Source organism: Rousettus aegyptiacus, unplaced genomic scaffold (genome assembly GCF_014176215.1).
Source record: "Rousettus aegyptiacus isolate mRouAeg1 unplaced genomic scaffold, mRouAeg1.p scaffold_m13_p_14, whole genome shotgun sequence".
Lineage (NCBI taxonomy): Eukaryota > Metazoa > Chordata > Mammalia > Chiroptera > Pteropodidae > Rousettus > Rousettus aegyptiacus.
The window spans coordinates 16,903,627-17,480,342 of NW_023416289.1; the positions used below are offsets into that span (position 1 = coordinate 16,903,627).

The 576,716-nt window shown below is 35.1% G+C and overlaps 1 long non-coding RNA gene and 2 pseudogenes across 1 annotated transcript; all 3 read left to right on the forward strand.

Moving 5' to 3' along the window:
- The first annotated feature begins 97,477 nt into the window (after nt 1-97,477).
- On the forward strand, nt 97,478-98,443 carry LOC107513695 (annotated as a pseudogene).
- A 61,399-nt stretch (nt 98,444-159,842) lies between these two features.
- On the forward strand, nt 159,843-164,852 carry LOC107513737 (annotated as a pseudogene).
- A 39,306-nt stretch (nt 164,853-204,158) lies between these two features.
- Nucleotides 204,159-484,563, forward strand: LOC107513703. The gene is made up of 5 exons (XR_001597613.2): nt 204,159-204,241; nt 296,660-296,873; nt 338,555-338,659; nt 343,239-343,330; nt 484,496-484,563. It is a non-coding gene; the product is annotated as an uncharacterized LOC107513703 (long non-coding RNA).
- The last annotated feature ends 92,153 nt before the right edge of the window (nt 484,564-576,716 follow it).

A 576,716-nucleotide genomic window follows, 5' to 3' on the forward strand; every position in this document is an offset into this window, starting at 1 on the left:
AATGCAGGTAGAGGTAGGTAGATAGATGATAGGCAGGTAGAGTTATATATGTTTATGGCTGATAATTCTGGTTGCTTCCATTGATAAGAATAATTTAGCAATAATTATATGTCACCTCCAGAGAGTACACACTCTGTTCCTGATAGAGAATTTGAAGTAGAATATATATGTTTTTTCTTTTTTTTTAATTAAAATCTCTGTGAACCTTAGTTTGTGTGGTAAGGTCAATAGGGCAACATTACCTCCGTGATAATTCTGGCTGTAATATGCTGTAGTATATTTCAAATATGATCAGATTTCTAAGTATTTTAACAACGACAAATCTTTGAGTTAGTTATATTTCAGAGGCAAGAACATCTCATTTTTAACAGTGCATGACCTCTACAAAATTTATGCGAGGTTTAGTTTTGTTTCCTTTGGTTTTTTTATTCTGTTTGCTTAAGCACACTAGTTAACGTACTGTGCTCCCTTCATGAGATGTATAACATGGATGTGATCCCACTACTCTCCTACTTCAAGATGTTTGTTATGAATTAAATATAATGCAAACATGTTTCTCCCATCATTCCACCAATGTCACCATGGCTTAAGATATCCTGAAATCCCAAAAGTTACTGTGCACTCAACATCTTTTTTTGTATATTCCTTCGTTCAGTTTCTTTTTCTAACATTTTTCAAGTGATAGATCATATTTTGGATATATTCTAAAATTTAGCCCCAGCCAACTAAATAGTTCTTCTTAACCTCTTCTTCCCCAGCTGATATTTATTTTTATATTCAAAGTAAAGGTCATTTCTTCCTTCACACCCTATACACCGAATACATATTTTTTGAAGTTCATCAGGAAAGTTTTTCTTAAAAAAAATGTATATACACATATTTAGGTATATATGTATATATGTATGCATGAATTAATGTATGCATGTAAGTATGTATGTATGTATATATGTATGTATTTCAACCCAACACAGCTCAAATCCAATTTAAAAAGTTGTTTTTTTTTATTTTGAGTAAGGATAAGTCTGTCATTTACAGCATAACATTATTACTTAACATAGATATATCCAAGAGCTGAAACTATATAGATTCAAAATCCCAGCACTTCCACTTAATAATGTCACAGTGAAAATTTATGAGTATATTTACCAAAACATACATACGAGAATGTTCGCAGTAGCATTATTTATAATTATCAAAATTGGAAACACTCCTATTTCCATTAACAGTAAAATAAACACACGAGTCATGTTTCATGTACACAGTAGAATACTCTAGAGGATGAACAAAAGACAGCTGCATATTTCCAGTTGGTATTAGAGGTGCTGCTTACATCAGCTCTTGAGGAAAGTAAAGGGAGGAAGCAGGATTAGACAGAGGAAGTCAAGCTTTGAGTCAGTCCCTACAGATTCTTTGGCCAACATTACAAGGGGTTTTTAAGAGAGGACCCTGTCAGAGATTTCTAGAATTGGGGCGAGTTAGCTGACCCTACATATACCTACATGGACCAATCATCAGATGCTGGCCGCCCTGGAAAGTGGCCAAGAGCAAAGGCGAGGTGCCTTTCCTCCGCTGAGTCCATTTCAGAAGGGAGCTAACAGCCAAGGGCTTTCTGCTGACAACACTGCCAGCTACTTGGATGATAAGGCCTTTCTTTACTCTTGGAGGGGTTTCTGGGTGTGGGTGGTACATCTCACAATACAATCCTGAATAAGAGGCCTTGGATGCACATGAGAAATATTATATAATTTCGTTTATGTTAAATGCATAAAAAGAATTCAGGATAGTGGTTAGAATTCAGGGTAGTGGTTAATGCTGAAGTTTAATGAACAGAAGAGGTTGTTTATAATGTTCTTTTCCTTGATTTCGATGCTAGGTACGTGGGTGCATTCAGTCAGTATGTAAGCACTATTTGAGCTGCATATTTAGGTGTAATGAATCTTCCTTCGTATGAGATTGGGGTTACTTTCTATAGGAAAGCAGGAAAGCGTGTCTTTTAAAGAAATTCTATGCATTGATCTGTCGATCAATCATTTATCTATCAAGTGTGTACGTATTGGGGGTGGGAAGTATAGTGTGTCTTTTATTTCTACTCTTCAATGAGATGTTTTTTAAAGTAACATTTGCAGTGCATTCTGCACCTTTTGCGTTTTTCATTCTTAGATTCGGCCAAACCAAGATTTTCTGTCCTGCATACTGTTTTAGCCTAAAGTAAGTCAATATCACAACTGAGAAAAATTACTTAGTATTAGAAGAAATTTTGCTTTAAATTGAAAAGAGCCTCTCTAAAAGTCTGAAGCACATTCTTTACTAAAGTCCCATCTATGAATAAATATGTAAGAAACACTTCTGGATGTTAGAGGGATGTAAATAACATTCCATATTCATTTTCTTGGATTCAGGAAATCAATATATATGCCTAATTTTAAACACACACACACAATCATAAACACACATATGCAGACACGTTATGGAGACTCATAAACACTAAAGAAATAAAGATGAGTATGGTTCATTTGAACAGCTCTTATCAGCTCTTATTCCAACAGGAGAGACAGATAGGTAAAGAGATAATTATCATATCACAGAGCATCTTAATCTGAAGTTTACTGACCCTTAAGTGGAAAAGGGGACTATAGCTGACATCTGTGTTTATATCATATTAGCTTTCTAACAGGTCTTGCCGTACCGCGAGCACATCGTCTATTTAGGACATGAATACTTAGCCTGTTTTGTAACCCTCTTAGCTGGAATGAACACACACACACACACACACACACACACACACACACACACACACCATGTAATTGCAAAGTGGATTTGAGGAAAAAATGCTTCAAATAGCACCACGTTGCTGTATAAATCACAGTAAGCCCAAATAGTAACTCAGACCATTGGAATGCTTTATTTGTAATTGGCCTACTTCTAAAATGCTTGCCCAAGCTACTAAACATGCACCTCAGCTATCTAAATCAGGTTTCAGGGCCATCTTTAACACACACAAAGCCTGTTTACTGGTGACGTTTTTATCAGTGCTCCTGGCGAGTATCGCTAGCTATCAGGAAACTCTTGCTTAGCCTTAATATGTACTTTCAGATTCCTTTCAACTCAGTACTCTAGTCAGGCCCAACCAAATGACTCATGTTGGCCCATAATAGGCCGCCTGTTGGCCATTACTTCTACTGATGTAAGAAATGTCTAAACCTATAAATAACTTTTTATAAGATTTCGTTTGAGCCAAAACTGATGAAAATTTCCAGGAAGCAAGATTTCAAATACTTTGGTGAAGAGTGTCAATTTTACAGTTTCTTTTATGCATTCAGAATTAAAGCGAGAACAGAGGGAAGAAAGGGAGAAAACAGGGTGGGCATTGGATTACAAGATTATGTGCTTTCTTGAGGGAAGTTATACCAAAAACAATGCATACTAAAGAAATTATATGCCTGGGGCCTGGCTACCCACCAGGACCTATCCAGTGAGGAATTTATGAGCAGATCGCCCTGTGAGGTTACTTTTCTTAGAACCTGCTTTCCAATCACACTTCTCAATTCTGATGTAGGAACACGAATTTAAATTTAGGAATTGAATATCTATTTGAGAATAAATTATAAATGGATCATCAAGTAGACCTATCCTTCTCATAGCAGACATAAAATATTTTTTGAGCCCCAGATATTTGAGGACATTATCCTAGAGGAACGTATTTCAGAAACACTAAGTGTTCTTTAGTATTTCCCACACCTCACTATGTGTCAGGCACTGTATCGGCTCCTCCAAGATGAAGATGAAAAAGGCCATGCTCACGGCCTTAGAGACCCTGCAATCTCACAAGCGAGGCAAATGAACCCAATAATTGTGAGACAGTGACATGGATACTTGTGTGTTGAAAGTTACGTGGTGTTATGTACTGACGATGGGGTGCTTAGCCTTGTCTAGGGGTGAAGATTTTATTTGAATCGTTATGGAACACTTTACAGATTTGACCCGTAAACTTTCTTGAGAGATATTGGGAGATTTTATATATATAAAATCTCTCTCTCTCTCTCTCTCTCTATATATATATAGAGAGAGAGAGAGAGAGAGAGAGAGAGAGAGAGACAGAGAGACAGAGAGAGACAGAGAGAGAGAGACAGAGAGAGACAGAGAGACAGAGAGACAGAGAGAGAGAGACAGAGAGAGACAGAGAGGCAGAGAGAGAGACAGAGACAGAGAGAGACAGAGACAGAGAGAGACAGAGATTGAGAGATTATGCATAGATGAGGGGAGTCCAGGCTAGGCCTGGAAGCACAGGGAGAGTAAGGACAGGACAGTCAATCATCCAGGAAGACCTGGGTACAGGAAACTTGTTTGAACCCACAAATTTATATTCAGCATAAAATTTGAGAAAAAGTCACTTTACGTAAAGCTCCGAGTACATGTCAAAATTATACTTCAACTTCCTTCTCCTGGACAAGTTGTCTTTTCTCCATTTGCTGAAAAATTACATTCTGCAGATTTCATTCTTCCATATTGACAAATGGTTAAATGGAAAGGGAGGTCAGAAAAGAAAATCGATGTGATTTTACACAGTGCTCATTACTGGGTCTGTGCATACCCAAGCTGCTTTCCTTGCTTTGAGTAAGGCTTTTAAAAGGTTGCTGGCTGGCTGAACTGTCAGCTCAGGGAGAGAGAAAATTCATTTTCAAGATCTATCTGCAAATAAGAGAGTAAAGTAAAACCTCATACACCACATCTATGATTCTGTTTTTAATTATCACCATTAATGCAAAAACAAGGAAGAAACATTAATTGCCTTGGTCATTTCCATTTAAAATAAAGAACCATAAAGATTTGTAGTTGAAAGTGTCTTTGGGGATCATCCATGTCAAGCATCCCTTCTCCCTTTATTTTATAAAAATGGAAATTGGTGCACAGAGAAGTCAAGTGGCTTGCCCAAGGTGACAAATTAAGCTAATGGCTGAACCTGAGCTTGGTCCCAGCAGAATATGTTCAGAAGCCCAGGCATTTGTATCTGCAGAGCTAGGGAGAATAGTTTGTCTTGAATTACAATTTGTTATTCTAAAAAAAATAAAAAGCTTTATCTTAAAAAATGCTTTTAGGCGACTGTGCCATGGTATCCATTTATCTGCAGCAATCTCTATGTGCGGGGCGGTGGGGGGCGGGGGTGCATATACTCTTTATTCTTTAGAATCAGCATCTCTCGCCAGGTGGTTCTCAACACAGTCTGCACATTAAAATCACTTGAAGAGCTAAAAAAAAAAAAAAAAAAAAATCAATGTCCAGGCTTCACTCCCTAGAGATTCTCATTTAATTGGTGAAGGATGGTATCTAAAGATCTGTATATTTAAAGTCCCCTTGGTGATTCTAATGCAGAATCAGTGTACAGAACAACTGCTCTGACCTGATATCATAATCAGGATTCAGTTGTCCATAAATCCCCATATTCATTTGCTATCGACTGTTAATTATTTAATATTTTCCTCACATTGACTGATAATTAAGTAAATTTATTTTTAAAAATAAATTTCATGTTACTTTAGCAAGTGATAAACAATTGGCAAAATGAAATATAAAAGTGAAATAAACATGCTATACCCAAGAAAATATTATTAAATATTAGGTAGATACCATTACCACCACACTTCACTATTTAATAAAGTTTAGTGACTTGCACTCCACATTTTACCCCCTGGGTAGATGCATGCCTCTCTCACAAGGAACCTGTAACAGAACCGGGTAGGGCATGTCCACTCCCCTCACTGCCCTAGGCCTCCAGAGTTCCCGAAGCAGCCTGATAGGTTGGTCGATATATGCAAATCACTTTATGTGCGAATTTGAGAAATTCCAGGGAATATTTGAACACAGTAAATGAGAAGTAAAGTTTATAGCTAAATCAGCTGCTTTCTGCAGGCCGAACTGAAGACATTTAATGAAACAGGCCCCCAGTAAGGAAGAGAGGCCCTAAAATTAAGTCCCTGCTAGAAAAGGGACCCCAGCGAATCAGTCACCAGATCCCAAAGAGGAAGAAAATGATGGCTTAACTAGCATGGAAGTGTTAAGGGGAGGGCAGTGTTGGACACTATGCCACAATACGGAGGCATGTGTCCCATACAGATGTGATGCAGGACAGCGTGAGTCCCCCTCCCCACCCATGTGAGGGCTCAAGTTCTGCACTGCGAGAATCCTCAAGGGTTCTTGACTGAGTGTGGGAAAGAATTTAAGTGCACACCAGAGTTAGAGACTAAGAAAAGTTTATTAGAGAAGGAGTAACTACTCTCCACAGAGATGTGATCTCTCAAAGACAGAGAAAATAATGGAAACTAAGAATCCCCTGAGTGTTCAAGGAATTCAGTTTAAATCTGTTCTCCTTTCAGGAGGTGGCTGTGCAGCTTACAGGTGAGAAGATGTAGTTGATAATTCGGCAGAAATTTTCCTTTAGGCTCCCTGTGGTCTGGCCATATGCCACCCAGTCAGGTTCCAGGCATGGCTGCAAGTAGCAGGCTCTAGATACACCTTAGTATAATATTTAGTTCTCATGCCTCTTCCCTATTTCATATACATCACAGTTATACTCTGAAAGGTTTTTGGAGAATGCAAAAGTTTTCTGTACCTGTGCAGCCCTAGCCAGCCTTCTCAAAGCAGATGGCCATATTTGCAAGCCCCTGTGGTCACAGCTAATCAGTTTACAGATTACTCATTTCCAGGCTGTCTGTGGGTTGTCTTTTCTTTTTCTTTGCTTCGTTTTATCTTTTTCTTCCCTGTCTCTCTCTTCTCACTTTTTGCTTTTGTTACTTATCTACACTCCAAAGCTACTTTCTCCATATACAGAGAAACAATTAATAGTTGAAATGTCTCTCGTTGCCTTTGAGAGGACCCTCCTCCTCACTTTCCAAGAAGAGATCAGATCCCCTAATTCTCTTCCTTTAATCCTTTGGTAATCTTTCTGCATTGTGACTGGTACACAGATAGTCTGCAGGGTAAATGGTCAAGACTGATGTCTCAGATTATGGGAAGCAAGGTGGACAAGGACAGTTGGGACCGCGTCCCACTTACAATGGTAGATATGTCATCTCATACTTCTATTTCATTTTAAAATTTCTCACCAGGTGGAACTTCTGCCTTGCCAGTTTCTCTAACAAATGAACTTATTTAAGTAAACATTCTTCTCAAGGACACACGGGGCTGACCTCATTTTAAGGAGGGGGCCTGTCTCACAGTGAGCAAGGTGCTGGCCTCCTGCGTGGAGTACTGGTTCTTGACCTTGGTTACATGGTCTAATTACCTCAAAAACAGCACTAATAACTATTAACTCTAGCTCCAATTGAAATGTATTAAATTTTCATATTTAGTATGGAGATTAGCTTAATATATTTCAAGCCATTTATGATTTAAATGTATAACAGGTTTTATACCGACTGTGCTTTGGAATTAGTGTGCCTCCATTATTATTTATTAAGAACCATTCATTTATTTATTTGGTTTTCTTCTTATTATTATTATCCTTTTTGGTACTTGACAAAGTGTGGAGCTATATGAGCTCTTATTATTCTAGATTCCTAAGGGAGGGCTTGAGGCATTATATTTGAGATTATATATATTTAAGATCCAAAAGTGTCCTCTGTTGTTTCTAAAAGCCAATAATCGTATGTGAGCTGCTTCTCTAAATTTAATTATGAAAAAAAATGTTTTTTCCCCTTTATTGAACTCTGAACACCTATCATTATTTTATTTCATGGAAATAAACAAAGCCTCATATAGTTTTAAAGATTGTGTTCGTGCTGTCCTGTTGGCCTGATTAGTCACACCATCCTATCCTCTCTCTAAACACACATACACCCCATTTGGATGGCCAGGGTCATTCTCCAAGGCTCAACTTAAATATTACTTTCTTAAAGGTACACCACTCTCCCCATATTCATCTAACACCAAATTACAATATAAGCTTAGGATGAGTGACAGCAGTTTCTCCCACACAATATCACATTTCAATATCATAAGCATCTAGCATAGAAAAATTGATTTATAGATTTTTTTTGGAAAAAAAGATGGAGGAGAGAGGTCAGTACAGAGAGAGAGAGAGAGAGAGAGAGAGAGAGAGAGAGAGGAAGAAAGAGAAAGAAGAGAAGAAAAGAAAGGAAGGAAGGAAGGAAGGGAGGGAGGGAGGGAGGGAGGAAGGAAGGAAGGAAGGAAGGAAGGAAGGAAGGAAGGAAGGAAGGAAGGAAGGAGGGAAAGAAGGAAAGGAGAGAGGAGGAAGGAAAGAGAAGAAGGGGGACAAGCAGGCGCATTAGAGAAAAAAAAAAGCTCCTACCTCGAAACAGGAAATCCAAAATGTCTTTGTAAAACACAAAAGCAACAAAATAATACTTTATTTTCACCAAGTCATCTATTCTGGAAACGACATCTATATAAATCTCTATGCTCAGGCATTTCAATAATGCAGAGTTTTATTTATATCTATTATAAACTTAAAGAAGTTTTAAATATTTACATTGATTTGATCTTTTATTTATGATGACCACTTCACCATAGAAAGCTATTGCTTCTTTTTTCATTCAGTCATCCGATCTATAAAACAAAAACAAAAACAACAAAACATTTTATGCTTTATTACATGCTTCTCATGCTTAACAGATATTTGATAACTTTAGCTAATAGCTATAAATCTGTTAGCAACTCTGCAGAGAGCAGAAGTGTTTGGATTCCTTTTAGGGTAAATGAAGTTAGTAGTATGTTTGGCTGAAACACAGGCAAAGACAAACTGTTTCTTGAAAATCTGATATATAGCTCAAATAAAGAAAAGAATTTTGATGTCGATACTCATATATTGGCCAAATAGTCATCACCAGTGACCTGTTACTGTAGATAAACAAAACTATTTATTGGTCTGCAGCAAAATAATGTCTATGGCATATAAAATTTTTAAGTAAAATTGAAATTTTCTTACCTGAAAAGTGAAAAACAAAACACAGAAATACCACTTTCAAAGGGGATAACCCTATAAGACAGGCTTTGCTAAGGGATGCACAGCTATTAAATATAGTGCTGCAATTCTGTAAAAATATATTCACTTTGAGAAAAAGATGAGCAGGTTTAAGGCATACAGAAAAGCAGCTCTATATTTTTGTTTCTTATAAAGAAATTGTACCACTAATGCTCTTTCCCCTTGCCGTCTGCCTCTGAAATCTCCTTATCCTCTTCTGATAGACAGACACAAATTGAATTACCAAACAAGCTTTATCCGACCCCCTCCCAAACCTAAGCACCAAAAACCTCTATCATCAAACACTGTCTAGCCACTGCCATCTTGTGGGCAGGATGCTAACATGCAGTCCTTCTGGCCAAATTAAGAACACAGAGTTGGTATTTTCCCAGGAAGGGAAGTTACAAACTATGAACCAATATACACTCAAAATGAACTATGGAGATCTCTTCTGCTAGCTGCTGCCTTTCTACTGAGTGACATGAACTTTACACACACACACACACACACACACACACACACACACACACATATTTGGAGTGAACATTTTGAGTGTATATGCATATGTATGATGTGTGGAGAGTATATATATGTATATATCCTCATATATATATATTATATATATAGTGTATGTGTATACACACATACATACACTATATATGTTATATATATATATATGCTCTTATGTAAATGCTTTTTATATCAGAATAAACCCATATTTATCGTAGATTACAAAACAGCACATATAGCAGGATCCTCATGCATATTAAATCCATCATAAATACCATAATATGATAATATGAAGCAATATAGTATCATATGTTATTTAAAAATTTCTGTGAAGCTGTGTACTTAAATATTGCTTGTGGTTTGTTAAGGGTAATGAGATTATCGGTGATTTATTTTTCATACTTAAAACTTTTCACCTTAGCCTCTTCCCCACTATTTTATTCTCTCTATTCATCCTACCCCTGGTTCAACCTATGTATAAATTAGGTCAATATCTTGTCTATGGAGAAAATTTCTTGGTTCCCTTCACCAACTGACAGGTATTTTTTATTTCGGAATTCTAAATATTTTGTATAACCTTAAACACACTCTTAAAGCTGGCATAGTCATCACACACATTATACTCTAGAGCAATGATCCCCAAACTTTTTGGCACCAGGAACCGGTGCTTCTATGAGAATCTAATGCCTGATGATCTGAGCTGGATCTGAGGTGGTGATGCTAGTGCTGGGAGCAGCTACAAATACAGCTCACTCGCCTCTCGCTCACCTCCTGCTGTGCATCCTGATTCCAAACAGGCCACAGACTGGTACAGGTCCATGGCTCAGGGCTTGGGGACCCCTACTCTAGAGCAAGGTTTCTTAACAGTGGCACCATTGCCATTTTGGATGAAATAAGTCTTCGTGATGGTGGTGGTGATGGTGATGGGTGCTGTCCCATGTACTTTAGGGTATTTGACAGGATTCTTAGCCTCTCCCTACTAGATGCCAATAACATGTCCATTCCCATCTCTAGTATGACCACCAAAAATGTTACGAGGTTCTGCCATATACCTTGGGGGATGGAGAGGGAAGGAGGTAAACCTTCCTTGGTTGAGATCAACTCCTTTTGAGAAGTGAACTTATAGCCATTTTCTTAATATATCCTGTTCTCTCCTTCTGTTACCAACTTTTCCTTGCCTTTTTGCTCACATCTTTTCTCTCAACTTCAATGCAGAAGCACTTGAAATTCTTGAAGATCTATAAATGCCCATAATTCTTTATAATACTTAATATTTAATTATATATTTTGGAATATTTCCATCCCATCTGTTAGATAATAACATTCTTATAAGCCCCCCAGAAAGGGAGAAGGGCTTCCTCTTTTTTTCCTTTTCTCTAAAGCTGCATTTCCCAAAATTAGTTCCATGGAACACTAGCACTAGCCATTACATATTTGTCAGTTTGTTGTGTGTGCCTGTGTGTACATTTGTGCTTATATGTATATAAAGCTTTTTAGAATTTGAAAAGCAGCATACCATTCCACCATAATGGACTTTCACAATATACGATAATATATAACAGGCTGTAGAAATCCTTTGATTAATATAATTGTTTAACACAGCTGTTTTCCCCTCAAATATATTTGTTTATCTCTGTGAATAAATAAATTTATCAGAAAGGTTTGTCTAGTCAAAGAACATGTTAATTCAGCTTTTTCTCTAATTATCTGGAAGATCATTAGACCATTTTAAATTTAACTCATATTAACTGCCATTGGGTGTGAACAGTGCGCCACCAGACACGGAAGCAGTTCCATCGATATTGGCCACTTATGGTGTAAGACTAGTTTTGAATTGTGACTGCAGTGTGTAAAGGGGATTATGAAGTTATAAGTGGGATGGAAAAAGAGAAAAGAGAGGACATGAAATAACTGAAAGCAGTTGGCTTTGTCCACACGTGGAAAAGAAAAAAGTTCCAGACAATAGTGTAGTGGAAAAAAGGCTGGGACAAGGGTCCAGATAACTTGTTTTTGGCTAAAACTCTGGGAAAACGCTTTTCTGGGAGGTTTCACCATCTCTATAACATGAAAGAGACTCATGCTTTCTGGAGCTTTTAAATCATCTGGCGGTAAAGGTGATAGTGGGGTGGTTGAGATGGAGGACAGTTTGCCCAGAGGATTCTCTACTTTCTCTTGTTTGCATTTTTAGTCTTCATGGATCACTGAATATGAATATTCTCCACTGTGGGAGGTAACTGTTTGAATTAAATAAGATGCTATTGTGGGTAGATATTTGAGAAAGGGATTGTGGGGAGAGGGAGTCAAATGGGACATGGGACTTGTAGGTACTGAGGTAATTAAAGACTGGAAAGGAGGGTACCAAGCAAACTTGAGAAGCAGCTACTACTTCCGTGGCCCCATCTCTCCATTTAGATGAGAAATCTCTATTTCTTATCAAAACTTGATCTGAAAAAGATATCATTAACTAATAACATTAAATGTTATTTATACTAATACTTGCATAAAGGGAGTCTTTTTATTAAGTCACTAGTACTCGCTTAAATGGAATCATCTTAAGTCAAATTGAAGCTGAAAGTTTTAAACTGAAGGGGAAAAAATCACATCCAGTAGATTCTCAAAAGGAATGGGAAAACTACTTTTTTTGAGGTAGGAAAATTCTACTTCACCTGCTCAGACCAGCAGTTATAACACAGGAAGGAAATGCCTATTTATTTGGTGTTTATTTTCGATGCAACTCGTGTCTCTATTTCCACCCAGGGATTTAGAAAATGGGACGCAATACATCTGTGTTGTCACGTGCAATTAATACCCTGGCGAATCACTAATGATGCAACTCTAGTTCCAAAGAGACATTTTAAATAAATCTAAGAGCGCATCACATCTTCACACATTGCTCTTAGAAATTAATAAATGCATATGTATGCATACAAAAATGAAAATGAATTCTGCAAACAAGCCATGAGCGGCGACTATGTGCAAAGTAGGCTAAGAATGAGGTAAGCAGGCAGTCTCGTGGCCCTAAGAATCATAGAGCTTATTAGTGCAGGATCAGGGACAGTACATTCTCACTGTAATAAGGAGAAATAAGGAGAAAACAAGTTCTGTTTTGAGGAACAAATTCAGAGTTGGTGATAGGACAGGTAGGATCAGAGGTGTGATTAATCACTTCTCACAAATGAGTAAAGCCGGTATTTGAAGAAGTACCAAGATTTTCATAGGCAAAAGGGGAAAAGATATTTCAGATAAAGGAACTAGTTGGAACAAAAGCAGGCAGGTATAAAAGAAGTTTGAAGAACAAAAGGACCCCTCTGTGAGGCTGCAGAATGTTAGAGGTCATTTCCTAAAAGGTAGAACTAAGGAGAAAGTTTAGGCCTTAAAGTAATTTTGAAGAAAATGTTACAATGTAGTTGAAGGGTGGTTCATAGACTTTTGCAACCAATTATTAATGGAGGTGTCAGCCTGAACCAGTTACAATATGAGAAAAAGGAGAAATCACACAAGATTACATTTTAAAATTTTAATGTTGAAAATCTCTTCGAATTATATCTCATTTCAGAGCTGCATCAAATTAGATAGACAAGTAAAACTTTAGAACAGGGCTTTCCAACAGAAATATGCGAGATAGTAATGTAAGTCATATATGTAGTTTTCATTTCTGTAGTAGCCACACTAAAGAATTTCAAAAGACAGATGAAATTTAACAGCAAATTTGTTCAATAAAATATGTCTAAAACATGATGTTCCTACATTACATAAATACAAAATTATTAATGAAATATTTCATGTTCTTTTTTCAAACTAAGTTATTGAGGTCTACTATGTATTTTACACAAACAGTGTGTCTTGGGTTGAACTGGCCACATTTTAAATTCTCAATAGCCACATGTAGCTATGGATTATCTTATTAAACAGTACCTTCTCCTGCTAGTAGAGGAAAAGTGATCAAAATTTGTTAATTCAATGTTGACTACGTTCACTTTTCCTTTATATATGTATATACAGTTACTCCTATTCTATTCTATTCTATTCTATTCTATTCTTAGAATGATGCTAATTTTGCCATAAATGAGTGCTAATTTTTAAAAATTTTGTTTCTACATCTGTGACTGGCAAGTCCTTCGTTTGCTCTCTTTCCCTCCTTAAGTGTTTGATAAAATTCACCTGTGAGTTATAAAAAAATATTTACTAAATTGCACACTCCTTCTCTACACTAGGGGAATGTTTGGGTAAAATGTGTACTATTCGTTCCATAAATATTTGACATGGATTGCGTATGAATCTAATTTGGAACTAGAGTTTTCTTTGTGAGGGTTACTATTAGAAATGAAATTTCTTTAGTACTAATATAATCCCTTTTATCTTATATTAATTCCATTAAATAGTATTTTTTAAAGAATGTATCCATTTTGGTCTCTGGAAATGATAGCTATGGCTCCTTCAATGTAACAGATGCTCCCCTTTTACTCCTCATAGCCAGTCGCCCTCCCTCCCTTTTTTCTGAGATTGTCTATCCATCAGTATCCTAGGACTCCATCACCTTGGGCCAGGCCCATCAAAGACTCTGTTGACAATGTCACTAGGACCATTTGCAACCTAATTAATCTATCTTTGTGGTACCTCAAAACAGCATACACACCTCCTTAATTGCTATAACCTCACACCCACTGGGGACCACAAACAGAGAATAAGCAGACTCCGATGCACCCTGCAACTCCTGTATTAGCATCATTTACTGCAAGATTAATGAGAGAAGCTGAGAAAGGCAAGAAGTTGGAATAAAACCATAGGTTTAGGTTTTAGAAAACTTTCATGCCACTTAAATAGAGCAAATACTTAACTCTTAATATTATAGTCTTTTGGATAATATTAGGGCTTCTTTTTTTCATTATATACTTTAGACATATATTTATCTCAATGAATTTTATAAAGGTTGAAGCCAGGAAATATCATTGTTTAAAAAGAAACCTCAAAATTGAAACTAATGTTTCTTTAAATGTTTACTATGCATTTTTAGTGGAGTGAGTAAAGTCAAAACATTTTGTCAATCCTCATTTTGTTGAGGATTAAATTTATTACGTTCAATATGTCAGATGTAATGATTCTGAAAGAATGTTTAAATAATAAACATTTCTTAGAATAACCATAGTAACAAATGACGTGGCAAAGAAGAAAGTCATTAACTACCCAGTAAATTCAACCAGAAAACACATACCGCAAGAACAAAACAAAAACCCACAAAAAAAAAACAATAAAATCTTTGAATACTTGACTTCAAATCCAGGCTCCTTGAATGTGAAACATTGTCATATCAACATTTCAATCTCATTAATTAAGCTGCATATTTACATACTTGTATATGGTTTATACAAACATATATGTGTTATATAATATTGTATATACAAAAGCAATGTAAATGTGTGTTTTGAAAGCAATGTAAATGTGCATTTTGATTATTCTAGTTATCAAAAAAAAGATATTTTTATTACATAAAAATGTACCAATTCATTCCTTGAAATAAAATAATCCTTTATTATGACACGATTCAATATTACTTGTGAAAATTCTACTGACTTTTTAAATAGCATATATATGGAGTAAAGTCAAATTCACATGTAGATCGTGATTTGCTGATGGAGTTTGAAGAACACAGGATTTGATATTTGGAGCCATGAGTTGAACCTGTAATTTGGGCTCAGATATTTGATAGTGAGGAGTAAGCTAGAGGAGAAGGAAATTTGGCTTCACTCAATTCTTATATCTTCATAAAGATTATATGGAGAATGAATGCAATACAAATTGAAACCATTAGATCATTCAAAATTTGTTGTTTATTTTTAAACCCACTTGATTCCTCAAATGTACACAGATATAGATTAGACCTTGTCTCTTATGAAAAGCACAAGATAACATGTGTCAAATGATCCTAATCTGTAAATAAGGGGAGATGGTTCCAGTGATAACTTTCAAGGTGTTTTTTTTTATAATACCATAGTTACATACATGTTATTTATGTATATAACTGTTACATATGTGTGTTATACACACACATAATATCTGAAAGGTAAAGTAATAAAGTGGATTTTAAATTTTTTAAATATGTGAGGAAGACAGTAAATAATCAGATGCAACAGAGTATGGAAACCTTAGGTTTCCACAGGTTTGTGAGTATTCTAAGATTTGCAGAAGACAGAGCAAAGCAGATTAGAAGCCCTTATGAAGAAGAAAAAAAAAAAGCAGCTAATATTAAAGTATATACTATTTGAACTGTATGTGTGTGGATACAAACACAAGCACACACATAGAATTACTGGGGAACCAATGGATATGGTGTTGGACTTCATTGAACTTATATACTAGGGGGAGAGAGTACAGGAAAACAAATAGATGATTATGGTTTTAGGTGCTTTAAAAATATTAAGAGAAGATAGGTAAAGTCCTCTAAATTTTAGTGATTAAAAAGAGAGGCGTCAAATATAGAGGACAAGCTGGTGACAGTCGGGGGGGAGGGGGGTTGGAGGGCTGGGAGAAAGGGGTGACATGTAAAAGAAGTACAAATTAGTAGTTGATATATGGTTATGGGGATGGGAGCGTGACACAGGGAATGCAGTCAGCAGTAATGTAGTGACTATGCATAGAGTCAGAAGAAAGATAGAGCAATCAGGGGGATTGTTTCATAAACTATATAAATGTCTAACCGGTGTACTGTGTACTTGAAACTAATAACAACATATTTATTTAAAAAAGAGAGAGCGAGCAGAACCATGCAAAGAGAAGAACATGTTTCAGTGGATGGAGTAGTATCATTGATATATTTTGAAAAAATAATGATTGATTTGAGAATAGGTAAGGGATTTAATGTGGCAGGAAAGAAGGGCCTAGAAGAAGGATTAAGACTGAACAAGTAGCTTAATATAGCAATACAGTAGGTCTTATATGGTATTCTATAAGGTTATAATTCATACCGTGGTAAGAGGAAACCATTAAAAGGCCCAATGCAGTGGAGTGCTGTATCAGTTTCACATTTGGTGAAATGATTTTTGCCTACTCTGTGGGGAAGGGATTTGGGAAAATGAGATGAGAGATACAAGATCCTTATGTGTCTGTTCAGTAGTTTGGCCAAGAAATGATGTTTCTAAAAGTGATAGCATGCAGTAGGATAGAGGTTAGCAAATGTAAGTGAATTAGAATGATTCATATAACCTAAACAATTGAATATAGTGTGAGAGATAAATTATTAAAGATGAACACCTCTGCCCCTTCCTGAGATTCATTATATGCTTCAGGTACACATAATATTTGGTGGTATTCGAACATAAAATCTTCTACTAAACAAAATGCATTCTCTTTGAATTGTACCGAAAATTCCACAATAGCCTTGTACAAAACTGTACTGTTATGCTGGCTTACAAAGGCGATTTCCTGTCTTATAACTAGAGAATTCAAAGATTTTTTTCATTGAAATTACTGACCTTTGCCATAAAATGTTTCAGGAAATTATTAGTACTCTAAAAAGAGAGAATGTTGTTTTCTTTTTTCTTTTCCTTTTTCTTTTTCTTTTTTTCTTTTTCTTTTTCTTTTTCTTTTTCTTTTTTTCTTTTTCTTTTTCTTTTTCAATGCAGCATCTTCTGAGCCCCAGCACAAAAATCGCTGTCCTATATAATGTGGGTATTCTGACAGTGCAGTCAAGTTAGATAAATTGTAATAAACAAAAATTGTCACTAAAGCTCTCAGCTTATGCCTTCTAATATTGTGTGAATACATTTTATTTCCTAACATTATGAAACAGCCAAGAGTATAATAAATTACTTACCTAAGCCCTTTGAGGATTTTTGCATAATTTACCAAAACAAATTGATTTTAGCAGAAAAGCTGCTAATTTACATGAGTAGGAAGTGTTTTCCTTGGTGTGATGAATTTAATTTCAATTTCCCTGTTTGCATGAATTCACTCCAGTAATTCATCACTGTTAGATTAAACTACAACTATGTTTTACTTGAGTAGGTCTCTAACATTGAATATATATGAATGAAAATAAATTGCCTTTATAGTATGGCTATATGGAATATATAGCACATGATTGTCGAGATATGTTGTAATAGAATAAATAATCTTTAAAATTAATAATAATGGCATGTATAATTTAAAAATATGAGCAACGTAGTTTTGTCCTATTATAAAGTTATACTTCAGGTTTAAAAAATATTTCTAAAAGAAGAAAGAGACACACATTTGTAGGGTGCTGAATATATACCAGCTATTATCCTGGATATTTCCTATTATCTTTATGAGATAAGATTTATTGGTCTCTTTTAGCATTAAAGGAATCCGAATTTAAGAAAAGAAAAATTTATAACCTCTTTGTAATGCAGTTCGAGACTCATCGAGCCATGCCATCTGTCTGTCTCAGTTATGGGACCAGTCTTTTTTCAAATATTTGAATATCTTTCATTTGAGATTCATAAACTACCATTATACATATACACACATATTTATGAATACACACAAACCTGAAAGTGTATTTGTGTGTATATGATACGCACAAATATCTCTTTCTCAGAACAAAATATTACTTAGACTTCACAGATTGTTTTTGGGGGATTATAGACCTTGAGCACATTCTTGGGACATATCACTTAAGATTGATGCTTTAGATTCTTACTCTAGTACTATGCTAGTTATTTATTGCTAAAAACAAAAGCAAAAACAAAACAAAACAAAATGAAATCACCTAAACATTAGTAGCTTAAAACACCACCATTTTATTATCCCACACAGTTTATGAGAGTCAGAATCCGGGAGTGGCTTAGTTGAGGGGTTCTGGTCTAGAGTCTCTCAGGAGATCACAGTTAAGCTGTTGGCTGGGGCTACAGTCATCTCAGGTCTTAAGTAAATCTAAGGAATTAACTGCCAAGCTCATTCATGTGGTCGTTGGCAGGTCTCAGTTCCTTCCTGGCTTTTGGCCATAAACCTCTATTCCTTGCCATGTGAGACTTTCTGCAGGAAGCCTAAGTGTCCTCATGAGTGTCCTCATGACATGGCAACTTGCTTTGCTCAGAGGAGTGATCTGAGAGAGCTGCCCAGCAAGAGAACATCCAAGGCAGAAACTTTAGTCTCTCATAACCTAATCTCAGAAGTGACATACCGTTACTTCTGCTGTGTGTCACATAGACCAACATTGGTACAATGTCGCAGGAAACCATACGAAGGTTTAAAACTTGGGGGCAGACATTATTGGGGGCCAGCCTGTAGACTGGCTACTGCAAGAACCAAGTATATATATTTCCACAGCAAAATAAAAACACCGTAGCCAACATAAAATAGTCGCTATGAGGAAAGTCTGTTTCTAAAACTGCCAAAGTCTTCAGTGGTTTAGAAATACAGCTGGACTCACAACATGTAAGATTTGGACAATTGACTTAATGTTGTAGCTAAAATATGTGACAATACATAATGTTAACTGTGAAACAAAGTTTTTTGACCCCAAAAGATCTAAGTTTTCCAGAGGCTCTGTTTGAAACACTTCATAAATTTGGTCCATCTCTTTGATCCCTTTGATAAGCAGAGAACATTTTACATAATTCTGGTAGTAATAAGACTTTGCTGTCAGGCTGACTCCAGAAATGCATCAGCAAAGAATGCTTTACATTTCAGCTGATGGAAAACTTGATTACTGTGGTTTAAACACATAGAGGGAGATAGGTGACTGTTGGTTTGGGTTCAACTTTTGATTCTCTTCATTTCTCTCGAACTTTTCCCCAAGGCTTGTATTTTCATAATGTCGATCTCATCTGTTCCAGCTGCAGATATCATTTTCAGATTCACTGCTGGCAGTAGAGAGGCAGTGCAGTGCCAGCTACAAGTTTTGATTTTATTAGGAAAGTAAAAGCTTCCTTAATGTCACAGCATATTTCCAATTCATTCCCCTTTGTCAAGATCAATAACAACGGATGCTATAATAATAGTCTGTACATGTATAGAACTTAGGATATGCTGGGCACTATCTAAGCACGATTTATATAATAACTTATTTATATACCTATCTCACTATAACCATATGAATTAGATACTCTAGTTATCTCTATTAAGCTGAAGGAACTGAGGTACAGAGAAGTCATCATTTGCCCAAAGTGGCACAATTTATGAGTAGGAGGCACAGTATTTAAACTCAATCTTTGCTTTCAGAATACACACTGTTAATCATGTTCTAGAGAAATGTGTCACCACTCCCTGGCTGCAGAAAGAGTAGGGCTGTGTCTATTAAGCTTTTTCAGCCTTTGCAGTGGAGGTAGCAAGGGATAAAATGATTAGAGCATGGAAGTTAGGTCTGTCAGACTTTTGAAATTGTCTGGCACCGTATGTTGCCTATTACTCAGGTATCTATTGACCCTTTTCGAGGTTAGATTTTTTTCATATATAAAATGCTGGAAAAACGAATTCTTTCCTTATTTTAGGTCATACAATATTAGTTATTTTTAGGTCATTTTGTTAATTGTAATCATAGGTATGGATTATTATTCTAAGATGTTGTTCTGAAAAGAAGATAGAGTGTAAATGGTAAGGGGTAATTATAAGTCTTTAATTCCTTGGCAAATCAAAATACATGTACTTAGAATTGCATCTGCTTTTACATTTTAAGTTCAGTAAGAATTGCTTTTTAGGTCTCCTTTCAGTTTCTCTCTGCATTGCCTCTTCTCTCTAGTGTCGAGCATCTGGTGTCCATTTGGATATAACTGAACTATGAACCATAAAAGATTGCTTTCCTTCCGGAAAGCTTGTGTCTTATGTGGCAGGAACAGTCCAACCACTTGCTTGCTCAATTCTCATTATAACCATCAGAACGAGTGTCCCCCTGGCTTTCAAAACAAGTATAGGGTCACCCTTGCCCATTAAGGACTTATTGGGAAGCATCTTCAGTATCTTCGAAGTACTGATTAAGTGGCTTTTGATCTTATTATTAATTACCAGGCAAGAGAGTAATTATGGGGTGATATATTAGCAACATGAGCCAAGTTATTAAAGCTGCAGGTATATATGTGCTAAATGATCCATATTGTTCATGTTAACATCTGTGCTCTGACACTGAACAGAAACTCTTACTTTCAAGGAACTGACATTATTAGGAATGAGTTGTAATTAAATACTCAGTGGAAGATAAGAGTTACCCGGAACTGAAAAATAGTGACGCGTAACAACCTTACTGGTTATTACATTCATTCACATGTACTGTGGCATATAGACAAACTCATAGAGGGCTTCCCTTGAATAAAGAATGTTTAGTGAGCTCAGGTTTTACACAGAATACTGCTTGCAAGAAGATATAAAATATATGTCCAACTCTATGAGGACCTTTGATAATTGAGGAGTTTACTATTTGCTGGTCAATGAATTGAGAATGAAATTGAACAAATGCAAAGTTCTTTGAATACTAATTCAGTCAAAAACTTATTGAATATACTCTTTCCCAAGCTCTAGGTGCTTAAGATGCAACAAAAGAGATTCCAGAGTATAGTTTAGAATCTGATGAGGGAGACAAACACAATTAATATGGTCTGAAATGTGTTATGTGAGAGGAATTCCTAAACCAGTTTCAAATTCAGCAGGAAAAACGTCATGGGTGCCATTGTCCATCACTGTACCCTCGGTTCTAGATGAAGGTGTTTCTCAGTAAATGTGTATTAAATAGAAGCAATAAATAAATGAAAATGAGGAGCAAAGAGCATATTATTGGAGCATAGATTAAAAGCATATATTTTAATACTTGGAGAAGTAAGAGAAGGGTTGTAAAACAAAACAAAACAAAACAAATGAGTGATTGTTGTCTTGCCTTGATAGACAAGATGGCATCACACAGGTGAAGTACGGAGATAGCAACCAAGGCTGAGGGAATGTGCACACACTTGAGACTGCCTTTTCTGAGTTCAAGAAATTGCTTCCATTCCAGAAAGTAGTACTTCTGTCTCAGCCTATAAATAATGGTCAAGGCATTCCTATTATATATGAGGAACAAAAAAGAAATAATTCATATATAATGACTGATATTAACTAGTAACAGAAGGGTTTATCTTTATATAAGGTCATGAATAGAAATATCATTTTATAACCAGAGAGTAAATGATTTCTACTTCTCTTTCAGTTAACCCTGATTAAATTCACATAGGACACAGCATTTCAGGATGGTCTTTACTGGTGAGGAAAAAGTTGGGTGAGTATGGGTAGAATAGTTGGGAATATTTTAAATAACCATAAACTCTTTTAAAAAGTCAAGATCAAAGCATATTTCTTTAGTCCTTTGCATACTTAGAAAATCACTTTAATCTTGCTGAATATATTGTTTAATGAATATTTGACTATTTCCCCAAAACAACGCCTATTATAATCTTTAACAATAATAAGTCTTAGACACTTAGCAATAAAGGTGTCACACAAAGGAACTTTAAATTGTCAACATTTATTAAATGTCTATTAAGTTTGCATGGGACTCAGAGAATGGACCATTTAAAAATGAATAATGATAGGTCCATAGTGATAAAGAAATCACAGTTTTGCAATGAATTTGGAGGAGTTGAAGATAAGATTGCAAAGCAAATTAATGGCAACATATTATAATAACTGCTATATCACAGGTAAGTGTAAAGGGCTACAGAAGTCATAAAGAACGAGGCACAAAATATCTCTGAGGGCATGAGGGAAGACTTTGTAGAAACAAGGTATTTAAATTAGATGGAAAAAGTGATTAAAATGTCAAGTGGCATAGAAGAGAAAGGACATTTTCAATTAAAGACTATTGTACATGCATAGAATAAAGGCAGGGAAATGCCTTGCAGTGAGACTTAGTGATATGATTCGGTTGGCCTGTAGGGTGTTTTAGAGCTAGCAGTCGAGACAGACACCTGAGTTTGTAACATTCATCTGCCTGTGATGGTTTAGACAACAGTAGTCCTTAAAAGTAGAAGTTTAACAAGACTCTGCCTAGTTCTCAAAGTCTTTCAGTATCTCATACATCTTCTTGCTCTCAATGTCTAGAAAAACATGATACGTTCACTTTTAATGGTATAAATCAATCCTGCTTGGACCTGTACTCAAGGAGAGGTGATAAAGCAACTTGATCTATTCCTTATAGTCACCTTCCATACAAGCCATACCACAAACATGGAATATGCTGGCCACTGGAATCAGTCATATTAATTTGCCCCAAGTAGAGTATTGCATGATAATACTGGGAAAAAAAATCACAACTCGCCACTATTTTTTTTAATATAGATCCCTGTACATGAAAAGATTGAGAATGACTTTCTAGGTAAAAAGAACAACCTATAATAATTTAATCTGCATAAAACTTCTGCATAGACATATAATGAGATGTGTACTTGTGGAATGCTGTGTTTATTTAGCGTTGGCCTTATAAAGAAACAATCATTTGCATATTTCTTTCAATTAAGTATTATCCTGACATACTTAATTAAAACTAGAAAGGGCACTGACAATATTTCATTCTTTTAATGAAAGAGGAGACATATTATACAGTTCAGACTGATTCTGTATTTAATTTTCCTGACTTTTTTACTGTTCAAACTGTGCTCTTTCTATGAATGTTGTCAATTAGGATGAAAAGAAGAAAAATTAAAGTCGCTCTTGAAAATGCACTTGTGTTTGTTGGTGGAATCTGTATACATTTAGAAAGTTGTGATTTGCATATTTCATGTATAATTAAGCCCAGGAAAAGTGAACACTGGAGAAGCTAGGGCAGTTTCATACTCTACCAGTGTCTTATTTGTCATCATTGGTGATTCATGTCTGAAGATATGATATCTTCTTTGAAAATGTTACACTTATTCTTTTTCTTACAAAAATACTGTCAAGATTCTTTTATATTTCTACTGTGTACATTTAAATGTACTTATGGGTATATATTATGTTACAGTGCTGGGACAATGAGTATAATGGTATAATGAAGTATATACCAGACTTGAATTCTGGAAAGTTGAATTTGAATTACAGCCCTTCCACTATGTGTATGAAAGGTTTCCATAAGTCACATCTGTGTCATCGACAAAATAGAAATAATGGTGCATACTCCATTGACTGCAATATCAAATGGAGAATGTCAACAACTTAATGTACATGTAAGCACTTTGTAAACTGTTACACATCAAACAAATATAATAATATTTTTTCTGAGACTGAAATCTCTTTAAATCAAGAGGATGACAAAATAAATTAATAACTCCTGTCCAAAAGAGGCTTATAAGTCTAGTGGGAAAGACAAATATATAAGCCACTATAATTCAAGTAGAATGGAATGTATAATGTATGAAATAAAGTAAGTACATAAATATGGCAAACTGGCTTACAGTCAATTTTATTTCTGTGCGTGGGCGTCTTTGGCATAAGACCACTGGGGATAGATCAAGACCAGATGAATTAAAATTTCATTCCCAAGGAAGAAATTAGGATTTTTTTTTATCTGAACCCAAGATTAAATATAAAATAAGATATTAATATTTCCAGAAAAATAAATTTCTGGGAGCATTCGACTACATTAACAGCATGTTTCTACATGGCAGCTTCTGGTTATACATCATGTCCTTTTAGAACTGCTGTAGATAGTCCTCTGTAAAACATTTTCAATAAGCTCCACTAAAAATAAAGAGGGATATTCTTAGATCTCCTCCCACCACACCCATCAACCTGTGTCCCTTTCTCTAGTCATCTCTCTTGCATACACACATACACCAATTGTTTATTTTCCTTTTAGGTTCTAAGTTCTTCAGAAAAGCAAGATGAGACAATTATTGACTTACTGGTGAATTTAAAGGAACTTGTTAATGCAACAGATTCTAAGTGCCCCATCTTTGAACTAATTAATACCTATAAGAGATTTATTTTAATTGATTACCATTCATTTCCTTTTCCCCTTACTGGGTATATCAGTGTGCATGCTATCAGCTTTGTTGAATTTAATTGAAATTTGGACCACTAACCCATGTTTCCTTTCCAAATAAGATTCTATGATGCTATCTATTAACTTTTGGCCATCATTGTGAATTTAATGACAACATGGCATGTTGTCTTCTCTTTCAAATGAATAATCCTGAATGAGACTAAGGATGTTCTATGACTGAAATACTAGACAAGATAATGTTGGTCTAGTCTAATCTGAGGGCTGAAGCTGACATAAGGCATTCTATGAGTGGACACAAAGAGCAGCACATACACACATCCAAGTGGAAATGATAATCTAACACATGAGATCAAGCACAGTGATCAGTGGCTGAAACACATAAGAAAGAACTAAAGACAACACTTGAGACAAAACTAGTAGTCAAGTGTCACGAGGATACTAAATTATCAGTATCTTTCAACTGCATGAGGAATAACAGTTTAAAGTTAGCTGGACCATGTCTGTCTGTTTGCTTCCCCTGTCTGCTCTGACTACCAGACAAGCCATAATTGAAACAGCTGGGGTTTTCAAGCAACCTTAAAATGATTTTCGCCGACACGGTGGCCAAATTGTCACAGATGTGGGGGGGGGGAGGATGCGACCTCTTTAAAACCGCCATAATTTCTTCTTATCTTCTTACCAAGAATAATTTTGCCTCTATTCTCAGCTGAAGGTACCACAAACTCCACGGGGAGAGTTTAACGAATGATGTTAGAGAGTTGGCATGTGGAATGGATTGGGCTCCTGGGACCTTCAGGACACCATCATCAACAGCAGCAGCACAGCAGCCAATAAGCAAAGACTAAAGACAGGTACTGTGCAAACCGATTAGAAGAAATAGCTTACTTAACACTCCCAGAAAATTCATACAGAGAGTTACTGCTAGTCTCATTTTATATATGAGCGAACTCAGGCTTTGAAGCATCTTCCTATAGTCAGCCAAATAAGATCTTATTGAAAGACTCAGAATCCAGAGGTGAGTCTACATTTTACAATGCTATATAGTTGGCTATTTGGTTACTTGATAAATCTGATGATTTTGATCCGAAAATATAGAAAGAATTCTGATAGGATACAAGCGTTATGAGCTACTTCACATTCCGTCATTCAGCTCCAATTTCATAAGGTGCCACCTGCTTCCTTTGCTTTTGCTGGCATGCGTGCTAAGTGCCCTGGTGCTCTATAGAACTTCACAGGTATTCTGCAGGACATTTTATAATTTTAAGCGATATTCGACATTTGTTAGAAATCTCCAAAACTGTAAAACAAATCAGTGGTAGTTCATAGTTTAAACATTAGATGAGTATATATTCCTTTTATTATCTATCTGTCTGTCTGTCTGTCTGTCTGTCTATCTATCTATCTATCTATTTATTTTGCACTTCTTGTGGGATTACAGAAGTCCCCAGGTGGAGCGCAGGCCCTAAAGGAAAAGGTAGAATGGTTTCCCAGTGGTGGAGAGGTTGGGCAGTATATAGCTTTTGATGACATCATATCTTTGCAAAAGTGCCATGAAAATGAACATGAAATAGGAAAGAAGAATGGTGGTAATATATAGTTTAATTCTAAGGCTTAAAGAATTGTGCAGCACACATTCTATTAGTAATTTATTGTGATTAGTTAAAAATGAGGTTATCATGTTATGTATTTTTAAAATTTATATGCATTTAAGAAAATTACCAGTAAGTTCTTTGTACATTAATACGTGTTCCGTTATTTGGTCGTAACTCTTCAATAATATGAATTGTTAGATTATTTCTTTTGGCATATGGGCACCACAAAAAAAGATTTCTGAGGCAAGGGTATTGAAACTGAGAAAGTTTGGCAACTTTTAAATCACCTTGTTTCTGAGTTTACTGAGGTGGATAAATGCAAGTTAAAACTTTGGACCCCATACGTCACGTTTTGTTCATGTAGAAATTGCCTTCATTACTTTTAGACTTAAGTATAAGCTCACAAGTATTCATGGGTGGCCACCAGAGGGCATATGACATACCCATACGTGCAGGGGGCTCCATTCTCTATTGAATAAACCTTTACCAATACTAAGTGACAATTGGGATAGGGCCATACAGATAAATTCCTGCTCCTTTTTGTCTTCCATGTACCCCTCTGAGGTGTGTTTTTTGTAGCATATTCAAAGTTGTGCAAGCTACCTGAGCATACCCACTAAGTGCTGTTTCTTCTTGAAGTTCTCTGAAGGAGTACCAGAATACAAAGCATGACACTACAGAATTTCACATCTTTTCTTAACTCAGTTTTCTTTTTAATCTCCATTACTGTCCTGGTTTTGAACCTTTATTGATAAAGTGTCGGCACTGTAATATTTTCCCCAGTCTCACTTTTTAGATGACCTAAGCTAAGATAATATCATTGTCCACTTCAACCAATGAAAGAGACATTCTGTCATGTGATTTAAGTGCTAGTCATTAGACTGAGTTTCTCAAAATAGTAGTCTCAGAAAAGAAGTATGGGTGTTTCCTAAAGTTTCCTTGGAAAAAGATTCCCAAATGTAATTTTTTATCGGTCCTTGGAACCTTTCTAAAAACATCCACACTCTCATGGACACATTGGCAGATTTCAGTGGCATCAGACTGATTGCATTCTAAGATATCACCAATTCATTTTTTTAAACCTTAACAATATAGTCATTGCATGGCTATTTTTATATAAATTAGTACATTAAAAATAAATAACCAAATGGATCAAGTTTCAAGTTACTTCAGTCTTCTGATTTTTGAGGAATCGTTGCGTTTTAATTTTCCAAGGATCAGAAATGTCCTGTTGAATCCAAAAAAGAAAGCTTGGAGCATTGTTGAGCCACTTTTTTATACCAGCTACCAATGTAAGTACTATAAGTATGTCACTACACTGATACTCAAGACTATCTTTTGAAGTAGTTGTTATTTAGTAAAGGACAGCACTGAGGTCAGTGTCCATGAGTTGTACAATGGATGCTTCAAAACTAGGAAATGATTAATTTGGTTTTATTCTCTGTGTCATCCATTTCAAGACAGAGCTATAAAATGAACACTTTTTGTAGTTATTGATAGGTTGCAAAACTTTAAATTGTTAATAATCTGCTTACGCAATGCTTTCTAATAATGAGTTCAAAATGATAAATTAGCTCATTTATTATATGGGAATTCAGTCTGCCACACAGGGCAGGAGAGATACAGATGCACTCTCCTTATTCATTGTTCCTTTTGAGTTTCTCCACATGAGAATTCCCACTGACTTCTGAGGCACTGAGCACAGAGAGCATTAAAAGACCACAATCTGATCTTGCTTTACCCCCTGTCGTGCTCATCTGAACTCCCTTGAAGCGCCTGTGAATTCAATATGAGCTCAGAGTTGAGTTCATTTTCTCTAAGAGAAAGAATGTACTCGGAATTGGGATCCCAGTCAATGGTTCTTTCTGTATGTCTTCGCAGTAGAGTTCAAATGCTTAAAAGTTTTAAGTCAATATTTTTTTGAGCTTTAACTTTTCAATCATCGTCCCCCCTCCTCTCCATTCTAAACACCCTTCTAAACTGGTGTGCTATTGCAAGAGCATTTATCCCTAATTCTTTCAGAAATCAGTTTGGTTAATGATCCTGGTTTAAAAATCATTACTGCTAACAACCACCGATATTGTATTCTTCACATTTAAGCTTTCACAAGAGTTTAAATGAAATATTTTGATCACCCAAATGACAACAGAAGTTCTCATTTACAGTCATTGAGTGGATTCTCAAATTTTTGTACACTGATCTGTTGTGGACTCTGTCACCAAAGTCATTAGCACAGTGTTTAAAATTCATTCTTTTTTGATTTCAAATTTGGCAGAAATGGGATTTTCATAGATATCAATAAACTGACACATTCTTTTCTGCCATCAGTTAAAGACCATTGACTGTTCTCAATAACGGATATATGCCCTCTGTCACCATCCCTCTGCTGTATTATTTTTTTCCCTAAGAATCATGCTTTCTTCTGCTTTTGGTTTCTAGATATGACAACACTAAGAAAAAGCAGATTAATTTATTTCATGATTAGCACATTGGTGCATAGTAGCTATCATGAGCTATCATAAGCTTGAAGTAGCTGCTCTCTATATGTACATGTGTCATAGTTATTATCATGGCTACTGTCATTCCTTTCATTTACTTATTTTGACCCCCAAACAAAGACAGGCATTGTACAGGGCCTAACTAGCAGGAAGATGAAATGTTTTTATAACATAGCTGCCTAAGGGGAAAAGAAGCCTAAATTTAAAACAAAATGAAACAGAATGACAAGCTTCTCTCTCCACCTCTACCTTACAAATTTTCATTGACAAACATGACCTACAGGATTTAAAGGAAAAGTGATGTTATTGAAATTAACACTGTAGTGTTGGGCTCTTCCAAATATGTTGACTCAGATGTGATCAACTTGATTGTCAGGCTATTGCGCAAGTAAGGTGCGATAGACTGAATGTTTATGTGCCCCTGACATATGTATATTGAAGTTCTAAACCCAAGTGTGAGGGTATTTGGAGATGAGTCCTTAGAAGAGACTAGAGCTCCCTCTCTGCTCTGTAATGGCACAGAGGGAAGATGGCTGTCTGTAAGCTGGGAAGAGTCCTTTCATCAGATCCCACCAGACCGGTACCCTGATCCTGAACTTCTAGGCCCTAGAAGTGAGAAAAAAGAATTTCTGTTGTTTAAGCCACCCAGTCTATAGTACTTTTTTATGGCGGCCTGAGCCGACTCAGATGTAAAGGAACGAGGGTTAAGAAAGCACAGAATGGCTCCTGGAGACCTAGGATGTTAATCATGTGTTACTATTTCAAGGACTCCATAGAGCTTCCAGTGACTTTGGGGCAGGTGTATACACTCCAAAACCAGTGGCATTAAGATTGTGGGTTCTAGGTTGTACCACCAGATTTCAATCCAGCTTCCACAACGGTCTAGATCTCTAAAACAGAGTAAATCAATTAATGTTTCTGATCCTCAATTTCTTCATTTATATAATGGTGATAAAAATAATTCATAGTATTATCTTGAGTGTTAAATGAGACACTATATTTAAAATTATACTCTATTGAATGTAACACAGTTTGCATCCAATAAATGTTAGCTTTTATTATTGTTACTGGTTTTGTGAATCAGTTTGTATTTGTATCTACTTTTCTATTTTTTTTTTTATTTCACTCTTTCTTGCTTTATTTTCCTTCTTTTTTAGCCCAAGTGCAGAATTGTTCAGGAAAAAAATAATTTAGGTTAAATTTTTCATGTTCCACAGAGTATTTCTATTAGGGAGATTTTGTGCACAGGTCACTTCATAGGCTATCAACCTGTATGCCCAACCTATAAGTTATTGCCTAATATAATAAAACATGGTGCATTGAATTGTATCTGTGATGTAGAGCCACTTGGAAAAAAGCATTTTGTCCTATGCAAAAATTATTGATTCTGATCATTTATCTTAGGAGATAGAACCACAAGTTAGAACTTCACAGTTACCTTTCCAATGACATCATCAATTCTGTTGGATAACAAATGTAATCATTGCTGATTTTCAGCACACCAATGATAGTAATGAGAAGTCACATAGCCTTCTCCTAGTGTTTCTGCCATGCCTAACTTAAAGAAATCTATGTTAAAAAATAAGAACTAGGGGGCAGAACCTTGATGCACTTTGAAAAGGGAGCCATGAAAAAAATTTAACAATTGGCTTAAGAGGAAGACATAGTAACAAGGTTACTTACTCTCTGCAAAGCTAAAACTAAAAATACATGAAAGACAGGGTTAGAGCACAGGTCAAGGTGGCCTTTATCCAAATAGCTGAGGCAATGAATCCATCAATGGCTCTTCCTAAGATCAGATCAGTATCAGGCAAAATATTTATTTTCATGAGAGAGACAAAAACTCTGTGTTTTTGTGTTTTGTATGTTTGTGTGTGTGTTAGGAAAGAGACAGAAGAGGATGAAAACACCTGTTCCACTGGCACTGTCTTTAGAAATCACCAGAAGTTCAATTGCTTTAGGGCCTATACTTACTTCAGTATCTATAAAATTGTAACAGATTAAAAAGATGGAAAAAGCTAGTATCTAGAAGCTAAAATTAAAATGAACATTTTTATAAAATAAATAAGCCATAGAGGTAGAATGTACAGCATGGTGACTGTAGTTAATAGTACTAGATAGTATATTTAAAAGTTGCTAAGAGAGTAGATCTTAAAAGTTCTCATCACAAGAAAGAAAATATTGTAATTGGGTGTATACCTGAAACAAATGTTATGTCATATATACCTCAATAAAATAAATAAGTAAATAAGTAACACACCAGAAGCATGGTTTAAAATCTAATAACTACATTAAATGGAATTAATTTTGCTTAAATGCTAAGAATAAATCATAAACATATGACATACTAACTCCAACTTTTTTCTTACTCTGATTTATTTTTCTTTCTGCTTCTATTCATAAAATATTTTGTAGTTATAACTAGGTAAACATGGGAATACAACTATGAGTAAGGCATTATTTCATAACTCAAGTTACCAATGATCTTATGAGGAATGCAGACTTGCAATGATTTAGAATAATTTGAGTCAGGAACATACAGAAAGCTATAGAATCACAGAGCAAAGATACCCTACCCTGTTTGATAGCATGTGTGTTGGTGACGTGTTGTCTAGAGTTAATTTTCTTGAGGCAATTTGTTTGTTTGTTTTTCCTGTGGTTCTGGTTAGAACACATGAGTTTGGTTGGCCAAATGAACAATCTTAGTATTCACTTCAAAGATGAGTAATTACCAAAATAGATTTTGGCACTTTAGCACTTTTAATGCATAGATATTGGAGATGGGGGTGTGCTTTTTCCCCACCTTGAAACTTTAAGTAGATGAGTATTGAATTGAGGCCAACAAAAATGTAAGATTTTATTTGGATTCCAGCAGTTTTCTATTTGTGTCCTTTTCCATCCCAGGAAACAATCCAGAATATGTATTGCATTTATTGAGCTTTTAAAGAATACTATAAAATCTACCCAAAGCATTTGGGGACATGATATCATAGTCAAATCATTATTATCAACCCTGCCATTATTCAAGATGCCCGCTTCTTTTTATCACAGAAATATGAGATATCACTACCAAATTTTTTGATGTTCTTTATTAAAGTTATGAGCAAATATATATAATTTCAACTAAATAAAATCAATTATTTCAAATTTCTATTTATTAACAATCTGTTAATGTTAACAATTAAAATCTTGTTCCCTGTTAGAAATACATTTTTGTATAGTTAGCATCCCATTATCAGGCATTAAATAATTTGAGAAACCACTTCTGCAAACTGTATTCTGAGAGAACTCCTGGACTCAGATCTTGACATAGGATTGGATTTAAATTTGCAGCCATTAAGGCATGTCTCCACTTTATATTAGGATTTTAATTTAATATTTGTTACTAAGGAAACTGATTTGCATTTTAATAGGAAAATCACTATACAAACTTTGGAAACATTTCACCTAGAGGTTGACAGCAAAGGCAAGAGAAGAAAGTTCATAACTTTTAAAAAATGAGTTAGATTAAATAAACTGGGAGTATTTTATTTTCCAAATTAGGTAGTTTATTGAAAATTAAAGCTATGTTTTCAGTTTTCTAAATATGGTAGAGGACTTACTTTCACATATATATATGTGTGTGTATATATATATAATGTTATATGTTCATTATTTATTATATATTATATATTATATTACACATATAATATGTATATTATTATATATATATATATTTAAACCATACGCCGTATAGATCTTCTCTATCAGAACTATAAATTAACTTTGTCTTTTAAAAAATATTCCTTCTATACAATTGTTTGTGTCTTGGTTTTCTCATCCATATGTTTTTTATTAGGAGTCCAAGAGAATCCCTGTTGTATAAGTATGGGTTTATATGGTATAATTTATTCATTTTTTTATTTACAGTGACATAAATGTCAACAAAAGTAAAAAAGAAAAACAAAGGTAATTACTAGTGAGTCAAACATAACACTGTTGGCAATTATCTAAAAGAGTATATACCACTTAAAAACGTTTTACTGGTAGTAGAAAAGTAGTCATCAATTTAAATGCAGAAAATTATTTTAATTTTCAAAGAACCTCGGATACTTAGATAAGTTATATCTCTTTTCCGAGCATCAATTTCACCTTAATAACTGTATGTTAACTTAATACTTTTTTCTGAGTCTTGGTACAATAATTTATATTTTTTTCTACTTTGTAGTTACATATTTAATTTAAAAATGACATCTTTCATGACATTGACATTTTGAAAAATATAGGCTCTGTGTCTTATAAATTGTTCTGTAGTTTGGGGTTGTTTAGTGCTTCTGGGGATTAGAGTCAAATTCTGTATCCCTACTTGGATTATGGTATGAATAAAGCAAAATCATTTTTTATGTGTTACACACAGACAAGGTACATAGTATCTGGCTGTTCCTCATGGTGATGTTTACTATGAAATTCTGGTAAGTGTTGTCCAGTTTCTCCACTGCATTCTACTAAATTTCCCTTTCAACATAATAAGCAATTTATAGGAAGTCTTTTGGGGGCTGATGTAGTCCTGCTATCATCAACCCTCACTCTCCATGGCATGTGCCAGAAATAATTTTAACTATGAGATGCAAATTGGTGATTTTCTCTACCAGTCACTTCACCTTTTAAAAGACATGTCACTGTGAGGATGTTTTCTCTGTTCACCTCTTTTTTTTTTTTTTGTATGTACATGTTTACTTATTTATCTTTAGCTCTATTTACTATCAAAGTGAAAGCACACATTCTAAAGGGTTTTAATCTATCAATATCCTTATTTCGATGATAAAATTGTTCAAAGTTGGCTGTGGAAACTTCTCCAAGCTGGCCCGCAAGTCTTTTTGTCATGTCTGTATCATATCTGGGCTCACTTTCCTCCTTGTGGCTTAGCTAGATGTCCCAGGCTGATTGTGTACTTTCCTTGCCCTAGGCCTAGAATCAGTTCTTTCTGCAGAGCTCTTGATGAGGGATACTTTCAAGCCAGGATCAGGGTGCCAATTATCTTCATTACCTCTAGATTTAAAGTTTATTCTACACCTTTTAAGTGGATAAAGCTAGGTAAAATAAATACGTACACATGTGCATGCATACTTATATACATAATATATAAATATACACACAAAGACACACACGATCATGAGTCCATATATTTGTGTCTACTTTCTTCCTTAAAGAAGATCCAAGCTTCCAACAACAGTAACATTTTTGCTCATTTGCCGAGTTATGCACTACACATGAAGGAGTTTCAGAATTTCTATGCCTGCAACACTACAAAAATAAAGCACATTAAAAATAATTGGCATCTTATTCTTAATTATTTATTTTCCATAAACTGAGTTTTTCCTTCATTTTTAAAAATTTATTTTATTCTCCATTCTTTCATAAACAAAAGGCAACATATTATGTATATATAAAAATATATATTTATATTTATGTATATTTGTGCACTTTGTTTTCTTTATTTAGTAACAAACTTTGGAGATCTCTTTATTTTAGTTCACAAACACCCTTATTTTTAAAGCAACATGGTACTTCATGGTATATATGCAAAATAGTTTATTCAACAAAGTCTTTTATGTTTGGGCACTTAGATAATTTTCAAATGTATTGCATTTATAAATAATGCTGCCGAGAATAACCTTCTATATTTGTATTTTTTATTGCTAGCTGTATATCATCAAGATAAATTCCTAGATATTAGATAGCTTGATCAAAGGATGCATGCACACATAATTTTGCTAGATGTCGGCAAAGTATGTCCATAAGTTTTTTGGTTTTTTTAACCATTGTGCATGAATACTGCATTGTGAAGCAGTGCCGTTTTCTCTAAAGCCTAGACTAAAGAGTAAGTAACATTTTTTTTTTTTTTTGGAATTTTGACAATCTTATGGGTAAAATGTAATAGCTGAATGTTAAGTTTTAATCTGCATTTCTCTTATTATAAATGAAGTCTTATCACCAGTTGACACATTTTACGCCCATCTTTATATCTTTCTTTGATATTTGTGTCAGTTGCTCATCTTTATATATGATTTGTGGGCTATTCTGTCTTTAGCATTTTAATGTTATTTATATATTAGGATTAGTTTTCCCCCTTGTCATCCTCTTACTTTTTTCTCCAGATTAATAAAATTTTTTTTTTTATTTTTCTAGAACTTAAAGAATTTCCTGTTCTCATTCCTCTTCCTCCTCTTCCCCCTCCTTCTTCTCTTTCTTCTACGCTTCCAATTTACTTGGGGTTTATTCTTCTATATAGTGTGAGAAATAGATCAAATATGATCACATGCCTAATTGCTATCCAGTTTTTTCCAGCACCATCGATTTTATAAAGGCCAGTTTTGAGATATTAACTTATACCAGATTCCATATATAGTTATGGATTCTTATGGACTCTGTTGTATTTCACTATTTTGTCTACCCAAGTGCAATATATATATTTATATGTGTATATAAATAAATATATGTTTTTTGTTTACCTAAGTGTAATATATCACACTTAATTAGACTATATATATTTATTTACACATATAAATATATACATATAAATATATAAATAAATACATATATTTTTAAGAAGTTATGAGATATGTTTGATATGTATGGGATGCCCATCTCCTGTTTATTATTCTTTCTACATATGGTTTTCACACAATTATTATATGTTTATGTTTTTCTAAGCTATGTTTAGTATCATCTTACTAAGGATCTTGTTTGTATTTGAATTGGAATCAAAATAAATTAATATGTTAAATTAATGAGAACTTGAACTGTGATGTGTCGAGACATTCCAAGAGGAGGAGGTTTCTAATTCCACTTGCTGAAGTTTATTTTTGTGTCTTTGAACGTGTTTTATAGCACCTCGCCCACCACACGTGCTATTGATGGGGCATGTGAACAAAGCTCTTCTTCCTCCTCCCTCTTTCATTCGCCTCACAGAGACGTTTCTGTTACATGAGCCTCTTGTAATGAACAGCACATTTGGGCTAAGTCTCAGAAAGTTCTTGGACACATTTGATATGGATAAACTATCTACAACCTGCGGCAGACTTTACCACATCCTTTGAATTATTCTAGCCATGATTCTCCCTTTTTATAAATTGGACGAATAATTTCTAAAATTACGCTGTTACACTATATAATACGATAGACAACTTCTAGCCGCAATGGCTAGTTCTAAGGTTCTAAATGAGAATTCTTCAACAGCAGGATTCTGGGTTATATTCCCTTTGCTTCTTCATTTGCTTAATTTCTCTAAGACCCCGGACTAAGAGAAACACGGTATCAGAAAGAGACTTTTATAAGTGTTAAACTATTGCCTATTTTCCTATTGAAATTAATGGTTAAGTTTTAAATATGTGTTTTTCTTTAATTTACTAAGAAAATGGTTGGTATTTTTCTCAAATTTATAAAGATGGCCTGCAGGGAAATAGCTAATTATCCTAAATATATTTTAAAATTCCCAAAAGGAAATACAGGAAAACCTTTTTTCAAATGAGTCTGTTAGAATAGCTTAGAATTTCTTTGATAAACTCTGGGACCATCACAATGGTGGGATTTATTAGGACCTTTCTGTTTGTGCCTCACAAAGAAAAAGGGTTATTATCCTATGCAGAAACCTGTAGCTGCGAGGGGGAAATAGACCATTTAAATGCAAATCTTCTAATCCAAGAGATTCACACTCTAAATAGAAGTGGTCTTTAGGGTGATTCATGAAGTTAGCAATATATGGACATTCTTTTGGGATTACTGCTTATATTAGGAAATCTAATAACCCACTTTATGATGTGAAGGTACAACATCCTACCACCCACATACCCCCTGGACTTTTCTTAGTAACTGATGCTCATCATGTGTGGGCTTCCTGGTTATTAAAAGTTGCAGTGGCTCTTTAAGTTACACATCAGCTGCCAACAAAGCTCAAGTTCTAGCTACAGTATTAAATTATCTATAGTAATTACATAGTATATATTCTCCTGTCACAATAACTGGAAACATGTTGAAGAAAAATATATTAAAAAGAACAAAATGGAGCAATAGGATTTCTTAAGAATGGTTCCACTACAAGGTATACACCTGAGCTATCTTTCTTCAAATCACACTGAATATTCATTTTAAATTTTTTTCTCTATATTCTGTGGCATAGTAAACTCTTCATAAGCTGCATTTATAATGCTGAGAAATACAAAGACAGACTTACACATACCAGTTCTGGCATCTTAGTTTCAATCTTGTATCCTGAATTTTGGTTTTAAAAAGTAACCATTCTCTGTATTTATAATTTTTTCAATATTTACTTATAGGTAATCTTAAACAAACTTATGGTAATTTTGGAGGAATTGGTACAACTGTGAGCTTTAAACAGAATCTATTTTTTTTACTGTAAGCTTTATTTTGGTCACATAATCAAGATTGGAAGGGCTGAGACTGACTCTTGTTTCCTCTGCTAAAACTAACAGCATCTTTCAGATCTCTAAAAAACAGAGATCCACGTAAAGGTTCACAAGGGATTTTCATTTGAACTTGATTTTAAAGGACAATGGATGTGCTCCTGAGTAGGTGACTGAGAATTACAGGGATGTTGGGGAGAAAGGCATCTGAGTTCAGAAGTATAGCATAGACAGATCATGGAAGACTTAAAACCCAGAAATGATTAAGACAAATGACTTGTTAAGTAGAGCTAAGCAGAGAAGAAGTGGGTAGAGAAAGATGGGAAAACAATGCTAAATTCAAATTATTTAAGAAATTGTGTTTGCAACCTTAAGGAGTGTAAAATTTTTATTATAAGCTGTTCTGGAAGTTTTTTTTTTTCTCTCTCTCTCACTTTTTTTATAAAGCAGAAAAGATGATGTGTACTATAGGAAGATAGTCTAGACTTGAGCAGAATAAATTGGAGAGGGGAGAATAAATATATTTAGGATGCCAATACAGTTAGCAGATCATAGATTATGAAGTCTCACTACAGCTGTTGAGATGGAGAAAAAATGACTGTAAAAATAAATAAAGACAGCAAGATTGCCAGATTAGTTGAATAATTGAATGTTGACAGGGAGAAGTTGGGGTTATTTATTTCTACTTTTGAAGACTGAGTAGATAGAGGGCTATTTGCTAAATTAAATGCTTATTCATTAAAACTTTATATCGAGGACTATGTGAAGGGTTTGTCGGAGGTGGCTTGAAGTTTCAGGTACAAAACTTTAGAATCCCACATGATTAGAAAAAGCCAGCATGTTAGAAACTATCAGAGCTTATAAAATAGCAGAGATGTCTGTTCCCACATCCAAACTGGCTGATCATGACTTTCTAGATCAGAAGATCTCAAACCTAGCTATACACTGGAATTATCTGACAGTTTAAAATCAAAACAATGTCCTGCGCCCATTTCCAGTGATTCTGACTTTGTCTTCGTGCATGTCCCAGATTTTTGGAGGTGTTCTTGTACATTCCTCACAGATTCTAACATGAATATAGATGCAAATCACTGCCATAAATGGTGGCTGAGGAGAGAGGGTAAATATTTTATTTATTCTCCCTTTTGACCTTCACCTGCATAATCATTTGTTTAATATCTGTCTCCCTCACTATACCACATGATCATGGAGCCAGATCTCTTTCATTCACAGTTTCATTTCTCAAGATTCATTACTATGACAGGGACATTTTGCACAGTTGTGCAAACGGTTAACTTTCTCACTTACCGATATATCTATCCACTGAGAAAAGCTCTCTATGAGTTGCTAGGAATACAAAGGGAAAAAAGCAAAATCCTACCCAATCTCCACTTCATGTAGTTTACAGTCTGTATAGAAAAAAGGTAAGAAGCAAAGAGAAAAAAAAAAGGAATAAGGAATTTAAAGTTCATATTTTCTCTGCCAAGGTTATATCCAGTTTTATGTCTTATCGCTAATTACGGATGCATGGAATTTTAAGCATCATTGAATAAATGAAAAAAGCATTTGGGTGGAAAAAGACATGTCTGTGCACACAAGTACTCTATTACCAAATCTGTCCATTAGCTCTCCATCTCCCCCGCCGCCCCACAAGGCTGATCCAACAAGAATGCCTAATATTCTAAATAAGATGATGCTAAGATGCATATGTTCATTTTTAACAGGTAGAGAGAGAGAGAGAGAGAGAGAGAGAGAGAGAGAGAGAGAGAGAGAGAGAGAGAGAGAGAGAGAGAGAAAGAAGAAAAAAGAAAAAAAGCAAGAAAGCCTGCTGCTAAAGACACAGATGATTCATGTTGCTCATTATCCCCTAGACGAAGCTGATTATTGTGAAATAGACTCGAACTTCTTCCCTTCTGAGAACCTAAAGAATGACACTTAAATGATCACAGTCTTCGTAAGGTATAGAACTCCACAGTTCATTTCAGAAAGGATAAGTCTGCCAGCATCTTAAGAATTAGGTCACTTAGAGAACAGGGGAAAATTGCATAGGGTCCATATTTATATCTCTAATTCTTTCATTGAGAGGAAGTTTATTTGGTCAAACGGGGTAAACTAAATGGCATATTCAGTGAGATAATAATGAGCATTTTAGACCTGAGCACAAAGGCAATAAAATGTGCCATGCCAAAGTTTCAGCACATCGTGCAGAACAGGCGATACAAACATCTCTGCGGCAGCCAGATCTTCTAAAAAGAGTGTTTCAATTAAATTTAAAAAATTAAATCAAATACAGAAATTGAATGCCAAGAAAATTATACTTGAAATCAAATCAGAGGATTTAAGCTCTAGAAAACACCTTTGGGAGTTTATCCCAATCTGGTCAAACTTTCTATCTTCTGTTAATGGCAGCATTGAGTTTCGATTTACATATAATATAATAAAATCCACATATTTCAATTGATCAATTTAATAAGTTTGCTAAATTTAAAGAGTTGCACAGTCACCACCATAATTCAGTTTTGGAAACTTTCAGTCATCCCAGAGAAATATATATTTACAGAGAATCTTTGTTCCCACTCCCAGCCCTTGGTAGCCAGTATTCCTACTTTTCGTCTCTGCAAATTTCTCTATTCTGAACAATTTACGTAAGGAGACTCATACAACGTATTGTCATTTGTGTCTAGTCTTCTGTCACTTGGCATAATTACTTTAAATTTAATTCATGTTGTAGCATATATAGATTTTTTTTTCTTTTAATTTGTGAATAATATTCAATTACACCAACTCTTTGAATTTAAAAATGAGGAAACTGAGATCAAGTGAGGCAGCATGGCTATCTCAAATTCCTACAAGTCTATGCTCCTGAACTTGTCCTCTCTGGATGTAAGATTGTGCTTTGACACTGGATCATAAATGTCTGGACCGCATCTTAGCTGGTTCTGCTCACTGGGGAGGGAACTATCAACATGCAACATGTGTCTGACTTCATGTGGGGGACTTCTCACGTTAGGTTCGGGACAACTGTCAGTCAGCTAAACCAGAAGGCTTGGTCCTTGCTATGCCCCAGCCCTTAGTTGTAAACTTTTCTGAGCATGCATCCCCCCTCCCAAACATCAATGTCTTTGGGAAAATATGTATGTTTGTTGTGATGACTATTTTGAAATTATTTATCTGTTTACTTGTCTTTCTCCCTCAACTGGCCTGTGGGCACGTCAACAGGGAGCTCTCAAGGGTGTGGGGCCACAGCTGACACACAGAACTCTGGCTAAAAACCTACTTTTTTCAAAATACTGTGCTTCGTACATAAAGTCACATAATGTGTCTCCTGAAGTCCCACAGGCAGTGAGTAACAGAGATAAATAAAGAATTCACATTTTGTTCACTCCTACATATGGAACATTTTAGTGACTAAAGATGAGCTCCACGTTTTGTCTTTTCTTAGATATCCAGAAAGGGTCAGACCATAGTGTTTTGCAATCTCCAAGGAATCTAACGAAAGCTATCACTCTCTCTAATTAGTCCCATTTGATTTCCATTTTATTAAGAACAACTTGATGACGCATGCTTGCCCTCTCACCTGATTTTAATTAGGTCTCATGAAACACGAGTTGGTGAATCTGGCCATTCACCTCATTATAAAAAGAGACAAATTATCCCAAATCAGGTTTCTAATAAAAGTAAAACCAACCCGTTTTTTTTTTTTATTTTTTATTTCAGCCAAAAGGCATTATCTACTCCTAGATATTAAATATTTGCAAAAAAGATATAAACCATTCGTTTCCGAGGACATGTTAATTACTCTTAATCTCAGATTTTTGACAATTAATTCTTTTTATTTAAATATTTCTATGTTGATCCCGTACATAATATAGCTAGGCTGTTAAAGCAAGTAAGCAAAGGAGGAGCTAAGGTTATGGGGTGGTAAAGCACACAGAATCTGTCAAACTCCCTGGGTTCAAATCTGCTTACTTCATCTTGTCATATTTGTAACCACAGGCATGTTCCATTACATTTGAAATTTTAGCTGAAAAACTATAGAAATAACACTATCAATCACATTGGGTTGTGGTACAGATTAAAAGATACATTGCAAGTAAAGAATACATAATAGTTACTGACATAGTAAATAATTTTATATTGTTATAGCTAGTATTGAGAGAGTTCTTTGAATTTATTTTCTATTATTACTTTTAGATATTTTCACAGAGCCTGGGATTTTTGTGAAATATTATATCCCAAATATTCTATCCTTGCTCCAGCAACATAAAATATCACAAAATTTCAATCTAGACTGCTATTGCTTTTTAAATAAGCACAAATAATCTTTTTTCATCCACATGTCCGGACTTTCAGATCAGACTGTATGGCATGCAAGTAAGATATCTGATCTTATAATGCAAGTTGAGCCTTCAAAACTTCTATATCCTGTGCCGTGGTATTCCTACTTGCTGTAAATGAAATTAGACAGTGTCATACTATTCTCTAAATACAATCGTAATATGTTATAATTAATATTATTACTTTTAGACATTTTCACAGAGCCTGAAAAAGTAGAAAATTCAAATGGGAATTCCATACAGATTAGAAAATACTGGGAAGAAGAGCATGAGAGAGGTGGCGAAATGGGGAACTGATGTTCAGTGAATATAGAGTTTCAGTTTTGCAAGATATCGAAGTTCTAGAGAGTTGTTGCATAACAATATACATATAATTTATAATGCCATACCGTACATTTAAAAATGGTTAAGATGGTAAATTTTATGATATGTATTTTTTTATTAGAAAAAAAGAAACATTCATTTCGGCCAAGGGGTATCCAATTATTCTAACTAGGTATATTGTTATAAATATTACAGATTGGAAATAGGATTTATTAATCAATCAAATAATTTTGGAATGCAGATCCTGAAACAGAAATATCCCTAAAAGAACTACATTTTTTTTCAATTACATAAGTTTGTATAACCCGTATTTTATCTCCTCTCCAATGATATAGATAATGAATAGCAACAAGAAACACATAAGCATACTCTTGGTTACTCACCAGAAAATTTAAACAACTGATTTATTTTTCCTTTTCTGTTACTCCTTTCATGTGGATCCTCAGAAGGCTCAAATAATTGTATTTTCCTAAATGCCAAATTAAGGATTTGAGAAAAAAAAAAAAAATATATATATATATATATATATATATATATATATATTACACACACACACACACACACACACACACACACACATATATATGTGATATATATATCACATCATGTGTGGCTAAACATCTCTTAGAGCACCCTCGTCAAAGCTCTGAGATTCTAGCTTGTTTATGTCAATCATTAAAACCAGAGATACGTGTAAACATACGTGATGTAAATATGCCCTCTCCTCTGAGGCTTATTTAGATGTGTTTAGAGAAAACTGAGAGGTCTCACATTCCAAAACACCAGAAGGGAGCTATGGAACGTCCTGTCTCCACCCAGGTTGGCTTATAAAACCCATGCCCTTGCCGCTCTATAGTTCATCTCTCTTTCTGAATTCCCTGAGCCCCCTCTTTTTTATGCTCATTAATCTAGCTGGAATGCAGCTTTCAGATTCAGTCATATAGGGATTTACTTGAGAAGTATGGGTCAGAGTGTACAGTTAAGAGTTAGATTTCAACTCGATACAGAAAGAATTTCATAATAAGTGCTTTTCTGCCATGAATGAAAAGTTACTGCAAAAGATACTGTGAAATGTTCTTTCAGCAGTCCAAGTAAGATGCAAAGAAATCTCTTAGGAAAGGTGAAATGTTTGGAGAAACGTTTCTCTTATCTTGCAAACCATATTTTACAACTGGGTAGTTTTCGTCTGCTAAAAACAAGTTTCTCTCACAGGAGGTTGATAACCTCCTTTAAAGAAAATCAGAGAGAAAAACAAAGATATAACAATCCAGAAAATGACACACACATAAAACAGCACAATTTTTTTTCCTACACACATATACACACACTAGGGAAAACATCATTGACATTTCAAACATTACTATATAATCATGTGCATTTTAAATGAGTCAAACAATTCTTAATATTTTTTTTTATTCACTTTTGATCTATTACCTATATATTATTGAATCTAGTGCTAAGATCAGTGTCTGGTGAGTTTTTGTCCTAACTGCACAAAATTTCAACTTGCTGAACAAAAATTTGTTCTTGTACTTGTTTAGTGAGTGTTAAGTTATTATATATCTCATTTAGACATCTAGAAATAAGTTAATGATTTTATAACACATTTAAATAAATTATTAAATACCAGAAATTTTACACACAATAGGAAACTTGCCCATCTGCCACAGCTGGAGAAAATGCAGTCATATACATTCAGTCATTATAAACAGGTGTCCTGTCACTCAACACAGACACCCAGAGGTCATTTCATATTTAATAAAGTAATAATGATTTATTAACCTTGTAGAGAGAAGAATTTTAATTTTGTGTTCTCTATATCTCCAACAGCACAAAATCCTCTAATGTTTTACAAAAGATTTACGTACAGTGATGTCACGTTTCGGCTATAAACATGTATATACACACCTCATCAGAAAACAGATCTCAATAAGTGTTACTTTTATTTTCTTGCATACAAACAGGTTGAACTCTTCAGCAGGCTCTTTTCTTCTTCTTGTCAAGTTTCTCTAAGCATCTGTCATTATTTCAACATCTGGAGGGGCAGATAAGCTGCTCCAATTGGAACATTGTAGTCAGCAACTTTCTCCAGGAAACTAAATTTGTCACTTCTGCAAAGCATCCATCTTCTGCCAGCTTCTGACTTTCTATCCTCAGGCCAAACGAAAATCAGGCCTCCCAGTTTGTGAGGCTGCTATGCTATGGAGTTATTCAGCTATGGAAAAAAGGATGACAAAGGGTGGAAAGATCATGATTAACTCAAATTAATTTCTGGAACTGCAGGAAACCCATCTAGATATGATATAAAGATTTAATCTTAACCCGATGTCTCTCCAGCCATTCATTATACATGACTTCCTTCATAAAGAAATATTGAATGTTACTCTACATTTTTCTCTGACAATTCCTGGTACAATTATTGTACCTCTTTGATTGAGGGAGGGAGAGGTCATATTTTCAGATTAACCAGAAAATTAACAGTTGCTAATTGAAGTGTGATATGAAATAAATCCACAAGCCACACATTCCTTATTCTAATCACTCAATTAAGGTGACAGTAGAACTGCACAAACATAAAATCGTTTTTTTTAAAGGCAAATCCGATCAGATTGTTTCTCTGGTTCAAACCGTTCACTGATTTCCTTTTCTCAGAGACTACCTGATGTTTTAATGAGTTTGTCAAGATGAGTTGTCTTCTGGCTCTTGCTTGATTCTCCAGTGTGTCTTCTATTCTTGTTCTGCTCTCTGATCACTTGAAGTTCTCTATGTCATGGCTTCTTGCCAATGTGCATCTTAGTACCACTTCTAAGTTGCCTCAACTGCCTATATGGGTGCCTCTCAAAGTCAGTGTGCATTCAGATTAGCAAGGAATCTTGTTAAAATGCAGGTTTGGATTCAACAATGCTGACGTGGGTCCCGAAACTGTGCATTTATGACAAGTTTCCAGGTGATGCCAATGATGTTGAGATCTGCAGTATGAATTGAGAAGCAGGGTCTCAGAGCACTGGTTCTCAACCTGGGGTTTGGAGAAGGTGGCTCCTCATGGCCATTCGATACAATATCTGGATGCATTTTGTTATAAGTTGGGGGCACTACGAGCCTCTAGTAGCTAAAGGCCAGGAGTATTACTAAATATTCTGCAATGCCCATGACAGCCTACATGAAAAAGCCTTCTTCGGGTCCAAATATCAATAGTGTGATGTTGGAAAACCTAGAGGGCATCTCGTCCTTAGGAACAAGCTCAGCCATCACCTCTTTTATTCAACAAGTCCCTAACCTTACTTAACTAACTCAGATCATTTCTGGCTTGTCCTGCCCATTCAACTCCCCACCCCACCCCCGGCCCCGCCGGCCCCACTTCCTCACATACTCAGTTGAGTACAGTACAGTGTATTTGCTATGTTATCAATTACTTCTTTGTGTACTTAATTTCCCTTTCATTCAATTTGGAAGCATCTTAAGTGCAATTATATTTGTATCACAGTATGTAACATCTATTTTGTTGTTTTGGATTCAGAGCATTTTTTATGTAGTTAATATAAGATATTAAAGGAAAATATAGTCATTAAAATTTGCACAATTCAATTTAGCAATGTTAAATAAAAGGTAAAACAGGAAGCTGCCATTGCGTTTAACCTATCGATATGTTAGAAAAATCTACTTATCTGATAGGAGTTGAGGAAAATGGATATTCAAACTGTTCACATGAAGGTTACAGGTTTATGTTACTCAGAGATAAATTGCAGGTAGTCTAAAATACACATATTTTTGGATTCATCTCTAACAGGTCACTTTTCACTGGTTGACTTAAAGTCTAATCAGTCCATTGACTGGAGAAGATATTCTTATCCATGCGCTTATGATGGAATTCAAAGTTCTGTGAATTCAGAAGGGAAAAATATACTTTATTTAGCATTTTATGTTTAATGTAGGAAACAGATCACAGAATCATTAACATACTCTGTCATTTGTAGCTATCGCAAATGTTTTTATTACAATGTTTCAAATATCTAAAGATATGATTTATAACATGCTACTTAAACTTTACAGTAGCTGAGATGTTAATGTGTTAATGAGTAAGCACTGATATTTCTATGTCATGATTAAAACTTTGATAATCGTATTTCAATATGATTAACTTTGGAAATTCTATTTATTTATTTAAAAATATTATTTTAATAGTTGATTTATTGGCCGCATGAGGCACCAAAAAAAAAGTTAGGAACGAAAAACCTAACCAAACCCTCAATACTCCACTTCAAACCCTATCAATTTGACTGATTTATGTATGTGGGAACAATATATCTGACTATACTTTTGCTGTAGAACTTTATTAAAGTTTTTTTATCATTGGCTATTCAGAAAACACTGTGGAATGTCTACTCTGCAAAAGACAAATGAAATACATAACATACTATATTAGTTTTCTATTGCTGCACAAGAAATTACTTCTAATTTATTGGCTTAAAACAGCACAAATTTATATCTTATAGTTCTATAAGTCAGAAGTTAGATACAAATGCCATCAGGCTAAACTCAAGGTATGAGAAAACTGTATTCCATTCTGGACTCTAGGGGAAAACCTGTTTCATGCTCATTGGGTTGTTGGCATCATTCAGTTTCTTGGGGCTGTAGAAACCAGGTCTCTGTTTGTGTCTGTTTGTTTTGTTTTGCTTTTCCGCTTATAAGATGAAGGCTGTTTTTACTTTCCTTAGCTGATGACTCCTTTCTTCATCTTCAAAGCCACCAATGACTATTCTAGTCTTTCTCATATTATGTCCCTCTGCTTCATTTTTTTTTTTTTTTATTTTAGGAACTTATATGATTAGGATAAATCTCCCCAACTCAAGATCTGTAACCTTAACCTTATCTGAAAAAGTCTCTTTTGCCATATGAGGTAACATATTTGCATGTCCTGGGAATTAGAATGTGGCCATCCTTGGGGACCATTATTCCATCTATGCTGCGTACCCCAATAGGAATCGCCTATCTCGAATCAGCATACTCTGTTTTTCACATCTGCTCTTAGACTGATGAGAGCAAAACAGCCTTGATACACCCAGTTCAGGTGCATAAAAATATCTCACTCTGACCAGAGTCACTCTTTATCTGTGAACTTCATTAATACCTCATTATTATTAAGTGACAGCGTCCAAATCGTTTGCCAACCAATGAACGTTAGATATATTTTATTATTTAGTAATCTAATATATGTGGAACCATTATGATCAGTTTCAATACAATATTATTATTCAAAAGAGTTTTGAATATGAGGAATGAGAATGGTCAGAATTATCACTCTTAATCACTACCTTCTATGTAATGTAAAATGAATAAAGCCATATAGTGAGTATGTGCAATGTTTATTCATGCTGTTCAGTGAGGTGAGAGAATGATCTGTATAACACAGTCACACTCACGAGAGTTACCTATAGAGTGTTCAAGCAGGTCCCACGAACTTTGAATAAATTATTCACTTAATTTTAATTTTTTTTTTTGCTAATAAATGCCTGAACACTGAATAATAGTAAGTATATATCAGTTCATATTTTCTTCAGCAACTACCACCTGGTGAAGCTTTCTAGCTACCTAGTCTGCATAGAGTTAATATGTTGATAAATACTTCTTGAACTTTTAGATATGGATATGTATAATTTGATAGCTCTCAGTATCTTTTGAATATTGAACTTTTCAAAATATCTTGCTATTTATATACAATATTATTAGATGGCATTTTCAGAAGTAAAATTTCATCAGGAAATTATGTGATGAAAGGATTTTATTTTCTTATTTTGGGCTATATTTGTAGGAACAATCATATAAAAGTAAAGTGATTGTTGAACATTTAGTTAAATAATGAATTATTCTCAAAAAATGTTTGTTGATGGAGTGAAGATTGTTAGAGATAGGGGCACATACCTACTGGATATGTAAGACATATAAACTCATGATATTAATAAAATCCTAATTTTTACAATACTGGCTTATCTAACATGACAAAGTAGAGTATCAGAAAGTTGTAAGTCTTTAGTGTATTTGAGTCAGAGAGTACACTAGCCACAGTTTAAAAGGGAGGGGAAAAAATGACAAAGCAGAGATATTCAATTTGTAGAAGAGTTCCTTCCTGGGGAAGCACAGGTAAAAGTAGAAAATGAAATAAAATATTAGTTACCAAAAGGGAATGCCAAAAGGAGTTCATGACTTCCTGTAGAAAACCACCCTTTAGCCACTGCTGAAATCATTCTTTCTCTTTACCGCTTTTTAAACCAGAGAAGAGGGTAGGTGAGGGATCTTTGGAACTGAGAGCAAGATTCACTAATGAGTCTCCCGACGCCATCCCAGTGATGGGCACAGCAGAATTCCATCAATAAAACATTAAGGTAAAGCACCCACAGCCCTTAGGGTAGTAGCCAATTCTCATTCTAGGGACTTGCTTTTGGTGTCAATTAAAGAATAAACTTCAAGAGATGAAATTGACTTTGCTCAGACTGGCAGGACACCTCCGGCAAACATTAGCACAACAATCGCCATCATAGTTTTTGCACCTTTCGGGGTCTTTTTGCAATGACCCTCTCATGTCTCATTGGCATACTGTTGTTCCAATTTGCTCACCAAAATTTGCATTTAAGTCCCAATTTAGCTTGTTGGACATCGAAATAGAGGAGAAAGAACAAGTATTTTTTAAAAAACTGTAGTATTTTTATATTTAGAAGTAAACCTCTCAAGTCATTTTTTTTTTTTTTTCCTTCTATCTGGAGAATTTCAAGACAACTGTGAGGTGAGATAAGGATTTTCTTATTTATGAAACTAATGCTTCCATAAATAAATTTGAATTCTAGGAGCCTTCTGGGGCATCTCTTTTTCCTATGTTTGGTTCTTAAATTTCAGAAAAAAGCAACAGTGAAAGAAGTAGTATCACTACTAACTCATTCCGTTCCTTTATTATAACAGCAATTATATCATAATGTAAATATTAGGATAGAATTTACAGTGAACAGTGGCATATTTCCATGTTTCTTATCACACCTAAATTAACTAAAGGGTTTTTGTTTAAAGAATTCCTTCTCTTAATTAAAATGTAGTTAGAATCATAAAATCCTGTGGTTTTACATTTGGGAATCGCAATCTGATAATTTGCATCAGCTGCCATTTTGATATCTTTCACGAATAAACAAATTTACATTTTCTCATATAACTTGCCTCATCAGAAAAAGCTTTGAATATTCAGGTACATATAATTTGTCTTTGCTGTCACATTAGTTTAGGGTATGATTTACCTGTCTTTTCTAAGATACCTAAGGATACCATGATTAAATAAACATGAAAGTGATTGACCAGCAAACATTTTCATCTTACAAAAAAACAAGTATACAAAAGTTAGAACACATTCCGCTCTTACTCACTCGGCGATATATCAAATTCAAATACTGTCCATGATAGGATTCAACCTCAGCCCTTTACCCCAGGGACATGGCACTGCCACGAGCAACCTCTCATTAGCAATAAGTCTTTTACCTCTGACACTTCCCAAGGTCCTGTCACCATGGGCAAGAACTGGCCACAGCCATGTGACCCTTTTCCCTCTTGCCTGATTGCTCGAGTTACAAAACAATTTGAAACTTGGGAGATTTAGAGCAAGAAACAGTGTCTTTGTTATTACTATGACCAGAGAACATTTCACCTAAACATTGAAGATGCCCAGTGATTCATCTGATCTCAAGAGTTATTTAGGGACATAATTAAGTTTAGGAAACACATTTCCTAATGTTCAACTTAGAATGTCTTCTAATACACTGTTGTGCATTTTTGAAAGTTCAAAGAAAAGATGCAGGTTAAATTATTGTTAGTGAATTAGAGCATGAACAGGTTGTAGATGGAAAAAATGAACAAAAATAATCCATTTCGGACCAAAAATAGTTGTTCACAAATCAGAAGTTAATGCTTCTTCAGCCTCTGTATAATAATAGGCCACGAGGAATTATTCCATTCAAAATCTTCTTTGGCTAGGAGGGAAACATAGGGTCAGAGGAGTGACTTTCTCCAGGTCAGGCTTTCAGAGAATGTTTTCATCTATCACCCACCACTCTGGGCCTTGCATATAACATGCCACCCACTCTGTCAGGAAGCAGAGATATCTGAGTGCCTGCTCTGTGCTTTGCTGAGATTCCAGCTTGGAACAAAGCAGAAATAGTCTCCGTGTTCACCGTAAATGTAATCTAATAGGAGGAGAGAGAAATGAAATACATTTCTATAAGTATATATCCAATTATAAAGTATAATTGTGGTATGCTTGGAAATAATTACCAGTTAAAATAAGATACGAAGGAAGTTGCTGGAGCAGATCCAAAGGTCAAAAAAGTCCATTTTGAGGAATTACAGTTTAACTAAAAAACCTAAAAGTTAAATCAAAATTGACCAGAGCAATACATACATACATACATACATACATACATACATACATACATACATACATGAAAAAGAGTCCAAGCAGAGAGAGCAGCCAATGTAGAGATTTGCAAATGGTAAGGAGAGCAGCATAACTGAAGAGCCATAAGGAGGTCAAGGTAGCTTGGGAGTTTTGAAAAACAAGGGGATATTAGAACATATTGGTGACCACTCTGTGGAAGACCTTTCTTCAAACATTGTCCCCTTGCTATGGTTTGTTAATTCATAAAATCATTTCCCATTTTTATGCAACATGGCATAGAAAAAAATTGGAACTCAGAGGTGCTTTACATTTCCACGCACTCCACACATAAATCTGGCGCTCTACTTGAAAACTTCCATTTTGATTGTGTAATCAAAACTATTGGCAGTTACTGCCAGCTAAGTAGAGTTAAGCAAATTAAACTACATTACATCAAAATATGATGCTCTCAGCCAGCATATAATCCCCTATCATCAAACAGTTTGCAGTTAGCATGTATTTTGCAAGTCTCACTGTCTCAATCTGTATTTCCCCTCAAACCTTCCTCAGGCTCTGTCTACATTGTCAAATGAAGAGTAGAGCGATTACCTCCGGAAGGGTATTGATGGAGACAGTTCGGGTTAAATGAGTCCGCTTTTCCTAGATTCGGCTCTCTAATAGCCTCGTGTCTCCTCTTCAATTTGCTTGCATAAACAGAGCCTTAGGGCAACTTTGGGACTAGTAGATACTCCAGACGTGCCTCAAATAATATTACAGAATTTAAGGTCTTGTCTACAAAGCATGTTTGACCCATAACATTTCAGTCCTGCAAGAGAGGATAGAAAGGTTCTGCTCTAACCTTTTTTGTTGTTGTTGTTATATTTAAGGAAACTGAGGCTCAAGGATAGATGTTCATTCATTAGTGCTATTGCATGGTGCCACAGAGACATGCCGTGGTGGAAATAGAAGTGAAATACACATATTCTGACTCCTAGTTCACACTTTTCCTTGGGCATCCATATCTTGTCATTGGGATCCACTCATTCCAACAAACATTTAGTAGGCACTCAGTATTTATCAGTCCATGTAGGACGCTTGGAAAACAAATAACCATAGCTAACCACAGCTTACTCAGTGCTAGAGATTGTGGTCAGAGATTTGCAGGTAAATCTCCTACTTGCCACACGATGCCTAGGAGGGAGACATGATTATTAATCTCATTCATTCTACAGAAGAGAAAACTGAAAATTAAAAGTTTTACATAACTTCTCCCTGAATCACACAGCTATTAGGTGATTGACAGAACTTCACTTCCCACCTGAAGATTTATGTATATGCTCTTCTGCCCTACAAGTAATGGTTTGGATATTCTTTTGTGCAGAAGTTATAAGCTGCAAAATGGAGGTGAAGGGAAAAACAAAGTGTGTCAAGAGTGTGCAAGTCCTTCCAAGTTGGCAAAAGATTTGAGATCTTTCCTGAAAAGTGTTATGTGCCTATTGGGAGTTTTTTTTGGAAGGGCGGGTATCATGAAAAGATTTTTGTTTTAAGAATAACTTGATTGCTATGTAGTAAAGGGATTATGGAATGACAAGAGTAGAGCTTTTCAAGTGCTGACATTTTGTTCACTTACTAGCATGTTGAAACCTGGAAAAAAATCATGAAGGGCAAGTGTGTTAGTCACAGGCTCTAGAAATCACTGCCATTTAAATATGATGGCAGGAACTGAGCACGTTAGAGAAAGGGAATAAGGAGGGAGTCAGACTTTTTAGGAAAAATGAGATAGAAACGAGGGGCTGAATTTCTAAGGAGACATATTTCAGCTCAGTGGAGTCATTTTTATACTCAGTGATAGTGGAGTAGGGGACAGGTCCGTGTCATTGTCAGTCTTCTGTCCTTGAAGACATTCAAAGAGACGTGGCACATATCTGCTTCTCAAAAAGTTGTAGAATGGGTTCCATAAGTAGAACAGAATTTTTGGCAAGGTGACCTCCTCCAAAATTGGTTCAAAGCTAAAATTCTTAATTTGCTTTATAAATATGAATGTCAAACAGCAATTTAGTACCAGAGAGAAAAAATAATATAATTTATTTGTGTGATCATTCAAATGGAATTTTAAAATCTTATTCACAAAATAATGGCTATTTTGCCTTCAGAAACCTGGGTGGATGTTTCTACACGAAAGTCATGGCTGGCTCAATTCAGCTTGGTACCTGTGGAGAACTGGTCACCAGCCAAAGAATTTACCATAAACTGGCAATACAGAGCTTCCATTTAAGATATATCTTATTTGTTTACTGCCTATATTGTACCAGCGATTATATAAATACTGTGATTAATAATTTTTTACTATTAACTTTACAAAAATTAGACATTTAAATCCAAAGTAAAATTTTTCTCCCTCTTTTTTGGTTCAACTCTCATTACCTCTCATTTGAACTATTTCATTCTTCTTTTTGTCCTATTCTTTCCCCCGCTCCCTCTCCTACTTTCTCCGTATTACTGCTACAGTGAAGTTTCTTATATACATATATCACTTTGCGCCATTCCCAAGTTTAAGACACACAAACACAATAAATTTCTTCCCAGTGCTTACAATGTAATGTCTACATAGTTTTATCTTGATAAAATCACCCATTGTAATTTTTATCGAATGTATTTGATCATTTCCACATACATCCCTTCTTTTTTATTCATTACAATGTATTAAAGCTACTGTGGACCACTTTTTATTTATTTTTAAACAACAACAAAAGAGTGGCCATAAGTAGAAGTAGTTCAAGTAAAAGTAGTGATTATTTATAGCAGCATTAGTATTTTAGTATCAGTTTTACTTATAGCAAAAACAACGACTTTCATTTAAGGACCTCAGATAAACCAAACATTTCCATAGGTAATTTGTATATCTGACTTTCATTAATGTTTTTATTTATTTATTTAACATACATAAAGGCTACTCTCTGGCATTGATCCAGGAAGTTAGGATAATGCAGTAAACAAAACGATGACCTTGTTCCATGGAGCTTATATTTCAGTGAGTCACAATATTAAAATTTACAGATATAGGTATCATTAACTATTAATTCCCTGACTTTTCTATCTTCTTTTCTATCACAAGGTCTACACAAATATAATTCGCCTTGTAACAAGTATAAATAAAACAGTTTTTTCTATATGCACCCCCAAATGAAAATCCAGTTTCTTAAATAAGGAGCACGCTTTAATACACCTGTTAAGAATGGTTATAGCTCCCAAAATAGGAATGCAGGTTTTTAATCTTGTTTTGATTCAGGAACCTGCATTGTCAAGGAGGTATGCCAACTGCACTATATCTTTGAAGCCTCACCTCCACCATCTGTATTCATTTTAATGTCATGCCATCGATGTGTGTCTTCAAGTGGAGATCATTTCATTCTTAATATAGTTGGGTAGCACAGAGTGCTTTTCACCCTGGAAAATGCAAGAAGTGCAGAACCAGGAACTTTCTGGGTGGGGGAACAAAGTCCAAAGAAAACCCCTGGTGAGATTGTCAAAGGCAGACTGCAAAGGGGTGTGAGAAGGTGCCACATGTTATCCAAAAGAAGAGAGAGTGATTGGCAAGGTCAAGCTATTTGCAGAGATAGCATTTGAGCCCAGTTCGATTGAAACTTAAAAGCTTAGATAAGTCAAAGGGCTGTGAGAGGAGGGAAGAAAAAAAGAGTCAAGCTTTTTCTTATGGGAAACTTGGTAAGAAAAAGAATCACCTGCATCGACAAAATTATATAAATGGGAAAATAAAACGTAAAGGAAATCTAGGGTATACAGTGCTTGGGAAATATCTTTAAAATAAGTAATTTCATTAGGTTTACAAAAGGATTAATTGTGGGTTTGGGCAAGGAGAGATATATTTTCATAATATCTGAACGGCATATAACCAGCTAATATTAACAATTGTTTTTTAAAAAATATTCTTATTAGGCAGTGTCTTTCAAACATGATCTTTGATTCAGAATCATCGGTCAATGTGTGTGTGTGTGTGTGTGTGTGTGTGTGTGTGTGTGTGTGTGTGTGTGTTTAATTTAAAGGCAGCTTTCTGTACATACCCAGCCAAGATCTGTGAGGGTAGGGCTCAGAGGTGGGCTTTTTAGCGAATTTCGCAGTTGTTGGAGGGTGCACTTTATTTCATTGGGACAGACTCTCTTTGATCCTTCGTGGTCTGGCCTGTGCCTTCACTTCCTTTCAGCTGTATATTCTGCTTCTGCATGCTCTTCCGTCGTGGACTCCTCACTAAAAACATACAGACACAGGCCGACACCAGTCTCCAGATCCCCCGTTCTCCACAAAGTTATATTTTTCCTTCTCTGCCTCTAATATCTTCCAAGTCTCTCTTCTCTTTCTTTGAAAAATCCAGCTTACAGTCATTTTTCCCTGGGAAGTCTCTAATGATTATACCAGGTGCTGTGCTGGGCAGCCTCTCCACAGGCTTCCATAGCTCTTAATGCAATATGGTCAATTGAACATCCCTATAGCACTTCTTATTCTGGGTCATACTAATCCATCGGCACATGTGTCTTTCATCTGTTTGGTAAATTCTTGTAAAGGGTCTGCTTGCTTCCAGGCAATGTGCTGGCCGGTAACTACTTGCAGTATCTAGTGAGGGAAATGAAAAGTAAATAATTACAGTAATGTGAAATGATTGCTATGGCTGGAGAAATGCAGGGTGCTGTAGGACAGTGCCACAGGATCCCAAACCTACCAGACTCCCTGCTACACAGTCAAGGAGTTAAATAACCGCTAACCTGCAGAGGCCGTCACTGGGTTGCTTGTTTCCATGCCTCTGCATACAGCCTTAACTGAGAATTCTTTGGCAATAACAATCTATTTTGCAGCCATTTCTAGAGTAATCTCTTCTCCAACTGAAGAAATTCAAACACCCACTTCGTTTGTACTTACCACTTTCTATATGCTGTGATAAGAATGGAAAATAAGGCAAAACAAAATAATAACCACATTTACTGTTAGCCCCTCAGGTTAATTATATGTGTTAAGCTTATTATGATAATATTTGCTGAACTAGATTGATCATTTTTTACATCAACCCTTAATGTTAGCTGATCTTCACATCATCCTTATACAGTAGGTGCTATTATTATCTTTACTTTATAGATGAGGACACTGAAGTTGCAATCAATGTTCCCATTTGTCCATAGCCGTGCAGTAAGTAGCCACATCATTTCAAACTTGTGTAGTCTAACTCCAGAGTGCACATCCATAACCACGAAACTATCTTCTCTGCAGTTTTATTTCACCCTGATGTTCCACCGTGTCTCACATTGAAGTTTTGTTCCAACCTGGTCATTTCTGGAGAGGTAATGCAGGAGAAGTTCTAGGATCAAAATGCCTGGTTCGAATCCTGGTTCCAGAACCATGAGTACTTCACTTAAGCTTTCTGTGCTATTGCTTAATCCTTAGCGCAATGGAAATAATAATTACATCACTTAGAGAATCGCTGTATGACATGAATTTATACATATTACGCAGTTGGAGTAGGACTTAGCAAACAGTAAACGTGCATTTCTGGTTATCTTCTCTACTCTTGCAATCACCGTTCCCATTACAATTATTACTGCTACTAAGAGTGCATTGTCACCATTATGACCAGTTCGTGAGCATTTGGAACTTCCATTAGAAACAGTTTTCCCAGTGTTAAATCAGACATTTGTATCCTTCCTGCTTTCCTTATAAGATTTCTATGAGGATAAAAGATAAATATTATGTCAAGTTCTCTGAATCTGTACTGAAAAATACCTATAACTATTAACTATATCACTCCATTTTCTGCTTTTATTGATATGCATCTCTTTTCTTATTTTGTGATACTTCCTGAGATTGTGCTATCATCCCAAACTTAGAGGGGGGAAATCCCTCAATCCTATTCTTATATCCATGCCATCAAGTTACTTTAACAAGGGTATATAAAATAAAGTAAATAGGAATAATGTCAGATGTCCCCTGGGAATCAGAATCTGGTGGAGCTGTTCCTATGTACTGACTGCAGTCTGCCTCTTACGGAGAGATATGCACTGGACCCTAAATGTACACTGGGCCCAGTAAGCAAGGAGATACAATTGTCATTGACTGGCACATTGTCTTCTCTATGCCAAGCAATTTACCTACGTTTACTTTTTTTTTTTTTTTAACCTGTGCTCTTTGTAACACTCTGAGGTCTTACGTATTACCCCATTTTCACTTGACAAACTCCAGCTCTGTGAGATGAAACAGATTGCGTAGACACCTTCATAAATGGCAAAGGTATTTAAGTTTGGGCACCTGATTCCAGAGCTGAGGCATTTTCCACTAGGATATGGTACATCTTAAATGTGCTCCAGGAACAGTTAGCAAGCAAGTTCATTTGTTAGTCCAAGAAAATATGCAGTGTTTTAAAAAAAAATGGCCTGGTTAAAGGCTAATGAATCGTCCAGAAAGGGAAGTGTGAGGAGAATGGTTGAAGATACATTTATAAACATTACATAAATATATAAATAGATATCATATTCAAATACTTCTGGGTTCTAGATCACAGACGTGACTTTCATTTGAATGTTCTAACCCGACAATAATAAAATGTTCGAAGCCCCATCTCTCTGTCTTAGTTTCGTAATCACATTATCGTAGTTTCCTCTTGATCATTATAAGAATTATAAATATTGAATATAGATGATTTGGGGAAAATTTTAGAAGGAAAGTGAAATCACTCATTGTTAAAAGATTTATAGGGAAGCATTGCTACATTTTTCAACATTTTATTTATTTTAAAATATCTATGTATTTCTATAGTCTATCTTTTAAGAAATAAAAATACTTTTACATGTCTGCTTTTTTTTCAGTTTAGTGTTTGGCAATTTTATGACAAACTTTTCATAGATAAGATTCTAATAACTTTATACTTTTCTGTCTTCAAGATTGATAATTACTTAATTCACCATTACCTCTTTGTTGTTTTCAATTTATAAATTAAAGTGTGTTCTAAATTAAGCTTCCATAAACATCTTTGTTATTCAATAACAGATTTCACTTGGGCATCTTTCAGAAGAGGGGCTGATGATATGAGAAAGAGTAAAAACTAAATTGCCTTTTACTTAGAAGAATTTTTTTTTCCCATTCTAATTTGCCTATGTTTGGTGTGGAATTAGGTATTGAAATCCACTCAAGTTTCTAATTTTCAGCTTCCTTGCACTCACACAGCCTCATGGCTATGCGTTTGCTAATAAAATGAATTCCCAGCTAAATCTAACAAGGGGCTTACTACACACATATTCTTACATGGTATGTTTTTGTATAAATAAAACCTAGATCGATACATAGATACTAACAGGCTTAAGGGTTTATATTTTAACAGAATGATTCTTAAAATTATTCTATTTAAATATGTAGTCATGACCAAGTTGTGCAAATGGAGCTAATTCATTTGATGTAAAGAGAAGGGATTGCTAAGTTAAACACTGAGCACTATTGGGCTATGGTACTGGTATAGCCCTTATGTGTTACCTAATCTGAACAATAAGTAGAGGCAGTTAATAAGGAAAAAAATTAAAAAGGCACTTCTTGCTTATGACCCTGGGATTAACTCCCCTGCAAGTCAAAATCAGAACATTCCTCTCTTCAAACCTGATTTGCTGCCCACTGCTATGATGAAAACCAGAGAAACATATTAAAATATAATACACCATCCTGGGCCATACACACAGCTGTAGTATTGGAATATCTGGGGCTCGGAGCCTGACATTCTGTATTATCATGAAAAGTCTACCAGGTAATTCTCATGCACGCTGTAGTTTGGTAGCGAGTACTCTAAGACCGCAGACTCTGCAGTCACTCTAACGTTATTTGAATCTACAATTTCACTCCAAACATTCTGATGGTTTTACAGAGAACAAGTATTTTTGAAATGTAATGATTGCTTTGAAATATTTCTATTCTCACTGCTCAGATACTGTTTAAAAGGTTAAGACAGAAGAAGATGTATTCGTATGGCCAGGTGTGCACATGTAGGTTTAGGAGTATAGAGGGGCACCCAGTTACATATATTTTTGTCTGTATCCCCTAGTGCCTAGCATAAAGCCTAAGGCATGGCAAGTGCCCAGTCAAATGTATTGAATGGATTAACATTTTTGAAAGTTGGTTACTTTTCTCTTAATAGGGAAATCACGGAGGTTAAACTTTACTCTTGAAATGAAGCCTTGAATTCTCCCAATAATAAACTCTGCAGTTATTTCTTGATGGTAATGGGAAGCAATTTCTTTACAGGAATTCTGTATGAAGAATGCACACACATAGTGCAATCGTTTTTGCAGTTGCTCACATTATACAGATAGACTCGTGTTTCATTTCTTTTGCATGCAGGATTTTCACATACCTCTAGATGGTGCTGCTGGCTCATAACTAAGCAGCTACACCATTCAAACCCAAGGCAGAGTGGAGTTGTGACCCCTGAGGAACCATCTCTGTGTTTGTGCCTCTGCCTCTTGCTGATTTGCAGGAAGCTCTGTTTTAAAATGCTTCCACTTGGCCCATTCTGATCGCCTTTCCTTCCTACTTTCCCCTCATTATCTTTGATTTCAAATTAAGGAAACTGTTTTAAGATATTCTTAATAGAATTTCTAATTATGTTTATGCTCTTTTCATTTGTGGTATGCAGAATGGAAAAGTAGAGATAACTGGTTCATGTTAAGGGGGCGGGGGGGGGAAAGCACTGTTTCTACCTGGAAACATTTCATATTGAACTCTGCATATGGAACTCAATATTTACATACTCCATACATAACCTTGTCCAAGATATGTGCTCTTTCTGAATCCAGTTGTAATCTGAAAGAAAGAAAGAAAGAAAGAAAGAAAGAAAGAAAGAAAGAAAGAAAGAAAGAAAGAAAGAACGAAAGAAAGAAACAGCATAACGCTAGAAATATAGCATTAGTAAAATAGAAATACTCAACTGAAAAATATGCGGCATGCATACACACGCCTGCCCTGCCCTCTCGTCCCCAGGACAGACACCAGTATTTTTTCACGGTATTCTTTCCCGGTTAGCTAAATCTGGGATTGAAATTCATTCCCAATACAGAAATGAGGATAGTTAAGTGTTGCAGACACTTTAAACCATTCACTATCTCCAATCTAGGGTAATGGTACAAACAAAAAAATTAGAGTCAACACATGTGAAAGGTTTAGAGTACGGAGGGCAGCAGAAAATTTGACTTCCTGAATCTAGAAAGATTCTGAAGTTCAGCAAGAGACTAGAGTCTTGAGGAAAAGACTGCACATATACCTGTCCAGGCACATGGAAGAATGAGGTTAGAGGAGGAATTCTTCATGGTGGATGGTGGGAAGGCATACTGTTGTCTCTGACTCAGGTCGTTTACCTGGAATAACTAGTAGACCTGTTCCTGAGCAATGCCATCCCCAGAGTTTTTAACTCCAAAGTAATGTCATAATCAAGTGGTTTAATCTAGAATAGAAAATTTTAAGTGAGTTATCGTGTTTCTTCCCTTTCCGTTTTCTAGATTAAAGAACAGAAGACATGTTCTATTAACATATGAGTTAACAGTTTAAGTGACTTTATATGTTCATGGGTATAAACAGGCAAGAAACAGCCCAGACTGATCATCCTCATACCACAGGAAAGGCACTGCAATCAGTCCTTTGAGATCTAGCCACTCCATCTGTGTCATGCCCTGTGGGTTTCGGTAACATCACTGATTATTCATTCATAGACCTGCTCATCCCATCACCGCTATACACTGGGCACAATTGTTCATTGTTCTCCACTGATTAGAATGCTGTGATTTATGAATGGGTGATGCAAAAGAAAAATTAGACCAAAGCCATTACTTGCAGGTGAATTTTTCTAGTTGTTTGAGTCCTGGGTAATCAATCTTTTGTGGAGTTGTTCCTGTCCACTTACTGCTTGAGATTTTTACGGTGACTTTCTACATTGATAACTGGACAAAACTCCAAACATATTCAATTTTAAAATGCTGCTAAAATATCACTTTTTCCATAATAGTATATGTGTCTAATTTACTTTAAACCTGTCCTTTCTGTGAAAACTATAATGTTTGATTCAAATGCTCTAAATTGACAAACTAGAAAGTTTAAGTAAAAAAATGTAGGTATTAATATATCAAGTTTGTCACCACTAACATACTCAGGCTGGATTATGCCAATTAATTAGTCATAGCCAAAAATTTAGACAGTGCCAGTTTTGTTAAATTCTATTGTATACCTCCGGACTAGTTTTCAGAGTTAAAATGTCTTTAAACATCGCCTTACATAATAAGCCCCTCCTCTTGACAGGCAAAGAAGACAGATCCAAAAAGGAGAAGTCACACAGCATGACAGAGGAAGGAAAGTGTGTTTCCTTAATTTCCATCCAGAGTCTGACCCAAATAATTCTGACATTCTCTTAGGATCAGGAACCTTTTTCGTGGACCCCTGGAGTCTCACAGAGCACACGACACAGGCCCGTGCACAAAGCAGGTGCTCATACATAATAATTAGAACGGTTATAGCATTCACATAACCCAGAAGGACTAGAGAGGTGGGAATTAATTAAAGTCTAAAAGGAAGTGGGAATCCGAGAGAAAGAAAAAGTTACATTGGTGAGTAGAGGTTCCTAAAAGCCTATTTATTTCAGTGATTATGAGCCTATCAGCCCAACATCTGGCAAACTGTTTTGAGATTTGGCGGGTGAGATCTTCTCAGTTATTTGTGAACATATGTATCATTTAAAAATTCTATTGAATAATGGAAAAGAGGGGTTTTTTTTTCCCACAAATAACTTCAAAGTTTACTCACAGAAACCAATGTAAGTTCAGCAAATCATGAGGCTCTTTTACAAGACTCTTACAAAAATACCCATGTCCTAGAGTTCTCAGACTATCAGAGACCCACAGTTAGAGTAAAGAGTTACATTTAAGGTCCAATAAATTTGTTTAGGAAACATAACTGCTGCTTCCTAAAATAGGGACACTCTTGGAAGAGAAGTCTAATTATTAAAAAAAAAAAAAAAAAGATTGTGAAAGAGGATCTAAAGCAGAAAAGGGTTAAAGAGCCTGAACAAATCCCTATATGTTCTTACTATAAATGATGACTAAATTCTATGAAGATGAATTTAAAAACAGTAGAAGTTCAAATTTCTTGAACATGACCCACTGCAAACTTTTTTTGAAACAAAAAAGCTTCTGTTTTTGTGAAATTAAATTTTAGAAGAAAAGAGTAAAACGGCAAAAGGAGTTATGGAGAAAATAATAATTATTGTAAATATTACAAAAAAGATACAAAAAATTTAAACATTAACCCATCAATCAGCAATCTTCCCTATATGCTAGTCGCCGATGTTCTTAATGATCTCAGGCCTAGCAAAAGCCCTAAGGATCACAACAAGATTAAATTCTACTCATTAGATTATAGCTAACAAGCCAAGAGAATGTCCTGATATATGTAACAATGATTTCCAATAACTTGCTCTGTGACCTTGGAGAATTCACTTAACTGCTCTGAACCTGTTTTAATATTTGCCAAATTAAGTAATTGGAAGGGATAATCTGAAGTCCCTCAGATAACTAAAAGTCAATGATTTTGAAGATATATCAAAAAAAAAAATCTTCAGTTCAAAATGTCCTTCTAACCAGAAGATGAAATTACTGAAATACTTCTCAGATCCATCAGTAGACCCAGAAAGCCTGTGCAGATGACCAAATAGCCAGATTTGGGTGTCCTTGATAATACCCGCAATATCATGAGGAAAGCACTGACCTGAGGGTGGACCAGGCAGAGACAGGCCAAACTCTCAAAAGATTTCTTTCAGCCAGTACCTTGTGCTAGTCAGAACACCCCAATTGCAGGAGTCTGGGTTTGTAGAAAGTTTTAACTTGGAATATGTGGAAAATGCAGTAAAAATTAATTACTTAATCATGAGAAGCTAGGGATGCAGGAAGAGGTATAAAAAGGGAGGCAATTGCACAAGGCTTCTTATGAAATAGCCTCACCTTTATTCTGTATGGTGAATGTTTCTTATAGAGGTGGCTACTGTTTTTTTGTTTGTTTTGTTTTGTTTTTGTTTATTTTTTTAATTTCAAGAAAAAGAACAAGTATATGTTTTTTAAGCTTCAAAAATAATATAGAATATAGACTAAAACCTAACTAACCACTTTTAGTCTTTTGAACTACATGCCCTAGGGTATTTGACTAACCGTGTTATGCAGCTAGCTGTAGTTTGGTATCAAACGTTAAAAACAAACAAACAAACAAAACTTCTACTTATGACTATACACAGAAACAGTAACATAGATACACTATTGTAGTACATAACAAGATCATACACTCAGTCCCATCAGTTGATTCACTTAGTTAACATGTCTTTGGTCTTTGAGATCTTTATGCTGTGACGTATGCAAATCTACCTCTTTACTTGTTAAGGCGGGCATACAATTCTGTTGTATGAATGCACTTGAATTAATTGTTCCTCTAAAAATTCCTTGAGTTAGTTTGAAGTTTTTTCTATTTTTGTAACCCATGTCCCTATTTAATATTCATAGTTTACAAATAGTTTCTGATGCTTTTTAGAACTAGAGCAGGTATGGTTTTTGAATAAATGAATAACATCCCTTCCCTTGATATATTATATGTTATAGAAGAGAAGCACATTCTTTATCTTAGACTTTAAGAAGTTAACCCACTCTGAGTCTTGTCATTTTCATCCCTGATGGTGCTACATTAGAGAAGTAATTACTTCCAGGGTCCATTTCCTCACCTGCAAAATGGTTTGATGACTTGGTAAGCCCTGGGGGGGTGGGGGTGGGTATTGACAAGAAGAATAATAAGAAGAAGTGTGACTATGCACTTCTAAAATAGCAATAATATAATGAAATACATTAAATATTAGGAAAAAGTTAAATATTAAAAAAAATAAATAAAAGCAACTAAACTCTGCCCTTTGGAATCATTTTAATGGTTACTGTGGCAGCTACCAAGCCAGCACTTACTGAAATTCAGACAGTCCTAGAGAGTGCAGTGCCCCTCATCATGTCCGATGGTCAAGAGCAAAAAACACATTCCTATGTTGTTCCAGACTCACAGCATCTCAGCTCGGAGGTATCCCAGGGCCTATCAGAGGTATTCCATTGGTGTAACAGGTACATCCTGCCAGTAATGGAATCCCAAAGAGGGTGATCCTTCAGAAATATTCTTGGCATCTACTTCTCCATCTTCAAACTGGTAGGAAAATTTCCAGAGGAGATTTGCTAGAAGCATTTCCAAGACTCAGAAAGAAAGTGTCTCTAAACTCCATAGAACTTGACCAAATAAATATGCATCAGAAAAATAAGTGTAGTGGTATGATTTTTTAAAAAGAAAGAAAAAGTGACCTGATATAATTTATGCCCCAGAAAATGGGAAAACAAAATAGAAATCATGAGTAAACAAAGCTCATGCCTACGGAAAATGCATTCATTAGATTGACTGAGTTTATGTTTTTTGATCAGTAAGTTATTTTTTCTTATCATTTTTATTTTCATGGGAGGTAATTGTATCAGACAGAGAAATATAGCTTGAAGCATATGTTGGAATCCTAACTAAACTGTCCTCAAAAATGTTAAAATCTCATTGATAGGAATGTTTTATATTCAGACCTTCTAAGAAATCTTTACTGCTAACTTGAATACTTTAACTAATCCAACTGTCACCTATGTACATGGTGTAGAAATTCTGTTCTTTTCTGCTTCTCACAGCAGCTTGGAAATTACACAACCTACTTTAGCATTCTTTAGTCTTTAACAAGTGAGACTGGGAATTGAGGAATAATCAGTAATGGTTATCTGACTTTTTCTATTTAAGAACAATAATGGTGCTCGCTCATCCCGAACGAGGCCGTTAATTAATCATTGTAGCTATGCAGGTTGAAGTCCCAATGTTATCGTCATTGAAGCATAGCAGTAATATAAACTCCTGCTTAAGTGCTTTTGTTCTGTGAAATAAATCTTTGCATTACAACCATTCCTAATCATTTATTAAAAGTATAACACTTTGCCATTATCATACTTGATTGTGATGTTTTTAAGCCATTTATTTGTTTTATCTATTTGCTAGCACAGATTTAATTTGCTAGAATTGTGCTACAATAGATTTGGAGGGAGGAGGAAGGAAAGTTTTCTAGAAGAATGCACTCTTAAAAGATAAAAATAAAAGTAAAAACAAAAATAAATAAATAGGATAAAAAATTAATCTGAACTCCCAAACCAATTGGTTATGCAATGAACATTTATCATAAAATAGTGTTGGAATGACTGGATTCAGGTATAGATCACAACTAAATAATATTGAGTTAGCCATATTATCTAGAACAAAAAACTTTCTAATGACTTGAAAGGACTATTTGTCTCTAATTTAGAAGTTGAGGTAATAGCCTAATTTGCTTAAATGTTAGTGTCTGTGAATAATTCAAATGAAATTACCACTTGATAGTCTCCTGGGACCCACATCCTTCAGGAAAGAGAACTTTTTAAGAGACTTTATCTAACCAGACACAAATGGTTTCTTCTTCATTCATACCACAAGAATTGAAAAGGTTTATGGGGACTAATTATGTATCAAGAAAGACCACGGAATACTGAATATTTAGGAGAAGACTGCATGTCACTCCCACCCCCCAAAGCAACGATGGAACAGTACACAGTCTTTAAGCACACATTGAATAAATGCTTGAATGGGGTCTAATACAGGTTATGAAGAGATGTAGTATCAGTAATTGTTAAACACATAGACCAGAACTTAGCCAAACAAATGTTGACTTTTGAAGAAGGTATCTAGGAAGGTCACAGACCTCTTCCAATATAGTACCTTATCTCAGAACTGTGGGGCTCCCCCTCAATGTGCTTTCAGTGGCCCAATCAGATCATTATATTTTCACCCAAGAGACTGAAAGCTTTTTCCCAGGCAGAGATAGTTTGGGATGAGTTTGCTCCTACATTATGAAATTAGAATATACTTTTAGTCAAAAGTGGATTCAATCACCAATTCTGTTACTTACTGCCTGAAAAACTGGGAACAGTTACTATAAGTGACTAAATGAATGAGCATTTGAATATTACTGCTTAATCAAAAAATCTCTCCTTTCCAATGCTGACCTTAATTTTTGGTGTAGTGCTGAAAGTACTTTAAATTGGCTAATATATGAAAACACTTTTGTCACCAAGAAACCTTATTTCTTCTTTTCCTCATTTAAATATCCATCGGTTGCCTACTATGTGCCATGCATTATACTAGGCAGAGAAAATACAAAAATAGACATTCATGTCCTCCCAAACTTTATACTCTAACAAAGATAAACAAGTAACCAGGTAATGACAGTACTTTCTGGTTAGAGCTATATCAGAAGGAAGCAAAGGATGTATGAGACTAATAGGAGGAAGGGAAGGGTTTCCAGAGAAGAATTGTGGGTCCAGAAAAACACATAGAAGCAATAGCATCACCTTTAATGGACCAAATGTTTGTATCCTACCTCTCACAATGTGATAGGATTAGGAGGTAGGGCCTTTGGATGGTACTTAGGTCATAGATGTGGACCCCTCATAAATGAGATTAGTGACCTTGTAATAGAGACACCAGAAAGCAATCTTGACCTCTTTCTGCCATGTGAGGATACAAGAAGTCAAGAGTCTACAAGCCAGATGATGGTCCTCAGCAATAATAGATTGTGCTGACACCCTGATCTTGGACTCCCCGCCTCGAGAACTGTCAGAAGCATCTTTCTGTTGTTTATAAGCCACCCAGTCTACCGCTTTTTATTATGACATTAAGACACTGCCCCTCTCTTTGTCAAATGAGCACATTAAGGTCCAAATTGAAGAATTAATACAGAATTGAATGACCCTTTACAGATTTTAGCTTCAAGTTATTTTAATACAGATTGGTATATCTAGGGTCCAGTGCTCTGTCACTTAGTGCATATCAAGAAAACCGATGTGTTCTGCTTTATCTAAGAAAGATGTAGTTTATGCCTGTTGTCCTGAGTAATTGTGACAATCTGTTCCTTCCACTCTGAAAACGGTACCAGCTTAAAAATAAGTGACATAGTTTGGTATCTTAGTGTATGATGTAATGTGTGGTCTCTGGGACACATGGCCAAGATTCATTCATGAAAGTATAGAATTGGGGATGATGACTCCAAAGATTGAAAAGTGTGTCTCACATTTACTGGTCATAGACAAGTTATTGAAATTCTCGAATTTCTGAGTCTGAGTTACCTTATGTGTGTAATGGATTGTGGGAGAGGTTTTTATGGTATTTATCTCGCAAGTGCATTTGGAGGATTGGGTATGTTAGTGTATGTGGAATCTTTAGCATAGTTTCTAGTATATCTCCAAATATATGTTAGCTACTATTGTTAGCTATTTTTTACCTATTTATTCCTATAATCATATTCATTGAGAGTAGCAGAACATATGATTTAAAGTCATACTCTGGAACCAAACTATATTAGTTTGAATCCTATTTTTTCATATCTGCATTTAAAAGCTGTGAACCCTTGGGCCAATTCCTAACCTCTTTGTGCCTTAGTTTCCTCATCAGTGTAATAGAGGTATTAATAGTAGGATCTACCTCATAAAGTTATTGATAGTGTTGAATGTTATATAGACAATATTTAAAACAGTTCTCACAGTAGAAGAAATGCTGTCACAATTACCACCATCACCATCATTGCCTTCACCACCATCATCATCATCTTCGTTCTTTGCAGGCCTATTTTGTGCTAGTTTTTGAGCCTGTTACTTCCTCTGACTTTAAAGAGACTCTGTGTTTGTACCAGACACTACCAAAATTTGCTTCTTAGTAGGGTAGTTCAATATATTTTATCTAAGTTTTAAACTATAAGTTTGGCCTTCATTAAATTGGACTTTTGCTAACTATTTCTTGGAGTTGGCTTCCTGGTGAAAACTTGATTTTTAAAAAATATCCACCCCTTTCACATTTCAGTCCAGTATTCTTAGGAATTATTAACAATTAAGATGACTGTTGAAAAATTAAGTATCAAAAAGCACCACTCAATTCATTAATTGTATTTAACTCCTAACAAATGCTCAGAAGTACTGAGAGAAGCAGAAGTCTGTTTTAAAGTCTTTTGGTTTTCAATTGAATTAATCAAAGGCCCACATAATGATTCAAGTACTTCACATCATACATATCATAGCACACACATTCTACTCCCATGAAAGTTTAACCAAATAACTCATGAATGGAAACACAATAACAGTAAATTAACAAAAATAAAATTCTAAGACACACCGTCCTGAGCCTTAAAAAGGATAGATGGGCACCAACACAGCCTGTGTATTTGCAAAGTAATTTAATTACTTCTGAATACAGAGAACCAATGAAATTTCATAGCTTTTATCATTGCAGACTTCTAGAATCTAGTACTAAATAATTTTGGTAACATCTCCTCCAGGAAAGTCCTTTACAGAGTTGAAAGCTTAGGGCACACTATTTTTTTTTTCCTTTCGGTTATATTTTCAATTTAATATTTCAACTCTCTGCATATGCCTCAACCCCCTTCCTATAAGGCTGTTCTCCCACATCACTTTCTTGCCAATCTTTACTCATTCCACCTGGTGAAATGGACAATTTTGATGACGAAACTTTCTTTGGCATCCTTTGTCTTCAAGCCTGTACTTCCAGTCAGAATTATCCCAGTCCTTGGTGACTAGGTGGATTTAACAGTTACTCATCCTGATTTTTAACATAGCTACATAAAAGTTGGGTTTCCCTATTCACTTACAAATTCTTCAGGAGCAGAGACTGCTTCTTGTTTTACACCTTTGTGTAGTTCTTGTGTAGTTCCTCTTCACCCAACTCTTCAGCAAGGAATTACAAGTTCTAAGTGTACAAGAGATAGTTGTTAAATAAATAAATGAATGGCTATGAAATAAGATTAATATTTGATGATAGACTCCAGCACTTCATTACATATAGAAAATATATTGATATATCCCTATGTGCTTAGTAATATTATCATGGTTTTAATTATAAGCTTATTTTTGCAAAATACAACAGTGTTTATTCCAAAAACTAGAAGTGTTTTCAGTTCTCTTCTTGGGTCTCTGTCTGTCTGTGTCTTTGTCTCTCTCTCACACACACAGAGGAGGGTGAAAGAGTGAGAGAGAGAGAGAGAGAGAGAGAGAGAGAGAGAGAGAGAGAGACAGACAGAGAGAGAGACAGAGAGAGAGACAGAGAGAGACAGAGATCTGCCAATAACACCTCTGTGATATTGCCTTTGAAAAAAGACAACCCCATTTAATTGCTTTTGAAAGAAAGGCACAAAGTGAGTTAGGTATGCTGAACAGGTGAATATCAAAGGCAGACTTCCCCCTGCTGCCATTAACTACATGAAAGCTTTTGGGAGTTATTCCTTTGCTCATTTTAGAGGTCTGTATAATGAGATCAGTAGACAGAAACTCTGGCAACTCTGGGATCTATTTGTAGCTGCTAGACACAGAGAGACACTCTGCAGAGGAATGATGATTCTATTTGAAAACACTGAACATCCAGGTGCCTGAAGTGGCCAGTAATCACCCCTGTCTTGTCTGGGTAACATCTAGTACTGCGTCTTATGCAGTGGACTTTTTACTTTTTTTTTTTTTTTTTCTTTTCAGCCTCGTGACCATGAAAAAGCCTTCTCTATATGCACATTTGGCTCCCTGTGAAATATAGTCTTGAAAGCGAAAAAAAAAAAAGGCAAACTATGCCTGCTAAGAAAGATTGTAGGAAACCAAAGTAATCACACACACACACACACACACACACACACACATACACACACACACACACATACACACACACACACACCCCTATTCATCATTTAAACAATATCCAATATCCAGTAGGTGGGGAATCTGGCCAACCCATAAATATTCTGGAGTATCTCCTAAGATGCTGACTTGATTTCCCACTTTTATATTTGCATTTCTCTATTTTATTTGCCTTTGTTTTGGCACTCCAAATAAATACTCGATTTAGAATGTGACATCAGAATTGACTTCATTCCTGGTAGTTCCCATAAACAAAGTTTTGAGTTACCCCCTAGCTGCCTCTTCCTCCCATCAGTACAGATAACGAATACAGTATTAGACCTGGTGTCATTATTTTATAATCCCTTGTAGAGTATGACTGGATCACGAAAAATGATGAAGAAAGCAGTTGCAAAGAGATTGTTGATACTTTAGTATATAGGGAGGAGTGCAAAACCAAGAAAGTTTCAAAAGGCAGCAATGAGCTCAGATGGAGAAAGGACATTTATTCAGTTCAAGTACCAATGAGGAGACAGAATTCACAGAAATACTAGGTAGGATTTTGGCAATATTGATCTATATGGTAGTTCTTGGTTTTTTGAATCTTTATTTTTAATAATATTTTGAATAATTTTTTGTATAAATTCAAATTTGCATCAATGATCGAACTCCGTTGCATTATTTGTTGTTTATTGTTCAACATCTTTCTTGAATAAGAATATAATAGTTACATGAATTCCCACTTCTGGGTCAAGCCAGGTCTTATAAATTTTCCAGCTCAACTGGTTTCCCAAACACTCAGCCCAGGAGAATGAATTTCCAGAGATCTTGCATATAAAAGCCCCCTTAGGATCAGTCAAGAGTTGTATATCATTCATTGTCATACTTGTCTGAATGATATACATACTTATCTACATTTCTCCATTAAAGTCTAGACTTATGCCTGCTTTATCGCCATAATGATCATCAAGATCCCAGTTTACACTTGAAATTGTCTCCATTTTGACAATATGGTACATTATTACATGATCACACTAATCATCTCCGCATATAGATCCCCTAAAAAAATTCTTTAAAGCATATGCCACAGATTAACCACACTAACATAGCCTGAGGAGGTTGAGTCAAAAGCAAATTCCTAAATATAAGTCTGAGATATTGATTTCATGAGGTCTACTTGGTGCCCATGAATTTGTACTCATTTAATTAATATGTATTGAACATATTACACCAGATGTTCTTTTTAGTGCTGAAAATAAACAGTAAACAGGACAAGTTCTTAGCATTTTCAATGGCTCTGGTAACTAAAAGTGAGTATTTAAGAAAATCTATATAAAGCAAAGAAAAAAAAAGGAACAAAGAAACCACAGAATGTCACAGTGGAAAATGCTGTTAGAGATTGTTAGCCCAGTTCTCTCATATAAAGAAAGTGGATTTGAAATATAATAATAATAATAACAGCAACAACAGCATCTATTATTTGTGGAGTAATCCCATTGTTCCATGCACTGTCCTAAGATTTTTATGTCCACTATTGCTTTGCATCATCGCACACACACACAATCAGGAGGATACTATCGCCATCCACATCTGAGGTTGGGGAGACTGAACTCAGATATATTAAGAAATTTGCTCAAGGTCATAAAAATAATGGGAGAGTGAGGCAGCATTTCACCTGAGTAGTATGATTTTAAAGCTTAAGCTCTTACCTAATACGTGAAATTCTATTTCCCTCTTTTTCCCTCATCAGTCAGTGAACTATGTTAGGATAAGAACACAGGGCTTTTGACTCCTGGAATTATATTCTTTCTGGTCTATTATGTTTCCTCAAGTGAAACATCATCAAAGTTATCACCGCTTTTTAAGCCACTGAACTTCTCACTTCTTCAAGTGAAAGAATAAATTCGAACACTTCTGGCAGCAATAGTTAACGAACTTATTTAAATCCATCTCTTAATTCCTTGATATCCCAAAGTACCTGCTTTAAGAAATGTATACTGTTTGACTGTTATGGTGAATTTGAAAACTATTAACCTATTTTATGGGTATAGCTATATATAAATTTTAAAAAACAAAGGAAGATATATAACCAGCAAATGCTGATGAAGGTTTTAAATGCTATGTGTTTCCCTTGGGACAAGAGAAATCTGTCTAAAATTCATACAAAAGTAGCAGCTGTACAAATCCTGTTGGAGTAGAGGTAATTTTTAGTTTGAGGTTTATTGTATCTTTAGATTTGTTACCTCCATGTTGGCAGAGTCTTCCTGCATTACAAGACAATCTTCCTAAGCATATATGTGGAATTTAAATGAGGTGATTGTGAAGTAATTGGAAATTATATGTATAGGACCATGAAAAGGCCAACAATTTTTAGAGAGCGCTTACTATATATGTGAGAAGTGATGTTTTGTTTTGTTTTCACATATAGCAAATAGCAATTCATTAATTCTTCACACAGATCTTTCATTATCAATTATTGTTAGCTATAACAATAATTAGAAAACTGAAGGTCACTCTCTCAATACATAAAAATAATAAATGATGTTTTCAGGATTTGAACTTAGGTTGCAATAATTCCACGAGGCACACTCAATTCTCTATTAACTGTTTACCCTTCAATAAACTTCTAATGGAAGGTTGATGCACCCATTTGTCATACAGAGAATAGAAAACAGTAGCATAACAACAACTACTACAACATACAGACTGAGAAAACTGATTATCTCTGAAAATACAGGTCTGGTATCTCAGGATATGAGATCACTTTAGAATTCTAATAATATTTTAGCATTAGTGTCTATATAATTTAGATTTTTTTTTTATTTTTACTATCCAAATGATACTAACCTAGGAGTATTAATATACATTCCCTATTTTCCCTGTTTAAATAAAGCCTATTTTTATCTGATTTTAAACCTAAATTTTATTACTTAATATCTATGTAACTGTATATAAACTACTAATTCTCATTTGAAAAATGGAAATAGTAGTCATATGACTTTGTGGAGAATTGTGGAAATGTTTCATATAGCATGCTTCACAGCATCAGGCAAATAATACATATTCAATAAAAGTCAGGTCGAATTTTTTTCAAAATAGCGTATATACATATATATGCATATGTATGTATATATTTCATAATCACACACCCCTATATGTAGATAAATAATTCCATATTGCTGAGTACATTTAAATTACATGTTAAGAATTAAAAATGAAATACTAGTCTGTTGACTTCCAGATGCATTTACATTTTACATTTGAAAATGGTATTAGATACAGTTATTTCTCATATGTGTTAGAATTACCAATATGTGTGAGCCATTCAGTGACATTATTGGATAGCAGGTCCTAGGGAGTATGACAGATATTAAAATATATCTTATTACTGAAGAGGCATGAGAGGCATGAAGGTACATAGTCTATAAAACAAGGTAATTTTAATGAACCGCATTAAGGTACCCAATGGGATCACAGACCAATCATCTATTCAAGAGAAAAAGATAGATAAAAGGAAAAAAATTTGACCACCAATTCAACAATATTTTCTGCAACTACCTGAGTTAATTCATGAATTAATATGCAAAACATACCCAAATTATGTGTGTGTATTTATTCACAAAGGCAAGTGTTTCAAGGTGCCACTTCAATGTAAATAAGCATTACCAAAATAAATAAAATGTATGACGGCTTTATATAATATAATTTGTCTCACTCTATGTTAGATGCTGAGCCACTCTCTTATGACCTGCATTGGGTAGATATTAAATCTGGATATTTCAAATAAATAAATAAGTTAGGGAGCTTAACCCAAGCATGACTTCATGCATCAACTTACTCACTAATTGCGTAATTTATTCCAGCTTTCTACCTAGGACTTGGGACAAACAGATAAAGAAGTCCTAGTTCTCTAGAAACTAGCACTCTATGTATGCTAACATAATTAAAGTGATAATGCACATCAAGCTATATATGTCCTGTGCATGCATCATCTCATCCTGATTTCTCTGATCCACAAAGATATAGGTGTTGTTATTATCATATCTTATAAAAGAAGCAAATAGAGCACATTTTAATCAAGTGGCCATAGTTTTTATGTCTTCAGTTGTGTATTGACATTCTGTTACGTGGCTTAGAGGATGGATCTTAAAATTCATACAGTCTTGGATCTAAGTAATTTCCATCATTCCGTTCTCTTTACATCAGTTTTTCAATCAGCACTACTGAACTCTGGACCAGATCATTCTTTGTTTTGTGGGTGGTTCTGTGCATGGCAGGATATTTAGCAGCCTCCATGGCCTCAACCTATGAGATGCCATTAGCACCACCATCCCTCCCCAGTCTTGACAACCAAAAATGTCTCCAGATATTGCCAGAAGTTCCCTTGGGGGTGGGGTGGGGGTGGCAAAATCACTTCCAGTCAAGAACCACTGGTCTTCATTACTAATATACCATAATTCCTATTTATAATCAAGATTTTGATAAAAGCAGTTGAATTCCTGTTAGCTCTGTTTATCAGGTCTGTGCATAACTATTATTTAGCATTGCTAGTATATTTCAAATATAGTCAAAGCCAGAGACTACCTTATTTTTATTTGCTTCTAGAATTCCCAAGACACTCTATAAATGAACAACATATAAATAACTGTCAATGAAGGATTAGAAGGAAATGAGCGTATGTTCAAATTGTGACTCTCCTAGTATGACTAAATTTTTTACAACTGTTATTATTCAGCTCCGGCTGCCATACAAAATACCACAGACTAGGTGGCTTAAAAACAGATATTCATTTTTTCATGGTTCAGGATGTTGGAAATTCATGATGAAGGTGTTGGCAGGTTTAGTTTCTCCTGAGTCTCTCTCCTTGGCTTGCAGACGGCCTCCTTCTCACCCTGTCTTCACATGGTCTTTCATCTGTACACGCACATCCCCAGTGTCCTTTCTATATGTACAAATTTCCTCTTTTCATAGGAACCCCAGTAAGATTGGATTAAGGACCCATGATCCTCACACATACCACCTCATTTAACCTATATTGCCTCTTTAAAGATATAATCTCAAAACGCAATCATATTCTTAGGGACTGGGAGTTTGTGCTTCAATATATGGATTTGGAGATGACACAACTAAGTCTATAACAACTCTGTTCACTCAAAAATTCAGTCCTCCACATGCAAAATGAGTGTGTTACACTAAATCAATATTTTATAAACTTTAATCATCGGTATACTGTCATTATGATTTGGACTATCTCCACATAATATCGTTACTTTTTTTGTTGACATTTTAAAATTAAACTGTTTAAAGAGTAAACATTTAAAAGAAAACTATCAATACAATAAATGGGAAAAAGGTATATTTACTTAAATATAAATTTCCATTTTTTTTTAAATGGCAAAATATACACCTTTATCATACTCCAACATAAGGTTTTAAGGCTGAGGTCCACTCTGTCTCAGAATAGCAAGTGTTGAAGGTGTGTTGAAGACATATTAGCAACATACTTATTCATTCTCCTTGATGTATCCAGAGGGAACGAAAGAAAACTGAGATGAGAGTAACTTTTGCACTGTAAGATTCAAGGTTAATTATTGCCTTGCCAGCATGCCATCTAAAACCACCTTGTGTTTCACTAAAAATCATTCTTATTTATACTCTAGTTTCACATCCCTGTCTCTGGCAAACCCTATACTAGTTGACTTGTAATTCTATTTCCAAGATCCTGCCAGTCTTTTAGTATGTGTGTCAAATATTAAAACAAGTAGAAAGTAAAGTTAATAGTAAAAGTTGTGGGGTTAACTGTAAGTCAAATGGATTGAGTAGAACCATTGAATCATGTCTTTATAATTGACATGAGAGTGCTGTACAGTTCAGCCCTAATGCGATTGTCTTAAAAAGTTCAAAGACAAGAGACTACTTTTTCCTTTTTAGTACACATATCAAAGAGTTTTGTAATAATTCATGTGGTGATGAACTGAGATTGTTCTATGATTGATAAACTCAAGGGATATAATGTATCATTTTTGAAGTAGGTATTATGGTGATTGGTTTAATAATGATACGAGGTGTCAAAGATTAAAAAATTCAGGGGAAATGTCTATATAATATGCAAATAACTGCTAAGTGCAAGCATTTTTAACTAGATAAGTAAGGACAGAAAGCACTTGCACCAAAAAGACATGAGCATCATTTTCTCTGAACCCTTCTATCTTACACAGACACTTGGAGTACTTTTAAGTTCATTGCTGGAGTGAGTTTATGAATCTCACACAGCACCATTCTCTCTCAGATTTCAAGGATGTGTATACCACATCACAAAGTTGAAAACCATGTGAAAAAAGTAGTGAATAGAAGGATAGAATGTTTTTATTTAGCAAGAGCTATTCTTAATGAAAGAAAAAAAAAGATTGCCTAAATTGATTAATCCTCCTTTAGTCCCCGCCTCCCTGCCCTACCCTGCTCCATCAATCAAAGCTGGAGAGGTTAATTATAACGTCTAGCATAAGAGAGCTAGGATAGTTGAATACATCTAATGGATACGTTGTCTCTTGTATGGGATATTCACATTCATGGAGGACTATTCTGGATTTATGAACCTCTGGAGTCCCACAGGACTAATAGATGACATGTCAGCTGTCACCTGACCTCCTGATGCCTCATCTACAGCTCTTGCTTCATCTACTAATACACTTTTTTTTATCCTAAACACAAGGTTATTATACAAGCATTGCTTCATAGACTATGTGCAGTAACAGTAACTATCTGAATTTTCCTGATTTTATTCTCAAAGGATGAATAACTTGGTTTTAAGAATATGAATCATGTAGCAGAAGCTACACCAAGTGCTGAAGTATGTCACATCTGTCAGTTCAGGATTTATGATAGTTAAAAGCAGCCACTTGCTTGGAAGATGCACCATTTTCAAGAAGCATCCCCCCATAGCAAACTTCTTATCTCAAAAAATGGTCATGGCTTCTGTCTATCCAAGTTTTCTAAGTGATGTCTGCAATCATCACAGTCCTTCCATTAGAGAAGAGGCCATAGAATACTCAAAATAAATCCCACTACTATTTTGGATCAGAAGATCTACAAACTCATTTTTTCTCTTCTAACGGAAAATATATATCTCAAGCTCCTACCTTCCTGAATCTGCCTTCAATTAAGCACATGGAGACAGAATAAGTTCTTTGCCCTCCATCGGGTTATTGAATTTCTGTTCCACAGCAAATAAACAGAAGCTCCACCCTTTACTCAGAAAAACTATTAACTGCATAGATGCCCCTAAAATTAAAATGTTCCACAGCGTTAAGTTGTTGCCATTAACCATACTCATTCTCATACTCAATCACCCACAAATGCTTATTTCTGTTCATTCACTGAGGCTCTTGAATAAAAGCTTGGCATACTCCCAGTTTCCTTAGGAGGAGCATTAGGAAGACCATGCACCAAGGAGTGAAATTTCATATATCCTCCAGATTCGACATGCAGAATCAGAAACAAACCATCCAACTACGATTGTAACAGAGAAGACAGTGGGGCCAGTCTGGAGAGATGGCCCAATGGCCATAATAGAACTTCCTTGTGGAAAGATAGTGCACCTGTCTCATGCTCCACTACATTGCCAGTCCTTACTAGAATGCCTAGTATGTGGTACATGCTAAGAAAGCACTGATTGAATGAATCAATCAATCAACAAAAGAAAGAATAAATAACTAAAAGAGCCCCATTCTACTACTCTGAGGTTTCCATGGAAATTAGCATTGCATGCCCCTCCAATGTGTCACAATGTGCATTAACCCTGAGGTCATAATGAAATAACCCCCCTCCCCCAAAAAAATCTATCTAGGAATACCAATCCCTTCTCCAATTCAATTTAATAGGCCATTGTTTTGTTTTTGTTTTTGTTTTTGTTTTTGTTTTAATATATCGAGTGATTCTAACATAGCAACCAGGGTTAGATCCCCTGACAGGGTCACAAATATTCTTAAATGAATGGTTGTTTAGTCTTTCTTATAGAAGTTAAAATTAATGGGAGCAAACTGGTAACCTTTTACCCTAGTGGTTCTCAAATTTTAGAGAACCTGGAAAGCTTGTTAAAACAGATTGCTGGTCTCTAGCCCCAAAGTTTCTTATAGTGTAGGTGTTCGGTAGAATCCAAGAAGTTGTATTTCTAGCAAGTTTCCAGGTAATGCTCTTGCTGTTGGTTTTGAGACCACATTGTGGAAATCACTGCTAATAACTCAATGGTTTTTAATAATCTCTGTAATCCTAATGTTTGTTTATGACACCTGGACACTCTGTAAAAGGCAAATTAGACAGAATGCAGATTAGTAACTAAATGCTAGAGGTTAGTGATGGTAGGGGCAATATGAGCCTAAATTTGGGGGGCTGATGAACTATTCTGTATCCTGTATGTGGTGGTAGTTACCTGAACATATACATGTGTGAAAACTCATAACTGTTTATCAAACAAAAAAGTCAATTTTACTATGTAAGGGGGGGGGAAACAGTTCATATCACATAGTAGGCTCTCATTTTTTTCCTGAAAACTTTGATTCCCATGTAATTTAATTTGAGAAGAATAAAAAATATTATAACTGTTAACTCTTTTACTTTATGTAATTTCCTGAGGAAACCTCAGATGACTTTCTCTTCACCTTAGAGATGCATTGTACTGAGTGGACTCAATTTTTTCTACATCTCTGATCCAATTCATTTTCTCCTAAAGACACAATTTGATTTCATGAACAAAAATGTTGTCGGAGTAAAATCTCTTCTTCTTCTCAATACATGAATAAAAACTATGACTTTATTTTTCCAATAACCATCAGTTTTGGACTGAAGCACATGTTGGTAATTCTCAAAAAAACCCAGATCCTGTTTTCTTCCGTTGTTGGTATATGGGAAGGTAACTCTCATGTCTTACCCTTTGCAACAACCTTTATACCATACTCTCCAAGTAGATGGCACAGCTAATTTACCTCACTGAAGTCAGTGGGATACCAAATCTTTTGCAATATAAAACAGTTCTCTCTCTACCTGTGAGCAGGATCCATCTACATAGATTTTGTAGGAAACCACATCGCGTGTCAACTTGTTCTATCTCTTGGGGAGAAAGATAATTTCAAGTGCTTACATTTTGAATTCTGGTGATTTTTCCAACTGGGACTATAAGAATTCCTAAGATTTTACTATTTATTAGATGCCTTGTGACAGTAAATGTAGAAAATTCATTATTTTTACAACTTGGGAACATCCAAGAGAATCTCTTCCCAGACCACAGCATGGAACAAGCTTTCCTATTGCTATTTCTGCATGAGCAACTAGGACCAGTGTTGGTTTACTAAAACACTAACTTAAGCAGAATAAAAAAGATACAGAGAACCCTTATCTATTTTAGGCGGCCTCAACTAAGGAAAACTGGGTTACAAGGAATCTTGTACATCTAATTTGCTGTATAGCTTTGTTCTATTTACACCTGTCATCCAGCATTTCTCCCCTATAAAATAGATAGGAATAGATTATTTCTAAGCTACAATGAATGAGAAAATTCAACATTTCACTCAATGGAATTGGAGGGAGGAGAAATGGGGGTAGTCATATTAGAATGAATTACGACTACTGTATACTTTAACTTACATTATCCTAACACCTGTAAATTGCTCTGAGGGAAGAAAAAGATATGAAGTACAAAGACAGAGGAAGAGGCCAAATGTCAATATTTGTAGTTCGTATGATAGTTTTTTTGGAAGATGCAACTGAAACAACTGGAAACCAATTATAGTAAAAACTGAAATTCATAGAGTTTGAGAGATACAATGTACATAAAGATAAAGCAACAGACTCCCTATACACCCACAAGAACCAGTTAGACATTATAATAGACTTCACCTGCAAAGTAAAATGCAGATTAAAAATAACAAGAAATATATAAGACGTATATAAAGTATATATAACATTTGTTTAGGGGCCACGAAAAGATTTTAATAAATTGAGAGACATACTATGTTCCTTGCTAGATTCAGGGGTAATTAATACCATTAAAATTTTGAGTCTTCACAAATTGATAAATGGATTTAATATAATACCAATTAAAATCACAGTGGGGTTAATGGGACTTAGGAGCAACTTTAATAAATAGTCTATATTTCATGTAGAATAAGAAACAAAATGGGACCCTTAATATTTTTTTTAAATGGTGTGATGTTGCTGAGTGTAGCTCATCATGCCAGTTATTAAAATATTCCATTTTAATAGTTTATATTATCCATCTTTCTCTATATGGCTGGTCCTCTTCTAAGAGCTCTATGTATGCTAACTCATTTACTCTTTAGCACAAACCCTGAAAGGTATGTTCGGTTTGTAAATGAAGAATCTCAAGCAAAGAGAGAAACAGGTAATGTACCCATTATACATAATAGGTGACTTATCGAGGATTAGAATCTAAACTATTTGACAACAGATTTTGTACCACTAACCACTGTGGTATCCTGAGAGCTAGAAATAAGTGGAGGTAGTTAGATATACCTGTAAATTGATAAGAATATAAAAGGATAGGAGTTAAATCAGAGAGATGAGAATATATTAAAAATTAGAAACCCATCAGCGACTGACATCACTAAAATAGAACTTCAGATCTCTAAATGGCCAAGGCACTAGGAACACTCATTATATGTTTTTTAAAGAGGTTTCAACAACGGGCTTTTTATTTTATTTTATTTTTATGAATTTATATAATCTTTTTAAATTAAATTAATTGGGGTGACATTGATTAATATAATGATATAGGTTTCAAATGTACGGTTCAATACATTATATGTATATTGCATTGTGTTCACCACCCGAAGTTAAAGTCAACGATCATAATTCTCTAAAACCTGTACTAAAGTTTTAGTCCTTTGCCACGTTAAGCATCACTGATTTTACCATAAAAATTGGCAGAATCACTTTCATGTTTTTTGTTTCCCTCAAATAGGTATGTAGGATTTTAAATTTTGTCCAAAGTGACTAAGACTATAGCTTTCTGATTTCAGCATATAGGAATTATAAGAATAGGTATTAAATAATTTGGTAACGGTTATGTCATGTGTATAGGTACATGCACACGCAATGCTACAAAGAGGTAAACTCCTTATTTGAAGTGACTGGTACAATTCAAATGGCAACTCATATTTCTTCTGCGTGTAAATGAGTGTGCAAAAGGAGCACTTCACATTTATAAAACATAATAGCTAGTGAAATTATGCTATATCAAGTGATTTGCTAAGAACTGTACATGAATTATCTCATTCAAAATTCCCACCAAACCCTCATAATATAAGTATCATTAGCCCTATGTTATATATAAGAAAACTGCTAAGCAGATAGTTTATGTCCCCAGTTCACACTGGTTTCCATGCACAATTGAAAACAAGGTTTCAGAAACAGAATTTGAACTTACTTTTCTATAATTTAAAAACCCATGCTATTAAGCACTGTACTACAGAATCCTTGGAACTGGATAATACACGAATGCAAGATAGGCAATTCTGTTAATGCCCACAGATATGTGGAAGTGGGGGAGGGTGGCTTTTGAAATGCACTCATGGTATAATACAGGCATGATGGACATCTATCTGGTGATAGATGGGGAGAAGCTGTCATCGGAAAAGTCAATTTAGTAGCACCAGTGATCAATAAATGTGGAGTTGCCTTCATACTGTGGCTTTGAAACACCTGCTCTTAGCTTTTAAGAGTTTCATCACCTCATGAGTGACTGAAGAAACAAAACAAGGCAAGAGTAACAAAATCGACTCTTACAAGTGTGTAGGTTAGGAAGTGGTCACTCATCTAAGGAAAAAGGACTAGCAGAGCTCATGTGTAAATAAAAAGTCTGTCACATGTGAGATTAGGGGTTTGCCTCCTATAGAGAAAAATCATAGACCAAGGTTAACGCTACACATATAATATCCAAAATCCCAAACATCAGAAAAATAGATTACCCAAGACAAAACCACATTTTAAGATGGGTGACTTTTGTTTAAAAAGGAAAAAAGCGAGAACAACAACAACAACAAAAGTAAAAGAGAAGAGAAAAAAACAACTTTCAATTTTAATGGAATATGGTGATGTATCCTGAGTTGCTCTGCATAGGGGAAGAATTCAGTTTCCCAGCAGCATCTGTTCCTTTATTCATTGAACAAATGTTTACTGAGTGATTGTTGAGAGTAAAAAACTGTTGTAGGTGCTTGGATTCATCAGTGAAAAATAAAAAGACAGGAATCATTTTCCTTTTATAGGTGGAATTCTACTAGGATTTTACGTGGAGACAAAAAACAATATACACAACAAATAAATGAATGTACTGCATGCTCTCTTAGAAGTGATTAATGCTATGAGAAAAAAGGTGGGGAGGAATAGGGCTACTACATAAGAGAGATCTACAGGGGAAGGATGGGAGAGGAAGAGTAGGGGAAATAATTGAGGTAGAGAAGTTGGAGAAGAAAAGAAAATGAAGTAGACAAATTACTTGAGAAAAGAGCCTCAGCACACCAAGCCAATAATAAGAATTTAGTCAAGTAAGGAAATAGGAGACTAATCAAGAGAACGCCAGACTGGTCTCTGTCTTCAAGGTATACATAGTCATGTGGCATGATATAAAATTCACTGATAAAATTCTAAGCAGGCAGGAGAAAATAATATACTAAACACCGGAACTGAAAGCAAAAAGGATAAATGGGCATCTTGACCAAAATATGCTTACAGTTTTGTAACCTGAGTGTAATCTTTAGTGAGTAATTTATATTAAATCTAATAAAAAGTATGTCAGAAAGTTTATGACCAAATGTAACACAAATCAGGAATGAGTGCTACAGTAAGTATGAATGAATTATGTCTGCTGTCTGTGTAATATAGGAGAAAGCAATAAGACACTTTGAAACCTGTGAAAGTTTCAAACTATGACTCTAAAAAGTTCCTGCTAAAGTACATGCATTTTCCCAGTGGCTGCATATGTTTGCCTGACAAAACCCGTGGTTGGGCAATGGGTCCCAAGGTGTTAGCATTAAATTCTCACTCACACAGTAAATTCTTCAGTTCCTGTGGCAGAGCTGACAGCACTGTAGAATGCTTTTCCATAAACAAATTCCATTCTAGAGCCTGTTTTCCCCTTAGTTTCTGAAGAGAATTGTAATGGTGAGCTAAGACACTTAAACAGAACAAAGGAGAGAAAAATTTTCAATTAAATAGAACCATCAAAAACAGGAAATTTTCTTTATAAATTGTGCTACTGGAGATTAAACTACTAACGCTCCTTCTTTCCCAGTTAATTGTTGAAAACTTTGTCTAAATGTCCCTTCATTGCACAAATAATTATAGCAAAAGGAAAAAGCTCTTGTTTAATTTTGCTTAATAGTTCTACCAAGTATTTAAGTACAGAAGTTCCAGATTTAGGCAGACCTGAGTTTAAATCTCAGATCAATCTATGTGAAATTGGGCTCTTTAATTAAAATTGCTGGAGCAAAGTTTAACTTTTGTAAAATACAAGTAGTATTTGCATCTAATGCATAGAGTGTTTGTTCATTTTGATCAATGTTTTTCCTTTATTCATTTACCACAGATCTGGCATAATAAAAACTCTCTAAAACACTACCATAAACATCATCTTCTAGTGCTCCCTTCTGCAGCACATATACTAAATATATCATCTTCTAGAACTAGTGGGTACCTAATTTAAACAATCAGAGATATCATTGGTATCACAGTGAAAATAAAATGAATTAACGTGTATGATATCATCTATGTCATTATTCATGCAGATGAAGAATGTAGCCTGACAGAAAATGGTAGTAAAAATACTTATTATTAATATGTTAAATATTAATAATAGTTAATATTAATATTTTGCTAGGCATTGTTGAGAGTCTACTAAATTCTAGATATGTAGATATTTTAAATCAGAATCTTACAGTAAATGATCAAATATCTTTTTAATCTATTATATGAAGAAAATTGAGAAATAGATATGTACAATGCCTTTTACAAAGTCATAATTAGTTGATGAAAGAATTATAACTTAAACTCTAGTCTTCTGAATGAACATAATAGTATTTGAACTGATTATGATTATGTCACATTATTCATGAATTTAGCAGTGCGCTATGTACCAGCTATGGAATATAATTATGAGAGATTGTGATAAGTATTTTTGAGAAGCTCATAAGACGAGATAACTGGAAGAGTTGACTAATAAAACAAGCAAAAAGCTATCAATGAAAAAAGAGATATGACATGTTGATAAACGGGATTACTTAATATATTATAAAGTTGCTGATTCTCCCTCAAATACATTTATAAATATTTGGGAATCTAATGAAATTTCAGCTGCGTTTTGGGGAAATTTTAGGTAGGAAAAGAGGCTCGTGGAAGCTCAAGACAATCATGAAATTTTTAAAGCAAATATAGAAGATTTGCTCTATCAGGTTTAAAATATTCTTCAAAGGTGTTGTAATTGAGTGAAATGCTCAGTCTCTAACTCCATCTTATTCAAGTCTTCATTGGCGCATGACCCCCAAGCTGATAGCTCCGGCTTTAGACATGCTAATTATTAGAGGGATTCTGCTTAGGACTTGTAAAAACAGCCCTTCCCATTTTCTCTTCCCTTGATAACAAAGAAGCCTGAACTCTATACTTTCTTAAAATGGTTTTGAAGATTAGGTCTCCTATCTTTCCGGTTGACACCTTCTCAATCAATAAATCTTTCCTTACTTCAAACTCTGACATTTCGAGTTTAGCTTTTTGAAGTGTCAGCACATGGACTTTGGACTGTTAACATATATACATATACACACATATGCCTATACATATCATGCATATACAAAGAAACACTATTTTGCAAGTTTCAAACATACCTAAATAGCTTACAGAGAACATAAATGCATGTGATATCATACCCGCATATATGATCAATGTCAGTTGGCTGAGAAGGTCCCTAAGCACACTAGTGCTTAGATATTTGTTTGTAAATAACATCCTCAAATAAAAGGAACCAAGACTCCTTAATTATATCCTAGAACAACAACGACAAAAAAGGAATATTAATGGAAAAGTTAGTAAAATCAGAACAAAGTCCGTAGTTACTTAACAGTATCGTTCCAATGTTTTACTTAATTTAGATAGTTGTGATACAGTTATTTAAGATTATTCACAACAGAAAACTTAGTGCAAGGTATATAGGAACTTTCTGAAGTTTTTTGCAACTTTGCTATGTTTTAAAATATTACAGATAGTAGTTTTCTATTATAGGCATATAAGGAAATTGTCTCTGGATTCGAAGGGGAAATGTAAATAAGAGATGCCTTGATAATGGTGTGGTGACCCTAGTTTACTATAGAGTGAGAATATGATTAACCCAGCCTTGTTGCAGCTCAAATCCAATACAACAAAATGCCCAAGTCTAGTGTAGGACTTATAAATTTAAATGCCTACTGGATCTAAGCAAGTATGAAAAACATATATGATGAATTAGTTGTGGCCAAAAAATCGTGTGAGTGCTGGCTCTTTCTAACAGGGGCAATGACAAAGCTAACATTTGTCAAGTACTTACTCTGAGCTAAATACTCTTTGAAGTACTGTATGCTTAGTAGGTAATTGGTCCGTGAGTTAGATACTACAATTAAATCCATTTTACAGAAAAGAAGTAGAGATATAAAGGGTACAAATAACTTGCCCAAGATTACAATATACATGGGCATATTTTAACCCAGGCAAATCAATCCAAGACACATACTCTTATCAGGCTCTGCTAGTCTTGTCTGAGCCTCTATTAGCTCTAATAAAAGAAAAGTCAAACTTGTGTGTCCACGTTTTAAATTTTCTTTAAAAAAAATTAGACATTCATATTTTATGTTAAAAATTGTGATTAAAAGACTTTGGAAAATAATACACATTTAATTTCAAACTATTCTAACAGCAGATAATAAGCAAACAAATGAACAAGCAGCAGACAGTAGATACTTAGAAGTATCACAGACAACTAGCAAACTAAACCACAAATTGAACTCCTAGAGCATTTCACAAAACATTGAACAAAAATTTTAATGATCGCAGAGCAATGCACATAGTAAAACACCAAATGCTATAAATGAATAGAATTCTCTAACTGAGCAACAGCTAGAGATGTCACAGATATTTGCCATAGTCTAGGACTTTCACATTCTAAAACAGCAATACAGAAACAACAGAGGAGAAAAATAACCTGAACCTCACTATTCACTCTTCATGAAGTAGATTCAAGTCTCTATAGTAAATTAAACCCCATGAATCATTAACTTATGCCCCCCCTATATCTATTACCTACTCATTCACTCACTTAACTAATGTTGAGTGTCTACAATATGGAAGGCATTGTAGATATTAATACAAATATAAATATATTTTTTTTTTAAAAACTTTTTTTCTCATTTGGAAGTACAAATCAATGTGATAGAAGAAAGTAGCACAAACATGTTTTACCAAGAATCCAGTAGGTACCAATCACTTTCTTATTCACTATGACATAGTGAAAAGGAGGCTGAAATCATTTCAAAAAAAAAAGTTTTTGCCACTTACTGCTTGTGTGATATCCACATTTTAAATCCCTCCTCATGAGCATAACTCTATCGCCCTGTAAACAGAGGATTGTGATCCAAATGTACATAAATTTGTAAAGTACTGGAGGCATCCTAAATCGAAGGCATAAAATGAAAACACTTGGCATATGCAGGGACATCAATGGAGGCTATTTTTTTTCTGGAATGAGATTGCTTGAGTTCTGATCTGGATTTTCCAGGTACATATTATGTATCAGGCATTTACGATTCATTAGATGAATGGGAATGGCAAATGTACCTACTTTAGAGACATGTCATCTTTGATTTAGATAACTCATTTAAAGCAACTTAGTACAATACCTGGATCATCGTGTGCCCTGACCAAAATTTAACTAATGCTTCTATTTTGGGGTCAATATTTCTGATGCCAGACTTAATTGAATTCATCCAAAAAAAATATGAGCTATGTCAGGTTCTGTTATCCACATTTTGGTGATGAATGTAAATTATCTGAAATACAAATCAATTTGCATTATGAAAATTATTAGATCTATGGTTTATGCCTGGAGCAATAAATTTTCAAGAACTGCCCACGAATCCAATGCTTAAGTTAGCCGTGTGGTGTTCTACTTTATTTCAATGGCCCAGAGACCTCAGCTGAGATGTTTCTTGCCCTTTGAGTATCTGCATATCCTTCCTAATATTCCTTCTCTTCTACCTACACTGTGGCATTCTCTTATCACCTTAGCATCAGAGCAAAGAGAAGCTGTATCTGAAGTGATAAATTTTTACTACAGAGGACTCTAATCTGTCCTGTGTCACCGCACACATCCCATCATCTTATATTGGATCAGGCCTTGACTTTTAGAAAGTCCTCCCTATGTTGATGCATTTCTGGATTTACCTTGAGGACAATCTCCTTGCAGCCAGGCATCCATGACCAGATAATGGGATCATTCATGCTGCCTGATTTATGCAGCAACTCTTGAACGGTGTCATGGAGAGGCTCTTTTATTCATTCTGCCAAGAACCACTCAGATAGAAATGACTCAAGCCATTTGAAGGAACAAGCATTGGAAAACTATCATTTAAGATAAAGAAAAAACACTTTATTCTCTAGTTCTTATTCAAGTCTCTTCATAAATATATCTAATTGAAAATTTCAAAGATGTTTTCAACTTTACGGGTCAACTCCTTTCCCTTGAATTTACTGTTCTTAAAATAACAGTGAGTGTTTTGTATTTCTGGGAAGCATTGTGATATTTTGCAAAAGAACAAGATTCAGAGTTAGGCAAACCTAGTCTTTCCATCAAAATTCTATCACAATTCATAACTGAAGTTCCTTAAAAAATATTTATTCTATCATATACTTTTTTCTTTATCTAAAATGGGGATTTTAGTGTGTGTGTGTGTGTGTGTGTGTGTGTGTGTGTGTGTGTGTGTAGTTTGTGAGGTTACAGGGAATATTAAATGGGACCATGTTTGAAAATGTGTTGCCAGGCACTTGGAACACATTCCACAAGTGGTGATTGAAGTCTTTCTGGGAAACTTTTATATGAGCCAATTAGCTCCCAGTCTCTCTGCTACTGCGGAACAGAGAAACGATTTGCTCTGGGACTCTACATGTGAACATAGTCATCCTCTCATGTCCCTACACCAACTCCACTACACACGTTGATCTCATGCTAGAATGGTTACAATTATATCTAACATGGATTAAATATGTTCTTAATAAAAGGCATAAGTAAGGAAGATCAATAGAACAACAGTTTTGGATTCTAAAAGCTGAGGTTTGACTCTAGCTGCTTACAATTTTTTTTGGTAAATTTTAGATTCAATTTGCTAATATTTTGTCGAGGATTTTCATATCTATGTTCATGAGAGATTTTGATCTGAAGTTTTATTTTGATTTTTTTTCCTTTTGTATGATGTCTTTTCCTGGTTTTGTCTTAGCCAAACTATAGAATGAATTAGGAAGTGTTACTTCTTCTATTTCTGGCAGAGATTGCAGAGAACTGTCATCAATGTATTTGAATGTGTGGTAGAATTCACCTATGACACTATCTGGATGTAATAATTTCCCTTTTAGAAGGTCATAAATTATTGAATAATTTTAATGGATATAGGTATTTGCAAATTATCTATTTTGGTTTATGTGAATTTTGAGACTTTGTGTCTCTCAAGCATTTCATCTATTTTTAATTATTTATTAAATTTGTAGACAAAGAGCTATTTATTGTATTCTATTAATAACTTTCTAATTTCCATGGGATCAGTAATGATGATCCTTCTTTAAATTCTGATATTGATCACTTGTTTCTCCTGTCTTTTTTCTTGATTAGCCTAGATAAAGGTTTATGAATTTCTTTGATATTTTCAAATAATTATTGAAAATAATTATTATCTCTTTAGTTTTCTTGTTTAAAATTGATTTCTGTTCAAATTTGTATTTTTTTTTTTCTTGTTTTGTACTTGGATATTCTCTCTCTAGTTTTATTAGGTAGAAACATAGATTACTATTTTTTTAGACTTAAAAAAATCTGATTATGTATATAATCTTATAAATTTCCCTCTAGCATTGCTTTCTCTGTATCTCACAAATTTTGATAACTTGTAATATCATCTAATTCAAAATATTTTCAAATTTCTAATGGAACTCCTTTTTTAATCCAAGTATTATTTATAAGTATTATCATATATTATTATTACATGGTATTATAAGTATGTTAATGTACAAATAATTTGATAGCTTCGATTTATTTTTCTATTATTGATTTCTGGTTTAATTCAGTTGTAGTCTGGGAAGACAGTTTGTGTGATTTCTATTATTTTAAATTGTATGGCCCAGAACATGGTTTTTCCTGGTGAACTTTTCACATGAACTGGACATTTTTGTTTTGCTATCGTTTGATAGATTATTCTACAAATGCCAATTAGATGAGGTTGAATGGTAATACTTTTCAAGTCAAATCACCCTTGTTGATTTTCTGCCTGCTTGATCTGAGATAATCTTTATTTCTTTGTAACTTTTGAAGGACAATTTTTATCAATATAGAATTCTAGGTTACTGTTTTCTGTTTATTTGTGTTTTTTTTTCTTTCTGTCAATACTACCAATAGTTCACTCAACTTTCTTCTTACTTGCATGGTTTTTATTGAAAAGTCCATTGTAATTCTTATCTTTGTTCCTCTATATTTAGGGGTGTCTTTCTGACCCTGTTTCAGCTTCATTCCAAATTTTCTATTTGTGTTTGTATTTCTGCAATGTGAATAGGACATACCCAATTGTAGGATTTTTGTTTGTTTGTTTTTGTTTTTGTTCAATTTTGTTTTTTGTCATTGTTGTTCAATTTTGTTTTTGTTTTTATTCAATTTTGGTTTTTTGCTACTTATTCTTATTTGTGACCTCTGGGTTTCCTAAATATCTAGTTTGATGGCTGTGATTAATATTTGAAAAAGCTCTCAATATTATAACTTTAAATATTTCTTTTCTCTGTTCTCTCTTTGTTCTTCTTCTGATATTCTAATTATGCATTTGTTACATATTTTGGATGAGTAACACACCCGTGCTCTTTCATATGGGAAACATACCTCTTTTCTTCTTCTCCCAGGACTGTATTAATGATGCTGAGTATGGGATTCCCTTGGTGTCCAAATGAACACAACTCAGAAGTACAAAAGTATCAGTGCCACATGAAGTTAACTTTTCACAAATAAGAGATGAAGCCAGCTCAAATATTCTTCGTCTTATCTTAACTTGAAAAAACTGTTCTAAAATGCATTACTTAAATGTAGCCTTTCAGAAGGTCTTTCCTTGATATCTTGGCTCTCCCTCCTGCTCTGATTTATTATTCTTCTCTGAATTTATTTCTACTTCCCTGAATTGCAGTACCCTTTCCTACAGCTCCAGTTTCTGGTTACTAAAGCTAAAATATGAGTTATTATAATTATGCTTATAAAACAATTAGTTACTAGGTACCAGGGATTGTTCTAAGTGCTTTGTATATACACATCTACATATATACTTATTTTATCCCCCCACCAACCCCATGGGATTGTATTTATTTATTGTTGCCATTTTACAAATTAAAAAAAAAAAACTGAATCTCAGGAGGCTATGTAATAATATGTTTGGGCCCATGTTTCTCACAACTCATAGATTTAAGATTCATGTCTAGGTATCAAGAGAAGAATTCATGCCTTTAAGTATGATATCATGCTGGCTTAGGTCAGGAGAACTATTTGGCTCTATTAAAGAATGATAAGAGAGACAAAAAACAAAAAGGAAACTGAAAGGAAGAACTAGGTTTACTGCTAGAATGGGTGGATGGGCAGCCTAGAAATTCTCCACATGTTAGATTCCAGAAATGATTTGCAAACTATTATTTCACATCAGGGAAATGTCTTGGCATAACTAACAAAATGTGTGCACCATCGTAGTTTTAGGCATTATGAAAGTCATGGATGTGAGGGCCTAAATCGCATTTAGTCCACTCTCATTTAATATGCAGGAAAACTGAGATACAAATCATGAAAGGCTTGGCCCAGTTCAATCTTTGTGTTATAAAATGATGACTTACATCAATTTGTTATAGTTAATGCATCTGGTTTCTTTTGAATCGATCACAAAATATTAGACTGCATGATTTTCTACATTTCCCATGAGCTTACACAATTTAAGGACTCTAAGAGATCATTTGATTCTTAAATAAATATTACTGAATGCTAGTTGTCCACATTGATAGAAAAATAAAAGATTTTAAACCTGATTCCCAGGGAGTCTTAATGCTTAACAAATTCAAGGAAAATAAGAGAACCTAAAGAACTATGGCTATTATAAATTACAGTTTTTATTATTAGCTAAATTTTCTTTTTTCCATAATCATGAAAGAAAGGGATTCTATAGACAGAGTGAGACTCAATTTCTAATATTTGAAGTGATATATTTTGTTTATTCAATTATATAATCAGCATTTATTAGCTACCTGATATAAATTGAATAATGGGCAAATTTTTGAGAAATACGGGCTGCAAAATAAATCCCTTCCATCTTAGAAGATTTCAGAGTGGGACACACACAGAAACACACACACAACATTTATTATGGTGAATTGTGATAAGTTCTGAAACAGATTACTAAGTGATTCAGAAACACTGACGAAGGAGCACACAATAACCTGGGAAAAATGTGAGACATATTTTGAGAAAAAATAGCAGAGAGTTGAAGTATACATGCAAAATCAGTGATTTTTTTTGTTGTTATGTTGGTTAATTTTTAGACATTTTAATGCAGCTAGGGAAGAAATAAAGGTAATGGCTTCATTGGCATAGTCAAAAATAAAGTGAAATAGTCTTATTGATAATATTTTTATTATAAAATTTTTTGTTACATATGCAAATGTGTCAAGGGCCTTGAATGCATCACTTCTGTTTTTGTTGGGGTCTGTTAGTGATCTTTATTTTTTAATAGTGATATTTATCTTTCCTTTACATAGCCTCCCATTAAAATAATATTTACACTACTGTATTACCTGTATCCTGTAGGTATTTAATAAGTATTTATTAAATCAATAAATCAATGCATCAACATTGTATTATTCAGAACTCTTTTGATTGCAAGGGACAAAACTCAAAAACTAGCTAAGAATAAGAAGAATTTATTACAAATTGAATCACATTACTGGGAAGTCCAGTGACAGATTTGAGTATGTCCAAATAGATTTATTTGTAGCTGAACTGCTGGAATCTCCATTTCCCTTTCTCCTCTCCTTTCCTCTTTCTTCTCCTTCTCTCTTTCTCTCTCAGCTCTTCTTTTTATTGGCTATTTTTTGTTGAGTAAGCTCCTAGGGCAAGAAAGAGAGGCTGTAAAACCTTGATGCCAAACTGGTCCTTAGAGCTAGGGATTCCTCATTGTGAACACAGTATAATCTATTCTGTCAAATCCATCTTCTGATTCTCTGGACACAAAGTTTAGGCCAGAATCATCAGTTGATATGTGGGCAAGGCACAACGCTACAGTCTTAGAACACAGAAAGGGAAGAAGCAGTCGCTTAATAGAAAGATGAATGCTGGTTGGATTATCTTTAATCACTTATTTATTTTATTATTATTATTTTTTTTACAAGATTCACTACCTAAGTAATATAGTGAGGTTTCATTATATGAGTCTTTGTCATCGCAGGAAAAGTAATTACCCATCTTACTAACACAGGGCAAGAAAAAGAAACTACTGATTCCTGAGAAACAGCTCATTAATGATCATCTCCACCCTTGTCACCTAAAGCTAGGTTCCTCCAGATTGCAGCAAACACCCTCAGGCTTATTTTTATTTTTGCCTTCACTCCTCGAACTCTTTGTAGACAGAGACCCTAATTCTTTCCTAGTGGTCCCTGGTAGTAGAATATTAAACATCAGAAATTTGAATTACTCAGGTGTAATAAGTCCTCTAAAGTGGATCTGTGAATTTTATGCAATCCCAGACAACACAAACATGGTCAGGATTTCTGCATAATCTTGTGGTCCAAGTGAGTGGGAGTATGCAGCTGAAAACACCTCCAGAATATGTGTATTCATGTGCATTGGTCATTAATTTAGCCAGGCAAACTGTCAGTCAGACGACCAGCCAGCCAGCCTCTGAGCCAGTGCATCAGGCAGCCCCATGCAACTGGTCGTCCCTTTAATCAGACACTGAGCTCGTCAGTTGGCCATCCATGCCACTGGTCACGCAGTCAGCTAGCAAGTTAACTAGCCGGTCTGCCAAGCAGCTAGTCACCCAGCCAGTAAACCTCTGAGCCAGAGTGATTGAGCAAGTCACTGAATTTCTCCCTTCAGCTTGGCAGCAAGGCAGTCAAGCCTTTTGCTGATCAATCAGTTATTCTGTCAGCCATTTGGTCCTTAAATTTAGTAATAGAGGGGGCTTGCTCATTTTTTTGTTTAGTTCTTTCATTATTTTGTTCTAAGGGTTGCTATGGTTTACTGCTTACTATCTCAGTATTTTCAAGTATCATGAGCAAACTGAATTATTCTATTATAGATTTTCCAACTACACAATATTTAAGACAGCAAAATGTTGTGATTTTTGATAATCAGAACAGACACTGTGCTGCAAAATGTTAATAGAATCAGCAGGTTTGCAGAAGCCATCTCAACATTCCTAGGTGAATATTCACTTTAGGAAGATATATTTACTGAGAAAATAAATGGGTAGTTATTACAGAATTATCATGCTTTTAATTTAGCAATTAACAACATGCCTCTCAGGTATTCCATTTTTGTAGTATTTCTTAAATAACTTTAATATTTTAACAATAAAACAAAGATTTTCCTTTCAGGTATTATAAAGTTAAGAATTTGAGATAATGCAGATATACCTTCTTGGTTATTTCAAATGAATTGGATTACTTCTGAAAAAGAAAAGTAGATTTAGTGTTTGTTTATTCTATTATTCTTTCATTCATTCATTCTAAAAAGATTTGTGTACTATATAATGATTAATGTTTAGAAACTCAAAGTTTAAAGGCCAAAAGAAAATAAAAAACAATCCCTGCTCTGAAGAAATTCAGGGACTTTGCCACTGATAAAAACAAACGTTTAACTCAATAAGGGTTCTAATCCTTACAGAAGTAAACATTTTTATGTGGTCACCGAGGAGTGTTTCCAGACAAGGGGATGATGCTGAGCTGAGTTTTGAGGCGTAAAGAGTCGTTTGCCTGTCTGTTTGGAGTGGAGGCAGAAATAATAAGCCCTCTAGGAAACATGCAAGGTCTTTTCAGAGAAGTACCCAGCCTCCTGTTTTCATGGATGAATTTACATGAGTGTGGAGAGTTATCACTCAGGAAGTGAAGCTGCAGAAGCCAGTGAGGTCATATTATTCATATCATGTTCTTGCATGAACTTCATCCTGAAAGTCGAAGAGGAGCTCTGGAGGGACTGACAGAGCAGGGATTCTCTGCCCTTCCGCATACTGACAACTTCTACATGGCTGCTCTTATGTTCTCGGACAGTGTTCTTCAGACTTCTTTGTCCATGCATTTCCAAGTGAATTTTAAAAACCTCAACCTCTTTCAAATACTTAAATTGACATATAACATTTAAGTGTAGACAGATGTAAATGCTGTGTTTCCTGGCACATTTTAAATGCTGGCATTTTAAAAACAAGACATGTAGATTATTCTTATAAATATATCCAATGAAATGGAAATCTGTAGCAAGTTGATAACTGGTCTTTTGGTTTCCTGGACCCAATTCCAGGGAGGGAGCGGGGTGCCCACACCACAAACAAGCAATTCTTGGATGCCAGCTAAATGTCCTACAAGTCAATTCAATTCCTATACTATTCTTACACAGAGACCATTAAGGAGATAGCATCAGAACCCACTGGTGAACGGCTCAGTCCCACGAGACTGTCCCTCATGTTTAGATGCCAACTGCAAGCCCAGGTTGTCACCTGTGCTTCTGACCAACTATCTATAGATCAGAGGTTCCAATGATCCCTGCCTTGGATTCAAGTAATTTACTTGAATGTCTCACAGAACCCAGAGAATTATTTTAATTATCAGATCACCAGTTAATTGTAAAATGATATAATTCAGGAACAGCCAGATGGAAGAGATGCATAGGGCAAGGTATGGGGACAGGGCACAGAGCTTCCATGTTTTCTCCCAGTGCACCTCTCATGCTGAACCTCCACGAATCCACCAGCCAGGAGCTCTCTGAATCCATCTTTTTGGGGTTTTATGAAGGCTTCCATTACATAGGTATGATTGATTAAATCAGTGGCCATTGGCAAGTAATTCAACCTTCAGGGTTGGTTCCCCTGACAACCAGTCCCCTTCCTCTAGGGAAATTCAAAAGTAACCGTATTAACATAACAAAAGAAACTTTGTATTGCTCTCATACTTAAGAAATTCCAAAGGGTTTAAGAGTTCTGTGGCAAAAATGAGAACCAAGACTAAGTATTTACTTATTATTATAAATCTCAATATCTTATACCATTATCACTCTTTTTATAAATTCACAGGAAAGCTTTCCTATAATAGAAATTTTATATCACAGTTTTTTACTCAAACTCTCATTTACTTTCACTATCTTCACAAGTTTATTTTAATGTAATATACTTGAAAGTTTTCTTTTTACCACATGACACAATTTTAGAATAAAATCGAATTGAAAAATATTTATAAATTATGCATATAAAATATATATTACAACATCCTATACCCAAGAGGCTTTAAATATTTAAAATTAAGTGAATTAACATTATATCGCAATTAACATTAGTATAATCATTTATAGATTTATTAATTACATAAAATATTTTTTAAATTGGATTCTTAATACTGTGAAAGGGACTTTTTACGAATTAGATAATATATTCACAAAAGAATATTTTTTATTGGTAGAATGAGACAGAGACCAACACTAATTATTTTTTAATGCCAATTAATGCCAAATACTCACATACACAGATAAATAGAAAGAAATAAAAAGAATAAAAAAATAAAAAAGTTTGCCATGTAAATTCACTCAATGATCTAAGCCCCTTCCAAGTTGCAATTCCAAAATTTTATAATTCTTTGTCATCAAAATGTTTTCAATGATCTGCAGTAGACACTTCCATAATTTTGCTGAAAAAAAAGGGGGTACTGAAAACCATCTGACTTGCAAACAAATTTGTTTTCTATTCAATGGAGTCAGTTACTTTCCTTAATGCACAGGAAGTGAATCAAAAAAGTTTCACTAAGCCTTAACACATTGTTATTACCTTGTCTTGTTTTTCATCCACTTAGAAGCCCCTCATTTATCCATATATAACCTGAAAGAGTTAAAAGACATGCAATATCATTAACTGGTAGCATCTTTGCCAATATTACATGAATATCAACATATGTATGTAATTATAAAGTTGAAGTATAACTTACATACAGCGAGGCACATTAACGTTTAGTTTATGGCTCAGTGGATTTACACTATCTAGATAAAGTCATATCTAGTGCACTATCTAGATAAAGTCAATATCCTTGTCTTCTGACCTCCTTTACTATTCTCTAAAAATAACACTGAAGTGTAATGAAAGAAGGTCTTTTCGGTAAATGGTGCTGGGTCACCATTGGACAACCATATGAGAAATGAAAAGTATTATTTTGGCCCTTGCCACTATTGGAGGAGGTCATCAGGAAAACATGACCTTCTGTTGACCTGAGACCTGGACCCAGGGAATGGGAGGCTCCTTATCCGCTCCCCTGTGCTTGGAATGTGAATTGTGTCCTTTGTTCCCATAACCTGAGCCCTTTCGAAAATGGAACCTTGAGAGGGTAATGTGTTGTTGAGACCATCTGGACTAAAAATGGGACTGAACTTCATTAAGGCCGCGATAAAAAACTTTTAATATTCTGGCAGATGAACATGGAGGTCACTGACTCATCCGTGGTTACCCGAGTCAAGCCTCACATGTAAGTTCTCTGGCTTGTTATAAACAAGTATTAATTCCAGATATATTGTAGAACTAAATAGAAAAGGGAGAATAATGAGGAAACATAAGAGATCATTATTTCTGTGAAGACAAAGACTTTCTAAGTGGGACAGCCAAAGAGCTAAGCATTAAAGAATCAAACGTGTCTATTAGATTACATTAAACCTGAAAACTACAGTTTATTCAAAAGATCAAACAACCCAATAGAATGAGGGACAATATTTATAGTCCCTATCTTATATTCTGAATATATAAAAGAACTCTTACCAATCCATAGGGAAAAGACAGATGACCTCCATAGAACAGTAGGCATGTTACTTGAAGGCATTAGACACCAGTGGAGATTCAAAGGGCTAATAAGCCCAGTTAAGTGATCAACCTTATTAGTCATCAGGGAAATGCATAGGGAAACCAAAATGTCCTAGTACCTCTCACCTACCAAAAAGGCTAGAAGGACCTAGACAATTACCAAATGCTGGTGATAACGGAATGTAGGGGCATTAGGAATTTTGATATTTCTTTGCAAAACTCTTGGGTCATTCCTTATAAAGTTAAGCATATTTTATGATCCTGAAATTCAATGCTTAGTTATATATTCAACAGCATTCAGTATCATTTTTAGGAAAGACTTTCCTTTCACTTGGTATTATTGGTGGCCTGGTTGCAAATTAAATAACCCGGTTTGTACTTTCCCAAGCGAGTGCCTTACATTTTTGCCAAGGTGGAGGCATGAGGAGCTTGCAGGCCTGCGAGGGGAGAGCTGAGCGCCGCTGAAGTAGTTGGTTCCGGCAGAGCACAGGCGTCTCAGGGCGGCTGTGGACAGGCCCGGAACCAAGTTACTCAGGGGCGCGGAGGGAAACCAAGGGGGGAGAAGCAGGCCGGAGCACAGCGCTGGTCTCACTTCCGCCCCCCCCATACTTTCTGGGTTACTGTAGCTTTAGAGAAGGTCTTAAAATCAGGTACAGTCACGCGCCACACAGCGACATTTTTAGTCAAAGACAGACCGCTCATTCAAAAGTGGTCCCATAAGATTAAAACGGAGCCGAAAAATTCCTACTGCGTAGTGACGGGTGCTCGTGGCGATACTGGACAGGGTTTTTAAAGCCTACGGTAGTGTACAGTAATATCCTCAGCCTTCGCCTTCGCTCACTGATGCAAAGCGACTTCTAGTCCTGTAAGCGCCATTTATGGTAAGTGCTCTACACAGGTGTCCCATTTTTTATCTTTTATACTGTGTTTTTTACTGTACCTTTTCTACGTTTAAATACACAGATTCTTACCATTGTGTTACGGTCGCCTACGGTATTCAGTGTAGTAACGTGCCGTACAAGTTTGTATTCTAGAACAGCGGTCCCCAACCTTGTTGGCACCAGGACCCGGTGCTCCTATGAGAATCTAATGCCCAGTGATCTGAGGTGGAGCTGAGGCGGTGATGGTAGCAACGGAGAAGCAGCTGCAAATACGGATGAAGCTTCTCTTGCTCGCCTGCCGCTCACCTCCTGTTGTGTGGCTTGATTCCTAACAGGCCACAGACCGGTGCTGGTCCATGGCCCGGGGGTTTGTGTAGGTGCACTCTGGGATGTCTGCACAATGGCAAAATTGCATCAAGATGCATTTCTCGAGCGCCATGATGTGGGACCGCGCTTATCCTCCCTGGCTTGCCGTCTTTGCAGCCATGGCGGCTACCGCGTACCGCACGTAGCTGACCCTGCAGCCAGGGGCCGAGGCCCTACATGCCTTCTCCACTACGGCATCTCCACAGCCCCTCTTGTCCAGAGATCAAGCCTACATACAACAGAAGGGGCAGCCAAATCTGAAAAGCTATGGAGAAGAAAGGCACCACCTCCAATAACAGAGAAAGTGGCTGTTGACCAGTGCTGGTCTGTTTACCCTCTTGCAGCACCATTGAAAACTTCTCCAGTATCTCTTTCTGTTCAGATGGGTTATCCAGGAAAGAAAGGGGTGCCCATGGCAAAGGAAGGAAATCTAGAACTTGTAAAGATCTCCAATTTTCTGCATTTGACTCCTGCGGCTATTTAAAAAGCACTATGAGGCTCTTAGAGATTTCTGCACTGAGGGCCAGCTGCACTAGACAGTGATGGGAAATGCGAGAAGCATAGTCCAATTGAAATTGACACAAATGGTTATGTTTTATCAGGACTATCTACCCGAAACCCCAAAGCATGAGTAGCAACCTTAAGAGTTAAACTTTTGAATTTAGATGATCATGCAAAGAAACTTATTGAACTTGTAGGAGAACGATACTGCAAGACCACAGATGTGCTTACTGGTAAGGCAGACAGATGCCCTTTAAAGAGACAGAATTGTGATTATGCAATGTGTCTGCTAACAGTTTTATACCACGACTCTTGGAAAACTGAAGAATGGGAGAAAAATAAGTCTGAAGCAGACATGGAAGAGTATATATGGAAAAATAGCTCCTCAGGAAAAAAAAAAAATCCTGAAAACATTTCTCCAGATTAAAGCCAGAGAAAAATCTGGAAGTAAATAAGGAAGTGCTCCTTGTTACTACAGAGGTTGAAGATTGCAAAAAGTCTGTTAGTCGTAAGAATGCAAGGGACAATGAAAATACTCTTTTTTCATTACAAAGAATCAACAAAGACTATTAAATCTGACATGAATTATGTAGAAAATCTTCTTTATTAATTTTATGATCTACATATAATTGTTATCTAATTCAATGAAGTTGCCAATGTTAAAAAACAAAAAACAAAAAAAAAAGCAAACAAAAAAAAAGATGCATTTCTCAGAACGTATTCTTGTCTTTCTGTACTGCGAGCCCTTGAATTTGCTCTTCATGATCTTCTTGCCTCTTATTAGAGTGTTTGTATTTGTATGTAAAATTAAGAATTATCTTGTCAACTTCTACAAACACACAAAAACCCTGCTATTGGTTGGAACTGAATGTACAGATAAATTTTGGAAGAATTGAAATCAATAATTGGGGTGCATTGCTGGAATTAGGTACCTTATAAGGTTCCTTGTATCTTTAAAGTACCACAGTTCTGGATGCTGTTTTCTACAACTTTGTTAATAGCTGTCTAAGAAGTTTATGAATATAAAGTGAACTAATGATCATAGGAAACTGAAACTTGCTCTTTTTTTTTTTTCATTTTATGTGTTTATATTTGTTGGTTTGTTTTCTTCTTTCATCTCCATTCAATTTGTCCATCTAAATTCCTTGTGTCTCAGTACTAATTTTATCCAAAATAGTAGTGGCTCAAGATTGTCCATTAGCATTCTTTCCAGTGATAAGAACCAACCCATAGTTGTGTTTACAATACAGAGTTATAAATTACATTGAAATATCATTCAGTTAGAGTCATTCTCCAAGATCGTAAAGAGATGGATGGTCTCCAGGGGAAGGTTGTCATAAAAAGGAAAATCAAACCAGCTGAATAATACAATAAGTCTCTGTATAAAGCTAGCTCAGCCAAGCAAGGATATGAAAGGTGGCAGCCTTGGAGGAGATGGCTGACAGATTTCATTTGTCGAGGATCAGATCTTGCCCTGGTGTCACATGTTATATTCTCCCACCACCCTTTTGTGTTATACAGGCACCCTCTCCAGGTGCTGTCAGGGGAGTGTGCAGAGGCTGCCAGTTAAAGGGCAGGCGTGGTTAAGTCAAGTGTATAAAAAAACAGCCATTTTCTCCTCTCCTCTCCTGTTGTAAGGTTCAAACAGAATCTCTAGTTGATTTACTAATCATATAGAAAGAAAGTGAGGCTAGAATAAGTAAAATTTACCTCTCTCTCTCTCTCTCTCTCTCGTACACACACACACACATCTTTCTTTTCTCCCCAGCTTCCCTCTCTCCCTTCTTTGTTGTTTCCCATTTTCGTTCTTAATTCTTTAGCCCCTTTTTATTTTTTATGTGATTTGCCTTCTCTGTTTAACCAACTTTACTGCTTTCGACTTCTCCCTTTCTCTTTTTAATTGCAGTTGTATAGTAATTCTTCCATAGTTATCATTTTCTGTCTTATTATTGAGAGGAAATCCAACCGAAGGCTTTTGACGGCTTATGCATTTTTCATCAACAATCTTGAAGTCTCCTCAACCTCTTCATTCAACCTTACTTCCTTCTTTCTCTTTTTGTATCCTCAGTGTGTGTGTGTGTGTGTGTGTGTGTGTGTGTGTGTGTGTGTGTTCTCTGTGTCAAGTCACTGTGCTAGATGCCAGGAGCTGAAAGATGAGCAAATATTTATCTCTGACTGTAACATGGTTCACCAGATTATCCCCTCAATTGTTTCTTAGTCTTGACAATTAAGAATTTCAATCTACATATTCAGAAGGAAGTCACGGCCTCCTTACACACACATACAGAATGCATAGAATTTACTCATAAACTTGAAACATGATATTCAGAGCTTTACAAATTATACATGAACATATCCGTAGGTACTTGAATACATTTTATGGTTTTCTCTCCCAAGGAAACAAATGTGAGGTTTAGTTCAGTCTGAGATTCTAATATTTGGGTTTCTTTATGAATTCATATTTCTCAGCCAACTTTCTGTCCTCAACTCAGAATGACAGTGTGGTAATAATTCCCAAAATTATTTCAATAAACATTTTTAAATCTAATAACCAAATATAACATGATAGCACTATAAACCAGGCATCCTAACCAGCTGTACTCATCATACCTAATATGCACTGTGTGAAATTGGCATTCATGTTCTCCCCCTGGCCCCCACCACACACACGCACAAAGCACATACTTTATATAGTTATATGCCTATTGTACAATCAGTTTTGGAAAATATTGTGAATGAATGGCTAAATAAATGAGTTATCTTGAAGTACATGCATTTTTCAGTATACTGTATTTTTTAATGTTACTTTGAACAACAGAGTGGGCAATTCCAAACCCTAAGTATTGGCTCTAGGTTTTAAACACTACACTGATTTGAAAAAGTTATGGAAACGGTCTGAATAATTAATTTTCCTTTATGTTTGAAATAATAATATCCTCTCTATATATATGCCTTAAAGTTTGGTGAACAGAAGCAAACTTTTAAAAAGTGCTTTATAAACCATAAAATTTTATCCTCAATTATATGTTTAACATTGGTGTTATTTCATAAATAATTGAGAAAACATCATTAGCATAAAATATGTAAATGTCATGATAAAATTTAATAAGGATAATGAGGATACACAATATTTATATGTATATATAGATATGTGTGCATATAATTAGAAGTAGTCAATCAGGAATACTTATGCAAAATACAAAATTTAAAGCATTTTTTCAAGGGCTGGGATTTGATGATTTCTTACTTGCAATCTAATAACTTTAGTCTGATACTATTTTATAGATGCTGGCAGAAGACATGAAACTCCTTGGTCAGAGACAAAGAACTTCATCACTCATGGCATAGTAAGTAGCAGGAGCATCCTCATGCTTGTAGCAGTTTTGCTTGCTCCCCAAATCCCATGCAGACGGCCTTACCAAATGCCTGCACACACACACAGGGTTGTTTTGCGCACGAGGAGCATTAAAGTTAAGAAACCTAGCATTCTGTAGCGAACAGAAAGTAAGCAAACCTTGTCCCTGAGAAAGATATTACCTCACCTTTCTATTCCTTGCTGTATACATAACCTTGAGAAATGGCCAGGTAATGAGAGATCAAGGCATTGAATTGTGGCACCCAGAAAATACGTAGGAATATGAAAGACACATGGAAAAATGTCTTTCAACAAATTTTTCTCATACTGTCTGAATTTCCCTTTTAAGAAAAATAATACTGGGCTCTAAATAATATCTTCATCATATTCTGGACTTCGTAGAGTATTTTAAACTCAGACTTAATATATAAATATCTATTTCACCTAATTGAAGTTGAGCCCACTAACATTTACTTAAGGCCTTCTATGTGCCTACTACTGAGCTGGGTACCTTGTTATGTAAGAGACCATTCTGTGAATAAGAAAGTGTTCCAATAAAAAAGGCTTTCGAAAATAGTATTTCAAACAGCACTGTCTGAGAAAAGGCAAGGAAAAAAGGAAGCTATTGTCTAGCAGTGATCAATTTCAGACACTTTTAAAATGCCTCTGGTGATATCATTCTCACCATCTCATAATGTTTTGCAAGTTGTTAGAAGGGGGACATTAAATCACCCGGTCAGTAAAGCTGTTCTCTCCCCTATAACTCATATAAAGCCACTATGCACAGGAAATGATAATTTAATCACTCCAATGCCATTCTCATAGATAAAGCTCAGCCACCTTCTGTAGAGTAATGTTACAAATGTTGCAGAATCTGTTTATTCACACAGAACAAAAATGTCTGAAATTGTGCAACATTGATCCTAATGGAGGATTTATGTATGTGTACACACACACACACACACACACACACACACACACACACGTGCACACACACACACACGCACATGCACTCAAATGTACAAACATACAAAGACTGACTTCTTTCCATCTCTGTCACCCTTCTAACTATACTCCTCCTAGCAGGAGCTCTCAACTGCAATAACTAACAAATTATTCTATAGTTTTTACTTTGATTTGGTCTATCTTATTACCTATTATCCAAATATTAGAAATTCATCATCAAAGTGTAAATTCAACCATTTACCTCTATAATAATGTCATCTAGTGTTAAAACAGACACTCTTTAACAATATCTACAGCCTACTAGATTTTCTAGATTAGGAGTCTGAAAATGATGGTCCATGAGCTATATACATTTATTTACAAGGTTGTTGGTAAACAGTTTTATTGTAATATAGCCTTATGTACTCATTTATGTATTATCTTTGACTGAGACTGAACTACAATGACAGAGTTAAGTAATTGCAACAGTACTCTAAAGCCTGCAAAATGAAAAACGGTAACTGTCTCACCTGTATTTGTTTTCTATTGCTGAATAACCAACAACCACAGATTGATCAGCTTAAAACAAACAAAAAAAAATGCATTAACTCCCAGTTTTTCTGAATCAGGAGTCTGGCACGATATTAATGTATTCTCTGTTTAGGGTCTCATGTAACTGAAGTCAAGGGATTTTCTTCCAGTTACTTTGAATTTGAAGAATACATTTTATTGCAGTTTGAGGACTCCTGTTTTCTTACTGGCTTATCTCAGTTTTTATAGACTGCCTGCATTTCTTGCCACATGGTCCCCTCCATCTTTGAATGAACAATAGAAAATGTCCTGTGAGTTAAACTTCCTGGAAATTTCTGAAGTCTTCTGTTTCTGACCTCTTGACCTAGATTTAAAGGTTTATATTATTAGGGCTGGCCAAAGAGGGTAATCTCTTAAGGTCAACTGATTTGAGACCTTAATTATATCTGCAAAATACCTTTCCAGCAGTATCAAGGTAAGTATTTGAATATTTGGAGGGAAAGTATGTGTACAACAGTATTTGAAAATCTTAGGGACCATCTTAGGATTCTGTCTACTATACAAAGCTTTATTGAAAATATTTGTTGACCTAGGTCTACATGACTAATCCAGATATAACTCTTACCATGAACCTCTTGCTTTCTGGTCCCCAGAAAAACTAGCTTTTATTAAGCTTTCAAACTCAACATGCTGTCTTTTATATGATGCTCTTTATATGCCATTGTCACTGTTTAGAATACTTCTCTCCCCAATCTATATTTAGCTAGTTCCTCCTCTGTATATATTAGCTCATGGTCTCTTTCCATAGGGAATCTACTTCAGATCTCTGACCAGATCTTCTCCACATCAAAGAGGTCTATCTAAAGCTTTATGCTTCTCTACTTTTTAGCAATTGTCACAACTGTCATTCTGTACTTATCATATAATTATTCAATAGAGTGACCAAATGTCCCAGTTTACCTGGAAGTGAGGGAGTTCCTGAAATATGGACCTTCACTTTAAAACCGGGTCAGTCTGGGACAAACAAGAAAAGTTGGCCCGTCTATTATTTGATTAATATCAATATCTCTCTTATCCTTTATTTTCTAAGATTTATGAGTTAAGATTCTTTTTTCTTTTTCTTTTTTTTTTTCTCTTTGGTTTACTACTTACCTGTAATATTTACTTTTAGCAGGTGCCCAATAGATAAAAAGCTGTCTTTAATTAAATCCTTCTAAAATATTCACAGAAAGCAGTACCTTCTGACTTTCTACCTAGAATATTTGGTGCTAGCTTTCTCATATTTATTTGCCAAATACAGTCAAGTCTGTGTGTGTGCGTGTGTCCGCATGTGAGTGAGAGAGAAAGAGGGCGGGGGAAGAAATAGAGAGAGAGAGAGAGAGAGAGAGAGAGAATACCACGTAATATGATTTAATATTTGTGATTTTTAGTTAAACATTATTTGAGCAAACTTGTATGGATTCTCTTCGTTACAAATAAATCAACATTCTTGATTAAAATGAAGTGAGATGGAGAAAAAATTTTGAATGCTAAAGTTTGAAATAGTGACAAGAAACGTATGTACAAATATGCATATTTACATGAAAATGTGATATCTTTGGACATAATTTTGTATGGCTTAACTGTTCATGAAACCATAACTTTTGTTGTAGTCCTACTGTATATCAGGGTTATTCTGAGTGTATTTTTATATTCTCATATAATTAATCATCATAGTAATTTTTAGGTGAAGATGTTGGTGTTTCTGGTACATTATATCAGGATCCCCTCTTTCCACTCATATGTATAACTTGTATTGGAATAAGACACAGGGCATCTAGAGATAGACATAAAAAATGCGATTTGGGAAACAATGAGTTAATTGTAGAATGTAGGAACGATTTTACTAACCCTCTGTAAAACTTGTCACTTTCTCAAGTTTATCCCTTGAAACAACCCCCTAGAGAGAAATTTGGGGTTATCAAGAAAATCAGTGTTTCAAGATATCTGTTTTGTACTGAAAGTCAAGAGAAAGGAAAGTGTTCCTAATTCCAGCATTCTTAGCACAGTAAAGCCAAGATATATGTACTGAGGCATGCCACCCATGATGAAATCATTCAACCTACCTCTCTACTTCCCTTCTACACAACTGGGTAGTCTTAATTTTCCCATTTTACAGATGGAGAATTTGTCTATTACCGCAGATGAAATATATAACATACCCAAAGTCACACAATTGGTAGGGGTGTATTTGAATACCAGTTAATTTTTAGTTCAGGGTTGTACACATAACTGATATGCCATTTTTCTTCTCATTGTATTTTATTTGGAGATTTCATTTTCAAAAGATAGAGTCTTATCATAAAGACCTGCAATACTAAGAAATTATTTTAAATACGGAGATTAATGGAAAACAATAAGTATTTTTTGTAAGGCAAATGACGTATTTGTTTTCTGGAAGGAAAAAAAGCTTACTTAATAATGTTTTATATTCAAACCTAAACTGCTTTCAATTCTTTGTGTTTCCAGTGTCTAACTCCTCCAATTGTTATATATTGCACATTCTTCTGCCTTCTTTGGTTGTATTTTTTTTTTTTTTGGCAGTATTTTCACCTTTTATTGCTTCTCAAGCATATTTGGAAAACAAGGTGAATCATTGCATAATGGGGAAAAGTGGCTCCCTAAAGAAGTTCTTTTCCTAATTCTTTTCAATGTCTTGTGGGATTCTGAGGCAAGACTATGTGGATTCTATATATAAAGTGGACAGAAATAAAGGAGTTGACCTCTGACCTCTGGTCTGATGAATAAGTCATGTGACAGTAGGAACTCGGGTGGCAGAGATAAGAGGTCTTTGTTTTTGTTTGTTCGTTTGTTTGTTTTTTTAAACAGCCCCTATTTTCCCACTGACACCATAATACTGAATCCTTACCCAATTCTGAATCCTACTCAGGGTCCTCAGTTCCACTACATAGCTCTCACTGGAAAATAAATGCCGTGCTGAATCTTTCTCCAACATCCTGTTTCTGTAAGGGGATTGATGTCTTATTAATGATGCCTTCAGTGAGTACTTTCTCAGTACCAGAAAAGATATGAGTGCCATCTAGAAAAGAAGAGCAATTACCTAGACCAACTCCTTCATTATTCAGATGGTGAAACTGAGTCCTCTTACTTTCTAGACCTTGCCAATTTAGCAAAAATCCACTACTCTTGGTCTGACTACCTTATCATCGCGGCCTGCCCTTAGCAAAATTCCTGTCAAATCCGTTTAGCAAAGAATTATCCTACTACTTAGTGATTTTCCATCCACCAACCTCCACATGGACCCTTGGCTATAAATTCCCATTTTTCTTTCTTGTATTCAAAGTTGAACTCATCTCTCTCCCCTACTACAAACCTCATTTTAGTAACCCCTACCTTGAATAAAATCTTTTTACTGTCTTTAATAAATGCCATGAATAATTTTTCTTTAACATAAAACTTGAATTCAAATTTCTTGTGTCCGAATTTTGGCCTTTTTAAAATTCTGCATTTTCACAATAATTTTATATAGTTTATTCTTGTTTTTTATGATCCAATGTTGTTTTTCTCCTATTTTTCTGTAATTTTGATTTTTTTTTTTTTTACAAAGACTTTTACCCAGAAATACGTGTTTTCTTTTTTAGCTAATAGACCTATGCATAAGTAGTGGTTGGTGGGGAAGGACGAATATGACTTGTGGCCAGATAGTTCACTTTGCAATCCCAGCTTTGCCTCTACCCAGCTCTGGGCTTTAAAGAAAATTATATATCTCTAAACCTCCTTTAGAGTAGTTTACTGTAGGGAACATAATGCCTACCTCAAAGCATTTAAAGAGAGAAAATAAAATAGTGTATTAGCAGTTTAGCGAGTATTTTCTTTCTTTTTAATCTACTTAGTATGTAGCCTACTCTGGAAACATGAAGGAGAAAGAAAGCAGGAGGATATAAATAGAGAAGATGTTCCAATGTGTTTGACACTGATATATGTCAACTCTGGGAAGCGTTGAAAAACCATATACACTGAAGCATCACAGGCATAAAGATGAAGACCCTCCTTTGGCTGGCAGCTGAGATCAAAGCCAATCCTTTTTTTTTTTTTTTTTTTTTTAGGAATTTCTACCACTTGCTGAAGCATATACAGTGTACTTGTCAAGAGAAGTGGCAGCTTAATACATTAATATAAAGTGATAACAATGCAAATATTTTTACATGTTTTTAAAAGGAATAGATCAAAGACTGTGAAATTCATTTAATGACAATAAACACAAATGTGGAACGACATTCACCAATTAAAAGGGATAGACTATTGGAACAAATAATAACTTGGGTGAATGAATTTCAAGTGTATACAAAGTGAAAATGACCAGCCTCAAAAGTATATATGAGATAATTAAATTCATATATAACATTCTCAAAATTATAGAGTTGGTATGATGGTCAATTTTATATGTCAATTTTACAGGACCTAGGGCGGCCACATTAAACATTACATCTGGGTGTGCCTTGTGAGGTTGTTTTCAGATGAAATTAGCATCTGAATCAGTGGACTCAGTAGATTACCCTCTAGAATGTGGTTGGGAATTATCCAATCTGTTGAGGGCCTAAGTAGAACAAAAGTGAGAAAGAAAAAGAAATTTGCCCCTTTTGCTTCTTGCCTCTATGCTTGAACTAGGACATTGATCTTCTGCTGGCCTCGGATTGAGATTTACACCGTTTTAGTATTTTGGACTCAGGCTGAAATCACACCACTGGCTATTCTGGGTCTCCAGTTTTCAAATGGAAGATCATGAGATTTAGCCTCTATGATCATGTGAGCCAATTCCCCCATCTCTATATATCTATAGATAGATACAGAAAGAGAAGGGGAGGAGAGAGAGATTATATATCCTATAGGTTTTGTCCATGTTCAGAACTCTAAATGAGGGCAGATCAGAGGTTGTCATGAGTAAAGCAAGGGGAGAGAAGGTATGATTATAAAGTAGCATGACAGCACTTCGAGATGAGAGAATAGTTCTGTATCTTGATTGTGGTCGTGGTTATAAAAAATGTATAAGTTTGATTAAGCATCATGGAACTATACAGAATGGCATGTAAAATTAGTTTATTCATAAACTGGTGAAAACTGAGTAAAATCTGTAGTCAACATTGTCAGTTTCCTGTTTTGATGATATACTATAGCTATGTAAGATGTTAACATTAGGGAGATCTGAGTTATAGGTACACAAACCATCTTCATAGTGTTCTTTTCAACTTCTTTTGTGTCTATAATTTTCTTCAAAATAAAAAGTAAAAAAATAAATAGCATAAGGGTCAGGCACTACCCTAATTGCTGGAGATTCAAGCAGTTGAATAAACTAGATGAACACTTTATCTTTATGGAGTTTACATTCAGGTAGAGTTAAACAACAAACAAGAAAATAAATGTAATAGCATGTTGAGCAGTGATTGATTCTATGAAATGCAAACAGTGTAAGGAGGTAATTTAATGGATGGGCTCATAGAAGGCAGCTCTGCAAAGGTGACATTCGAGATGTAAATTTTTTGGATTTGGGGAAGGAAAAAAATGCATGCACTTAATTCATTTATTGTTGTAATACTAATTTAGCATTCATATAAGTTGTGTCTAGGAGTGCAATAAGAAAAATAGGCTGACATTTAGGACATAATGAATAAGGTAAGACCCACTGAGAAATGCCTGTCTATAAGCTAAAACTGTTTTTATTGTATTTGTGGGAAGAAAAGACTCTGTGAGCTGGAAGAGAAATAGTTTCACGAGTTGTACTTTGAAGATTGGTACCTGGAGATAATAACAAACATAGAAACTATTATGAGCAGTCATCATAGTCAATTTGCTATATAGCCACTTTTTTATTAGACATTTGGTGCATTTCAGATAGAAAATTTCTGAACTGATTGATCTTCACAACTACTCTAATAAGTGTGTGCTATTTTACTAGAAACCACATTCGATAGATGAGGAAACCAAAGCTCAAAGAGGAAAAATAAATTGTCCAAACCTACAAATAAATTGTCCAAACCTACAATTAAACCCAGTATCCTTGGGCTCCAAAGCATGTTTATAAACAGTGCTTCCCAGAAGAGATGGAGAGAGAGGCAATTCAAAAAGAGGCACCTGCATTAGTGAAAGTAGATGGTAGACCATCTCCAGCTCATCCAAGCCATTGCTGAACCCTGCACCTAGATAATACAGCAGCAAAGTAACTGGGCACTTTGGTAGACAATTTATATTAGCTATATAAGTAATTCAATGTTTCTCAAAACCCCGAGAGATAGATATTAGCACCATTATAATGATGCTAAAAATGAGGAATGAAAGTAGAAGTTTACTTTGCCAAAGTTATATCACTGGTTTAAAAAAGCAAAATTCAATTGAGTAAATCGAATTGGCTTCATTCAACGACTCATGAATCAGGTAGCATCTAATCTAGCAGATGAAAAGGAGCTCCGAGGAGCTGTACAAAATAAAAGACTTTTACAAGCAAAAAGGAACGGGAACAAGGAAGTTATACAAGGCAAAACCCTGTCTGGTTATTGCTAGGTTACTTTCCTTTAGATAATGACAGAGTCCTCAGGCATTACCTAATTAGTGGCAATTAAGTGATTCCTGATTGACTGATTTAAGATTCCATTTCTGAAAGAGCCAAAATTGTCATTAAGTTAAGTCTTGGTTTGGCAAAATGAAGATTATTATAGCAGCTCTTTTTTGGGGCCTGCTGTGTTGATTTTAACACTGGTAAAGGAAAGATCTAGAAATTATCAGAATAAGTATCACTCCCTACCACCTACTCCATCCATTTTAGAATCTGCTAATTAATCAGGGTATCCTTTTCTGCTAGATCCAAGAAAACATCTGAGATTATTTCCTAACACATTGCCCCTGGAAATCTCCTTGTGGATTAGAGTTGCCATGGGGATGAAAATTATTTACTATCCCACGAATGGATTAGCCCTAAAAGTCAGCATTCCATGATTCTTCATCTCATATAGTGAATTAGGATTCCCCTTGCAGAAGTTGCCATCCTTTCTTTCCTCTGGCCAATGTGTAGCTGTGGTGCAGGTCTGCACCAAAGCAGAAATCAGACTATCTTTGCTGTGCCTCTCAGGAGCATTAGAATTTAACATGAAGTCTTTTAGTTAATTCTATAGAAAAGAAAATTTTAAAGAACTTATTTTGGAAGATAATGTAACATACCAGAGAAAAGTACAAGCCATGCAATTAGATCAAAGTGGATTTTTTTCTACATTCTGCATAATCTTGGCCAAGTAATTTAACCACACTAAGACTCAAGTTCCTCATATGAAAGATTAGAATGATGCTATTCTACTGCATTTTTGCAGAGGTAAAGTGATATATCATGTACCAAGCTTGAAGCACAGTGTTTATACATAGAATGCACTACATGGACTTTAGTTCTTTTCCACTTTTGTTTTATATGTTGAGATGACTGAAACAGCTTGTGATTCTGCCAGGATATGTAACGGTATTAGAACTTTAGAATCAGAGAATGTTAAAGTAGGAATGGTCTTTTGATCATGCTGTACCGTTGATGGCTGGGACTTGGAATCATCAATCTCTTTGTAGTTTTTAATGCCTTGCATTAAAGTAATGGTTTATCTACTTGAACAGCTGAATACCTATTCAAATCCTTACTACTTAGTCTAAAAGAAAAAGGCACAGTGCATCAAACACAAAATAAATAATTTGATTTCTAGAGTGTCATGACCTAGATTATGTTGACTTCAAGAGTGCTACTTTTATTCCTCTTTACAGAGTGTCCTTTTTAATAAAACATTTACTTGAAGTTTCTGAGTTTTCCTTATGCATCAAATAGGCACATTTCAAAAGAAGCTGCATTTATTCTTAAGGGTTTGAATTACCATTTGGATTTATACTGTAAATCATTATCTAAATTAATTCTGAATAAAATAGAATTCAAAAGCATGAGGAAAGAACAGTATTTTCAAGTGCTTACACTTCTCTTTTACTTTGTAATGTGGCATTGGTTGGTAGTAACTCCCTCTTTGAACTTTTTTAAAAAATTGAAGGTGCATGAGTAGTTTGTGTCAGGATAGCCTGCTACTACATGGCCTAAAAATGGTTCCCATATCTGCCAGTTCTGCTGACCACCTGGACGATACGTGTGGTATGTTCCAATGCAGCATCCAGACCTTTAGCTAGCAAATCTGATACAATAGGTCTGAGCATGTGGCTTTCAAACCTCTATTATAACACGGTGTCCTAAATGACTTTGTTGCATAGGTAGTTACTTTTTCATAATCCATAATCAGTATCATCATTATAACAGTGTTATTTTATAATTAAAAGCAGTCTGTGTCCCCTGTGCTTGGGAATACAGAACCTGGAGCAGGCGATCTCTGTTGTGCCAGTGCGTTTTGAACCTCATGATGAAAACAGTTCTCCCTGGAATAGAATGAAACCATGGGACCATTAACCGGGAGGAGAGCTGAGTTTATCATGCCATCCTCTTTTCATGGGTAATGCTATTGTTTCCCAACATTTCCGGCTTTCACTCTCACTTCTTCTCATTCATTTATCACCAGAGAACTATAATGATTTTCAAACTATTTAAAAGGTAACATGTCAATACTGTCTTAAACTCAAAGGAGCCCCAGTGATTTGGATCACACTTCAAAATCCTTTCTGCAACTTCTCCCAATTCTTCCAAAATTATTGCATGCCTCTCTTCCCTTTGTTATTCAATTATGTTTTTACCTTCTTTTCCCTTCTGGATTGTATTGAGATTTTCCTGAATTTGGTGGGTAATGTCTGCAGTTCCTTTGTTTTGTTTTTGTTTTTGTTTGTTTTGTTTTTCCTGGCACTTCTTTTATATGGTTCCATAACTGAATTTCTCAGGTCAAAAGTAAGCTTTTCCTAAGAGGGCTTCTATGACCATTTGATTGATATTCATTATTATCACCATAAGTTTTCTTTCAAAGTATACAGTGAGTGCTCAATACATGTTGTGGTTCAACTGAATAGAAGGCAGTAATTACGCTGCCTTCTTAGACAAAGAAGAAATTCATTTAACAGAATCTTTAAAGGGCCTAAAGGACCTGAAAAAAATAGATTCTGTTGTTATTTTATATATTTGTTCAAAATAAATGCAATATATATTAATATCTACAATTTAGAAAGTAAAGGTTAAGTTAAAAAATAAAATCATTTATTACCTTATAACCTAGAAATTGTTAACAAATGTAGCTTGTAGATTTTTAGTTCCTCAGTTTGAGAATTACCATATCATTAAAAGTATGTTGTTATCCATTTATATAGTAAGTATGTGTGCGTGTGTATGTACATGACTTAAAACTATATTTAACCATTTAGATTGTTTCTTATATCTCCTGTTTTAAAATGCACTGCAATTAAGTTCTTTGTGTGTGATTCTTGATGTCCTTCCCAGATGATTTTTGTGACACTTTGAGTGATTTCCTTGACATTATTATCCAACACATGTATGGTTAATTTTTATTATTATTATTTCCTAGAACATTTTCTTATTTTCTATTATTTAATGTAGCATCATTTTTGTGTTCCTTAGTTGAAATATATTTTTTTGCTTTCTCTAAAAATATTATGTATGTCTATTGATGTCAGGTTTTGATTTTCTTCTCAACTACTGTATTTATTTTCTTTATCTTCTTTCCTTTGTCTTCTTAGTCTTGACCTTCAGCTTTATGATACATACCTTCTTCAAATGTCTAAAAATCTGGTAATATTCAGATTGTCTACATTGAAAAATCATTAAATTCTTTCTATTTAGCTCTGGTTCATTGATGGTTATCAACCAGTAGAACCCATTGGAGGATGAAGGAAAAAAACTGGAATCTTTTTCTTCGAGGGTATTCAATTGAAAAAAAAAAAACAGAAAAACCTCTGTCTCAAAAATGGGATCAATGTATCTAGCTGCTAGAAACCTGGGAACTAAATAGCAGGGGATGATTCTGTGTAAGTAGAAAAAGAAGCACTTCTATTCATGATCATGCCTTTCCCAGTCTTCTGCTGTGTCTAATGTTTCTACATCAAGACAAACATGGGGAGGGATAGTGGAAGTATCCCTCAACCATCACTTATTATCCTTCAACCATCACTTATTCCTGCTTCCAATTCCTGAGACTCCATGGCATAATTCCGGGTGAACCTACTTTCTTTTCTTTACAACACTACACTCAAAAATATTTTTTGAGATAACATCGATTTATAACATAAGTTTCAGGTGTGCCACATTATAAATTGGCACCTCTATATGTACTACACCATACCACCAAAGGTCTAATTTTCATCCATCACTATACAATTGAATACCTTTACCAATTTCATCCTCCCTCTACCTGCTTCCCCTCTGGTAACCACCAATCTGTCCTCTGCCTCTATGAGTTTGTTTCGTTTTGTGTGTGTGTGTGTGTGTGTGTGTGTGTGTGTGTGTGTGTGTGTGTGTGTTTAATATTCCCTATATGAGTGAAATTATTCAGTATTTGTCTTTTTTCATCTTATTTATTTCACTTAGCATAATGCCCTCAAAGTCCATGCATGGCGTCACTAGTAGCAGGATTTCACCTTTTTACCACTACTATTCTATTGTAACACTACACTTTTCACTTCTGATGCATTACCTTCTGTTAAGAAAATTAACATTGATATAGCTGCTATAAATCTTTGAAATATGTGTTGACTATTTTCATGAGCAAGTGTCTTCATTCTCATTCTTTTAGTACTTAAATGCTTTAATTTAAAATAAAGAAATGAGTCATCTACTATCATTTTAGTATGTGTGGTGATGAATGCCTGAATTCAATAAAATATGTTAAGCCTCTATTTTATTCTATGATGACAAAATTTAATTATACATGCATAATGGACTGTAGACTCACATTCTAAGTTAAATAAGAATGTTTTATTTGAGATAAACTTCATGTTGCATCTATAATTTCCAAATATTGAATTTCAGTCAAATAAAGGGTCAATTCTGTTCAGAGATTTATCGTTTAGCAGATGCCTCAACTATTATGTCTCTCTGGTTTCCACTCTGTATTAATTAAAAGTCTCATTTCTTTTGTCCTTGGCCATAGACCACTGATCTGAGCAATTACTCCAGGCAGAATCTGCTGCTAGCACCAGCTCAGGTAAATAATAAAATAGGAATATACCACCATTAATTTTAAAGCCTCTTCCCTTCATATGAAACAAATATTTTTTCTATTTTAATTGTTGATTGTAGAAAATATTTTTTTCCAAAATCATCTTTATATTGTACAATATGCTAAAATATGTATATATTTCTAATGTGACCATCACAACACTCCAAGGAAATTAGCATTATATCTGATTTATTATTGGAGCCATTTGATAGATGAAGTAATTGAGACTCAGAAAAGTTAAGAACTTGATTAAATACACATGCAATAGTGTTAATAACAGTTAAAATATTCTAAATGTTTAACCTGAGCCAGTCATAGTAATAATTGCTTTTCATTTATTAGCACATTTAATCTCCATAAAATTTTGTAGCAATTGGTACTATTATATCCATTTAAGCAAATGAGAAAACTATAATTACAAAAGTTTAAAAAGCAAAATAAAACATAATGAAACTTAGGATATATCTGGGATTTGAGATGAGAAGAGTCTGATTCTAAAATACGCTTCTCCCACAATTATCATGTAGCTTGTTATATATATGTGTCCATCATCTACATGGACATTTTTTAAAATCTCAGTTAATATGATTTTGAATTGAAAGCAGTGATTGAAAACTTGACATTATCTTAGACTACCTAGAGCCTTGTATCAATCTCTTCTCTTAATTTGTGATAAATCCAATATCAAATTCAAGTCAAGTATGCAGATTTTTAAAGGGACAGATAACGATCTAGAATTTCCTAAAACAGAAGACACTTCATTAGGAATCTTTTCTTTTTCTTCCAACTGTACTTTACACCTTTAATATTGTTTAAGAACATTCATTCATTGTTGACACCATTCACAATTGTGCAAATGGCATTATCAGATTGTCAGGCAAATTGAAGCAATTATCTCATGAGTCTTAAATAATGCACACATTGACATATATTTGCCTTTTGATAAAAAGGAGTGCTCTGTCAGCTGAAAAACAGGTCTATCATTGAAACACTTCTTAGATATTTATTTAATTCCCAGGAGAATGACAACTTTGGCAATAAACAGTGATATTCTTTCACTTAAGATGAGTTTTAGGATTAGAGAGCTGAGTTAGCACTGGCAGCTTGGCATATATTAGCATATGAAAACACTCAGCACTATGTCTCTTGGGAAGAGGGTAATTAATCATTGACAAACAAATTGTAATTCTTATTATGCATATAGTGAAGAAATAATATCTCAGCTTCACACAGTCTGGGTTTCATTGTGGTGTGAGGAGCTAAGAACTGCACAGTGGGAAGCCCTGTAAGAGTGTCTGAACATCAAGATCACTGTATGATGTGTTTCTTAGACAGAACAGCAAAGCAAATCCTGGTGAGATAAATAATCATAATTAACAACTTGAATAAAATTATTTTCCATTACCAAGAGGAATAGTCCAATTTTCATTTTGTGTTTTTAAAACATATAGTCTAGTTTAAGGAGAAAAGCAGGTCTTGTCAACTTCTGACCTTGTGAAGCCAGAAGGTTATGCCACTCAGTTTTAGGTATCCCTAAGTCTGGTTCCTACCAGTATCCCTTTCCCATGCCTGCTTGCCATCTAGTGGCTGGTACACTTGTGAATGTCGGCATCATCTCAGCCTGACCTTCAAAAAGATTCAGTATTCTCACACAGCACTCATTCAATATTCACTAATCCATGAACTTTGCTCAAATGTTGATCAGCAGGATGAAATCAGATGATAGATAAATTATAGGAGCATATTGTATAGACAACTATAATCCAGCTAGGTTTATTCATATATATATATTTATATTTATAATATATATAATATATATTAAAATGCATCCATATGTTCATAAAGGTAACCTGGTCCCTTGTCACTGTGCCTCCTGTGTTTCACAGATAAGTTGGCCCTAGTAAGAGGTCTCCTAAAGCAAGTTTAGACTTCCTATCTTCATACAGTAAAAGAACACATGCAGTGTCAGATTATGACCTCCTTATTTTTCACAGAAATAGACTCTAAAAGTGAATTTTAGTATCAATTGCAACTTGTATTCAAGATTTGCAACTGTAGTTTTTAATATCTTGCTCATAAAAGTGTAAGGGATAAGATTTGTTTGGACATGTTCAGTATTATCAAATAACTCTACGAATTTTGTTATTTAAGAAGAAAAAATCTTTTATTTTTTTTTTATTAGCAACACAGTATATTTGGTTTTCAGTAATGGATATTTATGACCAAAAGCTAGAATACAATTTATAATTTATATTTGAATTTTGAAAATTCTTTACAAAATAATTTATACATGCTGTTAACTTGAACTTGAGTGATTCTCTCAAATTTATTCATATAACAACTCCAACTTTTTTAATATTATCATCTCAAGTATGATCTTCCGTCTCTGTGATATTCAACTTTATACTCATAAAAAAAGTATTCAGAGGAGTGTTCCGATAATTTCAATATGATTTTTAAAAAGTATGAATAAATAAATGACCCTCGATATGAGCTAAATATCAGGTTGGAAGTAATGTATTGTCTAAAACTCTTCACATTGTTTTCTTCTGGCCAATGTGATGGACATCTGAACAGTTAAACTATGGCAGTATACCATGATGGAGTTATGTTTCAACTACTGCGTTAACCACTGCATAGTCAGGTTTTAAAGCAATATAATTCTTTGTGTGCTTTGAAAATTAAGCTTAGCTTGTTAATGAAAGCAGTTGTAAGAAATATTCCAGCCAGTAGACTGTTAGAGAGTATGAAATACGGAAGCCTGCTCTGAAATGTAGCCAAATAGTGTATTACACAGTAACTAGGCAATATTTAGGGAGGAGGAAGACATATTCTCCTATGTATTCAGAAAAGGAAGGAAAAGAAAGGAAACAGACTCATTGCATGGCTATGTTAAGATATTATATCTCTCTTCTGACTATTTTAATTAGCTTTATTGAGATGTAGTTTACATAAAATAAAATTCACCACATATAATTGTAAAGTTGAATAAGTTTAGTAAATTAATCCATATAATCACCACCACAATCATGATATTAAACATATCTAGCATGCCAAAATATCCCTTATACCAATTTTCAGGTATTCTCATACCCCAGCACTCTGCCCTGGGACACACTGAAATGTTTTCATTTTGAGAATTTCATATAAATTGAAACATGTAGTATGTAGTCTTTTGTGTCTAATTTTGTTTATCTTACCACTTTCAAAGTCCATAGAGTAGTTGCATGCATTAGTAGTCCATTCTTTATTTTTTTGCTGAGTAATATTCTATTATATGAATATATACCATAAATCTTTTGTACATTATCCAATTGATTGCTATGTGTGCTCCCTGTGATTTGGGGTTTTTATGAATAAAGATTCCATGAGCATTAATTTACATGTCACTTACTAAATCCATATGTCTTTGTGTGACATATATTTTTATTTCTTGGGTAAAGACCCAGGATGTGGGATTGCTGAGTCATATGGAAACTATATTTAAATTTTATAGGAAACTTCTGAATTGTTTTTTCAAAACAGTTGCATTATTTTGAATTTGTACAGGGAATGTGCGTGTTTCAGGTTTTTCTCATACTTGTCACATTTGATATTGTTAGCTATATATTCTTTAAATTTTATCAGGTATACAAATATTTTAGTCTTACCCTTTATAATGAGTATATGATTACATCTAATTGTGGTTTCAATATACAGTTCCCTGATGACAATGATGTTCAACTTCTGTGTTTACTTGCCATTCAACTATTTTTATTCTAAAGCTTTTAGTTTTCTTGATTTTGTTTATTAGTTTTCTATTCTCTCTTCCCTTAATTGCCATTCTAATCTTCATTTCCTTTTTTTTCTGCTCGCTTTGGTTTAGTTTTCACTATTGTTCCTCTATGTCCTAAATTGGAAGTATAGATTATTGATTTGAGCTCTTTCTTTTTTTCATACAGACATTTCAGCTATAAATTTCACTCTAAGCATTGATGTAGTTATATCCCATAAGTTTTGGTATATTATTTATTTTAATTTATTTCAAAGTATTTCTCTGACTTCTCTTTTAAATTCCCCTGCAGTGGGAAACTTCTGATGTTGATCTTCAGACAGTGCTCCTCTGGGCATGTGCACTGTCACTCGGGGAGGACAGGTGTTTTAGCAAGTCTCTCTGTGACTGTCTCTTTTCCTGATTAACCCAGCTGGCAGACTCCACTAATTACTCTATTGCTTATTATTATTATTTTTAATACTGAATGATAGTCCATTGTCTGGACATACCACCTTTCATTTATCTTTCACCTACTGAAGGCATCTCGGATGTCTCCTAGCTTATGCAATTATGAATAAAGCTATCATAAACATCCACGTGCAGTGTTCTGTGTCAGTATAAGTTTTTATAACAGCTTTGGGTAAATACCAAGGAACGTATTTGATAAATCGTATGGTATGAGTATATCTAGTTTTGTAAGAAAGCACCAGAGTGTCTTCCAAAGTGGCTGAACCATTTTACATTCCCATAAGCAACATATGAGAATTTCTGTTGCTCCACATCCTCTCTAGCACTTGATGTTAGAATGGGTTTTGGCCATTTTAATAGGTGTTTAGTGGTATCTTACTGTTGTTTTAATTTGCATTTTCCTATTGACATATAATTTGGAGTTATTTTTATAAGCCTAATATTATCTTTATATCTTCTTTGTTTAGGTGTCTTTTAAGGTATTTGGCCCATATTTAATTGTGTTTGTGTTCTGATTGAGCTTTAAGAGTTTCTTGAATATTTTATATAGCAGTCCTTTATTATATGTGCTTTTTTGCAAATATATTTTCTTCCAGTTTGTGATATGTCTTCTAATTCTCTTGGCATCGTCTTTCACAGAGCAAAAGTTTTTACTTTTGATGAAGTCTAGCTAATCAATTATTTCTTCCATGCATCATGTCTCTAGTGTTTTATCTATGAAGGTATCACCATACCAAAAAGGATTGCCATGCTTAAGCCGCCAGGGTTTTCTTTTATGTTATCTTCTACTACAGTTTTATAGTTTTGCATTTTACATTTAGATCTATGACCCATGTTAATTTTTGTGAAGTATGTGCATATTTAGTGTATGTGTATATTTCGCATGTGAATATTGGTTGTTCTAGCACAATTTGTTGAAGAGACAACCTGAGATCCATTGTGTTACCTTTGCTTCTTTGACTGTATTTATGAGGATCTATTTCTGGTATATCTGTTCTGTTCCATCGATCTGTATGTGCATCCTTTCACCAGTACTACATTGCCTTTATTACTGTTGCTTTATAGTAAGTTTTGAAGTCAGATAGCATCGGTCCTCCACCTTTATTCTTCTCCTTCAATATTGTGTTGATTATTATGGTTCTTTTGTCTCTACATATAAATTTTAGAATTAGATTGTCAATATTCATGAAATAACTTTGCATGATGTTGATTGTGATTTCATGAATATTGATCAGTGATGGAGGTTTCTCATTGATGTGTTTTATCAAGTTGAAACAGTTCTGTTGTAATTCCTAGTTTGCAAAGAAGTTTAATTATGAATGGGTGTTTTTATTGATGAATATGCCTGTTACTGGGACACATTTTCCTCGTAATTTCTGTGTTTGATAATTTCTTGTTTGATATCACACATTGTGAATTTTACATTATTAACTATAGGAATTTGTTATATTCCTGTAAAGAGTATTGACTTATGTTTTGGTACAGAGTCAACTAACTTTAGATTAATTTCAGGCTTTCAAGTCTTGCTTTCAGGTTTTGTTAAGGCAGTGTCAAAGGGCCTTTGTTCTGGGATTTCTTTAGCCCTACTACTAAGACAATATCATTCTGAAGAACCTAACAAATGCCTTTTTTCCTAAGAGGCCTTTCCATTAGGGATACTAGGGTCACCAACTATTGCCAGACTTGTGTGAATTGATGATTTATAGTCTATCGCTTTCTGGTGGTTCTTTCTCCGGCCTTAGGCAATTTCCAATAATCCTTGCATGAAGATCAGAGTTCAGCCACAGTTTCTAACCTTAGGAGCTCTCTGCTTATGTAATTCCTTCTTTATTTGTAGAGTCACCTGAAACTTCTAGTTGAGTCAATCTTCCCAAACTCTAATCTCTGAATTCTCTACTCAGTAAGCTCATTAGACTCTGTTTGCATCCTTCTTCTCTCCGTTACCTGAAAATTGCTTCCAGGACATAAAGTGTGGCAGTAATAGGCTTATGTAAATCTTATCCTTTTATTTAGGCTTGCAATCGCTCTATGACTTTTGTCTAGTGTCCACATACTTTCATTTAATATATCTTGTTTATCTAGTTGCTCATGGCAGAGGTCAAACCTGTAGCAGGATTTTTTTCTTGGATATGAGAGATTTATCTTTTCTCTCTAAACCTACATTAGTAAAGAAAATATATATATATACTTGAAAATTACATATCCAAAGTAAAAATTACACAATATGACCATTTACTTAATTTCTCTGGCTTCAGTTTGTATTCGACTTTGCTGAAAGCTGTTTTGCTCTTTATTTAAGTTATCTTCTGTGAATGGCTTAACAAAATGTCTTTTTGAGAACACAGTGTATTCTCAATAAATATCAAGTAAATGATATGAGAATAAATGATGGATAATATATTATCTTCCATGAGTAACAGGAAATCTGTTGTATATCAGTAGAGGTGTCAGAATACTCTTCTAATGGAGAGCTTTAAAAAACTTTTTTTCCCTGAAATCTGAAATTCAGTGGTCTCTTGGGCTAGTGATGAATGCTGAAGTGTGAACATGTGAGAATGCTGCTTAATTTTCTTTCTTTCCTTATAGAAATGCTCATTAAACACGCACAAAAAAAAGTATTAGATCAATCTCTCCTAATTAGGCCAGTTACCAGGCCTTGGTGCCACCGTATAGTTGAATAAGTTTATTTGATGCCTTGAGTTTTAATCTTAATCTCACCCTTTACTAAGTAAACATGATTTTGGAGAAGACACTTCAACTATTTGGGTCTAAGTTTACATGGTATAAAATGAAGTAGTTGGACTAACTAAACTATCTGCTCACTGTAGGGAACTTGGTCAAAGCTATTAAAGATAATATTTCTTTTCTCACTTATTCATTCTCATTAGATGTAGTTGCCAGAGAGGGTTGCCTGATATTGTTTTTTTCATATCTTGCCTTAGTGAGAACATAAAAAGAGAAATGACTCAAAGAAAGGAAGTAACACAAATATCAATAATACAAGATGCAATATAATTTTATTGCATTTGATATGACTTTTCAGAGCAAAGTTAAAGCTAGCAGAAAATTCTTTATCTGGTCATTAATTCAGTGTTCCATAGAATAAAGAACTTAAGAGCTATAAAACTGGGCTGTATCATTTGATTTGAGAGAACTGAATATTAACTTACTGGCATACATTACTCAGTAGAAATTTTACATATGCTTATAAGACTTGCATAATTAAGGATATCAAAATTACATTTAAAATTCTACTTGTCTCATTTTATTTTGTTGCTTTTAAAATTTACCTTCACATTGTCCCCAGTGTTGCTTTTCTATTTTGAGAAGAGTTGACTTAATAGCACCATAAATAAGTTTGTAGTATGTAATAGCAATGAGATAAGCCATATTGATATAATCTACTTGTTTTATAATTAGAATTCTAATGATTTATACATTTCATTTTATTATAAGATAAGACAAAATTATTATGGAGCTATAATTCTATATGTTTGAATTTCATAGTGTAGAATAAAAGTACTACCATTTCTAACACTATTGAGATGTGGGGAAAGAATGTGCTGGGATTTTTTTCCTCTCTTTTTACCATTATAGTTATATGGTTATAAAACAGGCAATGATCTAGTTGAGCACTGTGATGTTGTTTAAAAAGTCTTCAAAACAAACAGACAAACAAACATCAAACGCTCTCCAGGTGCCAGAAATATAATAACAAACATGCTAGACACAGTGTCAGCCTTTACAGAACTAGCCCTCTCTTGGGCTAGCAGTAGACAAATAACATATAAATAGAAGTATGAAATTGACAGCCATGTGAACTTTGAGGAGAATTATCAGGGTCATACAAAGTGACATATGTGGGCTAAAGAACAGAGCTAGTGAATTAAAGGAATAATCATCCACAGATCATCCACAAATCTCTAAAGACTATATGTGTCCCGGTGATATAGCTCTTCTCCATTTTTTCAGTATACACTTCTGCCTACTGTACTTCTCCATCTGGACATATTATAAATTTTTCAAATGCATTGTGTACACAATCAAATTCATCATTTAATGCCTACATTTTCTAAGCTTAGCCATATTCCAGCTTTAATGATTTACTCCTACTGCTTTAACCACTAAAATACCTCTTGAGCATTTTCCCTTTCTCCAGCTTCACTATGGAGTGCTTAGTGGATATTAAATACTATGCCACACACTTTGCAAGTTATATGTACATAATCTTCACCCCACGGTGATTACTGTTAAATTCCTGGCTTCAGGGCTCTGGGGGTTGCTTTTCAAATCACTGTTCTTTCACAATATCTTTTCTGAACTGAATGACATCCCCGAAGTGTTAATCTCTCATGCTCAGCATTACTAGATTACCATTCTCCTTCCATACGACATTCTTCAAGATTCTCTGTCACATACAACAGAAGCACAGAAACCTGGAGGATAATAGTGATCATCTTGATCTTTGAAAAAATATTTGTGTATATACGATATAATTTATATATGATATATATTTTATATATGTGAAATATACAATTTTTACATATGTATGTATGTATGTATATGTATGTTTGGCCTCACCTTGTATCTGCAGAATCATAAATTCAGAGAGCAAAGACTAAAAATCTGTATTTTTTAAAATTTCACAAATGATTATGATGATTAGCCAACTTTGATGAGTTATGGTTTCCAGATTGTCTGAACTTCTTACTATTTGTTGTATCTACTCTAAAGGCTCCACAAGCTCTACCCTTTACTTTCTACCATATGTTTTAATGCCATTGAACAAAATTTCCCAAACACACTATTTACTCTTCAAATACTATAATACTTGAAAAATAAACTTGTGTGGAACAACACTAATTTTTTTTCATTTAATTAGCAAATTCCTTCCCTAACTTTCCATTAAAATGTATATGCCCTCATATGGGAAGATTTATCTCTTTCTCCTTGCCTGGTTTCAAAGTTCTTCTCATATTCTGTCCTGTGTATGAAAGAGATTCATTTAACAATTTTTAGCAAGCCTCTGCTCCCCTGAAAGAGATATTAGAAGGAAAATTACTTAAGAGCAGGAATCATTAATTCTGGTATGATGATGATGATCACTCAACTGGAGCCAATGCTACATACATTTAGTTAATAAATTTAAGTAACTGTGCTCACCCCTGAAACAAGACAAAACTTGCAACAGAATGACAAGTATAACACAATCGACTCCATTCAATCGAACATGAAAGAAGAGGGCTCAGAAGAGGGCTTGCATGGTGAAACTAAGATTGATTTATCTATTTATTTTCCTTTCTGCATGTGAGAAATGATACAACCTAGACTGTTACAAAACTAACAGCATGAAGTGAGTCTAGGAGTGTGGAAATGGAAAGTACAGAGGAAGAAAAATAGATTGAAGGATAAGAAAAAGCATGAATTCCAATTCCTGATATACACTGGGTAATTTTAGTTTTCATTAATATTAATCATCACAATTGTGTAAGAGATCAATGTGTTCTCATTTGCAGGATAAAAGAACTGAAACTCCAAGAGATTGAGTAATTAATTCATGTTTATATCATTACTTGCTGTCAAGTCTATATTTAAATCATCGTGATTTTTTTCTATCCCCCACCCCCATATTTTTCTACTTGAAAATCTTAGATGAAACGTGAATCTTTGGGCAGTAATTAGATAATAAACAATGAACAAAGTAAATAATTATTATAGTATGTTAGAATGTAATATAGCACTGGTTTTAGGTGCATCATCATTTTGAAAATGCAAAATACTGTGTTTCTGAAGAGAAAACAGATTTGGAGATAGAGAAACAGGTCGGTATTCTGGCTCTGTCCTAATTAGCTATATATGATAATCTCTGTATGTATACATACACACAGGCATGTGTTATGCATATGTGTATATTTGTGTGTATACACATTTGCATATATATGGGATAATACTTATTTCATACATTGGTCATAAATTTTAGAGAAAATAGAAGTAAAATGTCCGCAATCATGATTACCTCTAGACAAATAATTTAAGTTTTTTTTTTTTTTTTCTTGCTAACAATACCAGTTACCTGGTGGGAACTAGTTACAATATCTGTATGTGAATAAGAAACCTATAGTGTTTAGCTTTTCTTCAGGAATTGATTGGATAGTGGCATTATTTATTTCTATAACAGTTGTTTATTCTGAGATCACTGTGGAGACAGGAAGAACATCTCAAGATAAGCAGGGATTCCAGCAAAGCCCTCTCTAATGTGTAGGACACTTTTTATTGAAGTAGATGTAATCACTTCCGTTCTGATTGTCAGGGAAGGGAGATGTCCCAGTGTGCCGAATCTTCCACTTCTGCTTCCTAACCTCCTCTACTAAGGTCTTGTCAAGTACTGCTCTATTCCATAGCAGTTCTCAGAGATTACGCAAAAGAAAGATGTGACAAGTGAAGAATAATTATTTACCCATGAAAATTATTTTACCTACGATTTATTGGAACTTTATTTAATGTATTTTAAAAAGCAAACACAAGCAAAAACAAGGAATGTCAGACTTGGAGTCAAAAAAAAGTGGGTTCTAGGCAATGTCATTAGGTAGCATATCTGCATGGAGTTTCTTTGAAACAAATCACATTCCCGACTAGTAATGAAGAGGTATAAAGCCAAAAGCATCATTCTTCTTAGAAACCCGACTTCTCCATTTTCGGAGGAATATGATTTAAGGAAAAAAAAATATCAATAACTCGACTCCTTTTTGAGGGCTCTGTTTTGGCCCTTCAGTTCTTTGTCTCCATGGCATGCTGTGATATTCTGTCTCACTAGAAGACACCAAATAAGAGAGCTGTCAGTATGACATGCGCTGAAAAGGATAGTTTATCCCTAAACTCGGTCTCCTCCTTGGTCCGTTCAAAAACGTTTTACTTTCCCCTAGTGACTCTCTGTCACTATTTCTTTTGCTTGTTCAGATAAATAGGAAGGGGCTGAGGAAAAGTGGGGGGTGGGGGTAGGATGGGGCACTAGAATAAGACAACAATCAAAACACGATTTTAAGTTCACTGGATAAAAGACTGACATGCTTACAGTTGGAAAGCCTACATTTATTAAGTTTCAGTACTTGGACTTGGGCCTGGACCTCTGAGATTCAGAAACTGATTTTATTATGACCATTTTTTAAAATCGTACTATTTTAAGGTTTGCTTGATTTAATAGTCATAATATCCAAAAGTTCTAGATTGTATGGAGTAGTTCTAACTTAAAGTATCCCCTTCTATTTAAATGTGAAAAATCTAATATTTTGTGTTCAATTAGAGTTCACTTCTACTTCTTGAAGCATGAAGCAGAGCAATTAAAAAAAGACCCTAATCAAATAAATGTAACTGTTCTAGAAAATAAGATTGCCATACATTATTTTCTTATGTGATTTACTCTCCTACTTCCAATAACAATCTCCGATGTTGGAATTCAGACACTGTATGGTTTTCCTTTTGTACTGATCATTGGGCCCCTTTCTCACTACTCCCCTGGATATTTATAAGTCTAAACTGAACATGGATTTGAAAATAAGCACAAGGGCAAAGTCTTTAAAGGATAAATTATTAAATTAGAGACAAGAGGTAGGAGATTGTCCCCTATTCTGAGCTAGCTTTAAAAACAAAGGAATGTGACATATAGCCTTTGAAAACAGTGGGAAAGTTTAGTAAATGCTGGCTTTTATCTTTTTTGCTTAAGAGTCCAACAAAGTCTTTGTGCTGTAGAATAATTATCTTAGAAAGACACTTTTGCTTCCTAGATTAGCAATAACTAGCAGTCTTCATATTCTCGATTACAGAGCTTCTTAAAACATGGTCCAAATATCAGCTGAAAGAGTATCACCTCTGAAATTAATGAAATGTACTAGACTGTAAATAAAAATCTTGGGGAGGCAGTGTCTGATTCTTGTATATAAGCATGAGAAGCATGTTCTACCATCTAGCTCTATAGTAATGTGAGGTCAACAATGGATAGAAACAGGTTTTTTAAGTGTGTCCTGAAGTCGATGTGATGGTGGCCTTGTTGGAATCTGTGTGAACTTCTGGTGTGAGACATGGACCAACATCATCTTCAATACTGGGTGGTGGGAAGGGTAGGCACATCAGAATTAGGTTTAATTTTTAGATTTGTCACAATTAGCTGCACAAATTAACTCTCTGAGTCTCATTTTCCTTAACTGTGTGGATAATATTGAACTCCTCACATTTTGAAGAGCCCTTACCACTATATCTGATACAAGAGATATGTACAAAAAGTAGTTTATTCTGTCTGACAGATGACTTAATACGAGGCTGCCAAAATCCTGAGAAGCCTGCCTTCTAATATCTTGGTTCACGTCTCTCCTTTCCTCAAAAATAAATATTGTGTGTTAATCAGGAGTCACGAAGTGTGGGAGGTATGGAGACTAGAACAACAAACATCCTTACCCAGAGTTGACACTGAAGAACACTTCTCCATAAAATACTTAGCAATAAATAGTGTTACGGGACTGACTAAATTTTGGAGAATTGCTCATTTTATTCCTTTCTTGAAAATTGATAATACTTACTTAGGTAGAAAAAGAGTTATGAGAAATATAAAGCAAGGTAAGATTTTAATTTTATTTGAATGTACATTTTCCCAAATATAGTTGATCATAGAATCTTTTTTGTTTTCAATTCCAGGCTTAATATTCTGAAGAATACACTTTTATAAATGGTAGTTTCTAAGTCCATGGAGAAAATTTGCCTAATCCACTTTCTCCCCAGTACTCTCGTGGCCTTCTTTAAAAGCTTATTAAAACAGTCATTTGAGCCATTTTCAAAAGTCAGCTTGTAAAGAGATCACTTCCTTTTTTCCTCCATGTCATGATTTTGACATCAATTTCCAGTGATAAAACCCTAAGAAAAAAAGTCAACCTTTAAATGATCTCATCACATGTAATTATACCTAGTTATTGTGGAAATCACTACTGATATATAGTTGTTGGTTTTTTTCCCCCAAACACCTGCAAAACTGTGAAAGTATCATTTCCAAAATGTAACCTGCGCTCTTAAGTCTCTGTTAATTGTTCGTTGCTTGACACAAAAGGTCTGAAACAGAGGCACCCAGGGAAGAAGACATTATGAGAACAGTCAGATTAGATTTGTGAAGACAATTAAGCTCCATTCTTTATGGCTTCTCCTTATTCTTAGCTTTGAAATATTTCTTGCTGTTGACTCATTTGGATTCCTGGTAGCATTGCTGGGGTAAAAAAAAAGAAAAGAAAAGGGATATGTGTTCAAGAAACAAACAAGAACAAAGTAATAAATCTATTTCTGTTTCTACTATGTGAAAATAAATTGAGGAACTAAAAGTTTGTATTGTTTGTGTTAAGATTTTTACAGAAAGTATATTTAGTATTTCCTTTCCTGCAAATATGTCTTTGCAGAATATTGTCAAATTTTAATTGTCCCCAGAGGACAGGTTACAAGTAATTAAGTCAACTCTCTCTAGTAAAGAATATGTTAAAACACTTTTGAGAGCCCTCTAGTTTTAACATGGCCTCTGAGAGAAGCACTTTGCAATTGACAAAGTTTGTGTTTTTGTTAAAGGTTTATCTTTGGCAGAGATGAATTAATATATGTTTCCATAAAGTTTGAGTTCAGATTAATTCAGATACACTTTACCATTTGCTTTTCTCCTCATATTGGGTGCTTCTTGAATTGGGGATTCTGTTTCATTCTTTCTCGGTTTCATCAGTGGAGCTATGTGAATGTAAATGCAGAGTTTACTTCACAGTTCACAAGAATAACTTACATCTAGTCTAGGAACCAGATAGAACAAATGATTTTCTCAAAATGCAGCAGCTACTGTTATGCTTGGAAGAAACATAGAGATGACATTGATGCTATTCCAGAAGCTTTAGCAGTTTTAGCTTCAGGATAATCTTTGAAATGGCTTGGAAAATATGTGAGTTGACACTTCCCCAACTGACTTCTCCATTCCCATTTTTTTCTTTCCCTTTTCCTAAGCACTGAGTCTCCGGCTAACCCCAACATTTAAATTCTTCTCAGGAGAAATTCTAAAATCTAGAGCATTTTCTTGCCTGTGAATATTGTCCCATCTAGGACTTTGTACACACCGTATTTAAGAAAATGTGTATGAAGTAGAGTATTTCATGGAAACAGGTAGATCATTGGAACCGAAGTTGAAATAATCTATTGCATCTTTCCTACTAAATTTCTGTGAAAACTAGAGCAAGTAAGTTAATTGCCTAAATTTTTACTTTCTGTAAAAGATGGTAATTTTATTTAAATTTTGAAAATGTGTTATAAATTCCACTGTCCAGTTAAACAAAGAATATTAAATGTTGCTTTTTCTTGGTAAATTTGTAGATATTTGTTTAGTCATCATATATTTGTTAAATTTCTTTTATGGGCCAGAACACATAAATGAGACTTTCTTTACCTTAAAGAAGTTCAGTGTGGGAATATAATTCTATAATTACACACTTTATTTTCTGAGTGTTAGGCTTCACTTCAAAGTGTTTCATACATTCTAAAGGTTTCTTGTGGCTGTCATCTCTACCTCTGCTGCCTGTAATCTTTAAATTTACTTTATTTTTAAATGATAAAAGTATTGCATGCTGGTTGAGAGGTATTAAGCAAATACAAAATGGCATGGAAAGGAAAGCAATAATGTTCATGATCCCACTATTTAGAATGAATGAGCTATTGAATTGTGAAAATCCCATACTAACTTTTGAATTCCCATAGTGCCTTTTATTCTATCTATATGCATACATGATAAATGTGTATGTTTGGATAAGAGTTAGTTAATATACTGCCATATTAGAGTACTATTTATATATAAATGTGTTCTGATATTTTCATGTTATTTTCCTATGATAGTAAACATACTTTAATAGCGGAATTTTATTGGTTATACAAATGAACCATAACTTATTGAATTTCACATTTTATACTTCTTTAATATATGCTATGTACTAAATCAACATACTTCTTTATAAAATGTTCATAAAATAATATTGAAACTATATATAAACATGTGGAAGGTAAATTCTAAAATATTGTTTATTCTCACTCTCCATCTCCATATAATAGTTCTCATCTTTTAAGTCTCAGAAACTTCTATTCAGCTTACTTTTTCTCTTGAAAATTTTAGACAAGTTTATCTAAGCAATATTACCAATCGATAGGATTTGGATTCCCCTTTTTTATTTTTATTGCTATTTGCTAAGATACTATTTGAAAACTACTCTTAGTCATTAGGCTAGATAGGACTGTTGTTCACAGGCCCAGATATCGGTATATTTGAAATGTCTCGCAATCATATATGATTCTGGAATGACTCCTTGAGGATGTGGAAGCAAATACAATGCTGGGTAGTTTAGAAGTCATCTAAAATTCATCCCTTGATAGATGCACCACATGATAGAGAAAAGTGGAATATGATCATGGGATGATACAGAATTTCTGATGTGTTCTTCTTTCATGGCCATGTCCTTCTCTGCCCTTCCTGCAGTCATTTGGCATCATCAAAAGCAATGTGTAGGGTACTTGTTCACTAACACCTCCTTCATTGACAATGTAGCATAGTAAATTTTCATTTCTAATTGGAAGTCCAAAGAGGAATGAGAGTTTAGTTGGAGGTAGTGCAAAGACAGAATGGGGAATCTTTTTTTCCCTGCCTGGATCCTACTCCCAACATGAACTCATAGTTCAAGAAGACTGCTTCAGATCTAGCTATAATATTTGCAGTCTAATCCAGAAAATAAATAAATAAATAGATAGATAGATAGATAGATAAATAAGAAGAATATAATAAGAGCAAAGATGATTAGTAATTGTGTTTTAAGCTAAAGTTACAAAAATCTGCTACCAAACATATTTGCTTCTATCTCCCTCATTGGAATTTACCAATACAATGACATCTAGCTGAAAATTAGTCTATGAAAAGTCATCTTCATTTTGGGCAGCTCTAGTCCATATAAAAACAGTGATTATATTACAGTGGAAAGGGGAGAACTAATGTTGAGATGATTGATATCTTCTGATACATTTATCATATAGCATTGTTGTCCATGGTTTCTCTTTTAAATATTAGTCTTTTTTTTTTTTAGATGTGATAGGATTACTATTCTCGAGTAATTATCTAGATAAATATCATATATTTTGAGATTTTACATGTAATTATTTGAAACTGATGGTAGTCAGTGACCACTGATTATTTTGTGGGGAAAGGGAAATTTTCTAAAAATGGAATATAGAAATATTTAATTAGGAATTTTTATTTTATCTTCTATTCACAAACACAAACACACATATGTACATATCTTGCACCTGTTTAATGGACATGCATACCAATAATATAATATGATTTAATTATAAAATGTATACCAATAACATAATATGATTTAATTATAAAAAAGTGATGGGATCATAATAATATCTTTACTGATTGCAAGAATGGAAGGGATATTATATTTCGGGAGAAATCAGAGACAGCCCTCTTCACTTCATGTATTTGCCAAGAGGAAAATCTGTTTATTTTCAACCTAACTTCACAGTTCCGAAGACTATAAAACATGCAAAATCAATGATGCAACTCAACTAAGTAGGCCAAAAAGGTCAAATTCCCAAGGTTGATCATATGTCAGGATTATCATTTAGACTGAGAGAGACCCAGGTATGCAGAGCTATGTATTCCCAAATTATAGTGGGTGTTCATTCATTCAAGTATCAGTAATAGTCTTTTCCAGGGAAAACTTTATGTCAGAAATGACATTGTGCCTGGAATGATCGGCTTAACGTAAGGGCTCTAAATATAGTCGTTTCTATTTCCCGACTGACTTATAAACTGATTAGGGAAGGGGAGTTTGTCTTCACCTCTTTAAACCTTGACTTTTCTGTTGAAGACAATAAATATTCAGTCATTCAAAAAGCCATTCCACAAATATTTATTGAGTACTACTTATGTGTTAGGAAGTGTACAAGGCATTTTGAATGCTTTTTCTTGAGAATGGTGAAAATTCATGAATATTCTAATAAAAGTCATAGTACTCAGGTTTTGTTTTGAGTAGGTCATATCTTAGCTCTGCAGTTTCTAAATGCAGATTTCACTTCTCTGTTCAACTGCCCTGCTCTCTAGAGTAGAAGGGGGAATTAGTTTCATTTGGGTGAAAAATTCTATTGTTAGAGCAATATTTATTATATAACTAAATCCTCATATACTTTTTGGGCCAGTACTTTAAATTTGTACATTCGTTCCTAAATCAAGAAAATTTCCCTAAGGCTAGTGTTTTCTCAAGGTCATTATCCTTTCAGAAGCATATGTTCATTTAATTCACGAAACACATTTTTATCATAAGGTATCAGAACACCTGTATCTTTCTTCCATAACTTCACGTTGATACAGTATGAGAGATTCTCCCAAGCCTTCTACTATCTTGTCTTATGATGGTCAAAAGTTTGATATCAAAAAAGAAAAGTTTCTTCCTGAGGTTACATTATTTTTACTTTCACTTATTTGTGTAGTAATGTCCTCACTGTGAATCTAAACCTCCTGTCATCTGTAAGGCTCTGCTGGTAATCACTTCAATGTACTTTGAAACTCTGCAAGGCGGTCTGCTAGTAAATTACATAGACATCTATATTTTTCATTTTCTTTGGACAGTTAATTTATGTTGACTATAAATGTAAATCTTTCGCAGATGTAACTACTTTTAGTCCAAGGCTGTATGGAATATTTACTGCCCTAGTAAAGCCCTGTTTGTCTTTCTTTCTGGCATGGAAGCTGGGCAGGCAGGTTAATAGCTCTGCTGGCTAGTCAGCATGCAGTGTGGTCTCTGCCATAAGGTTCCTCAAGCGGGAAGGCCATTCCAGCATATTGGCATTCCAGGAAAGAGGAGAGTCATGTCTTTGCTTGCATGTCAACAGATTGTGTCAAGGAAGACAAAAGTGTTTCTAAAGGCTACTTGGAGGAGAATGCTCTCAAAATGTGAAAGATTCTCTACTACTTTCACGAGGTCAGACTGTAGTATGAGACATACTGTGGTGGGAAAAAATAGATAACAGACATTAAAGAGATAATACTAAAAGGAAAATGAGTAGGACGATACAAGTTGGTCATGATGGTCCAGGTAGATCCTAATATGCCAAAAGGCAGAATTAGAACTTTCAAGCATCAGATCCGAGAAGCTGATTTTAGGAGGAAAATGCACACTGATAGCCAATTCAAGTGTCCTTTGGACACCCAGAAACCAAGGAGGTATTGGTCATTACTCTCAGAGATCTACACAAATAAGAAGGTCACAGCATGACCAAAAAGTGAGGCAAACCAATCATTCAGCTAATGAGGAGGGGGAGTTGCCATGGGAACCATTTCTCCAATTTTGTTATGATTGAGGGCAGGATCCCTGACATAGAAAGGGAAGAGGGCTACCCGAAACACTTTCGATTGCCTTCCCAGACCTTATCTCAGGAAACTTGACCCCTGTCACCCTCCATTCACATAGTTCAGTCAGTGGGATATTGGAGTCTTATATTAAAACAGAATTCTAATCTGACATCCTAAGTGAATAGGACTAGTGTTAGGAAGATAATTCAAGCTGGCACAACCAGAATTTTTTCATTAGTGATTTGGCAATCAGAACTATATATTTAGCATGTAAGCCAGGGACTGTATATGTTTATAAAGTCTGCAGTTTGAAACGAATAAGAAAAGAATGTCTGAACAGAAAAGGACAAAACAGTTATGCAGGTAGTGAAGAGGGACGGTAGAGAGGGCTTCTCATAGCATTGAAATCCTTGATTTTGGTTTACTTATTGATGCAAAAGCCTGAATTTCATGGAACATGTGGTGTTTTTATAATATGTTTTACACAATCTGTTGTTAACGTAATAAGCTGTTAGTTGCAGAGAATGTGTCTTAACTAATAAACAAAAGGAGAGATAATGGAAAATTGGATGAATCTCAATTCATCAATTTATTCAATTTATTATTGGTGATAAGATGGGCTTGCCACATAACCAAGGAGATGTAAGGGTATATACAGGATCTAAATCTAGTTTGGTGATAAGCAACATTAACTCAAGGTACACTTATTCATGGACCATATAATTCTGGACCCAAGACTTAATTAAAGGCCTGGGCGTCTAAAAATCTTTCTATATTTAAAACTAAGGTAGGAACTAAGACTTTTCATAGGGGTGCAATTCAGCAAGTTAATGAGGGAGGGCTCTTTATAAAACCATCCATTAAAATCTGCACTTTGCTACTTTGCTAATCATTCCATATGTCAAAGGAAAGATAAGTAATACTCGATAAGTTTATGTAAATTGTTAGGTTCATATATCTTATCAGATGAGGATCTAAGTTCATTTCATAGTGAAGTTGTTTATCATTTTACTTATCCAGATGAGGAAGCCAAAGCTCAAGGTAGTGAATCATCTCTCCATCATCAGAAAATTCAAGATTTAATACACCTCTGTGATTATACATTCCATACATAACCCTTTCCCTACACTTTGCCATCTACCATTAATATACTATTTAATGAATGTCTTTTATATGCTATTAGCGCAGCAAATATTTTACTTGTAATATCTAATCTTTGCATTTATCCTAATGCCAAGTAGGCATGTGTTGGATGTGGCAGAGCCATATTTTAGATTCAAGTGTTTGATTCTGAAGCCTACCACACAGGCTACTTTGATTTTTTTTTTTAATTAACCACATTTGCATATTTGGCTCTATCTTAGTTGCTAGAAGGAGATAACCTTCCATTTTCTAGAAGTTTAGCATATATTCATGGAGACCAGATACTGGAGAACCAACCTCAATGTAATTACAATATTTAAAATCAGTGTTCACTGTGGAATATAGATCAGAACCCACCAAATGCAGTGAAATAAAATAGTCCTTCATAACGTTAGATTTTTTGAAGAGGATTTTCTTGTTGATCTTAAAATAGAATGCAGGATTTGGATATTTGGGGAATTTTTATTGGTAATGTCCTTTTTCACTTATTCAAGTATAGCTACTAGGCATGCATTAGTTTGCTAGGTTTTATTTTGTAAGAAAATACCACAAACTGGTGGCTTAAATGACAAATTTATTGTCTCACAGTTTTGGAGGACAGTCATCTAAGAGCCAAGCATTGGCAGGTGTTTTTCATTCTGAGGGCTGCGCATTTTGCCTAGCTTCTAGTGGTTTGTGGCACTCTTTGGCCTGAAAGCATCACTCCCTTCTCTGTCTTCATCTGCACATGACATTTTCCCTCTGTATATATCTTTGTGTAAGCCTTATCCTTTTTATAAGGAAACCAGTCATATTGGATTAGGGCCCACTCTAATGACCTCATCTTAATGTAACTAATTACATCTGTAATGACTCTATTTTCAAATAAGTTCACATTTTGAGGTACTAGGGGTTAGGATCTCAATATGTAAATTTTTGAGGAGACACAATTCAACCCATAACAGGCTGTTTTGTAGATAGATAGTCTATAACCTCACCGCTTTACTTGCAGCTCTTTGGGCTTACAGGTGTTAACTATGAAGAAGATAAAGCTTATTATGCACCTCACTTCCTTTCTCTATCAACTCCCATCTTTTAGCTGTCTTCTACCTTATCTCTTTCCTTTCCTCTAGGTCTCTGTCATCTCTTACCACCATATCTCTGTAGTGAGATAGTTTTTGCTGGTTCACTGGTACTCAGGAAGGTTTTGCTGACTGCATCACTTCCATCTCTTCTGGATGATTAAATTTCTCTTATATTCTGACCAGGCCATAAATCCAGCATTATTTTCAGGCAATTGCAAAATTGTTCTGTTCGCATCTTTTGTCAAAGAATAAACTAATCTGTAAATTTTACTGGGAAGAGAGTCTGTCTCATAAATTTATTTTACAAACATCATAAACAGTCATGCTAGGAGAGAGCCAATTTTAATTTATTATTTTTTATTCTGTGACATTTTTTTTTTAAGATATTTAAAACCCTCTTCTGGCTGACTTCCACATTTCATATAGAAGTGTTTGGAACTGCTGAGTCAGCACAGAGCCTATGATGCTTTCATTTTATGTCTCCTTTACAAATGTCATTAAGCATGAATTCTTTAGATTCATTTATTTTCCCAACAGCTAGAAGGCCCTAACCACTTGCTATATACATGAAACCAAACATGCATTAGAAATTAGTACTAAAAGGGACATCAGGGAAACTCATTTTAAGGTCAAAGTTAAGCTCCTTTTACTGTTCCATTTTTCACATTCCCCTTGTTTTCCCCAAAACCTGACTTCTACATTTGCCTAAGACTTTGGGTTCTATATATTTCTCTGTGATTCAAAGATCAGTAGCATTCATTTACCTTTGAACTTTTGACCATATCATTGACATAAAGTCATGCCACTTTCCATTGATCCCTATAACTCATCTCTGATTAGCCCACTAGTTTACTGTTCAGCCAAGTGTTGCATAAAACCTATAAAGAAGACAATTGTATTCATTTAGTATCATAAAGATTTTATTACAAAGTAAGGGTTATTCAGAAATAACAGAAAATTCTCTTTGCAACCATATGTGATAATTAAGAACACGTTAGTTCCATAGCTCTATTATTGCCTATGTGGAACAAATATATTTCATTTTTATAACTCCATAGACATTTTAATGGGCATTTTATCAGTTAAGCTTCAATTTCTAGAAGAGAAATATTCTTAATCTTCTCTTCTGTGTGACAAATGATGTCTCAGTTTACTTTGGTCATAGGGCAGTAAAAATGCTGTACTTCAAATGCCAGGTATAGCTTTTTAGTAAATGTTCAAAATTGAATCTATTACAACTGCTTTCATATTGTCATTGTTGATGTCCATTATTATTTGGGTTGGGATGTGGCAAGAGAACAAAAGAGTAGAAATATCCTATTTATTCAGAAATGGCCTCTGAACTATTGAATCTATTAGAAACTTTTCTAGAAACTTCTTCTTGCTCTGTTTCTCTGAGTCAAAATTAAATTGAATTTTGCAAGAAAGAGTTGAGATGATCAAGTACAGAACCCACTGACTTTATATCATTGATTATTAACAATATGTATGAATTCAATATACCTGTATGTGTTCTTAACATTGCAGTTTATTGAGGACAATCTTAGGAAACTTTGCTTATTTTATGCCTGAAATAATATACTTTAAACTGAGGAAATCTTACATTATACAATGATATAGTTTGTTGTAGAAAAACAAACAAAAGAATAGTGGATAGGGATCAGAAATATTTGTTTCTGTACATTTCCATGTTAGAGATGAGAACATCTAAGTTCATTGATACCAAGCAAAAGTTCTAAGGCCATAAAGGAAGTTGATTGTAGAACGGTCACCAACTACCAAGATTACTGCATCCTAGTTAATAACTTATCCACATAGCCTTAGACGAATTTGATCACTTTTTCCAAAAAATAGTTTATTTAATGGGACAACAGTAAAATAAATTGTTAGGCCAAGGGAGCCACTCAAATTACAGAGGTTTATATAATTTTATAAGAATATTAATTACAAGCCTGCATTGTGTAAATGAATAAACTGGGGACCATACAGGCAATCCAGCAATAGTCACTCTGGAAAATAATGATTGACACAGAGATAGAAACCCATTCTTCTATTTTTGACCTATTGTCACTTGTAGGAAGCGCAATGCTATCCCTTCTGTGAGAAACACGGAAGATAACTATGGACATAAGTAAATAGATTTTCATCCACAAAATCCATAATGGTCTGTAATCTGGTCTCTGTTTCATTTTATTTTTTGTTCTTGCCATTAACCTGGCTGCTTATGCCTGTTTAAAATTTACATTGAACTGCAAAGCCAAAAAGGAACAGGGGTAAGCAAGATTAGTAAATTCATACTTACTGAGTACTTTCCATATGACAGGAATTTATGCTGGCTATTTTAATAATACTTTTTCCATTAATTCCTCACAGTCACACTGAATCTAATTACATTAGTCCCAATTAAAAAGATCAATTCTTTTTAAACTAACATCCTTTTTAAAAAGGCCAAATTCATAGTAGTTAGAATTCCAAAAAAAGGAAAAAAAAGTATATAGTTAGATGATTGAAAAGTGACTTTAAAAGAACCAAGGATCTTTATTTACATTTTTAAAAGCATTTGTGGAATCTCTTTTTATGTATTTATCCTGTAGACACCTTGATAAATGCATTGTAATTCTATAGTTTGATACTATTTCAACTTCACAATAAGTCTGAAGATTTCTTAGATCGTTAAATTGTGACAGGCAAGAAATATTAAAACAATCAATTTTAAATATAATTTCACAGACAACAAATTTAGATAAGAAAAAATATCTATAAATATTTAAACTTGAAAGATGTCTTTTTACTGATAATGAAACATTTACCTGCTCCATAGCTCAAGTTTACTTTAGCAGATGTTATGTAAGTCTGATAGGGACATAATTATCGTAATCATTTCATTTATCAGAAAAGCTTCAGATGCTCAACTATAACCATAGTAATGTTCTCAGAAAAATGTCATTTCTATAGAAATACAGACAATAAAGGAACCGATCTTTGATGCTGCATTAAGTGTAATAACTGTATGTGTTGATCTTTCTTGACAAAGGAATTCTGAGTAAAGAATTCATTCCGGCTTTTCACAAATTTTGAGTATCTGGTGTGCTCCACCCTTATCATAATAAGCAGTAATGATAAAAGGTTGAATGAAGTATGAACCCTTTCTTCAGGGTCCTTGTGAACTGTTGAAGTAGATACACTTTGAAGAGATGACTTGTAACACATTGAAATAAAAGATAAGTAAAACTGTATGATATTAGGGAAAGAAATAATATTTGTAATAGAGTGATCATAGAAGTACATTTTAACATTTATTGAACTCATACTATATCTCAGTATTTTAAATGATTTATGTCTTAACACTTTTATTCCAAATTTAATTCCTATGATGGATACTTTACATAAATGATATTTTTAATTCACATATATTTATCACACTTGTAAAATAATTAACATCATTTTACACATGAAGACAGCAAGGTTTACAGGGATTTAGTTGTCTGAGGTCATCTGTAGATTGCACAGTGAAACTGGATATTTTGAAGTAGTTTAATAAAAGAACTATCTATAAAGTATGAGTAAATTTAGAAAAACAACAAGGGATAATGCTGTACCATTGGATTATTTAGAGTAGGATTATGAAGTTTTTGCTACCCACTTGTATAAAGCGCCAGGGGAGGAGGAAGGAGTTAAAGGAACCTGGAGAAGTAGCTGGATAGAGAGATCTTCCTGATAGGACCTGTGATATTTGGTAGAGTGTCACTGCCAGATCATAAAACCCACAAGGAAAAGAGCCAGGAAAATAAATATCCCAACTTCTCTCTCCCCTGGCCTATAACCTGCTGCCGGCACCTCCACTGGCTAACACCACCTGGAAGCCAGAAGCCAAATGATAATTATCTAATTCTAAGAAGGGTAGAAATTGAGAGTAAATAAGAGGCGACATAATTGGTACATACCCAGTAGAGTGGAAAGGAGCACACATTCAGAGTCCAGGTACAAAGGACAATGATTACAAATACATCATGAGACATGTATAATTTTTTTTTTTTTTAAAGCACAAGCTGCTATAGGAAGAAGAGAAGGACTTAATATTTTACAAATATCATTCCATTTAATCCTCACCACTATCCTCCGAAGGTGCTATTTTTAGTTAACAGTTACAAATGAATTAAATGAGACTTAGAAATATTAAGTAACTTACCCAAGATCTGACAACAAATAATTGTCACAGTCATATCTGACTCCAAAATCTATGTCCAAATTCATGTTATAAAAGTGCCTCTCTTTGTATCAGGCAGCAATGATAGATAACTTGGTGATAGCCAGGCAACCAGAGTAAACTATGGCTGTGGATAAAGAAAAGGCCATGTTTTTAAAACAGTTTATACTGTTTTCACCATGATACAGTTGACTGTGTTCCAGTCCTGTGGTCCGTTGTTGACATTTTCCAGAAAGAAGGAAGTATGATGTCCAATCTAATTCAAGTTTCACCAAAGATATGTGTGCCTATGCTCCATCCTCCTCATATAGTTTCATAGCCCACTGCCATTCAGTGATGCTCAGTCCTCATATTAGAAGGTATTTATGTTCCCGGCACATCATGTATTGTCAACTATGACCATATGAATGTGCATCATCCTTCTCTCTTGTCTCTCTACACTTTTACTTATCATCTAGTATCCTCCACTTTTACTAAACAAATAATGAATGTAATTCTTCTTAAACATAATTTTCTGCCATCAAATATAAATGAGTATTCCATAGCTAAGTATTATGGAAAATATGACACCCCTCCCCCTGACGCTGCCTTCATAATATAGAATGAATAGAGCTTGGAGATTGTCAGCCTTTGGTGTGTCTCTCTACTCAAATGTGAGATCACATTTATGTCATTTAGTCTTTGAAACAGTTTAACACAAAACATTAGGGAGCTGCTATCACGTAGTTAAGACTCTGATAGAAAGCATATGCCTTAATGCTGCTTGACTTTTGTTTTTTATCTTGCAAAGTATAAGTAACTGCAGTAGAAAGTGCTGTAGTAAAAATATATTAGACATTGGAAGAAATAAAGTCAATTTCATTCAGCACCTACTATTTGCTAGATGATGCTATTGTCATAAACATTGACTGGAAATGATTCAGAAAAAAAGAAGTGTCCCTACCATTTGCTCTTTTTTTTTTCTGAATTTCCTGAATAATCAATCCAATTTCATTTTTACCAATCCAAATCGATAAGTCCTCAGAAATGAAGAGGTGGTTTCATAGAAAATGTGAAGTTTTTTTTTCTTGGAACCTGCTTCTCTTTTTAATGTAGAATTTATCATATCTCCTGACATTGCTTTTATTTTCACAATTCAGAATTCCCCAAGGTTGTAATATTCTGACTTCCTTTTTTTTTAATACTGGATATTCAGTTTGAGCTTCTTCACCAAATATTACTGATATATTTTTTAGAAATATTACTATTTGGTGTCAATCCTCACACTTTCACTGATTGGCTTTTTTCCCTTTGGTTTAATGTCTTATTTCAAATGCAATTTCTATTCTTTATTAGAACTTGAACTTCATGTTTCTGGTTCTACCCAATGCTGATAAGAATAAAAGGACCTAAATAACTACAGTGTTAGTAATTAATAACACCTAAGTTTTTCACACCAAGTTTTATATAAGATATTTGGTGATTTCAGTTATGCTTGTCTAATTTGTTGTCTTAATTAAAGTTATGGTGAGTTATTGACTTCTTAGCTCAGTGGAACAATATAATATGTGTGGAGGTATGGGTGAATAACGTCATAGAAACTTTGCTGAAAAGTATGATTTTAAAGAGGCCCAAATAGGAAAGAAAAAATTAGTCAAGAAATAATTATTGCTACATTGCCATTTGTAATTGTTCAGATATTGCAAAATTTGATCAAACTGTTAGAATTTAATTCAAATTCTAAATGAGTGAATTAATAATTTTTCTAATCAACGGTTACTTTTCCATAAGCACTTGTGTTTTGGGGCAGGGATGCCAAATAGAGGAATTCCCTGGGTAGGAGTCAGGAAACTGATATAAGAAATTATATTATTTTAACATAGAAACAACCTAAAACAGTAATATAAAAGTAATTACAACAATGAAAAAAATAAGTAAGTCTATAGTACATACACATATTGATTTGGATCCCTATAATAGTTTTCATTCATTCTTCACTATAACCACAATTCTCCTGGAGATCCAAAATAATTATCTCAGAGGTCATGCCCTTAAATAATTATTTTTCACCTGGAGCTCAGGGCTTAAAAGCCAAGCGAATTAAAGATCTACAACATAATATGATCCGCATCAAATGTCATAGAGTTTAAAAGAGCAAGACCATTGTGAAATGACACGATCATAGAAGAATTTCTAGAGGAATTGGTGCTCTAAGGAAGTGCAGAGCTTAATAACAACTCTAACAATGACAAGAAATATTTTTTGAGCATTAGATCCTGTAGTAGGCAATATTATACCCACTTTATAGATGAGGATATTGAGTCACGGTAAAATAACTGGCTCACCTAGAATGAGATAACGGTCACTTTACTTGGGTGAAAATCAACGAAGGTAGTATGTTCTTAATGTGCATAGCGTTTCCATCCTGATTCTTCACCCTCTAGGCAGAGACTGGGTTTTGGAAATAGTGGAATCCAAAGTTAGAGATGCGCACATGAGGACTTTGAAAGATAAACAAAGGATTAAACTTTAATCTGGAATCAGTAATCTAGAACAATTAATAAGAGCTTGACTGATTCTTTAGAGAGCTGCTTCCGTTAAGTATCTAATTTTAAATTGCAATGATGAGGACTGAGAGGAAATAATCATCCTGACAGACAGAAAGACTTAGAAGAAATGGACTCATTGAAAATGTGAACAGAGGAGTAAACATATATGCAGGATAATGACTTTGAGACAAAAGAGGGGAAGAAGGACATCTGACAAGCATCTATTATCTCTATTATAAGCCAACAACTGTAATTATGAATTAAATCATAGCTCCTCTAATTTGCTCTTATCACAAAGAATCCATGAATTCATATTGCTAATCAATAAATCAAAAATAATATATCTCAGAGAATAACCTGCACGAGTTTGTGGCTCTCAGCCCTGGGGGAGTTGGATTTCCTTGAGCCCAGCCCCTGTTACTCTGATGTTCTTTCCTGTTCCCCAGGCTTCCTTCTTGAGATACTGCGAGATACTGGATTAATTTAAATTTTAAGAATGTGCTCAAATTGTCATAGTAAGGCAATAAAATGTGATTTTTTTTTGATGTACCCTCAGCTAGACAGAAAGTTCACTTTATCAGAGCACAGAATATCCTCCACATTTTTCTGTAATTTACATTTTATCCCATCAGCCTTAATTACAATACAGCATATTATCAGTGATTGAATAATCTTCATTTTATATTTTTTGCACTTACTCCATCTTGTTCTTATTTCTGTAATACTGTTTAAATAGTTTCCAGATTGGACCCGAAAGCATTCTATGTAGGAAGTTATGACTAGAACATCCATCTTAACATTTCTTCTCCTTGTGGTAATGTAGATTCTCTCTTGTGCAGCAAACTAATTAAAGTCCCTTCCCAACACAATATATAAATGGTGCATAAATATTTAATGGCCTGGTTTAGCATTTTTATTAGATTCTATGACACATCAAAGTATACACTGTTTAAAAGCTGAATCTAAATGATATAGTACTTTCAAAAACCCCATCATGCATGATGTATTTTACCAATAAAATTTAAAGAAAACATTTAGGCTGTACTGAGAAGAAACTATTATTCTTTACTTATTCTTTGACTTGAACTTGAACATTCACCGATAACTCATTATGTTTTTATTAGTAGTAAGTGGTACTGAATGAGGCATATAGGACATAAAATTACCCAAGGATTATTCTACATAATGTGAGACTTCCTGCCCTTTAAGAATTCCCTGTAGGCAAGCCTAGGAGGAGTTCACTGTTTTTGACAGTGCCTCTTCGAAAGCTCCACCTTATAATTTCAATTAACTGTATGAATTGTCTTTCTCATTGTCCATTCTCCTTCAGTCTCCAGTCCTTTCTCTATCTAAATCTGTCCCTTTGAGGCTTTGGGTATTTAGGTTGGTGTTGTTGCTGTTTTGTTGTAGCCGGGTGGGAAGGAGAGTTGAGGGGGTTAGGTATCATGTGCTGTCACAGAGTACAATGGATGCCTTCTCAGCAAGGTCTCACTACCATTGTGACCACCTAATCTTTGCCATTGTCTTGGATTTACCACACTACTTTTTTGTTTTTTCAGACTAACCCTATTTAGGAATATCAGTTCTATGAGCAGTCCTCCAACTTTCCATGTGCGTTGAAGCTTTGACAAGTAGTTTACATGTGGCCTTGAGCATCATTTGTGTGGACTGTTAACAGTGAAGTTGAACCAAAATAAGCCAATGGGGAACTGGCCTCATCATTTTCACTTTTAACGTCTGGTAGCTCAACTTGAGGTCTTACCTCCAAACCTAACAGGGCTGAGTTGATAAACAGATATTATAATGGTAAATAATTCTAATATTTTGTGCTACTTAAGAAATCAGTATTATTAAGAATATTTGATTATGACATTTTTTACATTATCCCATACTCTAATAACAGTTGGAGAAAAACTAGTAAACAGTGTTGTAAGTTCAGTGATCCCTGAAGTACAGTTTTCTTAGAGGAGGAAAAATAAATACCTACATCTAATATTAACAACCCAAATATTACTGTTCTACTTATATTTCTGTTACTAGTTGAAAAACTATCAAAGTAGAGGCATGAGAAGAAGTGTTTTTAGATATCTTAAGTATTGCACAAGGAAAAATTGTAAAACTTCAGGCATGAGTGGAAATCAAGAACACCGTGCAATGTTATGAGAAGTATTGTTGTTTACTTATAAGAATTTGAAAGTATACTAGGACCACCAAGCAACCCCTGACTTGCCAATCCATAAAAGTGTTCATGGTCAGGGTACATTAGGGTGCCTGAAGCAGAGAATAATGTGAGTAGGTGATTACAAAGCTATTCCCTAAACCTAAGATGTCATGATTTTCACTTTATAAATGGTTTGAGTTATTCCAGTCTAGAGTTGTAACCCCCTAATTGATATATCAGCATTTTTTCCTTCCATTTATACTAAACTAGTTGCAGGTCCCAGATATAACGTGTTTTTTTGTTTCCTTACTTTGACTAATGATTTTCCTTTACCTATAATGTCTACTTTCCTTTATTTAGTTAATTCTTTTCTTTCTTTAGTGAAGATCCGTGTGAATGGTGACCATATTGGTATTTTTCACTCACAGAGTTGCGGGGGCTTATCTATAGCTTGAGGCATTCTTATTCAATACTCATCTGCTTTTGTTATTTTTTATTGCTATGTCATTCTCACTAAGAAATCTTTCTTGACCTCGCTCTCTCCATATCTAGTTTAAAGCCTCGAAGATCATTTTTCAAACTGTGATAACTGTTACTCCTGTTGCTATTGTTATTCTTATTAGATATCTCTTAGTGATAATAAAAAAAAAATCACAGATGCATGGGAACATACATGGGAACAAATTAAAATACAATTTTTAATTTTTACAGACTACCGCAGTTCTGTGTAGAAGCAGTCTTGTTATAATATCGGCATAGCTATGGCATTAGGCCATCATAAACTTTTATGCCTGGCCATTGATCTCTCCAGTGCACAACTCTTGCAGGCACGAGTTACATGTTACACTATTTACTGCAGTTAATGCAAGTAAAAGTCTGTGGAAAACAATGTCATTCCCTCATTCTTCTGATTACTATTAGCATGGTATATTTTTCTCCTTCCATTTACTTTTAATCTAAATGTATCTTTATATTTAAAATGTGTTTCTTGACAGGATATAGTGGGATCATGTTTTCTGATACAATCTGACAAATTCTTTTAATTTTTGCATTAAGACCATTGATATTCAAAGCGATTATTGACATAATTGAATTAATATCGATCACATTCATTACTGTTTTCTGTTTGTTCCCTTGTTCTTTGTTTCCATTTTTGTCTTTTTGCTCTTTTTCTGCCTTTTGTGGTTTTAACTGAGCATTTTATATGATTTTATTTTATCTCTTTTTATAGAATATCATATATACTTCTTTATTAAACAATTTTTGTGGGTTGCCCAAGAGTTTGCAATATATATTTACAACTGGTTATAATGAATTCAAGTCTACTTTCAAATAACATGATGCCACTTCATGGGTAGTGTAAGTACCTTGTAATAACAAAAAAAATTCTAATGCTTTCCTCCCTTCCCTTGTATCATTGCTGCCACTATTTCACTTATATATAAGCATGAATATATAAATAAGATATATACATAAGCATGCATAGTTAAATACATTTGTTGCTATTATTATTTTGAATAAATTGTTATTTGTTAGATTAGTTAAGAATAAGAGAAGTGAATGTTTTTAACTTCCCTTCACTTATTCCTTCTTCAGTACTTTTCCTTTCTTTATGTAAATCAGGGCTCCTGACCTGTATTATTTTCGTTCTCTCTGAAAAACTTTTAACATTTCTTTCAAGGCAGATCTACTGGCTGGCAACAAATTCCCTCAACTCTGTCTGAGAAAGTTTTTATGTTCCCTTTACTTTTTAAGATTAATTTCTCAGGATACAGAATTCTAGGTTTATTTTTGTTTGTTTTTTGTCTCTAACAGTTTAAATATTTCAGTCTACTCTCTTCTTGCTTAAATGGTTTCTGAGGATAAGTCAGGTGTAATTCCTATTGTTGCCCCGCTACATGTAAGACATTGTCTCTCCCCCACCCCCTGGCTTCTTTCAAGATTTTTTTCTCTATATTTGATTTTCTAAAATTTAAATATGATATGCCTATGTATAGTTTTTTGTTTTTTGTTTTTGTTTGTTTGTTTGTTTGTTTTTTTAAGTTTTTAGTTTTGTTTCGTTTTTGGCATTTATCCTGGCTGGTGTCCTCTGAGCTTCCTGGATCAGTGGTTTAGTGTCTGATATTAATATGAGGGAAATCTCCATCAGTGTCACTAAATACTGCTCCTACTCCATTCTTTCTTCTCCTTCTGGTCTTTCCATTATGCCTATATTATACCTTTTACAGTTGTCCTGTAGTTCTTGGAAACTCTGTTATGGTTTTTGCCCCCTTTTTCTCTTTGTTCTTTTTTTTTTAATTTTATAAGTCCCTATTGTTATATCTTCAAGCTCAGAGATCCTTTTTTCTGCCATGTCCAGTCTACTACTAAGTCAACAAAGGCAGTCTTCACTTCTGTTACAGTGTTTTTGAACTGTGGCATTTTATTTGATTCTTTCTTAGAATTTTCATCTCTCTGCTTATATTACCTATGTAATCTTGTTTGTTGTCTACTTTTTTCATTAGATTTTAATGTATTAATTATTGTTTGTTTGTTTTTCAATCCTTGTTTGATAATTCCAACAGCCCTGCCATATCTGACTCTGATTATGATGCTTGCTAAGCATCTGCAAACTGTGTTTTTGTCTTTTAGTATGCCTAATAATTTTATGTTGAAATCTAGACATGATGTACCCATCATTAGTTCTTATGGAAGTTTCTGCTTGTTGGTTTGTGCTCTAGGAAATTGTAATTTTCTTTATTTCCCTGTTCGTCTCTTCATTTTGGAAGGTAACAATTTGTATTGTGGTATCACTTCTCTGATATACCTATGAAGAGTGTGATTTTTATTTTTATAGTTAGTTCATGTTTTCACTTGTTAGGATGGAGTAGCAACTTTCAACCTTCTTATGTGCTGGATATATGCTTTTATTTTTAGTTGATTGTTATTCCTATGGGTTTAATCAGTTTTATGATTTAAAATAGACAATTTTCAGCGTTGTTAATTTTCTTTATAATTTGTTGTCTTTTAATTTCAGTTATTATTTTTTTCTTTCTACTTTAGATTTAATTTGCTCATTTTTATAGCTTCATAGAGTAGAAACTTAGATAATTGATTTTAAACATTTATTCTTTTCTGTGAACATTTAAACCTCTAAATTTCTCCCTAATAATCACTCACTATTTAGCTGCATTCTACAAATTGTAAATACATTCTATTTTTATAATTCTGTTTAAAACAGTTCCTAATGTTTCTTATTATTTCTTCTTTATACCATGAATTATTTGAAAGAATGTTCTTCACTTTCCAAATAAAGGCTTTTTAGTTTATTGTATTATTTTAGATTTTAATTTAATTTTTGTCAAAGAACATACTCTGTAGAATTACAATGTCTTGAAATTTACTGAAAGTTATATAGCCTGACATAAGGACTATTTGGTTATTATTTCATTGCATTGGAAAATAATGTACATTCTACATTCTTGGATGAAATGTCAATTAGGTCACATCATCAATATTGCTCATCTTCACTTTTTTGTCTAGTCCAACCAGTCACCGATAAAGAGATATTATTATAGATTTATCTATTCAACTATTTGTTCCTGCTTTTCTTCATGTATCATTAAACTCTGTTATTCTGCATATACACATTTATCCCTGTTAGGTCTTCCTGGTGAATTGGCTGTTTATCATTAAGAAACATTCTTCATTATCTCTGGATATATACCTTGCCATGCTCAAGCCAACCTCAATGTGGAGAACAAATTGGAGAAAGAAAAAATTGGATGAAGAAAGTCTTATTAAGTGTAGAATAAGAGACGATGTAGATACAGCGCTGTTGGCAACAGTGGTGGTGGGCGCCAGTGCTGTTGCTGCAGCCACTGTTGCCTATAGTTGTTTCTTTGTGATTTTGAATGAAGGAGCAATGATAGGGAGAAGACTGCATATTTTGGGGGGAGTGCAATTTCTGTATGTCCCATAGTCTATAGCAGAAAAAAAAAAAAACTAGCAGAGAAATGAGATAAAATTAGTCTATTTCATACTTCATTAGCACAAATAGTAGAAGGAATTGCTGGGTCTTCCAAAGCATTCACTGATCCTTGCAGGTAAACAAGAGTTCCTTGGAGCTAATTATTAAGGTTTCACTAGCATTTGACATGTCTCAAATTAAATACTTAAAAGGGGTTGGAACCTAATTTTATTTTAACATAACATTATCTCAACGATGGCTTTATCTTAACATAAAGCAGATTAGATAGAATTTTTGTCTTTGCTTCGTCAGATTGAAGTTCTGTGTATCAATAAAGAGACGGAGCAGTTGTGCAGAGATGATCATTACACCGGTTCCCAAATGTGTGTGGAAAACTATTAAGAACCAAAAAGGAGGCTAATGAAAAATCTCCTGTGGTTACAGAAATTACATGCTTTTGTCTTTTCCTCCAGATATTTTATTTGTTAGTTTCTTCTGCATGACATATTTATTAAACTGTCTCCATTTCTCCAATGTGCTTTATTTTGGGGAGACCAAAGTAGAATGATCTAAGCAAGCAAATATATGTATATGTTTTTATCATTTCTCTATGAGTGTAATATGAATAAAGGGCATGACTAACCCTCTGATCCTCTCTCTCTACACACACACACGCACACACGCTATATTCATAAATAATATGATGCCAAGATCTTGTGAAACAATAGCATCCACAATATATATGTTTCCAGATATTTCTAAAGGGTTTCATTCATCATACTAATTTTACTACTATTTGATTATTTATATGGAATTTGATTGCTGCTTCCTGACTTATGTCAAATCCATCTAAATGGAAAAAGTGCCATTGTCCTCTAGAAGAATAGATAGCACAGCTAAAGTAATCAATTTTTCAGACAGAATCACCTTGTCTTTGTAGAAAATATTGAACAATTTCAACTATAAAAATCCATTAATGCTATCTATTAAAAATGTCAAAAGAACTGATACAAACCAAAGAAAACCCAATTAATAGAGCTGGATCTTTGGACTCATTCTCAATCCCCATGAGTACTGTTGAGAAAATCAGTGGTTAAATTGGTTATCTTGGGGGTAAAGAAGCAATTTGCTTTTGCCCTTGGTAGCCTCAACCAATAAATATGTGAAGTGTGTGTGTGTGTGTAAGGATGTGTGAACATGTTGGATTTTGATCACTGATGAAACAAGTACACATATAATTTACTAGAAGCATGAGCAATGGCTCACTAACCACACAAAATTTGAAAAGTTAAAGCTCACATGAGATATGTTTCTGGCTTCAGAATATAAACTGGTCCTGCTGCCCTAGCATTTATAATGATTTTTTTTCTTTTTAAAAAATTAAGGACAGATACTTTTTAGCTGTTTAGGACCATGATAAGACATGAAGGTGCTTTATATATTCTTCAATGAATTATTTTAGATGTGTGTGTATTGTTTTGTATATGTGTCTGTAAGTCAGATCTGATTCTCCCTCGATTACATATTACCAAAGCCATCTACAAGGCAAATATATCCCCTCTGAAGGTGATTTCAAGATGGTCTTGTCCAGGGAGTGAGAAAATTGCATTTGAGTATCATTAGCATTTATGGTCTCCAAGAAAAAAAATACAACTAATATAAAAGGGAGATAACATTTCCTACTGAAGAGTCATATAGCTTATAGTTAAAAGCATATACTCAAAGTAAACTTTTTTGGTTCAAATTCTGGTTTCACCACTTATAAGATCTATATCTCTAAATGAGGTTCCTACATAGAGCTGCTGTGAGTATTGAATAATTTCTTATAATAGTGACTAGAAGAAGATGCTTAAAAACTGTTCATCGTTAGTATTTGTGTTAATGTCATTACATTATGGGTAACTTGAAAAATGAAATGTTTTAATGTCTCAAGCATAGTGTGTAGGACATAGTAAAGATCAACAATGATATTTTATCTCACTCCTGTTTCCCTGCTAAGAAATGTCAAGGTAGACTCTTCCGTGTGTCATTCCTGGCAGGACATCTCATTGGCCTCCCATTATTCTTCTAACAGTCACGCTCTCCATAGGAAATCTTGGTACCAAAAGTCGTAACTAGCCTTCCCTAAGTGCCAAGAATGAACTTTCTTGCTCTTTAATTAATCTAACTACTTAAGTCCTATAGTGTAGAGGTGGAAATTCAATTTCTATATGGGATCTTTCTTAGTAGAAACCTAATAACACAATGGTTCACATTAAGTTATCCATCTTGGGAATAACTCATCTTAACCTAATCTTTAAATATGTTTCATAAACACATTTGTGGAACCATGTACATTAACTGTCTGATCCTTTTTTATTTATAGCAAAACTATATTCTTTTCTCCCTACATAAGACAAATTATATAGCTCTATTCTCAGTAACATACTTTTTTATACATTGAAAATATTTTTCAAATTCTACCTAAGTTCTAGCCATGTAGAGATGAGTAAACAAAGGCTCAAACAGGTTAACTAACTTGCTTAACGGTTACTAACTGACAAAATACAAATTATAGAAACCGCCTTTGTTTTTCTTTTTTAAACTATAATACTTTCTATTTGGCATTAAATACATTTTTAAAAAAACAGTGTCACCAAAATAGCAAGTCACCGTAGTAGTCTAGTAGTTGTTGATCTTGTTTAAAATCAGAAAATGCTGCATTAGCCTTATAAACAATTACTATATCTACCTATCTGTCTCTCTGTCTCTCTCTCTCTCTCTCTGTCTGTCTGTCTGTCTCTCTCTCTCTCTATATATATATATGCATATATATGTATATATACACACACATATATATACATATATATGTATATATATACATATATATACATACATGTACACACACACACACACACACACACACACACACACATATATATATATATATATTTTTTTTTTTTTTAAGTCACTGGAGCACCAAGAATTGTATCAGTTGAGGCACTGTCCTGCCATCTGTTCCTAGGAAGTCATATAGACTTTAGATTTGGTAAGTGGTTCATCATCCTAGTACCTTCGGGGACATCAATAAAAATGTCTGTAGAAAACAGATTATCTGTCAGAAAACTCCATGTGTTAACTATTTTTCTCTATCACATTTTCAGAACAAATTAAATATTTAGGCTAATTAGATGTTGAGAATTCTTTGATGTGATTTGTGGAAAATATAATATTAACTTATGGGTTTCACAGCTTTCCATTGCTCACTGTCTGAAGATGAAGTCTGTGTTTTCAAAGGATATTATTCTTAAAAGTAGTTGAAAAGTATATGTGGCATTTGTATCATTAACGTGAGCAATTTTGCACATTTTTTTCCTTCTTGCTGCATCTTAAAAATATAACAGAAGCTGCAAATGACAAGTCAAGAAGAGTAAAAGACACAAGAAGTGAGCAACAATATTTCTCTTTCAAAACAATTTAATCGTAACTTCTTAAGTGTACGGAAACAGATACCTATGCCTTCACATAGGAAATGGCCATAGATTTGAATTTTCTATCACCATCTTGAATGTTCTGGATCAGATCCCATTAATGTTGCATAAATGTGGAATAGAGATAATTCATAGAACATAGAAAAAAAATCAGAAATTAACTTCTTATGTGACCTTGGAAAAGGCACTTTCTCTTTCAGAGAGTTTGTTTTATACTCAGTAGTAAAAGCAGCTTGGATAGATCAGCAGTTCTCAATATTAATTTATCAGCAACCCTCTAATCAAAGCCATTCACATGATCGCCATAACATACTACTCGCATGCTGAAATTTGGGCACTGAAAGTTTTCCTCCTTCTCTATCAAATGAGGGACCGTAGCAGAATTCAAGAGAATGAAAACAGCAGCAATGTGCTTTAATTATCTGCTTTAATTAATGCTAAAGTATATCATGCAAAATTAAGTTAAATGCAATTCCTTGTCAACTGATTATGGCCAACCAAGCAATCTATCACAACAGGGCTATTGAGTACCACTGGGCTGGTTAATCTCACAAGTAGTTTTTAATGGTGTTAAAACCTCCCTACCCACTCCCCAACCCCACTTCTCTTTTTTTCTCTCTGTATCTCGTTTTAACTTTTGCATACTTATCTTAGTTTAAATTATTTAATTACTACAAGTCTCTGATTAATTCACTGGAAGAACTTCTAAGTTACTTAGATTCTGACTGACTATTTGCTGGTTAATTCCATTATCTCAATTGGGTGTCATTTTTGCGCAGTTATCTGCACACTGATTATTCAAGAAGATTATCCAAAAGAACAGCAGGACACAGTCCACCAGTTCTCAAAAATAGCGTTTTCAATAAAATAGGCTAGATATTGATAGAAGGAAACAATGGAGAGATATTTCGAATCTCACAAGTGGGAAAAGCACTGGATTGATCTGTCAACAAGGAGGAAGGATCTAGTCTGGTGAAGTTACCCAGATCCCTAAGGGAAAATAAGAAAGTTTCTAAAAGGGGGTCATAATAAGCCTATAGTCCAGACATTGTAAGAGGCATACCATGCTAGAGACACCAAAGGACAATATTATACTGAGTTTCTAAAGACTGGGCTGGGTCTATGTAAATCCATCCTAAATAGGTCACAAGGTGAGCAGAGCTAACCCTCTTGATTGGGTAAAGTGGCTATTGTAAAGTGTTTCTTTTTCCTTCCTCCTGCCATCAAAACTCTTCTGCTTTGTTTTCCAAACTCCCTAAGTCTGTCATAGCCTTGCAAAGAGATAACAAGGGGCTCTGAAAAATGAATTATCAATAAATATTTACTGAAGAATTATCTATTCCTCATGTTTTACATGCATACTTATTTTTATTTTTTATTTTTTTATTTTTATTTTTTATTTATTTTTTTATTAAACTCCTTCAGCACCTGGTATTCCTAGGTGGTCTCCTATCTAAGTACTAACCAGGCCTGACCCTGATTAGCTTCCGAGATCAGATGAGATCGGGCACATTCAGCATACTTATTTTTCAAATAGTTAATATTTACTGTTATGGGGAAAAAATCATGAGAACAAATCTATAAAATATAAAACAGTTAAAAATGAAAAAAAATCACCTCAAATCATTTTAAGATTATGACTATTTTGATGTATTCTCACTTAATAATTCAGGCATGTTTATATAGTTGTGAGTATTTTGTATATAAAATTTTATTTCCTACTTTCTTGCTAAAATTATATCAAGCATTTTTATGTTTCATGGATTTATACCATTTTCATAGTTTATATAATTCATAAATAATTTGAATTGTATTTCATTCAGTTAATGTTTTATTACTTGTTTAACCATTACCTTATTCTTAAATAATTTATTGTTTTTAAACTTTCACTACTAAAAATGAATGCATTTTTACATTGAGGTGTTTACTTTTCTGTTTGATATATTTCCTTCGATATGATTAAAATCAAAGAAATTAAACCAAGAGGTGTCAATGTTTTTTATAAGTATCCTGATTTGTATTATTTGTATTATAAAAAGTACAACATATTTCAAAATTTAAGCCCAATTTATTCCCAGAAAATTTGGGTAAATTTTAAATGACATTCTAAACCATAAATTTAACCATAAACATAGCACAAGCAAAAATGTCACAGAAGAAATAAATTAATATAGTTATCAACTTTATTATTTTGAGGCTTGGCTATCAGAGTTAGGAATTGAGCTTATTCTAAAATTTCTCTTAGTACCCTTCTTCTCCATCTCTTAATTATATTGGCAATGGTTACATCACTGATATTTTGTTATAGTTCTATTGATCCCTTCTTATATACAAACTAAGTAGAATAGAACATTTTTCCTGACATAGATTCTCAGAAGGAATAGCAAAGAGAGCTTTAATGTGGGTGAGTATGCCTACCTATCTCTCAATACTCTGCAATAGTTCAGATATTAACTGTAGGTAAGACAATATGAGTTCCGGAATATGTAATTTATATGTCAGTTGCAACATGTCTAGGAAGAAAAAACATTATGTAGCTTGCCTGAAATGATGTCAGTTATACAGCTTCATGTTTAAGTTGTCTACATCCCTGGCCTTCTCCCATGACATCAGGCCATTTACCACTACAAAAAACTTAACAAAGTCTACTTCAGTTTTTCTACTGATGAGAAACTCTAACCCATTTACTTTATTCATGCTTATTTAGTTAATTGTGATATATTTAAATTTCCATCTGGTAGCACTTTGTTTAATACCAAAGGACAGGACTTCCTGTAACGTTTCTTGTAATGCTGGTTTTTTAATGGCAAAATTTCTCACTTTTTATGTCTAAAAAAAAGAAAAAGCAAAATAGTTCACCTTTATTTTTGACAGATATTTTTGTTAGGTACAAAAATCTAGGTTTACCAACGTCTCCTTTCACTATGATAAAGATGCCATCTGATTATGTTCTGATTTGCATGGTTCCTGATGACAAGTCTGCTTTCATTTCTATATCTTCTTGTATATGTAGTATTTATTTTTTCTTCTGTATGTTTTTAAGACTGTTTATAAGTATTACATTGTTGTGTTTGGGTGTTTATTCAAATTGACTATGATGCATTTTGTCATGGTTTTCTCTTTGTTTCTTCTGCTGGGTTTTATTCAGCATTTTGGGCCTGGGAGTCAATGATTTTAAACAACTTATAAAAATCATAACTGTTATATAGCTCCATTTTTTTTTTTTCTACTCTCAGTATTACAGTTACATATATGTCTATCCAGTTCACATTGTCCTGGAGCTCGCTGAAACGTTTACTTTTTTCTTTCATTGTTTCATTTAGATGGTTTCTTTTGTTATGTCTTTAAGTCTGCTAAACCTTTGTTCTGCAGTCTCTAATATGCTGTTAATCTCATACAGTGTATTTTTTCCCCCAGATAATGTACTTTCCATTTCTAGAAGCTCCATTTATATTGCCACTTTTGTTTTTCTCTATTATGCATTATGCCATAAGGAATATGTTTATATTAAGTATTTTAATATACTAGCCTGCAGTCTTCTTTACCTCTTTCGTTTTGGGTCTGTATCTTCTTTCATTTCTCCCGATTATATTTTCCTGCTTCTTAGATTTGTTTTCTGAATTTTGTCATATATCTTTAAATATTGCCATTATTCGTTCATGAATGTGCTTAATGTTATTGGATTCAATGTAACCCTTTGAATCTTACTTTTAATTTTGTTAGGGTAGCCCATTGCAGCTAATATGCCTCCACTACCTAGTAATACTCTGCTAAATAGCATACACACACATTGTTCCCTGAATTAGGAGGTCTTTCTACTTTTGCTAGTGGAATCATGAACTTTTGGTCCTGTATGAGCTATGTGGATTGTTCTGTTTATTCCTTTTCAGTGTTTCCTTCTCAAGTCTTGAGTACCTCACATGGATGTGCTGAAAAGTATTCAGCTTAGAATTCAAAGGGACCACTCTTCAGGTCTCTGGAACAATCTTTAAAGTTTCTCTCTAGTATTTGCTCCTCAAATTTGAGCTAACTTGGCCTCTTGAAATTCTAAATTCTCTCTCTTCAACTCAGCAAGCCCACTGGGCTCTGGGTTCTCTTCATTATTCTGAATCCTGGAGAATTTAGTTAGTAAACTGGGGCTATTTTATTTCTCACTTTTTAAAAATTATTTTCTCCTAGTGATTTTTTATCTTGTGCTGCCTATTAACAAGTACCTGAATAATTTTGTTTCAGGTAGTTCATAGAAGTACCTTGAAGTTTGTCTTTCCTACTCTATATTAACATAAGCAGACCCCTTATGAAGAGAAGATTGAGTATTAAAATAGTAGTATTCCATGTTTGTGAGTACCTCTTTTAGACACCACTCTCCTTTCATTCTATCGTGTGGGACTCAGTTTCCATTTACGAATTTAGTATTTTTCTTTCATGACTCACCCACATCTCTAGATTTTATATATTTAATAAAAATATTTTTAAACAAAATTTCAAGGTGCTAAAACTTTTAGAGAAATTTGTGTCTGACCAAGGTCTCATAATCTCTGCCCCTTAGTTGTCATTAATCCCATCCTCCATTTAATCTTCATACTTTTTTGTTATAAAATGGCATATTTAGAAGTGTTTGTTAAAATAAATTTTTATTGCTGTTGCTTCATAGTTGAAGCTATTTACTTGTTTCTTTGGCCACAAGTTTTTTTATATATATTTTCTAACTAGTTTCAAAGAAGAAGAATTTCAGGATATTTAAAATGCATCAGGACAGATACACACAATTGTGTCTGTGAAGCAAATATTTTTGGGAGGAATCTGTCTACTTCAAAGTGTTTAAAACTTTAAATGTGTGTATATGTTATGTTATTAATACATATTCACAAAGATTCTCTTCTATATAGCATTCTCATTGCATATATATGTTTTTTTTTTTCAAATTGAAGGGAGCCCTGTTTAATTCCTTGAAATAATATATATTTGTATTTTCTATTTACTAGACTTGATTTGCAAGAAATGACAACCAATCTTTTTTCAAAGAATGTGGATATCAGTAGTAAACCTGGAAAATCATATATTATTTCCACTCTGAAGTCCCTACTTTATATAGGGTAGATAACTGCCAGCATTATAAATATCCTATAGACAGGAAAGTTCTTGGAAAGTTTATGAGGATTCATTTCATCAGAAGAAAATCAAGCTTAGGAAAGAAAAGTAAAACACCATTAATACCAAACTATTGAGAGAGGAATTCTATCAGGAAAGTACACAGCCACAGAGTTCACTTCAAAAAGGTAGCACACATTATTTCTAAATGAAATTTTTCAATCAGTTCTCCAGTTTAGTGTTTGTATCACTTTGTAAAATTAAAAGGTTTCCTCATGTGTAGATTTTCCATTTCATCACTTGTGGGCCTAATAGATAGTCAGGTTTGGAAAGAAAATATATGGTTCAGAATGTTTCAGAATGATCTATTGCATAGAGTTTTATAGAAAACAGATACCTCCAGTGTAATATGCAATTCTAATTATCTTAGAATCATGTGATATGTACAGCACAGCACATTTCAAATTCTAAGATACTTTCTATTCTTATTCTATTTAGCCTACTGCTGTAATCTCTGTCTGTGTTTTAATTTTGTTTATGTGCCCTCTAACAATGTACTTAATATCTCAAAGTGCTTTGCCATAAGCTCCAAGAAAGGCATCCTCTCATTAACACAAATGAATTACTTTTTATAAGTTTCGTTCCTTAGATATTTCATTAACTGCCTCTTCAGATCAGAGCTGTATCTCTCTCTCTCTCTCTCTCTCTCTCTCTCTCTCTCTCTCTCTCTCTCTCTCTCTCTTTCATACACACACACACACACACACACACACACACACACACTGAGAAAAGAGACAGATGCAAGGCAGTCACCTGGGTCCATCAGAGAAGAATGGCCTACAAATGTAAAAACAGTAATGCATGCATAGAGCTGCCTTGCTGTGGATAGACACAAATGATTGAATAATTGATACACATAACATATCAAAATAATTTGGCCAAGCAAAAGATAATAGACCAAAAATCTACAAAATGTAGTCTACAGTGACTAAAAAATGATTATATGTGAGCACAACAGAATTTCTGCAAGTGATAGATATGTTTATTATCTTGACTGTAATGATTTTATGGATGAATACATATGCTAAAGTTATCAGATTTTACCCTTAATATGTGTACATTACAATGCATATCGTTTATGCATCAGTATAACTGTTATAACAATCATTTAACTGCAAAAAGACAAGTGAGTAAAAAGAAATAGTGAAAATAGCATGGACTTATGAGTTAGATGATTCTGAAACCCTAAATTAACATCTAATTAGTTTTGTAACTTTGGGCAAGTCACTCATCTATCTGTACTATGGTTTCTTTAGACTTTTCAAGTATATTTTCTTGTATTTGCTTTATTTTGCAGATACGAAAAGTATAGCTTAGGAGAGAGACAGTGGAGAAAATTATTTTTATCCTTTCAAATAATATTTTAAACTATTAAATGCATATATTAGCTATTGAGAATAATTGTCTCAAAAAATTAAGTAGGAATCACAGTGTTTATATGTTCAGTTTTTGTACATCCTCTCCAACACTTTATATAGTTACTGTTTTTCATTTTAGCTATTCTAATAGATATGTGGTAGTATGACATTATAGTTTTCATTTATATTTACCTAATGATCCATTATGTTTTCATGGTATTTTTTATGGGGACGTTTTCATGGGGAAGTTTCTATTTAAATAATCTACCAATTTGTATTGAGGCTGCTTATTTTTTCGTTACTGATTTTTCAGAGTTGCTTATATATTTTTCGATACAAGTTCTTTATTGTATAATTTTTTCAAATAATTTATCATGTTTAATGCCATCTCTTTTCATTATCATAACAGTTATAACAATTCTTAATGGTGTTTTGAAAACCAGACAGCTTTAATTTTGATAATGCCCAATTTATCAAGTTGCCCTTTTATGTATTGTATTTTTCTTGTTGTATCTAAGAAATCTTACATCACTAAAATTCTACAATAATTGCTCCAATATTTTCTTCTATTAGTTTTATAATTTTAGTTTATATGTATATGTCTAAGTGATCTATTTTGAATTAATTTTTGGTTTATAGTATGAATTATAAATTGAAGTTCAAGTTTTTGAATTTGGATATCCAACAAAATCTGTTCAAAAAACTATTTTCACTGAAATTTATTCAGACCTTTATTAAGAGTCAGTTGACCATATAAGTGTGGTTTATTTCTGGACTTTATTTTTTTTTTAATGATTAATTAATCTATCTTAACTTTTGAGTTGGCATACAATATTATATTAGTTTCAGGCATACAACATAGTGATTCAACATTTATATACCTTATAATATGATCACCACATTAAGTCTAGTCTTTGCCATAACATGAGAAATTATTACAATATTATCGACTGTATTCTCTGTGCTGTATACTACATCTTCATTGGTTACTTATTTTATAATTGGAAATTTATACCTTTCATTCCCCTCCGCCTTTTCAATCCATGCCATCCTTCTCTCTTCTGACAGCCATCAGTTCTCTATTTCCAAATTTGTTTTTATTTTGTTTTGTTTTTTGTCTGTTTTATTTTTTTAACACTTTGTTTATTTTTCATATCAATACAATGCTGTCTTGATTACTGTTGTTTTATAATAAACCTTGAAATCAGTTAGGGTTTCTCATTCAACTTTGTTTTTTTTTTTCATATTTGTTTCAGCATTCTAGTATCTTTGCATTACATAAGAATATTAGATCAGCTTGTTATTTCCTATCATAAAAATACCTAATGGCATTTAATTATGATTTTCTTGAATCGACAGATCAATTTGGGGAAATCAATGTCTTAGTAATAAATCTTTTGGCCAGTGAGTATGGCATATCATTCAATTTGTTTCCCTAAATTTACCCAGGTTTGTTTGTCTGTTTGATTCAGTTTTCAGAGTGCCAGTTTTGCACATTTTCATGACATTTATCTGTAATATTTCAATATTTTTGAAAGTGAAATTCTTTTTTATTTCTGATTCTTCTATTCTATGTGGAGATACAATTAATTTTTGAACATTGAACTTGTTTACCTTGTAATTGGCTAGAGGTTAAGGACTACATTCATAGTTAATCTAGGGATAATCTTTCCCCACTACTAAAACAAGACTATTCTGATTACCACTAGGTCTAATGCTCTGGCTGGTGAGAACAGAGTTTGTTAACAAACCTGTGTGATCTCTATGTAACAGTCCCACGAATTTTCTCAGGTAGTTCTTTGCCCTCCCTTGATTATTTCCCCACACTGCTGCCCTGATCAGTACTCTCCTGAGTGCTCACGGGGAACCTTCTGCAGCTCTCCAGAGTTCTCCCCCTATGCAGACTGTTCCTCTCAATTCCTCTTTCTTGCAATCCCTAGCTGTCTTAGTCTCTCTAAGCAATTAACTCCATCTCTTTAAATCTTCAACTTCTTTACCTTGGTTCTTTCCTCCTGCTTCATATCCTGGAAACTCTCACAAGGCTGTTTTGTTTTGTTTTGTTTTGTTTTGAACGAGGGCCCCGAGGCAAAGTGTATGTCATAATCAATAAATACCAAATCAATTGTTCTCCTAAATAACAACAGAGGAGAACTAGGATTAGAACCAGTAATGTGATGCGATGGTTTTTGGATTACATGAACACAATAATAAGGTTAATGGAATTAATAGACTAAGATCAATAGGATTGGATATTTGAAGTTCAAGTGTCCAAGAATATGTGAATTTGCGAAAACTATATCAATCATCATACTTTTTTGGATATGGTAATCATCTTGAAGTCTGGCTCTCTTTCTGCTACCATCCTGGTTCTGTGTTCCTGGAACCGTGTGCCCGGTGAAGCCACAGAAACATCCCTGCTGCAGAGCAGGAGCTGCCACAGCCCCAGGCTGAGCAGGTCTGGAACAGAATTGGACAGTAATGAATCAGTACTGGAGCTCAAGGAACATGCAACCACACAACAAGCCCTGCTAGCAGCAGCAGCTGAAATCTATGAAGAACCAGCCAGCAAAGAAAAACAGAGCCAGAGTCAAAAGAAGGCATGGAAGGCTATGTCAAAACTGGGTCTTTGACAGGTTAGAGGAGTTGCTAGGGTCACTATCTGGAAACCTAAGAATATCCTCTTTGTCCAGGAGCCCGGCTTCAGGTACCCAAAGAGGTTTTGGGGAATCCAAGATTGAGGTTTTATCTCTGCAAGAACAGCTAGCAGCTGCTGAGAAATTCAGAGTTCAAGGTAAATCCCGAATGTCGCTAACATTCAAGAAAATACATGGACTCTATGGTGCAAGAGGAGGGCGAAGAGAAAGAGGTTGATGAAATAGGTATGGAAGTTAAAGACATAGAATTGGTCTTGTTACAAGCAAATGTTTCAAGAGCAAAGGCAGTCTGAACCCTGAAGAACAGTAATGATATTGTAAATGTTATTATGGAATGAACCTTATAACCATCTAAAACAAGGACCTTTTTTTGGTCTTGCAAAAGAGTAACTGCAGCTTAGTTTTGAAATTTGTACTGTTTCTATTAATAAAGTTGTAGCTTCTTATGGAGAAAAAAAACTTGAAGTCCGAACTTTCCAATAAATTGAGGACAAATGATATTTATAGTTCCCTGAAAATTCAGTAATTTTTAAATTAATTTATTATTTGTTCACTAAAATATTGATTGATCATCTATTTTATGTGTGGACCCTGGTCAGCACAATTACTACAAGGACAAAAAGATAGGCATTTATACGGCCTTCTGAAACTGACATCCTAGTTAGGGAAATGACTTTTAAAAAGGTAATCACAATGTTATTTTTAAAATATTAATACAAGAAAATCCCAAGATGCCATAGAAATATTCGTCATAGATATCTAAATCAATCTCATTGGATAAAGAGGATTACATAAGGATATTATGAGTAAACAGTATGAAATGGAATTTCAATTAACCGTAGGATTTCTCAGGATGTTAGTACTATTGGCACCTGGACCAGATAATCTATAGTTGGTGATGGTGGTGGTGGTGGTGAGAGGAGGATCTGTCCTGTGTATTGTAGTATGTTTAGCAGAACATGCATTCCTGGTCTATTCACACCGTATGCCAGTAGCATTGTCAAGTGTAACAATCAGGCATTTCTCCACACTTTGTGAAATGTTCTGTGGGAGGCAAACTGTCTCCCAATTGAGAATGACTAAAGGAAGAGACATAAGAGTCTAGAATGAGATAGAGTGTCAGGTCTGAAAATAGTCACAAATGATATTAGGTTCTAATCTCTGGAACCTATCTGAATATTAACTTATTAGGTAAACTTTTGAAGATGGAATTAAAGATATTCAGTGAGATTATTCTGGATTATATGGATGGATCCTAAATGCCATCACAAGTATCCTTATAAGAGAGAGATGAAGGGAGATTATGCAAATACAGAAGAGGGTAAGGTGAGGTAAGGATGGAGACAGAGATTGGTATGATGTAGCCACAAGCAAAGGGATGCCAGCAGTCACTCAAAGGTAGATGAGGCAAAGGAAAAGATCTCCCTTAGAGCCTCTGGAGAGAGTGTATCCCTGCCAGCACCTGATTAAAGCCCAGCAAAAAGGATAAGCGTATGATCTCCAGAACTGTGATACACTTCTGTTGTTTCAGTCACCAAATCTGTGGTAATTTGCTATGACAACCACACATAACTAATACATAGGTAATATAGGCAGATAGAATATAGAATGAGAATATATCAATAATAAAGGTAATTAAATACAAATAATAAATGTATATGTATGCACAAGGTAGGACAGGAGAATGCACATAAAAGAATGATGGTTGTTATAACTGTAGAAATAAGCAAGGACCAGATATTGTCAAGTAAATGTATTTGTTTCTAGGGCTGACATAACAAATTGTCACTAACTCGGTGGATAAAAATAACAAATTCCTTATAGCACAAAACAGCTAGGAGGCTAGTGGTCTGAAATAAATGTATCAGAAGAGCCGTGCTCACTCTGAAATCTCAGGGGAAGAATGCTTCCTTGCCTCTTCCTAGCTGCAGGTGGTTGCCAGCAATCATTGGTGCCCCCTAGCTTCTATCTGCATCACTCCAGTCGCTGCCTGTCTTCATATAATGGTTTTCCTTCTGTGTGTGTCTGTCTCTGTGTTTCAAATCTCCCTCTCTATAGAAAGATACCCGTCGTTAGGTTTAGGGCCCATCCCAATCTAGTATGATCTCATCTGAACCTAATTACATCTGCCAAAACTCTATTTTCAAATAAGGTAACATTCACTGGTGTCAGGGGTGTGAACTTCAACATGTCTTCTTGAGAGACATCATTCAGCTCAAAATAGAAAATGTGAACAACCATAAGAAATTGAGACTTTCTACCAAAAATAATGAGAAAACTCCCAAGGATTTTTTACTCAGGGGAGAGACATTACCAGATAAGCATTTTAACTGTTAATTCTGAAGGTACAGATACAATGCCCTGAACTGCAAAATAATTGAGACAGGGATAACAGACTGTTGAAATGATTCAGAAAGGAACGGTGGAGGCCTACACTAGGGAAACGGCTGTGGGGTTTGATATAATTGAATAGGTTCAAGAAATATTAGGAAGCCAGACTCCATATAACTGGAATTTTGTTAGATATCAAATGACACTATGGGCAACCAGCTCAATCTGTAATTTTGGAAATTATGAGAATGTTGAAATGGGTTTAAGGAGAAGCAACAGTTTCAGAACAGATGATGCGTTCAGTTTTGAACTTAGAGTTTTGTGACCCCCCCTCCTCGAATTTGTGAGATACCTAGATGGGGGCAGCAAAGTAGGTAGTTGTATTTGCAGGAAATTTAGAAGTGGCACATTTATTTGGAAATATTCAGCTTATAGAAGGTAACTGACACAATGTAAAGGAAAACATGACCATATATAGAGAGAAGATTGAGGGGGTGGAATAGTCAAAACATAAGGAAACTCAGTATTCAAATTCTCCTCTTTGCAGTTGTTGGTTAGAGGCGCCCTGGTCAGAATATTCCACAGTTACTGGATCAGAGTGGACGTTTTCACCAAGGGCAGAGGTTATGGGACGAAGGTAAGAAGTCCTGAAGCCAAATTCATAAGCACAGTTGACAGTTCGGGAAGAAAATAGAGGTCTAAGCAGCAGGCACTGATTCTGGGATAGTGCCCAAATATGTTTGCCATAATGTGTTTCTAAATAGACTCTGATGAGAGTTTGGATTCAGAGAAAATAAGGGAATCAGAAGCAAATGGGACAGCTGGGTCAGGGTGACAAGGAGCAAAGGTAGTTGGGACCACCTGAACTTTTACTTAGAACTGTGGTGGTGTTTTACATATCACAGTAATGGACCAGCTAGTGGGAAATGTGTCAGTAAGTCAGCTCATTCCGAGGACCAAAAGCAGAACTGGAGGGAACCCATTTTGACATTGTTCAGTCTCAATGCTCAGTCTCTGTAATAAGGACTCTCACTTCATTTTTTTTTTTTTTTATTTTTACTTTTGACTGTAGACAGCTTTTATGTCTTTGCCTTCTGCCCTATCTCTGGACAAGTTGATAAGAAAACCTGGGTGCTCCTTTGGTAGAAGCAGGAGATGTGAACCATGGAAGCCCTAGTTCACACCAGAGACCCCTTGCCCAATTCCTAGCTCTTACCTGCAGTAAAAACTCAGCCAGCTTCCTTCACTTACTCTCTCTGATGTGCTTGGCAAGCCTTCCTGTTCCTCCCAGAGGCCTCAATTACGTAAGAAATAAACCCCTTCATTCCCCTTTGGTTTGTTTGTGGCATCATCAGTGTCTCTGAACCAAATTTTGGGTAAGGAGGCCATCTGCCTCTGTAGGCAGTTATAGCAGTTTCTGTAGGTATAGGCTGCCTCACTTTGCTTGAAATACCTTCTATAGCCAATCAGAGACCCCTTTTTGAAAAGCCACTTTTTTTTTTTTTTTTTTTTTTGAGTTAGCTCTCCAAAGACCTAGCAGTACCTATGCAAAAACTAGATTGTGTTTCTATAATTCTCTCACTCTCTCTGGCAACAAATCAATAGAAGCTTCACCATAGCACTTATTTTCCAGTCTTAGCTATTGCATTATGCCTGAGAAAAGAGAGTTAGATCCTTCAATGGAGCTATGTTACAATGTATGCAGTGAAAAACCCCTTTCTTGTCACATTTATGGGGTTAACGGCAACATAGGGATATTTTACCATATCCTATTAAGGAAGAGAAAGTAAATCCATTGCAAAGATAGTGACTTGTAGCTACTTAAATTCTAGTTGCCTGTGTCTGCCAAGGTTCTCATGTTTTAGGTCAGTGTAGAGTTCCACAAAAGCTTTTATAGATGTGTATGAAAGCAAATGGCATCCCAAGAAATGTGGTTCCATGGTTCTATTTATGTATGTGACTTTCCAAGCTTAAATTGTGCCATGTTTATTTTCCCCTTCAGTTGTCCACAATTTGTCCCATTTACTTTGGATTGTTCAATTACCATTAATTCCAGGCAATCTATTGTTTAATTGGATGGATTTCAATTGCAAATTAAGACTGCTGATTTCAACCAAGAAAGCTAATTTAAACCTGACAAAAGGTTTAAGAAAAAAATTCGGGAAAATGGTATGAGAGAATAGAGAATAACACAGACATTTGTGTGTGTATTACGTGTCACTTGTTTGTTTAATTAGAGCAAAACCATAGTTCTCTACTAATCAACTTTCTAAATTGCAGAAATAACTAGCACCATTACTCCTCATGTGGGGAATATTGTCATTAAAGGCTTACCTCCCCACTTAATAATTCTAGAACAGTTTCTTCTTAGCCTCAGTCTTGCTTTTCAATAAGCTCCATCTTGTAATTATTCTATGGGAAAATAAGGGCAATGGTGAGGTTATATGCTTAAATAGGTGGCACTGTGTACTACACAATAGAAAAAAATGAAGAATATATTTTCTCAGTCATCTTAAAAGAGGCTTCATAAAATGTGGAGTTATGTGGGAGCTCCCAGGAAATATAAGGGGCAACTCAATGGTTGGCATGAATCTTTCATCAGATTCTGGCATGTATCCGTTTAGGAGGTAATGAGAGAAAACTTTTCTATTTGAATAGCATACTCTATTACCCATGATCCTTTTTGCTAGATAGATAAATGTATTTAAAAACAAGCATGTTAAGTCAATTACCTTGGAAAATTCCTAGTAAGGAGATGACAGTGGAAAAATTGACTATAAATCAAGAAATCACATCCTTCATTAAAAAATGACATTGACTAAAGCAGAGGCATTTTTAACACTTTTTTTTAGTTGCTCCACCAGTGTTTAGAGAATGTGTGCTTATCCAGAGTAGACTATAAAGGAACATATTAATGAAGATTCAGAATTTTTAAAGTGCCACATGGTGATGGCTATGAAGAACATACAGAAATGAAAAGAATCTCAAGATCTGAGCATTTTCAAAGGCAGGAGTAGAATAAGTTTCCATCTCTAGATTGAAAGTGAGTGATTCATAGGTTGTTTTAGTTCTCACAAACTCGTGACAGCCATTGTCCATGCTGAGACCTCTGGGAGGTTGATTTATAATGTGGACAACCATAATAAAGGGTTTCCAACACAGGGGTAAGAGACAGTAGGTTTTCATAATGCTTATTATAACCAAATAGACATCAGAAAACATAGATTACTTAAGAATGAATGACAGTGCAATTATATTCATGGCTCTGCCCAATCTGGGTATTAGAATCTCGATTACATTACTTAGAAAGAATGAGCTTACCCTGTCAGTTACCAATTTATTACAATCCCTAGATAATATTTTCTACAGATAAAACTGATTGGCTAAAATTAAAAACATACTATAAAATGAAAATTATAAATATTTTATTCTATAGTAAACTTTAAAGACTGTTTAGAAAAAAGTAGAAATAATATTGTGTTTCAGATACAAGCTTCTAATTCCTTCATACCAAATGAGTGGTGAAAATTAACATGGATAACTAAGGGAAAATACCATTTTTCTTGTGCTGTGAAAGTTCTATTAATCATTCACTCTATCATTAATATTCTTTGTAATACATGAGTAATAAATGATACATTTTAAACTTAGATATATCTTTCTTGTTTTAGAGTTATTCCTATCATTTGCAGAAAACATTTATTGGCTTTTGAACCTGCTCAAGGCTCACCTCGAATGCAACCGTTGTGTTAGAAATTTTAGTAATGTTCTTCTAAATCTAAGCGGTTTCCCTTCTTCAAAATACCGTGCAACATCCTACATTCTAGGAACAGTTCTTTCTAATTTTTGAACGCTGTTCTGTGTTTTCTAATCGAAGCTATCTCTGGTCTGCAGCAGCATTATTTTCTCACTTGGAGCAGAGGACAATTTCTATTGCTCTCAATTAAAGATTCATCTCCTATGGTCAGAGAGGAAGACAAATCACACATTATGCATTAACTTGAAACCATGGGTGCCTTCTTTATAATACTGTTAAAGATTATTTTTGACAGAATTAAAAAAAAATTGAACCATTTCACATACACTTTCATATAGACTGCATTTATCAGAATACTGAGGATGTCCAAAAGGATACTTTCAAAATTATAGCTCTTAAAAAGTATACAGATGTACAGTGGTCCTTAAAAAGTATACAGATGCACAGTATACAGATGTACAGTGATCAAGAAAGGTATGAGTTTTCCCTTCTACTCAGGCATACCACGATAGAGATGTCAAGACTGCACATTCTACATAAAAGCTAGATTTGGATTAATAACCATGTGCGAACCAAAAAGCCACACCCTGAGATTAATTCATTTATTCTACAGAGCGCTTGTTCTGCTAGTTGTTAGTTGTTCAACCTTAGAAAATCATTTAACCTATTTTAGTTTTATCTATAAACTATAAATCATAGCAGCCCCTAATACCTAGTGTTCTCATAATGTAGGTAAAGCATTTAAATACTAAGTACAGTAACTGACACACTGAAGAATGTGGAATAATGGATAATGTAAGGCTAATAAAATTAGGCTATAATTTTCTAGAAAAAGTGTCCTCGTAAAAAGAACAGCACTCTTTCTTTAATTGTATGAAGCCCTACCCTGCCTAAAAGAATTGGTAATAACTACTGAAAAAAAAAAAAATCACTGGCATGGGTGGTCTATGTTTATGTTCTCAAATACCTCCAACCTATTGCTTTGGGGGAGGGGGCAAACAATAAAGGAAAACTCTCATTCCCTGAGAGTCAGCTTGGAACAATTTTGTCCGTTGGGTAGAAGGGGATCTGCAGGAAGCCTAGGAGAGAGCAGAACTCCCAAAGGCAAATCTGGTAATGAGTTGTTAAGCCTTGGGGTGGGAGAACTGTGTGAACATGTGGTGCTTCCGGGGGACTAGGACTCAGACCCCCTTAGTGCACTAAAGGCTTTACCACTTGGGGAAGAACTAAATGGTCCCAGAGAGAACAGGCAAAGCCAGACAAAACTGTGTAAAAATAGCTGGAGAAGGTAAGGAACTGCCGCTAGGTTCCCCTGAACAGTGAGGCTGCAAACCTGAACTTTTCACAGCCTGTCGAGATGGCACTAATAGAAATTGCACCACACTGAGACAGGAAATCTGATTCCTCCCCTCCCTGATTTAAGGAAATTGAGAATTAGGCAAGGAAGGAGAAACTGCTGTGTAAAATGAAAACATTATACACTGGAGGAAAAGAACTAAATTTGTTCTTTTCAAAATAAAGAAAGGAAATTAAAGTTTGAGCAAAATATATAAAGAGGAGGAACATCGTTTTATAGCCTATCTTAGGTCAGGTTCCATGTAAGCAAAGCCTAAGATAGAGATTCTTGTGTAAGTGATTTTTTAAGGAAATTATCTCAAGACAAACTCTAAGGAGGTAAAGAAGGCAGAATAGGGAAGAAGCTGAGCAAAGATGAGGCTTTATCTGAAGGCTCACTCACAGCTGAGAAGAAGCCAGTGGTCCCATGAGAAGCTCTGGAACATGAATGGTGCCACAGTTGTCTCACCATGAATACCGTGTATCAGTAATTGGATAGTCTACTTCTGAGGGTAGGGCATAGCCTCCCGGACTAGGAATTTTGATCATTGGAGGCACCTCCTCAGAGGAAAGTACAATCATGAACCAATAGCGACCAGCATACACAGAAAAGAGAGGTGGGCGCACTGGGCTAATAAGGGAGATCTAGGTGTGACTTTTGAGGCATTTACTACAATTCATTCCTTGCATTTCTCAGATCTACGATTTCCTTCATTCCTTCACAGCTTCTCTAGGATTTTGAAGAGTTACAATTTCTAGGTGAATTTACAGTCTTTGCTGCTGTAGTAGGTCCTGTTATAAGTAGGGACCTTCTTGCGATTCTACCTTCTTGCGATAGATCAGGACCACTTACACCTAATGACTGGGCAGCTACCATCTCTGCTTTGGGGTTTACTGGCTTGAAAAGTCTAAAGTGACTGGTTAGCTACAATAACTTAAAATTTGGTGGGATTCTGTATGTCCTCTGAGAACTAGGACTTCTAGATCTAGAAAATAGTGTTGTCAGGACAAGAACAAATTACTAAACTGGGTCACTGGAAATATAGCGAGCAGGCTCTTTTCTACTTCCACTTTTATATTCATGGGCTCATATGTTCTAACTGTTGGGCATCTAGTGCCATATAATGGCCATCAGTGTCAGTTGCCCATTACATTGTGAAGAATAGCAAGCACCCTATCCTCATGGGGTATCCTCACCGAAATCGTGCCTCAGGTGTGTCTATGATAGGAAAGGACACTTAATAGGTAAACTACATGGAATACACTTGAATTAGGCTGATTCAGCTGCCACAACAAAATTCCATAGGCTGGTTGGCTTAGTAACAGATACTTATTTTCTCATAGTCTGGAGGCTAAAAGTCTAAGACCAAGCTGCAAATAGGGTTGCTTCCTGGCTTAAAGATGGTCACCTTTCCACTGTGTCCTCACATGCCCTTTTTGTGTACTCACAGGGAAGGGCTGGGGCATATCGTTAGTCTTCCTCCTCTTTGTATAAGGACACTAGGCCTATTGGATTAGGGACCTGCTATTATGACTTAATTAACCTTACTGAATAAGTTAGGCCCTATCTCCAAATATGGTCACATTGGAACTTTGGATTTGAGCATGAATTTAGGGGAGATAATTCAGTCTATAGCAATGCCTAGTTGAGAGCAAGGCCATGCTGTTTGCAGCAGGGAACTATATACCATTCAAAAGCATCTCAGGTAAAGAACAAAAGCCTTTTCAGGGACATCAAGAGACTGTGGAGCCAGAACTTCCTTCCCTGACGTTGGTGCAATTAGAACCACAAAATCATAATATTGAGCTCAGCAGAAATGCATCAGAACATGAAAGTGTTAAGTCTGCAGTTGAGCTCAAACACCTTCAGGAGGCGTAAATGAGTCATCAAAAATGATAGCCTAAATTTTCGTGTCTCCTACTATAGTTACACTGAACTCTTTACCTAGGGTTTCACCTATGGCCCATTGACATTAAACAAGGAGTCAGATATTTCTCCAGCAAAATGGTTTTATTCAGGAAAAACAAAGAATTACTATTTGAGGCATGAGATCTAATAATTAATCATGTGTAATTCCAGAGAAACAAAGGAAAGGAATGCTTTTTTATGGACTTGGGAGGGGCTGTTGTAAATAAAATGTCCTTTGGAGGAAACTGAAAATTCAAAGTATAGTGACTTTTCATTGTCTGAGTTATGGCAGTCTCCCATTGACTGAGCTGTTACCAGCCAAAGATGAATCTTTTTTCCCCCCTCCTTCTGTGCAGCATAGTATCACTTCCTGTGGGAAGTACAAGGCATGTCTCTTCCTGCGGGGTCACGGGAAGTGTATTGAGTGACACTCGTATAAGAGTTCTTTTTTGTAGCCTCCCAGCTCCATTTTAAATTTGGGTTCTATTAATTTTCATAGGCCTTATACAGTATTACCTAGTACCAGCTGAAAGGGTAAGAAAAGTCATGAGCTTAATTCACAAGTGACTTTGTTGGGTAAGTTGGTGTGACCTGAAAATTGATCAATACTACACTATAGCCCCACTGGTGGAAGATGAGAAGAAATTCTCCTAATATGAAGAGTTTTTGGTGGGTCACAGAGTTGAATGCAATACCATTTTCAATGCAAATCAGTTTTTCTCGTTTTTCAGATAGGAAACAGAATCTTTGAGTAATTTTCCCATTAACATCAAGTCTAGAAAAGAGAGTGGGAAGAAAATGTTGCAGTGAACTCTCTGATTCTCTATTTTATGCTTGCTAAACATTTTACAGATTAATTTGGAGTTTAGTTTCCTGAGACTGCTAATTAAAAACCCCATACTTTAATCTTTAAATCACTAATTCTAATTTTGGAAAAGATCATTTTCTTTAAAAATGTTTTTGTTTGTTTGTTTGTTTGTTTAAGGTAGAGTTCTTTTTAGGTTAAAGTTGCACATGTAAACCGAAGTTTCCTGTTTGTTTGTTTCTGTTTTTGTCTTAAGTCATTACTGTGGTGCAGTTATTGGATGGGTCTCGATATAGATAAATGATATTATACCATTAGTTAAAACCTATTTCAAGCCTTACTTGAATAAAAAAAAAATGGGTAAAAGGATAGGTTCTTCAGGTAAGTATGATGGAATGTGGTGCCGTGGTTAACTGAGTTTATAACTTTGAGGGGACAGATCTGATTGGCAAGAAACACAAATAGAAGCGTAATTATCACATAAAACCTATAAAACTCAAAATGTGTTCATCTTAATATTGCTATCCCTTCATAGCCAGTAAGAAAAACTCCATTTTACCAGAGGAATACAAAATAAAGCCATATGGATTATTGGAGAAAAGAGCATTCAAGTGACTTAGATTAACCCCAGCTTTATTTTCCAAGGGAATAACTCCAACTATCCAGCTAGAAAGGATGTCAATTTAGAACTCAGTTTGATGTAAAGGGAAAGAGAAGATTAAGATAATTAATTGGCATCTGACCATGTTTAAAGAGTGGGAAGGTTTGGGATGAAAACAATCTTAGTAAATTGCATGATAATTATGAGAGGAAAACAAGGTCGATCTCATTGCCTGCAGGGAGCAAGAATTAGAGTCAGTATAACTTTATGAGGTGCTCAGAGTCTGCAAAACATTATTATTGTCATCAGTTGAGAAAAAAAAGTGATATATTAAAGAAGGCTATGAATCCAATTTATTATACTAGATACCTAATAACAGATATAAAGCCATATATTTGTTTTTAAAAACAACCTGTGATAGTTTATTTGCAAAAATAGCCACTTTCATTTTAGTTTCTATATTACTATCTTATCTTATCCTTTACTATATTACATATATTACATCATCTTATATTTTATATTATGTTATGTTATATTATATTATATTATATTATATTATATTATATTATATCATATTAATGTGGGTTTGCTGTTTCTCTCATCAAGAATGAGTGTCTTTTCTCCATTATTTGAAACCAGGATGTTTATGTTTTGATTTGTTCAAAACAGTGTGGCAGATGTGGCATTGTTCTACTCAACTTCATGAGGTCTTACAAACTTCTGCTCATTCTCTTTTGTTCTCCACTGTGCCATAGGACCAAACTCTGGACTAGACTTTCTGGAGGATAAGAGTCTAAGTTAGAGTTGAGCTGTCACTTTTAGACAGGTGAGAGTACTTGACCAATAGCAAAAATGTGACTTAGAGCCGATTCCCAGATAGCTCTTCTGTCTCTGGTTGAATACTCTCTGAGGATGCAGAGTGAAACTCCATCTGATACAAAACATCTTTTCAGAAAAAATAATAATAATAATTATCACAGAGCTATAAGCTGACACATAAGGCCAAGAAGTTGTTAAAATTGTGATCAACCAGAATGGAGAGACCTCTGGAAATGCAAGGGACACTCAGCAGACAGAAAGGCCACACCTTGAAGTAGGAGGGTAAAGTAACTCCATGAAATGACTACTAGAGATACTCTAGGAAAGTTTTTAAAAGCCATGAAAGAATTAAAGTGATCCATGCATAAATTACCTACCTGCCAGAACAAGTGTTACACTCTTAAAGTAGTACAACAAAATTCACTCTACAAAATAAAATTCAAATGTTTATAATCAATTAAAAATCACCAGACATTTGAAAAAGCAGAAAACAAGACCTACAATCAGGAAAAAAAATCAATAGAAATACATTCAAAGATTTGATGGGATGGGATTGACCAGAAAGTCAACAATGGAGAAGAAAATTTTAGTGTGTTAGAAGATATAGCAACAGAAACTCTCTAAAACAAAGCACAGAAAGGAAAAAAAAAAAAAAAAACAAAACTAAATAACAATAACATGCACAGATACAGTGAAATATATGATAACATCAAGTAGTCTGATAATGTGTATTTACAATTTTAGAAAGCAAAGGAAGAGTCATCAACATATTTGAAGTAATAGCCATTTTCTTTCTTCTAGTTTTGATGAAATCTATAAGGTCACTGTTGGTGTAGACACTTTGGGAGACAACTAATTTCTGGAACCTGCCTGTGAATATGTTACCTTACATGAAAAGAGATTTAGCAGATGTGATTAAGAACCTAGAAATGGGGAAATTATCCTGGATTGCCAAGATAGGTTCAATACAAGCACAAGGGGTCCTTATGAGATGGAGGCAAGAGGGTCAAAGTAAAGAGAGGTAGGGCGGGAGAGAGGAAAAAGACAGAGAGAGAGACAATGAATGACCAAAAAATAGAGAAAAGAAAAAGGAAATGTAAAACTAAGCCCTGACCTGAGTGACCTGTCTGCATCTCTTGCTACCTGTTTCTTTATCTGCAAAATACATACACAAAGACAGAGAAGGAAACAGAGCTCCATGCAATGTGCTTTGATGATAAAGGGCTTGTGAGCCACAGAATGTAGGTGGCTTCTAGAAGTTGAGAAGGCAAGAGATGGATTTTCCCCTAGAACTTCAAGAAGGAACACAACTCTACAGACACCTTGAATTTATACAATAAGGCCCATTTTACATTTCTGACCTACAGAGGTGTAAAATAATAAATTTGTGTTGTCTTCAGTCACTAATTTGTGGTAATTTGTTACAATAGCAACAGGAAAATAATACTATCACAAACACAAAAAGATAATAAAACCAAGCAGAATTAGAAAAAAAAAGAAAAGAAAACCATACTAAGGGGCACCATATTCAACTGCTGATTACCTGCATTAAAACAAAACAACAAATAAACAAAAACAAGCAACAACAATAAAATTTTAGGAATAATTAGAGAAAAAGTGTATTATGTACAGAGAAACAAATGTAAGACTTATGGTATGTATCTTTTCATAAACGAAGAAAGCCAGAATATGATGAAATGACAGCTTTAAAGTACTGAGGAAAAAATATTTTTTAAAAAGATCAAACTAAAATTCTATTAGAAGAGAACATTTAAAAAAAATTAAGACAAACTGAAGTAAAATTTGTTGTTACAAAAATTACTTTAAATGAAATCTTAATAGAAGTTCTGATAGTAGATAGAAAATGGTAATTGGAAATTTGGATCTACAGAAGAATAAAGAACAATAAAAATAAATATGTGAGTATATATAAATCTTGTCTCACTTTAAAAAGTTTTTCATAAAATAATTAACTTTTAAAAATGAAAACAACGTGGTTTATTATATTTTCATTCGTATTTATATTGGTATTTATTTAAGTTTATATTTATATTTACATTATACTTATATTTACATTATATTTATATGTTCATTATATTTTATTTACATTATATTACCTGCCGTTCCTCAAAAGAACCTTGATTCGTTTTATTGCTAATTGGAGTATTTGGACTGTTTACATTTCATGCACTAATCAGTGTGACTTCATTTCACTGAACATTCTTACTATTTTTTCTATTCTTCCCATCTGTTCTTTTTTACTTTTTTCTTTTTTATTACCCTTTCTTATCCTCCCACCCCCATTTAATAGTGTAGCTTTTGTATTTCATGTTATCTCCACTCTTGGTAAATTAGCTATATTTATATGTAGGTTGTGTGTGTGTGTGTGTGTGTGTGTGTGTGTGTGTGTGTGCATCAGTTTTTTTTAAGACTCACACATGCTCTGCAAAATTAGTGTGTATCGATCACCCCTAACTGGGCACTTAATAAGTTTTATTCTGACCAATGCATTTGTATAAAATAATAACTCATAATTAAAAAGTTTTGGAAAAGGAAATATTAATATAGCTTGGTTAGTTAAAAATATTTCATCGGCACGCATTTGAAACATCGCATGGACATGAAATTATTTTTCAACATTTCCTCATAAGCAAAGCCATTAAATTCCCTAAAGAGGCCATAATTTTTCCATATTAAATCTCAAAATACTAACTTTAAGAATGTAAGGGTTATGCTAATAATGATTAAAGATGCAGTTAAAATTCAGATAAATGTTTCAAGACAATAAAACTAAAAAAGAATCTAAACAGCACTGAATTGCACAAATGTCTAGGGAAATCTATGAATTAAGTATAGATCATCATCTCATAGTAACCTTTGATAGTTCTCATTAAAACTGAAGCAGTAGAATGTGTTAGAAGCCTCCAGAGAGATATTATGTGTAAATGCAGAAATTAAAAAATGAATATTGAATGATCCTATTGAGAAATTAAGGCCATTCAATTCTGTTAATGGTGGTAGAGCATCAGATCTATGTTTTTCATCTGTTTCTCTAAAAAGAAAATGAAAGTTTACATCTAATTTACAGATTTAATAAAACATAATTTAAATAACACCTATTTTGCATAGTAATTAGCATTAGGATTTTTATAAACTATTATATATAGTCTGTGTGTGTATATATTTATACATACATACATATATTACACACATATATGCATATATAACAATGACACATCTTGGGCACTATACTTGTCAACTTACAAACAAGTTTATGATGACTGTAACATTCCATTTAACCTTTCTCTCAGAATAACCTGGATAATATCCGATTTATCATTGTAGGTCACAGATGTGTATAGTACCAAAATAAATTTGATACTTTACTTGAAAAAAGGATTTCTAGAGTAAGAAGAGAATCTATTTTTGTCACAAATATACAGTTTCAGAGAAAATTAAATATAAGTAAAGTCATAAATATCCAATTCCATCCAATAGTTTTATTTATTTTTTATTGAGAATAACAACAAAATACAAAGAAGCTTAGAGTTTTTTACCACATAATACAACTAGTTAATGAGAGATCTCAAACTAGAACCCAGACTGGTCAAGATCACATTCCACAAAGCCACGTGACTATATTTTTTGTCACTTTGTTTTGAAGGCAGGTCAGGAATCACAATGCATCTGAGAAAAGTAAAGATTAGTCCTGAATTTAAAAAAAACAGCTTATCATGATATTCCTTTGGTGTTCTGTATTAACTTGTTCTTTAATGGACAGCTCCAGGCACTGCAATAAACACGGGTGATAGAGAGATGAAAATCAAGCCTCCCCTCATCTCAGGAGGGAGAAAAACATTAACCAATGTCATAAATTTGCAGTTGGGCCAGCCACAGAACACTAAGGACAACAGTGTGGAGTTCGCTGGGACTAGGAGAAGTCAGTGAAGAAAGTCTCACTTAAGGAGATAGCATTTGAACTGTTTCTCGTAAGATCAGTAGGCATTATCTAGAACACAGGAGAAGCAGGAAGCCCAGACAAAAGGGAAATGCAAGAACATTTTGTACAGATGACCCTATATTTGAAAATTTCACCCTAAAAATAAAGCTTATTAGGACCCTGATTCTTCAAAATTAATATTCAGTCTTTTAATTACTGGGTTTACAGGATGATGCAAGTAAGTGAAGGTGAAGATTGTACTCCTGCCTGCAGTTATTCATAAAGAGACATGGTTTTGACACTGGCCATGATGTTCTCTACTGGCTCAGACATCTTAGGGTGAAATTTCAGCCACGAGGCACCCCATATTAGTCTTTCTACTTCTTGGTAACATTATAAACAGGAGCAGAAAGAAGGGAGAGAACACCTTCAGTACTGCCAGGCAATTATTACGTGAATAAAATTAGCTCATACTTTAGGGCCAAATTATTCCTATCATAGCAAAGTCTCTTTATGAATTCGTTATGTGAATTTCAGCTTTCAAAGCAAGTTTTATGAAAATGAAATGTTTATTTTTCTTTCCGTGTAGAGGCATTTGGATTGTCATGTGCTATCTCTTCCTTTGTTGCATTTTTGATGATGCTTAGTTTTCGGAATGCAATTTTAGATCCAAAGGATATATAATCATGTTGATGGGTAATGGTAAAACATCAGTCAGGCTTTAGGCCAGAGGCAGTCTGTGGGATAAAATAGAAAGCTAAAGCTTTGTTATGTCAGTGCCACACTCTCCCTTTCCTCCACCCCAGCACCCAAAGGGCATGACTCCCTTTCCACGTTCTCATATTGTGCTATCCTGCATGTGTATGAAGTTATTTAGGCTACCTGCCTAAATGAGCAGTCAGATGCTCAGCATATGAAAAGTCACTTCTATATGCTAGAAGAGCTATGGATCTGACTGTTCTTTTATTCAGTTTTGCAAACACAACATTTACTACAGTGTTAGCCATTGGCATAGATACAAAGTTTGTGTGTGTGTGTGTGTGTGTGTGTGTGTGTGTGTGTGTGTATGAGTAATATTATGGGGTGGTACTTCTTCCCCACTCAAACGCTTCCAAAGCGATTCTCAGTCTTTCTTGGTCCTTCCCACTGTCTCATATCTTTTGTGTATCTAAGGACTTTGTATCCCCAGACTATAAACTCTTATCAGGACTCTCGACCCCAGGGGTCAGGAAACTTTTTCTACAAAGGTCCAGAAAGCAAATATTTTAGGCTTTGTGTGCTATATGGCCTCTGTCTCTACTACACAGTTCTGCCATTGAAATACATTATGCATAAACGAGTGTATATGTTTGTGTTCCAATAAAACTGTGTTTACAAAAATAGGCAGCCAGTCAGATTTATCTGGTAGACGTTTTTTTTTTAACTGTAGCCCATATCCTGGCTTTAGGGAGCTAGACTTTGGTGTTGTTTCCACTTGCTTTGGTTCGTACTCAATTACTGGAACAAGTTCAATTTTGTCTAATATAGTTATAGTCTGTGCTACTTATGATTGCTTCCTCGGTCAGATCTCACGAACCACCAACTAGCCTGAGCCAGCACTGAATCTGTTGCACTTCAGTTCGAACTTGCTCTTAAGTGTGGCTCGAGGAGGACATCCGCTCTACCCTATTTACCCTTCATTATCTGAACTTAAGTGACCCTCTCTTTTCACTCATCTTAGTTAACCCCCACCAGCCCTTACTTTCTATGTACACTTACAAGGCACTCTACTTGTGAGATGTACTCTCACTTCATCTGTTAGTAATACTTTCAACTTCATATAAAGGAATACAGTGGCTTCAGCTGTAAAAACAAACAAACAAACAAACAAACAAACAAAAACTTTTAATTAACAAAAAGTCTGGAGGTAGATGGTTCCAGGTTTGTTATTTTAGCTCATAAATATACCCTAGGATCTCAGGCCATTTTCATGTTTCTCTTGGTTACCTCATGGACACGAATAGTTATTATAGCTCCAAGCATCCTTGTACCACCATAGAACGTAGTTCTAAGGACTCTATAGTTTATTTCAGGAAGAGAAGTCTTTCGACTCATTTATTTTTAATTCTCATTATCCAGAACTGGATTGTATGCTTACCCCTAGAGCAATCATCAGCAATTAGGGACTGTAATTATCAGTGCTCATTCAGATCAATTAGGATTTCTTTCCTAGTGCTAGGAAAGAGTCTTGCCTTTCCTACAAATAAGTGTACTTCCTTGACTGGCCAAAATCAGTGCATTTATTACCGTGTAAGAACGGATGTGGGGATAGCTTGGTGAAAAATGATATTAGTCATATTCTTTGTAAGCAACGGGAACACTGAATCTGAAGGAAAGGATATGAAAATATATTTCTATCATTCATATTCAGCATGACCTTGGATGCACTGCTTAACCTCTCTCTCTGCTTGAACTCCCTGCCGTGAAAAATGAGCTTGATAAAGTAGATCTCATGGAAATAGGAGGTATTGGAATGTATTGCTCAGCCCCAAGTACTTAATTCTGCATAGACCAGGGATAGAGTATAAAAAGTTTGATTAAAGAGTATACTCAAATGACACTTCTGTTGTTGCTGAAAGCTCAACAGAGGATGCTGTGTCTTGTCTACAACCCACTGATTTTCTAAATTACCAATTTATAAAAGTTCTCTTTCAGAAACACTCTGCACAATGTACCTATTGTTCTACCTTTTCCTATTTTTGAAACAAATCAGCAGCAAAGAGACATATTTCATTTATTTCCAAAGAAGGTTAGTTGTTTCTGAGATAAAAGACTGAATGACCTTTTAGGTGTTATGTGTGGAGATAATCTACTCATGACAAGCTTCCCTTTGTTTAAGTATCTTTCCATGAATAGGGCCCAGAAGACCTTCGGAAATTCATGAGGGTAGGAGAGTGGGGAACAGGAACAGGGATGAGATATAAGAATCGATACTTTTCACAAGTCCTCAATTCTTCACTGTAGACTTTTCAGAAAGAATATCTATTGAAAGCAGCAGTGTGACAAAAGATGAATTCTGCTCACTCCCCTCTACTCTATAACACTGAATTAAATGTACCACTCCAAAAATAAGGTCAAGTTGATGACACTCAAGTGCAAATGACCACTTCTATGATTAGAGTGCCTGGCTGGGAGAAAGTCCTAAATTCAAAGGATGCATTCAAGATTACATTGACAGTGGGTTAATGAAGCCACAACAATCACTCTGATCTTTGGATCAGTGGTTGCAAATGATGAGGTGCTATTAGGATCATCTTGGCAGATTTTCTGAACTAATGTGCTAGCATATGCTGCAGGATTCTGTCAGGTTGTTAAGTAGGCAGGGAATTTTTCCCTAATAGAGCCATTCATGTCTGACATCACCTCGAAGGAATAGGAGCAAATTCTCATCTGTGTCGACAGTCTCTAATCATGGATTGAGTAACCATCACCCCACCCCTGGGCTAGGATATGAGATGAAGTGATACATCAGTGCAATCTTTTGCCTTCAGTTAGCTTAATATCTATTTTTTCTGTCTCCCAAACAAAGAATTCTGAAGTGATAAGGAAGACTTATCAAACCAGTAGATTGCAGGGCTGATTCTTGGAGGAGAAAGAAAAATGCCTATTTACAGACTCGGAAAAGAAATTTAGGGCAGAGGAAATTTACATGTCTTACAATAAACGTGGGATTGTGATAGTGATTTGGGGGTCACAGAAAGCAATTTGATTTGATTTGATAAACTGAGAAGGTTGTACAGAAAAGTGAAAGGAGTGATGGGAGATTTATCTTGGATTATGCTAACAAAAGCATGAGATTTTTCCTGAAAGTAGTAGAAAATTAAATAAACTTTTAATTATCTTTTATCATTGTTAGGGGATAATTTTTATTTATCTTCCTATCCATATACACAGGGAGCATATCGTAAACTGAATAATTGGTGAGAAAAAACATTTATTAAATGGTAATATATACTAATTACTGGATATTCTAGATTAAGTTACCATCAATTTATTTGGACTCGTTCTGTTCTTTTAGTAAAAAGTCTGAGCCAATGACATCAAAGTTTCCTGAGGCACCCTGGATAAATCTGAGATTTAGAAGTAGTATCTAAACATTTTGGGTGGCATGCCATGCTATTGGCATGGACTTCTCCATATCTTTCTTTTAGCTCTGAGCGCAAACTACTAGGTAGAATGGAATGATATGTCATAGGGGCAAAAAAAAAAAAAAAAAAAAAACAGAAAGAAAATCAGGAAGAGATCACACATAGGACGGCAGGGAGTGGGTTGTGGGAGGATCCAGAGAATGATGAAGAAGATATAGCACGTAATAACTCAGTAACCTTATCATCATCCGGAAAAAGAGGGACAATGAGCAGCACTCATGCCATCACTCCCCCTTGTTGACTTATGATAGCCACTGCCAAGTGAGCATGCTAAGCTCACCTACTGAGCCACAGGACCCTTCTCAATTAATATTCAATTAATATTTGAATTCAATTTGCATATGCAATCTGTAGCTACTGTTATTTTATCCTGTTGGAAGTCACTTAAAGGGGAATTTGAACTCACATCTGTAATATTCCAAAAACTGCTGTCATACCATCAGGCCTTCGTGCTGTGAGGAACTGTCATGCCTAGTTTGGAGACATGGATCTTGGAGACATGGCCATTAAATCAGCAAAAATTCAGAAGTTTACTTTACAACATTCGAACATACTCCAAAACATATACATACATACATATGTATGCATGTGCACATACACACATCACACACATACACACATACTGTGAAACAAGCAGACCTACCCACAAACAGACAAACTATTATACACAATATTCATGAAGTGTCCTTTATGGCATTTTGGTTACACATTTAATATCTCAGTCTGAAGAGAACTAAAGGTGAGGCAAAACAATACAGTCAGTCTTGAGAACATTGTCAGAATAGACGTTCCAACCTTTTTCCATTAATTTCTCCTAATCTGGGCCTTCTTCAAATCCAGGAGAAAAGGGTGGCCTTTCAATTCAATTAGATCTGAGAGTTTATTGAACACATCTTTGAGTTAGTCACAAGTCTAGACATCTCAAAAGAGCCCCACATCGTGAATTAACTCCTAAAGTTTTCTCTCTCGAAGATTTTCCTTCTTCCCTCTGCACTTCGTACTTATCTTTAATACCCTACTCAGATGCCCTCTCTCTGTGAAGGTTTCTTAGAGACCTCAGAGTAGGTTCATCATGTTCTTCTTCGTGCACTCATACCATATTATTTGTTCTGTTCTCCCACACAAGTCACACATGACTGTAGGTTATTGCTCATGCATCTTTCAAAAGACATTGAGTTTCTTGAACACACACTCAAGAACTGCTTGTGTGTTTACTACTATGTGTTATAATCTGTGCTAGGCCAAAGGTTGGGGAAAAATACCATGACCAATTGTTAGGTTCAAAGCACATAAGCAAGGCTAGAAGTATGTGTTACTTTGAGCCTCCAGACTCTTTAGTACCTGTGAAGACTACTTTACATAGAATCCCTCACCTTGTCCTTGACCTTGGCTCCCATATTTCAACACTAGAAAGCTAGGATAAGCCCTCATCCTAGGCCTCAACAGCCCCTGAACGAGCAGGTTTAGATAGAAAGAAGGGAAGTTATACTCAAGATTTAGAATTTTAGTTACTTCAGGAATCATTCACTTTACCTTTCTCATCATGGTACAAATGAGAAAACAGAATAATGTAGTTAAATTACTTTTATAATAGGAGTAATAGCTGAAACATTATATCCTAATTCATTACTACAATTGCCTTAATTCCTCATCCTGGATCTCTGCCAAAGCTCTACCACTCGATCCTCCTTTGTGTTGTTCTGCTATGATACAGAATTTTCTAGGGCTCTCCATAATGCCTGGTTCCTCTGTCCTCTAAGTTTACTTTTGAGCATGAGTATAAATGTAAGCCTTTTTTCCCCCCTGATAATATACCACCTGTACTTGATGGAGGATTAATGCCTTTAGCACAAAATAAGACCACAGTTAAGGCTTAGTCTGTACTCCCTGACATATTAGAATACTTGAATGAAAGAAAAAAAATAGATTTTCTAAAAAAAAAAGAGTTAGCTGGCACAAATTACAGCATTATTAGTGTAAACCTATCTAGAAAAAAAAAAGTATATCATGAGGTTGGGACAATGATGTTGACGTCTTACATTCCTTTGAAAGGTATAATATATAATTTCTGACAGTGCTGATTTTTTTAGACTAATGATTCTGCTTTGTTATTTTTCCAAAGCACTTAGCTACTATCTTTCTCTGAAAAAAAGACTCTTTTATCTTAATCTCAATAGAAAATGTTTCCTGGCTTTCCCCAAACCACTGTGACTCCTACTATGTCATTGCTTTTCAGTCAATCCCATAGGACCCATAACAGAGGCAGAATAGTCATTTTGAAATAACCAAAAGGAATTTTCTTGTTCTTCAATACTAGGGAATGGAGGAAAATATCACAATTACCCTAAGTAACTATATGGCATTCATAATGTAATTTAGAAATTATTTATTTAATACTAACAATTTCTTCATTCACTTAAAAATATTTATCGGAATCCTACTAGGTTATATATATATTTTAAATGTTAATTCGTTAATATGATTACAATCTAAAGGTAATATTATCTACAAAATAGAGATGAAAAGACTGAAGCCGTGTGAGTTTTAAAGACCAAAGCGGCGGTAGTGATGTTGAATCAGTTACTATTGCTGTGGAATAAATCACCCCAGAATATAAAGTGTTAAAATAACAACAATCCATTAAACTTAAAATGCTGTATATCAACAATTTAAGATACATTCAGATATGTGGTTTTCTAGTGTTGGTTAAGTTACCTCATACAATTGATTGTCAACTCTGAGTTGAGTAGGCAGTGCATCCTAATGATTGATTGGCTGGTGTCCCTCAGCTATCCTCCATGAGATCTCTCATCTTCCAGGAGACTGACTTGATCGTGTTCTTCTTGTGGAAGCAAGGCTCCAAAAGCAAGTCAACCCATTCCTGAATGAGAGCAAGCAGACCGTGCAGCCCTCTCCAGGGTTAGGCTCAAAAGTGTTAAACCAAGGTTAGCCTAGAGTCAGAGTGAGTGAAAACCAGACACTTTCAGGGAAAAAGGTGTTGAAGTAGGGAAATTGTTATCTGACCCATCAGTGCAATCAGTTTCGATCTGATTTGGGGCCCAAATTACTATATCTCTTTGACACACAAAATACATTTTACCCCTCTGCAAATCCCCAGAAGTCTCATGTAATTACAATTCCAGGCTACAAGTGTAAGAGCTTATGGTATATATCAGGTCTGGATGTAGTTCCTTGAAGGTGGCTCCTTTTGATCCAGAGACCTATGTATTAAAAAGGGCAGTTATCTGCTTTGTACATACCCAATGCACAAAAATAACACAGGGACGGGATAACCACAATACGCAGTCTCATTCTAAAAGTGAGAGGGAGACACATAGCACAACTAAGCCATACCAATTCTGAAAACACTGGTCGAATATTGCCCATTAGCACTATCTACACCCTTTCTCACCCCCCCCCCGCCCCGCCGCCCCACCAGATGATCACACTAAGAGTGGGGAATTCTTCCTAGGCTTTTCTGCCTATAACTTTATCTCCAGTATATTGTTCACAAGGCTCTTGGCTCCTGTCTTTTGGTCCTTGGCTCTACCCTCTGAGATATTCTTCCCTTTCCGTCACCCTCTTTGAATCCTACTGAGGAAATAATTTACAAAGACAATTGAACAGCTCTGTTTCTTCCCATGCAAATTTGGAATCCCAGAGGACTAGTGGATGTTTGAATCATCTTGGCATCTCTTAATCTAAACTAGGGTCTTATTTTTCCTCCAGTGCAACTCTCTTAGAGTTTTGTTAGCTTCCTATTAACTCAGTTTGCCAAAACTACAATCACCAAAGGTTTTAAAACATGCCACAAATATGTAAGCCGTCAGATCACTATGGAACAATACCCTTAATATTCCAAGATGACTTTTTTCCCCTCTAATTAAGGGGGGAAAAACTTGATTCAACTTGATTCTTTTAGGATCCTAATTCTTTTATCTATGTCCTTAATTTTATCTATAACCAAAACCTGTAGTTTTCTTTGACAATCTTTTGTTAGCTGGAGAAACCGGAGATGAGTTATCATTTTATTTCTAACCCACTAATTTAAATTCCTTTTGAATGTTACTTGGAAACTGGTCAGTTTGTTTGTGAGCTCATGCCTTTATTTTTACACCTTATCATGTACAACTGACAACACACCACTGGCACTTTCAGCATTCTGCCTGAGGAACTCCTTGCCCAGAACCATATAATTATTGCTTTTCCCCATTCCTTATTAATAGCTGGCTAAAGCTTTGTGAATTGTGTGGCTACTACATAAAATGGGTCACATTTATAAGCCTATAATAAAACTTTCCCAGCCTTTCTCAATTGTGTTGCTCACTTTTTATACAGGTTCCACTTGTTACCCAACTAAGTTGATATCATGGATGGTAGGTTTTCATTACAGCATCACTTCACCTCTGTTACTGATGCCTTCATTAGTTAGCTATTAAAGCATAACAAACAGCACCGATACTCAGAGACTTAAAAAAAAATAGTCATTTATTACTGCTCCCAAGACTAAGGGTCTCAGAGTGCTTCTTTTCTCAGCAAGGCACATTCATGCATTTGTGGTCAGCTATGGGTTGTAAAGGGTTCTGCATTTTCTCGCCTATTTTGGAAAATATCTCTAGACTGATTTAAAATGGCCTTAGCTTGTACACTTCTTCGTGTGATTTCTTACCTTTCATTAGGATAGTTTCAGATTATTATCATAGCACCGTCAGTATCTCAAGAGAAAGAGTAAGGTGCTCAAGTCCTTGGGCATTCCATTGCTTCCACTACTTTCTATTTTAGCCAAAGAAAAAAGCTGGCCCAGATTCAACTGATAAAGACTGTAAATAGTAGGAAGGTCTACGAAAATCACAAGTAAACAAGGAGATCATTAATCAGAACTGTCAGTGCAAACAATCACACATAAGAGTTAAAAAAAAGAAAGTCAATATACTAATTGTTATCTTATATTTAATACCAGTACTTTCTGCATCATTGAGGGTGAGTATAATTCAGTGCTTAGCAAAATGAGTGCTGATGTTATGATCTGGGGTAGGTTCCAGCTTCCAGCAAGACCACTGGGATAAGTTCCTTAATTTCTGTTCTTCAAATTCCTCATCTGTAAAATGAGAGTGCTAATTGTCTTAACTTACTGAATTTGTATAACTTAAATGAGTTAAGTCTTATAAGTATTTACCCCTGGGGTTAGTATATAGTGAGCTACTATATTAAAACATTATACTTTTTATTTATATACATTTTGTATTTATTTTATATTATAGATGCCTACATTGTAAATGTTTACTGATTTTGACTGATATTTACAAGTATTTAATATCTTCTAAATTAAAGACAATACAGTAAGTGATTTCTTGAGTTAGATTAAAAATGAGACACTTGTGAGTTTACGTTCTAGTGAAATAATTAGTAATGTTCCCTATACCTTTTTCACAGTACAGACTCTGAAAACTTCAAGTGATGGAAAATTTTTATAGGAGCATATAAAAAGATACTATAATTTTAGGGAATTATTGAGACATACTTTGGTTTCATGCTGACGTTTTCCATAGAAAAATAATGTATGGATAAGACATATCAATATAAACTGTGTCACAGTTTATGGAGTCAACCACTTGCTTATAGAAAATATGAATAGTTATTCTATGTAAAACACAGTTTCTTCATGTAAAATAAGAGTAATAATAGATCTTATTCGCTCACAGAATTCTGAGGATTAACTGTAATTACAGACACACACACACAATCACAGTAGTTACATCAGTTCCTGTCACTTAATAAATACATGCTCCTCTGGCTATTATCATTTCCATTTCTGCCCTAATGTATCTTTTTTCATCTGGGGGTTGGACTAAAAAAAGACTCGGTCTTAAAAGTTTCGAATACCTAAGTCAGGGAGGTTGATATCATTGGCTTAGTAAAAGACTTTAGAATATTAAGGTATGTAAGAGATGGTCACGGTTGTCTCTGATGGGTTAATAGAATAGTATGTAGTAGAAAAAGGCCGCAAAGATCATGAGCATACAAATGATCTGGAATGGTGTGTGGATAACCTCACCTTGTGAAACTGCATGCAAAATAGAGATATGCTGCAGAATAAACTTACTTTTGCTCTATTTTCTGTTTCTTTTGAAGAATTTTACCTCTGTCTCAGAGACGGGTTCATGATAGGATTCCTTATCAGGAACTCTGGCTGGGTTCCTGAAAGTTAGAGAATTTGAATGGGATGTGAAAGCTGAAAGCTGGAGATGCAGCTTTGTTTAGTCAAGATTTGTGAACTAAAAGATAAATATCCATGGGTCAATACTTGTCCTTTCACTGTGTTCTTCGGCAAGTTGTTAAATCTCTCTAAACATACAAAACCTCATTGGGGAAGTAGGACTTTTCTCTCAGTGTGTGTGTGTGTGTGTGTGTGTGTGTGTGTGTGTGTGTGCGCGCGCGCATGCGCGCGTGCATGCATACACCCAAGCATGCACATGCACTTGAGTCATTGCCTGGCATGCAGTGCTCAATAAATGCCCATCATAAAAATCACACTATAGTTCCAGATAAATAGAATTTCACTCCTTGGAGTTCTCAAAACCCTTCTCCAAACTATCTTTATCATTACCCTCTTCAGATTCAGCTCAGCCCCTAAGCCCTTGTTCTGATGATCAATAGCATTTGTGCTTGGTCTTCCAGTCAACAAAGTACAGCTAAGAATCGAGCTTCCATTTGACAAGACAGTCTGTCCATACCTCAGTTTTACTCAGATAAACCATTATCCATCTGTAAGATGGGAAAAAACTATATCTATCTCCTTGGATGATGTTTTGGATTGAATTATGTCCCCATATGTTGAAGTCCTAACCTCCAATATGACTGTATTTGGAAACAGGGCCTTTGAAGAGGAGATTAAAGTTAAATGAGGTCATAAGCGTAGGACACTAATCCAGTACGATGGTGTCCTTATCAGAAAAGGAAGGGAACCCAGAGACGCAAATGCACACAGGGAAGGTTATTCAAGGACACAGCAAAAACATGGCTGTCTGCAAGCCAAGGAGAGAGGTCTCAGGAAGCACCAAACTTGCTGACACCTTACTCTTGAACTTCCAGCCTCCAGAACTGTAAGAAAGTAAATTCTTGTTGTTTAAGCTGCCCAGTCTGTGGCATTTTATTATGTATAGCAACTCTGGCAGACTAATACAAATGAATATAAGAATCTAAGAGGTAATAATGTTGAGCCTGAAACAATACAGTTTATCAACGTTGCGAATAGGAATTTTAAATTCATAAACAGTGGGAAACAAACAAGCAGAAATTAAACAAGCAGAAACCTATCTAATAGAGATTTTGTAGGAAAAGACAAACTATGAAAAAAGGATACGAAGGTCCAAGAATTACATTTTAGGAGATAGTTTATATTGGTCAGGGATGAGACTCTCAGATAATATCTGAGAATCTCAGAAATCTTATATAGTTAAGTATGAAAATGGGATGCAAGGGCAGATTATCCTCATGGCCTTACCCACTTATGTATAGAATAAGTATTTGGGATGCCTTTTCATATTCTCAATGTAAAATCAATATTTTACTAACATTTTATGTTATTTTCTCACAAGATGAAAAATATTTTGTTTAAGATATTTATGAAGACTATGAGTATTAACAATCTTATATATATTCCAAAATCTCCACAGGTAAAAAATACATTTTTCTTTTTCCTTGTCACAGCTATGAACTAAGTCTAGTGTGAAACTCAGGGCAATATCCAGGTCCAAGAGAAACCTATCTAATAGCAATAAGGGCTGAGGCTAGGACAGGAATCCAGCCACAGCTGGTAAGAACAGAGTCACTACAGGCCAACTCTTCATCAGTGCTAGTTGTGATCACAACACATTTAGTAGGCCAGAGTCGCATCCTAAAAATATAACATGAAAACAGTATCATCGACCTCCCTCCCCGGTCAGAGGAATGGAGTTGGCATCACAAAATACATGATGAAGCCAGCCTTGCACGTAGTACTCAGGGGCCACTAGAAAACTGTGTTTAAGACATTTCCTATGCACCATTTCAGAAGTTCCATTACCATCCTGTCTGCCATTCCTTATCAACCCCTATTTTTCCAAACTTTAGGAGCTCTAGGGAAATAATGTGGTATAGTAAAAAATACCTGTACCTCTTTTACCAACCATATGCAACTTACCTTAAGCAATTTAAACTACCTGACCTCAATTCCCATATCTTTAGTTTTCCCACAAAGTTAGTCTGAGAATTAAATAAACATTTAGTTTTATTTTTTCTAAAATTTAATAATTTAAAACTAAATTATCTTAATAGCAACGATATTTAGATTAGTCTAGATTTTATTTAACAAGTTTAGGAAGGTTCAGATTAATGACCCAGAATCTTTATTTTATAAGCAAGTTGTCAGTATTCACTATATAGGCGTAATCTCCTCTCCATATCTCTTCCCTCAGACATGTGTTTATATCTCTCCCTCAACTTGCATCCCAAACCACTTTTCAGAAAGGGTCTTCTCTCCCACACCGTAAACCATCACAGCATGCATTTTAATGTGGCATGGTTGCACTCTCCAAAATTAATGTCTGACACCAGCAATAACTGAGGTGTCAATTCCTGTTAACAGTCTACGCCTTGGCAGATTTTTGTCAATCCATTTATAATGTGTGTAACTGATGGCAACAGAGAGGCCACTGCTGTTAATTCACTGCTGATAACTGCTGATTCTTGAGGATGATGGTGGTGGGTTTTTTTTCTTCTCCTTGTCAATCAAACTTTAGTCTTTCAAAATTAGTTCTATTATATAAAAATATTTATAAATTTCTGCAAATTAATTCATATTCAAATTTTAAAAAAGTCTTTATTGAGTCTTTGCACTATGCTAGGTACTAGGCTATGTACTTTGTATCTGTTATCTACTTCATTCTTTACAGTGACAATTTGACATATAGTTCACTCTCCAGCATTCAAGTGACTTCTGCGAATCAAAGTATAAATAATATGTATGATTCAAGAAGTGATCCCAAAGGCCTTTAAGAAATATAGGACTAAATTTTAATTTATTGCCTAGGGTCACATAGATAACTAGAAACAGGGCATTGCTTACCTAAACGTCTTTAACCCATAACCCCTGAAACTTTGTCCCTCCTGGCAAATAGAGCATCACACAGTCAAGGTAAAAAAGATGTAATCCGAGCCTTTCCTGAAGTTAGTTCTAGTCATATTAACATATTAAAAGGCTTTTAGAAATTCTCTTCTAGGAAAAACTTGCTAATGCCGTTCAACCCAAGTTTTGCCAAATTTGATAGACCAAGAAACACTGTCAAACAACACCCATAAACAATCCATGAAACAGATTCTACAGTTCATCCTTTGGAAAATAGTGATCTCAATTATGAGATGACAATGAGTAAAAAAAAAAAAAAAAAAAAAAAAAAAAAACACTTTGGCATGAGAAAATCAAACATCTAGATAAAAATAAGTAAAACATTCAAAGTTGTCACTGTGTCAATTTTTATAATCCATAAGCTTTAGTATGTTTTTGTACTGATAAAATGTTATTGTTTAGGGAATCCTCAGAGCACAGAATTACTTTCCAGACTAGATTTTAAGTTGTTGTGAGAAGTGTTAGACAAAGTGGTTAAGAAAATAATGTTCTACAATCAGGGAGGCTTGAATTCAAATCCTGACTGTAACTCTTACTGAATGGCTTCAGTGATGTTGCAGGGCCTTCCTAAGCCTTATTTTTGCTTCTTTCTCTTCTGTTTCTCTTTCCTTCTTTTTCTTCCCTCCCTCCCTCCTTCCCTCCCTCCCTCCCTCCCTCCCTCCCTCCCTCCCTCCCTGACCTCCCTCCCTCCATCCCTCCCCCCCCTCCCTCCCTCCCTCCTCTCTCTCTCTCTCTCTTTCTTTCTTTCTTTCTTTCTTTCTTCCTTTCTTTCTTTCTTTCTTTCTTTAAATCTGAAAGTAAAGATTTTAGTAGTTCCAATTTATTGAATTGCTGAAATAATCAAATGAGGACAAAATGATCCTTTATACATACCAAGCTCCCAAGAAGAGTTAGATCGACTTACAATCTATGCATCATCATTAATGATGCCAAGTAATAATAAAGCCATGGAAACCATGGAGAAGAGTCTGGACACAGTGAAATAGGGAACACAGAGCCTAATTTATTGATTAAGGTATCAACATAAGAAAAAAAGTGCCACATTTTATAAAGATGAGCCTGGATAATTTAATAAAGGATAATAAAGACGACAAGGAGATGAATAAGGATTTTATTTGGGAAATGGAGGCATTCTAGGCAAAAACAAGAGTTTGGATTACATTTTTAATAGTCTAAAAATTTAAAGGAAATGTTGAGGTTGACATACTGTAATTCTCTTTTCTTCTGTGATGAAAAAAAAAATCCAGGGTGCAAAGATAGTCAGATTCATCAGACATACGTATTTTGTTCTTTTATAAAAAGCAATTTCACTGATATGCTTATAAAAGCAGATATGCATTATAGTGACTGTTGTGAAATCACCAGGCTGTCATGGCCTCTAGTAGTTCCATTTACATGCTAATGAAACCAGAGGCCAGATGCCACTAATTACAACCCAGTCACTCTGTCCAACACCCCACAACCAACTGCTAGTGAATGAACCTCGCCATTCCATTATGCAAATGATACTTAGGAAGAACAGAAATAAATTCTAAATAGTGGCAACCAGAGCCATATATTGGCAGGAGGTAAATTAATAAATATATTCAAAAAATGGAAATTAAAAATTATTATTCAACACTATATTAATCATGACTAAATAAATATAGAACAGTGCAGCTCTTTTTTTTCTCCCTTAGTGTCCTGTGTAATAGAATAAAAATTCCAGTAACTTCCTAAGGTATAGTAAACTGTGTTTCCAGACATCATCAATCAGGTTGCTGAAGTGAGAGTTAAATTTTCTTAATACACGAAAGTTATTTCTTCTTAATTAAGAAAACAAATGAACAGCAAAATGCCTAAAGGTTGTTTTCCTTCTTTTGAGTTATAAAGTTGTTATATCTAGACTGCATGTCTATATCAAAATAACTAGTTAATAATGAGGGGAAAAAAGACATCAATATGTAATGTTACTGGTGGTTTTTGATATAGAACTTTTTAAAGACTATTGTACTCATGGCATGGTTTTGGTTTGTCTTTCCTTTTTTACAAAATAACTATGAATATGGAGGCAGTCTGTAGAATTGAAAGAAGATGGGTCTGGAGGTCAAACGTCTATGTTTAGACTATAGGTAAATTACTTGTTTTGTGGGAAAGTCACTTCAATTCTACAAGCTTTAATTTCCACCTCTCTTAAATAAAAATAGCAATTTCTACTCATAGGCTCAATGTACTGAGCATACTAGATGATGTGTTTATAACATCTAGGCCTGTGCTTGCAACATAATAGTTGTCCAAGAAATAGTAACTACATTTTTCACTACATATTTATAGCTTTTCTAGACTCTTCTCCTCAGTAAGCTCTGTGTCACTTAACATACTTGAGCTTCTATTTCTTTACTGTCAGACAAAATCTTTGGACTCAATGGTGGCTAAGAGTTTCTCTCGCTCTGATTTTTTAAAATTGCTTGGAGAAAGTAAGGAGGAAGTTGAGAAGTACTTGAAATCAAGACCATTCAAAACTTGTGTTTTCTGAGCTAGTTTGAAAGCAGCTTACCTGAGAGGAAGTACATTGAACATAACAGCCAGGTGTTAAAGCTGGGAAATCTGCCTCCTTCAAGATTGCCTTAGAGGGATCTGTGAGTGGAGATCAGTTCTCCCTAAGGCAATGTCTGTATCTTGGCATCATTTTGTATGAAATCACAATGAGACTTTAAATATATTTTCTACATCTCTATTAGCAGCCTGTTCTCCTCATGGAACACTTTGCAAACTCCCAGCTGATTGGACTCCTCGTTTTGTAACCATGTACTTTATATTTTTCTAGCAGTTTCTAATTGTATTCTAATCCATAATTAAGGTAATTTGTTACATGTCTAACGAACTGTGATAATATATTATGCTTTTACATTAATTCATAAAATACGGTTTTATCAGATCAGATATTGTGATTATATTCTCAGAAAACCTTCTCCTTGGCTCTCCAACATACCTTGGCTCTAAAAGAGTTCATGAGAATTCTTAATCAGAAAGGTTTCTATAGAGCAAATAGAATTAATAATCAAAGGTTGAATGGAATTACCCAATCTCTCACAAAATTGGTGGATGGCATTTGGATTTTGTGTGGATTTAGGTGATTTATATGTTCAAACCCAAACATGTGTCTTTTCTTATCCCAGTTGTCAAAATCATCCTTCACGAAAACTGTGGCACATAGTTATTAACAAGTACTGGACAAACAACTCAGTGAAGTGTGCAGATGATCTACTCTCAGAAGAATTAGGTCTCAGTGGTGGCTAAGTAATGGTGAATAATTCTCCAAGAGCATATGGTCCCTAAATAAGAGAGTAAGGGTCCAAATCTGAATTCTTTTAATTCCAATCCCTCTGTTCAGAATAAGGATGTTACACCACTCTGCCATCCCTGGGCTGCTTCTGTTCCTTCTTCTTCAGTTTAAAACAGACCTTGGCATGCAGTGGTAGCCACTAAGTTTGAGCGTCTTCCAGTGCTTCTCCACTCCAGTGAGAACTTGCTTAAGGAATTACTTAATAGAAAAACTTAAAATGAAAAAGTCTTACATAAGAGCAGCTAAGAGGAACAGTGGCTGGTCTTTCACAGGAAACATTTATTTGAGCCTGATAAAGGAAGGAGGCTTTTTAAATATAGACGTACTATGAAAGTTGATATCTCCACCTCCAAATGGAGTTAAATAAAAAGGCTTATTTTTGCTATACTCAGACAGAATAATACATAAAGATGGAGAAGACAGCTAGCTAAAGATGACAGCAGGCTCGGAATGAAAGCAGACAGAAAACTGGAAGGACACACAGATATAGTCAAGACATTCTCTCAGAAATAAATGATTTTTTCAGAGCATATTTGAGTAAGATGGAGTGTCTATAAACCACCAATTCAAAATATGATGAACTGTGGAAAAGTGTTTTAAAAAATACAGATTTTGGAATGATATGGATTTTGACATGGATTTTGGTATGAATACTGATATTTTTAGGAGTGGTATAAATTTTATCAAATTACTTAATCTCTCTGAGCCTATTTCTTTGCATGGAACTAGAAATGATAATATTTAACTCATGGATTGTGAAGGTTAGGTGGGATGTTGCATGTAAGCTTTTGTGCCATGTAACCTAAAACATAAAAAATGTACAATTAATATTGGTTGTTATTTATATCATTGTCACAGCCTGACCAAACACTAGGAATTTTATGCAAATAACGGCTTTGGAAAACCATATTTTATTAGCCCAGATGATTAACAGAGAAAAGAAAAAGAGTAAACCAAAGGTGACCTCAACAGAAAGTGATTTTTTTTTTTTAATTTGTTCCTTTGTAACCCCGAGTAAATCTGTGTCCACTTAGTTAAAATGGGTGAGATAACTGTCAAGGATAACGTCAGATTTTGGATGGAAGTAGAAGTGAAATAAAGGTATTAGTATTGTTAGAGCAACCATCACAGAGGAACCCTAAACAGACATAAATACAACTCTGGAAACAAGGAGTAATCATGACAATGACTGCTCTCTGCAAACAGGAAGACCTGTGCCCTTCAGTCCCACTCCACTCTGCGGTCCACCATGAACTGGTTGGTTAACCCCCAGCGATTCAATTTCACGATCTGTAATAAAAAGTTAATGCCTGTATTTTAAGGTGACTGAGAGTATTAAATAGGATAAAGTTAATCATATCCTTAGCATAGACATTGATACATAAAACGTGTTGAACAAGTATTAGCCATTTTGATTATCACAATAATTAAGATTGAATTGCACCAAGTTCTAGCAGTCTATGGCCTTGTTTCTTTCAATTTCAGCATTACAAAGGGGTGCCACTGAGAATTTCCAAAAACATTTTGGCATCTGCTCATATTCCACGGGCGCTAAGAGCCAGCCTCTCTTGAAATTTCTTGTGGCCTCTGTGCCAGTTTAACAATCCACTATAAATTAGGATTTTATTCTCTTATGGCCATGGAATAATTTTAGGAGACCGATGATTTCAGAGGCAAAGACAAACACATATTTAATGAAGCAATCAGTTCTGTGCTTCTAAGACTGCACCTGAGGGAGAGGAGGATGCTTTAGTTCCAGCAGCCTTATCAAGGGTAATGTTGTCCACTTAATGGAAATGTAATTGTTCCTCATTCCTCTTTTCTTATTAAGTCAGTCCCATAACGTGAAAGTCTCATAGCAGTGATATACGAATTTATAAGAAAAGATGTCTCCTGCTGAGCTGAGAGGCCACCAAACCCCAGATGCATTGCTTTACTCCTGGGTGCTGTATGTAACACTCACATTAGAAAATGATATGCAGCCCCCCCCCCCCCACCACCCCAGGAAGCCATTGATCGTAAAGGCACAAAAAATGAGAGAAACAAAATCTCAACCCATATCTTCACCCTTCCAGCACGAGCTCACGCAGCAGTTATTCAGCTAGAAATGTTAATAACTACCTTTTCTTCTTTTAGCAGTTCTGTGTGTTACATACATTAGTTAATTTAATTCTCACTATTAACCATACACTAATTATATCTCCATTTTACAGATAAGGGAATTGAATCTAGAGAGGTTAATTGACTTGTTCAAGGTGACAGACGTGGTAAATGGCTATGGCAACAGGTCTGCATTGTCAGGCTTTACCTTCTTGAATGAGATGTCAGTAGTATGGTTACTTATATTATAGAACAGAGGTTGACAAACATTTTTTCTTGTAACAAGCTGGATGATAAATACCTTAGTATTTACCCATCGTATGATGTCTGCTGCCACTACTCAACTCTGCAGGTATAGGGCGAAAGCAGCTATGGACACTACAGGCATGAATGGGCTTGGCCATTTTTCAAAAAAAAAACCAAAAAACAAAAAACAAAAAAACTTTACTTATAAAAACAGGAAGTAGGCAGATTTGCCGCTTAGACTGTAGTTTGCTGACCCCTGTTATAGATAATTAAGGTGTTCAGGCAACTGAGATTCTGATTATGGCTTTATCACTAACCTCAGTTTGGGGCAAGTCACTTTTTTGGGAGGCCTTGTTTCACCATCCATAAAATAAATCATTTAGTGTTTCTCGAAATGTGGACCATGAACGAATGACACTAATATGTAGATTTGATGGCAGCAGAAATTTGTTTGATTTAATCAAGGCCGTATCACATAGAGTCCAGAACAGTATCGGGCACATGAAAAATGCTCAGATATTGATCGAATTAATGAATAAACTAAATGAAATAATTGGTGTACTAGATTTCAGAACGTAAGGCCTGACACAAAGTAGCTGCTGTGCCATGGACTATACAGTCTATGACTGGCTTCTGGTATCTTCATCTGTATTCTCAGAATAAAGACATTTGGGGAGTAAAAGGGTTACTATTAATAATACACCGGGACAACAGGCATTAGCAGGGACTGTCCCAGCCAAGCTCAGCCACAGAGTCAGGTTAATGTCTACATTGCCTCCAAATGCCCTTTTAAACCCCACTAAAGTGCTCTAGCACTTATATACCCAGATAATACCTTCAGAAGGAGCATGGGAAAGGAGGGAAAAAACCCTGAAAATTCTAGCATTTACCTATAAAGAAGTGACTTACTTGAAAAAAACACATTAAATAAGAAGTAACAATTTGTTCAATTAGCAAGTTAAAATCTCGTTTTTCACACCGAACAACATAGCAGGGTGGATGTGTTATCACTGGGGTGCTCTAAAATCCTGCATCACCCCAGTGGCACTGAGGGGCCCATGGTTCATCTCACCGACACAGTAAAGAATTACATATCAGCGAGATACAGGAAAAGTTAAGTTTATCGAAAGTATGTTTCAAGAAAGAAACAGGCTATGTCAGAGAGGGCTGCAGTGCTATAGAATTCAGGAAGTAAACCTTATAATGTGGCTGTGATGGGTGGTTGCAGTGGTGGTGCTAGATGATTGGCAGGTGAGGTCATTTTGATTGACAGCTGTCATATAACCCTTTGCCTACTGTGTATGCCGTTACCTGGAATTCAGTCTGTTATAATTAGATTCATGAACTTCAGGGCATATGCATGATAGCATAATAATGATATAATGAGGCTAAGGTCACAGGAGGTTAGTGTAGGACTGACTGTGCAAGCACTTGTGGCCGGCTACTATTTTATGACTTCCTACTTCATCTTTCAGGATGTAGGAGTAATTTATAACCATAAAATGGGTGTTCCAGGGAGGTTCTAGGGAGGTCTTTGGAAGGGACCTTTATTCCCCAGTCACTTGTGTCTATCTTAACTACCTAACAGAGATGTAAAAAAAGCAAAGCAGTTAGTTGTAAAAGGTAAAGAAGAAATATTTATTCTGCCTATTTAGTACTAATCTGTAAATTTCTACCTCTTCAGCTCCTCCTGGCTTTAACATTCTGTCATCTCTGTGTGTGATAGGCCCCTATGGCCAATGAATCACTATGTAAATGAGTACCGAATTCTTAGCTGACATCTGAACAGGAACTCAGTCAGATGCACTTATGTCCTATGTGTACTTAATCTATTGTCCCTAATGAATAAGTTTGGGTACACATTTCCATTACAAAAGTAGCAGACCTTCCTTTTAATACTGCAAGGCCAATACCTACTAAGATGAACAAAGGATGTTTAAAGACATAGAGTCTGAAAGCTTCTGAAAGCCACATAGTGAGGGTATGAAACGCAATTTGAAAGAATTCTATTTAAAAGCAAAATCATGTCTGAGCAATGTTTAATACCATTTTAAATGTGACAACAAAGAAACACAAAACTTCTTCTGAAAGTTTTTGCTCAAAACCCAAGACGGTCCTGTAGTAAATGTTCCCACATTGATCGATGAGCCCAGAATAAATGCTGTAGGGACTGGGGCAGCGGAGGAACCAGCCAGCCCATTTGCTCTGATTCAGAGATTCCCTTCCTTGAGAATCATTAAGTGAAGACCCACTAGTAACTGTCAAGCAGATGCAGCCACCACAGCACAGCTCTATAATGCAGAAGTCTTGGCAAATATGGGAAAAAGATAACCCTTCAAACCAAAAAAATCAAATGGGAACCCTTGGGGGGAAGGTATTGCTTTTCACTTACAAGTCTTTTAAAGAGTAGAAAATGATTCAGACACCTCTGCATTATTGTATCTTATAAGGAGAAGACAGATTTTGAGAAAAAAAGTTAAAGGAAAGTTTTAGGTAGGTTTACCTTCAAATACCTCACTCATCTTGGACCAAAGTTTGCACATTATGCAAACGTAAGACAATAACCCCATTTTAAACTTTTACACACCAGTTGTCTGTAAATTATGTTAAAAGTTGTTCCGAAAACTGATTGATACATTTAGAATTTATTTAAAAATTGTTATAAGAAAATAAAGCTTATTTTTGAAGTAATTTTCCTGCTCCTTTCACTCGATAGAAATCAACCTCTTCTGCCGCCTCTATTAAATCTGCCATTTATTTTATGATAACTTGTCACTGATACTAATTAATACAACTAGCTAGTGTTCTTGTTGTGTAAACTGGCTTGGTGCAAACTTATGGTTCATTTCAATGTTCAGAAATAAACCCAATGATTAGACAGCACAGGGAGACATTGGTTTTATGAAAGAAGGAACTTCATAATTCTTAGCACTTATTTACTCTATACTCTGTACTGCAAAGAGTAACTTCATCATGAACACCAAGTTGTTCACTCATTCAAGTTCATTTAAGAGCCTAGTAATCAAGCACTGTGTTATGTGAAAATGTGATGATGATGAATGGTCCCTCTCACTGAGATCTTATAGTCCAGTAGGGGGACACCTACAACTTCTCAGAGTAATGTAGCCAATAAGAGTATATTTCTACTTAGGATGGAGGGTTTAACGTTCTTTCTTAATGCATTAAATAAACATTACTGAGAAATAAAATGTGTTATATGAACTCTTCTAATTTTAGGAATCAACTGTGTAAAAAAAGGAAAAAAAATGCATGGTTTCTTTATGTTATATTATTTTGGCATGCATAAGGAGTGTGTTTGAAGCTATATTAATATTGATTTTTTCTAGTGACCAGTTGAAAGAGTAAGATATTTTATCTGATATTACTTGAGAAAATAGAATTAGTTTCCCCAAGGGGCAAATACTTAGAAATTTATTTCTTTAGCTTAGTTCTCATATCAAATCCACTTCCCAAACGTAGATACTGTCACATCTAAGTGGCCAAGTTTTCAAACAGAGAATAAAAATCACTACATACATTTAACCATAATTATTTTAGATTCTTTATTATATACAAAAGATTTGAGGACTGTGACACACTTTGCTACTTACTATGTTTATTTTTCCAAGTGTCCGTTCTAACTTTTGCAAAATGAGCACCTACCTCAAAAAGTCATGGTAAGGCCTGCGTGAGATTACACACGTACTATTCTTAGAAGCGCAGTAAGAGACATGTGGTAAATATGTTGGTAATGTGGATTTTGAGTTTCTTCCCATCTTTTTTGTTTTTAATGAACTAAGATTTTAGCTTCCAGAAAATGGTCAGAGTAGTATTATATTTCTTTGCCAAAATGAACTTCTCAGTGTGTGTTTAGTAAAATTATTCTGATTCGGTGTTCCAAATTTTTCAGTTATCCATATAAACTTGTTCAAGTTAAAGCAATCTTATGTGAATATCCTTTTCAAATTATGCAGAATTAAAATATCATTTAGATTAAAAATATTTAAATGAGCTTGTCATGATTCCATAAGTTGATCTCATTTGGTATTGTTTTAATCAATGACTACTACAGGATAAAATCTGTTGACATTTGACACAAATTTTTATTTTAATTAAAATTTGACTTAGTAAATGAAAAAATGGAGAGCACAGATTAAATTTGTTCAAAGAAGTTTAGAAAGCAAGTTCTTTCATTAAAAATATTTAGGCCATAGAGTTATTTCTTCGTTTTACTCTAACCCAAGACAAAGCTGGGTCACAAATATCTGTGGACATTTGGCTCTGTGGATATTCCTTCCCCTCCACCCACTTTTCTTTGCTATACACAGAGATAACTCTCTACATATTTATAGTTTTAGAGGGAAAAATAACTTTCCAAGAGCTAATTGCAATTACACATTGGTGGGCAATAATCCTGTTATGAGTACCAATCAAATATATGTCAAAAATGAGAACTTCTGTCTTATTAGAGCTGACTTAGCAGAAAGAGATGAAATTTAGGGCAAGTCAGAATTCTTGTTTCATTGTCCTATTTTCAGTAAGAGACAGAATTTAGGACAACTCAAAATTTTCTCTTCTGCCCTATTTTATTACATCTATGTTTATTCGTATTCAGCAAAAGAAATCCCAGTTTTAGCTTTTGGTTTCTTCATTTCAGACAAGCAATTTTTCCAAGATTAATTTTATTTTTTATTTTAACATTAATATATCTGATTAGTGAAAATAGGAAAATTATATAAACTGGGGCAAAATTTAAAATGGCTTAGTATTCTACTGGCAGAGGAATAAACTCTGCTTTCAATAAAGTCTTGAAATGTTCCTTTATGATATGCTTATGTTTTTATGTTCATTTGATTTGTTGCAATCATAATACATGCATCTATTTGCTTTTAATCATTTATTTTTATACCACAAATATTTTATTCATTATTACAATCTTCATGGTTATATGTATTAGGTAATTTTTAATCTATTGTATGGATGTCCCACATTTGCTTGATGTTTCTTCTATGTGGTAGACATTTCTTTTAAGTCTTTATATGTTTCAGTGAGGTGTAAATTTTTTTACCTTTTTCAAGTTTCTACTAATTCATCAGGATGAACTTCTAGAAATAAAATGAATACATCGAAATCTAGGACTTATATTAGGCCGTTACTCTATGACATATTAAATGCATATATTCATAGCAAACTGAGAGAACAGCAACAAAAACATTTTGTAGTATGTATACATTCTCACCTACATGTTTGACTCATTTCACTCTTACACTACGCCTTTATCTAGACAGCATTTTCTCAAAATGTGATACAGTATAGAAATTTCTAATCTTGTGAAAATGCAAACTCAAGTTAATAGGTCTGGGGTGGGGCTGGAGAGGTTACATTTCTAACAATCTCCTAAGTATCATTAAAATAAATTACTTATTCCCATTGTTCCTACTCAGACCATGGTTAGAATGATGCTGCTATACGATGTGACTACAAGATGTATCAATATGCTTTTTTCTTTAAATCAAACTTTAAGTAACCCTGCCACCCTGTCAATGTTCTTAAATATCATTCCTTTTTTTAATACCAGCATTTTAAAAGATATTCTTTGGTATTAATAGCCATTAGATTTACATATAAACTCTCTTGATTGAATGTGCTGTGTGATGATGTGTTTAATTTTAATAGCGCTTCAAATTCAGGCAAAGAATCAGATTTTCAAAATCTTTGTGAGTTTGTATTTGTTTAAAACTGAATAACATAGATTGCATTAGTTTTTACAATAAACAAATTTGTTAAGCTTAAAAATGGTCCAATGTCACTATAAACTCTGAAATTGACTTCCAAATTATGGAAATCATAGATCGTAGACACCGATCAATTCCTTTCTTTAAAAAAATTATTTGACTCTCTTCCATAATCTAGACACTTTATTAGGCTATCAATGTTGGACCAAGTCCTTCTCATGATACCGTTTCTCTTATACTCCTTTCTCTTCCATTTGTAAGGATTCATGCGATCATTTTGGGCTCATGAACATAATTCAACATAATCTTTGTGTTAAGCTTAGCTGATTAGCAAACAATTCTGTCTGCTACCTTGATTTTCTTTTGCCATGTGATCTAACTGCAATTTTAAAGAATTATCATCTTTGGGAATGCATTATTCTGCCTCTCACAGTTATAATTTACTATCCTTTTTTATGAATTATCAAGATTTTTAAAGATATGTATTTCTATGATTATAAGGATTTTTTTTTTCTATAATTTTATTTCCTTACAAACTCTTTTCTTAGGTTTTAATTTCAGGATTATTCTCACTTCATGAAACAAGTTTGGTAGTATTCTACCTCCTGCTTTTTTAAAAACTATTTTGTATAAGTCTGGTATTATTTCTTCCTTAACTGTTTGATATAATTTGGCAGGGAAACCATTCTGGACTGCATTTTGTATGTGTGCGCATCTTTTTTTAACGATCAGTTCAAATTGTTGACCATATAGAGAGCTATTCAAATAGTATCCTTTTTTAGTCATTTTTGGTAAGTTTCGATTTTTAAGGATTTTTTCTGTTTTATGCAAGTTTTTCAATTATTGTATAAAATATGTGTTATAATATTTTCTTATTATTTTTATAGTTGCTGAAGGATCTATAGTGATATTAGCTCTTTAAAACTAGTTATCAGTAATTTATCTCTTTTTCTTTCTGATCTTGGTCAGTCTTGATTGGGGTTTATTTATTTATTTTTTGTTGAGTTTTTTAAAGAACACATGTGGATTGCTGCTTTTTTCTATCATTACTTCACTGTTTCATTGATTTGCATTCTTATATTTATTAATTTAATTATCCTTTTATCATATAAACATTTAAAGTTCTAAAAATTCCTATAAGCTCGGCTTTAGCTGCGAAGTCATGTTTTCATTGTCATCATCTTGAATTATTTTCTGATTTCCCTTGCATTTCTTGTTTGACCTTCAGAATAATTAGATATGTGATACTTAATTTTGAAATAAATAGGAGCTTTATTTCTAATATAATTAAATTTTTGTCAGAAAAAGAACACTCAGAATTCATTGAGAATTCTTTATGACCCAACTCACCATGGTGAACATTGCATGTCACACTTGAAAATAATGTGCATTCTACAGATGTTGAATGTAATTTTCCATAGGTATCAATTGCCCGAAGAAAGAGAAGATGGATGTCTTACCTCAGTACCTCCCAAACTTACTGTTAGTGTGAAATCATTTTTCTCTCCTTAGAGCCCCAGTGAACTTCCAGTATGAATGTTTCCCAAGACTCACTTTGAGAAGCACTGCCTAGTTGGATTAGAAATCTTTCTTTTCAGGAATTCTCATCCTAGTCACTTGACTGTTCAACTTTGGGAGCTCCTTCTAATGGTGAGGGAGAAACAAGACACCTAGCCAGCACATAGGTCAATGAATCAATCTATACCTCTCAAGATCTGCTAAATGTAACCTACCTCCTTTTTCACATTCCTGGGAATTTCAAGCTTATAGAGAACAAAAATGACTGAAAATAAAGCATCATGTAACCAAAGCATATTATAAGATGAAATGAATTATAAAGTGTATATACATACATATTTTTAGTTAAGAATATCTATTTATATTTTTTATTTAAAATATGTATATTTTAAGGCAGTTCTTAATACATGTGACAACTTTGAACCCTGATAACTTAGCACTAGCTTCTTACCTCATATTCAGATTTAAATGCCATAAGATAAATAAAAATTAAAATAACTATGAATTTTAGTGATATTAATAAATGCAATTGTATATTTAGCGGATCTTGAGAAAATTAAAACGATTTAAAATAGACTAATTAATTTTGACCCTGATATCATGTATCGACAGCCTTTTTCTGTGTTTTAAGTTATTAGTACAGACAAAAATAACTGTTATATTAAATATTTCTTTTTGAATGACACATGTTACCTATTACCACCAAAGTCTAGTAAATAAACCCCATTAACATATGGTATTTGCCTTCTTCAGATAAATGTCACTTGCATTTGTTAGAGAAAAAAATGTTTAGTTCAAGTAAATATTCTATATTTCTTTTTAAGTTCTCAAAAACTTAAGGTTGGAACAAAGAATTTGTTATTGTTTTTCCTACAATTATTTTTTTAAAAATCTATACTTGAAAATGGACAACTATTTCCCTGTTACCAATCTTGTTTTCATTAATATTTCTTACTTAATAAAATTTTATTGAATTATAGCCTACTTACAAAAAAAACCTACAAATCTTAAGTGAACAGCCAGATTAACTGACACTTCATAAAATGAAGACATCTATGTAAACAGCACACCTGTCAAGAAACCATTCCCAGTACAGCAAAAGCCCCATTCTAAGTCCAAAAGCCCCATTTCATACTCTCTCCAATTCCCCTCAGGCCCAAAAGTCACCTGACTTCTAATACCATAGATCATTGCGCATTATATATTATATAATTGAAAAGATACTGCACATACTCATTGTGTCTCTTTTATTCAATATTTTATTTGATGAATTCACCCATATGCTATAGTAGTACTTTATATGTCCTTATTATTGTATAGTATTCCATTGTATAAAACTCTTAAGAGTTTATTAACAGAATTTCCCTCCCCATATCAGTAAATAAACAGAATTTAGAAGTTATAAGAATCAAATAATAGACTCTGAAGGCAGAAGATTAAGTCTAAATCTAATGTCCACGATTTTCATAGAATTGTACACAAACTCCCAACTCTCCTCCTAGTACCTTGTTCAGTGTGCCTAGCTCAGAGATTGCCAATAATGATCGAACAAAATACATAACATGTGGAGAACAGTTTAAATTATTACTAATATGCATGTTTAGTTACTATTAGAATTATTTTTTTTATAAACTTAATGATGGGACATTTGAACTTTTTTGAGTTTCCAATTCTGCTCTGCCTCTTAATAAAATAAATGGAAATGAATGAACAGTTAATTTCCAAGAGTCAAATAATTCTTTCTGTCATGTGTTATTATCATACTGAGTTCTCCAAACTATATGAATAAATATTTCAGTTAATGTTCTTACTATAATAGTTATACAAATATAAATTCTCTATTCATTTTGTAATAGTTTACTGAGTTCCTACTACATAAGTCCTCTGCTAACACCTATAGGCATTCAAAATGCATTAAATTTTAATAAAAATATGAAACTAATTTGTACTTGGTATATCACATTAAAGATGTAAAACAAAATAGGGTAGTAGTATCAAAGAGATTTTCTTGGTCAAAATGAAATCAACCTTTTCTCTTTCTTCTTCTGCCTTCATTTTATTCTACTAATTGTAAAATTTAGATAATAGTAGCTTTTGTATAAAGGAATGTAATAGTCTTCTGATTTTAGGAATGCTTGGAATATAATGAAAAATTAATTGAATCAAAGGTAAACCGACATCTATTTGGTTCTAATTGACATGATTTTTTCATAACAGATGCCAGTGCCGGACATGAATCTTGATGAAAATTCTTAGCTGTGGATTCAGCCTTCTTTTATATACTGAAGGAAGGTAAGAAACTGAAAAGAGACTTATTAGTAGGGGTAATCAATGGGTTCATCGTTGTACAAAAGAAAAAAGATACAATTGATCATAAGACTGCAGTAAGCTAACTTCCTTGTTTCATCTAAGCCTCTTTTTGCATGAGTTTTATGGCTCTAGATATTATTTATATTATTGATGTCATTGTCATAATTATCATTTCACCTCCTTTGCTTCAATATATGCATTAACAAAATAATGATGCTAGACCTTGGTTACATACCTCTTTCCCCGTCCCCCTTGTTTCTGGTATGTATATGTCACTAGAACAAGGAATATGGATTTAACACGTAATGTGTTTCATTATGGTTTGCAATGGGTCAAAAGTAAACTACTTATTAATTTGTAGAGTGAAAGAGGTTCTCTCTTCATGCAGATAATAAAGTATGAATTGGGCATTCTGAAGAAAAGTGTCTATGTCACTGGTAAATTCCTCTTCCCTAGACCTAGAGAGAATAAGAAGAGAATGAGTTGGGGAAAAGAAAAAGCATGCCCACAGAATTATGGGAAATAATTCCAGATGAGAATAGGCTATTAATAACTTTTTCCTCTATAAGTTAACTTTAATGTGTTTTATGTAATGTAAATAAGTTAATGAAAGTTTTTTTTTTTTAAGCTCTTCGTATTCTATATAAGGATGGTTATATGCATGGATTCTTTATTATAAACTCAGAGATGAATTAAAGTCACAGCCTACTGCTTGCTAGCTTGTGATTTTTGGAAAATGTTTAGCTTCTCTAAGATTTATTTTTTATCAATTTAAAGTAGAATGCTAATAGATATTAATAGAATCTTCCACATCTATTATGGTGAAGATTCAATGAGAAAACATGTGAAGTACTTTTCATAGGCCTGGAATATAGCAAGTGCTTAAAATATGATTACCATTAGTAGTAGAAGTGATATCATATCAGGGATTAGTGCCATTCAAGCTCGTCAAAACAGTTGTTTCTGGTTGGCTCTTTTATTTGAATGAGTAGCAGAGAGAAGGAGAAAATGGTTGACAGTGGTACAATAGTAGTACATGCTTTTGTGTGTGTTTTATTCTCTCTCATTTAAAGCTCTCAAAGAATCATTTCCAAAGCCTAAAAAAATAAAAAAAATAAAAGACAGGCAACAGATATTAGCAGGAAGAAGGCAGGTAAAAAGTCAGTATGCCTTTATTCTCAACTGTTGCTCAATTATTAAGATAGTTGATATGTGAAGTAAAATATTTCTGAGTATCTCTGGGTCTCAGTTTTCTTAAATACAATATGGAGATGGCAATTATATGGCTCAGTATTTTTCTCGTTAAATCTAACAGAAAACCTAAATTCATGCAGTTTAATTAAAAAAGAAAAAGAGGTAATTAAACCATTTAGAACCCGTCTTTTGTGTGACCTTTCCATTCTTTTGGCTTTCCTCTCAAGTCAGGCCCTCAAATGGGGTGGCCAAGTACTCACTAGAGTTGTCGTCTTTATAACATAAGTCCAGTGAAAAATAAATTTTCTTTCTCTCCAACTTCAACAAAATTCCCCCAAACTTTTCTCATTGGCCATTTTGGGACATTTGCCTATCCAGGTACAAGGTATCCTGATTGGCTAGGCCTGGATTACATCCCTTATTCTGTCCCTAGTGTGTGCATGCAGTAAGCCTAAGATATCGGAGACATTAAAAAATATATATAAGTTAATATTTTAAGCAAATGTTCTACTAAGTAATTTCAAAATGGAAGTTAAATTTGTAAAAACAGAAGGTATTTATATCCTATAATTAATGAATAGAAATGAGCCGAATCAGGTATCTGTCTTTCAGTTCTTCACAGCTCACAGTGAAACCTCAGCAGTGCATGGTCCATGAGGCATTGACCATCAGTCCAGTTCTGAGGCTTAGTGCCGTGTTATCTGTAATGCCCGTGCACAATCATTTTCATTTTCTGCTCAGCTATAGAGATGTGGGATACAATAGGAAGTGAGGACAGGGCAAATGCAATGCAATTACATAAGTGGCATTGATCCACATTAAGTGAGAGGTAGAGGAAGCTACTGAGGGCTGAAGAATGTAGAATTCAAACAATCAGAGGCCTGTGTCATTCACACCTAAACATGTAAAAGAATTATATTTGTTGAAACATCAGATCAGCATCACAGCTACCCCTGCCTCACTCCTGGGATTAAATCAAGAAAAGCGCTGACTGCCCTGATGGTATTTAATTTATGAAAATTGATAAGGTCACAGCTTACGATTTGCGATGGGTTTGATTGCAGGCAAATGAATTAACATACACACGCTATTCAATGTATTTATCAGTGGTTACACACTTTGCCATGTATCTATCTATCATCTATCTATCTATCTATCTATCTATCTATCTATCTATCTATCAACTTATCTAGATAGGTAGATGTAATAAATGAGGTAAAATCTCCCCAATAGGAATGTTTCTCCATAGGAAGAAAAGTTGTACAAAGTCTCACACGTAGTGATCTTTAATTATCAACAATTATTGAGTACTTACTGTCCCCAGCATAATGACATTTTGAAAAATTATTATCTCATATGGTAAGAAGATAAGTTGTATATGTGAGATAGAATTTCCTGAGATTATTATATACCAGATACACACACACCCACCCCCCCACACACACATGCACGCATTAAAGAAATAAATTTAAATTATCTATTTTTCATTTACTTATTTGTAAAAGTAAAAATAATAATTACCTACATCCAGGAGTTTTATGAGGATTAAAAGGGATCATTTCAGTACTATGTTGACTAGAAGGAATGAGAATGGGCATCCTTGCCTTGACCTGGATCTTAGAATAAAGCATTCGATATTTTACTGTTAAGTATGGTGTTAGCTATGAGCTTTTCACATATAGTCTTTATTGTGTTAAAGTAAGTTCCTCCCATATCTGATTTGTTGAAAGTTTTTATCATGAAAGAGTATCGAATGTGGTTAAGTTTTCTGCATTTAGTGAGATGATCATGTAATTTATATCCTTTATTCTGTTAATTTGGTATATCATCACATTGATTGATTTGTATATTCAACCATCCTTGCATCTCAGAGATAAATCCCATTTAATTATGGTGTATGATCCTCTTTCTTTTGCAAGGTGTATGATCTTCTTTCTTTTTGCAAAGTAGCTTAGCTAAGGGTTCGTAGATTTCATTTATCATTTCCAACAACCAGTTCTTCATTTTTCTGACTTTTGTTGTTTTTCTATTCTTATTTATTTCTTCTCTAATCTTTATTATGTTCTTTTTTCTGCTAACTTTGATCTTTGTATGTTTTTTGAGTTTCTTGGGGTATAAAGTTAGGTTATTTACTTGAGATCTTTTTTAACATTGGCATTTGTAACTATAAACTTCCTTCTTAGTACTGCTTTTGCTGTAACCCATAAGTTTTGGTATATTGCCTCAAGATATTTTATAGTTCTCCTTTTGATGTATTTTTTGACCCAATTGTTGTTCAAAACTGTTTTGTTTAATTCCCATGTGTTTGTGATTTTTCTTGATTTCCTTTTGTTATGTATAGTTTATTTTCTAAAGTGCTTATGTCACTTTTCTCAGTAAACACTAGCTATATTAATGATGATAATGATAACAATATTGTTGTCACAACCCTTACACAGTGTAGGTTGATGGCTGTTCTTATATATATCTCAGCCTGAAGAATCCGAAGGGCTTTTAATGATTTCTCTAGTCACATAAGCTGAAGGATCTGTGAGGACTACCTTCCTGGGATGCAGCTTGGGACAAAGGGTATAAAGCTGTGATGGTTAATTCTATGTGTAAATTTGACTGGCCACAGGGTACCCAGATTAAACATCATTTCTGCATGTGTCTGTGAAGATGCATGAGACTGCATTTTAATTGGTGGACTCAGTAAAGTAGATTGCCCTCCCTAATGTGCATTGTCATCATTCAATCCATTGAGGACAGAAAAGAACAAAAAAACAGAGGAACGGAGCAGTTGTATATTTCCTGCCTGCCCGCTGGAGCTGGGACATGGGCCTCCTGCCCTTGGACTTCTGTTTACACTGTTAGCTCCCGTGCTTCTCAGGCCTTCCCACTCAGACTGGAATTACACCACCAGTTTTCTAGGGTGTCTAGCTTGCAGACAGGAGATCGCGGGACTTCTCAGCTTTCATAATGACTTGAGCCAATTTCATATATATGTGTATATATATCTACTCCTATTGGAGAACTCTAACTAATACAAAGCAAAACATACAAAATTCAAGAAGGGAAAATAAAAACTAGTGCTCAGCAGGTAATCTGAAATGAAACGAACTCTGCATGACCCGATGAGCAGAGTAATGGGATACGGCAATAATAAATATATGTTTTGCACCATCCATATAAAATCTATCTCTACCACTACCCCAATTCTTTTCTAGTTGACTAAAGCTCCTCTAACTACTCTGCCAGAGACTTCTTTGCTTTTAGTGACCTGCTCATTTTTATAAGCTAGACCTATTGTGACATTCCACATTTGATAAATATCCTCGGAACATGTCTATGCTTCTCAGTGATGGTAGAAACAGGGTTCTCTTCCTGTGCAGGAAGCAAAGAAGTAAACTGATGCTGTTTTAAGTTTTAGTTGAATTTAAAGAGTGTGAAACCAGAGACAGGCTTTATTGATGGGCCCATTTCTGCTCTCCAGAAGCGTGAAAGCATCAACCTTAAGAAAACCTTTGGGTCCTCAGACACCTGATGTATATGCAGAAGGTCAAACCACAAGAACTCTAGAGTTCCTTTCAAATGCTAAGGACAGAACACCAAATGATACAGCAAAAAATCCCCCTAAAGGCACCAGTTATAGGACATTTGTTTTTTAATCATGTCTCACTGCTAAACTTGGATGGATGAAATATAAAAGCCAGCCTGATATGAAATGAATCTTTACATCACTACTTGGCAACTGGAGATTTGAAGAGACTCAGACTCCGTGGTACAGGTTAGTTAAATAGTCTTGAATAGCTGAGCTGGATCCAGTCTCCTTCTCACAGTGATACTTCCAGTGACATAAATTGTGTTTATTCCCCTCATTATTCAAGCCCCCTCCTTTCCAGCCACCAAAGCAATAAATAGATCCAGGAAGGAGCCAGAGGGATATTGTCCTTTCATCTCAACTCCTGCTAATTTCCCTCTGATAATTGACTTCTAAAGGGAGCATGGGAAATGGAATTTTAAAAAATTCAGTCGACTTTCTAATGATTTTACATTGCAGAGGGTCCCATTTGATTTAGAACACATTTGACATCCCTATCAAGCGACTTATCTGAGATTTGTAGTGAAACTTGAAACATGATCAGGTGCACCTGTTTTCTTCCCAGGGAGGAGAATTTGACACAGAGCCAGGGAGATATATGGAAAGGCTGGTGTGGGAAGGGGATGGGGAGAGGGGGCTGCACATGTTCAGTACCCCCTCTCTCCCGACGGAAACGTGTCTGTCTCCTAAAATTATCTGATGGAGAGGAAATTGGTGACATTTAATGTTCATAAATAATGTAAGCATCCCGTTTGAGGTTGGCAGCTTTGTCGCTGGCTGTCAGAATCATTTCAGTATCACCAATCTAATCTCAGAACTTTGTTTCCATTGTTTCTTTTTAAAAGAGGAATGGTAAAATGAAAGCGATACCAACCAGCAAGTCTTTTGTTGGAAAATCCAGTGGGAAATATAAAAGACAGGGGCTGGAAAAAGGTGGACTCTCAGGAGGCCTCTGCTTATTAATGGAATGGTAATGAGCCCACTGCTGCCCAGCCTGAGCTATTGGATCTAATAAAAGGGATATTTGTCACTCTTGTAAAGAATGAAAGGAGACAGAAATGCATAATAATGTTATCACTTGTTTGTAGACATTGAATGATTATATCACAAACAGAATACAGGTGGCAGAGATTGTTTAAAAAAAAAAGCCTCTTGGAATTAAAATGACAAAGAAACACCTCCAGTAGCATTCCACATTAGCACCAAATAGAATAAACATAGCATTATCTTCATTTTTCTTATTCATTAGAGTTTTAAAATTGGAAACCTACTTTCTTTGTTTAAATAGAAGCTTATTCAAATTGAATGTAAATAGAGATCAGCTTTTTTAAAGTCCAAGTTCTGCCCTCTTTCTCCCAGAATATTCACAAATGTAAAGGAGAGTGGATAATACAATAATGAAATGTAAGCATTTTCAAAGCCACAGACCATAGGATATTGAGATTTTCTTTTATTGTTATTTAAAAGTTGCTGAAAAGAATCAGCTTACCTAATTGGTAATTTAATATTTTTAAAAGTGTTTTGAAACTTTATTCAAATACTAGGAGCAACTATCAGATAAATCAAATTCTGTGTAAAGTATCTAGTTCTTCAGATCCATTAATTTTCAAAATGAATTTTGAAATATAGAATTTCTATTACCACTATCTCTGGTGGACTTTGGAAATTTGGACCCTTCCTGAACTAACGAAGGTGGATGAAAAGAATTCCCTAGAAAAAAGATCACTTTGCCTTCAAGAAAAAGGTATTTGTTATAAACTCAAATGTTTAATGTTGCAACTTCAGGTTGTAAAAGGACATCTGGAAATTCCGGCATTTGAGCCCCAAACATATCTTGGGGGGGGGGGGAAGTAAAACCCCATTATGGACACTCCTCTTATAAGGTGAGAATTTCTGGATTAATTTTGAATTGATTCATAGCTTTCATCTCAGGGCAAGTCAATCATCCCAAAGGTCTTTGGTGATTGGTTGATAGAACAGATGGAAAGAGAAAAAAATTTCTCCCCTAAAGAGATAAAGCAAAAGTTACCAACATGGATTAGGAAAAGGAACTATCCTCTCCCTTCAAAAGGACAAATAGCCTATCTATTAAATGCAAGGTTCAAATGGGGAACATATCAAGCTCAGACTCCAGGTATCTTAGGAATTCTCCCAGAAAATAGTGTGCCATGATCTGTGATAATAGAAGTATGCTATGTTCCTGTTTTTTTTTTTTTTTTTTTCTTTTTAAGTGGTTCCAGGTGGGATAAAGATGGGTGTGTGTCTACAAGAACACGGGCTGGGGAGGGAACATGTGATCCCACACAACTTTTTAGATTCTAGGCAGCTTGGATAATACTAAATAACTACTCCCTTAATCATATTGTGCCCAGTGGAAAATGAAGCTCATCTTCAAAATGTCAGAATCTCTGCAGTTTACCAAAGAGGTCAGGACATCCTGGAAAGTATTTCACTATACAAACAAATTAAATTAAATCTCTAGGTTTTGAGAAATCATGAAAGAATTTGGTCTGGAGGCAGATCAGTCACTGATGATTGCCATTCGGAGCCCCTTTGCGGGGAGAAGAGACAGGGAAGTTCTCTGCCCCCTTCTCCTCGGCCTCACACTGTGAGTTGTGTTTTCTGCTTGTAGTGACTAGTCCTGCATGCAAGTTGCCAATTAGACTAATATTCTGTGGCTAGAAGTATAATAGCCTTTCAAAATTACCAAACTTTGATGTCAGTGTGTATCACTTTGTCTCTTATCCTGGGTTGCAGGTGATATGAGGGCACAGACAACATGAGTATTATGTAAACAATACCTATATTGATCTGGATTTTCCAGAGAAACAGAACTAGTAGGAGATATTTCTTGGAAAATAGACATATTCTCTCTCTCTCTCTCTCTCCCTCTCCTTCTCTCTCTCTCTCTCTGTGTTTGTGTGTGCATACATACCATTATAGAGACTATGAAGCCCCACAATCTACCATCTGCAAGCTGGAGAACCAGAGAAACTAGTGGTATAACTCAGTCTGAGACAAAGACCTGGAAACTAAGCCCTGAGACCTGAGAACCAAGACCCTCATTGTCTAAGGACAGGAGAACATGGTCTTCTCAACTCAATAGGAGAGAAAGAATTTGCCCCTGTGTTCCATTTGGGACCAGCCACACTCATGAAGGTAGATATTGTTACTTAGTCTACTGAATCAAATGCTAATCTCTTCCAGAAACACCCTCAGAATACGTGCCCCAAAATAATGTTTTACCAGATATCTGGGTGTCCCTTAGTCCAGTCAAATTGACACAGAAAAGTTTGCCATCACAAGACCTCTACAAAGAAAAAGAAAAAGAAAAGAAAGACAAAAGGAAAGAGGGGGAAGAAAAGGAAAAGGGAGATTCTTACTTTCTCTTTCTCACATGCATGAACACACACATGCACATCGAACTTTTCTGTACAGGGATAAAAATGCGCTAGACCCCTCTGAGAAGGTCTAGCATTACTTCTGACTTCACCCCAACTGAAGTTACTCATCCCCTTCTTCCTTTCTATTTTTGGTTTTTCTTTCTTCTCTTTCTTCTACTCGTCCTCATGTTTTGCCTTGAGTTTCCTTCACTTTTCCTTTCCAGGTACATAATTTTGAATTTGCTCTTTAAACAATTCTTTATAACAGCTTTGGGTGTGTCTGTTTATGAATTTATTATTATTAATTTATTTCTTCTATGTAACTACTAGAGAATGAAGAGAATATAAAGTTTTTAAATCTGCATTTAAATGACAATTTTACCCTACTCTGCACTGTTCAGATCACTTTTTCTTTCTGAGAATCAGTTTCCTCATCTGTAGTCATAAACATCTGTACTGGTCTCTCTGCCTGGAGAGCTTTTCTACGTTATCATACCACTCCCTCCATTAATATAGCAGCTGTGTAATCATAGGAACTTTATATAACTGGTTTACCACTTACATTAGATTTCTATTGCTTTATAACAAACCGCCTCAAGATTAAGTGGCCTAAAATGCCGTTTATTTCATCAGAGCTTCTGTGGGTCAGAAATTCAGGCACAGTTTGCCCCAGTCCTTTGAGTCAGTCAGTCTTGCACAGTGATGCAAATCATGTTCCAGCTGAAGGCTCAACTGGGAAAGAATCTTCCAAGTCAACCAAGTGGCCATTGACAGGATTAGTGCCCTTGTGGATTATTCATCTGAGGGTCTTGATTTTTTACAAGCCATTAATCAGAGGCTTCCTTCAGTTCCTTACCATGGGGGCCACCTCATTGTTCAGTTCACAGTATAGCAGCTTGTTCCATCAGAACAAATATGCAAGAAGAGCCAGAATTCTAGCAAAACAGAACTCAGTCTTTTTTAACCTATTCACAGAAGAACCAGCTCATTACTTTTGTCTTATTCTATTTGATTGAAACCACTTGTCAGACCCAGCAAATACTTGGGAGGTGGAAAGGGATTACACAAAATGAAAGTCAGTAGTTGGACATTATGGGGAGCCATGTCAGAAGGTTCCTATTATACTTTCTCTGTGTAAAAAAAGATATGAATTAGAATTTGTACTTATAAAATATTAGCCAAATATAAAGGCCAACAATCTCTACAAAAAGAATTATGGTTGTGAAACCTTAATCTAATATCCCCAGTGAACTGATCTGATGGTCCAGATCTCTTTTAGAAAGTCCTGTCTACTTTTATGTTGACATGAAGCAAGTTCTGTCTTCCTGTGAGTCAGACATGTTTATCTGCACATTTACCATTGAGGCATTAAGGAGGCATCTTCACTATAACTAATTAATCAATCACAGAAACAGTCATTTCTTTAACGTATAACACTTATTCAACAATTGTTTGCAAGCTTTCTTATTCCAGAAACTGTATTATATTTGTTTCCCAACAGTGTACAATTTAAATTCTATGCCTCGTATCCAAAGCAGTTATTATTCCCAAGTTATAAAGACACTGAGACTCAAATATGTTAGTTGAGTCACAGAGTTAAAATATGCTAAACCAAGACTCCCTAAATGTTGTTCACTCTTAATTTCCTTTCTTGATATTTGGCTAGGGGTGTACAAAATGTTAACATTTGGAGGAAACAGACAAATGATATATAGAAAATCTTTGTACTAATTCTGCAACTTTTTTGGAAGTCTGAGATCATTTCAATATGAAAAGTTAAAAAATAAAAATAAATAAAATATACCTCCCTACAAACAAAAATGGTCTCGCTGTGGTCTCCCTATAGAATAAAGAATAAGGACCTCAGATTGTAGGGACCTAATGTAGAAGGTTCTGCAGACCTCTCTGGCCCATCCTCACTTACGCCACTCAACCTCACTGCCCTGTTACTTACAGTTGCCATAATATGCCATACATTCCCAATGCCATGCCGTGCTTTTCTTCATGGCCAGAATTTCCCCCTCATCATTATAATGGAGCAAACTCCTACTCATCTGTCAAGTCCAAGATCATATTCTTTTTGCCCCAGAAAGTTCTTCTTGAACAATCTAGGCAGAATTAAACGGTTACATTTGGATCTCCCTTACTATTTGCCCTTTCTTTCAGTTAGAGCCAATATCTGTGACATGTCTTTGTAATCATGCTTGACTCCAAAACTCTATAACCAAAGCACAGACCACACTCTGATTTTTATCCCCTCAGGCACACCGTGCTTGAAGCAATGACATGTTTCATAAATGTCCTAATTAATGAGCTTCAGCTATCAATTAGCAAAACAAATTTTTACTTAGTGGGGATATTTATTATTTACTACATACCTAGGCTTTATATGCATTATTAATTCACCAAGTGACTCCGCGAGGTAGGTGCCATTGTGATCTCTGTTTTACAGATGAAAACATATAATTAAAAAGAAATGGTTTAGGGATTTGAACCTAGATTGTCTGATAAAGGACTGTCACCCTAATCATATGCCCATCTATGAAGCCACCTCTAATGAAAACTTCAATTATTCTGATCCCACAATTTATTAGAGCCATACAACAGTCATCTATCATGCATTCCCCAGTCACATTTTATTTAGAAAGAAATATACTGTTCTATCATTTCTATTGTTATTCAGCTGACCACATATAAACCTATTTCAAAATCTACCAAGAAAAAGAAGGTCTCAGGCATAAAGCATGCATTCTTATTCTTCGTATTCATAAAAATAGTTGTTTGGCTCGTTTTTTTTTCTTCACTAGATCTGCCCATTAATTTTTTTCTAAGCTCTTAGCATCAGCAGGCAACCTTAAATGAATGACATTTTCAAGTGCTTTATATTCTAGGCCTTAGGATCAGATGTTGCCATTTTCAGAGACAGCTGTAGCTCCACTCACAAAAGGCCAAGTATCTTATAAAAGAAGGAGTCATTGTAAAGTAAGCTGTTCAAAGCCATATGCCTGATTCTTTTCAGGTGCAATAGAAATAGGCCCTATTCAGCACCTATCTGGGGTGGGGACTGCTTACTTGCTTGTCCTACTCCAGAAATCATTTTTGTTCAATTCATTTATTGAGTATTTCATACATGTCAGGTAATGTGTCAAGAACTTGGCTTATAAACATAATGTGACAGCATGCTCTTTGTCCTTAGGATATTTACACTCCTATGGTAGAGCTTAAATTCTACTCATTTTTTTTTAATTATAGAAACTTTTTTGTGTGTTTTAATTGCACAAGAGTTCTTATTACATTTTTTTTTTATTTTCTCTTCTGTCTCTTCCATCAGTTCTGCATCAGTGGGAACACCTGTTCTAGCTGTTCAAATTTAATCTGCCCATCTCGTCTCAAGACCAGGGTTCTGCACCATTTCTTGATCCTATTCTGTGCCCCAGGGTGGTATGCCAAAACAGGCTTTAAGGTTTCTTTCAAGTATTCAATGTGTGCACAACACACACACACACACAATTGGTTCTAGCTTTATAAACCTAAGAAAGTGTTTATTATCAGAATGTAACTTAGGTTTTCATCTGAAAATTTTTGAGAGATTTTTGTGGAGAGGTGTTGTAGAAACATAGAAAAAGAACAAATATGCATTTTATTTTTTAACCCTATGTTCCTTGGCAATATTAACTCACCATCTTTTGTCTTCTGTACTTCAATGTCAAATAATATTGTAATGACCAACAGCAAATCAGGAATTTTATTACTACCATTTGTATTAGCAAATAGACTATGCGCTGACTGGTAGCCTTCTAGGTCTAGAGCAATTATATTATCAGCCCAAAGATAATATTTCAGCCCTGATGGATTTGTTACGACTAGAGAGCCATATCCTCAGATCCCACTTGTCATGTGCATAGTATGGTATGGTGTTGGCAATTGTATGATAATACAAGTGGAGAGGATGTGCCCACTCACATGGTTTATACAAAGGGATTAACCCAGATCCTAATATAGACCACATTTTCATGGTCATTTAATAGGAATTAGTTAAGAAAGGCTACACTGGCAAAGAAAAATCCTTCCGGGAGCAGGGATGGATAAAACTATATCCTATGCCAATCTTACACATGAATTTCTAATACTTGTTGAAAAAGAACCACATGCTGAGATTCCATGTGAATATACATACAGTCACTTCAAATTTAATGTCTGCTGTGTCATGGAGCTTATAGTATAGTGTGAGAAACATGATAATAAGTAAATAAGAAGAAATACTTACAGACTGTGAAATTTGCTGTGAATGAAATAAATAGGGGACTAATATAGAATTTCCAGGACATCACCTTACATATTCCTATTATTTTACATTTTTCAGTTGATCCTCATACTATCCCTTTGAAGTGGGCAGGGCAGAAATAATTAGTGTCCATATAAATGCTGAGGAACTAAGCTCAGAGGTGTTAGGGAATCTGTCTAAAGGACACAGAAGCAGAAGTAGAATGAAATCCACAGCTCAGAGAAAACTTTGGGACCAGTGCCATTTCACTGCACTATACCCTCAACCTCCATGCCCCAGTAGTGACATGCTGACACCAGAGAAAGTCACAGCTAGACTCTTGTCCTGCTCAGGCAAAGTGGGTAATGTTCTCTGCACAGTTTACAAAAGTCACTTTCATAATAAATGGTATTTCAGTGTTCTCTCTGGCCACATAAATGAATAAGGGGTGATAATGACACTCTCATTATTTTAGGAACATATTTGCATTTGTAATGATATGGCTCCTACCAGGCACCAAAACCACAGAGACAACTATCTGAATTAATTATATTTGTTTGGCTGATTAAATAAAAATGCAAACATAAACTGCACATCAAACTACTTTAAGATTATTTAATCCCTCTCTTGAAAGGGAAATGGGCCTCTGAAGTTGTTCTTCTTTTAAGCTCAAAAAATAGATCATTAAATCAAGCAGCTAAAACAGTTCTTTAAAAATTACCGTTCCACCCCCAAAAAAGTTCTTGCATTTTCTCAAGTGTCTGAAATAAGAATATCAATCTACATAATATCAGGATTCATTTATTAATTTGCAGTTATTTCCTAGATTAGCCTGTTCAATTTTTATGAGCTAAGCCCCATGCCTCTATGGGAAGTCATGGCTTAAATAGTGTCCATTTAGCAGACAGTAACTTTGAAGTGGGGATAAGTGCAGCTAAAATCATCCCCCTGAAGTTCTCAAAGTGCACAATTAGCTTTGCAGATGTGCTCTGTCCACACCTACCCTTTAATGATCACTAAGTCCTTGTTAAATGAAGCAGTACCACTTCTTTACTTCTTATGCACACCAGCTGCCAGCCCGCCTTCAGGTTTCTAACTTCTATAATGGAGTCCGAATGCGGTTGATACCTGTTCAATGCTTTGAACCCTTTTTGTAAGTCACGTCTCACTTACAGTGAAGAATAATTTCAAGTGGGAGCAGTGGTCCAAAGCCTTGTCGTCTCTCATTTATAATATCTTCCACTTCCTTCTATTGTATTTAATGTGGCTGACCAGTTCTTACCTCTGGGAAACTACAGATAAAAAATCTTTGTAGTGAATACTGGTATAGACATTATGGTTTTTAAATATGAAATATATAATTAGGACACTAAGTGGAATTAAAAATTAGTAATCATTATCTTTTTTAATGTTCAAAACATAATGTTATTGAGAAATTTTTGTTGTTTATACCCCCATTATGTTTCTTTTTTTTTCAATTAAGTTTATTAGAGTAACATTGGTTAATGTGATTATATAATTTTCAGGTGTACATTATGGTTTGACATCTGTATGTTCTATTGTGTGATTATCACCCAAAGTCCAGTTTCCTTCAGCTACCATATATTCGATGTCCTTCCTTTACCCACTTCACTCTCCCCCTACCCCCCATATTTGACTCCCTTTACCCCATCTGCATCTCCCCTCCTCCCCCACCCTCCTACCCTCTGGTAACCACTAGTCCATTGTCCATGTCCCTGAGTCTCTGTTTGTCTTGTTCATTTGTTGCTTTTTGCTTTATATCCCATATGTAAGTGATAGCGTGTGATTTTCAATGTGGTTTATTTTGCTCTGAATGATTATCTCGAGGTCTAACCATGTTGTCATGAATCTCTTCTTATGGTTGAGTAATACACACACACACACACACACACACACACACACACACACACACACACATCTCCATTGATGGACACCCAGGTAGCCTCCATAACTTGGCTACTGTAAATAATGCTGCAATGAACATATGAATTCACACATCCCTTCAAAGTAATGTTTCAAGTTTTTTGGAGAAACACCCAGTAGTGGAATAACTAGTTTCTTCTTTGTCTCTTGTTATAACCTTTGTTTTAAAGTCTATCTTTTCTGGTGTAAGTATGATATCCCGGCTTTTTTGTTTGTTTTCATTTTTATAAAATATCTTTTTTCCATTCTTTTACTTTCAGTCTATGTGTGTCTTTTGATCTGAAGTGAGTCTCTTATAGGCAGCATATGTAAGGGTCTTGTTTTCTTGTCCATTCAGGGACCCTGTCTTTTGATTGGAGTGTTTAATCCATTTACATTTAAAGTAATTATTGATAGATATGTAGTTACTGCCATTTTATAATTTATTTCTCACTCTTTTTTTAAAATTTTTATTAAAGAAATCTCTCCAATATTACCTGTAATACCGACTTGGTGGTGATGAACTCCTTCAAGTTTTTTCTTGTCTGAAAATATTTTTATTTGTTCTTTGATTCTAAATGATAGTTTTGCTGGATAGACTGATCTTGGTTGTAGATCCTTACTTTTTATAACTTTGAATATTTCCTGCCCATCCCTTCTGGCCTGCAAAGTTTCTGTTGAAAATCAGCTGATAGTCTTAATAGAGCGGCCTGATGTAGTAGGTGTCTTATGAGGCCCAGTGATGCAGTCTCCCTGGTCACCTGAGCTGGTCCCTTGTATGGGTTTTGTGTGCCCTCCTATTGATGTTGAGGCTTGATTGCTGTTTGCACATCAGTGGGAAGGACTGATGCTCAGACTGATCGGTGGTAAACACTGGCTGGTGACCATAGTAGAGGAGTTATTGTGCAGGGGCTGACCCTATAGAGCAGGATTCACTTTAGCAGGGCTCTGGTGCCTGTCCAGTCTGCCTTATGGGTATGTCATTCTCAGATATGGCCCTGGTACTCTGGCTCAGACCAAAGACAGGCAACAGACATGCAGGCCAGGGCCTCCTGAGAGGGATTCCACTACAACTCAAGTTCATCCATACCCTGTGCCTTGCCTGGGGCCACCTGGCATGAACCACCAAACAATCTGCAGGTGGCCATCACCTACAATGAGCTTGGATGTGCCTCGAGAGGCCAAGCCATGAACCAAGGCCTGCTGCCACTAGGGCCAGGCATGGGGCTGCTCAGCAAGAGGTGCGGGGCACACCGTAGCCAGGTGCTGCTTGTTTGGGTTTTGTGAACCTTTGAGGGATTTTAGGAAAGTTCACAGCTTGAGCCAAGATAGGCCATTTGTAAGGAAAAGCCACTGGAAGTGGCTTGCGTGGGTCTGCAAGTTGAGTGGACAGATCTCAGAACATCACCAGGGCAGGGCAATCAGTGTTAGCCTGGCTGTGGGAGACTCTGATATGTCTACCCCTGTGCCCATAGGCAGGGAGTGGGGAGGGCTCAACAAGAGAATAATGGATTCTGCCAGCACTTCTGTCTGGGAGAAAGCTGCCCCTCCAGTTCTTACCCTGAAGCTAGACAACTCATTTCCTCCCTGGCACTTTTCAAGCAGCTACCCCAGCACTGGAACTCAGAATGAGCAAGTCCATTAGCACATAAGCCTATGTATGGGACCCTTTAAGAGGAATTCCAACCACCCTCCATCTGAGCCACAATCTCTGCTGGTTTTCACAGCCAGATTTTGTGGGGACTTTTCCTCTCAGTATTGGATCCTTGTCCCGAGGAGCCTGGTGTGGGGCTGGGACTCCTCATTTCTCCAGTGTGACCCCCACAGCTGAGATATCCCTCTTGATTTTTAACTGCCACACTGGTGTGGGACCAGTCCCACTGAGTCTCCCCACTCCTACCAGACTCGAGGTGGCCTCTTCTGTGTGCTCCCAGTTGTAGGACTTCTGTTCAGCTAGAGGTCAGGCAATTCTCAACAATGATTGTTCTGTAGTTGTAATTTTGATGTGATCACGGGAGGAGGCAAGTGCAGTGTTTACCTGTTCCTCCATCTTGACCAGAAGCCCTCACCAGTTATTTTTTGAAGAAATATGTGCCATCAGGTATTTTTAACAAATAAAAATAGATCCTTTACATTTCACATAAATGTGCATGTAGGTATTTGGTATTCTCTTGACTAAGTGTAGGTTCAATCTTTCCTTCAAAGAATTACTTTGTCATATAAAACATGGACAAGAAATTTTCCTCAGAATATCAAATAATGATACTTTGATGCATTGCTGTCTGGTTCTGCTACAAGTAACACAATTCAAGGAGAAGTGTGCTCTGGATGGCCATATCAGCAAAGAATCAGAAGGAAGTTCACAAGAAGCAGACACACAAGTTAGAAGACTGTTTTAGATGACCTATTAATTGGCGAGGAGGTCCATGACACCTTCGAGTAGCCATAATAATGAAAAGTTGAGGACAAGTTTGCAAAGACTAATGAAGTTGACTTTAAATAATTTGTTCACCTATTTATTTTTTGTCTGTGGTTGGAACAAGATAAGGATTTGAGTGTGGGTAACTGGCTAAACAGTGGCTTTATACAGCACAGGAAATCCAGGAGGAGGCATACGTTTAGGGAAAGATTACAAGTAAATCCTTAATCAAATTATTTCAAAATTCATGTGATTTATCCTGGTTGAACATGAGGGAGTGATTATTTCAATGGATCTAGAGCTAAGGAGAAAGAACTGAGCTAGAAAAAAAATGAGCTTAAGAATTATTAGACTCTGTGTAATTACATGTGTGCTGTATATTCTAGCTTTGGTTTAGGGCTTTGCCTTAATTTATAAACAATGTGTTCTGATGCAAATGATCAACACTCAATCTATCCACTAGATTAAACCTTCAGCTTTATTAAGGAGGAAGCAGAGCGTTTTAAAGACATCTTGATCAAATGTCCTTAACAACAGAGGAGAGTGAATGAATGCTTGAAAAAGTCTGGGAGAGTAAACCAAATTGGCCCATGGCAAATTGAAATTTCTATCACATCTTTTTATCTTAAAATTATGTAGAATCTACATTCTCCATTGTAACATAAAAAAGTGATTTGAATTATCTAAGCCACAACTGTTTTTAATTAAAATTAACAGCAGAAATAAATGCCATATTTTAACAATTTCAGACATAAGTCAGAAAAATTTTTTGAGTAATACTATTTTATAGAATGGCTAAAGACTCACAGATTTCATTTTATGACAGGCAGCTACTTTGAAAAACAAAATAAAATACATGCACCAGATACTCACCCACTTATATAACTCTATTCTGATGAAATGCTTACTTATTTGTGCCTACACATTTTTTGGTTCATCTGCTAATTTCAATAATAATGTTCATACAATTCAAAATTTTAGATATAGAATTTATCTTTTCATATAACATTGCATAGTAACTTTTTTCCCCTTTATTGTCAAACTATTATATTGATTTGTGGTTATGTACTTTTTAAAATTTAATTTTATTATTAGTTTCACATATAAGTACAGTGTTTAGACATTTATATAGTTTATGAAACAATCCCCCTGATTGTTCTTTTTCTCCTCTGACTCTCCACCTAGCCATCACATTACTGCGGACTACATTCCCTATGCCGTGCTCCCCATCCTTGTGACCATCTATCAACTACTAATTTGTACTTCTTTAACCCTTCACCACTTTCTCTCAGCCTCTCCCTTGCCCCCCTCAATCTCCTCCCGTCTGGTTATCACCAGATTGTTTTCTGTATTTGTGAATCTGTGTTTTGATTAGTTTGTTCTCTTTGTTCCTTAGATTCCACATATAACTGAAATTGTATGGTATTTATCTTTCTCTGTCTGACTTATTTCACTCAGTATAATAACCTCTAGGTCCATCCATGCCATTGCAAATGGTAGGATTTCATATATATATATATATATATATATATATATATATATATATATTTATGGCTGAACAATATTCCGTTGTATATATGAACCATAACTTCTTTATCCAATAGTCTGCTTATGGCCATTTACTTCCTTCCATATCTTGGCTATTGTAAATTATGCTGCCATGAACATAGGAGTGCATAGATCTTTACGAATTATTGTTTTGTTTGTTTGTTTATTTGTTTATTTGTGTTTTTTTTGGATAAATGCCTAGAAGTGCAATTGCTGGGTCAAAAAGTAGATCCATTTTTGATTTTTTGAAGAATCTCCAGATTGTTTTCTATAGTGGCTATATCTGTTTGCAATCCCACAACAGTATATGAAAGTTCCCTTTTCTTCACATCCTCTCCAACACTTGCTGTTCTTTGATTTATTGATGATAGAAATTCTGACAAGTGTGAGGTGACATCTCATTGTGCTTTTAATTTGCATTTCTCTGATGATTAGTGACCTTGAGCACCTTCTTACATCATATTCAAGAATAGACTCAAAATGGATTAAAGACTTAAATGTAAAACCTGAAACCATAAAACCTCTAAAAAATCATAGGCAATATCTCTTTGATATTGCTACTAGTAATTTCTTTTTAGACATGTATCCTCAGGCAAGGGAAACAAAATAAAAAATAAACAAATGGAACTACTTCAAAATAAAAAGTTTTTGCACAGCAAAGACAACTATCAACAAAGCAAAAGACAGTCTACTGAATGGGAGAAGATATTCACTTATGACACACCTGATAAGGGGTTAATATCCAAAAATATATAAAGAACTCACACAACTCAACAACAAAAGAACAAGCAGTTCAATTAAAAATAGGCAGAAGACCTAAATAGACATTTCTCCAAAGAGGAAATACAGATGGCCAATAGACATATTAAAAGATGCTCAAGATCACTAATCATCAGAGAAATGTGATTATATACTTTTCAGTCATTTGCTGGACATTTAATTTGTCCTTTGTTTTTCACATCTGTGAGCAAAACTGAAATATAGAATTCACCATGGAAGTGCCAAGATAAACGTAACTGAGATGTTTACCATAACGAAAGACAAGAAAGATTTTCTTTGCCTCAGACAAGCAGCAGCCAAGCAGATTATGTGGGTAGTCTAGAGCGTTCACTACTAGACATGCCGTAACAATAGTATTCCGACAAAATGAACTGCCCCTCATAAGTGCCACGCACATGCACTTTGCAGTGGTGTGGTTTATGTGTGACTTTCCTTGTACATAGGGAAATGATATATATTAACTAAACAAATATATCTGGGGAGTTCCTTTCTACCAGCTATGCATATGTTTTATGTCTTTATTGAATCATGTAATGTTAGAACTCAGGAGACTATAGAAAGATTTTTTTTTTAAGCCGCAGTGTACTGAGTGTCAATTCTATGCCAGTGAGTCTTATATACAGAAACTCATTATGAAGAAAATTATCATCATTTTGCAATTAAAACAATGATGCCTCACCCAAGGTCACACAGTAAGTATTAGGAGAATAAGAACTGGAAAACAGATCCCAAAACAAAACCTGGGCCTTGCCAAATGTATCTATAAACATAAGAGCCTTGATGAAATCAAATTAAAAGAACACTCTACTTATATGAATATTTGAGATATCTTTACTGAAGCTTTTAAAGTTTACTGGAATATGTGAAGGGCTAATTAGTGCAAGTGTAAGTGCATTCAGTTAAGATAGTAAGCTTGATCCCATTACCCTGTCAAGTGGGTTAAACTTGAAGTACTCTCCTGAGAGGCAAGCTCACTATCTCATTAGAACGTTGGTATATGCATATGTTTACTTGTGGGGAGCCTAGAGGCAGAGCTGGAAGAGGTGATGCATAATAGGCTCATATCACCCAAATTACTCTTCCTGGGATGCCCTTCCTGATGAGCTTGTATTCTTTTCTGCTTCTTTATTTGTATTTTTATGTGAGCATTCAGGCAAACGAAGCCTGCTGTAATATTTTGCTCAAGGAATGGCATGTGAAGTGCAATGTTTCCATCTCTTTCAGGAAAACAGCTTCCTCAAGAAAGGCATCCGTTTTCACTAGGCAAGATGACAAAGTAGTATAGTTACTGCCTCCCCACTTACCGTGACAACACCATGCTAGGTATTAATCTGAAGTAAGAAGCTTATATAATCCACAACTTTAAGCAAAATTTAAGGAATAAATTACAAAGAACAGTGTGTATATATGTATACATAGTAGAGAGTTGCCTACAGCAGGAGTCCCTAATCCCTGGTCTGGGGACTGGTACTAGTCCATGGCCTATTAGAAACTGGACTGCACAGCAGGAGGTGAATGGTGGATGAGCTAGCAAAGCTTCATCTGTATTTGTAGCTGCTCCCCAGCACTAACATCACCGCCTCAGCTCCACCTCAGATTATCAGGCACTGGATTCTCATAGGAGCACTGGTCCCCAATGCCAAAAAGGTTGGAGACCGCTGGCCTCCAGGGCAGATGTGTGGGATGTGTTCCAACATGACTGAACAGGAAAACAGTAGCTGCAGATATTATATTTGGACATTAGATATTAATACCAGGGCAGTTATAGAACCCAGCTGGGAAAGAAATTTGTTAAGGCAAATATGTGAAAGCAAGCATTTTACCTGTCAACCCTTCAGCTCTCAGAACATGTGGAAAATTGATTATATATCTGAGAAGAGTAACTTTTGAAATATAACAGTGCTGGAAAGTTTTCTTGAGGTAGCAGTCCTTAGTGAGGAGAGAAAGCAAATGTGAATCAGTGAATCTTCTTTGAGCTGAGCTCCTGCATCAAGTTTAGAAGAATGGACTTACATACTTTATGGCAAAATTAGGAATAACTCCAAGGAAATATGAGTAACTGAAGAAAGCAGGGAGTATTCAAAGGCCACACAAAATATAAAACATTACCTAAGAATTTATAGTCCAATGAATACATAGAATTTGTATGGACTCATAAAATCAATGAAAAAAACATAAAAGATCAGATATATGGAGAAATATATCCTGTTCATGGATGGTTCAACTTAACAAGAGGTTTTAATCCAGCCAAAGGAAACTGTAAATACAATTCCAGTAAAAAATACTAGCGCAGATTTTGAGAAAGCTTGGAAACAAATTTTATATGGGAGAAAATGCATTAATAAATGGATAAGGCCTACTTAAAGAAGACTATTTTAGAGGAATTTTCAGTTCTAGATATTCTCCATTTACTTCCCGATACTCATACTCATCTCTTTTCCATCCTGTTATGCCTTGGGATGCTAAATTCAACAGAACACATCACCCAGCTTACTCACTATCTGGCTTCTTAAATTTTGTCCATGAGAAACACTGACAGGCACTCCTGCTTTTTCTCTACCTAAGGCCAAAGGGCCTGTATTTACAACGCTCACTAACAAATAAACCTAAGTAAACCCTCCAAATAATCCCATATTAGGTGTATATACCTGTATTATAACACTTATCTCATCTTTTTATGATTTTCTGTCTTCTCTGCTACAATGTTGTCCTTACGGGTACTGTTATATTTTATTAATTAGTATCCCAGAACATATTAATCAAGGAATAGATTTTAAACCTGTAAGAATGTAAACTATTTATTCAACTGCAGCACACAGTTGATACTCAGAATCATCATGTCCCCACAGAAAATGTTTAAAGGTGTAAATCTAAATAAAGTTCATTATTTAATCATGAAGGCTGCAGTTGGGGGAAAAAAGCTGTTTTTTTTTTTCCCCTTATAAAATAAACAATGAAATGTAAGAAAGTTTTATTTCAAAAATAAATGAAAACATTACTATCTGTAGTTATTGTTTAACGGAGACACAATCCAATCTCAAAACAATTTTTTAAATCCCAAAGAAAATAATGCAATTGCTCAGAAAGCAATCAGACATTTTTAATACTTTGATATTTAATAAAGATAGCTTTATCTCTGCAAGCACAATTTGATAACCAATATTGTATTCAGATAAATAAAAAAGCAGTCAGAACAATGTACTAGGATTTAATTTGAATATATAACATTTTATACCCTCCTTATAACAAAAGAATTTTTAAAAAGTTATTTGCTGTATTTTCTTCAAATTTCATTAAGTACTCAGGTGACATAAAACACAAATATAGAAACTAAAATATTTATTTTGCAAATTTTCTTAAAGATTATTGGCAAGTCATAGAAATATATTTTGAAAAACATGAAAAAATTAAAACTTTGAAATACTTAGATTACTTAAAATAGTATTTTAGGTATAAAGTCTGATATCTAAAAACTCAAAGCACCATAATATATTGTTTCTTGAGAGCATATAAAATAGTAAAATGTCATGTATATAAATAGAATAATGTCAAGTATCATGTTTCTGTTTTATTCATTTTGAAAATAAGCTATTTAATTTCCAGGCATAGTACCTTTGTTGATTAAGCTTCTTGGGAAGTTTTTAATATTAAGAATTACCTGCAGAGAGTATCTCATATGGTGAAAGCTGACAAAAACACATTTAATTTAGGGCCATATGGAGAATATAATAGAAGTAGAAACCAAATGCAGTCTAAATACACTTTCAAATTTCTACTAAATTTCTTTGTAAAATCACACACACACACACACACACACACACACACATACACACGGTTGACTTGAGGAAAATACTCAATGTATAGGAGATCAAATTACATCATTTTTGGTGCCTCGTACATTGATAAGTTCAATGCAGGGCTTATTAGGAGCAAATATATGTCCGAGTTATAACCTTGTTTTCAATAGTGTAATGGGGGTAGATTTGGCAAAATATTGATCCTCTTTACAAAATATATAGGAGATGGAAGCAGATCACCCAGTAGGAAAAATAGCTAAATATAAATTATTTTTTGTTCTTATTAACTTTTTTTCCTTTTTCTGAACTTGCATGATGTACCATAGGTAGTGTTGAGCAATTAAAAACTGACCTCCCATATTCTTTCTTGTCATCCATGAAAATGTTCCACCTGGCATTCGTTAGCCATGACAATTTTATCCTACAACATATTTACAACCTGATTTTTAAGCAGCCTTGCTTAAATACTATGTTTTTCTGTACTCTCCTGTATTTCTTGGCCAACTCCTTACTTTTGACTTTGTTTTCTGCAAACCTGAAAATGTTCTAGGTTTAGATATTGACATAATCTCATGTACTTTATTGTAAAAGGGCCTCTGAAATATCACTTTCTCCTAAGACCTCTCACCTTCACAGTAAAGTAATCAATCCATGGATTATAGACCTAAATGTGAAACACAAAAATATAAAACACCTAGAAAAGAACACAGGAGAAAATTTAGATAACCTGGGGTGTGGTTAACATTTTCAATACATTACTAAAGGCACAATGAATGAAATAAGAACTCTATCCTTTCTGTTCACTTTTGAGATACTGCATTAGGATACTGTTAAGTTACAAAGAATAAAAATTATACTTACATAGGAGAATGAAACAGACATAGTCGACAGTGAATAAGATTGGCAGTACTTTTTTAAAAAGTTATTCTGAAGAGGCACTCATTCATCATATTTATTTTCTAAATAAGATTCAAAAGTAATGTCAGAAATAGCAGTGATTTGTGTGAGTAGCTTTGTGTGTATGCGTGCATTCGTGTGTGCCAGGTGTTATTCCCCTTGAATCTACATTGTTGTTGATTCTAGTATTGTCCTATTAATCCCTTCAGTTGCATTATGTTTTATTCATATTGACTGAAACAGTGTGTTGTGTAAATATATAGTATATGTTCTGCTTACCTAATTCTGTAAAGTGGGCTCATTACTTAGTTTTTACTCTATAGTCACCAAGTTTAGAAATTGATAATCAAGTAAGTTGTCTCCATCCAATCTAGATATCTACCAGTATATGCCTCTTAAAAGCAAGGTAAAGGTATGCTTGGATTATATTTGGTAATGGGGATAAGTTATAATGGTGCACAGAACATGGATGGTTGTGTGTGATGTCAATTTCTCAATCATACAGTTACTCCGGGAACACTATTAAGACAAAGGTGACGAGCAGACCTCATAAAGTTCAAAAGCTCAATGCTACTTTCAACACTAGACTTTGGTGATCCATCTTCTATCAGTGCACATGACTTACATTTTTTCCAAGACAGAAAATTTTACTTGGCTGATTTGTCACCATCCAATATGGAGAAGTATATTCAACTGCAAGCCAATAGATGTCAGGGCATCAGATTTTTTTTTTTTAATCCAGTTAGATATGTCTGGGAGATAAGAAGTGATTGGAAAAGAATAGGCATATCAAAAACAAAAAGAGCATTCCCAAAGAGACTCCTCAGGGTCAGTTTCTTTAGAAATTAATTGTGAAAAGAGCATGAACTCAGAATTTTATAGATTCCTTTCAAGGACAATGTACTGATATACATAATCGATTTCTTTGCTTAGACTTTATGAAAACAATATATAAATGACGCATCCACACCATTGAATGAGATATAATATGCACTTAATCTAATTACACATAATAAAAATTGTATTTGCTTCATCAAGTAGCCAATTAAATACTTTGTAAGTGCTACAGTTCAGCCAACTGCCTCCATTCTAGTCTTATGCTCTGTTTCTTTTTTTTTTTTTTTTTTTTGATTCATCAGCAGACACCTGCTTTTCAATTGTATGTCCTGGAGTTCCATCCAAGTTTTCACTAGTCCATCTGAGTTACTTCCTCAAACCATAGTCTTTATTCTCAACTCAGTCTTACAAATTGTCTTAAAATCTATAGTTTACTTTAGTATTCTTTTCTGCTGTTTTTGTTTGTTTTAGTCAATTGTAATTTTGAGGAAAATTTGATTTCTTCCAAGGGCTCTCTATTTGTAATTACTTTTCAACTCAGAAATGGCTTTTGCATATCTTAGTGAGAGTGCTGCCACTTTGTCTTTGTGCATAATCCCAAGTCTGTGTGATGCAAATATAAACTATTTTAGTCTTTTGTGTTCTGCCACCACTACAAGTTAATTTGGATCTTCCAAGTTAGGCAAGAATAGTAACTTTCTGAGACATGAGCTGAAAACAGATTCCACTTCTGGGTAGCAATGTATATAATCTTGTAATTATATTCTCTAATGACTAGAAAAGTTCAGAGGCTTAGGTTTCAACAAGAGACTCCACTATTACTTATTGGCCACCATAACTATTTGCTACATTTAAAGGAGGGGCTAGACATTTCAATAGGTATGATCATAGTCACAGACTTTCACATAAAATGACAAATGTTATTTTTTTCTTTAACTCAGTTGGATTTCTGGTCTTGAATTACCAAATGAGAAAGAAATATATCTAATCGATTAAAGGTAAACTTTTTTTTTTAACTCCATCTACTTCAGGAATTTATTGGTCAGTTCAGATTCACAGTTCAGTTACATTGAAGTTAAAACTCCACCCACAATCTTTCCTCTTCCTACTACTCTCTGTTTTGATTTTAAGTTTTACGGGATTGGAAGGTAGGAAAGTCTTGATCATGATTTGTTTTTAAGTTTGCATTTATTCATTGTTATTAGCCTGGTCTAGTATGCCCTCTTGGTCCAGACAACATTTGTCCATTTCTCAGACAAATCTAGACAACCTCCTTCTCTTGTCTAAACTTTCTTTTCAACTTTTACTCTTGGGAACATTCTGTGAACCATCATCTTCTGTTTAATCCCCAAGAGAGGGGTCTACAGTTCACCTCTCTAAGACATTTTCTCTTTCCTCTAAGCTGACTTCCAAAATGGGCATACTCAAATTTTGGAATCCCCTCCTTATTGCCTAGAAGCTATGGGAATAGAGGATCTATCTCAGATAAATCATGAAGCATGACTGCCATCCCTCCTGACCAAACTCTTCCCATGTGCTGGACCAGTTTTTTTTTTTTTTTTTTGAAACTGACACTTCTCAACCCTTCAGACTATATGAGTAGTCCAAACTTAGAAGAAGTTTTGTATGATATCATTTTTTTGCAAGTTTATTGTGAGGAGGCTGAGGAAAAGTCCATGTACTCTGCATTGCTCTTTACTCCTTCATTTCCCCCCCCAAAATGAGGGGGTATGAAGAACCTCATTTTGTATTATTGATAGAGCTTTGTGAAAAAAGAAAAGCCTTTGTGGTTATGTTACTCGGGTGTAGGCAGTCTCATTATAATAAAGAAAAAATTGCTTATGGGATTCTCATCAATGTCCTCAATCTACAAAGAGACCACTGAACTACCATTTTCTTTCACACATCACATGTGGGGGAATGGGTGAATAAAGGGACCATTTAGGGAAAAGAAAAAAGAATTCATGTAAGAGTATCATGAAGAGTGATAGAGCCAGTGGTACAAAATATTTCAAGGGAAAGTAGAATTTAGCCTTGAAGAATTAAGAATCATTTTGGTAACACTCGCTGATATGCAGTAAAGGGTACTTCTACTATAAAGACAAATAGTAGTGGCAAATACAACTCCAGCTCCCCTCAGATTGAATTTTAGACATGTTCTTTCCCTATATCTTAGAAGCCTTTCTCCTGATTAGTTGACGTTTGAAGAAAAGTGCACAATTGACTGGAACACTGCAAAAAGTATATGGAAAGTATCTATGGCAGGTAGCCACATTGGTGCTGACTAGAGAAATGAGCTGATGATCTTTGCATATAGGGCTTATCGCCTCTTCTGTGCCTATTCTGTAACTGCCAATTTGTACTTCTTAATCGCTTTCACCTTTTATATCTTTTATATCACTTTTTATTCCTCCAACCTCCCTCAGTCTGACAAATATCAATTTGTTCTCTGTATCTTTGAGTTTGTCTCTGTCATTTGCTCTTTTTTTTTTTTTTTTTTTTTTAGATTCCACATATAAGTAAAATCATTTACTGTCTTTCTCTGTCTGAGTCATTCCGCTTAACATAATACCTCATGATCCATCCATGTTATCACAAATGGTAAGAGTTTATTATTTTCATGGCTAAGTAATATCCTATTGTATATATGCGCTACATCTTCTTTAACTATTTATCTATCGATGGGCATTTAGCTTGCTTCCTTTCCATATCTTAGCTGTTGTAAATTATGCTGCAGTGAACATAGGGGTCCATATAGCTTTCAAATTAATGTTTGGGTTTTTATCCACAATGTGGAATTGCCGAATCATATGGTAGTTAAATTTTTTTTAAATTTTTGATGAACCTCCATAAAGTTTTCATAGTGGCTGTACCAATTTTTACACTCCTGTCAACAGCACACAAGGGTTCCCTTTTCTCTATATCCTCACCGACTAATTTGCATTTTCCTGATTAGTGATGTTGAGCATCTTTTCATATGTGTGTTGACCATCTGTATGTCCAATTTGGAGAAATGTCTATTTACGTCCTCTGCCCATTATTTAATTAGATTGTATGTTTTATTGATGTAAAATTGTATATGTTCTTTATATAGTTTGGGTATTAATCCCTTATTGGCTATATCATCAGTGAATATCTTCACCCATTCAGCAGGTTGTCTTTTTGTGTTGTTGATGGTTTTCTTTGGTGTGTAATAACTTTTTAGCTTGATGTAGTTCCATTTGTTTATTTTTGCATTTATTTTCTTTGCCCTAGAAGACATATCCCCAAATAAAGATATTTCTAAGACCAATGCAAAAAAGTTTATTGCCTATGCTTTCTTTTAAGAGTTTTATGGTTCCAGGTCTTACATTTAAGTCTCCAATCTATTTTCAATTTATTTTTGTATATAGTGTAAAAAAGTAGTACACGTGTCCTTTTTATTTAAAAAAATCATGTGAATTTGGTAAATTTAGTAATCGAAAGTGAATTTAGTAATCATCAGCTTTGACATAAAACATTTACTTGCATATGTTATCTAAAATATGCATCTTCCTGACAAGTCAAATTAAATGTGAATTAAAATAGTGTTTGAATGAGCTGTTGAAAAATCTTATACCAGGATAATTAATAAAGTAATAACTTAAGAATATATGGGTCCATTGGGCTTCCTCACACTAACTTAATTCATGTAGTACCTTCATTTTTAGAGAGTTTTTCAATAGGAATTTCACATCTCTGTTAAAAGAAGCTTCACGACCATAATGATATAAGTATTGACTCATTTTTCTCTGAATACTTGAAGTATAACATATTATCATATGAACTAAAAAACTTATAATGATTATGTAATGCAGCTGTAATCTCTAAGTAGCTTAGAAACTTTCATCATTTTTCATTCCATTGATTACTGATACTTTATAAAGCTGAAAATATATGTGCTAAGGGGATTTAAAAAAATAATGATAATATACCTACCAAACTCAGCTGATAGTTTGTTTTGTGCTCCTAGAAAGTTTGAGTTATAGTTTTTAAGAGCTGGTATTTATTTAAACTCTTATCACTACTATTCTTTGGTGATGAAACATATTTTATGTAAAACTAAAATATGTCTCCCAGTAGAAAATGAAGCTAGCATTAATTAGGCCACATTGAACTGTTATCACTAAATTGAGCACATCCCTGTGATAACTGAACAACTTTCTTAGGAAATGGAATCAACTTAAAAACATGGTATGTTAAATTTAAAAAACACTATTTTTACATTTATTTTTTCTTATTGTCATGTCTATATGTTTATTCATTTAAAGTGAGGTTTACTAAAAGAAAAAATAACAATAAATAATAAAATCAACAAATATCCTCTCCACTTAGTAAAACATTTTAGTTTATTGAAGAAGTAAAAAATTACATCCATCATTTTATGTCTGAGTATATTTTGTGTTTCATTATTCAGTTTATTTACCTTAAGCACATGGAATTTGAAAGCCTCCAGTGACCACTGAGCAGCTGAGCTTTCGAATGTGCCAATATAAGCCAAAAGAGACTCAGTATAGGATAAATGCCACCTTATTTTTAAAGCACATTTTCACAGTAGGAAATATTGATTATAATACATGGCTTTTGAAATGCACATATGTGCCATTTAAAAGATGAAGGTCTTCGAAGCAGAGATATGTGGAATTCTCACTTATTTAAGGCATGTGAATACAGAAAAATGCCAGCTGTTTCTATAACTCTTTAAAAAAAAAAAAAGTAGTCATGGATTTGAATATAGGAAGAGATTAGAGTGGACTACCTAAATATCCAGTTACCCAAGAGGCATCTGATCGGGGTGGATTTGGGCTGCAATTACCCATATACCCTTCTTTTCCCAAAGGAATCGAAAGAAAAAAAATGATGTCTAGCTTAGACCTTGGGAATAGTTTTCCTAAATTATCTTTTTGAGCTATCTTTAGGACCTGGACCTAAACTATATAAAAAAATCAGAAATAACAACTTTTAGCTAGAGACCTAGGATTCTTCAGGAGGAAAGAAACACAACATGAATAGAGAGTGTGAGGAACAGTTATTAATATCAGGAAGACAGATTAGCACAGTGAAAGAGAGGATTTGGTGAATCGGGAAGCAAAGCAGGGCGAGATCCAAACTCCTCCTGTCCGGTCTCCATCTTTAACCTCGTCCCCTCTACCATCAGGACACCTTTAGCATGTAACTTGGAGGCATGTAGATGATAAAAAGGCACATACTGTTTACTAAAGTCCTTGTTCTTATCTTGTATTCTGAAATGGAAGGTGTTGTTCTTAAAGCTTATTTTTTTTCCGAGGTCCATTAGTAAATGTGTAATATAGATTTATCTCATTAAATATAAAAAGAAAACCATATGGAGTTAGAATGCTATTAATTTCCTCACTTTCCTGATGAGGAACTTCTATACATTGGGGTTAGTTAATTTTCCTCACATCTTAGAGCGTGTAAGTGGTGGGGGTAGGTCTGCATGGTTCTAGTTTATGCTCTTGACCTCCTTCTGTGCACAGTGTGTGTCTAGGGCCCATACTGCACCCAGCGTAGCGGTCTGGACACAATATGGCTCAGTCAATCCCTGTTGCTCTAATGAGAAATAAACAATATATTTTTATACATTACCAAAAATGTATTCAAGACATTGAATGAGGCACCAGTATAGGCACAGATTATTTTTCAATAGCATAGTTTGAGCCTTGCGTGAGTATGTACAACTGTTTGTGAACAGTATTAGTCTAGAGGAGAAGAGATGATAAACAAATGTAGAAAATCAGTTTTCATAATGTTCAATATGGTCACAATAGGGAGATTCTTAATTCTACCTAGGGAGTAGGACGTGTTTCCAGAGAAAAGGCAATGATGAAATGGATCCCGTAAAAGGGACAAAACTTAACAACAGATGATGGGGTGGGTGGCCTGGGCAGCAGCATACAAAATAGAAGCAACTATAGATAAAAACATGAAAAGGTGTGTTAGAGCACAGCACATTTGGAGAAATCAAGTAATTGCACTGATTGTTTAAACTGTCTTTTAAAATCTTGCCTGATACAGATCCACTTTAGGATTCTAGAATTTCTGAAAAGGAGAAAAATGCTTTATGAATGCAGTAATCACCTGGATGTAAGGAAAAGAAACACTGGAGAATGGCTTAAAAAGCCTCAAAAAGCTGCTCCAGATCTGGTAACAGACGCTTCTGAATATGCAGGAGGCCTGACATTCTTCTTTTTTGTTCTGGGTTGGCAATTTAAAACTGTACTTTTTGAGGTAGTGTTGTCTTAAAGGGGGGTGGGGGAGGTATGGGGCCTTTGATGAGTCAACATGAGATGAGTCTTAATTGCAGTGAACCACAAGGAAAATTATTGGGAAAGTGAGCATTATATTTTAGAATAATTGCCCCGAAGTGCTCAATTACATTTTTCTTAGTAACAACATCTGTTAGTAGGAAAATAAAGATCAAGTTTCTAGTCTCTCTAATGTACCCTTAAGTGATGCATAAACAGATTAAGGCATTTTATAAAATACATCTTACATTTGATGGTGACATTTTGTTGCAGAAGATTAATCCAACAAGGCAGAAACAAATAAATTAGTTTTTTTTTCAATTTTTACTATTTTTATATCATTTTCTATATTTCTACAGGTGTTTGGTAAATAGAGCCTTAGAGTCAGAGGGATTAGATGCATGGATAAGTTATTTAACATCTCCTATTTTTTTTTCAGTTATGAAACAAGAATAAAATATATATATATATCTCACATGTGTTTTAGGGGATTAAATAAATTAGTGTATGAAGGCACCCACCTCAAAATCTCACATATAATAGTGGTTTAACAAATGCTCTTTTTCTTCCTTCTATCTTGTATTGATCTGTTTTCAAGGTGAGTAAAACATAACTCCCATCATAAATGTAAATTACTCAGCCATGCCCAGTAGGCACTCACTATATATTTGTTGCTTCATGGAATAAATTATAGCTTTTTATTTTTCACCCTTTTGTTTTTGCTTTTGTCAGAAAGTTTATAGTTTTGGAAGGAAATCTTTGCCTAATTGGCCTCTTGAAAAGGTCTGGCCAAGATATGAGGAAGTGCTGATGTTTCGGTTATATCTATATTAGTATGGGGAAAGGTCTGTGATGAAAACAAAGGCTGAATGCAGCAGGCATCGTTTTAGTCTATCCAGTACTAATCAATAAAAGAGAAAAATTCACTGGTGAAATGTGATTAGAAGAGAAAAGAGGTATGAAAGTCCTTAGGGATCAAGATGTAACTGCTCTGGCTGCTTTGAAAATTAGCACACTTGTAAATGACGCGGTCTTTTAGCCAAATGGGTAACAAATATATTGCTATAGAACAAAATTCACAAAGCACAAAATGTTATGCAGGAAAAAAATTGCCCCCACCTCTACTCCAGTTTCCTACCTGGAGGCAAACACTGTTATTGATTTCTTAAGTATCTTTCAGAGAAAATTAAATACCTACAAGCAAACATTCTTCTTCTTCCCTTTTTTTTTTTAAATAAATATAGTATTCTAGGCACACTCTTCTGCACCTTTAATTCTTCATCAAAAAATACAATGTGGAGATTGATACAAAAATTAATGTCAAATTTGTGACTGTGAGGAAGGACACAGACGCTAGAATCTATGCCACCATACGAACGCCTCTTGCTTCCTGTTTCAGTAGAAGAGCATAACCAAATCCTCACAGGGTCATCTTCACATTGCCATGAATTCATATTTATTCATTAGGTCATTTATTCATTGGTTTAATCTGCCTCAGAGAGAACTAATAAAAAAGGAAATAGAAGCCATCTTAAGGATATCACTTTGGCGGAACTTTGAGGGAGCCACCACCAAGAATACTTCCATATGTTAACTGTCCAAATTATCTTTAAAAAGAAAAAAAAAAAATCTCTGATAAAATGGATATAATGTGCTCAAATATTTGTAGAAAGAATTTTGTGATTACAGTTGTCTGTTCAGCCATTGAGTCACTGGGGACCAAGAAAACTTTTCCCTCACAAATCTAAGACACCGCCAGATGCTGATTGCTTCTACTATTCACAGGGTCGTGGAGAGGCCAGGCCCTACCGGCTAGCATTCATAGGAAAGAGGAAATCCCAGGTGAAATCGTGGCCATGCATTGTTGTCATGGAGAGTTTGAGTCCGGCAGTTGTCACAGCAAGCAAACCCAGAAGGAGAGCTTTAGAGATTTTATAAAATGTGTAAGAAACCATTCCTCCAAATGGAATGTTGAATATGGGCATAGTTCAAAAATATGTGGGGGAAAAAATAAACCTAATTGGTCACTGACCTATGGCATGTTGACTCTGAAATTTCATCTATACAACATTTATTAAATATCTACTGCACAGCAGATTCTGTGCTGGATCCTGGGAATAGAGAACCGATCAAAATGTGTTTTTGAATAAATAACAGAGCATGATGTAATAAATATTCTAGCCTAAGTCTACACCAGGTTAAATGAGATAAACTTTTCTACAAGTTCGCTAAAGGGTATTTCGCAAAAGTGATCATTAGGAAGCTTGTTTTTGAGGGATAAATGGAGCTCTCAGACAGAGACGGATCAGGAATGAAAAAAAAAAATCAGTCTCCATCAGAGTGTAACAAACTGAGTTTTAGGGGTCTGTGGGAGATTAAAGGGCTAGTGCTTAACTCATCCAGAGAAAGAAAGGAGGGTGAAGGAAGAATTCCTGGAGAAGATGACACTAGAACTATGACTGATAAAAAGTAGGTGTTTATGCACAAAAATGAAGTGACTGGTAGAGAGTGAATGCAAAAATGCAAGACTTCAGAGACATAATAGAGAGTTAGATTTTTGGCTAATTTCAAGTAATTCTTAATGAATGAGATTCAGGCATCAGAGATAACAGAGATTAGACTTACTGAGTTGCTGGGGGCCTCGTGCAAACCAGAAGGAGTAGGAGGCCACATTGACTTGAACACTATTTGATGAAAGCTACAGTAATTCTTCAAATACTTGATGTGAAAAATATGAATAATAAAGGTCAGTTATTGACTTAAACAACAGAACAATGACACCAACAACAGCTAATCACCATAAGCGACAGGAAATGGTTTCTCCAGGGAAGCCTGAAATCAGGGAGCCCCAAGTCATGCAATGCAGTTTCTCTTCTCTTTCCTTTTTTTCTTTTTTTAATTCAATTTATTTAAACTAAAACCAAAACAAACCAGTTCATGCTTTTCTTCTACTCCACACTCTCAATACTTTGCAACTATCAATCTGTTTTTTGTATCTAATGAGCTTAGCATGTAAATGTGTGTGTGTGTGTGTGTGTGTGTGTGTGTGTGTGTGTGTGTGTGTATTTTAGATTCCATTCATGAGAGATGATATGGCATTTGTCCTTCTCTGCCTGACTTATTTCACTTACTTAGCATCATGCCCTTGATGTCCATCCAATGTTGTCATAAATGGCAAGACTGCATTCGTTTTTTATGGCTGAATAATACATATATGTAAAATACATTATTATACATATATTCATGTGTATATATGTATATATAATAATGGATGATATAGATGTGTATATATTATATATACACATATAGGTGCATATATATACCACAATTTCTTTATGTATTCATTCATCAATAAGCAGGTCACTTCCATATCTTGGCTATTGTAAATAATGCTGCAATAAATGATCTCGTTATTTATTTTTTGTTTTGTTTTGTTGTCTTCTGATAAACACCCAGAGGTAAAATTGCTGGTAGTTTTAATTTTAATGTTTTGAGAAAACTCCATACTATTTCCCATAGTGGCAGCACCGACTTACATTCCCACAAACATTGCATGAGATTTCCAACATTTATTTTTATTTATTTATTTTTTAGTCTTTTTGACTATTGAGTTATATGAGATTTTTGTTTTGTTTTGTTATGGGTTTTTTTTTGTGTGTGTGTGTGTGTTTTGGATATTAGCTCCATTGCAGATATATGATTTGCAGTTTTTTTCTCCCATTCAGTAGGTTACCTTTTCATTTTGTTGCTGATTTTCTCTGCTGTGTACAAGCTTTTTAGTTTGACATAGTTTCATTTGTTTAGTTTTGCTTTTAATATCCGATTAAAAAATTATTGTCAAGACCTATGTCAAGGAACTCAATGCCTGTATTTTCTTTTAGGAGTTTTATGGTTTCTGGTCTTACGTTCAAATGTTTTATCCATTGTGAGGTGATTTTTGTGCATGGTATGTAATCATGTTTCAGTTTCATTCTTATGCATGTGGCTGTCCAATTTTTTTCAACACCATTTATTGAAGAAATAGTCGTTCCCCATTGTATATTTTTGGCTCCTTTGTCATAAATTAATTGACCATATATGTGTGGATCTTTTTCTGGATGTTCTATTCTGTTCCATTGATTTGTGTGTCTGTTTTTATGCCAATACTATACATTTTAATTACTGTAGCTTTGCAATATAGTTTGAAATCAGGGCATGTAATAGGACTTGAAATCAGGAAAAAAATTGATGTCTTCCAGCTTTGTTCTTCTTTAAGATTACCTTGGCTATTTGCAATCTTTTATTTTTCCATACAAATTTTTGAATTGTTCATTCTATTTCTGTGATTGCGATGAGGATTGCATTGAAAATGTATATTGCTTTGAGTAGTACAGACATTTTAACAGTATTGATTCATTCAATCCATGAGCATGGGATGTCTTTCCATTTATTTGCCTTCAATTTCTTTCATTAATGTCTTGTAATTTTTAATATTTTTTCTTCTCTATTCTCCATTTTTCTTCTGTGTTTGGCACTCTGAATTTTTATTGTGGCCAGGCCTTCAGAGAGCATATAATATGATCTTTTGATGGCTGACAGGCCAAGACTGAGCACCACTAGATCTAGAATCAAGTGTCAAGACAGCTTCTCTCATCCAGAAATAGCAGGAGACTCAGAGAAAAATCTAACTGCTCTGGTTTGGTTATATTCTTGTCTTCACCTAAACCTCCTAAGCTGAGATATAAAATGCAATGATGAGCGCATTCCAGGTCATATGTGAGGAGATGTTGTCAATTAGTAGAAACACATAAGGAGTAATTCTAAGCAAAGACATTAGTCCCTAGTGAGGTGAATTTAAAAGTGCTGTGTAACTAAAACCAGGGGAGGCATTTTTATCCCAGAAAATTCTTGGAAATGTTAGAGTATAGTCCATCTATAACACAAGACTATGAGGGTACTAAATATAGTAATAATCTATGAAATTAACATATTTGAATTTAGCTCATCTAGCTCTGAAATAAGCCTCTTTTGTCTCCTGTGTTCTCTAGCTCTTTGAAAGACACTAGTGATTTTGAAGATCCTGAGGCTATACAGTTGGGCATTTTGTTTTCCTTGCTTTCTTTCTCAATCTCTATATTGAATCAATAGTCAGTTCATGTTGATTCTAATTTGAAAATACCCTTGACTCATGAAAATCTGACACATGTTACAACATGGATGATCCTTGAAGATATTATGCTAAGTGAAAAAAAAAAGACACAAAAGAACAAATACTGTAAGATCCATCTTATGTGAGGTTCCCAGAGTAGTTTAGAGACAGGAAGTAGAACAGTGGTTTTTAGGGGCTGAGGAGAAGGCAGGAATGGAGAATTATTATTTAATGGCTAAAAGGTTTTCGTTTGAGAAGAAGAAAAAATTCTGGAGGTAGATGGTGGTGATGGTTGCATAAGTTTGAATGCTCTTAACGCCACTGACTGTATACCTAAAATGTGTTTAAAATGGTAAAGTTATATTATGAATATTTTACTATAATAAAAACAATTCTCTAGGCCAAACTCCCTTGAACTCTTCTTAGTCCAGGTCACCATCATTTCTCACCTGTACTGTTACAATGAGTTCCTAACTGGACACTCTACCTCCAGTCTTGCCCACTTCTTGCCTGCTGTCAAGAATTCTTCAAAAATATAAATGTGATTTTGCCATTTCCTTATGCAAATTCTTCAGGGCCCACAGGTAACTAACATGGTCCTCTTATGATTCACAAGGCCATTTAGGATCTTTCTTCACCCTCAAAGGTTGACACATTGAAATCTTTCCAAAGCAAAATCTAATTTTCTGGAAATGTTTCTTATTATAATATTGCCTCTAGGTTTTTATACTGCTATTTCCTCTTCTAGGACCACTTCTTTCAAATATATCTTTGTATTTTGAGGATAGAGGCTACATCTGATTTATTTTCAGTTATATTCCTATCCCATGGTATAGTGAGCTGGTCCATGACTGTTAGATATGTAAAATGATAGATAGATAGATAGATAGATAGATAGATAGATAGATAGACAGATAAAGAATGTTTTAGCTTTTTAAAAAAATGAATATGATAAAAGGTAAGTACAACTGTTAAAAAGTTCGTTATAAGAAAAAAAAGAAATATTAAGTCAGATACTAAGGAAGATACTAGAAAAATACTATGGAAGAGAAGAATAGGGCATTGGAGTTTCCTCTAGTTCTCAGGATATAAATAGGTTTTGGTGTCAGAATCGCTTGTGCTATTCAACTAACATTCTGTACTGCTATAATATTAACTGCATCAAAAGAATGACCTTTTTTACCATATATGCTGCTGCATCATCATCGTTTAGATAAGTTCCAGATACCTTTTCTGAATGTACTCAATAAATTTTCTAGAGAATGAGCGTGCACTGTGGAACAGAGCATGTGCAAGTTATTATGGGAGGATACAAAGATGAATCTTCCCTCAATGACTTTTTGATCAAATGGAAGAGTTTATAGTCGAGATGTTAATTTTTATTTTAGACTTTCTTTGTATAAAATTTTATAGAGCAAGAGAAATAATAGTTCTGTTTTACAAATGTCTAGAGCTCCAATGCATAACAAGTTTTAGTTTTCTGTCAGTTTCAGGAACAAAGGACTTCAAATATGTTGAAATAAAGGAATGCGATGGATAAAATAAGTGGAGAACATTGAGGAAGATAGTATTCTTTTTACAGAATACCCATGATCACAGACTCAGAGGAAATTGATTGAGAAGGTCTATCTTAATTTATTTTTTCTTAAAAGATTCAAGCCTGAATTAGTCACAAATTGCTTATGAACTTCAAAGTAATATGTAGGCCTGGCACTCAGATTTTGCCCATTGCTCCAAATGTCGTCATAGTTCACTCTTCCCCATGGCTGATATGCATGTTTCAGCCCATTTCTTACTTTTATAAATAATTCATTAGACACTATACGTAATTCACGATCTTCTCTAAAGATTGGAAGTCACGGGCATACCCATGCATCATGGTTCCAGCTATTTGCGAATGTTGATTTTAAGTGCCAGGGATATGGTTTAGTAAATTATTAGAAGCATATTAATTAACTATTTTTCGTTAAGCAGTATTGCAAGAAAGAACAGCAACAAAATGTTAACGAGTGGAAGATCTGATTTATTGCATATCTTATAAAGCAAAAACCAAATGAAATTTGGTACAAGTTTATAATCTTTGTTGCGTTAATTAACTCTGTTATTCACTAATGAACTCTAATATTAATTAACTTATGCATAATGGATTTTGGATCATGAAATGTATTTATATGTTTAACTTTTTGCCTTGTCCCTGGAATTTAAAGCTGAATGTTAGCTGTCATTTTGTCCAATTTATTCATTTAAGAATGATATAATTGAAGCCTAGAGATTAGATGGAATGTAACTTACCCAAAGTTACATTTCTAAATATATGGGAGGGGAGAAAAACAAAACAAAACAAAACAAAACAAAACAAAATCTTGGAATTCAGATTCTCGGCAAGGACTGAGGGATCTCTCTGGAGAGAGATCGCGAGAGAGGGAGGAAGGAGAGAAAAGGAAGACTAAAGAAAGGAGAAGAGAAAAGCAAAGAGAGAAAGAGAGCGAGAAGAGAGAGAGGAGAAAAAATAACGAAAAGAAAGTAATTAAGAAAACCAATAACTCCCCTACCCTCCCTACACCTCCCTCCTCTCCTCTCTCTCCTCTTCCTCTCCTCTCCTCTCCTCTCCTCTCCTCTCTTTCCTTCCTTCTTTTGTAGTTGCAATTTCATAATTTGCATTGGAACAAAATAGAGGAATACAAATATTAAAAATAAGTGAAAATCACAGATTTTTTTTTCTCAAAATAAGTTCTGAACACCAAGTGCATCATTCTTGCCTAAGGTGCAGGTTAAAATGAAGATAACTGATTCCCATAAAAGATTTATAGAATTAGAATACTCATGGTTGACACCTCAGAAATTACATGACTAAGCTTATTAAGCTTCCAAGGTGATATTTATTTATTGAGATCCATAGCTATAAATAAATGTCCCTACTTTTTATATTGTCCTCTAGGTCATATTTTCCTCTCTTAGATTCATGAAAGCTGAGACTTACTTTGTTTTGTTCACCGCTATATTCTAAGCACCCAAGTCTGGTGTGACAAGGCCCAAGACCAGGCACATAAGAAATATTTGTTAAAATGAATGATTTGAATGCCTGAACAAATGAATGAACAAGAGACTAAAAGAATGTTAAAGTAATCATTGTTAAAATAGAATTTTTCAAAGATTAAAAACATGATTACTAAACAAATATGGAATAAACGCATTTTGAATTTTTTTTAATTCACACAAAATGACAAAGATGGTTCTCACATAATTTAAGAAAAAACGTTTACCTACATCTCCAGCAAAAACATTTAAGATAAATAAAAGGATGTTAGAATAAATTTGCCAAGTTAGATGCAAAGCTGCCTCTTGTCCTTCAAGGCAAAACAATGTGATATTTAGGTTATCTTTTCTAGTGGATATAAATCCATAAGTTAACATGTAACTTTATGGTATTTGTATTCTAAATCAAATAGCAAACACCAAAGCTAAATTAAGGTACATTTTCCTAGGGAATCAAACAATCTTTGAATGGGCCTATTAAACCATATGACTACGACTGTGAATGGACATGTAATCAACCTTTTATTTTATTTCCAAGTTTTTGACAATTTTTCCTAATATCACATTAGGTGACATGCAAAGACATATTACAGTTAAGTAGCCTCTAAGTTATATATAGAAAGGAATGAATTATTATGAATCAAAATCTCCAAAGGGTAGTATTTATACCTTTAAATCAAAATTCAGGAGAAAAATCAGAATGAGGGACAGTGAGGATTTGTGAAAATTATATTATTCTCCATGGGTTTGTTTCAAACTAAAGTGTGAAAAGAGAGAGAGAAACTGGCTCTATAATCTAGAAAAAATATTACCAGCTCTTTATTAAGGAATAATTTTACAAGGTACTCAAGAACTAAAAGCCCATGGAAGTGGCACTATGGCCCTTGTGTCAACGGAATTAATGTCAAATCCTGGCTCCACGTGTTGCCAGTCGTGTGTCCCTTGTCTAGACATTTTGTCTATGTCGGTTTACTTCTTAGGAGAATGGTGGGAATGACAGTATATACCTGGCAGATTAGTTGTGAGGAGTAAATGAGACGAGGCATATAAAAGGCATATAAACTTGGGAATAAATTCAATATTAGTTTTGGCTTATATCCCATCATTATTTTGAAAAGCAATTGAAACTGCGGGAGAGGTGAGGCCGTTGGGCAGTTCCAGAGTCTCAGAGTCGTCACCAGCACAGAGGCAGGATGCGGCTCCTCAAGCACAGTGGTGGAGACAAGGCCAGGTTCATGCCACTCCGTGAGGGTGCAGCACCCCGGCCAAGCCGCGAGCATGTGGCAAAGGTCCATAAACAGCCACCAGGGAGAACGTTTCTAGTTGTGCGCAAAAGCCCCCAGGCCCGGGCAAAAAGTGATATTTGTAATAGTAAACCTTGATTCAAACAAAAGTCTGAATCAAGGAAAAAATATGAGGCTAACTTGGGGGAGGAGGTGCAGGGAAGTGGCCTTCTTGAAAAGGGAAAAACTTGCATATGAAAGAGTCTGGCTGGAGATTCAGCCATCTGTCAACTTGAGCCAAGCCAAGGAATCAGTGCTTGATATAGCTTATTTTTTCTTCCAATCATTTCTTCTTAGGTTTATTTTTCTACCCAATTTTCTACCGACCATTTCTTTCTTAAGGCAATGGCCTAAGAAACACTTATGGTGCATAATAATGATATTTTGATATTTATGATTTGTTTGCATAGTGATTAGCAGTGGAAAGAATGATCTTGACCTGCTGATGATTTTAGACCCCATTAGCACCAAATATCAACTATTTGCCTTTTCCTAGATTGGAGAATAGAGCAAAAGCTGTCTCCCTCTCGCTTATCAAGTTAACCAGCAACGTACTCTGATTGGGGACTTTGTCTCAGGGTTCCATTGCCAAGGAAGCCCGACCAAAGGCGAGGCATTGCTGACCTAAGCAGAAATTGAAATCATGTCCCCAGTGGAAATTCCAATCCATACTGTTGTGAGTCTCTTTCATAACTAACATTAGAGCAGCATAATTCATGTGAATCTAGAAAAGAGAGCCACAGCTAAGTTATGAAAAGGCACACCGCCCCCACCCCTTATCTAAAGAAATAACAGTCAAGTTACTCTCCTGCAAATTTAGGGACAGATTAAAAAAGAAAAAAAAGAATGAGGAAAGGAAAGACATTAACTTTTTAAAAATACCTAATGTTTTATCCAATGTGAACTTTTTTTTTTTTAGCGGATACACAGCTGCAGAAAGGAAGTGTAGCAATATGACATGGGTTAATGGCTGCAAAGTCTGTGTTGTTCTCTGCACTGCATTCTCACTACGATGAGATACAAAGTGTTTTGCCCTCGTATGATTATTAGCTGAAAGCTAGATTAAAATGTGTGTGTGTGTGTGTGTGTGTGTGTGTGTGTGTGTGTGTGTGTGTGTATAAGAGAGTGGGCATGGGGGGAAGGAGAGAAGGGAAGACATTTTAATGCTTTTAGAAGGGAATAGTAATTTATAAAAATAAATGGAAGGAAACTGTAATTCTCGCTCTTGAAAACTCCTCACAGAGTTTTGGTTTTATTCTAGTCACTTAGCTATTCTAGCAGCAGTACTTTAAAATGGGAATGGCAAGCTTAAATGTATGGACTTTCAGCATTTGTTTTACTGAGTAATATTACAGGTTTGCCCATTTAAAATACTTTTCTCTTATTGAAACATAAAAAATGACTAATGACTGATTCTGAAGGGTACACACTTTAAAGGTGTAAAGCATTCGGTCAGATGCATCCTGCTCAGATGCGTGCTGGGTCTGTCTCTCGGGGTAGAGCAACTCTCCAGCTGGCCCTCTGCCCAGATCACTGGCCAAGGTCATGGCGTGCCTAAGTTTAAGTTTGTATGACTCTATGATGCATACTTAAAAGCATCATATCATTATCATGAATGTTGTCTAATGTTTACATAGCTTGAACCATATTAATAGCTAGTTACTAATAGTTAATAATAGGATCCCCCCCCCCCATTATAAAGACTTATCGGGCACCAAATTCCAATAGTGTTAAAGCTGAGAAATCCTGCTTTAATCCATCTTTAAAAATAATTAACCAAAGTTAATTGCCCAATATCACATAGCTGGTCATTGTGGTCATCTACAGGCTTAAGGCTAGGAGCCAGATATTTCCACTTATTCATATGTCACTTCTGTAATAATGATAATCCCATTTTATGTGGGTGCTTGAGGCCTCAGTCATGTGATAAGGAATTTCTGTTAAAGGAAAAGATTCCTTTCGAGTTGCAAAGGCAAGGAGGATGTACCCAGGAGGTGTGAAGAGGCTGTGCTCTGCCTTTCACGTGTGGAGCCCTAGGACTGAGGACAGAGGCTGCCGAGTGAGAATAAAGGCAGAGAGGGAAAGTCTGCTTACCAAATTAGAACTGAGTTAGATGAGGGGAGAAAGGGAGGATAGAGAGATTTGTCCATGGGAGTAGGAGAGAAGATTCATGAGGACGTTCATATGGGTAAAGAAAGAACAGCCTGGAGCAATTCTTTGATTCACATTCAAGTGCCCTGTGCCTCTTAAGCAATGCCTGCAGGTGCTGTTTTGGGTGTTCTAAAAGCAGCTTCCGTGATTATAATCACAAATGAGTTTTTTAAGATTCACCATAGAAGCTAGTGTAAAAGCAAGAAACTGACCCATTGCCAGAAATTCTGATTCATTAGCTATGGGTGGGGGCCTGGGAAACTGCACCTTAACACCCTTTTCTCACTGATTCTGATCCAAGGGTCACAATAAGTCCAACACCAAAGATAGTGAAACTGAAACAGAGTATGTCTTGATGCCCCGTCTCTTGCACTAATGTTTAGTCTAGTGCTCCGAAACATGGCAGTTCACTGTTTGGTTTTCTAACCTTAATAAACTGAAACTTATGGACATTGCAAACACTCAGATATTAAAAAAGAAAAAAATTGTTTTGTAATTTCTAGTTAGTTGTAAACAATGTTTCCCTTTTTCTGTCAGGAAGCAAGCACTTAAATTATGTCTAGGTTTGAAATTTTCTTAGGTATTGTTTTACTCTCTCCAACATCTACCAGCAACAGGATATATATTATGGGTTTGATATGGGGGGTGAAGATGGCCTGGAGGGATCAGAGTAAACTTGTCCTTAGTTACTATCTTGTCATGCAGTCACGATTCAGCCTACAACTCATCTTTAGTATGAAGTAGTGTGATCCTCCTTTCTCTAAATCCCTCTCGAAAAGTTTGGTTACAAAGGTAACCAAATCATGACATCATTTTGAATGGAAAATTTAGGGCTCATAATAGATGGTCAGTTATGCAAATATAGGGACTATATCATACTCATTTTTTCTTTTAATCTTGGTCTTAAGCAAAATGACTGGAAAATGTGTAACAGTCACTCAATACTGATTTGTTGATGTTGTAGAGGCTCAGAACAGGTATGTTAAATTCCTCAGAATTGAGCACATTTGATTCTCTGATTTGGTTAGTTTGTGGCCTTAGACAGCTGACATGATACTAAATTGCCTCTAGTTCTTCAATATAACAGAAGGTAAAGTTTACCAAGGAGACTCAGAAGAGAGGGGCACAGTTTGTTCTGCTCTCTTTGTTCCTGTTCTACTGCAGGATGACTTCTCTCCACTAGTCACTCCAAAGAGCAGTGATTCCCTACTTATGTTCATGGCCTCCATTTTTGGCTGCATCTTAAACTAATATATCCCACTCTGCCCCCCGCCCCTTCTTCCTTTTTGTTTTATAGGGCCCATAATCACACATGTCCTACTCTTTACTTCTTCAGCACCTGAATGCCAGCCCTTGTCTTCTTGCCACCGTCTCTCCTTTTCCGAGGATCCATAAATGCTTAAAACACAAAATTTAAATTGCTAAACCCCCAACACACTCTTATACCTTACCCCTGGAAAAGTGATAAATTCATCTGGGTTTTCACTGTGGTTACAATGACCCCAGTGATTTAAAATGCCTCTTGAGCATTTTAGCTCAAAAAAAAAAAAAGTCCCATGTCCATTCCAGAGTCCCTTGTAGAGGTGAACTATCCATTAACCCCAAAAAGAAGAATGACAGACTGGTTAGAGAAATGACATTTTGACCCAGCAATAGCTGTTTCTTTGGAAAATTGCAGAACTGTATCAGAGAATGTAAAGATCTCTTTATAAAACCTTAACATATCCTTTCTCTGACATCTTTGCTTAAGCTCCTTGAGGAAGACTGTGAAAACTATCCTCACTGCTTCTTAAAGGGCTCACTGGAGGCACCGGGAGTCTATCTCACCCTCTTCACACCTGTTTCCTCCTATGCCAGTTGCTATTCCCAGCACTGAGTCTCTTCCAAGTCTGTCCTCACAGCAAATCCCAACCACTGTATCAGGCACATCAGTTCTGAGCTGCCTAAGTTTGCTATTTTACCCATGGTTTTAAAAAACACATTTACATTAACTTAACTGCCTGAATTAAAAATTGAACTTTGTTCCATGCCTCTACCTAGGGAAAATTGATTTTCTCATAAGTGATCACTGTAAAAAATGTTCACTGTAAATTCCCGATTAAATTTTATAATTCTTCTGATGAGAAGAAAACCTAAAACAAGCAACTCTCAAGGCTATGGTTAGACCACCCCCAAATATTCTACAATAGCATATTGATTACTTTAAATTAAAGTTAACTGATAAGCAGCCGGTGGCAGAAGGGCACCTTAGCCCTCCCTTCTCTCCTTGAATGTAGGAAATGAATCTCCTCTGGGAAAGGTGCCTGCTCTGCTCCAAGGGGACTGGGTTGGAGATCTAGGGCTAAGAGCCCATGTTAGACAAACGTTCTTGCCTCTTTGTTAATCTACTACCCAAGCTCAAGCTTTGTTTAGATTCCTCACTAATAAACATCCAAATTTTGCTTAGATTTCTTTCTAATAACCATTAACTTTTTTTTATCCTGTTAGTTCTTCATAAATTTAGTATTTATTGGTCTAAAAAGTATAAAGCACTGGTTGGTTCATCGTTTCTCTTGAGCATCCTTTATGGTTTCCCCATGTGCATGTATTAATTGTTTTTGCTCCTGATAATCTGGTCTTGTGTCCATTTTATTATTAGTCTAACTGTAAGAACTAATGAAGGCTAGGATTGGGTGATCCCCACCTCCCTTCCACAAGGTTGATTCAACTTGTTAATGAACATAAGCGCTGATGGAAATAAAAATATATAAAGTGGCATGGGATATGACATGTTTATTTTTCAAATAGATGATTGAAAACTAATATTTGGTAATCCTAACAAAATTTAGCAAGAAAAACGAGATGAAGATACAGAATTTTGGGGGTTTTGTCTGAACTGTCAACTGACAAGTACTGTGACTGGCCAAATGACTAAGTCCGCTGAGTCTCAGCTTACTGATATACAAAATCTGTGTCCTGAGATTTACCAAGGTCTCAGAAATGTGCTTTTACATATATAACCGTCATAAGTTTTTCCCTATTTTCCTATCTGCTTGAAATGTCCACTTTCTTTTTTTTCTGTTTCCCATTCAAAAAATATTTGTCTTTGTTGAAGATGAGGTCCACCCTTTATAAAAAGCTTTTCTAGTCATACATTCTCTTCCTTGATAGACTTGTTTTTTCACTTCTATACCTCAATAACGCATTGTATTCTCATCTCATAGCCCTTATTTTATTGTGTTGTGATGATCTGTTTGCTTAGCACTTTGTCACACCAGAGTGTGCAAAGGGTCTACTTTGGTATCTTTTAACCTCTGCATCCCAGTGCACAGGGCAGTAGCCAGCACACAGTAAGTGCTCAGTATCCGATTCTCTTTGGCTTGAATGAATGTGTATTATGCATTTCTCAGGCATCACTTCAGATTAGCTCAGCCTGCTTCCTTCTGCAGTGCCTAGTTCCAAGTAGTCTCCTACCTGCTCGGTTTGAGTGCAGCATGAAGCATAATGCCAAGAGCCAGCTTCATGTACCTCTTACTTTCCACCCTGGCATTTCTCTGAACACCCTTCATGGGATACTTGTGGAATGTATTAGGCACTCATACATGAACAAGCTGCAAATGCAGGGAAATTAATGGCCCTAGGACCATATTTAATCAATGCAAATGGATACATGCTCTGTCCTTGAGTCCTCTAAATGCATAGCTCTGAGATAGACTTTATAAGTCTTCTCAGAATGTTCTGGCAGGTTTGAAAGCACTAGTCACCTACTGCAGTGACCATGAATTTCAGCATTGTTTTTTTTTTTTTTTTTTCCTGTTTCCCTGTTTCTCTTTAGTCCCCCTCCTGTATCTATAGAATTATCTCCCAAATATGGTACCTTTACTCAAGCCCTTCCTCGGGCTATTTTTTTTTTTTTTAATTTAAACCGAAATAGACCTAATTTCGCGAAACAAATGTCAATGGTAATTTTGAAATGCTCAAAGAAAAGTGAAATTGTGTAGTATTATTACCAGAACTTTATCCAAGAAGAATAAGCTGGATAATAATAAAATCCATGCCACCAATTTTAAGGTTTTCCTAGATGTAGTAAATTATACTTTCCCAAAGTTGACCAAAGTTTGTTTTCAGTCCTATAGGCCCTTCTAGAAATTTATCACACCCCTATCAAGAGCCAGAGTCTGTGTCCTTGAATCTGGTTGGACTTTTGTGACTGCTCGGTTATGAGAATAGACAGGAAGTGATTCTGCGACAATGCTGAAGTTAGATTAGAAGAGGTAGTGTACTATCCATCTGTCTCTGTTGGGACATATACCTTTGGAGTCCTGAATGTCCATTTAGGAAATCTAGCCACCCAAGGCTGCCATGCCCGAGAGATTCTATAAAGAAATCACATGGAGAGAGAGCAAGAGATGCTGGGGGAGCCATGGTTGTTTCAGTTCCCAGCTGCTAAAATCTCCAGCACAGATTCTAGACATGTAAGATAAGAAGGTTTTAAATGACTCCAGCCCCAATCACATTCTAAACACAAACTTATCAAAGACTCTGAGCCAGTACCTTGTAGTTGGGTCATTTCTAAATCCTGACTCACAGAAGCAGTGAGAGAATGAGTGATTGTTTTAAGCTTCTAGTTTGGGGTGATTTTAAAATATAGAATAGATGCCTTAAACACTACGTGACTTTTTAAAAAATTCTACAACTTTCTCCCTACATCTATCATAAATACAGAAAATAAATCTATGTTGATAATCTCAAATTAAGACAATATTCTATCCTTGTCTCTTCTGAATATTTTCACATCTTTCCAAATCAGTTAACCATAGTGGTAGAAATACATCAGACCATAGGATTATTTTATGTCATTGGGAACAATAAAACTAAATAAAGAAAACTCAACAAACCTTTTTTGTTCAATTTTCAAGTCATGCGATAGAGATTTTATAGAATCAACTATATGTTTAGTCTTGGTAAACTCGCTGCCACTGTTTCCTCCTTTAAATGCATTTAGAAACATTCACTTTCTTTATAAGAAAAAAAAATCATATGAAAATCGAAAATGTACTAAAGCACATCAGTACTTTTGTAATCTTCAAGTATAAGTGAGAATGCTGAAGTACATTGAAAAAAAAAATCCCACATATTCTTTGCTGTGCATCTCACTAAGAGGTTGTCTATTTCTCCATTCTTTGAATTTCGACTTGGGGGTATGACTTGCATTTGCCAATGTAACATTAGTAAACATGATTTCTGGAAATTAGTCTGCATCGGAGCTTGCCTACTCTTTATGCTGGGAACACTTCAAGAGAAGATGAAAAAGATTCAGCTAGTCTCCTGGTTAAGAAAGCACATAAAGGCCCCAGCTATCTTAGCCACCCCAAAAGTCCCAGCTGAAGTCCCATATATTTAAGCACAGCCATCTTAGATTACTAGCCCCAGAAGAACTGGCCCAGACTTAGAAGAACTGCCCAGTCAACTCACAGAATTTTGAACAAATAATGTTTATTTTGTTAGTCATTAAGTTTGGGATGGCTTGCTATGTAAAAAAAAAAAAAAAAAAAAAAAAAAAAAGCTAATTGATACAAGTAGAGAGTGCTTTTCATTATATGAATCACATGAAAATATATGCTTCCTATTCACCTTGCCAAGTCTCCTGTTCTGAAGTATAACATTGCCAGGGAAAGTCTGTTTCCTTTTTGATGTTCATTCCTGGAAATCACTTTCATGCTGTAATTACAGGCATGATGGCAATGCTTGATTCTCAAGTGAGCCAAGCTGCTGAACCTAAATTCACTTGACCAGCTGGGTCAGTGAAAATAAATGGCTTTCTTTGACCAGACTTGGCTTGGCTCCCTTAATAGTATCATTTTTATATCCCTGGTTCAAGGACACAATTTTACTGGGCAGGGGCACATTACTGATAAACACACCACAAAGAAATAGCTTGTACAGCAGATGCAATTTTTTTTTTCTACGCAAGAGATACCAAAAAGTTTTCTTCTTCTGTGTTGGCCTGAAGGTCAAACCTCATTAAAGGTTAAAATAATGGTTTGGCAAAGTTTGACTGGGAAGGAAGCACCTTCAGTCCTACTTTTTAGAAGCAGCACGTTTGGAATAGAATACTTATTCACAGTCACTGCGATCACTTGTGTTCTGGGAGTGAGATTGCTTTCTCCCATTCTCAAACTGGTACACAGGAAGCTAGGCTTACATTTCATTCTGACTGGAATACTAAGGAAAACACCTCATTTTTAAATACATTTTCAGGTTCAATCAATAGGTCTACAGAATAATGTAAAAAATTCATGCACCTTCAAAGTTTTCAGGTGTCACATTTTATCAAACACCCCATAATAGATAATCTGCAAGCACCACCTTCATAACAACTATTACATAGCTCACGGGCATGACACAGTTAACATCGTGTTTTAGGCTGAATAATCTGACAACTTTTTATTTAAAAATAATAAAGGACTCACAAGGTGTATTTTCCCACACATGTTTTATTTTGTAGCACTTCCATACTTCCAGTCTGCATTATTCTCTCTCTGACATTTTGCATGTCATATGGTGACTTTCCTGAGGGAAAGTAAATCAGATTTCTGCCTGGAGTGCAAACTGACTAATAATAATCATCACCATAAAAGAGTCTGTTGTGTTTGGGACCAAAAGTGCTATCTGGTTGTTATGGAAACCCGGATTTGAAAAGGGATGCCTGGTTGTGAGGGGCAGACGCCAGCATCCCCAAACCAATTCTTCATCCAAGCTTCTCCCAACAGAATAATTTCTAGTCACTCCTAAAATGGATGCAGAGTGACAGATTGTCAGCTCATATAACTAATCTCACTCAGTAAAGGGACCACCTTTTCATCATGGAATGTGGCATTTTTTTTTTTCTTTTCACTGGACTAATGTTGATGAAGAGAGAGAGGCTAAGTACATGACCATGTATCATTAAGGTTATATATCAGCAGTGGTAATTGATATTTCAGAGACTATGAATGAATCTAGTAGGACATCTTAAAAAATGTGCTCTCACCTCTCTCCATTCTTCAAGTAGATATCATAACTCTCTCATCTGGACAACACCTGTCCATCATAAACAGTCATATTAACCTGGCAGGCCATTACTTCTATTATGCTCATAAAGGTATTTAAACTATTTATTTACTTATCAGTCACTCCACTAGACCAAAAAGCCTACAAACATAGGTTCTGATTCATGTCCTTTTTACCAGCTTCTGGAGCTTGTCATACACCTCATGCCTGTTTATTTAATGAACAGCTGTGTATGCATTGTCTGTGATAGTTGTGTATGTATCTCCTGTGACAATATCATTAATGCATTCTTGATATTCAAGGCACACATGCAATAGAGTATTTTGGTTAGTTTAAGGAGATTACAAGTCAGAGAGTATACCATCAGCAATGAATTAGATTTTGTGGTTAGGAGGAGTTGAATTTGAAGCAAAACTTGTACACACATATATGTAACCTTGGTCAACCTAATTAACTCCTGTGAAATTCGGTTTTCTTATATGAAAAATAAGAAATAAAAAATTTTGTGTGTGAAAGATGATGTGAAATAATGTAGTTAGTGAACAGTACTATTGGTTTAACTCATTGACTGTAAAGCATCTACTTTTATTTGGTATTTAATGTTATTTTAGCTCTTCGACTCAATGCAGCATATTGTTTCATCCACTATATTTTGATACTGATGATCATTAGTGGATTGTTAAATTATTGGCTCATGTAACTTTCACCTAAAAGACAGATGTTAACCACAAAATAAGTCTATTGGAGATATGTGTTGCTCCCTTTTCTTTCTATTAGAAAGAAAAAAATTGACTCTACATCCAGGATTAGGTTTAAAATACTAAAATATATACTTTATTTTAAAAGAAGAGGTAGAAATATCCCTTTGGGTGAAGTCAAACCAATGCCAACGTCACATGAGTCTTAGGTACAGAAAAAACGATGACAGCATACAAGATCAAATGATCCTACCTATAAACTCTGATCCATTGTTTGTTGATGAATTAGAAGAATATGTCTTCCTCTTTTTCTCCTATAATATTTAAACCTGTTTTATTTGTTCTACATATTTAAATATCTATTTACATTTTGTGCATTTTTATGATGTTTTGACATCTTAAAAACCTGTCTGGCTGAGGAGAGACTACCCCTCTCCCAGCTGTCAGTTCTTAGAGACAGCAGAGGACCAGCCTAGAAGGTAGCATGTGTCTTTGATAAGCAAACTAAGCAGTGCAGAGCCCGCCTCTTCTCAATGGCCCACAAACCCCAGGGGGCAACCTTCCTCTCTCTTCTCATCCCAGGGCCAGGTACCAGGCAACTATAGGCTACTTCTGTAGCCAATAGTCCACAGAAATAATTCAAACTAGCCAATCTAAACTGCTCTCCCTGCCCTCCTGTGCCTTCCCTGCAGAAACCCCAACTGAGGCTCTGGTCTAAATAAAGCTTTCCTCTCACTCCTGTCTCCTGCGTCCTACCCACCCAGGTGTCCTTCCCACGTGGTCCTGCATGGTGTGCTTCACGTCAGTCTGTAGAGCCTGTGAGTGTAATAAACTTGTTTTTTCCTGAGCCTTTTCTCTTCTTGAAGCTACTATACCTGAAGGACACATCGTAAAAGAATACAGAGCATTCCCCCTCTCAAAGCACTCCACTGGCTTCCAGTCATCTCTAAGATTAACTCCACAACCTAAAATTTATACCTACCCACTTCTGCCATGGCATCTTCCACCTTCTACTTGAATTCACTGTTACATTTCTGCCTCCAAGCTCGAGTCCCTCTGCCTTGGACATGACCTTTCACTTCGGTCTGCCTGGGAAAAAAATTATCTTTTTAGACTTAATTCATTTGCTGTCTCTTTGAAGATTTCATCCTATTTAATTTAATCAATACCCGTCAACCCTGCCTGACCTCTTCTCCCCCCAGTCCTCCCACCTGTGTAGAAAACTCATACCTTCCCAAGCTGCACCTATGCCAAAATCTAGCACATAGTAATTAACTAATAGATTATAATATTTTAATATATCTCAATTCCTTATTGTACAATAACTTTTCCAGAGCAGCACCATCAGAGTAGCACAGTGCTTTGTATGTGGAGAATACTGAATATGTTTTAAATTAATTTATATTCAATTATTTTTATCATAGTGAAATTGTAGGTTGTATAAAATTTGGAAATCATAGTAAAACTCCACCAGTAAAATATTTCATGTCACAAATGTTTTATCCGTAACATGTTGACTTTAGTCATTATGTACTTATTTCACAATTTTACATAATTAGAAATTTTTCATGCATACGATTTTACGTATTTTTATTTAATATTATAATTCAAACATGTCCATGGTTTTTACATTCTTCACAATTTTTCTCAATGCTTCTTATTTTACCTGATAAAAGTAATAGAATTTAATTCATACTTTTCTTATTTTGGAAAGTATATTCAGTTGATACTTCTTTACACAAACTTATTTTCTTCTTCGGATGATATCCTTAGGATAAGTTCCAAAAAGCAATATTACTAGTCTAATAGATCTGCATATTTTCATATGTCATAATATACATTGCCAATTTTTCCAGAAGAGATTAAACCAATTTACGTAGATATCAATAATAAGCGTGAACTTCTTTCTCCCCATCCGTGCTCACATTGGCTGCCATGATTATGTTTTTTTCCTAATATGATAGCAATACAAGTCCTATTTCATTTCACTAAGTATTAATATGTTTCATTCCTTTCAAATCCACTATTATGCACCAAGTACCTACAATATATGTAGCAAGGTGTTATGCTAATCATTGAGAAGGTAGAGAACCCTAAAATATTATTCCTGCCCTGTAAGATCTCAGATTCTAGTGTTCAAGACAGAGCTCCAAACAAAATTTTAATTCAATGCAAAGGTGTTCTGAGGGAGGCAGATGATACTAGGAGAGTATTAACAAAGGTTTCACAGTGACACCTGGAGCTATTGGAAGTTTATTACTTAATGTAATCTCGTTTATTAAAATAGTCTGTTTAGGGCTTTCATGCAGTCCTATCAAATATTTATATTTTAGCACACAGCCCCTCGCTCACTCTCCTCCTTTCTCCCTCGTCTCCCATGCTGCTTTGCCCTCACTTCCTCTAAACCTAATAACTCACTTGGCAGCTCCCTAACCCCGCACACTCAAGGATTTAGAGGTGAATACCCTCTCTCAACAGCCCCTGCTCTCACTAGAAGCCACCTTAGACAAAGAAAATGAATTTTATTTCACGGAGTGTTTATTTTTTCCTGTGTTGTCAAAACTTAGAAAGAATTTTCTGGAATTTAGGTGTGATGAATTATAGTATTATTAGCTGTCATTTATTAACCATTTATTATCCATCCCACTGTGTGCTGTCTCGTCAGCCACCATAGTATACACACACACACACACACACACACACACACACACACACAGGTTATTTAGAGGTCACAAATTATTTTTTTTAGGCATTAACTGTTATTCTGAGCAGATTATTAGGCTGGCTGGACCATAAAACAGGACAAAACGAGAAATCCTAAAGTCAAATGCTCCAAGTGTGAACCCTAACATAAGGTGGTCCTAGACCCAATTTTGCGCTCTTGATTTTTTTTTTTTTTTAGTTAAATCCAACATGTGACTCCTTTTTAACATCATTCAATGTATTCTAGCAACCCAAGTCATTTCAAAGTGCATGGAGCCCAATTGCCTAATAGGTGAACATTAATCAGCGGGATCCTTATGCTTAGCTATGTTTTCTCCACCAATTTAGGCATTTAGCAACAAAACCCTAGCAATCCAGAAGTTTCAATAAAGTATCATTCTTAGCAATCCAGGTTGCAGAGGAGAAAGGAATCACCATGTTCTAATAAGCCCTGCAGAAACATACCTTTTCTAGTGTAACCTCCATGCTGTTTCTTTTGGTTCCAGCAAGGTCTAATAACACCTCCACTTCACATCGTTCTTCAGACATGACAACTGCCAGTGCTTTCAAGACACAACCACATCCCACCCCATTTGAAAACATATTGCCAGCTTCCCACACCTGCAATGGCTTGCAGGAGCTGTGAATTATTCACTCACAGCTGCATCTTGAAATTAAAGTCCGTTCCATTTACTTGACCCTGGAGCCTTGTCCAAACAAGCTCACTTGAGCTTTACCCAGATGGTGGGCATTTACTTCTGCCTCATTCATTGCTATTCCCTTAAATCATGGCCCTGAGCCAGCTGGCACACTGACATAGCTTTTTAATCGAAAGATATTACACGTCTTCATCCCTAATTCGGTAACTACGAAAAGTGGCTGTAAAAACTGCAACAGTATCAGTGTTGTCTTGTTAAGCCTGCTTCTTACATCTCGGATGTTTATTTTATTAATTAACTGAGTTGTGTTAGTAGGGGAAAAATGGCATCTGCAGACAATAAAAAAAATGATATACAGGTTTGCTTATTATATTAATTGGCTATTGAAATAATAGAGCTGCATAACAAACCACCCCACACTCAGTGGCCTATAAAACACACATGTGCATTACGGTCACTAATATGCAGGTCAATGGTATTTTGGCTTTTCTAGGATGGACTCAGCAAGGTAGTACTATTTACACTGCAGGTTGTGTTTAGGGGTGTTCCATGAGTATTCTTTCTTGGGCCAGGCTGAAGGGGCTATGATTGCCCAAAGACGTTGTCCTCTTATGGCATATTACTGGAGTAACCGGTGCCAAGCTAAACTGTATAAGCACATTTATGGCTTGCACTTTAGTCATACCCACTGATCAAAGCAGATCTTTTCCCATGCTTCAAATTATGGACAAGCATAGTAAACTCTGTCCACAATAGATGGAGAAGGGTAGTGAATATTTGCTGAATGATAATTCAAGTTGCCGTAAGATTTATGAATTAAAAGTTATAGAATAAAAATTGAAAAAATATTGTAATATTCATAACACTAGATTATTGATATTTTTATTATAAATAATAGAATTTTCTTTCATAAGTTTAAAAAAAATCTACCTTGCAGTAAACTGGTGCTCAACAATATTTTGAGTTTTCTTCTTTCTGTATAGCTAGAAGGGCATTAGGAAGGGGCAAAGTGACAAAACCAAACTAGCGTGCATCATTTCTAGGCCAAGCCACTTAAAAGTCAGTGTGTGACAGTGTTTTTATATCTAAAACATTATGTATCCCCTTCTGATTGATCCAGCAACCATTAGGTGCAAAGCTTTAACAATATAGTCTGCCCTGCATGTTCTTCTAGATCCTTGAAACTTCTACCCATGTATTTGGCCAGGCATGTGACTCATTCATCACAGGAGATTGTACACATATGACCCTACCCTGTTTGACTTTTGAGTATTCACTGCTTTCTGGAATACTCAATTTTGGAGCCTATAGCTGCATTGTAAGCACGTTGATTGCACTGAGGACACTATGCTGTGAAGAAGCCAAAACTATAAAGATGCTTATGAAGAAAGAGATGCTCAATCAGGTCCAGCTACTCCAGATTCTTGCTGTCTCAGTTCTGGCTACCTATCTGACTCAACCATATAATTCAGTTGAACCAAAACGTTTGGTCAAGCTCTTTCCACAATTGACACCCACAGAAACCTTGAGAAACAATATGATAGTTATTATTTTAAGCTTCTAAGTTAGTTATTATACCACTTTTGCAATCCGAAGAGATATTTATGAATATTTCTGGCAAAATTATGTTACTTTTTTCAATTAGGGATTAAATTTTTAAATGATTTTTCAAAAGTCATTTAAGTGTTGCCTCCCTTTGATCTATTATGGTCTTTTCTAACATTCTGGGCTATGTTTTATGTGTGATGAGACATGTATATTTCAATTACTTTAAAATAATGAACAGCAACTTTAAAGTGCAAGAAGAGAGAATAGGTTAAGAAAATTAAAGAACATCTTTTGAATAATTTATTGTTTAAATTCTTAAAAAAAGATTAGCGCGAAGACTGTATAACTACATGGAAAAATACAAGAGACATTGCATTAAATGTGAAACACATGATATAAGGTTGTATGTATATTTTAGCTGTAACTATAAGAAATTTGAATAGTACTAGCAAAAGTGCTAACAAAATGATTATTTAATTTGATTTAATATATTACAACTTAGGATTCATAATACAGCATCCAAAGTATTTTTTAATACTTTATTGAAACATATATTATCCACTTTCATTAAAAAAAGGAACTGCAAAATATGTGGCCTTTACTTCTTATGCCTATTTAAAACATGAAGATTTTACTTATTAGAAGTAGAGTGAAACTAAAGTATTGGGTCAGAATATTTCTGCCAAATTCTGGTAATATCATCTTGCTTTTTCTTTCTGTAAAATGGGGGTGAAAACACAGAAAGGTACATGTCAACTAACATAGGGAAATTATTTTGAATCTTATAATGGCTATCTAATGTTAAGACACTATTTTGAAAACAACAAATGCTACAAATTTGTAAGATTTTTTTCTCTGTTTATATTTTAATTTTTAGCTAAGAAATGAATTTCTTTCACAATAACTGCTTTCCTAAACCTTTAAAGATTTCTCCTGCATAAATTTGCCAATGTTGATACATTGGAACCCTCATAATATAGCAAAGACCTACAGATTTAAACTCTCAAAATGGAATGACTGAGTGTCCCTAAATCAGTCATTATACATTTTATGTGTCAACAACAAATTCATCTATGGTAACTTACTGTAACTGCTTATGCAAATCTCGGATCAACTAAAAATATACTCCCATAGGACGTGAGTAAATGCTTATTATGGCATGATGTCTTAACAGAGGAGATCACCATCTGATTTGCTTTCAGAGCATTTTGTCATGATTTGACACGCCGTCTGTGCAAGAAGAACATCATGATTATTTATCCTTTTTAACAAATGAGAAATCTGAGTTCCAGGAAAGATATTTGACTTTTTTAAGGTCACAAGGGTAGTTATTACTCAGAGCCTATTTGCCTTCACTCCAAGAATCTCAACTTACTGACTTGTCATAGGAAGAAAAATAGTAACATTTTCAATATTTCTATTTGAGCAAAGAACACTTCAACCATGTATCATTACTTTGGGTGTTTAATATTCTTTCCAATCATTTATCTTATATCCATGCTGTTGGTTCTCACCCTGAATAGCTCCATTTTTACAAGTAGATGAGAACTTTTATTTCCAGATAGGATGCATTTGATTGTGGCAGAGCAGCAATTCCTTTGGACAGCTAAGAAATAGTGGGTAAATTACAAAAGAAAAAAAAAAAAAAACGCCTTAAAGTATTTTTAAGACATTAAAAAATGCTGTGGAAACTCTAAGGATTACACAAAAACTCTAGTAAGGCAAGAACTTCTGAGGCTAAGATTATCAACTACTCCCCCTCCTGACTCTGAGGTCATGTCATTCTCCAGGCCCAGTTGGCTGGGGGAAGAGAAGTCAGCAATTCTTTTAGAAATTGTGGAGGACTAGACTACACACCTAAAAGGAAGGTCTTTAAGCACATGCTCAGCTATCCCCACGGTATATTAACTGGGTTCTGGGATAGTGTGGGAGGCTTGAGGTTGACTTGTAAGCATCTAGAAGGCAGAGTAGTCTTATAATGAGAAGCCTTATAATGTTTAGGAAACAAAGACCCATCTTCCAAGAGGACCTGCCTCTCCAGCACACTGCCAGTCTACCCTTCAAGATGTTTGCTGGAGAGCAAAACTGTATGGGGCAGAAGGCCAGAGAGCTGGACTGGTAACTCTGATAGCAGAGCTGGATCTTCTGCCATTTTTTTAAGGTTTGAGGCAACAGACTTGACAGGCACTCAATCAGAAGCCCAGAGGGTATGCCGGGCCCTAAAACTTGAATCAAGTCATAAAACTCTCTTGAGAGCTGGGAGGCGCCCTCCCTGGTATACCAGGAGTAAAGAAACACCCTCATCTCCGAAGACAAAGGGATACAGAGAGGAATCTAAATTCTACATCTAAATCTTGCTAAATTTCCCACCGTTTATTTATTACACTTACTTCCACTTACCTCTTACCCTTTGTCCTGTCATATCTTTTCATCACTTCCCACTCTTCATCATGCCTAGCATAAAAACACTCAGTTTAGGCCATTTCTTTGAGTCTTCATTTCCCTCTGAAGGCTCCCTTGTCATGTAACTTACGTTAAATAAATGTTTCCCCCCCCCTCTGGTTAACCTGTCTTTTGTTATAGGAATCCTAGTGGAGAGCTTAGAAGAATGAAGGAAACATATTTCTCCTTCCCTGCAATAGAAAATAGTATCTCACTCTTATTTGTTTTCTATTGCCTTGAACAACTTCAACTCTGAGGTTGCACTTTAAACATCATTTTTAGTGAATCTTTTCAGATACCCACATCCTGTGCAGTCAGTTCAGCTTTATGTTCCTCCAACCTCTCAAACTTCCTCAATATTGCACTTTTTTTATGTTATACTTTAGGGTATATTTTAATTTGTAATATAAAGTGGAGTCATTTAATTCAAATCAGAATCATGCAAAATTGACATAGAACAATATAATATCTTAGAGCTATATTCTGGGAAGCAAAATTTTAACTAATACAATTTAAGGTTTTTTTTTTTTTTGGTTTTATTTATAATTTATTAAGAATCCAAGGCCGCCATTACAAGCCAAGTAAGTGGTTGCAAATTGTTTATGCGGTTGCTACATGGTAGCACTGCTTAAGGAAACTCGATAAACTTCCGTACTTGTTCAATATTATTTGAGTTTTGTTCATTATATGTATCCAAATGTCTCAGAGTAATCTGATGGCACTTCAACTCTCAATTTTATTCTCCATAACATTTTTATTCTCTAAAATAAGTTTTCACTAGATGAAAGAGCCATCACAAGTATTGAAAATGGGCTTAAACAAACAGTAAGATAAGAGGGGAAGTTAGATATGATAAAATTTATTGAAATACCAAACAAATGATACGATGTACCACACTTTTAATTGGAGAGAATACACATTAGAAATCATTAAACGTAATGCAAGGAAAGGAAAAGAATACTAACACAAAAATAGATTATAGTTATTATAAAATTACTTATTTAATCAGGAAGATTTGAATTCTATTTAGGAGTTTTTGAATGTATCCTTTACGTAAATCTTTGTAATTACGATTTGTGTGTTTATGTTTTATAATAGGTTGCTTTGTGTGATGACAGCAAGAACATATATTCATTTGTTCATTGGACTCTTTGCACCTATAATGATATAGGCCATATAGTAGACACTCCTCAACATTTTTAGATAAATGAGCTGAACATATTGCTTTCTCATTGTGAATTAGTCATGTTTATTCCACATTTGTCTCCTTTGTACCCCCCTCTACTGGCAATTTAGTGATTCTGCTGTTTTGTTTTACTTTTATAAATATTTTTATTCTAAGGGCATTGTCTTTCCATTTGTTATAAATATCTGCTTTCATGGATGCCGCTGTGAGGGAAGACTCCCTTGTCTTTGCTTTTGTATCAGCACAGATGGCAGATCCACCGGCCTCTCTGTGGCTCTCCATATCCCTCTGGGACATCCAAACTCAAGAAGTAAAATGAGCACAGGTCATAGGTAGGGGCCAGGAAATGCAAAAAAAAACACACAGACACTCACAACAAATCTTTGTATTGTCGCTCCCATTTTACCACTGAGGAGACCGAGACCCACAAAGTACATTTTCCTGGTCCAAAAAGCTGATAAGCAGCAGAGCAGCCATTCAGATTTGCATCTGTTCGAACTCCCGCTATGTCATAATACCTTTGAAAGGAATTTTCACTAAGAGAAGCACAATACATGTTTAAAGATTAAAAAAATAAATAAATAAAATCTTAGCTCCTATGGGTTCCACTGAGTAGTTTCAAAATTATTAGAATAAAATGTTTTAGAGAAAGTCCTCTTGCTACGTTCCAGTTATCTTAAATTAAAGCTCATATTGGACTCCCAAAGAACTCTTGCTAAGTCTTTTTTTATGTGAGTGTGTTTTCTTGAGAAAAGCCAGTCAGAACTGACCAGTATATACCTGGTAGACAGACTTCAACAACCTTGCAATATGTCTCATCAATAAATGAACTTTTTTGTACATTTTCTCATGGAAAAGCATGCTGACCTTTGGACAGAAAATTATTGAGGAGAATGAGGCTTATAGAGATCTATCTATCTATAATTTTAAACAAATATATCATTTATTTATCACTGAGAAATACATTAAATGAAGTGGATATACAGTGCAATCAGGATTTACTTAAAAACCAGACCTCTCATGGTATTTTATTTTAACTTGCTATTTATACATGGAAAATGAAATAAGCTCTGCTTCGTTTCACAAACAGAAACTATTCTCTTTTTCATCGTCTAACAACCAGTCAGCTGTAAATAATGGAAATTATTACATGATGATTTCGCCAAACTGCCTGTCAAAGGCTGTAATTGTTATAATTTAGATGGTATTTGTATGTTGTTTTGCAACTGCAGATACTAATTTATATTATCATCTGGAACCTTAGACCCTTTTACCTATGGTCACTATTAAGAAAGGGAATTCAGGAGATTTGGGCGACCTCTGCTTCTCATGGATATACAAAAGATCAATAGCAGGAAGGAAGTGGACAGAACAAAAGTTTGACGAGGACTTGTTTTTTTTGCCACGTAATATACTTGTTGATTTCCATGATGTTTTATTCTGAATATGAATAATCCTTCGAGGCGAGGATTATTCTTGTTCAGATACAAGAATGGACATGCTTGTATGTGTACCGTAATCTGAGCGCCAACACCATACTTTCGGGCTACAAGTTTCTAAACACATTATCTTACTCTAACCACCTTCTGTTGCCCATGAGAGTAGAAGCAAATACTAAAACGGGAGAGAATACTTTCATTTAACAATATTGAGAACCTCTCACTTAAGGTTTTTGGAAGTGAAACAAGTATCTCCGACACATGTTGTAAGTCCTGCCCATTTATGCCACCTTAGGTCATGTGTGAAAATGACCATTACCTGAAACTATGCCACCTTTTTAAAACGACTAATCCAAACCTTATGTTTTCTAGTCACAAACTTCTCCTTTCAAGTTTATGTTTTCTCCTTCCTTCAAACTATAACAGAGTATCAGATCCCATCCAGAGTTCATTAATCAGTATTCTCAGGTAGTTGGTATGTATATCAAATCTGAGAATCAGTTTAGTGTTTCTTTTATTACCATCTTTAGCCTCATTGAAACCTGTGGGTAAACCTTAGGCACAAGCATTAAAAATATATATCTCTCACCAGATAATTCTACTGGATACATATATTTCAGAATCAAAACTCATCTCTCTTTTTTGACTGTTCTATTGCATCTGTCAGGCAAATCTCTAATCCTGTATCAGTCCAATTAGCTTTCCTTCCTACATAATATTCACCTATAGAAAGCTGAGTCAATGGATAGATAGCAGATGACTTTATTTATATTAACTTATTTTTACATCTTAAAGTCTCAATAATTAACATATATGATTTCATAATTAAAAATAAATAATATGCATGCAAATTATTAACACTGATTATTCTAGGTCACAGTTTTATGAATGATTTTTGTCTTCTCTACCATTTTTTTCTTTTTTCTACAAAGAACAGATATTATTTTGTAAGGTAAATCATCCTTTAAAATCATAATACAAAAAATTGGTTCAGAAGTATTTGTTGCCTTCAATAATTAAAAAAAAAATTCCTAAATGAAATTGAGAACTGAGAGGAAATGCCCTAAAAAGCTAATTATATTAACAAATAATAGGTAACGTTTAAAGTTTAAAACTATATTAGTTTTCAATTGCTGTGTAACAAGTTACCACAAACTTATCAACTTAAAACAACACTCATTAATGGTCTCCCAGTTTCTGTAGGTCTGAAGATCAGACACAACTTACCTTGGTCCTCAGGCTCAGGATCTCACAAGGCTGCAATCAAGGTAAACTTGACTGGCCAGGCACATTTCTTTCTGGAGTGAGGGGGTCCTCTCCCAGGCTCATGTGTTATTGGCAGAACCGAGTTCTGTCATAGGTGTTAGTTCCTTACTTCCTTGCTGGCTGTGATCCAGGACCATCTTTGGCCCCTAGAAGCTGCTCTAAGTTCCTTACCACAAGATCCTCTCTCTGGCCCCTCACAGCATGGCCCCTTCCTTCAGAGTCAGCAGGAGGATTTCTGCAGTAAAGCTTGTGAAACTTGGTGCATCTCTTCAAAAAGACCTTTGAAGGACTTTCAATTCACTTGATTAAGCCAGGCCCACACACAATAATCAAAATCAATTTATTTGCAATCTTAATTACATTTGCAAAATCCCTCCATGTTTACATATAAGTTAACTTAATTATAAAATTGATACCTCATTATATTTGCAGATCCAACCCACACTCAGGGGGGTGGGGCAGCATGACAAGGAGTAGGCAATATGCAGGACGTGCGTACCCCAGGAGACAGGAATCTTGGGGCTGTCTCAGAATTCTGCCTACCAAGACAGCTTTGGCCATTCTCCACACTTCCTGCATTGACACAGTAATGACTCTTAAAGGACTGTTACTATGTCCTTGGAAGGACGTAAGACACTCTATTGACACCTGTAACATCTCCAGTACTTGCAAAGTACAACCCGTGTGTGTATGTGTGTGTGTGTGTGTGTGTGTGTGTGTGTGTGTGTGCATGTTATTTTCTGTATTTCTTTTTTCTTTTTTTTTTTTTTTTTTTTTTGTAATAGGAGTAGAACTTGTGCGGGGCCATCCCACCGACATCATAATAGCTCAGCTACCTGCATGGAGGGATAGTGGCCGGGAGTTGGGGAGGGGGGTCATCGTATTTGTCTGTTACAATAAAAAAATGACTCTATAAAGTATATATTCAATCAGCATTATTTAAAAGTGTGGTGAAAGCCACAGCTCCTCTTTGGAAACCTGTTTGTGTACGTGTGTGTGTACGTGTATGTGCGTGTCGCATGGGCTGACTTAAAGTGTGAGTGCAAGCCCTGCTGCAGCGCCTGTGCAGGCACCATGTGTGCTCACGCCGCCTTGGCAGTGGCCCTAGAGGAGCTATTGCTATCTCTGTACAAGTGTGAGTGCTGTTACAAATGTCAATGAAGTGTCTGAAATACTTCCGCAGACATAGTAACAGCCCCACCGGAGTCATTACTGTGTCAATGCAGGTGCCTGAGCTGTTAGATGTCAATGGAAATGCTATTTTAATGTTAATGAAATGGCCCCACGCAAGTTCTACTGCCATCGTAAAAATAAAGGAAATAAAACACATAAACAAACAAACAACGAAAAAAAAACAGGTTGTTATCTGCTAGGAAATCTAAATTAAACCCTCCAAAGCTGAGCAAGGCTCACCAATGTCTCACAGTGTGTTTTACTGTCGTTTGCTCAGTCCTCTTAGAGTGCAGTAAGCATGGCTGTGCCCGGTAAGAAAGTCTCGTCTGTGGTACATGGTACATGCCTTTAAAAGGATGCCAAGGCTTAAGAGGCAGTCCTGGGAGTTAAAAAAAAAAAAAATCCCACTCTCACTAAACAGCCCATCTGATCATCATAGCCCCTGCCATAAAGAAAATTCATGATTGTTCTTTCCATGCTGACAGTTTGTTATTCTCTCTGGTGGAACACTTGAACTTAAGATTCAGTATACTGTGTTGCCTTGACATCTGATAAAACCAGACAGCTTCAAATGACCTAACCACAAACTCTACTACCAACTTTGCTCCTTCAAATAAGGTCGCCCAGCCAAACATCCTTTCTTATCTCAGAGACCAGATACAGTGCCTACTTATCCCTGAACAGTGAGCTTTAGTTCCCTGCCAGCCCTTAGAATTATTTAAACAAGAGAGCTGCATCCCCTCTCAAGAACCAGGTTCGCCTCACCCCCTTGGAGCTACAAGGCTGCCGCTCTCTCAGTGAGAGCATCCTCCATACGGCCCTGCATCGTGCAGTGTCCTCCTCTGGGCTGTGAGTCAGTGTGACTAATAAACTGCTTTTGATCTCATCCGTCCAGTGTCAGGTGCTGTATGTTCAGCCACTCCATAATTTTAGGGTGGGACTTCCTCCCTCAGCAGTAGGTTGAAGGGGAGATGACAAAACAATCTGTTGCTCTGTGAATTTTTGATTGCGTCCACCACCACTGTTTTAATTTTCTACTGATTCTCAGCCAATTTCATCCATCCTTGGTGTTCTAAAGAGATCCTTCATCATAGACCTTATGATTCTAGTATCCTCCCCTCTAATAATGGCTCAGGATATGGAATATATGTCAGTTTTTTAATTTAATTATAAGAGGATGTTTCTGAAGATGGAACATGATTCTACATGTGTGCTTCTCTGTTACTTTCCTCCCTCTCCTGCCTCACTCCTGGCAGTGAGGACATGTTTTAGCTCAGCAATGCAACAAGGTCATGCTATGGGAGGCAATCAGGTGTGTGTAAGGAGACGTCTGTCATTCTGTCGCTGCACTACGCAGAATATGGAAGCAACACGTTTGGCTGTAGTTGAAAACCTACCACTCGGTGGTAGAAAGACAGGAGAAATCCTGTGTGAAAACAGGTGAAAATGAAGCAATTAAGAAGCCCGGTGAAGGGACATTGTTTAGCAGTCCTGTAAGGCAGAGTTGGTATGCTCTGGTAGGCAGGCTGAAGGGAAGTAAGATTTTTTTTTTTAGACTCAAAGTATATTTATAACCATTCCTCTTTAGACAAGTGGAGAACAATGATTGTTAATCCCCTGCCGTTGGACGGGGTAAGTGTGAGGAACTGAAGAACTTAATATATGTTTGACCAAAGATTGTAAGGATTGATCTGACATTCCTCTAGGTAATCAAGAATTTCTTTTATTTCAGTTTCATGTTGATGCTAATTCAGAACATTTTTATTATATACGTATCACTCACTTGATAAAGTTTGCAAAATAGGTCATTCGTTTACAAAGTTCTCTATATATAAATTTAGAAATGATTCCTCTTAAGGTTTCTTTTAAATTTTCTTTAGCAACATTTACTCTTTGAATATTTGAATATAATGACATTTCTTGTCTTAATTTAGGGCCTTAATTAATTGTTATATCAATTGTCTCTAATTGCTAAAGTACTTAGTGTGCTATGCATCAAACATTCACAAATTGTTGACTAACCAGCTGGGTTGCACCTGCAATTATACATTTGCAGCTATAACTAATTGCCAAAATTTTAACCATGGAGAAGCCAACATTTAGGTCTCTGCCTACAGTGATAAAGAGTTCTGGTAACTAATGGATCACTATGTCACAGAAACCATGTTTCCATTTATAGGATATTAACCTTTCTCAAATTGGAATTTCTGTTTGATTGTTTTTAAATATCAATACATCATGGTTGTTTTGTAAACGTATGTTAAAATTAGTACACAGTATTCTTTTTGAGTACAAGTCTCCTCAGTGTGTTGCCGGATTTCAATGGCCAACACCCATCCTACCGGCCTCACGATGAAATAAAATAGAAGGGCTGAGAAATTTAAATCTTCAAACTCACTGAAAAGTGCCTAGCTGCAGTATCCTAACTTTCAAACCGCTGAAACCTTATAAAGAAAAAATTGACAAGTGGGGCAAAAATGTCACATAGAGGCCATTTTTAGAACATTTAAGACCTACCAAGAACTTAACTTTGGGACATATTTAGGTTTATACAGTGTTTATCATAAATTACTTTTTTTTCAGGTTAAAACAGAAAGAGGAAAGTGCATTTAACAGAACATTGTCTCCATTTCAACATACTCAGCATTTTTACTTGCCTTTAGCTGGTAATCTTTTTTCCTTCAAAGCTGACCATTTCTTCTGTTAGATTGAAGAGACAGAAAAAAAATCAAAAAGTTTATATAAAATATTTTAAAGTGTACACACACATGCACATACATAAATTAAATTTTCATTTAAAAGAAAAATATAGACTGTATCAATAAAAAGTGTTCATAAACCACAATGTCTGAGGTTTTATTCCAATATGTTTCTGAACACTTGATATTTGAAAATTAACTATTGTTCCCATCATTTGTCATTATTTACTGAGTATTGCTTTAGGAGACACAAATGGTTTATATTTTGGTGGCTGAAAATTTACCAAACATGTCCTAACAGCCTGGAGTTCTCATCAAAAGAAAAAAATATGGAAATCATCTAACAACTGATCAAAATTAGGGCATCAGAAGAGATTTGTCCTTCAGAAACTTAATGTGCAACTGTAAATTAATGGAAATCCAGAGGTAGAATTAGACCAAAATCCACATGAATTTACTCACATCTATTGGTTTTGAAATGAGGGCTATTATATATACATGTATATAAACCAAATAACAGAAAGAATGCACAGAAATAAATTTCATTGAGTATATACTGTGTTTCAGGTACTGTGCTAATAAGCAGTTTACCTACATTTTCTCATCTTATTAGCCTGTCAACCCTATGAAGGAGATGTCATAATCCCTATATAACACAGAAAGAACTGAGGCTCAGATATTATATAGTAAGTTGGAGACCACACTTTTAATATGTGCCTGACCAGAGCTTTGATGGTTGACACGAAAAGTCAGTCTCACATTCAGTAAACTATTTAGATTCCTTAACTATTTGTCAATGATCAGTAATTTTTTATACCTATTAATTCATTAATTCATTTGGATTGTTTTATGTTTTATATATACACATAATTATGTATATATAGTTATATTCATATCTATATCTAATTTATATCTATATAACAATATTTTTTATTTGTATTTCTCAATTTTGCAGATTCGGAAACAATAAGTAATTCCCCTAGATTACAGAGCTAGTAAGTGATCGACTTAGGAGCAAATATAGATATCTTCTCTTTGGGACATGTGTTGCAACATGCTAGAATAAAGAGAAAGTCACGGCAATCACATAGAAAGGCTCAAATCCCAATTTTATGGCTACCTGGCTCTGTACAGGGATGCAATTTATCTAAACTTCCTGTTCCTCAGTTTCTTTACCTTGCAAAGTGAATATAATTTATTCATTCAATGAACATTTATTCAGTATCCGTTGTATGACAATATCCTAGGAACATGGAATTCTTTATTGACCAAAACTCAGAGGGAAAAAAAAAACCTTCTCTTGTATAGTTTGCATACAAGTGGGAGAAACAGGCAATAAATAACAAGTCCAATAGATAAATAAATTATTTATTCTGTTGGAAAGTGATGAGTGACATGGCAAAAAAAAATCATGCTAATTCAACACATTGTGAGTGAATTTAGATTAATTATATACCATACCTAGAATAGTGTTAAGCATATAATATTTATCCATTCACATGTGGTTAGAATTCCTGTTCACTATACTCTGGGCCTCCTTCCATTTGTTCTCCTCCCTTAATGACAAGAGGTGAGATAAATACTCACCAGAAACAATGAACTCTCTCATAATTTCAAATCTCTAGGTCATCAAGAACTGCTCCCACTGCCCCACCGCCACTTTTTAAAACTGTAGTTGTCATAAGAAATAATTGAGTTAAGCACTTCAACTTTAGTTTTTGCAGATGTGACTAGTAATGAAAGAACAGAAGACTAACAAGAAATCTCAGCTGAAGCCTCCTTTGGTGCCAAAAAAACAAAACTTTGAGAGAGGCAAAGATTAACACAAGGAAATTCATAATTGCTATGATGTGGGGGTAATACACCATATGTCCTCTATAACAGGGCACAACAGGACATCGTCTAAATGACTTTCTTAATGCACCCTATTGGGTTTAGGTACAGAACTGGAAGCCATATGGTGTAGTTCAGCCCTCCACATGAATTTCTGGGTTTTTATTGTGCCCTGTCACATTATTTCACTATCGTTTTTGATTTGAATGTGCAAACTGGTTTTGCAGCAACAACCAAGATCTCCCTGAGAATGCTGCAAAGTGAGGTGCTTCCGTTTGCCTTGTCGAAAGGCTGCCTGATGCCCTTCAGCCAGGCTGCTGGCTCTGGATTCAGAAGGTCCATGGCATCTATAAATTGATGTGCAAACTGCTGTGCAGCCAGTGGGCCTTAAATGCAATGCAAAGGCTCCCTGTAAAAAGCAAGTCAAAACAAGTTCTGGCTCAGAGACCCAAATGCACTCTGGGTTATGGAAACTTGTGACTCAGACCGTCTCAATTGTGTCTCACCCATGTATCCATCCATTCAACAATCATTAGTTAAAAATCTGTTGTGTAACAAACACAGAGCTAGTTTCAAGGGATACACAAAGTATAATACACTTCTCTAGAGCTTCATATGCTTTAAAGTATGGTAGGAAGCACAGATGTGCTGAAAAGTAATTAAATGTGGTGGAATGTTGATAAAACTGTGGGCAGTGGGGAAGTACTGTGGAAACACACAGAAAACTAATAACTAATGGGATCTGAATGGAATTGAAATGTTTCAAAGCAGGAATAATGACAAAACGTGTGATACCACTGAATAGAAATGTACCAAGTAGAAAATAATTAGGATGCCATTCAGGGTGGGTAAAACAGCTGAGAAGACATGAGAGTGTGTACTATGTTAAGTCCTTGGTAAATTATTTAGTTGCTGAATATGAAGTTTAAGTTGTGGCTGGAGATGGTTATAGAGGCTTTTCTAGTAGTTGGGCAAGATGATGAATGCTGTGAGTTTCATATTAGACCACAGGAAGAGGTGACATGGAGCTGGTAAATATTTAGTAAGTGGGAGAGGACTTCCTGAAGGCTGAGGTTCTCAACTCAGGTGTAGAGAAATTATTGTTGAGATGTCCACGTTGTTTATGGAAAGCAAAACCTTGGCAAACCATTGCCCTATTCACTTCTGAACACAGGGTCCTCATTTTTTTTAATTGCATTAGAAACAAATTTATAATCACTGTATTGCAATTTAGGGTGGTTAGTCTTTATGGATGTTGAAAACTTAGCATCACTAGATAAGGAAAGTGAGATGAAAGGAATGTGCAGGGCGGGGACTGTCAAGACAATTTGTGTGAAGGATTATAATAAATGTGATTGAAATGGCACCAGTCCTTATTATGTCTCCAAAAGCATGGGAGTGATAGTGTCAGATTTAGAGAAGAACTAGAATTTGCCTTGGGGTGTAGAGATTAGGGTTAAGATTTTGAGAAGAGGATATGGAAAAGAACTAGACTGCGTATGATAAAGTTTCTCCTGCTCCAGTGGGGTTATCATTCTCAGGCTCTGCAGAGTCAGTCCACAGGAGGGAAAGTCACTTATCATCAACATTTACCAGATGCTCCATTCTGTTACTGATGCCGTGCCTCCGCTAGGAATGTTCCTCTCCAGCCTGCAATCTTATATATTTATATATCTTTGCATGTGCCAGTTGAGATTCAAAAGAATCCTTCCCTAAGAAATTTGAACTTTTATGATTTGTTTCTTTCCTGGAGTTTCATCATTTCCCTTGTCTTGTTCATTCCAAATCTTAGAAGAGAAAAGCTTGTATCTAGAAATGCAAGGTCTTCGGTGCCTGTGTCAGACTTAGGATAAACCCAACCTGTAAAATATGTTCAGAGTAAGCATGATCTGCATATATCTGAAGTTGATTTTCAGGCCAGGGTTGCTGCAAGCCAGAGTCTGGCCAGGGTAAGATCAGAAGGACAACGGGGAGGAAGGAAAGTGAGGGGTCACTGAATATGACTCTGCAGAGAACAGGTCACAGCAGTTAAGGAGAGCTCATAGTTCTTGAAATCTCAGTGTAAGTCAAAAAACAGTCCTCGCAGTCCTCGGTGGAATCTAAAAGAGAAAGAATAGCAGAGAACATCTTGAAATTGAAGGCTGATGCCAATGGCAAGGGTAGTTTTCTAGAGGTGAATCTTAGTTTTGGGAACTTGTTAGATTGTAATCTGACACCTTCCTCCCCTGTAAGTGGAAATACATTTGTACAAATGGCCAAAGGGAACAAGAGGACGTTCTGAGAACTTCTTACTTCTTCTTCACCTTTAAGCACCTCTCTGGACCCCTACTTCTGAAAAGTAAAATGATATGGCTTCCTGAATGACTCTTTGCTTCCACGCTTTGACTTTCTATGAGCAAAAGAGGGTCTGAACATTCCCAAGAGAATGTGCTTTGGAAGAAATGCTGGTCCACCCAATGTGAGACCTAAATGTGACTATTATTCCCACCAATGTCCAACAAATCGGCCCTCTAGAAACCCTTCCACTGCTATGTGTTGCATACCATTGAGTTGACCACAACTGCTGGTAACCCTATGAATGAATGATGTCCACAATATCCTGTCTTCATTTTGCTGTTACCATACTCCATAGGGTCACTTTGCACTATTTACAAATTCTATCTTCATCTTACTTTATGTAATTAACAAACCAGAAAAAAAAATGAACAAACAAACAAACCCTGATATTAATTCACCAAATACTCATGCTAGAGACAGGTTGAAGTATTATATAAACATATACAAATATTTTACATCACTAATTCTCTCAACTGTAAGATTAGAGTTACTCTCACCTTTCTATAGAATAATAAATTCATACTTTCAAAGATGAAGTATTTTGCAAAGAGATAATCTAGCAGTAAGAAAATGAGAATAAGTCCATGAGACCAGAGTCAATTTTTGTTTCCTATAGCTTCCTTCGATATATTACAAAAGTTAGGAAAAAAAAAAATCTGAATCTCAGTCTAGATCTCTATACAGGTGTTTCAGCTTTACTACCTGATTTCCAGCTAACTACAAAGGAGGTGTGGCAGGGATACTGGGGCAGCGAATGGCGCAGATGTTCCACTGGCATTGATACAGCTTTTGTTAGAGTAATTTTACCTATGAATTTCTGTCTTTCATCTCTGAATGCTCAAGCACTTCTCCTCAAGCATTAAAGGAATTTGAATTATGCAAAGGAATGTAAGAAGTTCAAAAGAAAGCTTATTTTTATCCAAGTAAAGTTTTTTAAAAGTTAATTTGATTAGAAGTATACTTATTTCTAGAGAACTTTAGTCCAAATTCACATTAAGGTATCTTCCACTTTGGGCATGGTTATCACCTCCATCCTCTCACTATGGTGTCTACCATCTTCATAGTTTACCTTTATGCCTGCAGGCAAATGTCAAGGCAGTGCATTTCTCAAGTTGCTCATTGGACTCACCTAGCCATCCTCTAAAAATGCAGATTTTACAGCCCTACCTCAGGCATAATGAACCCAAATCTCTGAAATGTGGATTTTAATGCTTACAGGAGCATCATCAGCCTCTCAGATTCAGAGAGTACATTCATGTGTGTTATCTGATCCGATCTCTCCAGCAGCCCTGTGTGGGAAGGAGCATAGTCAGAATTTTACAAACTTGAGGTGGACTTCCCAAGGGAAATTATGTGGGACTAAATTTCCAGATTACCTACCTACAAGCACAATACAGTGACTCGTGGAATGGCCCCATGATGAAGAATCATGGTGTTATATAAAATTTATCTAGAGCAGGGGTCCCCAACCTCCTGGCCTTGGACTGTTACTTTACCCGCCAGTGGCCTATTAGGAACTGGGCCGCACAGCAGGAGGTGAGCAGCAGGCAAGTCAGTGAATCTTGATCTGTATTTGCAGCTGTTCCCCAGCACTAGCATCACCACCTCAGCTCCACCTCAGATTATCAGATATTGGGTTCTCATAGGAGCACTGGTCCCTGATGCCAAAAAGGCTGGGGGCCGCTGATAGAAGAAGAGTGGAGGGTCAATTGTTTGTGCTTTCTCAAAGGCTGTGTTGAGAAGGGTTGTGAAACTGCATTCAAGCTGAGATATTTTGTGTCTGACATGCATGTGAAAGTGTTGGGGATCCCCTGCTTAGTGTTTCCTAATTGTAATATGAAATTTAAACATTCTCAATTTCTTCGAGTTGGCCATTCTCTTTTTAGTTTTGCTTCCTTATCTAACCATAGTCTACTATTTCAAGCTAATTCTTCGCCAAACTCTTAATTATCTCAACCTAGACTTTCCCTATATTATGATACCTTGAAACAGAAAAGCAAAGGCAACCCAAAATTCGATTTCAAGTAGATGCCTTACTTAAGAAAACTTACAGTAATATTCACTCATTTTCCCTTGGCTTTGCAAAGGTATATTTAGCAGCCTCTATTAGGTAACCTCAGAAAGACACCAGAATTCCAGGTAGCTATAATTGGCCCATGCTTAAAAGCAACAGTAAGTGGTAAACACATGAGAAATAAGATGCACCGCTGACTGACCTTGGAGAAGACTGCCTTCAGCGCCAGGCTGGGGACAAATCACATCATTATCAGGGGTTTAGAATAATCAGACTTTGGAGGACATTTTCACAGGGGGCAACTCCTGGATACCAGTCTCTCATACACACATTAAGGTACCAGATGCTTTTGATTATGTGAGAACAAGTGAACTCTACCTTGAGGCATATCAGTATTCCAGCAGGAGGTATTAAAATTCTTGACAAGGTAAAGCAATGTATTAAGAGCTTAGCCACCTAGGGGCCTCTTAACAGCTAAGAGTCTACAACTGCTCTTGCCCCTCTTATTTCATCTGAGACATTAAATGAGACAGATCTTATCAATCTGGCTGCAAAGTCATTAATTTTATGTTTGAAATGGAGGGGGTGGGAGAATGCAAGTCTTCTTAGCTTTTGAGATGTTGTGTGAATTTCATAGAACCCTGAAAAAAAAGTTCACTTTTTTTTTAATTTTAAGATTTAAAATGATATGAGAAAGATGACTGATTGGCATTGTTCAATAGCTGTAACAATTATAGGAACACTTCTATGTATCATGGTTGTGAATCAATCAAAGTAATCAAGAAATTTATAATAAGTCCCCACTGCAGTAGAAGTCAAAAAGTAACTCCTGATAATACTATGGACAAAAAGTATAATTCATGCAAAAGGAACATAATCAGATTGACAAAATTTCATGCTAATCCAACCTGAGCCAAATCTGAATGCAATAATAGTGATGATGATGTCGATAACTATAAGGTAAAATTTTGTTAAGGCATTATGCTAAATTCTTTGTGTGCTTTAATGTATTTAATCTTTATAGCCCTATTTAGATAGTTTCCATAGTTATACTTATTGCTTCAATGACACGAGTGAGGCTTAGAGAGATTAAATAATTTTCCTGTGATTACACAGTTACTAAAAGGCGTATCTGAGAAGAGCCAAGCTTCTTTTGCCAGGATCTATTTTATTTTTTTAAAAATTGGTTCTTTTTATTTAATAACTTTTTGTGATGACATACACATACAGTTTTCTGAAACATAATATTATTATCTCTAATTTTTTGTTATCTGGTCTATTACTATTGTTTAATACCATGGCATCCTTTCCTATATATATACATATATATATATATATATATATATATATACACATATATATATATAATTATTTATTTATTTATATTTATATATATATATGAAATCTTATTTCGAATAACTGGAGTTTCAGAATTTCTAAGATGTACGTAGTATGTCCCTTCATTTGGAATCCAAATTAAGAAATTGAAAGAGAGAAGACATAGAAACAGTGTCTCAGAGTTTTAATTTTTAATATAGCAGTTGCCCTTTTCAAAGTGAGTATAGTTATCCCAGTTACAGATGAAATAGACTAGATAGTCCCGATTCCAATATTTTTCCCTATAATCATTCTGTATTTAAAAAGCAAGAGTGGGAACTAGAAATTATATGTTGATTTTCAATAACTGATTCAAATTGTAACTTAGTAATTGGATAAAGGGAGGAAAAGGCATTCTACAAAAGATTTTAAATCCCAAACTCCTACTTTACATCTTTCAAGTAATTTGGGAATGACACAGTGGATAGATATATTTAATGTTCCCTATCTTACAATCCCTATTTGCTAAACCATGAGGGAAACTCAATAATTGCTGTATAGAATGAGAAGTGTGTTTCCAGTTTAGAACATGAAAACTACGGTAGAGAAGTAGTATAAAATAATGTAAGAAAACTTTACAGGGCTATATACTGGCACATACACACACAAAGCAGCTCAGCTCCCCTTGGGCCATATATCATATATAACTTCAGCTAGCGGGCTTTGTTGGGAATTCCTGTTTATGATGGAGAATGCAATGAGGTCGCTTTGCTGGATGATTGCCTCTGTTCCCAGACACTTTTGAACTGCCATCCAGGGCTCAGATGTCAAAAGGGAGCTGATCAGGGGAGAAATCCATTGTTCGTTTTACTGTAAGTTCTGCCTCCTGATAGTGAAAAGGAAAACACTCTTTTGTTCTGCTAAATACAAGGGGATTTCAAAAAGTAAATGATGCTGTAACATAAAAATCACCATTTTGTTTGAAGTGCAGTAGCAATTGTCAATGAAGAAAAGTCAGCCAGATATATAAAGCTAATTAAAACTATGTCAGAAGATAAACTAATTAGGACACAGTGTACAGAGATATGTCATTATGCCATTCTAGAAAAAAAAATGAATCTTTGAAATTCTCAAAAATGTAAATGAAATAGAGAATTTCATACAATAGTGGGGAAGCAAATTAATTACTGCTTCATTCAACACTGGCAGAGAGCATAATAGAAATAAGAACCTCCAGAGATATGTTTAAAGATAAAAAATAACTTGTTTTTTTCAGCTAGCAGGGTTTGTTTTTTGTTTGTTTGTTTGTTTTCGCCTCATCTCAATGTCCAATTACTTTGTCAAAGGGACTCATTCTTTCTGAGCATCTGAAAGTTACTTAAAGTCTCAAGAACATATAAGAGAGGGAAGTCCCACCAAAGCAAATGAAATCCTGAAAGTGTGTATACCTTTAAAGGTCTGAGTCTGTAAAATTATAAAATGCATTTGCATGAGGTGCTGACAAGCATCACTGTGAGGAGGGAAAACACAAGAAACATCACAGCTCTTCAATTTCTGAAATCCATTTTTGTACATGAGCTACTGGTCATGTCTTTGCAAATTTCTCAAGCTGCATTCCCATAAAACAAAATTGGGCACCGTCAGCAGAAAAGGAGCATTTTGAATACATCAGTCAGGAAACAAGCCCATTTGAAAAACAGACTTAAGAAAAGGTCAAATGGGAAGTTCTAGAAACACACTAAAAGCTCTCACATGAATTCCGGTATCTATTTGGAAACTGATATACTGCTGACTACCACAAACTTGCATTTCACATGATTCATGCTCATTTTATCCCTTATAACAAAACTTAATTAAATATTTCTACATCTTGCTTCTTGATATGCTTTTGAAACTTTCAAAATAATTCCCTTAAGCCTTGAGAACTTCTGAAAAATATATTTATGAATACAAAGAACTCCACTAGAAGTCACCATGGTTAATTACAGTAAAACAATCTTTGTGATTGGTATCGTGTATAAAGTTAATTGTCTCATTAACCTTAGCCATTATAATCTAGTCCCATTATAAATGAAAATTAAAAGTAGGACTAGAAGTGAAATATAAATAATGACATCAAAATAGTGTACATTCTTCCATTATGATCTTTAAGATTTAAATGCATGTCTCTTCAGGCTGATAACTAATCAGTTCTGTAATATCAAGATGATAGATTAATAGAAAACTGGCCTTGCTGTGTTAGCGGCAGCTTCAACTATCTTAGCACATTTCAGGTCTGCTATCTTTATTTTTCTTTGCCATTTCTATCTCTAGGCAACAGAAAATTAAATACTGACTTAGAAAGGAAGAAACACGTCTTCAATATTTAGATATCTTGAAGCCAATAATGGAGAATGTGTACAAACTTCTAGTCACCCCTGTGTCCACAGAGATAGAGCAAGAAAAAAATTAAGCAAACTCTAGCTTGGTAGGTAAAATACATGATAGAGTGATAGGCTTTGATCAGCATTAAGGAAGTAGTATCAAGTGTGAGCAAAGGTTCATTTATTGTTCTACCAGAAGTTAAAAATCTAAATTTTAAGAGCTTAAAAATGATTTGAGAACCCAAATAATTAAATATATATGTCAAAGTCACCTGGAAGAAGTAGATTATGACATAGCTTGACTCAGATTTTGCTAACTAAATGCATTTGTTAACTCAATGTATTTGTCTCAGTTGTGTTTTATTAACCCAGATGTTTGGGTTTTGGTTCGGTTTTATTTAATTTGACTACTCTTTGGTCAGATGCTCTACCTAAATGGAATAATCAGAAAGAGCCCAATGTAAGAAACTTTTATTAAGAATCATAATCTTAGAGTATGTCTCATAAGAGGCTATTCCACATAGTTTGCACAGTATTAGAAAATAATTTCAAAAGCATTAATGGAAAGTAAACTATCATTTTATAGTTAAAACAGAAATTTTTTCTGTATTATTTCTCAATAGCATGATTCTCTACTGATTTCTTAGAGAAACAAAAAAAAATATGGAAGGGATCTGGGTTGGTTAAAATATTTTTAGAGAAAAGGTAAAAAATCAAAAGCTTGTGTAACAATGTGAAACGTCCAGGGAAGGGGTTTAGGGCATCTAAAGGGCTCCTATTTTTTCTGCTTAGAGATCATCCCAAATGGGAAGGGGAGCTCTGTGGGGAAGGCCTACACAACCTTCTAAAATGAAGGTATTTAATGAACAAAGGCCCAATTGCTGTGGAGATCGATTCTAAATTATGGCAATTACTCAGGATTAAAAAGTGGGTAGAAAATTCTGCTGCTGCTCCCTTGTTATGCTCTGATATTTCTCCTGCTTCTTTCCTCAAATCTGGGCTACTCTTGATCCCTATTCTCTTCACTCGCACTCATTACTCTGTCTTTTTGTATCCTGCTGAGTTTCCTTTCCTGCTCGATAGTTACTAGGTTATGAAATTCTCTATGTATCTTAGCTGAATATGTATGTGAGTGCTGAATACTAGAGAACTTAATGTAGAACATAAATCTATGGAGGGTAAAATGAGTTGCCTAAAGGACTAGCCCACATCTCATCAAATATGCTAAGAGAGGGTGCCCAAGAGTGAATCTTTGCTGAATTCTCAGATGCTTTCAGGGACCAGGACCACAGATTTGTGGAACCTGAAGCATTTCTCAGGGAATCCAGTATCCATAACTTTCAACTATGGGCTTATTGTTTAAAATTTCAACTTAATAATAAGGAATCTTAGAAAGAATTTCATAGTTTTATTTCTCTTTTTTTTTTTTTTTTTTGTATTTTTTCCCTATTGTAAAGGGCTTGTGATTGTGGCTTTAAAAAACCTATTGAAAGTAACATAAGGTAAAAAGGAAGTAAAAACTCAAGATTCAATTTCTTAGATATCCCTTAGCAAACAAACAAAAAAGAAGGAAAAACATACTACCAGGAAGCTGAAGCATAAGCATAAATACTAAAACTGAAGTGTTTTCCTAAGTTCTCACTTATAATTGCATGGTGTAATTTTTATTGATGTGGGGGGAGGGGAGTGTGAGCTCAATTTCTGTGTGTTTATGTCTACTCTCTAAATAAAAATTTTATTTTCTTATGAATAGATTTTCCTTCAACATTATGTTGATTATCACATGTCTCTGGGTTTCCACATCCCTGACTCTTATCCCATCCCAATAAGTAATTCAGCTCAGAAATTACACCACCTTAATGCAAACCCTATTTCTCTTATTTTCCTCATTACATTAAGTAAACTAACTCACTAGCCAGGCAATTAGGTGAATGGGTGTCTGTCCTGGAGTAAATCAGTGTTTGTCAGTGGGTCAAGTTATAAAAAGTATTTTAACTTAGGCCTACCTTTTAATAATTTCTGTGGGCATAGCATATCTCAGAGAAGCTGGTAACACATGGGTAAGGCAGGCACTTAATTATCTATGTATGATATATTCTTGCATTGCATTCATATACACGTGCCATCAACAAAAATATATTTGGAATACCAAAGACCTTATAGGATATCCTAGAGTTTTAGAATGGTTCAATGTACAGTTAAGTATATTTTAATATTTTAAAAATAGACTGTTAAGATTTTAATATAGCTGTGCTGAAAGATTATTAAATGAACCAATGACTAGTGAAAATATTTCATGATTAATTGTAAGTCCTTCAAAATAATCTTTATGAATAGAGAAGAAGAGAAAATATCTTTTAAGAAAGACTAATGGGGAAATAAATATATACCATTCAGATTATAAATATATAGTATTTAATTAAAAGTTGCAATGATAGCCAAGTGAATTGGTTTATTAAAATTAATAGGTTCATCAAAAATAACAAGATAATAATTAAGTGACAAACATAACTATTTCTCAAATTATGAAACTGGTATTTCAAAGGTTTAGGAAATAGTTTTAATAAAAAGATAACATCAAAAATTATTTATGGTGTTAAACTAATTCATGTAAAATACAGATATATGCTTGGCTACATATTGATTTAAGTACTTTATTTGAGAAAAGCACACAGAAAAAATTAATTGATGTAATTTTATAAACTGTATTTGGCAGTTCATATGTACTGGAGTCCAGTCATTTAGTAAGCTTCAAAGCATATGGATTTTAATTTCTAAAATATTATGAGTAAAATGCTTAAAGTTCTTTAAAATGCCTGCAATATTTAGTCAAACATAGTGACTAGTAAATACACTATTGTCTTTCCAAAATAATTAAAAGTACCTGTGCATGCACATACACTTTACTAGGAAGCATGCCACAAATTCTCTGTTGGATTAAATGAGATGGAACAGAAAATGTGATATTTTATACCAGAACACTATCACAAATTCTTAATCTGAAATTTATTTGAAGTCTACCCTTCTAAGTAATCAACATGATAATTATTTCAGTATTCCAGCATTTTTGGCTAATTATCTTTCGAAAGACTGACGCTTAAAATAAATGGATAGTTTATCAACTATATAAATGCTTACAGTATATTATCATACTTTAAAATTATTCATAGCAGTTTTGTACAACCCAGTTGCTTATAATTTACTGTAATTGCTCCTCAAATAGAGCATTAAGTTTTATGGCTTTATATTTTCCTTGACTAAAAAGCTTTATTACCATAACAATGTATCGAAAATGGAAATATTGATACCATAACCTCTAAGTAATCTTTGCTTATTATTTAGTGTAGGAATATTCAGCTTAGTTCTAAATGAATCAGAAAGTGTCAACGAGTTTTTTTTTTCATTTTGTTTTTTTGCTATCTTCTTCATAACATATTATTTTTGTCCTAATAATCTTAAGACTCTTAAATAATAGAAACATTCTATTTTATTATGCATTTTTGTGTATAACAGAGCAGAGGTGTCTGTTAATATCTGAAATAAAAAGAAGTGTTCTAATATAAACCTTGGTTTCTTATTTTTCTACAGACGGGTGCCCTTTGTGGGAGCATAGAAATTTATAGGCAAGCGCAGATCTATTAGGATCAAGACATAAAAGAAAAAAAAATGGTTTTAGTGCAGAGGGAAATAACCTTTTACAATATTAATAAAGGCTCTCTATACTTACTATATTTCTTTGACCTATAATGTCAGAAGTATAGATTACACCCTTAAATCATGCACTTCTAGCTTTATACCAAATTTGCACCATTCGGCTTTATCACAAATGTGTCCAGATTTTTATAACATCTGGCACATTTATAGCAATTAGTTCAGGGCAGGCTGTAGTATTGCCAGTCTTAACTGCACAGTCCAAGAACATATACAAATTATGATTAGTAATGATTTATTCAATGATGAAGTAATTCATCTTAGTCAGTTAAAGCCTCAAAGTATAGGAGCTGACAGTTGCGATTTGCACTATTTTTTTTTTCCGAAATCATCAAGTTCTTTCTAAATGTTAAACCAAATGGACACAAAACATGAAAAGCAGTTAAAATAAATACTATGCCCTAGTAAAATGTTCTTTATCCCCATAGAATAAAATGATGAAATTATACCAATTATATTTTTCAAAATAGATGAGTAGAGTACAATGTTTGGAACACTCTGAGAGATCTTGTAAATTTTAATTAATTCAGTTTTATCACCAATTGGCTAAAAGCCTTCTGTCATTAATAAAAATTGTCATATATGAAAACCTCATAAAGATTTGAATTATGATTAACAATGGTGATTTTTGGAAGTGCTGAACTATGATTCATGATTTTCCTCTATCCCCTGTATATTGTAATTTATTGGTTCTTCTCTGCCTATCTACATTCCATTTATGCTTCAGGTTCTGCAAGGTGCCTTCTTAGTAACTTACTTGGGGGATTTTTGCCCTGATCACAGAATGTGGAATTATTTGCATTCATACTGATCTAGTTATTACCTTTTCACTTATTGAGAATAAGATTACAAGTTAAGTGTCCATATCTTTAGTATTCTGTATTTCTCACAGTGTTGAGTACAGTGTTAGGCACATAGTATTACTTAAAAAAAAAAAAAAACATTACTGCTCTATTCTGGAAAAGACATGATTACTATGGTTCATTTTGGCACAATTTCAGAAGAGTAAGTATCGTATAACATACTGGTAATAAAATTTGCAATATGATCTCAGCCTTCAGAAACTATGCAGATATTCAACAAAAATCAGTGTTCCTCATCCATTCTGTGTTAGGGTAGGAAGTGAAACTAATTATCACCAGTGGAAGGAGATATACCTTCTCAGTTTGCTCTTTCCCCTTGCAGAGGACCCATCATTAAACTCAAGACCCTGGGAAATGGCTGAACTACTAGGCAACAGGAGTCATGGAAGACAACTGCCCACTGATCAGTAACACTTAGACTTCATATGAATGAGAAATCCTCTCCCATTGTGTTAAGCTCCGGAAAATGGGAATTTCTCCCTTTGAGGAGCCGTCATTAATGGGATGACATAGGGATCATCATTCTTATTTTCATCTTTAAATCGGATGGCTTTTTATTACTTTTATAGTCCTAAATAGCCCTCTATTATTTATATTTTAATATCGAGGTTTATGTTCTTATAGTAAAACAAGATAAAACAAATCCTGCCAGAATTATCTTCTATATGTCAGTTGAAAGGCATTTTTTATATAGGTACATTTCTTGTTTCTTGCTATGTGGATATTTTGATTACCAACCTGATATTAATACAATGACATTAATCTCTCAGCTTTAGGGCAAGCCTAAGCTATTGTTGGATTATTAGAAATCATCTTTATTTCTCTCATACTGACTCACTGGCTCTCACTATTTGTTTCAGTTCTCAGGGATAAACTCTTGATTCATACTATCTATTCCCTTTTTCCAGTTTTATTGAGGTATAATTGACAAATAAAAATTATGTATATTTTAAGGCAGTGGTCCCCAACCTTTTTTGGTACCAGTGACCAGTTGCTCCTATGAGAATCTAATGCCTGATGATGTGAGACGGAGCTGAGGTGGTGATGCTAGCACTGGGGAGCAGCTGCAAACACAGATGAAGCTTCGCTCCCTGGCCCGCCGCTCACCTCCTTCTGTATAGCCCAGTTCCTAACAGGTCATGGACTGGTACCAGTCTGCAGCTCAGGAGTTGGGGACCCCTGTATTAAGGTATACAATGTGATGATTTATATACTGTAGATTGTAAAATGATTACCCCAATCAAGTGAATCAACAGCATTCATCCCTTCACATAGTTATAATTTTTTAGGAGTGATTAAAACACTTAATCGACCCCTTAACAAATTTCAGGAACAGAGTACAGTGTTGTTAAATATAATCACCATGCTGTATATTAGATCTCAAGAACTTATTAATTTTATAACTGAAATTTTGCAAACTTCAAAAAACATCTACCCATTTCCTCCACCCCCCGGCACCTGGTCACCAATATTACATTCTGCTACTATGAGTTTGTCTCTTTTTTTAGTTTCCACATATAAATGAGATCATGCAGAACTTGTCTTTTTGTGGCTGGTTTATTTCACTTAACATAATGGCCCCTAGGCTCATCCATGTTATTCTAATAGCATGATTTTCATGTTTTTTAGGACTGACTAAATTCCATTGTGTCACATATACCACATTCTCTTTCTCCGTTCATCCACTGGTGGAGTCTTCTTAGGCTGTTTCCCTATCTTGGCCCTTGTGAATAATGCTACAGTGAGCATGAGAGTGCAAACATCTCTCAAGATACTGATTTCAATTCCTTTGGATATCCTCCCATAAGTGGGATTACTGGATCAAATGGTAGTTCTACTTTTAATTTCTTGAGTAAATTGCATACTGCTTTCCATAACAGCTATATCACTTTATCTTCCCACCAACAACATACAAGGATGTTCATCTTTTTGTACTCTTGCGAATTGATTGTGATCGCTTGTCTTTTTGATGTAACCATCCTAACAGATGTGAAGTGATATCCTATTGTGGTATGGATTTGTGTTTTTCTCAGATAAGTGATGGTGAGCATATTTTCATATATTTACTGTGAAAAGAAGGCCTTTTGTATGCCTTCTTTGGAAAAATGTCTATTCAGGAATTTTGTACTTTTTTAAAAAAGGTAAGACTATTTTTTAGAGCAATTTTAGGCTGAGGGCCTATTCCATTACCAATATCCTCCAGCAGAGAGGTACATTTATTGCAATTGATGAGCCTACATTGACAACTCATAATCACCTACAGTCCATAATAATTTTTAGTTAATTCTCTACATGAACACAGGATACCTTTCCATTTTTGTGTGTTTTCTTCCGTTTTCTTTATCAATATCTTTTAATTTTCAGTGTTCAAATCTTTTACCTCCTTGTTTAAATTTATTCCTAGATATTTTATTTTTTGATGCTATTTAAATAGGATTATTTTCTAAATTAATTAACTTTTTGGAGAGGATTTTATATCTTGCAACTTTACTAAATTAATTTATTCTAACAGTTTTTGAAGGGAATCTTTAGGGGTTTTATATATAAAATGATCTTATGTAAAAATTATTTTTTCTTATTTAAATGTCTTTTATTTATCTTTCTTGCTTAATTAATCTTATTAGAACTTTTTGTATTATATCAAATGGAAATGATAGGTGGCGGAACCATTGTATTTTTTTCTGCTCTTAAAGGAAAAGCTTTCGCTTTTTCACTCTTGAGTGTGATGTGTGGGCTTGTTATACATGCCCTTACTTATTGGGATACATTTCTTCTGTACATAATTTGCTGAGTTGTTTCTTTTTTTTATCATAAAAGGATGTTATAGTTTATAAAATGTTTTTCTGCATCTACTAAGGTAATCATATGATTTTTATCCTTTTATTTATGTGGTATAGCACTTTATTTGATTTGGGTATATGAAAACCAGCCTTGCATTTCAGGGGTAAATCCCAGTTGACAATAGTGTATGATCCTTCTGATGTGCTGTTGAATTCTGTTTGTGAGTATTTGTTGAGAGTCTCTGCTTCTACATTCATCAGGGATATTGGCCTGTAATTTTTGTTTTTGAGGAATCCTCTTCTGGCTTTGGCATTAGGATAATGACGGTTTTGTAAATCAGTTTGGAAGTATTCCCTCCTCTTCAACTTTTTGGAAGAGTTTGAGAAGAATTGGCATTAATTCTTCTTTAAATGTTTGGCAAAATTCACCCATGAAGCCATCTGCTCCTGGGCTTTTTGTTTTTGTTGAGAGGATTTTGATTACCAATATAATTTCCTTACTAGTAATTGGTCTATTCTGATTTTTTAAGTTTTTATGATTCAATCTTAGTAAATTGCAAGTTTCTAAGAATTTATCCTGCTTTTTTTTTTGGTTATGTAATTGGTTATGTAGCAGTCTCTTATGATTCTTAGAATTTCTGTGGTATCAGTTGTAATAGCTTCATTTATAATTGCTTCTGAGCACTTGCTCTCTCTTATTCTTGGTTTCTGTAAGTAAAGAATTGTCTATATTATTTTTCAAAATGACTTATTATTTTTATTGATCTTTTAGTCTTTATATTCCTTATTTCATTTATTTTACTCTATTCTTTATTATGCCTTTCTTCTGCTAACTTTGGGCTTAATTTGTTGTTCTTTTGCTAGTTCCTCAAGGTATAAAGTTAGTGGGTTTTCTCTCCCTTTACTTTCAGCCTGTGTGTGTCCTTTATGCTAAAGTCTCTTGTAAGCATCATATTGCGATTTATTGTTTTTCATCTCTTCAGCCAGTCTGTATCTTTTGATTGGAGAATGTAATCTATTTACATTGAATTTAATTATTGGTAGATAAAGACTTATGATTGCCATTTTGTTAATTGTTTTCTTACTGTTTTACAATCCCTTTGTTTCTTTCTCTCTTATGTTCCTTTTGATTTATTTGTTGCATTATGCTTTGTTTCCTTTTTATCTTTTGTGTTTCTGGTGCAGATTTTTTTTTGTGTGTGACCAGCATGAAGCTTACATAAAACATCTGTTAGTTGGATTAAAATGAGCTATTTTAAGGTAATAAAAACTTCAATTGCATAAAAAAATCTCTCATTTACTTTTCCCCATCCCTTATTTTATGTTATTGATGTCGCATTTCACATTTTTTATATTGCATATCTATTAATAGATTATTATAGTTATGGTTATTTTAATACTCTTTTCTCTTAAATGATATACTAGAGTTAAAAGTGATTTATGTACCACTGTTACAGTATAGAGTAATTTGAATTTTACTATATATTTTCCCCTTTGAGGTTTATGCTTACACATATTTTCATGTTATTTAGCGTACTTTTGTTTCAACTTGAAGAATTTCTTTAGTATTTCTTATAAGACAGGTCTAGTAGTGATGAATTCTGTTTTTGTTTGGGAATATTTTATCTTTTTATTTCTGAAGAGCAGCTTTGCTGGGTATAGTATTCTCATTTGTCAATATTTTCAATACTTTGCAAAATAAGATCTCCCCACAAGGCCCTTTTGGCCATGAATGGGGGCCACATTATTGTTTCTGTGATGTGAATGGAGAACTTCCTAGTTCACCATCTTGCCTGTCACTCATATTATTTTTTTATATTCAGGAAAAAAACAGACTCTGTACCAGACAAGTATTAGTAATAGACTATTTTGTTGTAAATTTTATATTTTATCTATTTCTCTATCAGTTATCATTCCTATTTACTCTTTAAAAATGTATCTGATCTGAATGATGTAAAAAAGTAATCAAAGCATAATAAATTTTTCTTATCTTTGAGAAGTACACACTGTGCAGCAAAGGGAAAGGACTTTGCATTCTGAGAGCATCTATCACTGGGGTTAGTTTTCTAACCCTGCTAATTAATAACTCTGACTTTGGCTAGTGGTTCCTTGTTGTCTCAATTTTCTTATCTTTAAAATGGAGATACTTGAATAAGCCTGACCTCGGAAGCTAAGCAGGGTCGGGCCTGGTTAGTACTTGGATGGGAGACCACCTAGGAAAAACAGGTGCTATAGGCATTTAAAAAAAAATAATAAGGGATTGTAGGCTGACAAGGTCCTTGCAATCTGTGAGGTCAACCAAGGGTTGCCTCACCTAAAAAAAAAAATGAATAAACAAAATTAAAATAAAAAATAAAATAAAATAAAAAATAGTAAGGAGATAGTAAGAGTCCCTATCTCAAAAGGCTGATGTTATGATTGTATATGTTTTAAAAGTTTATAATAATGATGAGTACATATGATGCAGTATGACTCTATAAGTTCTGTACCCATTAGTTTTCTAAATGAAAAAATTAAATCTTATTGAAATTGAATAACATCGCAAAAACTAATTTGTTAGTAGGTGGAAGACGCCAGATTTAAACTCAGTTCTCTTTGATGCTGACTCTCTACTTCAGCTTTAACACTGATTCTTAATGATCCAAATAAATTAACCAGTATATTTTAATAGCATTTATCTGGATAATTATGACCTTTATTTTATCCCACATACACAGAATGTGATCACAAACTACTCTTGTAATAATGAGAAGTTGCCTCTCTCTTTAGTTTTTTCAATTTCATTTTTATCATTATCAGATTATTCTGCCTGTAGATAAGTAACTTACTGCTTTTTTTTTTCCCTCCCCTTTGTTATTTTTTTGAGCTCCATCTTTGCCAGGCCAACAAAGAAAAATTCATACATGAATTTATTTCCTTATGTTAACTAAAGACAACAAATGGAGGGATTATTTTTTTTTTTTCAGCCTGAGTTGTGCTAACCACATGGACCAAACATGATTGACATGTCTTTCTTCCTGAAAAATACATAAAGATGGCAGGTAATTGAGTAATTTTAAGCTTCAGCTTCTCAGAACTGCTCCCTTCCCAGTCTGACCCAAAAGAAAGTTTCTCTCTTTTTTTGCCCTTATTCAGGTAATATTCATATTCTCTCTCTCTCTCCCTCCCCCTACCCCTCACATGCAAGCATACACACACTAATCTGCCATGCTTGAATTTAAAGCCTTATTTTTTCTTGCCACTAGTATTATTATTGCATTCTCCACTGAGATGTATTACAAATATATCCCCAATATCTTCTTAGGAGTGTTCCTAAGTCAAAAATTTGATTTAAAAAAAATCTCTTGCTAATAATAAATTACCCTCATTAGATTATTAGCTCCTATATTATAGAACCTGTTTCTTAACTAACTTTGATGTTTCTATGCCCAGAATAGTGCTAGTACTTAGTAGCATCTGAATAGTCTTATCAAAAGGAAATCTGCAAGTCTTTTTCTTAGTACTTGACTTTAGCTCTGCACCCATATCACCCTCCCAAATCCTATTAATGAATTTACCACCTCCCTAATAGAGTTGAACTACTTCCACTTAGAGCTCTGAATTTGGCATCAGTCATCTAGAATATGTATATGAGTCTTGGCAAAGGCAGAACTTGACTTTTTAAGGTCATATTGTTGCCAATGCTTTTCTGTTCATTCTTTTCTATAGTTTACTTGGCTTTTGACAATCTACTTTGCTTTCTAATCTAACAGCTTCTACTACTTACTATATTTTATCCTCAACTTCTCTTAAGCTATCTCTAGAGTTCTTGTTTTCTGATTCTTTCCTTATTTCTGACCTTTGGAAAGTCTACTTCTCTAGTTTTATGTCTTAGACTCTCTCAACCCTCAATTGCTATCATGGCCTTATTGTTAGCTTCTATGCACTGAGGCTGTCTCTAGATTTTGATATGATGGTATATCATTTGCGAAGTGATCAGAACTTGATGTCAGTTGGCACTATGATGTGGGGATAATGGCTGATTATCTTAGGAGCATCTGGTGAAGTTTTAAAAGTTAACAACAGCCAATTACAATTCCAGAAGTTTCCAGTACTAGAAATATTTACAGTAATGCTTAAATACCAGATATTCCAGGTGGCACTACTGAGTTGAAATTGGAACAATTGAAATTTGAGTCACTGAATTGAGATTTATTACTGAGATTGGAAAACCTCAATGTCATAAATCCATTTAAAAGACAATCAGACTCATATTCAAGAGCCATATTTGAAAAGGTGCATTCATAGCCCAGTTCAAGGTCATAGGTAAGAAAAGCTAAGAATTCCTTCATTTAACTTACTATAGAAGAGTCAGGTATTTCATGGCACAGGAGCAACTGAAAGATGATTTACTTTTCCTTTTGTCTTTCACAGGAGCTTGTAAGTGATTAACAAGCACTGAAATAGAGCTCTTATTCAGGGGATAAGTAGACTAAGAAGCAAAAGTCCAATATGTTAACTAGAACTGCAGTAAAATTCAGTCAACAGGAACCACAACTATCTCATGAGAAGCGTTCTCCTCTCCAGGAATATTTTACTGCTCCCTCCTCCTCCTCCTCCTCCTCCTCCTCCTCCTCCTCTTCTCCCTCCTCCTCCTCCTCCTCCTCCTCTCTCTCCTCCTCCTCGTCCTCCTCCTCCTCGTCCTCCTCCTCCTCCTGCTCCTCCTCCCCTTCCTCCCCCTCCCCCTCCTCCCCCTCCTCCTCCTCGCCCTCCTCGTCCTCCTCCTGCTCCTCCTCCTCCTCCTCCTCCTTTTCGTCGTCGTCGTCCTCCTCCTCCTCGTCCTCCTCGTCCTCCTCCTGCTCCTCCTCCTCCTCCTTTTCATCGTCGTCGTCGTCCTCCTCCTCCTCCTCCTCGTCCTCCTCCTCCTCCTCTTCCTCCTCCTCCTCCTCCTCCTCCTCCTCCTCCTCCTCCTCCTCCTCCTTCTCTCTTTTTTTAACATAGTATTTCATATTTTGGTAGATCACCACTATCTCTAGCATCTTACAGTCAATTCCAATCACTTGCTATATATGTTTTGGCTCTCAGATACATGGGCAACAAGGAAAAAAGATGTTTTATTATGACAGTCAAGCAGCCTGGCATGTTTCTGCCACATGAAGGGCCATTTTCTCTTTATGTGAAGTTCCCTGGAGAGTATTTCTTTCCCCGGGAAGAAAATCTTATGCACATCGTTGGATAATCAGTTTCAAAAAAGAGTACAATGTTCCAAACATATTCTTTTCTTTTATGATTGCAGTCCTCAGTCCCAGTTGAAAAGACCTTTCTTTCTGTTTTTTTTTTTACAGCACTGAATATACTGTCAATAAGTCATAAAAAATTTCTGCAACTTTTTTTACTTTCTATTCTGCAATACATTACATGTCAACATAGTCAGTGAATGAGACAAGTTAGACATCTTACATCAGGAGACTAAATCTCTAGGGTTGATGATATCCTTAGGGCAAGGTGCTCAATATTCTGACAGGTGCATTTCTTAAATTAGACTTTTCCTGTGTGCCACATTTTCTATAGCCACTCAAGAGCAAAAGCAGTGAGATCAGATTGATTTTTGGACTGCTATCAAATATAAATAACAATTAACTCTCATGTCAGCTTCTAGCAGGTAAGCACAATTGCAGAACGTCTGCACTTCAAGAAAGAATAAAGACATCCTTCTTTGGGCTGAACAATGTAAGAGAGCCATATGTCAGGATCAGAAGGATATTTCGACAACCTCACGGCAATCCTCTACAATTGTAGAAGACAGAACTCTAATTTTAATTGCAGGCTACAGTCTATTTATGACAGAATTATTGTAAGGGTCCAAGATCCTTAGCATGGTTTGAAAGGAAATATCTTTCAAGCCAAATCTACCTTTGCAACCTCATCTCTAGATATGGCTCCAAAACACCATATGTTCTTAAAAAAAAATGAATCATTGTTTTCTGATTTTACTATTCAATTCCCATCCATGAGCCTTTCTTCATACTTTTTTGGGAGGATACTCTGGTTTTTATTTCACGATTAACTATTTTAAAATTAGATTTAGATGCAGCTGCAAGTAAACAAAACAAAGAGGTCAAACACAAAGCTTATTTCAAAAAAAATCTAGGTTTAAAAAAAATGAAGCAGGAAAGTAGAATCTCTGACTAGTAAGATGGATCCATGGATTTAAAGCCCTAGGTTTCTACCTGCTTGTGGTCATTTCATCTTTAATGAGTCTTCTTGCCCTATGGTTCAGTAGAGCTGCTCAAGCTTCACCCACACGAATTGGAAAGAGAAAAGAGATGTGCACTCATTTTGAGACACTTTTTAGAACTTACACATTCCACTTGAATTTTATTTCATCATAACATATTTGCATTACCATATATAAGATAGAACAAAAATATAATCGTTGTTTTGGGTGTCCATGTGAATACCCAACATGGTGGTTGCATTATTGAGAGAGTAGCAGAGAATGGGAATTGAGCAAGAACTAGTAGATTCTGCCCTAACCAGTTGGTGAACTTCTGCCAGCTTTTCCAGGGCCCTGGAACAAAGCAAATTAACCTCATACCATGATCAAAATAGAAATTTCATTAAAACATTATTTTAGCATGATAAATATTCATGTTCAGTTAAATCTTAATTACTCATAAAAAGAGAAGTTTGAACTATAAAAAAAAGATGAAGATTTTGATTGTCAGATATGTGACCTTGCTCTAGGAAACATAATCAATCACTCTCTCTCTCTCTCTCTCTCTCTCTCTCTCTCTCTCTCTCTCTCTCTCTCATACACATACACACACCACAAACACAAGCATTCTGAAGTTCTTACAATCAGTTTTCTTTTCTAAAAAAAATGTCAGTAATAATTACATTACTGCATCCTTCTTGGTGTTTGAGGGTTTTAAAATTAGATAATATATGAGAAAGTGCTTTTCCAAATTGTATAGTGAATTAATTATCTTTTTAAAATGATAGCCAGGTAAAGAACCGATACGAGCATACTCCAGCATTATGATTCTCTTAGGAACTAAATGAAAAAAAGAAATCAAAGTTCTATTCATTCATCTATAGATCAAAAAGACTAATATTATGTGATTATAAGTTGCTCTTGTTTATGCAGCGAATTCTTTTTGATCATCTATTATGTTCAGAACACTAATTTGGGCCCTTGGCTACAGCAGATAATAAGAAAATTCTTTAACCCATGAAGTTTATAATTGAAAGGAGAGTGCGTATTCAAATAATGATGTAATGGTATGGCATAGTTACGCATAAAAGTAAAACTATTGTATACACATGTAAAATGGATGATGTAAAAAGTAGGAGTACCTAGGAAATTATGACTTTCCGAGTCCGTAGTGTTTAAATATAAATATAAAGGCTAGGAAGGCAACAAATGCAAAGAGGAACAGTCCTAGATCAGAGAACAAGAACAAATTCCAGGTGGGAGAATTAGCATGTGTGAAGACCTTGAAATAAGGAGACTTATGGGGCATTTAAGGATATTGACATGCCACTTATCTGCTTTAGGGCCTTGTTTTCTAGTTTTAAAAAAGAGTAATTATAGTGTTAATTTCTTTATTGAGAATAAAGTATAAGAATCATTTGTTAACCATGAAATGCTACGGAAACAGTAATTCTGTTTACCTAACATATGTGATAAAGCTCCAGGTGTTTCACGTTTACAGCATGGTTTTCAACCCCTCTGCTGGACCCCCTGAAAGTAGAGCTTGTACTTTACTTTGACTAGGCTAATGCTTTCATTTCGTTGTGTTTATTAGAAAGGAAATAGAATAGAAGCTACCAATCCCAAAAAATTCATGTATTCCCCAATATTGGTGTCATCTGAGAAGAACCAGTCCCTAAGCTTTAAATAATCCTGATTATTTTATTTATCTATTTGTAAATGTTAGTGGAAAGAGGGAAGGTCCAGGGAATATATCTTCAAACACTACATCATGACCAAATACCTAGGGTCTTTATTTCCAAGTAGTATTGTGACTTTCATGTTTGATACAAAACAATTAGATATTGACTGTGACCTCTTGCCTTTTGACCTCTGCCACTTTTCATTGAAATCCATTTAACATGATAGACTTCATGCTACTATGAGGAATGCGTTTGGTCACCACTAGATATTCAAGTTGTTTGTAGACTCCGGAATGACAATGTTATACACAAAGACCTTTAGCTCTCTTTCTACAAGTATCTACATCTAAATTTAACAGAAATCAGACAGAAAACCACAATGTGCTACAACGTTCAACTCAAAATAAAACTCAGTCTTTCTAAACACTTTTAAAATGCGGCATGATATTTAGAATCAACAATTATAATGAGTTCCTACTATGCAGAAAATGAACTTTAGCTGCTGTCATCCAGTTTGCTTGATTTAAATATTCCTAACAAGCCAATGTGATTGATCAGATAAAACATTATTATCTCCATATTGCAGCTAAGGAAACATATATTGAGAAATATTAAATTGCATAATTATATAGTTTAGAAGAAGCAGAGCCAGAATTTCAATCTAAGTCTACCTTACTCCACATTCAGTATTTGTTTCCTTGCAATTAATTAACCCTTCCATCGAAACTATCTCTTCATCAACTACCCCCACAGACATTATAAAGTAGTTATATTAAAATTGTTGAGAAGATGTAATGCACTTGACTACTTTTGATTCAACTGTCCTCATCAAAGCTATGACCCCCTTAGGTCAATATAAGAAAAGAGATAACTTGTTTGAGTTGCAAAACAATGGGCTTTTTAAAAATTGGCATTCTGATACTAAAGTATATCTTTAAACTAAATCTCAGAATAAAAGCTTTACATACTATCTTCTCCTCCTGATTTAAGCCTTGCCCATAAACAATAGTAATTCCCAAGAGCCTTGAGCAATAAAGCCAGAAGGGGAAGTTTTTTATTTTTACTGATTGGAATTACTATTTAAATATGTGCTTTCCCAGGGATTCTTAACATCTAAAGATATCCAACATCACCAATTAAGCTGTCCAAATATCAAAAAGCTCCAGCCATTTCAATCTTCCAAGAACCCAGTTTAATTCTCTGCCTCCTCTCTGTAGTATATAACATTGTACATCAAATGTCTAAGGTAAAACATATTTTATAGATCATATAGAAAAGTTACCATTCTTATTAATACAGACTATAAAAAAGTAATCAGAAGAAATGTAAGAGATAGGATCTTAAAAATTCCCACAATCCATAGTTTGCATAATTTAAGATATATCCTGAAAAAAATGGCTGGCATTTTCTCTTTCCAACTAATATGGCACTGCCATATGGCAATTGTGGTAACACAATATGCAATTTATATGTCAGTCTGCTTGGAATTTTTCCAGTTTTTTTTTGTATTTCACTATATATGCTCAATATTTTACATTATTCCTCTAAACGGACATACTCCTTCCTCATCCCTCCATACTCCTCACTATATTTATTGCCTTTGCTGCAGCCACGCCTGCCTTCTCAGCTCCCTCTCTGTCTTTCTCGTTCACAGATAAGGGTCTTTGCACACACTATTCTTTCCCTCTACTTGGTCCCCTACTTTCACTGGGATTGCCCTAACGCAGACTCTGAGATATGCACATAGACCTGTAGATAAAGATAGTTTGTTTTGGCAAGGTGAGACAGGAAATGGAGAAGAAAAAAGAAACAAACAAACAACAATGGATTGTGTACTTATGAGCCGGTTAGCTCTAGTTTTCTCATCAGATGACAGACAAATAGACATGAATCTATTGACTTACATCTCCCATTGTTGGAAGGCATTGACCTACTTACTTCTGGCTTGGTCCTAGGCATGGCTGAAAGGCCTTCTACAACTATAAGAAAGTAAAGCAGAGAGATGAGACCATACGGCAGATACATGATGTAGAAAATGGACAGCGATACATGGGCTATACCCTCAGCTGTGTTAAGACCAGGTGGACTGAGACACTGCTGTGAAGTACATTGCAAAGATCTGCTGCATGCTCCCCAAGCACTGAAGAAATCAGCTATCCTGTTCCCTAAGTAAGTAACTTTGCTTAAAATTATAGCGCTATAGTCATGGTATTGTAATATAGTCGGTGAATATGACCCTTCCCCCAAAGCAATACATTAGAGACTGAGCTAGTATAAAAAGAATCACATGGTTTTGCTTTGCAATTTAGAACCAGATTAAAACCTGAAAGAAAGAAACACAATATAATTCGTATTTCACAAAAGGAAATTGTTTGGGCTTGAATTGTGTGCCCCAAAACCATATGTTGAAGTCCTAACCCCTGTACCTCAAAATAACCTTATTTGTAAAGAGTCATTACAGATTTAATTAGTCAAATTAAGATGAGGTCATACTGGAATACGGTGAATCCTTAATCCAAAACGATTTGTGTCTTTATAAGAAGAGAAGACAAAGTCACACAGGGAAGATGCACCTCTCTTTCTACAAGCAGACAGGCAGAGACTGAAGTTGTATTGTCATAAGCCAAGTCATGCCTGGGGTTACCAAGTAGAAGAGGCAGGATGCATATTTCCTTAGAGGCTTTGGAGGGATCATGACCCCATCAACAGCTTCATTTTGGACTTCTCATCTCCAGAATTGTGAGAGAATAAATTGCTGTTGTACTTAGCTACCGTTTGTGTTACTTAATAGTATGGCCCTAGGCACCTTATACAGAACTTCTATGTTAGGAAGTATGTCGAAATCAGTAGTGATTATTAAATCATAAAGATTCCATGGACTTGTAAAGAACTAGGTTGAACTTTAGAACATCCAGTCCCATGTCCAACCTTCTCATTTTACACATGAGAAGCCCGCAGCTCAGTGAAAGTAAGCCATTTACCAAAGAACGCACATCTAGTAGGCAGCAGAGCCTAAATTAGCGCTGAGAACCTTGATTCTGAGTCAACACAATCCTACTCTGCTGTAGGATTCCTTTATACCTCAGCAATGCCCTGATTCAACTTCAGTCAGATATGCTTTCCCTATTCTGGCAGACTGCTGGAGATTGACCTAAACACCTACAGTTTGTAATTGTCACAGAATAAAAATACCCTTTTCCCTACTAAAATGCTAGGGCATGGGGTCTAAGCATATTTAATGCAGTGGTTACCATGGCACCTGTGTAATTTAATTATCACTCTTTTGTGAATATTTTAAAATGAAATTTTTAAAAGATCAAATAGCACATTCAACATTGTATGGCTATAGAAATGATAAGTAGCTTTTAACTGAAAATGTTCTGTTCCTGTGGGGAGTTGATTATTTTTTATGAGTTAAAATGTAATTACAGTATTGGATATGTATGTGTTTCTTTACTATATTACTATGCTTCAAAAGTTAAATATGTCAGGGGCATTTTATCTTTTAATTTACAAGGCTGACCAATTACCTTGCAAAGCTCAGCTACAATTTCACCACCAAATATACATTTCTAATTATAGAAAGCCTGATGTACATACAATATTCAAGGAAGTCTTACAAAGAGAACAAAGAAGTCCAACGAGTTTTACAATTTGATAATGGAATTGTATGAAAGGATAATGGCATGTGGATCAAACCATTTATACATAAACACTGATGTACCTATGAAGTGCCAAATTCCATGCCAGACAGTTGAAATCCAAAGAGGAACAAATAACCTTTAGAGCCTTGCTCCTCAGAGTGTTGTCCAAGGACCAGTTTTATCAGATATCAGCATCATCTGGGAGCTTGCTAAGAATGCAGAAATACAGACCCCACTCTGGGTCTATGACATAGAATCTGTATTTTAACAAGATGTACTTGTAATTCTTTATGCACATAATATTTTGAGAAGTCCTGGTCTAAAGAATTCACAGTCCACCATCAAACAAAATCTTGTACAGATTTTGCAAATGAGGGTTGCATATGCTGTAGCAAGTGAGATATGCAGTGAATAGTGTGATTGGAGTTAGGGATGTGGAAAGTGCTTGGAACGCAGAGGAAATGGAACTATATGTCTGGGGAAGAATTGATGTTTAATCAAATCAGTAGTGTTTGTTCAGGGTCTTTTGCCTTGAAGATTGCATAGTAGTTTTCCAGGAAGACAACAGTCAACGAGACATCACTGAATTTAAACTGAAGAAATAACAACTACAAGGTAGGGAGGCATTAAAGAGAAATTGTTCTAGGAACTTGGATTGGTTCAGATGACTTGGAGTGTAGTTTACGGAGATCATGGCACATCAAGGTCTTCGACAGGAGCTAGATCATGATCTGCATATCCTAATAAGGCATATAGATACTTAGCTAATCTTAATCTTATGCTTATGTTAATTTAAAGTAACATAATTTTTACGGGCTATATTTATCAAGAGGGTTGATAGTAGTAGGACCTAGAAGAAATGTTCGTTGACTTGAATACTGGTTATTCCATGCCCTTTTTATTTTTGTCTACACTCCCAAGGGGCCATGTGTACTTTTATTGCTATATACCTCATGCACAAATTAGTGACTAACGCATAGTAAGTAATCAATAAATGTTTGATATAAGTAGCTGAAAATGGCTTCAGATAGAGGTTGACTACCAATTGGGAAACTTCAAATAAATATACATATGTGTTTATGTGCCCCATACATGTTTTTAATATAAATTAAAAAGTTATAGTCAATTCCAGAAGGATGTGTAGAAGCCAGATCATTTCCTATGCACCTGCCAAGAGCGGTCCAGTTTCAGTCCACAGAGAACTTATGTGAGCTCTCTTCAACTGTCTTTAGCTAGAAATCCACCTGCCATGTCCTTTCTTGGTGTGATGTCACAGGGGTATATATTGTCCTTGGCAAGTCTAGTGTGAAAAAATGGAATTCCCTCAATTCCATTGCATCCACAGGTGCTAAACGAGCATCTTTCCAAATAGAGAGCTTCTCCATGAGGTAGACTTCCCCCACGATGTTAGTCTTAATAAAAGTGGGTACCCGTCGATGTAGTCCAGGCTGTTTCATAAGAGAAACAATGTTTTAGAAGTTTGAGTTCTGTTGGTGGCAGTGAGTTGAACCCCTGCTCTAGCTGCTGTCCAGCATTTTGAAAAGAAGAACCTATTTTACAAGCAATATGTCCCCCATTCTTAATTCAGCTAAGAGGACTTTACACATTAGCGGATCTGGGCTATGTGTATAGACACCCTTACTCACCCGTAACTATTCTGTCAGGATATAAACACAGCCAGTTTCCAGACTGTGTTCTCAACCCAAGTCACAAGAGTTTCTTCAAAAATTCTAGACTCACAGTGTTCCCCAATTCATGATTTCATGATGTTCCCTGTTTCTCCCTGGTGGCAAGAACCCAAGGTTAAAAAAAAGAAAAAGCGTTTTAGTTCAAATTGTCTCAGAAAGAAACCCTATCAAAAAAGAAACTGAAGATCAGTAGTATATTCAAAAACGATTCCAGAAAATATTGGTAAGAGTGTAGATAAATAAGTAGGAAATGGAGGGAAGCTAAAACCTGGTGTGTTATCAAGCAAGTTAGCACTCTAGGTTAATCCCATTGCAGAACTCTTGCAACGAGTACGTATTCTTGCCTCAGAGTTACCTCAGCCAGGGGGCACAGAAGCTATTTATGCACCAACTCTCATCAGTCATTTGTCAAAGGCTGTTGCTGGTGGTATACTTCCACTTCTACTCTGCCAGGCATATAGTAGAACTAGCTCCCATAGCCAAAGAGAGCCCTCAGGAAAGTTGCTGGTGCTGAGAGTTCTGACCTGGTAGCATGAAATGAAATAACAGTGTGGCAATGGGACGGGGCAGAGGCAAACTGTCTGCTACAACCATCGAACAGCTCTTTTTAAGACCTGTGATTGCTTTCTCTTTTCAACATAAATGAAGCTGTTATTCAATTTAGTCTTTGCAGAAAGAGCTTTTTTTTCAACCAATTTTACATATATCCTGGGAGAATTACACCTACTGACTCAACAGATACACAACTAAAATAAAAGATCATTTAATGTTTCTTCAAAGAACAAGAAAGATATTTTTAAAGGTCATTTTCTATCTCTGCCTTTGATTCGATACTACTGGCAATTGATTTTGGTAAAAACAGTAAACAAAATGTAAATTAAGTCCTAGCAGAATACTCGTATGTTATGTTACTTCGCTGCACATATTTCAGTAATTATTTGATTTTATATGTAAGGCATCATAAGAATGGTTTCATGATAAGGAATGGTAATTATTTACCTTCCTCATTCAGGTTCTAACCAATGGAAGACAGATGGCAGATGCCATATGGAGATTTATAAGTATTAAAATTTTTAAATATCAGTTTCTAAGTATAATTATTAGCAGAAAATCTATAATGAAGAATATGATTGTGCGTGAAGCAAAAATGGTGCCTTCTCCTCTGCCGCTTCTGCTCCTCCTCCTTGCACTTCTCCCTCCCCAACTGGATAAAATTAGCTGCCATTGAAAAGTAAAACTTACTTTATAGCTAGTGCCAGAGAGGGAAGTTAGCTAATAGAGGACAGAAACTAGAGGAGCTGGTTGGCCTGTATACCGCATGGAGACTGGGAAGCCTAAGAGAACCGGGGCATCTGTGCTCAAATGGTTCGAAAGAATCAGACATAAGAATGCTTTCCTTACATTGGAAATTTTAAACCACTCCCCAAGCCGGAACAGAAAATGTGACTAATGAATGTTTTGTTGTCACCTATGCCACCATGTCTTTGCCTTAGAGAGAGACAAGTTAGAAAAGAGAAATATGCAAATGCTTCCTCCCAGAAATAACATCTTTAGAATGTAAATGAAGGAGAAAAAAAAAACTTGCTCAGTAAAAGTGCCTATCTTTGCTAAGGAGTGAACATGGAAAGAAAAAGACAATGCAATTTTACAGATATACTATGGAGAGGATTCAGCTCTCTAGTGAAGGTTGCAGATTCCCTTAAAGACTTTTATATTCAATTGTGGTGAACGAGGAAGGGTTTAAGAGTTAGTGTTTGAATATGAGGATGGATTTATTTAATTTCCATTATATATAGGTAGGCCCTGTGATCATGAGCAATTTGTTTAATCTCTCTTAGTGTGAAATTCGATAAAAATTGATACTTAGGGGCTTGTTACATGGTTAATAGCATTCAAACTGGGTTCCACAGAGCCCTAATGTTTACTGGAAGCTTGTCACCATTCATCGTGATTGTGACTTAGGATCCCCAGTCTTTTTCTAATCAAAGTAACTCTATTTTGACTATTTTATTGTTAGAATCACAGACTACATTTAAGAACGACAACAAAATTTTATGAGAAAACATTTTTTTCTCATAAAAATATTTGAAAATCAATAAAATGGAGCATGAGAAAACTACTCTATAATTTATGTATTATAGAAATGCCATTTATAATTCTCAGCATATAAAGATAGGATGTCATGCCCATAAAATAACTCATATTTCAAAAATAATAACAAATTGTTTTAAGTTTACTATAGAGTATTTGGAATGTCTGCCTCCTGTCATTCAATTAAAATGGCTCTAAATGCTCATGTATAACTATCATAGTTTTAAATTTTAATACAGTACATCTAAAATGGAAAGAGAGAGCTTTCAATGTCATATTTTTTGATCAAAGCAAATAATTTTAGCCTTTGAAACTATATGTTAAAAATGACTTAGAGAATGTGTTGGCACACTAAATATTAACGTTCGGTGGTATATATAGAAATGTTGTGGTCTTTAAATTGCTGATGATTGACAGAAACAAACACTCAGATTGGAAAAATCCATTCACTTAGTTTTCCACTTATTCAGAAAAGATTTATTCAGACCTTATAATGTTTCACACACAGTGTCATGGGCATGGAAATAAGATAATTACCAAACAGCTCTACCTCAAGAGTTCATAGACTAGTGAGAAAACAGACAGAAACCAAATGTCTTATAAGGCTTCTGAAGAGTTATGAAACAGGGTCATAAGGAAGGAACAGTGTTATGGAGGAGTCCTGGATGCAGCTATATACTATCTGGCCAGCTAGTGATCTGATGATGAAAACAAGGCTCACTGTGGGAGATGATCACTGGAGAAACTTTAAGGCTCCCATGTTTAATCTCAGGAATATTTCTTTCCTAATCCAGTTCTTTGAGCACCTTTCACCATGCTGAGGACTCCCAAGATCCCAGCTCTTAATTGTCCTCTCTAGAGATTCCTTCCAACACTTATTCTGACTGTGGAGTGAGAGGTGATTTGCATAACAATGACCTTATATACTTCTGCAAAGAAACTCCTCTCACCTCTCTAAAAACATTTATGTAAGAATATACATTGTTAGCTATTAGGGAAATGCAAATCAAAACCACAATGAGATACCATCTCACACCTGTTAGAATAGCTATAATCAACAGGACAAGTAATAACAAATCCTGGAGAGGATGGTGAGAAAAAGGAACTCTCATACACTGCTGGTGGGACTGCAGATTGGTACAGCCACTATGGAAAACATTATGGAGGCACCTCAAAAAACTAAGAATTGATCTACCGTATGATCCAGCAATCCCACTGCTGGGTATATTTCCCAAAGACTTGAAAACCCATATCTGAAAAGGTATTTGCGCACTGATGTTCATTGCAACATCATTCACAGTGGCCAGGACATGGAAACAACCAAAGTGACCTACAGTAGATGATTGGATAAAGAAGCTGTGGTACATATATAAATGGAATATTACTCAACCATAAGAAGAGATGAAATTTGCTACAACATGGATGGACTTTGAGATAATCATTCTAAGTTAAATAAGCCAGATAGAAAAAGTTGAAAATCACATGATATCACTTATATGTTGGGATATAAACCTAAAAGTAATAAATGAATAGGACAAACAAACAGAAACTTATGGACATGGGCAATAGACTAGTGTTTACCAGAGGGTAGTGAGGAGGGAGGAGGTAGACAGGGTAAAAGGGGTCAAATATGTGGTGACAGAATGAAATCTAATTATGAGTGGGGAACACCCAGTGTAAATATATATATGCCTTACTGTTAAAATGTACAGATGAAATTTGGATTTTGTTAACCAATGTCACCATAAAAATATTTTTTTAAAAAAAGAATATACAAAATATATAAACCTAGACTTTAGGCTTTATTTCTGGTTTTGGTTTCTTAGATTGTTCCACAAAGCCCAGCATATTCCTAATTTTCAATTATTAGGTTTAAAAGAAAGCTCATAAAATGTAACCCCTTGTTTTTCAACTTTTTCTGGTTCTTCTAAGATTCTATCACTATAAAGTCTTAGCATATGTCTTCAGGAATGAACAACTGAGCATTTGAATGTCATAAAACTTCAAATGAGATATGCAGTTGAATCCAATCCAATCATCAGAATTGAAGGTATTCAGCTAACACTTAATAATTTATATTTATCTAGATCTGGAGTTATGTGATTTCCATCTCAGTGCCCTCTTGTGATTCATACAACAAAGACACTCAAAAAAGTCTTTTCAGTTCTGAGATATTATGGTCCCAGAAGTCTCTAGAGGATCATGCACTATCAAAGAAATATTTTCAGCTTATCTTTATCAAGGCCTATTTGCAGTACAGGGAATAAAAACCCACTTAAATTTGGTTAAGCACATCTACTTAAGATTTTTACTCTTTATTATATGAAATAGATTATATCTCTTGTCCCAAAATCCCATCTTAAAATGCTCCATTCACTCTCAATAGTATCTTGTTTTGGATGTTAAATTATAGGTCACTTTATCAATTAAGGTGGGATTGAGATTTATTATAGGATAGTTGGCAGGTGTTTAATAAGACATTGAGCCATTAGGGCCTCAGTTCTCTCTTTTTCTCTCTCATTATCTGCTATCTATCTATATCTATCTATCTATCTATCTATCTATCTATCTATCTATCTATCTATCATCCATCCATCCATCCATCCATCTCCCTCACTTTCATCCTCTTTACATATAGGCAGAATTTTTCAAGGTAAGGAAGAGTCAATGCACTTGATGGTAATTCATTACACAAACACTTTTGGAGCATTTATCATGCTAAATATTTTTCAAGGCACAAAGTATGTAACATGAACTAGCATGATATTTATCTGCATGATACACACAGTTTAGTGGATGAGTCAGTTAAATGGAGAATTAACTATAACATAGAATTCCACGGCCCTCAATAAACACAAATGCAAAGTACCACGGAACAGAGAGGAAGAAAATCCAAATCAACTGAAGGGAGAAAGGGATCTAATTTTTTATTTTAAGAACTATCAGGAATAGTTTCAATCAGGAGCATTTTAGGAACACTTTAAATACAAATATATTATAGGTATTGAGTAAAGGATATTTAGAAGATTTTATTACAATATAAGGTAATTTCATTGTCGTTTGCTAAGTAAAAGCTATATAATGGCAATTGAATTTCTAATCATGGGGGTGGGGTTCAAAATTAGTCAGGATGCCCGCTTCTTTGGAAGATATGTTTGATTAATTCAGGCATGTATGCATGCATGAAAGAAAATATACATCATGAAGAAAATTAAAAAGACTGTTTCCACCAACTGTTGGTGAGGATATGAAAAAATTAGCACTCCCATACATGAATTGTGGAAGCAGAAAGTGGTACACAGCAACACACAAACACATAAAATCTTACACCTGGGTATATACCAAACAGAAATTAATAATTTTAATTACATTTTGTACATATACAAAATTAGCAATGATTACATAATCATACATATATATGATACTATATAATTATATATAATATGCATATATTCTAAAAATTGAGAAAAACAATGGTATAGTTATAAAATAGGATCTACACAGTTATGGAAAAGGATGAACTACTCCTACATATAACATCGTGGATAAATCTCTTAGGCATAACACTGAAAGAAAGAAGCTAGACAATTTCAGTATGAATATAGGTAGACATTTATTAAGCTGTGCACTTAATATTTGTATAATTCACTACATATGATAATTCAATTAAAAAGAATAGTCTGCCATGCTATTAGAAAAGTTTATTAATGTATTAATCTAAGCATTCGAAAATACTGAAAACAATGCTAATCACTAGACATATGAGCAAAAGAGATAACCGATGCTTTCATGGGGAAATTAATAGGAGTTGGAAAATATTACAGTTGAAGATGATTCAATAATAAAAGGTTCTGTTTCTACATGGGATGCTGAATCCACCACCACTTTCCATTCAAAATACAAATACACCTACACACTGGCTCGATGCCAGGCACCATATTGAGTACTGAGAATTTAGAGATGGACAAGAATGATCCGTTCCCTTACTTCAGGGAACTCTCAGTTCATTTACCACCGATGCTCCTGTCAAAACCTCTACACTGTACCCCATTGATTAAGGAATGATGGTGACATTCTTATCTGTCCTGTGAAAATATAGCTGTAGAAACTAAGATATATTCTAAACTCAATATTTACTGTCAGTTACTATGTTATCAATATACCTTCTCTTTTCCCTGGACACATATGCCACCATCATTGAATGTTTAGGGGAAAAATACATCCTCAAAGCCAAAGAAGATGAGTCCATAAAACTTAAACTGGCTTGATGAACAATTCTGAAAGAATGCTACTGAACATTTAATAAATGTCTTTTTTCTATGTTAAAAAAATCATTCAAAATATTTAACAACATATATAAATTAATGCAGCCAAAATCATAATTGAGATCCAAGAAATACTTTAGTAAGAATTTGAGAGCTCTGCATTTTTCCCTAAAGTATGTCTCTCTGTCTCTCTGTCTCTGTCTCTCTCTCTCTGTCTCTGTCTCTCTCTCTGTCTCTCTCTGTCTCTCTGTCTCTCTGTATCTCTTTCTCTCTCTCTCTGAGAAGAATGCTTCCCAAACTGTTGTACCATGCCTTTAAAAGATTTAGGTCATAGGAAAGAAACTTTCTATAAATTCCTCTCCATACTGCTCTGCATGCCACAGACAACGAGAAGACCGTCTGAGCTGTCAAGAACTACCACATGATAAAAGGAAAAGTGATGAAAAGAAATGGAACCTTGGAACTGACCGCCTAAAAGCCAAAATTTCTCCTGGGATTTCTGGATACAAAAGAGGTTTCTGTACTTCCCAAAGAACACCAGATCACATTAACTTATTCAAATATGAGGTCAGATTTCAGTGTTTAGGTTTAAAGCTGTCCGGTATGTTCCTTGATAAGGGAAAAAAATTTGACAAATCACACCTTTGAATAAATTCATTTTAATCCCTTTCTTCCCTTTGATGTAGTAAAAATAGTCTTGTCATGTAGCTACGATTGCATTTAATGGTTGTCATTCACAGAAATGGAGAAATAATATCTGAGTATAAGGCCTTCAAATGTGACTAATAGCATTTTTACATATGAAGAAAAATACTTTTATTTTACATGAATAAGACCATTGCTTCATGATGATGATTATTGAAAATTCAGCAGCTTCTCTTATTATAGGGTAACGATAAGAACAGCTCCTCTATCTCTTCTCTGTCATTGATGTTAAAAAATGGTAATCCAAGCAAATCTATATTCCTAATGTTTGCTGTAACCCCATTAGTTCTCAAATTCTTATCAAAAGTCTTACCTAATTATTACCACTTTACCTGATTTTAATCTCTTATTTTAAATAATAAAGATGTCTCAATCTGTTATATTTTAAGATGACCTAGTAAATGCTGTTTTTTGCCTGCATTAAGCATTTCTTAAGCACATAACTTGTCACTTCTGTACTAATTTGCTGTAACACTCATTGATAAGTGGACATTAATTAATGCTAAATTACAATGGAATTTTTATGGAATTACATGTGACATCCGCATCAGCACCAAATGAGTTCATCATGATTAAACTTATTACCATTTCTAATTAACCTTGAGTGCCCCTGGATGTTAACTGCACACGAGGCAAGTATATATGCAGCCTACAGCTTCTACTGAACACAAACCCTGCACATCATGCAACCATTAGGAGCTTATGGAAGAATGGCATAGGCCACATTTGTACTCATTGTGTATGCGAAGAACCAGAAAATGAAAATAGCAGCAATAATCTGAAAACTTTGAGCAACAAAATTGTTGCTCTCAAATGTCAGAAGGAAACTTTCCACAAATTGAATTCGCTTTGAGTGCCATGAGCAGGCATATGGAGAATGTTTATTTTATTCCCTGTAACCAAATTAAGACCTGTTCCTTACTTACCCCTCCCCAATCACAATAGCAAAGTTTTCTTTGATGAGTATTGGTAGACCACAATACTTAATGCCTATGATCTGTTTATAACTCCCTTTGAGACCTAGAGAGTGCCAGAGACAGAGCAGACCTGATCGATGTGCATACCGATATCAGAAGGAACTACTGCAGCAGGTGCTGGAGTATAGCAGGCAGTGAATGAGCGTAGTCCCAAACAGTTTCTGATCCTGGAGGCAGCTCTTCCTAACCATGAAAAGATTCTACTAGGAGCGCCTACTACAGGGAACGTAACTGACTGGCAGTCCCAGCGGCTATCCCACTGGATTCACCATTGTTTTTGCTCCAAAACCGAGCTGATGATGAGGCATGGCAGTGGTACTAGGGCAGGACCATTCTAGAAAAATGAGTGACTCCTCTAATGGGCACATGCTACCTGAAGCCCCTCCCCTAATGTTTTAGCCAAAATGTTGGCTACACTGTAGTCTGAGACTATTTCTACACCATCCTCCTTCCTATCTCTTCTTCATAGGAGTCAAAACCTCTTCTCAAACTAAAGGCTTTCTCTGTTTTTGCCAGCATAGATATTCTCATCTTGACAATTGTTTCTTAAGAGACCCAACCCCTAATCATTAGTATAGAGGACCCAGAAAACATCTTAAGTTCTGATAAATGAGTATAACAGTGGCTGTTTCCAGAGTGAGTACCTAGGAATGGGGAAGTAGGAAATGTGCTGGAAATATGGCAGGAAAAAAAGGCAAAAGTTTCTCAAAATACATTTAGTAGTTTAAAAGAAAATATGACCAGGCAAATAACAATTTGATCTTACTGGAAACTATTAAAATGCCTCCATACTCCATATAATGTGGGTCTTGTCAGTATCAAAATCCAGATCTTAATAAGTTGCCAACTCAGTTGAGAAGCAAATATTTGCTTTACTTCATCATATTATAGTTATATCCATATGCCAACCAAAAAGCAGTCTAATTTTGACATTTTTCCTGTTTATCCAATATTATTAAAACTCTCTAAATTGAATGATACCAATATTTAGAAGAATAAGCATTTTTTATTGAAATTTTAAGGCACTTAACTCATGGTAAGCTCCTTGACATAGTTCTTGGTGATATTTTTTGGATCTGACTCCAAAAGCAATGTCAACAAAAGGAAAAATAAACAAATGTAACTATATTAAACTCAAAAGCTTGTGCACAGTGAAGGAAACAATCAACGAAATAAAAAGGCAACGTACTGAATGAGAGATGATATTTGCAAATTATATATCTGATAAGGGGATAATATCCAAATATATAGAAAAAACTCAAAACAAAAACATCTAATTTTAAAAAAGGATAGAGGATCTGAATAGACATTTTTTTTTTTTCTCAAAGAAGAAAGACAATGGCCAATGGGCATATGAAAAGATACTCAACATCATTGATCACCAGGGAAATGCAAATCAAAGCCACAATGAGGTATCACTCACACCTGTCAAAATGGCTATTCTCAAAAGGACAAGAAATAAGAAGTGTTGGTGAGGATGTGGAGAAATGGGAACCGTAGTTCATTGTTGGCATGGATGTAAACTGGTGCAGCCACTCTGGAAAACAGTATGCTGTTTTCCCAAAAATTAAGAATAGAACTACCATGTGATCCTGCAATTCCACTTCTGGATATATATTCAAAAAAATGGAAACACTAATTCAAAATTATGTCCGTTGCAGCATTATTTACAACAGCCAAGATATGGAAACAACCTCAATTTCCATCTCTGTATACCAATGTCTAAAATGGACTATCTGAGACCAAAGCCATCTTAAAGATATCTACTGAGCCATAAAAACGAATTAAATCTTGCCATCTGCAACAGCATGGATAAAGCCTCAGAATATGATACTAAGTGAAATAAATCAGACGGAGAGATAAATGCCACATGATTTCATTTACATGTAGAATCTAAAAACAAAAGCAAAACAAAACAAATGAGCAAACTAAATAAAACTGATAGATACAGAGAAAAGATTAGTGGTTTCCAGAGAGGAAGGGGTTTGGGGTTGAACAAAATAGGTGAAAAGGATTGAGAGGCATAAATTTCCAGATATAAAATAAATAAGTCATGGGGAGTAATGAATAGCACTGTGACTATAGTAAATAATATATTAACATTTGAAAGTTGCTAAGAAAATAAGTCTTAAAAGTTCCTATCGCATGGAAAAAAATTTTGCATGTGGTGTATGGTATCAGATGTTAGCTAGACTTGTGATCATTTTGCAACGTATACAAATGTTGAATCATTACATGTACACCTGAAGCTAATATAATATAGTATGTCAATTATACTTCAATAATAATTAGTTAATACTGATGAAAATTTTATAAAAAATGACACCTAACTCACAGAGCATTGAATATAAAAAGACTTTTACTGCTGTCATGCACATTTACATATTACAGTTCTCAATAGCTCAGAGGCAAGAATAAAGTGCTACCTGGAAAGCTCCATTATCTTGAGTAAAATTGCCTTGAGAAGAATGTTAAAATCTTGAATTCAGGTGACCCTATCCTCTACTGACTTTTTTTTGCAAACTCTTTAATATCAAACTTATTATTTTTCATCTACCTCAATGCATTGGATGTTAAAAACTATGAAACATGAAACTTTGTTTCATGAAGCTGGCTTTGATACTAGGGCCTTAACTCTAATGTAAAGGTGAAATAAACCAAAAAAAAAAGGTATTATACAATTGATTTTACATACAGATGTGCTAAGCATGACTATCTTAAAATAGAATAAAGTAGCTAAGTGCTTGCCTCTAAACACAGAAATTTTATCAATGCATCAGCTACAAAGCCAGACATAACACTTGTGTTGTGTTGGTGATGAAAATACAGCAGTGGACTGCTATAAGAAAAAGATGATTTCCTGAAATAGTGAGGATCTCTTGCTCAGCTTCAAACCCCAACTAAGTAAATATTTCCTCGATATACCTAATAGTCTTTCTGCAGAATTTAGTGCATATTAAAGCCATGCAAAAATACCTTGTTTATATATAACAGAATTACATTCTTGATTCAAATAATAATTATATGGATATAATTTTATGTAGATATAATATATAAATTATATTTCCCCCTTAAATGATCAGAGGGATATTCACAAGGTTTGTTGAATATGGGAACATTTCTTTGGGGTGAGGGTGAAGAGCCACAGTCCTGAAGATGAAAAATGTCTTCATGTACTTCTGAGTAAGCATTTCAGAATGCAGCCCTTCCTCTGTTAGGAATACTTACCTTAGGTTAAATTAAGTTTCTAAAGCCCAAGTCAATTTCCTGGCCTTCTTTGAGAAAACATCAGGTTAAATTAAATGAGATACATATTTTAAATAGATAAATGACTTATCCTTGGTTGATTATTTATATCACTTTAAAATAGTACAAAATTATATCTAATCTAAAGGAAGCCAGTGCAGAATTATATAGACCCTGTAGATTTCCAGCTGGGCAAATGTTATTTAGACTCATTTCATCAACTCAGGTTATGGAAGTCTCTCCCTCTCCTTCTCCATCCTTTACCTCTCTTCCTTCACTTTCTCTTACTTCATTTTTCTCCTTAGGGGTGGGAGCCTAGAGACATCCACCTGGTTTTCTGCTCTAATCTTATCCTGATAAAATCTCCAAACGAGTATTGTAACAAACCAACAGTATGCTATCACGACACTCTAGCTACTGCAAAAAATACAAATAAAACTTTCGTCTGAAATGCCTCATGTAGATCATAAATGACTGCCCCTTTCTTTTGGACATTGTCTTTCCTTTCATAATTGTTTATGTGCGTACTTACTTTTGCGTCAGTCCTCCAATTGTGTTATATCATCCATTTCACACCACAGGGTCATGAGGGCACAAGAAAATTTCAGCCACAGTCTCATTTTGTAATAGAGTCTGTACTTCTTCAGACTGCTGAAATATAAAAGGATTTGCTTTTCATCATAGGACAAATTAAATTTTAATTACCTGTTAAAACACAAATGTCAAAAGCAAATCTTGAAGGCAAGGTTACAGTTCTTTCATACATTATGTTTTATCCCCATTTTCATGCAAATTAATTCTTTTCTTCATTTTAAATGTGTATTTTCATAGAATATGTTAATAATTTATTTCAAAACATTATGTGGTGATACAAACTTAATGTGTGTGTATATGTGTGCAGTAAAGACAACTCATCAAACTTTTTCATTTTAAAAAGTAAAACTTCTTTCATATATGTATTGAGTCTAACAGTAGGTAATTATCTCAGGTAAATGTGGTTCCTTTAAATTGAAGAGTTTGCAAAATCATATATTACATATTAATCAGATTTCGTAATTATTTTGGCCTTGAGTTATTGCCCGTATTACAGTATATTAGTATGTTTCTGATGTACCTTATCACCTTTGCAGTTTCTATTAAATCATCCTTACTTTGGAAATTAAAATAAGCTTTTCTTGGCAACAAGTTGTGTTCTGATAACTCTTGTCTGGAAAGACATGAGTGTGAAAAATAAAAGATATATTCTTAAAACCTTAGTAATGCCAATATGGACATAATTATTTAGTTTCAATCAATTATCATTCAAATATGGCATGCAATTGTGAAACTTATGGAACTATGAAAGTGGAAATTTATAATGATGCAGGCTTAATTTCATTAATGCATAAAGCACATATTACACAGAGACAGACGTCAAATTAAAAACTCTCAGACTCTAATTAGCTTTAGAAATCTCTTATGTCTAATTGATATGGCTGTCATAATTAATTTAAATAGTGATTTCAACCTGACTGTGATGCAGAAAAATACCTCATTTATTAAGAATCTTTAAAGGGAAATAGCATAAGATATGGACATTATATCCAAATCTGTCTAGTTAGAGACAGATGTAAATATAGACATTGATATAAACAGATATAGACATCCTTCTATGTAGTATGGTCAGTGGATCATATAAGAAATATAGTTCTAAAACTTCACTTTTATGAGTAAATCATCATCATCATATTAAAAAATCCTATGATTAATTCAACTTTTAGAAATTCATAGAATATTCAGAACATTTACTTTAATCACTAGTTCTGAATCCCTTCTACCAAATTATGCAAGTGTAATATTTGACTGATTGAAAATTTTTTTATATAATTCCATCTTTAACAGATATTTTAGCAAAAAAGAGGTAGATGATAAATAATCAATGATAGATGATAGATAATAGATAAAATGTTAATAAAATATTAACACATCATAAATGCCCATCAACAATGATTGGATAAATAATTATGGTTCATATATACAATGGAATATTACTCATCCATAAAAGAATGAAATCCTACTATTTGCAATGACATGAATGTACCCAGAGGTTATTATGCTTAGTGAAATAAGTCAGACAGAGAAAGATAAATACCGTATGATTTCCCTAATATGTAGAATCTAAGAAACAAAAAGAAAAAACTAAGTCAAAAACAGACTTGCAAATGTACCGGGCAATCTGGTGACAGCTGAAGAGGAGGGGCATTGGGGGCCTGGCAGAAAGTGGTGAAGGGTTAAAGAAGTACAGATTAGTAGTCAATAGATCGTCATAGGGATGGGGAGCGTGGCATAGGGAATGTAGTCAGCAGTACTGTAATAGCTAGGTATAGAACCAGAGGGAAGATAGAGTAATCAGGGGGATCATTCATAAATTCTGTAAATGTCTAACCAATGTACTATATACTTGAAACTAATAATAAAAAGATTAACAGGTTGATGAAGGAAAAATATAACCCTAGGCATAGGCTGTGATTATGAAGAATAATCAGTTGTAAAAGAAATAAAGTATTCTAATTGTAATACATATTCTATCAGTTCACCATCTAGATACTTCAGTGTTTATAAAATACCAATTTGGATACATAGTCATTACCTGTCCACATGCATGTTTATCCATGCCTAAAATGGCTTCAAATTGAATGATCTCGATAAAAAGTATACATCTACATTATTTCTGCATGAGATACTAAGCAAAATTATTCATTTAGTTTTAAAATGACCATTAAAAAAATGAAAAGGGAATGAGCAGCAGACATCGTATTGCCTCACTAATAAATAAATTCAGGAAGATAAATGTTACAATCTCACCATACAGCTTTCTTAGAGTATGGCTATGTATCACATGAAGAAATGGAGACTTTTAAGTGAAAGCACCCTATAATTCAGAAGCTTCAAAAAAAGTACAGTAGGTATTTTTTAAAACTGATGAAAATACACGAGAACTCACCAGCACTTTGATCTTCCTTTGGGATGCCAGTGTCTGACCTGAATCTTCCAGCCAGGAGTGGGAGGAAGCCATATCAAGCTGAGGCATTGAACTTGCCTCTAGTGTCAGTCTGTGGCTAATCTGTGGACATCCACGCCATACATTTCATCTTGAAGATCTCTTCCTTCCTCACTACAGACACCCAAGGCCTTCATCTCTTTATCGCTTAGCAAGTCTGACTCTAAACCACATTTTGTTATAAGGATTTTAAAGTAGCACATTTTGTTCTCTGTCTTTTCTTATAAATCCTCTGAATGAAATTAAGTCATTTATCTAAGTTTCCTGTAGAGTTTTTTAGTTTTAGTCTATTTTTTTAGTTGTTTACATTAAGTTTTCATCATTATTGAATTTCGAAGGACTATATATTCTATTTGAATTCCGATGGACCAAATTTCAGAGTAATTCTGAGCTTTTTAAGCAGGTTTTGAGGATTCTTCACTATATGTGTGAGATAGACTGAAAAGAAAATGACCTCTCAAAGATGTATTTACTTCCTAATCTATGGCATCTGTGAATATTACCTGAGATGGCAAAGGAGTAAACATTACCTTATGTGAAAACATGTGATTGAGAACCTTGAGATGTGAAATTTATCCTGGATTATCTGGGAAGTACCTACGTACCATCACATGTGTCCTTATAAGAGAGAGGCAGAGGGAATTTTCACACAGACACACATAGCTGTGAAGACAAAGGCAGAGATCAGAATGATATGTCCATAGTGAAGCTAAAAGACGAGACGGACAGATTGTCCTCCTGAATCTTCAGAGGGCGTGCTGCCCTGCTGAGACCACGCTTGCAGACTCTGTCCTCTACAGCTGCGAAATAGTAAATTGCTTTCTTTTCTTTTAAGCCACTAAGTTTGTGGTAATTTATTGGGGGAAGCCACAAGAAATTAATACAATGCGATCAAATATGAACTTTAGCTAAGGTTTATCCTTAACAGCATGCAACTTTGAGTAAATAAATTCTTATTGTCTTAGTTTCCACGTCCATAAAAATCAATGTAAAATAGTTCCTACCTCATGAGTTGTTATGAAGGTTTAAAAAAACAAAATACCTACCACATTAAAAAAAATAAGCATAACTGGCATAAAATAGGCTGATCATTAAATATTAGCTCTTGTCATTTTGATTATGAAATTTAAGCAATGCTACTGGAAACCCCTTACAATTTATTCTCCACCAATGCTATAGCAGAATAAACCACTGACTCAAACATAATCCCTTGCAGAGATTTATTTAGCTATTTAAACTAGCCACTACATGAGGTAATTTGTTCCACTCAGTGTTTTTATGACAGTTGACAGAAATGTCTGTGTTGATATTTCTCTCAAAAAGTCTTCTAAGCTGCAGAAAAACAAAGCCCAAAATATTACTATTCCAATTGCATAGAAAGAAGCTTCTTTCCAAGCTCTCTAAGAGTAGGAGAGCTTATTGCAAGGAAAAATATCATGTCACATATTTTGGGTCGTACTCTTCCAAACTATTGAAAATACTGTAGTAATCATTGTAGGAAATATGCTAATTGTATTAACACAAATAAACCTCTCTTCTATGCTACTCTGCACCTAATTTCTTCACACACACACACACACACACACACACACACACACGCACACACACGCACACACACACACACACCTCTTCCCACATGCCATGCTTCCTCTCCCCCAGACCTTGAATACTGGACTACTTAAGACAAGTAAAGATACTGGTTTTCTCTTGGTGGAATTGCTAGGTATGAAATAACTTCACAGTGAAATTGCTTTCTGTCTGTAGTAAGAAAGATACCTCTTGAAAATTTTGAGACACTAGACAATAGATCTTAAAGATCCAAGTAAAATTATATTTTTTTTCACTGAGGTTTAGTTCACTAAATCTCATTCCCAATCACTTTTTTTCTTGCACACCGTGGCAGCTGGAAAAGCTAAATATTCACTGTGGCTGTATAATATAATTTTATGGATGTTGGTGTAAGATTCCTGCACTGATATTGCTTTCTGCCCCTGCTCCAAATATGGATGTGATATCTGGGACTGGGCAACCATATTGAAAATGTGAAGTGAAGGTACACACACAACTTCAAGTTGAAAACGTGAAGTGAAGGTGCACACACACAAAAATAACTCAGCAGAATCCCCACTTTACATCATGAGCTGCTGAATCATCAACCTCAGCCAACTGGACCATTCAACCCCTGTATGTCAGTTTTATTATTACTGACGGTGAATGCATTCCCAAATGATACATCATAGGAAGGCGGAACCTGAAGGAATGCCCATCATTTACAATGTACCTATTCAATGGATCTCCAAATATGAAGGGTGTGCTTCCAACCTCAAAGATCTCGTAGTTCAGGAGTGGTAAAAGCACACCTATGTGAAAACAGTATATTTTGATGATCACTCTATTAGCAGGATCTATAAGACATGATGGGAGTGTACAGGAATGCAGAGTTCAAATACTAAGGAATTCTAAGAAAGCCTCACATGTAAGGCTGTGTTCAAATTGAGTCTTAAAGAATGAACCCAGGTGAACAAGTACAGCTCATCTAGCAGCTCCTGCTTTAGACACTAAGTACGAGCACAAGAATGGTATGTTGTGGTCTTCATATGTAGTTCAGTATTACTTAATAATGGAGCTCCTGAGAGAGCAGAAGTTACAACAGTTAAAATGGACAGCCTGGCAAGTGCCAAATCAAAAAGATTATTAGCCATATGAGAAATTGTTGAGAATTTATCTTCTGAGCCATGGACAGCCATTGAAAATTTCAAAGTAGAAAGTGAAATGCTCATGTTTTATTATTTAAACAAAGGTGTCAAAGACTCAGTTAAATAATGCTGCAGATGTTGAGATAAGTCAAGCAGCAAGAGTGTCAGTGGAGTGCCCCTATTTTACTATTTATAGCGAGTATTCAGATTTTAATTTTCTGGATTAATATCCTGTCTCTGACATTTGTGAGCTATGTGACAAAGTAAATAGCCTCACTCTGCTTCAGTTATTCAAGTGTGAATTAAGAGTAATAATAGGTGCATCTCATACAATTGTTATAAGGGTTAAAAAATCTATATTAGTAAAATGTTTGCACTAGTATCTCACAAAAATAAATATTGTATCAGCTTGATAAATAATAGGGTATCAAGTATGTAAATGAATCTTTATAAGGAGTGAGGGTCAAAAACTATTTCAGATTTCCTGAAAGGCAAACTACCGGTTCTCCACTTAATCCTTTAGCAGTTAAATCTTCTCCTTAAGGAAATTTAATTTTTTTTTAAATTGACTATTTTTGTTTTGAAAATTGCTAATTCTCTTAGCACACAACAGAAGATGGTTTTAAAAATTCTCAGTTTTCTAGTATCTGAAATGATGATATCATTCTGTGAATTTTGAAGCCATACTAAAACTTCTTAGCACATAGTAATGTTTTCATGAAACTGGATACACATACGCACAGGAAAATGAAAGGAGAAAATTTTTACAGTTTTTTTATATATACAGAAGAAAAATGTTTAATTTTATGTTTTTGAAAAGTTTGCAGTAACCAAGGAAATTAATTTTAACAAGAAGAAACAAAAGAATAGCTGTATATGCATGTGGTTATGTGTTCTTTTAGTCCTGCCATTTGACCCTACCTAATACAATTTTTTTTTCAAGGAATTAGCAACTACATTTAAATTTCCATTTTGAAAGTGGCCTTCCAATGGTGAATTTGATAATGGTATGAAAATGAAGAGTTTTAATAAGCTGTGGCAATATAATAAACTGGCATAGAGAACTAATTATCACTTAAGAAACTTACAATAGCTGTCATCTTTTCATACTGAGGATACAAACCCTAAACAACCATAGAAAAAAGGAGAAACAATCAATTTCTGCAAAAGCAGGAAAAAAGAGCTATTTTCTGCCTTGCTAGGAGTAATAAAAGAACTAAATGTGAATAGTCATTCATCATGCAAATGAATGGAATCATTAGTTAGATTTCTATTTTATGGAACTAAAAGACACTCAAAAATCTCCTTATTAAAATTAAAAACAAAGTTATTTTTTCTATTTATTTATTTATTGATTTGCAGAGTGAAGTTTCATACTTTCTAAAACACCTTCCCGGTCATTCAGGTTTCCTTGGAAACATTATGATTTCTGTTACTTTTTGAAAATATATATTTTTTATAACACCACTCACTTCTGTTTATTGGATAATATATCATTGAGAAATGCCAGACTATTTGTAAATGTGTTATAAAATTATATAATTATAAGACATAGTCACAGAACTGACAAATCAAATTTATTTGCCAAAGATGCCAAAAGACTATTCCTGAATATCTAGACTTCACCAGAATAGTTAAAAGTAAAAATCTTTACTCATCTCACATTTTCTCAAATAAAAAATACAACTTTTCAGACTTCAGAGATTTGTCTATTTCAAAATTTCCCAGAAGTTGGCTAGCCTTGGTTCTGGGTCCTAGCCTCACTCTGCTATGTTTTTTTTTGTTTTTGTTGTTGTTATTATTGTTTTGTTTTTCCTCTCTTCAGAAGCCCATAAGTAAGAATTCTCTTTTAATTAAGATATGAAAGGAATGTAAGACCACTAGACCCTCACCAGTGTAAAGAAAATTCCAGGAAAAAAATCAACATCTCTAGTGTACGAAGAACACAGATAAACTGATTTCCAGAGAGATGAGATGCTCAATCAAGCTGTTGACAGATGGAGAAAGGTCTGCCAAAACAGAGACTGTCTTAATAACAACAAGAACAAAAAGTTACTGTTGCTGATGGGCTGGCAGAATGTATTGGAATCTGAAAGACTAAATTCGCAATCAACAGTTATTTTCCCAATAGTCACTCTCTTCAAAACCTCTCTCTCAATATTATAGGACAATGAAGGATTGAATTGAAAAGCAGAAAGAATCCATGCATTCTTGTCTATTTTTGCTATGATTGGCATCAGAGTCTCTGATCACACTAATTAGAAAGATGAGAGTGAGGTCTAATACTTTCCTAGCTCAAAGCTCAAACACTGACAAAATCAAACTTGTTCTATGTTACAACAGTGCTGGACTTTGGAAGCTGGGCTCATCAGAGGATAACTTAATCTTAGTAAAACTGTGCAACTCAAAACTTGGTGTAGTCAACTGCTCTTCTCACAGAAAAAATAGATGGGGAGAAATCATTTCAACTGAGAATTTTATACCCAATGAAATATATTTTAAAACTTAAGGTGAATTAAACATTTTTTTTTTGGCTTAGGTGTATTTTATTGATTTTCTAGAATACATGCATTTCCATATTTAAAAAATCAGATGTAGACATAATAAATGCGATAAGTTACTTAAGAAGTAATGAAACAAAGGTAGGCCCACTGTCAAATAATTATTTCAAATCTAAGTATAATTTCTATAAGTCATCTTTCAAGAGAAGTGGTTAGGAGTCAAAGCTATTAGAGAAATGTAGCATAAAATGAGAATTTTTACAAAGAGTTATGAGAATTAAATAAAATAGTTCAAGTGAATCACAGCCTATGATGTGACATAAAATATCTATTAGATAATTAGTAGTTTTATTTTTAGCTATTTTTTCTTTTATCCCTTCTTCCTTCCTTCTCTTCTTATACCCTTTATTCTTCCCTCCCAGACAATACAGTTCTCTTTTTCTTCATTTCTTTTTCTTTCACTTTATCTTTTTCCCCATTCTTCATTTAAATTCTCTCTCTCTTTCTCTACCATTTTCCCTCCTCTTCTCCTCCTCTGTTACTCCCTAATCTCTTTTGTCTCTTTTTGTCTCTTTTTAATCTCTTTTTCTCCTCCCTCTTGTCATTTCTGTTTATATTGAGGATGGCTTTTAGTCAAAATGATATATGTCTCATTTTCACTTGTGTAGTCCCTATCTAGAGAGTAGAGTCAGCACACACGAAGAGCTATATGTCTAAAAGAAGTTTAGATTTCTTTTAAAAGAATGAATCTGTGGGAACATTCTCATATCACTTCATAGATAATATTAAATTTATATAACTGAAACATAAGCATTTATACAATATATTTTTTGCTAAGTCAGTCTACTTATTACTTACACTAGTATTATATAAGAAACTTATTAAAACTGTATTCCCCTCTCAGACCTCTGGGAATAGAAATTGAGAGATTTTTTGTTGTGGTGGTTCCTTTCCCTAGGAAAATCTAATACTCTGTGACATTTGACAGCCATAGATACTATACACATTACATCATCAAAGATTCTAGTAGCATAGTGAGCATCCTAAATGTCTGAATATATTTATCTAAAACCTTGAAAATGTTAGAAGGAAACTATGGAAAAAGTCAAGGCAACTAGATAACATTTTGAGTAACTAAAATTATAGGTGATAATTGAAGTTATATAGTTGTTACTGAACATAATAAATTCCAACATGTATTATGCCTACATTAATTCTATGGTTTTGATTACTATCGTTACAAAATAATATTACATAACGACATTAGAAGAAGCATAGTGAAAGAAATATGGGAATTTTGTAACATTTCCACAGTTTTTCTCTGTGTAAAATTACTTAAGTTAAAAAAATATATAATGAACCAACGTTACTCTAAGATATTTGAGACATACATTATGTCATATGACACATATATTGAGGTAGGTCTAAGAAAGATATCTAACCATTAAAAAAACAAATGATTTGTTAGGTATGCTAGAAATCTATGCTGATGTCACTCGAATAGGAACAAATGTGCACATGTATACACATGAAAATACACATACACACATTTGCATCTCCCTTTAATTAAGTGAGAGATTTTTTGGGGGTAGAGAATTTTTGTTGTATTCTTACTTCAAAATTTCTAACCAAACAGAATTGTACTCATAAAGTTGTATGCCATAGATATGCAGCATATATCAAAATTCCTGGGATGCTCTCTGGTGGCTTCCTGGCTGGGGCGAGTTTGACATTCTGCATTGTTACAGTTGTCATGATATACACAAGAAATACTCTGTGTGGGATCATCGGGGGTCATGGCATTCGTAATCTTCAGAAGAGGCAAGAAGAAAGAAATCTCACGTTTGGAAAATTGTCAGAGAAAGGCAGCATTGAAAATAATACCTGGGGGAGTATAGAACTTTTGGAGAATTTTGAAGACAATTTGAAAAATGTAACTCAGAGGCAACACTTGCAAGTGTATATCTTTACTTTTAACTATAGTTTCATTTCATAAGGCAATCTTTATTTGTATTAGATGGTACTTTTATGTTGACCAAAAGTCATGAAAATTTTACATATACTTGAGGATAAGGAATTAGATGAAGATTTGGATATACTTATCTATGAAGACCAATCTAGCCTGAACTAATAGGGACACATTGTACCTTTTCCACTATGAAACTAATAATGTGGTAAAATAAGAAAAAAAAAATCCCAATTCCAAATGATATTCCAAAGAGTGTATTTTGGAGGCAAAGAATGAGTATCATTTTTCCAACTCAAATTTTCCTCCACAGAGCTGTCCAAGTTACTTCCTAACATAACCAATGTGATTCTGTTACTTTCCTTTGGTTCCCAGCTGTCTATGAGATTAAGTCTAATTTGCTATGTGTAGCCATCTGGCTTCTCTCAGTGTGACCTAACTTGCTTCCACAGCTCTCTCCTCAGCATCCCTCCTCTCGATCTCCATTAGGACTTATGGTCATGTTTCACCTCTGCTTCTTGAGCATTTTGATTGTGAATATGTTGTCTCTCTGGAGAATAGTCATTCTCAACTGGGGACGACTGTGGCCTCCTACCCAAGGCACAGTTAGCAAAGTCTGGAGACATTTTTGATTTTCACTACTAGAGGGCTGCTATTGGCATCTAGTAAGCAGAGGCCAACGATGCTGCTTAACATATTGCAGTTCACAGAAGAGCCTCCTTCCTTCCTCTCCCCAACAATGACTTATTCTTTCAAGGTGTCAATGGTATTGAGATTGAGAAATATTGATGTGGAATAAATACACCCTCCTTCTATACCTTGTCCATGAAATCTCCCTGAATGTAATTCATCTCATATATGCACTTCAAAGATTACCTGTTTTTATTTCATGTACCACATGTATGATGTTGTAATGAAATTAATTGCACGTGCAACTAATTCCCACTAGACTGGACTGTTTAAGCACAAGACTCATGCCTTATTCCAGTGCTTGGCACACTATCTGACACATGAGAGGAACTCGAAAATTACAGGTTATTGAATCAATAAATAACACTGGGGGCTGATAGTGCTTTACTCATAGTAGGTCTTCACCTTTTGCCTGCCATTGTTTGATAATCTTAGACTTTTTGATGGTTTCCCTCATCTCTAAAATGGGCAGGTAAAAGAACTTATGTAATAGTTGGATTAAGTGAATTATTACATATAAATTGCTTTTAGCAATGCCTTTCACAGGGCAAGCACTGCATAAATATTAGTTTTGTTATTTTAAAATGTCTATTCTTAACTTTTATGGATTTTCCTAAGGATTTGTATTCTGTAAATGCATATGGTATAGTAGGTTTAAGAAAGCTCTCTATGTTATCTAAGCATTTAAAAATAAAATGATTCATTAGGTATGTTAGAAATCTATGCTGAGATCACTCAAAAAGTAACACACACATGCACATGTAGATACATGCAAACACACATACACACATGTAAACCTAACTCTAAATTATAGAATCACAAAATTATATCCCCATCGGTGACTTCATGCTTCAGTCATTACTAATATCTTCACACTCAATATTTCCCGAAACTTCTAAAAAAAAAAATCTGTAAGTAGAAGCAATGTTTCCTTATTGTCAGCCTCAAGTATCCTATTTAGATACATGATAAATCAATTTTTATAAAAAATGCAACACGATTGCGCTTATATCCAGTACGTATATGTTAGGATGTTGAGATGCATGAATAATATAGTTTTAGTCTAATGGCAAATATTTCATTTGTCTGCATTTATGTTATCGGGCATTGGGTTTGAGGCTATTGAACAGCTTGGGTTTATCTATCATTGCATAAATGTAAATAGAGACTCACACTCATTTTTCTCTCTAGATTTTTTGTTAAATATTGAGAGAAATATAATTTGGATCTACTCCCACCTTAGCTCAGATAAAACCATTAAAATGATCTGTTTAGTAACCGGGGAGCTGCTGCAAGCTCTGTGAAAAGAAGGTCATGCACATCATTCTGTCCATAAACATTTAAGGCCACATGGTTAGGTGCGATTATAATAATGGGCACTAAATGGTTAGGTAAATATTCAAGATCTGACATTAGTTTATTGAACTAATGGCTTGTGACATGAGGATAGGGACTCCTTAAATGAGTTCATTTCTAGCAATCATTTCAACATCTCAAAAGCCCCCAACCTTATCGGAATTGTGAATTACTTGAGTCTAAAGATATTAGGCAAAAAAATGTAATAACCACTCTCTAGAGATGAATGCCTCTTCCTGCTTCAGTTATGAAAAAAGAAAATAAAACAGGTGAATCAAGTGAATAAAAGAGATAATCAAATTCAATGTGTCAGTAAACTCTCAAATCTATTCTTATGTTATTATAATTGCATTATCCAGATTCTTTGTGTGAGTAACTGAGCAGAAATCCTCCTGCCTTCAATCTTCTTATCTAGCACAAGAAAATAAAACAATGAGAAACAAAGTGAAAAATAAATAGAAAAATTAGTCAGATTTCTCTCCAAGATTGTAGCATATAGAATATGGGGTAGAAGAATCTGGACTGATGACTGAAAAAGGGTTGTCATGAAACCCTCTTTCTTTTTTATCTATTCTCTCCCCACCCCCTTTTTTTTTTTACAAAAATACAATGATATTGTAAGACTCTTATCTTTTTTTTAACCACGGGATTCATAAAGGAATAAGAAATAATTTATGCTCTCCAGAAATTCAGATATATGTGACTAATGGACATCAATTAATTCTGTCTTCCAGGGCTCATTCGTCTTAGAGTAATCACAGCCTGATTTTGCTTTGATTCAAAAAAAAAAAAAAAATCTCTTTTTAGATCTACAATAATCCATACATTTCATTCTTTAATGAGAGTGCTTGTTTGGGTGATGAACATGTAAATCTGGTCAATCCAAAGATTTGTGTTAAAAATACCAAGGGAATGCGGTTTACTTTCTGAGGAGCCTTTTGTTAGTAAGACATAAATCTGGAACCTCCAGAAGAAATTTTTCAAATCCAAAGTAAAAGTCCATCTGTGAATAAATATGACATAGAGGAAATCATAGATGGAATGTAGAGAGAACTATATTTCTGTGTGTGTACGTATAAAATTTGAGCATCAGAGTTAGACATTTAAAATTAGTCGACTAAAGAGCATTTAAATAATTTTCGATAATTATTTTTTGCCTTTTTAATTATTTTGAGTTAGAATATTAGTTAGAGTCATGCTTGACAGCAAGTAAAAAAAAAGTAAAGATTCCATTTATGTTTTTTCAAGCAGCAAGCAATCTGGGGACAGGTAACTCAGGAGTGGTGCTACAGGGGCCAATTGTCATTAATTCCCACACTCATGTCATTCTGACTTATCACTGTTAGCACTGACCTCTCAAACTCATAGTCAAAAGATGGCTCCTGTCCATACTCATTCTTCCTTCTTATGTACCTAGATTATATTCCAGGCAGGAAGAAGCAGAGGAAGATGAGGACAAAAATATGTTCACACTCATCAAATTGTCACTATGCACAAAATCTGGTTTCTGTTATTAAAGAGATAGATGAGTCACATATTCGGTAAACAACTGTCATCAGTATCTGCTAGAGTTGGGTAACTTGCAATGAAAAAGAAATCTTATTGATTCAATATATATAAAGTATTTGCATTATAATATGGCATATTCTTTAAATTAGATCTGTTCTAAAAGGTTATAAAAGTATAAAGGGGAAAGAGAATACAATAGGAAAATACTTAGAGAGGAAAGAACACATGAGCTGAATGTTAAAAGACAGTAAATTGTTAATCTTGAGTAGTAATCAGAAAGATTATGAAAAGGCAAGCATCATCTAGAAAATTGTCACATCAAGAAAGGACCTGGCATATCCAAAGAATAGCAAGAAATTTGGAGAGGTTGGTGCAAATTTGCTTGGAAAGAAGTTGCAGTAAGTAAATACTTATTTTGATATCGCCCCGAGGTGTGAAGGTGGCTGAAGGAATGGGATGGAGGAAGAGCACGGCTGTGGACAGCCCATCGGTGCTGCCTCTGATTCAGTCAGGCGTCTGAGAAGGGTGGAAAAAAAGAAGAAAGGAAAATAGAATCCACTTATGCAGTGTAATGAGAAATTGACCCTGAAAATTAGGAAAATTAAGTAAAGATCAGATTTATGAATCAGGAAGAATGCAGTCACTTTAAATAACATGCTGCCTGAAAAAGAACATTTGGTGCCTGATTTCCTTGGAGGAGAGTTATAATGTATATATTTATATGCATTCATATGTGTAATACATAAATAGTTCCTATTTTGTAAAGTCTGGATCCTACTGTATCATATAACCTATCATGTGTCATCAAGAAATCAGCCACATTCAGGATTTCATCCAGTGGAGTTGCAGATTACACCACAACACAGGGTTCGATTGATTTGTGGGATCATAGTATATAAATTATTTTCTTATCTGTATTATTCTCAGTTACATGACATATGTTTGCTTACCTACAAAGATGGATTTCTGCCTTGAATGTTTGAATTAAGTTTGAATAAATGGTATATTAGTATAATCCCAAGCTTAAGAAGTCCTAAGTGACTCAACTTAAGTACTGGTCACCACTCCACATTAGGATTGTCCTATTAGAGCTGCCCTAGCCCTATCCAAACATAATTTTTTTATTGTACTTTACTAAAGAAAGCCTTCCTGTTCTTGCGTTTAGAACTTAACCTTCACTGGCTTTGAAAGAGAAGGAACTGTCTTACTATTTGTACCTGATTTATCTATTGATAATTTTTATTATATTTTTAAGGCACTTAATAATGCCAAGCACTTATATGGTGCTGTTACATGCCAGCTACCATTCTACATCCTTTGCATTTGATATTATGCAATCTTCATAACAATCTTGTGTGGTAGTAAAGTGTTCTGAAGTTCACATATTTGACCCCAGATGGCCAAAACCCTGTGTCAAAATGTGTAAAAGTTCTCTGTGTCTCCTCTAATTTCATGTCCTCATGTCTACTTTCGTGTCATCTCCAAATACATCCTTGTTTAAAATGCAATCTAACATCAGAATAAGGTATTGGTAAAATAATGACATTCATGAATTTAAGAAATCTGTAAATTAATTTTGATATCATGATGCCAAACAATACATATACATTGGCAATGAGTATGCATGGCTAATGTAGGACTAAATTAACAGTTATCTCTGGAAGGTTTAGAGGAATTTCTTTTCCCATGCTAGTAGTTTTTGGATTTATAGTGTTGTCATATAAATAACCACGATTACTTGTATTAGAAAAATAAAATCAGCTTTGTCAGTTTTGCTATATAAAAAAGATTTATTTTTTGATAAAAAACATATTCTAGAGATGAATTTGCCTCATTCACTTACAAATATGAGTATATAGTAATTTCATTACCTGTTAGCAGAACTAGGCTAGGTCCAAAATTATTGACCTCCTTGTAAAACACTTTCTACTCTACAAGATGGAAAATTATTTTTGAAATTTCAGTTTGTCAAGATCAGTTTGCTTTATCCATGGGTAATCATATAAAGAAAACTACTTCTAGCTGCACATTTACTAAAAGTACACACTGCTTTATATAATCAATAGAAATATGCACTTTCAAGTTGAATATCAAAAGAAAAAAAGAGAAATATTAGGTCACTAGATGGTGCCATAATGTTATTTTTTACTTTTTTGTCAAGGATTCTGCAAAGATTACAATCATTTTTAAGAGGCATTATTTCAGGTATCATTCAGAGCAAAAAGTAAACTTAATATTTATTTGTAATATGGACATTTTAGAGAGGAAATGTTATCAACAACAGCAATAAATTAGATAGTATTGAATTAAATTGGATTACAGTGAGTCAGTGACACTTTGGACAAACTTTCATAATATAAAGATAGAACAATTTAATATAAAGAAATAATATTCTATGCTGGATTTTTAGATTGAGTTTAGTGATTTTTGTTCCTGAAACTACTTATAGTTACTAATTCATACATATGCAGAAAATAGTACTTTTTCCTAGAATACTCAGAAAATTCGTAATTTCTTTTTTCTTTTTTCTGTTTTCTTTATTTTAAATGCCTACAGCACTTGATCTTCCTAAGTGTTCTCCCATCCAAGTACTAAGGAGGCCCAACCCTTCTTAACTTCTGAGATCAAATGGATCGGGCAAGTTCAGGGCGGCATGGACATAGATGCATAATTTCTTTTGTTTTGTTAAATAAGCCAATGTATTTTTTAAAATGAATTTAAGGACTTCTGTTAAATCGAGGTTTTGTTTATTTGTTTGTTTGTTTGATAGTGGACCTAGATTCTTTACCTTTTGTTATTTTGTTGTTATTATTAAGGAAAGATAACAACAATTAGTATTTACTATAGGACATAGTTGGTATTAGAAAGAAACTGTAGCTGAAGTAGTAGTGTTTTCAAACAATATTTTGGCACACTGGAAACCAACTGAGAGAGTAACATTCCTGTTTTTGGAAATGCCAGAATGTGCTGCCAGGTTATAGGTAAAATCACTGTGCATGGAAAAATAGCCACACAGAAGCCTTAGAGAGGCACATTTGCATTTCTAAACTTCCCCACTGGCATAATTACTCAGCATAGAAAAAAAGGAGTTTCTCCCTGTCCAATCCTCAACCTTCGTTCACATGCACAAAGTTCAAGGGATCTAACAATTTTAGGTGCTTTGGAGATTTAATGGTGGAGAGGAGAAAGACATAAAAGTCCCAAAGTGCTTTTTTATTTCTCTCATTATTGGATGCACTTCAACAGCGTACTTCTAGGATTCCCTTTTAAGGGAGTTTGCTCTTTTCCACGTGATTATGCAGCATAAAAACTGATTTTTCAACCCAGATAGAACAACAAGGAACCTTTCAAAAAGGTGCAAATTTCAGTGTCAGATGGATTTAGATATTTCTTTGATAACAAAATTCACTGTTCCCCAAACACTGCTCTGTGATGTTTCTGAGGATAAGCCCATTCCTTCCAGCAAAAATTTGTGTAATGTTACCAAGATCACCTTTTCTAACTGCCACAATGCAAGATTCTGATGGATTTTGCATTGAAAGCACAGAATAAAGGAGAGAGAAGACTATTTCTAAGGAATATTTCTTCTCCATTTTAATTAAACAAGGTGACTGCTTTATTTACCCAAATTTAAATTATTACTTTACACCAAACTTGACAAATTAATATCTAATAATATATTAGTACATGGGAAAACTTTATAGCTTTGCTGTAACCTCATTTTGGGATGGACCTTTTTTATATAATTTACAATAAAGTTGGGCTTCTCTCTGACTTAGGTGAAGATGCAGTTAACAGATTATTTATTGGGCCACTTGATACTCTACTTTCCATCATGTTTCCTAGAGGATTCAAGTTCTTAATAATCTTTTTCTTCCTTAATGGCTATTAATGGCATTTGGCACTACTGAACTATAACAGGCTGTATACAGTTAAACAGAGACTTTGAAGTTTTGACCATGCCTTGGATAAAATGACATGCATAAGTGCCGATAGTCTTATTCTGATTTACAAGAGTTTCGTTAGGTAGGTGCGGGAGCCAAAAGAAATAAAATAATGAGTTTTTGATTTAATTTTTGAGTCTCAGCTCAAATCATTGTTTAATTTATATCAATGTATTGAGCGAGGGTTCCCCTAAGAATGAGTGCCTTGCTTTCTTTTGTGTTATCTAGGGCTTTAAGATACTAGTGGGGCATTATTGACTAGGCACTGTGCCAAGTGCTTTGCATACATTGTCTTGTCTATGCACCATCACTATTATTGAGTACAAGGGCTATTATTAACCTCATTTTATGGATGAGGGAATGGGTACTTTGGAGGTGGTTAGGGATCTTCTCAAAAGCACAGATTTAGCATATAATACAGTGAAGAGCAATAACTGCAACCTAGATCCTACGTAACCACTGCAGGTTATGCTGGTCTTACGACAGAGTGAAAAAACTATTAAAACTTTCCCGTGGTTGAAGAAAAAAGAAGTAGTTTTGACAGCTTATAGTACGCAACAATCTGAGGGTTTGTCCACTTTATCCAAAAATTGTAATAAGTTTCATCTTACATAAATTATTAATAGCTCTCCAGAGGGCATCTTATTTGGACTATCATTTTTACTTGCTGAGCATCTGTTTCTACTGTGTGATTTTCTTTTTTCCTATTTGTTAACATCTAGAGCTGTCAATTAAAGTAGTCCAACTTAACCTGGGCAATGGTAGCAGGTGGTACCTATAATCTTCTTAAAAATTCATATTTTCACAAGTTTGACCCAGAGATTCAAATCAGAAGTGTGAAGTGGGTTAATTATCCTGACTATGGTGAACTAAATATCCATTAACTCCTAGTTTGAAATGACTATCGTCTCCCTGGTTTTCGGCCTTCCTGCAACCGTTTCTTTTCCTTTGATTTCATGAGTGTTTAATATACTTTATGAACCCAAAACTCTTGTCAATAATGCGGTGATAATAATTTAAACAATTCTCATAACATGATGAGAATTGGGCATGATGTCTGACATGCAGTCATGCCATGTTCGTCAGAACCCTCCATCTAACAAAAACATGTACGGTCGTCCCCCCTTATCTTCAATTTTGCCTTCCATGGTTTCAGCTACCCATGGTCAGCCAGGGTCTAGAAATATTAAATGGGAAATTCCAGAAATAAACAATTCATAGTTTTAAATACAGCCTCTTCTGAGTACTTTGGTGAAAGCTCGTGATGTCTTGCTCCACCCAACCCAGGACTTGACTCATCCCTTTGTCCAGTGTCTTCACTCTGAAGATGATCCCTATTCCTTTGTTACTAAGTAGCCATCTCAGTTATCAGATCGACTGTCACAGTATCACAGTACTTGTGTGCAGATAATCCTTATTTTACTTAAAATGGCCTCAAAGCATAAGCATAGTGATGCTGGTAATTCGAATGTGTCAAGAGAAGTCGTAAAGTGCTTCCTTTTAGTGAAAATGTGTGTATGCATAGAACAAAAGATAGTATACATAGGATTGGGTACTATCTGTGATTTCAGGCATCCACTAGGAGCCTTAGAATGCACTCTTCATGGATAAGACTGGGGGGAGGAAAGAAATACTGTACACCCCTTTCGAACATAACTGGTTTTTTAAATTTAAGACTGTCTTATTTATAGAGCTATGCTCCAAACATCTCTTGGTCCTATTGGACTGTTGCCATCAGTTTTCTTCGTTGAGTATAATGAAGAACTGTTTCAACTGCATGGGATTTTCCCTGTTTTTTGTAATTCAATTTTGAACGTAAAAGGTTATCAAATTCTTGAGAGTAAGTGTGTCATCATGAATCAAACAATAATGAAAATGGCGAAGGGGGAAGGCGGAGGTATGGAGAAGTGGCTGGGGAGGCAAGAGATAAGAATATATTGAAACTGTATTGGAATTTAAATTGAAATGTATTCTGAAAAGGTCCCATTCCTGTTTATACAAGGCTCTTTAGAGAAGGATTTAAAGTTACAACATACAGATTAACGACAGACATTCTCTCTCCCCAGCTTTGCACATGCTGATCAATGAGGCATAAAGATATAATTGGTTTATAGACACATTTGTTGAAATGTGTTTACCAGGCTCTTAAATACCACATTTATCTTTGGAACCTAAATCATCAACAAATGAATTTCAACATAAAAAAAGGGAATTTCTTAGAGATATTAATTAATTAATATTTGTGTATTGACATTAAAAGTTACCACCACCTTTTTCTAAGGAATTTGTTTTAAGAATGTCAAGAAGGAATTAATTAAAATGCAATTTGGCAGTAAAATGTCTTTATAGAAAAATTCGGAAGCCTCTCTTACAGACATCATCAGATTTTTTTTTTTTTTTTTTAGTATTAAAATATTGGGTTATGTTTCTGGCTCTAGTGAACATCGTAACTGCCTATAACAAGATGTCAAAGGCTGAAATTTGTCAGCGGGTTAGGACTTTGTTTCCTGGATGCCTCAGTCTTATTCTTGATAAGCCACCTTTCAAGTTTTCTGGAGAAGTATACACAGAAAATGAGGGACTAGATATAAGTTGTTCTTGCTACAGGTCTTTCGACCCAAATTTGAGCTGGCATTTATGCCTTTCATTCCTGTTGAAAACAGTGTCCATTTTTCTTAATCTAAAAGCAATAAATATGGGTATCCCTACTTTTTGGTTTTCCATAATTCCCATTATGCTACTTTGCTTTTACTAAAAGACCTATGTTAGTACCTGTTCGTAGTAACTGAAAGAAATTCAACGATGATTTTTGTTTTTATAACAACAACCAGGGGAAACAAAACTATCGTTCAGCATTTGTTTTGTAGTGAGCAATTTTAGAGGCAGTGAGCACCTGGAGCAGTGAGCGTGGCCCCGCCAAGCTCCTTCCCTGAGAGTTACATTCAGCATCTCAGTATCAAGCAGCCCTAGCTTTGAACTGTGTCTGTGAGCATCTGTGCTTTCTCTCCATTTATTTTCTGCATCTGCCAGCAAGATGGGTCCTAAGGTAATTGCTTCTTTGCTTTAGTCATTTTGGCTTAGGCAATGTTTCTTTGGAATGCTTTATTTTCAGATGGCAGAAGAAACCTATACAGGCTCCTCCCACAACCTTGAAAGGTACAGTAACTCAAAACAGGCTCTTCATATAAGACCTCAGAATCCTTAGCATCACAGTGTCCTAGGGAGCTACCATTAGTACGTTGATGTTGACACAGAGAATGAATTTTATCTGCTGTTCATACTGTTGAACATTAGGCTAGGGAAATAACTCTAGAGGTGAGATCATTAAATGCAAAGTATTTCAACATTTTATGAAGACTAAAAGAGATATCTATCCCAGAGAAATAACAGCATGATGAAAATATAAAATAAGCTCTAAAAGTAATATGTGCATTTATCACAATAACTATTAGTTACAACTTTTTTTCATGGGGTTTACCAAGAATTTCCACTGTCATGAGGCCATCTTGTTTGAACCTTATAGCTACTCTTTTATGAAGATATAATTAGTATCTCATTTGGACATCAGAGGTTCCGTTTCTTGAGGGCATATGACTAATAAAGTAAAGTCAAGATTAGACCCCCAATCTCATGATTCTATAACACACTATTTAGATAATTCAATTAAAAGTAAATAGCAATCATGACATAAATACAGAATTACACTGACAATAGGAAATTCACTTTGATAAGAATTATATATGCAGGACTGCTCTTAGTCCACTTGTCACATATTATGAATGAATAAAATGAATTCCAAAAGATCATGATATATTAACAACATCTACACCTTAAATTGTACTTTTTATGTGTCAAACACTGTGCCAAACCACTTCAATGAATTCTATGAATTCATCCATTAAAACTCATAACAGCCCTAAGAGTAAGTGCTATTATTAAATGAGAAAATTGATGTATGGACAGGTGGCACAACATGTCAAGCTCACACACAAATAAAGGTTGAGTAAGCACTCTGTATCTAGGTTCTGTGTCTATAACTAGGACACATACGGCTTCTAAAATGTTATCTGTATATTTAAGTAAATATGTCTTCAAAAGGACTTAGCATTAGACTGTTCCCTTGTAAATGGTTTCTCATAAATAACAATTGTGTTAATGCACTAATAAGTCTGCTAATTTAATCCAAATACAAATAGTATGTAGAAATAGTAAAAATGTGATTCATGTACTAAAATATTTACATATATTGTATATAATAAAAACAACAAAAATATTTGTTAGATCAGAGTATGAGTAGGGTGATAAGAAATATCTACTGACCATTAGAACTTGCTAAAGCAGTAACATTTATGAGTAATCACAGTAGTGCATTTTTAGAGTATAAATAAAAGCATCTTAAATATAGTGAGCCATCAAGGAAACTCTAAGTAGCAGACAAAAATGCATTAAGATAATGAGAAGGCAACTCTGCGTTACTCTCTTCACCTACACACTTGAAACCATAGAGGTGTTTCAATGAATTCTGGCCAAGATTCTCCAAGAGATTGGTCAACTGAAGAAATTACTTTTTATATTGTTTGTCTTGAACATGTGAGTGAGTTTAAGTGTGTGTGTGTGTGTGTGTGTGTGTGTGTGCATGAATGCATGCACATGTGTGTTTGTATAAGAAATGTACTGTAATGCCTTTTGAGAAAAAAGCTGATTTCAATTTCTAGTACAAAACTGATATCATTTCTAGTAAGATGTAAATAATCTACTCAATACAATTTCTAGTAGGATGACTGAAAATAAAACCTCTGAATAAGAGTCAAGCTATCTTAGATTCTTTTTGGAAGCGAATGAAAAACAAATTACAACTAATCCAATATGAAACAGAATCCACATGAAAATTAGTAATATTTTATTAACTATTGGTAATAGCTAATATTTCTTAAGTGTTTTTCATGTTCCAGGCATTATCTCACTGCTTATACATGCATTAATGCTCACCGTTACCCCACGAGAGGGGCAGTGTATTCCCCCACTTATGTTTGAAGAAAAACTGTAGTGGCAATCACCTGAGCTCCGAAATCACTTAGAGCTTACAATTTTAAGAAATAAACTCTACTCCCTCAGTTAGCAAGAAGAGAGAGAGAGAGAGAAAGAGAGAGAGAGAGAGAGAGAGAGAGAAAGAGAGAGAGAGAGAGAGAGAGAGAGAGAGATTAACAAGATAGAAGAGTTTTTAAAGAATGACAGAGCAGGAACTGTCTTTTTGCAATGAAAACTTAGAAAAGAGAAAACAGAAAAATAAACAAGGACATTGGAATTATGAGACGAAAGAACTGAGAAGTTGAGGCAAGGGCTATGCTCTTTCGTTTTGCTGGAATAGTGTTTAGCATGTCAATTAATTAATTGATTTTTCCAATATTTATTTAGCAACTGTTATGCAATGAATAAGACAGAGTTATTGCCTTCTTGGAGCTAAATGCTAGTGGAAAAAGAAAAGTAATTAAAATATACATATATAGACATAGAGTTTGGTCTGCATGGATATGAATATTGATAAAGATACAGATTTAGATGTCGATACAGATAGTTATACACACATGGGATAATTCTAAATATTTGTAAGTACCTTGAAGAAAGTAAAGCAACAATGATAGAACTTAAGAGTGATGGACTTTTCTAATGGGGAAGTGTTTCCTGTGCTCCTCCCCAGCTTCAGCATAGTTTTCTTCTACTGAACAACACCAGAGACTCTTTAAAAACCTGATTTGGGGCTAATGTGACTGCTTTGCCTGCGTTCTCAGAAAGCACAACCTGCCTGGAAATTTACCTCTTCCACCGCCTCCTGCCCCCGAGATCTATTAGTCACTGATGGACAAGTATGGGATTATGAAAGCCCAAATCTCTTCTTCCATTGAGAGAAACTCAGATCCTAACTTAACACTCCAGGTTTCACTTTTGGGATTTGGTTTCAGCTGCCTCCACTGGACTTTGCCTTGCTTGGTTTGACTTTCCTCTCTGTTTCTCCCACTCCCTTCCCAGAAACCTCTGGAGAGCATGCCCCTAAAAATCTATGCTGACTCACTGCCTCACCTCGCCCAGACCCATGGGGTTGCCTGAGGCTGCAATGCTATCAGCAGACGAGACTCTCAGTACAGACAGTGAGGTCGTCAGGGGCAAACCAAGGTAGTTGGTTGGTTACCTTACAAGTCCGCTTTCTGAGAAACCTGGCCTGAGGAAAGTCTCTCTGAGGGAGTGATGTCTATGCTGAGAAGGAGCCAGACATTTTCAGAGCTGGGAGCAATGTTTTCTAAGCAAAGAAAATAGTGCTGATGGCAGAAATGATACCACATTCAGGGAGCTAGAAGAAGGTAGGCTGGAACAATCCGGGTAAGAATACGTGTGTGAGGGGTAAAGACGTAGGGGTAGGAAGATAAAAAGTCTGTGAGGATGTGGCAGAAAGGGTAAGAGGGGTTGCTATTATTATATTGAATCATCCCATAAGCTATTGGCACTTAGTATATGGAAGTTTTTATGTGTTAGTCTGTTCGTGGGAGGTTTTTATAATGCAGTTATGGTCTTGTGGCCAATTCATTTTGAGATGCTATTTTTTCAACCTAAATGCAAGTCTAGATACTTGAAGCTTTATTTCTAGATACATTTGTAGTTTTTATAACAGGGTTAGCATGAACTTAATTGAGAACTGCAAACACAAAGACATACCAGAACCCTCATGCTTGAATGACAGCTATAGAAAAGAATGCAGGGTGAATTATTGTTCATAGCTTCTACAAGGAAACTATGACTCCAAGTGTTTAGACATTTGGACACCTCTGCATCAAATCTTCACTTATAGCTTCTAGGAGACACACATGGTAAATTTCTGAAGGACTCTGACGTTTAATAATTTTGATTAGAATCTTGACTATGCCTTTTCTTTGATCTTTGGTTTGTTTTTTCATTGAATCATCTAGTTTAGGACTCTGAACCCCAGTTTTTACAAATAGATATAGTGTTGATCTAAGGGATAGACTGTGTTATGCAAATCACAGAGCGTAGCCCTTAGTAAACTGTCACAGATTGATAGTTATGATTTTATAGAGACCAAGCTTCTCTAGAATGTCGATGTCTTTTAGACATAAGGTATTGTAAAATGCATAGCGGTAGATAAAACATAAGAGTGGTCTTGAAGGCAAAAATCTGAAACAGACTGGGTTTCAGGAAAGAAAGAAAAATGCCCAAAGGATCCTCTGGGGTTCAGAATATTTTCCCAAAGGCACTTTTCCTGGTATTTGTAAGTTTCAAATAAAAGAGTTTACTTGAGATAGTGCCTGGGGTTGTGGGGGGAGCAGAAAAAAATTGCATCGTTCAAAGAATAAGGTAGAAAACCAATAGATCTCTGTTTATCAAATGTAATACTTTTATTATCATAGTAATGCACAAAATGCAGTCTTACACTTAAAGAAAGATTAAGAGTCAAATTATATTGATGCACTCATGTGTCCTCCATTAAATTGAATAAAAGTATATTTATAGGGAATTAACCCCTTCTATGCTTATAAAGGATAATCTTTCTATAATTTTCAAAAAACTTTGCGATTAATTCTCATCCTGGGAGCAAGTGAGCATACTTTAAATGCCCCTGCGCTAAAACAAAACAAAACAAAACAAATCACTGTATTAAACTATCCAAATATCTATATTATCATGTATGTTGTTCATATAGGTCTCAAAAAATTAACCTGTTATTGAAGTATGTTAATAAGATTTGCATTGCAGATGGTTTACTTGAGCTAATATAAAATCAATTTTTAAAATAGGAAATTATACTATGTAGGCAGATAAAGCTATTTTATATAAAGAACTTTGACAGAATACTGAAGTTTAAAAATGACCATCTGGAAAGGTCAATAACTGTTCTGATTATACTTAGAAAACACCAACGGTGTCACTTTCTAACCTCTGTTTCACTGGCAAATTTATTTGGGCATTGATTGCTGGCGTAATTAGATAATTTTACTTTCAAAGTAGAGGTTAGTAAGCTAATTAACTGACTTCATAAAGAAGGTTTCTATTAGGAAAAAAAAAATCATACGAAGATGGTAGGAGAGATTTTAAAATCAGGTCAACTTTTGGTTTGGTTCTTCTGTTTTCTTTTATCTGCCTAACTTAGCCTCTAATACATGCATAAATGAATGAACAGATAACTGATGTGTGGTGCCTGGATAAATTCCTAGAGTCAGATATTTGAGTTCAAGGATATATATATTTACTGTGAGTCCAAGATGGGGATCTCTTCACTGGCAACAGAAAGTCAGATTTTTTCTGAAAGATAATGAATCATGGAATTTGAAAGCTATCCTACAGAATTTTGCCCCACAGCCTCAAAATGTTGTGGTGCTTTTTTTTTTTCTTCTTTTCTTTTCAAGGGTTAGGGTTCAGTATTGAATTAAATAGAGACGATTTTAGGAAAATTATACCCACATAAAATTGACAGAATTGAAGATAATGAATATGTGGCTATTGACTTCCATTACTCTTGGTATGAAAATTATGAGGCACCTCTAAATATCATCTGTAGAAATATTGGGTGGAATGGGGAAAATTAATTCAATGACTTTCATTTTTTTAGATTTCTTTGCAAATTTAACTTCAAGACAGTACCCTCCATCACTCCTTACAATCTCCCCATAAACGAATGCCATTCTGATGCTTTCTCCCTAATGGACATTCTTAATACTGCCCCTGGGTGTGGTCAGTCTCTGTTCTAAAATAACTTTGGGGCCTTCTCTCAGCCCACAGGGTTCGACATGTCATATGCTGTCCATAGGCAGTTCCAAGCCTTGCCCCTTTCCACCTAGGCGAGCCATGGACACCGCCATGTCTCTGCCACTGCCCTACCAACAAGGCAAACCTTCTCATTTCCAAAGCACAATGGGAAGATTTTTTTTGTCCCTCTGGAGATCACCAAATCTCATGAGTGAACCAGCATGGATCCTTCTCACTTTTCACACACTGTTTTTTCCTACTGTTCTCTCACTCTTTTGTCTTTATCCTGTCTAAAGCCAGTAAACATTTGTTGAACAAATAATATTCAGCTGTTATAAATTTACAATGTAGTTGGCGTCATTATTGTAGTAAAACTCTTGTATATGGCTTTCTACTTGCCATGTTGCGTGAGACTATATCACAGAATGTCAATACTAGAGGATAAGTTTTAGGTCACCCATATTCTTCATTTTTAAAAGAGTAGAAACTGAAGCTCAAATTGGGGGTAGTCAAAAACTTAAAGTTTGTACGTTAGTGCTAAAAGAGACATGTAAGAAAATGAGATCAGATGGTAATTAAAAGTCTGTTTACAATGTTTTTAGTCTCAAATCAGAGGTTTTCCCTGGAAGGCATTGTAAAACACCAAAAAATTTAAATCATAAGTATGAAACGGTACAGGGGAAAAAACATAAAAGAAAATAAATAACCAAATGACCAGGTAAATCAAGAGTTACTCTTGTACTAATCAGTGATTTTTTCCTTCATTTTTATTTTTTAGGTTTCTCCCTTTAAATAAGCTTTCCTCTTAAGAGCTGCTTATAAACCACAATTGCTTGCATCCTCATTGGATTAACATTGCATTGCCACTAGCAATGGCTAGACGGTAAGGGTCATCTATATGATTCTTATTAAACAGGAAACTAAATCGGAACTTAAACTGGTACCAACTTGTGCCAATGCAGAGAGTGCTGAGAAGACAAATCTGCTGGAAATCACGTTTCCTTTATTCGTCCACATAGTAAAGCCTTTTGAATCTTACTACATGCCTATTCTTTTTCTTAGCTCTGAGAATACAGTGGGGACAAAAGTTAGATAGAGTATCTCTCACATGGAAAAATCTAATGAGGGTGAGAGACGTTAGTGAATTAATCATATGAATAAAGGCATAAAGACAAACTGAGATGAGCACAAGGAATTACAGGATAGTGACCCCGTAAAGTGCGTAAGGCAAAAAAAAATCCCTTACACTTGCATTTTGGTGGTAGCAGCTGGGAAGACTTCTTGAAAAGTGACATGAGCCAAAACCTAAATTATGAGTAGAAATTAATTTGGTGCAAATTATACACACACACACGCATACATATATGGTGTATTTAGCTTAGTTTAGAATAACATATGGAGCATAAGATTTTTATTTTGTTTTATTTTGCATTCTGAGCAAGAAAGATCATCCTTTTTAATAAGAAAGAATAATATCTGTTTACCAGGATGCATTCAAGTTCATGACTAACTTGTGTACTGACTTAATGGTATTGCTTTGAGATCAATACTCTTTATTCCAGGTATATGTGTTTGGCAAAAGGCACTCAGTGGTGCCTCTACTCCAAGATGTAGTAGTAGCTAAATCTGCTGAAGCAGAGGGAAAGCATTCTTTTAAATGCAAGACAGAAACAGAATGAGAAATATATAATCTCCCAAAATATCATTCTGCCTTCTGCAATGATAACAGAGGCAGAAAGCAATATACTCCTTAATAAAAAAGAACTTCTCAGCAATATAAGCATGCCAAATGCTTGTATTTGCATATATGGATAGCCTCCCATTTTAAAATCATTTGGAAATTCCCTACTCCTTAATAAAAAGATCAAAATTACTAGTTGTAGAGTTCACAGGAAAATGTACTTATAAGTACTCTTGTAATCATTCTTGGTGAAAGTCTTTCTTGAACTCAATACATAAATTACCCATTGGGCTGAAAACAGAGGGCATTGTTAAAAAGGGAACATTTGAGACCTTAGCTCATTAGGCTGAATGGTTAGGTAGAAGGCATATTTTTAATGTGCAGAAAGATGGGTAGTAAAGGACCTTGGAAGGCCCCTTAAGACCAACTGGGTTAACCAAAAACATGTTCAGTCATACATATTTAAGATAAGCATCTTTATGGAAAGAGTATATTTCTTAAAATATCTGAATATTCAATCCTAAGAAATCCGTAGTCTAGGTAAAGATAAAAGGATCAATTTAAAGTGGAAGTTATTGGTGTTTATTTGTGTTTGAAGGGAAAATTCAGATTTTAAATGTTTGTCTCCAAAATAGAGCCAATCACATAAATGACATCTGAATAAGACATTTATATTTGGTAAGCATAAATTCACACTGAAATACCATTTCCCTAATAACCACTTTAGTTGTTATTCTTGTTTGCCCTGGAAATACTAATGTAGTGATAATAAGAAAGCATACTTATATTTTCACTAAATTTAGAATTTTAGTAATTGAAACACAGATGCAGTGGATTTGACAGGAAATTAATTTGATGTTAAGTGCCCTGCTAGTGTTAGATATGCATAGTTACTCAGCATGGACATATTGCTTATACTAAGGGCTATGTATCTGCAACACACACACACACACACACACACACACACACACACACACACAAACACAGAGGAATAAAAATGAAAACCCAAGATAAATGCGGGTTGACATAAGTGGAAGTATTTTGAATTATATAAAATATTACCTTATAATTTATTATCAATTATTATAATATTCTTCGAATGTGTCTATATTTTTTCAATACCCTGTAACATTTACCTTGGTAGCAAACACCAAATAAACATAATATCTTTTTTAACTAGTATTCTTTTAATGCCTAAATTTTTTTCTCTTTCCTGTAGATGAAAGAGGAAGAAAATATGGATTGAAATCTCAGTTTCTCTTTACTTTACAAAACCTTAAATGTTGCTTGTTCTCTTCTCTTCCTTCCTTCCTTTCTTCCCATCTTTCTTCCCTCCTTCCTTCTTTCCTTCCTTTCTTCCTTCATTCCTTCCTCTATTCCTTCCTTCCTTTAAAAAATATTTACTTGGATTCTGTTATAATCTAGGCACTACAACATGTATTGAAAAGTCAATGAAACGTCTAATGAGATGGATTTGTACCCTCATAGTGTTTATAGTGGAGTAATACTACTAATGTTAATAAATAATCTCACTCGGTAATTAATTTAGAGGAAAATAAAAAAAATAATCTAGTATTAAAAGAGATCATATCATGGCCTAACAGGTTGAGAGTTTCAGAGAAGACCTTCCCAAAGAACTAGGTTTGGGCTGAGATTTCAAGGATGCAAAGTTGATGGTCTGAGGTTATTCCAGACCATGTAAATAACCTGGACAAAGACCTAAAGTGACAAAATACATGGCAAGTTTTGATATATGAAAATGTTAGAAATATGGGGGGGGAGGGATGATAAGTAAAACTACAGAGGATAAGCCCTGTGCAGATAATAGGTTATGTTAAGGATTTTTGTCTTTAGCCTAAGAAAAATGAAAAATCTTTAAAGGGTTATATTCATGGGAATTGTGTGGACGGAGTTGCATTTTTAAAAGATTGTTCTATCTTCTCTGTAGAAAACAGATTACATGATAAAGAATGCACTCTGGGAGTTATAGTGCAATTCTACAGACCCAGGCCAGATATCATGTTAGCGTGTATTAGGGTAATAGTCATCAGTGCAGAGAGGAGGTGGGAGTTTGAGATATTTATGAAATAAAATTTATGGGAATCATTGCTAGATGAGGTTAAGGCAAATGACTAGTATGACTCCTAGTTTTCCAAATTCACTTGTAGTCACACTAGAAGAATTGGATAATGAGTAGTGAAAAATGGCAGATAAAATTTAAGAATGTTAGAGAAGAAACTGGACATAAAATGTAAGGTGCCAATCATCATAGATTAATCGAAGCCATAGTCATCCATGTGTTTGCCTGGGAAAAGCACAGATGAAGTTTGCGCTTTATTAATCAGGATAGTCTCTATAGCAGTAACAAACAACTCAGTTCTCATTGGCTTAGCATAAAATTTTTCTTTTTCTTTAAAAAAAATTTCGTGTGTTTATGTGTCTTATTTCATGTGCATTACATAGTATAGATGATCGAAGTGTTCGATTCATTTAGTTTCTCTAAGAACTAGGCTGATGGAAGCTCCACCATCTTGTAGGTTAGTGGGTCTCAAATGGGCCAGTACCCCCTGGAGGATATTTGGCAATGTCAGGATATACTGTCATAACTGGAAAGAATGATATGGGAAGCTAATGGGTATAAGCCAGCAATGCTGTTAAACATCCTATGATGTAGAGGACAGACCCTGTGCCTGCCTGCGCCCACACTCAGAATCACCTGGATCAAAATGCCCATAGTGTGAAGCCTGACAAACCCAGTTTTAACTGCACCATCAGCACATTCTTAGGTCCCACAGGAAGGAAAATGACTGATAGCTCATCAGTATCCTGAAAATAATCCACATCACTTCTGTGTATAGCCTGCTTACCATAAGCAGTCACATGCTCCTGCTAGAGTAGGAGGAGGAATAGGAAATGTGATGTGAAGTAGATGACATATTTTACAAGCACCGCTGGGACTGCTGTGGTCTGAAACAGGATCCTGCTGTAAATGCGTTGTACCATTGGAGGCTCATCTTTAAGTTATCGTGTAGAGTGCCGGGCGGTGGGGCTGAGCATGAGTGACATCTCATCCAGGTGTGAGCAGATACATGTGAGTCTGCCAATGAGTTCAGGCTGAATTCTGCTTTTACATCGCGGTATTCACGGAAACCCAGCAAAAGGCGATATATTAACTTTCCAATGTAATTTTCTCAGATATGTGTGAAAATGGAATTCATTATACTTGAGAACTGAATATTAAGGATAATTAATGAATTTGGCAGCTCTTTTATTCTCAGCATTAGCTGGGAAAATTCCAAATATTCACCAAATGAAGCAAGTTTTCTACTTTCCGAGTCATTTCAAGTGGAACAAGTGACTGAGAAACTATAGGCATTATTTTTAACTCCAGAAGATTCCTTAACTTCTAAAATAAGAGAAAAAAAAATATTTGGAACACATTATAATGAAATGAATTTCATCATTGGATTGTCTTCTTTTTCTAGCAGATATTTTCTCAAAGTTAATATACTTATAAAAAATAGAATATATTTTTTTGAAGACAAAAGGCTTGAGAGTCACTGGCATACAGTTCTGACTCTGCTTCCTTATAGCTGTATGCCCCTGGGCCCTTGGCCCTTTTAAGATAAGTATGTTTCTTAATTTTTGAAATTAAGAAAGAGAAAGTTGAACGTATTTTATTTCGATACAAAGATATTGGCATGTTCCCAACATATAATAAATACTTACTGCAGGTTATTACTGTTATTATTATAATTATTGTTATTTATTTTAATTTCAGGTTAAGCCATTCATCCCTTGGTGGATGAGACAGAGTATCAAGAATGGCTTCGTGTTGGCTTTAGATGTGCAGCTGGGGACTTTTTGGTCAAAGTAAGAGATTTGCATTCTACTTTTTGTTTGTCTGATAGTTATTTATTGAGCCCATGCATCAGTCAAATGGTGTGATGGTGTGAGGAAACATGGTTAACTACTAAAAGAGGTTAAAGAAGACTCTCTAACAGGTTCAAAAATAGCAAATGCAGAAAGCAGCAAATATGTCTTAGCTGATGGAACATGAACAATGGAAGAACTAGGAATTTAGAAGGTAGCTAGCTCCCCGGCCATAGCCCAAGGCTGAGATGTAATTCTTGTTGAAAGAATGTGGCTGCCACAGAAACACAGACTGCTAGTGACAATGAAATGCCCAAGAGGATGGGCCAGAGCTGGTTGGTAGCAAGCACGCATCACGTGACTTAGAAATTTCTCATCCTGGCTGCTTTACCTTTTTCTTATTGATCGATTTGTTGAAAGAAACCACGTTGCAGTCGCAGAGGGAAATCTGGCTCTCCTGTCCGAGTCTTCTAGTATCTCTCCAGTGCCCTCCATCCGCATGCCTCACACAGAGCCAGGCGGTAAAGGAGAAATGTGTACAGGGTCCAGTTGTGGCACTATTAAGAGGGAGCTGAAAGGCAGTGACTGATCAGTGGCACAGGCAGTGGTGTGCTGGGGCCGGCTCTGCCAGCCGATGAGAGCTGATTGTCTGCATCCCTCCGTGTTCTCTAGTATCATGTAGAGAGCTTGAAATTGGCCATAGCAGAAATATTTACAAACAGAAATCAGCAAACAGTATAATTCAGTGCTTGATGTTGTTGTCATTGTTCTTGGAGTGCCAGGTCATGAGCACCGTACCACTGGGCGCAGCCTGCTTTACAGAAAACAAACATCCGGCAAAAGACAGAATCCGGTTTTTAAACCTTACTGAAATGTATAAAGAAGCAGAATAGTTCATTTAAAAAAAAATAGCCCTGGAGCCTGGCAGCATAAATTCTGCTCCCAACCATTCTTGTTTGTTTGTTTGTTTTTATTTGTATGACAAGGAATATCATCAATCTTAACTAAAGTTTCTTCATCTGCAAAATAGAGAAAATAATAAAACCTCATCTAGGATTGTTCTGAAAATGCAGTGAGATAAATCTGGTAAGGAGACAGGCATAGAATAAGCCCTAAGTGTGAGAGGGATGATGGGGATTAACACAGCGCAACTTTCCAAGGAAATTGGCTCAATATTTTAATATTGAAACTGAGCTAAATGTATCCTACATAGACTGACAGAGATACTAATTACAGTCTTCAAAAAGTTTGCATTACAATTTATTAAAACATGTTTAAAATAGTCTGAAAGGGTTATTAGTCATTTGAAAGTTACTATTCATAGATTAAAAATCTGTTAAAATATTTATGTTACTTAAGCCAAGAGCTCAATTTCTGAAAAATTGTCATAAGAGTCCATCCGCGGCATGGAGGAAAACATTTTATGCCCAATTATTTTTACTATATTATTTATAATGGTGAAAAATCATGAAATAGGAGATTGGTTCAGTAAATTATAGAATAGTAGGAAGTTTTGGGAATGTTGTGCAATGCTTTGAATAATGTTTATTAAGTACTGGCATAAACATAGAACATGCAGATAATGCAAAGAGAAAATATGCATATTTTGACTACAACTGTGAGAAAATATGATTTTTAAATGCTTAAATAAATGGCTTTTTGAAACAATGATGATAAATGGATCTTGCATAATGAAGTAAGAGAAATTATTTGCATCATATGCTAATAATTTCCTGCCACCACATGACTAAATAGTAGGTACCAGATATACCCAGAAGCAAAGGGGAGGGAAAAGAAGTTTATATTCATCTGTGTGTCCATCTGTCTTCTTTCCTTTTTATTTCTCTTTCTTTCTCCCTCCTTCCCTCTTTTCTTCCGTTCCCTTCCCTTTCCCTTCCCTTCCCTTCCCTTCCTTCCTTCCTCCTTCCCTTCCCTTCCCTTCCCTTCTGTTATATGGATTTCTTTCTGTTTGCAGAAATGCCATAGGGAAAAATGAGAACACAATGATCTTGTGAGTCTTTTCTATGTATATGACATTTAGTTTTAACAGAATGTGAGAAGCTTGCTAAAGTTTAAGAATTCAGTAAGTCTGTTAGTCATCTTCCAACCAAGGTCCTTCATAGTTTCTCTTCTTACCTGTAATGTATCCAGTGATGTTAAATCCATACCCATGGAAAGCCCATCCCATCCTGGGTTGTGTTTTTTTATGAGAGCTCTTCTGTATCGAAGTTGTGTTCTCCAGGCTTCTCTATTCTATTCTAGAGCAAATAGTCTCAGTTTTTTACAGAAACTCTCATTCAGCATGGGGTTTCAAATCTGTTATGGATTTTGATAGTTCTTCTTACTTATACTTCAGTTTACCAATGTTCATTTTACAATTTGTTAGCAAGGACTGAATTTGGAACTCTGACAGTGAAATGTAGACAGGGTTACCTCTCCAGTGCTGGCAAGGCGAAATACATTCTAGCTCAGTTATTTAAGTCACATGAACGTTCACATCCAGCTTCACTTATGTTTCTCGATAAGGAAAATAGATGCAGGTAGGATATATACAGCATAGAAAATTTCTCTTGGATGCTATAGACAGTATGCTTTCCCAGAATGTATTAAGAAACATGACAACTGACAATGAAATGAAATGAAATGAAATAATGGAATACAATTAGTGACATCTCGAAATGATCCTTCATAAACCTTTGTTTTAATTCTTTGTTTTTAATATTGTTCATTATCGCCATAGAGTCTCTATGAAATGAAGTTAATGGACTAAAATGTTTGGGTTTTTGTTTATTTATTTCAATGTTTAATAGTCATACCTCTTAAGAGTACTGTCTTCTTGTGATTTCAGATCTTTTACTAGCCTAGTACCAAATCCAAGGAATGTGTGTATCCTAAAAAAGCATTGATTAAATGCAAGATGAATTAATCCTGGTTCTTTAGGATAAATAGTACCAGAAATAAGGATTCATGTTGGAATAACATATCCTAGTCTCTTTCTCAACCTTTAGTGACTCTTAATCATGCCCTCTGCATGATCTAGCCCCTGACTGCCTGTAGAAAATATTTTTCTATAATTTCCCTCTTTGTTCCTTGTGATTCAGCCATATTGACATTTTTACTGTCCTTTGATCACACCATGTACGCCCCTACCTGATTCTTAATGCTATCTGCTCAGTGAGCTCTCTGATGACCCTATGTAAATTATATAAACCATCGCTTGTGATTTCCTTTCTCTCTTTGCTTTTCAATACTCTTGTTACCTAATATTTTAGCATGTACCCCTAAATCTTTCTCTCTCATTAGATTACAGCTTCATGTATGCAAATACTTTTTTTTTTTAATTGCTGTAACTACTGTGCCTGGAACACAATAGGTACTGAGTAAATACTGAATGATTGAAGGAATGAAAGGGTAATGCTAAGAATTACAGAACTGAGACCTAAAGTAGTTAAATACTTCTAAACTTAACAGGACTAGAAAGCGGTGGATCTAATTTATCGGGACTGTTAGCTGCTCAAGATACACCATTGTGACCTGTGCTAGGTTTCCATTAAAAATAGTTGGCTTTTAGGGGAATATCACAAGGTTTTTTTTCAAATTAGGAGAATGTTTTAAAATCTCTGGTGTGAAAAGCAGAATTTAAAGCCCTCTTTCCATTGATAATTGGAAAATTTCTCTGTGATTTCTAAATTAGTCTTCACCTAAATCAGGTAGAAATCTTAATCTCATCATGCTAAATGATGGAAAATATGACATTGTCCTGGAATGCCTAAAATGAAATGTGGTGGCCCAGGAAGAATGGGTTTGGTTTTGCCTGAGTTTCTCTTCTTCTGTTTCACTGCTCAACTTTATCACATTCACAATCAAATTCCATGTGAATTGTATCAAGATTGGTCACTTTTTTCCTCAGGATTCTTTTATTAATAGTTCAGGGTTATTAATCGTTTCTGATAAGTGTAAGTCTGTTTTATTTTTGGTTCTAGGGCTACATTTAAATTTTAAATTAAAGGATTTTTACAAAAATTATTTCTTTCATGTGTTCTGAATAATAGTACTACTTTTTACTTATAAAACTGTGGAATCATAAAAAATTAGGCATTTTCTAACTATAAGAATTCTTTACTAAAATGTGCTAATGGAAGAATTCTTCCTTTCTCCCTTTCTTCCTCCCTCCCTCCATTCCTTCCTTCCTTCTTTTCTTCCTTTCCCTTGTTCAAGATGAGTTATTTCTTGGAATCCAATTTTTTAAAAAGGGTATGCTTAATCATTATGAAAATGAGATAATTGCATTATTTTAAAAAGCACTTCATATACTTAAGTATTTTAATTAGAAATACTGTATTTTCACAATGATGTCATTAATTTTGTCATTAATTTTACCTTTTGCAATAGGTAAAAACATATTATAATAGAAGGAGTATTTGCCTTGGAAAACCTGAGCCAAGGTTTTGTTCTCATTCTGGGGACAAAATGCTTAAGATTTCTCATCCCTGGGCTCCACATTCTAAAACAGAATAGATACGCTTATCTCAAAAATTCTTATATGACTTCTATGAGATAAAGTAAAGCACGGTGCCTGGCAGGAATATTTTATGAACATTACCCAGCTTTCACTTTAAAGTGTCCCCAGCTTACTTGTTCTACTTTCAATCTATTGCTTTACTTTTCTTCTGTTTTGTAACTCTGGAATTAATCATAATAAAACATTCTGTGGCCTGTTTCTCACATACTTTAGAGGAAAAAGATACTACAGATAACTGTTAAATAATGGATAAATACCACCTGTCAAAGATAATTTTAAGTGTATAACAATGCCATCATCTTCTGCATGCAAGTATCAAAATGATATCAGCAAAACCAAGTTGGCCAAATCAATAATATCAATGAGACAGTCCAGGTTAAAAGACCAGAAGATAACACAGAGTGAGTCTACAACTAAAAAGTTAATGTCTCTATATTTTATTAACAACTCTCACAAACACTGCATTTCTTCATATACATTTAAAATTTCCCTGATGGAGCCAAATTTTATAGAACATCTTTGCATTAAAAAACAAAAACAAAACAAAATGAACATCTGAGAAATTTATTGTGCCTATATAAATTGAATGTTTTAAATATGATAATTGTTAGACAAAAATTTTACTGCCCTTCTTTTTTAAACCTCCAATTGACTTTTTCTTAAAATTTAAGCCTCTAAAAGTCAAAGGTCCTATCTTGCTCATTACTATATCAAATGCACTTAATATAAATATTGATATATTTTAAGTGATCAAAAATGTGGTTAAGCGATTCTTGTTAGTCCTGCAGATCATTTCAAACACCACCGCTCTAAAATCTTTTATCACTATCTATTTTTTGATATTTATTCAACAACATCAAAATAAATTGCAAATATATGGTTATGCAACACTTACAATGTTTTATCCTGTATTGTGTAAGAGTATGAGGTGCATGATATATGTTAAATACAACAATTAAGTACATCTGCCATTTCTTCTAAGGGTTCTGAAACACTTTCACATATTAATTAACTAAAAATAAGGACAGTCTTTTATAAAGTGGACAGAAGAGACAATAAATGAATCTCATGGAAATAGATTCACTTTCTAGTGACAGAATTTCTTATGAGAATGAAAATGGCGAGGAAATAATTCCAGGAAAACATACCGAAATTATTCAGTACTGCAAATCACTATTGGCTGACTGTTACCATAACAATAATATCTGCATCACCTTTTGAAAATTACAAGTCTATTTTACGTTAATTGCCTCATTTGGTCTTTATCACAATCTAGAGTTGTTTGGAGGGCAGATATATTTTACTGATTTTAAACTTGCTCAGAATAGATATTAGATGCTTTCTTGTTAAGCATCTTCAATTAAAGGGAGAAACGATGTCTCCTCGCTTAGACTGTGAGCCCTCACGTACAAATCTCCTATGGGTGCAACAGTCTGATATAATCAGGGCGTCTGTAACTTTATACGTCGAATGGATTAGAAATATTTCATGAGTAAATTCCACAATAGTTGGATTTCTCTTAAAAACTGTAGCCAATTAGGCCATTTTTAATAATTTCTGGTTTTATCATAAATCTCTAATTAGCACAATTGAAAAACCTTAACGATAGGAGCCTGTTAAGCATAGGGGGGGAATTGATATAAGGTACATGTGACTAGGGATCCAAATAGTCACCTCTGTCTGTCAGAGCCTGAGAATTCACCAAATGTCTGTTTTATTTTGTGTTGTACATTAAAAGAAACTTTAAATCATTTGGAGAAAAAGAAAATGCATATTTATTCCCAAAGAATATACTTTAGGTTGAAAGAAATTCATCAAATTGTCTCACTGGGAGAGCATAGGGTACAACAGCAACTTTCTAGTTCTGCTAAAAATCATCATTTTTATTGCGCAAAGCCAATTAAGACATTGATAAAAATAAGAATGAAGGAACCATTCCAGTAATAATCCCATCAGCTAACAAATGTAAGCGTTCTAGATTTACATCCCTCCTACCAGATCCTGTGCATATGCATGATTTGGATACCGGCACACTCTCTGCATGGATGAAATTCTGTATTCTGACTTTTAAAACAATTTTAACATGATATAAGACACATTTTTCAATTACTGTTTAGCTTCAGAAATTAATTTTAATACTTGAAATGTAGTATTTCCCTTTTAAATGCATTAATAGCGAAATAAGCCTGAAGACCTAGAGATAAACTCTAGGCTTCTGGGCCAAATATCTGAAATGGTTATCATAATCTGTGATCTGATTTCAAATTTATTCCCCTACCCTCTCAGCTTCATTTGCATTTTTAATTATTTTTATCTTGAAATTCCAGTTTCAATCCTTATTCATGTTTTCTCTTTCAATCTTTCAAGTTGGAATGGCAAAACTAAACTACAGTAAGCTGGAATATGGAAACATTTTTTTAAGGGGAGAGGGGAATGTGGAGTAAGTTCAGCCAAAGCAGACCGGAAGGCTAAAAAGATGTCTTTGCAATGAAAAAGATGTCTCCTGCCAATCGCTCTTCACTAAGCAAGAAGTAAGGAGCTATTTTCTTTCTAAGTAGTTCTGTACCTCTTTCTGACAAATAGCAACTCTCTTCTGTTATCCCTGCCTCACACAAAATCAAATATTTGCTATTCTTCTCTAAAATGAATTTGAAACATCATTTCTGATTTCCAAAATATGTTTTGCCTCTTTATACCTTGGAGTTTTCAAATAAAATAGCTTCCTACTTTGGAGCAGTTACTCATACTCCATTTTAGCTTTAAAAAATAATCCTTCCCTCCATACTTTAGGTTTTATTATATTAAAGCAATCAATCAAATTAGATCACAAAGTGGCTCTTTCAGTGATCGGAAAAAACAAAAAGTAAATGTGATGGAAGCTTTAGATACAATCATAGTTTTCTAACTAGCTGTGTGGTCTTACCATGTCGCTTTACCACGATGGGCCTTAGCTTCTCTGTAAATGCCTTCTTGATCAGTGTTGATGGGAATAAATCTGAAGTATATAGCACCCACTTTGACACTTATTGAGCATTCAGTACATGCCATTCTTGATTCATTTAGCCTACATTTATTGAACATCAATGTGTGTCAATTCAGCACATGCCAAATAATCAACTATGAATAAAATGACTACCATAAGATTCATGTCCCAGAGAAGCTTTCATTTGAGGCTTTCAATTCGGGTTGAAACTTGGACATTAAAGTAATGCACTTTTGTTTTGAATAAGGCTAGGTATTAAAAGGGAATAGGTGAAGGGAAAGTATTTCAGATGTAGACAGCACAAAAATCATGTTTGAGAGAGTTCCAGGGTACTGTATTCTGCTTTGTTTCTTCATCTAAAGTGACTGGATAATCCTGACAAATGTTCAGCCCTGCAATGCATGCAAACTCAATACTTTCATTGCTGAGAGAGTTTATGCTCATTGCCAACCTGCCATTCTCTGACTCACCCTCCCTAATCTTCAACAAAAGATAGAATCAGGGCCCAGCAATATTTTGGCAGAAACGGGTGCTGGTGCCATTAGCTTAAGATTTATGGTTGCATGACCACTAACCACATGTTGCAAGTTCCTGCCTCTTCGATTTATTTCCAGTGTTGAATCCTATATCCGTCTCCTTAGATCTGTTGCTTGATTGTGATTTCTCTGAGACTTCACCATCCCTTCTCAAGGGACTTTGTTTGTCTCATCTGTGTAGATGCTCCTCTTTGTAAATGCCTGAGATCGAGCCTGTTCAGCCTATTCAAGCTGACTCCAGCCTTGCAAGTGTTATCTCTGATTTATTTCTATGCTTGCTTTGCACATGACTGAATTAGTTACTAGGTACAAGCTATAACTCTCCCTAGAAATAAAATGTTAAGTGGATTTAAGTGGTGTTTACACAAATCTAAATATGATAAAATTTCATATACACATACATAAAAATACATGAAAAATGAGTGAAACCTGAGTAAATTTTTAGTCTAGTTAACAGTACTGTCCCAGTGTTCATCTCTTTATTTTGATATGTACTATAGTTATTTAAGACATCGGCCTTGGGGGCAGTTGGCAAAGCTTAGTCAAAACTTAGCAGAATCACTAAGAAAAGGGACTATAATTTCAGATTACCAGAAAGATTTAAATCTAGCTCCATAACTTAATAGCTATATAAACTTGAACAAGCTCTTTTATGTTTCCAAATCTCAGCTCCTCACTTCTTAAACTGGTGTTAAAATTATATCTACCTCTTAGGAAGTTTGTGAGAATTGAATAAAATAGTGAATGCAAAGAATGTAGCATAGCCCTTGGCATATAGCAAGAGCCCATCTCATCTTTCTTTAGATTGTATAGTATAATGGTATTAGTGGAAATTAGAATCAACTATTGCACTCCCTGCAGAATATTTCTTTACGAAATTCAGCTAATACATACTCTGTCCATTGAAATCTCCAGATTATTTTAAAGAAAACTCTACACAGACTCAGTGCCCTTTGCAACAACTTATGTGTAGTTGGTGTTATATGTAATACTGAAAACATAATTACAATGACTGCAGAAAGTTATCTGCCTGATTTACAAAGAAAAATGATTTGTACTACAGCATCTCCAAATAGTTCTTCTTAGAATATTCCCGTTTTTCTACTGTATATGTGAGCTCTTATTTCATACTAACATCCAGACGTGATTTTAATATGATATTTTGAGAATGACTTGTAAAGTCTAAATCTGAACTTTAAAACAAAGGGATCTACTTCTCAAAAAATGTGGACTTTCATTGACATTTAATTCTTTAAAACAAAAAATGACTTCATCCTTTAATGGCCAGCATGTGAAATGTTACAAAAGATATATGATAAAGCTATAGTACATATAATATATTTTATAATGAGAAGGCAGTTCTCATACTATATCTATTTATAAACCTACCCCTGTTTCCTGACAGCCTTGGAGGAAAACAAATTTAGATCTCCAGGAAAAAAAAAAAGACAAAATAGTTTATAAAGCAATTTCCTAGATGATTCTGTTAAAAGTGTATTTGAGTCTCACATGAACTTATGGAGAACTGGTTTGGAAATGCCACTTTGAGTAACACAGAAATCAATGTCATTTTTAAATCAATCAAATAATGTTACAAATACATAGTAAAAAGTGGATTATTTGCTACTTCATGAATATTGTATTTAACATGTAGGGAAAATTGGACCTTCATTACATGAGGAAGTCCCACTTTCTGTTTTGTTGTTTTTCTAAGTCTCAGATGCTTCTGAAGGCGAGTGTAACACCTGAGGTAGAAAAATAAGAAGGATACAAGAATAATGAAACACAGTAAATGAGAAAGTCAAGCATATTATGTCCATATGGTTGAATTATCATTTAGTCATTTAAATAAAATATTATGAAAGTATTTAATTATGGTATAAGACTAAAGAAAAAGAACTGAAAAGTGTGTATATATGTGGGGGGGTGAGAATTATTTTAACTTTTTAGAGAAACATGCATGGAAAATGGACGTAGCAAGGATATTAAGAATGTTAGTGTCAGCTTCTAAGTGTTAAACTTCGGGGAATTTAGTGGACTTTTAATATGTTTCTCAGTTCTTAATTTTATAGGAGCAAACATAGCTTTGAAAGTATATACACACTCATACACATATATACATATAATGTTATATATTTAAAATCAGAAAGGGTAGCCATACTATTTAAAAATAGCTCAAGGGAAAGTGGAATCAGTTCTTCCACGTCCTACAAAACCTTTGTACATGATTTGTTAGAGCCCCCTAAAAAAATGGAAGTGTGTGGTTTCTTGTTCATAATGTATCGAGAATTTTAAGGTAGCGATGTGACACCAGAACATTAAACCAGGCTTGGGAACTTGTGTGGCTATACAGGTCACGTGCCCATGACCATGGCACTTCTTCCTACTCTCCATATTCATGATTACATCTTTCCGTCTGTTGGGATCATTTTTTGGCGAAAGAGTCCTTTATTTTCAAACCTACCATCATTTCTCTCTAAGCCTTTTGATCCTTTTTATGCCTTTAGTTACTCACTGTCTTTCATTTGGAAACTACTATCATGTCTTTGGCTTTTAGTAACTGTCTTTCAACCATTCTTTGCTATTGATATAAAGTGCTGTCTTATTTTGTTTTGTCTGTAATGGACAAACTAGGGAAAGGGCTGATGCATGGCCTAATACACATTTATTTGTCTACAATATATCAGTCACTGAATCTTGTATATCCGGTAGAGAACTGTGAATGAATTATGGTCTCTGCCTCAAAGAGCCCATAAAACCCAAAGCAGGTGGAAAGCAAAAGAGAACATTTTGATAGGAGGACTCTCTACTTTCCAATCATAGGGAAGCCGAGAGGAAAACAGCAGGTCCAGCCAGGAAGAATGCATCATACAGTGACACTGAGAACCCACTCTTAGTCAACAGCAGACATTGTCTATCAGAAAATTTGCAGCCCATCTCTGCTTTCAGGAGTTCTCCCCGATTATCTATGACCATTCATTTTCTCCACATTCTCAGTTACCATCTCTCTCCTTAACTTTTCGGAGATTAGAATCTCTGTAATGCAGTCCTAACATGGGGAGCAGTAAGCAGACAGGGCCATGTCAGACTGCGGAGAGATCATGCCTTGAAATATCACCCTTTGAGCTTTGCATTTGATTGTGTTATACTTCTGACAAAGAGAAACCTGTGGAGTACTTCCAGTTATTTAGGGATGAAAATTTTTTCTTCATAGTAAACTTCCCAGACAATAGAGACAATAAGATTCTTCATAATAGGAGAGTGCAATTAAACACCAATATTTTCCCTGGAGTCTATAGAAATATTGTGCCTCAATATGTGCCTTTGTTTGAGATGTGCCAAAATATGACTGTATAGCATCCTCCATATATTATTATTATATCAACTATATTAATGGAGTAATTAATGCTTCCTTTGTCCTGAATAAATATTTTGTTACTACAAATTTTCTGATTGAAAAATCTGACAATACGGGTGATACACAAATCAAGAGCCAGGCTCTCCTTCCCTTCTCTCTTGTTAGATAACTAGATAGGTAGGTAGGTAACTAGTAGTCAGGTAGGCAGATATATATAAGATAAGATTTATTATTAAATTAAAGGTTCCTTTTCTGTTCTTTAATTTTCTAGATGTAGAACTGTGTTTGGCAAGAATTGCTGGAAGAAATGTCTCATAGCTATGGGGACAATTTGTAAGAATTGTTTTTTAATAAGTATTAGAGTATTAAGTAAAATTGTTTTGCATTGAAAAACACAATCTTGGATCTTTGATAGGTGTGTGTGTGTGTGTGTGTGTGTGTGTGTGTAGGGAGACAAGTGAGGCAACATTTACAAAACACGCAACAGAATAAATGTACTATAAGTGTCAGTTCCCATCTAATAAGTAGTGTATTTGTCAAATCATATACATTAAATATGTGCAGCTTTTTAAATATATCAATTATACCTTAGTAAATTTCTTTTAAAAAAAAATTAAAGCAGTATAATGAATGTGCAATGCATGTCTCCTAGGCAATGTCCTTTTGGATCTCACAGAAGGATTTCCCTAATATATGGGTCAGCTGACTGCAGCCCAGGGGCCAAATCCAGCATGCCACTGGTTTCTGTATAGCCTGTGATCCAAGAATAGTTTTTATGTATTTAAATTGTTGGAATACAAAGAAGGTTAATTATGTGAAATTCAAATTCCAGTGTTCATAAACTTTTATTGAAACAAAGCCATGTATTTTTATCTCCATATTGTCTGGGGCTACTTAAATGCTACAGTTGCAGTATTGAGCACAGTAGTTGTGACAAAGACCATATGGCCCTCAAAGCCTAAAATATTTATGACGTGGTCCTTTACAAGATAATTGTGGCCACCCCTAACCTAAAGGCATTTGGAAATAACTGGCTTATACCCTAGAAACCAACATCCAAAATGCCCAAAACATTTAGCCCATTCTGTCCTCACCGTGCCAAGAAGAAATCAATCAGAGAGTAGCAAAAGCCACTCTCAATTTGCACAAAATAAAGTTGATGAGCTCATAAGAAAATTTTTAAAAGGGGGGGTGGGAATCATTATACCTTGTCTTTCAAACCAAATCAAACAAGGAAATACAAACCCTTGGTGCAATTAGCATCCCTATTCAGACACAAGCAACAAATTTGGGCCTTAAGGGTTTCTTTCTGTTGAGAAGCATTGCTGTTTGGTGGTAGATGGCAAACTATCTGAAAAACCAAACTAGAGTCTGAAGTAGCTGAGGGAACGGCTAAAGATAATTTTACTAATAAAGAAAGCACCGTTCTTTTAAAATAATATTTCTTTGGTATCACTGAATACATGTGTGTACCACTCTTATAAAGAAACATAGTGGATTATCTAAATGAAATCTAGGTATCGGAAACTGTTTCACATTTTCCTCTGTGATAAATCCATTGATAAGAGACCTTATTGAAATAAAGAATTAAAACTGTTACCAGTCCAAAGTCTGTGAGTCCAGCGCTTTGAAAGGCCAAAATTCAAAATGTCAGAGTTTGGAGTAAGGAAAGGTTTATTGGTCAAGGAGATGCCAGTCGAGAAGCTGGGAGACCTACTCTTCAAATCCATCTTAAAGAAAGTACAGAGATAGGCTTCTTTTACATCAAAGGATGGGAAAATGGAAGGAGCTGTTTTTCTAAAACTCAAGCCACAAGCAGAATTTTTCTATTGGTTAGCATGTCTATATGCAAGACAAAGCAGGAGTTTTTAGCCTGAAGGCTATGAAAACTATGCAGGCTTGAACCAGATGCAGTCAGAGAGAGAGAACTGTTCACTAAGTTATAAAACTTCTGATCTTGAAGCCATGTTCCAGTCAAGCTGATTCCAACCGCCCTTGTGCGATGCTAAGCCATCTCTATTTTTCAGATACCCTGGATTCATGTGCACAAGAGAGTTTGAAGAGTTGTGATAGATTGGATGTCACATGGCAAATTAATGCTGAAAGACATACCATCAAATCTTAAATCTATCACTTACCAGCTTTTTAGCTCTAGAAACTTACCTAACTTTCCCATTTAATATAGACCTTTGCAAAATATAGCTATTAATAGTACTTGTGAAAATCAAGTGAAAACATGTGAAAATAAAAATTATGAAAAAAGGTTCTGTAGAGTTATAAATGTCAAGTATCATACTGGAAATATTTCCTACCTATGTATATATGCATCAGTGGTATAAGAGGAAGGAACGGGGCTGATTCCTAGAGAGCTTGGCCTTTCCAGACTATGTCAAGAGATGCCCTTAAACTGTGGCTTATGGTTGGGTTTGGCTAACAGGAAGCCCCAATAAGGACCACAGTGGGGAAGGAGAGAGGTCTGGATATTTGTGATGGTTAAATTTTATGTGTCAACTTGACTAGACTATGGCACCTGGTTGGTTTGGTCTAATGTTAGTCTAGAGGCTACTGTGAAGGTATTTTGTAGATATGATTAGATTTTACCATCAGTTGCCTTAAGAAGATTAACTTTCATAACGTGGGCTGGCCTCATCCAATCAGCTGAAAATTTTAAGAGCAAAGAATGAGGTTTCTTACAGAAGAACAAATTCTGCCTCAAGACTATCATGTGGAAATTGTGCCTGTTTCCTGCCGACCCTACACATTTTAAACTTGCTAGGCTTTTGCAATCTCATGAGCCAATTTTTTTTTTAATCGCTTAGTGTGTGTGTGCGCGCGCGCATGGAGAACTCTGGCTGATACTGTGTAAGTTCCAATGGCTCTGGCTCTCTCGAAGGTCAGAGTGGCAGTGTGGGCGTCTGCAGGGCTCCACTCTGGCCTCACCTCGTAACCTGGCTACACCAGCCTCCTCTCTCTCCGTGCTTTCACACTTCCTACTTCCTCTCCTGCCCTTTTGGCACCAGTGCTAATAACAAAGCTCACTTTTTACTAGTCCAGCGATATGACACTGCATCCTTTCGTCTCCCTACATCTTCGGCACACCTTTATAAACAGGGCTTTGGTTTATCTCCTCAAATTATCCTAATTTGAGTGTCCTACAGATTTATTACTTGGACTTTGACTGATAGAGCCTTTTATAGAACCATCAGAATAAAGTAAGAAGGTCTTTATAAAGTGCTGAAAACTATGTCTGTTCTGTATTAAAGTATTCAATAAAATGTTAGCCATCATTTACCAGATTGCTCAGGTTTAATCTTCATTGTAGTGGCTCCTACATACTCAGTGTCTGCACTGATAAATATTTCTAAGCATATTAAAAGTCCCTCCTCATCTTTCCTAGGTCCTGCTGAGTCTCTCTCTAGGGGGCTCCGGCAGCATCTTGGCAGCCATTCAAAGAAGTTCAAGGTCAAAGATCCTGCCTCTCCAGAGGCCAGGGTCACTTTGCCTGTTCAAACAGAGACAGTTCCCTCTAGTCTATGTAGCAAAGAAATATCTTTCCTGAAGCAGAAACACGGAAAAAAAAAAAAAAAAAAAAAAAAAAAAAAAAACTTCTAATTTAATTGGGGTGGGAATGGAGGAAGTACTGTGCAGTGATCCACTCCATGCTGTTCAGTAAACAAAGCAAGTTGTATCATTTGGGGAAGGAAATCAAATATTGTTTTCCATTTATGCCTTCCGAAAATTTATTTTGTACTTAAATGCGATACTTCATTAAAGAAATAAACATTTTTAAAGGTATCATGGGGGTGGGGGGCATATATTTATTCTTCCTCTTCATCTGTGGTCCCATCACAACCACCAACACTTTCCCACTCGTAGTAACCGTTTTCCACAGCAAGGCCTGGGTCATGTTCCTAAACCGAATATCTAATCAGATTTCTCCCTAGCTCGATATTTGTTGCTTGGTTCCCACTGTTTACAGGATAAAATAGAAGTTGCTCAGTGTTACCCCCAAATACATTTCTAGTCTCATTTTACGCCTTGGAAAGTAGTTTAATCCTCTCTTAGACTTTGTTTCTCCATCTGACATGTAATTTGTTATAATGGACTAATTTTGCCTCTGGGTTATTAGGACTCAAACCCTTAGAGTTGCATGTGGATGTGCTTTATACTCTGATTTTGTGGAACATGTATTTGTTTATGTTTGTTTCTTTTTTTGTCTTGGAAAACCCTCCGTGTATCCATCCCTTGCTATTTAGCCAGCTCCTGCTGTTCTTTCAACTCAGTCAAAAGGAAACCTTGTCTGTCCTCCAAATTTAAGTAGATACCTCTTTTGTGTCACCATAGCTCCCTGCCAAGGCTTATAGCACTACGCCTGCCACAACAATGGGTCCTCAGTTTACTCTCCTGCACTATACATCCATTTATCCCTGCATATCACAATTATTTTAGCAGAGTGTAAGTGCTGTATAAAACTTTGAGAAATTGATGGAAAGGTAAATGGATGAACACACAGGTGAGCCAAGAAATACAAACCCATATTGGCACTTTTAATTATTATCATTATTATCGAATTTAGATTTTTCTATCAAAAGCTGTTCATGAATGACATTTTTCTGAAAGCCTTTGTCTCAGTCTAGTAACTTTCCCGACCCAACCCAAATCCCTCAACTAACATCTTACTCTCTGGTCAGAGTCCTCTGGATTCAACCAATGGTCCCTGAAACCCCTCTTTAAAAATAATAATAATAACATATTTTTTTATTTTTATGTTCTTCTTCAACTTAAATTTCTTTAACCTCAATCTGCATCTTTCAAAGTCTGGATCAAATCAATAGATCACGAGCCTTTACTACATTCTCATCACTATTAATATCTGTAAACTTTCTCATCCTATTATCTGTAAAGAGGATATGTAATCTAATGATGACTAGATTTGAGTGATGACTCAACCAACTGTGTAACTTTAACCTTGGAAAGTAGTTTAATCCTCTCTTAGACTTTGTTTCTTCATCTGGCATGTAATTGGTTACAATCTACTAATTTTGCCTCTGGGTTATTAGGACTACAAGCAAATAGGTGTGAAAGCAATTAGTACAGACCTGACATTTAGGAAAGGGGGGGCATTTATTATGCATATTCACTTTAAAATCAAATGATTCTGGAACTTGATTTGTCAATCCTCCGCAACTTAAATTTTCACGTAAGTCTGCTTTCCATTGAAAATAATTAGCTTTTTAAAGTGCTTTGTATTTTAAATGAGCTTTACGTTAATAATTATTTATAAATGTATTTCCTATTAAAAAAAACAATATAGTAATTGTGTTGGCAGCCCTGCATTTTGGAAGTACTCCTCTCTTTGAAATGCAATCACCATCTGCTTGCTATTCACACTCCATCCCCACTTACTACTTGACCTCTTTTAAATTGGCACATCCGTTTTCATCTTCAGATTTAGTCTTTCTATGAGGGCCCTGGCTGCGTTAGCAGTGTCTCTGACCAGTGGGGAGTGCTCAAGACCAAGGCAGACTAAACTAGGAAATGGTGATTTGACATCTTCAGCCCCTAATGGTGGAAAGAAGAAAAGATAGGAGATAGAGGATAGAGAAAGAGGAGTCAAAGGCAGGTTCTCAGCCAAGTCCACAAAGAAGGCATAGGGCCAATCTGTCTGGAAGTTGATCAAGTTGCAAAACCGTTAACCCTGAGCACGTTTAGGGCAGAGCTTGATGCAAAATGACAAATTACTTTGCAAGTAAAAGCAACAGCTGATGACAGATTTTTTGTTGTTATTTTTCTAGCCGTTTTAATTAATGCAACACACAATGATTAAAGTTTCAACTATATTTCTTTTCCTTAAACTCAATTTCTTCTATATTTGGAATATAGAGAATGAAAACATTAGGAATTTAGCTTTCAATCTTTCTACTTACTACCTTAGAATATTTCAGTATACCCAACAGTAAAATCTTGCTTTTGCAATTTTGGTAACTAGATGAAGGAAGAGGTACACTCTCCTGGAAAAATGAAACAAACAAGTCTGTATAAAGATAAAGATATTATTCCATACTTTCTATCTGCAGCAAGCTAAAAATAGTGATTTGGTATTAATTTGGTAAATATAATTTCTAAGAAAGTTTATTAATGATTCTCTAATAAGCTTTATTCTGATCTAGAAATTCCAAAAGGCTGACTGTGTTAAATCAATCAAGTAATTTCTAAAACCTAGGTGTTTTGGGGGGAAATTTATATATATATATATTTCTGAAACCATCAAATTTGTGTTTTTTAATTTCACATCGTTATTGGCACATTATGGTTAGCAGCAGGAACCTTCTTTGGAAAAAAAAAAATCTTATGCAAAACCTAAATGTTAAAACAGGGGGAAAAAAGAAGAAAGAGTCTATTGATTAAATCAGAGGTATTTTAAGTGAAATGGTGTGGGGACTTTGGGATGCATTTATTTTGAAAACAATTGGAATTCCTTTTTATTTTTCTGTAAGAGAACCATAAGCAAGAAACTCTACATGATTCCACAAAGTTGTTCAAAAGTAGAGAAAATTTAGAATTTTTAACTCATAGTTTAAATTTTCTCCCCAAATGTATTCAAAGGGAAGTTCTTAGATCAAATTCATCAGATTCACCTAGAATCCATGTTAAACACATGCTGACGTACCCTGAGGACCATCTTAGATTCACTGAATCAAAATCAGTTAGAGTAGGGACCATGATTTTGCATTTTTTTTAACACCCCATATATTTTTAGTGTGCATTAAAAATTAAGAAGTCTTGCTCTTTCCACTCTAACAGACTTTAACTATTTTAACTATTTCCTTTAACTATTTGCTTTGTAGGCATTGCCTTAAACTTGCTTTCATTCATTTACTCATTTATTTCACTCTTTTTTATTTTTATTTTTTTATTATTTCTCATTGTGTACTGAGTATACCAGATGCTGGCCCTACAATGTTAAGCAAAAGATTTGAGCTCTCCTTCCTCATGGATCATAAAGTGAACATTAATGGATCTACTCAAACAATTTGACAGACAACAAGTAGGGTTCTTTGCAATATTCTCCCTCTTAATAAATGGTCAGTTAGGTACTGTGTATTTTCTTGATGGTGGCCTCTCTTTCCTAGATACTTTGCAGATTTTTACTTCGTGGTACGTAAAAATGGCTTTGCATTTATAGTAATCCCCATTGATTTTTTTCTTTGTCTCTTTCTCTCTCTCTCTCTCTCTCTCTCTCTCTCTCTCTCTCTCTCTCTCTCTCTCTCTCTTTTTTTACTTTATAGCCACCAAGAACTTCTATCTTTTAGTAGTATTGGCACTACATGAGTTACCATGGCAACAATGTATTTTGGGGGATACAAAAGTAAATATGCATTTACTATGTCAGCACATCGGTTGTTAATTCCTGGTAGAGGTCTGAAATTGTGTACAGTGGGCTTTTGCTTTGAAAATGGTCCAAGTTTTTGTTTTTAAATGTATTTTGTTAATCAGATAGTTGTGGTTTATTATTTAGAGTCAAGAAAGATACTTTTTAATAGCCTTTTAAGGAGGGTCAGAGAGAGAATAAAAATATAGCCTTTAAAGATAAAAATGGTTTAATGAATCTAATAGAAAGGGCTAAATTAGGCATGGTAAAAAAAATCAAAATGACATGCAATTTTAAATCATGTACTTGAAAGAGGCTTTTGTACTGATCTCTTCAATTGAGGGAGCAAAGAAAAAATAGAGTAAATATTTATTAAATAATAGCATCCTATGTCAGAAAAACAGAGTTAGAGAATGTGAGAGCCACAGGATCCAGAAACCATCCAGCTCCAAGCCACGCGGGGCATTAGGGACAAAGCCCCGGCTTGCACTGCTTCCTTCTCACTCAAAGTTCATTTTCCCCAGGAAGCTCGGGATCTTCCCTTTTACAAAACAGGGCATAATGATCAGGCGTATCATGCCCTATCAGTTCTTTATCTCGCTTTCACAGCCACCACCTCTTCACCTGTTATGTCTCAGATTTCAGTGTGCTCCAAATTCTTTCTCCAGCCTTCTCTCTTGACCCCCTCGTTCTATCTCCATGCTTGCAGAGTAAAACGTCAGGTTCTCAGAGCATATGGCATAGTCCGAGCTGTTCATTTTGCCTTTTAAAGCCTTTCCTGTGGACCCAGCTTTGCTCTGTAAAATAATCTCCCGCCGTTTACCCACATAGCCTTTTTGCTCCACAGTTACCGTATCACCCGCTGCCCAATGAACATTCCAGTTCCTTTTACATTTCTGTAGTTTTGCTTAATCCATTTTTCTGTGTATGCCTCTTTTGCCATGCTGGGAAAACTATGGATTAGGTAGTATACTGTGAGGAGAACACTTTCTTATCGGTGTCTCTCCTGCATCAATCCCGGTGCCAGCCTGGGCAGCCATTTTTGTTTTTCAGATTACGTGGCACTTTGTACATACCTCTCTTAACTTTTCACCATGTTGCAATTATGGGTTTACAGCGTCACCTCTCCCTCCAGACTGTGATCAGCAGAAAGTCCCCTCTGTCTGACTCACCTTCGTGTATCCCAGAACAGGCCTGGATCACAGAACAAATGATAGTGAATGACTGAATGAATAGCCAAACCTTCTGAGGTATAGAATGATTGTTCTTGACACCTTCAGAGCAGGAAATTGTACATAAAATCAAACAAAACTTCTTTTATTCTCTCCCTTGCTGTAGACCTCAAGAGAGTATGCTGATGGGGAGAAAACAAGTATTGCTTCATCTCTTTCCTCATGTCCTGGTTGTTTGTAATGGATCCATTCTCCCAAGGTTAAAGTTGCTGTAGACCTGTGTGAAATGCACAAAGGAATGACTGACTTTGCTCCTTACATAATTTGCAATTACTAGGCAACTTCATCAGTAAAGCTGTCTTTATACACGGAACTGATATTCTACTCTCTATAATTGTAGACCCAAATTCTGCCATCTGGAATCATAGAGTTTACATTTTGTTTCTCATCGATATGGTAAATGCTTGTTTCTATTAATCACATCTACTGTCCAGGCTACATTCTTAGCACTGTCAGCTCTTTTACCCTGGACATAACATCTAGTTCCTTCACCACCTTGATTGTACTAACTGTAAGCAATACCCTTTGTCAATGTTTCTAGTGATCAGTTTTAGCTGCAATGCTAAGTCCTACAGACAGTATGTCTTTTAAATAAAGACAAGAAGAAAAGTAGTTGTATCATTTTTAATGACAACATTATTAAATAATAATGCCAGAGCACCAGTGTTAACTACCTCAGGGGAACCGGCCAACCGGAGCTCCCGCTTCCTCCACCTTGATTTTTTTTTTTTCCCCTCAGAGCCAGTATCTATGCTAATCTCTATACATATATTGTCTCATTCAAATTAATAAAAGAGCAGTCCAAAGGAGATATGGTTTTCCTAATTTAACATATGAGAAAACTGAGTCTAACACTAAAGTAATATCATGCCCTAGGCCATAACATCCTGAGCTTTCTAACTCTATTGTTGTCACAGAAAATCAAAATCAACTCCTACACCTTCTTTATTTGTTCTCCTTTTATTTTTAATTTTCCAAAGCAAAGCCAAGCACTGTATTAAAATAATTAAATTGCAACACTATCCTTCCATTGCAAACATTTGGATGCCTCATTGCAATTGACAAGGACGTGGATATAAAGGAATGAATACAAGGAGAACAGAAACCGTAAACACGGGAAGAATGAATTCTGTTTCCTGATACATCCTTGAGTAAGAGAGGTTTAGCACAACAGTTTGTATATGCCGTTGTCTTCTGTGGCAAAGGTTACTTCAAAAGGCATACTGAAAAAATTATCATTTTGATTGTGCTGCAAAATACATTTTTCAACTGCAATATACTGTGTTGCAATGAGGAGTAACCTACGAAACCTATTCCTGGAAGTCCGATTATTGTTTCAGATGAAATGGCTGAAAGATAATTTTGCAAACTGCAACTGCCATGGAATTTTAAAACTTTTGATTCAACTTTGCTTTCCTGAGGTATTTCACACTCAGAGGCAAGAAAATGATACCTTTTACACATTTATCCTCTGCTTAGACCTGACAACAGGCTTTGTCTCATTAAAATAAAGCACAGTTTACTTTTTTTTTTCTATTGGCAAAACAGGTGACTGAAGGCAAAAATAAATAAATAAATAATAATAAATACAATTGATGATAATAATAATAATAACTCAAAATAAATCAACCAAATAATGTTTAAAACGATGGGAAACAAGATTGAATATGCATAAAACTCCATGGTAAGGTAAAGCAAGACCGATTTAGAGTTCTGCTTTCCAGAGGAAACCTTTTAGTAAGTAAGTTATCCAAGGTGGGTGAATTAGTAAAGAAAGAGGGGGGGAAAGGAGGAAGGGCACTAAAATAAACTGAAATTTGTCTGTTATTCTCACTAAAACTATGGCCCTGGGGGGAAAAATCATATGTGTACTTCTACACTGGTGCACATATAATTTTACATGCCATATCAATAGATTCACACGTTTCCCAAAGCTTTCCTACATACTTCCCAGGGTAATGTATGCCTGGTATGCTCAAGCTATTATTTGCAATAAAATATGATTATAAGTCTTATCATCTATATTTTACAAATAAGAAAATTAAAAGTCAGAAATATTCCTTATACCCTAGATCACCTAATCAACAAAGTTGGAATGGAGATTTAAATTTCAGATCATCTGATATAATTGCATAGCCCCCTATTTATATTATATATTATTTTTATTTTGAATTTTGTAGATGTCTAAACTTTTTCTGTGCATGTATGTGTTTGTGTATGTATGAAGTATGAAAAACAATTGATACATAATTAATAATGTTTTTATATTTTCTGCTTTTTATAAAGCAACATAAATGAAAGGTCACTTTAACACCAAAAGATTGGAAAGGCATTAATTTTAAAATAAAAGTTGTCATTTAAGTTGAATAAAGATATACATTCATTATCACACTGCAGGTAACACCTGTTGTATACCACTTCAGATCTCCTTGGCCCCACCTCTCACTCCAGCCTGTTGCTATGGGAACCACTCAGCTGGAGAAGCCAGTAGCACCTGTCCAGGGGCTTTTTTTCTGCCTCTTAGGTCCTGTGTCAGGGCTTCTCTGGCCCCAAGGCATGCGAAGCCAGTACAAATTCACTTTGCTTTAAGGAAATAAAGAGTCTGAGTCACCCAGTCCTAGCCGGGCATCCTAGAGCAGCAGAAATGCCAGTCAAAGGTGAGGGAAATAGTAAACAAGAACTGGCATAGACAGCTGATGACTTTCAGTTACTGTCCTCTGAACCAACTATAACAGTGGAGTTAGGAAATTATTCTAATAAACCCCCATAATGAGTTTTTCTGAAGGATACCCTTTTAGAGACAAAACTTAATGAGCAATGCAGGCAATCTGAGTATTGCAAAATGTGTTTTGGTGCTTCTTACTCCAGCTGCTACAGAGGCAGCTGATGCAGTACAAGATCCATCTGCTTTACACAAGTGCAACTCCAGCGCCAAGGAAGTCTTCCTTTCTACCCAAGGACTTTGTGATATCACCACATGAGATAATAAGGGGAACTCTAGTGACGTTCATGCTCGTGTAACAGAAGTGTACAGGAGTGAAAGCCTGAGGACTCGCTTGGCTCTCGCGTGAATAAAGGCCTTTCCTTGTGGTGTCAGGTAGTTCTGTGAGGCTCCTCAGAAGTCATGACCAAGCATTAGAAGCACAGAGCAATGACCAATAATGCATGCTATTGGTTTTTCTTCTTTCTTAGTTGTATTCTATGTTACTCACTCCTATACTCTGTAACGAATTCCCAGATGAACTACTAGCTTGCAAGCCTTTTGATTCAGGTACTCATTTGAGAGAACCTAAGTTAAAACACTTAAATTTAGGTGTGTCTTTTTTTTTCAATATGCATATATATTTGTGTATTGTTTTCATTTTGCTGCTGCCAGTGGAAATTTTTTCATGGATTCCACTCTACTGTATTCATACTCTAGTGTATTTCATTGACAAATTTGCATTTGATTTGGTCTCCGTGAATGTGTTGGCTTTCAACAGAGTTGTGAAATGCTGTCCTCTTATGAGTTAATAACATTAATTTCTAGAATAATGACTTTCTCTATCTTGCCTTAGATGGTGCGTAAAAAATATGTGGCTAATGAATATTAGGTTTTGAGGAAAAAACTGTTATTGTGAATTCAAGGATGACCGTGTGGGTGGGCCCAGTCGCTGAAAGAATTTCATCAGAATTTGTTTTAACTAATACCTGTCCTCCACCTACCATATACTTGATGGATATATATTCTGTCTCTCTTCAGCTTTATAGTACTTTGAGTCCCTCATTATAAATTAGCATATCCAAAGCCATGAATTTAATTGCAGAATAGGGATTTGAACCCAGCCCTTTGGACTCCAAGGTTGACATTAATATGATACACTCTCTCACTAGCCCACTTGCTGTTACCAGGGCAGATCCCAGCTATGAGACATATTTAGGGACACAGAGAAGGTCGCGGTTGTGCCTGAAGGGTATGAAAGGAACCTCGTGCATCAGAAAAATTATATCACATTTCATTTGAATACCTTCCAGGTCAATATTTTATAGAGTATATAAAATGGCAATAAAAGATAATGGAGAAAATAAAGATAATTCATTTTCTCAGAGGCATTAATCATTAGGAGAGGTATATTTTCTTTCTCTCTTTTACACCAAATGGGGAATTTGTTCGATATTCTTAATTTACATAAAATATACAATGCAGTTCGACACTTTAAGTGCTCCTTGCATTTAGTTCATGACTATAAAATCATTTCCAGAAAGGAGAAAGTTCTCTGTGTATTTTATTTACATTTTCCCAAGTCCAACTTTGAAGCCACTAAATGAATAATTCATTAGACTTGATGTTTAACGACTTCGTACAGGGCTTTTTATTTCAGCTTCTCACTTGGTGCACACATTTGCCATAGACTTGTCAACAATCACTTGAGGATTCACCTCCTTTCTTCCACAGAGCAAGAGTTGACGCTCAGAAGAGTTTCCCCTCATTACACACAGGCATTAGCCATTTTATGTCACATTGAATGGACAAGTAGTCACATTTGCCACCTTCCTTTAATATTTACTGTGGAAGTCAATTAGGTTTCAGTCACAATGATACAGTGCCTGTAATCCACACAGAAGCAGCTCGCTGAAGTGGAACAGCAATGCAGAAAAGCAAGAATGCTTAAATAATGGATTTAATAGAGAAATGACTAAGAAGGTACAGGGGTGTTTTAAAGAGTGATGGCTCAGTGCTGGGTACGGAAATTTAACTGGGTGTGGTTCTAGGTTGCCGAATAATAGCCCAATTACCCTGAGTATCAGAGGCCATTTAAGCATATGATACTTAAAGGACTTTTCCCCTGATATTTCAGGACTACGAATTCATACTAGATATAGTCATACTACAAATTGTACTGTGATGTCTTTAGGTTTTGATGTAATCACATTGATTTGTAACACCAGAAGACAGCATAGTAAAGCAGTAAAAAGCCTGTGCCTGCCTCTACTGTATACTTTGCACTCAATAGCTGTGTGACCTTAGAAAAGTACGTTGATGTCTCTGATTCTTATTTTTCTTATCTAAAACACAGAGGCCATGCAGAATAATGTATTGAGTTGCTGTGTATAAAGAATGACATATCAAATACAAAATACTTCCTATGTTTCTGGCACATAGGAACTGCTCAAAAATAATAGCTATAAATCTGAAACTGTTATTTATCATTTTATCAATCAGGTTTAAGGTAGAAAATAATTTAGAGATTTAGTCTATTATTATTATAGTAAATAATATTTTGAATACAAAGTGCTGGAACCTATGCAAAGTATTTTGCATAGATCGTCTCATTGAATTTTTAAATATTGTTAGTCAGCTTAAAATGATTACTTTTCAAGTGGGAAACCTGAGGTTCAGAGAAGTTAAGTAAATTGCTCAAGGATTCGTGACCAGTGAGTGACATAAATGGTATTCACACCCAACTTAGTCAAGCCCATAGATGGTGCCATTCCCACCGAGTGTGTCCATACCCTGTCTCATGCTGAGATTTTTTTTCTGATATAAAGTTTATTTTTCAAGTTCCCCAGCCTTGAACAGTCTGAATTAACACTAATCTTGTGCATGATTTCTAGAAGTTTCAAATAGACCTTTTCACATCTAATATGTGCCCTTCTCATTCAAGTGTATGGCCTGGGAGGGAACAAAAAGTTAGAGCAAATCTGCAGAGACTCTTCTCCATCATGTCTTAGTCCTTGAAACTGAAACTCTGGAGTGAAATTGATTTTTAAATGACATTTTTTAAAAAGCCTTCAACACATTAGTCTCTCTTCTCGAAACAAAACACTTAACACCATTCTATTAATGTCTGCCTGATCATTTCCTGTGTTTCGAGACTCTGTTCATTAATTACCTCCTTGAAGTAGTCTATTCTGAGCTCCCAAAACATCAGAAGTCTCCCATGTTCTCATATCCTGCACACACCTCTAACTTCGTACTGATCACACCATGACATAATTGTCCATTTGTCATGAGATTTTTGAGCAATTGACTCCTAGAAGGAAGGAAGGAAGGAAGGAAGGGAGGGAGGGAGGGAGGGAGGGAGGGAGGGAGGGAGGAAGGAAGGAAGGAAAGAAGGGGAAAAACAGGAGTTTGGGAGGGAAGGAAGAGAACATGGGTTCATGGATAGCATGTTATCTGAGGGGAGGTTATAAAGATGGTTGTTTATAGGCAACTTTGGGGATCAAGAGTTAGAACATGGAATACATCATAAATATGACTTAGATATGGGCAAAACTAAACTTTTTGTATCCTTCTGTTTTTGTGTGTGATTCCTTTGAAACATTTATATTTTCTCATTCTGTGTACTTGTGATGAAGTGCTAGATGCAACTAGAGCAAGATATGAGTGTGTAAGTGAATCAGATAAAGCTTCCTCAAAGAGCCAGCTTTCTTTGCAGAGGAGACAGTCACAGAAGCAAGGAAGCAAGGCCTCCGATGGAGGTAAATGACAACATTGTACGAATCACATCACACAGCTGAGCAGAACCACAGATGCTCAGGTATGGAAGGGACCCAATAGGGACTGCATTTTCCTCTGGGAGGACTCCAGTGTGGAAAAGGTAAAGACTTTGGAATAACACCAATTCAGAGTTAAATCTCAACCCTGCTTCCTTACAAGCTGTGTGACTTCTAGTAAGTCCCCTAACTTCTTTTAGCCACAGTTTGCTGCAAAATAAAGGCAATGAAACATCTCAAAAGAGATTTTGCTAGGACGTGAGATAATATTTGTGAAGTATCAGGCACATAGTAGGCAATTAGTAAATGATACCATTCTGTTAGTTGATACATTAAATAATAGTATTAGGCAATATCAGATGATATTATGAATATCTGCCACCCCCGCCCCCAATTACATGTGTATGTATGGAGAGAGAAAGAATATGAGAATGAGAATGAATTTGTCTAGTATGTCTCTAACCCATCCTGCATTTATATTTGATGATAATTTTACGTCATTTTCTCTGCCTAACGGCTGCACATTTTGAAATTGAGTGAGTCAGTGAGTGTGTACATGCAAATGTGTGTTATGTGTAAGCAAAATGAGATTGACGGAGAAGACGGATTTCTGAATTGTTGCTAATGGTCTAGACATTTTGCTGTTTTGTCAACAAAGCCCTATTGTTGAAAGCAATGTTTTCTCACTATGTCAATACCTCTGCCATGTTGTGTTGATATTAATGAAACTGCCAGGAAAGAGATTTAATTAATCAATTCCCAGAATAAGTACTGTCAGCTTTCGTTTCCCAGCTGAAGAAGGTATTCTTCCACTGTCTCTCAGCACATGTTCAGGCACCTTAGTTAGATGGTGAGAACATACCTGTATAAGTCTTGCTGAGATGCTGAGATGGAATTTTGGCCTCCCTAGTCAATGAACGGGTGATGGTTTGTTTCAATAACGGTTATTTGTAATGAAATATTGTTTTGGTTACTTTGTAGTAGAAGTACTTTACAGCACCCGTTCAGCCCTGTAATGAACCAGAGAATAATTACTTGAATCCAGCACAAGTATAGCGTTTAATAATTCCCTCTTTCTCTGCCTAAAATATAACAAAACAACAGAAAATGAAACAAAATAAAAAAAGACGATGCTTGGATCTTCAATATGTTTTATATTTTGGAGATTCAAAGAAGGGGCCTTCATGAGAAGTATGGCATTAAAGTCTGTGCTCTCTCCACATTCATTTTCATATCCTTCCAAGGGAAACTGGCCGAGGCGCATTCTAGAGTCCTGACTGAGCCACATGTGTTACTGGGTCTCACTCTTCCATCACTGGGGTTGGGGAATAAAACAAGAGGCTGCCCTGACTGGGTCAGGGCCTTTTCTACTCCATATCTGGGCATTCGCACCTCTTTGATCTTCTGCTCCTTATGCAAACCAGAGGCTGCTAATGGCCAAATTTTAAGACTGGGGTTTAGGAAGAATAGGTGTTCTTTAGGGCTTAGATTTATATAATAACCTATATCCCTCAGCTCAGTCTCCCAGAGCTCTGCATGAGGCTTCTGGGCAGAAGTCTACCTGGTAATAAAGCAGTATTTTGATTTGATAATTTTTTTCTGTGTCTCTTCCTCAAAGATCTCAGGGGGAAGAAGAAGGCTGTGCTAAGACAGAATTAGATGTTTCTAAATCAAGTGAATTCCATTGAATATCATCCTTAAACTTGCTTTCACACACACACACACACACACACACACACACACACACACACCCCACAACACACACTATGCCAAAAGAACTAACTTTAAATGAAATGACACCCCTCCCTTTTAGGAGCTATTTCTTACTTATTAAAAGTTTTTTTTTTTGTCTTAGTGAGAACTTCTTCATAAGTTATAACCTTCATACAAACCCAAACATATTTCTCAGAAAGAAACAATCTGTTACATGCAAAAAGGTTTATGAATTTTTTGAAGGAACACAGAATTCAACTGTTAATATTTTCACTCAAATCATTAAATATGGGCACATTTTAGTCATCCAGTGACTGGCACCAGGATATACTGGAGACATTTCCTATGCTATGTGTGAAAATAAATGCAAATCTAGATCCTACAGTAAATTTAAGTATCTTCAAATATAACTAAAATATACCCTGAACAAATAGATAAATGAGAACAGCAATTTGTTTTGTGGTGACTATTTTACCAAAGCTGTGTTTATTTTTCTGTCTGCTTTCAAATGTTCTAAAATAATAAAAAAGGAATTCTCTAAGACCTCCCATTTCATATGTTCCTGCTGCAGCTAAACTCTTAATGGAGATTACATGATCGCATGGTGTTATATGTTAGAATTTACTTGGCAGAAGGAGGAAAATAAAGACGGAGGATTCAGTTTAGTGTTATTAATTATCTGTAGAGTAGAACATTGAAATCTGTAGGGAAAAATATAGGTACCAGGACCTAGATTCAAGACACCTGAGAGAAATTTGAAGTAAATCTATCAAAGTTTATGTGGAGCCCTCTCTCTAGAAAATCCATTGCATGTGATCTCATTGTAGGAAACTCATTTACTAAGCTTGTGGAAGAAAATTAACTCCTTGAATACTTGTGACTCTACAAAAGCAGGAACCCTTAGGTGAGGACCTGGGCCCTGGTTGGCAGGGAGGTGCTGGTACCCACCACGTCTTTCCCACCATTGTATTAGGCAACTATACCTATAGCTACACCATGAAAAAGAGGGAAATCAGGACATAATTTGAACATACCATTCGAAGAAATATTTATTTCTCACGTGTTTGTAAGTAGTACAGAATGCATATATATATATATATATATATATATATATTTTTATTTTCAGTATCTTTCATGCATTACTATTTCAAAATCAAAAGCTACGCTCAATACATTTTATTTAAAGTTTTGTTTATAAACTTGGACAACTAAACTTTTGTCGTTGCTTCTGCTTTAAAGCTCTGTTTTTGCTTAATACAAATCCAGCAGTAAGAATTAGCATTAGAAATGATTCCTTGTGAATCTAGCAGGCGGTGTACCGGATGTCGAGGATGCATTGATGAAGGAAGCAATGTCTCTGTCCTCTCACAGTTGTCAATCTAATAAAATAAGCAAACAATAAATAAGGAGCCCCCAAAATATACATAGGCTTACAATTCAGGTCATATAGTCAAAAAGAAGCATGTAGGATGCAGTGAAAGATAAAAAATGGTGAATGGCAAAAGGAGAATATGGTTGAAATGACTGACAGAATGATTCCCTGAAGAGGTGTCCTTTAGATTAAAGGTATGTGGGGAGAGACTGATAGATCAATAGGTTCCCAGGATATGGAATAACTAAAAAACAAAACAAAAACTCGATTAAGGAAGAATTAAATGAAATGAAAATCGACATTAGGGTCCAGATCTTACAGGACATAAGAGACCCTAAAAGGGAGCTTCTATTTTACTGTAAACACAGTAAGAAGTAAGGGGATAACATGATCGAATAGATAGTTTAGGAACACAGGAGAGGGAGGGAGAGAGAGAAGCAAGGATGGGGAGGGAAGGAAGCAGGGGGGAAGAAATCACTCCAATATCTTTGTAGAAAATAGTTTGAATTGTGTTAAAGTAAAAATAGGACACAACATATATTGAAGACTTTCATGTAAGTAATGACATCTCTGTCATGTCTTCGATTATAGGCTGGTCACCTTGCTAAGCCAGTAGCATATATAAGAAAAAAACAGACATTATCTGAGTACCTACTAAGGGCCAAGCATCAAATATGGCCTTTGATTTACAATATTTTTAATGATCACCTCAGATCACACGCATACGTGCACCCGCACCCACACACACACATACATATGCACGCACACACACATTTGGATTTCCAAGTGATGCGAGCAGCAAAATCTATGCAGAAATGGCCAAATTGTGGCTGAGGACAAAGATGACAAAATTATTCAAAAGATAATCAGGGTAATAGCTAACTGAGGCTGCCAATTTTAAATGTCACACTTAAAAAAAATCTGAAATTCCCACTAAGCTTTTTAAAATAAATTTATTCTAAACCTTATGAGGAAATGAAAATGAAAGAATAAGCAAAAAAAAAAAAAAAAAGAAAGAAGTTAAGGACTTAAAGTACCAGAAATATGAGAGAACATGGAACAGAGATGTGAGACATTAGGTCTCTTTCATTCTACATGTAGGTGGCTCATTTTCAATAAAATGCCAAAGTAATAAAATGGAGAAGGGCTAGCTTTTCAATAAATAGTACTGAAATAACTGGATACTACATGAAATAAAATAAACATTAAATCTTTCCACATACCACATATTAAAAAAGATAGAAAATGTTTGTATTCTTGTATTAGGGAAAGATTTTTTAGATAGGAATCAAAAAGCACAAACAATACCAAAAATAAAAAAAAAGATGATGCATACATTGAATTAATCAAAATGAGTGTTATCAGAAGCATCGTTTATAATAACCAACAGCTGGGGCTGTGGGTAGGCAGCAAATAGCTATCAACTGGCAAAGGGATTAAAAAGAAAAATATGTATCCATGCAGTAGAATACATTCAGCAGAAAACATCTTAGATGAATCTCAAAGTCGTTATGCTGAATTAAAGTCAGACACAAAGAAAATTCTAGAAAAGATAAAACTATAGCACCATAAAGAAGCTTGGTGGTTGTCTGGGGCTGAGATAGTGGGTGGGTAACACAGAAAGTAGCTAGAAAGGAGCATGAGGGAACTTTCTGGGGTGATGGAAATGTTCCAAACTTGATTGTGCTCACAGTTGCAGGGCTATATGCATTTACTGAAAACTTGTCAAACTGTACAAATGATTGAGTGGATTTATGGTTTGTAGATTATACCTAAACAACAATGAAGAATAAAACACGTTACAGTAGTTAAAATATCTTCCCGTCACTTTGCTGTGTGGCAGGGTGCAGACCGGTGAGGAGGATACTGAAGAATGCACTGTGCAGAATGGCTGCCCTTAACTCCCCAGAATGAAAGCAAAATCAATGCAATTCAAGAATCGTGCATAATCAAAATCAAATCGTGAGGGCTAAAGTGATGATGGTGAAAAAGATGTAAAAATAAATATATGACTATGGTGTAACCCAAAGAGTCAAATTATCTGTTTTTCTTTTGTGCTGTAGTCATATAGGCTATTTTGGGGGGCAGTGGGGGTAAACACTCATGTTTGGAATTTAGTGTTCTTTTGAGCAAAATGAGTAGGTTGAACTCAGATACGTTTTGATGTAACTCTAAACTTTAGGATTATATATGAATATATACATGCTCATATTTCCAAGGTCAAAGTCTGCTAGGAATAACTTTAAAAAGGGGGTTTTGAAATATAAAAAAAATGTATACTGGTCCTGAATCATAAAAATGATTTGAAAGAATGAAGCTTAAAGAGGTTTCATTCCCATCCTAGAAAATGTTCCTTGTAAAGGTAGAATTAAAATACTTTTCTGAACGTGGGATTAAAAAGTATGTTTAAGGCACAATTCTAAATACTAACTTCTTGTAATTATTTTTCATATGGGTATGATTTACCACTTAGACAGCAATTTATCTTTGATCTCATTTCATATTTATTACAATCTGAAAAGGTGGTTATTAATTTCCCCACTCTATAGGCTTATATCATAGGATTTAGGTCATAAAGCTGAGCTTCTTAGTAGCAAATATAGGGCTTTGCTGTTTCAAACATAGTACTCTGCAACAGGGAGAATCTTGTGACATCAGATTCTTCTCTCTAAGGCGCTCTTGAAATCAATCCGATGCACATACAAAGGTTAAGTCTCTTCCATTCCACAAGAATAATTTTATGAAAGGAAAATATGAAATCTTGGTGCAAAACAGGTGTATCCTATACTCTATGGCCAACCTTGTTTTCCTGTAATATTTTTTCATCAGGAAATGCAACACCTGACACCTGCAATGTTATCTTTGCATACATAATTTCATTCTTGTTCACTGTATCACATCTATCTACAGTGCTCATCAGTATGCCAATTTAAATTATAGACTGCTCTAGTCTTTGTTTTGTACAGAAGCATTTTCCTACACATAACTTTCAGTTAAAAGTTAATTTAGGGCCCAAATTTATTTTTAAAAGGCACAGCCAGCATATGATTCTACTGAATATATTTTTATGATGGGTCTGTATATACCATGTAGGAATGATTTATAAATAAAAATGAGAATACATTACATAGATACACATTAATATGTGAACTAAACTGTGATGACCGTACATATTTTTATTATTGGTACTTGAAGAATTTTTCATTTTTTTTTTCATTTTAATGGAATTCATGGTTCTCCAAGCTAGAGCACAGAAATCACTGGTGTTTTATAAGAAAGTTGAACTTAGTATTTTACAGAAATTTTATAAAATATAGCAATTTATAAGCCAGTTTTTGATGATTAATACTTCCTTAACTCTTTTAATATTGGAATCATGAGAAATGTTATTCCTGAGTCCTACAATATTTGGTGAGTTAGAAATTAATTTTCACTCACAATATTTATATTCTCCAAACCATGTCAACACACACACACACACACACACGTTTTCTCTTTCTTGTAGTTTGATATTTCATGTGACTACTGTTTTTGTGGCTTAAAAAAATACAAGCTAAGAAAACCCTTTCAAGCATAACATCTTGTCCTTACCGTATTGTAGCTATACTGCACTATAATTGCCTATTTACCCTACGAAGGTGAGGACAGCACCTTAAGAAAGATTACACACTTCTTGAGGATAAAGACCAAGCCTAGATCATCCTTTTATCTTTAACACTATTAGATTACCTGACATATAGTTAAAGTTCAATCAATAAATTTTTGTTGAGAGGAAAAGGTGAAAAAAAAAATGCGCGCATAAATGAAACAAAATGGTAGGAGGGCAGTTTATGGCATGAATAAAAGTAGATTAGCTTTAGAGTCAGACAGATCTGGATTCTGTACAGAGCCTTTATTTAACATGTATAAGGAAATAAGGCAAGTGACCTCTCTGTTACTCATAAAATATGGTTAGCCCGAAATGTATAAATAGGTATTTAATGATTAGAGTTAGTAGCTCCAAGCACATATCTCTCCACACACTATTAAAAAAAAAAAAAAAAAAAAAAAAAAAACCTGTTGGAACAGACTTTGTGAGAATTCTGAAAAAATAGTCTAAGGTGTCTAATAACAAAGAAAATTCTCAATCAAAAAGATGTAACTTAAGAATGATAAGAAAGATTTGTGGCATTTTTACTTGCCCTTACCCCCCACTTTCTCCTCTCAGCCCACATCTTAAAGGCTACAGCCCATGCTCCCAGTGTGGGACCATGGTCTATGTTTTCAGAGAAAACAAAACCCTTATATGCAAATTATTGTGTATGTCTGTTCTAATATGTGTGAGGGCTACCTGAAGGACACATGTAAGGCGTTCAACTCTGTCTTGCTCAGAACTCACTCAAGGCAGAAAAACAGCAAACATTGCTCAAAAACTTTGTCAGGAAAACAAAAATCCTGCAGCTACCCAGACCAAAAAATTATTGTTGAGATATATAGTAGGTTTTCTGAAGCCTGGAGGAAAAGTTGGAGAGAGAATATCTTTGGAAAATCAGGGTATTCAAAAGAGTGTATATATAATGGGGAATTTAGAAAGCCACACACATGCCCAAGACAAGACACATACTCAGGAAAAATCTAAGAAGATAATAAATGTTCACTTATAGGTCATTTGTAGGCTCAATGCAAACAGAAAGCGAAGACTACATTTATTTTAACAAAGAAATTATATATATAGATGCATATAATTTATATTTAACATGCATGTTTTATACATGTTATAATATATGTAATACATCTCTTCCTCCCTAAATATAATCAATATCAAAAATATGAAGAAATTGCTGTTTATAGATCCATGCATGTCTTAATGTGTTTAATAGCTATGCATCATTTTTACATGGATCTGTTCTCATAAGTTATGTGTGTGTGTGTGTGTGTGTGTGTGTGTGTGTGTTTACAATTTATATAGATAGTATCTTCTAGAGCTTATGTTATTAGTACTTTTATTTCACCCAATGTTATATTTCAAAGACTCGGACATATTTATATGTATTTGGAGCTAATTCATGCATCTGCACTGCTATATTACCTTGTTATATAAAGTAATTCCTTTATTACTTTAGTTTATTTATTCCCCCTATTTATGAGCTGTATTTATTGTTGTGAGCTACTAATAATACTTTTGAAGGAAACAGGCTTTACCCTACCAACCACTTGATGACTTATTGATTCAATATCTTGGGATGGGAATCTGTCTCCATTGTACAGAAACAAGAGTATTGTCTCATTGCTCTCGTTGACATTCAGATTAATGTCTTCTGTATTGTGGAAGCTGTAGAAACCAATAAGCTAAATAACTACATTTTTAGCAAATCTACTATATTGTACTCTAAGATAGCAACTCAATCAGCCTTTCTGCATCCAGTTACGTACCCAGCAGTGTAATGGGAACTAGAGACATGAATGAAGAGAGAGAAAGAATCCATTGTAATTCAACTCACCTTACAAGAAACACTAAACAAATACTTTATACTTAAATCAAGCAAACCCACCAACAAACATAAGTCCATATGAAAAAGCAATCTCTAAATTTATAAACAATGCTTATAACAATTTAGTGTTGTATCCTGGATGAACCTTGAAAACATTATGTTCAGTGAGAAAAGTCAGTAACAAAGAACTGCATATTATATAACCTCTTATATATGATATATATGACTTATTGATTCAATATCTTGGGATAGGAATCTGTCTCCATATATGATATATATGTATGTATGTATGTATGTATGTATGTATGTATGTATATTTATATATGTATTTATCATATATAATATAAACTATCCAGAATAAGCAAATCTATAGAGTCAGAAAGTGGAGTAATGGTTGCTCTAGGCTGGGGAAGGTGGGAGAACAGGTCTTGAGAAATTTACTAAATGATGCAGGGTTTCTTTCCAGGGTAATTAAATATTCTAAAATTGTGGTGATAGATGCAAAATCTGAGTATACTATTTTGTACATTAAATGAATGAATAATTGTATGTTATGTGAATTATCTCTGATTAAAATTAAAAGTTACACTTAAATAACTTTAAAATATATACATATATTTTTTAATATCAAAGGGTTATTATTTTATAAAACTGATTTTTTCTGGCATGTACAGAGAACCTAGATAAGGATTCAGGGATACAAGACACTGAAAGACTCAGTTAATTAATTGTGAATGGAGCTATATGAAGAAAGGATTCTCTGCCAAGAGAGTAAATGTTAATTCCCTGGTGAAATTTACAAAAATAAAAATTAAAAGCTACATTACACTGGGAAGAGATTTTTTTTTAAGGCTTCAATATTTTCTTAGAAGAATTTGAAAGTTCCAAGGAAATTCAAGGTCTTCAAATTTTATTCTATTTTTTTTGGCAAGTAATTTAATTATTTAAGTGGTATTTTTAAGGAAAAGCAATGTTTGTACCATTTTTATAAAAGATACTTTGCAATCTGGAGAAAAAATACTCTTAACAATAACATATATTTAAAAGGTGAATGATGCCATATGGCATAGGAAATGAGATAGAATAGAGCTTAACACTGACGCTTTGCACTGAGTCCCTGATGGTCTTAACAAATTTTAAAGGCCTCTATTCGACCTTTTGTAGAAACAAAGTGCAGAAAGAAAAGCTAGAGTTTATGCAATTTAAAGCATATCTAACGACAATTATAAAAGTTTCTGAAAACTTTCATGCATGATTTAATATACTGAGAGGCACATAGAGGCTAAAATCATGGATTCCTGAATTGTAATACTGATATTTGACTTCTAATTCTACACCTCAATATTGGAAATATTTAACTAGTCAGAGCTTCTGATTCCTTGTCTATATAGTAGGAAGATAATTAAGAAAATAATATCTTACCTCATTGGGTTACTGTGAGGTCAAATAAGACGATGTATATGAGATATTTAAAAGTGTTAATAGTAACTTTATTATTATCCTTTTGAAAGATACTATTTGAAGTATGAACTAATTTCATAGACCCTTTAACATGTTTTGATCCAATTTATGCAGGAGGGACACCTTGATTAAACTTACTTATTCCCTGAAACGTGCCTATTGCTTAATTGAAATAACCTTTAAAAACATCAGTGTGTGTGTGTGTGTGTGTGTGTGTGTGTGTGTGTGTGTGTGTGTGTGTAAGTAAATATTACTTGGCTAATCATGAGTCAATTACAAAGTCACAAACCTCTAAAAAATAATGGCACCTATGTTATGGTGTTTTTTCTCTCTATCTTGAAAGGTAAATCATATTGATCTTTCTGGGAGTAAAGAATAATAGAGGACTCCATAATACATTTTATGGGGAAGCATTATAGAAAAATGTCTGACTCCTATGAAAAGATATTCATATATTTTGAGACCTCTACTTGAATTTCTACTGTGCTACTTAGGAGCTGAATTATATCAGGAAAAAAAAAATCACTTTGACTCTATGAAGCTTCCTCATATTTCTTTTGGGCTAATAGTTAATGCAACAGTTTAGTACAGAAATTGGATAAGACAATGTAAGTATAGTGTTTTGCCTGGTGTATAAATACTATTAAACACAGGTCTCATTTCCTATTCCCCATTTCCTCTCTTTCTGTGATAAAATACAGTCCCACCAGTCATAAAATGAAATGAAGCTCATCTGCCATAACCTGTTCTAGGTTGAGCTAATATTGCTCCCAAGGAACCATTGATTCTTTTTCTAAGAAATTATTTATTATCTTGTAAATGACCACTGTTCGAATTTTCTCTGGATGATTTGAAGTATATGGATCTCAAAATTTACCTTCCTTTCAACTCAACACAAGCAGATAAGGTATCTCTGTGATCCTCAAAAGTGGTTGATAGATAAATTGTCACGGTAGCTTGAGTTGTGGTTTCCCAGATCAAGAAATCTAACTTCCATCTCTCATCCACAGTTCAGTCTGAAAAAAACAAGGCAATCCTTTACGATTCTGGAAACCATTTATAGCAGGAGAAATAACGTTAATGTAGGTATGGTTATGTCTTTTTTTCCCTCTAACATTTGAATTTATGAATTCATTTCTGAGCAGTCTCAGCTCCCACTGTGTATACAATGTGCTATATATTGATTCCTCACCTCACAGAGATCATATGTATAGTTGGAAGAAGCAGGTATAAGCAATTGTAATAATGCAGGGTAGGGACAGTAATGCTAATGAGACCTTGATCTAACTGTGGCACAAATGTCTCGAGGTTGAGAAACACACCTCAGAACATAAGACCTTTGAAATAGGTATTAAAGAAATAATAGAAAATCTCAGAAAAACACAAAAAGAGATTACTTCTTGGAGAGAAATGGGTCCATGCAAGAGAAGGCATTAGGGAGTATGACATATTTAAAGAACCACCGATACTTCAGTTTGAATTTGAAAAGTTAGATACCATTTCCTAAGAGACTTGTAAACCTTGACCATCATCCATGTATGTAGGTCAGAAATATATGTTTAGTTTGGAGAACATAACTCAGAATCACCTTGATGCACAGAAAGGGGAGGAGATCACAGAATAGAGAGAGATGTTGACAATACATTCTCCCTTCATCAACTGTGATTTTTCAAGAAACAGTCAATCCAGTGTTCAAGCAGACAATCATAAATACAGTATGCACAATATGTGTTTAATACCAACATGCTGTAATTTCTCATTCCTGTAAATTAACAGGTTCACTGTATCTGAAGGTTTCATTAATTTTTTTCTGACATTCAATGGCACCTTTAGCAATGAGCATAGGATCCTATGCTGCTCTATGGGATCCTGTGCTATAGTTTAGCCCAAAAGCTTGCTGTATAGTTTAGCCTATGATTAAGCAAATCAACAGCTTGGATAGGGTGCAATAAAGATTTCAACTATCATAATGTGTTGCTTGACAGGAATGAGATCGAATAGCACAGTACAAATTCTAGAAGTCCTAAAATAAAGTATCTTTATAATCTTTAACCAGAGTGTCGCTAACACATATATCTAGAATGAGTTTAATAATAATAACAAGAAGTAATAATAAAAGAAACCCTCAAAAATGTTTTGAAGATCATTTATTCTGGAATCCTGCCTCATTCTAATTATTATTAAATTCTACAGATTGTTCTATACCACTGCAAGTTTAATTGCCATGATTATGGTCTCATTTTATCCCTCTGATGCACTAAAATATGTTATAAAGGATTACTAAATTGGTAATGATACAATGATATGTAAATGCACAGGTCATTATAGATAGCATCATAGTCAAAGTTCGCCATGATAAAAAATAACATAAAACAGACTAAAACAATTTTCTATGCCATTACAAGATCACTAGTTACTTGTTAAAATAATTAGTTGTATGTTTTTATGTTTATGTCACACTGATATACCAAATGTATGCTTAGGTACCTTGATAATTAAATCTAATCATATAAAATAGGGAAAAAAGATATATTTAATTCTTATATTTTTGAAATTATTGATTATTTTGAATCTATTTACACATATTTCTTATATTCTCCTCCAAAAATTTCCTAGTAGTGAATTTAGTAGTATAGAGGTTGTTACAGGTGTTCAGATTTCAAATGTGGTTTATTAGGTACATGCGAATCTTTGGTTTTTTTCCCTACATTGCCCTCTTCCTTTTTTGACCAAGGAAAGGCTGCAGGTATTTGCTGTCTTGTGAACTGATCCATCATGCACTCATCCTTGCACTCACTCACACACACACGCATTCATCTGTTCAGCTCAATATCATAGGAATTGTTCTGTTGCGGCTGTTTCATGATGGTTATGTGCGTGGAAATTGGAAACAAAGTGTCAGAGTTTAAGCTCATTCTATAGCGCAAAACCTGTCTGTGGGCAAGTAACTTATGTTTTCTAAGCCTCAAATCTAAATGGGGGGGGATGAGGGTAGTACCTGCATGGAATTGTAAAAGATATGGTGTGCCAATCATTTAAAGGACTAAGAACAAACCTGCCACGCAGTAAGCACTCTGTGAATCCTATGTTTAATAGCAGTTTTGTCCTGATATGCATCGAGCCCTTAGCATATGTCGAACTTTTTGCTAAGAAGTTTGCATCACCTCACTCATTAACACACACACACGACTTTCAGTTTTGCAATAATTTCATGGATAATAAAATAGAGAATTTAAGGAAATTATATAAGACCATATGTTCAGAAGATGAGCATATCAAAATTAAAACCATGATCTAACTCTGAAGCATGTACTTTCTATAATTGCAGTCTATTTCCTGATTTTGATTTGCTAACCAGACTCACCTAATTCAGAAATATTGGTAGGATGACTGTATTACCTCCAAGGCATCTGGTGAAAGAAGAAATTCTCCTTGATAGAGGCATTTCCATTCCTTTTACATATTATTTCCATAAACAGTTCAAAACAAATTAAACATGAGAGTAAAGTACACGCATTTAATCAATCTTAACACCATTTGTTGCTGCTTAAACTACAAAGCAATAGAGATTATCCCTTTAATATTTAATGCATTCATAAATCTGCTCCAGAAGATCTGTCCCTTTCTGCCTATACTTTATCCCCTATGGTTTATAGCTTTTTGAAAGTTTGTTGTATGAAAGTTATATGAGACTAAATTACTTGTGAGCAAAAGAGACAGTAGCCATGTTATAATTGCAAATAAACCAGATTATAACATGTATCAACCTTTGGTGATCAATATGAACTGTTATTATCAACATTGCATGTCTATATTTCTCTGATCCTTGCATTTGATCCTGGAAAAGCCTTAATTGTTAGTGACCATGCAGGTTATTGTGGAAAGGGCAAACACTTTACACTACAATAGATGTATATGATTTCTAAATCATGCTAGACAGTTCTCCAATAGAAGGATATACATAAGACTATAAGCTCTACAAAGGCAAGAATTTTGTTGTGGTTTTCTGTAATGTATCTCAGCACTTAGAACAGATGCTCACCATATTATAGGTCCTCACTAAATATTTGGCTAATGAATTCATAAGTGAATGGATGAATGAAGAAAAGCTGTGAAAGCATGTAGGAGGAGGAATAATTCAGTGTGTTGCACAGGCTTAGGACAGGTTTCACAAAGGTTTGATGAAACCTTCCAGATGAAAAAGGAAAAAAAAAATGGTGATGCCAAGTCACATTTAACGTTGGTAGAAACAATGTTATTTTATTACTGGGACCACTCCACCACATCCCAGGGTCTCTAGACATTTTGCAGGAAAATACATGGTGTGCGTGCCTTTGTAAAACGTGGGCAGTCATAATTTTACCATGCCTCCTCCAGGGAGATACAAAGAAAACGCTCAAATACAGGTATTAATTAAAGATGGAACCTCAGACCTTCATTTATTTCCTGGTCTTTTTATCACATTTTTTACTCGGACCCACTTATTTGTCAAACTTCTATTGATCATCTACTAAAAGGAACAAGGGGTGTGTTTGTGTGTGTGTGTGTGTGTGTGTGTGTGTGTGTGTGTGTGTGTGTGTAAAATAAGATGCACTCTTTCTCCTCTCTGCCAAATACCATTTAATTACTTCCCATTGCCCACAAATAAAAGTTAAAAAGATCACCATATCTGAATAGTTTGGCATCAGCCTCTCTTTCCAATCTCATCACAGCCCATCTCTTCTCGCCGTCCTTGTGCCATGTTCACTTTCTGGGCTGTTAGTCTCTCTTCAGTCTGGTTCCCTAGAAACAGAGGTTAAGATGGGCATTTTACATTTATTAGATGTGTGCTTGCAGAATAGCTGCGGAAAGTATATAGGTCAGGGAGAAAAATGCAAAACAATAATGTGGTCTCAGATGGAGACTAGCTTTTGAATAATCCCACAAGAAAACTTTGGACAGATTGCACAACACGATTATTTCCACTTCCTAGTAATAGGGTCAGCCTTTTGTACTTAGTCAGATTATATCTTTGCCTCTATGTGAGAGAGGGGGACACTTCCCAGGTAAGTTTGAGAGCTACTCCCTTTGTTTGAAGACTATTCTTCAGAGAAAGGGACAATTGTGAACTGTTAGCAATCAACACTCTTAGCATCTTGCTTATGGGTGAACAGCCCTAGTAAAAAGAATTTGAGTGGTATAACAATTATGCATTCTGCAGGATACTTCTTGCACTATTCATACCCACTCACTTCTTATATTAAGTTTATACTGCATAGTCACAGCTTATCTGGTAGTCTAGTTAGTCAAACTGGGACAGTTTATAAGTGAAAGATTAGTGGGACAAACCACAGCCCATGCTGTAATTCTCCTGAAGTCCTCACTTAAACCGGCCATCTCCCCCCACCACATCTTCTTTATCCACATCCTCCTAGACTATAATCTTTTCAACTCTAGATCCCCATGCCTAAAAAAGCTGAGGCACTGATTAGCATATTCTGAATTGGCTGTTCTTGGCTATCTTTTGCTAAAACTGGTCATGGGAATATTGAGTGATGCTCCAAGAGGGTCAATTAAGTGTCCGCTGTGTCATCTGTTTGACTAAGGACAATTATCCATAGAAGGGAGGAGCTGTGAATTTGTTAGAAGATGTCATAGCAAAAGCTAGGGAATGAATACACCAGCAAGAGAAGGAGATCCAGGTGGGGCACTTAGAAAATGCACTATGCCATCTAGTCTTTGCTGGGTTAGTGCCTTCTAATCTCTTTAATTGGAGCATTTGTCCTTCTGCTGTTCAGATGGCTGGCTCTTACATTGTTCATTGAGAATTATACATTTCCTCTTTAGAGATGTCATCTCCAGCCATTCCACTTAGATCTTATTGTCATTATTTTCTGTATCAAGTCTGTTTTCTCTTTCGAATACTTAACTAGGTTTAAAATAACTTGCTTTGTTTGACAATTTTATATGACTATTTTTCTATCTTTATCACTAAAATGTATGCTCAGGAGGGTAAAGGTAAATTTGTCTTGTTCACTTCTGTATCACTAACGCCTAGGATAAGGACAAAAACAATGAAACAGCAGATGTAAGACAAATATTTGTTGAGTGCGTATTTGAATGCATCAGTTGTATATAGGCCTTAATGGGCCACTGCATTCATCTTTATATAGACATTGTAGATCTCTACAATATATTAGGACCCAAAGATCACATTATGTTTATTTACCTGCTTTTCTTTTCTAAAATATATCATACCCATTGTAATGTCTTCCATGCCCACTGCCAAGAATATCTCATACCTTTAACTACTCACCCCACTTTTTTCTTCTGTGTACAATTTCATAAAAGACACACTTAGTTGTAGTAAATTAACTTGCTTTACTTTTTTCCTGATAAAGTCTAACCACGTCTGATCATGATACCGGAACTCAATAAATTAGATCTAATTCAAAGTCAAAAGATGTGTCTTGACTGGCCACTGTCCAACAGACATCTTATTCCTTTTTTCTATTGTTACTATTGTATTTCATTTTAATAGATTTTTTATGTCAGTTCATCTTTAGAAAAACATTCAAGGGGGGTTATCTTGTTTATAATTGATTCTTAATGATTAATTTTGGAAGCTAAATGAAGAACAATATGAATTCCTTATTTTTAGAGTAGTAAAATATATTTTTAAAAAAAGGTTAAGAAAGTCCCAGAGATATAACTTTATGTAGTGTGGTCTATTAATCCTATATAATAGGAAACCTCCACAATTCATTTGGATGAAAAAAAAATCGAAGTTTATTTTATACGTACACATGTTTGCATGTGTTTATGTATACATGTATGTACATGTATATGCATTTTCATGTACACATATATGTACCTATATATGTATAATTATAAACTCATACTTAAAGATTTGACCTTTCATATCTGATATATTGAGATGCTTGACTAAAAATGGTAGTATTGTTAATATCCCATTCCCATCAGTGCTACCCTTTAATAAAGTTTCCCTCTCTCTTTTATAAAAATACAAGTCAGCTCAAATTGTTTGCTTTCATATCCCTAGTGTTATCGATTTTGAGCACTCTATGTGTTGTCTTTTGTACCTTTGAAAATAAGATGTAATTATTGAAAAAATGGATCAATAAAATAAGAGATTTAGGTGCTTATTAGTTTATCTCACTCTGCCTCAAGCTGGATTTTTCAAAGAAAACAGGCCATTTGAATGCACTTTTCTTGGGAAAGAAAATTAACTAGAGTCAGTATTCTGGGAAAATTCTTAAAATTTTACTTTAAGTGGTGTGTAATCTAATGGCCAAAATATCTATAAAATTACACTGGGAGGCATCCTGAACATGACTGTGTACTCTGAAGGAAATTTTGAATGGTCTGGCGATCTATCACATCTCAGATATGAATGGCATTCCAAAGGACTCCACTTGGAATCTGTTCTGGGCACTCCAAATATAGGATATGTAACTGTACTTTGATAATTGCCTACACTGGGCTGTGACCATACTTACTTTGTGCAGATATAATTTAGCTACCCACTTGTATGGCAAACCCACCAAGCCTCCACAGTGACCAAGATATCATCCCCCTTGTTGGGTAACATAGTCATATTTTATCTGCTCAGCACTTACTGAGATAACAAAAGCAATGCTTCCTTTTGGACCCCAGTCTTTGAGGCTTAAAATGTATTCATTTCAAACATGCATATTCATGAGCTCCCTTTCTTTTACTTTATCTGCCCCTTCTTTTCTTTTCCTAAATCTAAGTTTAGCTTGTATGCCAATATTTTGAATGTGCCCCTGGAAAAGACTAATGCATAAATTAACATAAATAATCCTTTAGACTCAGTTGTATCCTAAACCATCTGTCTATGTGAAATCTGGCCTTCTATTTGATTGGTTGGACAAATCTCATGATTTGGAGAATTCTAGACTTGATCCTATGAAGATAAATAACAACTTTTAAGGTAGAAAGATAGATAAGCAGATAGATAAGGTAGAAAGTATAAAAATGTTCCCTAGAATTTTCTAAATAACTTAGCATCACAGACTCTTGGAATAGATAAAACAACATCTCACCTGAAGGTTTTATGAACATTTAGATAGTGCTTATTTGTTTCTTCAACTCTTTGCTTCTCAACTTGCATTTTCATTTTATATTTGTTTCCTCCTATTTTTCTCAGTGAATTAAACCTCTGTAGAAGGGAAGTTAGATGGTTTACCTACCATCAGCACAACTGAGACTGGGGATACTTATCTCATCCAATCAAGCACCTGATGCTTAAAATTTCTTGTAAATATTTCCAACAAATACCTAGTCTTCATTATTTATTGTATCATTACTAATACCAAAAAAGGAAGGAATAAAAATAACTACAACTACTTAAAAGGATATTGTTCTTTATACCATTATCGAGTACTTTGATGTTCCATTTTTTATATACATTACCTCCGATCCTTATATTTATCACTCAAAGATACTGTTGCTGTTTTTCAGAGAAAGTAACTGAGATTTAAAGGAACTAAGTGACTTCCTACGTCATATAGGTGCGCTTCTGACTAGGTATGTAAGGTCTGCCTACATCCATTAAAGTTCATTAAACAACTCCAATGATGTAGAGCTCGTTAAATGTCGAAGCAGCCTATTTTTCTTTACCTCCTAGTGGAAAAAAATATTTTAATTGAAAGTCCTTTTATATAGGAAGATGAATTCAAACTGTCTTCTGTCAAGTAATTGATTAATCAGAGCACTCATAACCTGTTATACTTGTTCTCATGCCTTTAGAGTTTATGTACATATTTAATAGACATTATTATTTATTAGCATAATGGTATTTCTGAGATTTCCCATACATATACAAAGTAGCATTATCAAATTTAGATGTTAAATGAATACATCGTGATATATATATATATATATATATATATATATATATATATATATATATAATGGTTTTTTTTTCATTTATTCATTTAGTTTGGTGGGAAATTAGATTTACATAAAAAAAAAAAACAGTTACTCCAACAGATTTTTTTTTTAAATAAGTGTATAAAATGCTACCCAACTGGCTCAGCGGAATGCCATGACCTAACAAAGTGGTTTAAATTCTTATTTTGTTTCTTTGAAGACACAGATTACTACATTTACTGCTGGCAAGCTTTTGGGAATGTCTAAAGCAAAAGAAAGTAGTCATAGTATCTAAGCCCACATAGGCCAGTAGTACAGAAAACATTTGGAAATGGAAATTTAGAAATCATATCAAAAATGCATAAGACAAAGAATGATTACTCAATTTCTCTTTTTAAACTTTTCAGTATAGATTATTGACACTTACTCTATGGCATGCATAGTGCCAGGACCTGCAAGTACATGAGGATATAATATCTGGTCCTTAGTCAGATGGAGTTTGTGGTTTAATGAGAAGACAGATGATTTTGTCATAATGTAGCATTTGCTGCTGAGACATAGAGAATGTCAGAAGAAACTGGGTCTGATTTTGCAGAGGAAATGACATTTGCACTATGCTTTGAGTCGGGATTAGGCAATTCTGGAAAGAGAACCAGGCCCCAAGAACAAAAGGAAGGCAAAGACAACCTCATAAGCTTGTTTTAAGCCTTGCAAGTATGTAAATTTTGTTTTCTAAAAGAATAGGATTTTTTTAAAGAAGCATAAACAAAATGACATTAATAACCATCATAATGTCATCATCAGATTTTAACTATTCTGGAGATAATATGGCACATAGATGACAATCAGAAAAATCAGAAGGTAGATTAAAACTTTCTAGGCAAGAATTGATGTGGGCTCACAAAAGTAATAGCAATAAAAATAAAGAGAGGAGGTATAATGACTATTCTCTCAAAACCATCTTGGCCTCATTCTCAAACAACTGTGCAATTGTTAAATACCTTTGGCTGCCCTGTGCTGCATACCTCTTCCTTTCTGATCTGGGGTTCTTCTGATCTTATGGCAAGGGATACCTGCACAACCTGATCCGTACTCACATATGTACAACTCAAAAGTGTAGGAAGTCAATGCCCACAAAGCCATTCATGACTACAGGGAGAAGATGAATTAATGTTCTTCTTTTCATCCCTATGTAGACGGTTCTGAAACACACTTCATAAATAACTCAGAAGATCTCAGGGGATGGACCATCTAAACACCCATAGTAATGACCAGTACCATAATATATATTTGCATTGGCTTTTCTTTCTTCTCTGTGTAACTCACCTGGTCCTGCTTTGAGGGGCATCTAGATACTGGTTGATATGAATATCTGATGACGTTCACCTTGTTTATAAGTTTTCCATCCATATCCCTAAATCAGGAAAAACTCTGTGAAGACCTTATGACTTAATGCCCACAAATTCACCAGGTATATAATTTGATGTTTCTGAGGCTGATGAGGACAACCCCTTAAAACCTCATCAACGCCCAAAGATGTGTTCAGCATGACATAATTAGCTGGGCCAATCAGATTCTCAGTGAGATCTTACATGCAAAAAATTAGAAGAACAAAAAATTGAAAGCCTGAACAGAAATAGAAGGGGTAGACAGAGAAAACACATTCATTAGAACTGTGGACGTGTGAGTCTGCAAACCACAGTCATAATGAAGTTGAAACCATGAGTAAATAGATGCCATGAAGTAGTAAAATGATACCCAAAGTATAAAGGAAATATCATCAGCTAGTAGTGAGAGAAGAAGAGAGCAGATGACAAAACAAGATGTCCTAAGAAAGGGAGAACAGGAGGTCCTCAGCTGTAAGTCACTTCCATTTCTTGTTTCAGTTCTTCGCTACAAGTATTCTTACAATAAGCTCCATTTTTCAAAAGAGTTCTGTCTAATCCTCTGACTCTTGTAATTAGAAGAGCAACACCGAAACTTTGCCTGTGCTGCTTCCTCTGGTAATACACAGCAAAACCTTCCCCGAGTCCAGAACTACAGGGGGTTCTGCCCAGACTTCCCGCACACTTTGAAAATCTTCCCTTTTAATTTCAGCACATTTTCATTGATTCCCCTATTAAATGCATAACTAGACTAAATCATCTAAGACTCATGACATTATGCAATAACTTCGAAATACCAAGCACTTTAATGTAATTATCTTGTCTAAAACAGTTTAGCAAACAGAAAGTCAGGCTTTTCATGGTTTATGCTAATAGGTCTCCGAAGCAATTATGCTGGTTATTTTATTAATTTTCTTTTCTGTGTGTCTCTCTGTTAGTACATTTTTCTTGAGACAGACAGACAGTATTTTTCTTTGTTTCTTAAAAAGTTGATGTTAAATCGATAGTATTATGCAAGAGCAATTAATAATAGAAATAATTTCAGTAGTTATGGACTTAGAAATAGGAAGTCGCTGATGTATTATTTTTAATTCAGGTACAGAATCAGAAAAATTCATAGTAGAACAAAATAAAAAGTGAATGGTGAACTAAAGCCTCCACCTTTGGAAATATTAGTAATCTGTAGGAGGGGCATCACCTAAATCAGGGATTGGAAAATTTTCCTTGTAAAGGACAAGATAGTGAGTACTTTTGGCTTGTGATCCATACAAGCCCTTCTGTCACAACTAATGCAATCAGCAGAAAAGGAGGATTTGCAAAGGAGAATATTCTTACATTCAAATTCAAAGTTGATAGAGTTCAAAGACATTGAGTCATTAATGGCCTATTAGAGAAAAGTGGGGCAGGGCAAGTCATTTTGTGTGAAGGAGAAAGGATGTTACAGAGTTACCTAGGAAGCAGAATCTGAAATCAAAGTTTATGGAAGAGTGCTCTTTGGAGTGCCCCTCTGTAGAAGGGAATGGGAGAAAACATGACTGGGCGGAGGGAGATTTTTAGGCTACAATGCAGTCTCAACAAAGGCTTTAGACCATTGCATGAGGAGCACTGAAGCTGGAATAACTCAAGTCACCCCAGGCTCCAACATTCATATCTCTACATTGATTAATTCTCAGTTAAGGAATGCCCTGCATTAGAAGTGTATCATTGAGGGAGGGAACTATCTTCAGCCAGTTTGTTTCCCAAGTAGGGTTAGAACTGAGAGCTCTCTGACAGCAGCAGTGGTAGCTGATTTTTCATTCCTAAAAGAGGATCTGGTGGCATATCCAAGTGTATAGTAGAGTCTACTCTTTACCCTGACCTTATCTACTGTTGATTATACTGCTGGGGAGAAGGGTATAAAGTTCTAGAAGAAGATGCCCCAATGTTCCTAGGAAAAGCTACAAGGAAAATTAGTGAGATGGATTAACAGCTGGTATCAGGGATCCATCTGATGTTCTTTGTCTCCCTCCTCTGTATCCATTCTAGAGTCCCCCTGCCCTCAGCTAGTACCTCCAGCTGCCTTCCCTGGTGGCATGACCAGATATGTATTCTGGAAACACCTGAGCTCATGTTCACCAAACCTGTCTTAGGTAAGGATTATTAAACTTGCCCAATTGCTATCAAAACTACTATCAAAATTGGGCAAGAGAGTTCAAAGAGGCGCCCAAGTGAATCTCATGTGTGTTTCAAATTTATTCATTCTGCTCCTATTTTGACAATTGCACTAAAAGCAGCCCTGCCTTCTTCTGACGACTAGAGTTAATTTCCCCTATCAGGATGACTGTTTTGCTTCTTGAGTGCTAGCCATATTTCATGAAACCCAAAGTACCAAAGTGGAAGTCATGGTTTGTATCTCAATGGGACTTGAGTATCCTCTAGTAGAAGCATTTTCCATTTTGAAAACAGTATCTTTAAATTCCAAGCTCAAAGTCGCAAGGCTGATAAGAATAAGGCAGAAATTTCCAACCCCACCCCCACTTCTCCCCGCCCCGGCAGCTTCTGGGTGGCGTGGTATTTTATATGACCTGTGAATCTCATAGTCAAGAGCGCATTCCTATACTACCTTTGCTATAACGTGTGTCCCTTCAATAGAGGTGATGTTAAGTGAGATTTCGTATTGGTGGATTGAACACTCTTTTAGAGAGTGGTGATGGCAGAAGCCCTACTGGCAGACAATACAAACATATGGAAATGTAGATAAATTCTTCCTAGTTGTTTTGTGCTTTTTTTTTATGATGGATGCTCTTTGGTGCATACTGAAATATAATTTGAAGATCTTCACACTTTATGCCTGCTCCTTTTTATTTTTCTACATGCTTCCTGCCCTCACCTTCTAAACATTATTCATATTCATGTAAATTTTAACCTAAGGCTACTAATCTTTCCAAATATTGGGTGGCACTTAGCCTTTAGTCATTAATAATCACTCTCCTATATGTATTGGCTTTTCCCAAAGCAATCAGAATTAGCCATAGTCATCCAATTTTGCTGTTCTAATAGTTACTGGTTCTCACCTGCCCAATATGTAGAAGCAGCAAGTATATTTTCTTAAACTGGTATACTATCTCAGTTCATTTCTGGTGAAAATGTTGATAATTGCACTGATACCTTGTGTGAAGAACAATCTGTGCTCCACCTACAGTCAGTAATGGGTCTTTTACTGCCAGCTGGGTGGTAAGTGATAGAGCTCCAAAATCTCATCCTAGAATCTGCTTTGTCAGAATATTCCTGGCACCAACAAAAATAGGTTGAGTGCCCCAAAAAGCAAACTCTGATGTGGAGATGAGCTTGCCAGAGATTTATTTGGAAACAGTCTTGGAACCACTGCCTGTAAAATGGAAGGAAAAAAATGTGGTATTGCCAGAATGAGAAGATGAGCTGTGATTCAGATGCAACAGATGCTTCAACCATCTCCATGAGGAAATCTGAAACTGGGATGGTCCTTCGGAGTTGTTCCAAGACCTGGCAAGGGAATCAGTTCTTTGTATTGTCCTATTGACCAGTCATTGGATGAGGATGGCCCTGGGAAACTTGTTATATGAATATTATTGTTAACCAATTTGGAAGGATAACCTACATATATAATTAAGCAATACATAGTTAATTTTTTAAATAAAATGTGATCTCATATCACTGATCTACATGGCCTTAAGTATATTTTAAAAAATTATTCACTTCATCACTGATTTAAAGAACAGATATTTAACTACTTGACATGTGCTAGGTACCATGCTAGATACTGGAGACATAATATTGTACACATTTATGGGTACGCTACCCTCATAGATTTGATTCAGAAATATAAGACAATTTGACATGTAACATTTTATCTTTTCTCCAGAAATAATTTGGAAACTCCCATAGGTCTTACTTAATTCACTCACTGAAGATAGGGTTTCTCTGTTTTCTAGGGCTTATTAGTAGCTATGGGGGGGGGGGGGAGGAGGGGAGTGGCATATAAACACAAATTTTAAAAATTTATTAATGAATAATAAATAAAATGAATTAATATTTACAGAGTAATTACAAAATTTTCTGGCCTAGAATAATTAAACCAAATGAATTATGATAAATACTAATAAGGAGTAACTAAAAAACTGATATTTAGACAGTTGGACGTGGCTTCTGTTAAATAGTAGACAGCCAAAGAAAAGATTTAGAGGAAAGAGCTTGGCATTTAGAGAAACTATAAGGAGGTCAATACAACTGGATTTAATAACTGAATCCAAAATTTTTGGTTTTCTCTTAACTATGTTCTATATTTTTAAAGACTATTTGGTACATTTTCAGGTGTCATTATTCTTTGCAGTCAAGCTCACATATAATTTTTGTAGCCCCCATGGCACTCGGCAGGGGGATAGTCACATTATTAGAATTAAATGGGCTTTTGATTAAGTAACTATAAAATTCATTAATTTCAAATGCAAGAGAACGGGTTTTTTTTTTGATCTTTGAGAATATTCTATAATCAAACTAACATTATTCTCTGATTTAAAGTAAAATAAAGCACAGTGGGTATATTTCATTGTTGTTGTTTTTAAACAGTATGAACTGTGGCCAGAAGCACTCCAAGGAACTAATCTGAGTGAGTCACCTGCATTTTCTAGTGAAATTATAAATTTCAGCGTGGACAGAAAAATAAAATAAAACCTCAAGATATTAATTAACATGCTGAAGGTAACACAAAGGTACATAGCAGAGCTTAGAACCCTCTTAGATTTTCTTACTTTCTCTAATTAACCATAAAACATAATGATGAGAGGAACAATAGCTTTGAGTCTTTTTTTTTCCTTTTTTTTCTGAAACTTTAATACTATATCATTGTTGGCAGGTGTTAAGTTTTATTGATAATAATGAGGTCATTCAAGGGAAGCATTAGCTCTTTATTTTATTTTTTAAGTATTTTTTATCTCTTTTTTTAAAGGGCTTGCTATCACTTTTATTAGAACAAATCATAAATAGATTCCTAATTCTTTAGGCAATCTCTTAATGTATTAGATTGTTATTTCTATGGGGAAAAATGGAGCTTACCAGGAAGCTTTTGTTGTTATTTTACCGTGAGTTATTTCTATCCAAAGCTATAAAGTAGAACTAAGTGGAGTCAGAAATATAGGGCTCTAGGTTTGGTTCTTCTATGAGTAGAGAGTTTTTTCCTCATCATGGAACTCAATTTTCCAACCTGAAGAGAAAGAAATAGATACTTTAATCCTTGAATCCTTTTCTACTCTATCGTCTATATCCTGTATAAATCAATTTAATCTTCTTAAGTCTTGCTTATATTTCAAACTATTTTTTAAAGTCAAATAGGACATATCATTACCAAATCTAGAAAGTCACAAGGAGCAAAGCTTTTTGGGGATTCAGTGCATTCAATTCCCCTAGCAGAAAATATTTCCATCCTCAAATGCTGAGTGCCTGACTAGTACTGGACACATAGTAGATGTCAGAAATAGTGACTGCATACTGATTTTATTACTTTCTTTGAATAGAAGATGACAGTATGTGACATTGAATATGTGAGGATGTAACATTGGATATATGACTGAGTCTTTCAAGTTCCTTCATGTTTGGACTTGTACATCAATAAGTCCCCTGTATTACAGTGAAGGGGGCCAGAAAAAACATGACCCTCTCTTTTCTTCCTAAGCCAAATAAACCCCATGAATTCTCTCGGAAGACTTTTTCCTGGACCTCTGTTTCTTAGTTCTGTCACCAAACAAAAGTAGGTGCTATGATAGACAGAACTGTGGTTCCAAAGATGTCCACACCCTAATCCTGAAACCTGTGTATATGTTACTTCACATGCCAGAGGGCACTTTATAGATATGGTCAAATTAAAAATCTCAAGATGGGAAAATTATCCTGGAATATTTAAGGGGGGCTAATGCAATCATGAGGGGTCTTATAAGAGGGAGGCAGGAGGGTCAGAATCAAAATTAAGAGATGCGCTGATGGAAGTCGAGATCAGAGAGATGGGAGGGAGGGAGGGAGAGAGGGAGGAAGGGAGAGAAAGAGAGAGAGAGAAGAAAAAGGAAAGGAAAGGAAAGGAGGGGGGGGGGAGAGGAGAGGAGAGGAGAGGAGAGGACAGGGAAGGAAGGAAAAGAAGGAAAGAAGGGAAGGAAAGAAAGGAAAGAAAGGAAAGAAAGATTGATTTAAAGCTGTGCTGCTGGCTTTGAAGATGTAGGAACAGACTATGAGCCAAGGAAAGCAGGTGGCCTCTAGAAGCTGGAAAGTCAAGGGAACAGATTTATCACCAGACCCTCTAGAAGGAACACAGCCCTGCTAACCCACTTTAGACTTCTGGTGTGAATGGTAAGGTAATTTATGTTAAGACACTAAGATGTGGTAATTTGTTACAGCTATTATAGAAAATTGATCCAAGTCCCAATCTCCATCTATAAAGAATATCCCATCTTAAATTAGTCTAAGAATGAATAGAAGATAAAAATTTAAAGTATCAACTCTCTATGATTATAAATGTTATTAAAATAATATATCGAGATTTATATTTTGGTTGCCATGGTGATTATTAGATCTACATCTTTGCAATGTATTATTTTGAGCAACATGAGCCATTTTGAATAAAAGAAAATAATGCACCACATTTCTATGGTTACTTACAAATATATAATCCTCTGAAATAGGCATTTTAGGTTCTGTTTTAATAATATAAAAATATGTATATTTACTACGTTTTATTTATGAGTGTGTTAGTGTGTTTATGTGTGTGAGTATTTTCAGTACTAGGTGGATAGCGTTATCTCCTAATTTATTTCCTTTGGTAGTAATTTTTATTTATTTATTAATATTGTCATTTGTAAATATTTATAGTATAATTTAAACAGGTTCATAATTACAGTATATTTGTAAATGTTACTTGGTTTTAACTAATAGGTGAGATATAGCATGGGTTTCCAAACCTTTTTGAATCTTTACCTTTCCTTCACCTTTATTTCATAAAATATCACTTCTGTTCTTCTTTATTTTCCTCTTCTCTCTTTCAAAGGAACACCTTCTTTAACACCAAGATTCCAGGAATTGGTGGAATCAAAAGTAGTGCATTTCTCTGAGAAGTTTGCATTATTACAGGTTTCAGAATATTATATTCTAAACATAAAGCTCTCTTGGTAGAATTCCTAATGTCTGTAATCTTTGGCAAATTTAACTTTCATTTACAATAAAATTTAAAGTTTACAAAGCACTATTCATTGGGAAGAACAAAAGTTTTAGAGTTATCAGTTAGGGTTCTGACACAAGCTGAGTGAGCACTGTCAGTTTGCATAATATTTCTGATTCTCAGTTTTAGGTAAAAAAAAATAGTGCAAATAATATTTATTTTATTTGTTTATTTAGAAAATGAAATGAGATAACATTAAAAACGAATGTTAAACTTTCAAACACTATGCTAACAATTCTTAATATTACTATTATTATAACGGCTCTCTATTGATGAACGAAAAATCTCCTTAAAACATAGTGGCTTATACCAATAAACATATGTGACCTTATAGCTTCTGTGGATCAGGAATTGCAGTGTGTCTTAGCTGAGTTTTCTGGCTCCAGGTGGCTTAGAAGATTACAATGAAGTCGTCTCAGCACTTCCAAGCTCACGTTCATGTTTGTTGGCAAGATTCGGTAACTTGAGGGTAGTTGGAATGAAGCCTCAGTTCCCCACTCGCTGTTATAGGTCAGGACTACTTTGAGTTCCTTGTCCTGTGGGCACCTCCACACGGCAGGCCACAACATGGCAGCTGACTTCCCTCAGAGCAGGCAGGAGAGGGAATCCAGGATAGAAGCCACCGTTTCTTAGTAACATAATCTTGGAAATGACGTCCCGCCATTTTAGAAGCAATTCAGAAAATCAAGTCACCCTCAATTGGAGGGCATTGTCCAAATATGTGAATTCAAGAAGCGGAGGTTATTGTGGGCCATCTTGGAGGATGCCTACCATAACCATTTTTATGCAGTTCTGAAAATTGTCCTCTAAAATTCTGGGTGTGGGTCAAGGCATTTTTCTTTAAAAGGAGTTTCAAATAGTTACCTGATGGCAAAATAGGCACTCAAATCCAGTTTTAAAGTTTCATTTCATTGTACGTTTGAATGTTTATTTTCCTGATTATATTAGAATGTAAGGAATATTTTATAATTTTTCGTACAGGAAGCTCTTATCTAGTACTGGGCCTGGATCATGGAATATGCCAAGTTACAAAGTTTTGCAAAACATTTGGTTACAGAGGAAAAAAAGATTAATGCTCTCATAACCATGACTGCACTAGTGGGTACGGCATGCAATCACAATTTCCAAAACAATTATTTTGATTTTAATAGCTCTCCAACTCCTTTACTGGTACTATGACAAGACTACTGACTTAATAGTGCACCAAGCTGCTAGACATCAGAGGTTAAAACCCATGATTAAAAGATTCAGGGGAGTGGTATTGAAAACCATGTGGACAGTTCTCAGGCTCCCAGAAGGGGGAAGGGGATGGCTATATGGGAAAGGGGACAAAGAGGAAAATGGAACAAAACAGGAGAAATCAACAGGCAGCTGAGGCTTTCAAAGGCACTTAGACACTGCCAATTTTTTTTCTTTTTCTTTCTTTTTTTTTCACTTCAAATGTTAAATTGAGGTGATTATAAACCTTGTGTTTGTTTTGTTTTGCTTTCAGTTACAAAGTGAAAATTAAAAGACGGTGGGAATAAAGTGTGGGGTGAGCTTTTGACAGCTGAAGGATGGAAAGCCCATTACCCAGAATCATAATAATACAAACCCGGCTGGACAATGCCGAGGGAGGGAACCTCTCACAGGAGAGGTGCTGGAAGTGACCCAGGCCTGGCAGGCCCTGGGGCCATCACAGAAATGAGATTTCAAAACCCCAGGGGGAGGCATTGAAGGCTGCCAACATGGCAGGCTCTGAAAGCTCCACTCTGCAATGACAATGGGAGGCAGGAGAATTGACAGCGCACTGATTGGCAGTGGGTGGGAAAATGCTGGAATAGGCTGCCTGCCCAGAGGCCTGGAGACCTGGTGGGAGAGGAGTGTGAGGGGAAGGCAGAGCTGCAAAGAAGCCTGAACGCCAGAGAAAAATACATCTAAGACATCAGTTGAAAGGGTTGATCGGAGCTTTACATCTAGAACATGAAATACAAAAATGGAGATGATAGAAAAAAGGTCAAAAAACAAACTTCTCCACATAAAAAAAATAAACTTAATTTTGTCTAAATGAGGAGGAGCTGTCTTTATTTCACAAATTTTATTGACATGCAGAAAAGGACACGAATCATAATTTAATATCTCAATGAGTTTTCAGAGTAAATAGCCTTTTACCCAGCCCCCTCAATTTAAGTAAAAGACTGTTACCTGCCCTCAGAAAGTTCCCCATTCTCTTCCATTTCCTACCCAGCCCCCACCCCCAAGAGTAATCATCATGCTGTCACCTAACACCACAGATTAATGTTTATGTTTAAACTTTATATAAATGAAATTTACAGTGGGCTCTTTTGCTCGACATCGTTTCTACTCAACATCATTTCTGAGACTCATTCATGTCAAAGATTTTTTATATTTGTTGTTATATAGAATTCCAATGTGTGAATATATCACAAACTAATTAATTGTTCCACTTTTGAAGGATATGTGAGTAGTTTCCAGTTTGGGGCTGTTATTGGTAGTCTTGTGATTATTCTAGTATTGGCCTTTCACCACCATATTTTTTTAGCTTTATTCCTAAGGGGCAGTTGAGAGTCATAGGGGATGCAAACATTCAGCTTTGTATATGTTGCCAAGTGCTTTTCTAAAGCGATTGTGAGAATTTACACACCTGCCAGCCATGTGTAAGAGTTTCTCTTGTTGCACATACTTGCCAGCACCCAGCATCGGCTTTAGCATTATAGCTATTATAGTAGGTATGTATGGATACTACTTTAAAGAAATAACTAATATGGGTTTCTTCCTCTCCTACCTCTTGAACCCTAAGTCAAATACCTCTACGCAGGCAGCTAGCCATGTCCATGACAGCCACAGAGTAACCTGAATGCATAAGATGGTAGAGACAACTGAAGCCCAGGAAGGACCACCTGGGACAGGTTGAGCTGAGACAATGCAATACTGCTCTACATTGGGAATGTTAATTCCGATGGCAGCACATCTTACTTCTCCTCCCCAGATCCAGAGAGAAGTTATCTTTCATTTATATACTAGGAATGGATAAATAGCAGTGCAGTCACAAGGTAAAGATGAATTAAAATACCGTAGGCATGCAGGAGGAAACAGAAGTGAGCCCCAGCAATGATCCAAAAGATAGAATGACATTTGGCCAGTCAGTGGAGTTCTCTGAATTCCAAGTGTCTAATCTGTAAATGCCAGAGACAGTTCTTTGTGATGTGCAACATATTAAAATACCTCCGTAAAAGATTCCTTCAATACTGTTATTTTTTTGTTTTGTGAAGTAGTATATCAAAAACTGTTCTCTATCTATGTGACATTCAGATCATCCTTTATTCTCTAGCTTTTAACTTCAGTTGACCAGTTGGATTAGATTATCAATGACATCACAAATCAGGAAGAGTTAAAATTCCATATCTACACTTATCTAATAGAAGCAAATTTTTAAAAATTTAAATATTTTACATTTTTACAAATAATATTTTAAGTTTTATATGTACAATGTAAGGAGTAATTCTGAAGAGGCAAAAAGATTCTATATTTCATGATTATTGAAAATATTATTCTTCAAAATGTTGATATGACATAGCAATTGAAATGAAATATTAGCCAAATGCTTGTTACTTGGTTAAGATTCTCTTCCAGCATTTTACTGTTTGCTTTCCAGATTCGTTCCAGATACACATATAGCTTTGTTTAAAACATAATGCAAATACTGTAGTGATATGTGCTTAATTGTCAAAAACAAATGAATAGATTCTTCCTCAAAGAAAACCTGTTTGGTTTACAAGCAATCAGTCTTACTTTGATTCATCAGAAAAAGCAGAGGAACCCAGAAGAATCTGTAAGGGGTGGGAGGAGTTATATTTTAGTCAAAGTCAGAGAAGCTGTGGGAAAAGTAAAGCTTGAAAATGTTGATGGGAAGAAATCCATCTCTTCAGAGATAATCTAACCATATATGGTCCCTGCCCAAGATCCCTGTCAATAAGTTAGAATACCCATGAGGTTTTTTTCATCTTTAGGTTTTAAAAGTAGACATTAATGTAAATGGAAGTCTGATAAAACTCGTAAGTCAAAACTAAGTTTTAGTGTTAACTGAAGTAATTGATGATTCTGTCGCTAGGTCCTGAATAACTCATAAACAAATTGAAAGAATGGGTGTGATTCTTGAGTCAACTTCAGTGTAACTTATTACTCTCTTAACAAACACGTAAAGCAGAAATAAACACAAAGAGACAAAAGATGCTCAGAGAGGAGTCCTGACTTAGGTTTATTACAATTTTTTTTTTTTTTGAACTTTGTGGACTGAAAATAAAATGCTAGAAAGTTAACCATTTTTTTCAATGTAGTGCTTCCCATTTGTTTCTTGTCTGCACTGTTATATTTCTTTCTGGTATATATTTAAAAGTAAGGATTTATTACAGAAAAATATGTAAAGATGAGAAAGATGTCTATGGCACATTGATAAATTCATAGATACATAATTTATTTCAACCTGAATGGTTCCAATTTTTTCTAAGCTATGGAATCAGTCTGTCTATCTTTTCAAAAGCGCTCACTGAACATGTCTGCCTTTTTAAATAAGAGAACAATAGTTAAACAAATAGTTTCAGGTTATATGATATAAATAAAAATTTAATTTCATTTAAAAATTGTCCTCCTTTCTTGAATTAGTTGGACTACACTCAATATGAATTAATCCACTAGTTTTTTCTTTTTAAATGCTCAAAGAATATCATTAATAGGAAACTCAGTAACTTGTGGGAACATTACTGGATTTCACAAGTGTATTAATAATGATACTACCATAATGAGCAGTATATAATATAACAACATTCATGGGGTGATGAATGCATGTAAAACATTGTACTATATGTTTCATATATGATGACACATTTAATTTCCACAACAATCCTATATAATTAGCAGTTTTTTTTTTCCATTTTATAGATGAGAAAACTAAGGCCAAAGGGGATTGAGACTCTCATCCAAGGTCTTATAATAGTGGTGAAATCCAAAACAGTCTGATGCAAATATATTCTTTAAAATGATGCCATGCTTTCTTAGAAAAGAAAAACAAAGATAAATCTGCGTCTGTAACCCAAATAACAAGGCAATGAGGACCACAGATGGCATCCCAGCTGTGTCTAATATACACCTGGGACAGCAGTGTCACCTGAAACCATTTCATATAACACAAACAGAAACAAAGTTTTGCCAATTATCTGGTTAATCCTGTTAATTTTAGTGATGCAATGAGGTTTCAAAGTAAATTTTATTTGGCCTAAAACTTTATCTGTCTGAATCTATTGAAAGGACTGGATAATCACAAAATCTTCACTAAACCCCGCTTAGCCACATCCAGCTCTGCATCATTCAATTATCTCGCATTCAATCTGGTGTAAAATGTGGATATTCTGTCTTAAATATTGTATGCACTTCTTATCATATCTTATTCAGGATCATACCTAGACTGCTACTTAATCACTTTAAAGATTGTATGGTATCTATTGAGGATATGGTAGAATTAGAACTTGAGGTCTCAGAGTAGCAGGTTGGATGATAAGGATATGGGAGGAGGAAGGTCAGAGGTCTGGAAAGTGAGCTTCTTCTATTGCAATTTAATACTTCTTTCTTTCAATTTAGAGAGACCTTAAAATGATGTGTGTGTGTGTGTGTGTGTGTGTGTGTGTGTGTGTTTATTTTAAAGACCACTGGGGAGAGGCTGTTAACTATCATCAAATAAGTTTCATATGATCATTCTTACATCCATTTATTTTCCATGCATTGTAAAATAGAAATCGTCATGTTGTCATTCTCTAAACTAGATATTAATTCCTAGATGAGTTTGATTTTTTTTGCAATTGAATGGTGATAAAATGAAGCTATTTTGAAGTACATTAAATCTGCAAATTTGAACACTTTGATGGCAATGTTCATTTTATTGCAAGGTATCCTATTTTCACCTTCACAAAATTGAATGCTTGTGTGTACCATATAATTAAATTTAGCCATACCAAAAGCTCAAGTCTATACATTTATTAACTATTGACTGTGTCGCTGCCTAGGAACTTGGATAAAGTTTACTACAATTTTCTTAATCTCTGATGTAACTTATCTAGTAGGTATGTAGTTCAATTTTGGAGTTTTAGGAACTACAAGACATTACTTTCTTATTTCTATTGTCCCTATCACAATGACATCTTAGCGTTCTGACAAAGACACGTATGATTGGCAAGGAAACCTTTTCTTCTTGGATGCAGAAGGCCCCTCAATGTTGTCTCTCTGTCTGCCCCAAAGAACAGAATTGCTCCTTAAAAGTAGTGGTAATTAGTTGTTTCTCAACAAAACTGAGACATGAAATACATCCTGGCTGGTGACCAGAAAAGCAAAATATTGCAAAGCTTAGAAACTTCGAAGCTACTATAGGTGACATTTGTAGTCTGTTCCTTTAGCAGATTTTATTCAAATCAGTTCTATAGGAAAGCTTGAAGATATAATAAGACAACGGACAGAAAGGAACAGATTCATTGACATTCAAACTGACAAAGAACTTGATACAGGATTTTTAAGACAGATGTGTTTTTCAAGTCAAAGGGCCACAGTCCCATCTAATCTGTTAAACTAATTGCTCATAGATATATCTTTACTTTCTCTAGCATTGCCTAATATAAACTCATAGTCTTTCCTGCCTTATCTCCACTCACTACCCACCACATCTACTACTCTCTGATCAAAATAGATGACATATATTTTTCCAAAGACACCTCTGATTCACACCTCTACTTCCTTACTGACTCTTTTTTCTCTTTTTGGATTACCCATTATATGCTCATTGGTTAAGTACAGTCCAGATATTAAAGCTTAGATATCATGTTTTTTGTGACTATCCTCTACTCTCTGTCATAGTCAGTCTTAAAAGTACTGTCTACATATGTTGTCTCTATTTACTTACATCCCTGTCACTCTTCAGTGCGTTTTGATCTATTCTTGTTATTTTATACTACTGAAACTATTCTTACAAAGTTACTAAAACCTAACATACTGCCAAATGAATGATCTTCTTCGTCATCATACTACATTTCTCATTACCTTTCAAAACAGTAAGCCATTACTTCCTTTTTGAAACACTTCTATCTTGACTTTTAGAATTCTCCCCTCTACTGATTTTCTATTAGTTATATCTTGGCTTTTTCTTTCTCATTTCCCTTTGAAGGCTGTACTCTATCTCAAATCTATTTGTTCATTTTCCCCAAGGTTTAGTTTTAGTCACTTTTCCCGAATATACCTCTCACCACCTCCCCAATATTGTTTTTGATTCCAGAGGATTTGAACACCATTGATACACTAATCACTTCTAGATTTACAAATTCAAACCACACCTCTCTGTGATTTTTTTATATTTGCGTACCTAAACTTCCTACTTTATATCTACCCTGGAATAATCTCCTAAGTATCTCAAACATAACTGTTCAGAATTTATTTTTTGATTTGTACCACAGCCTCTTCCACCATCTACCTTGTTGCCCAAAGAGACATCCGATTTACTCCCTTTTCCCCTGGTATACTTCATATAATACATCATGAACAAGTCCTAGAAACTTTGATATAAAAGTGATCTCAAATCTGTCTAGTTATCTCTATCTACAAACCACTTAATTTAGCATGTGTGTGTATACACACACAGATTATACACATAAGCACAGATTTAACATTTTATATACATAATTATATATAAATATATATTATATATAAATATATAAAACATTTAAATCTGTACAGTCGATATTATATTCTGAATACTATACTCATTTCCTCTACTTAACGAAATTGCATGTACAAAACAATGTGTGATATTTTAAACTTTTAAAATTTATAATGCTATATATTGTATGATTCCACTTATTTGAAATCCAAATACAAACAAAGCAAGTTATAATAAATAAAATCAGAATCATGCTTGCTATAAGGGAATTGGTAATGGATGAATGGTGAGAAGGGAATTGATTGGAATGGGGTCACAGGGAACTTTCTGGGAGGGTTGTAATTTTCTATATCTTATTTTGGATAGTGGTTACATTTGTCAAAACTCATCTAACTGACCTCTTATGATCCGATCACTTTATATTAATTGCACATCGATTGGAATAAAGCAAGTCAAAATGAAAGGTTTTAGCAGCTTCACAGTGAACATGGAAAAAAATTCTTACCCCTCAAAAACTCTGAATGGTTTTGCCTCTGTCTACCTCTCCAACCTCATCCTGTGCCAGTGTCTTTCGCTCATATTACTCACACTTACTCATCTTCTTTTGCTCTCTTGAATATATGAGACTCTTCTCTGTATGTGGATTGTCTCCACCACCACCATTAATTATGTGCCTATGCTTTATTCGGCTAGTCCCTGACTCTCAACTTTAGTGATTATCAAAAATGCTATCAAAAATAAATCATCCCTCTTTTTACCTATATTAACTTTTTTCATTTTCCTTTTTAATACCACAATTTATTGTTGTCTTATTCATATTTTCCTGTGCTCGTTTTTTAATTTGTCTCTTCCATTAAAGAATAGGGTCTTTAGTGCAAAGCATGAATCTCTCTTGATCATTGTTGTACCTTTAGGCAGCCTAATACTTTGCCTGGAGCATAGAAGGCATGTATTTATTTATCTATCTGCTTATTTTAATTTATGTATATCTTTTGCCATTCAACAAATACCATGATGTAACATTGGACAGAGTTCTAAAATTTGAGTACACTTCATTTGGTTAACAATGTAAGAATGATATTTTAGGCAGTGGATATGCATGAGATAAAAACAGAAACAAAATAATTGTGTAGTATGATTGGCTGCTGATGAAGATGGTGTTGTATGAAGGAAGGGTGAGAAGTAAGACAGAGAAAATAAAAGAGAAAATCTTATAAACAATAGTTCTTAAAATTTATTTTAATAAGTCTTTACTCTTACCTTTTTTAGAGTTGTTGATATTGATTATCTATAGCAAGATAGCTAGCCAATTTATCCAAGTTTTATCTTTTCTATAAATAACAACAGGTCTTTACTTCACTCTCAAAGTACAGAACTTTGTGAGACAGTCTCCTCACAAATGTCTACAGACTAATTAGTCAGCATTCTTTTTATACTGGTCATCTATATTAGTTAGGGTTATCCAGGGGGGAAAAAAAAGCATAATGATGGATGGATGGATGGATAGATAGATAGATAGATAGATAGATAGATAGATAGATAGATAGATAGATGAGATGAGATTTATTCTAAAGAATTGGCTCATATGATTATGGAGGCCTAGAAGTTCCACAGTCTGTCATCTGTAAGCCGGAGACCCAGGAAAGCAGGTGGCATAGTTAGAAGGTCTGAGAGCTTGATGGTGTAGAATACAGCCTGAGACTAAAGGCCTGAGAACCAAGAGTCGCTGGGACAGCAGGGTGGATGCCCCAGCTCCGCCGTGAGGTGGGGAGAGAATGTGAATCCTCCTTTATTCCACCTTTTTGTTCTATTTGTACCTTCAGTGGATTTCATGAGGCTTACTACTTGGAGGAGAACAATCTACTGTCTTCTAATTCAAATGCTAACCTCACGTAGGAACGCCTTCACAGACACATCCAGAAATTATGTTTAACCAAATATCGGGACATCTGCTGATCTAGTCAGGTTGTCACATAAAATTAACTATCACATCATCCAAAGAAATAAGAATGTAGGCAACATTCATCTCATCTTGTTCATCAGGTATTAGGAAACATGATAATATCATGTGCTGATATTTTGGCAGATAAATCAACAGTATCACACAGCCATAACACAATAAGAAACATCTATGCTCTGAGATTTAAGTAGGAAATAACTATAATTGACCAGATAAAAATTCTCTGACGCTCAGGGAACATTCTTTAACAAGAGCACAGGGACATGAATAGCCAGATGGTTTTGACTCGCTGGGCTAGGAAGGAAAAATGCAATGTTTCAAAACGATCATCATTCTGAAGCCTGACTGTTCTACCTTATGGGATTTTGTCATCTCTATCTCCAGAGGGCAAAGAGTCATCTTTACGCTCGAGATAAAAGGCTGCTTCACGATTCTGGAGCCACACAGAGTACCCGGTCTTCTCCGTTGTCAGACAAACAGCTGTTACCGATATCCGTGGAAAAGCAACAGCTGATGTTTTCTGACAATGGTGTTGTGTTTACGTATCATGGAGTAATGACTTTGTTCCATTTTGAAAATGAAGCTATGTCAGGGGCCGCTAGGGTGACACTATTGGTCTTGTCATGGGATCACAGAATCTCAGAACTGGAAAGCTTCTTGGACTATATGAAGCACAGACATTCATCAGATCTTAGAACCAAACTTTAATGTGCCTTTGCCATTTTGTGGTTTCAGAGCATCTCGCTTTAAGGGGAAAACTGAAATATGACAGTATGTTCTATCAAAAAAAACTAGCATCATGAAAGGCATGGGGGAAAATATACAATACAGTAGCTGAAGTCAGCAGGGATGTTTAAGCAGTAAAAAGTGTGAGATGGTGAGAGTATAGAGTACATGAAAAGAAGATTCAACTACATAGTGTAAAAGAACTATCATTACTTTCATTGGCTATTATATAATTTTAATATGTTATGGTTAATATATATATAGATATATATTATTCAAGAAAAATATTTTTTCAATATTTTGCAGGACCACTGATTTAGGTCCAATAGCAAGAAGAATGTCTGAGTCAGGACTGTCCAGAGGCAGAGTGAGCTCCTTGGGCATGCAGAGCTCAGACGCATAACAAAGGTGTTTTAAAAGGGCTCCTGTTAGACAGGGTATGTGCCAGGGAGTCTGGAGTCTTGACATTTATAGTTTGGGAATTGAGAAAATTTGCCTTGAGATAAACACATTTTGAAAAGCCATTATGTTTTAAAATATTGCGCACATTATGACTTAGATAAAAATTACACTTTATATAGGCATACTAAAGGCAAACAGAAGAGCTCTTTCTATATGCTTTCAATTTATTATGAAACCTACTTTTCTGGTACCTATATTTTTTGCCAAGGAAGTAAGAATTCAAATTCAAGGATAAATAACCAAGGTTTATACCCAGAAACATGAATACTTGATCCAGATATTCAAATATCAGCCTAATTATTCACATTTTTTTTGTATCTAAACTTTTAGATCAAAAGTCTCCCTACCAGTATTTTACCTTTTTTCTGTTATATGTTCAGGATCTGAATGAGTCAGGGCAAAGGGCTATTATTAAACTCTTCAGGTCAATGAATTTGTGCCAATCATTAGCACCAGGCTCAACTAGAAGACTGAAAAACCTTCTTTTAAATATGGTTCTTTCTTCCCATCTCTAGTATTTTACAAGCTTGGTATTTCTCAGTTTTTAGCATCTGTTCCATTTTCCAGGCTCTGGGACATGCCACATTACTACTTGGACTCTTCCAAATATTCTCTTTTACCTATGGTGGAGGGAAAGTGCATAGAACCAAGATCTTTAATAATTTTATTTCCGCTCCGTTTTCCAACCACACTTACTGTCACCTTCTCACTTGTACTTCTTAATATCTTAAAGAATTTGCCATCATAGTATGTACTAAATAGGTAGGGAACCAAGTTTCCCTGTCTAAGCCCCTATAACCCCTTGAATTAGGAATGAGCCCTATTACATGTTTGCCTTGAGAGAAACTCTAAGACTTATGGGATGCTATTCTGCCAAGAGAAGCAAGAAAATAAAGCGAGGAAAGGAAAAGAATAAAAAACAGAAAATATGAGGCAGCATATGGTGTGGCTAGGGGTGTTGTGGAAGAGAGAGGCTGAAGGGAAAAGACATAGGGGCAGGGGGCCTTACTCCCTGTGCCATTCTGTGCTTCCAGACTGTGGGAGACCTGCCTCTGTGGACTGACCAAAGCCCTACAGGCGCATTCTTTGCTCCTTCCAATAAGTGGCTACTCTTTGCTGTAGGTTGTTTGAAGGCGTTTTTCAAGTCCCAGAATTCCTGAATAGGCAACCCTCTCCAAGCCATTCCTTCTCCTAGAATATCCTTTGCCTATTGTCCATCTGATGTTTTCCTTTAAATCCCCCTTTCCCCTTCTCTTTAGAATGCATTCTTTGTTAATGGAATATACATGGTCAGTTTTTCAGATAATGTGTCATGTATCTTTGGAAATATTGTGTACTTTTAGTTTGGGCAGAAATGACATGATTACATTCAATTTATATACCCTTATATGTGTGTTCATATATGCATTTATAATTGTATATACATAAATGATACTAAATATTGCTGAGTTATTTTGAATTTTCCACACCTTATTTTCTTATTTAATTATTGTTTTACTTGAACTATTCAATTTTTAGAGCAGTGTGTTAAGAATCAATATGCATTTTAAAAATTGTTTCTGATTTATTGAAGCCATTGAATTTAAATGAAGTCAGCGATTTTATGTCTTCTTCATGATTGAATTTTTATCCATTTAAAATATTCAATGCTTTTTCACTTAATGCCTTTTATATTACTTTTATGTGCCCAATATCAATATTGTTTATAATAGTTTATTTTTTAGATACTTCTAACAGTTTATTTTTTAGATATTTATGTTTTTTTTTTCTTTTTCTAATTTCTCCTTCCTTTTCATCTTTTATAGAGTATTCGCTGTTTTGACTAGTGGTATCTACCTGGTGATTTTAGATTCACTGTGGTGACTAGCCTTCTAGTGGCTCTTTCTTCTGTGTGAAAAGAGTCACTCAGGAATAGAAACAATTGTTCTCTGGGACAGGGCCCTACCCCCTCAGGCCCCAGGGCCTGCACTCACTCTCCCAGTCAGAGGAAAATGCCATGGTGCCTGCATCTTTGCTGTTCTGCATATAGCTCCTCTTTCAATAATGCAGGGGATACCCCATTACCTCAGTTAAAGAATGGAAATTCAACTGAGTACTTTTAAAGATATTATTGGCTTTATTCAGTAATTCATGCATCAGGCAGCATCCAGTCTGGGAGATGGAAAGTCACTCTGAAAAGCTGTACAAGGCAAGAGATTTTATAGGCAGAAGGATACAGGAACAAGGAAAAGGAACAAGTTGTACTAGGCAAAAAGTGGTTATTGCAAAACTACTTTCCGTATAGGGGATGGCAGTGATTTATGAGGCCGATTACCTAACTAGTGCTGATCAGAGGATTCCTGATTGGCTGCTTAAAATTCCACTTCTGTAAGAGCCGGAACTGCAATTCAGGCCCAGTCAGGCAGTGTGAGGCTTAGCATAAGGGACTTCATTGTGGGAGGGGCGGGTTATTGTCTTCTCTTTAACACCTCCCACTTTTTAATCTCTGAACTGTAGGCTTAGAGTTCTCCCACACAACTCCTGTGAGATATGTGACACTATTTCTCCACTTCTGTTTCCATTTACTCTTTACAATTCAAGGACTTTCCCTAAATTTCTGATCCATTGATGATCTTTCTCTCTGCTTATATTTTACTATCTCCATTTTACTATACCTCTATTTCAGTACCTAGCCCACCAACTTGTAACGGTGTCTCTACTTCCCTGTTTCCCACTTCCTGTGAGCATACTGCAAGAGGGGGACAGTTTCATATTCTCTCATGCCTATTACTCTCTTAATGCCTATTACTACAATGCTTAGTAAATATACTTTAAATGAATAAATGAATGAATGTTTTCTTCAAAAAAATAAATAATTTTTTTATTCTCATTTGGCAATCAACATTTTCCCTAAAGATATTAATTATTCCTCAACTATCCTTTAAAAAAGATAGGTTCGTCATGAGACAATCCCCATGAGAATTTTGCCTTAGAAAATTTCACTGGAAGAAGAACATAAAACTTAAAAATATAGTTTTTATAATGCAACTCCTTTCATGACCTTAGCAATAGATTTGTGATTGTGGCATTATAATGAGTTGTAAACAGATAGCAAAATAGCATTGTGCCAGTAATAAAAATAACTCTCATTTTCCCAAAAGCCTCAGTAGTTCACCCTGCATCACAGAGCTGGCTGCAGACATTTCCTCCAACAGTACAAAACCCACAGAAAACTAAATAGAAGATTAAATAGATTTTGTGAAATCAAAATGTGATGAAAGTACGTTTCAATTAGGGTGGGGAATGAGGAGAGGAAGTGACAGGGGAGAAGATGTGTGCAGAGCATCAGCCTCTCTAATCTTGGAAAACAGCGCTGTTCCTCTGGGCCCTGCTCGAGTTGACTAATCACAGAAATCACAGAGCGAAGACAGAGGAACTCCTGAGGAAGCAGGGTTCTGACAAACTTCCCTGATAACCTTGACTGCCTGGACACGAGAATTGGGCTAGACTTTGAGAGTGAAAGCCAACTTCCCTGGCAAACAAACTGAAACTACAGAAAGTTTAATTAAAGCCAGTGTGGGGATATTAAAAGTGAGGAGTAATTAGGGCAGCGAGAAAAAAAAGATAAAAAGAAACGAGAACATGATTAAAGGAAGGCTCCGGAGGCATGGAGTTATCTGGACAGCATTTCGTCGACAACTATTAAACACAAGTTTGATATTTTGCCTATTTCCAGTTTAGAATTTTGGTGTGTGTGTGTGTGTGTGTGTGTGTGTGTGTGTGTGTGTGCGCGCGCGCGCGCGCGCGCACGTGCATTTGTCTCTGTGTTTCATTCCCTATTATCTATATTTTTCCTTGGCTACCAGCTGGGTGCCAACGAAAACGTGCCATGATCTAAACTGGATTTTAATGAGGACAGCTCACTGCCTGCCAAGTCCTTGGCCATAAACTTGGTGGACTAGACCCACTGGTCCTTGAGGGTCCCTGCTCTGGATCTCTAAGCCCCTCTGTTTAAAACTTGGCAGCCTGTCTACAATCTCTATTCCCCTCTGCCAAGCAGATGAAGGCAGCGTCTGGCTCCGAACATGCAATGCTGAAAGTTGCCGTGACTGTCAAAGGCCCAAGGAAGGAGCACTTCCTTTCCCTGACATTAGGCAGCTTCAGATCCAACCCAGGGACCCTCTGCTGTTGTCACCTTTCCTGAGACATAGCAACTTTTTTTTTTTTTTTATTCTTCATAAACAGCAAAGATGACAGTTTCTACATTTAGTCTGGTAAAGGCCCAAGAACAGAATTTCACTTTAAAAATGTATCCTTTGAAGGGCACCGTTACTTGCTGACATATCTATAGACAAGAGTTTGTGTGGGAGAGTATCAGGCCATGAAGTTTAAAATTTTAAGAAAGAGTAGATTCTAAACTTTCTGTATAAAAACTGAAGAAAGGGTTTGAATTTTTTATGGAAATGCTATGGGGAAGCAACAAAGCTTTCTAAGCAGGAGAGTAACATGGATGATGATGATGATGATGGTGGTTTGTTTGCATTAGAAAAATTATAGATGCAGGCTGTGAGAGAGATGGATATGAGATACACGTGTCAGAGAAAGATAATATTGATGCTATTTCAGTTATACATGGGATGAGAATAAAGCCTTAGAAGTGGGATTAAAAAGAAAAACGCACACACAGTGTACATATCCCTGGGTTACTTAAGAGATAGAATCAACAAGACACAGTGGTTGACTTTATAGTGGAGAGGGAGAGAGGACATGAAGGTGGCACTCACTTTTCAAGGGTGAACAGTGCAATGGATGGTGTTGTCAGTCATAAGGACTGAAGATTTAAAATAAGAAAGTTTCCTTGCTACTTTACAATTGGAATGAAGTCATAAAATTAGGGATATTTATAAATATGCTTTTAAAAATACATCTACAAAGACAGAAAACTGGTTTCTAGTAGTGAGCAATATTCTTTGACATGAATCTCACAAAATTCCTTGAGATTTGGTATTTTTTCTTTATATTTTATTAGCATTGAAAGAAAATAGAATTATAAATGCCCATAATCCAAACTATCGTACACTACTCAAATATTTTCACTTTTGAATACTACTTTCCAGTTTTGTTCTATGGTTATGTTCCAAAATTTATTAACTAGCATCTTATCATTTCCCTTTAGTTTATTTTTATGCACAAATATGCACACAGATTTATATATATGTATTTAAGTCTATCTTTAAAATAGTCACAACTGTAATTTTAAGATTTTTTTAAAAAATTAAATTCCCAAAAGGAGGATGACTATTGTTAAGGAATATTAGTACATTAAATGTTTATAGATAAGCAGACATAAGAATAAATAGACAGCTCTGTGTTTATAGGTTGATACAAAAGAGTTTCATTAATTTACAGTTCCTTTGATATCAGTTTCTACAATTGCTTCAGGAAGAAAAAAATGTGTGTGTGTGTGTTTGCATATTTCTATTTTATTTGTTAACCAAAGATTACCTGTTATCTCTTGATTAACTTCACTAACCAAGATATAATTCAATGAAGTTTTAAACTGGATTTTTATTAGTAGTCAAGGTTGACATCACAGAGTCTTAAATGTTTTTTGAGATAATAGATGTTTTAAATTTGTTCATATACTATTTATATTTTATCTGAAGTAATTTCCCTTGCACTCAAATCTTTTAACTTAAAAGTCCGTGTTTTATGAGATGCCTGGTTAATATTAAAAAGTCACATGGGGGATGTACAATTTAAGATGATAAAAATAATATTTTTTCTTAGTTTTCTTCTTCATTAACTTAAGTAAGACCCATTAACTTGGTTCTCTAATCATGGGAATTAATAGCCAATAGGTAGCCTTTTCTCTATTGATATTTAAAGAGATTGAGGAAAACTAAATTACATTTTGACATATATGTTTTTTTCTATGGTAGATATCTAGGAAGAGATTCACCATTACTTAAAGTTTTTCATGACATTTGAACATCTTATGGTAATTTAGTTTTTAACTTCAATTTAGCTTCCTGAAATAGAGATTTTGGTGCCTTACTGCCCATGGAATACATCAATATGTATCTAAATCACAACCAAGCCAAAGCTATGATTTTCTTTAAAAAGAGGATTGACTTAACAAGTTGTTCATTCAAATGAAGTTACTCTTGATTTTTTAATTGTCTTAGTCCTGTTTTGATTATTCATATGAAATCACTTTGGAATAGAGCAATTTATAAAGTGATTGGAAGATAGTTCTTACTATGAAAATATTCTAATCAGTAGCCCTGATGAAGGGCTATTTTGTTTAATTGAAGGACCATTGAACGGAGTTAAAATGTGGGTTTTAACCTTAGTGCTACATAATATGTAGCCTGTGACCAAGGTTAAGTCTCCTTGCCTCTCTGCAGCATACCTTACTCATGTAAAACAAGTGAGTCGGTATAAAATATTGGTGGAGACATGGATTATAATTCCCACATCGAAAAATGATTAGAGGTTGCATAATTTTTCCTTCAAAATTAAAATATATTTATGTAGGATATTAGGGAAAATGTATATTCATTGATAATAGGTCACCTGCTCTGTTTGCTTTAAGAATGCTGTCATAAAAATGTGGCATTATGTTAGTCAATGTGTGAAATATACTTTCCAAAGATATATGTAACAATATTTTCCATCCCACAAACTCTTCTACAATGTTAGCTTGACATGCCTTTCAATGAGAGATTGGGCATATATCATTTTTCCTTTAATCTGGTTGGACATGTGCTGCTTTAGCCAATAGAGTATTATAGAAATGATACTGTGTAACTTCAGTTTTAAGGTTATGAAAGTCAATGCAGCTTCTAGAACCTTGTTTTTAAAACCAAATAAGATGTGCAGCTTTCCTCAAGTCTTCACACCACAAGCAGAGTCCAGTTCAGGTGCTCTGGTTTACAGGCTCAGCTGAGATCCCCATCAACAGCCGAACATGTGAGTCAAGACACCTCAGATGTTTTTGCCCCCAAACACCAAAACACCAGCTGAGGCTCCAGGCATTACGAGCAAAAATAAGCTGCATCATTCTCCTGAGTACAAATTCCTGACCCACCAAATCCAGAATCATAGTGAAGTGGCTGTCTCCTATCGCAGCGGGGATAGGTTATTAGGCAACAATAAAATAAGCAAAGAAAAATTTGAATTTATAAGTAAAGATCTATAAAATACTTTATATTGTATATAATACCATACTACAGCAAACCATGCTACACTATACCTAATTAAAACCTAAAGTGGGAGACACTGGCTTTGGGACCAAACTGAAGCAGGCCACGCTTAGAGGAAACCTGTGGTGAAAGCTAGAAGGACCTTGATTGGTCAAGGCTTGGAGGACGGGGAAGAAAAGATTATTAAAAGCCGTAGGAATGGAAACACTTTATAAAGTTGAAGGAAATTAAGTAAAACTGTCACCCCAAATAATGTGGAAAATGCGAAATGTACTTAATTAACTTGAAGAGATAATGATGGGTATTTCCAGATGAAATATAGAAGGTGTATCTGCTTTCTTCTGTTAAAATAAAACAAGGTAGAGATGAACTAAAGAATAAACTATTGAGTTCTCAAGTATAATTTGAAGAATATAAAAGTAATCAAAACAGTCTTGAAGATAGCAGTTGGTTCTCAAATTAAGAAAGGTCCTCTAGAACAAGATTAATACCAGGATGGAAATTAAGATCCAATGTTAAGAACTTAGGAAAGTCTAAAGTGATATCTCATAGAATGTTTCAGAAAGACAAACCTTAAGAACATACATTAAAGATTCATTTCATTAAGAAACAGAGTGTTTGATATGTTAAGAACATGGTAATACTCTAAGCTTATACTTTAATTTTGATTTTTAGCTACAAAAGACTTGTTCAACTTTCTTTATCTCTTAATTACAAATTGCAAGAAAAAATGGTTGTAAGCTAATGATTAACTGAATATGAATCAAATGCCTGTTTTTTTGGTGGAGGGAGGTGATGTTTGGATCAAACAGTATAACATAATCATCCAATACACTCCGGAACACTATCCCCGGGGATTGGAGAGACCCCATACAAACATTCTTGCCAGGAAACAACTCCTAGTAAAGAAGCTGAAGTGGTTAGTACCTAGAAAAAAAAAGTGACCTTAGCTTTTGGTGGTCAGATACACCAAAAATGTGCTTATAAAGCCATATATAAAAACAAACAAACAAATGTACGTGTACACACAAAAAACATATACCAAAAAAAATAATGACAATTGAGAGAATGTTACATTTTGGAATGAGTTTTGTTTGTACCATCAAAAAAAAAAAAAGTTTTCTATGGTATGTAGTCGTAGTCCTGTTTCCCATTGTCACTCAGAATCCTCACCTATGATACTTCTGCTTAAATTCAACATATACCATGGCTAGCCTGAATGGGCAGCATTCCATCTAAATCACAGAAACATCAACAATCCTACAAATACATGCTTCTATATTAGAGGGCCCACGCTAGGAGACTTTAGCAGGTCTCAGCTGTGAGGGGATCACTGGAAAAATGAGTTTGTTTCCATAAACACAATAGTGCTTCTTATTAAATATCAGGGAGAGACGATTACAAAGTATAGCAAAGTAACCACAAGCTGGTAGAAATTAATAAAGAAGAGTTCAGTGAAGATGCTACTTAAGATAAAAGATGCATAACCTGACTGTGAGTATCCCAAAGGATAGTGCATAGAACCTTGTTGTATTTGAGCCAAATGATCAGATCCTGTCCCTGTAAAACATGAATGAGTAAATGAATGAATGAATGAATCACATTTACTATTTACAAGGGAGAGTTTCCACTGAAATAACGCATTTCAAAGAAAGAGTAAGCTTTTCACTTTCAAATCTGAATGTGAAATTCTAAGCTTCTGTACATTGTATACCACTGACAGAGAATCACAGTTGCCTCTTATTGCAATTTTCCAAGGAAACTAGTCTCTGTCCCTTGAACAAAGAAGCATTGTAAAACTGTCAGACAGGAAGCCCTCCCTTGAGGAAAGAGACTTTTAGAGTAAGACCCAGCAGCTGTTGTAGGAATCTCCCAGCAGTAATATTTACAGTGCTTCATTTCAGGTATTGTCAGTGCCAGTCATGCTGCAAATTCAGTGCCATCACTGTTATTGAAGCTAATGTTTAAATGAATGTGAATTAAATTGCCGTTTTTTGTCATAATTGGATCGGATCGCATAATATACTCATCTAGTCAGAGAGGGCAGCCTCCCCCTCAGAGCAACAATGCTGAACGCATTCAGTCTCTTAGGATGGTGTGTTATTCATGTTTCCGGCCACACTAGGACATGTTGCTTTCTCATGAGATGGGGGACTCAGTACCACATGGCCCCGGGAAATGTGGAATATCACCCTAGGTATGAGAAGACCAAACGCCACAGCCACTAAGCCTTTAAAACACAGGCACTTTTTGACTTTCGTTATACGTTGTTAAAGAGTATACAAATTTGCAAAATGTACACATGCAAATGAGTAAAAGTGAAATAATTTTTAAAAAAGAAGGAAAGAAAGTGAGAGAGCCCTTGTTCATTGAGCTGTGCTTTCAATCTAGGTAAAATGTATGTATTTGTAGGTTAAAATGAGCAAAATACAAGCTAGTTGAGACCCGCTAAGAGCTAACCACAAAGCTAGCTTTTAGAAGATTTATGTTGGACGTGTGGCCTGTTCAGTCGTGAATCTGTTATGCTATGTCCAGCATTTAACGTATTTTCCTCTTTTTCAAATAGCTTTCATAATTTCATGGTCACAATACTTTAAATATCCACCTTTCTATCCATCTATCCTATTCTTTTTCTCTCTCCTTCCCTCCCTGAATCAAACAGAAGAGAATAACTATCACCGGTTTATTTTTTAGTTTCTGCATTTTATTGTCCCTTCAACATTCTAAAAATCACCTTTATTTCCAAGGCTGACGGTCAAAACTAATTTCACCATTATTTTCAACTGTCAAGACTCATGTCCTTCTCTCATGCGTTCTATCAAGGAAGAAGTTATAATAAGTGTTAAAGGAGAAGGAGAATCTGGGCCCCCAAATAATAACTTATAACATTATTAGAAAAAAAAGAAGTGCTATAAACTAATGCAGGTTAGCCAGGCAGAGTGAATACTAGGTAGGAGAAGAAAAAAAAAAAAATCTATCATCTACTATTGTCTACCATCATTTTTTTTAAAGGAAAGCACATTTGAAATCACAAAAATAATAGGTAACCTTAGATTTAAAAAATGGCCTTTTCCAAAAAAAATTTTTAATTTAAAAAAAGTTCATTCTTGTTATCTACCTTTCAGCATTTTAATGACCACTCAAGCCATGTCCAGTGGTCATTTCTTTTAGGTCTGTGAAGCGTTCCTAAAATCTCTCTAGACAGAATAAATGGAGGACGTATGCTGAAGTATCAAAAGCGTGGATTTCATTGCTAAAAAATGTTTACTCTGAACCCCAGCTGCGTGACCTCAGGGAAATTACTTTAATCTCTCAGAGTTTCATTTTGTTCACCTCCACAAGGGGACAGCAGTGCCACCCTCATAAGAGGTAGTCAGGTGATCTCTGAGAACTGAGAAGTACAGTGCCTAGCATGCATGACACTCCTAACAGAACATATGCAACTTGCATATCGCCCATCCTAGAACAATTTGGTATCGATCTGTGTGTCCTTTTGGAATCCCCTTCATGGTACCTAGAATATGACCTTAATAGCACTCACTAATAACTACCATTTACTGGGTGAATTGTATATGTGCATGATGTATGTGTGTATATGTGTCAGACACGACACTAAACATATTTTGTTTGTTATCTTATTTAGTCTTTTCATTATCCCTCAAAGGAGATGTTATTAAAATTCCCTGAGGAGGAAACTGTCCAGGGGTTACATAATGTCACTCATTTGACACATTAGTTAGGAGAATAGCCAAAATATGAATCTTGCAATGCAATCCAAGCACCCATCTCTTAATCATATCACTAAACTGTCTTTTACCCTGAACGGGTATAATTAATCTTTGACAATTGAAGTTACAAAGAAGCATAATAAAAGCGGAAGTCATGCATGGCCCCTGGAAACAGAAGTAACACCATAGTAGTGTTCCTGCTAACTTACTTTAGGAATAATTCTGGTAGACTTGGCACACATATAGTTACTTTTTGCATCTTGCCGAAATCTGAATGCAGCTAACCTAGGATTACCTGATTGATGGTGGAGATACAGCTTTATGTGCAGTGAGAGAGAATATGGAAGCTTGTGGCATCTCATCAGCTCTCTAATTTCCTACATTAAGCATCACAAAGTGATTAGATTGGAAAGGCACTTTACCATTCAGCACAGGAAAAGCTGCTTGATTTTATTTCCAGAGAAATCAGCCTGTTCTTTCTCCCTTTTTGTCTTTGGAATATAGAAGGAAAGGCAAGCATTATGTTGATAGACTTTACAAGAAGTCTGTGGCATGCAAGAAAACAAGAACTAAATTTAAATTCTATATAATATGACAGTTCTTATACCAGCGTTAATAGAAACAGCAACAAACATTCAACAAGTATTTGTGCTGTGACAGGCTTGGGATAAACAGGAAGAAGCAGCATCTCACCACCACCTGCTGAGGTACCTGTGGTTATTCTTATTTTTACAGGAGGAATTAGAGGCACCCATGATCAAATAAGTGCCCAAAGCTAGACATTAGTGTTGAAGATGAGATTTGTATCCCGACAACTGCATCCCATCGTTTGTACTATCTACTCCTATATTCCATCAACAGAAATGTGTGTCTGGTATGGGGGTGGAAGCAGAGAGGGGGCATTATCATTCTAGGAGCCTGGAAACTTTGAAGGTTGATGTTGGATCAGGTGAGTGGCTTCCAGTGGTTTGTAGACCTTCCATGTAGATTAGGGGCCTTCGATTGATTTTGGTTTCATATAAGGAAGCCTTTTACAACCCACTGTACTGTTAATCAAATTATATCAGTAAGATCATCTTAGAACAATTCGAAACAGCTTAGCTGTAAAGTAGTAAGTTCCTTTCTTCATATATTTTGTCAAGAGCGGATCACCCTGAATGTCCTGTTTCAAATATCAATCCATACTTAGATAATGTTGTTATTACTCCTTAACATTTCTTCAGTAATCTTAGTTCATTATGGCTGTGATAACAGAGTACTATAGACTTCATGAGGTATTAAACAACAGAAATTCCTGTTTCACAGTTCTGGAGGTTGGGAAGTCTAAGATCGAGGCACTGGCAGATTTAGTGTCTGGTGAGCGTTCCTTTCTGGTTCGTAGACAGTCGTCTTCTAGATGAGTCCTCCTGTGGTTGGTAGAAGGTGCAAGGCAGCTCTCTAGGGTCTCTTTCATAAGGGCACAAATCCCATTCATGAAGTTTCTACTCGCATGACCTAATTACCTACTTCGTAATACCATCACATTGGGTATTAGGTTTCAGTGTGTGAATTTTGGTGGGGATGTAGCCATCAGTCTCTAGTATTCTGCATAAACAAATCCCTACTTCTCTCCTTTCAAGAGAAGATTGTCCTAATGAAACTCACAGTAAGTCTATTTGGTAAGAACATCTGAGTTCCTAGAATCAGAAAGTGTCTCCCTTACCAGCTACGATATTGTGATTTATAATAAGGAACATATGTATTTTGTCTTCAGTTCTTTTTTCTGGCATAAAGCTACTAAAACCCTTGGAATTTCCTGTGATGAGAGTGATAAAGGTACCTTTTATTATGTTAATGAGATGACTTTTAGAAACCACCTAAGGGTGGGGCCGGTTGCCAGCGGAGTGAGTTGGAACTTTCAGTCCTGCTCCCAAACCTCCCCAGAGAGGAGGGAGGCTGGAAATTGACCTGTGTGTTTGGCGCATCAAATATTTAATAGTAGTCAGTGGATCAGCGTTTGGAATAAGAAACAGTTTTATTTATCAAAACAGTACTGTAATGAGAAGATGGGAGATTTCCAGTTTTTTCAAATCTATTTAATCATGGCTTCAAGCCCAACAATCTTTTATCACAAGGGGAGGGAGAAAGTGTGGGGAAAGAAGCAGGATCTAAGGAAGATCATGAAATCTCCAAATCTCTGTTCTCAGTTGGTCAGACCAAAAGTTACTCAAGTCTCAAGAAAAACTTCTTCGGTCAATGTAGCATTTCTACAGAAATGTAGGCTGGAATTAAGATAGAGTCTGGGAGAGAAGAATTCCACCTTGTTACACTTTTATAATAAACTAGTAATCTACTAAGTAAATGTTTTCCTGAATTCTGTAAGCGTCTCTTGAAAATTAATGGAACCCATGGAGGGGGTGGTGGGAACCTTTGATCTATAGCTAGTTGGTCAGGAGTTCAGGTGACAACCTGGACTTGTGATTGGCATCTGAAATAGGTATGGGGCAGTCTTGCAGAACTGAGTTCTTAAACTGTGGAATCAGATGCTATTTCCAAGTAGACAGTGTCAGAATTTAGTTGAATTATAGGATACTCATTAGGTGTTAGAGAATTGGCTAGTGTAGAGAAAAAAACCCACACGCAGGAATTGGCATCGGAATTGTATTAGCTAATCCTTTCCTTTCCCCTCTCCTATCTCTAACCCCTGTTTCAGGACCTACCTGGGTCAAGTGTCACCTTCTTCAGTCTTTCCGCATCAAGCTTCCTCACCAGCATCTTTGAGCTACACAAGGATCCCATTTCACTCTTATTAAAACACTTATTGCAGCTTTTAGTGTTCTGGGTGCTTTGATTTTGCCGTACTGATGAGACAGCAAACTCACAGAGAATAAGAGATATAGTCAAGCTTCTTTTCAAACACAAAAGTATGCAGAATTCTGATAGCAAAAATAGGTGGAAGCAGGAAGCCTGTGGCAGAAGTAGAAGTGCTGACCTCTACACCTGTTGATAGGGTTTCCCTGTCCTCTTCTATTCTTTCTCCAGGAAACTCTAATGCAAGAAATGAGCAAGGGAACTCTTAATCAGAAAGACTGGGTTCAAGCTCAAACCTTCTGGGTGACCACAGATGAGTTTCCTTTTATCTGAGCTTCTGTTCCTGATCTTGGAAGGGGACTATGACAAGCTCAGAGGTTGTATTAAGACTTCAAAGAGATAAACAGCCAGAAATGCTTCTCTTTCTTCAATTAGTTTTTTCCTGTCCTTTCTCTAGCTGCTGTTTTTATTTTTATTTTCCTTTTTCCCCTTCTTCCTACCCACCCCTTTCCTTAATGTCTTTCTTAATGCAATGCCTATGGTCAGCCCCCAGTGTACATTTCTTCATTTATTGTTTCATTTCCTGAATGGCAAGGATTCAATCTGAATATATTATAATTACAGGTATGTGCAATATGAGATATGCTAAGAAAATAATATAACAGCCACCATGTTGGTGTTGCTGGACACATATTTATAGAGCTGTTTTTTTATGTATGGGAATAGAGTTTGCATATTCATGGAGTATGTTTTCCATTCCACAATACCGCATTAGGCAATATATTACATCTCCTGGCCTGCTTGATATTCATTGCTAATAAAGTCTTACAGAAATAAAACTATGTGGTAATAGAATGGCAGCTTTTTATTACAGAGATGTTTCTATTATGCTAATTTATGATTTAGATGATTTAAACTAATAAGTGTAATTTCTTAATATAAACAAAACTATAGTCAAATTTTGAAATGCTTCTACCTCTGGCTGGCAAATTTACATACCTCACAGTTTTATTAAATATATTCTGTGGAGATAAAACATTTTTTACATAACAATCACCTCCGGCTTTTCCATGGAGAATCTGATGGCATAAAACAGCTGCACATCTGTAATTGTTTTGCCACCTGTTCTACAGAAGTGAAGGTTCTGTTCCCTACAGTAGTGATTGGATGATGTTTTGCTCACATTTCAAGGTCATGAATTCCTCCGCCTTCATCTTTTGATAACGTTCGAAGTGCAGGGGTGGGGGGTTGATTTTTGATGGTGTTGATTTCCCAAGGTTTGATTAGAAATTTTCCAGAAGAAAGGAATTAAATAGGATTTGTTCAAAATCAGCCAGATGACCAGATAAGAGGAGACACACACCATCTGTGAGGAGCTTTAATTTCTAATTTCCAAAGGACAGCTCTTTTAGTTTTATTTCAATTCAGAAAACTAAAGTGATTGAGTTCAAAAGAAACAAGAGGCCTTTTGTTTAGGAAAATATTTATGTGTGTGTGTGTGTGTGTGTGTGTGTGTGTGTGTGTGTGTGTGTGACAATATTGTTTAAATAATGATTGATCTCCACCTTATGAAATTATTGAGAAGTAGCTGAAGTTTAACTACATTTATAATTGGGAACACAGTCAAAAATATTAGCCTAACCCTTTTGTTAACTTCTTTTATGTTATGTAAAGAACATAATATTCAAGGCACTAACTTCCACAACTCTATATCTAACACTTCTTAATAAAAACTATTTCCTCAAGGATAAATTCTCTAGCTTAGTTACCTAATTATATTGAAATAAACAAAAAACAAAAACAAAACAAAAAAAAACCAAAAAGCCAACTTAAAATGCTATGATTAAAACATTATTACCTTCCTATGTAATAGTTGAAATGGGATCGCTTTGAAAATACTTAAAGCTATATACATGTTTACATTTTCTTTATAGCAGGCTCTCTTCTCTCCTTCCACATTGATTATTTTTCCTATAAGAATCTTCCCATTTAACGTTTTTTTTCCCCTATTAAACCTCATGAATTAGAGAAAGAAAATGCACTTATTAGACCAAATAGTATATATGTGACGACAATCATGATCAAGAGGAATAGAAACTCAACTCAATGAGTCTAAGGAAGGTAGTTTATTGTCTAATGAGCCCAACATAACAAATGGGTGCAGGTCTACTTTCACCCAGAAACTCATGTGATGACATCTGGACACTTTTTATTAGAGTACAATCTCTTCCTCTTTTCTATTGGTTTCTGTTTCAAGCAAGATTGTATTTGATATCTGTAATGATGGTGACCAGCTACTTTAAACATATAAGGACCTAATTGTTATCTATCAGTTAAAAAAGAAAGCATTTTTTTTTTTGAAGGAACTAATAAAAGTTCCAGCGAGGACTGTTATTGGCTCAATCAGGATTATTTTTCCATTTAAGCATCAATTATGGTGTAAGAGAATGGATAGAATGACCAGACTTCCTAGTTTGCTATGACGGTCCCAGAAAAGTCTAGTACCCTGGGCCTTAGTCATAATCTACCTGAAACATGAAGGAGAGGTGTTCCCCAAAAAGAATTCACTCCCCCCCTAAAAGTTAATGTAAAGCACTTCAAGTAGTGCCTAGAAATACATGTCGCTCTGTAAATATTAGTATACACCCTTTTCCCCCAAAATACATCAAATATAAAATGAATATCTATTATGAAATGCATTCTTTTTTAATTTACCTCTAAGAAAGAATAATATGCTGCAAATTTTACTTTGACATGCCATCATCTTTAACACATTTAAATTTCAGCGATATTAAAATGTGAATAATTTGTGTATATTATATTCGAAAAATGTTAACTGTGTATCATTATATATCTCCCTACAGCAAAGTACCAGCTTGTATATACAGTTCTTCTATAATATGTATTTTTAGTCTTAAATAATAATTTATATATTTTTATGTATCCCAGATTTAAATATATATTCCAAAAATTATGAGACATATCGCTGATATTGAATAAAACCTTTTAAAAACATAAATGATATTATGCCCCTTGACATCTTAAAGCCCACTTAGGGATTTCTACTGGACATAGAATTAGATTGGCCAGTTAAAACATCTCACCAGAACCTGTATGGTTTGGCCCATGCTTGACTTCCTCTTTCCAACACTAGACATTGATTACTTTGTTAAAGCCTTTGCACCTCTGCTTTCTCTGCCTATGATACTCACAGCTAGTTCCTTCTGCCTTTTAGGTGACAGTCACCTTCTTGATAAGGTATTTCTTAACCACCCAAGCTCAGGCACTCCTGGAACCCCCACCCCATCTTGATTATCTTTGTAGACAAATGCTCCTCTGTTGTTAATACTCATCAACATATGAAATTATCTTATACATCTATCTCATTGCCTATTGTCTCCCTCCATCTTTAGAAAATACTCTCTGTGAAAATAGGGATAATATCAATGCCTAGCACATAAAGTTGCTTAATAAACTCATGTTGACTCAAAGAATTAATCAACTTTTTTTTTAAATGTGTGACAATGACTTGCTGACCATGGAATCAGAATAAGAATGGATGTCAGCACATCCTTTTAGACTGATAACTAGGCCTGTTTCTCCAAACTGTGCTACATGTTATACTCACGCCTGACGAGTGTAAAAAATATATGTGTATTAGAAAGAATAAAATTTTGTGAAAAAGTTAAGAGGGACAAGAAAGATATAATATTGTTTCCAAATTCCCCAGTTGATTAAAAAAAAAAAAAGACTCTGGAAGGCCTTTTAATGTTATTTATTTGATTCGTTTTGTATTACTGTTGTATTTGGCCAGAGTGTTCAAAACAAAATAGATAATAACACACATCACAAGTACACTTGGCCGAGAGAATGTGGTAAATTCACTTATATCTGGAAACTCTATCAGACTTCCAAAGTTTCCTAAGCAAAATTCAGGAAGCTTTCCAAATTTAAAATCATTTGGACTTTATATTTTGCTATAAACATTTGGACACATTTGCATGGGGATTTAGAATGACTCCTAAAGAATTAGTTTCTGTGCTGATGAGCACAAGACCTCGTGAACAAACATAAAATGACTGGACAAACAAAATGCACACACACATAGGTAAAAGGATAGGATATTGACTTCAGCATCTATCTAAAAGAAGGCAGGCAAGAAGGAAGGAACAGAAGAAAGAGAAAAAGGAGGAAAAAAAGACAAAAAGAGAAAAAAGGAAAAAGAAAAAGAAAATTAAAAAATGTCTAGCATTATTAAATTGGTAGGAGCTAGAGAGGGTCCCTGGTGTAACTCTCAGAAAGGGATTTACGGAGAGATACGACTCTTGTCTAAAATTGAGTCCTGTTCTCTTTAAGAGTATAGGGCCCCTTTAACCTCAAATATGTGTCCCTTTTAAAAATCTAAGTACCTCTCTCTCTAACTCAAAAATACTTTTCTTGATAGTAAAGTAAGGAAAGTTTTTGTTTGTTTTTACAGTAAACAGAATCTAAAAGGGGAATTTCTACGTTCAATCTTGAATTGTTTTTTTTTTTTTTTTTATTGCTGTACAAATGGAGGTAGAGATCATTATATTCTGCCCTCTCCTTAACCTTTGGTCATATCCAGTATCCTATCTCATTTCTGTATCTCACTCTAGTTTCAAGCTCTTGGCTCTGCCAAATCAGTTTTGTTTCTTATCTCACTCTCCTGAATTTGGTATGTATATAAGGCATCAACATGACATGCTCTTATTTTGTTCCCTAACTGCAACCTCCAAGGCTTCAGGTCCATGGATTCATTACAATTTGATCTTTATGTCTCAGGTCTTACGCTCTTCATAACAATAGAAGTTCTTTGCCTTTTAGTTCTTTTCACACACCTAGTTCTTTCCATCCTCTCACAAAGTCATTCCTTAACAGGTATGAAGTATTTCATTATCTGTAAAACCAGATTAAGTGAAATCAGTATAACCAAGGTGCATTCCAGAAAGCATTGGTCCCATGATTATTTCATGAAAGTAAAAACGAATGGAAGAAGAAAGAGAAGAATAAATTTACATATCCAAATACTACGTACTCACTCAAATATTTATTTCAAATCTTGTTATATAAGCACTGAGGACATGTACAATAAAGAAATAGATTTAACTTTAGTTAAATATCCCTAATTATTTGATCACATATTATCCTATGTTTCTTTATGGTAGCATCTTTTAAAAAGCTGAGAAAATAGTATTTGTGGCCACCACTTAGGAATAAACCTGCCTAGATTGCGTTTATGGTCTCTTCCAACCCGAAAAAATTCCAGAGTTATAGAATTTCAATCAGTTGAGTTCTGTTTACAGTTTGACCAATGTATTTCATCATTTATCAATGCCATTCCAATAAAGCCCACATAGCAATAAAGATCCTGCTACTTAAAGTGTAGCAGAGTATAGAAGCTGTATTACCAGGAGAAATTAAATCTCTCTGGGTCACAAAAGGTGGCATTCTTTTAAACAAAGAAACAAAAGAACTACTTCATTTTTATTAATATCTTATATGTGACATATATAGAGTGTCCTTACTGACATTAATTTTTGTATTATGAACCATCTAATTTTTCATTTTCCTTCATTAACTTGCCTGCAAAGAGTACTTAAGTTTATATTTACATAGCATCAATTATGCTACACATTCATTTTAGGGAATTTTTATAGTAAAGCTATTTATAAAATAAAATAATGTTTATATTTTAAAAAATAAAGTAATGCTTTTGATAGCAGTGCATTAACAGAATTACAAATCTAGTTAAATATGTTGAACAAAAGCTGTTTTTTAAGTATATCAAAAGAAATTTATGAATAAATTAAATATTTCCCTCCTTGCAAATATTGCGGAAAATCATTAAAAAAATAAAGAGATCATTACATGGTAGGACTTCATAATATCTCATGTTTGAAACCATGACATTAAACAGAAAAAAAAAAAACATGTGGAAACATCTAATTCAGTGATGCAATTATAAAAATACCTGAACTGTATTAATACCAAAATGATTACTGCCTTCTGATTGGATCAGATATTTAGGCACTGACTACCAGTCCTGAAACTTATCTGATTGAATGACTGCCAATATACAACCTCTTCCCAACCAAGCTTAAATTTAGTCCATTACTTAAAATATGATAATGATTTCTCTAGAGCCCTTCGGTTTATAACTCCTCATTTCCCCCAGTGGTCCATGACTCAGACTCAAGCTGCTCAAACTTATGACAGTCATCAATGGAGAATTTCAGTCTCCCAGGTTCATAACTCATCCATATCACTCAATTTATGAAAGTCGCATTATGTTTAAACACTTTCTCTGTGAACTGAGAGATCCAACCATGTGTCACCTTTCACTTATAAATCCTACTTTGACCTTCTCTCATCTAGCATGTTCTATTAAAAAAATAGCATTTGATAAATAAGGGAAATCTCAGGTTTATGCACAGCTATTATTTTTTCTTAGAACATTACTTCACAAAAGCCATCTTTCCAGGAAGATATCCTCTTAGGAAAGGCCGCCCACCAGGGCAGCAACTGTTGTGAAAGCAATCAAATACGTTTAATTAAAAAAATAGAGAGAGAGAAACACCTTAAAACGTTCTCCCTAATGACCTCGATTCCTGGGAGGCTTTCATTTTCAACTACTATTTCTATATTGCTTTGACATAATTAGAGCAACATGTCACAGATGTTGGGAAGATTTTTTTTTGTTTTGTTTTGTTTTTTGAATGCTGGGCTGAGGTTTACCAGATGTCTAAATCACCAATTATGAATTATTAGCAATTTTTAAAAATTGTTCTGGGAGTATATATCTATCTCAAGGGTCCCAACAACTAATCAAATCCCTATTCTTTGAGTGTATGTATGCTCAAATATGATTGACTTTTGTTTTATAAATAAGTAGCTCTGGAAAGCCCCACATTATTTTATGAAATCTTAAAAATATACACACCACAAACATTATACTACTATTGGCCTAAGATTCAAAGTGTGTGGCTCATTGGGCATAACAAATGCCAAAGTAGTTTCAACCTACAAGTATGTAAACTTTCATAAAACTGTCATTCATCTCTTATGATACCTTATTGGCTAATTAGTTATGTTTGAGAAATTAATGGTTTTTATGAGGAAAAGCAAAAATGCTTTACTTTTAAATATCCAGATTTGAAAGGAGATTAAACAGACTGTTTTTGCATAAAACAATGTAGATTAAAAGCTCAATTAATTTAATCAGTTATCTGAATGTCAGATAATTTGCCAATGAAATTTTATGTAGGCGTAAACTTGTCCTGAATATGCCATTTTCCAATAGAAGATAAAAAGCTGTGTGTACCATCTGGAATTCTGGACAGGGATGGAGCTTCAGTGATTGCATCAGCAGTGCAATGCCAGTTTCAGAGATAAGTGTTTTGGAAGGAAGAGAGGAAGAAGCGGAAGTGTAAGATTTATGCATATCACCTCATGCTTTATGGTAGTAAGAGTTGAAAATTTGTTTAACAGTATGAAATAACATGACTGAGAATAAGGCCAAGATAAGTTATCATCAGCATCTTCTTACATCCTGGCAAGGATTTCTAGAAGAGAGTTTGAAGATGGGAGTGGTAAAGGGAGGAGAGATGAAAAACCAAAAGAAATGAATTAAATTTGACAGAGAAACACATTACTCTGAAAGACTCCTAAGATTGCAAACGGAGTTCACCAAACATCAAATTTGTAATGCTAATCGGATAGACTGTGTACTCAAGCCCTCTCCTTTCCTGGTGTGGTCTCTCTCAACAGCCTCTTCCCTACCTTCTGCACCTGCATTCTCTCTCATTGAGTTCTTCTCAAAACGTTTTAAGAATTGTCATTTTAAATGTAAATCTGACTTTGTCGCTTCAACTTTTCTGGTTTTCATGGGCATAGAGAATAAATTCTGAATTCTTGTCTTCTAGAACTTCCCATGCATACCTCATGTATGCTGCACTTGTTTCACTGAAACCTCGTTCCTAAAACAACGATGAAATTTTTCTGCTTCTTATCCTATTTTCACTCTGTCTAACCCCAATTCACCCTGCAAGACTCAACACACATGTGTTCCATATACTAAATATTCCTATATTCAACCATGCAGAAGTGTCACTCTTTGCTCTATTTTTCCAATGGACTTTTAAGTTTTCTTTAAAACGTTTAATAGCCTTGCACTTAAATACGGGCAGTTGAATATTTATATATATGTGTGTGTATATATAAATATATCTTGTTTGGTTAAATGAACAAAAATAATCTTCAATGTATAACAGGTTCCCTTGCTAAGCAATTTGAATAGCCTATTACATGTACTTTTCCTTACAATTCCCACAATAGAAGCAAGTCTATACATTTATAGATGTATCAATGATAGATTTGAGGCTCAGAGTGATTAAGATTTTTAACCAAGTTTGCACAGGATGCTTGCATTAGAGAACACAATAGAAACCCAAGCCTTTCTTACTGATTCAGTTGCCGCTTAAGAAGTCATCTCTAATTTCCTTTGGAAAGATTCCAGTATATAATGGTTAAAATAAGTAACATTATTGTATTTAGAAGACACTAACCTCAATTTATTGAGAAAAAAGATTCTATTGTCTATCTAGAGTTGTCCAAGCGAACCAGGCTATTATTAGGTCAAAGGGAGGTGAAAGCTGAGATGATTAGATCCCATGTTGATTTGATAGGTCATCAAGGTCTTCACATTTTAGTGACCTGAAAATGCCTACATATCACCTAGAGGAATCAATTTTTTTCTTAATATTTTCCAAAAGAAATTGATTCTACAATAATAAGAAGAAATGTTCTAAACTGGAGAACATCCAAGAAAGAATGATCATGATGGTAGAATGTCCCTGTAAAGTGTTGGCACTTGGAATTGGAGTCATTTAGTCTGTGAGAGGAGACACGAAACGAAAATGGGAAATGTTTTCAAAGATCTGAAGGACAATTTTGAGAAAGCTGGATAATACGTATACTCAGATGTTTTAGTTGGTGGGATGAAAACCAGTGGTTAGAAATTAGAGGGGTGACGTATTTTAGTTCACACTAAGGAAGAACTTAATAGTTCGATGAACTGTAGGACAATAGAATCAGCTGCCTTTTGAGATACTGAGTGTCTTCTCACTAGAAATGTTTGCACAAGAAATTTTCATTGATGCTCTAGATATAATTTAGACAGAATAAAAAATGAAGCTAAATAAAATTGAAATAGGTCTGCATATTCCTAATTGATATGATAATTAATTTATTGTTACTGCTTAGCAGCCTCCAATCTAATTATATCAGATAAAATGCTACTAATTCTCAATATTCTTCTCTAAAAGCTACCTGATAGGTCAAGAATATCCTGATAATCCATCACAGAAGTGAGTTTTCCTCTTCCCTGCTATTACTTCCTGCCAGAAATTACTAAATCTGCCTTGTATTAGAAGTGTTGTGTGATCACAGATCTACTGCCAAACTCTATTTTCCAAACACTAGTATTAACACCTATGAGGTCTTTAAACCTAACAGAAGCTTAGCAAACATTTATTAGTTCAACAGATAAAATACCTCTGGGAACCAGAAGGCATTTCTACCCATACAAAAGAACACAAAGAGTAAAAAAAACTCGTTTTTTGTCTCATTTTAGAAATTTCAAGAGATTTTATTTAAAGAATGATATGCTCTTATAAATCTCTCGTTTGTTCGTTAAGTACTGTTTTCATTTTCTATTGCTTTTCCTAATGCAATAAACACAGTGACTTAAATAACACAAATATATTATCTTATATTTCTGTAGATCAGGAGCCTATTATGGGTCTCACTGGACTAAAATCATGGTACCAGCAGGCTGAATTTTCTCCTGGAGGCTCTAGGGGAGAATCCATTTCCTGCTCATTCAGATTGTTAGCAAAATCCAGATCCTTGTTGTTGTAGGGCTAAGGTCCTGTTCTGGCTGGCTGTAAATTGAAATCTGTTTTCAGCTTCCTGAGGCTCCCGCATTTCTAGACTAGCAGCCCTCTTCTTTTATCTTCAAATCCAGCAGTGGCAGGTCTGATAGACTGGGAATTTCTCAAGTCACATTCTTCTTATCCAATTTCCTACCTCCCTTTTCTTCTTTTAAGAGTTCGTGTGATTAGATGTGGCCCATAGAGATTTTCCAGGACGATCTGCCTTTCTTACAGTCAGCTGATTAGCAACATTAATTTCATCTGCAACCCTAACTCCCATTTGTCATACAAAGTCACAGATAGTCACAGGTTCCAAATCTTATGACACTGAGACGTTTGGGAGACTATTAATAGGCCTACCTTCCCCCCTATAGGCTTTTCTTTCCTTGTTTTCAATTTGAAATGTCAAAAGATTGCTATTCCATGAGTGATACAACTTTAGAACTCCCTAGAGTGTGCCTTTTAAGAGTCAAACCTATATAAGATTTACTGAAATAGAAAATAATGACATACCTTCATTATCTTCTGAAAAAATATATATTTGGAATTACTGTAATATTTTAAATAATCCAAAGTTATTTGGAAGTAGAGTAACGTGCTAAGTAATATAAGCTAACTTACTTAGAGGTTTTCTAGTAAACCTCAATGTAAGTTAGCTATCTCTTTTAACAAACTTCAGTTTTACTTTAAAAAAATGAATAATCTTTGCAAAGTTAACATTTTTATTTAATATTAAGTCAACAAGCTTTAAACTATGTTCATTAGAGCGATTCTAATATTTTGCTTTAGAATAAATTACATAGACTTTTTGTCAAGTGTTTTGCTTGATGTTTAGATGGTCTATGTGTTTATTTGGGCTCTGTTATTCACTAGATGATTGTGTTAGCTCTTGTCATCATAATATATTGCATTTACCTGAATGTCATGTTTAAAAAGTAAAATAAACCTAGAGGTGATATAGATTTTGTAGGGTATTCGGAAACCGATCAATTTAAGCAAGAAAAGCTTCAGTGGGGCAACAGAGATAAATAGCTAAGCCGAGTTATTGGGTAGTTCTTTCATTTTCAGGTTAGGCGATATCCCGACTTAACAAAAAACTTTTAAAACATCTCCAGATTTATTTATTTATATTTATTTCTGGATTTATTATGGACACCTTATTGCAAAATATTTTCCTAACTGCTATGATTACAAAGTTGTGAACGACAAACTTGGTGTTTTCAAAGGAGAAGAACTGATGACCTTCTAATAGCCAGGCATTTTACAAGACATTACTATCTCAATAAAACCTTGACATTTTTAAACAATTACTAAATTCTTATATCCTAGACATATTTTAGTCATGCACTATATGTATGTATGTGAGCGTGCACACACACACACACACACACACACACACACACACGAATGAATTACTGAATCCTCACCACAACTGAAGGAGTTGGATTTTAATATAATTCCAATTTACAGCTGAGAAATAAGCCAAGGAGAGTTTTAGATACTCATCAAAAGTCATACAGCCTTTCCAGCACAGATTGAAGATTTCCACAATAGTGTGTGAATCTAGAGTTCTCTTAGCCTCTATACTTCAAGGTCTCTTAAGCACTAGCTACCGAATCGTATTCTAGATTTTACAATGCTGAACAATGTTCTTGTGAAGTTGAAAAAAAAATTGACCAAGATCTCATGACAGGTAGTTTGTTGAACTTTGAATCAAACTTAAGCTGGTTTGCCTCCAAAGAAAATGATTGTCTCCACCTACATTTAGTAGGTGGAGATAGACAAATACTTTAGCAAACAATAAAACAAGGTAAGGGTCACATGTTATGAAAGAAGCCCAAACCTTTTCCTAACCACATTGAATTACACAAGAGTCATCGCAGAATCTCTTCAACCCAAAATGTGGGTGATATTGAGCATTGGGGTGTCTAGATGATTCCCTTTGTCATACTGGATTGCATCCAAAAACTGTATAGACAGATGGTATGGATACGTTTGACTGAGCCTGAGCTGAAGGATTCTGAAATGTTTGCTGAATGTTTTCCCATCACAACTATACTCACAGCCCATCATTTGAGGTTTGGTTTCTCAAGATATTTTTTCTCCTTTGATTAAATATTTTAAATTAGAAATGCTAATGTTTCCAGTACAAATTTGAACTATATGTCTATTTTTTCTGCTTCAGTAACCAAACTTGATTGATTTAGCAAAGAATTGGATCTTAAGTGCAATTTTCTATCATAGAAGGAAAAAACTCAGAAATACAGTTTACCTTTCTCTGAAAAGCAGAATTAGAACTAGTATAAAATGATCAGTGGTTTCATATGCTTTGAAAGACTGACAAAGAAATAAACAAGAATGTCCATAATCTAAAAATCTACATAATGGAAGAGCCATTCAAAATGAGATTTGGGGGAGTAAACACAATATTAAAACATAGTCCCACAAGTGACATTCCGTATCCACTAATGTTATTATCATCGCAGTGTGAAACCTCCTTATGTTCAAAATACAAAAGACACAATTTAGAAGCTTGGACATTAAAGATATTAAATTATAATTGTTTTCTTTGTATAGTTAGGTTAACCACATGGATTTTATTTTAATTAATTAAAATACTATGAAAACCAGGCATTTAAAATCCATCTAACTCACTTCCCTAATCTGCATCATAAAAGAATTAGTATGAATAAAAATTCTAAAGTCATTTGTGAAGTCATTTATAACCTTTATATATTTCCTATTCTCCTGATTAAATTACTTGTCTGAGTGATTCTTAATTATATTTTGCTCAATGATTTGAAAGCTTTCTATCTTAAGGTCTGTTAGTAAACAAATGAATGTTAAAAATTAGAATATGTCCAATATAATTTATATAATGTAAAAGCTTTATCAGTGTCACAGGCATTCTAGTGCAAATGGTTACTGCTAATAAAGTCAACTGCAGCAAGAACTATCTTGGCAAATGGGAGGCTCAGGAAAGATATATTGTAGACATCTCCTTGAAATTTATGCTCCATACAGATTATCTTCTATTAACTGGTGAGCTTGAACCTTGAAAGGAGTTTCAAGTTTCAGATAAGTAACACACATCACTGAACATTACGTCTGCCACCTGGTAATGGATAATATAAATACAGCACATTTATTCAGCAGGGAAGGGAAACTGCTTCTATAGCCAATTCTCAATTATTCGGGGTAATGGGGGAAAACCTCCAAGTGGTTATCCATAAATACAGATAATTGGCAGAATATGTAAATTAGGTCCCATTTCACAATGTTTATGAACATTTTGGCTGAATAGTGATAAAAGCAGAAATGAAAAATTATTAAAGCACCATAATTATTATGAGATATTTGACAGATTCACTCTTGCCTAGTTCTCCTCCTGTCTCTCTGACTTTTCCTCCTCCATCTCCTCCTTTGTCCCTCCTAAAAACCATATCTTTCCCTAAGTTCACCATTCGGTTTTCTTCTCTTTTTCATATACAAATTATTTTTGATTTACCTCACCCACTATCGTGGCTACAGATAGCAAGAGAGCAGATGCTTAGTACATGCTGGTTGAATGAACAAACTGCTAAGATACCTTCCCTCATGTTGTTTCAATTTAATTAAATGTTTAATGTCTAGTGCGTGTGGCTGGCAAACCTATATGTGAATCACAGTCATCTGAGGAATTTTATTTTAGTACAGATGCCCAAGCCATTCCCACATCTCTGAAATCAGAATCTTGAGGGCAATAGGGATAAAAAGCAGGAAATCCTCAGGAAATCCTAGAATAACCAACTTACCAAACAAACATAGAAACACAGGTAAACCATGACAAAAGTTCAAGAAACAGTATAGAATATGTGGTTTCTATACAGGCAAACAATTCTGTTCCAGTGTATCTTTTGTGAGTACATTCAGCCTGTGTAATTGAAAATTCTTACTCAAAATGGAAGTTCTGACTAATAGAACCAAGCTTCAGCTTCCTTGTCTTCACACTTGACCATCTCTAATCAATCACATAGCTGTGGCATGGATCTCAAGACGAGTGAATTTACTGAAACGTAAGCAGTTGGCAGGGCTCATTTGGCCATCATCAGATCTGCAGCCAGCAGTGTAAACCTAACAAATATATTGTTTCAGCAGAACTCACTCTGTGTTGGGTACTATGATATCAGAGGTGGTGTTGAAGGAGCCTAACTGCTTTCATATGTCAAAAAGACTTGACATATGAAAATGACTAAGACAGTTATTCATAGAGCGGTGGTCTCATCATCTGCCCGTGAAATTAGTTGTTGTTGCTGTTTTAACTTTTGTTCCTTGACTTAGTGTTCTTTCAAGTCTTACTTAAAATCTTTTAATAGTGCTTAGAATAATGGTCTGTGTCCTTAAAATATTTTCAACGGGCCCTCCAGAATTTAGCAGACCCTCATCATCTATAACACTCTCCCTCCTTTGTGCTCAGTTCTACAAGAATATATGGATTATCTTTGCGTTTCTCAAAATGATCACTCTTTCTGTTTAGCCTGGTTACTTCTGTGTAGACTGCTTACATTGCTCTTCACCCATCTTCCCCACTATTCTTTCCAACCTAACATCACTTCCATCAACCTCCATATGAACAATTGTTGTGGCTTAATGATGGGTGTTCTCTTTTGTCTCTGCTGAAGTAGTCTCTGAACTTTAAGCAGAGTGATCTGTTTCCAAAAGCAGATCCTGTCATGCATCCTGGGGCTCAAAACTTCCAAGCATCTCCCACTTCTCTCAGGATAAAACCGCAAACTGTACTTGGCCTTCGAGGCCCTTGGTGGTCTACTCTCTGCTGACCTTCTTCATGAGCTATACCATGCTTTGCTGTCCACATTCCAACTGTGAAGATTGAGGGCCTCTCTTTCTTCCTTCTGCTTCAGGGTGTTTGAATATACTCTTCTCTGCCTGAACAAGTCTTCTCTCTGACTTTGCCAGTAAAGTATTTCTCCCCCCTCAGCACTCGGCTCCATGATGATTTCTGTGATGATGCTTTTTTTTCTAAATCTTTTTCTAGACTAACCTTCTCATAGTGTAATTTATTAAAGCTGGGGTTTACTCTTTTAAAAAAAAAATCATCAATGTGTTCCATTGCCTAGCATAGTGTCTGTCTACATGCTGAATATATATTTATGGAAAGAATTATTAAGATACCTTCCTATTCCCTAGATTTAATTGAGTGTCTTTGTGTTGTGTCTCTCAGAAATACGTCCTGCTACTTGTATCCTGATAATCACTGGTTCATCATCCCTCTTAAACCACTAGAATGAAGTTTTTTGAAGGCAGAGGATTTATCTACTCTAAACTCAGTGCAATACATAATACCTGTACATGTGAGACAACTAAAAAAATAAGTGAAGTTGAAGTAACTATTTATAAAACTATGAGCAATATGAGTTATTTATCTAATTTTTAAAATTTGATTCAGCCTTAAACAATGACACTGGTTATTAAGTCAATTATTCTGGCTTTCAGAAAATTTCCCCACTATACCTGCATCCTAACTGTCCCAAGTATCAGCAGGAGTCTAAAGGATACACAGGTTCATTATTCTTGCAAACCATCCAGTGCGCCCATAGATGTCCAAGCAACCTCAGAGATTCAACAATGTCCTTAATTAGGCATGTCTAATTAGGCATGTCTGTTTTATGTTTAAGTTGTGACTTGCATAATAATAATAATAGCTAACATTACTGAGCACATACTTAGAACTAGCTACTGTGTTAATGATTTTCTACAATTCAATTTAATTCTATCCATAACCTATATGAGAAGTGATAACTTCCCCAAGGTTATAGAAATTAAATCTCAGGCTGGGATTTAAGCCCAGGAAGGCTGACACCATAGCCTGAGTTAATCTGAATTCCCTGCAGATTGCCAGGTTTGCACGTGCTGCTCTTCCACAGCCTTTCTTCATGCATAGGTTTAACTAATTCCATGTGTATTGAACTACTCCATTTTCTTCCAAGGCACTCGAGAAAGCCCCATCTATCTTACTTCATTATTTTTTCGCCAACCCCCTTATTTGCATGGGCTTGTTTCTTGATCCCACTAAACTCTTGGAAAAATCCAAGTTTGTGATTTTCAGTTTCTTCATTGTAAAAGAACTTATTGGCATACTGCAAATGTTTCCTTGGCTTATGTGGCTGGGGTTTGGCGGATCAACAGCCCATCTTCTTTCTCTCCCAGTTGGATCAACTCTGAATTATTTTCTAGACTGCCCCCTGCACTTCTCCGGTGGGAATGAGCCTCAATTCCCCAGAGCAGTAACCAGCTCAGTCGCACACCCTTTACAGATGACCTCCTCCCTCTCTCTATCTCACTTCCTTAATCCCTTCCCGGGGTTTCCCAGGATCACCTCCCAAATTCATGATTTGCATCCAGATCTTTTTTTCAGAGCCTACTGTTGGGGCAGCTCTCCCTAAGATCTGCTTGCATTCATGGAACTCCCCTCTTCCTGCAGCCTAACCTAAATTTGGTTTAGATGGAGTTTAGGATTTCTATTCAGTAAGTTCCCATAGTAGGCTCCAGCTTTACCTGCATCCTAAGAATTATGTCTCTTAGCCACCTCTAATTGCCTCTTCCCTAGCTTCTGTTTCCCTTTGCACCCACTGTGCCATACCATCAGGATGGCTGAGAGGTCTGCTCCAGCCTCTTATGGAAGTGGCTCTGGTACCACTGACTTTTAAGTTGAATATCTTATTATTGAGCATCACTGACCAGGTAACTGTTAGTCATGCTTTGAGTCCTCAGTGATTTCCATAAAATTGGCCCAAGAGAAACAGTCTCTGTAAGTAAAGATTATATCCATGTGTTCCCACCAGCTCATCTGAAGATGAGCTTTAATACTATTTCAGACTCACATTTTCAATTTGTGTTTCCAGCCTGTCATAAAAGTCATTCTTTAAAAAAAAAATCTGTAGCTCTAGAGAGCTGATCTCAAGTTAAAAAAAATAAATAAAATGTTTTTAAGATAGTCTCCAAATCTCTGCATTCCACTTTAAAACACACACACACACACACTAACAATGCCTCAAAATTAGTTTAATGTATTTAGTTTAATTTTCATCTAGGTAAGGTGACTGAAAATTATTTATATTTTCTTTATGATTCAACATAGATTCTTCAGTCTTTCATGCTGTATCTTTTTCCTTTTACAAATTAAGTTTCTCACTTTTTTTGTTCTTTTTTCATGGGGTTCCTGTTGGGCAAATATAATTTTTTCAATAGCAGATAAAGATTTCACAATTCTTTGTAATAACTCTTTGTAATAACATGGCCCTCATTTCCATATTCTCCAAGCCACTTAAGCAGTATCAGTTTATTAACCAAGCAATTTATCAATATTTATTCATGATGCCAATGGCAGACTTCTTGTCATAAACAATTATTGAGGTAATAAATAGTTTTATTATTAAAAACTGATGACAAGAGCAGAGTGATTACCCTGATAAAGACTGATGACAGGTCTTAGTATCTGATACGACACTCAGAACACTGTTCAGATTGAATCTAAGGCCTCCTGCATGGATAATAAATTGTTATTTCAGAGAATAAAATGATTGATACATTTGCTTGCTGTGGAAAAAGCATTGGGGAGAAGATTCTACTCCCTAACTTATTTAAACAGGCTATGGTGAAATTTTCTTTCCTTGTGACAAATTTAACTTTCCAAGAAAGTGACAGCTCTTTGGCAGAGAGATGAGCAGAGAAGCATTCCTTTTTAGAAGCTCCTAAAAGTCGAATTCATTTTGGAAATTCTCTAGATGCGCTCTGGCCTCAGTGGTGCCCTCAGCAGGTTGCAGCCAGAGCAGAGGTGTGAGAAGCGAGGCACGGAGCATGGTGGGAGCATAGTGGGAAGTCATGACATGTGATACCATGACTAGCTCAACGAGGAGACAAATGAAGTCTGTCAGATTACTTTGGAGAAACTGCCACTGACTCTTACACTGCCTGGCTCAGTGCACAAGCTCATTGTATTTTTTCCTATTGGTTTGATCTTACCTTTTATGACAAACTAGCCCCGGAGACCATCCATCTTTTGACAACCTGAAAAATGACTGTATTGGGAGGAGGGATGGAGGAGGAATAAAGAGAGAGATAGATTGAACCAGAATTGAAAACGTATGCCTTATGCATTTGTAAAGGTTTTATTCATAACTGCTATTACTTCAAATTAAAATTCAATGACAAATATTATGAAAATCCGCTCAAAGGGAATAGCTAAGATTTAAAATGCATTCTCTTTACTTTTCTCTATTTATACTACAAAAGGCAAGAAAAAGAATGACAAATATATAATTTGAAATGTCACCCAATAACAGCAGTGGTGAACTAAAGTCAGAGAATTGTTATATTCTCCGATTTGTATTTTAAGGAAACAATGGAAACATCAAATATGATGTATATTCAGTGATTTGGGATCAATTCTAAATGAACTGCTTGTTTGTGAAACATAAGTATCCACTTTTGAGGTCTGAACGTATTAGCTGTCTTCATTCTTCTCAGTATGTGCTTAACAATATGAGCTAAAGCGATTTTTAAAAATTATTATTGTGCAAATTACTTCTTTTTAGCTTTCCTTTGTTGAAACTTTCTTAGGATATATAAAAATATGTTACATTATCTCCATATTATTGGAAAAGTATTTATCTTTTAATTGGTAAATATTTTCTGGAATGTGGGCTTGATAAGAAAAATAACAAAACTTCACAACTTAATTACTTTAAATGTCTGGTTAAAATTATGTTGATCATATTTGTAAAACACTTTAGATGTCTATTTCTCTTTTCTTCTCTCTCAGCATGGTGTTTTCTTGCAGATGTTTATTTTAAAGGTACTTTTTAGCATCTCAATAGTGATAAAGACATTTGCATTAGTTAAAAAAAGAAAGACCCTGGGACAAAGTGATGCCTCGTAATTGCCAAATCTTACATTTGCAACACAAAGCAGGAACTACAGGATCACAGTGGAGCGGTTTTAATTTCTTTTGTGGTATATGTTTAATTCCCTAAGATAGAATATACATAATGTTCCAATTCTGATGGTTATCAAATTAGATTCAACATTTGTAGCAACCCCACAGGATGGGTTACCTGTTTCAGGGTGAAGCCATGACCTAAAATGTATTCTCTGTTTTCAAGAAATATATGAGTTTATGAAGACACGATAGGTAAACAGATATTATAGCCAACTAGATAAAGAAATGGTTTGCAAACATCTCTGCACGTTCCATGCATAAAAGGTGAGGATGATATCAGTTCAACTAAGCAGAGCTTTTCCCCAATCAATTCAAGGGACGGTCATTGAAATTACTTAGGTGCCAAGACCACACTGGGCTCAGTTGACATAGACATATAGCCTTGTGTTGATTCAGCAACCATGTACTGACTCCCGATTTGCCATTTCCTAAACCACAGAATTGAAAATAAAACTAGCAAATAACGGTAACACTATTCCTAACTTTTTAAATTAAGTTTCAGGTGTCATAGGATTGCATATCCGGAATCATTTGAAACAGTAAAGCACGTGTTAGTGTCACCACTGAAGCTGATAAACAGCGATTCAGTGAGACGGAGAGACTTTCTCAAATTCATATGTCGTCTTAATCAATGTGCCTGTTCTTTACCCTACACCATGTGGCCTACAAATGTAGTTCCCACTTTAAGGAGCGTCACTTTAGCTGCCAGGTCTCATGGCAGGGAGTGTGGTGTAAGAAGCAGAAAGTAGGGGCTGGGGCCAGCTAGAAAGGCTTTTGGATTGTGCAGTCTCTTCACTGGAGTGGACATCTGCTCTCCCCAACTTTTCCTTTTTGGTACATGATATTTAAACATCTTTTCATTTTCTTGCCTTTTTTTTTTTTTTAAACAAACAAACAAACTACCTGCTTGTACAAAAGACAAAAATCCCTATACACTGCTAACTCTGATTCTTTGCAATAAGACCATGAGACCTAAATTCTACAGACTAGGACTTTTGACCAGGACTTTGAATCTAAAGGAAGTGATTCAGAGGAACGGGCAGTTCTTTATAAATAATTCTTCAAGAGGTAGAAGTAACCCGGCTGTCTACTGTCTGCCAAGTGGCGATATCATGCTGGTTCTGAGGGCCACGGCAACTAGTCTCATTCTAAAATGTGATTCTGGCTGTATCTAGTTAACAACCTATTTCCTAAGTCTTGTTTCCTAAGTCTTGCTCTTTGGTCTTTTAGATTATGTGATACATCTTTTATCTGTCATTACATTATTTCTTCTTAAGTTAATCAGAATCAGCTATTTCCAACCAAAACACTGACTAGCAAAGTCAATTTTATAATAAAAGAAGTCTCCTTAATTTTTCTACTTCATAAACAGTTCATTTTATCTCCATGGTGAAAACAGTTGTAAGAAACCTTTGTATGCAAGGATTACGATGCACAGACTCGATGTTTATGAGGCTGTTACCAAGGGCTCATGATCCAAAGTTAGTGCCAACGCTTATCCAAGTCCATCACCATGCATGTGTTATCTTCTGCCTTTAAAAAATGTAACTCCAAGCTCATCTGCAGAGTCATGGAACTCCATTCAAATGTGGTAGGATCTATGACAATTTGTTTTTGAGAAGGTCATCGGTCCATTTTTCATAACACTGCGATCTGAGTAAGAGTACTAGAAAGGAGGCACTCAAATTTCTTGACCTTTTCAAGCAATTTAATGAACCTTCTTCCAGAGACATACACTTTCCTCTTATGTGCAGACCCATTGCATAATTTCTTCTTCAAGCAATCAAGTCTGGGGAAAATGCCTCATTCTTGATGGATTTGGTCACAATTATTTGTTTGTTTGTTTGTTTGTTTGTTTGTTTGTTTAAATAAGACAAATGTGATACTGTTTCCCTCTTTGCCTTGGTTGTTAAGAAGATGTGGGAATAAACTGAACTTGATCATATATTCTCTTAGAGTTATTTACAGTAAAGTGACATAGAAAAAAGTGGCAAAAACTCATCTACTTCATGAAAGAGAGCCCAGTTACTAAAAACATGTTTATGTAGAAAAAACCTGTTTCCGTTAAACTATACTGTCATTATGCTCTTAAAAAGTTTAACTTTTGTTGATGCATTCAGAATGTGTTTTATTATTATTATTTTAATGGCTTCGAGAACAATACCCACGTGCAGGCGTTTTATGATGGTATGGTTCTGTGTTTTCTACTTATGGCCATCAAAACTTCGTTGTTTGAAAGGCCAATTAGCTTCTTCCATTTCTATCCTCAATGTGGCAGGGTCTTGAGCACAATAAATATTTTTTGACTGAATAGAGGAAAATAGACACACTGTGCATGGTCAAACTAGGGAACAATTATAACAATTATGGTGCCACCATACCACAGACAACTTTGTAGCTATTTAAGAAGTATAATTTAGGGATACAATGAATGGAAAGAACTGCATGCCATATTTTTAATTTTTTTTACTAAGTTATGGAATGGTGTGCATATTGCAATGTTATTGTAATGATTAACATAAATTACGTATAATTATATTAACATATACATCATTATATATAATAGATATTCCTTCATTAATATTTGAAAAGTATGGGATTAACTGTATGTCTTTAGCAGACCCAGAGTGTAGATCCATTTTCTAATTAGAGCTGAAATCCAATATAGCCATACCTGCGCCTCCAAATTTTTCTTGTGAGTTCACAAGAATTCTTGTGTAGTTACTTTTGTCCATGTGGAGACGAGGAATGTATTCTTGCTCACTCTTATCTCAATGCACAGGCTATGGATATAAGCATCCAGAATGCTAAAATATAGTCAAAGATTCCCTCTCCTTCCCTATCACCCTTCGTCCTTCATGGCTCCCCCTCACCCCCTTTTTTTCTGTTCCCATGGATCCCAAGGCCACTGTTATGATTATTAAAGGATTAAAACATTATGAATGTCTAACAAAGGAGAGATAGGCCCTAGACTTAAGAGCAGCTTGAAATTCATAAGAAAAAGCTGGGGAAATTTTTGAAAGTAGCATGAGCTATCTAGTAATATTTAGTGTAGAGTAGACTGAGCCAAGTGTCCCAGTTTCTGGAACAAAGACATAGCCTCTTCTAGTACCTGATTTTTTCAGGGAAAGGCAATAACTAAATATGTTATTCTTAGTCAAGATGGCACCATGTCTTTGTAGATACATCGTTTGTATTCTATTAGAGACTAATCCTTTCATATCTCTCTCTCTCTCTCTCTCTCACTCTCTCTCTCTCTCTCTCGCTCGCTCGCTCGCGCGCGCGCGCGCGCGCACACACACACACACACACAATCAATTAGCTCCAAGAGGGCCAGTTATAGCAGAAATAGTACTTTTCCTGTCTCCTATTCATGGATTCAAAATAACACACTCCACCTCTCATGGTTAATAGCAATTTCCCCATCTTTCTCTACCAGGACCAGCTAAGAAATTGACAAGGCCCACTGTAAATAAAAAGCCAGGCCTCTTGTTTAGAAATGAAGAATTTCAAGAGGACACCCGCAGAGAATTAAAGCAAAGACGGATCCCTTATGAGAGAGGGCTCTTTGTGACTGTGCAGGTCACATCCCCCTGAAACCTGTTCTCTACTCTCTTGGTGACTATTTCAGGAGCTTGTTGGCCATTACTTGTTATTGGATCTTTTTTGGTTTCAAATTTGTCCTCCTTAATTTACTTTTTACCTGAGAGAGAGTTCCAGATTTCCTGAACACCTCTCAAAAAAACAAACAAAAACCTCTGTACTTCTTATGCAAATTATTCTATCTTCTCAGATTTTAATGTGTCACAAAGAGAGAGAGCTGGACTTTGATAAGCCAAACAAAGATTTTCTTTATATATTTTCTCTAAGGCAGAGGCCTTCCTAGCATAAATCTGCATAAGTAAGTAGTACCCTCAAGATATGCTTTAGGGTGAATTTCTAAGTCCACCTCTTCAGAGAGAAGCTGGTGATCTTTTTTTGTAGAAAGGTCAAAGAAATCCTGTCCATAAATTATCTTCTTATCTCTTGTAGAACAAGTTTAAATTTATTTTTATCTCTATATTTATTTGTATGGCAAATATCAAAAAGGAAACTGATTAACCACACATATCTCTTGGTAAGATTTTAGAATTATTATTATTATTAGCTTGTTTTTATTTTTTATTTTTCAACAATACCTTCTCATTTTTTTTATTAGGAAAAAAAAAAACCCACCTAGCATTATATAAAAGAAAGATGAACATTTTTATCCTTTCAAAAAGGGATGTTATAGATGATGAGCAATTTCTTTGTAAACTTGGAATATGTAAAAACCCTTATTTTATGTTACTAACACTTCTGTCCAATGTTGAGATAAAAATCATTAAGTTATAATAAAGATGGCTACTATATTTATACCTGTCCAGGTATCCTGATATGCAAGATAGTAGTTATTTTTCCTGTGGAAATTGGTTCAGATGTCTCAACAAATGAGGCCTATTGTTTTGTGGCTTATGAGTGGGCTAGGTTATGTTTAGTCATCATCCCCAAATTATAAGAAGTTCTTTATTCAAGACTTTATCTTTGCAAAATATTTCTTCTCTATATCAACCATTATTTTTGGTCATAAATGAATCCCTTACATAAAAACAAATCTAGACAGGAGATGATGAATGGTTGCCAATATCACAGAACAGAGACAAGTACACATTTTGACCCTTCCTATGGAAGTATGCATCACTACTTATAATGTAGTCTTTGTCTGTCTGTCTGTCTATCATCTATCTATCTATCTATCTATCTATCTATCTATCTATCTATCTATCTATCATATAGCCTCTGATTCTAACTACCAGCGTGTTAAACATCGACACAGAAAGAGAATTAGCAAATGTTTTAAAGATAAAACCAAGTGTGTATGTGTGTTTGTGTGTATCTATATCTGCATCTGTATCTATCTGTCTACTTAAAGTAATGAAGGAGGCTATTAGAGAGGTGGCTCTAATGCCTTGGCAGCCTATGTAAACAAACCAAAAGTTAAGCCAGAGTCAATTTCTGTAAATGCCTCAAGGTTAAGAAATTAATGCTTAAGAACACCAGTCACAAGCATCCAACTAGGCATTTCCAAAGAGGCAACCACTTAAGCTGTAGGCAATCACATAATTCCTTTACTTTGCTTCTGGTCTGCCCTTTACTCAGCTCCTGATGGTGGAGTGCCCCTAACCACTTCTGATTTGGTGCTGCTTGATTCAAATCAATATTTGCTCAAATAAACAGGAAAATTTCAATATGCCTCTATTTATCTTTTAACACGTTCTATCAATATATGTATATGTGTGTATGTGTGTCACACACACACACACACACACACATGGCTATCTTTCGTCATCTTCGTGATCATAAATAATGACATACTGAGCATTCCTTCTGTGCTAGGCCCCTTAGGAAGTGGTTTGCTGGCATCACCTTATTTTGTCCAATAGATATAGTTTATATCTATCTGTATTGTAGATGAGATTTATACAGATAAAGTAACTTCTGGTTGCACAGCTCACAAAAGATAGACCTGCCTCCACCCAGGAATTTATTAATATAACACTTGACTTTTCATAAGGTCTTCTGAAGAAAAAGCCTAAAGTAGAGAGCCTCCATCTTTCTGCTGTAGGACTGAGTATCAGCTCTCTCACCTTTTTATTATTTTATTTTATTTATTTTATTAATTAATTTATTTATTATATTACTACCAGTCCTTGGGTAACACTACAAACTCTGTGGATGCATAATAATGCCTACTTCATATGTTTGTTGCCATTACTGTGTTCATAATGAAATAAAATATAATGCCTGTAACTCATTTGCTACAGATTAAACCTCAGAAGAAAAGGGAAATAGCCCTTTCTTTCTCGCTCTCTCTCAATCTCTCTCTCAGTCTCTCTCTTTTTAATTAAGTGGTATGTGTGTGTATGTGTGTGTTTCTGTCATCAAGAAAATTAAGACCTTCGAGGGACTGCTTTTCCTAACTTATTTTCAAGGCAACAAGTTGCAACTACAATCCAGACAATGAGATAAAATCCTGTTGACAGACAGGCTTTCTGTTGACCCATCCTTGCCCTGGCACCCTGGGATGAGATAGCACTTGAGAACATCAATTAGGAGCCCTGTTTCCTCACTTCTCAGTGTACTGGAGATACTAATTGTCTAATTGCTTCTACCTAGATCTTCTCTCCAAAAGCTCTTTCTGTTATACTTGTTGTTTATCACCAAACCAATGTGTCATATTTAGGAATTTAAAAAGAAGAACCACCCCCCTCCCTGATATTTTGAAGCTTTGTTGAGTGGTTAAACAATGAGCAAGAGAAATTATTGCTGTTAAAAATGGGAAAAAATCAGTAGCATGGAATATCAAGGCAGCATTTCCATTTGAAGCCATGAATAATGGAGTTATGGTAATATAGCCTCTATTCATAATTATGAACACTTCATTCCTCCACATGTTCTCATGTCACACAGAGCAGGCTGGTGAGATCTGGTCTGTCTCTGATTGTTTTTTGCTGTGTTTCGCATTATAAGTTATATTCTACTCCACCCTGACTACCCTAACTGTATGCCAGCCATTGGTGACATTATAGTCAACAACAGCATGTCTCTGTAGGATTGAATGTGTCTCCTAAGTTGGAACTTAGAGTTTAGTCCCAATCAAGAGTCAGATCTAGTGCACAATGTATCTCTTTATCAACCATGTTAGAGATGAAAAGAGATTTTACTGTGAAATCATGCATGATAGTCATTCCTTGCATGAGTCCTTCTGAAGCCCTGATAGAAATCCTAGCTATTTATTAGACATATTGTTTGTTGAATTTTTATAACATAGTAGGAAAGATCATGGATATTGACATCAGTTACATTTTTGCATAAATCTGCCACTTGATAGCTCTGTCATTAGTAGAATGTTATATAATATATTGACTTTATATTTTTGTGAGAATTGTCATGCCTCTTAATGCCCATAGCACATATCTAGCACTAAATAAACAGAAAGTAGTTGTGTTTGTAAAATAAAACTTGAAAAAATTATGATTAAAAATAATAGCTATCTCACTACTCAGTGGGTTTGATTTCAACATTTTCTCAAATCTAAAACTAAGAAGACTTTACATTTTAATGTCTCTACAATTACTGTTTGTTTTAAGGTCGATATGTACATTTGACATTATAGTTTTTCTTTGCCCCTGAAAGTTGGTTAAATTGATAGCGTAGCTCTCATGAGAATATCATTTTTACTGATGAAAGTAATGTATGTCTTTGATTTTGAGTAGTTAACCAACGTGTACAAATTCATACGACCAGTTGGTCATGAGATTGGACAGTGGTTGGATAGGTCATTCAACTCAATCAGCATGCCTGGCACTGGTTCCAAGAACTTTGTATTAGGAAAATATAAATTTGAAAATTAAATAAGCAAAAGGGACAATGACATGGGATTTTCCAGAGAAAAACCTTAATAAAGAAAAGGGAGAAAGGAAAAAAGAAGGGCACAAGGAAAGAAGGAAAGGAGGAAGGAAGAGAAGAAAGACAAGAATAAAAAGCGTTATTAAATGCACCATTTAACCTATAACACGTGCTAATGCTAAAATTTAGAAAGAACATTACATTTGAAAATAGACATATAAGTGCATTTTGCTTTATTTGAACTCATACTATTATATTTTTCTCTTTTGGCCTGATATTGCCATGGTACATAGTACTCAAATAAATAGTAAACTTCATCACAAATTCTGCCTAGTTACTACCTGGTCATTTCAGTGAAATAGCCAAGAGGATTATTTAGAATTTGACCTGAAATTATCTAATTATATGCCTAGGCCTAAACAATATAGACGAAAATTTCCTGATTTTTCGTGGTTCTTCTTCCTCCTTCTCTGCTTTTCTCCCTTCCAGCTTCCCTCCCTCCTGCCCTGAGCTAAGTAAGTCTTTTGTCCTCAAGCATATAAACAGAAGCATAGGTTCTCTCTAAGGTAAAGGATAAATGATAAAGTAGGATTCTATTCAACCACATTCAGAAACATTACTACTATAACTCATGGTTATTGATTGCCTACTGAGTAAAAGACACTGCTTGGCTTTCTGAGTGAATTAATATTTAAAGAGTTTGAGATACAATGTAGTAAGCCAAGGGTAGAGAATATGTAAACAGTTCCAGCCCCGCATGCAAAATTATGCTTTTGCTAAATTTTCTATGGAAAAAAAAGAGCTTTAAATCTTAACGTGCTACATTGTTAACAGCTGTGTCACTTGGAGCATGTTCCTTAGCCTCTTTGAGCTTCAGTTTGCTTGAATGTGAAATGGATGTTAATGATGCTTATCTCTTTGCTTTACTGAAAATTAAATAAGAAAAAAAAATGTAAAGTCTTTAGTAATAAATAAATGTTCATTTACTAAACCCTGCAGTATTTCTTTTTTAAAAAAATGGCTCTACTGACCACAAAAATAGTATGTAGAAACTTGCTTTAAAAACAACACAGGATTTTACCTGAGAACTAATGAATCAGACTAAGCCCCAAGGACAGAGATGGTTCGTACAAATTATTTTTATGCCCAGTTAAATTGTAGAGCCACCTTAACATCTACATCAGAAAAGCATCTTCTGGAGATTAGGGCCTAGGAAAGCAGATATAAATGGTATATTTCCTCAGGGATACCAACTCCATCTCGTTTTCTCCTTGAAGAGACCTTATTTCCAGATAACATCACTGAAGAACTCACCATTGGCAAATTAAGAGTCTTCAAACTTCCAAGGTGGTACTCAAAATATCTTCCTGTGGAAACAATGCTAGAAATCAGGGTATTTTGTGGTTGAAAGGGAATCTTGGCTTTATGCAGTAGGGATGTTAGAATTCAACAGGCTTTTTAGCTAAAGCCTAGTTACATAAGCTTGGCTTCTTAGGGGCCACAGATCTGGGACACTTCTCATCTAAATCCTGGAGACACAGGTGGCTTGTACTTCATTTCATCTGTAGCCATGTTCTCTCCTTTACTGTATCTAGATAAGGGGAGGAAGTCCCTCCCTGAGTAAATGAGTCTCTTATATGAAGGAAGGCTATCACAGGGTCAAGTGTAAGCCCCACAAACCTGCCTGGCTGAGTTCCCTATTTCAGATAGTGTGATGACTGTGTGTTTTAGTAATTTATATTTTGCTGTTTTACAGAGGAAGTTAAGGAAAAGTAGCCTGTGGGTGAGGTTCAGAAAAAGAATAGGCATTTATGAATTGCTGGCCAGATTTTGAGCTAGGAACATTTTTTCCCCCTTATTTCATTTCATTCTCACAACTCCACTGAAAGGTAGACTTTTTAATCCCATTTCACAAATGACGAACTTTATAATCAGAGGTGATATTCAGAGAAATTAAGTAATGTGTTTGAGGTCACAGAGCTGAAGTCTTTGAAATCCCAATCATAATCCAAAACAAAATAGGACCTGATTAAGATCAGAAACCTGAATTTGCTTCTATTTTCACATTTGGCTAAGTGACTCTTTCTCAAGATCACATTTCATCATCAAGATAAGAATCACACCTACCTCCATAATGTCATGAAGCAACACAAGCTAAAGCATTTAGCATATTCCCTGGTACACGCTCAATAAATGACCACCTATATTTATTATAATTATTATTATTGCTATGATTATTTTTCATTTAAATATATAGTCCATAGGATAGGGAACTTGTTTTTAACTATTCTCAGTGTCTAGTATGGTGGCATAATATAGGTGCTAAATAAATATTTGTTAAATAACAGGACTAAAGAATCACTTCCACTCTTGTGCATATTCTCACTATAGTGACCTCTCTCTCAGTACAATACACTAAAACGAGAAAGCCAAAAAGCCAACAATTAAATTGCATTAAATGGTCAAACTCTACCTTCTGTCAGTCCAGCCAAAAGCAGATTCAAGAAATTGTCTTAGATACTTGAGCAAACAGAGCCTCAACAGGATGCCTGTCGGTTGTCAGTGTGACAGCCCCCGGAGGAAAGGAAGGAAAAGAAACGATGCTAAGAATTGTGTTGTGCCATCGGCTCTCCTTCCTTCTCCCATCATGCTTTTCTCTTCTTTGTCAAAAGATAAGCTGAAATATATTAAAAATTTTTTAAGTTTATCCGAGCAAAAATCAGAACTAGGAAGTGCTAAACTGGAAGTAGTTAAGAGTATTCCACCAACAGGAGCCAGGGGAAAGACGTTTATAGAGAAAGGGTGGGAAAAAAGCAAGGACATTATAAAATTGGCTATAACTTACGCATTTACTGTACATAGAAAAGCCGAGCTGGCTGTTTGTGGTTGGTTGCCCTTAGGTTTTAATTTTTTAACGTTGAAGCATTTAGAGTTAAGCCGGTGTTTGCTTATGTAGGCTGATAAGGTATAAGAACCACCTCAGCCCAATGGCTTCCTTGTTAGTTAATTTAACACCACTGTAAAACACTATCAGATTCATAGAATGACAATGATTTGAATGACTAAAAGAATCCTTAAACTTGGAGGAATATAACATCCTAATTATTGGTAGCGCCTGCCTTTTGCATACCATCCTACTTATATTTCTATGACAAAAGGTAATATCTACATAATTGTGCCAACCTTCTTTCACTTTTCATGGCATGGTTAAGTTTGAGAACCCTGGGTGTCCTGTATTCCTATCAAACTCTGGTTCTCAACAATTTATGGCATTTAAATTTCTATAAATTATAATATTAAAATATGCATGCTTTATCTGAAATATGTTTCAAACAAGAAAAGATCAGAGAATTGTGCAGAAATAGGATTTAGAGGGAATCAGAAAGACGGAATGAATATAAATGGTTCATAGTAGTATGAACTGTGACAATATAACTTTTTCTTGAATTGATGCTGTTAATAAAAGATGAATCACATACAGTACTCTATGGTTCGTATAATATTAAAATTAACAAGAAAGTCTCATTGAACACATAGTTCATTTTTATTTAAATATTATGAAGTACTATGTGAATTTAAGCAAAAAAATAGAGAATTTATATAAAACTTTCATTAAGGGATACTTGTGGTACATTTTGACCAGAAGCAGATACCAACAGAGGGTAGAAATGACCGTTGGAAGCTTTGGAATATTCATTCCATAGATCAGGACAAGACCTTGAGAGAGATGCTCAGTGGTGTAGAACTGTCATAAAAGTCCAAGAGGAATTTTTTAGATATGGAATTTGGGTTTATATGTTCTTCATTCGTAATCCTAGGTTTCTATTGACTAGTCCAATGACCTTAAAAAAGGTAGTGAACACCTACAACCCTTTATTTTTATTCTGTACTACTTCATAGTGGTATTGTAAAGGTTAAAAGAGGCACTGCATACAAAATGTTTTAGCATTTTGTTTGCCATTTAGTAAATGCATACTGATATCGCTGCTATTGTTGTTATTATTAAATTGAGTTAAATGGAAGAAAAAAAAAGTACTTTGTTGAAGAAACTTGGGGCCTCTGTCTTCCAGTGGTTGATTTACAAAGCTAGCAAACCCTCCCACCATTTCTGCCATTATGCCTCAGCTTGAAGATATGTGGATGGCTGTCCACTTGAAGGAGAAGCTTTTTGATGTTCTCAAATAGTCATATGTTTTTACGTATGTGTGTATTTATTTTCATATCTGAGACAAAGTTCTGCATATTGCTAACAGATTCAGATTCACATAATACAAATTTTTAGCCCCCCAAACCATCATTTTGAACCCTCAGTAAAAATAAATTTCTACCAGATGAAAAAGAAATCTTGATATAGAACTAATACTCTTTACAAAAATTAACTCAAAATGTACTAAAATGTAGAACAGAAAATTATAATGCTTCTAGAAACTGATAAAGAAAAAAATCTATGATGTCTTCTTTAAAAATCTAAAGAGATCACATTTAGATATTCTACAATGATGAAGGCTACAAAATGCCAAAGGTAGGCCCTCAAGAGATAATCAGAGCCCAAAATAAAGAGCAGGATGTTTAGAAACTGAATTCCCCATTTCTATGAGATTTCAAAAGGCCTAGAGTTAAAATGGTTACTTCTGAGTAATAGGGAGCAAGAGCAGCTATTTTCTTCCTTCCTTCCTTCCTTCCTTCCTTCCTTCCTTCCTTCCTTCCTTCCTTCCTTCCTTCCTTCCTTCCTTCCTTCCTTCTTTCCATTCGTGCTCCCCACTTTTCTTCCTTCCCATTTTCCCTCCTTCTTTTCTTTCCTCTCTATCTCCCCCTTTAAAAAAAAATATTTCAGCTTTATACATACATGCATGCATGCATACATACATACATAATTGCTTAATGTAACTTTTTAAAAATCCAAAATGTAACTGACTTGCTGATGGGAATGATGTTGAGGACAATGCCTACATCATGAGCTTTTGAAGCAGATGACATCTATGTCTCTGCCAGTCTTGGGTTTTAAAGACTCCCTTGACTCTCAGCCCAGACTCTCACCTGTGTATCTTACTGCTTCTTTGAGTAATGCAGAGAAGTTAAAATCTGTTCTGGGCCATATTTGGCAATAAAGCAAGTCGGACTAGAAAAAGAGAACACTGTACAACCATTCAAAAAGTGTGATGTCTAACTCCTTAAATTTAATGGAACAGGCATACTCTTCAGACAGAAATGATCAAACATAACCAAAAACATCTTTTTATTTTCAAATTTTGTGGCTGAAAGTCAAAGTGTGTCTCTAAAATGAAATAACTTCAAATGTAGTATGCAACAGTATTAACCTAAACTCATAAAATAAAAATCAGGGTCCTCCGATCAAGGATATTATTCTTTTATTCAGGGACTCACCATGAGAACAATCGGTAAGCAAACTATAATGCTATCAGAAGTTTAGAATCATGATTTGAGAAGCAATAAACTCCTGTCAATGCTGTGCTGATTAAGGGGATAATACAGAAAAGTCTTCTAAACTAACTTAAATTATGACAGCTAAGACATGGCACATCTTGCATACAGAAATAATAAATATACTGGTTGATGGCATTTGAGGATATCAATTGATAACAGTTTTGTTTCTGTAACAGTTAAACATAATTCATGTATGATCAATTATTCAAATCCTCTTGGCTAAGGGAGATATGATTGTAATATACTGAAGAGTGTGAAATCTGACTTTTGTAAGATATTTTATGATGTTTGAATATGGATTTAGGCCAAGAGTTTATGTTAGATAGATAACCTTATTTGGAGGCCAAATAATTGTCCTTTAATCTTGTAGCTAGAAAACCAGTCTTCTCATTGCTCTAGAGTTGACTGAATCCTAGAAGGTCATTTCACCCTAACAAATATCATTAGAGATTGACCTTGTTAACCTAAAATTAAAAGGCCATAGTGAAAGTCAACAAGCTTCCCCCTGCCCCCCAGATAAAAATAATAGCTATTTAGGAAGCACTGATTCAGGAAATCAAATAGTGTTCTAACTAGGATGTGAAGGCAAGGAGTTTTTATTAAAAAGTAAAGAGAAATAATTATACAAATAGAAGAAAGGAATTTCTATAGGTTAAGTTAAGTTATTCTTTAGCTATAGATGGTGGTGCTAATTCTAAAGCCTGCCTTTAATTTTTCATCCAGTAGACAGGATGTCTGTTTTCCTGTTAGATTTGCAAGCCGTTGTTTGAAATACGATGTTGGCTTGGCCCAGTCCAAAGGTTGTTTTGCCCAGTTGGAACATTCCTAAGGTTTAAGGAGTAAGATGTATAAGGCTGGTCCTCTGGAGTGGCTGCCTTAGCTCTCTTTTAAAGTGGCTCCTCTTATGTCAACTGTTTACAACCTGTACAAACTAGAACTCAAATGTATCCATTCATTTTTTAAGTAATAATTATTGATCGCGCACACTAACCCTTTTAATAAAGCACAAAACACTATTTTAGTATGTGGTATATTTGCCAATCATGTACATCTCCACTCCTAGATAAAATACAGGGGAAGCAGAATTATCATAATCGCTTGGTGAGTTAAAAAAGTAGTATGTGAAAAATAGTTAGATGATTTTAATGTTTAAAGAAAACAGGCTATGATAACTTGAAGTTTTCATTCTCTAATCCGGTCATAGTTTTTCTGGGCAAACCAGCAATGATTATGTTTTAGATTACATTCCTCCTATCTTGTTCAGTGTTCAGTCATAATCTCCTTATGGCACTTTCTTGTGTATCATTCAGTGTAACTATGGGATGAGTCAAAGAAGTATAAAGAATACCTTCAAATTGCCAATTTAGCCACAACATCTAATGATTAGGTTGTTTTATAATTTCTAACTGATTTTTTCCAGATAAGAGATTAACTAAAACATGATGAGTCTTGAGAAATTAATGTCTCTTCTATCCTGACAGCCTGTGTGTCTGGGCACTTGACTGGCTTTCTGCCTCTAAAATGGAGAATAGAGGCATTTGTGTAAGAGAGTAGGCCTTTGAAATGCCTATTCCAGTTGCATTTCAGAGAGAGAGAGCTTGCCCCAGCTCTCTTACAACCTTTCAATCTCTTACAATCTTTGATGAACGCCTCAATCAAAGTTACAGCTGGGGTCCTCTCAGGAAGCATGGAGTCTTTCTGGAAAGAGGAAGGCCAGAAGGAAGTTGCTCCATTGGACCAACAAATACATTTTTCATTTCGTTAAAAGCCAAGCCAAATGGCTAGGAATCTACCAAAAAATGCATGCATTTTTTGAGGAGAACACACATTAAGAAACTATTCATTTCTATATGAATTTTTGATGCATCCTGTTAACACTCAAGGAAATAATAGATCCCCGCCCCCCACCCCTCAGCAACTGACTGTGAAACATAGGGGAATTCTCATTTTTTTTAAATAAATTTATCTATTTCTATATGAAAATCATTGGGTTCAGCCATTTTAAAGAAATTACAAACTCTTCAGTAGATTTATTCCCATGTGGTATATATGTATTTGTTTTTAATGAGATGGCAGAAGCTAACCTCAACACAGAACACAAACAAGACTAAAACCTAGCCATAGAGGGAGGAAAAAAGTAATTAATAAAGAGAAGATCTGACAAGATATGGATTCAGAAGTATTCATTTTCATTAAATAGGAGGGTAATGGGACTTAGACACCTTCACCTGAAATCCTGAATTTTAATACCAGGCAATAAATAAAAATGAAATTTATTCCCAATTTATATGAGTACTGAGAGTAAATTCCCATTAACCTACAAATGTTTAGGCATTAATTTCTGAATTGCTATTCTGAGGGAAGGGTCATATTCACTCTACCAAAAATAAGTAACGAAAACCTTGAGTTAAATAAACTAATTGTCTTTCTATTTTAATCATCAAGAAAAGTGCTCCTTAAATGTGCGTAGGATTATGCGGGAATCTTCTTAAAACAGATTCTAATTCATTGTGCCTGGAGTAGGACCTGAGTTACCACGCTTTTAACAAGCACCTGAGTGAAGGTGATAGTGCTCATCCACAAACCACGTTTTGTATAACAAGGAACTACGAGACTATTTTCTTCTTTAAATTGTAACATAAAAATAAAAGAATTCATCATTTCAGAAATATGTCTATAAAACATTAAAGAAAGGCATGTAAACCTGTCAGCTTCAAAGCATATCCTTATTAGAAGAAAAGTTATCTCTGAGGACAGAAATTGAGATATATCATTATTGAATACAGTCGAATTTGAAATTTTAAATTTCTACCTACATTAGAATTTGTACCAACTAAGGACATTTTTTCCCATCCAAATATAAAAAATTATTAACACGTGTGTCTGTATGTAACCAATGTTCTTGAAATATTGAGCTAATTAAATTAGTGTTGCTGGGGATTATTAATTATTATTTATATAGCTAATGCTTTGTATACGCTCTACCTCTGCTTCTCCTCATTGCTGCCTGAAACTAAATTTTTCAAGACTAAAATCAAGTAAAATTTCTTATATTCTCTATTCCACTTTTCTAATTCCCAATACATAGCTTAACTATTTTTCTCTAGTTACATAGTTATCCCTAATTAAGTAATTATCTCTAGTCAAATATTCTATCTCCCTGAATTATATGTACATATTTCTTTAGAATGTTAAATAAAAACATTCATGGCTGAAAAGCTTTTTGAAAGAAAGTGTTTATTAAGCCAAATGCAAGGCGAAAAAGGGCCAGGTCTTGGGGCATGCAGTCTACACCATCAGTAGGAGGGCTAGGTAGAAAAGACAAGCATGTTGCTCTGTAGTTGATAGAGTCTTTTTTATACATTATGTTTAGCAAAAGAAATATATAATTCATTTTGAAAGATCTGCATTAGACTACAGCTAGGAGTGGGTGAGAAAAAGTGAAGCTGGGGCCTTTCTAGGATATTGTGCACGGTCCATAGGAAGAAATGTTTACTACTTTTGACCATGTCTGTTTCTTAGCCATCATAAAGAGTACTGCTTGTTCAGTGCCTGAAAAATTCAAATAAACCTTCAGAAAAATTCAAATAAACCTTAAGAGTTAAGAGGACTGAGGCTCTGAATGTACCACTCTAAGTCATAGGCAGAGGCACCAGCTTCCAGAATATATTAGATCTCCTTGTGATGTTATTGGATGTAGACCCTTATTAAATTGAGGGAGAATGAACTGAGCTTTGGATCACCTGGGTTTTAGTCTTTATCTCTTTTTGTGCAGAGGTAGTTGGCAAGAAAAATTAAATTATATGTCCACACAAAGACCTGTACAAAAATGTTCACGACAACTTTTTATATAAAGTTTCATTTACATGAAACTTCAGAAAAGGCCGAACTAATCTAGAGTAAAAAGAAAAAAAACAAAAAACAAAACAAAAAAAAAAACAAGATAACAATCGTTGCTTAGGCCATTGATGGGGAAAGGGCACAAGCAAAACTCGTGTAGTGATGAAGATGTCCTATAGCATGGTTCTGTGGTATATACATTTGTCAAAACACATAGAATTCTTGCTATACATCAATTGTATACATTTCATTATATGCAAATTATACTGCAATAGAGTTGATTTCTTTTTTTTTTTTAATGAAAGGGCTGAACTCTCTATGATCTCTAGACAGCTTTCAACTCTATCATTTTGGTCCTATTATACACAGCAGTAATATATGAGAAAGCACTTAAAGGGCTTAAAAAATGCTGAATACATATTAAAGATAATTATTAGCAATCATGGTGATTTTCATTCAGTAGTTTTTGAAATGAATGTATTTATTAAAGGGAACAAAATGCACTTCCCCAATGTTCAAACTTCTGTATACTTTCGGACAGATTAGGAGGGAAGCTGTGTTGGTGTGTTTGTGTTAATGTGTGAGAACTTGTGTCTGTTCTTACTTGTTTGTTTTGGCAGACCCTGGGAATCTGGGGTATTGATAAGATCTACAGCATGGGTGACTTTATGTAAATATGAATGAATCAGAATCATCTTTTTCAATTTCTCTTAACATTCAAATCGTTTGCGCAATTAGAGAAGAAAAGTGTTTAACAAACTGTATTTGGGCTTTCATCAAATTTGCAGTGTTTGAAGAACAGATCAAGATGTTTGATGAAAATAAACAGCAGCTGGATTTGCCCTTCCCTGCCATACACACAGAGTTTGTTGGGAATAGCTCATAAATCCTTCCTGCTCACTGACTCTGGGAACAGATGGCTCTTGGAGGCCACATTGATGGCCAAGAACTCATCACATCACTATCATGAAAAGTGTCTCCCATTCTTCACTTAGATGAATGGTACAGTGGTATTTCTACCCTAAAGAGGGGCAAACTAAAATGGAAAGACTTTTTTTTTTTTTTTTTAATTGAATCTCGATGTAACTCAGAGCATCACCCAGACTCTAAGATTTCCAAGCCCTGTTTTTGGGGAACTTAATTTTAATCTCGAACTTTAAATTCTTAACCTGAAACCAGACATGTTGTCCCCCATCTGTCATCTGACCTTCCAAACATCTATTATCAACCATATCACAGATGCTAGAGGAAAAATGGGAGAGGAACTAGCTCTATTGAGTGCAAGATAATTTATATGCATTATTACACCCTTTTTACATAAAGATGGAAATGCTTTGGCAATCACTGAATGTATTCAAACTTTAAGATAAGTTTCAAACAAATTTAAAACTAGTCTGAAAATTTGCTTTGCTTTAAAAATAGTCAAGGCAATCTGATTTAATATAATGTAAATGGACTTTGAAATCCTGGGTTCAATTTATGATTCTACTCATTACTGTTTAACCATGGGGAAATCCCTTAACTTTCTGAACAAGGTTTCCATCTTTATAGTGGAGGATATAATATATTTCTTAGTGTTACAAAAATATAATGAACAAGTATGCATGCCAATACATAAAAAACATGAATTTGGCACAAAGTTGGCTTTTGTAATACTGTATACCATTTTTTTAAAGAGCTTGGTGCTAATCAAATCAACTAGCAATGTAGCAAGTTGTATTAATAGGCTGATTTTAAATCCTAGCTAAGTTGACTAATTTCCTCAACTTCATAGAGGCTTGAAACAGGGAAAAAGTATAATTAGGGAAGTTATGTGTGACAAAATTCTTGGTTTCAAAAGACAAGTTGGTGGATAAATGATAAATTGAGGTAAGACTGTGAAGAGTTCTGTGTGCCATTAAGAATTAGACTTTATATATCATAAGATCATTGTTATTAATTGTCACAATGGTCGTATGAATTAGAGAAGATGCTATCCTATTGGGAAGACATTATCAAAACCAAACATGTATAGCGATTTATATTTTGTCTATAAATTGAGGGTAATAAAGCTAAACCCTATTACTATTATTTCCAACTTCGATGTGATCCAAATGTTTCTCTGTAGCTCAGCAGTTAATAACATTAACTTTAAAGTTGAGATACACATGTTCATAATTCACCACTTAAGTAGTTTATTAACAAATAGTTTAAGCTTTTAAAAAAATCATTATTCTTATATCTACCTACTATGATTGATGTTTTACATGCTCAGTGATGTATGCAGAATCAAGCAAATCCTTAAAAGTTATAATAACTACTTAACAATGTATCATTATCTTTCAAAGTGGTTTTTGAAAGCAGCTTATTGAATCAGATAATTTGAATTCCAATTTTATAATTTTTAGAACTTGGTCAAGTAAGCTCTTGAAAGACTTGATCTCTCTCCATTTTAAAACAGAAAAGAGTAATACAATATTTTTCACCTGATAGATGAACTAATTACATTGAGATTTTATTTAAAATGCTTATCACTGTGCCTGGCAATTAATAAGTGTTGGTTTCTCATGATGTTGTCCTTCCTTCTTTCTAAAAATCATTCTACTTATTCTACCGTGCAACCTTTGCTTGGAGGTGGTTTGTTACCACCTGTTGTTCTTTTGTCTGGAACTCTCTTAATTTCACAATTTGCCTTATTTAATCCTTCCTTATTCTTCAAACTTCAGCTTGAAAATAACTAGATTCCTAAGAAAGATTGTCTGAAAATTTGAAGAAATGTTGCAGTACTCTGTATTTCCCTGTCTTGGGTCTAGTTACTTGTTTGTAACTTGCAGGGGGCAATTATTATGCCATGTCATCCTCAGTGCCCAGGGTGATGCCCAACTCATATACGCATAGTGTAGTCTTATTATTTGTATACATGACTATAAAGAAAGAAATAGTCCAAATCACCATGTTATGCTCTTTATCTTGTAATTTATTAGTCAATTATGCCTCAATAAACTCGAATAAAAAGAAATAGTAAAAAAGAAATATCAATTGATAAAACAATTAGGAATTAAAATAGGCACTAATTAGTGCAATGAGAAATACAGATATGAGACTTGGAAAGACTCAGCGACTCTTAGGGAAACTGTCAGTTTCTCTAATATATTATTTAGTCATTTTGTGTGTATGTGAAATACATTATTGAAATTGAATGCGTTCTCGTCTTTATCTTCACCAACAGGTATTAGTTTGTTGATCCATCCATCCACCTAATTTTTTAACAAAACTTTAACTCTTATAAATGTGCCTGGCACTGTAAATAGCATTTGAGCTATAGAGAAAAATGAAATAAAAGGTCACAGAATATCTAAATGCCCCAGACTCTTCCACTGAAATAGTGTGAGTGGTAGAGGTGAATGAAAGAGTACTTCCATACTTACCTACCTTTTTTTTTTTTTTAATTTTGAATCTTATCTTAAAACTGTGATAACTTAATGCCATTCCCTTTGGTAAAATATCAATATGTGTTTTAGTATAAAATGTCTCCAGTTTACTTATCAACAAAGTTTTCTCAGATACTGAAATATTTTACCTATTTCTTCATGTTCTCTGAGCAGACATGACAAGCAATGGCCACACATTGAGAAGAGAGATTCTTGCTGAACCTCAACTGTCATGCTCTTGGGTCACAATTTTGTGCATTTCTGTATACAGGTGTTTTCTTCAAAAGATGTAAATTTAATTTAATTCAGTTTAGCAGACAGTTATTGCGCCATGCTTAGTAGCATTCTTTGGAAAATACTAAAAGGAAAGGAACAGAGTACCTTGGCCTGAAGGAATTACATCCCAATGCTGGAGATAAATATAGATACAAATAAGTAAATTACCTGAGATGATTCGTGTTATCTGATAGACATGTCAAACAAGAGACCAGTAGCACAAGTTCTTATCTTTTTCCTCATGAGCTATAATTTAAATATTGTAGCACAATATTTAAAGAATATTTTAAAAGATAACAGCAAATATGCACAATAACAAAGCAAAACTATTCATATGTGAGGAAGTTTTAAAGTCCAAAAATCAATGCCTTCCCAAATTATTATTTTCATGTATTTCTATTATTGTTTATTATTATTATTATTATTATTATTATTGTTATTATACTTTATGCCTCCTTTTACAACTTCCCTGGTATAACCTGAGAAATTAGACAGGAACAGTCATTTGTTCCTAACTGTTTTTCAAATGTAGGTGCTTTGAAAATATAGGTCTTAGGGAAATGGTGTTTAATTTATATCCACTTAATAAAACATCAAAGATCAAAATTCAGACATTATAGAATTATTTCATGGAGTCAGAGCTGACTGCTTGCTAACTGCCCTGATGATTTTACACTGCATTAAAAAATAATATATCATTCCTCTTTGCAATGCATGTTTCCTATTATATCAATCAGGAATTGCTGTGTAACAAACTTCAAATCTCCAGTGGCACCCACCACTAAAGATTTATTTCTCTTGTATCTTTGAAGTTCAGTTGAAATAGCCAAGGGCTAGTTGACATTTGCTGGTCTCATTGAAATTTCTGCACATTGGTTAAGCTGCACATGCATCTGCGGGCTGCCTAGTTATTATGCTTCAAATGTCTCTCATTTTCTTTCTCAAGCCAGCAGCTCAGCCTTGATATGCCCTTCTTATGGCGGTGACAATATCCTTAGAGTAAGAGCAAGGCTTAAAGTGGGAGCCATTACAAGCCTCTGCTTATGTCACATCTATTAACATCTCATTGGTCAAAGCAGGTCACATGGCTAAACTTAGAGCCAGAATACACTGCAATGTGATAGAGCAAAGTGACTGCAAATATGGAGTAGTGAAGAATTGGGCCTTTTTTAACAATCTTTCACACTTCTCACAGTGAATTCACTGACAGATGGTTTCAGGTGGCCATAGTCCTGAAACAACAAAACAGTATAACTTATACAGTATAAAATAAAATAAATTAAAAAATGGAGACTGAAATAGAAGAATAAATTATTTTAGATTTAGGAGGGTCCCAAGTTGTTAACAGACCTGTCTTTGCATTTGCTAAGTTATCCATTGAGGTTGTGCATTAACCAGCATCACAGAATGAGCGACAATCTAAAACAGAAAGTTTGTCTCCAAATTAAAGTATGATGAAGCACACATCCACTCATTCATTTTTTCATTCAACTACAATTACCTACTTTTGTCTCAGCACTAGGGTTAGAAATTTTTCAATTTTACTTTCATAACACAGCAAAAACAAATAACAAGCAAAAACACCTTTTAAAATGTGTATTATTAAAGATTTATGAATTCTCAGATACAGTCCAAGAAAAATTTTATGTCTGCTATATTTTCATGTATCTGCATAATTCCTTTTGCTTCTTCTTGAAATTAGTCCTCTCCCTCTGCCAAATGGCTTGTTCCCCTCTGCTCCTTCCCCCATTTCTTCCACACAAGGCTTTTTTTTTTTTTTTTTTTCTTCCCAGGGCTATTCCAGGTGCTGGAGATAAAGAGTGAATTAAAAAGATGCAGGCCCCGCTCTTTAGAGTTTATATTATAGTGGTTAGGAAAGAAAACAACAGTATAAATAATAGTAAATTATAACTAATCTACACACCAAAAAGAAAGAGCTTGGGTGGAGAAAAAACAGAGAGAACTATTTTGAAAAGATACTTTTAACGGGTGATAATCTGAGTAATAGAGAAAGGGAACAGGTCAGAATATGGAGTGGAACAGAAGGGACAGTATACGCAATGGAAACATCAAGGACAAGGACCCTACGTAAGGAAGGATGTGATTGTTTTCAGTAATTGGAAGAAGACAAACATGGCTGGACTGTAATAAGTAAGCAGGTTTAGAGTTCAGAGTATATAAGTGATACAAGTTGACTTTTGAGAGTGAGGTAGGGACCTATGCAAACCTCATTTACTTCTTTCTTCCTAATTCCAAGGGCTTTTGATTTTTTTTTTTTTTGGGAGGGGGGTCTGGAAATCCAAGCTTTTCCTGGAGAAGAACCTACTTCTCTCCCTCATAGCCATTACTTAGGTTTACTTCATTTCTACTCTCTTCTCCCCAAAAGTATTCTTTTAGCTTTACCCCCATATTGGCAGTCACTCTTCATGCTAAAGGGAAAGCCTGTTATCTATTGCTATGTAACTAATTATCCTAAAATTTATTAGTTTAGCAGCATTTATTTTCTCTGCTTCTGCTGTTTAGTGGTTTTAGTGTGGCATAGCTGGGCATACTGCTTTAAAGTCCTGGCAGGTTGTAACCAAGGTATTGGCTGAGGCTGCAGTCACCTCAAGGATCACCTTGGGAAGGATCTCCTTCCATGGTCATTCACATGGTACTTGAAAGAATTCAGTTTCTCAGGAGATATTAAACCAAGGGGTTTGGCTCTTTGCAGGCTACTGGTTGAACGTTTCCTATAGTTCATCACTGCATGAGCCTCCCTGTACGGCAGCTCACAACATGGCAGCTTGCTTCCTCAAGGCAAGCGAGAAAAGTGTGTGAGCCAAGATAGATGAAAAAATATTTTCTGACCTAATCTTGAAAGTGACATCTCGTCACTTTTGCCATGTTCTATTTATTAGATGTAGTCACTAAATCTTTCCTACATACAGAGGAAGAGATTATATATGGACATGAATACCAGAAGGTGGGATCACTTGAGAGTCATTTTAGAAGCTGTTCACCATAAAAAAATTTCTCAAATACTTTCAGTATTAGACATCTGTCATAGTTTCTTTTGAAGATAACTTTGTAAAGTTAGGACTTTGAAGTTATAGAGAACATTAAGAATTGCACGAACCAGTATTTTATTTGTGCTGACTACATATACAGCCAATCTAAAAGGCTAGTGGAAAATGCCTTGCCATCTCTATTCAGGTTTCAAGAGATTTATATTATGCAAATTATAATCCATGGAACATGACATGGTCAGTTTTTCTCTAGAGTACTGTATGTCATAGAATTGGATGCTGCCAGAATTGAACAAGAAGCAAGAGATAGTTTAGTAACATACTCATATTCTGTAGATGAGAAAAATATATGGATATTGGGAGAAAGGAATCAAATATTCTCCTCTCTAAAATTTAAAAATTTGAGGCAGAACCAATACCAGAATCCAGATCTCTCTAACTTCCAGTGGCTTTCCCTTTATACCACATTATGACATTTTGTTGTGCTTTAAAAACCAAAATGAGCACTGAAATCCCATAATATTTATTTCTATGGGTGCAGATCTGATGAAAGGACAGGCAAGTATGTGACTTAAAATTCTATGAATAAACAGACTATTTCATTTGCTAACATTGTTATTCTGATATTCTGGGTAGAAATTATTTTCAGTCAGAATACATTCACATTATTTATTCTAAGAACTGCATTAAAGTAAAATGAAAATTTGTGGACTCTTAAGCTGGAATAATGAACTAATTTAGTCTGTGCATAAGAAAAGTATGGCACAAATTCTCAAGGTTACTCTCAAAAAGTCTTTAATATTTTATTGCTCAGACTAGAAGGTTTTTACATGGACTACTGATAACCCAGTGGCAAAACACACACACACACACACACACACACACACACACACACACACGTGCTCACAGGGCAACTAAAATCAACTCTCCTAAACTGTTCTATGTATAACAGAGATGCTGTACCCTAATGGATCATTTTCATCACTTGAAAGTGATACTTGACATTCATTTCACAAATCTTTAAACTGGAGTTTATATAGGGTGAAGACAAGAGAAGCAAAATTCTGTGAAAAGTGTTGAGAAAAGGGTGCAAGTGTGGATTTGTGTCAGTACATCCATTCCTGTTATCACTCTCTAAAGTGCCTTAACGTGACTTTTGGTGAATGATGGTCATATTAAACTTTAAAGCAAGTACAGCTCTTCTTATCATCATTGAGCAAAGGATTTGGAGTGACAATTCAATATATGGTGCTATATTTTATTTATAATTCACAAATGGCTTTGAAATTTTGACTTTACCCTTTCTACCAGTTCCTGTCAGTTTCCATTACAGCTGAGGTCTGAAGAACAGATTAGGTACCTCAGTAAAAAAATTACATTTCGCTACGACTAGCTTTGATGATGTCACCAGCCTATCAGTCAAATATGAATCTTTTTATTTCTCAAGATCAAATCAAAGAGCTCGGTGTCTTGCTATTGGATATGAACAACCCCTTTATTTTAAAGCCTTTAATTAGCTCTTAATCCATACATAGGTGTTCGCTTTTTCTTTCTTATTCTCAAACTTCTAAAATTTGGACACATCCAGTTCTGATGAAATTTCATAAACACTAGACTGAGTTTTGAAAAGATGGGGGCAGCAATTTAACATGATGGGAGTCCTGGCGGGAAACAGAAGGCACACTCAAGAGAAATAACCAAGCGAACTGAATGAAAAGGGAAAATGAAAAGGTGTAGATAGGGTTAATGGAAACCAACCAAGATAATGAAACACAAGTGGGCAAGAGGAGGTGTCTCTTACCACTACGAGGTCTAAATAAGCAAGGGGGTGATTGCATTATGGATTGAACTACGTTCCTTCAAAAAAAAAAAAAAACATAAGTTGAAGTCCTAACTTTCAGTACCTTAGAATATGGCCTCAGAATAAGGTCTTTGCAGATTTGATTAATTAAGATGAAGTCATACTGGAGTAGGGTGAGCTCCTAAACCATGGGACTGAGGTGTCCTTAGAAGAAGATGACCATGTGAAAACAAAGAGACATAAGGAAACAGTCACAGGCAGAACACTATGTGATGATGGAGGTAGAGGCTGGAGTTATGCCTCTCTAAGCCAGTGACTAGTCATTGGGGCCACCAGAAGTTGGAAGAGACTAGAAAGGATTCTTTCCCTCAGGTTTCAGAAGTAGCAAGGCCCTATCGATATCTTGATTTTAGACATCTAGGCTCCAGAACAATGTTTCCAGACAATAAATCTCTGTTTTTAACAGTTTAAATTATGGTATTTTGTTATGACAGCCCTAGGAAGCTAATGCAGGTTGGTTATTGTGACGTGGTTGCAGTGTATCTCTATGAGGGATGGAGGCTTGTGACAGAACAATGGTGTTTGATAGAACACATGGCCCAGTGGGACAGAAATAGTGTAAAAATAATCTAACCTACCTCTTCATTATTTTCTCATCCCTTGTCAATGCCTCCCATCGGTTGAATATAATTCGAACTGAGGCAAGGTTGTGTAGTTGATAGGGACTAATAGGTCAGCTTCCTAGGGCCCAAATAAGGGTGAGGGAGGGTGGAAAATGATCTTGAGAAAGAACTATTAAGGGTATAAAAAGTAGACAGCTCCTAAATAGAGCAATGCAATCAATGATACCAAAACAAATAAAAAACTTTTAGCATATTTTAGCATTTTTTATACCACATTGCTGTCCTTAAAGAATATGAGTTAAGGTAAACTATGTGTCAGCCATTTCTTTGGGTGCTGGAATGCAGAGATAAACAAGATGATCAAGTCTCTAGTAACCATGCCACTTAGACTCTAGTCAGAGATGACCATGAGACAAATAACTATACAGATAATTAATTAAAACTGTTATCAGTAACCCAGGATTGTTCAGAGAATTATGAAGTTTTGTGGATAAGTCTGTAGATTTAAGAACCTGTAACATCATCTACAGCAGGTTTCTTCAACATGATTTCATTTGAGAGATAAATGATAATAGAGGGATGAGGAACATAAACTTTATCAGAAGAGTATAAAATTTAATTCAGATGTGGATTTGAGTCCAAGTCTCACCATTCACTTGCTTTGTGTCTTTTCCCAGTCATTTAACCTCATTTATTTTCCTTCTGTAGAGTGGGAAAAGTTCCCTACACTATAATGTGATTGAAAAGTATAGGAGAGATAATAGATATTAAAAGTTTAGCACAATTGTTATATAGTAAATTTTTGATACATGGCAGTAAAGTAATAACTCTTTAGTGTAATTTCCAGAGTTAGTCTATGGCCCTGGTCTAGACTATAGGCAACATCCAGAGGAAGGAAAGAAATAGAGTGCAGATAATAAAATAGAAAAGAAACATCTTTCAGAGGTTAAGGGTCATGAGAATTCAATCAAGAGTTCTGAAATCGTTATCATTTTTCTGATCCATTGAGTGTAGAACAGAAAAGAGATTTGAAGTGAGGAACTGAATTTTACAATTACGCTTGTAACTTCTACCTAAGTGAACTTGGCCTATCACGAATATCTGTAAGCTTCAGTGTCATTAATTGGAGGGTGAATTATCCTGCCAGGACACTAAAGCCTTGAACTGTGGTAGGTAGGGAACAAATGGAGCCACTTCAAGTTAAACAAAGCAAATCATATTATTGTCAAATAGGGAGTCTGTTTTCCCCTCACTTCTAAACAGGGAAGTTTATCTTGTGGCAGCAGAAGTAGGATTGAGCACATAGGTCAGGGAAGGTCCCATCAGCCTTTTAAGGCTCAGCCAGCAAGCTTTATTCTTTTGTTCCTTGCAAACCAGAATCTTTCCTGAATTCTGTATGGTCATTTCAGGTTTCTTTTACTCCCACTTTGCTCATGTGGCTGTGCATTGGACAAGGTTTCACCAGTCTCCTCTTTCTTGTTGGTCCCAAATAATAATAAAAAAAAAACTGTGTTGTTTTACTGCTTTTTACACCCTTCTTCATTACATTTGGAAAACTGAGAATGACAAAAATGTACATGGGAGAATTCATTATAAAATCCAAACTGTGACGTGTTACAAAGTTCATAAAGTCCCAGTTCCTAGTCTATTGTTACTAAGTTTGTTCTCAAGATATTCTGTTGTGGCTCTGTTCTCTGCTTTTAATTTTTTGAACTTTATATTTATCCAATCCTTCTCATCAATTTAACTTTATGCAAATTAAAGCATACAAATCCTACATTCATGTGTGCTCCTTCAGATCAGACCAAGAGGAAGATGAAGATAATCTAGATTACAAAGAGGAAAAAGTATGCACCTTCGATATCTTAATGATTTTTTTAGTCTTTTGTGGGGATAGGGATCATTTGGGGGCATTCTTAGAAGAAGGAGTCCATAGATTTTGAAGTAGTTAGAAAAAGAAAACTTTACTGGTAAAGTTTTTTTTTTCCTTTGCAACTTTGATCTGTGGCAATCAACCTGTATTTTTTATTGAGATATAACTGACATATAACATCATATTACTTTCAGTTGTATGGCATAATCATCAATATTTGCATAAAATATTTTTAAATTAATTTTAGGAATAATAAAATGAGTGCATTATCACATTTCCATTGTTAATCACACACACATACACACACACACACCAAGGCAAGAGCAGTCAGGGAAATTAAAGATCAACAGGATCTAGATTTGTAAGAAGAAAATGCACATATCAAACATTGAGACATTTCCTTCTTTTAACCAAGCGTGACCTATAACATTCATCAACTCTGTGGAGGAAACTATAAATTCCTTTTAGAACGACATTCAGAAATATTTTGTAGCTTGGAGTGCATTATAATATTGAGGTGTGGAACACAGAAATCATCATAGTTCTCACACTAATGTGTGAATGCAGTCATTCTCAACTTTTCTTTCATTGACCTATATTTACTGCCGCCATCTCTGTCCCCTCAAAAACTGTTGATTTCAAGGTTATTGTTACTGGGCAACTTTTAGCAGCTCCCTTCAAAATATTGATTTTGAAAGGGCTCTTTTGTGAGTATGCCCTAGAGACAAAAGCAGAGTAGAAACCCAGCTAATGTTAGTTGATTCTGGATCTGACAAAGAAATATACAAAAAGCTACATGGAAAATAAGAAAAATATGGATTTTGCTTTCACCAACAGCTGTTCTACTTTCCATCTAGACTGCAATAACTAATCAAAGGCCCCTTGGTGGAAAATACATGATAAAATAAAGCCAACAGTCAGGGAAAAGCTCGCAACAAGAATATGGTATAATAAAAATAAAGGCAATTACGTAACTACAAGAAAGGGTATAAATATGACAATTTGAGCACTAACCAGTATAAATAATGCATAGCTTCAATAACCTAATACAAATAAGAAAAAATTGATATTGCTGTAATCAACATGTATTATAAAAATAATCAGATTTTATTACTAATCCTAGCAACTACTATATATTTGGAACTTTAGTGTACTGTGTTTAATAAATTATCAGAGATTTCATGGATTTTATGAAGCATTCAATTTTGTTAATATTATATTTCTTTCATATAATTTGAAATAATTACCAAATATATCTCAGCTACATTTATGTGAATAAATCCATCAGTTTGTGTGTCTGAAAGCTTCGCCACATTTTCTACAACTACCACTTTTGAAATGCTGACTTTCTTATTTAATTTGTTAATTTATTGGAAAAACGTCTTAGGACATGGAAACTGAAAGAAATAATTTTTCCTGTCCTTTTGATGATTATAATCTGTTCAATCCATTTACTTGCAAAGCATTCCACATATTCATTTTTCCTCCCTTTGGCCACTAATTCCACTTTAGGGCAGATCGTTTCAGATTGTAGTATCTAAATTATTACAGTAATCTCCTAACTTTATTTTCTGTGTTCAGGAACCAGCAACTAAAATCCAGCTTCATATGGTCATCAGATTTGTCTTTGACTCTGTCACTCCCTTTTCAAACACCATAAAGCACATTTAACTACCTGGACAGTGGTATCTAATCCTGTTAGCATGCAGTCAAGAATATAAATTTATAATGATCTCTGTTGCCATTAAAATTTGCATAGTCATCTTAGCAAACCCTCAGTTAAGGTCAAACTCTTATGGAAAGACTGTCCAATATTGTGTTAGAACCCTAAATCTGCCACTTCATACTTGTCAAGTACCCTGGCTTGATTCATAAATAATATAGAGAACAAGTCTTGTTTTTCTTGTTCTGAAGATTAATGGAGACAAACATGGTAAGTGTCTGTAAATGTTAGTTTCTGTTATTCAACCATTTTAATCTCAGGCTTCTCATTCATGTTGGTTTATCTAGTTTCAATATCTTCTCATATTTTTCCTGCCATAATGTTGCATGCTATTTTAAACTCAGATCTGATTTGACCTACTATAAGAAGAATATCTCAATATTAACACAATGAATTCATTCTTGGAATTTTTTTCTATAATTTTGTTTGTGCATTTAGTCCCCAAATATGCATTGGTAGCAGCTGCTCTTAAGGAGGTGATTTACTTTTCTTTAACAGAGTTTTGTGTTATTTTTTGATCTTATAAAAAAGTATTATTGGGGGATTTAAAAACTGTATGTAAATACAGCATATATAATATTTGGTAAAATTAACTAACTGAGTGCCAGTTTTCTTATTTTTTTGAGAAGGGAATACAAGACTATGTTTTAAGACTATGCTCAAGGAAGAAGAAAGAGACCAAGTTCTGTCTGTCAGTTTCTGTATTCGCTTTATAGTAACTATTCAGCAAACTTCAGTTTTCTATATTTGACTCTGTTCACCACACAGCTATCATTTAAAAAAAAAAACTTTAAATCTTTATTGATTCTAAGCAACCTATCGTGTGCCAAATGTGGCTTAAATAAAGCAAAAGATCTATAAATGGTACCACAGAGACTCTTAACCTACATTGCTGACGGGGCTGCCCATTAAATTCAATGTTGTAGCTAACACTTCTTTTTCCATTCTCTGTTAGAGAATTTCTGTCAACATGGGAACATTAGAAACTGATAGATTTTAAACTCTCCCTCTCAGGAACTTGGGTTATGTGCTATACATCTATCACTCAGGCTATTAGTGTTCAGAGTCTTTAATGGTGGAATAAAGTACATGGGATCTGCTATTAAATTATTTCTGATAATATGAAAGGCAAAGTAGGGAAAGGAGTAAAGTTTTAAAACATATGAAATGGTCTCTGGATACACCTAAAAATAAAGGAATGTATGATCCAATGACAACTTTTAAAGTATGACTGGGTATAATGAGCCTATATTCATCGTGTTAATTGTAGCTTACAGAAGAATGACCTCAAAGATATCCAGGAATGTCATCAAAGTTCATAAAATTTAACAAATTATTTCTGAATTAGTTATTCTATAGAAAAAAATAATTGTGCATTTTAACAAGTTGACAAATATGTATAACCTATTTCACCTTGTAAAAATCCTTTGAACTTAGCTTTTGTACTAGGAGTGGGGACTCCTATTAAAATTCAATGTTCTTTGTCAACAAGATATTATCGTATGCGTGTATGGAGAAAAGGACAGGACTTTACAGCATGATGTCACAAAAATTTGAACTCATTATTATTCTTCCCAACAACATATAAATTTCCCTTTTTCTCCATAAATTCTACAATTCAAACCAACAAAATCTTTAAAAAGATCATCATCCATCTCTGAACTTTATTTTCTCAACTATGTTTCTTATTGTACTTACTTTTTTCTAATTCACTCCAGATATTTATTATTTATTATTTGGAATATATTCCAAATACAGCTTCCAAGAAATTCAAATTTAAGTTTCATGTGCTGCTTGGGGAGGAAAGGACATGGCATGATGAATTGTACGAAATTACAGGGCTTTCCAGATATGAGCCATATGCATTAACTTCCTTGAGAGGTTGCTTAATGTATTATCTCTATCACTGTATTGGTTTTGCTGGCCTTGGAAAGAAAAATGTTTCCTTAAGTCCACAGCTTGTTGTTTTCATATTCCAGATTTAAAAAAAAAAATGAAATAAAATAAATTTGTGGCAAGATTCCTTCACAGCTTGCCTTCTAATTTTAGAGGATTTAGGAAAAAAAAAAACAAATAACCTTTAGCCCAGTAAAGATGTTGGCTTAATATAATTCAGACAATGTATTTATACTCAATCAAAGACCCTAATCAGGTGCATTATTGAGGCCAAAGAGAGTAGACATATCTGAACAAATGATAATGACACTAAGTCAAAACATATGCTTATTGGAGTTACAAATTTTATACAAAAGACATCGAATGCATAGGGGAGGTACACTTCCAAAAAAAGGGATAGACATACCTCCCCATACTCTTCCCACTAAGTACCACATCACTGAAGTTTGTACATAAAACAAACAGTAACATTTTGGAAGGTGGAACAAAAGAGGCAGCCTAGCTACAGACCTCAGTACTCAAGCAATGACATGGTGGTGAATTTCTTGGATTTTAATTTTCTTCACATATCTAAGGTTTGGAGCTGAAGAAGCTAGTCATCCAACATGCAAACAAGTGGAAAGGGGGGAAAATGTTCCCACAAAATCCTGATCACTATAGATAAAAAAACAAACAAACAAACAACAACAACAACAACAAAACAGGAGAGGGGAAGCCTGGAAAGAAAGCTTTTAAAAACTGCTGTTCTACTCCAGCCAGATAATACAGAGAAGTCTATAGCCTTCATCTCCACCCACTTCAGAAGAGGCGAAGTAGAGAGCTACACTTTCATTCTCACCAGGACATGATCCCACTCATCCATCAAAGCGGTGTCAACATGGCCAAGTAAAAAGTCATGATATTCAACTCTACTGGCCAGTGATAAGGAATCCATACAACTGAAAATGAACAAATAAAAAAAAATAGTAATTCCCAGCAAAGAAATAGAAGACATAAAGAAAAACTAAATGGAAAATTTTAAATTAAAAAGTATAATGATCAACGGAAAAAAAAAAAAAAAAAACCTTAACAAATGGACTCAAAAGCTGAATGAGGAACTAGTCAGAAGAGTTGAAGATAAAACACACACACACACACACACACACACACACACACACACACACACACACACATATATATATATATATATATATATATATATATATATATATTATCCAGTATAAACAACAAAGAGCCTATGGGCTAAGAAAATAAAACAAAAAAAATGACTTGTTGAACTATAGGAAAAGATCTAACATCCCTGTCATTAGAGCCCAAAAGAAGATAAAGAGAGCAAGGTTTAAAACGCTAAGAAACAATGTCTGAAAGCTTTCAAAGTTGCTAAAAGACATAACCTTAAAGAATTAAGAGGGTAAGAGCATCCTTTATAGTACTAGCACTGAGAAATCTATACCAAGAAACACCACAGTCAAACTTATAAATAATAAAAACAACGAAAAATTGTGAAAGCAAGAAACGCCTAGCACCTTACCTATAGGAAAAAAAAAATTACAGAACGTTTTTCATTAGAAACAATGAGGCCATAGGAAGAGATAAAACCTTTTTTAAGTGTTGAAAGGAAAAAAAAAGAAAGTCAACCCAGAAGCCTATATGCTGCAAAAGTATTCCATAGGAATGAAGGGGAAATGAAGATGTTAGCTGTTGTAGGAAAAATAAGAGCATTTGATGCCAGCAAATTGACACTTAAAGAATGGATAAAGGAAATTTTTAAACAGAAAGGAAATAAAAAAAAAAAAACCTGGAGTATAAGAAAGGATGAAAGAAATCAATAAGCAAAAATATTAATAAATGCAATAGTCATTTTGATTTTTTTACATTATTTTTTTCAATTGAAACAATTCTTTACACTCTATGTTACGGTTCTAAATGTATGTGGAAGAACTACTTAAGAAAATTATATTACAAACACAGAGGGTAAAGAGACATAAAAGAGGATAAGAGTTGTATACTTCATTGGCAAAATGATGACATCGGTGTACTATGATAAAATATGTGTGTGTAATATAAAACTTTTAGCAATTCTTTAAAAAAGCTATACAAAGAGAGAAACTCATGAACACGATAGAAAAATCAAAATTAATTTCTAAAGTAACCCATAAGAAAGCAGGAAAAAAAAAAAAACCAGAAAAGTAAAAAAAAAAAAAAAAAGAGAGAGAGAGAGAGAGAACCAATAAAATCCAAAAGTAAAATACTTGGACTTAACCCCTTCATATTAACAATTAGATTAAATGTGAATGGTCTAAATACTCCAATTAAAAGACAAAAATTGGCAGAGTAGATAAAAATATAAAACCCAATCATCTTCTGTGTAAAAGAAAATTCTTTCATATGTAACATAATAGGCAGTTTGAAAGTAAACAAATGAAACGTAATATATCATCCGAACAATAATTTAATGAAAATGGGAGTGAGTATATTAATATCTGATAAAGTAGATTTCAGAGCAAGAAAAATTGCCAGAGACAATGACATCATATAATGATAAATGGATCAATCCACCAAGAAAACATAGCAATCCTAAGTGTGCATGCAGCACGACTGATTTAAGAACTTGAAAAAGAAAAGACCATTTTATCTGGTGGTACAACTAACGAGACAGAAGACTTGGATGCTAGCCAGCAAATGTAGGGTCTGGCATCATGTGCATCTATGAGGCCTCTTAATTAATTTAAAGTTTTGGCAATATAAAATAAAAGCTTTATATAGAATTTATGTTTTACAAATGTTTCACCACCCAAGATCTTTTTGTAAACCCATGCTTTATTTTTGTCTAGCAAATGAACTGTATTTTAAGTCAATGTCTGTTTTTCTCCATTCTTATGTTTTAAAAGCATGTACATGTATCATTCAGAATATTTAATTACCATAAGATAGGTAACCTAGTTTTCATATTGAAATATTGAAATATTTCATATTGACATAATTTCTTCCCCCAAATTTGAAAGATGCGCTTTTATTTAACCCATGTAACTATACTGAGACTCTCCTCCAGGCTTTTAAAAATACTGACAATTTGTCCTGGGAATTGCGTTGCTTTATTGGATTTTTATGAAGATTAATGAGCAGTTAACTGCAAACAGTGTAACATGATCACAGAAGCCAATAAGAATTTTAACTATTAAGAATTTTATCATCATCATCATCATCATCATCATCATCATCATCATCATCATATCATCATCGTTTTTGTCATTATCTTCGTCTTCACTGCCATTACCACCACCATAACTGTCATATCCTACTCCTTGTCTTCATCATTTATTCATTTCCTTCTACTTCTGTTTTATGCACTCTTAGACGTAGGACAACTGTCACATAACTACCCATTCTGCTCTGTCTCAGCTGGAACCAGATCCCCTTTCTTTTTCTTCTACTCTTGGTTAACGTTTTCCTCTTTAAGACTAAGCTAAAAGAGTCACTGCTTTTGGGTAATGCCGTCCTGCCCCTTCTAAATATTCTCTGAGCACTCAGAGATTTTCGTTGTCATGTCTTTCAATGGTCTAGTTTAAGAACTATGTGTGAGCTTGTGCTAGCCAATGAGACAACAGGAATATTAACATGATCATATATGTTCTTTCAAGAGTTCATTGTCCAGTAGTAATATCCCATGCAGTTCATTACCATGTTGGTCCCTAAATGATCTGTTCTCATAACTGGAACTAGAACATTGCTTTTTGTGTCTGCATCTCTCTGTCCCCTTCCTGTGTTTACCATTCAGTAGATGCTCAGAAATGCTTTTTATTGACAGAAGGATGGAAGATGCGATACTGTCTTTCCTTTATAAATACACTTCCCCTTAAAGAAAGTAAGAGAAAGTAGTTTCTTTTTTTTTAATTTTTGTTTTTCAATTAGAGTTGACATTGAATATTATTTTATATTGGTTTCAGGTGTACAGCATATGGTTAGACATTTACATAACTTACAAAACGATCCCTCTCCTAATTAGTGTAGTACACACCTAGAAAGTAGTTTCATATATCCAGAGTGTCAAACCACTCTATTCCTTATATATCTGTTCCAGAAAGTAGTATCTTGGGTATCATCCTATGCTGAATGTTCATCCTCAATGCCTCACTAAATAGTTTCCCGCCATTTCCTTCTATCTCCTCTGCTTTTACCATTGAAAGTAAAACCTCTGGAGTCGGCTTGAGATTACAGGGGCTTTTTGTCCAACTTTTGATTGTGAAATGCAGCTTTTGTTTCTATTCTTGCTTTATTTGACTTTCTCCTGTGTTTTTTCCCCTTGCCTTTTAAATTAAAGTGTTAGTTCTTGGGGTTGTATCTCTTGCCTGAAGCTGGCATCCTGCCCATGATAACAACACTGTATTTACCATCACAAAAAAAAAGGGGAGAAAATAACATGAGAATGAGAGAATGTTTGACCTATTAGTAATAATGTCTTTTCATTATAATAAACTGTTTAACTGATAAATTCTGCCAGAGATTTTACATTTTCACATTTCTGCTTTTAGTTGATTTTGCTGAGTTTTCAAGAATAAATGAACATTTAAACTGGCATAAAGTGATTAACTCCTATTTAAAAATGGAAGTTCTATAGTGACCCCAAAACAATCTCTGTGTGTGTTTGGAGCTATATTTTTTTAAGATAAGATAGTTTTTGAAAAAAAAATGACAGAAATGATCAGTTTATTTTTGAACTCTGTTTTGTCAAAGTTCTAATATGTTAAATTAAAGGGCACATTTTATGAACTGTGACATTATATAGAAACTAATTGTAATTGTAGACTCTCAGGGGGTAAAAAACTAAATGAATATCTATTTATAGAAAATAAAATAAAATTCTACCAATTACATTTCTTTTTTTCTAATTGGATGCAGAAGTGTGCTAGGTATATTTAGAAGTATTTTAATTGCAAACAAAGTGCCAAAGACTTTTTTACATGTAGTTATTTGATATCTGCATGCTTCTTGTGTTTAATTTCACATTTCAAATATTTCTGAATTCATAACAACCCACATTGCCAAATGACAGGCTTAGGAGATAGAACTATAATCTGTAATATACATTAGGATAATAATGCCAAAGAATATATATTTCAATTGAGATAAGAGAAGCATAGGGAGATATTACTAACAGGACTGATTATGAATAAAGAAAAGCTCACAAATAACCTGAAGGATATTATTTTGTCTTTCATGAACCAAAGGAATGGTTAGAAAGGAATATTTTTATTTGTCTCTGAAACGATTCTTATCTCTGCATTAGGTTTCAACGGTAGTAATCAAAGTCAATATTGGGTTCACTTAACATGTCATACTTAACAACGCTAACATTATAACAACACAATGGTATGCTTAACAGTTAGAGTGTCAAGTATTTAGGATTCAGGATGACAAAACAAAAACACTTCTGAAAAAAAAAAGTTTTAGTTTTAATGAGCATTAATAATTATGCAGGGACAAAGACAAAATCCTAGAATATTCCAGGCATGAATGAGTGGTCATGATAGGCTACTATGATAGCTAACAGATATAAAAGATACCTCCAAAATTAGTAATAAATTAGCATTACCAGTAACTATGAAGCATTATGTAAATTATGTTTTTAATCAGCATAATATTAGTTATTTGTCACAATAGCTAACATTAGGAAAAAACACCTGTACAGTGTTATAATTGGCTAAAGATTGGACCTAATAAAAGAATATAAACAAAAAAACGACCCTAAACATAAATGGTGAGGTGTGTGTGTGTGTGTGTGTGTGTGTGTGTGTGTGTGAGAGAGAGAGAGAGAGAGAGAATTTTGTCCTATGATACCTGAGTTGGAGAAGAATGTAAGAATTAAAATAGTATATTAAAAAATATAGAAACTCAAAGACATTTTTCCTATTGCTACCAAAATAGCACCAGACTTGAAGACATTAGACTTCTAAGCAGACCGATTTAAATCTGTCAGTAATATAGCCCCCAGCACCATCATCTCCAACAATAACTCTTTATCACATAAAGTTTGGCTTGAAGATGGAGACCTGGTTTTCTGTACCAGCTTTGTTCCATGTTAGATGTGTGAACTTGGGAAATTCATTTAACCTAGTTGGGATATTGTAGTCCTTGTCAAATGTGGATGATAATAACCAATCTCACTAGACTATCTAAAGGAGACATGAGCTAAAGTATGTAGCTTAGAGTACGTTAGGCCTAGTGAGTTTCCACACATATTACATTGTGCAAATACTACTTTATTGGTGGGATTTCTGGCCACCATACTCACTGGCCATTCTCTAACTTCATACACACCCATAGCAGAAATAGAATGTATCATCAGGACTTCAAGAAAACAGTTAGCTTGGCTATGTGGAGGAACACCTGGCTTGGCATCAAAAATTGCAGACTTGAATCTTTGCTAGGTGTCCCAGTGACATATGCACATCTGTCTACTCTCATTCTAGCCTTCTTAGCACCTACTATGAACAAACTCAAGGCATTATGGTTGTATTCATGACCTAGTTCTTATACGCTCTGAGATACTCTCAAATTTTGTGTGTGTTTATACCTTGACCTTATACCCTTGGAATTCACCCAAACCCCCGTAAATGGTGTCAGTAATAATTAGCAGTAAATTAAGAACTAAAATTCTGTATGAAAATTACCAAAATACAACACAGGGCCCTACAGTGTTCTGAGTCACTCTCGATATACATAGATTTTAAGACAACATTCTATCTCTACTTGTCTGCAAAAAATAAGGCTCAAGGTTGAACTGCTAGTTAAAAGACCTACTTTGGGCCTTGATGATGAAAAGTTATTTGCTTTCTTGATGAGTTTACTTTCTAAGCCTTGTTTTAGTCAATTGTCAGTCAGCCTCTCTTTTTATTCCCTCCCATAATGCTTAATGAAACTGCTATGACATCTTAGGCTTTAAGAGAAACTTTCTTATATTTGTCTTTTATACTAAATATGGGTATTATCTTAGGATGAATAGCTATTCGGTGACATAGTTAGCCACATAGAACTCCTATCCTGTCCAAAAAAACCCCTTTGTGATGCCACCTAACTCATCATCAGTTTACTACTTTGGTTTAGACTAATTGCCCCATGTTATTATTTTGGCTGTATCTCCTGAAATGCATCACCTTAGGAGTTTCATAGACCTATGTCTCCACTCTATGCAACAACCATTCCCAGTTGCTCAATATGTATCAGTTGTTAAGGCAGATATTAGGTTTATTATATCTGATAAGGCATTATTCCTGCCTTCAATGAGATTAGTGTGTAGTAGGTTAAATTGAGAAATGAGCTGTTACTATTATTTTTTATAAAGTCTAAGATGACAATGCAAGGTGTATGGAAATACAGAGTATGGGCATCTGCATCATATTGGATGGTGGGTTTTGGATGACTATCCAAAGAGTGGTTATTTAAATTTGATTTTGCAATTTAAATAATAATTGAAAAAAAAAACTATAGAGAGAATGGGGGGAAAAACTTATTCTAGCCACACAGAATGTTGCTTCCTATTCGAATGACCTCAAGCATGTTTTCTAAGTTCCTTAGGCTTTAGTTACATGGAAAATAGAACATCTGACTCATGTTATTTACTTAGATTTGAATGAAATATAAAGTTTTGGCTCTTTGGATGAAATCTGGTATTGAATAAAAAATGCCATTTGCCTTCTCTCCATTCTTTTTGCAACAGATTGTTTTTCATTATGCCTTACCGTTGATCATTGCTAACCCTTGTAATATCTACTTCAGGCTCTTAAATCATATGCCAGTGTATTTTCCCCAGGAAAAGAGAGAATCACTTAAAGCTAGATTTAAGGAACTTTAACTGGGAATTAACTAAGAGTAATAGATGTAAGCCAAATGTCTATTACAATTTCATTGCTGAGCTTTGGAATTTAATATGCTAGAAAATTTCTCAAAGACATCAAATAGCCAGCATTTTCAGAGACAAATTTATTTTTTACTTCGTTTGACATTCAGTGAAAGCTGTGGCCTAGTACTTTCCTTAGATCATAATTTAGATGTCAATCTTTACTACTGTAAAATAGTGGCCCTGGAGTTTTAGCTCTATTTAAGACCAGCTTCCAAATATAATAAAAAATAGCTATGAAATCAGAAACCTCTTAGTAATTCTACTGGCTCATGGCAGGACCACTTGAAAATTCACTCAGTAAAGGAAAGAAATAAAATGCACAAGGTTCAGAAGGCAACGCCAAAATGAATTTGTAAGGGTTAGAAACATTGTTTTATACCACTCCATCTTTAACCCTTAGTGACATTTCAATGAAAAGTTGTATTTGAAGCTCCAAATTGTATTACATAGAATATTGCGACTAATTTACAGAATATTTCTCTTAAGAGAGTGACTGTCTATTGATCCGTAGCCATGACCTGGAACAGAGATGTGTCCACACAAGTATGGTTAATTTGATGTAACATAGCTCTTCCCACTTTGAATATTGAACTTAGGGGATGATCTATTTTCATCTGCCCATTTTAATCACAGAAAGTGCTGCGATGGTAGATCCATTAAGCCGGTACTGTGTCTGGCACAGTCCTGTCATTTTCAGAAGGTGATCGCATTGAAAGTGGGGAGAAGATAAAAGCTATGAGTAAGGACAAGTGAACACCGATCCAATCTCTCAGTTAGAGGCCGATATTAAATAGGAACAAATCAAAGTCCAGGACCCTTTCCTTTACAATTAGATAATCTTACCACAGTTAAATAAGAAATGTCAGTTGTAGTGATATTAAATAATGAATGTGCATAACTTATGATATGTTTTATAAGAAATACACACTAGTGAATTGACTGTATATAAAGATGACTCTTGGTCCTACATAGTTCTTAATTTGTTCATTAGCTTAAAATAATATGCATTGTTATTTCTCATGAAAAAAATCTAAAATTTATATCAGAATTTTATGCTATCTTATATTTTACAAGAGCAGAGGAAATAATATGGATTTAGAATCAGAAAACTGTCTCAGCTTCTACTTGACTAATTTTAATTTGTTCATTTTCCAATTTAAATTAGTGAAACAATTACTAATTTATGCTAATTTAATCTTTAAAAAGCATAGAGCAGAAATGCCTTTTTTTCCAGGACTTTTGCAGCTATTGATGAAACATAAAAATTAATAAAGTTGTTTTTTTTATATTTTGGTCATAATTATGACAATTAATTAATACATTATTCTGTGGTAAGTTCATAGCCTGAAAATCTACGGAGGCATGATAGTCAGTTTTTCTCTACACTAATTCTCGATAAAGAGATAAAAATCATGAGTTTTCTTTGGATACTTTTTTTATGCATAGGCTATTACTAAAGCAATTATGGAGAGTTATATTGCCAGATACATGTGGGCAATTACTTTCAACATTTATGGCATACAAGTATGGCAGATAAAACCAAGATTGGAAGAGCTTGGAATGAGATAGGGGAGGATTCAGTGTGAAGTGTTGTTTTTAAGTTTTTTGGAATAAACAGAGATGGACAAGCATTTATATTTTTTCTCTCTTGCATTACTTTTGCATGCAAGACTTTTTTCAACAAAGTTATTGTGTGTCCCTATATTCAGATTACAGTTTGGTTGCTAAATTTTGAAAGGGGATTAGAGATAACATTTTAAGCTATGCTAGTGTTGAGCTATAATAGAGATAGGATCCAAAGATAATGTGGTTTAATTAATGGATTATTATGTACTGAATATATACTATTTAAAGAGAGAAAATAAAATCTGTAGCTATTCATACCTGCCAGACTGAAGTTCCTGCAAAACAGAAATCAAATTTGTGAACTATAAGTTGTGTATATCTTTGTTGAAAGGTTGTAAAGAGTTTATTAAAGATGCAATTCTGTATACAGTTTGATTAATTATGTGGTGTACTTTCCAATAAAAACAAAGAATATTGAACACTTACAATAATATATATTTCAGAAGTTTTTAGAGGATATGCACATGCACATACATGACACAACACCTTTTCTCAAAAAGTCATTCAGAACACGAAGTATAAATATATGACATGTTAAATAACAATACTTAAATAATATGGCTATCGCAAATTGTTATTGAATAGGCTGTAAAAATAAATGATATATAGAAGGATATCATCTGAACCCAGAAGAGAATTTCAATGTAAATTGCCTCTGACACATTATACAGATTTAAATATTTATAGGTTTCAACTAACTGCAAACTTTCTGGTGGATTATCACATTCTTTGTAATCTGTTAATCTATTAATCTTTTCACTGAATTTTGGCTCTTCGAGGCCCGGGATTGTATTTTAATGACTCAGTGTTTCAGATTGCTAACCCCGTACTTGACATATAAAAGGCTTTATACAGGTAATTTGAAAACCGAATGAATGACTGTGTCTCATGTGGGCAGAGAGAGGTGGATTATATCATAGCAATTACTAATTGTTTTTGTCTAAGACCATGTAAAGTATATCAAATAACGACAGAGGCTTGGGTAAAATGCTTGCTTTATAGTCCTTTCTCCAAAAAAAAAAATGAGAAGGGCATTCTCGATGAGAATAATAACATAAAGAAGGCATGGCTCTGAAAAAGATGGTATAAGTGTTGTGGATCTAAAAAGTTCTAGATAACAGTTCCACTGACTTTATATGGTTTAACATGGGATATTCTGGAACCCCAGGATATCTGAGAATCTTGCACAGTACGGATTGTAGAGAATCCTAATACGCTCAGCAGGTCAGGATCTATGGGTGTTAATGGTTCCACTGTAGCATCAGAAAACAAACAGATCTCAAGCTCTTCATCATGAAACCAACAGTTCTAGGGTTTGGGACAAGTCTGTGTTGAAGCCTCTATCATTTCCAGGAGAGCCAAAGGCAGTCCAGTGTATTAAAAAGAGCGTTAGAGTAAGAGTGAGGATGTTTGCTCTCTAAATTTGATTCAGCTTTTGCCAACCCGTGTGACTCGATTTCCTTGCTTAGGGAATGGGAAGTATACTATTATGTTGAAATCGCACATTGTTCTATGAGTCTGTGAATAAGGCGGTTCTTGTGGTCGTGAGGAGGAGGGAAGTCAAGTCTATGAGGTGGATGTGTCTGTCTGTCTTCTTTTCCCTGGAGATGCCTTTATGTCATCAAACTGTAGACAGAAATAGCTGGTAAATGAAAATGTGATAAACTGGTTAATAGCCTTGATTATAAATAAAAAGAATCTGTTCTGCGCTCAAATACCGTATCCACTCTTAGTAGCCTTCAAATCTTATGTAAAGGGAAGATAGAAAAATATTCCTCTTAGGGCTGCTGGAGTTTTAAATGGGTGCAAAATTTAAAGTGCCTTATCCCAGCAGGGATAACCGTGAGGGGACTGACAGCACTGCGTAACGTCTTCCTGGAGGTGACCGCCCTTCTGTCGTCCTGCACATCTCCTGACTGTTTCTAGAATTTAAAAAAAAAAATGTAATTTTAATTCTCTTAAAATATGTAAGAAAAATATTGCGAAGCATGTGGAGAAAGGACAGAAGAGTTATTTTCTTGCTAGAAGCAGTTATATTAGGAACTCAGAAGATGGGAAGATGGGATTGATTACTTGAAATTCAAATTTTTGGGATTCCCTCCTATGCTTTTATCTATTAAGGAACCATTCGAGGGAACAGACAGGGCAGAAAAAGATGAATTTCTGATGGTGCCAAGGGAAACACACACACACACGCACGCACGCACGCACGCACACACACACACACACATCTTGAAGCTCAGACACAAACTCTTGAAGTTATAACCATCCTTTTCTTTATTATTACTAACAGAAAACTGTGGGTGTACCTCTTATGGTCTCTTTCTCCCAGCTCTGTTCATAGTTGTTCTGATGACCTCCTCTACTTAATCAACCCCAAACCTTTTTCCATTACAAGTTAGAACCCAATTCGAACTCTACCTCATACCCGAAAAGGCTTTGCCTCATATGCCTCCAGCTTCCTCGTGGTCCCATCTCCACCACTTTCCTCTTTACTTCCCCACTTTAGCCTCACTGATCTCCTAAGCTTTTTCTCTAATATTCTAATCCGTATCTCAGGGAGCTCTTTGTGCCTCCTGCCTAGAAGATTTATCTCAGAACTCTGCTCGATAGGGGCCTGCTCATCATTCAAGTTGCAGCTCAAATGTCATTCTGCTAAGATGCCTTCCTTGGCTCTCTTCTCTAAAGCACTCCTACGTTCCAGACATTTTCTATGTTCGCGAAAGTGTTGTATTTCGTTTGCAGCACTTTTCCATTTTCTGAAGATGATTAGGCCAATTGATTCCTTGGTTTCTTGACTGGTTTACCTTCTGTCTTTCCCATCAGGTAGCAAGCTGTCGGAAGACAAGGGCCTTGTCTACTTGGTTCACTGCGATATTGGAGGTGTCTGGGACATGTTTGGCACAGGTATGTATTCAATTAATAATTTCAATTAATATTCAATTAACATGGATAGATGGCTGTTCATTTTAACATTGTCCCATCTTATCTCAGAGGTGAGGAACTCATCCCTTCTCAGTCCATCCTTAGGCTCACTTAGGTACAACTGGGAAATGGAAAATGAACTAGTCCCTTAAAAGTGGCTCTCTCCACCTTGCTGCAAAAAAGCATTATTTGTGAAACTTTTGGAACATAGATATCAGGACTCCATCCATCAATTAAATCAGAATCTCTGTGGGTGGGGCTTGAGCCAAGATAAAAACAAACAAAATAAGTAAGCACAATAAATGCAACTAGATATTTTTATCACACAGCTAGATTTTTATCATGCAGCTAGATTTTATCATGCAACTAGATTTAAGGACTACTGTCCTACCTTAATTCTACCAAAAAGAGCTGTAAAGTAATCTTTTAAGAGTCCATGAAATGATGTTTGGACATAAAGTTTTAAAGTTTGCAATAGGTATTACATGGGAGTCTACAAAGAATAACGAACTGGAAGAGATACTATTCTTAACTAAAATGAGAGAAAAGGGAGTTTGAGATCCAGCCTCAGTGGTACTGGATTGAACACTTCCGGTGTCCCACCCTTCATTTCCCGCAACCCTCATTCAACTCCTAGGTCTTCTGTAGCTGACTGTTGCCCTGGGTCTGTGTGATTCTGCTTCCATCTTTCTCTAAGAGTCGCTGGAGGTTTCTTTACTAAGCATTGGATGACAGTGCTTTGTGAGCTAACATATTTCAGAGAGATAAACACTGATATGATTTGAATGGGAGTCGTGTGACATTGTCGAAGAGCCTAGATGTTTGAAGTGGCTTTCACAGAGACTAATGAAAGAATAAAGTGTGATTGAATCTAAAATGCCAATTTATGCTTAGATCGAAAGATATGCTTTTATTATCTCAATGTCAGGTTCTCCCACAAAGTTCCTGAGCACATAAATACTATTTTCCATGAATGTATACGTATTACTTTATATTGACTTTTGAAGACAGAATCAGTTACATTTACATATCAATCAATCCAGATGCAATTGGCCACTGTAATTACCATTTGGAACCCAAATTTTGCTGATGAGAATTCTGAAATGACAATTTATTAGAAAAGCATAACAATTTCAAATGATTTCCTCAAGAGAATCCTTCCACTATTAGTTATTGGTAAAAGTTGCCTTCTAACAGCTCCTCAAAGAAAGTTAGGAAGAAAAAAAAAATTAAAAGTTACATAAAGTGGCAGAAGAAGATATATTGATGTAAGAGTAATGTGCTGTGCATCATAAGCAAGGACATTTTTTTAAATCTCTTATTAAAAAAGAAAGGCACTAATTTAATTTTGAATATCTGTAAGAAAAAAAAATTATAAAGCAGAAAACTGCAAACAGATATTGCCAGGTATGAAACCTTGTCTCTTTTGTGACATGAACCTATTTAGAGTCTGGCTTGCTTTGTGCCCCTGCCATGATTTTTCCCCAGTGGTTCTTCAAGCATGCTACTTAAAAATTAGATAGATATGATTAATTTGTCTCTGCCCTGCTCTGAAAAGACACACTGCATAGGAGCTTTGATCTGATCTCACAGGGAGGTCTCTTTATGGTCAAGCCATACTGAGTTGAAATCAGAGCACAGGCTCATATGATTATATGTGTCATTGTTAATTGAGCACTAATGTCAATGTTCATTAGGAACAAAGGAAAATGTGGCATTGTAGCCAGGGCTTAATTTTCTCATTAACTGTATAACATCAAGTGGTATCTCAGATACACAGTGTAACTTCGTGGTAAAAAGTGTATTGCATTTTCATGTGATGATGTTCTTTCAAAGGGCTGGGAAAAATACTAGAAATATATCAGGTTTTATTAAGTAGCTATTTGAATGTGCTGTTTAGGATCATGCCTTTTGCAGGAAGGATCCCTGCAATAAACACAATTTAAATCATAGTTAATTATCTGTACCTTTTCATTGTACTGGTTATCATGAGATAGTTTTCTTGACATTTGAGACTTTTATGCACATGCGTCTCCCCCAACCTCAACTGACCCCCCAAAGCTTTTGTGACAAATTACCAAGCTTGTCTCTTCTAACCGTACCTATCCCTGCCACTTACCCTCATTCTTAATACCAATGGCAGGCATGAGCTATAAGCTGTTTTAAAGCATTGCCTTCCAAGCATGTGATTTTGCAAATTTGAAGAAAGTATTCTTTCTGATGACAGCAGTGAGTGATACAAGCTCCTAAGTATAGGGATGCGTCTGGGCTATCAAGTGAAATCCATCTCCCCTAGAACAACTTAGGGCAGGATGGTGATGTGCTCTCGGTAAAATGCCTTTTTGTTGAATGATCTAGTTTGGGTTATAAAAATAAAAACAAGTATCACATCCACTTCTGCACTCAGCTTGAAGTCACAGCGATGAAATGAATAGGTTCTGGGGTAAGGAATGAGAGGGGGGAAGTGGGACTTAAATATCCATTGCTCTGGAGGGAAAATGATGTCAAGAAAAATTTTGTTCATGAAGGGACATAAAACTGGGTGACTTTAAAGATTGCCTTTGAATTCCCAAGTACTAAAAATGAGAAAAGAAAGGCTTTCTTGCAATGCAGCATGAGTCATGATTTGACGTAGACAACCTTTCTGATGGAACAAGTTTGGCTGGGTGAAAGTTTGGGGTGAGATTTAGGGGTGAATGGGGCGAACAATGATAAGTCAGAAAAGGAGGTTGGAATGTATAACTGCTGGATTTCTCAGCCTGCAGAAGGGTTTGTGAGGATTGGCTGCCTGCCCTCACCCTTAAAAGGAAGGAAAGGAATGACACATAGAAACACAGCAGGTGGTCTATGGATTGCTAACATCTGGCCTGTCTGAAGTCATCGAGAGACTAGATATCAAGTAAAGTCATTGAAATTAGAGGGGGAAAGGAAAAAGAAGGGGAGAAAAGGGGAGAGGAAGGTGGGAAGGGACGAGAAGGAAAAAAATAACCAAAGGTTTTCCAGCTTAACCTAAAATAGAGTTGCTCGCTATATGTACTCTCCCAATATAGCTTAATATCTTCAACCCCGCATGTTTTGATGACACCATTTTGGCCACCATTCACACTACACAGTGTGTTCAAGCCACCTGATTATAGGGATCACTAGTCAATTCCGACTCTACGAGTCTGCAGCTCAGAGGCAAGGTTGGGCTGGTCATCGGTGGGTATATGGATACTATGTGATGACACCAGTTTGGGTGAGAGTGTTAGAGAGTGTAATGGAAAGGCTGTCTCCCCTTGATGCTGTGAAAGGTGAATGCTTAAAGAATGTGTGTACGTAGAGATGATCTGGAAAGGGACCAGAGATGGAAAATATGGAAATGGAAGAGAAAAACCAGAAAATGTACTCTACAGAAATTAGTAGTTGACTATATCTGAGACTAGTGAGAGGTTAAATACATTGAGGACTGACAAATGCTAACTTTATTATATAATATAATATCATAGTAAATTGCTTGTTTTGGAATCCTTACTTTCATCTCTGTAAAAAGAAGGATTGACTCTTTTGAACATGGAGATATGCATAAAAGTAAATAAAAATGTTGATCTTTAGTATAGTTAACTCAGTTTCTCCATCGAATATCATTTAATCAATATTCAAAGCTTTTTGAAATATGACATTGAACTAAGATATTTAAGTATGTGCCTTTTGGGTATTATGTCAACAACAACATTAATACGACAACTTTCATTATTTGCCATATTGTGTTTGGTGTAAAATTGATATGAGAAACTTTTAACTTGCTGGGCTTTGTATATGTACTACTCAAGGAGGCTAGAGGTGAGCTGCCTGGTTTGGATCCTGACTCTACCAAACACTGATGTCACCTCAAGGTCTTGTCTAAAGAAGGGCAGAGAGAGGATGGTCTGGTAAAGCAGATAGAAAGGGAGCAAGAGATAAAGTACCTACTTCACAGAGCTTTTGTAAGGATTGAACATACTTGAAACTGTTCTTAACATATGGTAAGCACTCAATATATGTTGGCTCTCATTATTATGATTGTTCAGTTAGTGTAATAATTCTGTCAACAAATTCTCTATTTACATTTTTTAGAGATACAAACTAGGGCTTAGAGAGGAAAAGATACTCATGCAAACTAGACTCTATGTATGTGTCATCCTAACAGGATAATAATTCTAATCTCTTTGACTTCAAAATCCATGCTTATCCCAACATATTGTAAGTTTCCAAACTCTGCTCTGAGGTGCCCTGTTGGTCAGAGAGTGAATTTAAGGGGTCCTCTGTATGTGGGATTCAGGAGTAGGCAGGTGGGAGAATTCACATATCATTTAAAGCTTCCATTTTCTCTGTTATGTAAATTAAGTTTCTATGTAAGGTTTCCTATAATAAGCCCTTGGCTAACAACAAGAACAACGGTGTGGTTCTGGAAACACTCACAACAAGTTGTATACCCAAAGCCCTTCCCCATCTCCTAAACCAGACAAGCCAGAATTTAATTTGGCCATATTGACAATTCATCAATGGGCTATTGAATACTGTCAAGGTTCTCATATTAAAAAGGAGATAAGACTTTATACAATTTCATACTCCCTGGGCTATTTTATGACTTCTCTTAAGGAAGAAGGCATCATGCAACTTTTAAGGTTTTGCATGTGCTGTGCTTTGTTGTAAACAAAGCAAAAACCTGTGAAAATTCAGCCAAACAGTGAATGCCCTTGATTTCTCCCTGATACCAATAAATAGTCTGGAAACAATATTGAGTTGTTTTTACAAAGTTTCTGAGGGGGGAAAAAAAAGTAGAATTAGGCTACATATATCCTTTACTTCCAATCCCTGTTCACAAGAAACGAGAAACTTACACAGATTAGTATGTGGCTCCTATATTTTTGTGAGCATAATATTCCTTTCACATTAAAACTTTTTGTGATATATGTTATACACAAGGTCCCCTATTGTCCAATGATATAAGTCAGAAAGTTTAAGGAACTTTCTCCAAAAAGCAAAAGGTTAATATGTGAGGGACATGGCATTCAGAGCCAGATATTTCACATCGTAAGGCCATTGCTAAGAATTTCTGTACTGTTCAGACTCTCCTTTCTGGTACCCTTTTTCTTTTCTTTGTGTGGCATTGCATGTAGTATTAACTGTTAGAATGTATGTGTAGGTTCATGGAGTTTTCCCTATATTTTAACCCTCTCTCTCTCTAAATCCCAAGTATTGATAATGCCTTAGGTGATATGAGGGGCACAAAAGCTACAACGAGTTATGCTATGCATGCCCAGCTTCGTGCAGCCACTTTGCTTGCATTAAGATTCTATATCCTTGTTAAAAACAAGCAAACAAACAAACAACAAAAATAGAATCTTAATGTATATCTGTTACATCTTTCTCAAATTCTATAACCCACCAAAAGCACTTCAGGAAGACAGATAAGTAGAGAAGGCATCCAATGATGAAGGAAATAATGCAAGTATTTACAAAGCTTTGTTGAACTAGAAGAAAAGGTAGCAATTGCGTGAATGTCCAAGGAGGCTCTTCAGAGGAGGTTACATTTGATACAGGTCTTGAATTGTAGGCAGGTTTTTCCAGCAAAGAAGAAATGAGAGAAAATTCAAATCAGAAGGAATAGCATATGCAAAGCTAAGGCAGTATGTGTTAGTGTCTTATGTTGGGAAACACGAGAGAGGTTCTGGAAGGATAGCAGAGTGCACCTCTGGCAGGTATGGTAGGAGATAAAACAGAAAACATGGCTTGGAATCAGATGTCGAGGAACCTTAGATATCAGGCTAAGATGTTTGTTCTTTATTCTGTGGGCAGTAGATAACTGTCCTATGGTTTTGAGCATGAGCCTGTCATGATTAGATTGATTTGAAAAGATACATTTTGCTCTGTGTGGAGGGAAGACCAGAATCCAGAATGGAAAGAGACAAGAAGGAAGAGAAAAATGATCAGGTTCTCCTCTTGAGAGTGAAATGACACATTTATTGGGTAAAATATTGATCTATCCCCTTGAGCCCTATCTTGCAGCTCTCAATGCTCCTCGTGTCAGTTGAAATGTGAGTGCTGCTTCGAAAGTGAAAGGCTTTTAGCTAGCTTGTTATGTGTTTTAATGAAATAAAACTGAATTTATAAGAACAAACAACCTTTAAAGTTAACCTGAAAATGCAAGCACTTTGGTGAGCCTGGTAGATAAATTCATAAACAATGTACAGGAAACAAAAAAAATATCCAGAGGAGTTTTCCAAGCATGCTGCTCACATTTTAAGGATTGATCTGTGTGGGGGCCCTAATATAATTTAGCAGCAAGGCAAAGTTATCTACACAACACTGTGGACCAAGGCTTCTCCTGAATTAGTGGCCGAAAATGAGTTAGAGTGTCAAGAACAGACTTCACATTTGTAAATTAGAGGACCCGTTATAAATCATGCAGCTTTGACTCTAAACTAGAAGAAAACTTTAAGGAATTCACATACCATGAGGATTTCTGAACATATTTTCACTGTGGACCAGCAAGAAGAGTTATGTGTGTTAACACTTCTCTAAGCCTAATTGTGCGAATCCACTGCCTCCTGTCTCTTTAGACTTTGTGGGCACAAGGCTTTATTCGCTTAGCTTTCTTATCTCTTCTAGCATTTGTTTGTCTACTGCAGTGGAATTTTTGCTCCGCTCATCCAAAGTGTCATGGGCTTGTATTTGCTCTCACCTGCAATCATTCAATGGCCTATTTGAAAATTTCTTATGTCGTATCTCATGTATGGCATGAATATCCACTTCCTTAGTGTTGACCCCTTTGGCTGTCTACTCTGCTTGTTCCATCTATTTTAAGATCTTGACAATATGGCCTCATATCCATTCTCACGCTTTCTAATAGCTTTGCCTTGCCATGAAGAAAAGTGATGACTTCCAAATGCAAGTCTGTTTAAAATTGTTGAATGTCTTCTTATCACACATATAATAAAGACAAAATTTACCTTGGACTTCCTTATCTTGCCTATTTATCCCTCTGGTCTCATTTTAGACTTGATTCCTTCTTCTCTTGATCCAGTTACAGGGATCCTTCTTTTGTTATTTACCTTGCTAACTTCTGTCACAGAATCTTTGTACATCCGTCTCCTGTCTTAAATATTCTTTCCTTGCTTATTTCCCTAGGCAAATGTTATTCATCCTTTAGTTATCTGAAGAAATGTTTTGTTTTCTTTTTCACTAAATCTTTCTACAATTCTCTGCATAAACTACTCAACATTTCCCTTTACAGATTGCCCTGAACATATGTGCCTCTTCTTAGATGCAACGAGTGGTAATTTCTTGAAATTTTATTATTTGGGAAATGTTTATTTTCCCCACTAGACCGTAAGTTTGACAAAGGCAAGGAGTGGGGCATGGATATATTTCCACTTTCAATATTTTCCCTCATTCACCTACTCAGGGGCTAGCACAGTGTCTGGGTTAAACACCCAAATTATCTTTGACATGTTTAAAAAATAAGTAAATGGCTGCTGGCCTCCTGGGTTGAGGTATTGACCATATTTTCGCTTTACAACTTAACAACCGTGTGACTTTAAGTGATCTTTCTCTGATTTTCACTATTCTTAGATGTAAATAGGAATATCACACCAGTATTTAGTGTAAAAGACTCCTCAAGAATCAGAGAATACAAACCAAGAGCCAGGGGAAAAACCAGCAACCTAACACCTGCAATAGTAGTTACTCAGGATCACAGCCCAGCTCCTCAGAGACAGGACGAGATGCAGCTTGGGCTGCAAGATGTTTCTTAGAAATCATGATGTGTGAAAGGAAGGTGAAGAAAGCAGGACTGGGTAGAAGGAGATGCTGAACCGCAAAAGCCCAGCAAAAGCTCAGCCAACCCAATGCTGTCCTACAACAGACTAAAATGGCTTGATCTTTGTCACAAGACACAGGCAGCCCCTAAAGGAGTGAGTTCACTGAAGCAGCTCCATGAGGCTAAGGCTGACCTGACCGAGCTGACCACACTCCCAGCCACTGGACAACAAGTGCTTCCACAAAGGACGGTTTGTCCCTTGCATACACTCACCTATTCTCTCACTCAGTGCTTTCACTCCTAGGGACGGTCAGCGTATTGGTCACTGTTTCATGAAATGCTCCAGTACGCCCCCATAGACCCTGCCTTTTACAAGTGTTCAAAATGAGTATCAAGAGCACTGATATTAAGCCTTTCTTGGTCAATGACACAGGCACACGGGAGTCACAGAAGGAGATGATGGATACCGAGAAGAGGGAATTAGAGAGAAAAGTCTCAATTAATCTGAGGATGGAGTTCACACAGCATGGCAGGAAGTCAATGAGTCTGTTTTTGAGAAGACAGGGGAGTAAACTCAACTTTACCATTGTGTGATTATTTACACTTACCAAGAGTAAATGTAAGGAGGGAAACTTGTTTAAAAGGGAGGAATAAGAAAACCAGAACCCATGATGATTTAAATTAAATTTGCTATAAGATTATTTATGCAATAAACATAAAACTAGTTAGAAAATTCAGGCTTATAGTGGACCAAAAAATATAAAACCACACATTTATAATTAATACAAAAATCTACACATTAAATAAATCACATTAAAGAGGATGAATTTTTCTTGACAGGTGATATTGTTGGCTGAAATAAAGTCCTTGCTTGCTATGTGATTGCCGTGGCACAAGTTCTTTTGCAATTGAAATGTCAGTTCTACCATGTCCACTAGGAGAATCAAAACTGTGATAATTTTTATTTATTCAAATTATTATAAAGCTATCGTTCCCATAATGTAATTTGACCTTCATTTGGCATGTGTACATCACTCATGTAATAGAATTGCCACAGGTTTTTTTTTTTTATTACTGCCTAACAAAGCTGTACTATTTACTGACAATTTTATAAGCAAGATCACACATAAGTTTTGAAATATTAAAAAATACTTTTATAAATTGGCCACACAGATTATCAAATACAGAGCCATTAATACTTTCTAGTTATTTTTAAATTAAAATAATGTGGGATGATTTGGGGGGAGACTATTTTCTGTAGAACTTTTCGGTATCTATTGCTGGTGGTTTCCGATATCCATTTTTTTCCTTTTTATTTAGGTACAGAATCACATTTTTCTATTAAGTAAATTGCTTCCCACATAATAGGGCATATTTCCCAATATATATTCAAGCTAGCTGAGGCCATGTGCCAACAAGAGAGATTATTATTGAACATTTTATGAGGTACAGTCATCAAGGATATTTTTTAAAATGGATGTGTTCTTCCTTTATTTTTTTCTCTACCCTGCCACCTGGAATATAGATCCAATGGCTGGAATGTTCAAAGCTATCTTGGATTGTGAGGATAGGAGGTAATTAGGAGATGCTGAGGAAGAAAGCTGAAATTCTCATGACCAGGAAGTTGCCACATAAGTTTTTGCTTTCATTTACATGAGAGAAAAATAGAATTTTATTTTTTGAGTTTTTGTAAGACTTATTGTCCTAATACAAAGTTATAATGTAGACTTGTTTAATTTTCATCATGTTCTGTATAAAATTTCTCAAAATATGTATTTTCTTTACTAACTTATATAGAATACAGACAAGACCTTATGCTACAGAGCCAGGGTAAAAAGCCAGTCTCAGCCATCTATTAGAAGTATGACCTTGAGGAAGCTGCTTAATTTCTCTAAGGATTAGACTCCTGATTTGTAAAATGGGGATAAAGATATTATAATGGCATTCTGCAAATTAAATACAATCATGCACATAAAATGGCTATCAGGCAAGTTGGCATAAATAAGTAAATGACTTGATATCGATGATATTGATGACAATGGTGATGATCTTTGCATAAACAGGGACCATACCTTTCATCATACTTCCAACCAACCCAAAGATGGGCAAAATATTTAATAAACAAAGCTGACAATCTTTCTGGAGATTTTTAAAGAGATGCCTGGAAAACTCTGTACTCAATGAGAATAAGCAGTTTGAAGCTTTATTGAATTTTAAATACAGAACTATAATTTTTCCAATTGTATGAGAAAGGATGCAATGTCCTCTTTTAGACTAAGATTTTTTTGCATATAATGGCCCCTGAGAGGATGTGTGTTGTGAAGCCATCCAATATATATGTTGCTGATGGCCTGGTACATCCTTAACAAGCGCAGGAGCCCCTCTCATTGCACCTTGAGGAATTTGGCATATGGTCACCAACATCCTGGGATTGTCCAGAGTGCAATTTGAAATGAATCTTTGTAAATTACAACCGATTAAACATTACATGGCATAATATTGCATCTAATAGAATTAGGATGTTGTTTCATTTCATAAATTTGCATTTTTCCCTAATCACTATATGGCAATCTTTTCCCCAGAAACATACATGTCAGTCATTCCTGCTGACATAACACATTTTCGAAGACAGACAAACTTCATTAGGCTTGTAATTCATATCTAGAAGAGAAAACACATTGTAAAAATTGACTGAAATTCAGCATCTTGCTGATTTGAAAACAGATTAGTATTATAGCAGAAGCTCAAAGTATTTACAATTTAACATACAGAGATGAGGTGACTCTAGTTATTGTCTGAAAACCTGCAAATGGCAAATTATTTGTTTCTACAGTTATAAAATTTTTAAATCTTAAGAAGGTGAAGAGAGATAATATTTTCTACATGTCTTAATGAAGTATATGCAGTGCTAAGTGATTTATAAATAAAATACTGCCCCTTTTACTATTTCAAATAATTGTGAGAGAGGAATTATTTTGACAGCTTTGTAAGAAAGTTTCTTCAAGGTTCATTGCTAGCAATGGACCATAGTCTCACAACTAGTAAATGATGCAGACAGAATTCAAATATGTGTTTATTTGAATCTGAAGATTTTAGTTTTCATGTGTATTATAGTATAAGTAGCAACTGAGAGATAACAAGACAGTTTAAACTGAAGTTTCATGTTTATTACATTCTAATGAAAAATTGTTAGTAAAGTTTAGAGAGAAAGATGGGTTAAAGGACCAGTCATGATGTACTTAATAGTTTTTTAAGCACATTCTGAGACATTTTCATAGGTGATTCCCAAAGCAATCCTCCAGTGATGTTATCATCCTCCATTTATGGATGAAGAAACTGAGATGACTTCCTGGTCATACCCAGCACATCTATTAGCAAATATTCTAACCTTAAAAGGTTTCAAGACTAATGCTAGAAAATTAATCTCAACAGATATTGTCAGACAGTACTTTGCCATCTCTTGTCCTCTTCTTTCTCTGCCATCACCAAGAATCATATATTCCCCAGGCAGCTTACAGTCCCAAAGAGATGAAGCAGATACAGCCAAACTTCAGCTTGGTCCAGTCAAACTTAGTCTAGATGATCTGACCCTGAGTTGGCCTACTGACCCCAGCTAGATTCTAGCAGGAAAGTAAGAAGAAAAGGATTGTGTTTTCTGGGTTTTATTTTACTTTATTTTTAGTTTCAAGTATACAGTACATTGGTTAGACATTTATACAGTTTATAAAATGACCCCCCTAATTGGTCTCTCTCTCCTCTTGCTCTCCACCTAGCCATTAATCCTAACTGCATTCTATACGCTGTGCTCTCCATTCCCATGGCCATCTATCAACTACTAATTTGTACTTATTTAACCCTTCACCCTGTTCTCCCAGCTCCTCAACTCCCTTCCCCTCTTGTCATCACCAGATTGTCCTCTATATTTATGAGTCTGTTTTTGATTAGTTTGTTCTTTTTGTTCCTTAGCTTCCATATATCAGTGAAATCATATGGTATTTATCTTTTTCTTTCTGACTTATTTCACTAAGCATAATAACCTCTAGGTCTATCCATGTTGTTGTGAATGATAGGATTTCATTTTTTTAATGGCTGAGTAATATTCCATTGTATATATGAACCATAACTTCTCTATCCAATCGTCTATTGATGGGTGTTTGAGTTGCTTCTATATCTTGGCTATTATGAATAGAGCTGCAGTGAACATAAAGACTATACTTTCAGGGATCATTTCTATAGTTTATGGGGGGTTAATTATTATTGAGGTACAATTGACGTTCAATATTACATGTGTCAGGTGTGCAGCATAATGATTTTATATTTGTAGATATTGCAAAGTGATCACCACAATAAGTCTAGTTAACATTGATCACCGCACATAGCTATAAAATTTTGTATGTGTGTGTGATGAGAACTATAGTCACATCCTCAGGACTTATTTATCTAATAGAAGTAAGTCTGTTCTTTTTATGGTACTGTAACGACTATGTTTATAATTCTGTGTGTACGTGTGTGCGTGTGCGTGTGTGTGTGTGTGTGTGTGTGTGTGTGTGTGTGTATTTCTGGCACTGGGCTAGAATTCCCTACGTTGAAAGGAACATTATTGTTTCTTGGGGAGAGGACACAACACCTGATATTGCCTCTCTCAAGAGGAAATGCCTTTTTGGAAGTAGAGATAGATTTAGTCTTTTGAGAACAAATTGCATCCTAAAATCAAGGCAATGAGTTGTCAACAGGATCCTTAAGAAATCTCTCATCGTTCCACTTACTAAGTAGAAGGCTAAAGGCTACAGAGTTCAGGCCACGGTCATCAATTCATTTAAAATAATCAGTTATCCTTACAAAATATGTTTAATCCCATTGTGAGCCAAGTAAATCAAAAGTTGTTTTTTTTTTGTTATGTTGCCTAATTACCTGTTTCTCTTTGACTTCTTGTGTTTTTATAAAATACATGCTTATATACATACCTGAAATACCAATTAAAAAATAAGCCTAATCCTCTATAGTAATAAGAAAGACTTAGGGAAACACAGCGGTATTTTAAAAGTCTCCCGCAAGCTTTTGTTGTAGTTAAAAGACTTCAAGAAAAAGGTATTTTATTTTTTTTTTTTTTCTCAGCAAAGAAATTTAAATGATTTAGACAGATGTTACATGCTGAGTGCCTTTTGTGGTTTGGTCACTTTTTTTTTTCTTTTGTGCCAGTGAAAGTGTAGAGACTGGTTGGAGTTCTTTGCTCCTTTGTTTTATGGTTTTGTGTGTGAGGTTTACCAACAACAGTCATCTAAGTCTTGGATTTTACTTCTTCAAGGAATCAGTAGATGCAGTGAATGGGAAAAATATTTGGCACCTGTCTGTGCTTGGATCAGTCAAAACAGGTGTCCACTCATTCAACACTTCAATCACAGAGAATAAGACCTGTGTAAATTCCTTTATATGGGGTGATGGATTGATTGGCTGGTCTTTATATATGCTAGGCCGCTCTTTCTCAAACATCACTAATACATCACCAGAAGATCTAATTTCTGTAAGCCGATTTTGTGAACTGCCAATGTACTGAAATTATTGATTAATTCCAACAGTTTTTTAATGGCTTCTTTGGGATTTTTAATACATAAGATCTTATCATTAGCAAATAACAAAAATTTTGCTTCTTTCTTCCAAATTTGGATACCTTTTATTCCTTTGTCTTGCCTAATTGCTCTATGTCGGATTTCCAGTACTGTGTTGAATATTAGTGGTGAGTGTAGGTAACCTTGTCCTGGTTCTGAGCTCAGAAGAAACTTTTCTGATTTTTCTCCATTCAATATACTGTTAGCTCTGGCTGTGTGTCATATATGGCCTTTATTATGCCGAAGTGTGTTTCTTCTATACCATAGTCTCTTAAGAGTTTTTATCTTAAAAAGATGTTGTATTTTGTTAAATACTTTTTACATTTATTGGTATGTGATCTTTTTCTTTTCATTTATTAATGTGATGAGTTACATTTATTGATTTGCATTACGTTGAACCATTCTTGCATCCCAAGGATAAATCCCACTTGGTTAGGGCGTACAATCCTTTAAATGTGTTCTTGAATTTGGTTTGCTAATATTTTGTTGAAAATTTTTGCATCCATATTCATCAGGGATATAGTAAAGTAGATTTTAAGAACTATTTCATATGACAAAATATTTCATATATTTAAAGATGAATATCTCAATGATATATTTTTAGTTTTGTTTTCTTATTGAAAAGATGTATTTACATTTTTGTGTGTATATTCTTGAGCTACTTAAGGCAAAGAGGCTAATATTTAAAAATACCTATATGCCTAAATAAATAAATATCAATATTTCCACAATTTGCTTTAAAAAAAGTCTTATAAAAACTCATTGTTTTTATAACGATGAGTTATAAAAACGCCTTCCTCAGAAAAAGGTGAAACTTTAAGGAAACTTTCAGCCATTCATATCGCGGCCTACGTTATATCATTACAAGTAAATTATTTTAGACTAATGGTTATTAGATTAATACAATAGGGCAGATTCAAGTTATCAATCTAATAACATCAATCACTGGTAAAAATGCAAGCGATGTGTGTGTTGTTTTTAAATGGAAGACAATAGGGAGTTATTAAATATAGAACGTGGAAAAATCCATGTAACTTGCATGTTTGGGTGTTCTGTAGTGTTTAGAGGGCAACACTGTTATACCGTTAATAGCTATTGAAATTTCTAATTGCACAGTTTATTTCCTTGCAAAGCTATTGTTGATTTTGTTAACATCCATCAGAGTTATAACTCATGCGAACTTCATCATGTCTGAAAACACAGCAATAATTAAGGACATCTGAGAAAGCACTATTTTTTTTTTCAGAAATCTACATTTTTATAAGTGAGGTATCAGCTTCATGAGCCTTGTTTTATTGTACTTTCATTTTAACCTTGACGTTCTGCCTGAAGGACAGAAAATATAGACTCAAAGGAAGATTGGCCAGTGACCTTATTTCTCAATGGCGAAAGTTTGGTCTGGAAGTTTTTCTCTTTCAGAAACTAGTGTAACAGATTTTTGGAGGCTGCTTTAATTTATTTCAAGATCAATATTCTATTTTTAAAACATATTAATATGCCTGTAATCTCAATTCTTTTTTTCTTTTTCCCCATTTTATTGAGAAATAATTGACATACATCTCTATATAGGTTTAAGACATACAGCGTGATGGTTTGATTTACAAACATTGTGAAATGATTATCACAATAGGTTCATCTTACATCCACCTCTCATATGGATACAGTAAAAAGGAAAACTAAAATTTTCTTTGGGACAAGACTCTTAGAATTATTCTCTTAACAGCATTTCTATATATCACACAGCACTGTGATTTCTTAAAGAAATCCCTTCAGCATTTCCTGTACTACTTGGCTTGGTGATGACGAACTCCTTTAGCTTTACTTGTCTGGACAGCTCTTTATCTGTCCTTTGAATCTAAAGGATAGCTTTGCTGGGTAGAGTAATCTTGGTTATGGGTCCTTGCTTATTATCACTTTGAATATTTTGTACCAATCCCTTCTGGCCTGCAAAGTTCCTGTTGAGAAACTAGTTGACAGTCTTATAGGAGCACCCTTGTAGCTAACTAACTGCATTTCTCTTGCTGCTTTTAAGATTTTTCTTTTGTCTTAAAATGTTGGCATTTTAATCATATTGTGTCTTATAGTGGGCTTCTTTGGGTTCCTCGTGTTTGGGACTCTGTGTTTCCTGGCCTTGCATGTCTAGTTCCTCCCCCAAGTTAGGGAAGTTTTTATTCATCATTTCTTCAAATAGGTTTTGAATTCCTTGCTTTCTTTCGTCTCCTTATGGTATCCCTGTGATGTGAATATTGTAACACTTGATCTTGTCCCTGAGACACCTTAAACTATCCTCATTTTTTTGGATTCTTTTCTCTTGCTGTTCTGACTGAGTATTTTCTTTTACCTCGTCTTCTAAATCACTGATTTGCTCCTCTGCTTCATCTAATCTACTGTTCATTCCTCTTAAGGCATTCTTCATTTCAGTTATTGTAGTCTTCATTTCTGACTGGTTCTTTTTTACGTTTTCTAGCTCCACTTTTATGTTTTCTATCTCTTTGTTTAAGTTCTCACCGAGTTCATCTACTCTTCCTCTAAGTTCATTGAGCATCCTTAGAACCAGTGTTTTGAACTCTGCATCCAGTAAATTGTCTCCATTTTGTTTAGTCTTTTTATGGAGCTTTGTTTTGTTCTTTCATTTGGGAAATGTTTCTTTGACTTCCCATTTTGGCTGCCTCCCTGTGAGTAGGGCTGAGATGTATCCTGGTCTTAACAGAGTGGCCTTATTTAGAAAGTATGCTGTGGGGCCAAGTGGCATAGTCTTTCCTGGTCCTGAACTAGGTTCTCCAGGGATGTCCATTGTATGGGTTGTGTGTGCCCTCTTGTAGTTGAGCCTCGGTGGCTGTTTTCACATCAATGGGAGAGAATGACCCTCAGGCTGATTTGTTGTGAGGATCAGCCATGACCAGTGGAGGAGTGTTGTGCAGGGGCTGACCCTACAGAGAAAGATTTGCTTAAGCAGGGCTCTAGTGCCTGCCCTTTCTTCCCTTTGGGTGTTTCATCCTCAGATATGATCCTGAATGTTACTCCAGCTCAGACCAAAGCCAATCACCAGGTGTGCATGCGGAGGCCTCCTCCTAAGGGCTCTGACACAGGCCAAGTTCAGCTGCAGCCTGTGCTCTGCCCAGGGGCACCAAGCATGAACCACCAAGCAATACCTAGATGGCCACCAACCACACTGGCTGCCATCCACACTGGTCCTCAGGCTTAGAAGTACTCCAAAAGGCCAAGCTATGAACCAAGGCCAGCTGCCGCTAGTGCTGGGCTTGGGGCTGTTCACCAAGAGGTATGGGGCATGCAGGGGCCAGATGCTGCTCGTTTGGGTTCTGTGAACCTTTGGGAGATTTTAGGAAAGTCTGCAGCATGAGCCAAGACAGGCCATTTGTATGGACAAGCCATTGGAAGTGGCTTGGGTGGGCCTGTAAGTTGAGTGGAGCAGGGTCTCAGGGAATCATCAGAGTAGGGCGAACAGCGTTAGCTATGTTGTTGGAGACTCAGATATGGCAGCCAGCCTGGGTTTGCAAGGCAGGTGCGGGGAAGGCTCAACAAAGGACCAATGCATTCTGCCAGCACTTCTGTCTGGGAGAAAGCTTCCCCTCCAGCCCTTACTCCAAAGCCAAGCAACTCAGTTCCTCCCCATATGCCTCCAGCACCTTTCAAGCTACTGTCCCAGTGCTGGAGCTCAAAGGAAATGGGTTCATTAGTGGGTAAGTCTGTGTACAGACCCTGTAAGAAAAACACCTGTAACTCCAGAGGCTCTCCATTTATGTCACTGATTATGTCACTCAGCCACAATCTCTGCTGGTTTCCATAGCCAGAATTGTGAGGACTTTTCTTCCTGGCACTGGAACCCTGGGCTGGAGAACCTGGTGTGGGGCTTTTCCAAGGGTACCTCCACAGCACAGCCAAGATATTTCTCCTTATTCTCAAACACCAAATGTGGGTGTGCAACTAGCCTGTTCTGCATCTCTGTCCCTCCTACTAGTCTTGAGGTGGCCTCTTCTGTGTGTCCCCAGTTGTATGACTTCTGTTCAGCTAGACTTTAGGTGACTCCAATTGATGGCCATTCTTTAGTTTATTTGTAATTTTCATGTGGTCATGGGAGGAGGTAAGTACAACATTTACCTATTCCACCATCTTGATCAAAAAGCCTAATTCTTAAATATAACAACCTAGATATTCATGGCAAACTATCTTCTCTTTTCTTTACATTTCTGTACTTTAGCATGTCTTAGCAATTTCGTCTTCTGATTTTCTTTGTGAATTAAGAGACTCTTCCCCTGTAGCCATCCTCTAGGCCAAGGATGATAATTTATCCCATTTCTGTTTCTCTACTGCAATACCAATCATGCATGCAATTTCTCTTAATTAATACATTCCCTTTTCCTCATGGGTTCTTGAAGTCTTCAAACTTAACCTCAATTTGCATAGTCAGCAGCACACACTCTGTAGCTGATCATAGTCTTAGTCTTTTTCATGATTATATTAATACCTCTTACTTCCAAAATTACCTTCCCACTTAAACTTAAAATTCCTTTTCTTCCCATGCATTTCTGGCTTTTCATTGATCTTGGTTTGGTTTTGTTCTTTGTACACAATCCTCTGCCCATGATTTGTTTCTCCTTCTCTTGTAATTGTTTAGATGGACTCAGCCCCAGTTCGTCTTCACCTAACTCACCATACAATCTTTATGGATGGTATTGCGATTCAATTTGCTTTAGTACTATATGTGAATCCTAGGTACTTTTTCTTGGCAAGAGGAAATAAAATACTTATTCATTAATCAAACATGTACTTAGTACATGCTTTTTGTCAAGCACTCATACATTTGTAGCAAGGAATTTGCTACTTGTCTTTAATTGCAGATTTCCTACTCAGATCCCCAACTCTAACATCATCAAGTTTAGATAAACTTTAACTTCCTAAAAATATACCTTTTCACTTGTATTTTAGCCAATGAAACGAAATGTGTCAATATGAATGAAAATACCTAGAGGCATTTGTATATTTCTTACTGGTTTAAATTGACACTAAAACTTATTGGTGTTTTGTTTATGATCTCACCTGATTTTGATACAAGGCTCATTATATGTTCAATACAGTTATGGATGTACAAATTATGGGAGCTTATGAAAAATCAATTTATACACATTGACTCTACATGGTAGAAAACCGTCTTTTTCACTACATGAATTATTCTGTAATGCATATGCATATGCAAAGACATTTAAAGTTTTTTCTCTCAACCCCACTTTTCAAGGCACTCAACCATTACACTCTGAGACAGCTAAGCTCCTGGCTTCTTGGGTCTACACAGGTATCATATTTGTAACCATTAATATGCAGACAGGCAATGATTAAATGCAGGCATGATAAAATTTGACACCCCATAATAAATGAGAATGAAAAAATGAATTTGTAACCATAAATCATGTATTAAAATTTATGTCACAGACTTACATTGATAAAGACAATATAGAAATAAGAAAATATGAGATAGAGCTATTTAAAACATTAGAATAAAATGCATTTAAATTTTATGACTTTTTTCAACTCTTTATCTAATGTAGAAAATATGACTTCTTGGCCTCAAAGGTACAATGCTTGAACTTTGTGGTTTAGAATAAGACATTAGACAGTTATCAGTTTTATTATAATGCAAATCTTTAACTTTAGCATTTTAAATATGAGTGCTCTTATGCATTCAAGACAATGAGCTACTACCATCTTCTTGAAAAAAAATAAAAAATCTATTTAAAAGACACATATTTATTGAAGTTTAGTCTTACAACTTACTGCAGTGTTCCCCAACCTTTTTGGCACCAAGGACCCATCCTCCTATTATAATCTAATGCCTTATGACCTGAAGTGGAGCTGAGGCAGTACTGCTAGCACTGGAGAGTGTCTACAAATACAGATGAAGCTTCCCTCACTTGCCCACCACTCACCTCCTGCTGTGTGGCCCAGTGCCTAACAGGTCACGGACTGGTACCGATACACAGCCAGGGGTTGGAGACCCCTGATTTACTATACCTGAAAAGAATTTCGCTATTCTATTGTGTACTGTTTTGTAAAGTTTTATGGTAATTATATAATTTTTAATCATGGAACTTTAACTTTAAGGGCACAACTTCACAAATTGAATGACATGAAACCCTGATTAGAAAAATTAAATTCAAAACTTAAATTTCCAGGAATCCAAAGTATAGCCAGAAACCCCATTAAAAAAAAAAAAAACTACAATATTTGGGGCATCATTATAAAGTAACGGGACTTATAGTCCAATAAACTAGCCATAATTTGAATTTCAGATGGATGTTGTTTCTTCAAATGTCCCCCATTTGGCAGGATGTGAAATTATTCCGGTGCTATTGACAAATTTTAGAAGTTAATTACATATGCAATTCCTTGGTTGTGTTGAAAATGAATTTCAGAAAAAAAAAAGATCGCCTTCTGATTTGGGATAAGTATGGAAATTACTCTTATCATCCATTAATACCTGGCCAAATCTTTTTTTTCCCCTACATTTCCTACATTCAAAGGCTATCTTGTGCAATGGAGTATATTTGGGGCCTTTCCAAATAGCTTTTACAACACAAAGTGATTTTCTGAAGTCATATTTATTATATACTGTGATGAGTTGAATTGTGTTCCCTAAAACAGGTACGCTGGAGTCCTAACACTCAGTACCTCCAAATGTGACCCTATGTAGCGATAGGGCATTTACAGAAGTAACCAAATTAAAATGGAGCCATTAGTATAGGCTTTAATCCAATGTGACTGGTGTCCTTATTAAAGGGAAATTTGGCACAGAGACAGAGATACATAGAGGAAAAATGATGTGAAAAGAAACAGACAGAAGATAGCCAGCCTTCTACCAGCAAAGAAGAGATTCCTGGAACAGACCCCTCAGAAGAAACCAATCATGCTGACACTTTGATTTAGTATATCTAGCCTCCAGAACTGCGAGACAGCGAATTTCTGTTGTATAAGCCACCCAGTTTGCAGTACTTTGTTATCTTATGGCAGCTCTAGCAAACTAATACATCTGCCATAATGCAATTATAAACTCTATATTTTTGCTAAAATAGTTGCAAGCTTAAATGACATCTCTCTGTTTTGTTGAGATCACTCTGTGCTATGAAACCTCCCTGTAAGGACCTCCTACTTACCCCCTAGGTCTAATTTCACCGTACTAGGAAAATAGTAGATGATGAAGAAATATCTGTTAAACCCATATGTCAACTAAATACCGTGTCCTTTGAAAGTCAAATGAATACTATGGAACACACAGTGTAAACTCTAATCTACTCTTACTAACTGTTCAGAGATTTAGGGGTTAGGGAACAGGGGATGAAGTCAATTGTAATCACCCTTCTTTATTCCTTAGCTCTTGCTTCTGCTAATTTGATATATGGCTTCCCTTGTTCTCTCTATAGTTAGATCCTATTCCATTTGGCTTTGCCAACAACATAATCTCTTTTCGTAGAATTTTTCTATAATATCACCAGATAAAGCAATAATAGAGATGGGGCAAAATAGGAGAGCTATGTTATAATAGTCGCCATAGAGTAAAGAACTTCAAACTATCAGGCACCCCAACCTTTTGTAGACTTATGTTGATTTCAGCCAAGGGATTTTCTTAATTTCTCCCTCTCATTTGGTTCATATGTTTTAGGTTCTCAGCATCTCATTTGCTCTTTAATTTTCCTGTGATTCTATGGCTTCTCCTTATTTTTCCCTGTGGTCCCTCACACTATGGACTAAATTGTGTCCCACCTACCCCCACCAAATTCATTTGTTGAAGCCCTAATGCCCAATTTGGAAACGGAGTTTTTAGGAGGTACTTAGGTTTAGATGAGGACTGAGGGTAGGGCTCTCATGGTGAGATTATTGTCCTTACAAGAAGGACAGAATTTCTGCATTCACCTCTAATTCTCCAAGGGAAGTTAACTTGGGAACAATATTACATGTTACAGAGGTTTTTTTTTTTTTTCTTTTTTTTTTCTTTTTTTTTAAATGATATGTTATGCTTCTCTGCTTAGAAGTAAAGAGTGACTAGAGTTAATTTAGGTTGTAAATAAAAACTCTTTATATGTCTAACAAATACACAATAAATAGTGATAATGCTAAAAGATTGTAGGTAACTGAAGTAAAGTGAAGTAAACAGACCTGAATTCAAATTCTAAACGTGGCATTTATCCCATTTGTGACCTGTGGAGTAACTTTCCTTAATCATTTTTCTCATTTGTGAAATTAAGTTAAAAGTTTCTCTCAAAGTGTTATTGGAAATTAAATAAGATTGTACACCCAACCTTGTAGTCTGGTTAGTTACAGATGCTCAAACACAAACAGAAAACGATCATTATTTTCTTGCGAAAGTCTAATCATTACTATGCTCATTTAGTTTTACTGTTAGTGCTAATTTTTTTTAAAGTAGCAGCCTGTTGATACCTATTTTCTCTTGTAATAAACATCCATCTTGACCTGTATAAAAATAAATAAATAAAATAGCATACATGTACACACGCGCGCGCACACACACACACACACACACTGTGTGTGTATATGTTTTTTCTGTCACTATTTTTATTTTTATGTGAGACAAAATTACATTAACTTAGTAGAGATGAAGAAAATCTTTAAAATAATTCAGAACCATGGGATCATGTTTCAAAATTGTTTGAAGGTGTGGGTGAACCCACATGCATGGGGGGTTTGTGAAGGTTTAAAAAAGAGAAGCTGTCCTTGCTGTATTGTGTTTACATTTATATTTTCAAAATTGTGATGTTAAAGGTGATATTAGTTGACCAAAACAACGTTATTTTGGCTGCTCTGGAAGCTAGTTGACAATAAGTAGTCCCTTGAGGCAAGATTCTTCCCAGCAGCATTGTTCACTACAATATTTGTTTAAAACTGAGGAGTGATTTGTAAGATCTGTCCCTTCAGGAAGTAAGTAATGATATTGATGTCATGTAGCTAATACAGAGCCAAAAAAAAAAAAGAAAAAAGAAAAAAGAAACCCACCAAAAAATGAAAACCCTCAAACCAGCTAAATGATGAACATATTGCCACCTTCCATTTGTCCTTTCAGTGAAAGACTCATTTTGTAGCATGGGAAGTAATCCCCAGTGCAATCTAGCTGAACTGTAATAGGGGAAAAAAGAGAAGTAGGTTTTCACAGAGCCCTGGATTCTTAGTGAATATTGATTATTTCTTTAGCATTTTGATGTATTTTGATTTTAATTCAAGAACTTTATTAAGTACCTGTGCCAAGTCTCATGCTGGACAGCGAGGGAGCTATGTCTAACAGTGTCTTTGGGGCATCTACTATACAACATATTCCACAGGCACCTTGTTGTCATTTGTTATTATTATTCCTAGATTACAGAAGAGAAACAAAGAGTAAGATGATTTAAATGATTTCCAGGTAAAACCTTTCACAAGCAGCAGAGCTGGGTCTAGAAGTGCATGAATGCATTGCTGTGATAGAGGGAGGCATCTTGGGCTTATTTTAAGGGTACAAGGAAGCACAGAAAATGTTCATTTACGGGGTCACTTAAAGAACATTATTTAAGATGCCACAGCAAGTTTGCATTGCCCAAATTGCTACGTGAGAGATAATGCAGTGGAATGGGTAAGAGTAAGACTGCTTGTATTCAAAGATCAACTCATTCATGCATCATTCTTCAAATCTGAGGAAATGTTCAATCTGCCTGGACTCCTATGTTTACTGAATGTAAAGTTCAGAATCATGAGACAATAATGCATGCATGATAAGTATGCGATAAAGATTAGCTGCATTAATATGTAATCTGGAGAGTGCCTGGCTGTTATAAGTTTTCCACAACTCTTAGCTGTCAGTAGCATTGTTATTTGAGTCTTCCCTGTCACAACTATCTCATGGTTTTGGCTTATTTGTTGTTCTATTATCTATGGTTTTTGCTTACTTCCTTAAACTCCATGTCTCTGTTGCTGGGGACGCAAAAATATCTCTCTGTATGCCTCCTATTCAGACTCCTCAAGGAAATGGATATGGTTAGTTTGATTAGTCACTATCCAAAATAGACTGTCTCTCTAGAGCAGACCACTTTACTTCTGTAAAACTACATCGGAGGATCAGCTACCAATCATGTTAGTCAGTTTCCGCCCCCACGACCCCGCCGTGATTGTATTGTCCTATGAAATAAAACATGACAAAATCTAGGTTAGCAAAGCCAGCAGCATATTTTCTTTAATATCTAGCTTGAGCTTTGATATGTCTGCAGTATATTCTACCTCTCTATACTCTTGCCCTGTGGAGCACACTGCAATTAATATTTTTTTTCTGGTGCACATCAAAGAGGAACCAAATGGCCCTCTCCTACTTCAAACCCCAAGGTGAAATGGGAAATGGGTAATATAAGGAGGGGAAGATGTTAAGCCAGCAGGTGCTACATTTCCAAAGCAAGTATTGAGAGGCACACTTGTAGATTAGTGATTGGGTCTATCCCTTAATGTGTTTTACCTGGAGCAGAGACTGTAGTGATGTTGCTTTTACATATCAGGTATGTTGATGCATTCTGCTCATCTGTTGCAGTGAAGGTGCTTGCGATGACAAAATAAAGATGTGTCTAATTTCCCCTGATAGGCCAAGAAGGCATTTCTTAAATTTTCTTGTAGACGTCAGGGTTGTATAGTCTCAATCTGGCCCATAAATTAAAGTCATAAACTCAGCGAAGCCTCAGCTGAGCTGCCTGCCTCCTCATCGATGCCAGCAGCTTGCAGTTCTGTCTCATGGTGCTTTACCTGCAGCTTCCCGAGTCACTGTGAAGGTCCCATGGCAAAGAATCGTACCTGCATTCCACATATCATTTATGTCTTTTTTAACTCTCGAGTAGCACTGATTTTTTCCCCTGCTTATACTTAAAGGAATTAACTGACCAATTGCATAAATTAGAAATAAAACTGATAACAATAAAAAGGGATTAAAGCTATATGATTTAATTAGGAGCATTTTCAAAGTAACAGCAAATTTTTCTTAAAGTGACTTAAACAAAAGCGATTTTTCCCCTGATTTTACAAGAAGTCTATTGGTGGGTGAGTCATTATAGCCACTGAGTGGTTTATCGACATATAGGTTTAATGATGATGATTCTGATTCCCTCGTTTTCCCTTATGTTTGTACTTCATAGACACAATATTACTGTTGTTGATTTTCAAAACTAAGAATATCTTAGGAAAGAAGTTGGCTTCCCAGAAACTCAAACTTATTTCTACTTACATCTAATTGGCCTGCGCTATATCCTATAGCCTCTCATATCTGCAAGGAAAGCTGGAAAAGTTAAACTTAGTACATTATATTTTTAACCAAATAGGTTTCTGTTTTCAAGAAAGAAGATAATGTAATATGGTGAGTGATTAGCAACTGACAATGGCTATTAAATTATGATGGTAGAGTTTTGCATAAGAAGAACCCAAATTTGTCAAAAGTTACTACATAACAAATGGTTAAATTTGCAATAATAAATGAAAACATGCTAGCACTTCAGAGAAATAATTCATTTGTGATAACTGAGTCATACAATGAAAGCTGTATTTAAAAAGACTTGCATGAATCTACACATAATAAAATAGTATATAGAGAGAAGGTGTGTGTGACACATGCATGCATACACACACACACACACACACACATACACACAAACACATCTGGTGCCAACACTCATCAACTGGTAGAAGTTGCCTGGAGAGGTATATTTGTAAGCATCCTAAGGCTCTTTTTAGACTCAGGGAGGAAAGGTACTGTGATCCATTATTGCTGACAACTATTGCTGAGGGAGTGATGAAGGATAGATATATGAATTATGTCTGTATAATTAAGGGATTTTACAACTTACATAACTAAACATGCAACACATCACAGCATAGTACAATACAACACAATTCTCTCACTCTGGATTGATAGCTTAGATTTTAAAAATACTGAACATTTTCTTCTCAGAAATATATTCATGCAAAGCTACATATTTTTCCGATTGTGGACACGATAGAAAAGGAGCTAGCAACATCAGCAGATAAAATTTGCAATATGTAGCCCTATACATGGTTTTGGAGAATATTCTCTGGCACTTAAAGGAGAGGAGAGAAAGAAGGAGTTAGTGCAGCAACTTAAGTAATTGCAATTCTTAACTGCTTCTGTTCAAAATCGCACCTTAAAATCCGGAAATATGTTAACCAGGTGTTTCTCTCTTTGTTCTGCTGATACTGCAGCTCCAAATCCCTACTCTCTGACGTTGTTTTCACTGTACCTGTTTACTGAGGTTGTCACTGGGTCTGCTAATATTATTGCAACAAGTGCTTCTTTCAAGGAAGGGGCATTGCAAAAACAGCTACAAAGACCTGATCTTTTATTCTGTTGTTATTTTCTTCAATTTGAAGAAATTAACTTTTATCTAGCACCCATGAAGTCTTAGTCCATTCGAGCTACTCTAACAGAATACCATAGACTGAGTGGCTTATAAAGAACAGAAATTTATTGTTTATAGTTCTTGAGGCTGGAAAGTCAAATATCACGGTGCCAGCAGATTCGGTGTCTCGTGAGGACCTGCTTCCTGGTTCATAGATGGTCATCCTCTTGCTGTGCCCTCACATAACAGACAGGGTGAGGGAGCTCTCTGGGATCTCTTTTATATGGGATCTGATTCCATTCATGAGGTCTCCATCCTTATGACCTCATCACCTCCCAAATGCCCACCTGCGGCTGTCCTCACATTGAAGTTTAGGTTTCAACATATGAATACTTTGAGGGGGCTACAAATATTTGGACCATAGCACAAGGTATGCTAGGCTCTATGCTACACAGTTTGTTAGGCCTCACAGATATTAAATCCTCAAGCAGGAATTTTAATCCAGAATTTTCTAAATCTCAAGTATTCTCTTTCTATTGGACATGACATTTCAAATCTACACTGTGCATGGTGCACAGCCATAGACACACACACACATGCACACACATGAACATATTAATTTACCTATTTATATCCATGCTTTTTCCCTATCTTAATTTCAAACTATTCGATGACAGAGAACAGCTCTGTTCATGTTTTTATGTCTCAAAATGTCTAAAAACATCCTCTATAAATGAACAGTCTCAAATAATTCAGCTCTAATGTGTTCCAATGTGTGATATAAAAGATCCACACTCTATCTGGTTACATATGTATATTCAGTTTTGTAAAAATTCATGGAACTACGTACTTATGGGTTGTGTCTATAAAGTATCAGTTGTGTTTATTAAACATCAATAAATTATTATAAAGATATTCAATTCACATTCTGAAGGCATTTGCATATTAACAATAAGTATTACACATTACACAAAAGACCAATTTCAAGTTAAGTAATAAACTTCATATCTGCAATGTCATGCGTAGAGAAAATTACATTAACTATGGAGCTCTTAAAATAACAGGCTATGAAGCAATAACCAATTCTTTAAAGTTAAGGGAAATTTACATTCTATAAAAATGATTGACGATATCTGTGAATATCTTCAGTAAGACTGATAAAAATGTGTCAATATATCTATTTTGGATTTATATGTCACACACTGGCATGGAGAACTTAAAGCAGTTTATAACATTAACAATACATGTCTGAGAATCCTGATTGTACTTAGCTTTCAAATTAAATCAACAGATTTCAAATTCTTGACTGTGATGCAGAGTAAGAAAAAGTATTACATCCAAAACTAGAAACACACACACTCAACTAAAACAATTGTCTTACAAACGTAATAATTATTACCACAACATTCTTTTTATGTCATTACTTTTATTTATTGCACTTTTCTCCCTTCTCTTGAATTCTTTTTTTTCCATTTTATGAGATTATTTGTCCAAAACCACAAATTTAATTTCATGGCTCATAGAATCAAAAGTTGGCAAACATTTTTCTCTAAAGGGCCAGAGAGTAAATATTAGAGGCTTTCTGAGCCATGCGAATCTTCAACTTTGTTGCAACTGTCAACTCTGCCATTGTAGCATAAAAGCAACCATAAGTAATATATGAACCACTTGGTATGTTTGTGTTCCAATAAAACTTTATTTACAAAAGCAGAGAGTTGCTTGGATCTGACCCACAAACAGTTTTCCCACTGTGGGATCATCCTGACTAAGGATCATTAGGCTCAATTTGCAAAATATTGCTCAAAAAGTAGCTATTCTCAAACATTTGGTCTCAGAACTTCTTTATAGTCTTAAAATTATTGAAGCAAAAAATATATATTTATGTGGGTTATATTCATTAGCATTTATCGTAGTGGAAATTAAAACAGAAATTTAAAAATGTCTATCAATTCATTTAAAAATAATTCTATTTTATGTTAATGGAAATGATATATTTACGAAAAAATAATTGTTTCACAAAACAAAATAATTACTGATAAAACAGCACACTTTTACATTGAACAACTTTTTTTTTTACTATCTGGATTTTAAAAATACAACCGAATGAATTCCCATTTCTATTTTTGCATTCAATCTGGTGAAGCATAGCACAGTATTTTGGTTAAATTACACGAAGAAAATGCACACTTATATGTGTTGAAAAAGTATGGAGTATTTTAATAGCCTGATAAGTTCTTTTGATATTATGCCAAAATGTGGTAAGTGGTAGTTTCTTAAATGTTATAAGTTTGAATCTGAAAATCATATCAATGAACATTTGTTAATAGCATCACTGAATACCATCATCTCTCTAGAAAGGTTCCTAAATGTTGGGAAGCTGTGAAACTCATGGTAATGCATTACACATTTTTCAAAATATAATGTTTCCTTGAAACTTCAGTTTTCCTTTTTTTTTTGATAATACATGCTGTCATTTATTTGCCTTGATGTGAGAGAATTGTTTTATGTATTTTTGAAAAAATATCTGCTAAATGCCTAAGTCTGAATAGTCATAATTTATTTATGTTTAGTAAAGAATTTAACCTTGCTCTAAAAGAGGTCTGACCTATATCCTCAGATTCTTGGAGGTAATCTCCAAACCCCTGGAATGTCATGCCTCTATGAGTGTTTTTGTTTGCTTTGGGGCCTCGGAATATGCCAGGTTATAATAATGTGATTTGGATGGGGGATTTGAGCCACACCAACAATGTGATTCAGAGGGCTTTGGGTCATGCCTTATCGGCTCGACCTACAAAAGACTGGAGATTGAGTTTATCTATGTAGGCAGCCAACCAAGTTTGTGTGACTAAGCCCCAATAAAGAATGAACCCTAAGACTAGGGTGTCCCTGGCTGGAAATAGTTCATGCGTATTGCCACACATTGATGCCAGAAAGTAATGCTATCCTTGACTCCATGGGGAGAAGACACTGGAAGATTTATGTGTGGAATTCTCCTCAACTTTGTTCTACGTGCTTCTTTTCTTGGCTGATTTTTATGTGTATCTTTTAGTGCTAATGAACTATAAACACAGTATAACAGCTTTTAGTGAGTTCTGTGAGATTTTCCTAGTAAATTATGGAAACTAAGGGTGGTCTGTGGGACCTTGGATCTTGAAATTTGTCTTAAGCTATGTGATCTTGTGATCGCATGCTTTTGATTTTAAGTAAATTTTAAAATTTTCTTATCAATTTGGAAATTAAAAACAGATAAATCAAAATACTTTGATCGTGATCTACAGTCTTTTGCTTTGAACATTCTTACCCTGATTGTATATGTTATGAGACTTTATTATGAACAAATAACTTAATAGAAATAAGGGAAATACTCTGACCTATTTGTAACATTTTTCTTTCTCACATTGTTCCTTCTCCTTTGTCTCTTCCCACCCCCAGTTCAATTTTCTATCTTTATTCCTTATTGATTTTACAAATTCCTGACACTTCTTACCTTCATCACACTATCTCAGTAGCACCTGAATACCCTGAATTTCACCTCCTCAAAAACAAACAAATAAACAAACAACAACAAAAAACAAATACAGCTTTTAAATCCTGCCTCTTGGCTCCATTATAAGCTCCAGAAAAAGCTTGAAGTTCACTTGTTTCTAAGAAAGGCTGATGCAAGTTATCCTCAGGTCTAAATTAATCAGTGCTAGAGATAAATGTTTCAATCCAATATGGAAAGTCTCCCTCTTTTTTTAGTTAGTTTTCTGCATGTAAAAATTATGTATTACTATTCTCCCTGGGTGGTAAGCACTCTTTATATTAATTGAGAGAATTGGGGATTTTCAGAATAACTGTCTACAAATAGCCTTATTAAGACTAATGTATAAAAAGATATTTATTTTATTTATTCTCTTTTTGAAAGTATTACATAATCCAGCCCAGTTATCAGATGTGAGGAGTCACAGTAAATCAAATGTTTTTGCTAATATTTAACAGTATTTTATTTTTCTCTGTTGACACGTCTGTGAGTTATTCTTGTAAATTTGCTAGGGCAATATAGAACTTAACAAAAATGTGGATAGGGACGGTATTCCAGTCAAGTATATTTGTAATTTCTTACTACATATGTTCTCAAATTTCTGTTACAGGAATGTTCATGTCTGGTTTTTATTGCCAAAAACTGTGTGTGGGCAATAGGGGTGCTGTCCATAATGCTGCTTTTGAGATTCACGGGTCCCAAAACTGAAGAGAATAGGGGTGCGTGTGTGTGTGTGTGTGTGTGGGTGGGTGTGTGCACGCGCACACACACATATATTATATATATCTCTCCCGCACCAAGCAGCAGAGGGGAAGCCTAGGTTTTGGATAAAGAGGGGTACAGAACATTGGAAGAAAGACATTCCAAATATGGTGCCTGAAAGGTGAGCTGATATCTTCCTCCCAGAGCAGCTGCGTAATTTGCAGAGAAGCAGGAAAGGATGAAGTGGAAGAAATCACTCAGGGACAGTGGTTCAGAAATAAATCTGTGAATAGCACCAGAGCATTCTCCGTTTCTATGGATGACCTGGAAAAAGGTCCAGAGTATTATGTGGGACGAGTGAAAGCCACCCAAATCTGCCTGGACAAATATAACTGTGAAGGGGTGTCAGTGACAAAGTATCAGGTTTCTAAGTACCTGTAATCAAAACCGAAAGAAATAAGAGTTCGTGGTCTTGCTGTCTCTTTTCCTTGCTGAGTGGATTCAGCTTTTTCTTTCTTTCCTAATATTGAGCAGCTATTTCATGTGGGCGCCATTCGTCTTAAGTATATTGTTCTAACTTTTTGTCCATGGATGGGCTATGTCACCCAGAGGTCTCTGAATTCCATTTTGATGAGATATAAATCATGACATTCCCATCAAGGTACTTTGGAGCCTCCCCAGATTTGTCTACCAGTCTGAGTTCTGTGTGTCGTGGCTTCGGATCACTGGAAAAATATAGCTCCTTGAGCAGGCAGACAATTATATAACATACTGAAAAAGAGCTTTGGCTCGGAGAAATTTCCATAACGATTGAAGTGATCAGAGAGGGAACAATTAACTGAGCTGTTTAGGCTAGATGATGTGCTGTACTGGATGAACTATTCCCTGTTCTCCCACCATGCCTGCCCCATTAGCTGTGGCCATGAAAGTATAGGGAGTCCTCAGGAGTTTTATTGTTTTGCATTTATTGCAGCTCATCTTTATAAATTATACTTTCTTTGTTAAAAACGAAATGGAACAAAATGCATCCTAAATGTCAACAAATTTATTTACAGTGATTGACTCTGAGATATAGCATTTTAAGTCTTTTTATATTTATAGGTTATTTGCTTTCCAATTTTCTAAAATAAAACCGCATTACGCTAATGATCAAGAGTAAGACAAATACAATTTAAAATAAAATTACACAAGGCAAAACTTCATAAAATAAAGTAAAACAACCTCAATTGGTATTTGAGTAAAGTTGTCATTATCACCTCATTCCCCAGTCTCAGAGCTAATGATACCCACACAGAACACCGGTCTGCTGATCTGATATTCAGTCATTAACAGAAGAGTGTCTCAACTGTTTTGGGAATTTTAAATATTGTTGTGTCAATGGACATGCCTCTTAGATTAATGCTTCTTTTTAAATTTATTTTTGAAAGGAGTGATTCACTTTTCAATGTTATTTGAAAACACGATGTATGAAGGCATAGGGTGCCCTAAGATCAGGCTGACCAGTGCTGGCCAAGGGACCTCACGGGACTTTTCATTTGTGCACTGCCCATTGTCCTAAACTTCCCTTTGTAGACCCATTGCTCCCCTTTACTTGTCAACCCTATGACTTTTAGGAAGCTTCCTAATATCCTTCTACCTCAAATCTATCACTTAAAATGAAAAAAAGTTTTGCAACACATATAGCAAAGAATACATTATTTATATATATATATATGTGTGTGTGTGTGTGTGTGTATACATATGTATGCATGTATAATATATAATATATAATAGTTTAATATAATATTCATATCTCTATATATAATCTGTATCTATATATAGATATGATATTTTTAAAAGACATAATTTTCGATATCAGAAAAAGATACAAAAATATTGTGAATGAGCAAGTTACAGAAAAGGAAAGGCAAAGGTCAGTAAAATAAAGGATACTAACGTCTGTGGTATCATAGATTTTCACACTAAACAGTTCCTTTGTTTTGTCCATATCTTGGGTAGATCACAAATCTGTTGGCAAAATCAGATGGTTCATTTCTACGATAGGCCTAAAATAATACTTGATATAAGACAGTGGTTTGAAAGATGATTTATGCCTTGCAAAAGCTTTTGGGAAGAGGAGATGCATGTTCTAGGTAGTATTTATAGGCCTAGAGATTGGGGTCTGACTCCTGAGAAGAGACTAGATCGTTGGCAGGGAACACAGGGGAGGAAGAATGTACCATAATCCAGTTTTTAGGACAAGACCCCCAGGGCTACCAATACTCTAAACCAAGGCAGAAGTCCAGTTTACACAATGATTTATCAAAGCATATGTGCATCTTCTAGTACTAAATTAGTCAGTATTCATCTTTTTTACCACGTCTTTTCTCTTCCTCACCTGCCCTCCCTCCTCCATAACTCTCATAGTTGTCAATATGTTCTCATTACAATTACCTTTAATTGAATACCTTATTCTTCGAGTTGTGCTGTATGAGATGCCCTATCCATCAATTCATCTATCAGCTAGTATTCAGAACAGTCTTGCAAGAAATATAATATCATCCTAATTCTAGATAGATAATACAACAATGGTCCAGAGTGATTGATAGGCTTTTTGATGTCTCCCAGTAAAAATTATGGTAATGCTGTGATTAAAAGCTTAATTTTTCTGATAACAGAACAAATTATTTTATATTGGAGAGAAAAATATGGCACACCCCGGGAAGTCCACATTCCTATAATATGGCAGTGGGACTTCTCACAGAATCCAGCCATAGGTGAGGCTGGACGCTCGATTACACAGTAGGCTTATTTCAGGAACAGGATGAATCCTGCAGGGCAGTCCCTGGGGAAGGGGTCCAGCGTGAGGGGGCCCCTGCTGTCACACGGAACGCTCAGCCCTCCACCAGCTACAGACATTCTTTGTTTCTGTGGTAAGGTGGGATTTTATTAGGTACTCTTTCAAGAACTTCCCAAGTATTTGTATTCTTCCTCTGGCATATGTAAACTGATTCTTCAAACCAGTGAGCGAGCTGGGTAAATACTGACAGAGTAGCAAGCAGAAAGCAAAGAAAGGGGGAAAATGTCAATCCCTTACATATGAAAAATAAATTTTAAAAAATCTTTTAAGACGTTTTAAAATGTTGCCATATTAGCAGTTCTCAAAACTGTGGAGTAATGTTAACCTATGCATGCAGAACTCAGTGCTTATTTCCTGTGGAGCCTTCCCGCTGTTCCAGGCAGGCGGAAACAGGAGAAAGCATCTCACAAGTTTGCAGTGGGAATTATTTTTAACTTAAAAAAAGTATGTTATTGATAAAATTCTAAGTTTTCTTTCATTTTTATGCACCCCCCCCCCACATACCCTCTGCTCGAGCCACAGATGATATCTTACCATTTCCCAAACACTCTAGACTCGTTCGTATTCCATGATTCTGCACATGTTGTTTTTCTAACAGAGAGATCCTTAAAATGAGTTCTGCCTTCTTCAAATGTAGAAGGCAGATAAAATGTCACTTCCGCTGTCAGACCTTCCCACATGGCTTTAGAGCATTGGACATCCTCACTTTGCGTTGTTCCTGCCTCTACTGCAGCGCGCGTCTTTGTGTCTTTTAACAAAAATATATTTCTCTAATGTTACACTCATTAATCTGAGCTTCCTGAACCTAAGGGCTGTATCTGTCTTCTGGAGTTGACAATTAGTGCGAACTCAATGTATTTATGTACACAGCACACGCGCGCACGCATACACACACACACACACACACACACACACGCTGACAAGTGAATTTTAACACTTCTTCTGGATCCTCCTTGTTTTCTATTTGGGAGACAATCACATTCTATAAGGTTTTTATTGTGTGGTAAGAAATTCTGTAGAAAGTTACCCCAATGTAAAGAAAGGAAAAATAAGTAATTCCAGTATGTTTACCATCTCAGAAAATGGACCATTAGCATCCATGAAATATAATAATTCCACCCTAATTCCATACCTTATTTTTTATTACGCTGTGAGTTCCAATCCTACCTCGGGTCTTGCAAGTTGTCATATCCTGGCTGATTTACCTCACCGCTCTGACATCTAATATCTTCATCTAAATGGGGAATGTCTGTACTTGCTAAATGAGATCACAATATCGAACTCCCAGCAATTTCATGGTCATTAAATAATATTATAATAGAGCTACTTACTGAACATTTTCTGTATATCAGGCACAGGATTAAGTGTTGTGCATGAATCAACTCATTTACTATTGCAAAAATTCTATGAAGCAGATGCTGTCTATTTATAAATGAGGAAATTAAGGCTTCTTGGGTGGCAAATAACATATCCAAGGAAGTGCAGCCAGTCTACCTGTACTCAAAGCTCACGCTTGTAGCTGTGGAGCTGTATCGTTCCCCTTAAGATTTAGCATATTTAATAAATATTGGCTTACATGGCCAAGACATGGAGGTTAATAGGACAAACACGGTCTCTGCTTTTATTACAGTTGCATTTTAATAGGAAAGAAAACAGTAAACAAAATCACATAGTTTCAGTTAGTGGCGATAAATTTGAAAAAAAAATTAAAAACAAAGTAGAATGATGAGATGAAGTAATTAGACAGGAGCAACTCTTTAGAATCGTGGTCAGAGAAAGCCTTTCTGAGTTGGTAACATTTGCTCTAAGACCTAAATAGTGATAGGACTGTGTTTCAAAGGGATTCAGTACCATCTGGGTCATAGCCCAAAGTGTGTGCTGAGTTTGTAAGCAGAAAACAATCATTGACTCAATCAGTCAGTCTCCAGTCAGCCAGCTTCCCACTACACTCTGTCCTCCCACTAATGGGCTGTAGGACCTCAGCAGTTACCCTTAACTCTCGCTGCATAGGACAACTTATAAAAGCATTGATGTCTCCAGGGTTTCTCACTTAATTGGTCCGTGGTGGGGCACACATGTCTTAAGATTTAAAAACTCCATAGGTGGTTCTAATATTCAGCCCTGGTTACGAATCAATCATTAATCTAAGGAAAAATATTTCTATCTTTGAGCCTTATTTTCTTCATCCAAAAAAGGAGGAAAACACGAGCAGTTTTGAGCAGAGTCGACCTTTTCTTATCTAAGTGTGCTCCTTAAACAACCAACATCAGCATCATTTATTAGACATTCAGAGTCATGGGTCCCACTAGTTCCAAGTGAACTAGAATCTGGATTTTGACAAGATTCTCAAGTGATTTTTAAGTACATTGAAGTTTCAGAAGTACTGGACTAAATTATTCGTCAATTAAAATTGACAGACAGTCAATGAGAAGGCAAAGTCATAAACAATCGTCTTCAAACTAAGTTCGAGCATAAGTTCAAAATAAGTTCCTCATTATCAACATGGAGTTCTCCCATGCTAAAATCAGAGTGGTTTCTCCTAGCTGCTCTGAGAATCAGAGAAGCCCTTTTTTGGGTTTCAAAATTTATTCTATAATGTCTCCAAGAATAGCTTGGTATAGATTTTATTTTCATGCTTCAAGATGCTATTTTAAACTTTAACCAAAAGTTTCCTAACTTAAAGAATAAATTATGAATAAGGTCATAAATCTCATTAAAATCTAATATTCAGCAAAGCTGCCTGGTGTGTATACTATGGAAAATTGGATTTTACTGTAACTGGAGCCCAATGTATAATATTGCAAGTTAATTACAGAGGTTAGTTTTTCAACATGTAATGATAGCTTATACAGACTCTGTCTCTCTGCTACCATCAGAATTTAAGTGCTCTTAAGAGACCAAATTTAATAACCGTTCATCTATTCAGGTTCACAAGACTAAACATTTCTTGGGTAAATAGTAATTTACATCTTTTTGGTACAGATAAAATTAACAGATTAATAGAATCTTCATACACATGCACACACACAAAAGAAATAGTTCTTACAATGCATGTTAAGTTTGTCTCAGTTTTTAAATTCTCTCATGTTATGCTCAGACATTGATTTAAAGGGTTGAAAAATTGCTGTTATTTGGTACCTTGGTTGGTCCCTTTGACTTGCAAATAGTTACTCAACCTTTGTTATTTGAATTGATGACATAATCACAATAATTTTATTGTTTATGTATAGTACGATCACAATGCAAAGAGCCAGGTAGCAAATGTTTACTGACTGTGCTTTTTTTTCTTTATTTCTGAAGGGAAGTGAACAGTGCTTTCCTCTTATAAAACAGAATCTGTAATTCAGCTGTACAGAGAATTATATACAAATGCACACCACACTTAGACACACACATGTGCACTCACACATACCTATATCCTTTTATCAATAGAAAAAGAATACTAAAGTGATAGAGTACTGTATCTATGCTTTGTTTCTTTAGCTAAATAAGTTTTTGGTTTCTGTTAAATCAATATACTAAAGGATAATTTAATGAAAAGAAGACACAAATTACGTTTTCTTGTTTCTCTGAAATAAATTAACTCACAGGGTGCTTTATCTTGCTTAGAAGTTGTCTTAACCTGGGAGATATCACTGAATAATCTTTAATGTAGAAAAATAAACTTGGCACACTGCAGATATACATTTAAATAGCATTGATAAATCAAATATAAACATCGATACTTGTTAGTATTCCTTTAAATGCGCTCTCCTTCCAGCTAATGAAAACCAAAGAGAGATTTGGAATGCCCCATGTTATCAATTACCAAGACTTCTAATTTCCCTCCTGAGGTTGCACTTTGGCCAGAACTTTTGCATTCATATTTTCCAACTAAAGAAAGTAATAATCATAAATTAATGATATCGATTCTATTGAATTGCAATTACTACAGTCTCACTGATGGGAGGGAAAATAAGAATCTCAGCTTTAGCAAACTTTCCATCAACATCTTGATTCCACAAAGCCATTTATTCGTGTTCATGTGAGGAATGGACTTTGAGCTGTTGAAATTGTGCATCTGTTTTTTCTAGTTCATCTTGCTAGCTTTGCTCACTGGTGGTAGAAATATTAATAGGTTCTTTCTGAAGTCATCATGAGAGATTAGACAGTTGCTGGTTTATTTAGTCGATAAAGAGGCTAATTTAATATCACGTCCTTAGGCAATTATACAGGCAGGAGCCAGGTGTGTGCATATGTGTGTGCGCATCTGTGTGTGTGCGCATCTGTGTGTGTGTGTGTGTGTGTGTGTGTGTGTGTGTGTGTGTGTGTGTTTAAATAGGAGGTGGCCAGTGTGGGCACAAGAATACAAGCATCACTTAGAATCCCGGCTCTGCACATTCTGGCTGTATCTACTCTGGGCATTCTTTTCATGGTAAACAGTATACAGTCCTCCAATATTTCTAGATCTTTCTTACATTATAAATGGACTTTATGAGAAGTCAGAACTATTCTCTTCAAATTCGAAAATTCATCTGCTGTGCTCTTCGGGTACAAAGTTCCTTCAATCATTTTCAATCTACAGACATCCAGCCTTATTTAGCCTTAAATCCAATTTTTAAACATCTTCTAAAGTTGATATGAATATGCTAATTTAGTTTTATCATCATAACCACATAAGTGCTTATAAATATCTGCAGGATCCACGTGTAAGCATACATATTTCAACATTATCGAAAGCTTTATGAAATTGTCAAGTTCTTAGAATCGATTAGTTTCCAAAGAACTCTGAATCATGCACAGAAATAAAATACTGACAATTTATTAGAATCCAACATTCTCCAAACTGTATTTATTATGTCATTAGTAGCAGTTTATGTATTGAATCTGAGACTAATAATTCTATTAAAATGACACCATATATTATTATAGTATTGCAGATTGCAAAGGTTATATTTGATAGCATTTTTTTCTGAGTATTACAAATTCTGTACATCCATTTTTAAGTAATTTAGATTTTTGGATGCATACACCATTCCAAGTTTATCTTTTAACAACTTTCTTCATTGAAATAGTCAATCCTTTGAAAATTAAAAGATATGTTAAAAATTTTCCCAGAGGAACTCTTGATTTTAAGCAAACCTAATGAAAGTCGAGCCAAAAAAGCCCAACTCATGTGTTTCACTTACACTTTACAGCATCGACACTTTCGTAACACGTTTACCCTTTAAAGTACCTACGTACATATCAATTAGCAGACATGCTTATGAAAATGTCCATTGAAAGGAACATTTTTACAATGTACATAGCCTTGTAAATCTCAAGATGCTGACAACATGATATGCCAGCTGCAGAGAAAGTGATGAAAATGCAGTAATTCTGAATTTTGATATAATATAAACCATGTCAGCAACATTTTTGAAGAGCAGCTGCCAAGATTTCAATCCAACTGAATGGATAATGTTATTTTTATATTCTGTTCTCTACTGGCAAATTAGACTTTTTCCCCTTTTTCTTACGATAAGCTTCAACTTATCAAGGATAACAAAACTTCTGACTGAATATCATGCAGTGAATTATCACTCTGTTTAAGATGAAAGAGTAATTATAGTGATGAAAAATATAGAGACCACAACATTGCCAAGGAGAGAAACTGCAACAAAATATTATTTGTTATTTGAAATTTGATATATTTCATGGCAGCAATAAGTAACATTAAAAAAGAAATCTGTTTTCTGCTCAAATTCAATACACAGCATCCTGCTTACTAACTCAGTTTCTTATAAACCCAAGTGAAAAATAAATTTGACAGAAAATTTTGTGTTGAGTCAGATTTCCCTAGTATTAAGCCAGTCTCCTGGGAATGTCTAAAAACACGAAATGAATGGACCGCAACACCACAGATCTGGCCAATGTGACTTACCACAGCCATCATGATATCAGGACAGGCTGCGGTTTAGGGACTTCGAGTTGACCTGGATGTCAGTCATTGAGCACCACTGCCCCACCCACAAGCGGAGCTGGCAAACCCTGCTGGGAGTGATTGTTTATATTGGCTTCATTCATTCTCACCCCTCCACTATGCCCTCCACAGTGCTGACACGATGATCTTCCCAAAAAGCAGGCAGGTGCAACACACCCATGTAATACTATTCAACAACTGTCACAAACTTCGGAAAAAAATTAAAGTCCCCTCGTTCTTAATCTGGCCCCTGCCTACCTTTCATTGTGTTTCTTATTACACTTTCCTGGATTACCCACAAGCTCTACTCTTACCGTAAATCACACTTATCAGTTTCCAAAATTCACTTCTTTCTCTTGTACCTCTATATCCTTACACAAATTTCTCTGCTAGAAAAATCTTTCTATATTGGTAAATTTTATGATTTTATATTTTTCTGATGCCTCCACATCCCCACAAACAGGCTATGGGCATCCTGCCCAGGTAATCAGATGCACCAGTGTGATAAAGCTGATCCCTACCACAAGTTTCCCTTTTTATTCTTCCCTGACTGTGACCTAGTGACATTTAAATGTACCAATGAAATCTCCTCACACCTTTGGCTTGTGTACTGCACCCTGATCTCTACTAAAGGCTCTTGCTCCTGGCTCCCTAAGTGCTTGGCAAGCCTGCTCTTTTGGTACTCCTCCCCTGGGATCGCCTGCATGGCTTGCCATGGCTCCCTTATCTAGGACCTATGAGTGTAACACATCCTTTAATTTCATAGGCCGTGTTAGTGTGATCCTCCATTACTCCATTTATAGCACATCTTCCCTTGATGGCCTGAGCATCCTCTCCTCCAGTAAGCCTCTCCTGAAGCTCAGGCTGGGTCCATTCCATGTTCCGTAGAATCCCACAGTTTTCTCTATTAGAGCACTTTTCACATTCTGTTGCTTATATTGATAAATGTGTGGGAGTTTTACGTTTAAGAATATCGGTCAGGGTTTCAAAAGATCTCACTGCTTATAGTCCACTAGCATTTGACAATTTATTTCAGCTGTCTGAGTCACAGTTTCCTTATCAGGGAAAAGAATGAGGTTAAAACTAACTTTCTGCTTGATAGAGATATTGGGGGGCAAAGATAGAAGTAACCCCTGCCAAGCCCGAGCCAACTAACATAGTGAATAATCCCATAATTGGGGGTCAAGCTGAGACAAGAAAAACTGCAAGCTTATCTTATCTAAGAATGCATTTTTGCTTTAAAAAAATCAGACTGTTTTAAGAGATTTTTTTACTAGAAATTGGTATGAGTTGATAAAAGGATGCATAATTATATCTAGTGGACACACACACATTCATACACACAAACAAAAACACAAAACCAATAAGGACTTTAGTTCTTTTTATCTCTAAAATAGCGGTCAAACCAATGATAATTTATCTGTTTCAACTCTGTCCTGAGAACAGAATCATGAATTCAGTATCAGTATAGGCCTCCCAATTACCAATCTGAAAGACTTAAATTTATTCCTATTTAATTTCTGATAATTTGCAAAGGGTAAAAATCACTGCCCTTTTTACTTTTGCCATGGGAAAATTTGATTGATAAAATGTAAGTCATTCTTTTCATCCTTATTTGAGTATATTTGAGTAGAGTGGCAAATCTGTTCAAGTTTGATCCTGTTGAGAATAGCAATGTGTCGGGCCTGGAACTGGGCAGTTTCAAAAATACATGAAATTGTGTATCTCAACAGCTTTCATTCTGGCCGTTCGCCTTTTAGAAAATTGGTTTGAACATAATTGAAGAAAACTTGGAATAACAGATCGGGTGTCTTGCAGGACATGTACCATGCCTATAGCACCGAGAAAGGCCAATCGCAATGGGCCTTGTATGATATCTCAGTTCCAAACACTCTTGAAGAGAATGAGCCTCTTCTCTTCTCTCTGTTCTCACGTTAAGGCCTAAGACATGAATTATTGCATTTTTAAAGGCAGTAAGAACTTTTTCTGATAGATGCTTTTCCTTTGAAGCCCACAGTCTCTAATTTCAGTCTCTGATGTCCTCTCATACGTGTACCACTTACAATGAGCAACTTCCACAGGCCTGGCCTTGAGTCTCCTTCAGCCTGTGGGGTTTCTCCTGTGTCTGTTCCAGGTTCGAATATAGCCTTGCAATAGTGAATTTGGTATTTATGGTTTTGTAATTGAGACATGTTCACTCGATTAACAGGATAAAGGAATAGAATGCCTCGCATCTCCCTCTCTTTGCAGAATTGAAGGTGGTGGTCATCGTCATGGTTCAGTTCAATTTAATCTGATCGAACCCTGACTTACTATAATCAGCTAGTCTAGTATCAACTGCAAATAACTGAGGAAATAACACATATTACCCACAAACAAAACAAAATACACAGTTTAATCACAATGTCATATTTTAATATATAGTTTACAAAATCAGTGGTACACAAAAACCCAGTGATGCAATATTGATGTGAGCTGATAGTTTCATATAGTCAGATGAGGATTTAATCATGTAAGGTTTGTTTTAATTAAGATATTATAAACTGGCCTCTGGGTACCTCTTCATCCCCATCTCTGCCCTCCCTTGCACTCTCTGCTGCTCTCACAGTGAACATTAAGAGTTTTCTGAAATTTCCATATTTTTAATGTCAAAAAAGTCTTATGCATGTTCCTCTCCACCGCAATGCACAGTCGTCCATTAAACACACTCCTATACAAACTCCGGAACCCAGTTTACATATTTTCTTAATCGATGTCGAGGTCTTCCTCCCACAAAATTTGAGAATGAGAGTCAAGTTTTATTATTCCTATGATTCTAACACCCTATATATCACCTGGGAGAAAATATGCATGCAGTGATAATCTTTAAATGAATGTATAGATGAACAAATAAATAACATTGGTGGAAGGGAAAAAGTCAAAGGCACTCAAGGTCAGGCATAGGAGAGTAGAGGGGCAGCATAGGAATAAACTGATTTTTTTGTATAAAAACGTATGGGGACGTAATTTTAAACATTTGTGTGCAAGGGTCTTAGATGCAATAAAGTTGCATTCAGGATTAATGAATTAGGTTCTAGACAGTCCAAGAAGATTCTTGAGCTGTTAAAACATAATAAATGGGTGTGGGGAATTCATTTTTTCTGCTTGAAGAAAGCCCTTGACCCTACAGAGAAAATCAGACTTGTTTAATAAAGTCTGAAATGGGCCAATAAGAAAATGGTAGGGTTGATATCACATGACACTCACCTCAGTCCTATTGCATATAGATGGTGACTCTTGCTTTGAAGTAGTAATTTATAAAATGTTAACCTTGAGACCTGGATAAGTGAATGTCATTTGCAGGGCGTAGAGGTTACACTCTGAAACTCTGCCTCATTATGGAAAATAACAGAGCAATGAAGGAAGCCCAGAAATGTTCGGCTTCTCAAAGTCAAAGTTCACAAGCAAAATGCCTCCATGTATTTGTCACTGCACATTTGCATTTCATATATCATTTTATTTTCCACTGTGCTTTAATAATCATTTTAGCTATTTACCTTTACACATGTAGAATTCACAATTTGCATCTGCAAATATCTACTCCTAGATATATCAGCTCACCTGCAGCATAATTAACTGACAAATTCTTTGACATTCTAAGATGTAAACAGTTTCCTAGCCTTGATGTTGGTGAGTCTGCAAATATTAAAAGTTGATGCTTAATTCTTTTTCTTTCTTTTTCCTTCCTTCCTTCTTTCTTTCTTTCTTTCTTCTTTCTTTTCTTTTCTTTCTTCTTTCTTTCTCTTCTTCTTCTCTCTCTCTCCTCTCTCTCTCTCTCCTCTCCTCTCTCTCTCTCTCCTCTCCTCCTCTCCCTCCCTCCCTCCCTCCCTCCCTCCCTCCCTCCCTCCCTCCCTCCCTCCTTCCTTCCTTCCTTCCTTCCTTCCTTCCTTCCTTCCTTCCTTCTTTCCTTCCTTTCTCCATCCCTTCTCTCTTCTCTCTCTGTCGTCTTTCTCTCTGTCTCTCAAGATACAGCATTACTTCTGTCACTTGGATATTTAAAAACACATCTTCTGGATGTAGTTGTGAAATCGGAAATGTTTTGGAAGTGCTATAGATGCTACTATGTACAGTTCAGCTGGTTCTCTCATCACTACAGTACTGATTCCACCAGCCAATGACAGTACTAGCAACTGAAAGCTTGATGCCAAGTCGCCTCTGAAGATTGCTCCCAGACTGACTACTCACTCAAGTTCATGATTTGTTCTCAAAGCCATGCCTCCTCCCCAGGGTCATTTGGCATCCAATGATTGGTAGCTGCAGTAGAGCAAGGCTTTTGCTCCTTGTCTAGTTTGCACTGCTACATCAAAATATCATACTGGATGTCTTAAACAACATTTACTTCTCACATTTATTTCTAAAGTCTGAGAAATCCAAGATCAAGGTGGATTTAGTATCTGATGAGGATACGTTTCCTGATTCATAAACAACCATCTTCTCACTGTGTCTTCACATGACAAAAAAAGGGCTGGCAAGCTCTCTTGAGTTTCTTTTATAAGGTCATTAATCCCATTTATGAGGGCTTCACCCTTACGACCTAATTACCTCCTAAGGCCCTACCTCCTAATACTACCACATTGAAGGTTTAGGATTTCAACACTTGAATTTTGCAGGGCACATATAGTTCATTGTGCTTTCTTTGCCCCAGTGCAGAATAATTTTGCAGGATACCCCAACCCCAGAATTTCCCACAGCGCAGCCTGAGACCTTCTCTAGCTTGGCATTGAAGCCCAGCTTCTCGTTCTGCCCAATCCTGGTAACTTTACTCCACATATTTGTAGGGAAATGGGAAAACGCTCTCTAAAATGTGCTATATGTTAATTTCCATTGCAGATTCTGTCTCAAGGGGAACTTGACCTTCTACAGAATATAGTACGTTAAATCAACCTAAAAGATTTGAATTTTGAAAAACCCTGTGTGCTAACTTCATACATTGAAAATCTCACAGAAAGGCTGTCCATCTCTCTATAGGGGTAATCAAAGTATGCTAATAGTTATATTTTGCAGCTTTGAAAGAACTCTGAGAAGTGCCTTATGGCATAGCCATAAAGGTTATATATTTGGCCCCCAGACCCACTTTTGGACATTTATTTTATGAGAAACACCGAAGAATGTAACAGGTTTTCTCATGCCAAGTTCTTACAGGTTACAGAGTAATCCCAACTCTTAAAATTTAACAACTGTCTTAAAAAAAAACTCGATAGACATTTTGACAGATCAGACAACTGTATTATATTTCCTTACATCTGTATGTCACTTTATATTTTTCAAAGTACCCTCTCCTAATGTGATAATCTCTCTCGATCCACAACTATGAGATGCAGACAAAAGTGGTACACCTCTCCATTTTACAGATGAGCATAAATACTGACACAGATAAGTTATCGCTCTTAGAAAAATGGGTGAGTAAACACTAAACTGTGGTGGTTCAAACCTTTAGTTATATGAGGTGACACATGTCAATCAATAATAATTAAATGAACATAGTAAGTCTCAAAAAAGGACTGGTGGTTTCTACTCTGGTGATGATATTTACCTAACTTCCCATATTCATAATAATCACTTTTGTTTTTCAGGCAAGGCTGTGCCCCCACCACAAATATAGCACAATAAAGGGGCTTTCTAATCCCACAGCCAGGAACTAGAGAGTGTAGCCAATGTCAGGTCTCCCTTCTTAAGAACTACTTGTACCTCCTTTGCTTGTGCCAGAGAAGCTGACTAAGTTTGTGCATTACCCTTATCTGTAACGATTTCTGCCTCCACAATCTTCAAACCTGTTTAGCTGAGTCCACTGGGGGAAGGATAAAATGCTTCTGGATCAAATCTCTCAGTAGTAAGGATAGCCAGAATCTGATCTGGGTAAACCTCACCTCACTCATAAACTGAGAAATTTATTCTTCTTTTCTAAATTGGGAGAAATCAGGCTAATTACCTCCTGCCACGATCATCAGCATACTTGAAGATATTCAATATATTACTTTAAAAATAAGTTATTTCTTAACAGATATCAGTATTCATAAATTGTTTTAAAAAAAAAGAAGAAGAAGAAGTTAGTTTAGGGTGTGGTGGAGAACTTTATTCTGTCTTAAAGCTCTTCTCCCAAAAGAACAAAAAGGCATCCTGACATATTTAAAAACATATATAAAAACTCCTTATCTCTAAATAAGATAGGGAACCTCTGTCTTTCCACTAACTAGCTTTCCTTTCCATAATTTGGTTGTTATTCAACTTCTCTATTGAATATTTTTATAACTCAGTGACAGTAATAATACATATCAGTTCAGTCAGGGTCATTCAGGAAGAGACAAGCCATTTTAAGTATTTCAAACAGAAGAATTTAATGTAATCCAGAAAGAATAGTAGAGGACTGTGAGAAACTCTGGGTTTGCTGAACATGATTATTCCTTCATTCTTCCTTCTATAAAGCATGTTGCTCAGTACATGCAGGTTTATAAAATATGTTTTATTCTATTTTCAACTTTTTAAATTCTAAAGGAATGTTATATTGAATGTTTTAGTTTTAAATTATGTTATATAGTGAGCTTACCCTGCACAGCAAACAAAATCTCAGTGGCATATAATAAATAATAAACACTTATTTCTCATTCTGGTCTGTGGATCTGCTGGGGTTGAGTCCAGCAAAGGTCTGCTGCACCTGTCCCATCCGGGGCCTACACTGGAGAGGCGGCAGCTACCTGGGGGCACACTATCCTCATGATAGATGAGCAGCACCCAGCAATGCAAGCAAAACACAGGGTGCCTTTTAATGTCTAGATGAGGAACCAACACACTACCACATTCACCTTCATTGCACCAACAGAAACAAATTCACCTGGTCCGTCCCAACATCAGAGCCGAAAACATATGCTTCCCGCACAGAGGGAGTGAATATTTGCAGGGCAATCTAATCTGCTATTAAGGAAAAAAAAAAAAAAAAAGGCAGAACAAAACTCAGACGTTTAAAAAATATTGCATGAAGAGAGAAAGAAAAAAGACACCAGTAATCAGGAAATACTGGAATATATTGTAGTGACTGAAATTTGGGTCAAGATGTACTGTAGCCGCAGCCGAAGTGTTTCTGTGCGCAGCTCAGCGGCTGCTGTTCAGGTATCTGTGCTCTCAGGTTCTCTCATCATCATGGGAGAGCTAATTATTGTGTCTGCTTACGGAGTCTTGCTGCTACACGTTTCTCCTCACTTTCCTGGCCTGCATCTCATCGTTCCTGTGCACGCATGGCTTCCATACACTAATGACTTGCGGTGCCTCTTAGCTCCCACGTGACTTCTATTTCCTGCTTTCTATCTTAGGTCATTTTACTTTTTCACTTGATCCTACTTCTTTAGTTTCTCTCTATGGTTCATGTTCAAACTCACTGTAAATGAGGATCCTGTTGGTTTAACTTATCACTGTTACCGCTAGTGGACAAAGCTCAGAGGTTGCTAAACATCTGAGAATAACCTACCCTTAGATCACATGTTTATTTCCGGTCCAGTTGGCTGTATCCTGGGTGACAGTCGTGTGACATGAATGAGGTTTGTAATGAATGTATTATCCATCATCACAGGCAACTTATTTCTTTGTAGAGTTTTCAAGCATGTCCATTTCTTTGAGAAGGGGACTGTGGGCTTGGTAAGGAATTCTGAAACTTCTTAGAAAGGAGTGCTTTAAGTGACGAGCTCTTTGGTCATAAGGTGGGGACAGTTAGGGAACCACTGGAAAGAGGAAAGAAAAAGAAGAATGGAAGGAAGGGAAAGAGGGAGAGAAAATGAGAATGGCAGGGCTGAAAATTTACCCTCAATATACCTTCCTTACTTAATCTATATCATTTTAATTTCACTCTCTCTGTCTCTTGCTCCACCTAAACACTTATGCACTTAAAATGCTTTTATTTATGAGTTTCTTACTACAGTTGAGCAACTTCAAGGAAAGAAAGGTTTGAACCTCAAAGAATCCAGTGTGTTTAGACAAGATATCATCAATGCAACTGGTGGAATTTCAAGACAAGTTTCCCCAAAAAACAATAGCTGCGTTTCAGCTGCCTGATTTTTCCAACAATTTCTTTTAGTTCTTAACTTACAGCACTCGTATTGCTTCTCTCAGTCACTGTTGGACCCTATGATTCTGATTCTTGTTCCAACATCTGTCTCTTTTTCTCTGCATTTTTACAATTGGACTTCCTTGATCTACAATAAGTGAACTGACACATTTCAGAGTACTAAAATATACCTACACGTAAACAAATTGAAGTAAATCTTGTTTACAGAATAGAGTTATGCTCAATCACAATAATAAGGACAATAGGACTACATATCATTGAGTGATTTACATGTGCCAAGAACTATACTCACCCATCAGGCCTATGATCCTGTTTAATCCTCACTATCATCCTATGCTGTGGGGTAGTGAGTGTAACCCTCATTTAAAAAATATAACTGAAGCAAAGGTAAGTTAAAATGGCTATTTAATCTGCTGGTGGCAGAGCCAGAAACATGTGAGTGTTTAATCATCATTTTGATTTAACAGATGAATGCTTGAGTTTGGCTGAAATATAATTCTGAATGTGTAAGTACAGGCGTGTGTACCTGAGAGAATTCTGTGGGTCTTGAATGCCAAGACAAGAGACTAAATCTTTTATAATTAATAGAGGACATATTTAGAAGAGTTTTGAGCAGTAAAGTGACACTTTCATTGCTTTTTCCTTAGTAATCAGAAAGTATTATGTTTTGTGTCCTAAAACAGAGATAGTCTTGAAGCTGTGAAGTCAGCCATAAGAGTTTTGCAAAAATCCGCATATGCGTCAAGGGTCTGAACTGCAGCAGCAGCAGTGAGACTAGAAAGAATAGGATTAATGTAAGAAGTTTTGCACAGCATCGTTCATTTCCAGGACTGGGAAACTGATTAGACACAGCAACTAGGGGAGATGAAGGCGTTGACAGCACTAAAACTGCCTTTTGTGTAAAAAGCTTTTCAAGATATTCAATTGTTTGGCGGCCATAATTTTGAATATTAATTCTATTTTACTGTAAGGCACTTGCTTATCTGGCAAGAAAATATCCAAATGCCTGGAAACTCTTGATTTGGTCAGGGACAACTTTTTTTTTTAATACATTATCTTTTGGGAAAAATAAGTCTTTATAATTATAGTTCTACATATGTATTAGTTTTACCACTCTATACCCCTGACCTAATGAATTTTCTGACTGAATCTGCTTAATAAACAATTGTTGAACAAATAAATGAATGAATGGAGAAATCTCATCAGGTACACAGGATAACTCTCTGAGATAGATAGAAACTTGAATTTCCTTTTGTAGGTAAGGAAATAGCTTGACCGAGTTGCCTCTTTGCTCTGCCTAGCATGTAACCTACTGGGGATTGAACCCAGTTTCTCTTAGTTCAGGGCTTACTTAAGTGTGCTTTGCTGTTTGGTTAATATAAAAGAAACCCCCACTAACCCACTGATAAAGATTATATTTATAAAATCCAGTCAGGGAAAAGGGGAAAAAAAGGTAATATGCTAGTGGCTCCATATTGCAAGCATTCATCTCATGTATGTGTAAAGTGTGCTTCATATCATTCTATTTTGTTGGAATGAGAACAGTGGGAGATGCGCCCCCCTCAGCTCTGACATACCATGGCAGATGTTTACCTGAGTGCACTCCAGGTGAGAACCTTAACCACCTGCAGCCTGAATGAGAGGCAGAGCGCAAGGCTGAGAATGACAAGAGCTTCTCACGTGTGAGGAGGCTGTTGCCTACATATTAATTCAGAAGCGTATAAGCAAAACGGAAGCCTGTGGCTAATACGTGGCTGTCCAAATTAAAGAATTTTCTTTTGGAAGTAATGAAATTCCATAATCCAAAGCTTGAACTCAAATGCAATGTTTTTAACTACTGTGGTCTTTGAAATAGGTATTCCACAAAAAAGATACCTTTTCTCCTAGAACTCTGACAATATTGTAGGAAAGGATAAGAAGCAATATTTGTCGACTTGAATTTTAGAGCTGATTACTTCTGCCTTTAACAGTCCTGTGGTTTTATTTATATTTTATTATAACATCTTTGTCTGTAAATTAAGGAGAGCAAAACAAGATTATTTTCACTCATTTCATTTCTAAGATTCTCTGATTCTGACTTAAGAATTAACTAATTATTTATTGTATCTTATCAAGGGCTTGGCCCTTCGTGCAAGAGGAAAAAGGAGGCTCAACTCAGAGACCGTGCTAATCATTTGTTTGTGAAATTAAAATAAATTGAATGTGTATTATAACAAGCTTAATGAAAGATTAAATAAGTGTCACTTTTCAAAATATTCCATTTTCTCTCTTGCCCCTGCCCAACACACACACACACACACACACACACACACACACACACACACACACTCACACACTCACACACACACTTACTGTGGCCAGATCTGAGTCAGAAGAATAAAGTTGAGGAACAACATTACAAAATCATCTTAATCTATGGTATAAACAATTAAGTATTTATTGAACAACCTGGAGGACTGCTGACAGAGTTGAGACACAGTGACTACACTCAAGTTGCTCCCAGGCCAGAAAGATATAAAAAGATGCTGATGGAAAAGATAAGCTGTACAGGTTTAGAAATCATGTCATTTTTAGAATCAATTTCATTTCATTATAACATCAGAATAAAGGAGTTCCCTTGCCTGGCCAATTACAATTGTCTTTTTGTAGTTAATTGATTTCAGCAAATTCTAATTTACTTGCAAATTAGTCAACTTGGTCATATTTGCCAGAAGAAGAAATATAGAAAATCATAGAATTTTCGTTCCTTGTGTAGCTTATATGTGACTGAACCAAGCTTGAAACTCTGTGCCTGTAACCGGTCCACACATGGTCTCAGACTCAGCTGTCTCAAGAGTTAGTATATTTTGCAGAGTATATCTGTCATTACTACCTTAACATTGGTCCACAAGTACTTAAACATGAAAAAAACAAAAACAAAAACATGCCACTTGCCGAAACCTTCTAATAGAGTTTTAGCCCTGCCTAGACTGTTGTTGCTTTAGCAAATGGGCTGCAATCAAGGCAATTAGGCAGACAGCCCGACCCGTGCAGCCGACCACCCTGGAGTGCTTCTCCTATTGAGCTTATAATAAAATCAGAATCACTTAACTAAACTCTTATATGCTTAGACATTTTTTAATAGAGAAAATGTAATTAGGCCAACCTTCCTAACAGGCCATTAGATGAAAGATTTGAGAGTGTAGATCATCTATATTGTCTTTGGTGCATATCACTTTTTTTTCTAATTTACCAACTGGTGAATTGTAAAATCAGAAGAAAAAATAAACATTTCAATATACCTAACAAACCCAGGACTTCTGTAATGTTGCATAGATAGACTATATCTGTTGATATTCAGGTGGGACACTTTCTGGAACATAATCCTTTGAAAATGCTTGTGTTTTGCACAAGAGGATAAAGGTTTTGTTAGAAACAGTATACCTTGAAATTTCCTCTAATTGTGATATTGATAAACCTAAAAAAAAAGAAGCGATGCATTTATGTATAATGGTGAGTCCACTGTAAGAAAATAAATGGACATTTAAAAGATTTTACCCAAAGCTGCCTAGTGCTAAGGATTGCATAATGAATCACACACCTTGAAAGGAAAACTATGATTTCCAGATTAAAAACAAGATATTATTTACTTTGTCTAAAATTCTAATAAAAGATATTTTGAATACTAAATATTAGTATTCAAATATTAGAAGATCCAGGGATAAAAGTATAGTCAAATAGACAATTGTAGGGCAAACATATATTCAGATTGATAACTTCATTCCTTCATATATATTTTTAATATAGATATCACAGCTTTCCTCTCAAGAGTTCCAATGGACCAATTTTAAAACAGTACTGTAAAATTAATAGTATTCTCATCAGTAAAAATAGTTCCTGCATTTATTCAGCATTTATTATATGTCAGGCAATGTGATCAGATATGTGCTCACATTAAATCATCAATAACACGATTGAGTGGATATTCCAGTTTTAAAGCTTTATAGCTTTGAGAGATTAAATTTCCCAAAGCATTTCTACCAGTAAGGGCAACACCAGCAATTGAGATAAGTTCTGACCTACTTCAAACGCCATGCTGTTATTCATAGTACTGCCTTATTATTAGATTATGCTTTGGATTTTCCTGCTGGATGAAATTGATGAATCGCTGGCCTCCATGATCAGGGAAAGCTCAACTCAATTTTTCTGACCTAATAAATTAGCTTGTTCATTGGAGAATGAGTGAGATAAAGAACCATGGAAATTCCCCAACATACCTGTGGCCACCTCCCCATTTACTCTGTTGTTGCACCCACTTTATCAATGCTTAGATTTTCTTTCATGGAACAGTGTGAAGGATTGAGACTGAAAGTGCGAATCTTTCTTTGTGAAACGAGTTCTGGTTTAGAATTCAAGTCACCTAAATTCTAATCCCAGATTAATGAATGTGTGATTCTGAACATGGCAGTTCTCTCTCAGGCTGTGGGTCTTCTGGAGAAGGATCTTACAGCTTGTTAGGGAGAGTAGGTACTTCTTTTCCCCAGTCTGCACTCAGTGGTGTTGTGTTAGTAGCTTAGGACCTGCCAACTTGGGAGTTTTGACATCATAGAAATTGCCAAATGATACAAATCAGAACCTACCTTCCCCCCACCAACCAGTGGGTAAACATTCGCAAGCATATCTCCAACCAATTTCTTTGTAGAAGGGGATTTGCCCTAGAGTAGAGGTGACAGTCAATTTACAGGTCTAAGGTAAACGCAGTTTGACTGGTAGTGGCCACCCAACTCAACAAGAAAGAATTGGAAGCTATTGTTATAAAATCTGCTAAGGGAAAAGGTTTCTCGTTTCCATCTCCCAGCAGTGAGGTTTCCTTCAGACATGTTCACTGCTCTTATAAATGTGAGGTGGTCATCATAAAGCTAACGATAGAACCATGGTTCTATGGCAAAAAGCATTTCCTGCACATGATGCTGCTGCTAAATAAATAATTGACATTGTTTATTGCTGGCGTGTATCAAAACTGAGGTCCTGTTTCTTCACAACTGCTCAAAAAAATCTATATTTATTCTGTTTTTCAACAAATTTATCAAATGGTAATTGAGCCCATAGCCATCCTCTACAGGCAGTACACTGCTACCCGTACGGCCTTCCGTTTTTTTAAAAATGGCACATCAGCATCAGAGAAACCTTAGTTCAGATTGTGACTCATCACTTACTACTAGTTTAACCTTAGTCAAATTAATTAACATCTATAAACCTCCATTTATTCCTCATCCACAGCTTAAAAATGATAATATTGACTTTCCATGCATTTGGGGAATATTAAACCAGGCAGTTCTGAAAGACACTTAGTAATGTCTGTGATGCTATTTTTTTTCATAATTATTATTATTTTTTTTGGTTAGGAAATGCCTTTTATTAACAGTTCATCAAAATATGTTAATAATAAAGGAGGAATTTATAAAAGTGGATATGGCTGATGGAATTTATAATTTACATGGCTAATATTCAATATCAGGTTTTGCCTAGTTTTATTTTCTTTTAGAATCTCAATGTTATACCAAACCTTTAGTATAGTTTTGCTGCCTATAACAATATGTGTTAATGCTGCCCTAGAAAATAAAGGAAGACTTTTGGGGGGTGGAGGGACAGAAAGTGGATAGCAGCCACTAAGAGATAATTTTGGCAATATGAGAAGACACTTTGAAAACATACTCTCCACTCTGAGATCCTTAGAAATCTTGATTACTAGATAGACTTCCAGCAGTAAATGGCATGGAGTTATGAGACATTTTAATTGAACATTAAAGCAAATGATTATTCTAGAGAGCTGAAATACTTGGGGTTATCCAGGTTAAAAAGCTGTCCGCATACAACATATTAGAATCCTACAGTCAATACAATTGAGACTGAGACTCTATCTCATGTGAATAATAGAGCACAAATTCTTTTCAAGTCACAGAATTCAATATTGGGAAAGAAAGAAGGGAAGTTGGAGCAATCAAGGACTGACTTTATAATTTGCCCAGAGTTCACCCACTCTGCTCTTTTTCTTAATAATGTTTGACCATTTGCTATTCTCTTTTTTTCCTAGTTCTGAAATGAAGTAACAGTTCTTGATTATTTATTTTTCTGAGAAATTACAAAGGGGCATAATGACCTAGAGGACCACAGTGAAGTTGGCTGGGGGTTGGGTGCTTTTTGATAAGGCAAAGATAATTATAGAAGCTTAATGATTTGGTCAGGTTATAAATCTAGGGGCACTTTGCTGACCTTGCTATTTTATTTTGAATTTGTGAATAATGAATAATTTGTTTTAGGGCATTCAAAGGGTTTAAATGTCACATTTAAGACTTTGACCCTGTCATTTTTAAGTGCCTGTTTAGATAGAATAATCATCGCTAAAGCCAATGGTCGCTTTCCTTAAATTAAAAGGTTTTCAGAATATGTTTGAACTTGATATTTCCATAATTGTTTTGTGAAAAAATATTTTAAAGAATTATTACTTTAATAAATGTTAAGGATAAAATTAAAACATGTATTCTCATGCAAAATGAACACTGTGGTAAATTTTGTCTTATAAATGTCACTTTCAGTGGAGTCTGGTATTGAGAAAATGCAGTCATGATTACATAAATACATATTCACAAAGGTATTGCATTTATCCATATTGGCTTTGTGTTGTTGGACTAATATATCATTTTTAATTTTTTATTAATCACTTACTCTACTTATAGAAAGAATTTGAAATGACTTACAATTTTTTTAAAAAGTAAAAACAGGCCTTTGAAATAATAAAAAGGGTGACGGTATATTGTTGGAGAGGTGGAAAACAGGGCAATAATTGTAGCAGAAACCTTTTCTAAAGATGGTTACAGCTAAGCAATTAGCACAAAATTCATGGTAGTCAACGCAAAATGTGAGAGTATTGTATTTTCTTCTTATAGTCAAATAGAAAAAAAATGACAAGATTTTTTCCATGTTCTGAGTTCTTAGAGCCTTTATTATGTATACTCTTACTTAACGCATGTCGCACTTAACGGTGTCCCACCAACTTTATGAGGCTGCTGTGCTCAGCACAGCACTTCCACACACCTGAATCTTTCTCTGGAGGATTTCCTTTGGCTGATAGGACCCGCGTAGCTCAGAGAAGCACGGGAGATGTTATGCAAACTTCTTCCTGGGATCGTTCATGAAAAAGAATGGACTGACCCAACTTATAACAGCCCAGTCTTGTGCCCCTTGGAGGACTATTTTGTGGAACAAGTCACACTCCAGAGTCCCTTGTGAGAGCCAGCTAAGGCTGTCCTTTTGTCAAAACTACATTTCTGCCTACCATTGTTTTCTTGCCAGTCTTATTTCCTTTAACTTCTCCAAAGGTTTCTCTTGCGAACATTCTCTCAATAAATTACTTGTTCAGGAATTCCCCCAAGGCCAGGCAAAATAAATTTTAGAAAATAGGGGTATATCATTTTCAGTAACATGTTGCATATAAAATTGTAAGCAGTTTCTTCAGATAGTTATTTTTTCTTTCTCTTAATAAAGCATGAGGAAATAATATTAATTTATAATTGTTTAAGGCTAGGTTCCAAATAGCCTTTATTTTGTTTCTAATTCTCTCCTAGATTTGCTTTTTTTTTGTCTTTTTAAAAAATTATTTTTATTAGCATATGGTCCTCCGATGGTATTTTCTGGCTTCGATTAAAGGGAAGATTGATTAGTATTTGTCTGGGAGGAAGAGGCAGTCTGAATATAGAGATCTTATCAAAGCAAAAAAGAAATCCTTTAAGACACTTTGTTGGTCAGAAAGTTTGAGACAGGAAGGAGTTTTTGAACAGAAAGTGAGTATAAGGAGATCTCTAGACCTGTCTTTAACCTCGGGAATCCCTTCTTGATGGCTCATGATTTTAAACTAGTAAATAATCTTTTGCATATCTCATTTTCTCCATCATTAAACCAGGTGATAATAATATTTACTTGTTTGGATTATAGTAATGATTAAAATATATTTAGAGTCTCTCATAGAGTAAATAATAAAATGGCTGATTAATAAATAACAGTTTAATTATTTCTTCAGATGTCACCTCTCTAAGTAAGCACATATATTTTTAAAGAACATAGGGACAATTGCAAAAAGCGTTACTGAAATGAAAAAAAGAAAAGTATGTGTATTGGAGGAAGGAAAAATAAAACTTGAGAGTATGTGTGCATGAGAGAGAGACAGATACAGAGAGAATGAAAGAGAGACTTGGTCTAGAGTGAGTTCATAATGGCCCTTGATTATATTTGCCTAAGGATTCAGAAATAATAGATGCAACTAACCCCATAAGTAAGCATTATTTAGTGAAAATACTCCATACAAAGGATAATGACATTAGAGAAAGGGGTAGGGGGGAGGTCATGTTTCCTCCCAATAGCACATAACACAAGGGACACAGACTGTTAACTCTTTGGCTCCCTAAAATACATGTTTATGATCTTAACAATGAGCTGTTTCCTAACTTAACAAATGAAACTACTTACATCTAATTCTAAATGGAAAGATTAGGATAGAGGAACTTGAGTAGTTTAGTATCAATAAGAAAGTCATTCATTGTCTGGATTTGAATTTAAGCCACAGCAGTAGCCCAGACAATTGCTGTGGGTTAAAAGCACTTCATAGCCTCACCAATTGCTTATCAAGAGCTCAGAAAAAATTATGAATTCAACACTTACCACAGTGTGCCTCATGAGATGCTTTTTAACAAGAGAACTCCAGGATGAAATACTTGGAATCATAGAACACTATTTATCTGGAGATTTGCAATGCATGCTAAAGTGTATGTTGGCATATTTAAGTTTTGGGGGTGGGGAAATCCTGCATTAAAAATAAGTGGTAACTGGAGATTTGTTTATTTGTCCAGTTTGTAGTAGAGGACAAAAATTGCAGAGTACCTTGTGTGTCAGAATGATAGCGATAGCAGATTACCCCATTCTTTATTATGTTTCCAATGTTTTTTGAGAGTTTACTAGTCACTGTGAAGAAGAATTCAACCTAGCTTGGAAAGTAGAGCTTGAAGGGAAATGAGTAAATTCCTGCCTCCAAAGCAGCCACAATATTTGTCAGAAGTAGGCAACTATTCTTGTGAAGACTGGTAGGCTTCTTCACTATACTTTGAAAACTTGTCAACTAACTGGTTAAATTCCTTCAATTCCTTCCCTCACTATTTCTAAAGGTACATTTGTTGCCGTAGCATAATGAGAGTAGATCAAGTTTTATGTCCATTGTCCCCAAAATTATTCTTTGGGGATGCTTGTTACATTCAACCACTGACTGAGCACTTATGCCCTCACTGTGGGACCAGAGAGCTCAGTACACCAGTGATAGTTCAAAGTCTCCAGTGGAATGGATGCAGCTGCTCAGTCAAGTGGTGAAGATTAGAGTCTCCAATGGAAGTTATAGCCTACCACACTCTGAAGGTCTGAGCACACCTATGAGACCACACCTGAAGAGCAGGTTGGAGGTGGTGATGAGTGCCTCTTTGCCTGGCAAAGTGATGACCTTTTGGTGGTAATTGAAGAGAAATGTCGCCATCACTCAAAAGGTCTGCATGCATGAAAAGCTGAACTCTAAATAGTAGAGCTCTTTGCACTCAGCACTTTGAGTTCACATACAAAGCTACTTCTTCATATGCCAGCCTGTCATGAGAGCACCACCTCATTCCTCATTCCAGAATCAACTACCTCACAAACCCAAAACACCTTGTCCCAACTTCCATGCACACACCTGCCCTACAATTTATTGCTCCAAGATGACCCGGTTCTACAAGTTTAGAAATCATCCTTTGTTTGGTTATTTCCTAAAAAAAAAAAAAAAAAAAAAAAAAAAAAAATCTGATACTTTTTGCTTAGGTAAGTGAAGCCAGCTAAACTTATGCTTAACTATCTAAGAAAAGCCATTCAACTTTTTATTTGCAAAAACAGGAAGTCTATTTCAAGGTTATTTTCTGTCCTTGCCCATCTGTGAAGCCTTGACAACTCCTCTAGCTCAGAGAGATAAAAAAACAATTTAATCTAGCATATCTTTTTTTAGGGCCCCCTACATTAGAGTTTAATTATATTTAAACTAGAGTTTTTCAAACTTATTTTGGCCTTTTTTATATTCGTTCAAACTGGGGTTCTGCAGAGTTTAATCTTTTAAGTGCTTGACTGCAAGGTGCATTATTTGGTATTTGCATCTTATAAAACTATGTAAAATAGAAAAATGAGAGCAGATAACTAAACTTCCCCATGCCTCATTTCCCCCATCTCCTAAATTGAATTAATAGAATCTGTCATATTTCCATCCGTGACCTTGAGGAGTTTCAAATAGAAACGACCTGTAAAAGTTTTTATCTTTTATATATTCAGTTACTGTTCCATACAGGCAAGTGAGGCTAAAGAAATGATGTATTTTATTTGCAAAGCTTTTTTTAATACTTATTAAATCCCGATTGAGTGTTCAGATAGCATTCCATCAGCCTGATTTTATCATGGAAACTGAGGCAGAGAATATTTTCATGCTCAAACCAAACTCATAGTCACCAAAGAATGAATTAATACAAAAATTAGATTATATCCTAAGAGTATTGATGAATTCCAAGTGTCAGTGTAATTTGAAGTATGTCCAAAAATTAAAACAAAAGTGAAACCAAACAGATTTGTCAAATAAATGTTTTAAAAATGTTGTTTCTTATCTAGTTTTATCCCATATCAAGTAACAGAGCTGTGGCATATAAATTGCTTTTGTAGATATCTAGATATCTTGAAATCACACTCATTTTATCTCAGGAAAGAAGCCCCACACCATAGGTCTCTGTCTTGCTCAAGAAGAAAAAAAAATCTGTCTTTCTCTGAGTTTCTGGAGATTTGTAACTCCACTTTCTTTAATTCTCTTCCCTTATTGACTCATGCTGACTCTAAAGCACATACGTGAGAGGGACACAGTGAGTAAGTAGACTGGGCTGCGTGGATCATCATGGCTATAGCACTGACTTCTGAGTTTTAGGACTATGCAAACCGTCCAATTTACTATTTTTAATATGAGAGTGCACTCCTCTCTTCCCATGTCTCTATGTGCTCTGTTGAGCAGAGTCAGTTCTCTCATTTAGGAGTCTGGCAGCAAAATGGTTGGAAGACATTTATTTGGTTCAGAAAAAGACCATTGTTTATTTAGCTAGTAAAACTTAAACAATAAATCCAGATCCTAGGAGAGATGTTTGGGTTCAAGTCAGAGTCTAGCGGGGAGGGAGAAACAGACTGGTGTGCCTCAATTGGGATGAGTAAACCAAGGCCAAAAAAAAAAAAAAAAAAACTACACAGAGAAAGGGAAAATGATAGAGGATAGGTAGCAGCTAATTTTGCAAATACTCCTTTCAACCAGGACCATTTTATTCCATGATTAAGACGTAGACCCAACCTACTGATTCTTCAGTCTTGATCAGGAATGATTCAAATTCTGGGTGGAGGTGAAGTTTGTGGTACTTATAGTTATTCAGAATTTAAGCAGTCAGACATCCATTTTTATCATCATTAGGAGTCATTTTTGTGCCTGCAATCATCACAGTACATACAATTCAGTTTTGTGAATAAAGGAATTATTTCTTTTCATATTAGGTTTTTGCTACTTTTTTTTTTTATTTTTAGTGTCTGCAAGGCTGTATTGTTGCTAAAGAATGAAGTGCAGGTTATTCAAATGAGTGATCAACTTAAAATTTTATTATCCTAAAATCTTTTTACTTTATTTTTTGGCGATTTTTTCTTGTTTCCTTTGTTGTGAATGGCCCAAGTTAGTCTGTGTAATCTAAATGGGGAGCACAAGTTCTTCTGTGTGTCTACACAAAGTATAGTGAATGACTGAGAGATAGCTCCTGGATTACGCATTCCAGTTCATAAAATTCCTAGGATTGTATATGTGACTATTATGTCTTTGTACCTCTTACTTAGTTTTTAGTCTCTTTCCTTGAAATGTAATCTTAAGCTCTTTTAAACCTCTGGTATTTAAGACACCTATGTTAGAGACCTTTATTTTCCAATATCTCCAAGCTGAATGGTCTATTACTATCCACCATTCTTCTTTTTCCAATACAATGCCAACAAGTAAGGCCGCACATCAGCAGATTTGGCTCTGAAATAAGGCTTGCCATTGTGATGCAGTGTCTGATGCCATAGGAGAGATCCTTCAACATTACTTTTCTATTTATTCGCCAACACCACACTGATTAAATCTAACACAATAACTGGTTTGAACTTGCTTTATTCTGGTTTATCCTCAGCTACTTTGAGCCAAAGTCTGTACTAGGACTTATTCCCATAGATTTGACATTCAGGTGTCTGGAAAGAGGTCTGTATGTCTGTCACCATTCTTTGGCTGAGATTCTACAAATCTTCTTAGATCTTATCCCGCAGATGGACCTTATTATAAAGGGTCTGAGCCAGAAGAATAGATAGAAACTAGACTACAGACATCTTCATATAATTTGCTGAAGTAGCAACTCATAAGGAAGAGGTCACCTGGTTTGGATGTCCCAGTAGACCAAAGTATTACTGTGATAAATAAGGATTGCCAAGTATGAAAGCAGTTGTAATAGACATCTATGTTTCTGAATACTCAGTGTTCCTCCTCGTTCTCTTAGAAACAGTATTCTCTTGTTATAAAACTGCCACCTTGCTCACCCCACTTTTGAGAATCCAGAGTCTATGGCTTAATCTTGGAATAATATCTAGATTTATTTTTCAACAAGTGTAATCCTGGTTCCATGAACAGAATAGAGGGGCACTTACTTACTTTTTTATAATTTTTTTTCTCTCATAAAAGAAGCATGGCCTGTGTCTACTGAGTTTCCCAAGGACGCCTCCAAACACAGTTCTAACCTACCACTCTCACCCCAAAATACACCTCTATTCAATGAGTTGAATATGCACAATTTTGCCATGTGTATAAATATATGTTCCTCGGGCATACCTCCCAACGAACATGGTGCAATGTTTAAGGGCAGAGATCATGGGAGGCACATTCTTATCATTTCTACAGCATTATATATACATAGTAAGGCCACACCACATTATTATCCAAATGAATTTAAGGGAAAACTTATTTTTGCCCCAGGTTTTCAAATTAGATTTGCAGTTGTCACCTAAACTATACTTCCTACTGGAAAACATTACATTTTCTTTTCTTTTTCAGAAAACAATTAGTCATTAAGAATATCTAAACCCCAATGGCAGAAAAAAATTATTTAAGCCTCACCACATGTGGTTTGAAACAGGATTTTCTAAGTGGGGAGACTAATCAAGCACAATGAATGTTCTAAATGCATTTTCTATTAAGCAGGAACTGCTGTAAGGCCAACTGCCTCACACCCATGCCTTCAGACTCATTAATTAACTAGCTGCTGTGCAAAAATCACTCTAAAGAAATAAGTTAACTCAAGATAATCCTGAAATGAATCATCTTTTAGGACTAGAGTCTTGTATCCTCACCACACATCCACACTGTAAAATAGTAGTAGAGCTCTAAGGTTAGTGGTTTGTGAAATAAAAGTGATGATATATGACTGAGAATGCATATTTTTAAAATGATGCCGACTTCATCTACACAGATTTTACCTTCTTGATATAATTCAGTTCAATTCTGGGTTTAATCTAATTTCCAAGTTTTTTTTTTCTTTTCTTAAGTAGATGATTAAGTCATTTAAAATGTTGGAACCAACGAGGCAAGGTGAATTTGAGTGAGTAATTCTAAAGAAAAAATATTAATTGTGCCTGAGCTTGCCTTTATATTGCTTCTTTTTCATTATTTGAGCCCTTATCTCATTTCCCTGTCTTTTCCTACCCTAGATGCATAATTGGACTCAGTAGTTAACACACCTTCTGAGGTAGTCACACACATGAAAAGCAATCTTGTGTCAAATTGGATCAGAGTAGAATATTCAGCAGTAGTCTTTCCTTCACCATCTGGAAGAACTGGAAACAAAGATCCCTGCGCCACATGTGCATTGACAGAACTGGGAGACATTGCCTCAGGGATGAGTTCTACTGCTTGGGTCACCCCCAAGTCGTAGTATCTCTTTTCCTTCTCTTCCTCCCATATTATTATAATCTGTGCTGTTTCTTGATTCTGGGACTACATCCTAAACACATGTTCTCTTATCTACCACTTTGGTAATTGAGATTTAAGATTTTGGTAGCACTTTTAGAGTTCAGTAAGACTGCAGCGTGTGTGTGAGTGCGTGTGTGTGTGTGTGTGTGTGTGTGTGTAGAAGTGAGGAGAGGAGACATTGAATCTGACTCTTTGTCCAGCCATTCCTGGAGTCCTCCCATAAAAGACCTATATCTGGGAAGATCTGGTTGGCATGTTCACATGATACCTTGTGATAAAGCAGCATGCTCGGTGTTATATCTGGAAACAACCACAGATGCCAATTGCATAGCTGCATTTACTAAGTTACCACCTTAGAATTTGCATATATATATCCACGAGAATAAACATGTCAGCTGGTCTTGAAATCATCCTGTTTCCCTTCCTTGGATCACAATTTCCAATACTAGGGCTTTTAAAAATCTTACTATTCAAGATAAAGAAAAATAAAGTCACAACAGAACATATATATGCAGTACCAGATGGGATGCACTTTCCAATATGGCGCTTTCTTCTCGTTCTTTGTCCTCATACTGGCATTTAACTCTCCTAGACACGGAGGTGTGAATCGCCATCACAATGTGCTATCTGCCTGAGAAAAGTGTGAGCTGCTTTTACATATATTAGTTCAATTACAAAGACTATACAAAGCATTATGCTAGGTGTTTTTCTTCATGTATTACCTCATTGACCTGGCAACCACAAAGTACTTTTTATATGCAAGATTTCTCTTATTATAGGAAATCTTGTTGTTTAACCTAATCCATTAATTTTACATACGTCTGTATCACTCAGAATTCACTCTTAACATCAGGAAATGTTGTTTTGTAAGAATGTAGAATAAGAAATGGAAGTTGGAATAACAGCAAGACAGAAAGTATCTGGGATAGAGGAAGAAGAAAGCTTGAAAATAAATAGGGGCGTAGAGGTGAATGTTTGGGGCAGTAGGAGCTAATTTTCTCTCAATATTTTTCCATATGTGATTGGGAAACTTGAGACTAATGCATTTATAAGAATAAAATCTTTCATTTATATGAAGAATTCATGACAATTATTTCTTCATTATCGCTCATCTAAATCATCTGAGAGTATCAAAATCATCTAAGAAAATAATGTATTCCATATGAATATCAGTAAAACCCCTGGTTTGATAGATAATAGATAGATAAATCGATTAGATAGATGATAGATACATAGATACATATATGCATAGATAGATGATAATGATATAATAGATGATATATAGATAGATAGATGATAGATAGATAGATAGATAGATAGATAGATAGATAGATTTCTTATTCAAGGAGGTTTTACAGTTTATCATTGAAGTATTTCAATAGCAGATTTTCTATATTTAAAGAGTAACAATGTTCTTTTTTTGCCCCAAATTCTTCAGTGGTTTTCAATTAAAAGATAATATTTAAACCTCAAAATGAGGCCTACAAAGTCCTCATGCTCTCCTCCTTAACTATTTATCCAGCCTTACCTCCTAATTCTACTTCTTGCAGATGTCATTTCAAACATTTGTATCTGGAAGTACTGCATACCTTTCTATATAATTGAACATACTGAGTCCCACTCCTCACCTTTACACTTTTCAATATTATCCCCTGTGCCTGTAATTATTTCTCCCTTCCTGTCCAATTAAGTGCTACTTCCACTTTGAATCTACTTGATACTTTTGAAAAGATTGAGGTCCTTCTTTTATGCTCCTATAGTGTAGTAGGCATATTTTAACCAATTACTTGGTGTTCAGTGGCTTTGATATTTGCAAGTATATCTTCCCATTAAAACCTAATTTCGAATCATGGACACTGACTTTTTATTTTTACATCTCCTGTGCCTGATATAGTCTCTGGCATTTCATAAGTATATCATTATTATTATTATTATTATTATTATTATTATTATTATTATTTTGCCTAAACAAATGAAAAGTAGATGGATAGATTAATGAATGGATTATGGCTTTAAATATACAAAGCAACTGAGTTTTTTTAACAAGAGAGTTTTGTAGAATATGAGATTACTGCACTTATTGTCAAGAATAGATGGACCTACGGCATAGTTATTCAATTTCTAAATTTCATCACATTGCAAAAGTTACAGATTTCAACATTATGAGAAAGAGAAGAAAAGACAGGGATAAGAAGTATTTTCTCTGTCATAACAATTCTTTTCATCACACTTAATGCTAGATAATGCTTTCATCCTAGAAAAACAAGCTATTGAGTAATTTAATTTAAAATTATTTTGAACTATTATTTTTTCTATAGCTAAATTGACATGTCTCCTCACTAAAAGTATTTTTAAAACAGCACCATAAGAAATTTTAAATAACATATGGCTTTTTTTCTTGTAATTAGTAATCTATTCTAACATGTAATTAATGCTTAAAATTATGGTAGGAATGTGCATTTTAAATAATGGTAGTATACACTGCAATCAGGGTTTTATTTTCTCTTTTTTCCCTGAATTTTTTCTCTCAACAAAAATTTATTTTATTGCCTATTTGGTTAAAAAGAAAAGCTCATTTTCCCTATGATTCTTAATTAATTTGCTCTGAAAAACTTTTTTTTAAAACATTCTAGCTGTTTGCAATAATTACAGAGAAGACTGATGTGAAGGTCACTCTCCAACATCTGGAAATGAAAACAAAGATTCTGTTAATTAGTATAACTTGTAGATGCAAAATCTACTTTGTAAGCAGGTATTTGATGGTAACATAGGACCGGGGAGGGGTAGAGAGGAGAAACACAGGGTGAGGTATAGAGCATGAGACAAAAATGGGTGAAGAGACCCTACATCTGAATGGCTTACAAAAAAGGAAACCTTCAGTACTACCATGTGGACAAAGAGGGAGATGCTTTTAAAAAACACTACCCCAGCAGGTGACTCTTCCTCCCAGAGAGATGAGATATGTCTGTGGTGATAACAACCCAGAGCAGGAGGATTTGGGTCTGCTGCAGAATGTCTCACTGATGGACGTGGTTGCATATCAGTCAACCCTTTTTCAGAAGATGCAAGGTTATGTTAACTCACCAGTCCTCTTTCCTCAGTCGGTGACTGTTCAGGGTGAGAGGCAAGCCTAGCTTCTCAGTTACTCACAGAAGTGTTTGTCACTCCTCGGGTGCACTCTGCCTCTAGCCCGGCAGCTGTTGTTTAGGGACAGATCAGTGAAGCAAAACATTATGCAGCGGTGAAAAATAGATCTTGAGCAACGGTTCACATTCTTACCCCTTTGTTCTCCGTGAGTGGCAAACCTCTGGGGTTCATTCAGCTGTAATCATTTGTTACCACAATTGTCTTTCAGGCAAGGATGATGGAGTCACCTTTGAAACAAGTGCCGATGAGGAGTAATCATTTTGGATGGCTTTTGATAAATCAATGCTTGCTCAGAGAGGCTGCCTGGAATGTAGATAGTATTCATCAAGAACAAATGAGAAATTTTGACTCCTTTCCTTTCCTTTTTTTTTTCTCCCCAAGAAATTATTTGGTTTATCTTCTGGAATTTCTAATAACATTTAATTCAGAAGATAAGGGATCTGAAATAAAACACAAAGGCTAAATGTTTGAAAGGATGTTCTGTGTAGGGTTGTCTTAATATATATCATCGCATCTTATTTTACTTGGTTCTGTTTACTTTTGGGGTTATATTTCATACAGCCTACTGAAAATACAAGTTTCACGTTCAGTCTTCTTGTCCCCTAGGGTGAATCATCTGCCAACTTAATAGGACTATTTCCCCTATACTCATGCAGCTCCTTCTAAAGCCAATGACTTGGCTGCAGTCTTTTTACTCTCAATACAGGTAACTTCCATCTCATCCCTGGCATGGCACTCAATATTTTGTGATTTCTCCCACATCCTTTAATCCATTAAATATATCGGTGATGCCCACGCAACATCACACCTTCAGTGAAAACGAAGATTAATATTTAGCCAGATAACCTCAAATCAACAAATGTCGAACACATTTGTGTTGCCTGCATTGAACATTGATTTCTTTCTCCTGAAAAACATTCTCATGCAGTGGAGACCACTTACCTGAATTGCATTCCTTCCCACATGAGTAAGAGGAAGGTGGTTTGAAACAGACATGAGGGATCTGGGTGTCTGGATCTCAGCTATGCCTTTTCCTAACCATGTAAGGTTAAAAGGACACTAAATTTCACATGCATAATTTACTTTTCTCCCCAGACATTATTTTGTTTAACTTGCTGAGTATGTAGATGTGTATCTACACACACACACACACACACACACACACACACACGAATATGAGTTTTGGCAAAAGTGTACAGTAGTGTAATTTAGCATAATCTCCCCATCTCAGGTTTCTAAAAAGACCCTTATTTTGTCATATAAGGTAACATTCACAGGTTTGAGGGATTAGAACAATAATATCTTTGAAATGAATAATTTTTCAACCTAGTACAATTGCCTTGTTTTTAGTGTTTTGTTTTGTTTTTACCATTTCTTCTTTCCCACTGTTATAATTAATTGTAAAATAAAACTTATTGTCTCTCTGAGTAGGTATAATGCTAAGTAGATAAATCTCCAGAGATCTGAGAAGGTAACAGCTGAAAATATTAATCGTTTCCCAATAGACTAGAATGAAACAAAATTAAAATCTCTACAGCATCAATTTCCCAGTTTCCTAAATTTCAAGTTTGCTGCTTTCCATTTTTGACTCTTCAAGTTGCGTTTAGGTGTTGGGAAGAGAGGGCAAGTTTAATGACAATGGTATGTCAAAACATAGTTTCTTATTAAATGTGGAACAGACTACAAGAAGGATAAAAATTCTGAGTGACAAAAGTATCTGCAAAAATCTATGCTGACTTCATAAATTTTGAGTAAAGTGAGAGCCTAGTACAAAGTAAGCACATTTGCTGACAAAAAAGAATGCATGAATAAATGAGCAAATGAATGAATGAACAAATAAGTGAATAAACAATGTGAGATATTGCTTTCTCTAAAGCAAAAATAGCACCTGTCATTTGCAGGTACACATTGGTAATTACATAACAAATTATTTCCCTACAGCTGCAATTATGGAATGTAATTACAAAATTTTCATGCTAAACTCATGATTTACTTGCAAAATTTTCAAGGTATTTATAACTAGAAGTGATTTACTTTAAAAAGTAAACATTCTAGAAGAGAATGGAAATGCTTCCCAACTAACATTTAATTTGTGTTCAACAATATGACAGTCATATACAAAAGTAGATAGCATTCTGAGTAAATTTAATCATTCTTGCCAAAATTCTAACATAGTCATATAGATGTTTGTATGTTTTGACATTCATAGATACTAGGAACCAGAAAAGATGAATCCAAGTATGCCACAAGTAGTTGCTCATGCTCAGAATTACTATTTGATGGCAACATTTCCTTTGAGTTGGTGTAGTTTGGAGACCAGACCCCATGATGGATTCTCAGACTGATTTCTAAGTGCCACACGGATACTTAGTAGACATGTGGACCTATTACTTAATTTTTGTTATCAACTTATATTATAATAAAAGCCATGCCTTACATATCTCAGAGAGTTATTTCTAAAACAAGTGGAGATTAATTCATTTTATCTCCACTTGTTTTGAATTGCTAAAACTTGGTATTTCTATATACTGGGAAAGTTGCACAATACCTTAAAAACTAAGAATGCAATATATGTCAAATAAGGATACTTCTAAATGTTGTACAGATATAAGGTGTGATTTTCACCCATTCCAAAGCAGATTGAAAAGAACAACAAGAACAACAAATCACTGCATCTCTCTGATTTTTTCCACTGTGGGCAGATATGGGAACTAGGCTTCATAAAAAAAATAAATAAAAATAAAATAAATAAAATAAAATAAAATAAAATAAAATAAAATAAAATAAAATAAAATAAAATAAAATAACACTGAAAGAGCTAATGGATTTCCTTGTGGGGAAATCCATTCAGGCATAACCAAGAAGGAGAGCAAAATGCCTGACTCTGATGAGAAAACAGGAGTAAGATGTGAGTGGACCAGATGCAAATACTAAATGAAAAATGCAGGAGCCCATAGTATAAATGGCATATGGGAACGAAATCCAGAAATCAGATGAAAGCTAGCTGAAACACAAGCAAAATGTCAAAACAATTAAGGATGGATATTGAAGAATGATACTGAATTTAGAGATTGGTAATGGCTAATGTGAAAGAGCTGATAGGTGTGGCGTTTCTGCAATTTTTCTGGGCTGGACTAAAAATATGGCAGGAAAATTGCTTGTTATAGATTAAGAAACCATCATGAAAATCTACCTAGCCAAATTAGTCTTTGAAAGATTAGACTGGTTAGGGTTTTGGAGAGAATTGAAATATGGTATTCCTTTCAAAACCCAAGTAACCACAGGATAAAATGCTTGACAGGGCAATATTATAATAAAAAGTAATACTTCTCTTAAGAGAAGTAACCCCCTTCCCTCCACAATCTCCTTTACAACCTGAAATAGATAGCTCCTTGTAGAGCCGTTTTGAGAGGCAGATTTGTGGTGCTATTGTAGATGTGAAAAAGAAAAAAAAATAATAATCCTACTTTCAACTCACGTAATGTTTGGTTAGCACATAATGGCCATGCAGGTGAGCAAAGTGTGGGGGATCAATAAGATACCCTGTCATTGTAAAAACTAGGATTCAGGGTAAATTTATTTTCTTCACCACATGGATTTTAAGTTCATTTCTCTGTAGGATGTGTTAAAAAGGAATCCTGGTACAGTAACTTGCATTGTATGCATGTCCTGAAGGGGAAAATCTTACCAAGAAAATGAACAGTTTCCAAATTTAACAAATGACTGGTTGCGAATGGGCTGTATTTCTAAAGATGAAAATGTCAAGTTTTAATACTCAATTACTGAAATAATAAAGCATATTTCATAATTTAAGAAAATTATTTCATTCCCAAGAAGCATCAAAAACTCACAGAAATATATACAGGACACATATTTGTGTACATATATGTATTTGTATACATACATGTAAGGATAAACGTTGCATTTAGTTTTCCATGGTTAGATGACCTCAGCTATGCTGAAGCTTGTTTATTTTCTCTTACAGGTTTCTTTTTTCCTCTTATAATTTATTAAGTGAAGGGGAAAAACATTATCATATTGTTAATTAATGTACTCAGGAAAGGAGTTATTATAACATCTAAAAACTTATACTGGGGTTATTTATATTTATCTTCACAGAGTTGAAAACCATCAATATTTTGAAGGTCTCTTGAGGGACTGCAAAGGTGATCAAGGTATAATCATGTATTTCTTTGGCTTATCATTTTACCATCTGGGTGAAGAGCTCAGATATAAATGCAAAACTTTTTTTGTGAAACAAAATACATGCTATAGGATTTCACCGTTTCTCCAGTGCATGGTTGCTTGTAGAATAAGCAAAACAAAATGGTTTCCAATATAGAGATCAGATAGAAATGAGTGTTAAACATTGAAAAGAGGTGGGTTTTTTTGACATAATTTAATAATACTACTCACACAGTGTTTAACCTGAAATAATTCAGAGGAGAAAAAATTAGACAAATCCAAATTGTGTGACATTCTACAAGAAGACTGTCCCAAGATATTTTAAAATTGTCAATGCTATGAGACAAAAAGAAAAAGAAATATGGAGATGGGCTATTTTAGCTTACAGGCAAAAAAAAAAAAAAAAAGAATTGTGTGATTCTCAATTGAATCCTGGATTGGGGAAAAATATCGGGGACAATTAAAGAAATTTGTATGTAAATAGAATATTAATTAATAATATTAAATCATTGTTAAATTTGTCTGGGATAATCTTAGTTTCGATTCTCCTAAGAAGAGAGCCTGAGACAATTTCTTTGTGGATAGTTTATTTTAAAAATGATCCCAGGAAGAGAAATGGAGTGAAGAGGGTGAGAGAGAGAAGTAGAGTCTTCATACAGATGATGCACGGAGCTCTCTACCATAGCTGGCTGTCTGGATAACTGTTCCTCTAGGAATTCTCTGAGGAGGTAGGCAGAATGCACTCCAGAAATGTAATTGATAGACAAGGGGCTGGGATATTTATCCACTGGTTCAAGACTCTTATTGATTCAAAGTAGCTTCCTGTGGGTGATATGTCACTTATATTTCCAAGTACATTTGCTAAGGTAAATCCTGAAGAAGGGAAGTGTTAAGATACATGGTAAGATGGTAAGCTTTCAGTGTGTGAAGAAAAACTATCCACGGCAGTAGTGACTAAAAATCCAATCAACAGATTTAATAATATAATTGTAGTAATGTAAGATAATGCCCTTGTTTTTGTGAAATAAATAGTTAATTCTTTAAGGGTGAAGTGTCAAAATATCTTCACTTCGAGAAATGTGCAAAGGAACTTAAGCCAATGTAAAAGCCTTTGCATCATTCTATCAACTTCAATGGAAGTTTAGAATTTTTCGAAATCAAAAATTGGGGAGAAAAAAGAAAGGATAGGATTTTAATACATGAACTCGGTTAGGAAACAATATTCTTTGTTCAAGAAAGCCTAAGAATGAAGAGTAAAAAGATGAAAACTTGGAAAGTAGAAAAACGTAAGCTCGATGGATGGAGTATTTGGAATTATCAATTTGAAATTACAAGAGAATTTCAAATTCATTTTGTAATAAACGATAACTGCTAGGAGTTGCAAAGAAGGACAGAAGAAATTGTGTGTATATGATTTAGGATTCTCTTTCTCTTTTTCTTTTTCTGTGTGTGTTGGCGGAGGTCAGAGGTTCATTTGTAGTAGTGAAACAAAGTGGAAGCTACTGGAATATTAAAGAAGTTAGGAATTAAAGTCTTGAACTTGGATAGTATTAGTAGTTTTTAAAAACCTGAGATGAATGTTAATAAGGAAATATTATTGATACCTTGTATTTAAATGGATTCCAAGATGGAAAAAAGAAAAGGAAAATGTGGTAACTAAACTTAGCAATATTTTAGTCTTTGTGTCCTCTGGTCCCACTGCATAATTGGTAATCAAATATTGATAAAGGACTGAGGTATACCTTGGATAATACGGAAGAAATTCACAGCTTCAACAAACGTAGGAAAGAGCAAAAGAGGAATTTTGGGGAGAGGAGAAAGTTGGTGAGCTGTTAAATTTTATATTGTTTTCAAGGTTATGCCCTTTCCTTCAGATTTATTTTAGGATTGGAGTTTTTATAAAGCCCTTTGAAAGGGTAACTATGTGTAATAATAGGAAGATGGTATTTAAACAGTATTTTTAAATGGCCAACGGTCTTGGTGGTAACCTGCTCAGGAACTTACTGGGTGGCTGGGCTTAATGACATGGTGGACTCCTGAAAAGATACAAACATTGATTGATACTCACAAAGCAGAGGATTCTGATTGAAGGGGCTTCTTCACAAGTGGAGACTGAGGCAAAAACAGGGAACAAGCCACGGAGAGAGGCTCACGTGTTTGTATGGCTAGGGAGGACAAGCTGGATTAAGCTGTAGCTGGATTGGTTTATGTGACCAGCAATTGCATATTTAGGTTTGTGTACATTACTACATGTCATACACACTTTTACCACACTACACCATTAGGGCTTCTTATTTAATCAACACTTTTTTGGTGTGGGGAGGAGAGATGATCAGGGTGGGCTTGAGGGAGAAGCAAGCAGGAAGGATTTTGGAGAATTTAAGGCAATGTTGTCAATGTTAATCCAAATAAACAGTTTATTTTAATGTGAAATCTCTCGGACATCTTCAATAAATGACATCCTCTCATTACAAACAAGAATGAGCTTTTCCTTTTCATGGCAGCAAAATATCAGTAGAGCCAAAGTAGTAAAAGTAGGGAGATTAGCATAAGAACACAGGATCCAATAGTGCATCTAGTGCTCCAAATTCCACGTTATTTCTACTGTGTCATGAGAGCACGTCTGAAAAAATCCAGGGTCCCAGGGTGACTGGACAGTGCATTTTCTACTTTCTCTTTTTTATAACACCAATAATGTCAGATGGAAAGGGCTTCAGACATTGTCTAACGATTTTGTCATCGAGAGTATCCATGTGAAGTCTGTTATGTTTTCTCTTTAGGTTAACAATATTCTGGCTGTTAACCTAAATGCAGTGTCTGCACTGATGCTAACTGATCTGATTAAATGTGCAGCTACTAGCTGCTAGTTAAAGATCACTGCGTGTGCGTATTCTCTTGTCTTATGGTTATAGCTACCTACTCCAGCTACTGCCATTGGCTTGCATTCTGTCTTGTCCTAATGCCTCTATAAGGAAGGGGCTGATGCTGGATTGCTAACAATGCATATGGATTCAGGACCTAGGATTGGTTAAAGTAGGAGAACTTGTATACCATAATGGTTCTGGCCATTATCACCTGGAGGGCTTGTTAAATGCCAGATTGCTGTACGCCACTCCCGGAACGGCCGATTCAGTAGGTATGGGATGGGACCAGAGAATTTCAATTTCCAACGAATTGTTCCAGAGTATTGATCCACAAATACAGCCAGAAGGATATCAGTTTCAAGTAAATAGTTGCATTCTAGGAGTTGGGTCAAGGATCTAATATTAACATTCAGAATCAGTTGCCATATTTAATAAAAGATTAAAAGCTGGAAACCAGAATTGAAGGCAAGAGGTCAGAGGTCTAGTAAACCCAGGAAAGCTCAAAGTGCACGTGGAATGGAGAGTGAGCCAGGAGGGCTAGAGAAATAAATCTTTAGGATGTGTATTACTCTTACTTTCAGATTATTAATTAAAAAATAACCTACTTTATTCTAAAAAATATTTTTAAATAACTTAACAAATGTATAACACAGCTAGGGAGAAGACATGAAAATTAACTTAAAAAAAAAAATCAACAGCAGACGTCCAGAGCAGGTGAATACACTTGCTCTCATTGACGATAATCATGTGAGCCTGGGAGGGTCACCTGGAGCTCCTAGCCCAGCACAGGCAAGGCCATTTCTCCTGTTTTGCTCTTACTTATGTGTACAGTGAAGACGCATGTGGCATTTCTCCCCTGCGGAGTCTGGCAGCCCTGGTAGTTGCTGAACAGTAAGTATTCATGAGCTTCTCTGCATCTCAGGGGCAGAGGCAAGTGAGAGCTCACACAGAGTGTGTTAGCCTCACTTTTATAACTCCCGCAGAAAAGCCATCACAGGCTGTTCTGTTCAGTAACAGAAACTATTATCGTTGTGTCTCTTTCTCAGTGTCTATGGCAGTAACGGTTCTGTGGGCCACCTCTCTTAAGTTTCTTGTAGGTGCTGCAAAATGAGAGGAAAATCCTTTGACTGCTGCTTGCAGAGCAGTTTAAAGACGATTGCCTTCCAATTTATTTCTCTGGTCTGACTTCCGGAAAGATTTTCAAACCTCTTGGTGCCCATTTTCTATAGCTTATTCAGTGTAAGAAGTCATGGAGTATCTGAGGAAATCGGTGATAGTATTCAGAAAGATATCCAAGAATGTGGAGGGCAAGTGATACTGAAAGCAGTGCAAAATTCATAGTGTTCGAAGTTTACATAAAACATTTCTCAAAGAACCTTCGAACACTTTTTCCTTTTCCCCTGGAAATGGAAGAAAGGCCTGGAGAAGAATTCACTATGGCAGTAGAGATAAAAACAAACAAAAAACTACCAAAATCAGCACTGTGTGTGGGTATTCCAGTTATGCCTGGGTTAGGAGCAACTATTGTAAGAACATGTTATATTTATGTAAATGGCTTCTTGTGACTTGTAATGTTCGTGACCTGGTATACTGGACTTCTCTTTGCTCAGGAATGGCATTCCCTTGCTTACCCGCTCTCTCTATATACCAACTGCTAGCATCTCTTGGATGAACAAGAGAGAAACAAATATGCTTGATTTCACAATAATGCCATTTTACAGGAAGAGTGATGTATAAAATTTCAGGCCAACCTTAGTTCTGTATCTTTTCATGGAATGTGCTATATAAGTCATGAAATTTTCTTGAGTCTTTCTGCAGCTGTTTCACATATAGATGTGAATCTTAGAGTAACTTTTTTTTTTCTCTGATTTTACCTTGTAAACCTGGAAAATGAAGTCATTAGTCTAGACATACTTTAAGGAATCATTAGTATTTCTAAAACACTGGAATGTTAGGGTGGAAAATTACAAGAGGATAGTAAATTATTTTAAGATGCTTTAAAGTGAGAGTCAATTGTTATCTTTAATCTTGAGCTAGCATGATTATTAAAGAAAAACTAATTGTTGAGTTCTGAGCTAAAGGACTTTGTCATATAAAATTACTAGCAATATTACAACCAAGAGCAAAAAAATATGCGTACAACTTTGTAATAGCTTCAGGATTCATGTTTAATCCATCTCTTCTGGAGAAATTGAACTAAGAAACCACTATAAAATCTTCGACATTCTTTGTGAAAATGAGTTTGCTTTGCAGAAATTTTTCTGAACACTTTGAGTAGAATTCAGTGAGTTTTGAGAAAACTGTTTTGTTCCTATCAACTAAGAATCTATTATGCGACATTTGCATACGTTCTAACTAAGGCTTGCATTTCTTAGGTGCATATTTGAAATTAATGAGTTTCCGAAGAAAGAAAGCATTCATTTGTCATCACAAAGATTTCAGTGCCTGGTGATTTTTTGTCACCTAATAAAATATTCTGTATCTCCATAATTGTACTACTCAGCAAGTGTTGAACATGAAGCTCTTCGAAGAAAATAATGTGATAAATAATCTTTCAGGGGCTTCCATTCTTCTTAGACTGGATTAGAGTGTTGCCAAAGTGTGGTGTCCCTCAGTGCTGAGAATAAGACTTGATCACCTGGCAATATCAAACTCAGTATTCTGAAAACTCTGGAAAATATCAGGACAATAGAAAATCAGGTTTTGCAACTAGACAAGGAAGGATGGAAGGAAAAGGGAAAGAAGGAAGAAAAAGAAAAAGAGAGAAGGAAGAAAGGAAAGATGGAAGGAAGGGAGGGAGGGAGGAAGGAAGGAAAGAAAGGAAGGAAGGAAGGAAGGAAGGAAGGAAGGAAGGAAGGAAGGAAGGAAGGAAGATCCATTTGTTAAGAATCTATAACTTGCACTGAACAAAGCTGGCTTCATTAGAATTTAGAGGCCTGTTTAACTTAAATGAAGAGTGGAGGCTATAAACTTAATGTTATAGCCACACATCTAGCATATCATTAAATGTTAATTATTAGTTTTCAAATAATTCACCCTTCCCCTTTTTGATGTACAGTAACTATCTCTGTGAATTGGTTCATTTATTGATACTGGAACTTGGTGAGGTAGCTAAGATATATGATATAGGTATTTTTCCTCTCTCCTTTGTTGAGAACAAGCTGAACATGATATAGCGTCAGTTTTATCACCACTGTTCTAATATAAACCGGGTGTCTTACAACTTCATTCAACGCTGTCACTAACTGCCCACAGTAAACACTGATCCCACAGGTCAAAGGGCTCAGTTTCCTAAGACTCTTCACTCCACATGCCACCCTCAAGTCTTGAGTGACCCCCTAGCCAAATATATTCTTGCCCAGCCCTCTTACAAATTCAGAAATTCCTACAACTCCCTCTCAGGTTCGATAATTTGTTAGAATGACTCACAGAACTCAGGAAACTGTTCTACTTATGACTCACATTTTATTATAAAAATGCAAATGAAGAGCCAGAGGAGGAGACATGCATAGTGGCAGGGTCTGGAAGGGTTCTGAGAGTAAGAGCCTCTGTACGTACGGAGTCAGGGTGTCCCAGCATTCCATCCCTGCACATCAGTGTGTTTATCAACCAGGAAAGAAAATTGCAAAGATTTTGAAGCTCTGTTCTAGAAATGGGACAAAGACCAGATTAGATGGATGGATGGATGGATGGATGGATAGATAGAGATGATATGTTTTTTAAAAAATCAAAGTTGGAGATATCTATTCATATTCCTATGATATCAAAAGTAACAATTCTTTCTATTATCTATCTATCTACCTATTTATCTTTCATCTATCATCTATCTTCTATCTACCTATGGATTTCCCTAGAAAATCAAGTCCTTCCTTCTTAGGAATCTATGTCAATGGTCCCCAACTGTTTTGGTGCTCCTATGAGAATCTAATGCCTGAGGATCTGAGGTGGGGCTGAGACAGTGATGCTCGTGCTGGGCAGCAGCTTCAAATACAGGTGAAGCTCTGCTCACTTGCCCACTGCTCACCTCCTGCTATGCTGCTGGGTTTCAAGAGGCCATAGATTTGTACCAGTCTGTGGCCTGGGAATGGGGGACCCCTGCCTTAGATGGCCATAACTATGGTAAAGACTCTGCCAGCACCAGTACCGGACATTATTTCACAGATGAGGAGATAAGTATAAAGGTTAAGTGACTTTTCTAAAAATCTACCACTGGAGACTATATGGAAATTTAGGCTCTGAAACTGCAGAGCCCATGATCTTTCTAATAATCATCCAGACTTCCAACAGAGTTAGCCCAAGCTTTACTTATTCAGTAATTTCAGTTTCTCGTAGATAGGCTAGAAGAAGGAGAACAAAGGTTAACAGGTATTAGAATCGCCCCATGCAGAAGCGGGTGGGATTCGACCACTAAACAAAAGCAAAAGTCCACAAATATAAAACAAGAGAAATGTGACATCTTCCCTTAAATTATTTCTTTTGATAAGTAAAAATCCAATTGAAACAAATCTGACATCCCATCTCAAATCATATGTTTTGTCTTTACAAAGGCTCTGTAATCATTATATATTGTTGGTGTCTACTATGCTTTCCTATTTGTTTCCAAAGTGTTGGTTGAAGGGGAGTAAATATATCATCAGGAATTCTTTATGGGGAAATACAATATTTTTGTAAAGATACATTACCTGGAGAAAATGCTTATATAGTTTTTCTCTGTTATTTAAATTCAGGCTTTTAAAATCCATATCAGCATTCCATTAACCTACCAATTAATATAATAATTAACTCATTATCTTAATGGTACTATAATTATCTGTTAGCTATGATTGTATTTTAATTTTCTCAAAGTCAAAGCATAATGGTTTTATCTATGCTCCCAGTATGTAATTTTCTCTCAATGCCCTTTACCCTTGCAGGTTATAAGTATGATGCAGAGAATCCCTAAGACAAGTGATGAAAGCCTTACCACACCTAGATGAGTCATCTTCCCAGAGCTAGGGTATCTCTAATTTAAAAAAAAAAAAAAAAAAAAAAAAAAAAAAAAAAAAAAAAAAAAGTACAAGAGGATTAGAAAGAAGAAACCCCAAAGTGGTTCTTTCTGGGATTATGTCTCTCTCCTGACCAGGAATAGAACACCACACTTCCTCTTGGGAGGTCTCTGCTTCCCCAAGAATGAACAAGTATGATGAGTTGATGAGTTCCTGTCAGCTATCTGGATGTGTCTCTTACCTCCTTTCCTGAGGTCTTAAGGATGTTTCTATGACTGGTCTGGTAATTTGGCACTGGTTTTTGAACACGGGAAATAGTAATGTTCATAGTTATTGCAACACAGCCTAGTATTAGCTTCACATAGCTATTATGTGACAATAGTCCACAGAAGGTCAGCTCTGCTGTCTCTTAAGAAACACTGGAGGCATACATAGTAACTATTTAGTAAGTATGTTTAAGTGATTTATTTTAATTATCCCTCTGGTCTCCCAATAACACTATTAAGTATGATTACTGCAAATCAGGCTCGGAAAGGTAATATTCCCAAAAGCATAGAACTAGTTGGTAATAGACATCTAGATTAGAATTCAAGTTTTTAGGCTTCTGTCTATGTATCAATATCTGTGCCCTGTCAAGTTCCCAACAAGGAGAAGTCAGGTCCGTCTAACCTCGGAGTCCACATTTAAGAAGAACCTTTCAAAAATCATCTTCCTTTATTGTCTTTTCTTCCAGTACACACACACACACACGCACACGCACACGCACACACACAGTGCAGTACTTAAAAGATCAATAGTCAGAGAAGAAATATTTTTTTTTTAGTCAAGAGGGGGACAGTGCCATTAGAAAAAATAGATTTATTACTTGACAATTGAGTCATAAACACATAGTTGGTCCAAGGGTCATAAGGCCTCTAAGGAATAACTACACTGACTTCTTTATTTCATATTTCACAGACCTAGAGACTAATTTCTAGTGTTTGATCCTCAGCAGTAAATTCATGGATGCTTCAGCTCTGTACTGATTCAGTACTTAGTTGTAAAAATAAAAGGACATTAGCTAGTCCAGTTGGCTGAATACTGATGAACACATCTACTTATATTTGGCACCACAGCTAAAGAGGTTCGTCTTAGGTTGAGGCGAGTGTTGGAGCAGGCTGTTAGAGCCAGTATTTTCAGCATGAACCAAGAATGCCTGATTCCTCCGAGCTCCCTCTTCCCCCGGGTCCAGCCTGTTTCCAGGTTGACGTTTTGCTGTGAAGTACTGCACACAACTACAAAGGCCCTGCCTGCTGCCCATGCCGTCTTCCCTTGAGACCTCACCCTTAGTTTCTAATGAGAGAAACTCAAATTTAAAAAGCAAACAAACAGAAAGCATATTTTTAACCACGCTGAGCAGAAAATGCATAGTGTCTTTATTGGACAGAGCTGGTGACTTCTTCCAGAAATTGAACGGTGACATTCGTACTGATACCAGAGCCTATGACCCAGACATCAGCAGTTGGGACAACATTGATGGGTCTCAGCTGCAGTGGTGCCTTCAAATTGCTTTGGAGGCATAACTCCTGTGTTTTGTGGTGCCAGTGACAAAGAAAATGTCATTGCGAGTAGTTAGAACACAAATTAGGTTAGCTAACAGAAAGTCTACACACAGAGATAAAAAATGTAGAGCTGAGATTCACACATGTGTATTTGACTTTAATGCTCGTGACATACAAGCTGAGGGCTTTAAAGTTACTAAACTACTCTGTCTCTGTTTTCCTAGCTCTGCATTGTTGAATGAGGGATTCAAAATGTCAGCCTGTGGGTTCTGGATTTTATATGTGAGTGTTCCAAACATAGTAGCTGGCATTTGCGATATTTGAATAATGTAGCTTATAGTGATATGATAAACCAGAGAAAGGTTAAAATGTTCCCTAGCATAATGGGAACCACAGACTACTGATCTGTGAATAAATTGAGTTGATATCATTTACCCCAACTTATATAAGTTAAGATTCACCTTTACATAAATTTGTCCCTTCTGCTAAAATAAGGAGGTTTAATATTGGGCATCTCCTAGATGGCACATCTTAAATGCATTTCCTTTCTGCTTAATCTGGCCTGTGTTCTAGGTCCTCTGAAGTGAGTGAATATTTTTGGTAACTCAAACACGATATCTCAGTGTCAGTTAGGAACAATTATGGTCTAACAGCAGTTAAGTGTAGGGTTTTTAATGAAGTGAAACTGTTTTCCTGCATTAAGTGCCAAGTGAAATGACTGTTGGCTAACCTCAACTTAATGATGTAGTTCCACATTATCACCTATGTGCTACTAAAATTGGCATGTCAGGGGAAAACAGAAAAGTTGTAGAACAGTACAGAATGCCATTGATAGGTTAGGTTGGAAAAATGCCTTTCCTGGAATTTAATGTCACATAGAGCAGGAGGTCATAATGTTCAAGTGGCCCAATAGTTTGTAAAGATAAGTTTGTGATGAGAACTTGTATTAGAAAGTGCTTTTGGAAGATTACCCTCTGCAAACCACATGTTGACAGGACTTTTAGATCATCTCTTGCAGGGTCATTGAAAGAAAATATAAGACATCAAAAAGCAGTTAAGTCAATAAAAGAGCAAATTTCTGCAGTTGCCCATGAATAAAAAAGAGACTGTTATGCCAACTGTTCTAAAAATGATTATATTTGATATTTGTCAATGACCTCTGGTTATGCTCATGAACTAATAGACATTTTTTTTTGAGAATACACCTTACTCTTGCAAAGTCTAAATGATATAAGAGAAGCAATACAGATATATCGTAAAAGCCTATCCTATCAGGTAACATTTTCTCTTTGGAGAGAAAAAGTTCTTGAATACAACAATTCATCTCTGAGTTCTTTCTTTTTCCATATTAAGCAATATGAGATTAAGGTATAAAATATTTACATTTTAGAGGGTTGATTCTGTGTGCCAGTATGTGTGGGTGTGTTTAAATAGAAGTTTCAGAATTCATCAAATCTAAGTTTAAAACCAAAATCAGGTGTCCCTTCTCCTGTGTAGATATTTACAACTCTTCTCCCCTAACCAGGGCTCTAAAACACCTTCCATTTTACTCTGCTTGGTCTAGATTTTTCCCCTCCTGAAATTTAGAATTATTCTCCCAGCTTCTATGAATGCTAAGAGATGTCTTTCAGCTGTCAGCACTCATTGGGGGCTTGACTTAGTTTTAAAAACTTTCTCTTTCCCAAATCCATACCTCCTTTTAGAAGCAGCATGAATCGAATGGCTGGTCAACAAGGGGATATAAACTAGGAAGCAACATTGCCGCTCAAGGGTTCCTGATGGGTTTGCTCCACTTTATGGCCAGCGACTTCCTCCCAATTCTAACCTACCACATTCCCTTCCACAGCTGTAAATTCTCAAAGCACACTTTTAGTAAAAATCTTTAGGACCAACCTCCATTTTGTAGGCTGCCTCTAGGGGAACTCAAGCTGCAATACCTTCTTTGTGCTTCCACAGAATTTCTATGTGTACTTGTGTTTCTCTTACAACAATCCAATGCATTTTTATAATGGTTTATGTTTTCCTTTATGTTACCTCATTTACTTTCCTAATGGCTCTATGAGGTATACATTACTCCCCTTATATGCCAAATGAAGCTTAGAAGAGGTTAACAGCTTGCGCATTGGCAGAATCAAAACCTAAGTAATATTATTCTATATGCAACAAAGTTACTCATTCCCATGCAATTTGACCTTCTGCTTGTTCATTTCTCTCATTAGAAGGCCACATGAATGTACTCAACTGTCAAGTCCATTGTTTAGCCCAGATTAGCTTCCTCTCTATGAATTTTGAGGACTTAGAACTAATTTAACAACTTTGTAGTTTCTTTATATTTAAATGGTTAAATAGTATAGTCATTAGACTAAAATAAAATATGTAAAAGGAGTAACATTCCACTGGATTTTGGTCCATAAGTTCTCAATTAAGACTAGCTAGTATTATGGAAAGTATAAGGTGGGCGTAATGTAGGAATTAACAGCATGAATATATCAGACTCTGGCAAGTCTGGTTTCTAGTTAAAACTCCGAAACTTACTCCATCCCTGATTTGAGATAGCTTTTCCAATGTCCTTGAAACTAAAATTGATTATCCATAAAGTTGTTTATAACAATCCTATAAGATAACTCATGTAATAATGTTAGCAGGATGCTTGAAACAATATTGATCCTCAAAAAATAGAAGCTAGCCTGTAAAGACACATGTACAAGCACACACATAAACCACACATGCGTACTTGTGTCAAATAAATGTGCATGGGCCATAGAGGGCTTAAGGTATGGAAGAGATTGAAAAGGGCAGCTCATTGGTCTCAGGTACTAGTTGGTTGCGATAAATTATCAAATTCAATGGAAAATTCTGCCAGTAGAAATAAGGACACAAAATTTCAAGAAGATTAAACAATTCCCTCAAGGTCACACACTTGGTAATTGATAGAGCAGCTGTTCAAACCCAAGTCTATTGGCTACAGAGAGTGAAGAGAGGAAGATAGGGATAGAAAACAGAGAGAAAGAAAAGAAAGTAAATGAGGAGAGAAACAGTATAATTACTTATAAAATATATATGTCTGAAAATATATCAAATGAATCCCTAAATGTTTGTACAAAAGAAAATCTTAAATCTTTAGTTGATCATAAGCTTTACAGAATCATAGAATCTTCTTCACATCAATTCTTTATCTCTCTGCAATGAAAATGTCCATCAGTCTGGAAAATATGTTTCTTCCTTGATCCCAGGTCTGTGGTCTCCACTGATCTACTGAAGACAACAGAATCCAATTTCCAGAAGAGTTCTTACTTCTTTATTATGAACACATGACCATTCAATGCTCACTTGTCAAGAATTCTCATCAGGCTTTTAGAGCTTTTCAGCACTGCCTGTGAGGTGCTCATAATATTGGAGATTACCAATAAAGGCACTTTCAAATCTGTATGGGTAGTTATGGCCAATAGTAGAAACGTACTTTCTGGCATAATTAAGGCAATTATCCATGAGATCATTTCTAGGGAATGTGAAGATCTTTCCCACTGCAAATTATTTTCAGTAGATACAATCCACTATCACCCCCACCCCTCAAGAAAAAAAGAAAACTGATGAGCAAGGGAGTTTTCAAACCTAGCTTCTGTCCTGTGATCTTATCCTTTTCACTTTATTAAAGAGATTTAGAAAAAGAGGTAAAACAAACGCATAACCAATCACATTGAAATGTGATAAATGGATAAAATAAATGTTTCGAAGATCTCCATAATCATAGATGATTATTGTGGTGTCTATACTCTTTAGAAGTTGCTGTGTTTATGATCTTTCTGGAGATCTAGACTTTGTATATTTGAAAGCAACTCTGTGGAGATATAAAAAATTCTACATATTTGAAGGCAACGTTTTTATATCCTGGGCACTTTAAGAGAGCCAAACTTTACATGTTTCAAGGGGATAGTTTAGATAATATGGTGCATGGATGATAGATCCAAAAATAGGGTTAGGATTCATGGATTCCAAATTTAACAGTCTTCCCATTTCATCAATCCTGAATAACTCTTTAAAGCGTTTCACAAGTTAACTCCAATCGCCAGGTATCTCAGGGCAGCTGGTCTTAGGCTCTTTCCAGTTCTGCCACCTCTTACATCGATGACCATGGATCTAAACTCTGAAATATCAATTTAGACTTGCATAGATTACCCTGATCATTGTACTGTCATTCTGTTGACTATTTTCTGCACAGATGCTACCATGAAGAGTAGAAGAGCATTATTAAATTTATTAACAAAGTCAATACTTTATTATGCTGTTATTTATATTCTAAAAATTTAGGGAAATAATATTAAAGAACAACCAATCTCTCTTTATGCATCTAAGGACAGTTAATAATGTCAAATCACCAATTATAATGGAATGCATTTGAGAGCCCACATATAAATGGATTCTTGTAAGTCACTTGAAACAAATAGAAATAACAAATGGGTTTAGTTACCATTTTTACACCAAACATATTTTATTATTTATACTTACTAAAAGATTAATTATCAACTAAGAGCTATTTGGACCATATTTATTTTAGTAATATATCTGTATTACAAGCTTTCCAAATTCTTTGCTTACTAATTTCTTTGCATAAACTTCAGATTATTATTGTAAAAGAAAGAAAAGTTCAGACTTACAAGCATCTAAAATATATATTAATGAAAGGCTTTTTTTTCTGTTTCTTTTTCTGAATGAGGGTGAAATAATTCAAACTTATTGAGCAAAATTAGCTCCTGGCATAGTTAGCAATGTCTAATTAGAAATATGAAGTAATCAATTTATAGATTAAAAATGTCAATATGCACCACTTCTTCAATTTTTTTTCAATGGCTGTTTATCTTTACTTGACTATTGGACCACATTATATTTATAATTTAAGTATATGTATTATATGTGAATTGAAGAGTGCAATTGTTCTAAGAGGATCAACTGTTGCCTAAGGAAAATGGTATTTGGTGCTGTTTAAAGATCAGGAAAAGTTGCATGCAACTGTCAATCATTAATACTTTTATATTAACTATAGTTGCAGGACTTTTTCTTTCTTTCTTGTTCTATCAATTTCACCTTTTCTTGTTCTTCTAAGTCACCCAAACTGTACCTTGGATTTATAGCACAAACTGAATTTTATTTCTCATCCAGAGGAATATATATGAATAAATTAAGAATTTAATTCAAAAATAATTCCAGGAAATATATAACGTGGAACACGGCATGTCTTAGAGCATGCTGCTTCGAAAAGAACATAGCAGAAAAATGTTCTATTGTTTCCACTAAACATTCGAGTGAGTCTTTCTTTATTTCCCTTCCTTTTCTATGTATTTATGACAGCCAGTTTTATTTATTAAGTATTATAAAAGAGAAAATGCATTTGATCAAAACTATACTATAAGCATACCTAGATAGCTGGATGATATAGCTTGGTCAATACATATAGCTTAGAGGGACACTTTTCTTAGGAGTATATGTGTTTGAGTTAAAGCAAGCAGATCGTGGCTGTTATTCAAACTTGGGTTTATGTGCATGTGTGAGAGATTGACTTCCCATTACTCAGAGATTTTATCCCATCTTTAATGATTTACACACACACACACACCCCACATGTGTGCATGCCATATCTTGCCTAATAAGAACCAGTTGAGGCAGTGAAAGTTAACACACTGATGTTAGATGTAAAAATTATCCCATATTATATACAAAGTTTCTCATTTATTCCTTGCCATACAGTTCTTTTTATTAAGCTTGGCTAATTGACATGCACATTATTAAGTATTTAATTCTTAGTAACATTTGTTACTTATTGTTGCTTTTTGAGGCATTTCTCCTGGATAATGTATTTGTTTAATTGGCCACAGATTATATAGTGTTTTCTTCAAAAGTTAAATATGAAATGATATAATGTCATATAAATCCACCATCCAAGATTATCAGGTAGCAAGATTATGGGTAACCTAGTTTATAAAGTATCTTTTTAAGAAGTCATTTTTATAGTCCTCCAGGGTTTCTGCGCCTTCTATCAATATGGATTAAATATGAGTTGATGATGAGATCTTGTCGCTAGACTTTCATGGAAGATGTGTCTGTACTAATATGTGGGGTGTTGCTGAAACTTATTCGCTTTAGCAAGCTATCATAGTTACCAAGTGCAGAGAGACAGACCTATTGTTTTACAAGAGTTATACATTCAAGCCAAAGACTGATTTTTCGTGAACCCAAACAAAAATTTTCTTTAAAAAATGTTAGCAATTTTTAAATTTTCACATGTATCTTACCAAGACACACATTTTATGAATCAATTTAAATGTTATAACCATTATAATGAAAAATAACTTAGAGATGCTTGTATATATATATATATAAATTTAAAAATATGAAGTGAATCAATAAAAAGTTATTTCAGGCATTATTTTCATAGGATCGCATTAACTATCTACTTTTACAATCCAGATACCTACAATCTAAATTTCTTTGTAAATAATTAGATTATACAGTAACTTAACAGCTCTGTAAAATAATTTAATTGTCATAATGCCTGTAGTTTCTCTGTGAAATCAAAGGTTTAATTTACTTCCATTGTATTCTAATTTCTGCTTGACTTTCTAAGGTACTGAGAGTCAATGGAGAAAAGGCAGGCAATGTGTTAAAATGTCATCAAAGCAGCATTCTATTTTAAAACAAAGATATATATTCTAATTCCAATGACAACGATAAAGCACTCCAGGGTGTGCTTTAATGGGCCATTAGTTTTCTTCTCGGGTGGTTGAAATTCTTTGGCCTATAGCCTTCTGCTCCCCTGAGTTCCTGGGCCTCTATTAGACCCATTAAAAACTCCCTGGAATGTGGTTTTTGTCTAATGTGATTATTATAAAAATGTCCAAGTTGCGCATTTATTCCCCCATTTACAAAGGCACTGGCATTTCACTTGCCTAAATGTTGACATGAAGGTCTTCAGAAAGTATAGTGCAGATGATCAATTAGAAGGTAAAAAAAAAAAAAAAAAAAAAAAGGAGTTTTCGGGCTTTGTCAGTGGAGGCAAGGGGAAGGAAGAGAAATGTCTGAGTAATGTAAGTGAGAGTAATTTTCACAAATGCCAAATGTATAGTGATTTGAATCATGTTGGCAAATCTCCACAAATCACAATGTTAGTACATTATCCCCAGTTCAATTTTTCAAATTATCTTCACTGCATCTCTCTGTGTTGGACAGAGACTCTTTCGCTTTTAATTTTTTTTTAATTTTTTTTTTTTATTTTTTGCTTCTTTATCCCTTCAAAACAAGCACATATTTTATTTTATAATCCGCGTAAGAAGACGGATCACTAAAATGTGAGGTAACTGACTAGATCCTAGCGCTAAAGGCAGAAGAGGCCAGGAGTGCTATGTTGTATTTATTTTCCAGCAAAACTGCGTTGGAAGAATCATCCTTGCCTCTTGAGAGTGGTCCTGGTAGAGATATTGATACGGTCCTCTTTCAACAAATGAGTCCAACCCAACATGCTGCATGAGCTTATCAAGGTAATTGATCTGTTTACAGTGATCAATGTTATGGTAATCCAGAGTAGGACAGATACCTTTCTCTACATTTGTACCTGGGGACTTGGAGGAATAAATTATATCACTTCATTTGCATTACAAACTAAAACGCAGCCTTAGGGTTTTCAGTGACCACTGTTCTTGCCTTTGTTCTGTGTTGACTTCATTGAGGACACTGTTCTCATCTTAGTCCTGTATTAGGTTAGATAGATGATACATAGGTAGATAAATGATAGGTAGATATCGATCAATAAGGGGGGTGTGGAGGGAGAGTAGAAATTCCTGATAAGTTTGTTTGAACCCTTGGACTCAACTGTATCTGAAAGCAGACCTGCCTTTGGACCCCTCAGTTACATGGGCTGGACTGGTAAATTACCTTTTTTTTTTTTTTTACATAAATGAGGCAGTTTTTTTTCTCCTTGCTTGAATTGAATAAAATATTGGCTATTATATTCCATCTAGATCTGTATCCACCCTAAAATCTTATAGTAGTTAGTCTGGGTGCTCCAGAGAAACAAATAATCAAACAGACAAACAAACTATATGTGTACGTACACACACACACACACGCACACACACACACACACGTGTGTGTATATATATACATATTATATATATACATATTTACATCTTTAGCATATATATGTACTTAATATATATATGTACATGTGTGCATGTGTGTGTATAATCATAAATCCAGAAGTGAGAAAGTGAGATTGCAGAATAATATGGCAACTCTATTTTTAATTTTTTGGGGAAACTGTATACTGTTTTCTATAATGGCTGTACTATTCTACATTGCCACCAACAATATATAAGGCTTTTAAATTTCTCTATATTCTTGCCAGGACTTCTTTTTATAGCACTCATTCTACTGAGTGCGAAGTGGTATCTCACTGTAATTTTGACTTGTATTTTATTATGATTAGTTATGTTGAACATCTTTTTATATACCTGGTGGTAATTTTTATGTATTCTTTGGATAACCGTATGTTCAAATCCTTTGCCCGTTTTTAAATTCGGTTGCATTTTTTGTTTGTTTGTTTGAGTGGCAGAAGTTCTTTATATATCTAGATATTACCCCCTTCTCTGATATTTGACTTGCTAAATGTTCTCCCATTCTGCAGGTTGCCTTTTTATTCTGTGAATTATTTCCTTTAATGTGCTTAAGTTTTAAAGTTTGATATAGTTCTATTTAACTACACTTACCTTTGTTGCCTGTGCTTTTGGTGGCATATCCAAGAAACCATTGTCAAATCTAATATTCTGAAGCTTTTTCTCTATCTTTTCTTCTAGTAGTTTTAAAGTCTTAGGTCTTGCATTTAGATCGCTAATCCATTTTGAATTGATTTCTAGGGATGGCGGATGGTAGGGGTCCAGTTTCATCCATTTCCATGTGGATGTCCAGTTTTCCCCGCATCATTCATGGTCTGTTCCACATTGTGCAGCTTGGCACCCTTGTTGAAAATCATTTGGACATACCTGCAAGTGTTTATTTCTGGAGTCACTGTTCTGTTTCTTTGGTCTATATATCTGTCTATGACAGTGCTAGCTACACTGTTCGGTTACTGTTTCTTTGTAGTAAGTTTTGAAATTAGGCAGCGTATGGCTTTCATCTTGTTCTTCCTTTTCAAGATTCTTTTGGTTCTTCAGTGTACTTGAGATTCCATGTAAATTTTAGGCTTTTTAAAAATATTTCTGCTACTATGCCATTGGGATTTCATTGCACTGAATCTTTAGATGAGTTGTGGCAGTATGGACATGTTAACAATATGCTAAGTTTTCCAATCCATGAGTATGGGATATCTTTTCATTTATTTGTGCTTTTGGTGCTACAACTTCTTAACTAGTTTCTGAAGATTTTACAAAAGTAATTTGCTCCATTTTTCTTTTTTAAGTGGACATCTCCATACAGGAAAGAGGGTCTGGGACTTCCTGTTCTATCATATTTGCGAAATCACTCCTGATCACCATATTTGGTTCAGTGTATTGGGTAGACACCAGCACCCCACATAATATGAATGCAGGAGATACATAAAACACATATCTGGAAATACTGTTCTATACCAATGGTCCTCAAAATGGGTAGCATGTTAGAATCCCTGGAGATGCATTGATGTATAGAGTCCACTCCTAAACATCCTGATTTAAATGGTCTGTAGCAGAGTTCAATGTCAGGAGTTTAAAACACTCCCTAGGTATTTATAACGTGCAGTCAGTGTTGCGAACTGTTGCTCTCATGCTACTTATAGATTAATTGATTACCTCTGGGAGTCCATTAGGGCAGCTCATCTCCCTAAGGAGTTAACTATAACTTAGATATAGTTTAAACATCAATGAAACTCCATTTAGTGTCATAGTCTTCTGCAGCTCAGATTTTCATCTCTGTTATTAATAGGGTCAAAACATTTACAGATAATGTGTATTTGAAAATAGCTATAAATCTAATACCACTAGTAAAAGAAGCTATGACTCAAACCCATTAAAAGGTGAAGCAAGTCAGCCTAAATTGTTGAATAGAAACAACTGATATTTCTTTCTGGATGAATCTAGGGAAATGACAGGCAATTTCAATTCTTGGCCCACACACTGAGGTTTATTAGATAACACAATTAAGCAGAGACTGTTGTAAAGAGTGTTCTTTCTTTGTTGCCTTCGCAGAAGATTTCCAAGTGGCGTTTGAATGTAACTCCAGCCCTCACACTCTTACCAAATTCAGAGTTCCTGTGAGTTTTTTTAAATAAAGTCTTCTAACTGAGACTTCTGCCAAACTAATAAAGAAGGCAATATAGGTACTATGTTGAAAATATCTTTTAACTTAGAAAAAGTCAACAATATTGAAAGGAAATGGAAGATAAGAGAATATTCATATAAGAGTGATTTCTTCTAACAAAAAAATAATCTCTAGTATTTCCTGTCTTAGTATTCTGATGAGCAGATTGTCTCCCAATTGACAGTGGGAGAGTAGAGGAGAGAGCACAGATCTTCCAAGGTCTCCAAGTATTAGCTCTTGTGGACTTTTATGTTACCAGAAGTGCCTGGAGTGCTGGAAAAATCTGGTGTATAGATGAGATTCAGTAAATATTTTTCCAAAATAATGACCTCTATATGGATATAGATATATCTGTAAAGATATTTGAAAAAAATCAACCAGGACACTTCCCCTTAATTCCAGCTGCTCTTAATCCACCTGTGTCTTCCAGGACACTCTGGTCTTTAAAACTACAATTCTCCTCCTGTACATAACCTCCCAACTACAACTAAACTTCATAACTTTAGACTCCATCCCCTAGATCCAGTAGTCTCAATTTTCCAGGAATTTTTTTTTGGGGGGAAAAGTATAACATAAACCGTAAGTGGTGTTGCTTTGGATTTAATAAAAACAAGTAGTCTTCTTTTTCTATTTAATTTTAAGATTAAATAAAAGTGTACAAAAAGTTTTGTCAGTGCTAATATCTTAGAAACATTATTATTTAAGCAGGTATCTCTATACATCTCTAATATATTTTTTTTCATATAGTTTATCCAAGATCATATAGTAGCCTTAACCAATTCATTAGTAAATTCTGAAAGGCTTAATCTTGTTCTGTGCCTTATTGTGTGGCGCCATCACCCACACAATTTTTCCAGGATTCCTTCCAAGTTATTTAACTGGAAAGACTGTTCTATGACTGGACTGGGAATCTTCTCTGCTACCCATCCGCTTCGAGATTTATTTGAAAAAGTGGGTAAAGAATGAGACAGAGACTTTGAGCACGAATTTAAAAATTAATTTTTAACAAGTTTTTACTTCTTTATTCCTCTAAATTTTGACTTGCTCTTGCACTGCTGCTGCTTTCGTAGTAGGCTGTAGTGTCACTGTCTCAAAAGCCCAGGACCCAGTCTGGCTCAGAAGTCTGGAAATCTTCCTATCTAAGGAAACCTTGACTTCTGCAAAACAAACAAGCAAACAAACCCAACCAAACCCAATCCCAAACCCAAGACAAACCCCAAACCAACGAACCAAACAAATATAGACTACCTCTCTCCCTGACACTTTATCGGTTTTCCTGCTTTGACCATGCTTATTAACAGTTATTTTCAGAGATTAAAAACAGTATAGATCGCATTAGATTATACAGCTCCCCGACTCCTATTGAAACTTCGATTCACATTAAACTGACAGTTGAAAGAAAGCAAACTTGTATATCTGCTTACAAAAATCATCTAAAATGACCTTTCTGAATAATTGATGAGGACTTTTCGTCTTTGTTGCAACTTTCTAAGGTGTGCAAACCACACCGTAGCCAGATAATCCAGTGGACTCTGCATAGACTAATTTGCAACTATTCTTGCCAGCTTTTCTGTATGTGGTGACATTTGTTAGGAAACTTTTACTACAGACATAATATGTGAAAGATATAGTATTTGGATATAGTCTCTGTTTTACTTTTAAGTAAGTAAATTAAGCTTCTTGGTTGAACAATGTCCAATATGGTGTATAACTAATGGTGAAAGTCAATATATACAGTTCGATTTTTTGATTTCCATAGGTTAGAATATTAATCAAGGAAAATGATGATGAAAAATCAATATTTTTATAATCCTTTATATCTGAAGATGGTGTGCATTTATAATCTTTTAGTAATAAAATAGTTTTAGTTCTGAAGAATAAATGTAATTGCTAGCGTATTCTATAACCTTCATGTATTGTATGATATATAACAAAGCATAAAACAGCAAAAGAAGTCATTTATAGCCCAAGTAAACTAATCTGAAAACTGTGTCTGAAAACTCTAGATTGTCATATGCTATAAATTTATTATGTTAATGATATTTCTGATAAAAATGTAACAATGGAATAGAAAGTAATAAGAATCACCCATAATTATGTCACCCTGCCTTAATCATAGCCCAAGGAGATTTTTTGCTAATTAATAGATAGAAATGCAGCAGTAGATAGTGATAATCTATGGCTATGCCATTTCTTTTATAACCATATGAATTATTAAATACATTTTTACAAAGTACAAATCATAATATATTCATAGCTTTATATTCTTAATGTTATTTAGTGGAATATTTCAAATGTGTACATATTCAGTTTCTAATACTCTGAATCTTAACATATGTTGTATTTACTGCGGTTCCATTTTTTTTTATTAGAAAAATAAGATATTTGAGACAAAGTTGAAGCCCCCTGGAAAAAAAACCTTCTATTACCCTCTACCGGTGAATTACAAACATGAATTTGATATTTATTATTATTTCCATGCAAGTTTTAATATTTAATACATATTTACATATCCCTAAACATAATGTAATCTCATGTTGGAGGATTTAAAAGTTTAAATAAATTAAATCATACTTCATATACATTCCACAACTTGCTATTCTTACTGAATACTAGGTGTGGAAATTTTTCTTTGCTAATATGTATATTTCTAACAGTGGTTCTCACACTTTAGTGGGCATCAAAATCAACTGGTGAACTTAAAAAATATATAAAGGTTCAAGTCCTCTTCTACTGCAATAAAACCTGAGTCTCTGTGCTCTTTCTTATAGGTGCTCTGTAGATGATTCTGATACACAAAAGGACAATACCCACTATTCAAGTTAATTTGTCTGTGTTACATCGTATTTGTTGCATAAAATGCCACAATTTATCTGTTCTTTTTTTGTTGAATATTTGTTATTATCCTTTGCTTTGTCAAGTAACATGCCACCTGGAATGCTAAGCATTGAAGTATTGCCCTCTAAAATTGTCATGCCAAGTTACAGTCCAATTATAATGACCAATGAGTTCTGATTTGTCTGGAACTTTCCCAGTTTTAGCACAGAAAATCCTGTGTCCTATCCAGGTAAATTGCTATGGTCAATCTCCCTAATGAAATTGGATATCTTCATATACCTCAAAACATTAGTACTGTGACACCTTTCAAAAAGATTATTTTTTGATCTTATAGAAAGGCATATAAAGAATGATGACTGATATTTTAATTTGTATTTCATTGATTACAAGCATGACTAATTACTCTTTTATATCTATTAGTCTTTCAGGTTTCCTCCTCTGTGATTTATCCTTGTCCAGTTTTCGAATAGGATGTTTATTCCTCTGTATAGAATTTTATGAGTTTTTATAGATCTTCAGCATTAAATATTTATCAATCACATATGTTACAAGTACATTATGCCAGTTTGTGTTTATCTTTTACCTGTCTTTTATTTATTTTGCATGAATTTTACTTTTGACATAATCAACATTTTCATTCTTCAATGTTTTATACTAATCTAAGAATCTGTTATGTACACTAAGGTAGTAACTTTAATTTACCAATATTTTCTAACAGTTTGAAATTTTTCTTTTGAAATTAGCTCTTTAGTATATCTAGAATTATGTGTGAGGTTAAGAGCTAATTTTACTTTTTCCTATATAAATTATAAATTATTCCAATGCCATATATTCGAGTCTTTTAACCATTAATTTATAGTATTATTTATGTCCCAAATCTAGTTTTTATTTACCTTTTGCTTTAGTTTTTGCTTCTTTGTGTGTTTAATTCATTAGTTTTGACATCTATTTCTTCCCATCTCAACTAATTTCTCTTAATTATTATACTTTTAAGTTTAAAATTCGGCATAATATCTTCTAGAACAAGTGATTTCATGTTGTTCTTTTTCAGTAGTCTTATTATTTGTGACCCATCGTTCTTGCATCTAGGAACCATACTATACTCATTCACTTGCATTAAAATGCTATTCTGATTGAAATCTAATTGAATTTATAGGACAATTTAGAAAGAATTCCTATCTTAACCATAGAGTGTTCCCATCTGTAAGCATGGTATGTCCCTCCAGTCCCTCAATTCTTTTGCTTCTTTAATATATTTTATTTCTCTTAGAAATT